This window comes from Esox lucius, chromosome 2, assembly GCF_011004845.1.
Source record: "Esox lucius isolate fEsoLuc1 chromosome 2, fEsoLuc1.pri, whole genome shotgun sequence".
Lineage (NCBI taxonomy): Eukaryota > Metazoa > Chordata > Actinopteri > Esociformes > Esocidae > Esox > Esox lucius.
In genome coordinates this window covers 12429053-12955000 of record NC_047570.1, presented here as the reverse complement: position 1 = coordinate 12955000, position 525948 = coordinate 12429053, and the positions used below count along the sequence as shown (strand labels likewise).

The 525948-nt window shown below is 42.9% G+C and overlaps 15 protein-coding genes and 2 long non-coding RNA genes across 38 annotated transcripts; 6 read left to right on the top strand and 11 right to left on the bottom strand.

Annotated features, from left to right (window-relative positions):
• The first annotated feature begins 39076 nt into the window (after nt 1-39076).
• cilp (cartilage intermediate layer protein, nucleotide pyrophosphohydrolase) lies at nt 39077-53658 on the top strand. Its single transcript, XM_010878619.3, has 9 exons — nt 39077-39209; nt 39989-40162; nt 41254-41319; nt 49453-49740; nt 49844-50041; nt 50208-50522; nt 50661-50769; nt 50869-51026; nt 51204-53658. Exons 2-9 carry the CDS (start codon nt 40093-40095, stop codon nt 53552-53554), a joined length of 3555 nt encoding a protein of 1184 aa, XP_010876921.2. The 5' UTR covers nt 39077-39209; nt 39989-40092; the 3' UTR covers nt 53555-53658.
• A 462-nt stretch (nt 53659-54120) lies between these two features.
• eif3jb (eukaryotic translation initiation factor 3, subunit Jb) lies at nt 54121-59687 on the bottom strand. The gene is made up of 8 exons (XM_010878604.3): nt 59579-59687; nt 59343-59434; nt 58107-58158; nt 57640-57731; nt 57352-57457; nt 56360-56536; nt 56109-56182; nt 54121-55503 (listed from the first exon to the last, which is right to left on the bottom strand). Exons 1-8 carry the CDS (start codon nt 59598-59600, stop codon nt 55372-55374), a joined length of 747 nt encoding a protein of 248 aa, XP_010876906.2. The 5' UTR covers nt 59601-59687; the 3' UTR covers nt 54121-55371.
• Nucleotides 59688-62356: 2669 nt separating this feature from the next.
• Nucleotides 62357-80724, bottom strand: strc1 (stereocilin 1). The gene is made up of 25 exons (XM_020053128.2): nt 78202-80724; nt 77702-77767; nt 76366-76476; nt 74715-74869; nt 73933-74119; nt 73408-73523; nt 73155-73284; nt 72835-73017; nt 71447-71485; nt 70848-71018; nt 70221-70361; nt 68781-68842; nt 68537-68672; nt 68297-68385; nt 67743-67878; nt 67436-67632; nt 67251-67341; nt 66797-66974; nt 66507-66682; nt 65287-65442; nt 64476-64618; nt 64110-64258; nt 63925-64022; nt 63641-63791; nt 62357-62783 (listed from the first exon to the last, which is right to left on the bottom strand). The coding sequence occupies exons 1-25, from the start codon at nt 80722-80724 to the stop codon at nt 62704-62706; spliced, it is 5664 nt and encodes a 1887-aa protein (XP_019908687.2). The 3' UTR covers nt 62357-62703.
• A 3302-nt stretch (nt 80725-84026) lies between these two features.
• ctdspl2b (CTD (carboxy-terminal domain, RNA polymerase II, polypeptide A) small phosphatase like 2b) lies at nt 84027-100704 on the bottom strand. Its single transcript, XM_010878591.4, has 13 exons — nt 100461-100704; nt 91806-91993; nt 90495-90630; nt 90197-90352; nt 88455-88688; nt 88224-88317; nt 88005-88116; nt 87791-87877; nt 87532-87594; nt 87349-87428; nt 87029-87155; nt 86803-86898; nt 84027-85849 (listed from the first exon to the last, which is right to left on the bottom strand). Exons 2-13 carry the CDS (start codon nt 91968-91970, stop codon nt 85784-85786), a joined length of 1416 nt encoding a protein of 471 aa, XP_010876893.2. The 5' UTR covers nt 91971-91993; nt 100461-100704; the 3' UTR covers nt 84027-85783.
• A 780-nt stretch (nt 100705-101484) lies between these two features.
• On the bottom strand, nt 101485-128932 carry golm2 (golgi membrane protein 2). 2 transcript variants are annotated; one of them, XM_020054395.2, is made up of 10 exons: nt 127452-128932; nt 112508-112562; nt 112021-112123; nt 111789-111879; nt 107510-107618; nt 107298-107378; nt 106915-107199; nt 105262-105393; nt 104263-104430; nt 101485-102921 (listed from the first exon to the last, which is right to left on the bottom strand). In XM_020054395.2, the coding sequence occupies exons 1-10, from the start codon at nt 127776-127778 to the stop codon at nt 102845-102847; spliced, it is 1428 nt and encodes a 475-aa protein (XP_019909954.1). In that variant the 5' UTR covers nt 127779-128932; the 3' UTR covers nt 101485-102844. The 2 variants fall into 2 exon arrangements, with proteins under 2 accessions (XP_019909954.1, XP_010876880.1); XM_010878578.3 differs by lacking the exon at nt 104263-104430.
• A 670-nt stretch (nt 128933-129602) lies between these two features.
• On the bottom strand, nt 129603-267002 carry fam189a1 (family with sequence similarity 189 member A1). Its single transcript, XM_029124013.2, has 12 exons — nt 266043-267002; nt 214841-214897; nt 168945-169055; nt 164239-164370; nt 152307-152414; nt 149356-149516; nt 136934-137081; nt 132076-132154; nt 131215-131952; nt 130943-131014; nt 130468-130781; nt 129603-130308 (listed from the first exon to the last, which is right to left on the bottom strand). The coding sequence occupies exons 1-12, from the start codon at nt 266265-266267 to the stop codon at nt 130102-130104; spliced, it is 2352 nt and encodes a 783-aa protein (XP_028979846.2). The 5' UTR covers nt 266268-267002; the 3' UTR covers nt 129603-130101.
• Nucleotides 267003-268118: 1116 nt separating this feature from the next.
• On the bottom strand, nt 268119-402212 carry tjp1a (tight junction protein 1a). 14 transcript variants are annotated; one of them, XM_020053859.2, is made up of 31 exons: nt 402144-402212; nt 399398-399533; nt 367870-368173; nt 298977-299033; nt 297212-297336; nt 296950-297052; nt 296490-296823; nt 295936-296042; nt 295057-295225; nt 294721-294865; nt 290271-290407; nt 289015-289120; nt 288731-288881; nt 287602-287710; nt 287210-287429; nt 285865-286049; nt 285634-285729; nt 285277-285303; nt 283990-284072; nt 283565-283775; nt 282745-282845; nt 282217-282567; nt 281043-281354; nt 279155-280033; nt 278944-279026; nt 278086-278346; nt 275024-275115; nt 274571-274937; nt 273711-273928; nt 273259-273402; nt 268119-269983 (listed from the first exon to the last, which is right to left on the bottom strand). In XM_020053859.2, the coding sequence occupies exons 2-31, from the start codon at nt 399439-399441 to the stop codon at nt 269889-269891; spliced, it is 5616 nt and encodes a 1871-aa protein (XP_019909418.2). In that variant the 5' UTR covers nt 399442-399533; nt 402144-402212; the 3' UTR covers nt 268119-269888. The 14 variants fall into 14 exon arrangements, with proteins under 14 accessions (XP_019909418.2, XP_019909385.2, XP_019909403.2 ...); XM_020053826.2 differs by lacking the exon at nt 402144-402212 and adding an exon at nt 401292-401769; XM_020053844.2 differs by lacking the exon at nt 402144-402212 and adding an exon at nt 401292-401769 and having other exon boundaries at nt 273298-273402.
• Nucleotides 380874-382677, top strand: LOC117592900. The gene is made up of 3 exons (XR_004574634.1): nt 380874-380975; nt 381511-381662; nt 382619-382677. It is a non-coding gene; the product is annotated as an uncharacterized LOC117592900 (long non-coding RNA).
• A 232-nt stretch (nt 402213-402444) lies between the features above and the next one.
• terb2 (telomere repeat binding bouquet formation protein 2) lies at nt 402445-404217 on the top strand. Its single transcript, XM_020053872.3, has 6 exons — nt 402445-402576; nt 403111-403125; nt 403217-403284; nt 403373-403452; nt 403558-403655; nt 403802-404217. The coding sequence occupies exons 1-6, from the start codon at nt 402528-402530 to the stop codon at nt 403915-403917; spliced, it is 426 nt and encodes a 141-aa protein (XP_019909431.1). The 5' UTR covers nt 402445-402527; the 3' UTR covers nt 403918-404217.
• Nucleotides 404218-407384: 3167 nt separating this feature from the next.
• sord (sorbitol dehydrogenase) lies at nt 407385-411048 on the top strand. 2 transcript variants are annotated; one of them, XM_010904856.5, is made up of 9 exons: nt 407385-407600; nt 407782-407815; nt 407918-408082; nt 408241-408400; nt 408509-408627; nt 409362-409427; nt 409544-409722; nt 409818-409939; nt 410084-411048. In XM_010904856.5, the coding sequence occupies exons 1-9, from the start codon at nt 407547-407549 to the stop codon at nt 410247-410249; spliced, it is 1065 nt and encodes a 354-aa protein (XP_010903158.2). In that variant the 5' UTR covers nt 407385-407546; the 3' UTR covers nt 410250-411048. The 2 variants fall into 2 exon arrangements, with proteins under 2 accessions (XP_010903158.2, XP_010903159.2); XM_010904857.4 differs by having other exon boundaries at nt 407543-407646.
• An 11-nt stretch (nt 411049-411059) lies between these two features.
• On the bottom strand, nt 411060-492198 carry apba2b (amyloid beta (A4) precursor protein-binding, family A, member 2b). Of its 5 annotated transcripts, none has more exons than XM_010904851.3 (14): nt 492085-492198; nt 470257-470302; nt 434903-436178; nt 431712-431792; nt 425700-425739; nt 424372-424517; nt 420425-420460; nt 418886-418972; nt 417243-417428; nt 415378-415557; nt 414471-414683; nt 414096-414215; nt 412983-413123; nt 411060-412403 (listed from the first exon to the last, which is right to left on the bottom strand). In XM_010904851.3, the coding sequence occupies exons 3-14, from the start codon at nt 436136-436138 to the stop codon at nt 412332-412334; spliced, it is 2538 nt and encodes an 845-aa protein (XP_010903153.1). In that variant the 5' UTR covers nt 436139-436178; nt 470257-470302; nt 492085-492198; the 3' UTR covers nt 411060-412331. The 5 variants fall into 5 exon arrangements, with proteins under 5 accessions (XP_010903153.1, XP_010903155.1, XP_010903154.1 ...); XM_010904853.4 differs by having other exon boundaries at nt 424372-424511; XM_010904852.5 differs by lacking the exon at nt 492085-492198 and adding an exon at nt 470624-470647.
• On the bottom strand, nt 420467-424329 carry LOC114840946. Its single transcript, XM_029125534.2, has 2 exons — nt 421945-424329; nt 420467-421862 (listed from the first exon to the last, which is right to left on the bottom strand). Exons 1-2 carry the CDS (start codon nt 422018-422020, stop codon nt 421018-421020), a joined length of 921 nt encoding a protein of 306 aa, XP_028981367.2. The 5' UTR covers nt 422021-424329; the 3' UTR covers nt 420467-421017.
• Nucleotides 492199-494052: 1854 nt separating the features above from the next.
• Nucleotides 494053-495666, bottom strand: mcee (methylmalonyl CoA epimerase). Its single transcript, NM_001303916.1, is given in 3 exon segments — nt 494053-494767; nt 494894-495225; nt 495503-495666. Coding segments are annotated over 3 exon segments (513 nt in total). The 5' UTR covers nt 495531-495666; the 3' UTR covers nt 494053-494614.
• A 49-nt stretch (nt 495667-495715) lies between these two features.
• Nucleotides 495716-508293, top strand: mphosph10 (M-phase phosphoprotein 10 (U3 small nucleolar ribonucleoprotein)). The gene is made up of 11 exons (XM_010904849.5): nt 495716-495846; nt 497141-497822; nt 498035-498180; nt 499710-499887; nt 499990-500131; nt 501478-501545; nt 501739-501876; nt 501981-502091; nt 502228-502335; nt 502503-502733; nt 508002-508293. The coding sequence occupies exons 1-11, from the start codon at nt 495761-495763 to the stop codon at nt 508149-508151; spliced, it is 2040 nt and encodes a 679-aa protein (XP_010903151.2). The 5' UTR covers nt 495716-495760; the 3' UTR covers nt 508152-508293.
• A 1350-nt stretch (nt 508294-509643) lies between these two features.
• ist1 (IST1 factor associated with ESCRT-III) lies at nt 509644-515591 on the top strand. Of its 3 annotated transcripts, none has more exons than XM_010904848.5 (11): nt 509661-509777; nt 510452-510468; nt 510565-510661; nt 510777-510957; nt 511149-511236; nt 511375-511458; nt 511550-511660; nt 512482-512640; nt 512761-512895; nt 513419-513425; nt 513519-515591. In XM_010904848.5, the coding sequence occupies exons 2-11, from the start codon at nt 510466-510468 to the stop codon at nt 513689-513691; spliced, it is 1038 nt and encodes a 345-aa protein (XP_010903150.2). In that variant the 5' UTR covers nt 509661-509777; nt 510452-510465; the 3' UTR covers nt 513692-515591. The 3 variants fall into 3 exon arrangements, with proteins under 3 accessions (XP_010903149.2, XP_010903150.2, XP_010903147.2); XM_010904845.4 differs by having other exon boundaries at nt 513380-513425; XM_010904847.4 differs by lacking the exon at nt 510452-510468 and having other exon boundaries at nt 509644-509777; nt 513380-513425.
• Nucleotides 515592-518722: 3131 nt separating this feature from the next.
• LOC117595438 lies at nt 518723-520836 on the bottom strand. Its single transcript, XR_004576726.1, has 3 exons — nt 520697-520836; nt 520498-520582; nt 518723-518827 (listed from the first exon to the last, which is right to left on the bottom strand). It is a non-coding gene; the product is annotated as an uncharacterized LOC117595438 (long non-coding RNA).
• Nucleotides 520837-521028: 192 nt separating this feature from the next.
• On the bottom strand, nt 521029-525298 carry pkd1l3 (polycystic kidney disease 1-like 3). Its single transcript, XM_034287321.1, has 9 exons — nt 525188-525298; nt 524834-525064; nt 524213-524314; nt 523926-524104; nt 523369-523515; nt 522819-523021; nt 521726-521913; nt 521365-521500; nt 521029-521249 (listed from the first exon to the last, which is right to left on the bottom strand). The coding sequence occupies exons 1-9, from the start codon at nt 525296-525298 to the stop codon at nt 521029-521031; spliced, it is 1518 nt and encodes a 505-aa protein (XP_034143212.1).
• Between the last annotated feature and the right edge of the window lie 650 nt (nt 525299-525948).

The window sequence follows — 525948 nt, the reverse complement described above, 5'->3', positions numbered from 1 at the left end:
AACACACAGTGCATAGATGTTTGTTGCGTATGGGGCTGTGTAGCCGCAGACCAACCAGTCAGGGTGCCAATGCTGACAGTGGTTCACTGCTGAAAGCACCTATAATGGGCACGTGAGCATCAAAACTGGACCCGGGAAAAATGGAAGAAGGTGGCCTGGTCTGATGAATCATGGTTCCTTTTACATCACATGGATGGCCGGGTGTGTGTATGTCACTTACCTGGAGAACACATGGCACCAGCATGCACTATGGGAAGAAGGCAAGCTAGTGTGACGCTTTGGGCAATGTTCTGCTGGGAAACCTTGGGTCCTTGGGTCCTGTCATTCATGTGGATGTTACTTTGACACGTACCACCTACCTAAGCATTGTTGCAGACCATGTGCACCCTTTCATGGCAACAGTATTCTCTGATGGCATTGGTCTCTATCAGCAAGATAATGCGCCCTGCCACAAAGAAAAAAGGGTTCTGGAATGGTATGAGGAACACAGGTGTTGACTTGAGTTCAAGGTGTTGACTTGGTCTCCAAATTCCCCAGATCTCAATCCAATTGAGCATCTGTGGGATGTGCTGGACAAAGTCCGATCCATGGAGGCGCCACCTCGCATCTTACAGGACTTAAAGGATCTGCTGCTAACGTCTTGGTGCTGGATACCACAGCACACATCCAGAGGTCTAGTGGAGTCCATGCCTCGACATGTCAGGGCCGTTTTGGCGGAAAAAGGGGGACCCACACAATAATAGGCAAGTGGACATAATGTTACGGCTGATCATTGTATATCAGCAACACTGATTCAGACGTTTTTGGCAGGAACGACTGGGGCTCAAGTAGGATAACAAGGAGTCAAAATCATCTGTCTTTTGATGTGCAGTGAGACTCACTTCTTGGCTCTGATATGCTAAATGTTGGAAATGAAGTTGTGTTTTATTTGCAGCTCTGGTGGTATGAATGATTTAACTGTATCCATGCTTTGACCGTCTGCTTTACTCTAACCAGCGAATTTGAAGTTCAAATGAACTAGCCAGATCCTTTTTAGATGCCCCATTGGAGGTTTCATCCAGTCTCATTTAAGATGCAGCTTTATCATCAACTGGTCAAAGGCAGATGTAGTTAGCAAGGCATTTGGTCAGTTTTTTTAAGCCGTTAGCTCTGACCTGATACTGACTCCAATCAAAATGGTCCTTCATAAGAAAATGAATGCACAGACAACATTTTGTCAATGGTATCTAATGATATGTAAACATACTGGCTTCTGAACTACTCGTTACTGTAGTGTTATTAAGATAACACGTTATTGGTGCTGTCTGGTGAGGGCTTAGAAGATATGTGCATAGCAAGATATTGAAGGGAGAAGTTCTCAGATTTTCTCTATTTGAATACCAAATGTTCTGTTCCGACTACAATCTGTACACCTTGGCTATAATACTTTAAACATTTAGCAGTCTGCCAGCCAGAGATCTAGTTTGTAAAGTATGTGGGATTCTACGGTGGTAAAGATCATCAGTAATGAGCATATAGAACACCTTTAGTAAAGAATGACATGTATGCATATAGTATAGAAATAGTCTGGTATAACCAGCAAAATACTAATAGAAAAAATCTAAGCATTACAACGCTAATTTGTGCCTATGCAGAAATACACTGAACAAACAAACACAACACGCAATAATTTCAACTATTTTTATTTAGACTACATACAGTGGGGAGAACAAGTATTTGATACACTGCTAATTTTGCAGGTTTTCCCACTTACAAAGCATGTAGAAGTCTGTCATTTTTATCATATGTACTCTTCAAAAATCAAGAAAATCACATTGTATGATTTTTAAGTAATTAATTTGCATTTTATTGCATGACATAAGTATTTGATACATCAGAAAAGCAGAACTTAATATTTGGTACAGAAACCTTTGTTTGCAATTACAGAGATCATACGTTTCCTGTAGTTCTTGACCAGGTTTGCACACACTGCAGCAGGGATTTTGGCCCTCCATACAGACCTTCTCCAGATCCTTCAGGTTTCGGGGCTGTCGCTGGGCAATACGGACTTTCAGCTCCCTCCAAAGATTTTCTATTGGGTTCAGGTCTGAAGACTGGCTAGGCCACCCCAGGACCTTGAGATGCTTCTTACGGAGCCACTCCTAAGTTGCCCTGGCTGTGTTTCGGGTCGTTGTCATGCTGGAAGGCCCAGCCACGATCCATCTTCAATGTTCTTACTGAGGGAAGGCCAAGATCTCGGAATACATGGCCCCATCCATCCTCCCCTCAATACGGTGCAGTCGTCCTGTCCCCTTTGCAGAAAAGCATCCCCAAAGAATGATGTTTCCACCTGCATGCTTCAGGAATGTGATGGTGTTTTTGGGGTTGTACTCATCCTTCTTCTTCCTCCAAACACAGCGAGTGGAGTTTAGACCAAAAAGCTAATTTTTTTGTCTCAGCAGACCACATGACCTTCTCCCGTTCCTCCTCTGGATCATCCAGATGGTCATTGGCAAACTTCAGCCGGGCCTGGACATGCGCTGGCTTGAGCAGGGGGACCTTGCGTGCGCTGCAGGATTTTAATCCATGACGGCGTAGTGTGTTACTAATGGTTTTTTCTTTGAGACTGTGGTCCCAGCTCTCTTCAGGTCATTGACCAGGTCCTGCCGTGTAGTTCTAGGCTGATCCCTCACCTTCCTCATGATCATTGATGCCCCACGAGGTGAGATCTTGCATGGAGCCTCAGACCGAGGGAGATTGACCATCATCTGGAACTTTTTCCATTTTCTAATAATTGTGCCAACAGTTGCTGCCTTCTTACCAAGGTGCTTGCCTATTGTCCTATAGCCCATCCCAGCCTTGTGCAAGTCTACAATTTTATCCCTGATGTCCTTACTCAACTCTCTGGTCTTGGCCATTGTGGAAAGGTTGGAGTCTGTTTGATTGAGTGTGTGGACAGGTGTCGTTTATACAGGTAACAAGTTAAAACAGGTGAAGATAATACAGGTAATGAGTGGAGAACAGGAGGGCTTCTTAAAGAACAACGAATAGGTCAGTGAGAGCCGGAATTCTTACTGGTTGGTAGGTGATCAAATACTTATGTCATGCAATAAAATGCTAATTAATTATTTAAAAATCATACAATGTGATTTTCTGGATTTTTGTTTTAGATTCCGTCTCTCACAGTTAAAGTGTACCTATGATAAAAATTACAGTAGGAAAACCTGCAAAATCGGCAGTGTACTTGTTCTCCCCACTGTATAAGGGAAACAGTCAATTGAAATGAATTAAAAAGGCCCTAATTTATGGATCTTCTGATTGGAAATACAAATTTGCAGTATCACAGAAACCAAAGCATCCCAAATATGCTCAAGAGCTGACAAGTCTGGTGAACCAGGCTATGTAAGAACGAGGACATTTTCAACTTACAGGAATTGGGTACAGATCCTTGCAACATTTAGTTGTGCATTATCGCACTGAAACATGAGGTGATGGTAGCAGTAGAAGGCGAATGTGAATGTCCTGGGGTGGTGTGGTTACACCTTGGTCTGCAGTTGTGTGCCAGCAACATCTCTTGTGGATATTTCTACAGTCAACATGCCAATTGCACACTTTCGTAAAAACTGAGAAATCTGTGGAATTTTTATTTCCCCAGCACCTGTGTAATGATCATCTTGTTTAATCAGTCTATGTAGCATCTAATTAGCACGCTAGCTATTGTACCTAGGAAGTTACCGATCTATGTACCTCTGTGCAGCACAACCTGCTGAGGACAACATACCAAAACAACAACTGAAAGATATTGAGTCAGGCCATATTCAGAATTAAATTAATTATGAAAACACTTTCACTTGTTTGTCATGTACAAGATTTTAGTTGGTGGGAAAGCTGTCCTACTTTGCTGAGTAGACAGGTAGGAAATGAGTGCATGAAAATATAGCGTAATCTTCCTGATAATCTATCTATAATCTGACTACATAATGTTTGTAAATACACATAAGGAAGCATGACTTGTCAGTTGAATCTTGCAATGATGGTGAATCTTTACGTCATGACACGTTAAATATAATTAAGCATATAGTCCGGGTTTACGAGCAAGTATTACATCTCAAAAGGCTGATTCTTGCATCATTTAAGTTAGTTAAATGATTACCATCACGGACGCAGGGATGTCAAGTCTGGTCGTTTCCACATACGTATGTGTGTAATTATTTGAAGATCTAAGAACAAGAGTAGTGACGGAGTAAATCATATAATCCCATATAATGTATACTGCAGTTCAATTAATGCAATTTATTCCAATCAAGTAATAATATTACAGTTAGGGCCGTGAAAGTTAACGCATGCGACTATTTGAAAATGATTCTAGAAAACGCTGTTAGATGTTTTGTCGCAGTTAATGCATTTTTCATATTTGAGCCTCAGAACCATCCATAGTGATTGTGGTTCAGGATGGTTCTTTTTTGCGAATCGCTACTTCTGTGAACTCGCCACATATCCGCACACAGGCTATCTGTGAACCCTGCGTTACAAGTGCCCATTCGTTACGGTGGGTATCCATCTCCTTTTTAGGCTTTTTGCTTGATTCACACATCGCTTGATTCGTTCATTGTTCTAATATGTATTCAACACTGACGGTTAGATACAACCAATATATCCCCTGCATGGTTTTTGACACACCTTTCTAATTATAATATGAGACGAGGAAAATGGGAAATGTGGCAATAGGAAAATAGGAAGTATATAAATGTGTTATGCCTGAGAAAATAGTAAAAGGGAGGTGTTGAGATATATGAAGGGTGAGTAAATGAATACATTTATTACATTTATTTTGTTGGCTAATAGTAGGCAAAGCAAATGATTAAGCACTTTTTTATATTTCACTATCCTTTTAAACAATTTACTCATCAAATAACCTTTTACTGACATTTGTCATTCCTGAGATTCCATAACTTTGCGTACTTTATAACTTTGAATATTCAGGTTCCCTACCTTCTGTATTTGGTTGAATTTGGGAATAATTTAATAATACACACGTATTTGGTTGTTGCCAAACATCCACCAGGAAATCTATTTGTTCGCAGGGCCCCACCTAAACCCAATTCAAACCTAATTTTTGCCTAAATATCAAAGGACAATACCACAAAATGCATAGGTGAGATTCAGTGTTGGATGAAATGACTGCAGCTTTCCAGATAAAGGGGCTGATAGGTTATTTGTTTTGTACAGTAGCCTAAATAGCAGTTACAATTTACTTGTTGCCTTGATGAAGATCACAATGATAGGAGATGGTAGAACTATGCAATCAGAGACCTTTGTTTTTAGATTTACATAGTCACTGCCAGTTATTGTGGTAATTTGAGGGGCAAAATTTAAGGGCTGTTACACCTTGGTCTAATGGTCCTACTTGGAAATATTCAGCTCCTGGACCAAATTAAGCACTGTCCATAGTTTACAACACAATGTCTTTAATATAATGCACAGCTTTTTATACAGATAATTGTTCATTTATGGCCAAATTTGAACACATTCGATAACTGCAATTAATCACAATTCATTATTTTAATTAGCACTAATATAATATTCAATGTCCTCCCCAATCCTTGTCTTCAAGACCCAAAGGGGTGCATGTTTTTTTCTTGCCTTACCACTCAAATTCAAGGCATGGTGATAGGTTGATTATGTCAATCGAGCATGAAAGTGGTAGGGCAACACTGGAAACAGGTGTGTGAGTGCTAGGGCAAAAACAAAATACCGTAAGTATACAAGACACATGTAGCATGAAGCACGTGCCAGGAGAATCAGTTAATGATAGACCGTTTTCCATCCTTCGATTGCTCAATAAGACAAACCTTGTCTATATGTTCTTGATTTCATTGGACAATGTTTTGGAGAGAGAGCGATGTATGCTGAGATTCTATTGAGGAAAAAGATTGACATTATATTGAAAAACAGTGTTTTTGTTCAATATATACACTCACCTAAAGGATTATTAGGAACACCATACTAATACTGTGTTTGACCCCCTTTTGCCTTCAAAACTGCCTTAATTCTATGTGGCATTGATTCAACAAGGTGCTGAAAGTATTCTTTAGAAATTTTGCCCATATTGATAGGATAGCATCTTGCAGTTGATGGAGATTTGCGGGATGCACATCCAGGGCACAAAGCTCCGTTCCACTACATCCCAAAGATGCTCTATTGGGTTGAGATCTGGTGACTGTGGGGGCCATTTTCAGTGTTCATTGTCATGTTCAAGAAACCAATTTGAAATGATTCAAGCTTTGTGACATGGTGCATTATCCTGCTGGAAGTAGCCATCAGAGGATGGGTACATGGTGGTCATAAAGGGATGGACATGGTCAGAAACAATGCTCAGGTAGGCTGTGGCATTTAAACGATGCCCAATTGGTACTAAGGGGCCTAAAGTGTGCCAAGAAAACATCCCCCACACCATTACACCACCACCACCAGCCTGCACAGTGGTAACAAGGCATGATGGATCCATGTTCTCATTCTGTTTATGCCAAATTCTGACTCTACCATCTGAATGTCTCAACAGAAATCAAGACTCATCAGACCAGGCAACATTCTTCCAGCCTTCAACTGTCCAATTTTGGTGAGCTTGTGCAAATTGTAGCCTCTTTTTCCTATTTGTAGTGGAGATGAGTGGTACCCAGTGGGGTCTTCTGCCGTTGTAGCCCATCCGCCTCAAGGTTGTGCGTGTTGTGGCTTCACAAATGCTTTGCTGCATACCTCGGTTGTACCGAGTGGTTATTTCAGTCAAAGTTGCTCTTCTATCAGCTTGAATCAGTCGGCCCATTCTCCTCTGACCTCTAGCATCAACAAGGCATTTTCGCCCACAGGACTGCCGCATACTGGATGTTTTTCCCTTTTCACACCATTCTTTGTAAACCCTAGAAATGGTTGTGCGTGAAAATCCCAGTAACTTAGCAGATTGTGAAATACTCAGACCGGCCCGTCTGGCACCAACAACCATGCCACACTCAAAATTGCTTAAATCACCTTTCTTTCCCATTCTGACATTCAGTTTGGAGTTTAGGAGATTGTCTTGACCAGGACCACACCCCTAAATGCATTGAAGCAACGTGATTGCCATGTGATTGTTGATTAGATAATTGCATTAATGAGAAATTGAACAGGTTTTCCTAAAAATCCTTTAAGTAAGTGTATATGTCATCAAGTAGGACAGTATAATCTCCACTGGTTTTGCCATCCATGCAGTCCACATCAAGATCATGTCATCTATGAATACAGACTAATTAATCAATTCTCTTTGCCGCTTGATAGCACAAAGATGCTCACTGATGCCATTATCCTTGCAAGGGGAGGGTGCATAAAGTGCTGAAAACAAGGGTGTTTACATTCTTTTGAAAAATATCTTCAAAATGTGTAAAATGTGTAATTGCATGATATCCCTTTAAATGGATGGAAAGCCTAATTTGCAATCCTCAAAAAATATATGTTATTTCAGTACTTTGATAGGTATAATAATTGTTACAAAAGTGTTATCATAAATGTGTATTGATCTTTTTTATAAATGTTGTTCTAAGCATTCCCTATTTCACTATTTAAAATGTCTGGGATTTATGTAAACAAGTAAATGTTTTGATCACACCTAGAAAAATGATTTGTGATCAAACCATATGAAAATGTTTTGCTCACATATTTTCCTCCCAATGCAAATTATCTCCATGAGCATTATGGTGCAAATTCATTGATATCTTTCTTACTGGCATTGTCATGTTTGGCATATAGCTTATGGCAATGTATCTTTTTTTAGCTTCCCCCCAAACCCATGAATCAGTCAGAAATGGATTATGTTGCCACGGCAGGCATGCAAAACCCACTACAGCGAATAGCTTGATGTGTAGCAACCATTTCTCTCCTGAAAGGTTTACAAATTTCCACCAGGTAGCCATTGGATTGGTCACAAGCCGATAATATTAGCTTGCAAATTTAGCTTGCAAATAGTATTTACAAATGTAGCAACCTACACAATCACGCACTACAATGACTGGATGAAAATATTTCATAAGAATGCTCTGATCTATGAAAAGGCTATTTAAAGGGATATTTAGGTTTTTTCGTGTTGAGGCGTCATCCAGAGAGTTTGTTGGATCGAAACAAGATTTCTGAGATTTTCTTTTCTATTCAAATCAAATGTATTTTATAAAGCCCTTTTTACATGAACCGTTGTCACAAAGTGCTTTTGCGGATACCTAGTTTGAAACCCCAAAAAGCAAGCATAAACAGAGTTGATGCACACTGGCTAGGAACAACTCCTTAGTAGGTTGAAACTTAGGCAAAAACTTCGAGTGGGATCGTTGATGTGCTGTATGCTGCCTGCTGTTACTTTCTCTTGGTCACTGGGAAGAAATGCCATCGACCAGTTAAACCTGTGTCACTGCTCGAGCCAACTGAGATTTTCAACAGGTTTTTCCCACTGAAGTCGGAGTCAAGGCCTGCGCCGTCTTTGGAGGGGAATGATCGGCAGGCATGTTCTACCGGTGGCCCGGAATTATTTTAAACTTTAGTCATCGGCGATTCCATTACCCACAGTATTAGACTAAAGAATCAGCTGGTGATCGTACACTGTTTAATTGGGGGCAGAGCCACCGACATAGCCGCAAATCTGGGGCTGGTGCTAGCGAAGTCTAAAACTGGCAAGCATAGAGAGTACAGAGATATTGTTATTCACGTTGGCACCAACGACATAAGGATGAAACAGTCAGAGGTTACGAAGCAGAACATAGAATCAGTGTGAAAATTAGCTAGAAAGATGTGTCGGCATCGAGTAATTGTCTCTGGCCCCCTCCCAGCTAGGGGTGGTGACGAGCTCTACAGCAGACTTGCGCAACTCAATCACTGGCTGAAAACTGAGTTCTGCCTGTCGCAGGAGATCATAGAGTTTGTAGATAACTGTCTCTCTTTTTGGGACTCCATCCTAGCTGGAGTGGTGCTCTTGTTTTATCTAGGAACATTGACAGGAGTCTCACTCCTATAGCCTTACTATGAGATAGAGTGCAGGTCAGGCTGCAGGCTGTTAGCCAGCCTGCTAGCATAGTGGAGTCTGTCGATAGAATAGCCAGAGTAGTTAGTACAGCTTTACCTATTGCCACTGTGACTCGTTCCAGGCTGAGAAAAGTTCAACAAGGTAGTGCTAACAAAAACAACCTTATTAAGATAAAGCCTTCCTCCACCTCGGTCACAAATAAAAATGACTGTATCACCTCGCATCTCAAAATGGGACTCTTAAATGTTAGATCCCTTGCTCCAAAGGCAGTTGCAGTAAATTAATTAATCTCTGATCATAAACTAGATGTTATTGGTTTATGTGAAACGTCGCTAAAATCTGATGAATTCATTGCCTTAAATGAGGTCTCTCCTCCTGGCTATACTTGTGATCATATCCCTCGTGCATCCCGAGAAGGAGGTGATAATATTTATGGCAGTAAATATAAATTTACTCTCAAACACATTACTGATTTTCATTCTTTTGAAGTTTTACTCATGAAAGTTAACCAGGCCGATAAATCGTTTTACATAGCTACTATTTACAGGCCCCCCGGGCCATACACAATGTTCCTCAATGAGTTTCCAGAATTCTTGTCTAACCTTGTAGAATGCATTTTCTGAATTTTCCCAGTCTCCTCCCGTTTTAAACTTTAGGAGGACATGAGGTCCTGGTCCACACCTGTGGAGTACCTGGTTTGGGGGGCCCTTTGCTGTCCCTGTCCTTGTCCATCTGGTCATGCTTCTGACCTAGTCTAAATTTAAATAGACTCTGGATTTAGCCCACATGCATTTCTTAATTATTCCAATTGGACTCTTAATATCTCACCCGGCATAGCCAGAAGAGGACTGGTGACCCCTCTGAGCCTGGGTCCTTTGTAGGTTTCTTCCTAAATTGTGTCCTTCTTAGGGAGTTTTTCCTAGCCACTGAAATTCAACACTCCTGTTGTTTGCTCCTTGGGGTTTAAGGCCGGGTGTTTCTGTAAAAGCACTTGCTGTTGTGACAACTGCTGTTGTAAAAAGGGCTTTATAAATAAATTTGATTGATTGAGAATGGAACCAGAGTCTGGTTGTGTCGAGGGAAGATTATAAGAGTACATTTCCTTTTGGGCTACATCAATGTTTTTGCGTGTACAGGTGACAAGCAGGCCAATAAATGCATGTGGGAGTTGTCCATAGTCTTTAAACAGAATCCATTTCAGCTGCTTAACCAGGTGGAAAAAGACAGGGGCAATCTGGTGGGGTTTGGGCAGTGGTAGCAGGAATCATCAGGCAGTAACCTGATCTGCAACACAACCAGGAGGACTTTAGACAGGGACAGCTATGAGTTATTTGGGCAAATGGCATTGGAGAGAGGACATCCCAGTTGATATGAGAGTCCACCAGGCAAAAACAACAAGGGTGGCTTCTAAATCCGGTGCCTTTCAGTTCACCTTCACACCCCTGAGACAGTCTTTATTTAATCATAGACCTTGCTGAATAGATTAGTCTTTAGTAGACACATAAAGGTATCTACTACAGTAAAGGTATATTCCACAGTAGTAGAGCTCTGTGGGAGAAAGCGCTGCCTCCAGCTGATTGTTTAGAAATTTGTAAGGAGGCCTGCATCTTGTCATCTCAGCATACATGTAGGTAAGTATGGCTGGACCAATTCATTATGGTGAGTATGAGTAAATCCATTTAATGCTTTCAGGGGCGAAAATATGACATCAACTTTGGAGGGAACATCTCATCTCTCATCTCATCATTTCCTCAAGAGCAATTCTTGAGGGGGACACCAAAATAGTCTTGTAATACAGTTTTAGTTTGAGCCATTGGTTTGCTTGCTACCGTAGCTCTGCAAATTCAGCTAGTATTGTGTGTGAACCATATCAACATAAAACCAACTTACTGGATTAACCTCACGTTAGCTACATGCATTGAGTGCATTTCAGACTGTAGACACAAACACTGTCACCTGGCCAGCTAAGGAACACTACATGCACTGCATTGCATAAAACAAAATATATTTCAAGAGTGTTTTTTTGGGGGGATCTTCGGAGCATTGCGTTTACCGGTAGTAGCGGGGAAGCATGTGTGAGCAGTAACTTTTGTCTTGCATTCCAGACTGCAAACATTGTTAGATTGGCAGGCTACAGCTGTTTGACATAAAAAAATATCTTGTTTTTAATCTTGGCGCTAGTTTCCTAACAGCTTAATTACACTGAACAAAATTATAAACGCAACACTTTTGTTTTTACCCCCATTTATCATGAGCTGAACTCAAATATCTAAGACTTTCTTTTTGTTTTCCACTTCCACAAAAAGATTTGTAATCCACTTCCTAGTCTAAAATGCAAGCTTCCAGGATAGTTCATTTTGGGGCTTCTGCATGTTTCAACAAAATATAGAACTCTATAATCTGCAATGCAGTGAAAATTGACATTGTGGTTCCAGATGACATTGCCAAGAGGCAGCATATATAATGAAAACAATAGTGGTCCCAAAACCGCACCATGAGGAACACAAAATGTACCTTTGATTTGTCAGTGGACAGGCTATCCACACATATGAACTGATATCTTTCAGATAAATAAGTTGGACCAACATAAGTTGGACTAGTTGGGCCTACATGTTGGACTATGCAGACAAATATGTCAGCATAGTCCAACATGGGTTTCCAATACCTCCAAAATAAGGGAGTGATCAATGGTCATCATCATCATCTTCTTCCGCTTATCCGGGGCCGGGTCGCGGGGGCAGCAGTCTAAGCTGGGATGCCCAGACTTCCCTCTCCCCAGACACTTCCTCCAGCTCTTCCGCGGGGACACCGAGGCGTTCCCAGGCCAGCCGGGAGACATAGTCCCTCCAGCGTGTCCTAGTTCTTCCCCGGGGTCTCCTCCCGGTGGGACGGGACCGGAACACCTTCCCAGGAAGGCGTTCCGGAGGCATCCGAAACAGATGCCCAAGCCACCTCAGCTGACCCCTCTCGATGTGGAGGAGCAGCGGCTCTACTCTGAGCTCCTCCCGGGTGACAGAGCTTCTCACCCTATCTCTAAGGGATCGCCCGGCCACCCTGCGGAGAAAGCTCATTTCGGCCGCCTGTATCCGGGATCTTGTCCTTTCGGTCATGACCCAAAGCTCATGACCATAGGTGAGAGTAGGAACGTAGATTGACCGGTAAATCGAGAGCTTCGCCTTGCGGCTCAGCTCTTTCTTCACCACGACAGACCGATACATCAACCGCATTACTGCAGAAGCTGCACCGATCCGTCTGTCAATCTCCCATTCCTTCCTTCCCTCACTCGTGAACAGGACCCCTAGATACTTAAACTCCTCCACTTGAGGCAGGCACTCTCCACCGACCTGAAGTGGGCAAGCCACCCTTTTCCGACTAAGGACCATGGCCTCGGATTTGGAGGTACTGATTTTCATCCCCACCGCTTCACACTCGGCTGCAAACCGTCCAAGTGCATGCTGAAGGTCCTGGCTTGAAGGGGCCAACACGACAACATCATCCGCAAAGAGCAGAGACGAAATCGTGTGGTCCCCAAACCTGAAACCCTCCGGCCCCTGGCTGCGCCTAGAAATTCTGTCCATAAAAATTACGAACAGAACCGGTGACAAAGGGCAGCCCTGCCGGAGTCCAACATGCACAGGGAACAAGTCTGACTTACTGCCGGCAATGCGGACCAAGCTCCTGCTTCGGTCGTACAGGGACCTGACAGCCCTTAGCAAGGGACCCAGGACCCCATATTCCCGAAGCACCCTCCACAGGATGCCGCGAGGGACACAGTCGAATGCCTTCTCCAAATCCACAAAACACATGTGGATTGGTTGGGCAAACTCCCATGAACCCTCCATCACCCTGTAGAGGGTATAGAGCTGGTCCAGTGTTCCACGGCCTGGACGAAAACCACACTGTTCCTCCTGAATCCGAGGTTCTACTATCGGCCGTATTCTCCTCTCCAGAACCCTGGCATAGACTTTCCCGGGGAGGCTGAGAAGTGTGATCCCCCTATAGTTGGAACACACCCTCCGGTCCCCCTTCTTAAAAAGAGGGACCACCACCCCGGTCTGCCATCCCAGAGGCACTGTCCCCGACTGCCACGCGATGTTGCACAGGCGTGTCAGCCAAGACAGCCCCACAACATCCAGAGACTTGAGGTACTCAGGGCGGATCTCATCCACCCCCGGTGCCTTGCCACCGAGGAGTTTCTTAACCACCTCTGTGACTTCAGCCCGGGTGATGGACGAGTCCACCTCTGAGCCCTCATCCTCTGCTTCCTCAATGGAAGACGTGACGGGGGATTGAGGAGATCCTCGAAGTACTCCTTCCACCGCCCGACGACAACCCCAGTTGAGGTCAACAGCTGCCCACCTCTACTGTAAACAGCATTGGTAGGGCACTGTTTCCCTCTCCTGAGGCGCCGGATGGTTTGCCAGAATCTCTTCGAGGCCAGCCGATAGTCCTTCTCCATGGCCTCACCGAACTCCTCCCAGGTCCAAGTTTTTGCCTCCACAACCACCCGGGCTGCAGTCCGCTTGGCCTGTCGGTACCCGTCAGCTGCCTCAGGAGTCCCACAAGCCAACCAGGCCTGATAGGACTCCTTCTTCAGCTTGACGGCATCCCTTACTTCCGGTGTCCACCACCGGGTTCGGGGATTGCCGCCTCGACAGGCACCGGAGACCTTACGGCCACAGCTCCGAGCGGCCGCTTCGACAATGGCGGTGGAGAACATGGTCCACTCGGACTCAATATCTCCAGCCTCCCTCAGGATCCAGTCGAAGCTCTGCCGGAGGTGGGAGTTAAAGATCTCTCTGACAGGAGACTCGGCCAGACGTTCCCAGTAGACCCTTACAGTACGCTTGGGCCTGCCGAGTCTGTCCAGCTTCCTCCCCCGCCATCGGATCCAACTCACCACCAGGTGGTGATCAGTTGACAGCTCCGCCCCTCTCTTCACCCGAGTGTCCAAGACATATGGCCGCAGGTCAGATGAAACGACAACAAAGTCGATCATCGACCTGCGGCCTAGGGTGTCCTGGTGCCACGTGCACTGATGGAAACCCTTATGCTTGAACATGGTGTTCGTTATGGACAAACTGTGACTAGCACAGAAGTCCAAGAACTGAACACCGCTCGGGTTCAGATCAGGGGGGCCGTTCCTCCCAATCACGCCCCTCCAGGTGTCACTGTCGTTGCCCACGTGGGCGTTGAAGTCCCCCAGTAGAACGATAGAGTCCCCAGTCGGAGCACTTTCCAGCACCCCTCCCAGAGACTCCAAGAAGGTTGGGTACTCTGCACTGCCGTTCGGCCCGTAGGCACAAACAACAGTGAGAGACCTATCCCCAACCCGTAGGCGCAGGGAAACGACCCTCTCGTTCACCGGGGTAAACTCCAACACATGGCGGCAGAGCTGGGGAGCTATAAGCAAACCCACACCAGCCCGCCGCCTCTCACCATGGGCAACTCCAGAGTGGTGAAGAGTCCATCCTCTCTCAAGGAGTGTGGTTCCAGAGCGCAAGCCGTGCGTAGAGGTGAAGTCTAGTCGGAACCTCTCAACCTCACGCACGATCTCAGGCTCCTTCCCCGCCAGCGAGGTGACGTTCCACGTCCCTAGAGCTAGTTTCCGTGTCCAGGGATCGGGTTGTCTAGGCCCCCGCCTTCGACTGCCGCCCGATCCTCTATGCACCGGCCCCTTATGGTCCCTCCTGTGGGTGGTGAGCCCACGGGAGGGCGGCCCCATGTCGCTCGTTCGGGCTGGGCCCGGCCGGGCCCCATGGGGAAAGGCCCGGCCACCAGGCACTCGCGAACGAGCCCCAACCCCGGGCCTGGCTCCAGGGTGGGGCCCCGGCTGCGCCATGCCGGGCGACGTCACAGGACACAAATTATTTTTCATCATTAAGGGGTTTTTGAACCCCTCCTTGAACTGCCACCTTAACGTGGTGGAGGGGTTTGAGTACCCGAGTGACCCTAGGAGCTATGTTGTCTGGGGCTATATGCCCCTGGTAGGGTCTCCCAAGGCAAACAGGTCCTAGGCGACGGGTCAGACTAAGAGCAGTTCAAAAACCCCTTAGTGATCAATGGTGTCAAAAGCAATGGTCAAGAAGCAATTAGAGAGATGCAGAACCATGTTGGATGCCATTAAAAGGTCATTTACCATCTTCACGAGTACAATCTTGAGTGCTATGATGGGATCTGAAACTGGAATGGAGAATTTTGTAAATATAATTTGTTTTCAGGAAGGTATTTAGTTGCTGGCAAACAGCTTTTTCAAAAAAAAATCAGAGGAACAGGAGTCTCAATATTGGCCAATAATTGTTTAATTTACCCGGATCAAGATTTTTTTAGATACAATCCATACTGAACATTTCCCGTTTTGCACTGCATTTGAATTAACTGTTGTTGGTAACATCTGTGGCAATGTTTTTTATACTTCCCTTGTACAATTGTTTATGTGCTTGTGTTTATATCAAAGTGTTATGCATTATAATAAGATTATTTGGCACACAATTGTTATCGGCTGATTTGTGTGAAGATGCAATAAAGTAAAAATACTCCACATTTTCCTTTAGTTCCAGGCACACATCATTGGGGTTCATGTCTTGGTGGGTAATTAAGATGATACTTCATTAAGTAACATCATTTAAACATTATTAAGATTTGATGTTGAGTTTTAGAGGGACTATTACAATGTAATTCTTTACCTGTGTGTTTTACATAAATGTTTATCAAGTGTGCCAACCTGACTGTATTTTACACTGAAGGACATTTTGGTTGCAGAGTCACCATCAGTACTACAACAGCATCCCAAATCATCCACATGACAGTCAAACACATCTAAAATAAAAATAAAGATTAAAAGGTGACGCTTAAAAGAGCACGCACTGACACGTGCACACAGATGGTTCCACATGCGTTGGCCCTAGCTATATTTTTTGTAGCATCTGTTCAGGTTTTTCCCTGTTGTTCCGTTGTTGTTTTAGTTTTCCTTGGTTTCTGTTTTTGTTTCTCCTTTTTCTGGAGAAACAAAAAAAGGGTTGTTTTTTTGGTTGGACAGGGAGTGGGGCTGGAAGGTGGAGGATATTTGACTCCTTTTATTCAGAGAAATGGGGAAGGAGTTGTAGTTGGGGGGCTTGGAGTAGGGTCCCAGAGTGACTTCAATGTATGTTGTAAAATGTAATAGAAAAACTTGATTGGAACCTTACAAGTGAAGTTGCTGGGGCTTGCTTTTACTCTTTAAAAATAGAAATAATGCTTCAGATTTTGAAGATGTGATAGCTTAACCACGCAAAACAAGGTTGGTTTGGTCTCCGTAGCTTGAATGGTTCAAGAGATACAGTGTGAATCACATTTAATTCAACATTGGAAAACATCCCATTCGAGTCAATGGAATTTTTTTAATTGAAATTAAACAAAATGGAAAGATGTCAAAATGTTTAATGCATGCAACCTGGTCCTGAATTATTTGAAGGTTTGAAGTTTGAATGGTGTTTCTTGCATACAGTACAGTAGGAGTAGTGTGCTAAATAATAATAAAGAATATAATAAGTAAGATAATAATAGTAGTAAATAATAATGAATAAAACATTATTTGGAATAAAACATTATAATGAATAAAACATTATTTGGAGATTGAAACTGGGATACTCTTGCTTCACAACCCTAGTAATTAATAAACAACAGCAAAATCAATTCCAGGATTTCTCATGCAGTTGTTATAGTTAAAAGTATTTATTTATATGAACTATTGTGAATCATAACGTAGTACTATTACGTAGTACTATGTCCAGACCTAATGTAAAGAAATCTAGGCCTGCACTGAACAACACCATACACTAATGTAGGTTATATCATCAAAATCTATTTCTGTGTGAAGGCCACTGTAAGCAGATATCTCAAACTTTCACGGTTCTGCTCTCAAGGCCACAAATTTGCTCAGTGCCCAAAACCAATAGACACAGAAAAAAACACCACCGACCCTCGCCTGCCTTTCATCGAGGTCCATCACTGTTGTCCTAGAAAGCCTGCAGGCAAGACCCTTGCTGATCCTTCCCACCATAGTCACACACTGTTGCAAACCCAATTCTCCTCCGCCAGGCTGTCGGCAGGTGGGCAGTAAAGCTTGATCATTGCAGTTCCTTTTCTTATGCTGTGGCTCTCAGCAGCCGGCCATCTGTCACACAGAGACAAAATCACTACATCAAACCACCTTCAAACTGTTAGCCGTTAACTAAACAGTTGCACAGTACTACATGCAAAACTGTGGTCGTCTCCCTGCATCAGGAGAGATGCATTTACTGAAACCTGATATTAATGTACAGTATAGGATATATTTGGCGTTACAGGTGCTGGTCATAAAATTAGAATATCATCAAGAAGTTGATTTATGTCTGTAATTCCATTCAAAAAGTGAAACTTGTATAATGTATACATTCATTCCACACAGACTGATATATTTCAAGTGTTAATTTCTTAAAATGTTTATGATTATAACTGACAACTAATGAAAACCCCAAATTCAGTATCTCAGAAAATGTGAATTATGTGAAAAGGTTCCATATTGAAGACACCTGGTACCACACTCTAATCAGCGAATTAACCCAAAACACCTGCAAAGGCCTTTAAATGGTCTCTCGGTCTAGTTCTGTAGGCAACACAATCATGGGGAAGACTGCTGGAGGGCAAGACACAAAAAGTTCATAGCTAAAGAGGCTGGCTGTTCACACAGCTCTGTGTCCAAGCACATTAATAGAGAAGCGAAGGGAAGGAAAAGATGTGGTAGAAAAAAGTGTACAAGCAATAGGGATAACCGCACCTTGGAGAGGATTGTGAAACAAAACCCATTCAAAAATGTAGGGGAGATTCACAAAGAGTGGACTGCAGCTGGAGTCAGTGCTTCAAGAACCACCACGCACAGACGTATGCAAGACATGGGTTTCAGCTGTCGCATTCCTTGTGTCAACAAGACACAGCGTCAGAAGCGTCTCGCCTGGGCTAAAGACAAAAAGGACTGGACTGCTGCTGAGTTATGTTCTCTGATGAAAGTACATTTTGCATTTCCTTTGGAAATCAAGGTCCCAGAGTCTGGAGGAAGAGACGAGAGGCACAGAATCCACGTTGCTTGAAGTCCAGTGTAAAGTTCCCACAGTCAGTGATGGTTTGGGGTGCCATGTCATCTGCTGGTGTTGGTCCACTGTGATTTCTGAGGTCCAAGGTCAACGCAGCCGTCTACCAGGAGGTTTTAGAGCGCTTCATGCTTCCTGCTGCTGACCAACTTTATGGAGATGCAGATTTCATTTTCCATTTACCTGCACACAGTGCCAAAGCTACCAGTACCTGGTTTAAGGACCATGGTATCCCTGTCCTTAATTGGCCAGCAAACTTGCCTGACCTTAACCCTATAGAAAATCTATGGGTTATTGTGAAGAGGAAGATGCGATAGGCCAGACCCAACAATACAGAAGAGCTGAAGGCCACTATCAGAGCAACCTGGGCTCTCATAACACCTGAGCAGTGCCACAGACTGATTGACTCCATACCACGCCGCATTGCTGCAGTAATTCAGGCAAAAGGAGACCCAACTAAGTATTGGGTGCTGTACATGCTCATACTTTTCATGTTCATACTTTTCAGTTGGCCAACATTTCTAAAGTAATATTCTAATTTTCGGAGATACGGAATTTGGGATTTTCATTAGTTGTCAGTTATAATCATCAGAATTAAAAGAAATAAACATTTGAAATATATCAGTCTGTGTGTAATGAATGAATATAATATACAAGTTTCACTTTTTGAATGGAATTACTGAAATAAATCAACTTTTTGATGATATTCTAATTTTATGACCAGCACCTGTATATCACCCGCTGAGGGCTTATGTGTCTGCCATTGGCCGTGTCATTGCTGCTGGCAGAGTACTAGGTAACTGAAAAGATTGTATTTCATCTTTTGGTAAAATTATTAAATATAAAAATGTATTTATGGTCTTGTCACTCAATCATTAGAGGCTGGTTGGAGGATGGCATTTGACAGAGGGGAGTTCTTATAGCAAGGCCATGAAGTTTTTTCTCTCGCTTTTTATCTTGTGTATCTTTCCAACCCATCCATAATAATGTGTTTTGTTCTGTTTTCTGTACTGGACATTGTCAAGGCTGGTAGAGCTCATTGAATCCGTCCTCTTGGGCATTAAAGGTGAAACCTACACAAGGACATCTTTTCACAGGGCCCAGTCTTGTAAGAGTCTGGTGGGTGTGCTGGATAGCTGTGAGATGTGGCCTGGTGATCATCTTGGCCTGCGCCATAGGAGACCTTTTTCTAGCTGAGAACCAATTACAAAAAGAGTGAACATGACGTTCCTGGTGGAGAGAGCTTTTTTAGAAAGTCATTTGTGTGTGCTCAATATACTGTATAGATAAACCTAGGCGGCTAGAATGTATGCTGGTGTGATAACGTATTGGCAATGTACTATACCAGTAGCTTCTAGAGGAATTAGAGAGGAAGCATAAAAAGAGAGTATAGGAAAGGTTATAGGGAGCCAAAGGACATGATGGGGGGGCTGTAATTGGCTTATGATGCACAGACTCAACACAGGTCAGGGAAGATGGAGGTGTGAGATATTATCAATTTCAGAGAGCCAGTAGAATCGCAATCAAACCTTCTGTGCCAAGGTCATTCAGAAAACAAAGAATAATAAATGAAATGCTTTAAAAGAAATTACCTGTGTATTTGACTCATGCTGAGTCCTGGCCAGCAGAGATCAATGCTTGGTTGGGTCTAAACCAGACAGTGAATTTCCTTCATCTTTTAGAGTCCAGGGACTGGAGTGGACCAGTGGAAGGCTTTGGGCTTCAAACCCTTCTGCTAGCTTCCTACTCCGTGGTATCATCCAGCCAGACCATGCGTGATAGACTGATTGTACTTCATGAAAGAGCCATTTACTCATCTAAGGACTCTGCTAATCTACGAGTGCAAGAGGTTGTTTCATCACCGTTTCACGGCCAGAGATATTCAATGACCTACCTCCAGACATCTAGGGGAAATGGTAGGTTGGAGCACATTTATATGGAGGTGGGGACATTATTATCTACACATAAGAAATACTCTGTCGCACTCATGGAGATGGAGATCTGTGACTCTCCCTGACCATCCCAAAGAGCTATAAATAGAAAAGCCGTCACACTAGAGCTTTTCAGCCTGTGAAACACGCTGCAGACGGGGGCACGCTCAAAGCAACACTGCATAATACACCCCAGGCCTGAATCCAACTTGACCCATCCACAATACCTAACAGTTGGCTAGACAATGGCGACATGGAGCGTCGCTCCCTCCCAGCACTCCTTCAGTCCACCCCCAGCGCACCTCATCTCATCCCATGCTATATTAGGAGGTTATGGGCTTCCTCGCACAAGCTGCTGCTCTCCATGGATGTGTCGCGCCGCCACAGTGCCCCTTGTTGAACAGAGGATGAACAGGGAGTGGCCATGAGGACCCCAAATCCATGGGGATCCCAGGCACAACCGTGGACTGGAGAGGGTCAAGGGGCACAAGTGCATGGAAACTGCACCAAGAATACAGGTCAAGAGTGTCGGACACATGGCCCAGCATAAGCATTCATAGCACCCAGACATCCTTTCATTCAGAACGGCCACAATGGCCAATGGGCTGTTGAGGAATGGGGAGAGGTGTATTGTACCAGCAACTGTTCCAATGTTATGGCAATGAATGAGGTAAAAGGTGGTTTTGTGTTTTCTGTAGAATGACATTATTTCCCTCCTGCCTTTCCCTGGTCTCATTTGGAGTTTGACGAGAGAGGTGGAGTGCTGAGACTGCCGGTTATCCCCGTCGCACAGCAAGACACACTTGAGATCAGAACGGAGCAGGATCAGAGTTGGAGGGTGTTCGCAGCCGTGTCGCTCCTATCAGTGTGCTGCCATTTGTCAGACTGGAAGCTCTTCTTTCAAATGAACAACAAAAGGCTCTTTTCCCAATGTTCTCCTCTGAATTGGGCAAAGCCAGCAGCGCAAAGACAAAGAATGAATAAACGAAGCAAGACAAAAAAGGATTTATAAACTCATGTAAGCAGAGCCATCCCAAGAGGGCTGAAGACAGAGGGAGATTTCCGAATGGGGGGAGCCAAACGAGGAAGAAAGGAGAAAGAACTACAGTAAATGGATAGATAAAAGGCCCAGGGGAAAATCTCCCGTGCTATTCTTTGCTTACGTGTTTGCATTTTCACGCAGACAGGCACTGATTGCACCAGTTCTAAGTAGAGCTGAGCCTGAACTCTCTGTGGCCAGACCAGATGGTCTGTTCCCCTGTGGTCCCCACAGCCACCTACCACACCCCTGGTTCCCACCACCTGTTGAGGAGAGGCAACACAGAACCCCAGACTGGACGCCCAGTCGGACCAGCCCACCCCCAGGCTGACCTGCGTTTCCCAGGAGATCCCTGCAGCTGTGAGGTCGGTCCAAGGTGCTGCTCCATAGCGCTGACGCCCCCTCATCCCTGCAGGTTCAAAGCACATCCATTATCTCTGACACGCAGGCTGCACACTTCACAGGCATCCACAAGCCGCAGCCTGCACATGGGACCCACCCACCCACCGCTAAGCAATATCATCCCCGCTTTCTCCAGGGCTATCTCCCCCTCAATCTCTCTCTCATTTCACCTGAGCAGTTTAAGGGTGTGTGGTGAATAAAGACAGTTAATAGCTTTATAGAGGTGAGTTTCAGTCTAATAAATATTTAATTCTCAAAATGAGCGGCTGAAAAAGCCTTCTCATCATTAAAGAGACACCTATTCAGGGTTTGTCCTTGAGCAAGATGCGGAGCAAGCAAATATCTTCGCACACAAACAGAGGCTGGAGGCTGATAATAAGGAAATACAAACAGTAAGACATTCCTTGGGCTGTTTTGTATTCACACCCTCATGCACTCACGGACACACGCGCTCATTTGATGTTTGTCACCCGCACTCGGCAAGTGTCCATTTGTCAGGTGTATTTGTATGCTCCCACAGGTACATAATACACTCAGTGTATCCAAGTAAAGGCCTTTCATGGGGGCATGAGCTGGGTAATAGTTGGTTTGCAGCAGCAGCAGTCCAAACCACCCCAACTGTCTGTCACACAGTAGATCATTAGGCATAGAACCTCCATCAATGAAATACAGACACCCCTGATCTACAGCTGCCATTATCTGCCCACAGCATTCTGAGTTTTTTAATATGGAAAAGATACACATAATTTGCAACTTGTAATACATGGTAGCAAATAAATACAATACTAACTTATCAGTTACCTAGGGTTTGGCCTTGGGTTGTTTTATTATCCACATGTGATACTGTCAGCTGTTTGGTTCACACATAAATATAGATTTGTTAGAAGGTTTCACGGCAATCAATACCCTGGAGCTGGAGGAAGTCTCCATAAAAAGAGTCAAATGAACTCATCTAAAACCACCTAAAATATCAATTGATGTTTATTAAATACTAATCCAAACCTAATTGTCCTGGTTCTGTTATTTGCGACTGGCAATGCTAAGCAGACTGCACATTATAATCCAAATGGAAGAGGAGCGAGGGAGACATATCTGCGGAGCAAGCTTTAATTGGGTAATTAGGCAAAGTGGGAATGAGGCGTTTAGAGGCCCAAATGGGAAGCGGATTGCCCATTATGCACACAACCCAGGCTTTTGCGTGTGTGAGTACTTATGGTGCCCTTGCAAAAAGATGGCAGTTAAACTAGATCATAGCTGCAGCATGTTGCTAATACTGTGTCCAAAATAACACATTTTAACTGCAGTAACGTTGCAGTGTTTCACCGAGAGGAGTGCAGATAATAATAATATCTGGAATGAAGTGAATGGAATGGCGCTGAATACATGAAGACCATATGGGTGATGTTTGATACCATCCAAATCATTGCATTCCAGCCATTATCATGAGCCTCCCTAATTAAGATGCCACCGGCAGCCCTGACTACAGCGTAGTATTCGGTAATAGTATACAGTAATACTGTATTCAAAATGGTGTTCTGCCTAGTGAGCCCCACATAAGCCAAAACACAGACACACTAGGAATGAGTCAGATAGTCTGTTTCCACACCAACTCTTTATTATCTCATCTTTGGATGAGAAATGTGGGATAATTAACACAGCGCTGTGTATGTGGTCCTTCACTGATACAGCCCTTAGTGTGGTCTATTATGCAGTAGTCACATCAGAAAGATGCCATACCGCTATTTTACAACCTCATTAGAAATCAAAGAAATCTTGTCAGAAAGGTTTTTTTTGTCCTAAAAACTATATATATAAAACAAAAACAAAAAATATATATAAAACAAACAAACATACAATAAAAGCTAAAAAGAATGTTTTGTGTTTTCCAACAGGCAATTGATATTTTCATATTTCATAACATTTCATAAAATTACGATAAATAATTTATGCCAGGCCGCATAAGTGGAGCCTGCCTGAAAGAGCAAATGTCACTCACTCACTGACCAACGTAGCGGTTAGAGACACGGACTACAGAACAACAGGTCCCCTGTTCGACTCCTGTCACAGTCAAAACACATTTGTTCAGGACGTACAAAAACTTCACTGGCTACAACCTTTAGTAGCTATGTTATAGGAAGCCTAAAATAAAACAGTTCTGGTGGATCTTCTAATTATGCATTAGGATTTGTTCAGTATAGACAAAACCTTCACTGGCTGCACGATTAACTTGTCTCTTCACCTGACGAAAAAGTCAGTTACCGTCACCTATATTGATAGTTCTTTTATCAATGTCATTCACAAATTGAAGACATAGCATCTTATGAGGGCGACAACCTTAATCACTTTCAACTGCGGGCCGTCTGAACTAGGCTTGCCTGGTTCCTTTTCTGGTTTACTGTTCTAATAGTTTTTTTAACTGTGGAAAAAAAAACAAAGGCATCTCAGGGGTTTGTGGTATATTGTTAATTTACCACAGCTAAGTGCTATATCCAGGCACGCAACAATGTGTTGTACCTGTCAACCAAAAATATACCTGTCAACCAATTAGCATCCAGGACAAAATGACCCAGTTTACAATCTGCTGAGTAAAACGACCTCACAGAGCAAGTAATGAAAGACATTGCTATCACCTATTCAAGTAGAAAATGCATTGGACCAGTCTGACCTTTAATAGGGATCATGGATTAATGTGAGGCTGTTGGCTTTGATAGATCCATTCATTTAAGTCTGTTTTTCCCAGTCCAGTCCTTAGTTTCACAGAGAGCTACTTATTGAAGCTCTGCATAGTTAAAAAATGCTTTTTACTGGACAGATAGATTTAATCTTAGCAGTCATTTGTCGTAAGTTATGCTCCGGTAGTGATCCATGCATGTGGTTGGCCTTCCATTACCTCAGAGGGACACCCAGTGGCACAGCAACACACAGTGTCACTTATTCCAATAACACATTTTACATTTCTGTCTCAATTTAGTCAGACCTGCAGTATCTAGGCAGTAGCCCTTTTTCTAATCTTCTATTAACAAAAAATCATGTTGGGCACTGCTACCAGGGTACAACACCTCACAGACATGCTGTCATTTTTCAGAACTGGATTTGCATGGGAGGGTTAATGTAAAAAATGACTGCATAGAGAGTGCCATGCCGATTATGGTTGCAGTTTCGAGAAGATTTGGGACCAGACTCATTACAAATATAATTTTTTGCGGTAAATAAAACACATGTTCATGTATCAGCTATGTAAATTGTGACTGACCGGCCTCTTTTTTAGGTTTAAATAAGGTGGCAGTGGATACAGCACAGATCTTTCCTTCTCCAGACTTCTGGAAGGTTGTAGGCACATGCTTATATTTTTCACATAGCTGCTGCTAATACTACTGTCAGTACAGTTGAAATGGGTGGATGTGCGAGCACAGATAAGTGGCTTTTAACCACCAGGTGTCAGTAATACTTCACCCTGTTAAAAATGTTCAAACCTGCAGCACAAACCCATTGGAGGTTGACAGCATATGTGCACAAAACATAATCATTTCAAAATAGATTGCACTTTGCCTTCCCACTTTTCGGCATACTCAATAGCAGGGTTCATAATGATCATTGTTAAAGTAAAGAGTAAATTGATGTGGGGGAGAAAGATTGAAAGTGATAATAGTATAAAAGGGGATGACAGAACCTTTCTAGAATGTGGAGTTAACAGAACAGGAATCGCTGGTCAAGGCTGCTGTGATTCATCTGACAGATTCTGTAATGATTTAGAAATGTTTATATGTTTACAAAGGGGATTACAGTTTTGTATTTAGTCTAGGTGGACTGGTAGACATTTTTCTTTTAGTATGAGCTGATCTCCTGACAGTTTCTGGTTCATAGCAGGGCTGCCTAACTGCTGTAAGTTGTGATGTAAAGAATATTTCAAGAGCATTATATATCGATCCAGATATAACTTGTTCTTTAATATTTTCTCAGTAGTTTAATATTTTCTTCAAGTCTCTTCAATAAGAAGAAATCACTTTGAGGTGGATTGGTTCTTTGTCAGGATTGAGTATCTGACCTCATGACCTTTGTTTACCAGCCATGTGGTTTGTGTTCGAGTTCTTCTCTGAGTTGTACGAGTAGAACGGGTGTGGTGTAAGAAAAGGAGAACCTGAGGGGGAAGAGGTGGACCCTGATGGCTTTTCCAGCTCTACTTTTCCTGTGTAGTGGAGGGGGTGGGACTTATGAATGGTAGAGCACTAACCTCCAGTTTATACAGCATAGAGGGTTAAAGCTTCATGTTTCTATTTTGTTTTTACTCTATTTCTGTTTTCTTATTCTATGTTTCATTAATATGTTGTGTTTTTTTCTCTTTTTTTCTTTGTAAAGCACACTGAATTGCTTCTATGTATGAATTGTTCTATATAAATAAACTTGCTTGCTTGCAGGGTAGTTTGAAATGGAAATACGTTTTAATAGTACTGTGTATCATGTAATATCCGATACGTCAAAGAGGGATTCTCGAGTAATGTGCTCTTGTCGTTTATTCCCGGCGTCCATCAACAGTCGGTCTCCATGCAGTAATTCTTTTGGGATTTATTGACCCAGTGAATGGGAGATGTGTGGAGTCAATGCTTCTCCGGAGGCAGAGGAGTGATTGCCTCAAAGGTCAGGCCACACTTAGGAGAGAGTGAAGAAGCTTTTTTTTTACCAAACAGGATCCCAATACACGCTTCCAAACAGGCTCATTCAGAAGATGAAGTCCAGCATTAAAGATTACTAGCAGATGTTGATCTTTAAAGTAGTACAATATATGTATTTCTTGTTTTATTTGATGTTGTAATTTTTAGGGGCTCCGGGATTAAGTTCTTGTTATTTTAACCAGTTACGCTGAATAATCCTGAGGGGTAATATTTGTTTTCCACCGTGACCTGCATGATAAGATGTTGAGCAGGGCAACAGAACTAGCTGGGACTAAGCCTGGCCAGAAGGTCCTAGACAGTGAGGTCACATGTTTCTAAAATACATAGGGGAAAAAAAGGGATTACATCACCAACTTCCAAACGGGATTACATCAGCAACTTCCAAACGGGATTACATGGAGTTTTATGGGATTCTGTTCTCTGCACCACAGGGAATCTCCTCTGATGCTGTTTTTAGCTAGACTTATCTCCTTACCTCTTATTCTATTTTATGTTGGATCATAGTAACCCATCGGGCGCTACAGTCAAGCTTCTAATTTCTCTTTAGGGAACATGGAAAGACCATTTGAACTACAACTTTCAGGTTAAAACCCATTAAGTCAAGTCACCTGTGACATGACAGTTGACTGACTGTGGTGGGGTGAGTCAACGCAGCGATGTTGTATACTATGGCTGTATATTGCCAGGATCATGGCAGTGGACTGAAAAACATTCTCAGAAACATTATTTGAATATTACAAATGGCTTAAAGATCAACAAACGATTTTCAGATTTAGTGTTTGAAGAATCCAGGCTATATTTAATGCAAACTTTTTATCATAAAGGCACAGTGAACATTTAGTAGTTGACTTTATATTTCTTAAGTAATTTTTCCTTTCATTGTGTTTTTCTCATTTTATTATGAGAGCACATCGAACTTCAAGTAGATGGCTTCTTATTTCTTAGGTCATTTTTCCTTTCATTGTGATTTTCTCCATTTCTCTGGTCTTAATTTGTATCATGTCCATTTGAAACATGGTACTGCAGGGAGGTAAACTATGGAGGGCATTGTCAACCTCATATACCACAATATCCATGTTCTTGTCTTTGATTGTATGTTTCCAGGCTCAGATAACCAGTGGGCTTTGAGAGAGACACAGACACATTTGATATGGACCTCCTCCAACCAGGTTTCACAAGGACCTTTAAGAGTGAGTCATCAGATATGTGGAACAGGGTTCCTCAGCTCCCATATGGAAACACTCTTTCCTGTTACTCACAGCTCTTTCCAGACATGATAGGGCTATAGACTCAACAATCTAGGCAAAGTAAAGAACTAGACAGATGTTGTTGGTTGCGCTGTTTATGCTGTATGGATCTTCAGAAATGTTATATTTTATTGAGAAGGACATCGTCAAAATGTATACATCGCTGCTCTGGGATCAGATTTAGTTTTTTTCAAGAAAAAGTCAAGAATTTGAGAAAAATCGATTTTGTTCTGTTTCAGTACTAGCTTTTAGTTGGCAAAGGTCATACAGCTCATACAATTCAACTGTCGTGTGTCCCATTTATATCTTCCTTTTCTACTCTGGCTTGAGTCAACCCCTCCTGACCTTGAGCGGAGAACATCAGGGGTCTCCAGCAGAGATGGACTACCTCATCTGGCATTCTTTGTAAAGCCCAAACGCTCAGTCTTTCAGGTCACCCACATGTTATTAATCTGGCCCTCCAGTCTACATGTCTTCATGCTTTATCGCCGTAAGCCTGGCCCAAACTGGCTAGCACCATAGAAGATGTGCTGTGCTTCTTTAAACTATGTGTCAGTACAGGTGCGATTTGTCTGGGAAAGTAAACTGTCCTCTTAACTGCATGTGCAAAATCTACAATGTCTTTTGAGTGATGTGTACCTGGAATTGGGTTTTCAACGTTGCACTCAGTAATGTGTGATTGCAACATAAATCCTTTACAGGTTTCTTATGTATGAGATATTTGCTGTGGGCAGGTGTGACCTAATTTCCTGCACAGAAATTAAGATGAATCTCTAACGTGTGAAGATTTGGGATGCCTAGGTCTTCAAATAGCTTGGTAATCCTAGGTTTTAATGTAATGATTTTACAACTTATTTTTTTATTAATATATTTCTAAATCACAGTGACACCCACTAAGATAGTAGGGATGCTAAATAAGGCAATTAATTTTCCATTTACTGATGTCCATCAATCCTCACAACTAGTGGAAGCATTACTACCTAACTCATCCATTGTCTTTACAGGTTTTTCCTTCATCCCTTGTTTCTGCCCTACTGGTGGAGAACTTTGGTTGATTTCTTTGTTATTTTTGTATATTTTGTTACGTCACAGTTTTTCATAAGAAATGCTGAAAGTTTATTTTATTTCATTACACCATGATAGCTTTTTCCTGCTTTACTGCATAATGTTTTGCCTGATCCTTTTAAAATGCTTAATTTATGCTAAATTACATCTTCAAAAGTATATCGTCTTATTGCATTATTAGTACTTTCATGGACAATCTAAGTAAGTATTCTTATGGTCACAATCATTGACAAATGCTGACATACTACTGATTTATTCTGTCTGCGTTAATATCGGGGGTGGGGGGGTTGGGGGGTTAGTATGAAATGAGGAGATTGTGCAAGAGACATTTTTGGGGGGAAAACATGGAGAGAGTAGTTATCCAGATACACGTTATCTAGGCCAACTTTTGAATTTGTGTATGACATTTGAAATATTCAAATAAACATTATTTGAAAGAACATTCCATAAACCATAATACAAGATGGTTCTAAATGTCTCTTCAGCTGATTACTTAATGTAATATCCATGATTTCTTTTTTTCAAGAGTTAAACATGCACACATGAGGTCTTACAGACATTTCAGGAAATGGCAACGTCTTTTCAAACATGTTAGGAAGAAAGACTTTCTCCTCCTCTTCAATGCCTGTCTCCTCTGTTTCGGGCCCCTAATGACAGAAACAGAGAGTTCTCTGCATACCTCCACTGGTGGATTCATCAGACCCAGATTGCCCCGGAACCCCCCAGTCTGCTGCCTTAAAACAATCCACTGGAGTCTCCTGCCTGCTTTGGTTAGGACTGGTGTCAGCTCCACAACTCTGGGAAAGGAGTCGTGGACTAGTTCTTCAGCTTGAATATCACAGGGAAATCGAAGTAACATTAGAGTTAATGTATTCCTAAAACAGATTTGGTTATGGCTATCATCTTGGGAAAAGTATTCATGTATGTAAAATCTGAAGATTATAAGATAATACTGTTCACAAATCCAGTTCACTGGCAGTTAGTTCTTTACCATACATAGAGTTTGGATTTCTACAGATTCAATTATTTGTTGTCACTTATATTTCGGCAACCATATGTAATTCATAACATTTGCTCTACAGATGATAGGGATTACTTTACTACCTGTAGGACGACGCTTATACACCAATTTCACTTAGTCTATTACCTGTTTTAAAATAAAATTGACACACGATATAAAGGATTTACAGTAGCTTCTCCGGTGAGTCAAGTCAAGTCACCCTTTCAAGGTCTACAATTCCCTTACGATTCCAAGAAGGTGTAATAGTGATGGCTTCTATTGAAGAATTTAACCCAGCAATAGCCGTTTAAAGTATTCTTCTGTGAAACAGTTTCTCAAGGCTGAAGTACACCAGCATCAAAAGCCTTTCATTGGGCATTTTCATCGCACGGCTATCACTTATCAACTAGGAGGCTTTAGACTTTCTTGCACTTTGATGGCATGTGACTGGGCATCAACACATTAAAAGCACTGAATTCAGGAAAAACTTTTACTGCATGGGGAAAAAGTAAGGTAATTAAGTTGCTTGGAAAAGGAAGAAACAATGCTTACTGTCACAATGTTTGGATTCCTCTTTATCAGGAGTTAAACAGCTGCAGAAATAATCATGATGACTTCATACAGACAGTGATAATGAGATAATGATTATTACCCTGTAAAAACAGAATAACATGGAATATAAATTGAACTGGACACAGCTTGGGGAACTGGACACAGCTTGGGGAACTGGACAGTGTGATGTCATTATAAACATAACCAGTCTGCACATCTGTGTTCACTGGTCCAGACTGTTTCCTGGAAACTTTGTGTATTTTCTGTTTTTTTTGTCTTTGTCCCACTTCCTTTTCCCTCAAGCCTCTGTGCTGCTCATTTACTGATAAAGAACTGCCGGTGAAGACAGACAAAATGTAATAAAGTCACACCCTCTTAAAACCATATAACTTGGAGTTAAATATACCTTCATAAAAACCAGCATGTATTGGCAGTACAGTGGCATGTGAGAAGTGGTAGCCAGGTACTGATGTCATCCAGCCCTGTATGAAAACTGCAGAGTTCATCAAAACTATTACTGGCTGGGACAGGTCTTCAGTTCCCAGGTTACTGCAATACAAGAACACATTACCAGGAGAAGGCAGTCCAAAAGTACACCACCACATTTGTCCAATGAGACATTCATAATTGAATAATGGAAAGACGTTGAAAAGAGCTTTCAATACAAACACATCCCGTGAAGTCATTCACCCAAGCTACGTTACCCTACTGAACTGTTCCTATGATAGCATCTCCTGCTGTTTAAAAATATGGTCCCTCTGGTCCACTGATGATCAAATACATTAGCTCTGGAACCCCATTCCAAAATACTTCCTGATTTCACTTTTCTAATGACATCCTACCAAACGTTGTAATGCTCTGTTGAAACACACGCAGAAAGTGGTTTGGCATTGTCTTGCTGAAATAATCTAGGCCTACCCAGAAAAAGATGACATCTGGATGGCAGCATATGTTGCTCAAATACCTGTACATATTGTCTAGCATTAATGGTGCCTTCACAGATGTGCAAGACACCCATGCCATGTGCAGTAATTCACCCCCATACCATCACAGACGCTGGCTTTTGAACTGTGCGCTAAAAAGAAGTCGGATAGTCCCTCTGCTCTTAAGTCTGAAGGAAGTGGCATCCATGATTCCCCAAAATAATATAACATTTAGATTTGTCAGGCCACAGGACAGTTTTCCACTTTGCCGTAGTCCATCTTAAAAGAGCTCTGGCCCTGAGAAGGTGAAAGTGGTTCTGGATCTGTTTATATATGGTTTCTTCTTTGCATGGTCGAGTTTTAACTTGCATTTGTGGATGTAGCGACTTACTGTGTTTTCGGAAGTGTTTCTGAGCCCATGCAGTGATTTCCACTACATAATCATGTCGGTTTTTAATGTTTTTAATGAGGGTCCGAAGATCACAGGCATCCAATATTGGTTTTCAGTCTTGTCACTTGCATACAGAGATTTCTCCAGATTCTCTGAATCTTTTAATGATATTATGTACCATGGATGATGAGATCCCCAAACTCTTTGCAATTTTACATTGAGAATTATTATTATTCTTAAATTATTGCACCATTTGCACACAGTCTTTCACAGAGTGGTGTCCTCTCCATCCTCACTTCTGACAGACACATCCTCTATGGAATGATCTTTTAATACCCAATCATGTTACTGAACTGTTGCCAATTTACCTAATTAGTTTAGTAGGTCAGGTTTAGTTTTTTAGCATTACACAACTTTTCCAGTCTTGCCTCTGTTGCCTCTGTCACAACTTTTTTAACTTTTTTAAAAGTGTTGCTGGCATGCTGGACATATATTTTTCAAGAAACAATAAAATGTCTCAGTTTCAACATTTGATATGTTGTCTTTGTACTATTTTCTATTGAATATAGCATTTAAATTATTTACATTCTGTTCTTATTTACATTATACACAGCGTCACAACCTTTTTTTGTAACGGGGTTGTACATATGGAATGCATTAACTGCCAACTGGTCAACCTGAGGTAAGATGTTGTACATGGAGGGTGCAGTTAAGGCTTTTCCATTTGGACACACAGGGACACACCTGGGGAACCTTCCTCTGAACCTTGACAAGCTTTGGTCTGCGTCTGTCTATTATATACTCTCTATAATCTATCAATGCCATCGTTTCCCTGTGGGAGAGACCTTCTGATCCTAGTGTGGGCCTGTTTGATCCGAACTTTAGTTCTGATGTTATTTGTCGAAGGCCTGTTGTAATTTACATGATGAGGTAAGTTAATGACTGTTCTGCGCTAAACCATCTGAGAACTTTCCAAGATCAACTAGAATTATGCTGACTGAGTAACAATGACTTCATTAATACCAGAAAACCCACAAGACACAGCATCGTGCTCTGTTACTGATGACCCTTATTGATGTGGGGCACATGAGGCAGACATAATGAAACAGATTTCCATTACACACTAATTACAAGTCTAGGGTTCGGGGGTAAGTTGGTCAAACTTGAGGGGTCATAAAAGAAACCACTTCCATGCATTCAATTCCCCCAAAATATTCTTTTTTACATGAACGTTCTGTTGCTAATGATCACATTCTTCCCCTCTTAAAATGAATTCACAAATAATGATTGCTACCACTGATAGCGATAACTGGAGCAACCGAGTGTCTATAAGCCTGACCCCTCCAGAATGGTTTTGTGTCAAAGACAATACCACTCGGGGATACAGGATAGAGGGCTGAGGGTCTGCAAACCACCAAGGGTCACTGGTCAGCTAATTAAGGTTCCCTAAGTATGTTCATTGTTCCCCTCAATACTTGGTCGGTTCTCCTTATGTATGGATTAGTGCCTCAATGCAGCGTGGCATGGAGCCCATCAGACTGTGGCACTGCCGGAGTGTTACGGAAGCCCAGGTTGCTTTGATAGCAGCCTTCAGCTTGTCTGTGTTGTGGGGTCTGATGTATCTCATTTTCCTCTAGACAATATCCCCTATGTTCTCTCTATGAGGTTCAGGACCAATCAAGCACAGCAATACCATGGGCAGAAATGTAGTCACCAGTCGTTTTGGTACTGTGTGCAGGTGGCATGTCTTACTGGAAAAGGAAATCAACATCTTGTCAGCAGATGGAAGCATGAAGCGCTCTGAAATCTCCTGGTAGACGGCTGCATTGACTCTGGACTTGATAAAACACAGTGGACCAACACCAGGCAGACGACATGCCACACCAAATCATCACTGACACTTCACTGTGGACTTCAAGCAACTTGGATTCTGTGCCTCTGCACTCTTCCTCCAGACTCTGGGACCTTGATTTCCAAATGAAATGCAAAACGTATTGACATCTGAAGAGAGGACTTTGGACTACTGAGCAACGGTCCAGTACATTTTCTCCCCCATGTTCTTGAATCTGCTTTCCTTGACAATCCTTTCAAGACTGCGGTCATCCCCGTTCCTTGTGTATATTTTCCTATCAAACTTTTCCCTTCCAGTTAACTTTCCAAGAATATGCTTTGATACAGCATTGCAAACAGCCACCCCTTTCAGCAATAACCTTCTGTGGCTTACCCTCCTCATGGAAGGGGTCAATGAGTGTCATCTGGACAACTGTCAAGTCAGCAATCTTTCTCATGATTGTGGTTGTGTGTACTGAACCAGACTGAGAGACTGAAGGTCCAGGGAGTTAATTAGCTAATTAGAGCTCTTCTCAGGTTGACATTTCTGATTTGAAATTGTTTTATTCCAATATTTTGAGATACAGAATTTTTGATTTCCATGAGGTGTAACCCATAATCATCAAGATTGAACCAAGATTGACGTTTTTCACTTTGTTGTAATGAATCAAGAATATCACCTTTTGATTTGTCACTTTTTGATTTGAATTATGGAAAGAAATTACCTTTTCCACGATATTCAAATTTTTTAAGATGCACCAGTATAATTCATAATTATATAAAATAAATATATGTAACACATTCAAGCTCATTTACCAACACCACATATATAAAATGAACTGGGTAACTGCAAGACCGACTTGGAGCTCTTAAACATCATCATGGTTTGCATTTTTTTCATGTCAATGTTAATAAAAAGGAAATACATCCAGAGCTTGATATTAACTTTTTAATTACATTTAATTACACAAAACACGATTTCAGCCATCTAAAGTGGATTGGCTCTCCCAAATTACAATACATGTTTAAATAATATATACGGCCAAAATACCACAGATAATGAGCAGAGTGCCTGGATACAGCACTTGTATATCAATCTATCAATCAAATGTATTTATAAAGCCAGTTGTCACAAAGTGCATTTACAAAACAACCGGCCTTAAACCCCAAGGAGAAAACAACATTAGTGTGGAATTTTCATATAATAACCATATACCACCAACCTCAGAGGGAATTTTATATTATGTGATATACCTCGGCTTTCAGATAATTGCCATTCAGAGCCACACAGTAAATAATACCCAATGGGCGGATCGTTCATATCAAAGAGTCTTAGAGGAAGGCCAGTGCTCGTTAAGCACCACACAGTTCATCCATCTTACACCCTGCAGAGACGTAGAAAGCAATAGAAAACAATTTCACCATAAAAGTTATTGTTTAAACCCTGCGGCATTTGGGGCATGTTTTGGGAGTGTTTTGTATAATAATGTCTGTGCTCAGTGTTTTGATGCCTCTATTTTATGTCTGTCTTATTTAATACTTTGTGGGACCACCTTTTGCTTGAATTACAACCATGAGTCTCTTTGAATACATCTCTACATTGAATACAACTTTGCACGCATAAACTGTGCAATATTTGCCCAATCTTCCTTGCAGAACTGTTCAAGCTCAGTCAAGTTGGTGACCACTCAAGTCCTTCCACAGATTCTCAATGGGATTTAGATCTCAGAGTGCTCTAGGGTGCTCAAGGACATAAATCTTCTTGTCCTTCAGCCACTGTTTGGTTGCTTTGGCAGTGTTTTTTTTTTGGTCATTGTCATGTTGAAACATGAACCATATTCCCATTTTAAACTTCCTGGCAGAGGGCTACAGGTTCTCTATCTGTATTTTGCACTGTTCATTTTCCCTTCTAACCTAACATGTGCTCCAGTCCCTGCTAAAAGAAACACCCCCACAACAGAATGCCAGGGTTTTTCCTGGCTCAGAATTAGGCAAAGGTGGGACCCCAACCCCACGACACCCCGCTCTCCACCGGACACCTCTCTGATATAGTTTATATATTATCTGGATACACACTGGATAACTATTACAGTGTTAAATCTGCCCTGTTGTCAATGACTAATAGGCCAGCTTATGCACACTACAATGTCCTTCCCTAAGAGCCAAAATACCAACAATGTATCTATTCTTTACATATTAACATGTCACATAGATGTTTTTAGTTTTTTTTTTACATATATAGGTATTTACCCTTATGTGCTTTTTGTTCTCCTCTGCCTGTCCAGGACTAGCAGACATTATTATTACAGTCAATATTATTGTTGTCTATTTTCCTTGTTAAACTATGTTACTGCTAATTTGACTTGCATAAAAATGCAAAAGAACTGTGTATATTACAGCCTTGTTGCGTTGTTTTTCCCTCCATCCTTGCCTTGACGCCACATCATTCATCCGCCTCTCTCGACTTCATTCAGCTGTACTTGGATATGCTGCTTGTGCAGCGTCACATTCATATAGTTATATTGTTAGTGACTTAAATATGTTAATTGTATATATTTAAACTGTACATTGCATATACAATGTTATTGGGGACAGTAGTCTACATAGCCTAACCTAATCGTCTTTTCACCAGTCATCTTCTGTCTTGCGAACTCTATTGAAATGAAATCTGTGATTCTACTAGAAGTAATCTGAAACATTAACAAATGTTATGTGGATTGAATGTCGTTTAGTTGTAGTTAAGTTATATTTAAATATTTTGACATGGTTGTGTGTAAAAGAAAACTAAACAGCACTTGTTTTTACAGCGTTACTCACCATTGCGATGTCAGATCGTTTTAGGTCCTGTGTGTAAGGTTGGCAGATAGTTGACAGTAAACCGTTATCAACAATCTGCTCAAACGCTATTTTTTTCTATAAAACCATATCTGTATATCGACCCGCTCTGACTTATTTCAAATAGCCCAATTGTTGGGGAAACACACCAATCTGGCAACCCCGCCCATATGAAAAAGATTTCCTTCAACGGTTACGCTTGCTGCAGTATTTCTCTGGTAGGCTATTTAGCGTATGAACGCAAAATTATGTTTTACCATGCAGACACACAGAGGCGGTGCGAGATTTTGGGAAGGCGGACACCTTTGAGATTTCTATGCAGGAAAATCCCTGAATGCTGCCACCACCGTGCATTACTGTAGGCATGTGTTGGGTGGAACGATGTACTGGGTTTTTGTCAGACATATGGTTTATTGTTAAGGCCAAAAAGTTCAATTTTGTTCTCATCATCCCATATTTTGCCACTGGGCCTCTGAATCTACAATGTGGTTACAATGAGGTCAAATGAGACATGATGTTGCTGTTTTTGAAGAGTGTTGTTTTTTTCTTGCTAGGACAGATTTGTGGAGCGCTTGTGATATTGTGGTCACATGCACACATTGACCAGTCTTTGCCATAAAGGACTGAAGCGCCTTCAAAGTTGCCATTGGCTTTGTTGAAGCTTCTTTGATCAATTTTCCTCATGTCGGTCATCTAGTTTGAAGATTTGGCCTGAACTATGCAGGGTCTGGGTGATAACATACACCTTCCACTTCTTAATAATGGTCTTAACTGTGTTCTAGGGGATGGACAAAGCCTTTCAAATAAAAACATTTATCCATCTTGACTTGTGCCACAACTTTATCTCGTAGATCTTATGAAAGTACCTTTCCGCCCGTTGTGGATTCTTTGCTTTGAATTGCTCTACTAAGCATTGGAGTCCCCTATGACCAAACAATGTTATTCTGAACTAATCAAAGTCACTACAATTGATCACAGATACAAGCCAATAAGTTTGAATTGGGATATGGAAGGTGGTTAGTAGTACCTTAGCATGTTTGCAATTGCAATTCTAACAGGGGTGTTCACTTATCCACTTAACTTATTCTGTTTTAATTATAATAAACATTTTAGAATATTGTGGGTTACCGATTGCCAATAATGCCGCAAAGTCAGATTTTATGTCTTTTTATTTTAGGCTGTAAGGCAAACAATGTGAACATTTTGAAAGTGGAAGTGACATTCTATACCCACTGTAAATATATATGTGAGTGTGCTATGAATTCTAAACAAATCACCGACAATGGCACGAGCAAACACCATCACACCACCCCCTCCATGCTTCACAGCAGGAACCACACAGATGCAGATAATCCATTCTCCCACTCTGTGTCTCACAAAGACACGGCGGATGGAACCAAAAATCTCAGATTGGGACTCATCAGACCAAAGGAAAGATTTACACCTGTCAAATGTCACAATGTTCTGACAAGTCTCGTTTTACTGGTGTCCTTCAGTAGTGGTTTCTTTGCAGCAATTCCACCATGAATGCCTGATTCATGCAGTCTCCACTGAACATTTGATGGTCAGATGTGTCTGTTACTTGAACTCCTGATTTGGAATGCAATCTGAGGTCCAGTTAACTCTCGGTCTTAGGTAACTCTCTGTCTTTTTTCTTGTGGCAGTACTCATGAGATCCAGTTTCACCATTGCGCTTGATGGTTTTTGCAACTGCACATGAAACTTTCAAAGTCCTTGACATTTTTCAGATTTACTGACTTTCATGTCTTCAGGTAATTTCTCTTGGATTATTTGAGCTGTTCTTGACATAATATGGAATACTACAGTACAGAGATACTGATGATATTCTGTATACCCACTCTACCATGACAACCTCTATGTACGCACTCTAAAGCATTAAGAAGGAAGCAGAATCTTGGAATGATTTGCAATGACCTTTCCCTCTTAAGGGGACAAGTGGACACAAATCATGCCAGTAAACTACCCCCACAGCATAACAGAGCCTGTGGATTCCCTCACTGTAGGGGTCTCTTGGTGTACGGCACACATGCACTCACCTACTTGTGGAGAATATGGTGAAGGGGGACTCATCTGACCATATCACTTTCTTCCACATCTCTGTAGACCAGTGCCTGTGGTTTTTACTACAATATCCCTCACGGTGACGTTTTCCACAGACTGTTGTTGCTGACACACTCAGTCTGATCACATCCTGCACATTTTCAGGTAACTGGGAAAGAGTTGCTCTCGTTTTTCCTTAAATATTGCAGTAATGCACGAGTATCACAATCATCAAACGTGCATTTTCGACCACAGTTGTGGAACCTATTTACTGATGTGTTTTCCCATAGATTCAGATCTAACAGTGTCCACTGTTCCATAAAGACATTTTGTATCAACAAACTGAATAGTTTGGAAAAATGAATACTACTAAAGTACTGAGTAATTGTGTGGTAATGTGTTGTGTGGCGGTGTCATGAATAACTGTTTTCATGGCCTTTAGTCTAAAGTGTTGATGGGAGCATATTCTGAGAAATGTCACCCAGTTGATATTTTTAACAAAATGTAGTCACAATGACACATGGCATGAAGACATTGTAGTTACTTGATCAGAGCATGTTGCATATTTATTAGGGTACTATAATGGTTTACGATGGTGTGTTCATGTTGTTGAACACAGAGGGGATTGAAAAGGTGTTGCAAAATGTATTGGATAAATATATTTTCTAAATGATTTTTTGGAAAATATCTGTTAGATGTTATATGATATCTTGTCATATCATATAACTTTTTTGTATAGGTTTATTAAAAGTCCTCAAAATTAGGTAGCTAATACTGGACCATCCATTGAATGTACATCAGGTGGTGAAGTAGGTCACCTGTCCACTTAAACAACGACCCACCTGACTGAGGTCTCCTCCTGGTGTTTAAGTCTAGGCCAGGATATTCCAACAGACACATAGCTACAGCAGAAAGGTATATTAAACCGCCTGCCTTCCAAGAAGCAGCCGCAGACAGCGGACTCAGTCATGGTCTCCGGTCTTCACGCTCTCATCTGGCTTCCTGTGAATGGCACGGAGCCGACCCCTGGACTCAGCTCTGAGCTATATAAGAGAGGGAACACCAGCACAGACCCAGCATACAGGAGCACAGGGAGGAAAGAGACAATCAACACTACACTGTGCAGGGATACTCACAGAGGTAAGACTGAACCATGGCTTTTCTATCCCATCCACGTTGACCCATCTTTTAACTTAATGATTAACATTGTTCTTTCAACAGATCTACACAGAATAGAGATGTGTAGCAGAGTTGATTGTAACGAATGCCAGTTCAGCTTTTGTTTTCTAAATGTGTGCATTTATGTTTTGTTGATATAAAATAATTTGTTATTAGTGAGCGCAGACATACCATAGTAATATTATCAGATAATTTTATTAGTGTGAGAAAACTTGAAAACAGTTATCGGTGAAAACTGTGAATGAAGAACTGTATGTGTGTGTGTGTGTGTGTGTGTGTGAGTTTGCCGTGTGTATCTCTATGCTTGGTAAATGAATGCGGAAATATTTTACTGTCCCCTTGGCACCCAGTGATTACTAGCACAGATGTGTTATTTGAGAAAGGCTTCATAATGTTCTTTCATTCTGTATGTTTCTTTCTCAAAGTGTAAGGACAAAAAAAGGAAATATAGTTTAAGTTGATATTCACATACTCTGCTTGGGATATTTGACAATGTTTTTGAACATGTCAGGCTGGTGCAAAAATGTAAACACTGTAACTGTCTCCAGGGTGCAGATCATCTACTTGATGTTTAAAACACTTTAAAACACATTTTATTAAGATATCTTATATTCCATACATCGGCAATAGAAATCCCAAGCAGTCCATTTAGTGGGACATGGTAACACTCCAAGGTTTTTGCTTATATTAATCTACCGCCAATGATTCTGACTGAACGTATTCCCATTTCAATGCTACAGGAGCTGCTGAAGGAGTTGTTGAACTATTCTTAGTGTTGGCTTGCCTGGATTGTGAGGGTCATTATCTTAGGGTTAGAGGTTAGAGGCAACAGCAGAGTGCCAGGATGTGCTGCCTGTCAACATGGGTGCTCCTTCTCGCTTTGGGATTCACTACCATGACAACTACAGCAGAAGGTTGGTCTACACTTGCAGTTACTATAGTATACACCAACAGTATATTAACTTTACTGAATCAAACTCAAACACACACACACCTTTATCACACATGAGCACACAAACCTCCCTAACACAGAGACACACCATATTTCTTTCACATAGCTCATATTAGGAATTGTAATTATTATTTCAACTGGAAAACCTTTTCATTTTTTCAATGTGTCACAACACCAAAAGGGATCATACTCTGTGTGGAAATGATTACCACTGAAAATGTAATTTGATCACTCAACTATTGTATAAGCTGAATTTGAGAAGAGCCAAAACAGAAGCCTTCTTGAAGTCCTCTTTCTACAAGGAAAGAGGGCTTGCTTCTCCTCCATAATCATCAGTAGACTAAGGCCCATTGTTTCATGTCTTCCATCACTGATCCTAATCCACCTCCTTAAGTACGTTGTACAACCCCAAGGCTAAGGAGACACCTGTCTGCAATTGGCCACATAAGTATGTGCAAGTAGCATGCTTATACTGAGCCCTGATGTGACCTCAGAGCAATTCAGTGGTTAGGTGGGTACTGTAAACTGCAGTAGTCTGGGAACATTCCAGATAAGGAATTTTGCAACACTAACACAACAAATGTCAGTCCGCAAATTATACAGCAATCAGAAGGAACATTTAGTATGAATCCCTTTGTGTCAGTGACATTAGTATAAAGGAATGTATTGTTTGGAGCTAAGAGAAAAAATAGATCACAAACTGTAAACATTACGGCTCAGTTAAAACTATCCACCAGATATTTACTTGACCACATTGCAGCCCTCTTTGCACGTTCATGCGTTTCCAAAATACACAGACAAATCACAGAAAGACATTAGTGTGGCATAACATTAAAAGAAAGAGTTGTTGTATATTATTTTAAGACTGAGTACCGTTGAAAAGTTTAAAGAGTTGAAGGTAATGTGTGGCTCATCTACACTCGGACAAAATGGTCAGAAGTTTTGCCAGTTTGGTCTGGGACTTGGCCAGTCTGGCCAGAACTGAGGCATCGGTCAAGGATGTCACATCAGGTCAATCATGAGTCTACATAAGGAATATGTGATGTTTTACAGGAACATGGAGAAAAGAAAATTCAAGAGCTGCAAGACAAAACAACCCTGCATTGTACTTCTTTGAAGGTAATGTTTAACATGAAAAAAACCATCCCCTGATAAAATTGTCACAACTAAGTGTAAGTTCAGAAGTTACATTTTTTTTGCTTTATGTCTGTTTGAAGGGACAGTTTGTCTAAAAATCATATTTATCCAAAAAAAACACACAAAAAAAATGTCCTGGAATGGACATAGTCATTTGTTTCAACCATCCATTATTCAGCTCTATCCCCGGCTGTAATTAGCATTCATAGCATCGTCCAATTCATGAATGGAAAGCTCCATTGCAAGCAAAAAACTACTCCAAAACACCTCAAAACTACATTTAGTAATATGTCGCAGTAGCGTTGATTTTTTTAAACTGTACAATGACCAAACAACCAGCGGAATTTGGTAATTCCAAACCAGCACTAGTGAACTATTTCCTACAGCCATTCACTCAGCTTGTGTGCTTCAGTGATGACCTAATTGGGTGGGAGTGAACTTTAACCTCCTGAAGCAACACCAGGTCAGAGTTTCTCTAGTTGGCCCATAATCTGTTGGTGGACAGTTTTATTTCTATTGTTGTGGAAAATGGCGCTATCGTGTTTTGTTTGCAAGGAAAGGAAACAAGGGACCGGGAGGTATTGCCATACCTTAATCCAGACATGTAACACAATTCTACCATTGACATACGATTTAGTAAGATATACAGGTATAGCAACAAAGTACAAACCCGATTCCAAAAAAGTTGGGACACTGTACAATTGTGAATAAAAACAGAATGCAATGATGTGGAAGTTTCGAATTTCAATATTTTATTCAGAATACAACATAGATGACATATCAAATGTTTAAACTGAGAAAATGTATCACTTTAAGGGAAAAATAAGTTGATTTGTCACAGTATGTCATCTGGCATTGTCATGTTGGAAAATGCAAGGTCTTCCCTGAAAGAGACGACGTCTGGATGAGAGCATATGTTGTTCTAGAACAGAGGTGTCAAACCGGTTCCACGGAGGGCCGAGTGTCTGCAGGTTTTTGCTCTCTCCTTGTACTTGATTGGTTAATTAGGTCACTGATTGGTTAGTTTCTACCCTCACCTGGTTGTGTAGGTATGAACTAGGAACCAATTTATAGGAAAAACCAAAAACCTGCAGACACTCGGCCCTTTGTGGAACCGGTTCGACACCTGTGTTCTAGAACTTGGACATAACTGTCAGCATTGATGGTGCCTTTCCAGATGTGTAGGCTGCGCATGCCACACAAACTCATGCAACCCCATACCATCAGAGATGCAGGCTTCTGAACTGAGCGCTGATAACAACTTGGGTTGTCCTTGTCCTCTTTATTCCGGATGACATGGCATCCCAGTTTTCCAAAATGAGCTTGAAATTTTGATTTGTCTGACCACAGAACACTTTTCCACTTTGCCACAGTCCATTTTAAATGATCCTTGGCCCAGAGAAAATGCCTGCGCTTCTGGATCCTGTTTAGATACGGCTTCGTTTTTTACCTACAGAATTTTAGCTGGCAACGGCGAATGGCACGGTGGATTGTGTTCAATGTTTTCTGGAAGTATTCCTGAGCCCATGTTGTGATTTCCATAACAGTATCATTCCTTTATGTGATGCAGTGCCGTCTGAGGGCCCGAAGATCACGGGCATCCAGTATGGTTTTCCGGCCTTGACCCTAAAGCACAGAGATTGTTCCAGATTCTCTGAATCTTTGGATGATATTATGCACTGTAGATGATGAACTTCAAACTCTTTGCAATTTTTCTCTGAGAAACTCCTTTCTGATATTACTCCACTATTTTTCGCCGCAGCATTGGGGGAATTGGTGATCCTCTGCCTATCTTGACTTCTGAGAGACACTGCCACTCTGAGAGGTTCTTTTTATACCCAATCGTGTTGCCAATTGACATAATAAGTTGCAAATTGGTCCTCCAGCTGTTCCTTATATGTACATTTAACTTTTCTGGCCTCTTATTGCTACCTGTCCCAACTTTTTTGGTACGTGTAGCTCTCATGAAATCCAAAATGAGCCAATATTTTGCATGACATTACAAAATGTCTCACTTTCAACATTTGATATGTCATCTGTATTCTATTGTGAATTAAATATAAGTTTATGACATTTGTAAATTATTCCATTCCTTTTTTACTCACAATTTGTACAGTGTCCCAACTTTTTGGGAATCGGGTTTGTATACCAACCTAGATTACGGCTGGAATCCAAACAAAAATGTAGCACTTTTGCCTATAAACAGATCGTCTGATCCAAAGACATTGGGTATGGACTCAACAATATATATATATATATATATATATATATATATATATATATATATAAATGTAATACAGTCTACAAGAGAAATTCTAAAATGTCCTCAGCAAATTAATTTGAAAGGCGGTTAACAACTAGGCATTTGCCTTGCTAGGTTGCACAAACACTTTGATGCTAAATGTCGTTTTTATTAAAAAAAATGTAAGCATAAAAATATAAAGCACTTTTAATTGCCCCGTGTATGGAATGTGCTATCCAAATAAATAGCCGTGCCCAGTGGTGGGTAACACATTACATGTAACGCAAATGAATATTTGAGTGCAGTTTCAGAGGAACGATCTTTCCTAGTTACTTTCTCGGGACTACTCTTTACTCATACTCAAGTATTTAAAAAATATATATTTTTTCTACGTTACATTTCATCTACTCTTTCGTAACAAGAAATATTCAGTTTTTTCATTTCGTGATTTGATTTCAGTTTGGGTGTACCCACCCGCACCTTTAAATCGGAGTGACTGCAAAGACGTAGCTAATTAAATGACAGACACCGACACGGAAAAATGGCATTTGGAGGACGTTGACGAGGGAAATCCAATCCCTGGCCATAGTTGCACGAAATGTTTCGATTTAAATTTAAAATAGGCAACACAGTCATCATGAAAAGTTGTCTTTTTATTCCCAAAGACACAACCATCTATGCTTTCAAAAACTCATCATCATAGCTCCGCAAGCACCAATTGGGCTTGACTTGAACTTGAACTATTATTTAGTAATGCACTTTAGTTAGCAGCAACATACCCAGTCTAGCTAGCTAGATTTTATTTGAAAGATATTGCTACTAACCAAGTTACTTAGTTGCAATTCAGTCAGTAATTCCACCGAAGACTTGACTTACTAATAACAAATATTTGATTGACAAGATACTGAGCATTACTACACAAGATGTTTATTTATTTTTACCAGTAACATATGATGGCCTTAATTTGCAAGAATCTTATTTGCAACACAGATTAATAATAGAAATACAGTATTATTAACTTTAGCAATTTATATTGTTTTTCTATCCATTTTTGGAATGTTAGAAAGTCTCCAGCACCACAGGAGTTATGAGGGTCTTCCGCATTCAAATCAATATTTCCCATTTGTTGCAACAAAAGCATTCAGTTTCGGTTGGCATTAGATTGCACGATCCACAGCTACACCACCATCCTCCAGACATTCTGGGCAAGGGTTTAACTCAGGGGTGTCAAACCGATTCCACAGAGGGCCAAGTGTCTGCAGGTTTTTGGTTTTTCCTATAAATTGGTTCCCAGTTCAGACCTAAACAACCAGGTGGGGTGTAGAAACTAACCAATTAATCAATCAAGTACAAGGTGAGAGTGAAAACCTGCAGACACTCTGCCCTCCGTGGAACCGGTTTGACTCCTCTGGTTTAACTTGTCCAGAAGGTGATTAACTGGTTTACCATCATTAGCTTCTTTTCTAGCCTCTACTACTAGTTTGGTCAATTCATTCTCTGTGTATTCGGGTTCGAACAAGTAAGGTTCTATCCCCCAGAAAAAGCCTTCTTCCTGGTCGTATTTATGTATTTTCCTTTGTCTCTCAAGCAAGTAAACTTTGACTGTCCTTTGGTGAATATCAACGACGAAATAGGTAACTTGCTTCCAAGCTAGCGAATACTACCTTTTGTTTACTGTGACGTATACATCTCCTCTTCCTGAAAGAAAGCATGGACTGATGCAATTGTGAACAAAACTGACCGTTAACACGAGGAACCTGTTTATTTGATATGATAAATAAAGCGCAAAACTTAATTATTTCGAGGAGTACAACATTGTCATGTTCTTTGAGTTAAACAACACCACTAGTCTTTTGTTTTGGAATGTTTTCTGCTTGCAATGCAGCTTTGCTGCAGTGGGAGGAACAGTTTTCATTCATGAATTTGGATGAAAACTGAACACTAATTACAGCAGAGGACAGAGCTGAATAATGGATGGTAGGAAAAAATGACTTTTGGTAAGTGATATTGGCGGATAAATATGAATTTTAATCAATCAAATGTATTTATAAAGCCCTTTTTACATCAGCAGTTGTCACAAAGTGCTTTTACAAAACAACCGGCCTTAAAATCCAAACAACAGTAGTGTTGAATTTCAGAGGCTAGGAAAAACTCCCTAAGAATGCTGAAATTTAGGAAGAAACCTAGAGAGGAACCAGGCTCAGAGGGGTGACCAATCCTATTCTGGCTTTGCCGGGTGAACATATTAAGAGTACAAATTGTGATAATTTATAAATGCATGTGGGACAACATGGTGGGGGGGTCAGCAGAGTGGCAGGTCAAATCGTCAGGTATCGTCTTCATCTGCAACACAACCAGGAGGACTTTGGACTGGGACAGCAACAAGTCTTTCAAGCCTGGTACTCTGTAGGTATGGGCCAAGACCTCATGTCTTCTCAAGTTTAAAACAGGGCAGGAGACAGGGAAAATTTAGAAAAGACAAACTATCCCTTTAAGGTCAATTTCTTAACATTTTACATGTTTCTCTATGGCTGAAAGTCATTCATTGAGATTGTTAGTCCCTTGCTTCACTGAACAAAAAAAATTACCAAAGACTTTACAAGACACTAGCCAATAGTTAGAAATCACTTTAAATTTCAGTAATGTCACCCAGAGCAACTTCCAAAAGAAATGGGGTTAACTATCTTGTAAGGATTTTTCAGATTGTCAGGGTCTCTTTTCCCGACACTGTTGAAATGGTGCCGACCACAACACCATAATCTGCAGTCCAGCACTGCGATCTACAGCAGGCACCGGGGCCCACAACCCCAGACAAACATATTAGACTGCGAATCGGTGGCATGCCAAACTCAAGAGGAAAGTCTGCATAAATAAGCATGTACAGTGGGGAGAACAAGTATTTGATACACTGCCGATTTTGCAGGTTTTCCCACTTACAAAGCATGTAGAAGTCTGTAATTTTTATCATAGGTACTCTTCAACTGAGTGACGGAATCTAAAACAAACATTGTATGATTTCTAAATAATTAATTTGCATTTTATTGCATAACATAAGTATTTGATGCATCAGAAAAGTTAATATTTGGTACAGAAACCTTTGTTTGCAATTACAGAGATCATACGTTTCCTGTAGTTCTTGATCAGGTTTGCACACACTGCAGCAGGGATTTTGGCCCATTCCTCCATACAGACCTTCTCCAGATCCTTCAGGTTTCAAGGCTGTCGCTGGGCAATAAAGACTTTCAGCTCCCTCCAAAGATTTTCTATTGGGTTCAGGTCTGGAGACTGGCTAGGCCACTCCAGGACCTTGAGATGCTTCTTACGGAGCCACTCCTTAGTTGCCCTGGCTATGTGTTTCGGGTCGTTGTCATCCTGGAAGACCCAGCCACAACCCATCTTCAATGCTCTTACTGCAGTTGTCCTGTCCCCTTTGCAGAAAAGCATCCCCAAAGAAGGATGTTTCCACCTCCATGCGTCACGGTTGGGATGGTGTTCTTGGGGTTGTAACTCATCCTTCTTCTTCCTCCAAACACAGCAAGTGGAGTTTAGACCAAAAAGCTCAATTTTTGTCTCATCAGACCACATGACCTTATCCCGTTCCTCCTCTGGATCATCCAGATGGTCATTGGCAAACTTCAGACGGGCCTGGACATGCGCTGGCTTGAGCAGGGGGACCTTGCGTGCGCTGCAGGATTTTAATCCATGACGGCGTAGTGTGTTACTAATGGTTTTCTTTGAGACTGTGGTCCCAGCGCTCTTCAGGTCATTGACCAGGTCCTGCAGTGTAGTTCTGGGCTGATCCCTCACCTTCCTCGTGATCATTGATGTCCCACGAGGTGAGATCTTGCATGGAGCCCCAGACCGAGGGAGATTGACCGTCATCTTGAACTTCTTCCATTTTCTAATAATTGCGCCAACAGTTGTTGCCTTCTCACCAAGCTTCTTGCCTATTGTCCTGTAGCTCATCCCTGCCTTGTGCAGGTCTGCAATTTTATCCCTGATGTCCTTACACAGCTCTCTGGTCTTGGCCATTGTGGAGAGGTTGGAGTCTGTTTGATTGAGTGTATGAACAGGTGTCTTTTATACAGGTAACGAGTTCAAACTGGTGCAGTTAATACAGGTAATGAGTGGGGAACAGGAGGGCTTCTTAAAGAAAAACAGGTCTGTGAGAGACGCAATTCTTACTGGTTGGTAGGTGATCAAATACGTATTTCATGCAATAAAATGCAAATTAATTATTTAAAGATCATACAATGTGATCCTCCACATCGAGAGGGGTCAGCTGAGGTGGCTTGGGCATCTGTTCCGGATGCCTCCTGGACGCCTTCCCGGGAAGGTGTTCTGGGCCCGTCCCACCGGGAGGAGACCTCGGGGAAGACCTAGGACAGGCTGGAGGGACTATGTATCCCGGCTGGCCTGGGAACGCCTCGGTGTCCCCCCGGAAGAGCTAGAGGAAGTGTCTAGGGAGAGGGAAGTCTGGGAATCTCTGTTTAGACTGCTGCCCCCGCGACCCGGCCCCGGATAAGCGGAAAAAGATGGATGAACAATGTGATTTTCTGGATTTTTGTTTTAGATTCCATCTCTCACAGTTGAAGTGTACCTATGATAAAAATTACAGACTTCTACATGCTTTGTAAGTAGGAAAAACTGCAAAATCGGCAGTGTATCAAATACTTGTTCTCCCCACTGTACCTTAATTCCCTGAGCTATCACTTAGTGTTCCTACTCATTAAAATGTCATTAAATTCATTGCCTTCTTTATTCATTGTCTTCTTTATTCATCACAATGTACTTGTGTGTGCGTACCTACATACGTACACCGATCAGCCATAACATTGTGACCACCTGCTTAATATTGTGTAGGTCCATTTGCCTCCAAAACAGCCGTGACCCATCAAGGCATGGACTCCACACTAGACCTCTGAAGGTGTGCTGTGGTATCTGACACCAAGACCTTAGCAGCAGATCCTTAAAGTCCTGTAAGTTGTGAGGTGGGGCCTCCATGGATCGGATTTGTTTGTTTTCAGCAGTGGACAGGGGTCAGCATGGGCACCCTGACTGGTATGCGTCTACGCAGCCCCATACGCAACAAACTCCTATGCACTGTGTATTCTGACACCTTCCTATCAGTACCAGCATAAACAATTTCAGCAATTTGAGCTACAGTAGCTCATCTGTTTGATCGGACCACACAGGCCAGCCTTTGCTCGCCACGTGCATCAATGAGCCTTGGCCGCACATGACCTTGTCACCGGTCCACCGCTTTTCCTTCCTTGGACCACTTGTGATAGGTACTGACCACAGCTTACTGGGAACACCCCACAAGGGCTGCAATTTTGACCCAGTCATCTAGCCATCACTTAGATCCTTACGCTTGCCCATTTCTCCTGCTTCTAACACATCAACTTTGAGGACAGAATGTTCACTTGCTGCCTAATATATCCCACCCACTGACAGGTGCCATGATTACGAGATTTTTTTATTCACTTCACCTGTCAGTGGTCATAATGTTATGGCTGATTGATGTATATATAATGTGGGCAGATGCACAGCTGTGCCTTTCTTAGGTTGTCCTGGTTTCAAAGGTGGGATCTTACCTACAGTGGAGGTTTAATATGGCATGAATTACATGTTCACAGAAATCAGCTCAATAAAATGCAATTGTTTTATTACTCAAAATGATTTTTCTACATTTTTGCTTATATATTCTTCTCCTTAACACTCACTACGCAGTTGTCGGGTGCCATGTCATAAGAATTTAATTGTGTGGGATGACGCTGTGTTGTTCAGTGCATTTGACAAAAAAAAACTTGAAACCTGGAGCAACTGTAAAATTCGACATACTGAAGTAGTATTCCCTGTGTGACATTCAGATGACTACGACTGGACCACTTGGTTCAATGTGGATCACCCTGGAGGTCGAGGAGACTATGAGCAGTTGGATGCCATCCGTTTCTATTACCGGGCACGGGTATGTGACGCCCCGTTGGCCCTGGACGCTCGCACCACTGACTGGACCCCGGCTCACAACACTGGGGAGAAAGTCCATTCAGACCCTGCCCTGGGGTTCTGGTGTGTCAACGCTGAGCAGGACTCAGGCCGCAACTGCTCCAACTACGCTGTGCGCTTCCTCTGTCCCAAAGGTCTTCCTGGACTGACTGGTAGCCTTACAGTCTGTAATGTCATTATCATAGCTACAGTATTGTGTAAAAAAAGACGATACGTTATTTCTCCTTCCTGAGCAAGATGTCTATTTTCCCTCAGGAAACACTGGGTCGGCAGGCTTGAAGGTGGCCTGGGGTCCTTGGTCAGACTGGAGCCATTGTCCTGCCAAGTGCGGCCAGGTGGCAGTGCAGGTACGCTCTAGGACATGCCAGTCTGAGTCCAAGCAATGGGATATCCAGTGCAGCGGTCCTACAGTGGAGGGCAGAGTCTGCAATGGACCAGAATGCACCGGGGCCGGTGAGTCGCTCTCGTCTCAACAACGGCTACACCATCTGATAGAAACCTCTCTAATGTCACTGCACTTCGCCCTACGAATTGTCATTTTGCTCTAGGAGGGTTCCCATGTCAACCCGTGTACAAACCCTGTCTGACATCCTATGCTGCACTGCTTCTGTTGTTCCAGGATGCAGTCTGCACTGCGAGATGGGCAGGGTGAACGCAGAGTGCGACGCCTGCATGTGCCAGGACCACGTTGTTCTAGGCTCTGTCCGCAGTGCTGGAGGGCTGCCTGCCCCCGGGGCCACAATCCTCCGCTCTGGCCCCAAGCCCAAACTCCTCACCCTCACAGATCACAACGGACACTTCCGCATTCCAGGGATCTGTCCTGATGGCAATGGCACACTGACCGTCCAGCTGCAGAACCACGCCCCTCACACGGTCATTGTGCCCCACAGCACAAAACAAACCTCTGTCCTCAGTATCATGCTGAATAGAGCAGGTAAAATGGCCACAAAAGTCTAATTAAAAAGTTTTCTTTTTGGTCTATATTGTTATACAGTAGTGTTATCATCTAAGAGTATTACATATACTTAGGTTATATGTAACCTTGGTCTCACACTGTAATGGGGTCCCTCAGAGAGGCTCCATGTGGTGAAGAACCCTGAAAACAAGGCCAGGAGAGAGGGTCAGACAGCTGCTCTCTGCTGCCAAGTGGCCGGATCACCTGAACCAGAAGAGTACCAATGGTAAGCCAGTAGGCCAGTAATGACAACATGCTAAACTGTTTCTGTTAACCCTATCATTTGGATGGGGATGGTGTAAAACAGTCACTTATGACTCGACAGGTTTCACAACGACATCTTGCTGGACAGGAAACAGCTGAACTACGACAGCACGCTGGTCTTAAGGAACCTGAGCATAGACCAGACTGGGGAGTACTACTGCAGAGCCAGCAACCAAGCTGGGGCCATAAAGTCCAAACGAGCCACGCTCACAGTCTTAGGTCTGATCCCAAAGCCCAGTTAATATATTTATCACACTAACGTACAGTGAATAGTCATTAGTATGACCTATAACATCAACCAATCATCACAGACAGTGAAAATCTATTGCTTATAGGAGAAGCCTGTGTAATCAGGCATATATTCTAACATATATTTTCTACTGCTTTCTCTTCAAGGTAAAAATCAACCTTCATGTAACCCTAGACCTGAATCCCACTCTATTCTCCTACCTCGTGACTGCTTCCAAAACAGTACCAACTCCCTCTATTATGACATAGGAAAATGTCCCTCAGGGACTTGTGCAGGACAGCTGGACAATGGAATCAGGTGCAAAGACTCTGTGGCGTACTGCTGTGGGGTGGCAAAGATGAAGGAGAAAACATTACAATGCCAGGGCTATGAGCTGCCCGTCATGGTGGTGACTGAGTGTGGCTGCCAGAAATGTGTTGAGACCAAGGCCATTGTGCGTGGCCGGGCTGTGGCTGCAGACACCGGAGAGCCCATGAGATTCGGTCACATCTACATTAATGGAGCCAGAGTCAGCCGCACAGGCTACAAAGGCACCTTCTCTGTCCAGGTCCCCCATGACACAGAGAGGCTGGTGATGACCTTTGTGGACAATATGGACAAGTTTGTCAACACCACCAAGGTGCTTCCATTCAACGCCAAAGGTGGAGCCGTCTACCATGAGATCAAACTGTTGAGGAAGAAGGAACCAGTGACCATCAGCTCAACAGAGTTCAACACTCTGGAGCTGGGAGAGGTGGTGGGCCAGGATCCAATTGCTGAGATCCAGATCCCTCCTAACTCCTTCTACAGGCAGAACGGTGAAGTTTTTGTGGGTAATGTGAAGGCTAGCATCACATTTCTGGATGCCAGAGACATCTCTACAGCAGCAGCTGCACAGAGTGACCTCAACTTCATTGGAAATGAAGGTGACACGTTGCCTCTGAGAACCTACGGTATGTTCTCAGTGGACTTCAGGGACGAGGAGGCCGGTGACCCACTGAACGCCGGAGAGGTGAAGGTGAAAATGGATTCAGCACAGGTGAAAATGCCGGAGCATCTGGGCGCTATGAAGCTATGGTCCCTGAACCCCGACACAGGAATGTGGGAGGAGGAGGGAAGCTTCCAGATGGAGAAGAAACAACGTGGTAAAAGGGAGGAGAGGACTTTCCTCATTGGGAACATGGAGATCCGAGAGAGAAGGCTGTTCAACTTAGATGTCCCTGAGAACCGGAGATGTTACGTGAAGGTGCGAAGCTTCCGCAGCGATCGCTTCATGCCCAGTGAGCAGGTAGAAGGAGTGGTGGTGACTCTGATTAACATGGAGCCCATATCAGGTTACTCTTCCAACCCTCGTGCCTGGGGCCGATTTGACAGCGTCATTACTGGCCCAAATGGTGCCTGTCTGCCTGCCTTCTGTGATGACCAGAAACCAGACGCATATTCCGCCCACCTCATGGCCAACATGGGAGGAGAAGAACTCGAGGCTGTCCCATCTGCTCCCAAATTCAATCCCAGCATCATCGGAGTCCCTCAGCCATACCTGGGCAAGTTGAACTACAGACGTTCAGACCACGACGACCTCCGGTTGAAGAAGACAGCCTTCAGCATCAATTTGGCCAAGCCCAGCCCAAACACAGCTGAAGAGCTCAATGGACCTGTGTACTCATTTGACCAACTAAAAGAGTGTGAGGAAGCCCCATTTTCTGCGGGACACTTCCGCTTTAGCCGAGTGGAGGGAGATCGCTACGACTACAATACGGTCCCTTTCAATGAGGACGATCCCATGAGCTGGACAGAAGACTACCTGAGCTGGTGGCCCAAGCCCATGGAGTACAGAGCCTGCTATGTCAAGGTCAAGATCAATGCTCCCCATGAGATCAACGTGCGCTCCCGAAACCAGGGCGGCACTCACCCCAAGACAGTCGGTCAGTTGTATGGCCTCCGCGATACCCGCAGCATTCGTGACATGGACCAGTCCGCCGTCTCTGCGGTGTGCCTGGAGTTCAAGTGCAGTGGGATGCTCTATGACCAGGACCGGGTAGATCGCACTTTGGTGAAAGTCATCCCTCAGGGCAGCTGTAAGAGGGACAACGTCAACTCCAAACTCCAAGAGTACCTGGTCAATCACCTGCCTCTGGCCGTCAACAACGACACCAATGAGTTCACAATGCTGGCACCGCTGGACCCACTGGGCCACAACTACGGTATCTACACAGTTACGGACCAGGATCCCCGCACCGCTAAGGAGATAGCACTGGGACGTTGCTTTGATGGAACCTCTGACGGCACTTCCCGCGTCATGAAGAGCAACGAGGGCGTGGCACTCACCTTCACCTGTGGCGACCGTGAGGTGACCCGTCAAAGCGTGTTTCAGGCTACGCAGAACTCTCCGGGGCAGCCCCTGGCTGGAACAGCGAGGGACGGACGAGGCAGGAAGCAGAGAGCTAACGCACTTCGCAACAGCCGCAGACGCAGTACTCGGAATCCGGCCGGCACGCGTAACCTCAGCACAGGATAAACTCAGCACTACAGATCAAGGTCGCCACATTGGAATCGGTTCATCAGAGAACAGACGTCTGTAAATCACTACAGTGGGTATTGGCAATTATATTAATGGCTATTTTAGTATATTTTATTTGGAAATACGTTTCAAAATGTAAGGTTCATAATCATGTTACATAACATTTATGATATGAAAATGTGAATTGGTACCATAACCATAAATTTACCAAAGAACAAAATGTTAGTTATCTAGAAGAGCTCTAACCGGAATCTCCCAGGGAACCTTTGGTAAAGATTGAGTTTTACAGCGGATATATATTTTTCTTCACCTCCACTGTGATGCATATTTACTACTTGAAATTGTAAATAATGGGATATTTATTACACATACCATACTAGGTTGTACTCCGTGATAAAGACATCCAGCCCAAAATCAAACTCCGTTGAATGGCTGATTTACTTGAACTTACCCAAATGTTTGTCAGTGGACACTCAACATAATAGATAAGTGGCGTGAATAATACAAAGTTAAAACATCCATAATTCAGTAAATGTTGGTATAAAAAAAAGGATGACATCTTATCCTTTTGACCAGTGATTTTATTAAATTAGATGCATATAAAACACTGAAGATCCTGTCATCCTTTACGGTATATTGTCCATGTCCAATTTTCGTAACAATTTGAAAACTATCAAATGTTAGAAAACATGTCCCTTCCAACTAAGCCCACTGAAGACACTGTAAGGTCAGCCCATAAGCCCGCTCCTTACTTGATACAAGCCTGCAGAAGCAATGTTAAGGAGACCAGCTATGTGAATACTTGCCTTACCACAAGTTTTATTCTGTATTAGTAGTAATCCAACTGATGAGTTTGTCATGCACAAAAAGGCCTAAAAGCACTCTTGCTTCAACGTTTTAAGGATATTGCAGAGACGTATCCAGAAGATGGCCATAAGGTTTAAGTCACATTTATCGTAAAATGCATTACACTTCCCTTTTATATTAAATGATAACCCTCTTGTAAACACTCCAAGTACTAGTCAAAATGTAGTGTCTTTTTCAGAGCATGAACTACTTTCCATGGTTAATAATGAAATATGACTCATTCAGCATTTGGCAACCAATGCAATATGTTATAGATATATACTTTTCTGTAATAAACCCATTGACAGGTAAAGTAAAACACCTATAATATTTACATATTCTGGGTGAAATGATTTGCATAGGACCTAATTCGTTTCTGTCAGACTGCAGTTGCAACTAACAATCAGCATCCTTTTTCTAAACCCCAAAGAAATACTCTGGCAATCACATGAACCATGTCATGTATTCTGAACTGACGTTGGGAAACTCAATTGATAAATGGTGTGTTGTACATAAAGAACTCCACCATGATATAATGCATTTCAGCATGGACTTGGCCAACTGCTTGGGCCTTCCAACTACGTTGACTGATCTCAACCGGGTCATCAGCCAATACATTTTTGACTTTTCTTTATAATGAATATGGCCTTAAATGTGCTGCACATGCACTCACCAACGCATTAATGAGACAAATACAGGTCACTGCCCGGTCTAGCCAAGTTGATGGTTTTATATCTTTATGAAGTTTGGATTCTGAATGAGAGAAAAGGCAATTCCATTAGCTATGAATTAATAGAAGTGTTGTTGCTACTGGATGCTCCCGGTATAGTCCCTTGGATCATTGAAGCAAAAATGAAGGGGCGACACATTGTTCAGGTTTTTTCCAGGATGGCACTGGACAGCATGAGAAGGTACAGCTGCATTTCTGAGGGTTAGAGGGTAAAAGGGCAGTGGAGATATAGCCGTTGTCACATGAAGTCCTCATAGTCTTGGGTGTAGCCACCATCAAATCCTCCGTAGTCTGCAAGGTCATCTTTCCCCTTGGCTTTCATACCACCACCGAGTACAGCCCCTTTCTTCTTTTTTTTGCCTTTGTTTGCCTGTAGATCCGAAACAAAACTTAACCATTGCTACAAAGACAAGCTTTTCTTTCGAATTAAGCAACTGTGAATTAAGCAAAATCGGGTGATGTCTGTTTTTTGAGCCGAGTAGCCAGGTGACACCAACTAAAATCTTCCACTGCTCTGTCATTTGTTGCATACTGGTCTGAGACCACAATTGTTGATGTAATTTGTGGTGACATCAAAATGACAGGTTTCATCAGAGATGAAAGAAGTCTCATCTGTGTATGCAACTAGAGCCACTCCAGAATGGGCCAAGACATTAAGGCCAACTCCATGTTACAGTTACCCATTTCTGTATAACTCATCGGCTGATCCCAAGTGATGACCCATTTGGAGTTGCCTAAATGGGTCATCTAGAGCAATCAGCCAATGATGTTAAACTCAATTAAAATGGCAGATGCCCTCAACAGTGACAGAGTAAGGAGTTTGGGTTATCCATGCAGAAACCAACCGAGACAAATTCAGAAGTAGAGGGCACCCCCCACTGACCGAAAGTGGAACTACAGTTCAAAAAGAAAACTCCAGAAGGATGAAACGGTTTTGTTCATTATAAAACAGTAGACCAAAAAAAAAAGACATACTTTTTCTTGTTTCTGTTTTTCATTAAGTAGCACTGTCAGGGAAGAGCTGATTTTCTTAAGGTCTTCAACTTCCACTGTGGAGAAAACATTTAGTTACAAGTTTGTCTGTTTTCACAATTGTGGTGTCAAATTAAAATATTATTGAATGGTGTTCAAGCACATTTCTGATGTGTGGTTTGCTATAGAAGTTCACAACCATAAGACAACATAGTAAATGTTTAATGTAAAAGATTGTGTAGAAAGAAACTCACATGAAATACAGAGCTCCCGAAACAATGACTCCAAGAAGCTTGAATAATGAACTGATTTTTCAAACTGTAATATCTTCTCTTTCAGCAGCCTTTGAAACTCTGTGAAGTCCTCTTTAGAAGACGGGCACATGGCTTCAATTCCAGCGACATTGTTTGAGCTACTACTCACTGAGATGCCTGAAAACACACAGTCAAAAATTATATAGATTAATCAATATTGTAACTGAAAATAAGTGGCATCTGGTTTCAATCAAATGTATTTATAAAGCCCTTTTTACATCAGCAGTTTTCACAAAGTGCTTTTACAAAACATCCAGTCAGAAACAGGTTACAGACCCAAAAAGGTAGGCTTGCTATGTATTATTGATGTAATGCTATAATTGGAGTTGAAAGGGAATTCTTAATTCCCTTGCTATCATTAGCTAGGTTTCTAGCATAATTTCCTTCTCTGTTCTCTGATGCAGTCAAGGCAATCACTGCAGATTCAGAAGAGATTATAAATAACCAGCAATAACTTTGTTTACCAGGCTAGCATGATTCAACTTTGCGCCGTCCATCCTCTGTTCCCTTTATATCTCAGAAGCACAACATGCAGTCCCTCCCTGGTTGCCTGCTTGAACCACCAATACCCTGTTCAGGCATTGCAGCACAACCTACCAGCTAAAACTAGGTTCTTTCTTGTGTTATGCATTTGTCGATGATTATCAGGATCTGTTGCATTTTGCAATAACTTTTTTTGCATTTTAAAATTGTTACTGAAATAATCATTACATAATCGTCATTAGACATTTTTTCCTCTTAACGTTAAAGGGATCATCCACACCCAGGAAGACAAATCATGAAAAACATAAATTAAGGGAAAGACTAAATTGTATTAGTTCTTTAAATAAAATTTAAAAAAATAATGTCCACTAAACTTCCTGAAAAACATTCACACACCTAGATTAAACATGAGTTAAAAAAATAATTCTAAGGATATTCTGGGTCCTTACCAAAAGCCTCTTTTGCCAGCTCCAAGTCAGCTTCTTCCTGCAGCTTCTGGACTCTTAACTTCTCTGCTAGCTGTTGTTCAGGTGTAAGTTCTTCATCTTCAGCCAACTATGAACAATATAAAAATACTCATGCAGAAACGCTCAAACCAAAATGGTTAATCCAATCAGCCCAAAAATAATCGTACCAAAACAATCCAGCCTTGTTATGTTTTTGTTGACAGACAGTAGAGAAAAATGTGCAATGGAAGCAGCAGTTTAGAACGCTGGACCTCCCTAGGACACACTTACTTTCTTTTTTAGTTCCTCTTGCTTTTTCCTTATCCGGTTTTCTTTCTCCTTAATCTTTTCAGACAGTTTTTTCTTTTCAGAGATTTTGGCCTCTGAAAACCAAAAAGTGTTAAAACAAAAACAAACTAGGGCTGGGTGATACAACAAAAACAAATGTCACATCTATTGAGATTACAGTAAAAAATAAAAATATATATTATATACACACATATATATATACACATTTTGGAAGCTTAAGCTTAATTTCCAGAGAAGTGACAATCATTTTTAATATCATCGTCCATGTGACAAACGAAATTGGAAGATGTGATTTTTTTTGGTCATATCACCCAGCCCTACATCAATCAAAAACAACCAAATCAATAAGAAATTCAAAATGTCTCAAAGATTGATGAGGCTATATGCATAATATATTACTGCAGGTCACAGACAAATATAAAAATGTTGGAAATCGTATATTCCAGCACCTGCTTTCTTTGCCTCAACCTTCTTCTCCTCCTCTTCATCATCCCAGTTGTCCTGCAGAAGGTGAGCAAATAAGACAATACATGTGAGTGCATACATGAAACTGAGTAGTTCAGCTGTTGCTTCGGTGACTTGTTAGCGTAGTACTGTGTTGTCAACTTTTCAAGGATAAAAAAAAAACTGGAGAATGACCTCAACTTCAGTGTCATGTTTAACTCCAACCTTTGTATTAAGGATGAAGGTGAAAAGAAAGTAATTATCATTAAGGACGTCTCTATCTACGTCTACATATACACATCTAAATGTGTTGTAAACAATACATGTCAACACCTGCCACATATGCAGGCATCTTATTCACAAAAGTTATTATTGATGTTTAAAGAATTTCAATAAATTCAAGGCAAATGTGACATTGAGGTTATTAAAAGACCAAACTTCTCAAGACAAAGTAATGTCTGATAAGGTTAACAATACGGATGCAGACAGATAAAGTAAACATTTAACGGGAGAAAGGTGTTAACCCGGGGGAAATTACACTTTACTCATATGTCAGAGTTGGAAGCATCTGGTAATGAGACTCGTCAACTTAGTCGTTGTCATCCACAGGCAAATGACGGACGTTACCAACTAGCCAGTTAACGTTATATTAAAGCACAGCTTCCTGTGTAACAAAAAACGCCTTAAACGGACGTAATCAAATACGAATCTCAGGTTGTGATGACTGTGTAGTTTCGAACTGAACTTAATCAACCTAAGTCCACACATATCTAGCTTGTTAGCTCGCTAACCTGAAAGGCTAAGTTGGCTAGCTAACTGTGAGTACATCATGGAATCTTCCGAACTCAGCATCAACACGTGAGCAATCTACGAAGCTATCATATACAATAATTGTTAGCCAGCGTCTTTCAAACAAACATCACGATCAGTCCAAAAACAAACATAGCAGAAAATGGGTTTCTGCTCAGCTCGAACAAATACATACGAGCTGACAGTTTTTCCACATGTGCGGCCTGTCACAACTTGTATCGCGCTTAGAGATAGCGTAGCCCACGTTAGCTAGGTAGCTAAAAGCGTGGATAAGGCAAGGCTAGGCTAGCCGGCTTACATACTATCCAACTGATGTCAACACACTAGCTAGGGAACATTGTTGTAACATAAATAACGAAAACGTTAGATATTATTTCGAAAACATGTAAAGATGGCATGTATCATCCTCAGTACTGTGGTTGTCTTGTTACCTTTACATCTTCATCCTCGTCTTCGCCTTCCCATTTGTCTAGCACTACCGCCTTTTTGATAGGCGCGACGTCCGACTCGAAGTTGTCAGCGTCTATAAAAAAAGCATTGGAATGGTAACTAACAATTCTCTTAAACGTTCAAAACAATACATCTAATAATTGTAATACTATTACACTATTTCTCAAAAACTCTAAATAGAGATGTCGCACAATATCCTTTCGAACTTTGTTCTTACCCCAGTCGTCGGTATCCGCCATCTTGGCTGTGTGTTTCTGTGAGGGTTTGACAGAATTCAATTGAACTGGAAGCAGCAGATGGAGCAAGTAAAGGCAACGTGTGTCTTACGCGCTCTAATGAGAAATATTTTTCAAGTAAGGAAAGCCCCAAATTTAATTGTACACCTACGCCTATTATTGAGTATAAATATTGCATTTTAATACATATTTTAATATATATTTAAATTTAAACCATAAAATGTCATCTTTAATTTCAACCTCCTCTTTTTTCAATATTTTAGGAAATGTAGGTGGCGCTCTAGATGACTAACAGCTCCATATTAAAAACCTACTGTATTTCGAAGTTAAATTTTTTATTGAATGTCAAATTACAAGGACTACAATGTCCTTTATTACACAAATATTGCATATTGAGTATTTGCCCAACAATATATAAAACACAGCAATTCCTCAAGTGCAATGGATAACCAGCAGAATTTGCAATGTACTGAGATTGTGCTGGGCACATTTTGTGCAAGTTAGGAAAATAACCAATTACATATAATAAAGTACGTTTTCCAGACAAAAATAACAGATTACAAATACATTGGAAAAAACTAAAAACATAACTCTTGGATTACTTTAAAAGATTGCAAAAAGACATCATCTATCAATAGATTTGAAAAAAATACAGTTTTAACTACACTGAACATAATTATAAACGCAACACTTGTTTTTGCCCCCATTTATCATGAGCTGAACTCAAAGATCTAATACTTTCTCTATGTACACAAAAGGCCTATTTCTCTCAAAAATTGTTCACAAATCTGTCTAAAATTTGTGTTAGTGAGCATTTCCCATTTGTCGAGATAATCCATCCACCTTATAGGTGTGGCATATCAATATGCTGATTAGACAGCATGATTATTGCTCAGGTGTGCCTTAGGCTGGCCACAATAAAAGGCCACTCTGAAATGTGCAGTTCCATCACACAGCACAATGCCACCGATGTGGCAAGTTTTGAGGGAGCTTGCAATCGGCATGCTGACTGCAGGAATGTCCACCAGAGCTTTTGCCCGTGAATTGAATGTTCATTTCTCTACCATAAACCGTCTCCAAAGGCGTTTCAGAGAATTTAGGAGTACATCCAACCGGCCTCACAACCGTAGACCACATGTAACCACACCAGCCCAGGACCTCCACAACCAGCATTTTCACATCCAGGAACGTTTGAGACCAGCCACCCGGACAGCTGCTGCCAAAATCGTTTTGTATTACCAAATAATTTCAGCACAAACTGTCAGAAACCGTCTCAGGGAAGCTCATCTGCATGCTCGTCGTCCTCATCGGGGTCTCGACCTGACTGGAGTTCGTCGTCGTAACCGACTTGAGTGGGCAAATGCTCACATTCGATGGTGTCTGACACTTTGGAGAGGTGTTCTCTTCTCGGATGAATCCCGGTTTTCACACAGGGAAGATGGCAGCGTGTATGGCGTCGAGTGGGTAAGCGGTTCTCTGATGTCAACGTTGTGGATTGAGTGGCCCATGGTGGGGTTATGGTACGGGCAGGCGTGTGTTATGGACAACAAACACAGGTGCATTTTATTGATGGTATTTTGAACGCTCAGAGAGACTGTGACGAGATCCTGAGGCCCATTGTTGTGCCATTCATCCATCATCTCATGTTGCAGCATGAAAATGCACGGCCCCTTGTTGCAAGGATCTCTACACAATTCCTGGAAGCTGAATAATTCCTAGTTATTGCATGGCCAGCATACTCACTGGACATGTCACCCATTGAGCATGTTTGGGATGCTCTAGATCGGTGTATACGACAGCATGTTCCAGGTCCTGCCAATATCCAGAAACTTCGCACAGCCACTGAAGAGGAGATGACCAACATTCCACAGGCCACAATCAACAATCTGATCAACTCTATGCAAAGGAGATGTGCTGCACTGCGTGAGGCAAATGGTGGTCACACCAAATACTGACTATCTGGTTTTCAGACCCCCCAATACAGTGAAACTGCACATTTTAGAGTGGCCTTTTATTGTGGCCAGCCTAAGGCACACCTGTGCAATAATCATGCTGTCTAATCAACATCTTGATATGCCACACCTGGCATAGTCTTAGATCTTTGAGTTCAGCTCATGATAAATGGGGGCAAAAACAAAAGGGTTGCGTTTATAATTTTGTTCAGTTTATTGTCAACATGAGCAAGCCTGACCAATGAAATACCAAGTAGCAACCTCAAATGGAACGTGTTGACCAATTGTCACCTGACACTCCCTACCTCAGTTCCTCAGGTTGAGCACATTTAAAATTAGTGTTATTTTGTGGTCAGAGACCACTATGATGGTACACTAAATGTGTTGTGGATTGTTTTGATATTCTTAGAATGCCTTGTTTAGGGAAAAGTAATCCAAAAGTAATCTACATTTTTGTACCCTTATTTTTCCAGGTACTTAGACTGAGAACAAATTCTCATTTACAGCAACAAGCAGGGAACAATTAGGGGAAACTGGTTTTGGGGAAAAAAATATGTTTCACCTTGCCAGCTTGGGGATTCAATCTAACAATCTTGCCCCCTTAAGGAGCTCTGCTCAGGTAAAAAACAATGTTACTGATTATTATTTTTGATAGTTTATTAGTTACTAACTAATATGACATTCAATACCATACCCAAACCTGTTTGTTAGGCTAAATAAATATTGTTTACATAATACACATTAATTTTAACCAAAATACTTAAAATGTAGACAAAAATATCTAAACCTAATTTAGAAACACAATGTTCAAATAATACAAAACATAACTGAAGTAACTAACTGAGAGTAAATTAAACAAACACTGTTAAACCATACGCCAAATAAAAATTATGAATCTTAAATTGACAAAATCCAACATTTATAATAAGAAATCTTTTTTGTTTCCTACTTCTCTTTCACACCGAATAGGACTAGCACATTCATGTGTCTTGAGAGCTGACATGAAAATAAATAATCACCCATAATGAAATCATGCGTGTGTGTGTATGTATATATAATCTCTCTAAATAGTCCTGCATAGAATTGTAGTTGTGGGACAGAGTCCTCCTGGTCCATCAGAATGAGGGTAGTTGCCCATCAGAAAGGGAGGTTCTCTACAGGGCAAACGGCAGCATCAGCAATACCATAAGGTGACCGAAAGGACTAGGGTGCAGGGCCAATCCTGATGACCTGCCTGCATGGACCAAAACACATTGCACACACTGTTACTCTATGTAGACAATGTCACAAAAACATCAGCAATTCAAGCTAAATATAATTGCACGCTAGCCAGCACTCCAATCTCTCTTTAAACGCCCCTTCCCCCACCGACAGGCCGGGGAAGAGAAGTAGCTTTGAGTAGTAACTGAGTCTGAATCCTCTTGATTCAGACTCAAAGTTACTACATGTTCCAAAGGTATTGTGACAGTGGCACTACATTTTTGAATCTGTATTCCAGCACTTTGGATTTGAAATGCTACAATGACTAGAGTGTCAGTGTTTAATTATTATTACTCTGGCAGACATGTTAATCTTTGTCTCATCTGTTCACAATACCTTTTGGCAAGTGAATCTTTTTTGTAGTAAAATTGTTTTTGGTTTAAAATCAGACTCATGTTGTTTCAAAACAATATCTGCCTCACTCAGAAAAAGAAAGCATCACTGCAATGTTCTATTTGAATGAGACAAGAAAAAGTATGGAAGTATGGAAACACATTATTTGTGACCTCAATACAGCTCTGGAAAAAATTAAGAGACCACTTTTTTCTTTCCTTTCCAAAAAGTTGGAAAGGAAGGTTTTGAGTGAGGAACAGAAGGGTCAAAATTAAGAGGCCACTGCAAAATGAACGCTTCTGTTCCTCACTCCAAACTTTCCTTGGAAAGGAAAGAAAAAGGGGCAGTGGTCTCTTACTTTTTTCCAGAGCTGCATGTGAAAAGAGTAGGAAAAAAATGTATTAATAAAATTATGTGTAAAGATTGGTAAACTTCATATGAAATCCTCATGGAAAAGGGTATACACTTGAAACATTTCTTCCAGTGAATATTAAGTACCGCGGACGTCGAGAGGTTTGTTATCCCAGCTGGTCAGCACCCTAGACAGAGCCGTCAGCTGGACGGGTGACAAAAGTGAGCGCTGGGCATCAGTCACAGCTTTCGCTTGCTCATAGGAGAACATGCTGATCTGGGAGGGGTTAAACACAATCTAAAAGGGACACAAGAACCATTCACGTAAACGACAAATCAAACGTACATTTGATACAACAGTGTTGATAAGAAACACAGATGGTAAACAGTTGTTTTTGAACGGCAGACATTACTTGCAGATCCATACTTACAGCAAACTTGTCTGCTTGGATGAGGGACACAGCCAGAGGTGTAAGACCTTCAATCTGCTCCTCCACTAAAGATGACATTGCCATATCTGGGAGGCCAGCTTGTGTAGATTTCAGGAAAGATATTCATATCAGAAACTAGTTGTTTTTTGTGTGGAAGTGAAACAAGAAAACGGAATGTTATGTACCTGCTAGCGATCCAATCTCAATGAAGACCTCAGTGCCCCAGGAGCTCATAGGTCCGAATGCCAGGCTATTGCTCAGCAGTCCCACTAAAGCCTGCTGCTGTGCTTCTGAACAAGTGAGCCTCAGACGGCCCAGCCACAGAACTGCCTTACTGCAGCCAGGGAGATGAGCAATGGGTTACAGTAGGAAGAACCAGAGTGCAGAGAAACATGTAGGCCAGAGGTTTGAGACACGCAAAAAATTGAATGTTTCAACATGAAAACTGCAAAAAGGCTGATCCTTTTTAGATGTAAAAACAAAACAGCTATAAAACTCCCTCTCTCAATTTAGTGTCTTTTTCACAGGTTTGAGTTTGTCTTGAGTCTCACCTGAACTCCACTGGGTTAAGGGAGCGCATGTCTGATTCCTTGAACCCACACAGTATGTGCCCTATAGCCACCAGGGTGCTGGATCCCAGTTGACTAGGACTCACCTTGGTGTGGTTGAGCACCGAGGAGGCAAGCACAACCAGCTGGGACAGGGAAGACAAGGGTTAAGGGTGCCTGTGTTCTAGGAACATTTGAAGGGAGTTTAAGACTCATTCATTGAATGTTATTATTGACATGGTGGACAGTTTTTTTTGTTGGACCCATTTACATCCAGAACAGTATTCATTCTTCTGATGTCAGAGGTGTTGTAAACGGGCCGGGGTTTCTAATAAATGGGCCCCTGAGTATAAGGACAGTGAAGGAAAACATTATTTGATCCCCTGCTGATTTTGTATGTTTGCCCACTGACAAAGACATGATCAGTCTATAATTTTAATGGCAGGTTTATTTGAACAGTGAGAGACAGAATAACAAAAAAATTATCTACAATGTTACACCAAACTACACTGTAAAGCAGGCGATGGGTGTCTTAACATCTACAGTATGTTACACCAAACCACACTGTAAAGGAGGCGATGGGTGTCTTAACATCTACAGTATGTTACACCAAACCACACTGTAAAGGAGGCGATGGGTGTCTTAACATCTACAATGTTACACCAAACTACACTGTAAAGGAGGCGATGGGTGTCTTAACATCTATAGTACGTTACACCAAACCACACTGTAAAGCAGGCGATGGGTGTCTTAACATCTACAGTGTTACACCAAACCACATAGAAATCAGACCATCAGATGGAGTGTTCGCTACCTGTCTGCTGTTCCAGGTGCTAAGTGCCCCCAGGGCGGAGACAGTGCGCAGCTCTGACAGACTGATCACACTCAGCTCTTCCACTGACAGCTGGGTGGCTATCTGGCCCAGCTGAGTGATCACAGGTGGGGTGAAGGAGCGGGCCGGTCCATAGATCTACAGAAAACATGAAAAAGAAACAGTCACTTCCTCTGCTAATTAACTGCAACCAGTGTATCAACTGCCAAGACTGATCAATTGGACCCATTTTCAGAAGTTTGGAAAGTAATCTAAAGACAGCACATGGAGATGTGTGAAGAAATTTTTTTTCCATTAACTGTTTTAATGAGAGTAATGTCATCATATATATTGTAAGCTGCCTGGCGAGATTTGTTGACAGGAGTTGAAAAACACATTACCTCTCCAGTCAAGCTCTCACCTCCACAAGTTAAATAGCTGAAGCTCTGAGCAGTTAGGTGTTGTGCAAATTAAATGGACTCTTAGTTGAGACCATTTCCAGCCTTTTGTTTACGTAAGCTCTAATCTAATTACCTGTGTCTTTATTCAGATTTTTGTTTGGATGAAAAAGAGACACTATACAAGGAAACTGAAGAATCTTTACTTTGGCTCGTTTATTTCACCACCTTTCCTGAACATATTGGTTTATATTCATGTGGTTTCCCCCTGCCTCCAACAGTTTATAACACATACACACACTTCATTCAACATAGTAGGGTCTTTAGTGTTGATAACATTTCATGTGAGAAAAATAGGGGTGTCATTATTTCTGATGAACTTTATCAGGTGGTGACTGGTGAAACTGCACAGGGATGAGCTCCATGCTAATTTCCAAACATTTGCGAGCATCTTTGTCTGGTGAAATTATGATTAATTTATAACATATTTATTTCTTTTACAGAAAAGACTAGTAATGCTATCCATTGTAATTTCAATATATCCTAGAGTAACCTAACCACGCTGTATTTTCGGTTATACTCAGGTGCCAAGACCAGAGTGGGCACATTTGCACATTAACTCCCCAATTGAAATGGCAATGGAAACACATTCAATTAAAATGAGTATTTAGTACATGTATATTTTGTATGTACCCTAAAATAATATCTGCTTTTTAAGAGCACGTGCATCATTTCTTTGTGAGGTTTTTTAAAATAAATGAAAATACACTGCCACCTGGAGGGAAACCTAACTAGGCATGTTTCTTTTTATCATTAATTATGTACCTCTTTAGTTTTCTGGAGAAGTACATTCTTTTGGTATGGTGAAAAGAATGGGTCCTGGCCAAAGAGCTCCAGACTACAGCTGAAGGCAGAAGATGACATGCCTGTCAAACTGTCTGTGCTCCAGGTTGAAGGCTGTATTGTATGCAGCTTTTCACAGGTGGGGATCAATGTAGGAGCTGGGCAGAGACAAAAAGACATGAAAGGGTATGTAAATATTTTATGTATCTTTATGTATCTGTTTGTCAGTAATGTTGAGGAGAAATGCACTCTCTAATGAGAGTGCTACTCACATATTGGCCCTGCTTTGAGAAAACCCAGGAAGTACTGAAGAACAAACTGCTGCTTCTCAAACAGCTGCATCTGGTCAACCTGGTCCTGCCCCTGCACACAGAGGGCCCCCAAAGGCCCTGACTCCCAGTTGTGCTGACTCAGAAACAGCCTCTCTATACGTCCCTGGGTCATCAGGCCCTGAGGGCACAGACACAAACTGAGCAGGACTATGGGTTAACAGGCCAGCACGGCGTAGCACTTGATCCTTCTAAAACCTCTAGGAATCCTGTCAACTGACACCCGCTGGATTCTTTTACAGATCCATTCCTTCCTGATTCCTAGAGTCAAGTGGCAATCTTAACACCTCGTAACACTGAGCACACCCAAAATAAATGAATCACGACAGTGGTCAATTGCAAAGGAACTAACCTGAATAAATAATGGGAATGGATTGGAGTAGAGCAGAAAACCTACCTGGGGAATTTGCTGCAGTGTGTTTCTGGGAAAGAAGAATAAAAACCTGTCTACTTGATTGAGCGTATCAAGAGTCCAGTTCTGTACAGGGCTGAGGGCACAGAAAAGTTGGTTTTATTTTAATGTGAGGGCTAGGAGTTACACCAAGGGGTTAAATGGGGTGTGTGATGTGGGGTGCTACATACCCAAAGGTGCCTGGCTCCTGTAGGATCTGTGCGACGATATCCCGTTTGTTCCTATTATAGCAAAACTTCCTGAGGAACTCCAGGCTCTCCACGAAAAAGCTCCGCGCCAGTTGCACAAACACCTCATCGACTACATAAGTCGCCATGATACCCAGTGAACGGAACTCATTCTCTGTGAACTCCCCTGTGTACATACCCTAAGGTAGAAAACACTTTCAACTACTACCTAGAGTCTAGATAACTGAAGACATTTAAAGGCCCCGGGTAATTGGGTTAGCAGTGATGGGCATAAGGATAGTGGACTCACCAGTCTTTGCACAATCTTGTCAACCAGAACATCCTGTTTAATACTCGGGAGGAGCAAGAAGTGTTGTGGTTCCTGTACAATCATCCTCTTAAAAGTGTTCATCATGTCGCTAGAGAATCTCGTTATGGTGGTCATCCTGAGAACACATAAGAACATTCACACGTTACAGTACTTCTGGGGAACCCAGCAATTATTCCCATTTTTAAGCATACATTTTCCTTCAACTAACCCCCAAAACCTAATCTAACCCTAGCCTAAATGTAATGTTTACATTAAATAGAGGCCCTATGCCAAAGTGAAGCTTATTCCACAAGCTTTTCCTCTGTGATTTTTTTTTACCTTGGGGATATACCAGTTGAGGTGTAAGGGAATGTGAGGGAAGTTTTTAATTGTGACCTAAATGACCAGTTAAAGGGTGTTAACAACTAACCAGTGACCTTGTAAAAATATACATACTCTGCACTTCACGGAATGACTTGGACTGGTGAAGTAAATTTACAGTGTTGCACTGTTTATAACCGAACATGTAGTGATGAGTAATCAGGCAGACTTACGGCAAGGCCAGAGCAATCTGAGCGCCAAACTCTCCCAGCAGTTGAGAGAAGAAGTTAAAGTTATATAGCTTCTCGATTATGCATTTTTTCTATAAGACAAAAGCACAAGAGATGTCAATTATGTTTACAGCTTGTATCTTTATGCCTGACATGCTGGCCAGTGCAAAACACACTGGTCATTCCGTATGGTTTCACAATTAACTGGCTCAGAGGAATCTGGTTAAGTAGTCAGTGATGTACCAGGGATGTATGGAGAGGAACAGACTGCCCTCTCAGTAAAGCCAGGACCCTCCGTGCTGAGGAAAAGTACGGCTGATCCTTAAAAAGCAATTGCAAGGCTGTGCAGCTTACACCTGGAGCAATGCTTCCAAGCGCACTGTACAATAAACAAGACAAAGCAGATTAGTAAAGTGAATGGAACCACAAAAAGCATAACAAGAAGTTAGTCTAAACTGCTGCATGGTTGACAGAGTTAAGGACTCACAGAAACTTCTCAATTGAAAGACTGGCATCAGTCTTCACTGCTTCTTTAAAAATAGTTTTGGCCTAGGAGAGAAATACAATTAATAGTTCTGATTACAAACAGCCAGAAAAAGGAAAAGGTAGTGGAATGTGATTTGACAGAGGTAATGTAGTAATTCAGTAGCATACTGATGTCCTTTGGTACTTGAAGGTGCATTAAGAGGCAGACTGTGACAGCTGATATTTAATGGTGCTGGCGGGCCCTTCTCAGACCAATTAGTTCCAACTGACAAAGGATTATAGGTCAGCTTTAATGGAACAGAACAGTACTTGGCTGTCATGGGAGGAGAAGGTTACATCGTTTGAGACGCCACCTCATTGTGACAGCTGGGACCTGATGTATGTGTGCGATCCTGGTTTTCCTACACAGAAGAATAGTAACACCAGACAATTTGATCCGAATACGCTTGTGGACCCAGTCTGATAGCCATTAAGAGTATTGATCAGGGATTACAACAACAAGGTGTTTTACCTTGTCAGTTTGAACCAGCAACATTTCTGGCCCAAGGGGGTTGATCACTATGCTACCCTGTTGCCCCAGATTAAGGTTAGGGTCAGGTTAACCTGTTGATCACTATGCTACCCTGTTGCCCCAGATTAAGGTTAGGGTCAGGTTAACCTGTTGATCACTATGCTACCCTGTTGCCCCAGTTTAAGGTTAGGGTCAGGTTAACCTGTTGATCACTATGCTACCCTGTTGCCCCAGTTTAAGGTTAGGGTCAGGTTAACCTGTTGATCACTATGCTACCCTGTTGCCCCAGATTAAGGTTAGGGTCAGGTTAACCTGTTGATCACTATGCTACCCTGTTGCCCCAGTTTAAGGTTAGGGTCAGGTTAACCTGTTGATCACTATGCTACCCTGTTGCCCCAGTTTAAGGTTAGGGTCAGGTTAACCTGTTGATCACTATGCTACCCTGTTGCCCCAGTTTAAGGTTTTGGGTCAGGTTAAAGTAAGAATTAGGTTAGGGGATAGGGAATTGTATTTCTGGACCAGAAAAAACTATTGTGTGTTTTGACAGAGTGACAAATACAGCCCGTGAATAAAACCTAGACTTGCCTACTCCAACAGTATGAGGCAAAGGCAGAGGTTATAAAATAGGTGAACCTCTCTACCAACACTAATTATTAACTTTAAAGAACAAAAAGACAACCACAAAATCCACCATAGAGCAGTGACCTCCTAGACCACAGGTGTCAAACCGGTTCCACGGAGGGCCGAGTGTCTGCAGGTTTTCGCTCTCACCTTGTACTTGATTGATTAATTAGTTCACTAATTGGTTAATTTCTATCCCCACCTGGTTGTTCAGGTCTGACCTGGGAACCAATTTAAAGGAAAACCCAAAGACCTGCAGACACTCGGCCCTCCGTGGAACCGGTTTGACACCCCTGTCCTAGACTGTACCTGCTGAGTGTTCCAGGCTTGTCTGGCTGCTGAAGTGACATTGGCCACCAGGTCACGAGCCCTGGTCATGACACAGAGCAGAGGGGTGCTGGAGAGCAGGGGCTCCACCTTATCCAACCAGCCTGTCACCTTTGGTGAGTCCTAGACATGACAGGCAACACAACCATACTGTGACAAAACAACTCCCACGCAGACTGTGAATATAAAGGATTTCAGTCAGGACTGAATGAGCTTTTGACAAAACACTACATATTTTCCAGGTGCTGTGCAAAACACACATTCACAAATCATAATAAAAAAAAAAACATGGTTGAACAATGAGGGATCATTAAAAACAAGAACCAGCTCAGTGCCAGCTGATGTCCAGTGGGGCGGGGTTCACCCGGCCATGCCAGCTGATGTCCACCTCTAACCTGACCCGCTCTTCTTTGTTCACTCTTCGTTGCTAATGGTCATGCAGGACCACGGACAGAGCCATGTAATCGTAGTTCCACCCCGGGCCGAGAGCAGTAGCGACGTACAGCCGACCCGTTTTCCTGAGTACCTTTTCCATTGCTGTCGATTTATTAGCGCAAATGAACCTGTGGATGTTTGTGAGGATTCGTGTCGGCGTGTCTCTCTCAGTACCCAGAGTTTGGTGGTGATGGCGTTGGCCTGCGGCGCGTTGAGGCCGGGAATGTGCAGAGCCATGTCTGGCAGGGAGGACAGCAGGGTGTCAGACGTCAGGCTCCACAGAGTTTCCACCTTCACACCAATCACAAGAGAGCCCAGCTTCTGCAGCTGCCTTGGGAGAGCCAGCTGGGGAGGGGGATGAGTGCTCTATTCATTTCTCCTTAATATTCAAACACATTATTAATCGTATCACATGGAGTGTGTATACAAAAGACAACCGACAGACATGCCTTTTGTAACAATATAGAGAAATAGGAGACAAAGCTAACACAGGGAGAAGTCATCTGGTGTATATTGAGACAGTAACCATTCATCTTGACAGGACTGAGATGACTTGTCCTTGAGACAACACTTGGCCAGGTTGGGGCTGAGAAAGGCTTTGTGCCAGCTGGCTCAGAATAGACTCTGCAGGAACTATGCATAGAACAATGACAATGCTAAAGCAGACACACTAAAACAGTTTGCATAACACATCTGAGACAATACGTACTGTAGTCCGGTTAACATTCTGTCTGTTGAAAGTAGAAGCTCACGTTAAAATTATTTCTACTTACACTTTTGTCTTGAGACACTTTGTCCACTATTATACTGGCCTAGAATGATATAAAAAGACAAAACAAAGACAAATATTATGACCCATCTTAACTTTGTTTTAGAATTCCCAATTCAGAGATGTAAATTTAGGGCCTACTATGTTACTGTACATCAAATTGTGTTTGTACCGAATGATTCGAATTTAAGCAACAATAAAATGGTGTTTGCACTCCAGAAAACAAACAGAACATATTAAGAACAAATTAAGCTCAGAACATTTAACACATTACATTTCAGGTGTACATAGCAGCAACTGAAATAAGGTTATTATGTGTTAATTTGATTCCTTGAGTGTGGAATCCGGTGGCCTATTCAATCAATCAATCAAATGTATTTATAATGCCCTTTTTACATCAGCAGCTGTCACAGAGTGCTTTTACAAAACACCTGGCCTTAAACCCCAAGGAGCAAACAATAGTAGTGTTGAATTTCAGTGGCTAGGAGAAACTCCCTAAGAAGGCTGAATTTTAGGAAGGAACCTAGAGAGGACCCAGGCTCAGAGGGGTGACCTCTTCTGGCTGTGCCGGGTGAACATATTAAGATTACAATTGTAATAATTAATAAATGCATGTGGGCTGAGTCTAGAGTCTATTTAAACTTTGTCCAGGTCAGAAGCATAACCAGATGGACAAGGACAGGGACAACACAGGGAAGGGGGAGGTGTCAGCATAGTGGCAGCTGAAATCGTCAGGTATCGTCTTGATCTGCAACACAACCAGGAGGACTTTGGACAGGGACAACAACGGGTCCTTCCAGCCAGGTACTACGCAGGTGTGGGCCAGGACCTCATGTCCTCCTAAGTTCAACATGTCCTCCTGTTGTACTTTTCGCATGAGCCAATCTTTCTCAGAATCCGCTTGTCTTTAATGAGTTTGTCATAGAAAGCTGTGCACTTTAATGCAAAATTAACTCAAACAAATAACATTGCCTTCATCGACGTTTGAGTTTGCAGGTGCCCGATCTACCAGCGAAACGGACTGAAATAAGGGACTGGACTGGGGAAAACGGGATGTCTGGTCACCCTTTATGGCACATGGCAGGCTGCAGCCAGGAGGCACCGGTTAACAACGTGAGGACAGTATTGTAATCAAAAGGGTCAAGCTCCTCCAAAACCCCCCTTAACCCACCTGAGGTCAGTCAGCTGCCTGTCAGCTGTCACAAAGCCCTTACCCACCAGTCCCCTTGATCAACAGCACCCTCTGTTACAGCTACAAGGCAGTATGGCAAACCCAGTCAGGTATGGAAAAAAACAGAAGGTAAAGGTCCTTCTTTGTCTCATTCTTTCTTTTTTGTTGTCTCTCTGTCTCTGCTGAGAGGATGTTTGTAATGTCTGACGATGATCCCCTACCTGTGAAGGGGTGAAGGGCACTGAGGAGAGGGCTGTCAGGGCAGTGTTGAGCTGGGATTGGTTGAGCTTCTGGAGGAAGCTCACCCCTAACCAGGGCAAAAAGGGAGCCAGCTGAGACAAACGGTCAGCGGAGAGGGAGCCTGGAGACTGAAGGTCGCTCACATTCAGGAACAAGCTGAATATCTGAAAAGGGGTTATCACGAGAATTAAACCACACACACACACAAACACACACTTAGTACACACACAACGCAAACACAAGACATTCAACCCGTAGCTCCAGTGTGAGGAATAAGCGTGCCAGTGGCAGCTCAACGCACCATGTCACTGGTGACACTGCGTCCCTGGATCACACATGTCCTCACGTCATCCAGAATCACAGAGAAGACGTCCGTGTTTCTGTACAGCAGAAGGTCCACTGGGTCTGACAGACACGTCAGGTTACCAAGCCTAAAAAACATTTGGATCCCAAAACATTGGTTCGTGTCCCGAGACACCAACTGTTCCAACTGAAAACTCATTCACTGTTTGAATCCGAATGACCAATCACCAATGAAATACTGTGACACTGACTTCCTGAACTGCTCCGCTGTTAGATTTCTGAAGGTCCCTATGAGGCTCTCAGCCACAAACTGCTGCTGGAGAGGGCTCAGGGTGTTCACCAGCACAATATCCATTCCATCCAACAGCTACAAGAGAAAAACACAACATACAGAGAACTCGCGTTTGAAATGATGAACACAATGATGACAACTTATACAATCTAAAATGAACCCCATGAAGAAACCGGATACAGTCTGAATTTTACTCAATTATAAAATCAAAACAACGATAAGCACATAGACTGTTTGATTGTTTACAGACATAACATTTTGCACAGTGCAATTGCATCCTCCCATTATATTAACATTTGAGGCATTTAAAGATGTCTTACTGTTCTCCACATAGCCATTGTTTATTAATGTGTTTCCAATGTTCACTTATTGAAAATTAGCTACGGTCAAACACAACTGATACCGTGGAGGCCTTTTGACCAGACGAGTCCCTGGCTGTGGCTGGCGACACTCCGGTTTCACAGGAAGGTGTCGTGTCTGTTACCTGAGCAGGCGAGAGGTGCTGGAAGCTTTGGAGGGGCAAGTAGACGATCAGGTTACCGGTGTCCCTGATGAGGGTGAGGCCACCAGCTGTTATGTTGAGGGAGCTGAAAGCTTGGCTGTACCACTTCCCGAAGGCCCGCCGCTGCTCCACAGACAGGCTCCCAATGTTTCCATTGATGGTCTTTATCCTAAAGACAGACACACATGAGAACAAATTGCAAAGGTGTTTCTCTAAACCTCAGAGTGCAGAAAATCTGACTGGGAACGTCAGTCTTCTTCAGAGACTTAAACAATCCTATTATAATGTAGTTAAAATATGCAATGACTTCAGTAGTGAGTCCGTTATATGCCTGTATAGAGTAGGTGATTCACTGCATTAATCAATGAAATGAAGTCATTCTTTTTCACAGGAGGATGGTTATGGGGTTGGAACGTAAATTGTGAACATTGCCAATTCAAAAATAGAAGTTCGAACCAGGATTACATTGACACAGTTGCTGTAGTTTTAAACAATAACTGAATTCCTATTGTTAAAAAAAAACAAATCCCCAAATAATTGTATTTACATTAATTACTGATGATCTTCTATTTATCAGAGTTAATCTCATGCCGTTTTGGCCTACTGAGGCTGATGACCCATTCTATAAAACAGTTCATTGCCATTCATTACTACAGACACATCACATTGGCATAATTCAGTTGACGCACTTATCCAGAGACAAAATGACATGACTAACATGAAATGATAATAGCCTGACACCAGCTCAAAGCTTGTAAACGTACACACTGGAGTAGGTCTGAAAGGGGGGCAGTGACTGGATGTCTGCAGGGCTGGCCAGGGCCAGTAGGGGGGTAAGTTCAGGAAAGAGGTTCCCATCTTTGACCAACTGGGTCTGGAAAAACACTGATATCATGGTGCTCAGGTAGTCCTCAGTGAGCTGGAACCAAGAAAGAGAGAGAAGAGATTTTCCTGTGTTAACATTTACAGTGGAAACAAAATGAATGAAAAAGCCGCACACTCTAAACTCAAATGCATATAATTTTTTTAATAAGACCAATGCTTACGACAGACACGCTGTCTTCATCATGAAGACAGCGTGTCTGTCGAAACGAAGACAGCGTGTCTGTCGAAACATAGGTCTTATTAAAAACATTTTTCATTTTTTCATTCATTTTGTTTCCATTCCGTACCCTTTAGCCAGCACCTCGTCAACTAAGGTATGCGTTTCTTCTACTTTTAACATGTACAGTAGAACTGAATGTTTTATCTTATTACATTTTATGACATGTATTAATTTACTGGTTCTGTGTATCTCAGGATAGTAGATTTGATGCCTAGGATCACCGATGTGTATAACATATATGCTTAAAACATCTGCTAAATAGCATAATTATTATATTGCATATTCAGTATATGTATAAATCCCTGCCTCTATTTAGTTATGTCCAATTTGCCATTATGGCTTTGCCTCAGCTCACAATATTCAGCACATTTGGGAGAGTCAAAGATCAAGGCATGTGTCCTCCGATGCACATCTCTCTAAGCCATTCTGCTTCTTATCACACTGCTTGTTTCACTATGAAGCATACACAGCCACACAGAGTACACACTCAGTGGACAGCACATACCCAGGCACATACAGTACACGCTCAGAGGACAGCACATACCCAGGCACATACAGTACACGCTCAGAGGACAGCACATACCCAGGCACATACTGTACACGCTCAGAGGACAGCACATACACAGGCACAGAGTACACACTCAGTGGACAGCACATACCCAGGCACATACTGTACACGCTCAGAGGACAGCACATACCCAGGCACATACTGTACACGCTCAGAGGACTGCACATACCCAGGCACATACAGTACATGCTCAGAGGACAGCACATACCCAGGCACATACTGTACACGCTCAGAGGACTGCACATACCCAGGCACATACAGTACATGCTCAGAGGACTGCACATACCCAGGCACATACAGTACACGCTCAGAGGACTGCACATACCCAGGCACATACAGTACATGCTCAGAGGACTGCACATACCCAGGCACATACAGTACATGCTCAGAGGACTGCACATACCCAGGCACATACAGTACATGCTCAGAGGACTGCACATACCCAGGCACATACAGTACATGCTCAGAGGACTGCACATACCCAGGCACATACAGTACATGCTCAGAGGACTGCACATACCCAGGCACATACAGTACATGCTCAGAGGACTGCACATACCCAGGCACATACAGTACATGCTCAGAAGACTGCACATACCCAGGCACATACAGTACATGCTCAGAGGACAGCACAAACAATCATGTTTGAGTTTGCAGGTGCCCAATCTACCACAGGGAGTCAAGTCAGCCCTGTTAGAGCCTCCCAACCATCCAACCACAACACTGAAGTGTGCCTTTTGACCTGCAGCGTTGCCTGGTTCCTGCTGTAGTACTGCGTGATCTCTCGGACTGTGGCAAAGTCCACTGCACTTAGCACTGCCCGCAGGCTGGCCAAAGGGATACGAAAATACTCCTGGGACAGAAACAAACAGATAGGTTCATCATCACAAAGATTCTGTTCAATGCATTATGTATAGCTTGCACATCCGCTAAAACTCTGTCATGCTGGATGGAGAGTGTATGTCAACTGAGATCTCCCCACAGATGTTCAACAGGGTTTAATTCTGGGCTTTGGCTGGGTCCCTCAAGAGCATTCACAGAGCTGTCCTGAAGTCACTCCAGTGTTGTCTTGATGGTATGCTTTGGGTTGTTGTCATGCTGACAGATAAATCATCACCCCAGTCGGATGGCAATAGGTCTGAATCCTTACGTAAACGTGTTTTCAATTTGTAATTATGGGGTATTGTGAGTAGACTGATAACATAAAATCTATTTAATCAATTATATATTCCGCTAATACCACATCAAAATGTAGAATGTAGAAATTACATTCTGAAGCCAGTGTATATATGAAAACCAATAAAATATAATTACTGGAATGGTCTTCACCCTCCTGTAATTCCAATCCTAAATACCTGTAGCTTGGTTATAACCAAAATCACATGCCAAGATAATTTAGCAGACTCTGTAGGTTCCCCCTGTTGGGTAGTGAATTGCTAAGCGAAAAATAACTCAAGTTTGCTACAAACCCAACACATTGCCCAAAGAACATCCGGATGTTTCTTATTGTCTGGGACTGGGGCTCTTGTCAGGAGAGAAGGAAACAGTGAATGGAGAGTATAGCAATGTGCTTGAGGAAAACCTGAAGCCTTCTGCAAGAAAGCTGAGAGTGAGACAGAAGTTCACCATTCAGCATGACAATGACCCAAAGCAAACCCAACCAGAGGTATTATGGAGTGGCTAAGCAATAAAAGACCTCAAGTGACATAAATCCAAGATAATATTTGTGACATCACTAGACAATTGATGTCCATTTTGTAAAGAAAAATATTGCCAAATGTAAGTGTGCAAAATTGGTAGTCAAGTATAACTACACTTGAACATTCACCCGTGTTAACTCGGGATGAAGACTTATTCAAGTTTGATATTATACATAAACATTACAAAACTGACATTTTGTAATAATGACAATCCTGCGGTGTGTAGAAAACTGGAAGGAATACTAATTCAAATAAAGCAGCAACACAACAAAATGTAAAAAAAAAGTTTTATCTATTATGTATAAGATTCTGTTTTTAACTTAATCAACAGTGAAAGTTGGAAACAGACAGAATAATTACAAGCTCTACGTCTGTCACCTTGATGAGGAAAAACCTGTCACTAGTCACATCTCGTCCTGTCTGCATCAAGCTCGTCAGCACTTTCTGTTATGGACAAACAAACAAGATGAACAACAGAATGAACAGAACACCTATGTGAGTAGAGATTAGTGTGGGTGAGTCATTCTAACAATAGCATCAATGTCGGTCAGTTAATCTCTTCCCGAGGACGAGATTTCACATCCAATATCCATTACAGGTGTGTGACTGCCCCACCTGTTCACTGTCATTGGACCTGGGGTCAATTCCACAACATAAGCCTTCTTGGTAATTGATAGATTATTAATTACCTCAACATTAAATATCCTCATTCTGAGAAGTCAGTTACATGAGACGAAAATAAATAATAAATAGAATGTCTGTTCCAAATGTTGTCAAACACTTCGAAAAGCCAAAACGGCAATACGACACCAAAAATGATAGATAACCCCAATTTCTTCAGCACAGCTTTGTGAGGAGAGCCCGACAAGCACACTCACCCCAAAGCACTGCAGCAGGACCCTCTTTTTCTCAAAGTCGGTCTCCTTCTCCAGATAAAGGACCACAGACTCCAGCACACTGAAGTGGATGCTTTCAGTCACCGGTAGGGAGATCATCTGGCTCTCTTCCAGGGCCACCAGCAGCACCACGGTCAGGCTGGTTGCTTGGTCCAACATGGAGGCGGTTTGCGTGGTCAGGTGCTCCGTCAGTCGAGGCCGCAGGGCAGCCAAACCGCAGCGCAGCAAAATCTGCAGAGCTTGAGTCTGACTGGAGCCTGGCTGACAGGCCGAGCTGAAGTCTATGGTACAGGTCCAGTTCAGCCTTTTTAAAAGGTCTCTGACCAGGCAGGGCTGGGGGTCTGTGGACGTGCTGTTGGTTCGGCCTTGCCTGGTTCCGTCGATGTAGGCGGTGCAGACAGTGCCCACCCACAGGCTGTAGGGCTCCTTCTTGAGGCGAGAGAGAAGAGCTGTGTTGGTGCAGACGGAGGAGGTAAAGTTGGCGTGGTCGTTGTCCCAGCACAGGGCAATGAGACCTGGGTCAGGGAGCACTACGGTCCAGCTGAGATACTGGCACTGATTTACCGGCTTGAACCCCATCAGGTGTCCTCCCTGTCCCCCCGCACCACTGGGACCAGTGTGATTAATACAATAGGCCACCAGCCACGTGTTGTCCAGGTTGGCTAGCAGGTTCTGGAGTGCTGTGGGGTCGGCACACACCTTCTTAGTGAAGTTCAGAGGATCCAGCTCAGCACAGAGAGCCAGGTCGGTCATGTCTACGATGACGGGCTGTTTCCAGTCAGAGTACCGGCACACCTGTGGCAGGATGTCCATGGTCTCGTTGTCGACACAGACATACGAGAGCCACTTGTTCAGTGGCTCCGAGGTTAACTTCTCAACCAGGAGAGCATTGCAGCACACGTTCTTTTGAAATCCCACCTGGTCCTGTTGCCAGCAGAGCCCCACCACCAATGGGTCCACCATCCCAGTCATCCAGTTTGAATAACTACACATCTGATTCATAGGGAGTCCTTTAGACGAGTTAACACAAAAATTCCACAGCCAGTTATTTTGAGGATTGGTAACAAGGGCTTTCAGGAGCTGGGTGTTGTTGCACACCGCTACAGAGAATGCTTTCTTGTCATTTAGACTACACAGAGTCACCAGGCTTGTGTCCACATCACTTGCATGATCTGTCCAGTTGCCATAGTCGCATAGGAGTCGGCTGAAGTTGAGGAACATTGCAGGCTGGGAGCTTGTGAAGGCGCTGTTGGTCTTGTTCTGGGTATTTTGATGAGTAAAGTTGGTGTAGGTGGTGCACAGTGTGCCTACCCAAATGCTGGAGGGCTCTTTTTTAAGCAAAGAGAGGAGGACAGTGTTGGGGCAGATGGAGGAGACAAAGCTATCATTATTGTGGTCCCAGCACAGGGCCATGAGACCCGCATCAGGGAGTGCTGTGGTCCAGTTGGAATACTGGCACTGTTCCACTGGCTTAAACCCAATCAGGCCTCCACCCAGCCCCCCCCCACCACTGGCGCCAGTGTGATTAACACAATAGGCCAAGAGCCACGAATTGTACCGGTTGGCTAGCAGGTTCCGGAGCACCGTTGCATCGGCGCAAACCTTTTGAGTTAAGTTCAGAGAATCCAGCGCAGCGCAGAGAGCCAGGTCAGTCTGGGTGCACGCGTCTGGCACGCTGGACGGCACAGGTGGGTCACGGGAGACAGTTTTACAGTAGTCTCCTACCCAGACATCATCACTGTTACGTTGCAGCTTATTCAGAAGGGTGGCGTTGGCACACACATTCTCTACGAAGCCCTGGTCATCATGCTGGACGCAAAAGGAAATCATGTCCGTAGTAACATCCATCATGTTGAGCCAATCAGAGTACCGGCAGGAAGCCACCACGAGAGAGTTTCTGTCTGGCTCTGTCGGGGCCTCAGTGCAATTCGGCATAAGCCAGATGTTCTCAACGTTGGAAAACACTATTGTGAAGAAGTCTAGGTTTTCACAGAGTAAAGTTTTCAGCCTTTCCTGGTCCTGGTCCCAGCAGAACCCCACCATGGACGGGTCCACTGACTCTGTCCATGTTTCATACCTACAGAACTGACTCACGATAAATCCCTCAGAGGAGTTAACACAGAAATTCCATATCCAACTATTAGTAGGATTGGCCTCCAATGCCTGCATGAGTTGAACATTGTTGCATACCCCTTGAATGAATGCCTCCCCGTCATTTTCACTACACAGAGTGACCAGGCCTGCATCTACTTCATTAGCATGATCGGTCCAGTTGTCATAGTTGCATAGGAGCTGGCTGAGGCTGAGGGATCTGGAAACCCTTGGGCCTGGGGGAGCTGTGGTTTCCCCACTGCAGACAGGCCAGTCCCCCAGGACAGGTAACAATAGAGCCTGGATAACTAGACAGGTGTTACTCCACACCTGTTCCACCTCAGTAGAGTTGAGGATACTGAGAGCGTTGCAGAATGTGGATAGCGCCGAGGAACTCTGTAATCCTGCTGCCATAATGTCCGCACAAAGGGTACTGTTGAAATGGGCTAGGTTGTCGTGGTCACACCCCAGCGCGGCAGCGCGGCTGTCTGTTGATGCTTCCAGGGTACGACTGAAAGGGAATTTGGGGGGGCTCTGGCATTCTGGGCCGGGGTAGGAGCACAGGGTTGACTCGGGAGTAAGGAACAAGTCCAGGATGGAGTCACCAAAGGACCAGTTCACATTGTGACTTACACCCCTAAATGGAACGTATAATTTGTTAGAAAGGATAGAGATATTTCCCTACCAATGGAAACAATATCAAATGTAACAGTGACCTCAGGGTCTCAAGGAAATGTATCCCTTTGTTCACGCTCACTCAGAGCTTAACACCCAATAGCTTACCACATGAGGAGCTGCTTCAGATCACCTATACAAAAAAAGTATGAAATACGTATTACAAAATGCAAAACATTTTCCAGAACTATACCTAGAAACGCATACATGGAAATAGGAGATATTAAAATAAGGCAATAGAAAATGGACTAACCTTGCTGACATTGCCCACTTTGGTCCACACTTGGAATTGGAATTCCAAATTGTAATGCTATTTTTAAATAATCACTTGGGATTTGGAGAAATGTGGCCACCAATTCTGAACCATATTTCACCACTGTAGGCAGTATCATGTCTATTAGACCAGTCCCAGCAAACAAAAAATTATCTGGTATGGGAATATGTGACAAAGCAGCCATTACCATCTCTTGAAAAGCGCTGAATTGCTCCACTGTGGAATCTTCAAATCTGAGGAAGGATCTAAAAAATGATGGTTCTGAACTTGTACTGCTTCTTGTGCATGTCTGAGACTTGACAGATGTTATCAGCGACAGTATTGGTTTTCCGAACTCAAGTGATAAAGTCTTAGTCAATTCTGCCTCAAAGCCACAATCCTTTCTCCCAGACAAAAGGCACACAAAGGTTTTTGGGAGGTTTTCAAATAATCCGTCTTGTACTAGTGGCCCATACATGGTAAGTACGCTCCTCAGGACAGCAAAATACGCGCTCAAGTCAAGGCCGTCTACCATGGTGCCAGAAAGAACACCACTTGTGACATTTCGGTCCTCAGACGGTTCGTACTCTAGGCTGATACTACTCCTGACATCCGCATCGGAGTTTACATTTTCTTTGGATAAAGCGCGCATTTGTTCAATCAATGCTTCAATGTTTCTGTCAAATGTACTTTCGTCTGGACCTTTCCTGGATACAGAGCGAGGCGAGGAGCGTACTCGTCCGGCGGCATCGCAAACCATCCCTACAATGAAACATAATAGGCCAAATAGTAAGTTGCTTTGGCAGAATAAAAAAAAAAAGTTTAAATATGCAAATTCAACGTTCCTAACCTATCAATATCAGAAACATGCAAGTAGCCTACAGGTACTTACCGAGGACGCTTACAGTGAAGAGTAGTCCAATCTGTATTAGATGCATCATTGAGGCCAAATTTCTAACTATCTAGGGGGTTCAGAAAAAGCATCCATGTTTATTAAAATCTCACTGGCACGGTAATTTTATATTGACAATCATCCTTAGATTCTTACATTCCAGTAAGCAAAAAAATCTAACCACCGTCTTTTTAAAGACAGAACTCCAAATTGCTTAATGGAGTGCCAATTTTAAGATGCGCCAACTAGGCTATATGGTGCGCCCGCTACGGTATCGACGCTACCTCTACTACCGGTTGTCAATCTGCAACTTTATCCATGCACTAGAAGTAGAATAAGGGAGAAAAAAAATGCGATTGCAAACGGAAATACACAGAACGGATTTTGGAAACACGGACTGCGGTACTGAAATATTAATAGGTCAGTACATTGTAACCAGAGCCTCGTCTCGGAAGATGCACAAAGAAGACTCCCGACAAGGTGGTGATTGTCCTTATCTATTGGTTGCACTAGGATGTCATTCCAAGACACGAAAATTAAATATACGTTATAGACATACGAAGTTATGAAATAGGAGTAGGCTATTATGCAGTTTGAAAGGTTAAAATCATAATATTAGGTTCAAGTGTTGCTACTTCTCACCGTAACAAGTGACAAATATTTGAAATGTGCATGGTGTGCTACTGTGTGAACGTATTAGTCCAACAGGCTTTAATTAAATATGAATTAAACGAAAATACCAATTTCTATGCATGCTTGGAATCAAATTAATTTGCAGAATATAGACGAAATACAACGGGGAACACAGCGTTACACTCTAGAGGAACAATGTAATGTTCAATAGGAAAGAAAAACAATATGCTGGATGGTTTATCTTTAAAACTTTGTTCAATACTTCAATGTAATTGGTGTGTAAATTTTACAAGAACAACAATAACAAAGAGGTCTTAAAGAGTTTTAAACACACCTTTAAGCACGCATAGCAATTCTTGCAAGTAAAATGGCAGGAGAAAAGGAAAAATTAAAACAAAGCATTTTTCTTTCTGCAGAAAAAGTGCCATGATTAAAATTTAATTCAGGGCTTTTCCACAAAACAAGCTTATAATCTACATGCTAGGTTTCCAACAGTTCAGTGACATTGTGCTAACTAAACATACATACACAGATATTTGTAAGAAAAACACTCCATCTGATGTAAAGTTAAATCTTCATTAATACATTTAAAAAGTAGATATGACATGCCTTTTGAAATCAAAAATACAAAAAGATTCCTTAAAGGATTGTTTTTTTGTTTGTTGTTTTTTCTTAGTTTTTTTTTGTTTTTTTTTTACACAAAGCTGCATGTATAGTACAATATTTTTGTACAGTAAAACTGGTATAATGCACATAAAAAATAAAATGGATGTACATATCAAATACCTCCACCCAAAAAAAAATAAAAATAAAAGTCTGCTTTTATAACTACACTAAGAATAAACTCTCCCTTGACAGAAAAGTGCCAGGCCCTCTGAAAGGAGCGGGTTTTTCCTAAGGTCCATATCAGGCTCATGAATCAACTCTCAACCAACAGCTGAAGGGTGTGGATTTAGGTTGCATATACAGCAATTTTAAATTCATATAGGAAAGAAAGGGGTAAAAACATATGCCTGTAATTAAATTAATCTAAGAGGTAGCCAAAAATCAAGCAAATGTATAGATCCCTGGGATCATGGACTTTTGATTTCTCAATTTCTTCTCCCTTATGTGGGATAGAGCATGACACAAAAATGACATTCACGGTCCGGACATTTTTCACACATGTATCAGAACAACATTGTGCCCTGTAAAGGTTTTACCTATCAGTTGAGTATATAATTTCCAGAAAGGCAATCAGAAAAAGGAGGCTACAAGGACAGGAAAATTCACAGGGTTTATAATCAGTCAAAAAATGTTTGGCAAAATGACGTCAGCTAGGGAAAAATGGGCCAGGGTACATCTGGATTCACAGGGTACAATTAAGACCAACACACACACAATAATTGCTTTTCAGACTTTAGTGTTGAGCTTAGAGGCTTGATTGTCTCTTGACATAAACACTATTGCTCTAGATTTTAAATAAAAAATAAAACTAGATGGGTGGCGATGTTTGCTCATGTTAGGAGGATTGTTTGGCACCATATAAACGACCAGCAAACATACAAGTCGATAATATAAAACAGAAGGGCGAAATGGCCATGGAAGGGCAACCGTTGAGTGATTTTTTTCTTTTCTTACGGTTTCTTTGCTCAATAAAGTGTCTATGATCTGGTTAGGCCACATGAAATACCACAATGGCAGACTAGGTACAATATATGGCAATGCATCATGGTAGATTTTCTACAACTCTCCCAAGTCCGGGCAGAGACTGTGAGACATTCATAATGAAGGGTTTTCAATGATGCTTCTTTCAAATGCATTTTAAATGAACAGAATAAAATAAATTTCTAAAACAAAAAGAACTGCAGGATTGATTTAAACCACAGTGATGAGGCTTCCTATTTATATGCTGCTGGTGCTACAAATGAGTCTGTCTCAGGTCCCAGCCACCCATCTACCCCCAGTTATAAACGGGGGAGGGAGGTGGGGCATGCTATATTAGTTATAATGCAATACTAGACATACACATTAAGAATAAAAACTATACACTGAAATATGAATAACAAATTTAATATTATTGTAAAAGACTGCAGGTAGCACCTCACTTAAAAGCAGAAACATTTAGTCCCTAAGGTTAACCATCACGCAATTTCTTCAAAGTCCTAACTGACTGATAATTGGCTGAGTGTCCTCTGGTTTCAAACACAAAGCCGTCACTATGGTTTAAACTAGTACTTCCACCCAAACAAAATAAACAGGAAGTTCTGGATTATTCAATTTAATAACAGTGGAATATCCTATCATAACATCAATATTGTTTTCCAATAAAACAGACTTGGACTAAACCTACACATCCCAATTATAAAACAATGTAGGCAGAAAAGGTTTCATCATTTGAAAGTGAAAAAGTGGGTAAAATAACCAACAGAAGTTTCAATGTCTACAAAAAAGGTATATATATTTAGTTTTTGTTTTTAAATCAGCTAGAGGAATGCATAATGAGAACCAGGTAAAAAATGTAAAAACACCAAGATGGAAGGAAAGAGTCTATACACACACACTTCACTGCCCATTCCTGTTGAAACTGGTCTGAAGCCAATGAGAGTCCCTGTCAACAGTCCCGTGAAAGCACCAAAGGGAACAAATGTGATCCTCTTCTGTCAACTTACACATTAAATCCAACCAGGCAGACAGCACCTTGGCCCCTCCGATGGCAAGAAGGGAGAAAGAACTCGCTCCTGAAAAAGCCAGTCAAAAGGAGGAGTCTTCTTGGTCTTGCCCACAGTATTGTGATCTATACATATTATACATGTGTATTTAGAAATTCTTTTGACCAGACGCTGTTTACATTTGAGACTTTGTATTTTGTTATAAATTACAAAAACAATGTGGGATAAAAAAATTAAATAAAAAAGCGAAAACCTCAACAGTAATGACAATGTCATAGTTGTAATCCAATAAGGGCTTTTTACATGTCTGTGTGTTGGTTCATTTAATGGTTATTTCTACTGTCAAAATGTCTCCATCCATATCGGGGATCAATCTGGCGGAAGAAGCTCGTGCAGACGAAACCGCTCTCGAACGTGTGGCCTCACATCCTCATTCTGGAGCACAGAAGACAGACAGAAATCATCAATACCACAAAGCTAAGAATTAAAGGCAATCTAGCAATTGATCTACTTCCGCCCAGTCAGATTAACTTGTGGCTACCAACCTATGTATCTGCTAGCATACACCATGCACTTTGTCATTACATTAATAATCAATGTCGCTGCTTAACAAGAGAAGATAATCATCTTCCCGATACTCAGATCCATCATTTGTTTAAGGGCCTCATTGCCAGGATCCCAAGTAATCCTCTCATAGTAGGTTTGCCAAAGTTAACACTTGCGATTAACTGAAGCAAATTTGTCGTCACAGTTAATGCATTCTTAATTTTTGAGCCTCAAAAATCATCCATAGCTCAAATAAAACTCACTTTTTTGTCAACCCACTTTTTGATCAACAACCTACATTGCCAAAACAGAGACACTTAGTTTGAATCCTGCTGACAAGCATTATAACAATCGTAAATACTAGCCACAACCGTTCATACTCCTAACTTTGCATTGCTAACTGGACAGGCTTTAATAAAAAAACGCACCGCGCTAGGCTGGAACTCTGGTAGCTAGGCTAGCGAAGGACAACAAGTTTTTAAATACAGGGAATTTTTTAAAACAAAAATGATTTCAAACATACATGTGTTTTTTCCCCATGCAATATGTCATCAACATAATGTCGTTGTGTGTATGGCCAAATTTGACATGTTATGATTAATAACAATTAATTACATATGGTTGTGCGATTAAATATTTGAATCGTTTGTCTGCGTTATTTTGAACCAATTATTTCTGTCAGTGGAAACACCGCTGAATTTCAGAAAGGAGCAGTAGCTGGCTATGAAAATGAATTTATGTTGAGGCCACTGCAAAGAATTTCGAAAGCTGAAGCACATTATTATAAAACAGAACATTAGCGTCAGATCATGAGTAAAATGTCAAATGAAGCTTGCCCTTACCAACTCAACAAGCTTCTCTAGGAACGGGACCAACTTCAGGAGCTCATTGTCATTCTTATCCATGAACCAGCTCTCAATTGGAATCCCATTGGACAGCTGGAAGCAGATAATAATAAGATGTATTGGATTGTGGAACAAACTATTGTAGATTAAAAACTATTGATTAATTAAAAAGGCCTAATTACTATGAGCCAAGTTTGGGTTAACTACATTACTTGGGGCTTACCTGATACGCAAAGGCTTGGGGTGAATTGTCAATGATGATGGTCTTGGACAGGTCTCTTCCAAGGATATTTAGGTCCTTGATGTAGTTTCCTTGTACGCAGACACAATGCTCACGAAATAACCTGTGCCTAAATTTATTGAACAAGAGGAAACCAAATAAATGACCAAGTCTCCAGGTATGTCAATATTTATACCAAACAACAAATGCTGATACCTGTTAACTAAACAGAGAACAATGAGTAAAAACTCAGGCTAGGGGTTCTACTATAAAAAACATCTGACAACATAATAATAAGGGTCACAAATAACCATTCAACTCACCTAACCAACTGTTTCTTGGGGTCCAAGATATTGAGCAACTTGTCAGCATAGACCTTCTTTGAGGCAGTGAAGAGAATGATCTAAGGTGGACAGACAAATGAACTAAGCTTCTTACTTCAGAACAGTTTAAAGCAAGTAACGTTTCAGAACAAAATGGAAATGAGAAAAGGTAGAACGGCTTACCTCATAGATTTGAGACATGCGCTCCAGGAACTCTCTGAAGAACGGTCTTAACCGCACATAAACCTGTGGATGAGCAAAGAATCAGCCATCTACACAAATCATTTAGAAAGCCCTTTTTCTACTAAACTCCTGTTCTGCACCAGCTTTCAAAAGTGGCGAGGTACAAAGCCACAACTTTAGCACCCTCTGGTGGAGATGTTTTTTTTAGGTCGATTTAAACATGGACTGTCTCAATGTAAAATATACATAATGTGTGTACCTGGTAAATGACATCTTGAAACAGGACCGGGAAAGTAAGAGCTGCATCCTCCAGCTCATTCAAGCTACAGTGCACCAATGTCTCATCCTAGTGGGAAAACAAATTGACCTTATTAGAAACTAAACAAACCACATAACAGCCTTCGAGTGGAGGTGCAATTTCCAGTAAGCCTGAAGACCACCTGTTAGAAGAGCTCTATGTAATGGTCACTCACTAGGTCGAGGACCAGAGAGTACTCGGGGGTACTGCGGGTCTTTAAAGGAAGCGCAGGCTTCCTGGTGAGCTGTTCTTCAGTCAGCGGGGGTACATGTTTGATGAAGAAATACCTGGACAACAGCAAAATGAAAAAGATTACAAACAGTGGTGCATGTATTGGAACCAGTTTTCCTGCTGTATTCACAAGCCAAATAAGAACTGTAGGGCATTTCCTTACGGATCAAAGACCTCCCAGTCCTCCTCATATGTACCCTCTGAGGGGGCTGTGGGCTGAGCCTCCACATAGCCTCCTTCCGGATGGGCGCCTGGGGCTGGAAAGACAGGGATAAAAAAAATATATATATATCATAAAAAAGACCAAAATGGGCAGGAGTGAGAATGATGCAATTCATCTGTCAACAAAGAAATGTCTTCTGGCATTAGGCCAGACGTTATTCTCACCAGTTACCTGTTAAAGGAGGCATGTCTGTGATGACCTCTTCGTCCTCAACACCCCCATCAGGAGGGAGAAGGGGTCGCAGGAGTGGCAGCATGGCGCTGGGATAGAGGGGCAAGGTCGTACACACCTCCTCAGTGGAGGTGGCAGTGCAGGTGGGGGTCTCCTCCACAGTCTCCATGTCCAGCTGCTTGACAACCTCCTCCGCCTCCATCGCCTGGTCTGGGGAGTCCGACCCTGACGTGGCTGAACGTAACATTAGACCTTTACCACAGTGCCACGGGGAGCGTCGCCACGTCCATGAAAACATACAGTAACATCACATGTAGGCATTATACCTGGACCTGTACTTTGATGGTTGCCAGCTAGCCACAACTAAGGAGCTTGACATCCTTGCGGTCACAATAGACAGCAAACTGTCATGGTCCAAATAGCTCACCAACATCTCCATAAGAGCGGGTCAGAAAGCGGGCGCGCCGGGGAGAGTGGCCAATAAAACGCAGAAAGCCGAGCCACCATCTATAAGGCACATGTCTGCAGCGTCATGGAGTACACGTCACTGAGCTGGATGAGGCCCACCTACTCACCTCAGCCCGCTCGGCCACATCCAGAAGGCCCTGTAAATAACTGGTGGACCAGGACACCGCTCGCACACAACTCACTATCCCCAGCCTTCACAGACGACCGGTGACTTCTGCTACGGCCCTGTACAGAATGTACACACACACACCACTGCCTCATGGACCTCCAGGCATCGTGCCCCCCCCCAAACCAGCACATACCAGACGCTCCACTACCCGCCTATGCACAGCTATGGCGTGTTGCGTCCTCACCCTCCCAGGGCACCACAACACCATCCCTGGACAGAAGCCACCTGCTTTAGCTCTCTGCGCAATAACCTACCAGGGCACATTCGTGGACCTCCACTGACCACACCGGCCCACTGACCATACAGACCTTCGAACTGCACTGAACAATTTGATTGGCCCAACTGAGTTACTTAATATAAGATCTTACCATGTTCACTACTGCGACCACTAAAAATACAAAAGGTACTATGAAGGCCATGGCACAAGACTCCAGAGTGCATCCATTTAGTAGCACGCTGCTACACTTTTGATTAGGGTTTGCGAGTCACTTTGTTCTTTATGATCACCACACAGCATCCTATTTTGCAGAGGGCTAAAACCAATGATTTTAAACAAACAGCAAAGTACATTATTCTTATGATTCCTGTTTACTCATGTTTGGGGCCTGTCGCAGTGTCGAGCAACCAACTCCAAAAATGATTGATTGAAATTTTGAAATAACACCAATTTGGTTGTACTTTTTGTAGGTACGTGTTATCTCAATTAAAGGTCAATTGCAATTACTTAACATCCAATGTATTTCATTTAGCTTTGAAATTAATGTTGAATTTTCACTAAGATGTTAATGTTCTATGCAAACCTTAAGTTAACAGTAATAAAAAAAAACATGATAATCACAGGTTGCAGAAGAAAAAATGTGGGGGGGGGGGGGGGGACTGGCATCTAAACAGTGCCGTAAAAACAATTGGTCTAAATATTTACTCCTACAGAATTTACACATATAGGAGAACCAAGGGGGGGTGGGGGGGGATTGAAATCAACAACAAAAATTGTGACACTTGAAAAACTCAAAGGGCCAATTGGTGACAAAGACTGACACTATGGCAGTTAAATTAAAGGTCCTGCAAAAGTACTTTGCAGAAACCTTCCAATTTAGGGGCTTACCATTTTTGTTGGCTGGTGAGAAGAAGTTGAAGACAGGAGAAAAAATAGTGCCCAACAGAGTGGTTCTAGGCGGACTGGTCAAAGTCTCTGCCGCCACCTCTTCCAACTTTCCATTGGGCTTCACAGGCTTATTATCCGTGTCATGGTTTGTTGCTTCTGTGGTTTAGGGTAAGGAGCAGATGAGAACAACAGGAGTATCAAGGCAAAGCTAGGCTCTAAAAGGATTGCATGGTATGATGAATCAACAGGACATTGGTTCCAGTCTCTCAATGAACCCTCCACTGGTTTCCAAACTCACCCCCATTGACAGAGTTTCTTCTGACCCTGGAGATGGCCCTTCTGGGGACATCTCCAGTTTGTGGTGTGGAGGAGATCAGGTTGTTGTCCACGTCACAGGTGAGACGTGTTTTCTTGGCTGGGTTCTCCTGCTCTACCTGCGGTACATACATAGGTCAAATGAGAATTGATGTAGGGAGGCTTACCTACTAGCCATAGCCAGTTGTGGATTTATGAAACCAGACCATCAGCCTGACAATTTTTTTTTTTTAAATAACTTGACTTCCAATTCCAAAGATCTACCTTTTCATTCATCCGCTAGCAGAAACACCATGTCATTTTGAATCAAATCTGCAGGGAAACTCTCAGAACTCAAATTAAATTGCACTGTTTGCACTCTGAGGTTTCACAAGATATTGGGATGTTCAAAGTGTTAAGCTGAATGATGGACAAAGATCAACCATAAACCAACAGTTGTGCTACCATAGGCTTCCATTCAAGTTTTGGTTTGAAGTGTCTTTAAAACAGACAGTCGGACCAGGAAAGCTCATAGACAAAGTTTGCCTTTGGAAGGGAGCAATGCTTTTCACTCTGGCAAGCTCACTCCAGCTAACCCTAGCTACCTATTATTCTCAAACTCACTCCAGCTAACCCTAGCTACCTATTATTCTCAAACTCACCCCAGCTAACCCTAGCTACCTATTATTCTCAAACTCACTCCACCTAACCCTATCTACCTATTATTCTCAAACTCACTCCAGCTAACCCTAGCTACCTATTATTCTCAAACTCACTCCACCTAACCCTATCTACCTATTATTCTCAAACTCATTCCAGCTAACCCTAGCTACCTATTATTCTCAAACTCATTCCAGCTAACCCTAGCTACCTATTATTCTCAAACTCACTCCAGCTAACCCTAGCTACCTATTATTGTCAAACTCATTCCAGCTAACCCTAGCTACCTATTATTCTCAAACTCACTCCAGCTAACCCTAGCTACCGATTATTCTCAAGCTCGTTTCAACTAACATCAGCACCTCACAATTCCCAAGCAGCCACTCCAGAGGCACTGCAATACACCATGCATTCCTATGGTAACATGACACTGGGTCATGACAAACAGCAAATGTACCAGACTTAAACATCTAGAGAGTGGCAAAGAGAGTGCAAAGCCTACATAACATGACAGGATGTAACCTCTTGGTAATCAAATGTTGGAATGTTGCTAAAAACCCTGTGACGGCCCCCCTAAGTCCAGATGTTGTTCAGAACCGCGGACAACAGATGAAGGGTTGCGATTTGGAATGCAGGTGTTGGTCAGAAGTCTCACCTTGACAGCATTTCCTCTGATGAACTTCTTAATGGTGGACAGCAAGCCCCTCCCTCCACCTGTCGGCGTGCACTCCACCTCTGAATGCCTCCGCTTGGTCCGGGACGGGCGGGGCGCGTGGGCGGGGCTCTGCTGCTGAGATGCCTTGCGCATTCTCAGCCTCATTGTTTTGAGAGTCACATGTAAGGCTGGAGGACAGACCGGGAGAAGAGGGTTGACGCACAAAAGCAGACAAATACGGGAAGAAATTGGGTGGGAAGAGGGGGAAAAGAAAAAGCAGCGTTACTGAAAGGCCCCAATGTCCCCAGTCTTAAAACGGGCACATACAATGCAGCCTAAAAAGGATAAGCTAGTGATTTTCTTCTGGAACAAGAAACACCCAATACACAAAAAACACCAGCCAAAAAGGCACTGCTGTTAACATCTGGTTGTATTCAAGATACACGGATTCAAAAGAAATGGTATGTCCTTACTAACATAGCAAGTCAAAGACCCATTCTCCGACAACCACTGAGTACATAAAACTACTTGCCCTAAACGGGTTTATCTAACAAGTCACCAATCGATGGGAAAAATTGATCATAAAGGACATTAGGGATTACCAATGACATTTACTTGATAAGAAATGTATAGCGGGATAAGTTTGTCCTATTGCTTTCATTAAGAAAAAAAAAACTAAAAACTTTCCCCAGATTGAATCAATGGTATTATTGACTGTATATCAGTCTCCCACCCACTGAAATGACTCTGAAGAAGCCCATCTCCAGTGCTGTTTGAACTTCAGTTATACATACATGCATCTGCCCAAGAACACAATTCTTTTGACGTTTTCCCTCATCATTAATCCCCTCGACATACATTAGACGAAGTGTCCCTAAGGAGTGGAAGGGGTTGTATCATTTTAGGGGATATGTTTACGGTTGGCTTGTGAATAACTAAAGCCCTCATCTCTCAAGTGTCACGCCCACCCACCCAATTCTTACTCCACGTTACGTAACACTGACTGAAAATGTGTTCAGACGTGTCCTGGACCTGTCAGGCACCGTGCCAGACACACACCGCCCTCACTCTACCCTCTCTCACTTCACTGCAGAGGAAAGCCATGGCCACATCTGCATTACATTACCATGGGGCCTAGCCTAAACAGTGAACAGGCACACAAACTCAACAGTTCCAATTTTACAAAGCCCATTTACTTCTCAGATAAACCTGGTAAAGGTAAAACACCATCCCTTTAACAACACTGATTTGCAAGTCATCACGATAGGCCTAAAAGACACAGCTAATTTAAATCTCCATCATGTCATAGGATGGGAGCAAGTAACGTTTGCGGTTCGTCAAATATTGAAAACATCCCAAGGTTTTTTCATATCGATCAACAAATGTCCTAATATACACCAGAGATAATCATTTTCGGTATTTTAGAGCTTAATACAGTAATTCCAACTAAGAATTAAAAAATGTACTTGTGCAAATGTGGTTAAGTTATGGGGTTACTCGAGTGCAATTCAATAGGATAATACACTACAATGTTTTCAGGTAGACTGTTGTCTGAAAACATTACCATATGTTATTGAATTTTTTCACACACGAGTAAACAGGAAAGGAAAAAGCACATTAGCAAAGATTTGATTCTCCAAATGACTAACACAGGCTACCCATTATCATTATAGGCACAAATTAAACATTGCATGTAGTTGTCCTTATGAGAAAACCAACAGGAATCCATACTTTGGGTCTATTTACCTGTAACAACTTCCATGATAATAGCAGACAATGGACTATGATGAGATTTGTGCTACATGCTGAAATGCAATCATTTGGGAACAGTACCAGGGAAAATATCAAAGCAAGGATTCCTGTCAAACCTTTACATAGAATACCTACAAAGTATGGACAACAATGTGGCATAACATTTTGATAAATTCTCTAATGATAGCAGCAAAAGGCCTGCGAAAAGTGGTTTGTTCATCTTATCATAGATAAAGAAGGTGGCTAAATTATTCTGAATCACATTGGCTCATTGCATGTACAGACAAAGAACCAAATTGAGCTTCTGAGCAATTAAGCAAGTACTTAGTCCTCATGCATAAGTTTGGGTAAATTCATGAACATAATTGTTCAAAATTAGTATAAACATGCGTTATAAAGTGAAAATCTGAGTTTCAGTATCATTTTATTGCAGAGGAATCGCCCAACTTAAACCAGACCAGAAAAAACACCACCCCCCTGGGAAGAGGATTTACTATTCCCCCCGCTAAGAACAAAGGAAATCTATGGATATGTAACACACGGATCAAGATGGATTGTGGAAAGTTATACATTCAGGAAACTGTACAGAACATTCACTGCTCCCAGATTAAAAATTAAAGCCAGCTGTTACACATACTTGAAGAAAAGAAAAAAAAAGATTTATTGGCAGCTAAGTCTACCCCCACCTACGTTCGACTTGGACACCATTTTACCACTGCGCTTCCTTAAAATAAATACAATCATTCGTTTACATCAGTGTGAGGAAAGACACTGAAATGGGCTCATGAACAGACAGCTATGTAGTATGGCACAGTGATGTAGGTAGTTACATGGTTTAAACATGACATAACCTCACTGCACCATGGCTCGTTAACATACTAAACGCCCTATGGATACTTCACTGCAAAAAGTTCATAGCTTATATTGACTGTCTTTAAACGTGAACATATTGTTCTGAAAAGCTCTGTTGACGATTTTGTGAAACAAGTATTCTTTTACACTGCATTTCACCATGACAGCCTATTCTTTTGACAGTTTTTACAATTAGTTGTTCAATATGAAAATATGTTAGAAACTTCATGAACACATTACTTAAGCAGCTCTAGTTCTGGTTATCAGGCATATTATCACAGCATCCCCAAGCATGTATACCCCAAAAATATTTTTGTACAGCGGCTCCACAAGCCTTTCTAGTAATATAATTATATATACACTACCATCAAATGACTATTTTAGGCCAAAGTCGTATGCTACAAAAAGTTATTTGCCAACTGTCCCGTCAGCAACTGTAGCCCAAACTTCAACACGACTAGTCAAGTTCAGACAACTTCCATTGAATATTCCGTCCAACCATCTAGCGCTGTGGGAGAAAGAGAGAACCATTTCTTGCTTTGCTGAATGGAACCTGCTGATGATCTCAGTGCTGGTTCTCTTGCTTTCATTTTGCGCCACCAGTTGACATCAGTGTCAGCAAAGCAGTCGCAATTACTAAATCAAATCACTTCCAGGTGGCAACTTTCTCACTTCATTTACCATTTTTAAAACCTTGACCTTAGAGTTTGCTTTGTAGACTGTCCTCATTTTCTTTTCCATAGCTGAGCTCACACAATTTTTTTGGGGCCACCAAATCATGTGGGCTACTTCTCAGGTGGCAAGCAGCCAGAGAGGTAAAATAATTGTGTGGCCAGAGTAATCCCATTCCCTGAAACATCCACGCAAAGGTGATGTGCAATAAAATGGGGACTAGGTCAACAGCAAAACAGTTTATGGGGAAAACAATTTGTCAGGCACGAAGTCTATCTGGAAGTGCAATGACTGGTTTTGCCACCCTGGGGACTGTTTGGACAACCCTGTTGCTCACATGGTGCACACAAAAAAACCCAGTAGGCCAGATTATGCACTACACTTCATGAAATCAAATGTCAAATGCATGGGGACATTGACATAAGCAGAGAGAAGGAATGCGCAGCAAACGAGGGTTAAATGTTTGGTCATACTCCCAGTGTGGTTAAGATTAGAAATAAATGTTAGACAACAAAAACAGTAAAGGCCAGGTAATGCTTCCAGTGTGGTTACATTTAGGGGTAAGGTTAGACAAAAACAGTAAAGGCCAGGTAATGTTTCCAGTGTGGTTACATTTAGGGGTTAGGTTAGACAAAAACAGTAAAGGCCAGGTAATGCTTCCAGTGTGGTTACATTTAGGGGTAAGGTTAGACAAAAACAGTTAAGGTTAGGCAATACTCCCATGCGGTACAGGTTAGAAAATTAAATATTGGTAATCTTTCATGATTCAAACAGGGAAGCATTAGGTCAGAGTTGGTGGCGTTTACGCGCAGCCACCATAATAGACCACGACTCCCTAGAAAAACTGTACTTAATTTAAAGCTATAAACGTACTACCGACCCTGGTAGCTTTAGTAAAACACATCATAGCGTGGGACTGTTATAGAACGATAAACTGCACCCAGTAGGGGATTTCACCATGTATGACATGGGGCTCTACATGCACTTGTGCGTGGAATATATCCTCAATGAGGACTGGTTTGGTTGGCAACCCAATTTACATCTCCCACGACCCACCCGTGGGTGGGAACGCAACTTTGAAAAACTAATGGTAGACAGCTGTTGAAGATTATAAAAATCAGGATATCCTCACCAAAAAATAAGCTCCTGCTCTGTTCCTTCACTACTATGAAACTTTCAGTCTGTCTTCAGGACAGAACTCCCATCACTCGTTTTCGATAAGTTAGAAGGGAGCTTTGCTGGAGTAGTTTATTGTAGCAAGACCCAATCTCCTGTTTCTGTACTCTCAGGACTTTTATGCATAAATACTTGCACATTCAAAAAGAGGAGGACACCTGCATGACACAGAAGGCTCTGAAAAGCCACACGTATAACTATATTGAGAAATGAGCTTTTCCACATGACCTGAATGAGACATTAAATTAACCATCAATATTTTATTACAGATATATTTAACTAATCTTTGATTTGACAGTAGGCGGTTATTCTTGTTCATAGAATCTGTGGTGTCCAATAAACAGGTTATTACACAAACAAAACACTTTGTATTTTTTATATAGCTAATGTTGCTAGCATTAGTATTGTGGATTGCCATAACGTCCTGGTATTGTTATTTTTGCAGAACATCTTAATCTATTTTTTTCTGAACAATTCAATCTGTTCAGCAAAACTGGATATGTCTCCCCCATCTGTAGTTAAACATCAGTAGTATTCTTTGGAGACGATGCTCCTTTTCAGGTTTCTGTCAGCTATGGAAAAAGGTCTTCAGCCAGAAACACCTGAGAAAAGGAAAACAATTTATGAATAGAGCTGAGCATAGATTGAACAGACCATCATTGTACAATGCATGCCATTTACACCGGTCCCAATTCTATTCACATTTTCTTAAAATGACACTAACCAGGCAACAGGATCTCCTAGAAATCTGTAGGATTCCTGTGCAAATCAATTAATCTGCCCTTCAAATCTCGTACACTGTCCCCTGCTGGATATAATTGTTCAATTCTGTAAGAATTACAACATTTACTAGGATATGCATCCAAAAGCCTGAAATATTTACTGGTATGCAACAGTTTGACTTTCAATAAACAAAATGTTTAGAGTGGGGGAGGACCACAAGACTACAAACTTAATGAAATGAGTTTGGTTCTATTGTACTGTGGACACTACCCTGCCCTATAATGTCCCTTAAGTAGAGGGATACATTTAGATAGAGCACCAGGCTATTGCTTTTTGTTCCAAAGGGTCACGTGGCTCATGCTTGGGAGGCAGCCCTGCTCCAAAACAAAGGCAATAACTTCTCCCCCAGTCCAATATCAACCCACAAGGGCAAGCTTAATATAATCCCCTCATTGAAATTTGGCTGGAGCCCACAGCAACAGGTATATTGGTGGTGGAGAGATCACAAGGGCCACGTCACAATCCTCCACCTCTCTCATACAAGTGCAAACTTCCAGAGAACGAAGGTGAATCGGGACACTAGCCATCATGATAGCAACAAGACCAACTCATTAGAGTACTGCTGTAGGGCAGAAATGATGATCCACACTGTTCTAAAGTAATCTAACATAACACCATATAAACCTGGAATAATTGCTGGCTTTCAGATAATTCCCATATTTTTTAACAGACAAATCTGTTAATTGGGATACCTAATCACTTTACACTTATAACAAGGCAAATATTGCTAGCTGTACAGTAGATGTGCAAACAATTACTATGCAAACTAGCAATCTAACTAATGGTTTAAATGTAAAATGACAAAAAGGCTACTCACCAGGTAAAAGGTTTAAGTTCTGGTTTGTAGACTAGCCAGTGTGCTAGCTGATGTTACCTAGTAGTGCCTCTTCAGAATCAGCTAGCCATCTGGTTTTCTACATATAATAGAGATTATATCTGCGTTCCATCCAACGAACTACAGGGTCCCCTTCAAATCTCTATTGTTGCCAATTTGCAAGCAGGTTTCAAAGTGTATTCACATTGAAACATGCGCGCTTTGTCTATTTAATCCATGTAACCAAACATGAATCACTACAAGGAATAAGGAAGCGTTGTGATTAAAACAAAACATTAAAAGGAAATGTCAATTGACAACTGAGATCTCATTTTGACAGACAAGTAAATTAAATTGCAAACAATAAATACATTTTTAAGTACGCATTATCATAAGCATGTCAGTGTTGCACTAGACACTAAAACAAATTGACAGGAATAAGGTATACCTGATCACAAAATTGCATACCCATTTAGAAAAAGGAACGTCAGTCTATTCGCCATTTTAATGGAGTTCTGTCAGTTTCAGACTTCCATACTTCACTACTGTCTGATATTCAAAGTGGAAATCTGTATTCAGTTTGCTTCAGCAATTACTAGGGTGTCAAGAACAAGCTTCAGTGCTTAAATTCCACTTCTTCATGCTACAAGCAACCAAGCCAATACAATTTATGTTCTGAATTGTGGAGTAGGGACTTTCTGTAGCAAATTATGAAAACAATTTGGCTTTCATAACCAATTACATGGAATAAGGACAAAGTTCTGTTGACAAGAGTGGTGCAGACGACTCACAGCAAGTTAAGCATGTTATATTTTTTGGTCGCAATATCTTAAGTCACTTTCCGTGGGTTGCGAATGGCTAAAAGCATAGATCTGAATTAAATGTAAGGGGTGGTGACAATTAAAACCTTTATTATATACACACAGTTCCCCTTTGACATTTTGAAGGTGTTTGCTGATTTGCAAAGAAATATTTGGAAAAAGAACATTTAGAATATATATATAGCACATTGAAACACATGATGTCTCAAACAATCTCTCTCTACTACAACATTATGTCCTCCAGATCTGAAAAGACTGAACTCAGCAGGAATGTGAGCAACCCTGTAAAGGCTGTTAAGTCCAGCAGACGTGATGCTACACACACGTTATAGTAGTTGGGACATTATTCACAGGCAGGGGATATAAGGCTTACTGTGTTTACAATTTGTACTGTCTTCCGTCTAGCACTGACTTCTGCTGATAAACTGAGTAGCATGTGCTACGACAAATGTGTTCCCTGGTTGTTCCACCAAGTACTGAATGTATACAGGCGCTCCTCTAGAGTTACTACATTATTCCACTGAGTGGTCAAATTAGTTGTTTTTGATTTAACTTTAATATGGGAAAAACGCAGAACAAATTTGATATCACAAAGCGTGTTCTGTCCTATTAATAGAATGCAGGTACTACAGTAATGTGCTACTAAGCCTATAGACATGTCATTTAAAGGAAATGAAAACAGGGGATTGTCGGTCAACAGGAATGGCAAGAGGCAGTCGCCACTAATCAATAACCAGTTGCCTGAAATAGTTAACGGTTAGTCTCTTTAAAAGACTAATAAGCAGACTGATTCCAGCCAGGTCACCATTTCTCATGTTTGATTCATACGTGTAGTCAATGCTGGTTGTAGGTGAGAATCAAATTCTGCCGTATATATTTTTTTAACAGAACTTGAAACTATTATTGTTCAGTACTAACGTAACGTTTACTAGTGATGTTCGTGTTTACGAGCAGCACTAACGTTATCCAGGCTACCGTACACAAAGTGGGCGGGAAATGGGCGCATACTACCTACATCCGTGCAGAAAGAGGGCCTAAACTGGATATTAAATATCTAGGTAACGTAAGTTAGCTGCCTAGTAAATCTTACGCGCGTTTCCAAACCCGGTTGCTACAAAGTTATACCAAAATTCAAAAGTAGCGCGGGTTTACATAGCCGTGGCAGTCTTATAGATACAGCCTGTTGACCAGCAAACTGCTGCAGGTAGCGAGCTAACCTACTATTTGTCACTGTCTCTATTTTGAACTGAGAAACGTTAGCTACTGCTAACTGTCACACCATCCAAGGACGTTTTACATGAACGTTAGCTTGCCACATAGACAAGCAAATCTAAATTTTTGCACCTTCGTTTTGGTCACTTAATGATAGCTTTGCATGTCGCCCTGGCACATTTGGACTAGCTAGTTAGCCAACTAGGTAGGCGTAGCCAAATAACATTAGCTAAACTTACATAGCTAGGGAACGTTAGCATTCCCCAAACTTCGCTAGCTTGCTTCTACACACTACACCAGTACAGCTAATAAGATACCTTAGCTAAGGTTAGCTAGCTACTTAAGAGTATTGTACGTGTATCATTAATCAAGCGAACCGTTTCATGCAATGCGTTTACTGTAATTTCCCCATACAAATAGGTCAGGTTAAGAAACCAGGAGGCCGAGATGTTAGCAAACAGAGCGTCATGATGGATAGCTAACTGCTGTCCATGCCATAGGGGCAAGAAAGAAAATATTTATTTGTACGTCACCCACACTTGCTGTAAAACGCGTCCAATAATTTCCACTTACTTAACAGTCCTCCACAGTAACTCGAAAACAAGGTAGCTGATCAAGTACAGCTGGTGGCCACGGTGTGGACAGCAGCTACTTCTTGATGCCTTCTTGGTGCCTCTGCTTTGCTGTTTTTTTTTTACGGACCGTCTAGTAGCTGATACTGCGATGTGCTCCCAGACGCCATTTCCCGCCTCCTTACCTACACTCTCAATGGCAGATACCCGGATGACGGAGGACTGCTTGAGCCAAAGAGCGTCAATCTTCCTTTGCTTGGGCACATGATCGCACACCCCTTTTATTTGAAAAACAGTACCAATTGTTTTTATAAAGGGAACCTCGTACTATTTGTGACAGTGTATTCACAAGGCGAGGTGATGCGCGAAGTCACCCAGTTTTTATACATAACACACATTGGTACGGTACACACAAATACCGGACAATGATTAATAAATACAGGAATTATACAGAATACAGATGCGACCAAATACTGGCACGCGTGCACATTTTTAATGTTCAGTTGTTTCTATTTCCAAAGCTGATTCAATATAAAATGAAAATTTGAAAACTGATAATTCTTCCGACCCATTTTTGTTTTTAGTCCGACTCATTTTTTAGTTGACTTTTTTAGTTTCCCGAGAATACGTAAATCAAGCAATAGCCGGACACCTTTTTATAATTACACGGATGACAAGAAATTATGAATTCTATAAAAAATTCCATTCAGTGCCAATAACCTCGGAACAAAATCAGGATGTCAATATATTTTACAGCGTCACATTGTTGGTCCCAAACCCCCGGGCCAAAAATCAAGTGTTGAAAGGTCACTTCCTAGGGGTTTTTTGTTGTTGTTGCCAGTTTTGCAATAGTTTACGTTTTTCCTTGCAGCTGCGCATTATTAGTAACCTTTTCAAGCAGTCTACCTGCTCACAAGCGATTATTTTTTTTAAGAATCACAGTGCAATCAGGGTGATACATAAAAATAATTTTACGAATAATGATTTTTCAGCAGCATGCAAAAACACATGAATTGCCCCAAAGATCACAGTGATACGAATAGCTTTTAATAATCCCAGCTCATCAGTAACACATTGGAATTTGAGGGGAAAGCTTAGCTGGGGACAAGCTGACTGATTCTAGTCATCTATTAGCATTTAAATTGTATAGTTTGGAAACAGTTTTGATAACCCAAATATCTAAATGACAATTATAATCTTCAACAAACAAACATTAGCAGAGTACATTCAATATGCCGACCTTCCATATGAAATCTTTTTTTTTGACACACAATTGATTCTATGGTCATCATCGTAAAGGAAGAATAGCCCCTTGAGTCCTAAAGTTCAAACAGAAACAGTTCAGATGTGTATGCTTACTGTAGTTAATTCATAATAGCAGGACAGGTGTCAGTTCCAGATGTGCAATGAGCCTTTAGTTCACCACCACAGGATCCCTAATTCTAAATTGGTGGTCCAAGTATTGCTTTAAGCTTCAAGATGTTCTTCAGGTTGATTAATAAAGATTGCTATTAATGCATGCAACAGCATCATTGTAAGACAGAATGAACACTTTGGAGTGTTGTCTATGACAGAAATAAGACATAAGTTTAAGAAGCTTTGAGAAGTCCTTGGCATCAGCTCTGTGTTGGTTGGCGCAGATGTGTTTGAAGAGTGGGCATCTATAATAATCCAACTAGAGAAAGTGCAAAAGGAATTGTCCAGTCGATTTCATAGAAGTATTTAGGAGGAATAGTTTTCCCATTTACTTTTATCAAGCCACAGCCGTAAAAATCAAAAGGGATGCAGAATAATCAAAGTGAAGTTTCCCAAGTCAAGAAATATGCTATGCCAGTCTAGGTGACCTGGTGAGCAATCAGAGGCAAGAACGACAGCAAGGTTCTGAACCAAACTGTTTCTTTCAGATCACATCAGTCTCTTCTTGCAGCACCAGTTAATTCACAAATAAACAAAACAAAAAAGCCTTCATAATCAGTCATTAAAAAACATTACAAATGTATAGTACTGTATAGTACTCTTGTACATTATATTCTTGACACCTCTGTAAGGAATTCAAATACCAAATAATTTACTAGAAAACAAAACTATTTGCATGTCGACAGCTGCACAGAACTATTTCAAATGAATTGTTTTATAGATCCAATGACACATGATGTTAGGTCAAACTGCTTTGTGTAATAATAAACCACCTCTTCAGAATAGTCCATATTATAATCCCTACCATTTCTTCAGAAAATCCATCCCCATAAAACTTGCACTTCTTCATGATTTCAGTCCTAAGAATGCCATCCAAAGCACCAGTGAAACACAATGCCAAGGAATAAATGTTAGTTTGAATTTGCAGTCCCACTATTTCAGTAAGATCTCAGCACAAGTGGATAAGATTTACAGGATGTCGATGGCTTGATGTCGCTTTCCATAGTCCATTGCCCGGTCGCCTTGCATGTCTCGATCTTCATCATCTGAAAGGAAATTAAGGTCACAGCATTAGAGATAAGCAGTTCTCAAACAAACAGCTCTTTTTGATGAATGTTTGGAACCGAATTACATTGGTGAAAGGAGACATTCATTTGACCCAATTACTTCCTTATTTAACAGTATTTGCAGAAAATAAATAAAATATTGCATCTTCACAATGCAGAAAAAAATTAAATACTGGGGGAAAATAATCATTGTGTTCCACACACATTTCTCCTTAAGGGTAACATCAGGTAAAAAAAAAATTCTGGCAATCAAATAATATGGACTGGTAAAACATTAACTATTTGAATATACGCGTTAACATTCTAGCTTACATTTTTGCCTTTACTTTGGATGTGTTCTGGGGGTTATTTTTAAACATTTTAAACTCAATCATTAGGGAGCCAAATGAGCCTGTTCTTTTAGTTGAACAGAGCCAGAAGAGCCGGATTAGCAAAAAAACACTTGGAATGCCCACCGCTACCAAAGATTAGTATTAGTCTCACTACATAACATATTCAAGATATATTTCTGTGGGAAATCCCTTATGGTTATCATCTGGAATGTTCCATTGAGTAGAATCAGCCATATTCCCATTCCAGCCTAGTCCTGTATCAGCCACATTCCCATTCCAGCCTAGTCCTCTATCAGCCATAGAATTCCTGACACTGAATCCTTTGGTATCCCAGTATCCTACTCATAAATGTCATGTTCACTCATAGGCACAATATAGCTGACTATGTCACGATTAAGCGGTTAAATGGAAGAAACTAAGATCTAAATGGATCCGTTTTAAAAGCCACAAAACGTCACACCCTAACCTGTCATGAAGAAATGAATGACAGCAGTACAATAATGATATGACCAGTACGCAGAGACAGGCATTTGAAAGCTCAACAAGCACTCAAGTACAATATCTACTCATCTACTGCACGTGTACACAGATGTTCAGTGGACACAGACAAGTGGAGGAGCACAGACAGAAGGAAAGCACAGGCAAGCGCGCAGCTGGGTGGATGGAGCATGCAGACACTGGAGTGGGGTCACAGAACCATAAGTCACTGAGGGGGAGAAGTGCCCTCACCCAGGTGGGGCAGAAGGCTTTTACTGTGGTACACCACAGGGGGAGGCTTGCTCTCCTGCCTAAATGACCCACTGACCATTTGTCAGTCTCAGACCCTGAGGAGCAAGGGGTTTATAGATGGTCCTGAGATGGGAATGCGGGGGTAACTTGGGGTGCTGGGATGGCGCTGATGGAACTCAGTCTAATGCAGGGGCAGCAGGAGTGGGAGGAGGGAGAAATGGTGATACAGCTGGACTCGACCACCCCTGGCCTGGCTCACCTTGGACGTCTTCCTCCCCACCATCACCATCCTCTTCCTCATTGTAGGCAAGCTCGGCCTGTTTGTCCGCCTCGTACTCACCCACGTTCCCGTCGTCCCCATTGTAGTCCGCCAGCTTAGAGCCGTGCTGCGGATCTACAGGGGACTCGTTCTCATCAAAGAAACGGCCTGCAGAGGCAGAGAAGGGCCCCGTCAGGAAGCAAAGAGACGGAGTCAGGAGTGAAAGGAGAGAGTCAGAGAGAGAGCGTGAATGAATGAAAGAATGAAGAAACCGTCGGGCCGACGAGGAAGGTGACGAGTTGGAGAGTAACGGTATGGGGGGGTGGGATAAGGAAAACGTCACTGGAAATGAGGTGACATCAGCGTAAAGGAACTTGGAGGAAAACATGACGAGTGTGTGTGTCTGGGGGCAGAGTGGGTAAAGATGCAGCCAGGAGAGGGGCAGCTGGTCGGGGCATTGTTTGAGAAGAAGGCAGCGTGGGGGGGGGGGGGCTAAAGCCAGGCAGGCAGCAGGAAGGGACATCCTGACACCCTTGAAGTCAGAGGGCCTCTTCCACTGTGTGCATTCTACAGCAGCAGGCCGTCCCTCTGTCGGCCTTTGGCGAAAACACCTCTAACTTACACTACGACCTTATCAGCACAGCTGAGGGAGAAGTGTTAAAACCCTTGTACGCTAAAGGACGTCAACCAGGTTTACAGCAGACCTAACACAGCCTCGAAACACAGCCTCGACAAAGAAAACTCTAGATATCGTGGCTCAGACACCACAATGTGCCCTGAGGAAGCGGACGGAACCGTGAAGGGAACGTCGTAGCCTTGACACACGATGCAAGTGAGAGAAACTCTTCTTGCCGAGATGGGTGGCCTCAGTGCAGAGATACAAGACGCAACCACCACAAGGAATACTGGGGAAGAGTCATACAAGACAAGTCTCCATGTGTCACATCTGTGTACATCGGTTTACCCCCCACCCCCCCACCAGCCTCATGAGGCACTCACTCTGTCTGTGACGTGGGGGCTCAGCAGGCTTGGGGTCTCTGGCATGTCGAGGCTCTATGGGGTTGGGCACTTGGGCAGGATTAGGAGGCATCTTGATCTGTACGCCGTCTGCTTTCATCACACTGTCTGGAGCTTAAAAGAGATAGCAAAACAGAGGTGGAATCACACAGAATTGTGTCATTCCTAGTGGACTGTTCGTTCATTCCTCACAGAAATCACTTAATGGTATAAAGGAGTGTAGGGTGCACTCTAAGTGTAGTGCCAGCCAGCCAACAGTTTGAAAGAGCATGTTTTCAATCTCTGGGAGAAAATGATTAATCACCCTTAAAAGAGGCTGAGGTTGCCAAGCGGAGCAGAGCACTGCACCAAATGTACTTCCCCCTCCATTTTCTACACAAACCTTCCACTAAAAATAAATAATCTAATCGGAAAAAAACAGGAAGCAAGCATGGCTAAAATTTTACGGTAGCTAGAGTAGAGTTGCAGGATGGCTAAACATGTGGTTAGTGGTTTACAGCTTAGTATTTTCCTGATGAGATCCCTAATTAAAATATTGAGACAAGGTGTTTGTGTGAAGTGAAAATCTCTCTCTAGAATGCACTCACTTCTGCAAATGTTTGTTCAAATTATTTTATATAGCCTATTGCTTGAGCACACATTGAAGTGACCAACATGGCTAGAGCCCAACTGAAAACCTACAAAGGGCATTTGATATTTGGCAAACTAAGCTGCAGAGCTTCTGAAAGTAAGTTTTTGTTGATTCTTACAAAAATCCAGAAATGTTTTACATCTATTGTGATTCCAAATAACAACAGTCGATCTAACTCATTTTTAACACTAAGCTCAACCACACTGCCTAAAGTGTGAAGAAGCTTTTCCCATACTGCCTGTTGTAATGTCAACACAGGCACTTCTCCCTTGTGCAAATAGCTGTCACAAGCTCACTGTTGTGGAAAACAGCGTGTTGAAAGAAGGTTGCCATCGGTCTATGCAGGTTAACTAACAAAATATCAAATCAGACAATGTCAGAGAGGTGGAAAAGAGATCCAAGCGGAAATAACCTGTCCTGAACCAAATGCCAAGCATGTGCTTTATAGAACTCAACATCAGGGTATTTTCCACCATCAAAGGTACACACCAGTCATACGATCATCCCATTAAAATTGCCAAGCTCATCAAAAATCACACCTTGTTTAGACGTGACCTCACCGTCTCAGACGGAAACCACAAATCCCAAGTTTAATCAAAATGAGGTTGAGGGGTGCAGCAGGTTGTTTGGGGCGGGGGATACACGGAACGTATTGTTTTAATAGGCCAGAACCAGATGTCACTCCTACTTTGTCCTATAAACCAGTACTTTTTTGCAAGGTTGGACTTTACTGCAGAAAAGAGCTTTGAGATAGATAATAAATATTTCAGATCATCACCAAGGCCCAAAACTCAAGACCCGATGGTCATCTACATAATGTCCCATCTGACTCATTCAGGTACTCGACTGAATCTTGGCTAAGCAAATTATATATAGTCAAGAATTCTTCTTGTCACCGCTAAAGCATTACTTCTCTAAATGAGCAGCATTGTCTCCAGGCAACTGAACTGATGGTGTAAACAGAAGGGCCAGTGCATTAGGTGGAAACAGTGAGGTTGACAGACCTCCAAGCTGTCCTTTCTGCTCTCCGAACTCATCTGCCTGGACGGCTGCCTTGTTGTCCTCGTCAAAAAGGATGGGTCTATCTGCCACCGGCTGGGGGGGCTGCTGCTGGAAGGCGGCTGGTTGGCCCTCCATCCCCAACCGTAGAGCCTTGTCCTGGATCTGGAGCACAGGCCGGTCCAGAGAGAGGCCTTGACCAGCCCCCTCGCCTGCCCCAGCCCCCACCTCTCTCAACCCAGGGTCAGGTATCTCTATGTGGTTGTGGGTGATTGCTGGCTTCTTCAGGGCTGGAGGAAATGACCACAAAGAAGAACAGTCCCAGTTGATGAAGCAACTGGGGACCTTACGGCCAAAGTCAGTATCAAAAGAAGAAGTATCAACTCACCAAACTGTACGTCATCTATTTTCCCCAAATCACTGTCCTCAATACCAGGCATGCCAGCATCACTGCCAGGCTTGCCCAAATCTTTGGTTCCAAGAGGGGGAGAGAGAAGTGGACGGAGAAAACAGGAAGAACAGATAGGGGAGAGTGGTGGGTTAGCTCTGAAACATCTTATAGACGCACACTGTGGCAACATGAGCTGCTCAGAATGGTACCTTTGAGGTCAGTGTCTCGTTGAAGGGTGGCCACTGTGTGGCGCTCTCCTGCCTGTTCTGCTTCTGTCCCTCCTTCAGCAGCTCCTGCCTTCTGGCTATCCAGCAAGCTCTGCGGAGAGAGGGGGAGGGAGGGAGAACGATGGGGAGGGGAAAGATTAGTAAAACCACTTCTACTATTGCCGTGTAAGCAAAAAAGAGATCACAATGTGGGTGCAGAGCTGCTGACATCTGGGACAAAGGATGATCCACCGAGAGTATGATCTGTGAACACCAGCAGAGGGCGGTAGGCGACAACAGTGGGAAAGGAACAACAGATGGGAAGGCAGCGAGATGAAGACTCAATGGGCCTAATTTCACCATTAATACGTTTTTCATAAAAGTGCCTAAGAAAAGTCTAAATCAGATTCATGACGTGTTCTTAAACTTGTTTGCATCCATGTTCTTATAATGATGAATCCCATTGTCCTCGTCAATTAAAAGTGTGTGCCAGTTATTACTAATTAGCATAACCTAATTAGTAGCATAGGTCTTTTCACTTGACAAAAAAATCTATTATAGTCACCAATATTGACAATCATTGCATCAATGTCACTCACGGGGAAAAAACTTAACATTGTTGTACCAGGAAATTCAATGGCTTTGGCAATGTGAAGTTCATCTTCAGTCTCGCTAGGAAGGGGTCCACTCCAATGACTATTCCAAGTAGTAAGATACTAGTATTACTGGCTAGTAGGCTACTAAAATGGCCAGTGGAAAAAGACACACAGTCCACTGATGCTTTTTGTAGTGAAAGTAAACCTCATAGGAAACGTTAGTCAATTTTTAAAAAATGCTTAATGGTGTGTAGCTAAATATTTAAACTTGGCATGATGTTTATGCACAGAATAATTACATAATGTTGAGAAGCAAATTTTATGAAGTGGTATAAAATTGAAGAAAACAATTATTTGCCACAAAAATGTCAGCACTCAAATGTGCATGAGTTGATTCTCCACTTACCTAAAAACAAATCCCATACAAGAAAACATTGGTGAATGCCAGAATCTTCATGGAAACTGGGTTTTAAGAAGGAATTTCTTCTTAAGAATGGTTGGTTTATGAGGCCCAATGCTCTGACACAAGGCCTTTCATGGTTCACTAGAACTCAGCAAAACCTGTTCAGTTAATTCTTTGAGGCTTTGCACCATGAATGGACTTTATGTATAATAAACCCAATGCAATAATCATATGTACCATGAATGTAATCAAGAAACAGTTTAGCCTTACAGTGGATATAAATAGGTCTACACACCCCTGAAGAAAAACAGCCCCAAAGCATGATGCTGCCACCACCATGCTTCACTATGGGTATGGTGTTCTTGGGGTGATGTGCAGTGTTGTTTATGTGCCAAACATGCCTTTAGGAAACATTTGCCCATGTGCTTTTGGGGGACTTCATGTTTGTTTTTGCCAACTTCAGCCAGGCTTGGATGTTTTTCTTTGTAAGAAAAGGCTTCCGTCTTGCCACCCTACCACATTCATATGAAGAATACGAGAAATTGTTGTCACATGTAGCACACGCCTGTACTTGCCAGAAATGCAGTTCCTTTAATGTTGCTGTAGGCCTCTTGGAAGCCTCCCTGACTAGTTTTCTTTTTCGTCTTTTCATCAATTATGGAGAGATGTCTCTGTTGTGCCATATTTTCTCCACTTGATAATGACTATCTTCTTTGTGTTCCACGGTATATCTAATACTTTGGAAATTATTTTGTACCCTTCTCCTGACTGATATTTTTCAACAATGAGATCTCTCGGATGCTTTGGAAGCTCTCTGCTCTGAGATGCAACTAAGAAAATGTCAGGAAAATCCTTCTAGAACAGCTTAACTTTATTTGTAATTAATGAGTCACAAATGATGGCAGGTGTAATGACTTCTAATTAACGAGTTTGAATGTGATTGGTTAATCACACTCAAACTCATGAACACAGCCACATCCCCAGTAATAAGAGGGTGTGCACACTTATGTAACAAAGTTATTGTAAGGTTTTTATTTTTCATTTTTCCCACCTTGAAGATTTTAGTTTGTTTTTCAATTTAATTGTTCACATTAAATGTGGAAAAAGTTCTGACATGATTTATCTTTGTCTGATTCTTTTACATCACAAGAACTTGGCATTTTAACAGGGGTGTGTAGACTTTATATCCACTGTATATTCAGTTTTGCGATGTGATACTGTGGTATTATTATTCATTATTTAAAGGGGCCATTAGTAAAATGTTTACTGCACTACTAGCATGAATACAAGCATAAGTGACCAGAAGATATCTGCAGTGTCAAATACTTTTGACAAAATTGTTCAGAATGCTTGAGATTAAACTTTCCATTGAAACTTCCTTGGTGGTTCATCACTCAATTTGCATTGACATAGTCTCCTTATATTCAGGCTACTATTACTGGCTGCAGTATTTCCCCCACCCAGACCCACCGTGGACTAGCTAATACTATTCCGGTTCTGTTCGGTTAATATGAGAGAGGACAAATCATGTTATTGTTTCAATTTTGTCTTGTAAAAAGAAACATGATTCTTCACAGTGCCCCTTTAATTCTTGGGCTGTGTATGAACCTTAGATTATATGAAACAAATAGCAGACAATAAGGAAAAACATTCAATAAAAGTCATCTTAGAAACTAAAATGTTAATAAAAAATATTAACATACACCACAAAATACCAATTAATAGGTAAACTGTATAATGTTATCTTAAGAATAAAAGTATTTGTAGTAACACAGCATATTGCTGCTCAATTTCCCCCAAAAAACAGTGACTTGAGTCTTAGCCAAAATATCACAGATCAGACATTTCCCACTGCCACTGGTTACCATGGTAACAGAGACAACTGTACTTGTATCTGTAGAAGAATGTGTTTCACTGCCACACACTAGCTTCAATCTGAACATACCGTTAGTAACTCAAATCACTTGCGGTTGGAGATTAAACTCATGTATAAACTCAAAACGAAAATGTAGAAACCACCAAGGATATGAACAAAACTACAAAACCCCTCTCAAAAAAGCAACTGAAATGCCTTGCGATGAAATCTTAAGGGTCTCTTTGGGTTATTTCACTATCCTTTTTTCCATAGGGGATTTATCCACTTCAAATAAGGACTGTTTCATTTAAAATCACCCCACCACATGCATTTAGATACTCATGTAAATCCTTTGTCAACATATTTGCAACAAATTACTCAAATATTATTATTTTTGGCTAAATACAGGCTGAAACTGATCACACTAATCTTGTCAAACAGTAATCGAAACACCAAGGTGGTGTAAGCCTACACCAAACACAGACCTTATCTGAATGGAAAAATGGATGGTGAAATAACCCAGAGACTGTGAGTGCTTTACTTTCACTAATATTGAAAAAAAAGTAACTATATGTATTGCCACTGCTTGAAGTCAGATGTGGTTAGGAGGTTTTGCTAGGGAGTAGTGGACGAGGACGGAGGCTGTGGGGAAGAGTGGACGAGGACGGAGGCTGTGGGGAAGAGTGGACGAGGACGGAGGCTGTGGGGAAGAGTGGACGAGGACGGAGGCTGTGGGGAAGAGTGGACGAGGACGGAGGCTGTGGGGAAGAGTGGACGAGGACGGAGGCTGTGGGGAAGAGTGGACGGGGACGGCGGCTGTGGGGAGCAGTGGACGGGGACGGCGGCTGTGGGGAGCAGTGGACGGGGACGGCGGCTGTGGGGAGCAGTGGACGGGGACGGCGGCTGTGGGGAGCAGTGGACGGGGACGGCGGCTGTGGGGAGCAGTGGACGGGGACGGCGGCTGTGGGGAGCAGTGGACGGGGACGGCGGCTGTGGGGAGCAGTGGACGGGGACGGCGGCTGTGGGGAGCAGTGGACGGGGACGGGCGGCTGTGGGGAGCAGTGGACGGGGACGGGCGGCTGTGGGGAGTCTGTCTGATAGTTCACAAATCAATAGAGAAACTGTATACAGATTTAGAAAATTGATTTCTGGATTCTGAGAATCGATTTCAGAATTGTCCAAACAAAAATCCCAATCAACCAGAAACTTTTTTTTTTACCTAGCCCCATTTGTTGTGCTATCATAATATAACCTCTACTTTATCCGGTAATGGACTCAGCATAACATTTGTTGTGCTATAATATTATAACCTCTACTTTATCCTGTAATGGACTCAGCATAACATTTGTTGTGCCATCATATTATAACTTCTACTTGACTACTCAGCGTATCATTTGATATCCAAAGTGTGGAACTAAACAGCCTCACCTGTCTCAGTTTCAATGCCTCCTCCTCCAGGGTCTTTTTGGTGTCTTCATACTCCTCCTTTAGTTGTGCAACTTGACGCCCACACTGCAAACTATGATATATACAACCAGTTGGTTAGACAAACCACAAAGAGAAAAAGAAATAAAGCTTTCATCACTGCTCATATGATGTTTTGGTGTTGTAATTTCCTTGACTTACAAAAGATGAGTTGAAATGTGCTCATTTGCTGTACCTTTCATATTCCAGCTTCTTCTCGAGGTTTGTGTTGTTCTTCTTCACCTCCCTCATCTGGTCTTCCTGCTTCATAAACTCCTGTTTCAGCTCCTTTAGTTGCTCTGCACTCCCCCATAGCACAATGTTACTTTAGGCTTCATATTCTAAGGACAAATTCCCTTTTAACCTTGCAGTGAAGTTAGGCTATATCCTTGGTGATGGACTTTGACATAATATCATCTAGTGACAAGGTGGAAGATAATAATCCAGAACTACTGCAATCTCATCACAATAGAGGCATTCAATAAATCAGAAATGTTAACATTGCAAAACAGTTTGCATTAGATTCCGCTTGGGACTTGAGATAAAACAAACAGCTTAACAGCTCAAACTAAATTATGCAAACTGTTACTGCTTCGGGCTATATTTATGGTAATACAAGCTTTTTTCCACCCAGAAGGCAAATAAAAAGATCCCGCCCTCTGCTGGCCACTGTCTGCCCTCACCTTTAAGCCTCACAATCTCTGCCATCTGAGCGGTGATGTCACCCTGCACCTTCATCTGCAAACAGAAAAGGGAGCAGTCTGAGGAAATGTCACAGGAATAATTCTGACAACTCTGTTTCCTCATCTTAATGTAAAATACTTCACACTTCCAGTTTAACTGGCTTTATCACATTACATGGCTGAACTGGCCACAATGGGCGATACCATTTGTACAGGTAAGATGCAAATAGCACTTCAATTACAGAACAATATCAACAGACTAACTGCCTAAAGGTTCTTTTAAGTGAATACTCTGCTAGCTATAAACTCCATCTGACTCGTTGTACGTGAGCAGCCAAGTGACTATAAACTCCATCTGACTCATTGTGCGTGAGCAGCCAAGTGACTATAAACTCCATCTGACTCATTGTGCGTGAGCAGCCAAGTGACTATAAACTCCATCTGACTCATTGTGCGTGAGCAGCCAAGTGACTATAAACTCCATCTGACTCATTGTGCGTGAGCAGCCAAGTGACTATAAACTCCATCTGACTCATTGTGCGTGAGCAGCCAAGTGACTGTAAAGACCATCTGCAGTCAGACAGATTAGATGAGATGGAACACAGATCCTGGAAGACAACCAGACTGAGGCAATCAGAACATCTTCAGGCCTGCTCTACTCCATATCATTCTGCTTGATGGAATGGGGATGACCCAGCCATGCTGAGCACTACGGCCGACTGTAACAGAAATATTTACATACGCAATCAGTTCAAAGTGATTAACACAATGACCAGCGGGAAGTTCTATGCAGAACTTTCCACATTTTGAAAAGATAATATTCCCAGGGTGCTGCCTGGGTTGACAGCCTCTGGATGCTAGATTATTAATTCAACTCTAATCTATTGATTGTGATGGACGTCATCTGGAGATAAAAGGGCCGAGGACACTGACTATGACTGTGTTCTGTGAAACAGTGTGATATTGTAGCCGTTGACAAAGTCAACATCTTTATTTGACATCCTAAAAGCCTCTCTGGCTTGTATTTAAATACTCTCATGGAAGGCCAGTTAGACAAGGTCTCTGCAGGCTTCTGAACTGGAGGAGTCTTTTTTCTTTTTTAACTTGTAATAATTTAGACCTATTTTTGATTGACTTTATCTGCGTTCTTTTCACACGTCCCTATAATTGTGTGTCCCTATTACACACTAGTACACAATGACTGGCAGAGGGGCTATTTCATTTCTGAACAAAGATATCATTTAATTAAAGTGTCGTTTTTGCCTCAACCTAATAAATAAAGGTTGTTTTTGAGGTGTATTAAGGGAGCAATTTAAAAATACAAACTGGATAACTATGAAATAAACCGTTTCAACAGTGCGCAGTAGTGTGTGATTGTGTTCTTGGTTAGAGCGTGTGAATAAGGTGCATCTTATTATGAGGTTGCAATGGTCACACACCTTTGCCAGATGTGACCTAGAACTATTTAATTTGAAATCCTCCCATCTTACATCCGGTTTGCTTTCCTTTGTCCCGTTTCCCCACCCCTACCTGGTCCACACTAAAACAGAACACTTAGTACTCCTGAGTGACCTGAAGAGAGAGCCATTACTGTACTTAGTATTATATACTCTGTAGATGGTATCAGCTCTAAGTAAACGCATTCAGTATATGTGGAACTTTAATACTCAGGAGATCACATCTGCAACATCCCTGTTTTCATCATATCCAAATGAAAGCACTTGAGGTGTGAAAACACTTGACAGACATAGGCCATATACTTTAAGTCCAATCAGGACAGTGCCAGAGAGACAGCTGGTAGGCAGAGTGACCGTTTCAGATCAGAGTGTTCTGTCCTTGAGACAGGCTGGCCCCTCTCTGCCATCCACCCAATTATACTAGCTGCCTTCTCAGGGGTAAATCAAAACGGCATTGCAGTATACAGGCACTAGCTTGTGTTCCAGTGGTCATTAACACAGACAAGTCTTGAGTTCTGTATATAACCCACCACCTCTACCAGGGAAAATCCCCTCACACACAGTACCAGTCAAAAGCTTAGACATGCTCATTCAAATGCATTTCTTTAGTTTTACTATTTTCCACATTGATGAATAATGGTAAAGACATTAAACAATGGAACTAACACATACAGAATCATGTTATAACCAAAAACGTGATAAATAAATGAAAACCTATTTATATTTTAGATTCAGAAAAGTAGCTTTGCCAAGTTGACAGCTTTGCACACCCCTTGTGTTCTCAGAACCAGCTTCATAAGGTAGTTACCTTGAATGCAGTTCAATTAACAGATTTGCATTTCACTCAGTTGTGTTGTGAAAAGTTAGAGTTTGTAAACAGAAGACCGTCACTGTCTGTACTGTAGTAGTCCATATTATGACAAGAACAGCACAAACAAGCATAAAGAAACAGTCTATCATTACTTCAAGACATGAAGGTCAGCCAATCTGGACAATTTCAATAACTTTTCTTCAAATGCCGTGGCAAAACAATCAAGTGCTGCGATGAAACTGAACCTCATGAGAACAGTCACAGGAAAGGAAGACCCAGAGGTACCTCTTCTGCAGAAGGTACATTCATAAGAGTTACCAGACTGAGAAAATCAGCTATTTTCAATCGGATCTCATATTGCAGAACAAATTAATTTCAAATTGATAGAGTAATAGTAAAAGTAATTAAAGAAATAGACGCATTTCAACATTTTCAGGAGACTGCTTGAATCAGGACTTCACGGTGAAATCGCTGCAAAGAAACCACTACTGAAGGAAAGCAATAAGAGACTTGCTTGGCCCACAAACTATGAGAAATAAGACTGGTGGAAATCTGTCTTTTGGTCTCAAGAGTCCAAATGTGAGATTATTGGATCCCACCACCATGTCTTCAAGAGTGAACGGATGATCTCTGCATGTGCGGTTCTCACCGTGAAGCCTGGAGGAGGTGATATGGCGTGGGGTTGCTTTGCTGTTCAATGTCAGTGATTTATTTAGAATTCAAGGCACACTAAACCAGTATGGATACCACTGCACACTGCAGTGATACACCATACAAGACCCCACAATAACGATGAATTTACATCCTCCAGTTGTTTCGTAATCCGCCACATGCACAAATAACTACCTTGAAGCTCCTTTCACATGCTGTTGACCAGTCACTTTTTTTAAATGTCAAATGCTTTTCTGACTTTTTTATTTATTTTCGTAATTGGAAATATTATGAAATAAATATACAAATATTTTTGTATATATCCAGAATGCATTTCATAAATGATTATGCATGTTAAGTAACAAAAGTATATTTGGTTCTATGTTGTAACACTGAAATTACAACTTTTGGAAGGAGGGATAGTAAAAATATGTTTTTCAGGCTAGTAAGTTTCAAGGCCAAAACATTTTAATGTAGAGCCCTCCCATCCCACCTGGTTTATGCTCGTTGGGACTATCATATCCTGTTTCATGTCCTGTTTACCAACAGGAAAATGACCTGCAATCACCCGATTACAACCCAGTTTAAATAGTTTGGCATGAGTTAGACCATAGAGTGAAAGAAAAGCAGCCAACAGGTGCTCAACATATGTGGCAACTCCATTAAGACTGTTGGAAAAGCCTTCCAGGTGACTACCTCATTGTCGGACCTACCTGGTTAAGAGAATGCAAAGTGTGCAAAGCTGTCATCAAGGCAGAGAGTGCCTCAAAGTTCTGATGTCTTCATTATTATTCTATAAATGTGGAAAATAGTGAAAAATAATACCCATGGTTTGAATTAATCACTGCTCTACAACCAACCCACACATAACCAGTCATAAGAAGCAAAACTGTTCCCAGTGTAAGGACCTGCGATTTCAGCAGGTAAAAATAGGAATGTCAAAGCTTCAAAGATTTACTGTATTCTACAACATCAAAGCCAAATGTGAACATCGAACTTAGCCAGGAGAAATCAATTGACTTGAGCACGGTGAACGATACCAAGGGGCTGCCTGGCTAGCTGTGGCTGGGATTACCCTCCCCAGGTAGACTAACGCTCTTTACAGGTTTAGAGATCACATGTTTATGTGCCAGCTCCCTGGACAGAATGCAATTCATACAGTATTTCCAAGAGCCGACGGATCCAAGGTCTCTCAGATTGTTCCAGAGGCCTTGTCACTAGAATGTTACAGCCATGTGGAAAACTGGAGTATAAAAATAACGGTCACGTTTGTGTGTCTGACACCCATCGTGTCCCTCATACCTTCTTTGTATTTCCCGATTATGTTGAAGATGTTGAAGAAAGGGGACTGTTTAATGTCTGAAGGAAGGGTTATCTATAGGCTACGTCTATTAAAAGAATAGGTTCCATTTAGACACCCCTGTAGGACTGTCCAATAGACAAACCACACCATACAAATGAGATTCACATCAACAACTACTAGTGAGTCCATCCTTGGGAAGCCAATCAAATCACACTGATTATCAGAGGTTTGAATCAAATCCATACATAGAAAGAAATCGGGACAGACTACCTGTGAATCTCAAAACAACGCTATCTACGCACTTGCTCAGTGTGCCCGCCAAGGTTGTGTTGTTGAACAGATTCTGAGGGTGACTTCCAGAGTGGCTAGGGGATACATCAACATCAACTGAGGGACGATGCAATTCAGGGTCCACTTTTAGTTAAGAAGACAAGCAATAAACAGTAATTTGCAAATACCTCCTATTAAAAAAATACAAATCAACAACTGAACATATGACATTTTGTTTATATACACGTGTCAAGCCTCAACAATCGGATATAAACAAATGCACATCTTATCACTAGGCAAGCCTATGCCATCTTTTGAGTGAAATGGCGCAAGCTCAAAAATAATGCGGTGCCTTAAGGGATTCTAATTCGCTTTAGCGGCTTTATTGTTGCAACCTTTCGCTCCCTCAGATTTGGGACAGTTGTGCCAATGGAGGGGCGAGTGTGAAGTGGAGGGTTAATTTGCGATTTAGAAGAAGAGATCCTGCTTGAGAAAGAGGGGGATTCAGCTCTTTAATGAGGCAGAATGCACAGAGGAGAGGAGCGAGAGTAATTACAGCATCATTGTCAGCCATTGTAGAGATAAAAGCTTTACTCTGTCACTTTCCCTGGAGACAGTCTGGATCCTAGTCTCACCACCAAACCTGCTGCCTTTACTCATTCTAAAATACCTGAATTATTGCAACCGATCATAAACACATATCCTGGAAATTGCACAGACAAACATTTGAAGTTTAGGACAAATCCAAAACTTGTACTTTAAGCAACTGATTATAGATATTTGCGCTAATACATGTTAAAACATTTGTATCTACTGTTGTTTGGCCTTTGTCTTGTTTTAATGAGTTCTAAAAACTCAAATTAGTGTTGTAGTTTGAATATACATGTTGTAGTTGGAATAATACAATATAGGATTTCCAACTCTGACACTAAAGACACGATCCATCAGTAACATAGTAAATGCAGAGCTAACAGGTGCTGCTCAGCAGTAAACAGACTTCACAAACTGATCCCCTATGCAATCCGCCACCTTTATTTGGGATAGTGAATCGATATTCACTTTCTTTAACACAATCGGTTAGGTGTTGCACCCCTAGCACAGTGTTGATTTTATGCATCAAATAAAAAAGGTTCTAATTATAATATAATGTAGGGTTAACTGTTTAAGATAAGTTGTTTGAATTCAATAAAAAAATAATTGTGTTTCAATACAAAGTAACCAAATGGGCTTATGATAACAGTGAAAAAGACGATCTCCCATTCTTTGATGAAGATATTTAATATATTTGGGATAAATATACACTGGAAACTATAACACAAAGCTACACAAAGTCAATACTGATCATGATCGGTATTCTTAAACATTGTAAAAACACCAAAGTTATTGGAAAACGCATCAAAATAGATTAATAACATATGAAAACACAAGGGTTTATTTAAACTGACAGTCATATCGGACTGAATAAATAAACATGAATAAATAAAGACCATGTTTACCCCCCCAACACTCGAATCTGATTGCAATTATAGAATTGTAGCAAATAATGTCAAAACAGGTTAGAATACTTGCATTCTATTTGTTCTGTAAAATATACTGTAGAGCACATTTGGATGGTTTCTGTTTTGAAAATTTAGACTTAGAAAACTACCCAGACCCCTGGTCTTCTATTAAAACATGGACTCTTAATGTAAAGGTGCATATTGTATTTCTTGACGGCGCATATATCATTTGAGATTTTGAAATTGATTACACCGCAAATCTAGTGCATTTTAGAAGCTTTGTCTCTATAGCGAATACCGAACGCTCATTCATTCTTAATCGCGCAGTCTTCTAAACTAATTTAAATGACAAGACGTAAAGAATTATTTTGGATTATACTTTCGTAATCCTTTTTGTGACATGGAACAAAATGACAGTTACAGTCTATCACGGCCACTAACGTTTCCTCTTCCATCGCTGTTGTTCTGCGGCCTCCTTGAGCCACACTCACCTTCTTACTTTTCTGTACTTTTGCTTTCCCTCCTCTGACTTGCTTCACTGTCTCTCTCTCTCTCTCTTCACTCAAAAGAAAATATATTTTCATTTACACTTTGATCAGGAGATGTGCTTTTTATGCAAGTGTACCCTCTAAGATCACGAGAAATAAATGATACTTCCAAATAAATTATCAGTGTATAACAATTGAAGTTTCATGATTTTTTGTCTGGAACTTTTACATTAAGCACCCAAAATGTATTAATGACACATCTGACAGCTTTCAAATAAAAAAGGTACATGGATGCAAGGCAGATTAATTGGTAGAGATACTAAACATCCCAAAGAAATGTTTTATTTGAATCCAAAAGCTGGGCTGCTCCTCCACATCGAGAGGGGTCAGCTGAGGTGGCTTGGGCATCTGTTTCGGATGCCTCCGGAACACCTTCCCAGGAAGGTGTTCAGGTCCCGTCCCACCGGGAGGAGACCCCGGTGAAGACCTAGGACACACAGGAGGGACTATGTCTCCCGGCTGGCCTGGGAACGCCTCGGTGTCCCCCCGGAAGAGCTAGAGGAAGTGTCTGGGGAGAGGGAAGTCTGGGCATCTCTACTTAGACTGCTGCCCCCGCGACCCGGCCACGGATAAGCGAAAGATGATGGATGGATGGAAGCTGGGCCTAAAATTAAATATTCAAACGCTTCATTTTGGAAGATAATTCTTTAAACGTGCAGTACCAGATCTTATCTTTTTGACTGCTGTTCCAAGCATACTAGCTAGCTTATTAGCTAACTCACTGCTTAATTCCCCTAGCGGTACCTATCACTTCAGTGTTTGGCCAGGCTGGAGGTGTTGCCTCATTACACTGGCTTGTTACGGCTTTGTAACATCTTTGCACGAAGGTTTAAAACGCCGCAAAAAAAAAAAAAAGTGCTTTAAAAAAAGAATTCCGGCAACTATTTGCATCAGCATTTTGAATATTTCCAAAAATTGGTATTTTTTTCTTTTACTGAACTTGAATATGCATTTGTTGAAATTAGTAGAATCATTAGAACCTATATTTTTCTTTCACCCTAGAGCACACGGTAAAACAAATTGTGTTCATTAAAAAAAAACTTTGTCTATGGGTATTAGCCAAGAGATAAGTCAGACAATGTAGTTTTGGAAAAGACTGTTGTTGTCTGACATGTACAAACAATAGTTTAGTCTGAGCTGAACCTATATCAACACCAGTGAATTGAAGTATAGTGCAACAGGATTTAAAAAATGCAGACACTAACTAGTTTAGTGAGCAGTGTGATGAGAAGCAGATCACCTTGGCAATATACTCTGACCTATACAGAGTACATAGCAAACAATCCAGCTGCCAACACACCCTGTCCCTAGCAGAGTTGACAGGAGAGAGGAGAGGCTTGAGCTGTACCTGGTACATACATAGCTCATGGCAGTAGTTCTGTTTGCTAACACACCCTGAGCCTGTTGACAGAAGTGGAACTAGGCTTTGCCCATAGAATACTAGCAAACAGGTGGAACAGAGTAGAACAGGATGATGGCTTATATTATGAGGCTCAGATCCTAAAACAGAACAAAGGCTACAGACTAACCCTGGGAAAATCGAATATGAATACAAGCCTATCTGGGGTTTTTCTTATGCTATGCCATCCCTAATGTTTAACAGCAGATACACACTGTTGTGTCAAAACAATCCTAGATATTTTGACACAAATATCTGAACAAAATTCAAACCACATTCAGTGATAATGGTAATCCAAATTGACGAAGCACAAAAACATGCAAAGTTTAAAAGAGGACCTCAGAAAAAAAAAAATACTGAATATGCCAATTAATCTGGGATGAGTTAAAGCTATTTCCAAACAATTTGAAGTACATAATTCCAATGTCCAACATTATCTACAAACAGAGAACATTCCAGACCACTGGCAATCTACATGGGTCTGGTCGTCACACCAAATTGAGTCCAAGATCTGACCAAAAGATGCTCATAGAAGACATGAAGAACCCCAGCGTAACTTCAAAGTATCTACAGACCTGTCTTGCCCCAATCAACTTTGAAGAGCATGACTAAACTGCCAGAATGAAATGGCAGGAACATGGCCTACATGGGATGTCAGCAAAGAAGTCTCAGCTCTCAAAAGATAACCAGAAAAAAGGCAAAACCTGGGTAAAGAACTAAACTACTTGAACAATGTAATTTGGACAGTTGAGTCAAAGGCAGAGTTGTTAGACCAAAACGCAAGAAACAATGTTTGTTTAAACAGTAAAACATCATAGCAACCATAAAGCAAGGAGGCGATATCATTAGGGTTTGGGACTGCTTTGCTACTTCGGAACCTGTCCAACTACACTTGACAAACCATAAATTCCATATTTTACCAGAAAATACTTGAGAATTCTTGAGGAGAATGGGCAGTGCATTCAAGAAAGCCCTTGAACATGTCGCAGTTGTGGGGGGGGGGGGGGCAACACCAACTATTGAAATTAGGGGTGTACTTACATTTTCCACACTATGAAACTGCATTTCTGTTGATATTTGATGAATAAATTATTTCAACGTATAATCATTCAGTGTCTCTTAAATTAGGTAACCTTCATCGGTCAATAGGGTGGCAGTAAATATTACATATCTTTGTCCAAATACACTGCTCAAAAAATTAAGGAAACAGAATCCTCACAGTATAACACCAGGTCAATTAACATTCAGGAAAATCAATCTGTGAAGTTAGGAAAAATAAGCGATTGTGAATAAATGTCACCTGTTTTGGTGCAAATGAAAGTGAAAACCGGTGCAATGGAGAGGCAACAGAAACAACCCTCCAAAAGGGAATGGGTTTGCAGGTGGTGGCCACAGACAATTGCCCTCTCCTTATACTTTTTGACTGATTCTTCTCTATTTCTGCGTTTTGCTAGGGTCCTTGTCACTACTGGTAGAATGAGGCAGTACCTGCAGCCCATTCAGGTTGCACAGGCAGTCCAGCTCCTCCAGAATGCCACATCCATACGTGCTGTCGCAATAAGGTTTCCTGTGTCTCCCAGGACAGTCTCAAGAGCATGGAAGAGATCCCAGGAGACAGGCCTTCACACGAGGAGAGCTGGACAGGGCTGGAGAAGTGCATCAACCCAGCAGCAGGACTGGTATCTGCTCCTTTGTTCGAGGGGGAACAGGAAGAGCACTGCCAGAGCCCAACAAAATGACCTCCAGCGGGCTACTGGTGTGCAGGTTTCTGACCAAAGTGTCAGAAACAGACTATGAGGGTGGCATGAGGGCCCGATGTCCTCTAGTGGGACCAGTGCTCACAGCCCAGCATCATGCAGCTTGACAGGCATTCGCCAAAGAACACTAGAATTTGCAGGCCCGCCATTGGCGCCCCTCTCTCTTTACAGATGAGAGCAGGTTCACAATGAGCATGTGACAGACGTGAAAGTGTGGAGACGCCATGGTGACCGTTCTGCTGCCCGCAACATTATCCACCATGACCAGTTTGGCGGTGGGTCGGTGATGGTCTGGGGAGTCATATCCTTGGAGGGTCGCACAGACCAACGGTAGCGTGACTGCTGTTAGGTACCAGAATGAAATCCTCAGAGCCAGTGTCAGACCTTACACTGGTGCAGTGGGCCCTGGGTTCCTCCTGGTGCAGGACAATGCCCTGCCTCATGTGGCCAGTGTGTGTAGGCAGATCCTGGATGATGAAGGCATTTATGCATTGACTGGCCCTCATGTTCCCCAGACCTGAATCCAATAGAGAAGTTATGTATTGGTGTATCCAATTCAGCCAAGTAGCGCCACAGACTGTCCAGGAGCTCACTGATGCCCTGATCCAGGTCTGTTGTGGAGATTCCCCAGGACACCATCCACTGTCTAATCAGGGGCATGTCCAGACATTGGCTGGAGTGCATACAGGCACGTGGGAGCCATACACACTTGGAAGTTGGAACAGCCAGTGAAATCAACTGTTTACTTTGATTTTCAGTGCAAGTTTGAATCCAGCCCTCAATCGGTTGGTAATTTTGGTTTCCATTGACCGTTGTTACGTCAATTTTGTTTAGAACAAATTACACAAGGTACAGTAAAGATATTGATCTTTAATATATTTTGTTCATCGAGACCCTGTGTGTTCCCTTAATTTTTTTTATCAGTGTATAGAGAGAATTATTTTATTTTTTAAATACACCTGGGCGTGATTGCCCCAAGTACATTAGAATTGAATTGCCCCAGGAAAATTTGCAGTGATTCACTACCATTTGTAACTACTTGTATTTCACACTGCTGAGCCGATAAAAATTGGATGCCTATATGGTCGTCAACCCCATAAGTTTAAGAGTATCAGCTGGGAATGTATTGTAATACATCCATCAATTACAGTGTCCAACCTACGCTAACAGTGAATGGTGGTTTAGCCATAACAACTTTCTTTTGCATCATGCAGAAAAGTTGCATCAAAATCGTACTTTAGCAACTACATTGGGGACCTATTCCCATATTCGGCCATTTAGTAAAATTCCACTCAAGGCTATTTTTTGTGAATTAAAGTATAAATTATGAGGTTTTATTTTTTACACATTAACATTTAGAAATCTGCAATTGTGAAGTGTGTATTATTATTATTACTTACCAACCAAGGAATGCAAAATTGACAGGAGTATGTTAAACATTTCAAACTGGAGGATCATGATTCACCTTTCCCAGGTCAAGCCGTGAAGACAAGAGTTTGTATGTACAGTACATGGAGTTGTTTATAATTTGAAATTGCCTCATTAGATTGCAAATGAGCTAACTAGCTAAGTAACTGCAAATGTGCTGTGTAACATGATGTTTTTGCATTGTTTGAATTGCAGCGTAACTTTATGCATGTGAATACAAAATGCTTGGTCATTATGATGTAATGTGTACGTTGATGAGGAAACAAGAAAGGAAAAGGCAAGCCTAGTTTCAGCTGGCCTATGGGTAGAAGTGACTGTGGTGAGGCCGGGAGGGGGCTTGAAGAGCAACTATTTAAGTATAGATACCTAATAGCCAGTAGACAAATGTTTTGGTTAATTACCATGACTTAAAAACACAAAAGACAAGCATTTTAATGATACTGCAATGCCATACTGGTGATCTCCCACATTCTTGCTAAAGAGTCAAGAAATAGATTCAAGCTTTGTCAGTGGGGGACAGATGCAGTACACATGCAGTATTTTAGCTCTGCATTTACCATCCCAACCAAACCATAAAGCCATATCTTCCTGATTATTTCTGGGACATCATTTTATTTCATAGCTACAATGAGATTGTCAATATGGCATTGCAATGTCATGTACATGGTTGGCTGTGTCTTATAAAGGCAAAAAGGTAATTACATAACATCAGCAAGCCAGGGTTTCTAACCTACGAAGTGGCACACAGGAGTCCACGGTAAGTAGCCTAACAAAAAAAAAAAAACTGTAAGCCAGGGATTCCAAATAAAGAAGTTGCTCATGCAGGTCCATGTCTCTAACCAGAAAGCTACTGAACAATGAGAAGTTTGGTAGGCAGAATTTAAGACATGCATACATAGTAGCGTGGAACCGAACACTGATTTGATTCAACTAGCTCACCGGCAGATCCAGCATTGTCTGTCCTTTCATAAATTCTGCACTTAGTCTGGACAAACGGAAACATACAGTTGTGCTCATGAGTTTGCACACCCAGGCGGAAATTGTGAAATTTTGGCTAATATTTTTGAAAATGACTGATCATGCAAAAAAGCTTATTTAAGGATAGTGATCAAATGAAGCCATGTATTATCACTTTTTAAATCATAATGAGAACAGAAATCACCCAAATGGCCCTGATCAAAAAAGTTGACATACCCTTGAATGTTTGGCCTTGTTACAGACACAAGACGACACACACTGGTGAAAATGGTAATTAAAGCTGAATTTCACACACCTGTGGCTTTTTAAATTGCAATTACTCTGTGTATAAATAGCTTGTTAATGAGTTTGTTAGCTATCACTTGGATGCACTGAGCAGCCTGGATACTGAGCCATGGGGAATAGAAAAGAACTGTCAAAAGATCTGAGTAACAAGCTAATGGAACTTTATAAAGATGGAAAAGGATATAAAAAGATATCCAAATCTTACAAATGCCAGTCAGTACTGTTCAATCATTTGTTAGGAAGTGGAAAATTCAGGGATCTCTTGATACCAAGCCAAGGTCAGGTCAGGTAGACAAAGAAAGATTTCAGGCAAAACTGTTAGAAGAATTGTTTGGGATGCAAAGAAAAACCCACAGGTAACCTCAGGAGAAATACAGGCTGTTCTGGAAAAAGATGGTGTGGTTGTTTCAAGGAGTACAATATGATGATACTTGAAAATGTTTTTGCTGCATGGTCATGTTGCCAGAAAGAAGCCTTTACTGTGCCAATGCCACAAAAAAGCCTGGTTACAATATGCCTGACAAAACCTTGACAGGCCTCACAGCTTCTGGCACACCAAATACAAAACCAAAATAGAGCTGTTTGGTCACAACCATAAGCACTATGTTTGGAGAGGGGTCAACAAAGCCTACCGTGAACAGAATGCCATTACCACTGTGGGGTGAGCTCTAAAGGGGGGGGGGGGGGGGGGTGAGCTCTAAAGGCACAGGGAATCTTGTGAAAATTTATGGCAAGATGAATGCAGCATGTTATCAGAAAATACTGTCAGACAATATGCATTCTTCTAGAAAGCTGGGCATGGGAGGCTCTTGGACTTTCCAGCACGACAATGACCCTAAGCACAAGGCCAAGTTGACCCCCCAGTGATCACAGCAGAAAAAGTTGAAGGTCCTGTAGTGGCCTTTGCTGTCTCTTGCCTTTAATATCATCGAGCAACTCTTGGGGGGCAGTGTCGCTGCCATGTGAGGTATATCATTTGAAATAAAATCTCAAAATAATTGTATTTGCAAGCTATATTAGTTCTGGCTAAGTTTATAGGTGGTGTCAGAAAGCAAGCGTTGGACATTCATTTTCATTGGAGCCTTGGCACTAAGGGGAATTCTACCTAGGTAGAACCTCGTTCGCCCATGTGGACAAAATACAAACATTTTCTAGAGGAGTGAAATGGCGGACAAAGCTAAATATGATTTTAAGTTAAACTGTCCCTTTAAGGCCATTTTCTGTTATTACACAGCAAAAAATTAAACAGAATCTTGTCAAGCACCCTGAAAAGGGTCAGCATCCTATTTTGAGACAGAATTAAAATTCCTAAATGAATATAGTACAGCAACAATGTATACAGTTAATATAATGCATATCTGAAGCATATGTAATTACTTGCGTTGCTCATTTATATTACACTGCTTTTTAATCGAAATATTCACCAAAAGTAGTTAATGAACAGCTGTATACTATAGGATCCGGTGCAGTTGACCCAAAGTAGAAAGTAGCTTTAGTATATTAAAGAACCCCTAAAAGTAAGTACTCTTGGAAGTTTAACATAGATAATGCAAAAGTAGGCAGAGTAGGCACACAAAAATAGCTACTTCTGTTCTCGATTGGGTTGTCTTGAGAAGGGAGGGGGACCCTCACGTCACCTCACAACTTGTCCGTCGCTTTTCTAAACTTGTTGAAAACGTACGTCTGAGATGGCTAAGTCGTCAAAAAATACTGAACAAATCTACCCTACCGCTAACTTCAGAGCCGAGCAATAACCCAAGTATTATGAATCAGGCGATTAGCTGTTATGCAAATTCTGTCAACAAACTATTGAGTGGACCCGTAAAAATATGTGATGACCACTTAGTCTAAAAACCATGTGAAAAACAAGGAAGAGCAACGTGTTAGCCATAGCACGACTCTTCAAACGATCATAACTAGTGTAAGCGCATCAGCAGACTCAACACCAGTATTCAGGACTTGGTGGCTTGTGTGCGCGGAGTCGGACATCCCCTTGCACAAGGAAGAAGCGTAGCCCGAAAACGAGTGCAGCCTCGGTCAAACTCACCAACCCCTTGTGTTCGACCAACATTGCAATAACACATTTACATTTTGCAATATGAATTATCGCCATGCAAATTTTGATATTGCAAACGATGTGCTGTCGTGGTGAAATATTGCGATGCATGTCAGCAGCTCTGTCCATCTAGCTAACTATTGCAGTATCTACCGTGTTAACACTTGGCATTTTAAATAACTTGACTTGATAGAAATGGTGCAATGTTGTGTTTCATCATTATACATTTCCAGTTACTGTATATCCTATTAAACTGCATACGTTTTATTCATTCATATTTTTAGACACTTTCTCACACAATTTGCGCAATTAAAAAAAAACAATTGGGAAAAAATACAACGGATTTCATTGGGCTCTACATTAGGCAAACATATCATAGGATTCGCCCACGTGTAATGTTGTTTTCCATCTGTCAAAACACCTGACAAAGTTGCCCGAAGATCTGTAGAAGTTAGAAAGCAGTTACAACAGAAATAATTAACTAGTATCGAGTTCAACCCACCTTTTCATCCGTGCACTTTTTGAAAAGTGCTTCACGAGCCTGCAGCTTGCCCTCGAGCATGCTATTATCTCCGTCTTTTTGATCGATCTGTTTCCTGTGCGTGTCTACCTGCACCATTAGTTCCGAGTTGCGTTTCTCCAGCCGACTGCGCGCCGCGTCTGTCCGTTTCACCTGCGTCTGCACCTCTGCCAACTCGTCCAGTAGGCGCCCATGCTTGTTGGACACAGTCCAGTAGTTGAAAGACAGTATGGCGATGATCACCATCAATGCTATTAAGATGAAGGACGGTAGGCGCCCTCCCCGTCGGTTTGCGCCAAAACCAATCATTTCAGAACGTGTTCTAATTTATATAGAAAACTAAAAAGATCTATGCTTCCACTGGTAAAGAAACTGGGTAGCTGACATGCCGTTGAATTACGGCAAACATACAGCCATTGGGACAGTCAAAGCATTTGCATGAAACCGCAATCTTCCGAATCGATCTGCTTGCATTAACTGGAATGTAGTGGATAGCTAGTTCTTCAAGCGCCGCACAGTTGTCGTTTATCTGGTTTGCGTTTAACCAACGATGTTGTCAGTGGATGAAATGCATCTGCAGCGACGTGGCCTAAATACTACAGTAAACGTGGACCAACACTAGCACGAAGATGACAGAATATGTATCGAGTTCACCAGTCAATAAACAAATTATCTTAACGGTTGTGGTGGGTGCTGGATTTTACATAGAACAAATTATATTATCCACCAAACCATAAATCAAGGCATCTACGTGCATGTAACAGTAGCTGGTTAGTTAGCAAGATATAGGTTGCGCTAACATATTTAGCAAACTGGTTAGGCTAACTTGTTAACTGATCTAATTTGGTGTCACATACATTTAATCGTAGACAAATTAAGTACTGTCATGCTCTTGATACATGTCAATAGAATATTTGGTATTTAAACGAAAATCTAAATAGTAGATATAATTGGTCCCTGCCAACCCTGGTAGCAAGAGCTCTGCAAGTCAAAGACGTCGCGATGTTAGCTAGTTGCTACAGACAGTAGCGACGTGGCTAGTCAGCTCCTGTCTAACAATTCATTCTATCGAAATCCTAACACACTGGAATAACGTTACACGTGTTAAATGATAACTTTTCAAATAGACAACAATTTACATTTCTAATTAGCTAGCTAATGTGCTCTCAAAAACCGAATCCGTGCATCATTGTTTTACCCCAGCTTCAAGACTGCCTTATGTTGATAGCTACTTCCTTGGCTTGGTTGTCATAAACCGTCTGTTGTTGGTGATATGCTCCAGACTCCTGGACTCGAAACACAAGCAACGTTGAATAAAACGAGTAACAATATATTTCAGAAGTCTAGAGCGTTTAGTGACATTGACAGCTAATGTAGACACAGTTCCAAATACCAGACAACCTACATAAGCAAACCGTCAATTTCATAATCTGAAGTGTAGCCAAAGGCATGCAAGGTGCTTGGCTGGGTTGAAGTGACAGTACGATTATCCAATCACGACATGCGCCTTGCATTGAGAACACCATCTATTGGGAAGTTCTTGCTGGGTTGGAAGCATATTGGATAAGAGAAATTGACATGGGCGGGGATTATAAAATGATGCTGGGCGTTATTATTTGGATTTCTGAAGTTCCGTGTTCGTAGACAAGGCACCACGCTGTGGACATAAATATATCATTCAGAATCATCCAGATGTGTGGAATTAGACAGAATTCACGTGTGTTAAAAATTGTTGTTTTGATTATTTAGAACCTTATAGCTTCAATCAGAGTTTAGTTTATTTTTTTAGATGTACAGGTGCAATATTTATATTCATTTATTTTGTGTGATAACAGAAAAAATGCAACAACACTGTTTAGATATAGATATTTTGATATTAACCAATGTCATACATATAAGGTAATATGAAAAAGTGGCAACTCTGCAACGTTGACATAGGCTACAATGATAATACTTTGTCCACAAGATCAACACATTTCATTAGACACAATGGCTGAGGTTTCTAAGTGTTGCATATTTGGAGTGTTTTTATACTAATATATTTAATAATTCTTTAAAACGATTCAGCTCTGCCTGGCTCCATCATGTTCAAATGATATGCCATTGTGTAAAAGAAGTAGGTCAACCACAAGATAGAAACTCATATTTTATTGTAACACTGATAAGAATTGTAACACACTGAGGTAAGTTAAATAATCCACTTTTGTAAGTTCTGTCCTGCAGTGGCACACAGTATTCAGCAAGCGTTAGAATCCTCAAAGTCTGCAGGAGCTAGTACCATCCCACGTCTGTCCAGTTCACAGTTTAATATAAAGTTGTTTTTGTCCTTTTAAAAAAGGGGAGCACTAGTTTTTAATCATGACATCTCCATCTAGTTGGCTTACCAGTTCCTCACTTTACACCACCAGTGTGGTTTACAGAGATAAGACTGTAAAAAAAATCCCCTGAGGGAGAACATGACATTCTGGTGTTTTTGATATGAGAGAGAACAGAGAAGCCGATCCACTCCAGCCATGACTTGCTGAGTTTGTGAATGTTGCTACCGTTTCTGCTGATGTCTTGGCAAAGTCTCACAGTACCCTGTGAGATAGAGATATGAATTGAGTCCTTGGTGCGGGGGGAGAGAGGGCAGTCAGAGGATGGTCTCTCTACACACAAGACTTTGTGCGCATTCAGAGGGTGAGTCCAGAGGAGCAGGTGGGTTGGGAGGTCCTGGCACTGTAGGTGGACGGCGCAGGGACAAGGAAGGGGAACTCAAGGCCCCACAGCTCTGGAGGTGCAACTCTTCATGGGCACGCTTCCTTGGGCTGCTAATGATACGTTGTGACTGTGTCATCACCTGTACATAGTAACGTTAACAGAAACCAACAAATACATTAACATACCTTACACTACATCATAAACCAGATTCATCAAACAATGGTTTCACTTTCTTACCGGAACATTTTAATTTCAACATGCCATTGGATTATTTATTCACGTCAATTTACAGACTAACCTGATCAATGACATTGGCGCTGAATATCGCTTCCTCCATATGTCTCTCGTCAGACTTGATGACATACTTGATGCTGTTGACCACCTGCTGGACCTCCAGAGGTAAACTGCAGCTGGAGTGCTCCAGGAATTTGGCCACAAGGATTTTGGTGTCTTTGTATGTCTTGAGGTCAGCCAGTGAGCGGGGGCGCTCGCCAGAGACCCCGCGCAGGGCTCTGGGTTTTAGGCGGATGTCCACTCTCCTCACCTCTTTCTGCTTCCTGCCACTACGGGTGCCAAGTTTTGCAGCAGTGTGGACGAGAGACTCTGTACACACTGAACACACAGTAACATCCAATCAGATTGGACTCAACACATTTAACACACTTTTGCACTGTAAGTATTGCTCATAAAAATGTGTTCAGTTCTAAATGTGTGTGTTGTGTTTGTGTATACATAGTGGATTGGGGTGTAAGGTTCTGCTGTGGTGCCAATACCTTGCTCTGGTGAAGTCTGAGGGGAATCTTCAGGAGGAGGGGTGCTTGTAGTGGCACAACCACAGCTTTCACCTGCAGAGAAACATGTGGACCTTATGGTGACTAAGCACCTACGCTCAACCATTTGTGCATTTCCACAAATGAAGTGATGCCAGTACCCTGTAGTATCATCAATTCACTCCACACACTCAAACTGGCAATCCTTCAGTCCAACTGTGATCTGATTAAGCTAGTTGGTCTAAGAACATAAACAACATAAACGTCTCACGTACTTCCGGATATGGAGCTGCAGGAGATGGGGTCGCTGGACGAGCGTACGATGCGGGCCAGCTTGCGGTACCTCCTGCCAGACCGGAGCATGCGGGGCCTGTCTGCGGGCGCTGAGGTACCGGGGGGCTGAGAGGCTGGGGATGAGGAAGCGGAGGACGGGGACCACACGCTGAAACAGAGCCTGGAGCCACGATGCCGGGTAGGGGGAGACAAGGAGGGGCAGGCAGGGGGAGACAAGGAGGGGCAGGCAGGGGGAGACAAGGAGGGGCAGGCAGGGGGGCTCTGGTTTGCTGAGGCTTCCTCTATGGAGACTGTGGCTGAAGAGGAGGAGGCAGATGGCAGGAAGGGAGGAATAGGAGGGACCGGAAGAATCAGCTGCTTCCTACTGGCTCGTTCGCGCAATGGTTTATTTGGTGTAGCTCCTCCCTTGGGCTTCTCATGCTGCAGTGTGTTGATGTTCTCCATGGAACAGCCTGGATTGCGAGGCATGTCCTGGGTGTGGGAGGACTCGCTGAAGTCAATATTGTCGTGCTGGGCCAGGCCGCGTTGGCGGTGGGTATAGCGGGCACTGAGCTCTAGACTGGCACAGCTGCCACCAGTGGGGGCGTTGCGCAGTGGGCAGTAGGAAGAGGAGTCAGAGCCCTGTACCTCCAGGGAACAGAGGTCCTCCGAGGAGCAACTGCAGCCTGGAATGTCTGCCACCTCCTCTGATACCAATGGAGAGGCACTTTCCATGGAAGCTAGGTTAGGACATAGGAAAGCACAAGCATTAGCTTGCACAGACCAAGCAACAGTATACTAACCCTATGGGTGAGATACACCAGTCAGTTCACACAGTGTCATTTTGATGCACTATTCCTTACCCTGAGTACTGAGCCCAGCTGTGGTGTTTCTCTCACAGAGGCTGGATTCAGTGGCCTGATGATCAATGCTGGTAGTGAACTGCACATAGGAATATGTGGACAGACACAAAAAAATGAATTCCTACAGTTGGCAAAAGGAGAAGCACATTTCCAAAGAGACACTGAGGTAGGGAATCAAATAATTAGTGAAACCATTACTAAAGATGAGGAACATCTATCAGTGGCCTCTGCTAATTTGACTAACATTTGACTACCTAAGCCTTCAGTACAACACAGGCCCACAGAGGGCGCTCTAAGAACATCATTCACTGCAGGAGGAATTCCTCTGGGATTTCTGAGGTGGTGAGCTGTCACTGTAATATTTTTTTAATGATATTATGCATTTTATGTGCTCACTGTCTCCCAACATGATGTTTAAATAACAGCAGTGCATATAAAGAATAGCCAGTTTCTGAGTAACATGGCATGCTTATGTTCCCTGTAATACCATTCATAGTGATGTAGTGCACAGCCTCAGTCTTATTGTTCGTAAGACGCAGTGACCTGTACAAACGGATCATTTTGGGACCAACTGAATTTGCCAAGTCAGTGGGAATCACTCTAGGCTGCTGTCCAATGAGGAAAACATCTACTAGCAGACAGTCCCCTCAGGTGCTCTTCCTGATCTGACACTTCAAAAGCATTTACTGCAGGTGAGGAAACTTTATATTGATTTGACCTCGTTTACACGTCCTTTGTTAGAATGTTTTCAGAAGATTTGTGAGGAGAGCTGTAGAAGATGGGGAAAACACTTCTGGTATTATGTTGTAGACCAATAAATCATATAAATACCATTCAATCATTGTTTGGGGCTGAGTGGTGCTTTGTGTCACTCCTTGGAAAGAGAAGTGCTCTTGTCTATTACACAACAGTGAAGGGAAGCCACTGGAGACCAGGACATACAGTTAGGTCTGGAAATATTTGGACACTGACACAATTTCCATAATTTTGTCTCAGTACGCCACCACAATGGATTTTAAATGAAACAACTGAGATGCAGTTAAAGTGCAGACTTTCAGCTTTAATTCAAGGGTTTGAACAAAAATATCGTATGAATATATTTAGGAATTGCAAACTTTTTCACGTGCAGTCCTCTTATTTCAGGGGCTCAAATGTGATTGGCCAAATTAACACAATCATAAATAAAATGTTCATTTTTAATACTTTGTCAAGACCACTTTGCAGGCAATGACTGCTTCAAGTCTGAAATGCATGGACATCACCAAACGCTGGGTTTCCTCCTTTGTGATGCTTTGCCAGACCTTTACCGCAGCTGTCTTTAGTTGTTTGTCTTAAGTTTTGTCTTCAGCAAGTGAAATGCATGCTCGATCGGGTTGAGATCAAGTGATTGACTCGCCCATTGCAGAATATTCCACTTCTTTGCTTTAAAAACCCCTGGGTTGCTTTGGCAGTATGTTTTGGGTCATTGTCCATCTGTAAAGTGAAGCAGAGTCTAATCAACTTCTCTGAATTTGGCCGAATCTCAGCAGACAATATATCCCTATACACTTCAGAATTAATCAGGCTGCTTCTGTCTTCTGTCACATCATCAATAAACACTAGTGACCCAGTGCCATTGGAAGCCATGCATGCCCATGCCATCACACTGCCTCCAGTGTGTTTTACAGATGATGTGGTATGCTTCGGATCATGAGCCGTTCCAAGCCTTCTCCAATAAATCCCCCCCCCATCATTCTGGTGCAGGTTGATCTTACTTTCATTTGACCAAAGAATGCTGTTCCAGAACTTGGCTGGCTAATCTGGCCTTTCTATTCATGAGGCTTATGATGGGTTTGCATCTTGTGGTGAACCCTCTGTATTTGCTCTTGTGAAGTCTTCTCTTTATGGTAGGCTTGGATAATGATATGCCTACCTCCTGGAGAATGTTCTTCACTTGGCTGGATGTTGTGAAGGGGTTTTTCTTTACCATGGAAAGGATCTTACGATCATCGACCACTATTGACTTCCGTGGACGTCCAGGCCTTTTTGTGTTGCAGAGCTCACTAGTGTGTTTTTTTCACAGAATGTACCAAACTGTTGATTTGGTCACTCCTAATATTCCTGCTATCTCTCTGATTTGATTTTTTTTTGCAACCTAAGGATGGCCCGTTTCACTTGCACTGAGAGCTCCTTTGACCGTATGTTGTGGGTTCACAGAAACAGCTTCCAAATGCGAATGCCACAACTGGAATCAACTCCAGACCTTTTACATGTTTAATTGATGAAAAAATTACGAAGAAATATCCCACACCTGTCCATGAAACAGACAATTTGAGTCAATTGTCCAATTACTTTGCTTCCCTTGAAAAATGGGGGGCTACATATTAAATAGCTGTAATTCCTAAACCCTTCCTCCAATTTGGGTGTGAATACCCTCACATTAAAGCTGAAAGACTGCACTTTCAGCCCATATTCATAATTTAACTGTAACTTAAATATATTTTGGTAAACAGACAAAATAACCAAACTTGTGTCAGTGCCCAATTATTTCCGGCCCTAACTGTAGGTCTTCCATGAAGAAAATACTGACCCACTGTCATGGAATTTCTTGAACTAATGTACATCAGTCTCCCTACCCCTTTACCCGTATTGTACTAAGGATTGTTCTGTGTTACTTTAGAGATGCCTCACGGTTTATTCTGTAAGCTATGTGACTCCTCTCACTTTGCAAGTAAAAAAACCCCCTTTTGTCTCTGTACTTACTACCATTAAGAGTTCTTATCGATGGAATTTCCATAACACCACTAACTAAATGGGAATCTAGTCTTTAACAAATCTGCATTCACCAGGAACTACTATGCCTTGAGGAAGTATTCAGACCTCATTACGTCCAGCACATGTTGTTTTATATAGACATTCATTAAATAAATATTTAAAAATGATAACAATTTTTTGCCATGGATCTATAAGCAATTCTCTATAATGCCAAAGTGAAAATAAGTTTTTTGAAATGTGTGCATTTTTCTAATCATTCTAAAGTATTCAGCCCCTTTTTTTGTATTTTGTAGAAGTGATCACAGCTTTAAATCTTCTTGGGTGTGCTTCTACCCGCTTTGCACAACTGGATTCTGTTTCTCCTATTCTTCCTTGTATATCCTCTCAAGTGCTGTCTGGATGCTATTAGCCAGGTGATGAATGTTACCTTGTTTTTGCCAGACATAGTGCTTGGTATTCAGGCCTAATAGTTCGATTTTAGTCTCAACAGACCAGATAATCTTTTCTCTTATGCTCTCAGAGTCCTTCAGGCAGCCTGTCATATGCCTTTTACTCAGTAGAGTGGCTTCAGTCTAGCCACTACCATAAATACCTGATTGAAAGAGTGCTGCAGAGATGGTTGTTCTTTTGGCTGGTTCTCCGATTTCTGCAGAGTCACTCTCACACTGTTAGAGTTGCCATTGGGTTCTTAGTCACCTCCCTGACCAAGGCCCATATTAATTAGCTTGGATGGATGACCAGCTCTGGGAAGAGTCTTAGTAGTTCTGAACTTCTTTCATTTCACAATGATGGAGCCCACTATGCCCCTGGGAGCTTTCAATGCTTGAGCAATTTTTCCTAACTTTCCCAGATCTATGTCTCAACACGATACTATCTCTGAGGTTTACGCAGAGTTCATCAGGTTTTTGCTCAGAGCTTTACTGTGAAGTGTGAGACCTAATGTAGACAGCCTTTCCAAATAATGCCCAATCAAATTGCCACAGGTGGTCTCCAAGATCTAGAGAAAGAATGATTAAAGAGCACAGGATGCATCTGAGCTTAATTTGTACTGTCATAGCGAAAGGGTTGAACATACTCAGTTTAATTAAATAAATTGGCACACCTTTCTAAAGTGTTTTTACTTCATAATTATGTATTGTATAAAAATGTATGGCAAAGAATAAATGTAATCAATTACAAATTATAAATTAGGTATATAACACAAAAAATTTGTAAAAGGTAAAGGGGTCTGAATTGTCAAAATGTACCAGAAAGTGTATCAATTGTACCCCTCATGACTGATCTCTGAGGCAAAATTTGATGTCTTTTGGGTTCAACTAATAAAGCTGATGTAAATAGAACCAAAATACCTGGTCTTGTGTTGCAACAGAAAAAATGTGCATTCTGTGTAATGAGTACATTTTCTAAAATACTTTTTCTCACCACACTGAATGTCTGAAATGAGTACAGCGAAGGGGACTTTATAAGATCCGCAATAGTCCTCTGCCAAAGTAAAATTCCTCTATAGCAGAATGCTGCAGTCATTTACACAGAGGTAATAACATAATATCCACTCATCCACAACTCCAATGAAAACCTCTGGCAATTCAATTCAATCAAACCTGCATTGTAGTATTTAGACAGTAGCTCCTTTTCCAGTGATCATTAAATCACAGATTGGTCCTGGGTTCTGGATATAAAAAACACTACTACCAGGGTAAAACCCCTCACAGACATACTTTCAGAATGTTGACGCAGGATGAATAATCTAAAGACGCTCCATAAAAATCTTTATGTTTGAAAGAAATCCAGTCTGCCACTAACTGTCTAGCCTCTCTCTGTAAAAATATTTTGAAACATGTGTCTCTGTCTGGTTATCTCAAACAAAAAAAATATTTTGAAGTCAAAATCCCTTTGTTAGCTCTCTCGATTGTTGCAGTGCCCTTACAATGTACACAGTGTGCTGGTAAAAAAAAGGAAGGCATTCAACAGTAAGATGGGAGTTAAAGTAATGTGAGACTATGAAAAGAGTATTTATTAAAAGTGAAAAAACGGTTAAAACTGTACTGCTGTCTGATACTTATGGTCCACTCAAGCCAGCAAAGACACAGGCAGTGGTACTCACCTGATTGGCCGGGGTCTGCCCCATTCCCAGCCCCACCACCGACTCATATGGAGGGGGCAACTCAGAGGGGTAAAGGGTCCCAGGGCTGTTGATGGGCACTCCATAGATGGCACTGAACGGGGAGTGTGGAAAGTCCAGATGAAGACTTCTGAATGAGAGAAACAGGTGATGAGAAAGCTGTAAAGATATCACCATTTGCGTCAATCTGTCAACAGGTCCATTTAAAGAGTCAACAAACACATTCAGTTGGTTGAGAGATATAAACAAAACGGATTATTGCTTTTAATTTGGAGTTAATTAAAGATATCTCACCAATGCGAAAGCCATCTTTTTTTTTAAATTAAAATCCATTCTTATGTAAAGTAGCAGCATATGAACCTCAGTGTCTGAATCAATCAATCAAGCGCACGATGATGTAATGGCAGGTTTCTGTATGGATAGATTTACATCCTAATTGATGAGAACACGTGGGGGCTCTTGCCAAGTAGGATCAGCATGCTTTCAAAGAGGTGTAAATGGAACACTCCTAATTTAGAATCCATAGCGGCCGCCGACGTCCTTATGCTGTAGCGGCGCAGACGGCTGTGTTTCTTTAACAATAATATTTGTGTAAATATCACAAAGTCTACCTGATAAAATCTTGTCACTGTATTCCCGTGGATGTTGTCATTAATAAGAAACCAGAAAAAGGGTGTGCTGTCATTTGACTTTTCTTTTGTTTTTATAATTTATTTACTTAAAGTGCTAGCACCAAAGTGGGGACGACTTCTTATGTTAGAAAAGGCTGTTTCTGTGTGGTTTGGTGATACGAAGTCGAAAACATCTTTGATCTTTGAAAGGGATAATGATGTCGTGGTGAATAACAAATACACTGCAGATATAAGTTTGGTGTTGTCTATATTCGATGCTGTGAAACGTTAGTAATCTCTTTTAGATGGCAATAGTAACCCTGTCGTGATAACTTTATATACGAGCTCATCAGCTGCAGCTCGAATGGTCACTTGCTCGCTCTTGTAATTGAATACGTTGCAGTATTTAGCTGTGTAGTCAGATAACTAGTGAAATGTTTTATCGCATTTCTTCCGATTTCATTCATATATGCAAACTGCAATAGCTAACCAGACAACTGATTGTCTGGTTCGGTTTGTATGTAAGACTATAAAAACATTGGTCTGGTCACGTGTTTCGCGTGTGAGGTGACGAGCTGTCACTTTCACTAGCTAGCCAAGACTGGAGCCTGTAATGTTGTGCTTTTCTGACGTCGTCACTTGATGATGATGTTCTCCATCTGCCGCCACGTACTTTCAATGTCTCGAGATGTGTGTGCCTTATGCTCACTTTATGATCACGTTAGTTGCGCCTACCTCGCATGATTGCCTGCTTAATCTCGCCCAAAAACCGTCGCAGTGTTATACTTTATGCAAACCTAGGTGTTAGTTTATTGTGTCTACCGATCAGTCATAGAAGCAACCACAACTGCTTGTTGAAGTTAGTTTACTATCTGGTTAGTCTATCAGGCAAGTGTGTAGTGGCAAATGGGTGCTGCCCTCTCAGAGGGAGAGGAGTAGGAAGAGTGAGAGGTCGATATTTTACCACTGTCTACAAAATGGGAGAAAACAAGTTACAGTGGGGAGAACAAGTATTTGATACACGGCAGGATTCTGCAGGTTTTCCCACTTACAAAGCATGTAGAAGTCTGTAATTGTTAGCATAGGTACTCTTCAAATGTGAGTGACGGAATCTAAAACAAAAATCCAGAAAATCACATTGTATGATTTAAGTAATTAATTTGCATTTTATTGCATGACATAAATATTTGATACATCAGAAAAGCAGAACTTAATATTTGGTACAGAAACCTTTGTTTGCAATTACAGAGATCACATGTTTCCTGTAGTCCTTGACCAGGTTTGCACACATTGCAGCAGGGATTTTGGCCCACTCCTCCATACAGACCTTCTCCAGATCCTTCAGGTTTCTGGGATGTTGCTGCGCAATATGGACTTTCAGCTCCCTCCAAAGATTTTCTATTGGGTTCAGGTCTGGAGACTGGCTAGGCCACTCCAGGACCTTGAGATGCTTCTTACGGAGCCACTCTTTAGTTGCCCTGGCTGTGTGTTTCGGGTCATTGTCATGTTGGAAGACCCAGACACGACCCATCTTCAATGCTCTTACTGAGGGAAGGAGGTTGTTGGCCAAGATCTCGCGATACATGGCCCCATCCATCCTCCCCTCAATACAGTGCAGTCATCCTGTCCCCTTTGCAGAAAAGCATCCCCAAAGAATGATGTTTCCACCTCCATGCTTCACGGTTGGGATGGTGTTCTTGGGGATGTACTCATCCTTCTTCTTCCTCCAAACACGGCGAGTGGAGTTTAGACCAAAAAGCTCTATTTTTGTCTCATCAGACCACATGACCTTCTCCTATTCCTCCTCTGGATCATCCAGATGGTCATTGGCAAGGATGAATAATCCAGATGGGCCTGGACATGTGCTGGCTTGAGCAGGGGGACCTTGCGTGCGCTGCAGGATTTTAATCCATGATGGCATAGTGTGTTACTAATGGTTTTCTTTGAGACTGTGGTCCCAGCTCTATTCAGGTCATTGACCAGGTCCTGCAGTGTAGTTCTGGGCTGATCCCTCACCTTCCTCATGATTATTGATGCCCCACGAGGTGAGATCTTGCATGGAGCCCCAGACAGAGGGAGATTGACCGTCATCTTGAACTTCTTCCATTTTATAATAATTGCGCCAACGAGTTCAAACAGGTGCAGTTAATACAGGTAATGAGTGGAGAACAGGAGGGCTTCTTAAAGGTCCCATGACATGCTACTTTTTGTAGGCTTTAATATAGGCCATAGTGGTCCCTAGTACTGTATCTGAAATCTTTTTTCAAAAATTCAGCCTTGCTGCAGAATTATAGCCACTACAATACAGTCAGAGAATGAGCTTCCTTCAAACGGCCCGTATTGGTGTCTGTGACTTAAAATTTTAATGAGGATGAAAAAGGCGGGGCATGGTGGTGGGTGGGCGTGGCCTTTACTATCTTGCGGCAAAGGTAACGTGCATGTTTACCGGTATGTCTGGATCATATTGCAATGGCACGAAGACACATTGAAGCATTTCAGTTTGACCCAGAATCCGATCCAGATGGAGAAGCAACGGATGAAGAAGTTGCAACTCAGCGCCTCCAGAAGGATGTTTCTGAATGGTTAGTTAAAAATATTATGTCTATATGATACTTTGTTAGGATGTCTGATTATCATGTAAGTTAAAGCTAAAGCTAATCTGCTTTTGCCTTTTCATGTTTCTCTGATTTGAGATGATTTTAAAGCTGTGTTAGCATCTATATCAGTAAATATTCTAGTTTAGAGAAGAGGGTTTTTTTAAATGTAAAAATTCTCCCTTCATATCATGAAGTCACGTTACACAAGATATATAAAGCCTATATATTTATGTGCGCGCAGGAGTAAATAATTTTGTTGTGTAAGATTATGTACATAGTCGTCGGTGAAATGTTTGACACAGACATGCAAAACTTTGGGAAGCTGTGTCGGCGCTTTTCCGGAGAAAATGAAATCATTCCACTGGTTCTTCTGTGGCATGTACGAAGGAAGTAAAAAAAGGCTTCGTTGCTCATCTCTACATCCTATTACTGAGCAATTATTGTGTTTCCTTCGCTCAAAAGCCATGATGCCCCTCCTCGTCGCGTAGACAAATTGAAGTCGCGCTCACACACATGTGTGCCTCACACCTGGCTCTATTTAAATTCTTTCTCTGGGCGGGCAAAGCAGAAAAAGGGGAGTTACCATGGGAGTTAACAATTTCTCCTTGCGACGTCACAAAGAGACGGGTCCAGATCAGCCTGTTTGATTCTCCGTTTTCTCCAAGTCAGAGAAAGATAGAAAATGCTCAATTTACACCGAATGTGTCACACCCTGATGTGTTTCACCTGTTGTTTTGTCCCCGCCCCTCACCAGGTGTTCCCGGTTCCCTATTAGCCCCGTGTATTTAAACCCTGTTCTCTGTTTGGCAGTTGCCAGATCGTCTTGTCCTGTACAGTCGTTTCCAGCGTTCTATGTGTTCATCAGCCAGTCTACCCGTCCTTCTATTCCCCGGTTACGACCCTTGCCTGTTTTCCGGATTACGAGCCTGCCTGCCCACTCCTGTACCTTCGACCATCCGAACGCCCGAGAACGAACACTGCCTGTCCCCCACCACGAGCCTGCCTGCCCTATCCTGTACCTTCGACCATCTGACCGCCCGACAACAAACCCTGCCTGTCCCCTACCACGAGCCTGCCTGCCCACTCCTGTACCTTCGACCATCTGAACGCCCGATAACGAACCCTGCCTGTCCACCACTACGAGCCTGCCCACTGCCTGGTTGTTCAATAAATACTTTGGACCGCCCTCCTCTGCCTCTGTGTCCGCATTTGGGTCCCCACCCGTTCATCGGTGTGATAGAACGATCTGGCCATGTCGGACCCAGCGGAGTTGGAACATTTACACAACGCAGTGGCCTGCCAAGGGGTCGTCGTGGGTCGACACGAGGAGGCACTCCACGGCATCGCTGAGGAACTCCGTGAGCAGAGAGTGCGCCAACAGGAGGCCAACGAATGCCTGCTGCGAAGGCTAGAGAGAATAACCCTGGCCCTGCCCGCACAGGTAGCTCCCCACCTGCCTCCTGCCCCGTCTACTCCCGATTTCCCAACGCCCTCCCCGATACCCCAAAGGGAGCCACACTTACCTGCCCCCGAACGGTTCTTTGGTGACTCCAGTTATTGTGTGCCTTTTCTTTCCCAGTGCTCGCGCATCTTCGAGCTTCAGCCGTCCTCGTTCCCTACGGAGAAGTCACGGGTTGCTTACATTATTACCTTGATGTCCGGGCGGGCCTTGGCCTGGGCCACGCCGATCTGGGACCAACAATTGCCCGTCTGTTACAGCCTAGCAGCCTTCACGGCGGAGGTAAAGAAGGTTTTCGATGCCCCTCTGTCCGGCAGGGAAGCGGCACGCCGGCTCCTACGACTCCGGCAGGGCAACAGTAGCGTGCCGGATTACGCCATCAGATTCCGTACCCTGGCAGCGGAGTGTTCGTGGGGTTCTGAGGCGCTACTCGACACATTCTACAGCGGCTTGTGTGACCCCATCAAGGACGAGCTTGCTGCCCGAGATGTGCCCACGTGTTTGGATGGTCTCGTGTCCATGGCCACTCGAATAGGTAGCCGACTGCGGGAACGGGACCGGGAGAGAGGACACCGTCAACCAGCCCAGGCACTTCCGCATCCCGGCGGGCTGGACGGTGGAGCGTCACTGGGTCTGACGACACCACCCGAGTCCTTCCGAGACTCACCGAGGTTAACCGAAGCCCTACACCTGAGCCCATGCAGTTGGGCAGGGCGCGTCTGACTCCGGAGGAGCGTCAACGCCGAATGCTCAGTCACAGCTGTCTCTACTGCGGAGGGCAAGGACATTATGCCGCCAGCTGTCCGTTAAAAGGGACGGGCTCACCCGTAACAGCAGGGATACGGGTGAGTCAGACCAAGACACGGTGGGCACCCACTGCGCGCTTTCCTTTTCCTGCCACTGTTATCTGGGGTTCCCAAACCCTGAGTGTCAATGTTCTTATTGATTCAGGGGCTGATGACTGTTTTATTGACACCTCCCTTCTTGCGCAGTTGGGCATCCCCTCAAGCCCCTTACACCCACACATAGAGGCCACAGCCCTGGACGGCCGCTCTATTGGGCGGGTGTCTGAGATATCAGTTCCTGTTACCCTGACCCTATCTGGTAACCACAGTGAGGAGATCCAGTTCCTGCCCTTACGTTCCCCTAATGTTCCCATTGTGTTAGGCCACTCATGGCTCGTGAAACACAACCCCCACATTGACTGGACTACTGGCTCTGTTACAGGTTGGAGCCCCTTTTGTCTGGCACACTGTCTGAAGGCCGCTCCACAGGCTCTGACCAGGGCCGCCCCCCTGTCCACGGACATCGATCTGTCATCTGTCCCTGCTGACTACTGGGACTTAAAGGAGGTTTTTGACAAAGCCCGGGCCACCTCCCTACCACCACACCGGCCATATGACTGCGCCATAAACCTCCACCCAGGCACGTCGCCCCCCCGTGGACGCCTGTACTCCCTGTCCGGACCTGAAACAAAGGCCATGGAGGAGTATGTGGGGACTTCTCTCAGGGCCGGGATCATCCGACCATCTTCCTCTTCTGCTGGTGCGGGGTTTTTCTTTGTGGCCAAGAAGGATAAGACCCTGCGTCCCTGCATAGATTATCGGGGCCTGAATGACATCACGGTGAAGAACCGTTATCCACTCCCTCTGCTTGCCTCCGCGTTCGAGATGCTCCAGGGCGCCACCATCTTCTCGACGCTTGACCTCCGCAATGCCTACCACCTGGTACGGATCAGAGAGGGAGATGAGTGGAAGACGGCGTTCAACACCACTAGTGGCCACTATGAATACCTGGTAATGCCGTTTGGGCTGACCAACGCTCCGGCTGTCTTTCAGGCCCTGGTGAACGACGTGCTCCGGGACATGATTAACCGCTTTGTTTTCGTGTATCTGGATGACATTTTGATTTACTCCCGCTCTGCCCAGGAACACACCTCCCACGTCCGACAGGTCCTTCAGCGGTTATTGGAAAACCGCCTCTTCGTAAAAGCTGAGAAGTGCAAGTTCCACCGCTCCGTCATTCCTTTCCTGGGCTACATAGTGGCTGCGGGTAGCATCCGGATGGACCCCGGCAAGGTCCAAGCCGTCACCGATTGGCCACAGCCCTCTTCACGCCTGGACCTACAGCGCTTCCTTGGCTTTGCCAATTTCTATCGGAGGTTCATCCGGGGTTACAGTGAGTTGGCTGCCCCGCTCACCGCCTTGACCTCCACTAAAGTGGCCTTCCAATGGTCTCCCGCGGCATCCCGTGCCTTCGCGGCCCTCAAGCGGCGCTTCACCTCGGCCCCCATCCTGATTCACCCGGACCCGGCCCGGCAGTTTGTAGTGGAGGTGGACGCCTCCAGCGTCGGTGTAGGGGCCGTCCTGTCACAGAGATCGGACCAGGACCAGAAACTGCACCCCTGTGCTTACCTCTCCCGCCGCCTGACACCTGCTGAGGCCAACTACGACGTGGGCAACAGGGAATTGCTTGCGGTCAAGGCTGCATTGGAGGAGTGGAGACATTGGCTGGAGGGGGCGGAACAGCCCTTTCTCGTTTGGACTGACCACAAGAACCTTGAGTATCTGCGCTCGGCCCGGAGGCTCAATTCCCGCCAAGCCAGATGGGCCCTGTTCTTTGCTCGCTTCCAATTCACCCTCTCCTATCGGCCTGGCTCAAAGAACACCAAACCGGACGCGCTCTCCCGCGTGTTCGGACCTGCTGCGGACCACCAAGAGCCTGAGCGTATCCTTCCTGCCTCCTGTCTGGCTACGTCGTTGGTTTGGGGGGTGGAAGAGGCAGTACGGAACGCGCAACGGCTAAATCCGGATCCTGGGGGGGGGCCGCCGGGCCGCTTGTTTGTGCCTGACCATGTCCGGTCCAAAGTCCTGGAATGGGGCCACTCCTCGACACTTACCTGCCACCCCGGCGCCCGACGGACCTTGGCCTTCCTCCGTCAACGGTTCTGGTGGCCCACCATGGGGGTGGACGTCCCCGCTTTCGTATCCGCCTGCACGGTGTGTGCCCAAAACAAGACGTCACGCCAAGCCCCTGCCGGTCTCTTGCAACCGCTTCCGGTCCCTCGTCGCCCATGGTCACACATCTCCCTGGACTTCGTCACGGGCCTGCCTCTTTCCGACGGCAACACCGCTATCCTCACGGTGGTGGACCGGTTCACCAAAACGGCACACTTCATCCCCCTGCCCAAGCTGCCATCGGCCAAGGAGACGGCCCAACTGATGGTGCAACACGTCTTCCGAATCCACGGTCTGCCGGTTGACGTCGTCTCCGATCGGGGTCCTCAGTTCACTTCCCAGTTCTGGAGGGCTTTCTGCACCCTCATTGGTTCTTCCCTCAGTCTGTCCTCCGGTTTTCACCCCGAGTCAAACGGCCAATCGGAAAGGGCCAATCAGGACCTGGAGACGGTGCTGCGGTGTCTGGTTTCACACAACCCCGCCACATGGAGCCGGCAACTGGTATGGGTTGAGTATGCCCACAACACCCTACCCTCCTCCGCTACTGGGCTCTCCCCCTTCGAGTGCTCTCTGGGCTACCAGCCTCCGTTGTTCCCAGAGCAGGAGGAGGAGGTCGGGGTTCCATCCGCCCAGTTCTTCGTTCGGCGCTGTCGCCGGACATGGAAGCGGGCCCGTGCGGCCCTTCTGCGCACCAACGCCAGGTACCGTCGACAGGCCGACCGCCGCAGGACCCCAGCACCCCGCTACCGTGTTGGCCAGAGGGTGTGGTTGTCCGCCCGGGACCTGCCCCTTCGTGTGGAGAGCCGCAAGCTGTCTCCCCGCTTCATCGGGCCCTTTCAGATCTCTCGGGTCATCAGCCGTTCGGCTGTTCGCTTAGTGTTGCCCCGCTCCCTCCGTGTCCACCCGACCTTTCACGTGTCTCGTATCAAACCCGTCACTAACTGTCCTTTGTCTCCTCTCCCTAGGCCTGCTCCTCTCCCCCGTCTCGTGGACGGCCACCCAACCTTTTCTGTTCGGCGTCTCCTGGGGGTTCGGGCCCGGGGCCGGGGCTTCCAATACCTGGTTGACTGGGACGGCTACGGGCCGGAGGAGCGCTCCTGGGTGCCGGCTAGGGACATCCTCGACCCGGGCCTCATCGCTGACTTCCATCGTCGGTGTCCCGGTCAGCCGGGTGTGCGCCCGGGTCGGCCGCCAGGTGGCGTCCGTAGGGGGGGGGGTTCTGTCACACCCTGATGTGTTTCACCTGTTGTTTTGTCCCCGCCCCTCACCAGGTGTTCCCGGTTCCCTATTAGCCCCGTGTATTTAAACCCTGTTCTCTGTTTGGCAGTTGCCAGATCGTCTTGTCCTGTACAGTCGTTTCCAGCGTTCTATGTGTTCATCAGCCAGTCTACCCGTCCTTCTATTCCCCGGTTACGACCCTTGCCTGTTTTCCGGATTACGAGCCTGCCTGCCCACTCCTGTACCTTCGACCATCCGAACGCCCGAGAACGAACACTGCCTGTCCCCCACCACGAGCCTGCCTGCCCTATCCTGTACCTTCGACCATCTGACCGCCCGACAACAAACCCTGCCTGTCCCCTACCACGAGCCTGCCTGCCCACTCCTGTACCTTCGACCATCTGAACGCCCGATAACGAACCCTGCCTGTCCACCACTACGAGCCTGCCCACTGCCTGGTTGTTCAATAAATACTTTGGACCGCCCTCCTCTGCCTCTGTGTCCGCATTTGGGTCCCCACCCGTTCATCGGTGTGATAGAATGGAATTTTTTGAAAATTTGGGACCATATATAGGCTAGGTGAACTCATATTAATGTTAAAAAACCTCACAAAATGAAAATTTCATGTCAGGGGACCTTTAAAGAAAAACTAACAGGTCTGTGAGAGCCGGAATTCTTACTGGTTGGTAGGTGATCAAATACTTATGTCATGCAATAAAATGCATATTAATTATTTAAAAATCATACAATGTGATTTTCTGGATTTTTGTTTTAGATTCCGTCTCTCACGGTTGAAGTGTACCTATGATAAAAATGACAGACCTCTACATGCTTTGTAAGTGGGAAAACCTGCAAAATCGACAGTGTATCAAATAATTGTTCTCCCCACTGTATATGGATGTGGTGTTGAATTAAAGAAGATGATATGCTCTTTAAAAAGTTAACTTAGTAGTTGTTATTTGTTCTTAGTTACTGTGCTATGTCTGTTTGTTGTGAAAAAATATTTATTTTCAGAATTCTCAGTAATCTGCAGCAGGATTCTAGAATTATTTTGCGGTCTAAAGGGTAAAGGTAAGGAATATCATGACCCATTCACAAAAAGACATGGATGATACTGTCACTGTAATAAAAATACACTAAAGCCGTCTGATAGTTTGGATTTAGCATTGTGAGTGGCACAGACAAAGGGCTCCACAGAATACAGATCAAGATTGCAGGATATTTTAGTAACCTTTCTGGTACGTGTGTTTGGACGAGCACTGAACAAAGTAAAAGAAAAATCAAACAAAGTCTTGTTTCCAACCCGACAGGACAGTTGCCAAAGGTGAAGCTGCAGTCAGTCTTCCAACCAAATTGTAATTCCAGGTGAACCAGACAAGCCTATATTGGTCAGCCAACACTGTGTCAGGTGGGGATTGTTAGGAGGTCAGAGTGTAGTGATGTTGCCGCTAAATCTGTCCATCTACATCTGTCTGTCACCGGGGTGCAGGTGTGGCTTTGTTGTGGTATCTCAGTCTGTCAATCACCAAGGTGCAGGTGTTTAACTGTTGTGCTGTATTTGTTTATTGTGTTGCGGTATGTTGTCTGTTGTGTTGTATTGTTATGTATTGTGTTCTGTTGAATTGTGTTGTGGTATGTTGTTTTTTATTGTATTGTTTCGTGCTGTTCTGTTGTCATGGTTTGTTTTGTTGTATCATGTTGTGTTTTGTTGTATCGTGTTGCGTAATGTTGTATTGTGTTGCGGTATGTTCTGTGGTATTGTGTTGTGGTATGTTGTGCTGTATTGTGTTGTAGTATGTTGTCTGTTGTGTTGTATTGTTATGTAGTGTTCTGTTGAATTGTGTTGTGGTATGTAGTTTTTGTATTGTGTTGTGTTAAGTTGTGTTGTATTGTTTTGTACTGTTCTGTTGTATAATGTTGTGATCTGTTGTATCATTTTATGTTCCGTTGTATTGTGTTGTGGTAGGTTCTGTTCTATCATGTTGTGTAATGTTTTATTGTGTTGTGGTATGTTGTTTTTGTATTGTGTTGTGTTGTGTTAAGTTGTGTTGTATTGTTTTGTACTGTTCTGTTGTATCATTTTGTGATCTGTTGTATCATTTTATGTTCCATTGTATTGTGTTGTGGTAGGTTCTGTTCTATCATGTTGTGTAATGTTGTATTGTGTTGTGGTATGTTGTTTTTGTATTGTGTTGTGTTAAGTTGTGTTGTATTGTTTTGTACTGTTCTGTTGTATCATGTTGTGATCTTTTGTATCATTTTATGTTCCATTGTATTGTGTTGTGGTAGGTTCTGTTCTATCATGTTGTGTAATGTTGTATTGTGTTTTAGGATGTTGTACTGTGTTAAATGATGTTGTGGTATGTTGTATTGTGTTGTGTGGTGTTGTGGTTGTTGTATTGTGTTGTGTGCTGTTGTGGTTTGTTGTATTGCATTGTGTGCTGTTGTGGTATGTTGTTTTTTGTTGTGTGCTGTTGTGGTATGTTGTATTTTGTTGTGGTTTGTTGTGTTGTGTTGTGGTATTTTGTATTGTGTTGTGTTGTGGTATGTTGTATTTTGTTGTGGTTTGTTGTATTGTGTTGTGTTGTGGTATGTTGTATTCTATTGTGTTGTGTTGTGGTATGTTGTATGGTGTTGTGGTTGTTGTATTGTGTTGTGGTTTGTTGTATTGCGTTGTGTGCTGTTGTGGTATGTTGTTTTTTGTTGTGTGCTGTTGTAGTATGTTGTATTTTGTTGTGGTTTGTTGTATTGTGTTGTGTTGTGGTATGTTGTATTGTATTGTGTTGTGGTTTGTTGTATTGTGTTGTGTTGTGGTATGTTGTATTGTGTTGTGGTATGTTGTATTGTGTTGTATTGTGTTGTATTAGCTTTTTTGGTTTGTTGTGTTGTGGTATGTTGTATTGTATTGTGTTGTGTTGTGGTATGTTGTATTGTGTTGTGGTATGTTGTATTGGGTTGTGGTATGTTGTATTGTATTGTGTTGTGTTGTGGTATGTTGTATTGTGTTGTGTTGTGTTGTGGTATGTTGTATTGTGTTGTGTGGTGTTGTATTGTGTTGTGGTATGTTGTATTGTGTTGTGGTATGTTGTATTGTATTGTGTTGTGTTGTGGTATGTTGTATTGTGTTGTGGCATGTTGTATTGTGTTGTGGTATGTTGTATTGTGTTGTGGTATGTTGTATTGTATTGTGTTGTGTTGTGGTATGTTGTATTGTGTTGTGTGGTGTTGTATTGTGTTGTGGTATGTTGTATTGTGTTGTGGTATGTTGTATTGTATTGTGTTGTGTTGTGGTATGTTGTATTGTATTGTGTTGTGTTGTGGTATGTTGTATTGTGTTGTGTTGTGTTGTGGTATGTTGTATTGTGTTGTGGCATGTTGTATTGTGTTGTGGTATGTTGTATTGTGTTGTGGTATGTTGTATTGTATTGTGTTGTGTTGTGGTATGTTGTATTGTGTTGTGTGGTGTTGTATTGTGTTGTGGTATGTTGTATTGTGTTGTGGTATGTTGTATTGTATTGTGTTGTGTTGTGGTATGTTGTATTGTGTTGTGTGGTGTTGATACCTCTGTCCGTCCATCACTGGGGTACAGGTGTACTCTGGGGGGTAGTAGGGTGGTGGAGGGATGGGTGGGATGAACTCATCAAAGTCAAGGGTCTGGTGCAGGATGGTGCCACGGGGGGTCATGCAGTCAGCGCTCAGGGCTCGTGCTCTGTGTGGCATGAACTAAAACAGACAGGTAGGCAGCAGACACAAACCAAGCTCATATTTCAGGGTAAACCATTGAAAACATTGTCACTCAAACATTATCATTCTGAAAGATTCATACGGTAACAATAAGTTACATTTCAACATTTCTCAGAATAGTATCCGGCTAGCTAACACAATTCTGTTTATTTTGGGAGATTTGAGTGAAGGCACTGTGAGCAGCAGCAGGCGTCATCAGTAAAGGGCAATACTGACTTAATCATGTGTCATGTGGAGCAGGCCAGCCTGCCATTGAGTCAGATTCAGGTTTTACTACACTGTTTGGCTGATTATAGCCTTCCTAGTCCTAGAGTTCTCCCTGCCCTGGGAGACAGGCTAGCTTTTGTAGGCAGCGGGCTATCTAACTGAGAGCGGGAATCTTTCCTTATGAAATGGGAATTAGGCCAGATTGAGAGGGCTCTGTGAGTGCACTGAGGATAGGAGAAGACAGGTCCTTTGTCATTCACCCTCCTGTGACCTTACGCCTGTGCAGGCCAGTTTAATCTCTACTGGTCTGTGTTTTCAAAACAGTGGCGCGTCTCACATTCCTCCTGCTCACAACCAGACCAAGTGCCATTGAGAAGTTCACAGTCGGTACTCAATGCAGTTCAACCTGTCCGCTTTGAAGTTCAAATCAGACTTTGAGAAATGTGCCTCTCTATGTCAACCATCAATCATGTGTCATAAAGAAAGGGAAAAAGGAACTGGACTTGTCTTTTCACATAGGACTGTCTTTGGCAATAACTGATACCTACTACATGGTGATATGTTGTCTCTGTTATTGTATCTATTTTAAGGTGAATGCACTAACTGCAAGTAATTCTGGATAAGAGTATTTTCTAAATTACTAAAATGTCAATGTACTAAAACTGAATATTACATAGACACAGTATGTACACATTATTAATCACAGAGAACGTTATGAAAACATATATTTGAAGACTGATCTGTATCATTTTACCATGTTAAATCCATTTTTTTTTTTCAGAAAAGACACTGAACTGGGTGCAAAATCAAATATAATGTCCTGCAAATTCAGAATTTCTCTTTAAAAAAAACAAATACATGGTTCAGTTCAGCCATTACAAACTTCAGCTACCTTCAGCCACTTCTAGCCACACAGCTATTGAAGTAAGGGGTGTGTGTGAGCACTGTTTGATGTTATAACGGTCAATCAACCTTTTAGATGTAGTGAGTTCAATTTTATACCCGCATTTCTATTACATGTCAATAATTTAATAATTATTTGAAGGTATAATGTAGTCATTTCATTACATCCCTCTTAGTGTAAGCTAAAGATGTATTTCTACATTGTCATTTTAGCTGTTTTGCCAGCTGTTCCGCCTGAACCTAATGGGAATTTGTTGCACTGTGTTGTCTTGCTCTGAGTCGTTGCTAAGCAATCCCCCTACTCTTGTCTGGGCAGGTCCTCTCCTAAAGCCTGAGTGGGAAACATGCTACCAAACATTGTTGCAATGAAACTACATATACTGCCCTACAGTAAAAGGATAGATTCCTGATTTTGTTCTCAGACAAAAGCAAGGAAGGTTAATGTTCCAATCTTGAAATTGTTTAATTGCAATATGCAGTTGTTGTTGACTTTAATAGCCTGTGAAATGACACTGTTCCTCTAAGTAAAATCAATGAAGTTTTGTTTTGAAAAATACTCACAAGCCATCATTACTCCTTTCATGTTTAGCTAAAGGTAGCAACAGTTAGCTGAAATTTGTACAGGCTTTAAATAGGAAACAAAAAAATGGATTACAAAAAACGTGACATTCACCTTTAAGCTTATGGGTCAGTGGATCATTGTGTCTGTGTGCAGTGACTGTGTTGCTGGGATCATTAGTGATTTCTTGCACTGTCTCACTGTGTTCTAACCCCCTCAGCTACTGCTCCAGTAGGCAGCAGCCTCCGTTTCTAGCTCCTGAACCAGTCCCATTGGTAGCCCCTCGACATCTACATAAGCCCCAGACCCTGCCTCAGCCACGCTAATATCATTCAACTCTATCAGTCTTCCAGCACGGGCTTATCTGTCCAATACTTATCCAGGAGGCCACACAATTTACAGCCCAGCTCATAAACTGTACACAACCATCTTGTATACAATGTTAAAACTTTATGGTCCAGCAAGTGTATTTCTCCCCTGTAAAATAAATATATAATCCACGCATATTTAATGTGTGCAGCCAAGCTCTGAGTGGGCTGCTGTTGCTGTGTTGTAATGGTGTCTATGAGGGCGCTGGTGTACCACCGATCACCTGGGCAAGTCATCCTAAATGTGCTGAGAGGAATGCTCTGAAGGGCACAGGGAACAAACAACCGGGCCATATTGATTTCCCTGATGACTGCAAAGCATTTAGGTTTTAGGCACAGAGACAGTGTTTCCTTTTAAGTGACAAGAGGGCTCTTTTAGGTATAACATTCCTTTTTCTGTAAGGGGAACACTTAAAGCAAGGTAGACAAAAAGTGTAATTTATCCATTACGGTGTCCTGTGAAATCCTCTATCCTTTTTAGTGGGACGATGAGATTCTGAAAGGTTCTGGCATGGTTGCCCTTCACTTGTTGACATTATCTAAGCTAAACAGACTGATGACTATTGATCCTAAATCAGAAGCCTGTAGTGCTGTAGTAGTCCTGGTACCACTACCATATGGGGGAGGATTAGGCCTTGAAGCTAACATTGGGAAGCCCAGCGTGTTTACCTTCTGCGGTCGTTCGGAGCTGCTCTCCATAGTCAAGAGACAAAGCGTCCATTGTATACTTACCATCTGTAGCACATCGGTGGAGACCATCTGCATACAGCACATGGCAGTGGCCAGGGCACAGACGATGGTAGAAATGACATTCAGGGCACACACACTAAACAAGAGCTCCTATAGGACCCAGGCAGAGGGAAGGGGGGAGGGGGGCGGGGGGGGTTGGGGGGAGGAGAAAAGTCACATTTGAGACACGGCGAGGTAAAATAAACAAATATTACAGCTAGAGAACATCACAAGAAAGTACGGAAATACCAAGGGAACAGATGAAGGAGAGACGGACTGAAGGTGACACAGACAGTGGTGATGTCATTACCAAGATGTCACAGCACAGCAGGGACTAGCTAGCAGGGGAGCGCCGCAGTGGAAGGACACATCAGAATATAACAGTGGCAAATCACCCCCTCAATCTGAGAGTGATCAAACCAGGAACACAGTCAGCCTCATAGACAGGCAGTGAATCTCCTGCGGTGCCATCCTCTTCCACTCGTTAAACCATGTCTCCAATGAAACCACCAACCCACACCGGTCAGGAAAATTTCCACATCTGCTTACATTAGATTTTTTTGTCGAAAATCGTCAAGGTTATAGCAATGGATTCCCAGTTCTACGACATGTGAAATCTCTGATGCCCTAGGGATCCAGAGAGTTTGAAACTCACACAACCTTTCACGGACACAGCTAACATCTGGCAGGTGAGGTCCTGAGTGTGTTAAACAGATCTCTCAGTGAGCTAATTTCAGGAACACATTCTGTGAGGGGCAGGCAGCTTAGAGCTAAAACCTACCTCTCTGTAGAATAGAAGAAGAAAGGAGAGTGACAAGAGGCCTTGGAGAAATACTGGAAATCTCATCACCACCATGAACCACGCCCACCACCATGTGACATCATAGGTCTGTGTCAGGCCTTAACAGAGACCTGGCAGGGTTGCATGGTCACAAAAAAGCCCTGTTCCTAAAGTAACCTTGTGTAAGGTTTGCATGTGAAGTCATAGAACACAGCCATAAACTAATACCTCCATTGGAAATGAGCATGGATCAATGGTAAACCATCCCTCTTCCTTGTCAGTAGGTGACAATAGGCCCCTGTTGTGTGTTCCAAGGTTATGCACTGGTATTTTTACAAATACAAATACTGCAGACATGCATGGGGGGCAAGATGATTTATTGAATTCTCAGCATAAATAAATATGCATACAAGTGAAATTGAACCCCATGCAACCTGACAATGAGCTCTTCATTGCATGTTGCTTTTCTTTGTTACTTGGCAAGCCGTCAAGGTGAAACAATAAGCCAGTAATTGTCCTCACCCAGTCGTGCTCTCTTTCTAATAGCTATCTTCTGGTATCCTGGTCGTGTGGATCCTGAATACTGAGGATTTGACAGACTGATGTAAGTACAGTGAAGACCATAATATGACCACCCTTTTCTACACACAGCAATTACTATACCAAATGTTTTTTTTTTTAAGTGTCTTTGTATAATTAAATTAATAAATTTTTTAAGTAACAGACACTACAGGCAAATGTTCCTAACTTTGTTTACTGTACCTAGTAGCAGCGCAGTTGGCTTAGCTATGGAGAGAGATGTTATAATCAGTGTAGATAGACTGACGGTCAAACAAGAGCCAGAGCTGTCACTTTGGCCTTCATCAATGTTCCATCACTTGGTAACAAAGTGCAGAGATGTACCTGTGTACTTATAGATGGAAATCATTTTACTCTCCTTTGCATTATATCCTGTTAGTTTCTTTTTGGGGATATGTTCCTTTTCCATTCCTTGTTTGTCACACAAAACCAATCCAGAGAGTGGGAGTCACGGGAGAACCATGTTCTCATTTAGTGTAGCCTATTTCATTATTCAGTTCTTTTTGCAGTGTTGCATCACCTTGCACATTGAATAACCTTGTGTACAAAACTGATATTATAGAGATCTCTATGTTTGCCAGACCGCATAAGCAGAGCCAGCCTAGAAGAGTGAGACAGACAGACAGACTGACTGACTGATCAAAACACATCATGCCTAGGATTTGTTCAGGGCAGACAAAGACTTCGCTTGCTAGAACCTTCAGTAGCTACTTTACAGGAAGCCTAAAATAAAACAGTTCTGGTGTATATTAGGATTTCTTCAGGATAGACAAACTCTTCGCTGACTACACTATTCGGTCATCTCTTCACTTGACGAAAAATCTGTTATCATCACCTGTATTGATAGTTATTGAATCAATGTCATTCACGAATGTCTAATTAGCTGTTAAAACGTCCAGTGGCAAAATAGGATTTTTTCAGGATAGACAAAAACTTAGCTGGCTACAACCTTCAGTAGCTATGTTATAGGAAGCCCATAATAAAACAGTTTACTGTTCTATTGCAACCATTTCTGGTGGATTTTCGAATAATGCCTTAGGATTTATTCTGGATAGACAAAAACCTTGCTGGCTACTTGATCTTCTCGTCTATTTACTTGACGAAAAAGTCAGTTATCGTCACCTATATTGATAGTTATTGTATCAATGTCATTCACAAATGGCTAATAAGCTGTTCAAACGGCCAGTGGCAAAAGCCATATAGGTCATAGATGCTATTTGTGGTGGAGGTAAACTTAATAAGAAACATTAAAACAATGATTAATGGTATCAAGCAACATATTCAAACTCAACATGATGTGAATGTTTGAGAAAGCGATCTAATGTTGAAACACCATACCAACTCTCAGGAGATGTATAGCTCTGTGGTGTAGTGGTTAAAGACACAGCCTCTTATGTGGAAGACCTGGGTTAGAGTCCAGGAAGTGCAATAACAATTATCACTTTTAATTGCGGGCTGGCTGAACTAGGCTTGCCTGGTTTCTTGTTTATATTTACATGTCCAGTAACACCAAAAGCACATTATTAGATGAAAACCAGTGACTCGAATTGAAGTCCAGTGGTATGTGTCATAGAGTTTCTTGTAGATTTGGTGTTGCTGTTGCTTAATAAAGAAACAGTAGCATGCACAGCATATCAATTCACACTATATAAATTCATGAAGCCAAGAAGGAAAATACCATTCATGAGTTATATTGAACATAACCAGTAAGTGCTTGATATTGAAATGTGTAATTTTCATCTTTTATTGGATTGAGAATAATGAAGAAATATGAAAACATTACACTGATTATCTTTTAATTAAAGCTCTGGCTTTCCTACTAGGAAAATGAGCAACCATGCAGGGCAGAGTAGGTCAGTTAAGGAAATAAACACGCACATACAAGCTGAACAGACATTTTATTATTACACATTATTCCATTTTCATTGGCTTTTGCCGATCCTTAACAGACTACTCATTTGTGTTGTAGCGTTGTTGTGTGTTGTGTATTGTGTATATATATACACTCACCTAAAGGATTATTAGGAACACCATACTAATACTGTGTTTGACCCCCTTTCGCCTTCAGAACTGCCTTAATTCTATGTGGCATTGATTCAACAAGGTGCTGAAAGCATTCTTTAGAAATGATGGCCCATATTGATAGGATAGCATCTTGCAGTTGATGGAGATTTGTGGGATGCACATCCAGGGCACGAAGCTCCAATTCCACCACATCCCAAAGATCTATTGTTTTGAGATCTGGTGACTGTTGGGGCCATTTCAGTACAGTTAACTCATTGTCATGTTCAAGAAACCAATTTGAAATGATTCGAGCTTTGTGACATGGTGCATTATCCTGCTGGAAGTAGCCATCAGCGGATGGGTACATGGTGGTCATAAAGGGATGGACATGGTCAGAAACAATGCTCAGGTAAACCGTGGCATTTAAACGATGCCCAATTGGCACTAAGGGGCCTAAAGTGTGCCAAGAAAATATCCCCCACACCATTACACCACCAACACCAGCCTGCACAGTGGTAACAAGGCATGATGGATCCATGTTCTCATTCTGTTTACGCCAAATTCTGACTCTACCATCTGAATGTCCCAACAGAAATCGAGACTCATCAGACCAGGCAACATTCTTCCAGTCTTCAACTGTCCAATTTCGGTGAGCTCGTGCAAATTGTAGCCTCTTTTTCTTATTTGTAGTGGAGATGAGGGGTACCCGGTGGGGTCTTCTGCTGTTGTAGCCCATCCACCTCAAGGTTGTGCGTGTTGTGGCTTCACAAATGCTTTGCTGCATACCTCGGTTGTAACGAGTGGTTATTTCAGTCAAAGTTGCTCTTCTATCAGCTTGAATCAGTCGGCCCATTCTCCTCTGACCTCTAGCAAGGCATTTTCGCCCACAGGACTGCCGCATACTTGATGTTTTTCCCTTTTCACACCATTCTTTGTAAACCCTAGAAATGGTTGTGCGTGAAAATCCCACTAACTGAGCAGATTGTGAAATACTCAGACCGGCCCGTCTGGCACCAACAACCATGCCACGCACAAAATTGTTTAAATCACCTTTCTTTCCCATTCTGACATTCAGTTTGGAGTTCAGGAGATTGTCTTGACCAGGATCACACCCATAAATGCATTGAAGCAACTGCCATGTGATTGGTTGATTAGATAATTGCATTAATGAGAAATTGAACAGGTATTCCTATTAATCCTTTAGGTGAGTGTATATACACAGTATCTCACAAAAGTGAGTACACCCCTCACATTTCTGTAAATATTTGATCATATCTGTTCATGTGACAACACTGAAGGAATGACACTTTGCTGTAGTGAGTGTACAGCTTGTATAACAGTGTAAATTTGCTGTCACCTCAAAATAACACAACACACAGCCATTAATGTCTAAACCACTAACAACGAAAGTGAATACACCCCTAAGTGAAAATGTCCAAATTGGGCCTAAAATGTCAATATTTTGTGTGGCCACCCTCATTTTCCAGCACTGCCTTAACCCTCTTGGGCATGGAGTCTACCAGAGCTTCATAGGTTGCCACTGGAGTCCTCTTCCACTCCTCCATGACGACATCATGGAGCTGGTGGATGTTAGAGACCGCTCCTCCACCTTCCGTTTGAGGATGCCCCACAGATGCTCAATAGGGTTTAGGTCTGGAGACATGCTTGGCCAGTCCATCACCTTTAACCTCAGCTTCTTTAGGAAGGCAGTGGTCATCTTGGAGGTGTGTTTGGGGTCGTTATCATGTTGGAATACTGCCCTGAGGCACCATCTCCGAAGGGTGGGGATCATGCTCTGCTTCAGTATGTCACAGTACATGTTGGCATTCATGGTTCCCTCAATAAACTGTAGCTCCCCAGTGCAGGCAGCACTCATGCAGCCCCAAACCATGACACTCCTACCACCATGCTTGACTGTAGGCAAGACACACTTGTCTTTGTACTCCTCACCTGGTTGTTGCCACACACGCTTGATACCATCTGAACCAAACAAGTTTATCTTGGTCTCATCAGATCACAGGACACGTTTCCAGTAATCCATGTTCTTAGTCTGCTTGTCTTCAGCAAACTGTTTGCGGGCTTTCTTGTGCATCATCTATAGAAGTGGCTTCCTTCTGGGACAACAGCCATGCAGACCAATTTGATGCAGTGTGCGGCGTATGGTCTGAGCACCAACAGGCTGACCCCCACCCTTCAACCTCTGCAGCAATGCTGGCAGCACTCATACATCAATTTCCCAAATCTCTGGATATGACGCTGAGCATGTGCACTCAACTTCTTTGGTCGACCATGGCGAGGCCTATTCTGGGTGAGACCTGTCCTGTTAAACCACTGTATGGTCTTGGCCACCGTGCTGCAGCTCAGTTTCAGGGTTTTGGCAATCTTTTTATAGCCTAGGCCATCTTTATGTAGAGCAACAATTCTTTTTTTCAGATCCTCAGAGAGTTCTTTGCCATAAGGTGCCAGGTTGAACTTCCAGTGACCAGTATGAGGGAGTGTGAGAGCGATGATACCAAATTTAACACACCTGCTCCCCATTCACACCTGAGACTTTGTAACACTAACGAGTCACATGACACTGGGGAGGGACAATGGCTAATTGGGCCCAATTTGGACATTTTGACTTAGGGATGTACTCACTGTTGTTGCTACCGGTTTAGACATTAATGGCTGTGTGCTGAGTTATTTTGAGGGGACAGCCTATTTACATTGTTATACAAGTTGTACACTGACTACTTTACATTGTTGCAAAGTGTCATTTCTTCAGTGTTGTCACATGAAAAGATATACTCCAATATTTACAAAAATGTGAGGGGTGTACTAATTTTTGTGAGAATTTTTGTGCAGTGGGGAGAACAAGTATTTGATACACTGCCGATATTGCAGGTTTTCCCACTTACAAAGCATGTAGAAGTCTGTAATTTGTATCATAGGTACTCTTCAACTGTGAGTGACGTATATTGTATGATTTTTAAGTAATTAATTTGAATTGTATTGCATGACATAAGTATTTGATACATCAGAAAAGCAGAACTTAATATTTGGTACAGAAACCTTTGTTTGCAGTTACAGAGATCACATGTTTCCTGTATTTCTTGACCAGGTTTGCACACACTGCAGCAGGGATTTTGGCCCACTCCATACAGACCTTCTCCAGATCCTTCAGGTTTCGGGGCTGTCGCTGGGCAATACAGACTTTCAGCTCCCTCCAAAGATTTTCTATTGGATTCAGGTCTGGAGACTGGCTAGGCCACTTCTTACGGAGCCACTCCTTAGTTGCCCTGGCTGTGTGTTTTGGGTCGTTGTCATGCTGGAAGACCCAGCCACAACCCATCTTCAATGCTCTTACTGAGGGAAGGAGGTTGTTTGCCAAGATCTCGCCATACATGGCCCCATCCATCCTTTCCTCAATACGGTGCAGTCGTCCTGTCCCCTTTGCAGAAAAGCATCCCCAAAGAATGATGTTTCCACTTCCAATGCTTCACGGTTGGGATGGTGTTCTTGGGGTTGTACTCATCTTTCTTCCTCCTCCAAACATGGCGAGTGAAGTTTAGACCAAAAAGATATATATTTGTCTCATCAGACCACATGACCTTCTTCCATTCCTCCTCTGCATCATCCAGATGATCACTGGCAAACTTCAGACAGGCCTGGACATGCGTTGGCTTAAGCAGGGGAACCTTGCGTGCGCTGCAGGATTTTAATCCATGACGGCGTAGTGTGTTACTAATGGTTTTCTTTGAGACTGTGGTCCCAGCTCTCTTCAGGTCATTGACCAGGCCCTGCTGTGTAGTTCTGGGCTGATCTCTCACCTTCCTCATGATCAATGATGCCCCACGAGGTGAGATCTTGCATGGAGCCAAAGACAGAGGGAGATTGACCGTCATCTTGAACCTCTTCCATTTTCTAATAATTGCGCCAACAGTTGTTGCCTTCTCAGCAAGCTGCTTGCCTATTGTCCTGTAGCCCATCCCAGCCTTGTGCAGGTCTACAATTTTATCCCTGATGTCCTTACACAGCTCTCTGGTCTTGGCCATTGTGGAGAGGTTGGAGTGTGTTTGATTGAGTGTGTGGACAGGTGTCTTTTATACAGGTAACGAGTTCAAACAGGTGCGGTTAATTCAGGTAATGAGTGGAGAACAGCAGGGCTTCTTAAAGAAAAACTAACAGGTCTGTGAGAGACGGAATTCTTACTGGTTGGTAGGTGATCAAATACTTATGTCGTGCAATAAAATGCAAATTAATAAGTTAAAAATCATACAATGTGATTTTCTGGATTTTTAGATTCCGTCACTCACAGTTGAAGTGTACCTATGATAGAAATTACAGACCTCTACATGTTTGTAAAGAGGAAAACCTGCAAAATCTGCAGTATATCAAATACTTGTTCTCCCCACTGTATATATGCCTTGCTGAACATATTACTACTGTTTCTTTCCTTTCAACTAACATTTGCTTATTGACATAGTAAATGGTGTCAGGCTACTATCTGTAATAATGCCTTGAAGGAAGCTGTTAATAAGTTGTTGATACGGACCTTAACCTCCCAACATAGCAAAGCTCTACCTGCATGCCTGAAGCCAGGCTGGGGTCAGAAGCTCCACTGCCAAGGTTACAAACCCAACCTCCACAATCCACCAATTTACTGAATCCTCTATCCACACTCATTACCAGTTGCTGTATTCTGGGTTTTCTTAAGAGCTTTGCATGTTGTTTGAATCAATTTTGAGCTTCTCAGGTTAGGAACCCTCTACGACGTCACGGACGAATGGACTGTACACATGCAACACAATGTTAATGTATAATTAGAGACTATAAGAGGTATGTGTTAGTATTGATTAATAAGACTGTTCTAGTCAGATAAAGTGGGAATGTCAAGGACTCCTACACATCCTAAAACTAAGGCAGAGGAACTACAATGAAATGTTTTATATCCCTCTGTAGTATACATGTGGGCCTATATTACTGAGGCCTACATAAAGTAGTCAATTTCAGACTACAAAATTCATACTAACATTATTTTATTGGCCTAATGTTCTTAACCACCAAACTACCCAGCTTGTCCACTTGAAAACCCCAGTGCAGTGATTTAATGTGCTAACATTGGCTATCAGGAGGCAGTGTTACTTTTTAGCAACTCTGGCTATTTTAAATAAGATTACATCATCACAGTAAACGCTGATAGTTCTGCTCAACGTGATGTTTAGACTGTGTCTCGCTCATGCAATGTCTGCGTTCCAACACACAGACAGCCTTCATAATATCTTTGGAATGTTTGTTCAAATCACCAGTTTTATTTCAGCTGTCAGGTATATGGGGCAGAAACAGTCTAAAGTACGACACATTACGGGGACTTGCCATTACCCGGGAAGCGGGGCAGGCGGGACACTTGACGGCAGCCGACCCAAGGGCAACCAACAGTCGCGTGGAAGATGCAGGCTACCACTCCCCATCGTGTCTGACAGCACACTAGGAGGCGGCCTGGGAACTGTGACATGGAGGCAATCAAACGTAAGAAAGGTGATTCCCAGCTGGCCATAGCACAAATATCTGGCACCGCCAACCTTTTGAACAGTGCCTTGATGCCACCACACCCAACAATGGAGTGAATGCTCCCCTAGCCAACCCTTGCCCTTTACTGTAATATGGCATGGAGATGGCCTCCCTGGTCCTGGAAGACTGCCAGTGCTTAGACAGTGCCCTTTCCCAACCTGGCACGGTGAAGCCGACAACGTGCTTTTCGCATAACCCAAAACCATTTCAGGTACTGTATGTACAGGATGTCCCAAAGCTCTTGAACAACCTCGCTTACACATGCTGGGCCATGAATGTCTTCCTTTTTAGCAAAAGGAAGCTTGCAAGGAGTTCCAAGTAATTTATGTATCGGGTGCTCTTGGCTGGGCCACAGACCAAACATCCCTTATCGAGTCACTGCAGACTGAAAAATATGTACCAGTGATTTTAAAAACAGGAATTCTTCCTGTAACGACTTCTAGCGACAACATACAGCTGGGTAAGTACACCTTCTCAAAGTGGACCGCTAAAATGGCGCTAATCTCTCCTGGACAGACTACGTCAACTTAAATGTTTATTGTGTCATGTTTTTAAAAACGTGAGTGTCCTAAAATTGGATTGTTACTGAAAAGCTAAAGCTAACATTAAATGTTTACGCCTACCTGAAGAACTTTTGGGTAATATAAGGAATATTTATTTATATCCACCCCTATTGACAATCATAGTGCTTCTATACAGCTGGTAAACACGCAACATTTTTGAAGGACCATGTTTCAATCTAAGGTATCGCAACATTCTAGGTCGACAGAAGCATTATAAATCACCTTCTAGATGGAGGATAACGGCGAGATGCGATGGCCATTGGCTCAAGAGAAGACTGGGAATATACCTCCAGTCTTATTTGACATCACTCACCCCATCTGACTTCCTCAGCACGCAATAAAGTTTTATGGCGTCCATTCAGACATATTTTATATGAGCTTCGGTCATGATGATAAACTGGGTTTTATCGCTCTTTAATACCCATGCTTCATGTTAAAATTACTTTTATTTTGTTGTTAATGTATTATAATAAATCAGTGCCACGCTAAATGGTTTGAACACAGTAACTGAATAACGACCTATACAGTGAATATAAAAAGTCTACACACCCCAGTTTTTGTGATGTAAAAGAATGAGACAAAGCTAAATCATGTCAGAACTTCTTCTACTCTTAATGTGACCTATAATGTGAACAATTCAACTGAAAAACAAACTGAAATCTTCAAAGGGGAAAAATGAAAAATAAAAACCTTACAATAACCTGGTTGCATAAGTGTGCACACTCTCTTATAACTGGGGATGTGGCTGTATTCAGAATTAACCAATCACATTCAAACTCATGTTAAATAGAAGTCATTACACACCTGCCATCATTTGTGACAAATAATGTTAATCTGTTCTAGTAGGATTTTCCTGACATTTTCTTAGTTGCATCTCAGAGCAAAAGCCATGGTCCGCAGAGAGCTTCCAAAGCATCAGAGGGATCTCATTGTTAAAAGATATCAGTCAGGTGAAGGGTGCAATATAATTTCCAAAGCATTAGATATACCATGGAACACAGTGAAGACAGTCATCATCAAGTGGAGAAAATATGGCACAACAGAGACATTACCAAGAACTGGACATCTCTCCAAAATGGATGAAAAGACGAAAAAGAAAACTAGTCAGGGAGGCTGTGTGCTACATGTGACCAACAATCTCTTGTATTCTTCATATGAATGGGCTATGGGATAGGGTGGCAAGACGGAAAGCCTTTTCTTACAAAGAAAAACATCCAAGCCTGGCTGAAGTTTGCAAAAACAAACATCAAGTCCCCCAAAAGCACGTGGGAAAATGTGTTATGGTCTGATGAAACCAAGGTTGAACTTTTTGGCCATAATTCCAAAAGGTATGTTTGGCACAAAAACAACACTGCACATCACCCAAAGAACACCATACCCACAGTGAAGCATGGTGGTGGCACATCAGCCTTTGGGGACGTTTTTTCTTCAGCTGGAACTGGGGCCTTAGTCAGAGTGGAGGGAATTATGAACAGTTCCAAATACCAGGCAATTTTGGCACAGTACCTTCAGGCGTTCGTTAGAAAGCTGAAGATTAAGTTCACTTTTCAGCACGACAACGACCCAAAGCACACATCCAAATACACAAAAGCATGGCTTTACCAGAAGATTAACATTTTGGAATGGCCCAGCCAGATCCCAGACCTGAATCCAATTGAACATCTGTGAGGTGATCTGAAGAGGGCTGTGCACAGGAGGTGTCCTCGCAATCTGACAGATTTGGAGCGCTTTTGCAAAGAAGTGTGGGCAAATATTGCCACGTCAAGATGTGCCATGCTAATAGACTCCTACGTCAAGAGTGCTGTAATAAAATCAAAAGGTGCTTCAACAAAGTATTAGTTTCAGGGTGGGCACACTTATGCAACCAGGTTATTGTGATTTTCTTATTTAATTTTTTTCCCCTCAGAGATTTCAGTTTGTTTTTCAATTGAATTGTTCACGTTATAGGTCACATTAAAGGTGGAAAAAGTTCTGACATGATTTATCTTTGTCTCATTCTTTTACATCAAAAGAACCTTGGCATTTTAACAGGGGTGTGTAGACTTTTTATATCCACTGTAGATCACCAATGGCAGCAGAATACTTTTGAGTTGATATGATCCAGATAGATATTGTAATGTGGGAAGCTGTCAGGACGCACACACTAAGACTGGAGGCTCTGTGTGCATTACGAGACAAATGTGGATGCCATTTTCCACTTCCTGTTCTATTAATCTGAGCCCAAAAGTTTCAACTCTTTCAACTGTGCTTTACGTTGTCTGCGTGTCAGCACAGCTCATCTGAGTTGTCATTCACTACACCCAGGAGTCAGGAATACCACGAGACTGGAAGAGTAATTCACCATGAAGAGATTCAGGGGATCAAGTTATATGAACAAAAGACATCATTGGAGTCATCGCTTCAGAACAAAATGATAGGGTAACATCAAATAACAAACACACACACACACACACACCTTGAGGCGTAGGCGTATGGTGTAGCAGTCGCTCAGTGGGTTCAGCTTCAGCGTCTCTCCCAGATTGTTGCAGCTGGAGCTTTGGTGCTGCAGCTCACAGCACACACAAACACCGTCACTGTCGAACTTAATCTGGGGGAGAAAAGGGACAGGGATAAATAAAGGGACTGGTGGTTATCAACGAGACCTCACTCTCACCTTCTCTGCACCTGTAACAACAGAACATATTCCTGTGTCTACTCCTTTGGATGAAATATGAGCCACACATACATACCAACGAAATAATTGTCCTAGAAAATTGTGATTAAGTGCGCTAAAAGCTTTCCTGTGTAAGAATGGGGTGGGTGTACCCCAGCTACAGAATGGCGATGGCATATACCCGTTATAACAAATATTAATTTGAGTGGCCTACTGAATGGCCAGCTCATCATTCTCTAGACTGCTAATTGGCCACCAAATCACATCAGGAGGATATTTCCTGGATAATTTTTCAAACAGTCCCTTTCAGATAGAAGTGAGGAGTTTTTTCCCCTCCAATTCAAACTTTGGCCACAAATATGAGAACAGTTAAAAACATTATTACACCATATTTACTTTTATAGGTTAGATTATCACTGGGTAGTTACTTTAAAGCTTCAGTATGATGGAGATCACACTTGTACCTTAGTAAGTTGTGAAATAGAATCAACAGGGGGTGTATCTTGTGGTGTAACTATTTCTACTACTACATCTTCTACTACTACTTCAACGACTACTACATGACCCAGATTTTAAGGATACGGGATGTGTGAAGCTACCCTGCATGGGTTAATTGCATTTGGGAGTAAAGTCCATGAATATTTCATAGTCATAGTGGGTATGTATGTATGGTCTCCAAAGAGCCATGTGCAGTAGTAAGGGGATCTGGAGAGAGACATTTAGTCTTGTATGCAAATCATCCAGTCAGCAGGAGTCCAGTCCTGTTGGTGACACTGACAGACTTCTGTACTCAGCGTACTAGGAATACAAGCTCTACTGAGGAAAATCTTCTAATTCCTCTTCTGTCCTCCTCCTCCTCCTCTCTCCCTCGTGTGGTCCAGCAGCCTAGATGATCAGTGCAATATGTCAGTGCCATATGAACAATTACATTTAAAGGGGAATTACGGCAAAGAGGTCTTCAGGTTAATCAATCTTTCTAACTAATTCTTGGACTGTGTCCAAGCGTGCAGCTCTCTCACTCAGAGAGAGCCAGGTCAAGCCACAGCGTAGCTTACATCAATGCGGCACGCCTCCCCCCGCTGAAGGGATAGATATGACTTGTGGAATAACAAAAATACAGAAACACATTTCTGCTAATAAGCAAAACCGATGAGATAACGCCTCGTTAATCATTCAAAACACTTTCTTAAGCCGCACTGTGGCTCTACCTGGCCTATGGCTTATTTAATGCCACAGCCATTCCAGGGGATTTATTACATGTACAATATTAGGGGTGATAACTTAAGGGTTTAGATACAATGTTAAAGAACTCGTTATTTCGTCACATTGTGTTCTAAGTTCTGGTTGTGTAATGGCGTGTGAAGGAGTGATTTGAATGTCTAATGCCACTAGACACAACCGGCGAGGTGATAATGTATATCAGCCTTAGCCACATGAACACTCCACAAAGGAGCAATCATGCATTTTAACAGCCAATCCAAAACAGACTTGATGAGACAAGTGCATTTTCATTAGCCCAGAGAAACACAGCCCTTAATGGATCAAGCCATTCGGTTCACACAAAGAGAACACCTTCTGCTCTGCTCCAGTCCCCACTTTTGAATTCCAAGAGAGATTCCGGTAAAACTATTTTACGGTACACTTGTTAACCACTAATTAGTAGTTTATACATGGGGTCTATATTAAGTAGATAATAAGGCCTTTCTTATGTGCTATTCGCCATATATTATGACTTAATTAGATATTGTCCTATTTGAACATTATTAAATCATGTGTTACTACCCAATCCTTAATAAAGTCATTGTTTAAATAAACCAATTAGAATGTGAGAATATTTCAGTGGCCATGAGTGTATTGAGGGCCAGATCAGAAATATAGCTAGGACACTTGGGTTTATACCCCTATTCCTACAATAAGGGCCATGTGATATTTAGTATACACAGAGTAAGAAGATCAATTTAATGTCCCCATTTGAAACATCTTGACGAAAGAATAATTTAATACCACAACAAACTATGTTGGCCACATGTGAAAAAGAGACATTCACGTCGACTAGGAATTTTCCCGTCAGGCCAATTTCTCAAAAGTGATTTGTGTGTGCCGAGGCAGATTGGCAGTGGTACGATCTAAAACCGTGAGCTTACTTAGTGTGACCAGCTTTTAACTTGTTACTCAGTAAACTTGTCACCCAGGCGAGCCATTTACAATGCTAACGTTAGCCAAATAGTACAATATGACATTCATGGACTTACATACATAATACCGGTATACTCTCTATTCATTTCAAATGTAATATTGGAGAAAGGCGAAGCCAGTGGAATATGAGATTGTCATGGTTATTCCAGAGCCGAGTCAGTTCAACTCTACAGGTGAAATACAGCTCGCTGGAGAAAAGGTCACCTCAGGAGCCTGGAGGACATGACAGGTAGTCCTTTTACTCATTCATGCTCTCTTATTACAACATAAGGAATGGAAATGTATTCAGTACAGCCAAGCAGTGTTTATATTCCTGCTGCAATGCCGGCAAACAATGCCAGAGTGTTTAGTGTGTTCGCAAAAAGAACAAAACTAAATTAGAATTCCCATGTGGTTAGAAAACCGGATGCTCAGTGTCAATGCCAACAACAGTCATGTGAGGGGAACCATCCTCAGTTTAACTACAATGATGATCAGCTTTTCTCTCATCCTTTCAGCTTGACGGATTTGGGTTATTTCTAAAATACTGAAAATTAAGCTAGTGTTTGCTGCAAACAATGCGTGCCGAATCAATATACTTATACACCATATAGGACCTAGCTGTCTTCACCTCGCCTGTTTCTGTGACAGTGTTATTGTATGTGTAATACCCTTCACAGACATTCAACACCACTATAGGAATGTGTCGATGGCGACGACTGATGACCTTTCAGAAAATGTAAATAAGTGAAGCATCAGATGTGCCAGTATCTTTCAGACAAGAGAATCCTGCTCCGGCATAGAATGTTCACTTTTGTTTCCCTGACAACGTACGGTTTTAATTCAGTTTTTTTTAATGTTTTGCCATCATGTTTTTAATGGTGTCAAAATGCTTTTATTTTGTACATAACATCTTGGCAAGTCACTATTAATAAATTGTAGGGTAGTTTTTAGGATGAAGTGGTCTAAAACCAGGCAGCAAGCCGACAGGCTGCTAAAATACAGCTTGAGATTATTTGATTGATAGTTCTGGTTGCCTAGTGATGGACATTAGCCCCACTTCAGATACAGCATTTCTTTACAGACCAAGGAAATGACAGTACAGTGCGGCTTTTGAAACCATCTCCAGAGAAGGTTTTGTGTCGGCATTTAAGTCATAGCCTGCCCTTACAAACATACAACGCTGCTGTAACCAAAAACACTTTAAAGGCGCAACAGTCCATAAAGCCTGAAAAAGGAATTACTGTTTACCCGTTTAGCTGTCTGTCTGTGTAGCAGTCTGTCTGTGTAGCAGTCTGTCTGTGGTAATGGGTCTGTCTGTAGTAATGGGTCGGTCTGTAGTAATGGGTCTGTGTGTAATAATGGGTCTGTCTGTGCCTGGTGCAGGGGCAGATTGAACCTGGGAAGAGAGAGGCCAATGGGGCAATGTTCTGGATAAGAGAATGCAGGATGCTGTGCTGATAGAACTCCACAAAACACAGTCCTCGTAGAACAGAATAGGCAGACTGGGAGCTTGAGCTGTTTTTCTGCTATAAATAATCCCTTCATGGCCAACCATTCACTAGACACAATACACAGTATACAAAATCCGTGCTATTCTGGAGTCATGCTGAGCAGTGCGCTATTCAACATTTTGCTTCAATTTTAATCCCCTAAACACTATTAATTCTTCATTGCCTATTATACACTAAACACTAATTAAATGAGTCCAGAATATAGTAGATAGATTTCAGCCTTTTCTTTTTAGAAGGACCATGATTCTCTATGCACCTACCAGTACAGTTCATACACTAATTTGACTCGTAAAGTTCATTGAATTTCTGCATGCAACCATTTTCCCAGCCCGATCCTAACACCGCTGAGCCATCAGAAAATGGGCAGCTCTGGGACTTTGACACCGGAACCGAAAAGAAACCTGCTGCGCAGACAGTAGACAAACTGAAGCCGTTCTCTTTTCCCAGACAGCGGATGATTATGTTTTTCTTAATAAATTAAAGTGTGAGCTCCAGTGGCTAATCAGCCAGCCAGACACTGAGCCCTAATATTAATATTTCTTATCACCGTGAGCCGGGTTGGCTGGATGAGCCTTACTCTGCTGACTGGTTAGAGGACTAAGGCCTTCAGACCTCTCTATCCAAGGGTACAGGGGGGGCATAGGTAAAGACTGGACAATTCACTCAGAAAATGTACAACAAATCTATCTAGTAGTAAAGGTTTAAAATGAAATTAAAGGAAGAACAAACTGTGGTGCACATTAATGTGATAAACAGTCTATAATTATTTGCATGAATTGGTGATTCACAGTGATTCATGGTGATGTGATCTTTTCTCACCAGCTGGCAGTCCTCCAGAGAATTGACCAACTGGGCATTCTGGCAGGACAGGATGGAGCCAGCCAGGTTGAGCATGACGCAGACAGCCGACAGCAGCATGAAGAAGGTGATCTGTGGTGAGACAGAAAGCAGATTTTCAGAAATATAGACCATCAGTAGACAAATAAAATACAGCCATTACAGCATGTCCTCTGGGAAATTTCCAGACATTCACCAGCTGATTTCATTTTCCATTTAATTTAGTCTTTCTAGGTTATTTGTTTATTATGCAAGGCTGTATTGAGAGTGAAGGCTTCACCAACCAGTATTGACTTATTGAGTAAATACAAACTGAATAAAATAAAATCATATTTTATTTGACACTTGCTTTGTAAACAACAGTAAAATGCTTACTTTTGGGCCTTTTTCCAAAAATGTAGTTATTAAAGAAATAGGAAATAGAAATCAAAATGCTTGTACCGTTTGCTGTGGTGTCGTTGAGACTTTTAGTGGTTAAACGGGTTAGTAAAGGAATGGACTAGACAAGCATGGCGGATGTGTTATTGCTTACCCTCACCACTTGGGGGCAGAGAAAAGAAAAACAGTCGATGGACACAGAAATCAACAGGCATGTTTCTAAAGCCAATCAAGTCCATCCAAGATAAACGTGATCTAATTTATGGTAGACCCAGTAGATGAAAGGTAACCAAACCGCAAACAAACACAGTGACATTTAATACCTACTGTTTGCATTGCAGCTGGTAACGTTTTGTTTCTCAGAGGACTCCGCCGCAATTTCTCTGGTATCTAGTTTCACCTGCAGACCAAAAGCCCTGATGATGGATGGTCCGTTAAAGGACGTAATCTCCTCCTAATTCCTCAGACCATCTCCCCTCAACACCGCTGCTTCCCTGCAGCCTGATAGATCTGAGGTAATGTTCCCACTCTCTGCATCACCACCAGTGGTGCAACCTCCATCTCCCCCCTCTGGACCAACATTAAAAAGAACTCTCTTTATTTCATAGCTGACAACCCTGAGATATCAATCCTGTTAGAAGATCATCAGCGAACATTCGGGGTCCTTTAAATCGCAGGTCGGGTGCAATAGAATGGGTTAAAGCTGTCAGAGGCCTCCCTCAGTAGATTACGAGGCAGGGCTGGGTGCCGTATATCAGGGCTGGCCTTTGTCCACCTATAGCCGGGCTGATTTACACCCTTGTCCTGGGGCTGGGGCAGCACTTGATGGAACATTAACCCAGGCGGGACCACTGGGAGGGAGGGGAAGAGCAAAGGGGACATCAGCCAGGAGAGTGGAGGAAAGAACAAGACACTTTCACAAGAAAGAGGTAGACAAACAGAAACAAGCACAGATGGAGAGGAGGAGATGAGGTACCGAGGGTGAGAATGGAGCATTAAGATGGAGCAATAATGGAGCAATAAGATGGAGCAATAATGGAGCATTAAGATGGAGCAATAATGGAGCAATAAGATGGAGCAATAATGGAGCAATAAGTTCAAGTGCCTTATATCATGCCGGAAAATTGAGAGACTGGAAACTTGATGGGCATGGCTGGATGGAGGTGGACCATTATATCCAGGGAGGAGATACCCTTCCTCAGGCCATAGTCCTTGAGTACAGTATTGCTCGGAGGAAATACAAGCCCTACACACAGAATAACCCTGACGTGACAAGTTAGATCAGGAGATCCAATAAAGAGTCTACGGCTGTTTTTCATAATTTGTGTTCAATGTTCTCCCGTGCTACGTTCTCCTTTATGTAAGGGATGACACAGAGCTCTTAAGCTCTTAGAAACTTTGTCACAGCTAGACAGCTAGCTTGGGGCACTTTGTTCATTGCTATGCTACTGTAGATTGCTACTTTGTTAAATTAAATAGCGTGAAGAAATATCAAATGTTAACAACAACGTAATGCATGTTTAGTTAACACCAGCTACTGCACTGTGTTCTTTGCCATGACGAATCACAGCGAGTGACCAATGTAGTAGTTTGCAAATGAATCCTGGGAATGAATTACCAGAAAAAGCTCAGAAGAGTGATATGTTTTCCCGACACTACAGAACTTCCAGCAAACTTGGTGCACACTTGCTTTTGAGCATTGCTAGGTTTGGAACTGTTCTTGAATAAAACAGTGTATTACCTCCTATATGCTCTGGACAAAACACAAGCAGGCATTTTAAAGCACAGCCTACAATGTATATATACATATAATGCATTCACTGTATCCTTGTACTCTTCTGTGCACAAAGGCATTAAAACATGAGGGACAAGTGCTAGAAGGTGTTTAAACGTGCATCATAAATGATGCTTGTGTTATCATCATAGTCAGAGGCCTCCCTCAGTAAACTCAAAGAACAGTAAAAACACTACAACATCTATTATTCTCTTGATATGTCCATTCCATAAGGGGTTGAAATAATAGTCTGAAACTGTGAAAATAATGACAATACTATATGGGGAAGAGCTGACAAACCTTGTGTATGTAAACCTCACCACCAATTTATTATTAAGCAAAATTTCCATATGGCAAGAAAAGACAGACCCCTTCAGATGGTCCCAATGTATTCCCTTCAGAGAGATTGAGAAAGTGAGAATCTTCATAGAACACAACTACCCATGCTCAAATACATCCTCAATGACATTAAAGGAAACCATCCGCAAGCTGAGAAATCACATTTTTATTACCTTGTGTAAAAACATATTATCGCTTCACCGATAACAGAACCAGGCTATGACAATCTTTCGGATTTTGTAAGGCAGAGAATGAGCAGAGTGAACACTACTCCAACACAGTGGTAGTAAAAGGCCTGTTAATGGCCACCTCTCATTGTTCGCCTGCTGAGCACAGCCAATCAACATCACTCTCACCATGTTTTAGGCTGATAAATCTGGGGCAGTTCACACAGGGTGGAAAATGCTCCAGTTGTTTGAAATACATTGCTAAGAATTTTTTTATTTTGTATTGTATTTTGGTAAAATATGTGTTTTGACTGCGGTGGAAGTTTGCAAGGCTAGTGGCTACCCATCCGCATCGATCTGTCCAAATGTCAAAAGCATAATATTTATTGGACATGATGACTCTCCCTTTCAACCAGGAAGTCAAGTTGGTCAACATGTGCAAAGGTTCATTGGCATGACAACAATTGCTTTTTTGGAGGTGACCAAGCCGTCTGAGCGAGTCACTACTAGAGCACAAGGAGATGAGAAAATCCCTGCTGAGTATGCCACCCCACTTTCCCAGGCGATGTAGGCCAAATGAAGCCCCATGGGGCTTCCCGGCCACTAGTCAGTGATGACAGGCGCAAGCTGGGTAATAACCAAACAAGTGTTTTTATTCTATTCATTTCTATTCGTTTCTATTAATTCGCTTTAAACCTTAGTTTCCATTTTCTTCCTTTTTTATTGCTTTCCATTAATTTGATTCAGCACCAATGAGAAGGCGGGCAGGCTGGTGTCTGTAGTAAATCTCATTAATAGCTGAGTTTATCGTCTGTGCCTTTCTCCTCTCCCAGATGAGTTCTCCTTTTGCCACACATACCTGTCTGTCTCCTGGGCTAATGAAAGTGCACGGCTCCACACTGACACTGTGTTCTAATTACCACTTGGGATCACACCGACACTCGTTAATTAGTGGTGGCCACTAAGCCCCTGGCATGCCAAACAGCTTACTAGGTGGGCACATGCCACCAGAGCTGCGCTCAATTCTACGTCACTACAGTTAACCCAGGAAGTAGAATTCAGTTTGCTTCCTGAACTGACCAATAAGCTGATTACTGCTCTTCTCAGACGGAGGAGATTTACACCCAGTGTCACCGTTTAACACAAGCCAGGTTCGTTTTTTCACTGCAATGGACAGGGGATGGAAAACAGTCATGGCACATGCATGGATTCTTCCCACTGAGGCGCTCATCTTCCATACATGGGGTAATTTCCCACATGCACAGTATATGGGACTAGAGGAGAACCCAAGTGTATTATGGGATGATCATTCACAGGTATGTGTGGTGCTATATGACAGGGAGTGTGAGTCAGACCAGTAGTAGGTCAGGATGAGGGCTGAGATGAAGATACTGTCGGCCTGCTGGACAGACACAAAGGGCTGCATGTATAACCAGCTGGAACGTCGAAACAAACCAATTTGGGTCCAACTAATGTTGCCATCAAAGATTCATAAAATACTAAGCATAATGAGTTTGTTGCCGATGCAGTAACCCCACACTTGCTCAATGAAGTCATTGACAGATGTACAGAGAGTTGAACTGAGGTGTCGGCTACGGAAATTGGAATGTGAGAGCTTTTGAAAACTGAAGGGTACTTAGAAACGAGAACAGCTTTGACTTCACTGGCGATGGCAATACATGCCGCTTGCCTCTAAAACGGCTCTTACTTCCAAACGGATTGTTAATATCTTTCCATTTCACAACTCTCCTCATCGGTCCATGTCACAAACGGAAAAACAAAAGCATTAATCCTGTCTCTAATCTTTTTATTTGCAGAATAATGAGTCGCATTAGGGCTCTTTGGTCTAGGTTGCTGTAGTTACTATCTCCTGGATGGTGCTGAAAGCCATGCTGGGCCATGTAACCCTTTGTCACCCTCTAGCAGCGTCCAGCTCAGTCACATGGAACATGCTAATTGCAGTGTTGATGGAGCATTAGCATTCCATGGGTGACACGTCTATCTTCGTCCCCAGGCCGTCTGCCTCAGTGCCCAGTAACACAACAGCACACCAGGCCCGTCCATCTATGTCCCCACTGCTCTGCAGGCCGACAGGCTCATTAACCACAGTGCCAAACAGACAGTCTCCAAAAAAACAAGCAGTGATGCCACAACAAAATTAGCTTTGTTACGCCTCGCTTTATCGCTATTGCCATAGAGGAGCACCAAAAATAAGAAAACGACCGTTGAGAACTCTTGCATAATGCAATAATTGCGTGTGAAGTCATTGCAGGGAGTATAGCTCAAGTCTACCAGGACAGTTGTGGTTTCCCTCTGCCCCAGATTCTGTCCCTCATACCCACATTGAAACAGAGGCAAACTCCAAACTGACCTGCTCCTCTACACTCAACCTGGGATGTCCCACCCCTGACCCCTGGCCTGCAGGCAGGGGCTGATGGGAAAGTAAATAAACCAGAGAAGAAACCCATTGTATAAACAACTGTGGTTAACCTCTAGAATAACAACCTGTTGGCATGCCCGTGCCAGGGCTGATGAAGCCAGGGACCAGACAGGCGAGGCGGGCCCAGCCTGAGGAGACAGAATGAGCCCTGGCAGAGCCGGGACAGGGGAGCATTAGGAACATATCCCCCTGAATCGTTGCCTCTGCACTGCAAATTAGTATTTAGTCTGCAGCACCGCTGCGACAAGACATCATTTATTTCCAATTATCTCAGCCAACAGAAAGATTGCGGCAGTGTTGTTGTGCTTTTCCTCTTTCCTCAACAACTCTTGTGATTGTGTTGCCCGCCAACACATCCACTCTGAGTGTCTCTGCAGAGTTACCAGACTCTAACCAACACATCCACTCTGAGTGTCTCTGCAGAGTTACCAGACTCTAACCAACAGATCCACTCTGAGTGTCTCTGCAGGGTTACCAGACTCAAACCAACACATCCACTCTGAGTGTCTCTGCAGGGTTACCAGACTCAAACCAACACATCCACTCTGAGTGTCTCTGCAGGGTTACCAGACTCAAACCAACACATCCACTCTGAGTGTCTCTGCAGGGTTACCAGACTCAAACCAACACATCCACTCTGAGTGTCTCTGCAGGGTTACCAGACTCAAACCAACACATCCACTCTGAGTGTCTCTGCAGGGTTACCAGACTCAAAGCAACACATACACTCTGAGTGTCTCTGCAGGGTTACCAGACTCTAACCAACACATCCACTCTGAGTGTCTCTGCAGGGTTACCAGACTCTAACCAACACATCCACTCTGAGTGTCTCTGCAGGGCTACCAGACTCTATCCAGCAGGGCTTTCACCTCCCAGCCAGACACACAGTCTGATTTCCGAATTCACTCTGTCCATAACTAACTCCTCACTCCACGTTCTTTCCTAAAGGATTGCATTTAGAGAACTGCTCGAAACATAATAGAGTATACTGGGGTTTTATTACCCTAACCACAGAGGGGAAACAAAAGCAACATTCACTGGATTCACACTACCGTCTAATCAGGCAAAGAAAACAGCTTTAAAAAAATAAATAATAATAATTCACTTCTTTCAGCAGTGTCACCTCTGTTGACGCCATAAATAGTGAAGTCTAAGGGTTAAGGATGGATTCATTGCAGTCTGGTTAACAGGGACCCCTGGGCTACTGCAGCTGGTTCCAATATCCAAGGCAGATGTGGGAGAGAGCCGGCTTCTCCCTCCTGACCCGGCGCTCTCCAGGCTGGAAGTTATGCATCCTCACAGCCGTGTTGAGTTACCCCAGGTGGCCAGGCACATACAGAGCATGTTTGCGCTTCATCTCCGTGAACGTGATCAGAGTCCGTCGTGGGCCCGGACGCGGTCGGCGAACTCATCCAAACAACCCCGGGAGGTGTTGTTCCAGGCCCTGAAGAGTCAAACCGGCCGAGCGTGGAGAACTGACATTCATAATGGATCCGAGCGAAATGGATTCAACAGCCCTGTTCATCCGTCAGGGTTAAATGTTTAAACCATGTGAACAGGATCAATTACACATTCCTTCGTTACCTGGAGAGGCCGCGGATCCTGATGAGGTTCAGTGGACGCTGAGGTGAATCGGAAAACAGCGTGAGTGAAAGCACTGATCTCTGTTGGGAGATGGCGGCCACAGTTGTTGCAGAGGCAGGATTAATTCAGAGAGATCTGCCTGCCGATGGGACGTCTCAAAGAGGACAGGAAGTGGGAAAACATATCCACACAAGAAAAAACAACAACTCTAGAATCAGAGAATATTGAGCTATAAAGTTTCAGACCCGGCTGCTTTTTTCATACTTACATGTTCCCCTAGTAATCAATCCATATATCAATCTAGCATCCCTACCTCTCCCTCTTTCCTTCTTCATCTCGTCCTCTGGCTCAAACAGTAGCCCTGCTCCCTGTTACCACACACTGACCACGGGTGAAACTGAGGTCACAACTGAACGGAGGGCTACTCGTGTATATTATAGCAGTAATCAACACTTCCCCCATCGATTCACAAGCACATATATCCAATAATGATGAAAATGCCTGTGACAGAGAGACAGAAATGAGCAGTCCAGATTGGTTAGGTGACAAAATACAGCATGAAACACAGACTAGTTCACAGCTGTGAATCAATTTCATATCAAAATTGCAATATTGACCTAATAGTGAGCCTATACCATAGCCATATCACTCATAAGAGATCCATATCTCATGCAGTCCTTTTGAAGTGCCACCCAGCCGTGTGTTTCGTCCATTTATATGATTTATTTTGTAATTACTTTCCCTTTCGCCTATTGCTGCTCTTTCACACACACAAACACCAAGCTCTGCCCCCTTGTTGCTCATGCACTGCAGTTCTTTCTCCAATGATAGAATAACGATAGAAATATGCATGCCTGTCCATTAGGTCAAAGGTCAAAGGCAGTCAATAGATAAACCCAATACGAAGAGTGCCGCTTTACACCTTGCTTCTTAAAATCATTCTATTTGTATGATTCCAACAATTTCCGATCACAAAATCAGGAAAGAAAATAAATACTCAGTTGGTATTGTGCTGTTAACTGTGCTGGGTAATTGGTCCATATGAGGAGCCCATCTTCAGAGCCACCCTAAAGAAGCATTGATTAACATGGAGCCAGGGCCATGATTCTGCCCTGGGAGGTCAGGATGTGATTAACCTCCACTTTTCAACTTTTAATCAGTTCCCGACCCAGCCCAGGCCCCCGCTGAGGAAAACCTAATGAGTTTGGGCTACAGAGACTCCATCTCCCCGCAGGTACAAACCTCTGCTGACAGGGAAAGGACGAGAGGGGAGATGAAAAGGGGAGAGATGGAGGAGGGCGTGTGTGGAGAGGGGGTGAGAAAAAGAGAAGAGAAAAGAGCAAGAGATTGTGAAAAACTAAAGGGAGCCCTTGCCAGACATAGTGTGTAATTGCAATGCACTAGCAGAAGGAGTGACTATTTCCAACAGTAAGATCAACAGAGAGAAAGAGACCTGCTTGTCTATATCTTCAGACAGAAGGACACAATCAAATGACGTTGGGAAAGAAATCATTGCACTGTTCCCCTCTTTAGAGAGAACCATCACAAAAACATTGGTGGCTAACAATAGCAGGATAATATTCTATGACGGTCAATGAGAATTGCCATTGCAGCCCTGGGCATGGATTATCACGGTCTCTCCAATAAGCCATCAGATAAGGAGTCTAATTCATATTCTAATTAATAGGGATCCACACTTCCTGCTTTTCAGGGCTCCAGGGGAGGACATCATTCATCCTTATCTGTCTGAGAGACAGAGACACTGCTGCATGCGTTATCCTGTACCAAGTGCCCTCATCTTTGTTCTTCCTCTTTCCACCTTTATTCACTTCTCCCTTTATTTCTTTCTGTCTTTGTTGCTTCCACTCTATATTTATATTTCTCTCTTTCTTTTGCCTGTGTTTTTATGCACCAATTGTGTCGGCAAAAGAAAGAGAGGGAAAGATTGGGTAACACGTTAACGTTGACACTTATTACTATGTCACTACTATGCAAATACATTAACAACTATATCAACAACAATGTTATAACATGTATTACATTGTAATTGCAAGATAAATGATTTTCGGTATAGGTTATTACACAAGACATAATTACTACTCATCCTGTAGGATGCTATTCCAAGTGTGTAATTACACAGCGTCTTGTTACACCTGTAAATAAAACATATTGTAATTACACTTTTGCAGTCGGTTCTTACATTGTTGCTAATACTGTTGTTAATATTGATTTTTCATAGCAGTTACATAGTAATAAGTGTCAACTTAAGGGGAAGTGTTACCAAAGATTGAAGGTGGAGATTGTTTCAGTGACTGGGAGAGAGATGTTTCAGTGACTGGGAGAGAGATGTTTCAGTGACTGGGAGAGAGATGTTTCAGTGACTGGGAGAGAGTTATTTCAGTGACTGGGAGTTTGATGGAAACAGACTGGGAGAGAGGTGTTTCAGTGACTGGGAGAGAGGTGTTTCAGTGACTGGGAGAGAGGTGTTTCAGTGACTGGGAGAGAGATGTTTCAGTGACTGGGAGTTTGATGGAAACAGACTGGGAGAGAGGTGTTTCAGTGACTGGGAGAGAGGTATTTCAGTGACTAGGAGAGAGATGTTTCAGTGACTGGGAGTTTGATGGAAACAGACTGGGAGAAAGGTGTTTCAGTGACTGGGAGAGAGGTGTTTCAGTGACTAGGAGAGAGGTGTTTCAGTGACTGGGAGAGAGATGTTTCAGTGACTGGGAGTTTGATGGAAACAGACTGGGAGAGAGGGGTTTCAGCAACTGGAAGAGAGGTAGAAAAAGAGAAGAAGGTTGAGATTAGAAGACAGGGAGAGGCGAACGAGAGAGAAATGGAAGTAGAAAGTCTTCTATAATACTCAAAGGAGGTGCCCTTGAGTCTGTGTGAGAGAAGCAGCAAATCTCGTTTTAAAGTGAGCTGTATCGCCTAGAGCAGGGCAATCCGGCTATATTCTTATGGGGCCAGATCTGAAAAAGGTACTTTACAAGGGTGCCAGAAGTGTTCATCACGGTATTGCTCTTGCATCAAATCCAAAAAAAAAGTATTTCCAGTTTATCTTGAAACTCTGACATTACAGGAGTGATCAGTACTGATTGGTCTCAAATCTGAGAAGAACCAATTTATTTTGAAATGCAGTTTTTGAACCATGTCAACAATTGTTTTATCCCTCCCCAGAAGTGCCAAATCAAGTCCATTCAAGTGATTGAAAATGTTCCCAGACAACATTTAGCCGCATTTATTTGTAGCCCATGTAAATGAAGAGTCCTGGTCTCTCATCCCATAGTCCTATCTACTTCTGCCATTATGCTCTTGATCGAGACACTGAGTAGGAGAATGTTTGGTTGTGTCTGTACAAAACCACTCAATCTGGAGAGCTGCTAAGTGTGCAGGCATTTGATGCAGCACTAAATTACACCTGCGCGAGAAGCCATATTTTTCATTTGACTCATGGGTCAGTCTGTTGTCTATCATAATTGCATAGGTTGAGGGTCTACGATGGTGCTGAAATCATATATGCCTGTCCCCAGGCAACAGCCCACTCACTGGCATACACACAGAGGATAAACACACATATACACACACACACAGAAAGAGGGATGTCTGTTGTGTACTTCTAAATCCTTGTCTCATTTTCAGGGCCTGTTGGAGGAGGAGGTCTGAGGGGCTTTCTCATTGTTTGGATTTGGGGAAGGAGATATATTTCACATTTTCAAATATTTGGAACATCACATCCTAATCAAAAAGTGTACTGGTGTCTGTATGGCCAGTTAGACAGAGAGAAAACATGTCACACATTACAGTGCTTCGGAGAACTCTGGCCTCCAGAATAAGTCAAGCACTTGAAAAGGAACCCAAATGCTGTTCTTCCAAAAGCTGACGTGCTGGTTCACTGGTGGTCCAGCTAGCTGTGGACCAAGTCAAGCACTGCTCCAAAAACATGTCTTCATTGTCACAGAGAAAAGTAATCAGACGAACAGAGGAAGTCTTACCCTTGCTTTGCCACCTGACCTACCATCATGTAGAAGTAAAACCTAATGTTCTTTTAGCACACCACCAAAAAACCATGTTGGAAGCAGATGTTGATCGGATAAAAATAATACCCATTACTGATTCCATAGTGTTTGTTTAACTCATTCTGTGTTTAGCAAAGGTCTGGTGTCATGGAGTGAAATCTGTGTCTATAACCCTGGTTCCCTGAAGGAGGAAATGAGCCCCCCCCCCCCCCCATGTATGGGGGTATGCACCTTCATTGTGTGCACAGCCAGAACAAAACATTTAATCATATCTCTCCAAACTTGTCCAATGAGAGCTCAAGCCAGACTGGAAGACACATCTTCCATGTGATATAATAATGCCCCTGCACTAACCACTTTGATTCGGGTACACACTTCATCGTGCCTTGACAGCATGGGGCTTTTGTTGGGCAGTAACTCATTCTATCCATGCGTGTAACTACCAGGGGTGCAGGAGCCGCAGTTGCACCAGGGCCCGTGGTGGGTGGGGAGCCCGTCCTTGGCCTCTACCATAAAAATATTTTGTATTTGTGTTTTACATCATGTGTTCCTATTCTGTGATCACAATCACAAGCCACTACGTCTACGGCAGGATCACATGCGTGTATACCGTTCCACAAGTTCCGTTGCTGGGGGAAGGGGTGGTTAGACATAAGGACATCTTGCACCTGGGCCCGCTGTCCCACGCTACGCCAGTGGTTCTATCGCAGGAATGACGGGGCGAAAGACCTCTGTATGGGCTGCGGTGACATTGCTCCACTTCCAATTTGACTGCAATGTGTCTTTTCCACGTCGATCACTCTGGACGGTGCAGTCCCTGACTGTGGGGAAGGGACCTTCCCCATTTTCCTCAAGTTTGCACTTTCAACACTCATTTTTGGGAGAATGTTTGTTTAGACTGGGCGAGAGTTGCTGGGCCGAGCCACATGGGAGTTCCAGCACTTAGCGCGTTCCAGAAGGGAAGCTCCTTTTCTCGAAGTGGGAACCCATTGTCAGTGGCCTGAGGAAGGAACGGAGAAGGCTGACATCTGAGGGGCTCTGGAAGACTAAACACTCCCCTTAAGCCCCTTGAAGCTGCAATTAACCCCTGGTTCACCCTTCTACTAAGTGGCTACCTCGACTCTCGTCTACCAGAAGCATTCATACCAGCCCCACATCTTCCAGGGCTATGCTAGTTAGGCAGAGTGAAGGTGCACCCGGGCAGCCCTAAGCTTGTCCATGAAATCAGATAATCTGGGAATACATCATTTGGCTGAAGCAGGGACCAGTGGCAAGCCTGCTGAAAAGGAGAGAGTCTGGTTGTACTCAGAAAGGCAAAAAAAAATGTAATTTGTCAGTAGAGGACTTCCTGACTATGTCACAGGGAAACTGGGTGGCTGCCCTGGAGGTAGTTGGATTCACCCACTCATAGGCTGAGACATGCCCATGATACTGTCATTAGCTGCTCTGAAAAGGAGCATATTTTTTATGGCATAAATGTAATATAATGCAGTGAGAGCTCCCCCATGTGTGTCATACCACAGTGCTCAACTTAATGGGAGCTGATCGGTGGGCAGCTCCGTCTGTAACTTGTATTTTGCATGATACTGATTGACAGCACTCAACTGATGACAGGAAAATGTATTCTCCCACTGGAAATTACTCAACAAGGGCACATTTTTGTAGTTTCATTCTTTGAAAGGATGCTTCTGTCAATTTCTTTTATTGATGTTCAGAACTGATTAAAGGGAAATTGCATTGATGCAAAGGTCAGAAATGGTCTGGCCATGTCTCATATGATGATGGATCTTCCAATCCCCACCCTGCCTCGTCATCATCTCTCTGGTAAAAAGTCTGAATTAGTCTCTCACTCTCTTTCCCCCCTTTTCACTCTCTCTCTCACTCTCTCTCTCTCACTCTCTCTCTCTCACTCTCAGAGCTCTGTGACAACGGCAAGAGCCATGTTGTTTATACACAAGCCTTTTGTTTTTCCAGGTCAGCTGCAACATATTCTACTGGGAGAACAGTTCATTAGTGATATCCAGTCCAGGGCAAGATAATGGAGAAGTGGGGGGGGGGGGGCAACTCAGTGTGATTGTGGTCTGATTAAGGGCCTTGCAGAGATCAGAGCCAAGCGTAGCACAGAAACAGAAACTGCTGTCCTTTCCAATGTTTTAGCTGAGTTCTCCCACTCTGCCTAGGGCTCTGACTCAGCAAACATACAGAGCTGGAATCTGTGTGCGAAGCAGCTCGCCAGTGTCTGAAGAGGCAGTTCCTGTACCCCTGGTGTCAGCCACAGGAAGCAGTGATTGGGCTAATGTAGTTTTGCCTCCCTGGCAGACGGCAAGGGATTTAGACCGGTTGCTCCACGCTGCTACCAGACTGCAGATCAACTGCTGGGTGGAAGCCGACAGAACCAACAGAGACAATACCAGACTGCACCTATATCTAAGACCGTCCAGTCTGACAGACAGTACCAGGCCTCTGCTCTATCTAAGGCCGTCCAGTCTGACAGACAGTACCAGGCCTCAGCTCTATCTAAGACCGTCCAGTCTGACAGACAGTACCAGGCCTCAGCTCTATCTAAGACCGTCCAGTCTGACAGACAGTACCAGGCCTCAGCTCTATCTAAGACCGTCCAGTCTGACAGACAGTACCAGGCCTCTGCTCTATCTAAGGCCAGCCAGTCTGACAGACAGTACCAGGCCTCAGCTCTATCTAAGGCCGTCCAGTCTGACAGACAGTACCAGGCCTCAGCTCTATCTAAGGCCGTCCAGTCTGACAGACAGTACCAGGCCTCAGCTCTATCTAAGACTGTCCAGTCTGACAGACAGTACCAGGCCTCAGCTCTATCTAAGACTGTCCAGTCTGACAGACAGTACCAGGCCTCAGCTCTATCTAAGACCGTCCGGTCTGACAGACAGTACCAGGCCTCAGCTCTATCTAAGACCGTCCTGTCTGACAGACAGTACCAGGCCTCAGCTCTATCTAAGACCGTCCAGTCTGACAGACAGTACCAGGCCTCAGCTCTATCTAAGACCGTCCAGTCTGACAGACAGTACCAGGCCTCAGCTCTATCTAAGGCCGTCCAGTCTGACAGACAGTACCAGGCCTCAGCTCTATCTAAGGCCGTCCAGTCTGACAGACAGTACCAGGCCTCAGCTCTATCTAAGACCGTCCAGTCTGACAGACAGTACCAGGCCTCAGCTCTATCTAAGACCGTCCAGTCTGACAGACAGTACCAGGCCTCAGCTCTATCTAAGACCGTCCAGTCTGACAGACAGTACCAGGCCTCAGCTCTATCTAAGACCGTCCAGTCTGACAGACAGTACCAGGCCTCAGCTCTATCTAAGACCGTCCAGTCTGACAGACAGTACCAGGCCTCAGCTCTATCTAAGACTGTCCAGTCTGACAGACAGTACCAGGCCTCAGCTCTATCTAAGACTGTCCGGTCTGACAGACAGTACCAGGCCTCAGCTCTATCTAAGACCGTCCGGTCTGACAGACAGTACCAGGCCTCAGCTCTATCTAAGACTGTCCAGTCTGACAGACAGTACCAGGCCTCAGCTCTATCTAAGACTGTCCGGTCTGACAGACAGTACCAGGCCTCAGCTCTATCTAAGACCGTCCGGTCTGACAGACAGTACCAGGCCTCAGCTCTATCTAAGACCGTCCAGTCTGACAGACAGTACCAGGCCTCAGCTCTATCTAAGGCCGTCCAGTCTGACAGACAGTACCAGGCCTCAGCTCTATCTAAGACCGTCCAGTCTGACAGACAGTACCAGGCCTCAGCTCTATCTAAGACCGTCCAGTCTGACAGACAGTACCAGGCCTCAGCTCTATCTAAGACCGTCCAGTCTGACAAACAGTACCAGGCCTCAGCTCTATCTAAGACCGTCCAGTCTGACAGACAGTACCAGGCCTCAGCTCTATCTAAGACCGTCCAGTCTGACAGACAGTACCAGGCCTCAGCTCTATCTAAGACCGTCCAGTCTGACAGACAGTACCAGGCCTCAGCTCTATCTAAGGCCGTCCAGTCTGACAGACAGTACCAGGCCTCAGCTCTATCTAAGACCGTCCAGTCTGACAGACAGTACCAGGCCTCAGCTCTATCTAAGGCCGTCCAGTCTGACAGACAGTACCAGGCCTCAGCTCTATCTAAGGCCGTCCAGTCTGACAGACAGTACCAGGCCTCAGCTCTATCTAAGACCGTCCAGTCTGACAGACAGTACCAGGCCTCAGCTCTATCTAAGACCGTCCAGTCTGACAGACAGTACCAGGCCTCAGCTCTATCTAAGACCGTCCAGTCTGACAGACAGTACCAGGCCTCAGCTCTATCTAAGGCCGTCCAGTCTGACAGACAGTACCAGGCCTCAGCTCTATCTAAGACCTTCCAGTCTGACAGACAGTACCAGGCCTCAGCTCTATCTAAGACCGTCCAGTCTGACAGACAGTACCAGGCCTCAGCTCTATCTAAGACCGTCCAGTCTGACAGACAGTACCAGGCCTCAGCTCTATCTAAGGCCGTCCAGTCTGACAGACAGTACCAGGCCTCAGCTCTATCTAAGACCGTCCAGTCTGACAGACAGTACCAGGCCTCAGCTCTATCTAAGACCGTCCAGTCTGACAGACAGTACCAGGCCTCAGCTCTATCTAAGGCCGTCCAGTCTGACAGACAGTACCAGGCCTCAGCTCTATCTAAGACCGTCCGGTCTGACAGACAGTACCAGGCCTCAGCTCTATCTAAGACCGTCCGGTCTGACAGACAGTACCAGGCCTCAGCTCTATCTAAGACCGTCCAGTCTGACAGACAGTACCAGGCCTCAGCTCTATCTAAGGCCGTCCGGTCTGACAGACAGTACCAGGCCTCAGCTCTATCTAAGACCGTCCTGTCTGACAGACAGTACCAGGCCTCAGCTCTATCTAAGGCCGTCCGGTCTGACAGACAGTACCAGGCCTCAGCTCTATCTAAGACCGTCCGGTCTGACAGACAGTACCAGGCCTCAGCTCTATCTAAGACCGTCCTGTCTGACAGACAGTACCAGGCCTCAGCTCTATCTAAAGCCGTCCAGTCTGACAGACAGTACCAGGCCTCAGCTCTATCTAAAGCCGTCCGGTCTGACAGACAGTACCAGGCCTCAGCTCTATCTAAAGCCGTCCAGTCTGACAGACAGTACCAGGCCTCAGCTCTATCGAAGACTGTCCAGTCTGACAGACAGTACGAAGCTTCAGCTACAGTATATCTAAGACTGTCCAGGCAAATTACGAGGGGCTGGTACTTAAGAAGCTTTACTGTAAAAGCCTGCTCCATGTAGCAATCGAAAAAGAAGAAGACTACCTACATTACCACCAGCCACTGGCCATCCCCATACTTCAATGCACACCACACCACACCATCTCCACCTTTGCACTAAAAGGCCCTTTGTCTCATCTGTTGACCTCATCAAAGCAGGCCGGGCACAGGACCAATTTCTACAGCATCATGTCCACCAGCACTGATCCCGTAAAACTCCAGCACACATTAGTCGCTGTGTTTTACTCTCCCTCAACACTGTGAATGGCAAGGGGACTGTAAAACTGTGGGCCGTTTTATGGCCTAGTGGGCTTAGAGAGCCAGGCAGGCTGACTGGAGATGTGATGTCACTTCCAGTGGGCTCAGTCTGGGGCTGGTTGCCCTGTGTGAGGGTCAGGGAGAGGTGAGGAGTTCCACTGTGCCAGATTCAGGCCAGTGATCACACAGCCACAAAACAAATGACTCATTTTTACTGCCCTCAGCCCCCCCACCCCGCCCCGCCCCTTTCTCCCATCTCTGGTACCCTGCTGCTTCCCTGAGGGGAACATCAATATCCTGCCAGGCCCTGGATGCATCTGTGGAGACGTTCGTCACAACGGAATCAGAGCCTGTCCTAAGCCTATCGACTCAGGGTTTTTAAAGATCTGGGACACTTTTGTTTTGTGCGGGTGAATCTCAGGGCATGGCCTGTTAACACACAACTGAGGCACTGAGCACTCCATTGGCTCAGGCTGGTCACACGGAACTATAGTACATATGAGATTCTGGATCCTTTCTCCCCCAACCCGTCGGACGTGGCAGAGAGAGTGTCCGGCCCCACGTCTCAGTCCCTGGCTTTAACACTGCAATAATCCATGATTAGGTTTAGCCTGTGGGCTATGTGTTCCACTTGGAGGACTGTCCTTTAGCCCAAACAAGGAACACCGCCTTGTTATTACTCCACCCTGGGGAAATAGTGTCTCCAGATCTGCTCACCCCCACCATCTCACACCCTAGTTATTACTCCACCCTGGGGAAATCGTGTCTCCAGATCTGCTCACCCCCACCGTCTCATTCCCTAGTTATTACTCCACCCTCAGGAAGGGGAAATCGTGTCTCCAGATCTGCTCCCCACCACTGTCTCATTCCCTAGTTATTACTCCACCCTCAGGATGGGGAAATCGTGTCTCCAGATCTGCTCACCCCCACCGTCTCATTCCCTAGTTATTACTCCACCCTCAGGATGGGGAAATCGTGTCTCCAGATCTGCTCCCCACCACTGTCTCATTCCCTAGTTATTACTCCACCCTCAGGATGGGGAAATCGTGTCTCCAGATCTGCTCACCACCACCGTCTCATTCCCTAGTTATGACTCCACCCTCAGGATGGGGAAATCGTGTCTCCAGATCTGCTCACCCCCACCGTCTCATTCCCTAGTTATTACTCCACCCTCAGGATGGGGAAATCGTGTCTCCAGATCTGCTCCCCACCACTGTCTCATTCCCTAGTTATTACTCCAACCTCAGGATGGGGAAATCGTGTCTCCAGATCTGCTCACCACCACCGTCTCATTCCCTAGTTATTACTCCAACCTCAGGATGGGGAAATCGTGTCTCCAGATCTGCTCACCACCACCGTCTCATTCCCTAGTTATTATGTTGGTGGTTTAGGTTCGGGGGGACTATGAGGGACTGAGGAGGTTTCTTCTAGCCACTGTGCATCAATTTGGGTTTCCGGACTGGGTTTCTATGCAAACCCTTTACATTTGATTGATTGAATTTAAGTTCCAGTTGTTACAAAGCATTAGTTTATGTGAACGGGGGACAAGGTTGGTCTGAAAAGTATGCATAGGTATCCTTACAAATCCTAGGAATGCTCTCTCTAACTTTCCTGTTGTCCTGTTTGACCCTTGGACCATACCTAAGGACTACCTGACCCTAAAGATTTGATATGTCTCTGTCCAAAGTCCTCCTGAATGTGCTTCAGATGAAGCTTCTGCATGATGATTCCTGGATCACACCCCACACCCCACCTGATTGTCCATGTCCACATGGTAAGGCTGCAGACTTGGATCCTGTTTAAGGACTCTGGTCACAGCCATTCATTTACCTGCTTGTCTTTTGATTACACAGAAACATTGACGTGGCCAAAAGGCCATGAACTCTTATAATCTTCACATGGCACAGTCAGAATAGGACTGGCCACCCCTCTGAGTCTGGTTCCTCTCAAGATTTCTTCATAGGATTTTCCCCTAGGAGGGGGTTTTCCCTAGCCACTGCGCATTAACACTTGTTGCTTCCTCTATGGGGTTCCAGGCTGGGTATCTGTAAAAGCACTTTGTGACAACTGCTGATGTAAAAAGGGCTTTATAAAGTAAATTTGATTGATAAGCTGCTTATTCATGAAATGAGAGTTACCAGATAAGAGGAGCGGGACTAAATGGTAGTATCTCTCCCCAACCCATATTATGATATATCATCTTCACTTTGTTCTCTGTGGAAGCTGATTCACCAAGAGCCTTGTGACTTCTGACCGGACACGATTGATCAGGAACCACCTCCTCACTCAGTTTTTGTAGTTGAGCAGATCCTGGCCGGCAGTCATCTGGGGATCCCCAACACACCCCTACTCAAGTTTATACATCTGGGTCAGGGCTTAGAATATCAGTACACTGAGGAGCAAGAGGCGGCAGAGAGGAGTGGAAAGAGAGGACACATTTGTGTGTGTGTGTGTGTGTGTGTGTTCCTTCCTCCTGACAGGCAGGCAGAGCTGTATAAAGGCTGGCAGCCCTGAGCCAGAACATAGAGTTGTTTTCACAGTCGGCTCCCTCAGTACTGGAAAAGACAGAATGTACCGGCATCATTTACACCATTCTAATAGGCTAAACCAAATGATTTCCCTGAAATGCACAGCTCCTCTCTCAATTGACTTTGTTAGCATGAATTAATAGAAGTGACTGTACTAATGCACGACATTGGAGAGAGCAAATCTATGCCCTCTTGTTAAACAGATGAGCCCTCTCATTGTATGGACCATGAAGATAAGCAAACAGAGCCTCTGTGGGCAAACAGAGGCGAGTGTGTGTGTGTGTGTGTGTGTGTGTGTGTGCGTAAGAAGTGTGTATGACACAAATCTCCTGACAAGTTGACAGGATGCAAATGCCTCACGGTCAGAAATAGCTGCTCTATACAAGTAACCAGCTTTAATTAGGGAAAACATAGGAGTCTTTCATTTGAACTGTTCTAGAAATTGCCCACATAGATTTCTCCTTTTCAAATTAAATGTTTTACCAGAATATAATTTGATGAAGCATCCAGAGGGCTCTAATTGAAGTGGTTTGTCACGCTATCACATTAGCATAAAATGCTAATGCAATCAAACATATTGTCGTGAGCTTTTTTGGGATTAAAACCAAAATCACTAGAAACATATATGTTTTCAACCCATTTCAATTTGTTACAATGTCGAAGTCATAGCTTAAGCTTTTAGTTGTCTCTTGAAAAATATTTACATTCAGAACTACTACTAAATCAGATCTTCCAGTCAACGTAGTGCCATACTGGTATTGTTACATGAGTGTAACACTGTTAATTTTATCACTCTTGAGTGAAGAGTTAATATGCCTTGTAGTCACCGCTAAGGGGGCACTATTGGTGTATTTAAATCGAACTGCTGGGAACTTGAATAGTGATAATGATATGAGAAGTGTGATTTGAGGAGCAGGTTCAGAAGCAGCAAAAAGCTAGAAAACTGTACGATAAACGATTCAAAATGAGTAAGTGTAATCCTCCCAATCATTATTACATTGGGAGAAGTACTTTTCTTTTCTCTGGTGAGTTCCATTGTATATTGGCCAGTGTATTTAATGATTCAGGTTTTTTCACCATGTTTCACATATATGTTTTAAGATGCTGGCGGTGGACAAAATAGACTGCATGGAAAATAATTGTTCATTTATAAATTTTAACCAAATCACAACTACAAAAGCAGCTGCATTGGTCACATTAGGTTAATGACTAATTAGCAGTGTATAATAGTTCTGGATATCTCTATTATTTTTTTACGTATTCAAAGCAACAAGGCAACTAACAGAGTTCCAAAGAGGTCAAATATTTGGTGCCCAAATTGAAGGTGCATCCGTCACAAAAACTGCCAAGTTACTCAACGTTTAAAGAGGAACAGCCTCAGAAATCATGACAGCATATGTCCAACATGGAGAAATTGCATCAGCTAAGAGGCACCGTGGTCACAAGTCAAAGCTGAATGTAAGAGATAGATGGGCACTTAACAGGACAGCACCTTAATGCGCCAAAAGAACAACCAAAATATTATCAAGGAATTGAACCAGCACCTCGGTGACACAGTCACAACAAAAATGCTACATAATAAGCTTCACAAAGCTGGAATTTATAACAGGGCTTCCATTCAGAAACCGCTTGTATCCAAGGCCAACATACAAAGAAGCATAACTAGCTGAGCACAAAACCTGGACCCAAGCAATGGAAAAAACTTATATAGTCTGATGAGTCATCTTTCATCCTACATCCAGTACATCCGGGGAGTTTTAAGTTTGGAGAAAGCCAAAGGATACCTTCAGCCCCCAGGGTCTGCTGCCAAATGTTAAATATGGTGTTGGATCTGTAGTGGTATGGACAGTGGTGGTATGGACAGTAGAGATATGGACAGTAGAGAGAGTCACTGGGTCCAGTGACTGGTCTGGATGATCATATAACGGCCAAGGAATTATGACATTTTGCAGGACCAGATGCACCCTATGGTGGAAACACTGTTCCCTCATGATGTTCCAATATTCCAAGATGATAATGACCCCATACACACTGCTAAACAAATTCAAGAGTGCTTTTATGAACACCAGGATGAGGTCAAGTGCCTTCCATGGCCTCCACAACACCAGATCTGAACATCATTGAGCCTTTATGGGAAATTCTGGAGCACAGAGTGCAAAGTAGATTTCCATCTCCTTCATCCCTCAAAGAACGGAAGCCCTTTCTTCTTGAAGAATGGAGCAATATCCCACAACACTCAGTTCAGGACTTGTGTGACCGTATTCCAAGAATGATTGGAGCTGTTCTAAAGGCAAAACAATGTTTTTGTTATTACTAGTACAGGTATTGTTTTCTAGTCCAAAAATGTATTACAGTGGGGAGAACAAGTATTTGGTACACTTCCGATTTTGCAGGTTTTCCTACTTACAAAGCATGTATAATTTTGATCATAGGTACACTTCAACTGTGAGATACGGAATCTAATTACATTGTATGATTTTTAAATAATTAATTAAAGTATTTGATCACTTACCAACCAATAAGAATTGGTTCTCACAGACCTGTTAGTTTTTCTTTAAGAAACCCTCCTGTTCTCCACTCATTACCTGTATTAACCGCACCTGTTTGAACTCGTTTCCTGTATAAAAGACACCTGTCCACACACTCAATCAAACAGACTCCAACCTCTCCACAATGGCCAAGACCAGAGAGCTGTGTAAGGACATCAGGGATAAAATTGTAGACCTGCACAAGGCTGGGATGGGCTACAGGACAATAGGCAAGTAGCTTGGTGAGAAGGCAACAACTGTTGGCGCAATTATTAGAAAATGGAAGAAGTTCAAGATGACGGTCAATCTCCCTCAATCTGGAGCTCCATGCAAGATCTCACCACGTAGGGCATCAATGATCATGAGGAAGGTGAGGTATCAGCCTAGAACTACAAGCAGGACCTGGTCAATGACCTGAAGACAGCTGAGACCACAGTCTCAACGAAAACCATTAGTAACACACTATGCCGTCATGGATTAAAATCCTGCAGCGAACGCAAGGTCCCACTGCTCAAGCCAGCGCATGTCCAGGCCCATCTGAAGTTTGCCAATGACCATCTGGATGATCCAGAGAAGGAAAGGGAGAAGGTCATGTGGTCTGATGAGACAAAAATAGAGCATTTTGGTCTAAACTCCAGGAAGATGCTTTGTTATTTGGTGCATTTGATTAATACATTTTTAACGTCTGGATATCCTTGGGATCGACTTATGCCCTATAATATCTTGACCAGGCTGTTTGCCTGCTCACAGGGTTTTTGGTTTGAAATTAAATTCTACATGCTCTGCAATTGGCACAATACCTCTGCTTTTCCCGAGTTGTATTGTGGGAAAATCAATGGAGCAACTTTGCCAATGAGACATACAAAGTTTGTGAGAAACATTTTACAGTTCACTTAGAAGAGGACTAAAGGCAAATGCAATTCCATCAAGTTACCCAGTCCAACCCGTGGAGACAAGACAGATTATAAGTAATATTTCCGATTGCTATGCTATCATACACAAAGTACATATTGCCTCCGGATTTTCTGGGCAATGGTTGGGGATTAATGGGTTCACCATTCAGTCAATTCATCATCTGTGTATTATGATAAGAACAAGTAAGGCTCTAACCACCAAAATATTTTTTCTTCCTCCTCATATTCAGACATAATATATAGCCTATGTATTTACATTTCACGCTCAAGCAAATAAAGTTTGACAGTCCAAGGTGAATATCAAAGATGAAATAGTTAACGTGATTTCTAGCTAGCGAATACTATCTTGTACTGTGATGTACACACTTATTCTTCCCGAAAGAATGCGTGGATTGATACAATTGTGAACAAAACTGACCAGTAAACACAGGAAGTACCCATTCATTTGAAACGAGAATTATATGCAAATATAAAAAAAAAAATCAGAGGAATACAACATTGTCATGATCTTTGAGGTAAACAACACCACTTGTCTCTGTTTGAAGTGTTTTAGAGTAGTTTTCCAGTTGCAATGCAGCTCTGCGACAGCGGTACGAACCGTTTCCATTCATGAATTTGGACGATGCCTGGGACAAAGCTGAATAATGGATTGTTTGAAAAAAGGACTATTTGTATTCAGGTATATCCTTTGTGAGTGGACTTTGAGAAACATTTTGGACCAACTATCCCTTTAAGTAGTGTGCACACAAACCACCCCACGCACCCACATCACACTAACAAACAGACACACATCACACTAACAAACAGACACACATCACACTAACAAACCGAGATGAACAATATCCTACCGCCTCAACCAATCTTCCCGCACACCCATCAATGACCAAACTGCCTGGTTGTGGTCATGTTGCAGTCAATAAAAGTTGTCTATACAGTCTTGTTTTAGTAAACACATTTTCACAAAACCCCTTAGAGGCATGTGTGAGATTTCCAAATATACATTTGAACACGAAGAAATAACCTTTCCACATTTTCCTCTGAGCTGCCATCTGCCACCCAAATGCTGCTCAACAAATGTCTCACACGGAGGTTTCACATTAAACTTCAGCATCATCCATTAGTGGAAGTTAAATGGATGTTCTGTAACAAGACCCTGGTTTATTTAAAATGAAGGATAAAATAAATACCTACAAATGGTAGGCTGGTTGGCTGAAGCCAAAGTGGGAGAATATAGCATATGCAAGTGAAGGACTTCTCTGTTTCTCTCCAGTGTACACAGAGCCTTTGACATAAAAGTAAATGTTTAGATCTAGGAAATGTATGCACAGGCTTACTTCCCTTGGCTGACATGGGACACTCGTGTGAAAGCCATTTTCTGAATAGGGAGGTGGAGAATCCATACTGAACCGTTCATACAAACACCAAACTCACTCCATACTGTACCGTTCATACAGACATCTAACTAACTCCATACTGTACTGTTCATACATACACCAAACTCATTCCATACTGTACTGTTCATACATACACCAAACTCACTCCATACTGTATCATTCATACAGACACCAAACTCATTCCATACTGTACCGTTCATGCAGACACCAAACTAACTCCATGCTGTACCGTTCATACAGACACCAAACTCAATCCATACTGAACCGTTCATACAGACACCAAACTCACTCCATACTGAACCGTTCATACAGACACCAAACTCACTCCATACTGAACCGTTCATACAGACACCAAATTCACTAAACAAATAGTGAATAAATAGTGAGCACTTAAAATGTCAGCTTAAGGGCAAAAATGCAAAAATAACATCTTAAACTGATCAATGTGAATTTTCAGTAGAGATCCTGTCAAAACGTCATGAGCAAACAATTCAATCAACTTACTTTCCGGTCTGCTCGGATACTACAACAGTATCTGGCCAATGGAAGTAGCAAGTCAACATTTTGTTAAGGCTCTTATCCACAGTGACTTGCTGTCAGTGACTTGCTGTTACGATTGCTAGGTGGCACAATCATCCAACCCAGTAATATACAGCAAAATTTACTCAACAAAGTAGCTGACAGCAGTCAGCACAGGCACAGCCTAAAGGCACACCATGTTCCTGTTTCATAGAAGAGGGATGGTCTGAAAATACTCACCGTCAGAAAGACAGGACCTTGCACCCTACAGCTAAACATCCCATAGTACTCATCGTAAGAGTAGGGGTGTTAACCCTGATATTCTGACAAAATATCCAATCCAGACCTCCCTAATCATCCTTAGATTTCAATAGGCACATTCATCTACTCTCCCTTTCCCTTGCTGTAATTATTATAAAGGGTAAAGTACTGAAGGTGTCATGTGTGAAAGTTAATCTGGACAGGACCATAAACTAAAACATAAAATAAGAATGTCCATTATACGGTCTACTGAGAACACATCTGATTGTCCCAGAAGTGTTGACTGTTACATCGTTCATGTTGATGTTACAGAGCCAAATGAAAGCCAGGATAGTTTGTCATCTGACACGGTTCATGAAAGAAAAAAAACCTGTGCTCAGCACAGAAAACGGGGGCCAGGCAAGTATCCTCCGGCTGCCCCAGAATGTGGTTGTATTAAACCGAGTGTACAAATGTTTACCTACAATTATGTTTTACAAAATATGTAAAACATATTCATAATAAATAAGACCCTCAGGTACATTTACTGTTTGCCCTTCAGACGCCTTTTTGGGCCGAGCAATAAATGACACTTTGGGAGAAAGAACATTTACATTTTACAACATTTACTCTCTAATCCAATGTTACTTACAGGAGCAACTGCCTCGCTCATGAACAGGATAGATATTTTTTTTTTTACCTTTCCCGTTCGGGGATTTGATCCAACCACCTTTCAGTTACTGGTCAGATGCTCCAACAGATGGTGTCTATGTCTGTTCTTAAGCCCATCTCTAGAGACAGGTCAGCTTTTATGATCTTATATTGGTGGAGATTTAGTGAACAGCAGAGGCCGAATGACCTGCTCTGTCTGTGTCTCAGAGCCTGGCCAGGAGTCTGAGAGTGGAGCTGGGGGTCCCTCGATACAGCAGTCGATGCACACAATTTGGCCTCTGCTTCTCTGGGTTCCAGTCTAATCAATACAAACTTTAAGACTCCACTGAGATCACTCTCAAGTCTCCACATCCTTTCAAATCAGCAGTAGGTAGACCAGATTCCCTGGGCATCTAGCTCCTCCCAGCAGGGTCGTCTCAGCCATGCCCTCAAGAAAAAAGAATGTGGGTCTGGGATTTCTGCAAGACTTGGATACTGAAGTAAATTCTAAAACAGTTTGTCTTTCCTCAAGATGCCTTACAGGCAGCCTTTCACACTCCTCAGGCCAGGCCAGGACAAGCCAGGCCAGCCTGCAATATAAGTCCAGTCATGGGTGAAGTGTTGGATCTATGTTAACCAGTAGCTGGATCTAAGCTGACCACAGCCTGTTAGCACCACTTGTTCATTCAAAAGCAATATAACCTGATTAACACTTCAGGAAATTACTCTGTTTACCCAAAACACAATATTGTTTAGAAAACTCTCTCTCTGTTTGCTGAAATCATGACTTGAATTGACAAACAGCAAGTGGCAAGATGTTGTTTAGTTGATAAAAATAACGGACACGCCGTCTTAGTGAACAAGACAAATAGGAATGCAAAACTCCTTTATACTTTTTCCTGAAATACATGCCATTATGTTGACAAAAATTGTCCCACCGTTAAAATCAGGACTGTATCACAAAATGGCACAAATATGAACAGCAAGTGGGAGGATGTTGTGTTGATGATAACAATACCTGACACGCCATGCTAGTAAATGACACAAACAAGAGCGTACAATTCCATTCTAAGTCATTTGAAGTCATGATCATCTTGATGTGGCCAACTATGTTCTTCGCCTGTTCCCTTTCTAGTTCAGTTTCTCCCCCCCTCTTTTTCGTGTTGTTTGATTGCATCTTGTTGTTCGTATGGTTTCTTTATTGTTTTTTCTCTACTGTGATGAAAGAAGCAGAGGATGCCTTTTTTTATTCGTATGCATATTTGTTATTGCTTCAATAAGAACACATTTAAAAGAAAACTTTCTGTTATCGTTGCCAACTAAACAAAAACACAGTGACATCTTTCCACCCTAACACGGTTCTGGCTCTTCGTAAGATAACAGCGCTTCCAGAACATTTTTTTCCACTTTCAAACACAACTGAGTAGGATGCGTTGCTAATCTCAAGGGCGATCTAGATGTTGACTCCAGTGGGAAGCAATACGGCCACTTACTGAATTTGCCTGCCCTTCACAAAACAAAATGAAGGCTAATTCTCATCATCATCATCTTCCGCTTATCCGGGGCCGGGTCGCGGGGGCAGCAGTCTAAACAGAGATGCCCAGACTTCCCTCTCCCTAGACACTTCCTCCAGCTCTTCCGGGGGGACACCGAGGCGTTCCCAGGCCAGCCGGGAGACATAGTCCCTCCAGCGTGTCCTAGGTCTTCCCCTGGGTCTCCTCCCGGTGGGACGGGACCAGAACACCTTCCCAGGAAGGCGTTCCGGAGGCATCCGAAACAGATGCCCAAGCCACCGCAGCTGACCCCTCTCGATGTGGAGGAGCAGCGGCTCTACTCTGAGCTCCTCCCGGGTGACCAAGCTTCTCACCCTATCTCTAAGGGATCGCCCAGCCACCCTGCGGAGAAAGCTCATTTCGGCTGCCTGTATCCGGGATCTTGTCCTTTCGGTCATGACCCAAAGCTCATCACCCATAGGTGAGAGTAGGAACGTAGATTGACCAGTAAATCGAGAGCTTTGCCTTGCGGCTCAGCTCTTTCTTCACCACGACAGACCGATACATCGACCGCATTACTGCAGAAGCTGCACCGATCCGTCTGTCAATCTCCCGTTCCATCCTTCCCTCACTCGTGAACAAAACCCCTAGATACTTAAACTCCTCCACTTGAGGCAGGCACTCTCCACCAACCTGAAGTGGGCAAGCCACCCTTTTCCAACTGAGGACCATGGCCTCGGATTTGGAGGTACTGATTCTCATCCCCACCGCTTCACACTCGGCTGCAAACCGTCCCAGTGCATGCTGAAGGTCCTGGTTTTAATGGGCCAACACGACAACATCATCCGCAAAGAGCATAGACGAAATCGTGTGGTCCCCAAACCTGACACCCTCCGGCCCCTGGCTGCGCCTAGAAATTCTGTCCATAAAAATTACGAACAGAACCGGCGACAAAGGGCAGCCCTGCCGGAGTCCAACATGCACTGGGAACAAGTCTGACTTACTGCCAGCAATGCGGACCAAGCTCCTGCTTCGGTCGTACAGGGACCTGACAGCCCTTAGCAAAGGACCCAGGACCCCATATTTCCGAAGCACTCTCCACAGGATGCCGCGAGGGACACAGTCGAATGCCTTCTCCAAATCCACAAAACACATGTGGATTGGTTGGGCAAACTCCCATGAACCCTCCAACACCCCGTAGAGGGTATAGAGCTGGTCCAGTGTTCCACGGCCTGGACGAAAACCACACTGTTCCTCCTGAATCCGAGGTACTACTATCAGCCGTATTCTCTTCTCCAGAACCCTGGCATAGACTTTCCCGGGGAAGCTGAGAAGTGTGATCCCCCTATAATTGGAACACACCCTCCAGTCCCCCTTCTTAAAAAGAGGGACCATCACCCTGGTCTGCCATCCCAGAGGCACTGTCCCCGACAAGGCTAATTTTGAATGACATATACTGCATTCTGACTGACCACTTGGCTATAGACAAGGCTCTGTCTTGTGGTGGCGATTATAGGTAGTAATCAGAACTGTCAGCCTCCATGTCCCGCATCTTCCCTCAGCCAGCTTCAGCTATAGGCCCTCTAATCAGTAGCATCCAGGCTAGATTAATCAAATCACCATTAGGTCCTATCCTGTCAGTTTTCTCAGATCAGGGCTCTGAAACTACACACACACACACACACATATTGTATATATTCACAAATGTTCCCCTTGAAATACACATTAGAACAAGAGAGAGAAAGTGAGACAAAGCGCTAGAAATCTGGTGACGAGGCATCAAACAGTTATATCATCATACAGCCAAGACTACAGAGGTGTAAAAAGTTCAAAAGGTTTATTTGTCACTTGCAATAACAAGTTATGGCAATGAAATGCTTGGTTTTCCTACTCCCGACAGTGCAGTTAAAAGTTTAAAAAGTAACAGTAATTATAATATAAAAATAAGAAGATAACACGAACTATCAATAATAAAACGATACTAAAAAACATGCATCAGTAATAATTACGATACAACTGTACAACCGTAGTGCAATGTAAAAGTGACAGGTGTGCATGATATGATTGGCAGATGATATAAAGTGACAGGTGTGCATGATATGATTGGCAGATGATATAAAGTGACAGGTGTGCACGGGACTATGGACAGAAGGGAGGAGGGGTTCCTGAATTGAGCAGCCTGATGAAAGAAACTGTCGCGTACCCTGTTAGTTTTGGACGGAATACCCCTGTAAAAGTACTATGCCGTGTGTTACCAGTTTTGGGAAATTCCTTATTACAACTAAGCAGGGACCTTCATTAAAAAAAAAAATCTTTACTTAATTGATCACTGGTCATTTATGGACCCCCTTCACCTTGTCATTTAGGTCTTAAATAGATACTTCCCAAAACTGGTGATCACAGATGAACCCAGCAGAGGACTTTTATTCCAATAGCTGTAGTTATTCCAATAGCTGTTCAACAGGATGGTCCTCTAGTCTCGGGTCATGAAGACCTGAGGAGATACAAACCTGGAGGTTTAATTTCACTCTCTAAAAGGACAGTACTACTGAAAATATGGTCGTCAATCCCTCGTCTGTTATGTCTGTTATGTGGGGGAGGAAAACATGCCTTCACAGTTTCATTGTATACTATGATGATCCTCATTACATAGACTTGGGATACAGTATTTACTAAGGAGAATTATTGTGGAAATATGACTGCACTGTTTGGTTAGGGCCTACTTTTCTGTAACAAGACGGTGTGTTTGTGTGTGTGTGTGTGAGTAAATGTATGTATGCGCACGTGCGTGTGCGGATTCCAACTTATCCATCAATTCAGGAGGTTCCCAGACATTCCAATTCTACTTACGGTCAATGCTGTTCAATGAAGGACATTTGTTGTACTTGGTGATTCGATTGGAATTTAAATGGAATTGACCCCAACCTTGTTACACAGTGGAAACCCGCGTCTGCCACAGAGAGGGGAGTAAACATCCTGTCATCTAAGGTCCTGGGCCAGGATATGTGATGTAACAGCTGGCAGAGAAGAGGAGGGTAGAAGTCTCCAGCCAGCCTGCCAGGGGATGTATGCAGAACCAGAAGCCACTGATTCAGATGTGTTCAGTGCTGTGTATGGTGGGATCCTGGCACCAGCCCACTGCTGGTGTGGGTAATATCCTGGCCCAGAACACGAGCTACAGCAAAACCCACCACAGGGACAGATTTGTAAGCAGATTTCCACTTCTCTTTGTGTTCATCTGCGCTGTCTCCCTGGCTGGCAATCATCAGAGCTCTCACCGGGAATACCACCAGGGAATCCAAACCACAACACAACACCACCAAAATGGACTTATTACAGAGGCTGGAGCCAATCTGCTTTGAGCAGCCATTGGAAAGATTTATTTACTTCTAACAAACATATATAACAATAAACCGACAATCTGGCCAAATGTTGGTCATATTTGCATAATTAGTTTTAGACGAGGAAGGCAGCAGGTGCATGATGCAGGGGCGTGTTTCTATTTTAGTGTGTGTGCACGTAATGTTTGCAAATGTTCTGGGTGTGTGTCTAATGAGAACTATAAGTGCAGTTTAGCACCGCATTCCCAAATGGCTCAGGGTGTTTGCAGTAGCTCAGTGTGTGGGTGTCTGGGTGACTGCCTCAAGGCATTGCTGTTTGTTAACAATGTTAAAAGTCTACTCTCACTAAGATACATTCTTTGTTCCTGACAACACACATCCAGCATGCAGCCTCCACTGGAGCCAAGGCAAAGCACCTGCTATCTGCATCACACACACAAGTGGAGGCAGTCAGCTTGACACCCACACCTCTTGTGAGGTTTCATTGACGCCATGGCGCTGACTTCATAAAATAAGGAAAGATAAGTGAACAGCTATTAAGAATGACTTAGGAAGTGTTTCATCAACTGTGGATCCGTGTTTAAGGGGTGTATGAAAGGCACAGTATTGTCAAAGAAACTTTTGGGGAGTTTTCACAACAATCACACAGCAGTTCCACCACGGTCACAAGTCTGAGATTTCGCAGTGCCAGCGGCTGACATGTGGCTTGGAGGTCCATAGGGTGTATACTGGTCAAGCATCACCAAGGGGGCATCATCAGCAGGGATTCTGTTGTCTAGCTGTGATCTACAGTACCAACACCGTCAGCCTGGTTGAACGTGCAGTATGGGAAAACAGCCTAAAGGCTTGGCTTGTATGCCAAGAATAAAGACATCTTCTAATCCGCTGGGTGGATTCTGTGAGACAAGGTCATCTGTACATGTGGATACCATTAAATTGGGGATGGGGAAAAATACAAGGCAATACACGCAACTGGAATTTACACCTGTTTTCTGCTTTGATGGATGGCATAATATCACATGGCTGACTTAATTATGATAGACAGATCTGAGTAGGGAGTTGTGCTCAAAACATCCTCCCCGCTAATCGGCTCAGTTTGCCTAAATATCTCTCAATTTCCTAATGCTCATGTTATAATTTCAAGGGCCAAAATGGGCTCAGGGAAGTAATTATACCGAAATGTATCTTGGTGTTATCTTAAAAAGATTTACTCACACAGTTATTTATTAGACTTAAAGTGAATATTTAAAAAAATAAAATGAAAGACTCTGCAGGCTACATTAAAAATTTTTATGATGAATAGTGCTGTCTCAAATGGAATGTCCTTTGAGAAGCTCTTCAAAGTTTGGCATAGCCTGCAAACCACCATTCATCCAGATTCCAGCAGTACATTACAGTAGGCTACTGGCAAAACAGCAGGATCAAAAACAACCCTGCTCAAACTGACATTTAACACAAACATCTCTCCTCTTGTGATTTTTCATCTTTGTCTTTTAACTCAATGATTTAGAGATGCAGTGTCACCCTGTGCGGATGAGTTAGAGGGATGAAGGTACTGTAGGGCAGGGGAGGTTCAGAGAAACAACCCCCGCTGACTCAATGCTAACAGTTCTAGCATCTGATTGGCTAATCTGAACCATAATTAGTTGATTTGTTTGCTCACAAGACCAGACCCTCCACACAACTCACTCTTCAACTCTTCATTGTGAAATGTATAACGCGTCAATTTAAATAATCCTAAATCAAGTACATTAAAAAAAAAATTGTCACTGGGCGATATCAACAAAAATCAGTATTGCAATAAGTGGACCCAATAACCTCTAACAATATATATTGCAACACATTTGAGTAAAAGAAAAAGGCTGAGTACAATTGTGCTATATTCCAATGCAGTTTAGACATTCTGCTGACTAAATTAGTGTAACAATATATATATTGTTATCGTGGTAATTGGGTCCACTTATCACAATAGTGATTTTTGTTGCTATCGCCCAGCCCGAACCCTGGTCCTACACATATGAATTAACAGTAAGGGTCAGTGGCCACCGTATAAAGCAGGTCTTATACATGAGTGACATTTTTCCACCATTCTGTTGCTATGGCCAAAGATGATGCGATCTGTAATAGAAAGCCCAGCGGTGCGCTGCAGAATGTCAGGGACCAGGGGGTCAGCAGGTTACTGGTTAAAAGAGCCAGCTGTTCACACAGCCGTCCCTGTCAGGGAGTGATAAGGGGACATCAGTATACAGCAGCAGGCAGGAGGCAGGCCTGCTAGGCCCTGGGCTTGGGCTTAGAGATTTACACCATCCTATGCCTCTGGCTATCAGGGGGACTCTACAAGGCAACACCTCTATAAATCACACTAACACACACACTCAAACATACACACACCCACTCAGACTGAGATCCTAAGTCGCCTTTCAAAGAAAGGAGGGCTACCATGACTGGAGCCTTTACTGTTAGGCTGGGATTCATTCAATAGGATATTTACCATAGGATATTTGCCTTAGGATATTTACCATAGGATATGCACAGTGTCTATATTTACCTTATTCATCCAATGCCCACATATTTCAGATTCTGAAAAGTGAAAGAATATCTGTGAGGGGTTTCCCCTGGTAATGGTTGCAAGTTTTTGTATTTAGAACTCAAGATAATTCTGTGTTAATGACCATGAGAAAAAGAGCTACTGCCTAAACACTGCAAAGAAGGTTTGGTTAAATTTTGCCCTTATTGTTGTGCCAAGGCTGAATTTTAATGTTTGCATAAAACCTTAGCAGCACCACCCTTTAATAATGTAGGTATTTCACCATGCAAGCTATTTATTTCGACCAGTTGAGAGGTTGAGAAAAAAATCAGAATGGTCGCCTGAAGATAGAATCTGTAATGTGAAAGCTCGTGACTCTATGCCTCAGGTTGCCTTGGCGACTGACAGCAATTGTGAATTGGTTGCCACCGGTGCATTGAAACGTTGCTACAGAGATAACCCTCTCTCGCAATATTAAACATTCTGCCGCTGTATTCATGTCAGTGAAAGAGACATTACACCTAAGTTTCCATTGAGTAAACAGCCGGGAAAACCCCAGGCAGACAGCCAGAGAGACAACTGAGCAGTGCTAGTGGTGTGTATTGACTTACCTCTTTATAGTCAAAAGAGTGATAGTAAATCAGAGAGACAGGGGTGTCCATCAGAACAGAGCAGAACCGAGCCCTGGCTCTGTGTGAGTGAACTGCACAATGCAGCACAGAGACACTACTTCTGGGTTGACGCCTTCCACACGCTGGCTGCCTGACACACCGCAGCTGTGCTAGTAGCAGGCTAAATAGAACTAGAAACACTGATGTCTGTACACCACCAACACTATGAAAGACTTATCCATGTGCTGAAACAACCTTCAGACAAAACCTGAAGGAAAATGTTTTCAGGAGCTTCTGGCTGACGCAGCAGGCCAAAACACGGGCCAAGGTTACAGGCTGTGTCACATTCGTCCGTGGCCATGATTTCCAACACACCGGTACAGGTTAGGAGAGGGTCGGGCAGGCATTCCATGGTTCATGTCACTCTACCAACTCCTTGTGCCTGGTGGGGCGCCTGCAAGCTAACCGAGGTTGAAGGGGATGTGGGAGAACCTCCAGCACACCGGTCTGGCTGACGTCCTGGCAGAGGGAGCAGTGTGGAAAGAAGCAACGCTGCTTAGCATGTTACGTTGGACATGTACCCCCGATCTATGCCTCTCCCATTTTCAAATGATGAATTAAATCAGGTAATTCTACAGAGTGACCTACTGACAAAAACCTTGGGGGTAGAAGATTGTAGCTAAACTTCAGCTCCAATAAAAAGGGTTGAAATTAAGAGACCACTGAAAATTGAATGCTTCTGTTCCTCACTCAAAACTTCGCTTTTCAACTTTTTTGGAAAAGGAAAGAAAAAGGTGCAGTGGTCTCTTAATTTTTTCCAGAGCTGTATAGCTGTGGCAAATGGGATATTGGAGTGTACATGTTGGGTAAGGGTCAGGGACTGTATGTTGATTAGGGAGGAGGTGATGGTAGAGGTGGCTGTGAGGAGGTGATGGTGGAGGTGGCTGTGAGGGGGTGATGGTGGAGGTGGCTGTGAGGGGGTGAGGGTGGAGGTGGCTGTGAGGAGGTGAAGGTGGAGGTGATGATAACGGTGGCTGTTTGGAGATAATGGTGGAAGTGAAGCATGTCTAATCCCCTCAGATCACAGATGAGATATGCATGGAGCGCCACCTTGCTCTGCTTTCTGTCTCCTGAAAGGTTAATGCATGCACCACAGACAGACACCTGAGCCAACTGAACATCCTACAGCTGACTGAGGAATAGGCAATTCTGTTACAATAGACCGGGGCAATACAGTGTTTATATACAATATACTACACTACCGTTCAAAATATGCAGTGACTTACAAAAGTCTTTGTTTTCCATGACAACATACATGAGATGAGCTTGAATAGGAAATGTACTAAAATGAATAGGAAATAGTAATTGACAAGGTTTAAAAAACTATTTTTAATCTAAATAATTATTGTGTCCGTCAAACTTTTATTTTGTCAAAGAATCCTCCACTGTAGCAATTATAGCCTTCCAGACCTTAATCATTCTAGGTGTCAATTTGTTGAGGTAATCTGAAGAGATGCTTCCTGAAGAACCTCCCATAAACTGGATTGGCTTGATGGTCACTTCTTACGTCCCATATGGTCAAGCTGCTTCCATAACAGCTCAATAGGGTTGAGATCCAGTGACTGTGCTGCCCATGAAATTATAGACCGAAAGCCAGCTGACTGCTTCTTCCCAAATAGTTTGTGCATAATTTGGAGCTGTGCTTTGGGTCATTGTCCTGTTGTAGGGACAGAATTGGCTCCAATCAAGCGCCATTCACAGGGTATGGCATGGTGTTGCTAAATGGATGGTTTTGTGGATACTATTTAATGAAGCAGACAGTTGAGGACCTGTGTGGTGTCCGTTTCTCAAACTAGACACTATATTTGTCCCCTTGCTCAGTTGTGCACTGGGGCCACCCACTCCTCTTTCTATTCTGGTTAGAGACAGTTTTGAAGCTGTTCTTTGAACGCACAATATCTTCAGTTTCTTGGCATTTTCTCATAAGGAATTTTTTGAGCAAGGTTTTTTGAGCCTGTAATAGAACCCACAATTGCTGATGCTCCTGATACTCAACCAGTCTAAAGAAGGCCAGTTTTATAGATTTCTTTTATCAGCACAACAGTTTTCAGCAGTGCTAAAATAATTGCAAAAGGGTCTTTTAATGATAAATTCACCTTTCAAAAAAGAAAAAAACTTGGCCACTGGAACACAGGAGTGATGGTTGCTGATAATGGGCCTCTGTACACCTAAAGTATGCAGATATTCCATTACAAATCAACAACTTCCAGCTACAAAAGTCATTTACAACATAAGAAATATAGACACTATTTTTTTCTGATCAATTTTATGTTATTTGAATAGACATAAATTTGCTTTTCTTTCAAAAAGCAAGGACATTTCTAATTGACCCCAAACATTTGAATGGTAGCGTACCTATATACAGTATACTATCCATATACAGTACACCATCTATACACTGTATAGTGTCTTTATACAGTATAGTATATGGTATCTATAAACAGTATACTATCTATACACTGTATAGTGTCTTTACACAGTATAGTATATGGTATCTATATTGTCTACTATCAATATACAGTACACTATACACTGTATAGTGTCTTTACACTGTATAGTATATGGTATCTATATACAGCATACTTTCTATACACTTTATAGTGTCATTATACAGTATAGTATATGGTATCTATAAAGTATACTATCTATATACAGTAATGTATTTGAACTAGTCCAGCACCCATCCTACACAGTTCAGCAACGGATGCAAAGGTAAATACTTATTTTCCTTCTACGAACCCAGCAAAACCAACAGCCACTTGAGACATCCTGTAGAAGTCCCTGACTGTATGTTTCTGCTGACAAGTCAACTAAGCCACTGACGCTGGACATACTGTATAATCCATCACAGTCAACAGAGAGAAATGCTGTCTGCCGATCTCCACAGCAACAGTCAAAACATGTCGAATTCCCCCCGGCTAGTGTAAATAGTATCAATATTGATGGGAAATGCTAACCTAATGTATTAATGGGTACAGATTGACAAAATGGAAATTGAATGAATGTAAAGGCCTTGGATTTTTTCTATAAGATACAGTATTTATACAGACAGAAACAAGTCCATTGATTGCAGTCAGTGAGGAGCTTGGCACTTGCTCTACATCACAGTGAGCTGCTCACTGCTTCCAATGCAGAGCCTCTTTTGAGATCAATCAAAAATCTTGGTCCAACTGCTAGATAAATATTTTGCAAGCCAAGTTTGCTAGAATCGAAAAGTGTTTACAGCCTTGCATTATAACAGGGACTCCAATGCTGCTATACCACTTCCCTACACTGAGCCTTCATTTATTACCACACAACAAAAAACATTTAATTTACATTGTTTAATTATTTACATGCTAAAGTCCTCTTATACCTCCATATGGTTGTTTGGCACAGTAGCCAGACCCCCCAATGATGGCACGGGGATGCCAGGTTTTAGAGCGAGAGAGAAGGGTGTCTGGTTCCAAGTTGGCCTGTTAGTCAGTCCTGTTAGTTAAGTCTCTGTTGGAGAGGGAGATAAGAATTGCTTTGGCTATAGCTAGACAGCTTCTGGAGGAAGTACAAACCTACCTTGCAATCCCACCAAGAGTTGTTTTGTAGACCAGGACCCGGGGAGAAAAATCGTGATATTTTTCAAAAGTGTTAAAATCTATTTAGGCTCAGGTTAATAGAATTACAGCAATTTCATTTGACCTCTTCCAATTCATTTAACAGCATAAGCAGCAGGACAAAAATAGGTACACACATTTAAAATGGCCACATCCTTCATAGAAGCCTTTCTTGTTACGGGCAGTGGTGGTGGGCCCATCCTTTTCTCCACATCCCATCTTTGACTGGTCAGAGGGAGAAGACATGAAAGGGAGGATGACTGAACAGCGGGCAGAGTAGACATGAGAGGGAGGATGACTGAACAGCGGGCAGAGTAGACATGAGAGGGAGGATGACTGAACAGCGGGCAGGGTAGACATGAGAGGGAGGATGACTGAACAGCGGGCAGAGTAGACATGAGAGGGAGGTTGACTGAACAGCGGGCAGAGTAGACATGAGAGGGAGGATGACTGAACAGCGGGCAGAGTAGACATGAGAGGGAGGATGACTGAAAAGCGGGCAGAGTAGACATGAGAGGGAGGTTGACTGAACAGCGGGCAGAGTAGACATGAGAGGGAGGATGACTGAACAGCGGGCAGACTAGACATGAGAGGGAGGATGACTGAACAGCGGGCAGGGTAGACATGAGAGGGAGGATGACTGAACAGCGGGCAGGGTAGACATGAGAGGGAGGATGACTGAACAGCGGGCAGGGTAGACATGAGAGGGAGGTTGACTGAACAGCGGGCAGAATAGACATGAGAGGGAGGATGACTGAACAGCGGGCAGAGTAGACATGAGAGGAAGGATGACTGAACAGCGGGCAGAGTAGACATGAGAGGGAGGTTGACTGAACAGCGGGCAGAGTAGAGATGCTGTTGGGATGTCTTTTCCATTCTCCCACACCCTGAGAGATTCTGATTAACCCCAGCCCTCGAGACCAAGGCACCGGCCCTCGGGACCACAACCCTGACCCTTGGTACTACAGCTTCCAGCCCACAGTCCCTTATTTATCTGCCACCAACCCTGAAAGCTTCCAACACCCTGCGTGTACCATGATCGTATTAAAGCAGCCAAATCAATCAATCAATCAATGCAGAGCCTGTGTGTTAGCAGAGCGGTGCAGTAGTAGTAAAGTGCTGTTGAATGGCCAGAGTTAGCATTCAGAGGACAATAACACAACACCAGCCTCCCCAGACAGACCAGGCGAGTGGAGCACAGAGGAAACAAGCTGAGTGTGACACACCTCAGGCTTGGCTGATCTTTCATTGCCTCCCCCACCCTGGGTCATTACTGGGTGAGGCAACACTCCCCCTGCCGCTCTGTGACACTGGGCAAGGTCATATCTCTAGCAATGGGATCATCCAACCCTTTTTGCCCAGAGACCCCCTCCCAGTCCCTCAGTCAAACCATCGACACCCTTCATGTTGCACCAACAGCTCAAATCACTCCATAAGTAATGTTATAAAGACAATATAATGTATTTCACTACATTAGAGGAAAGATCTTAAAGCCCTTTCCTCTCCCTGGGCCCAGTTCTCAATTCCACCACTCTCCCTTCCAAACACCATTGACTTTACTACAAATCTCTATTTTTTCTCACATTCTTAGTCACATTGCAAAGTATCTTTTTTACTTTGCTCTAAAATTAGCATGTGGAGTTGCGTCACAGAGCATGTTATGTACTGAAGTTCTGAACTGTTAAGTTCTGAAGTTCTGAACTTGCATAATCCAGAAAGGATTACATTGAAAATACATTGAAATACACTGAACAAAAACATAAACACAACATGCAACAAGGGGCTTATGGTCAAGGAATTCATATTAACTTCTCTGAGAGTAGCTCCGTTTGATATTCCTGCAATCAGCATGCAAATTGCAATTAGAAAAACCTGTGTCAATGTGTTATGTTACAAAGTGCCCATCTATTGTCTCCAGCACTAGGATAAGCTGTGTAATGATCATACTGTTTAACTATCTTCTTAAATTGACACACATGTTAGATGGATGGATCTAGGTAAAGGAAATGTTCACTAATAGGGATGAAAACATTTGTACACATTTTCTTTAGAGAAATATGTTTTTTGCCTGTATGGAAAACGTCTGCATATTTTATTTCAGCTCACGTCAACATTACCATGGTTTTTTGTTCAGTTATCTTAAAGGATAAGCCTAACAGAAACAGAAGTATTTATACACTATACTTTTGTTTTATGAATACTTTGGTGAGATCTTCCCAAGGACCCACTGAAGTAACTTCAAGGATCTTCATTGTGCCCTGGACCCCTGTTTTAATACCTCTGTGAGTCAAGCTTTAACAGTTTCTCCTGACTTCCCTACCATTCCTGCAAGCAGGTATCACTTTAATATTGAAAGAGCCACACTGCCATTGTTGTGAAGGAGTGCTGCACTGAACCGCCTTTAGCCGTGACAGCTGGTACCATGAAGGTAATATGACAAAGAGACTGGATCTAAAAAGACTGGGTCAAAACAGACTGGGTCTAAAACTACTGGGTCTAACGACATAGGGTTTACAAGGCCTGGGTCGAAAAAGACAGTGCTGCTAAGTTTTCTTTCAATAAACCTGACCGGACAAATAAGGGTTCACAAACTACTATAAATGGAGGTCTATCATTTTATTATATTTTTCCATTAAATTCTGTTGATTTTTAAAAATTCAGTCTTGAGTATTTTTAATGGTTAAGAATATTTCTTTTTATGATTATTACAATTCTTATTAGAGAAATAAGATATATCTGAAAACATTCAAGATGTTCTTTCTTATGGTACAGTCCTGCAAGGTAAGACTAGTTTTGATAAGGTTGTGGGTAAAGTGATTAGAAGTTGATAGACTCCTATTAGCTGCAATGGAGGTGAGTATAAAGTGCCTACAGTGTGTAAAATTTAATTTGAAGGGACACGATACAGTACATGAACACAATAAAAAAGACCCAGGAATAAAACCTTTTAAATGCTTTTTAGACGCTTAAAACGTTCACTCAGCTTTGTACTAGAAAACACAACTATATGCACTGTATGTACAAAGTATAAGCATGAGATTCTGTAACAGTAGCATTTGTAAATGCACCAGGCATGTTGTCAATAAAATCTATGCATTAGCCTACCTCATGAAAACGTCACATTGAATGTGTTTAGCTTGCAAAGTACATACAGCTATTCAGCTTAATTATTTAAGTCCATCCACTCAACCATATTGGCAAGAGAGTTAATACAGCCTTACAAAAGAGTTGATTACCAGACCACTACTGCACGGTGCATGCTTTGTTGTTAAGTTCCTGATTTGCAATTGGCACACTGAGGTCCTTTTATGGATTGCTCACACACAAGGCCAGCATGGCTCCCATCAGCTGATGATCAAATGCGCACAGCACAGACCACAAACATCTAAAGAGACAGGCTCTAAAGAGCAGGGGTCTAGAAACATGCTGAAAACATTCACCAGCTAGTGCATTTCGTTTTGGCTTTTCAAGCCCATAGTGACTAAACAGGGGTGGGATGATTTAAGCTGTAAGGTGTCTAAAACCTTCTGAGGTACATTAATGATATTTTACGGTGGAACATGTGAAAACTGCTTGCACTTCTGAATTGTTTCAGAAGCTGCTCATAAATGTACCTTGTGATCGACCTGTTGGAGACCCCTGAAGGAGACTGGGTCTTCAGGAGACTGGGTCCTAAGGAGACTGGGTCCTAAGGAGACGGGGTCCAAAAGAGAAAGGGTCTAAAGGAGACAGCGTCCAAAAGAGACAGGGTCTCAAAGAGACATGGTCTCAAAGAGATGGGGTCCAAAGGAGACGGGGTCCAAAGGAGACGGGGTATTAAGGAGACGGGGTCTCAAGGAGACGGGGTCCAAAGGAGACGGGGTATCAAGGAGACGGGGTCTCAAGGAGACGGGGTCCAAAGGAGACGGGGTCCACTAACGGTCCTCTTACTGACTGTCTGGTTCCCTGTAAGTCCTCGAATCACCACTGTTATGTATGGGATACTGGGGTTGGGCACAATATCCAGGATATAATACTGGCCACGAGGATGGGATGCTGGTTTGAGGATCAGCGAGAATCAATGCTGTGTAATAGGATTGAGTGTGGGGTGCTGGACGAGTCTCTCCGAAGGCACCTATTGGCTGAGCATACTCTGACTTTTAACCAGAGTTAATCACATACAATACTTTCTGGACTCAGTTACAAAGGGGCATGATAAGGCCTTTCAGGGTTTTAGGGTTTGCAGGGGGCCCCCTGTACCTATTGCCGTTGACCCCTCAGCTCCTCAGGTTCCTTAAGTCTCACCCCAGTGCCTTTTGCTCTTGGGCCAAAGACAGATAAGGCTCTGGCTGAATTGGTGGCTTAGGGGATTTCCAAGCCAGTAAAGTAATCCATGTGGGCTACACCTATTGTGCCAGTCCAAAATAAGATGGGGGCCTTAGGATCTGTGGGGATTTCTGTAGTACTGGGAACAATGCGGTGAGCCCTGATGTTTACCCTTTACTTACTGTGGCTGAGTTGTTTGCATCATTGACAGCGGGGGTGCTGTTTACCAAGCTGGATTTGAAACAAGACTACCAGCAGTTGGCTTTGAATGAGCAAGCTGGTCAGCTCCTGACTATCAACACACAGGCCTGTTCAGGGCAATGAGACTACAGTTTGGAGTGTCCACAACGGTGGTGATTTTTCAACACTACAGGGACACTTTGCTAGCGGGCATATCGGGACTACAGCCGTATTTGGATATTTTAATTTCAGGCCACCCTGAGGAAGAACACCACTCTCGGCTGGTCGAGGTTTTGGGGTGCTTTGTGGATGCAGGCCTGCGATTGCAGCACAAGTTGAGTTCCTGGGGTTTCATATGGATATGGATGGTGTGCGGCCCACCCAGGAGGAAGTAAGGGCCATAAAGTGGGCCCCATCTCCTCAGAACAAGTCTGAGCTGCAATCGTTTCTAGTGTTGCTTAATTTCTACAGCAGTTTTCTACTACAACTTCCTGCTACTGTGTTGGAGCCTTTGATTTGCCTACTGGACCACGCAGCTCCTTGGAGCTCGACAGACAGTCATGACGTGGCCTATTAAGAGGCTTAAGCAGCTGCTGCAAGTGGAAGGAGTGCTCACTCACTATAATGAGCGTAAACCCCTTGTGTTTATGTGTTATGCTTCCCTGTATGGGCTTGTGGGCCCATTGAGCTATGTGGAACCTGATGGCCATGAAGTACCTATGGGCTATGCCTCAAGAACCATTGCTGCTTCTGAGAGGGACTATTCACAACTGGGTAAGGAGGCCCTGGCAATAGCTTTTGCTATTAAGGAGTTTAATCAGTACATCTCTGGTCGTCATTTCGTGGTGTGCTCTAATCATAAGCCCTCGCTGGGTTTGCTCCACCATTCAAAACCCATGCCCCAGATTCTCTCCCCATAAGTGGTCAGATGGAGGCTGATGTTTGGAGCCCATAGTTATGAGCTTTGCTACCGCCCAGGAAGGCAGCTAGCATATGTGGATGCCCTTAGCCGCCTTCCACCTCCTACCCCCTTGACTGATCCACCTCCACTGTTGGACGTAATGCTGTTGGAGGTGGTTCCTGATGCCCCTCTACATGCTGCTAGGAAAGATGCCCTGACTTTAAGGGACGCTATTCTGTCCAGAGTGCTGTGCTGGCTGCTGCATTTGTGGCCCTCTGAGATTTCTGACAGCCAGTTTGGGCATTATTGCTGTCGGTACACAAAGGCTTTGTGCTGTGGGGCAGTTGGGCTGTAGTGCCTTTCTTGGCGAGGGAGGGTGTACTTTTGATTTTACATGATTTGCATCCTGGAATGGTGAGATTGAAGGCATTGGCATTAAGCTACGTGTGGTGGCCAAGAAGGGACATGGAAGTTGAAACAGTGGGGCGAAACTGTGCCTCCTGTCAGAATTCACGTCGTTCTCCACCTAGAGCTGCCTTGCATCCAAGGGAGTGGACAACAAAGAAATGGTTGAGTCATTTGGACTTTGCCGGACCATTCGAAGAGAATACTTTTCTCATTGTCATGGATTCCCACTCAAAGTGGCTGGAAGTGGCCAAAGTCAGCTCCATGTCCTCTGCTGCAGTAATAAGCACCCTACTGCTGCTCTTTGCCATTCATGGATTACCTGATATCATTGTGTCTGATAAAGGAGCAACGTTCACATCCTCTGATTTCAAGGATTTTGCAAAGTGGAATGGCACCCGCCAAGTTATTACAGCAACCCATCACCTGCCCTCTAATGGACAAGCTGAACACATGGTGCCGACAATGAAAGAGGCCTGAACAAGGATCTTCCAGGGCGACTGGTGCACTCGCCTGGACAGATTTCTTCTCTCTGAACATGTTATGCCCACAGCCTCTACCCGGAAGAATCCGCGAACTACAGCCCTGGATCGGCTGCACCCGAACTTCTCGTACGATATGTGGCACAAGCAGGAGGAGGGAGCTGATAGAGGACTTTGCCCCCTGCACTGCTTTGAACTGGAGGAACTGGACTATATGAGGAGCTACCCTGGCGGCCCTAAATGGGTACCTGCCATTGTAACTGAAGCCACTGGGGCCTGTCTCCTACAGGGACAGGACGCATGATGGACAAATGCATTGCCGTCATGTGGATCAACTACGAGGCTATGAAGGGGCAGCTCCTCTTACTGCATCCACTTGACCTTGATGCCCTGGATACCGTATTCGCAGGGGGAGGATCAACTCCAGAACAAATCACTGATGACCTGCTCACCTCTGCTGAATCATCCATGGTCCCCTCCGGACCACCAACGGAGATACCACCCAAGACTATACCGGGAATGTCGGCAGCCTCTTTACCCCATCATTATACTGCAAGGGGAGCAGCGCTATGGGAAGTCCACTATGTGACTAGGGGAATGGAGTGTTATGCATTGGGATACTAGGGTTGAGCACAGAAAATGGGCGTAAACACACACACACAAATATAGTATGTGCGCACCTGGTGTTAGGGGGTACACCTAGTCATGGCAGTCACTTTGTTGAATGTACCTAGTGCAGAGAAGAAGTAAACAACCTCAAAACTAACCTGATGCCCCCTGATCATTACAATCAAAAACTCAATAACCACAACCTACAACATTCTGCTGACTGACTGGTTCCCCATAAGTCCTCAGCTCACCACTACCACCAAACAATGCCAACTGCTGGTAGTCTTGTTTCAAATCCAGCTTGGTATTAGAAGTAGCCTGGCCCGGGGGTGTGAAGGTGACCAGTAGGCTTGATACTGTCCACCCTTGCTGTCTTGCCAGGTGGGCTCTCGTCGCCACTGGGATGCCCTCCCTCCAATGCCTTTTGGGGGAAGAGTCACTGGCTTGTTGTTGTCTCTCTGTTGCGCACTTGTGCAATTGGGCTGTACTCTGCTGGCAATACTCGGCCCTCATTCAGGATCTCCTGCCTGTTGGGCCCTGTCCGGGGCCTCCCCCGGGTAGGGACACAGTGTTGCCGGACCCCCCCGTCTCAGTTCCAAGGTCTTACGCTACTATACTATTGTGCTGGGGGATTGGGTCAGTTCTCCTTCCCCACAAAGTTCTCCTTCTCCACTATAAATCGTTGTTGATATGATGAATGCATTTTCTGAATTTTCCCAGTCTTCTCCCATTTTAAACTTTAGGAGGACATGAGGTCCTGGTTCACACCTGCGGAGTACCTGGTTTGGGGGGCCCGTTGCGGTCCCTGTCCTTGTCCATCTGGTCATACTTCTGACCTAGTCTAATTTTAAATAGACTCTGTATTTAGCCCAGATACATTTATTAATTATTCCAATTGGACTCTTAATATCTCACCGGCACAGCCAGAAGAGGACTGGTGACACCTCTGAGCCTGGGTCCTCTCTAGGTTTCTTCCTAAAATGTGGCTTTCTTAGAAAGTTTTTCCTAGCCACTGAAATTCAACACTACTGTTGTTTGCTCCTTGGGGTTTAAGGCCGGGTGTCTCTGTAAAGCACTTTGTGACAACTGCTGTTGTAAAAAGGGCTTTAGAAATAAATTTGATTGATTGATTGACCGACCAACATACTGCTTCACTGACTGGCTCCCTAAATGTACAAATTCGGACCGAGCAAAGAGACACATCAACAATTCAGCCGGCAATCTCAAGTCATGTTGCTGTTTTGTGTGAGCCTGATGCTTGGCTGCACACTGCAGACTTGATGCATAAACTTTACATCCTATTCACAGGCTGCCCACCAGGCAAGAATCTGAATTCACAGTGAGGATTCGGTTCTAAACACCAGCTCGAGTATAGTCTAACATGACAAGCTATCAGAACCTCCTTTCAGGCTCGTCTCTGATCATGATTTCTGTCGTACACCCTCTGGATAGAGAAATCCATTACACAGTGGAGCAACTCTGAGAAAATGTTGCACGATGATGGTGTCTAACATGGCCAGAATTTCAAATGGGAGAATTATACACACATGAGGAGCATGACGGTGAGGGAGAGTTCCTCATCTCTCTGATGTCCTGAGGAGACTGGTGACGAGAGTCAGAACTTAGGAGGAGTGACACTGGCCCTTTGAGCATATTATACAAAGGACATACTGTGCAATGTAGCCGTCGTGTTATAAAGTGTAGTGCTTATTATCCAACTCTCTAGCAACACAAACTGAGAAAAACAAACAAGTTGTGACTAAGACTAATTATTTTTTAAAGATGCTTAAGGAAAAGAGAGGAGATGGGGGGCTGTCCTTTATTGTTTGTGTTTCTTGTCATTATTTGCTCTTTTTACTTGTTTAATGCTGTTGTCTTTGATGTTAAAAGGGAGCATGAAATCCATGTAGTAAACCTGCATATCTAGTTAAATAATTATGTTGTCATCTCTGTGCTTGTGAAGCATTAAAACCAACTTGAATTACTGAAACTGTGGACAACTGTGCTCAACAGTGTCCCTATTGCAGAACTACAAGCTATATAAATGTCAACCAATTCATAGTTTACTATAGCTAGAGCCTTTCCAGGAGAGTGGTTAAGTTGTATCCTTCCTCGAAGGTATGTGCGCTATGATCTGTTTTGTAACAGTGTTTTATCCCAGCTAAGATAACTTCAGGACATCCCACTGTAGTTTGTCAGATTACACCATTGTATGCTGTTAGCCTGTTTACTGTTAGTGAAGCTGCTGTTATCCTGAATGCTTTTAGTGAGGCATCTGTTACCCTGAATGTTGTTAGCACTATGGAGTGTAAGTCACACTCACTATGGCTGAGTGAAATACTGTGTTTTTAGGCAGACCCTTCACTCACCACCAAAGAGAGAGGCCTTTTCCATGACACCACTCCTATCAGCCCAGACAGCAACACCTGGAAGAAAATACAGGTCAGTAACAGGAAGAGAACAACAGTACAGGTCCTACAGGAAGTGAACAACACTACAGGTAAGACAGGAAGAGAACAACACTACAGGTCGGAAGAGAAAACAGAGTCAGAATAACCAATATGGTCATGAACAGTCCCGGCATGAGAGAGGGGGAACAGAAAGACATGGGTCCTGAAGCTTGTTAGTATGGTTCAATGTGGTCTGATGTCATCTCCTTGGTGCGCCTGGACACATCCGATTACCACAGTACATGTGTGCTCAGTGTGTTACCTCACCAGTTCTATTAGCTGCCAGCATTCTGACACTCTCCCCTTCACCCTCTTTTACCCACCATTAACCAGCAGCATTCACCCTCACTCTTTCTCTATTCCCATACCTTTCACCATGTTATACCCACAAGCAATCCGTCCCTCATAAGGTCTCTGAAGCCATAATTTCAACTAAAAGTCTATGAGCCTTTTAACACCAAGGGCCAATACACTCTTTTTGTAATAGCTGTTTTTCTTGTTTAACTCTTTGGATATTTTTACTTGTTGAACTCTTTGGCTGATACTCTGATAAAGCCTGGGATGCTGCATACAGGCCAAATACAGACCGCAAATGTTCATGTTTCCCCCCTTTTTTTTTATATACTCTTATAGATGTTGCTAAACATCTATAAGATACATTTCATTTGTTAAAATAAGGAATGCAAACTTGAGCAGGATTATATTGTTACTAAAGTTCCATTGTCACTGACCTGTAACTCACGAGAGAGGATTACTTCTGTACTGATTTGGTGAGCACTTACCGGGCAGGAAAATCTATGTTTTTCATAATATATATTTACCGCTGATTGTTTCTCTGATAATCTGTCCTAATATTGCGGCATGTATTATAATATGTCTATATCTTATTGTTTCAGCTCACCTTATTTGCACATAAACTACATTGGGCTGAAGATCAGAGACTAACAGGTCAATAATCCTTTAGTTCAGCAAGATGATTTAATCAAAATTAGTTTAGTGACTTGCCAACTGCAGAAACACCCAAAATGCATGGTCAAATGTAAACAAATTACCATGACTGCAATATGTCTACATAAGGATGTATGTCTACGTATTCACAATGGCATCCAGAAATGACATGAGTACTATTCCAGATACTATGACAATGAGGATCACAGTGTATCTTGTTTTTCTGTCTGTTTGTTGGTTTTGACCATTAACAAAATCACAGCAAGATCATTTCACATACTCATTTTAATTTTGAAAAGATCATTTTATGGCATCATTAAACATGTTCTGCAAGTGACATAAATGTGTTTGGGAAGCATGGAGAGAGATGATCATTTCAAAGGCAGATTTCTAGATGTGAGGGCTTCACAATCTATTTGCTCTTATGAATTATAGATCACGCATTCTGTTGCAACAGAGGAAGATAGAGAAGCAGAGGGTGGGAGGATGGGTGGGTGGGAGGATGGGTGGGAGGGAGGGTGGGAGGATTTGTGAGAGGGAGGTGGAGATAAAGGCTCTATCCCTGTGAATGCAGTATGGTGGTAAATCAGTACAGCAGAAAAAGTTCCACAGGCATTCAGAGATCAGACTTTCTCCCTGCTCTTCTCTTTACCACACACTTCTGATCCACAGACACACCTTCACAGTCTTTACCACACACTTCTGATCCACAGACACACCTTCACAGTCTTTACCACACACTTCTGATCCACAGACACACCTTCACAGTCTTTACCACACACTTCTGATCCACAGACACACCTTCACAGTCTTTACCACAAACTTCTGATCCACAGACACACCTTCACAGTCTTTACCACACACTTCTGATCCACAGACACACCTTCACAGTCTTTACCACCCACTCTGATCTACAGACACACCTTCACAGTCTTTACCACACACCTCTGGTCCACAGACACACATTCACAGTCTTTACCACCCACTCTGATCTACAGACACACCTTCACAGTCTTTACCACACACTTCTGATCCACAGACACACCTTCACAGTCTTTACCACCCACTCTGATCTACAGACACACCTTCACAGTCTTTACCACACACCTCTGGACCACAGACACACATTCACAGTCTTTACCACCCACTCTGATCTACAGACACACCTTCACAGTATTTACCACACACTTCTGATCCACAGACACACCTTCACAGTCTTTACCACACACCTCTGGTCCACAGACACACATTCACAGTCTTTACCACCCACTCTGATCTACAGACACACCTTCACAGTCTTTACCACACACCTCTGGTCCACAGACACACATTCACAGTCTTTACCACCCACTCTGGTCCACAGACACACCTTCACAGTCTTTACCACACACCTCTGGTTCACAGACTCAACTTCACATACTTCACCACACACCTCTGGACCACAGACTGACCCTAACAGTCTTCACCACACATGCCCGGTCCACAGACTCACCTTCACATTCTTCACCACGCAGATCTGGTATAGAGACACACCATAACTTCTCATAGGCCTGATCTCTATACAGCCCCTGTCAACCTCTGATACCAGGGAGCACATGAATGGATGGCCATTGCAGTGCTAACAGAGGTAAGTTTCCTTTCCTTTACCATAGAGCTCTGTCATAATGACACCCAGGGGACTCCTTCCTCTTATCTCCCCTGATTCATTCTTACTCCTGGAGGAGGATAGAAAGGACAGGCTGGAGGCATTAAGGGCTCCCTGCAGGCTCCTGGCCTCAGCTCTGCTCTGGGGGACCAGGGGTAAATTCATTAGTTAACAGTGTTCACTGGTGAGATATCAATGGAGGAGCAGGGAACCCAGTCAGCCACGGGCTGTACTCTGACGGCTGGTCATAAGGGGAGGTTTTAGGAAGCTGTCTGAGAGTGGAGCACCTCTAGTCCCCTGGAAGAGGAGACAGTGGAAAAGAGTCAGGCTGGCTTTAAGGGCTCGAGTAGCAGCTAAACCTGGTCTGAGGTTAGCTGTGTCTGTCTGAGGAGAGGTGATATCGTAGGGCTGCCTGCGATAGCTTTGTGTCAATCACAGGGATTTTCCTCTCTGCTTCACTGGGAATGGGATTAAGACACAACACTTTACCACTTTTCGGCTCAACTCACCAGTTTGGAAAAGCTCCCCTACTATGAATGTACACATGCCATGGGCTTTGTGCTCTTCACACAAATCAGTAAATCAATCAATCTCATTCTCAACTCACTGATATTACGGTTAACCAACATATTCTCTAATAGGAGCGAAAGATCCATTAAATGGATTTGTGCATCCTACCATTGTTGGTTTCAAGATTCAGATGGCCACCAATCAGACACACTTCATATCCTTTCTCTCTACCAATCATACACCTTCCCTCTCCTTTTCCTCTACAATTCAGACCCCTCCCCTCTCCTATCTCTCTACCAATCAGACACCATCCCTCTCATTTTCCTCTACTATTCAGACCCCTCTCTCTCCTTTCTCTCTACCAATCAGACTCCTCCCCTCTCCTTTCTTCAATATCTGGCATTACGTTATGGTTCCTGAAGTATGGAGCCTACCTACCCATATAGATTAATGGCCAGACTCAGAAGTCCAGTATGTTTGGTTGGCCGTGTGGCTTGGTTCAATCACACTGAGCTGGTCCATTAATACATGACCACACACCATACCCTCCCCAGCACCAATCATAGCACTTCCACACTGGCCACACTTATGGCCTTGATCTGAGCCAAAAGCTCAGGCATGGAACCATAGAGAAAAACAAAGGATATTAATGCCATTTATCAGATGCTGTGCCACACAGAGACATAACACACCACACCCTAATATCCATTGCACACACACGCACACAACATAATTGTCCGGACTCCTGAACAATACAAGTATTTAAGATTGAAACAATGTATTTTGCAGTCCAACAACTGAACAGAAAAGTTAAACCATGCTATTTAGAATACAAAACCCAATAAGCACTCTTAGCTAATTTGGTTGGAATGTCATTGACCTCAAAGCCCCTCTCATCTCTGGTCTCCCCATGTTACATTCCACCCCATAGTGTGTTTATGCATACTGCAGCCTTTACACACTCACACACTCCTAAACACTCTTAATTTCATTTGTACTGTGATTTAGCTGGGAAGTGAGTTGAAAGTATTTTTCAATGATGACTTGACTGAACTCAGACAGGCCAAGAACCACATTAATAATGTAAAGGGAAATAAACATACACATCAAACTACACTGTGTACAGCAGTGCACACCTACTCCTCCCTATGTACACCTCCGTACTTACTCGTCCTCCATACATACACATAAACCCTGTGTACACCTCCTTCCTGCATACACCTCCCCCCCGCACACCTCCTCCCTGTGTACACCCCCACCCCCAATAACACCTCCTCCCCGCGTACACCTCCGCCCTACATACACCAACCCAATATGCTCCACATGTTCGTTAGCAGGACAGCACTAAAGACCCTTTAACAGCTCAATCACACCAGAGCTCCATTGTCATTTCCCAGCCCAGAGCCCAGACCCACTACTAATGATGCCTTCTCCCATTAGCAGTGTTATGATAACAGACCCTGAGCTGCCAGCGGGGGACGAGGGACGGGGGGGGGGGGGCAGACTGGGGACCCAGTGATTACAGCAACCTGGACCCACAGGCAGCGCAGAAGAACAGGGCTAATCACAACAAGCATGCCACCCGCAGTCACTGTCCTGTCCTGGAGGTCACTGCCCCCCCCCCCCCCATCTCTCACAGACAGGCATGGTTGATGAGGCTGTAATGACTTGGCTATGGATGGCCAGTGTAGACAACCCTCCTGGAAGTCTGCGTGGGCTGTGGTCACCGTTTACAGTGTACGAATGGGCATCCTCCACACCGAAACCGTGCCTCCACCCTCCCCGCGCCGTGCCAAGCCTCCACCCTCCCCGTGCCGTGCCTAAACCCTCCCTGTGCCGTGCCTCCACCCTCACCGTGCCAAGCCTCCACCCTCCCCGTGCCAAGCCTCCACCCTCCCCGTGCCAAGCCTCCACCCTCCCCGTGCCGTGCCTAAACCCTCACCGTGCCGTGCCTCCACCCTCCCCGTGCCTCCCGCAACGTCCTGCCACCCCACAGCACAGCTGTTGATGTGTCTCAGCCAGTTCCACTGAAACACGGCCGATGACAGTGATAGTCCATGTCAGGTGGTATCACGGTGCATCTGGGTTGGGCAGCGCCACATGGTGACGCTTACCGCTGGGACAATGTGGTTCTCTACAACACAACAGAGAAACGAGCAAAACACAGCGCGCCACTAGAGGCTATCTTCCTAGCAGGTTTAATACTGTGCCATCTCATTCATTTATGCCTGCCTCCATAGACGCCCTTCAGGGCACACACTGCTCTGACCGAAAGGCGTTAGAACCAAGGCATTTCAGACAGCAGACCCTGCAAGGCGGACGAGAGAGGAGAAACCCACAGACCCTGCAGGACAGACGAGAGAGGAGAAACCCACAGACCCTGCAGGACTGACGAGAGAGAAGGAGAAACCCACAGACCCTGCAGGACAGACGAGAGAGAAGGAGAAACCCACAGACCCTGCAGGACAGATGAGAGAGGAGAAACCCACAGACCCTGCAGGACAGACGAGAGAGGAGAAACCCACAGACCCTGCAGCACTGACGAGAGAGAAGGAGAAACCCACAGACCCTGCAGGATAGACGACAGAGAAGGAGAAACCCACAGACCCTGCAGGATGGACGAGAGAGAGGAGAAAACGATAGACAGAAAGGTTTCCTAGGCAACCACCCGCTGGCCATTTGCCAGCACCCATAATGATTTTCATCAACCCAGAGACGCAGGGTGTGCGGAATATAACTCACATCTAATGTGAGACAATCTCCCAAACTCATTAGAATTCCCCAACACACACACACCTGTGTGAGAGATTCCATACTCTGACATATTCAGTTTGGACCTGGTCTTCTGCTCTGCTGCGTCTCTACATGCTGGGGGGGGACAGGGAAACGCATTTAAATGAACACCAGGAGATGTTTCCGGCGGACGGCTGGTTTGTGACAAACACACTTCCATCACGACAGATATGACTGTGCATCATTGTCTTTTTCATCTGTCAAATCATATTGTTCTGCTGTCGCTAAAGTTATCCTCAGGTGCTGTTCTTACTGTGGTCTGGGTCACAAGGTGAGCCCAAGGTCACATTAGTCAGGTGGTCTAGAAAAGGACTGTGATCCCCCATTTGACGAGGAGGACGCCTGGCTAGCGTGGTGAGCAGGTAGCATTACAATCTCCCTGGAATGTCAGGTACTAAATATAAAAGTAGGATTTCCTCAAATCCTCCTGAGGACCAAACCAAAATAGTTCTGATGATTACTTCTTGGGGCCAAAACGTGAGAGAGTAGACATCATCTGTCCAAAAACGTTCACTTACATCGTTGTTTAGATTATGTCAATAGTGTACTTTTCATTTTTATTTGGGATTTAGTTTTATTTTCTGTTATTATATATATATATATTTTTTTTTTACATTCTATCATGTTGTTGAGGAGCTGACAAAATAATGTTGCTACACCTGCTCCAACATCTGTCAAACTGTACACTCACCTAAAGGATTATTAGGAACACCTGTTCAATTTCTCATTAATGCAATTATCTAATCAACCGATCAAATGGCAGTTGCTTCAATGCATTTAGGGGTGTGGTCCTGGTCAAGACAATCTCCTGAACTCCAAACTGAATGTCAGAATGGGAAAGAAAGGTGATTTAAGCAATTTTGAGCGTGGCATGGTTGTTGGTGCCAGACAGGCTGGTCTGAGTATTTCACAATCTGCTCAGTTAGTGGGATTTTCACGCACAACCATTTCAAGGGTTTACAAAGAATGGTGTGAAAAGGGAAAAACATCCAGTGTGCGGCAGTCCTGTGGGCGAAAATGCCTTGTTGATGCTAGAGGTCAGAGGAGAATGGGCCGACTGATTCAAGCTGATAGAAGAGCAACTTTGACTGAAATAACCACCCGTTACAACCGAGGTCTGCAGCAAAGCATTTGTGAAGCCACAACATGCACAACCTTGAGGCGGATGGGCTACAACAGCAGAAGACTCCACCGGGTACCACTCATCTCCACTACAAATAGGAAAAAGAGGCTACAATTTGCACGAGTTCACCGAAATTGGACAGTTGAAGACTGGAAGAATGTTGCCTGGTCTGATGAGTCTCGATTTCTGTTGAGACATTCAGATGGTAGAGTCAGAATTTGGCGTAAACAGAATGAGAACATGGATCCATCATGCCTTGTTACCACTGTGCAGGCTGGTGGTGGTGGTGTAATGGTGTGGGGGATGTTTTCTTAGCACACTTTAGGCCCCTTAGTGCCAATTGGGCATCGTTTAAATGCCACAGCCTACCTGAGCATTGTTTCTGACCATGTCCATCCCTTTATGACCACCATGTACACATCCTCTGATGGCTACTTCCAGCAGGATAATGCACCATGTCACAAAGCTCGAATCATTTCAAATTGGTTTCTTGAACATGACAATGGGTTCACTGTACTGAAATGGCCCCCCCAGTCACCAGATCTCAACCCAATAGAGCATCTTTGGGATGTAGTGGAACGGGAGCTTCGTGCCCTGGATGTGCACCCCACAAATCTCAATCAACTGCAAGATGCTATCCTATTAATATGGGCCAACATTTCTAAAGAATGCTTTCAGCACCTTGTTGAATCAATGCCACGTAGAATTAAGGCAGTTCTGAAGGCGAAAGGGGGTCAATCACAGTATTAGTATGGTGTTCCTAATAATCCTTTAGGTGAGTGTATACGACCTATGAACTTTGATTACAATTTATTTTAAAAGCTGAGCTTACAATGAAATAAATAATATAGATGTTTAATATGAAAGCAAACCGCATCTCGCTGTCCTGTACAAACACATTCAGTATAATGGCTAGAGACCTTGGAAAGCTTTTGCCTAGCCTAGTGTAGTAAGTGTCAATTCCTTTTAAAGTCACACACATCCGTTCATCCACAATCTCCTCTCATTTAAATTTGGCCAGGAATTAAGTGCATCCCTCCTTGCCAAGCTGCCACTCACAACAAGTGTGTGTATGTGTGCATGTGTGTGTGTGTGTGTGTAAATCATGTATAGAATAGCTGGTTGCTGAGCCTATGTATATCCAGGGCTGAATTGGATGTGTCAGGAGAAACTCACCACCACTCCTTAATTAAATAGAGTCTAGTGATTAAATGGATGTCTAAAGGAGCCCTGCTTTAAAAGGGGGGACACTGTTGACGTCTTGCCAGTCTTGGTGATCAGTGAAGAGCCCACAGACGGGGAGGATGGAGAAATTCCTTTGATCTCACAAAGTGGAGAGCTTACCCTGTCTTGTCGACCAGAATTAGCAAGTTCAGCCCAATTCTGAGATGAGCTCAGATGACACCATTTTTAGCAAACTTCAGGAATACGATAAACGTTTTACCACTTCTCAGGGAATCAGGGTTACCAGGTAGGAAGTATGGCTTCTGTCTGGAATATTCTGACCGTGGGTTCTCCAGGGTCTGAGAGGAGAGAGTGGGGCTGTTAAAACAAACATGACGTCACCATGACAGGCGAGAGGTTAACGTTAATGAGCACAGTGAAGGGGAATTGTCGCATCAGAGAAAACCTGTGGTTCGATGACGACCAGCAGTTCCATTCTGACCTTGACAATCCCTTCTCCTCTCATGTTTTATGAACGGGTGAGAGGTATGTGTTTTGACTCTAACCTTTCCAGCTGTCCTCCATCCCTCTCTAGTGCCTCTTGAGAACACGGCAAAGAAATTAGCGCCAACAGCAATAACTGCTCTCAACCCTTTGTCCTTATTGAGACCACGTGCCTGGGAAATGGGACCATCCAAGAGAAAGGAAAAGGAGCACTAACAGACAGCTTGGCAAAACTTAGTTTAAACCTCCTCTGATGCTTCTACTACAGGCTTTAACGTTCTCTTTTCTTCTCATTCTCTCTTCATCTCTCCATCTCCCTACCTCTCCCCTCCCCCAACCCATTCCCATATCCCTCCACCTTACATTCAGAACAAGCACCTATTCGTCATTGCCATGGAAACAGTGGAACAACATTAGGTTGGCAGGCAATGCCTGGGGGCTGGGTATCTCAATCTCTTATCCCGCTCATACTTCCCATCCCTCTTTCATCCTCTTTTATTACATTTCAAACCATTCCCTTCATCCGCCAGTTCCTAATACCTGCTAAATTCATTGCAGCAGCGACTGGAGAAAAATATTCAACTTTGATTTGTTTGTTTAATTGCAAAAATCCGTACTCACTTATGGATAGATTTTAAGACCTGTGCAGAGATGGGAACGTATTGAACAACAGACAGGAGTATGGTACATATCTCGCCGGCCAGGCGGATCACGCTGCCCAATGGCAGCCTACCCAAGGTTCCCGGCCTGCACAGCCAAGCAGTCCCCTGCGGCCACACGGAAGATGCAGCCTACCTATTCAACCACCCCTGTCCCACCCAACAGCACAGTATAACCCAGGCCGGGATCAGCAACATCAAGGCAGAAAGCCCTCACCAAGTGGCCCCAGGGTGTCGCTAAATACCCTGTTTGGCAACCGTTGTCCCTTGCTGTCATTGGGAAAGTAGCACACTACCCAGAGACAGCGTGGCAAGCAGACAAAATAGTCCGGTAACACTTCGGGTTGGTCCACTGATGAGGTCATAGGAGCACAAAAGGGACTACACCAAGTAGCCCCCTCAGAACAAGACACACCCAGCCGGAGGCTGCGTCTCTGGTGGCGTTGCCAGAGTGAGGCCGGTCAGGTCGTACTAGAGCCGGGGAGAACAGTTTCCCAATGAGGCACCACTGATGGGGGCCCGCCCGTTATATAACATGTATTAACGGGTCTGTCTACTTTGGTGGGGAATCTCAGGCTGTCCATGGCTGTCTAGGTCCATTCAGGGCTTTTCTGTTAATAGAAAAACTTCCATTTCATTTGACCACAACAGCGTGGTCAAAAGTTTGTGTTAATATTTAAAGATGCCGTCTGGGAAAGAACATATGTTTTCAAACACTTGTTATTATTTTAATCACACCGAAGGATTACCCAACTGACCCATTTGCAATGAAAGAAAATAGTAAACTTTTCATTATAATATATTTCCAGGAATTTTTATGCTTCCATAGACATGGAAATGGGGAAAGATATATTAGAGGGTTTTTGCTGAACTAACAGTGGACTGGATTTGAACTCATGCTGCAGCAGTACACCAGAGAAAGCAGCCTAGAGCAACTGTCTGTGTTGTAACCACAAATGTCGATTAAGGACATTTTATACATGTTTTCGTTCATTTGCTTATTATATAAGTTCAACAACCTTAAGAGAAACCAGAACACAATTGAACAAGTGTCACATGTAAGTTCTCTTATATTTGTTTTGGCCATTAGGAATAAAAAAGGTGGTGTCACATAACTAACCACTTTTTCTAGTGATTTTTACTAATAATCCATATCTTTGGAGAATCCTATGAATGACCTAAACTACGTTGACCACGGCGTAAAAAACGTGTGACCGAAAGTACGCTCGTACCATTGGTCGTCCCACAGGGACGGATGGACAGATAGACAACCAACTGCGCTGGATTCAGAGCAGTGCTCTAATAGGATTCCACTGTCTGTCCCACTGGATAATTGCAGGCAAAAGGCAGATTGCATTAGAAAGGGCCCAGACACTGGCCCTCCCAATTACTCCCTGCTCTATTCCTTCTCAAGATCAAACCTCCTCCATGACCGACGCAGTTAAAACCGCCTGTCATGTCAGCCACTGAACTAAAGTAAGCCCTGAGAGATGCCTTGCTTTGATGATATATGGAGTTTGTCAAAATATGCCACAACTGTTTTCTGTTCAATTACTCACCAGCCCCTGCACTTCTGAACGATGCATGCAGGACAGAAGACAATATCCTAGTAAACAAAACATACGCAGGAAGAACGACAGTCGAGCTACAGTGGATTTGGAATAATGAACTGATTGAGTTTGAAGCAGATCAGTTCATAAGGGTGATCTACTTTATAATGACATGTTATCCAACCCTTCTGTAGTTGTGATCAGTTAAGGTGCTATGACAGCATATAAGCTAACTGACTTCACACTTGGGCAGTGGTCCCCACATCCAATACTTGACTACCCTGAGCAGAACACATTTATGTTGTAGCCCTGGACTAGCACACCCAAAGCCTGATAATTAATTTACATGCTGAATGAACTTTGTTTGGCTGTGGCTACAATAAAAATGTGGACTGTTGAAGGTCCTCGAGGACCGGAGTTAGAAACCACTGCCTAGGGGAGCTAAAACGCTCACAATTATACTCAGGTGTAAATAGGTGTTTGGTTGGTTGTGCGTGCGTACCAGACCAGCACTCATGTTAGATGCTTTGTGAAAGAATTTCAATCATTTTCTATCACTGGCCCCCGTTCAAAACTAATTTGATATAATCAATGCACATTATAGTTCTGAATGAGCGGTTGAAGTTTCCAGTACAAAATGACTAAAAGACAGTAGGTAGAGCAGACAGCAACATCTGAATCAGGCATTCAAAAGGACAAAACAGTTGAATTCCCAGATGGAGCTGTACTGTAAAACAGATATTCTTCACTGCAGGGTTCTGTCTGTTCCAAGTGGAGGCAATCTCAGAGGTTTTATTTCATTACAAATATATTAACATAATACTCGAATACCATTTTAAATTCAAATTCCTCTCGATGCGCCGTAAGGTGAAGCACATTTCTAGCTCACCCTACACCTTCTAGCTTTGGCTAGACCACTGACCTGGAAGGTGTATAATCTCACTGACTGTGCTGTTCAACTGCTAACTAACATGGCACTCTCTGTCAAACAAGTGCTGTCTCTGATGACAGAGGAATTGATTCAGTGCCAGTGTGAGATGTTTTTAGTTCCTTCCCAACTATATTTTTCTCTGAGCCTGTTTATGGAGCTGGAAGAACCTACAAAACCGGACTCCCTGCGTCACCACTCATTCCACCCCAACACACACTGAGCCAGACATTGTCTTTAGCCCTCAGGCACTGCAGGGAGTGTCGGTCAGAAAGGTGTCCCACGTTACCTCGGAAGCAACAATTATCCGTAAATTTCTCCAGCGCAAATCTGGCAACAGAACCTGCAGTGTACAAACGTTGTTATAGTCTGGATGCGTGGTGATTTATATACCTGAAGGAAACTGTATTGACACGGGGTTAGAGTGCCTATTTCCTTCTCATCAAACACTAAGACACACCATTCACCAGCAAGGCTGTGGAGGGATAAGCAACGCTGGCTTAAAATGACAGGTTAGCATTGGCCCAAAACACTGGCAATCAATCACTAACTACAGCCCGTGCTATCGGAGCCAAGAGGCCTTGCTTTATTTCTCCCTCCTAACCCTCCTCTCCCATTGATGAAACACTATCTCTATTGATCGTTCATTAAACTGTTTGCAACCAAGCACGCCACCACACAGTACAAAGCCAGGGTGGAAATACGGTGTTTATACTTAGCGAGCGCGCGCGCGCACACACACACACACATACACGTATATATATATATACAAACACATACTTTTTGTAGCTCATTAAACAAACAACTAAAAATAACAGGAGCCAGTAATTTACGGGGAAGTGGCTGACTGATGGCTTCAAGATGCAATTAGCACTGAACAGCCGAGCGGAGCCGTCATCATCCAGCAGCCGCTTAATGACTTCATCCACCCACTCTCACACAGACCCACGCTGCGGACGGATGAATCCCTCTGCATTGCTAACCTGCAGAATCAAACTGGTATTGGTATGTCCTCGTTTGTGCTGGAACATTGTTTGGCAGTAAATGGGGAACAACCGGAGCAGTCGATCATTTAGTTGTGACTGTTTTTGCGGGACATTCTCTCTCATCACAAAGCCAACACGTCCAACACTTCAGAATAATTACTAGCATTGCAGCTGGCATCCAGAAGCGTCGGATGCCCAAGATTGAGGTCAGCAACTCACAGAGCTCAGCTATACTCACCCAATCAAGGCCCCATGGTAGGCCTAACCACATAACACCAGAAACAAACACAGACCCTGTGTTCCTTTATAGTCACACACACACACACAGTCCGGCCCAGTGGTAAGGAGGGCTGATCAGTCTGAGAGGGGTAATGTTCTTAGTTACATCAGCGTCCCCGGGCCAAAGCGGAGAGGATGGGACAGGGCCTGTGTGGAGCGGAGGTAAGGGGAGTTGACAGGCAGAAGCACCCACAGGGTCTCCCCTGGCCAGCTGTTGCTCCTTTCCTCCTCCTCTCCACTCCTCTTTGCTTCTGCCTGTCAACTCTCCCTGTTATCACGCTGCTTTATGTCCAGTGCAGGAGAACGGATTTCCTTACCAAGCATTTGTGCCACTTGGGCTCTGGTAGTAGTCCAGTAAGACAGAGATGCAGGTATGGTTCAGATGGGTAGAGAATATGATCCAACAGGAGGTGAAACTGGATGTTCTTCTCAGGAGAGGAGCCCGGTTGGAGACACTGCAGGTACCATGCAGATCTAGTCATGTAAAACACTGTGGTGCTGATGCTCGCTTAGGGAGTAGGTTTTAAGAACCTCTCATTGTTGCACAAAGTTGAGATGCATTGTGAACAACGTTCCCTGGTGTTTCCAGTGTAAAAGTCACATAGTGAAATCTTACTGCTGTGGTTGAATGACTAAGCTTATGAGGTGGAACAGGAGTTCTCCCAGCACAGTTTACAACCAGCATAACTCTAATGTGTTCATGAAAACTTTCACTCTTTGTGTGTGTGAGAGATATGAAGAAAAGAGAATATGTTTTTATCAGGAAGCAGAACAAAGTTAAGATCCCTGTTAAATCAAGATTGTTTCTGCAACGTTATCCAAATCATGTAGTAAAACTGATAATTATAGAAACTCATTTGGACCTGCTGAACAGAACACAGTGTTGATCCCATGAAGCAGCTCTGCTGAAAAGAACACAGTGTTGACCCCTTGAAGCAGCTCTGCTGAACAGAACACAGTGTTGACCCCTTGAAGCAGCTCTGCTGAACAGAACACAGTGTTGACCCCTTGAAGCAGCTCTGCTGAACAGAACACAAGTGTTGATCCCATGAAGCAGCTCTGCTGAAAAGAACACAGTGTTGACCCCTTGAAGCAGCTCTGCTGAACAGAACACAGTGTTGACCCCTTGAAGCAGCTCTGCTGAACAGAACACAGTGTTGACCCCTTGAAGCAGCTCTGCTGAACAGAACACAGTGTTGATCCCATGAAGCAGCTCTGCTGAACAGAACACAGTGTTGACCCCTTGAAGCAGCTCTGCTGAACAGAACACAGTGTTGACCCCTTGAAGCAGCTCTGCTGAACAGAACACAGTGCTGACCCCTTAAAGCAGCTCTGCTGAACAGAACACAGTGCTGTATCTGTGTTGGGACATGCTGAGCCTTTGCCTCTACCATCTCAAACTAGTCTCAGGTAGAGTTCAAATTACAACCTAAATATTTCTGGGTTTTACATTGATCCAAATGTATTCTACCTGGAACCAAAAGTGTTCTACCTAGAACAAAAAGGCTCTCATAATGTGCTATTCAAATGGACAGAAAAAGAACCCTTTGAAACTTGATTTAACCCTTTCTCTTTTCACTAGTATCCCATTCATACCAAGCCTGAACACCAGCAATTTGACCATATTTTGATTAAAATGCAGACTTTATATCTATATGTAAGGTCCCCAAAAAGAACCAGTGATCATTATTGTAAAGCATTGACTGTGTGTTAGTATCAATGGAGCTCTGGGTCAGTATCAGTGGACCTCTGGGTCAGTATCAGTGGACCCCTGGGTCAGTATCAATGGAGTTTTGGGTCAGTATCAAAAGAGATCTGGGTCAGTATCAATGGACCTCTGGGTCAGTATCAGTAGACCTCTGGGTCAGAATCAATTGAGTTTTGGGTCAGTATCGAAAGAGCTCTGGGTCAGTATCAATGGAGATCTGGGTCAGTATCAGCTTTGTGAGCAGCAGCTTCTTTTACTCACTACACTTCAACGTCCTGTGAAGTAGAGGTCCTGTTGCAAGAGCAACCAATCACAATGTTTCACAGAAGTAGATAACGCCCCCAAACTTACGAGGCTCTAAGTATAACATTAAAAGTTTGTGGCAAAAGCTGATCAGTGTTCCTCATGCTTGCATAACTGGCTAACAGTTAATACCAAATGGTACAATTATTAATGCAATTTGTAAGCCTGTAAATGTTAGCCAACACTACAAGCCCCAAGTGCCGGTTATGTCCCTGATTAGACTACAGTAAATGCGCCTCTCAGAATTCTGGTCTAAAGCAATGTCTATAAAAAAACACTGAAGTAAACATTTAAATGTATGTAAAGTGACCATGTCAACATTGCTAAATTATTATCAGAAAGAATACCTCAACAACGCCACAGATCCTATCTGAAAGAGATGAATGATTCCTGCTGATACTGCCCACACATCCCCCGATTGTCCTGGTCCACCTGGTTCTGCGGCTGATTTGGATTCTGTTTAAGGATTCTTGACCCAGCTCACATGCATTTATTGACCTGCTTATCGTCGGAAAATGCAAAAATACTGACGTGGCCCAAAAGGTCATGAACTCTTATAATCTTCAGACAGGATAGCCAGAAGAGGACAGGCCAGCCCTCAGAATCTTGTTCCTCTCTAGGTTTTTACCCTATTAGTGAGTTTCTCCTAGCCACTGTGCATCAACTCTGTTGTTTTGTGCTCTTTGGGTTTTCATCTGTAAAAGCACTTTGTGACGTAACTGCTGATGTAAAAGGGGCTTTATGAAACACATCTGATTGATTGAAATAAGACTGTACAACCCCCGACCCACAGCAGCAACACAGGTCTGAAATTGAGACATGAGAAATTAAGAAATATCATTCTAGGGCTGGGATGCCTGCAGGTAAGATCACCCCCCCCTTACCCCCCCCCAACCCCCACCCCCCTCCGGTCACCCACGGTTCTAAACCCCCCCCCCTCGGCACATGCACTGTACAAGTCAATCAGGTCCAAAGAAAACCACCACCTGAACAGTGTCTTTCTGCTGTGTCCCTCAGTATCCAGCCATCTGCCCCACAGAGACTAATAAAATCATGCTAACCAAATGAAGACACCTCCTAACTGTTAACCGCTAATTAAATAGCTGCTGTATATAACTGCCAAAACTCTAGCAACCTCCCTACATCTAAACAGACACAAACACTATCAAAATGGAACTGCATCGGTATCAGGACAATTAATGTATAGGATGAATGTATGAGATGCATTTTTTGTCTTCATATCCCTTCATCTAATATGGTCCCCACATATGGTATTGTATATAACTGTATGTCAAACACAGTAGATTTAGTGTATTCTGTTCCCAGCATGTTGTCTACCATTAACAGCACCGTCTCACCAAGAATAAGTCTGGGTATGAGTGAATGGATTTGGCCAATCATGGCGATTATTAATTAATCTGTGGAGGATGTCAGTGGAGGAGAAGCGGCCTTATCATCCATTATCATCCTTAAAATATGATAATGATATTGACATTACATAGTCACTAATGACTACTTTTCATAAACAATAGGTGTCATTTCATTACCGACAACACTCCAGGCAGGAAAATAAAGAGCAACTTGACTTAGTGCAGAAGGCCACTAATGTAGACGCTGAAACAGCTCTCACAGATGCGCACATTACAGCCTATTGTAATTATGGGGAGTGTTAAAGACTCACAGAAGGTTTTCTGAATCCATCTGAGTGTGTATTATCATTCACAAGCAAACTAATTCATAAAGCCAGCAAACAGAATGGTCAATTAAGGTGGGACGTATTTACAATAAAACTAAGGACAACACATGTATAAGGTATGGTATAAGCCCAGGTTTCACAACACATTCCAACACATTCCTCACACAAATTTTAAGTTATTGTGCGTGTGTTTGTGTGCATTATTGTGTGTGTGTGTGTGTGTCAAAGTGTGTCACAGTGTGTTCTTACACCCTACATACATACTGTAAGAAAACCAGGCTAAAGCACAGCAGGCTAAACAAGATGTGATCTTTGCAATTTTCTCACAAGGTCTATTAATAGCTCTCTATCTAGTCACTGAGCACATTCTGTCAAACAGATAACATCTACAGATTATTTAAAAAACGACTGTCACTTAGTAAAGTAATAAGTTCCCCACTAGCAAACCATTATAAAATATTTTCTAAAATCATTAAAAAGCTCCAAAGTGGTATGGTTACAATTTGGGCTAAGCCTGTCTGTAGCCTAAAAGTATTACAATTTATGTGTATAATGAATTCAAAATGCCACAAGAACTGAACCAAAAACTTGTGTTGAGAAAAAAGCCATCTCAGAGGTTCTCTGTCATTAGCTTTATATCTCCAATTACCTAAAGACATTATTTGACTGACAATTTTAAAAGCTGCCTCCTGCTAAAAATATACCCAGGAAAAGAGAAAAACTATGTAACCCATTAAAATAGAATATGACAGCTAAAACACTATTCATGAAGCTAAAGAACAAAACTTGAGTTCCATGTTTTAGCACAATTTTAGCAATAACATTCATGGTTCTCTCTCTCTCTCTCTCTCTCTCTCTCTCACAAACACACACACACACACACACAGGATCAATTAGACATTTAACCCTTTATAACATATTGAAACCATTGATGGACTTCCACAGAGGTCAAAGAGTAAAATGGTCTTCAGATAACATGTTGGCCTGGAAGTAAAAACAGGATGTATACCATCTATGTTTCAAACTGTATGTTTACTGTGAACAACACTGTTTCCAAAGAAGTCAGGTCACTGCGTAAATGGAGATAAAAACAGAATGCAATGATTTGCTAATTATTTATCCCTATAGTTGATTGAAAATAGTACAAAGACAACATATGAAATGTTAAAACTGAAAATGTTTATTATTTTTGGAAAAATACATGCCCATTTTGAATTTGATGCCAGCAACATGTTTCAAAGAAGTTGGGACAGGGGAAAGTTTACCACTGTGTTGCATCACCTCTTGTTTTATCAACACTCTGTAAGCATTTGGGAACTGAGGAAACCAATTGATGTAGTTTTACAAGGGAAATCACACACATCACATACATCTTCTTCCGCTTCATCCGGGGCCGGGTCGCGGGGGAAGCAGTCTAAGCAGAGATGCCAAGACTTCCCTCTCCCCAGACACTTCCTCCAGCTCTTCCAGGGGGACACCGAGGCGTTCCCAGGCCAGCCGGGAGACATAGTCCCTCCAGCGTGTCCTAGGTCTTCCCCGGGGTCTCCTCCCGGTGGGACGGGACCGGAACACCTTCCCAGGAAGGCGTTCCGGAGGCATCTGAAACAGATGCCCAAGCCACCTCACCTGACCCCTCTCGATGTGGAGGAGCAGCGGCTCTACTCTGAGCTCCTCCCGGGTGACCGAGCTTCTCACCCTATCTCTAAGGGATCGCCCAGCCAACCTGCAGAGAAAGCTCATTTCGGCCGCCTGTATCCGGGATCTTGACCTTTCGGTCATGACCCAAAGCTCATGACCATAGGTGAGAGTAGGAACATAGATTGACCGGTAAATCGAGAGCTTCGCCTTGCGGCTCAGCTCTTTCTACACCACGACAGGCCGATACATCGACCGCATTACTGCAGAAGCTGCACCGATCCGTCTGTCAATCTCCCGTTCCATCCTTCCCTCACTCGTGAACAAGACCCCTAGATACTTAAACTCCTCCACTTGAGGCAGGCACTCTCCACCAACCTGAAGTGGGCAAGCCACCCTTTTCCGACTGAGGACCATGGCCTCGGATTTGGAGGTACTGATTCTCATCCCCACCGCTTCACACTCGGCTGCAAACCGTCCCAGTGCATGCTGAAGGTCCTGGTTTGAATGGGCCGACACGACAACATCATCCGCAAAGAGCAGAGACGAAATTGTGTGGGCCGTGAGGGACACAGTCGAATGCCTTCTCCAAATCCACAAAACACATGTGGACTGGTTGGGCAAACTCCCATGAACCCTCCAACACCCTGTAGAGGGTATAGAGCTGGTCCAGTGTTCCACGGCTCGGACGAAAACCACACTGTTCCTCCTGAATCCGAGGTTCTACTATCGGCCGTATTCTCCTCTCCAGTACCCTGGCATAGACTACAAGGGAAATGTATTCCCATATTTGCTTGATATAGGATTTCAGCTGTTCGGGGTCTCCTTTGTCGTATTTTAATGCACTAAATGTTCTCAATGGGTAACAGGACTGGAAAGCAGGCAGGCCAGTTTAGCACTCAGACTCTTATACTACGAAGCAATGCTGTTGTAAAGTGTGCAGAATGTAGTTTGACATTGCAAGGTCTTCCCTGAAAAAGACGTCATCTGGATGGCAGCATATGTTGTTACAAAACCTGTACTGTATATATTGTTCAGCATTAATGGTGCCTTCACAGATGTGCAAGTCGCCCATGCCATGTGCACTAATGCACCACCATACCATCACAGATGCTGGTTTTTGAGCTGGGCACTGAGAACAAGCTGGATGGTCCCTCTCCTCTTAAGTCCAGAGGATGCAGTGTCCATGATTCCCCAAAATTCTTTCAAATTTTGATTTGTCAGACCACAGGACAGATTTCCACTTCGCCTCAGTCCATCTTAAATGAGCTCGGGCCCAGAGAAGTCAGTGGCGTTTCTGGATCTTGATTTTTTTAGTGTTTTCTTCTTTGCATGTTAGAGTATTCCAGTCTTTTGAAACTTTTTTGAAACGTGTTGCTGGCATCAAATTCAAAGTGTACATATATTTTCCCAGAAACAACCTTTCTCAGTTTCAACATCTGATATGTTGTCTTTGTACTGTTTTCTATTGAATATAGAGTTTAAATGATTTGCACATCATTGCATTCCTTCTGTTTTTACTTACCTTTTAGGGAGCGTCCCAACATTTTTGGAAACAGGGTTGTATGTTTCCAACAGCTCAGGGAATGCCAACCTAAAGCCACTATCACCATGCAGTTAGAACAAACTCAGAAAAATGGAAACCCCCTTTACGAACAGAAGAATGTTTGCCAAATCCTGCCTACTGCCTACTTTGTGTGTGTTCAGAAATAATTTCAAAAAAAACGTTTTCTGGTCACATTAGGATTCATGTTAGTACTTCAATATAATTTAATAATACTGTATTTGTTTTTTAGCTTCTTTTTGTCTTAATCAGTTTTTATGTGCACAATGGGAGCAAACAAATATTATTCCAAGTTTTACAAATAAGTGACATATTGGTTTCAAATTAAAGATGACTATGTGACAAAGTACATTGTAATTGTAATTAGTTTTTCGGTTTTTGTGATACGTCTGTTTGAAATGTATAAGATAATATGATACATTTTAAACATTCTCAGTAATCTAAAGCAACATTCTGCAATTCTATTGGGGTCTGAAGGGTTAACAATGCGAGTCAAATTGAGCTAAGCTGAGCTGCAGTCCACTGATATGGACCAGATATTAGAAGATCAGCCATGTAGCTCACAGCCATGCAGACATGATAATCATCTTAAGGAAACAAGGCTGGGCGTCAGCTGATCAACAAACATTAGCCTAAACCCCCTTTCCCTCCCCATGCTACCCATGTCCATTAGCCCTGTCAATCACAAGCGCGTGCGCACGCACACACACACGCACGCACGCACGCACACACGCATAATCTCAACCAGGCAAAGCCATGAGCCGTTCCTAACCCTCTCAATTTATAAAAGTGCCCCCACAAATCAATGTGGATTAGCTTTAGAAAAAACCTGTATCAGTGCGCCTGTGCATTTCTATTAAAAAGAGAACAGCATTGGCCCTTCGAAAAGGTGGTGTAATTTTATCTATTGATCCAAATACCAGTAGAAACCATCTATTACAATAAATCACTGTTTGAGCAGTAACTGAAATATGGCAAACTTGCTAATGCTTAAAAAAAAACGAATCTATAATCTTCTGCTGGACCAGTATAAAGTAACAGAAAGATAACACAATATTGTAGAAAAACAAGGGCATAGACAAAAACAAATACACACAATAAAATTATCCACAGAGGTCATTGGAGACATGGGCAACAAATGTATTCCATATTGTTAAAAGATAAATGGATTACCCCTTAAAATCCAAATTGCTACTCACGATTGTTATTGGTAAAATAGCTGGTGTACCTTTTCACAGGAGTAGACACAATGTGCAATTGTTATAAAAATGGTTTTGCCAACCCAAGGTGACTGAGAAAATCTATCTAGTTTAACAATATAAGACAAATATATCTAAGTCATTAAACTAGCCGGCACGCATGACAACCTGTAGACTGACAGAGACAGATGTTCAATAGTGCTAAGGGCTTTGGGTGGAATCTGGAGGTCTGTCACAAATGTGTTTTTCCAGGTCAATACATTACTTTTTTGTAGTACTGCTAGGCTTCAACTTTATTTGGCAAACTCTTATTTCACAGGGTTTTGCATATACTATATCTGCTCAAAGACCAGGGGAACGGTCTACAAATGGACATTGAATCTTAAAGGGAAAGTAAGACTGGTGAAAAAGGCAAGAATTTATGCTTTACTGTTCCAAGAGCAAAGTAACAAACCAAGAGCCAGACGGTCTATTCAGATGGGTGACCAACCCGTTCCAGTATTGTTCTCCCAGAGATACGCCCTCCCTCCGTGTCATAGTTTGACAGTTCTATCCCCAACATTCTTCTTGCCATTTAGGAAAATCTCCAGCAAAATGTCAATCATTCCGGACAAAGCCATAAAAAGATCAGGTTAGGGTCATTACCACATAAGTATATTTGAGTTACATTTGATTGATATTTGCGTTATAATGATCGTATCCGGTTGGGGTGGAATGATTGCCACTGATAGACGGCACAGCTCTATAGAGCCCACGACAGCGTCACCTTATTTCTGAAACATCAGCTGCTCACGGAGACCGCAACATCAGGAGGTGTTAAAGATGCAATACTCCCTGCAGACATTTTGAAATGTTGTTAATGATAAAGGCCTGGTCAAGACACCTCTTCACACAGTTTACACACACTCTTCCTCTGTGTTGTGTCACCATCAATAAGTCACTATGCCTGCCTGGAGCCATACCTCCAGCCCAAAATAAACCAATACCCCTACCCTCTAATAACACTGTCTCTCATTGGCCCATGACTGGTTTTGTGTCCAGTTACAACTGTGAACCCCCACTAAAGGAACATTTACAGAATGACTGGTAATAATGACTGGTAACACTTCAACACTAACTACTTATTTAGTTTTTTCCTGGACCGCGTAAGCGGAGCCAGCCAAAAAGAGCAAATGTCTCTTACTAAGTGAGTGAATGACTGAGTGACTGACTGACTACCCCTTGTTTAATAGCGTAGCGGTTAGTAATGCAGACAACCAAGCCTAAGGTTCTTTGTTACAGCCTTGTCACAAATAATGCATTAGGATAGACAACAACTTCGCTGGCTACAACCTTCAGTAGCTACGTTATAGTGGGCCTACAATAAAACTGTTTACGACTAAATTGCAAGTATTTCTGGTACACTATCGAAGTACACATCCGTGTATGCTTTTTGGGTCAGGATAGACAAAAACTTTGCTGGCTACAACCTTCAGTAGCTACGTTATAGTGGGCCTACAATAAAACTGTTTACGGCTAAATTGCAAGTATTTCTGGTACACTATCGAAGTACGCATCCGTGCATGCTTTTTGGGTCAGGATAGACAAAAACTTTGCTGGCTACAACCTTCAGTAGCTACGTTATAGTAAGCCCAAAATGAAACCGTTCACGGTTGCGACTATACCTGGTGATCGTCACCTATATTGATAGTTATTGTATCAATGTCATTCCGGAATGAAAGAAAAATGAATGTTGTTGTGCCATGAAATGTAATTGCTTTGACAGTATAAAGTGCATCTTCAGTCTAGCAATTGCTCAATTCTTATGACTATTCCAAGTAGTAAGTTAGCAGATACTAGTATGAATATTACTGGCTAATAAATGTTAAAACAGCTAGTGGCAAAAGAGTTCATAAATGCTATTTGTGGTGAATGTAAACTGAATAAAATACGTTAGTCAGTTTAGCACAATGATTAATGGTGTCTAACGAAATATTCAAACTTGGAGTAATGTTAATGGGTGACAAAATGATCTAATGTCAAGACGCAATACTGACACTCAGCCAATGTATTGCTCCATGGCGTAGTGGTTAAAGACACAGCCTCTCATATGGGCGACCCGGGTTCAGGGCAACCCAGGAAATCAGTGAGGGCAATAAAATTCATCACTTCTAATCGCCGGCCAGCTGAACTGGGCTTTTCTGGTTCATGAACATCATAAGAGTTTGAGTCTGTCCAAGAAGAGATTGCAAAATAAAATGGAAAATGCAAATGCATGTTGCAGGGGTGAGAGAAGAAGAGAGGGAGAGAGAACGATGGAAAGACCGAGGCAAGAAGGTGAGAGAGAGGAAGGGTGATGTGAAGCGTCCTTCCTCGTTGTGACAGATCCATCAGTCTGTTTCCCTGAGTGACCCCCCCCCCCCCACCCCCAGAGAATCCTCCCCTGTCACCTCAGCCATGGCAGCACTGGAGGGTGGAGCCAAAATTTGGCACTCACCGTGACAAATGCAGAGTGTGCAGACTGGTGTACCCTAATCCTGATTCCAACAGGCAGGCATGAGGGCGGAGGGAGGGGAAGGAGGTGGAGAAACATCCCTCTCTGTCAGGGTGGAACACCGGGCCAGGCCCAGGGACAAGCCAGGACACCCAGCCATCCTTCATCCGCCTCCACTCCATCCCCTCCTCCACCTGAGAGCCACATGCTAACGTCGTAAATCACGCCCTGTCGTGTAAACTACGGATCACCTCTTATCTCTTCAACTATCCTTTCAGATATAATATGCCGCCTACAGTAATAGTATAGATTTCATGTTCATCTAGGTGATGTGTTGCCTCGTCAAAACATTTCAGGGTGGCTGGGTGGTTAGATAGTCTGAGCGAAGGCTGAAAGGTCATTGCTCAGAACAAGAATGTTTTACTTAGTCATACATAGCTGGTAAACCAATGGTAAAAAATATATATATATGTGTAACAGCAGTGAATCTTGTTGGAGCCATAGACAGGAGTGCCGTTAGAGGCAGCTGTCTTCTGGCCGTCAGCAGGACTGTCATATGGCTGACCACGGTCTCCCTTCCACTGCTCAGTGGGTCACTGTCTGCAGCCTCATCAGGGTTGGTCTGTCTAAAAGCCACACCCCATGGGTCTGCTCAGAAAACCGCCCATTCCACACAGGCTTGCACTGAGGGAGGACGGGTCTGTGAGGCTAGGCAGAGAAATGTCAGGAAATCCATATCTCATATCAACCCTACCTTTGAACAAAAACACAAACGAGGAAATCACTACAATACCATATCAATAACATGGCAGGTTATTTTTGACCAGGTTTTGAAATTTCTCTCCCACAGAACACAAAAAAAAATGGTTGCTGTCTCCATCCCTAAAAACAAATGGCTTTCGCTGATGCCTTTCTGTCTGATTGCCTATCTAACTGTCACTCTGTCTGACTGTCACTCTGTCTGACTCCCGGTCTGACTGTCGCTCTGTCTGTCATTCGTTATATGCAAAGATGCTCCAAGGTCCTCTTTGATGTGGTTTGATGCTGTGTCTCACTTTAAAAGAGATACCACTGTGTAATTGATCAGCAGCACAGCGTTGCCCAGGACGACCAACACGGTGACACTCCTCCCCGGCAATGTTTGTGAATTAGCTATGACAAGGTCACCTCATTCAACACTAAGACACACAAAGAGAGAGAGAGGGAGAGAGAACTTTCAACTTCCATGGAATCAATGCAATGCCAGTGAAACAATACATCATGTTACCTTTTCTCTCAGTTTACCCATAAACAGTTGTCAGACACAAAGTGGTGCTCCCTAACCCGTCCCCTCAGGAACAACCAGCTGTCATAATGGAAGTCTCACTGAAGGGAAGGTGGGCAGGGCTAGCAACAGGGTCGAATAATAACCTTTAGTCATGACAGTGTTTCGGTGGCCACATCCCAGCTAATGAGATGGGGTAGGAGGCATGTGGAATATCTCATTAACAGGAGGAAGCAGCTGTGTGTGTGTGTGTGTGTGTGTGTGTGTGTAATTGACTTCATTTAAAGCCTTTCCCAGCCAGCTTCACCTGCTCCCCGTGTCAAACCTCCCCCTCCATCCGATCCCCCCCCCACCCCACCCCCCATGGGCATCCATTTTCTCCTCCTCCCTTTCTCCACAGCCATGCTTTACTGAGAGTGAATTCAACACTTTCCAACTTCAAATGAACATCAGCAGGAAGCCAAGAGGAACATGTACAGTGTGCGTGACAGTGGAGATTAGAGGGAGTTCGGGACAGGGGAGAGGCTATCTTCCTCTACTGGAAGGATGCGCAGTACGCTGTGGTTGCCACAGTAACGGCCTTCAGAGGCAGCCAATCAAGTGAAACAATAAAGGAGTACAACAATGGTATCGCTATTTTCATAGCGTGGGTCACCTTCTAGGAATGCAGGTTAATAAAGTGCATTCCAGCCTGTGTGACGGCGGTAGAATGGGCTGAGAGTTTCAAACATCCATTACCAGCCCCTGGAATGACAAATACTCTCATTCTTCTGACTCCAATCCCACAAAATTCAACATCTGACAACTGCCTGGAAACTTGGAAATGTGAAGTGCCTCCTCCAAATAAGAGAAACACATTTGACAAGCTATTATTTGAGCTATGAAACATTCACACACGGCTGTGCTACTTAATAGCCACATTCATTTTATTGTTGTGAGGGAGGGCGTCATGTTATGACAGATGGACCAGCCCCCCAGAACTGGCCCCTGAGCGAGCACTGACCATCTCCCAGATAGCAAAACATAGTCCTTAAAGAGAACGTCAAGATGTGTAGCATCACACACATTTGACTGATTCATGATCATCATGTTAACTACTGTTTCCTATACAGACGCCTGGGCGCTCACGGTTTTCCCAGCCTAAAGCTACTTATTGATCTGATGAACAAAACTAAGGATCAATACCATCCACCACAGGAGCAAATCCTGCATGGAACTCCCCTGAAGCATAACAATGCAAAGCTGCATGAAAAAGGCTGTATATCATTTCATTCTGAAATAAAATGCACCAAACATCAATGACAAAATACTTCTAATGCAGAATCCTATAAAACCCAGCGATCTACATTTTCTAAAGGAGAAGCCTAAATGAAGGAAAGATTCTACTTAGCCAGAAATCTCCACCATACACTTGTTGTCTGAGCAACGTGTAGGATTGTACATGTGAAGTTGTCATGGTGTCAGTCAGGGAGAGATAGGGAGGTCTTTCACACACACAGACACACACACACAGACACACACACAGTCTGTATTAAACAGAGTCTGGATTATACAGCAACATGGCCTTCGGGAGAGGGACATAACGGAGCAACAGCCAAGTGAAACAGCCCAGACCGGCCCGGGGTGGAATAGAAAAGTCACTGACACCGCATGGAGAGGATCTGAGGGCTGTGGGATGGCCTGCCAACGTCTCCCACGGAGCACACAGGGACTGCCTGGGTCTTGTTGCATTAACGCCAGAACCATTTCTACATCACCTGCCCTATCTACAGCCCTGTGACGTTCTCCTCTCGGATTCTCCCAGGGCCATCTATCGTGGCTGTCATGCAGCTTGGAGTCAGAGATCTGGAACAGACAGGAGCACGGGGTCTGTGGTGGGGCTGCACTAGCCAGGCTCGTCAGACTGACAGTCCAGACAAGATCTGTTGAGATGGCCCCCCCCCCCCTCCCCCTCCACTCTGACACTGGACCTTCTGGCCAAGGATCCACCATGAACCAGCCCCGGCCAGCCCAATGCCGTCAATAACTCCCTACACAGTGAAGGATTGATACAAGTATTGCTCGGAGAAACAGAGAAGCCTCTCCCCTTCCCCCTCCCTCCCCCTCCCTCCCTCCTCGTCCCTCTCTCCCCCTCCCTCTCTCCCCCTCCCTCTCTCCCCATCCCTCTCTCCCCTTCCCCCTCCCCCTCCCTCTCTCCCCCTCCCTCTCTCCCCCTCCCTCTCTCCCCTACCTCCCTCCCCGTCCCTCCCTCCCACCCTAATGACCACATAATCAGAACTCTGGGTTGTCTTGACAGTAATGGCTCCTGACTCACGGGCATAAAGTGCATTTCAAAGCCACTAACATACTTAAACACTGCAGATTTAAGAAAATTACCAATAAAGGCCATCCGTCCACTCTAAAAATGACTTACTAAAAATGATTCCCCAGCCCAAACTAGAGTAGAACAAAAATAACGTATGTTTTTTAAAATATTTTATTTTGGGGGGCATGATACTTAGATAATGCATTTTGATTTGTGGAACCCAGATATGCAATTTCAAAGTTTTGGAACTGGCTGTTTCAGTTACACATCTTTGAAACGTGGTGCCATCAGAAATGTACATGGAACTTAAAAAGCCAGCCTGAATAAAAGCTCATTTAACACCAAGCCCATCTGAATAACACCAGTGTAACGCCTGGTTAATGAATCATTCGGAGATCTGACGGAAATAGCACGTCATTAAGGGGAATAGGCTCCCTATAAATCAGCCAAGAAAAGAGAAAACCGAGATGGATAGAAAATAGCCTTTTGTCTTATAGGAAACGTCAATGTTAAGACGGACAGACGGATTGAGCCCTATAGAGGAATCTGCCCTGACCTTTCATCCTCTGGAAGCAATACGCTGCCTGGTACCAGCCTCACTGGAAGCTTCTCTCTCATTAAACTGTCACCCTGCCTCTGTAATGGTCCTCTGTTGTGGACTGTCAAATCAGTCAGTTCAGTTCGTGTTCCTCCTCCCCACTACGTCTACAGACACAAGGAGGACAACCACAGGAGTAGAATGGGTCCCACATTGCTGCTCCACCCTCTGGATGGAACATAGAGGAGCATGGACTCAGCCAAGTCAGTGTGTCCTTGTTAACATCTAGTGATTGAGGAGATGTGTTGTTGGCGGGTCATAATGTAAAGCAGATTCAGCAGTGCATTATCAACAGGGGTCACTGTATGCTGTCAAAGCGGATCATTACTGTCCCTTTGTCACAGGGACCTCTGAGGAGCGGGAAGGCGTTTGACCCCTGACCTTTCGACCGGTAGAATTTGTCTTCAGGGAACAGATCTATCAATAGCACCATTTCTGTTCCTCCTGTCTTCTCTAATCCGCCTCCTGCTGAATCAGTACATTATCTGAATTCATCCATGTTTGCCTGTAGGTTCTTGAAGGACACAGCTGGGGTGATCCTACCATATGTTTCAATACATACTTTCTGTTTAAATCCTCAGGGGATTGAGTTTGCAGAAGCTTTGGTTGGAAAGCTAATACACTTCTTGTTTTCATTTGCTATTGTCCTTTATCACGATCTACCACTCTCTTCTAAGTGACTCTCAGCACATTCCACATCCGTCTCTGTTACCCTCATGGGGAGAACAAGAGAAACAAGTTCCTTTCTTTTTCTTGAGCTGGAGGAATTACAGAAACACACCGTTTTCCTCATCTTTTGTCTGTCAGGTCCAAACTATATGCTGTGATATGATAATAAGAGAACGGACGGGGCATCTTGACTGAGTCCATTGGGGGCCCTGAAATAACAGAGGCCCATTCATTTAAACAAAAGGAATCATAGTGTGTTGGGGGGGGGGGTATTAAGAAAGCTAAGAAAAGTTAAGAAAAGCTGAACTTTATGGAAATAATACACAACATCATGCTGCTATTACTCTGTGGACTGTTAATATCCTAAATATATCTAGCACGCTTGAACCCACAACTACAATGCTAGGGTAGCCATCCAAAATAGGTGCGTGTTGTATTCAGACAAAAGGTTTGCTGTCTTTCAGCTCTGCAGTGTTCAGCCATGTGTTCAGAGACCGGGGTGGATCCTGGCAGAGGGTGGGAGGGGCCACGCACGCCATAGATTGCCAAACTCACGACCTGTGTTGCTCAAACACACACATATACACACACACACACATACACACACATACACACACACACACACACATACACACACACACACACACACATACACACACACAAACACACATACACACACACACACATACACACACACACACGCATCAAAACACTGCCATGCCACACTCCCACTATCAGATCCAACCCTGCAGCGCTCCACTCCATCTGTCCCCGGCACTCACCCACACCCTACTGGCTCCACCCGAACACCAAACACTGCTAATCACAGCAGAAAAAAAGAGCCCCCAGTCCAGGCATCCATTGATCCCCTATTGTACACAGCAGAGTGGAACAACAATGCTGCTTTGTTGGGATAGGAAGTGGTGTTACAACTCAATACTGAACCTAGAATCACAGCCAACTGTGAACTAGACCCACTGTGTTCAACAATGTAGTACTGCCAACAATTCTAGTAAAAACTCTCCCTTAGGATCATAAAAACATATATTAGAGACACACGTTGGAGCTCCGTGTTGGACTTGGTAGATTTAACCGGGTACATCACAGAGAGCATCTTTGAAAGAAACAACCTGACCAAGACAGTGTGACTACAAGAAAAAGACAAGAGGGAAACTCTTTTACGTCTGTAGTTCGATAAGCTCTGCAGAGAGCCAGCTCCATACAGCGCGCTATAAAGAAAACAGTGCTCTCACTACAACAGTTAATGACAAGTTTCAGCCTGCCTCCAGAGCATAATGACGTGTACACTCTCAAGGAGCTGTATAGCTATAGGTACTACCACTAAAGTAAGAAGCAAGAACTCTACTTTCTACAGACTACTATGGACAGAAAATACCTCTATTCAATTGTGGTAAAAGACGAGCTCACCAACCAGAGCCTCTTTTTGTTTCGCGTGGATCTATGAACACAGGTGTTTCTGGGAGATATTGACTCTTCTGATCAGCGATCGCTGTGACCTTGTTTGTGTGTGCTCCCATAAATCCGTGCAGCTGAAATGTAATCCTCCAAGCAATGAGTCCTTTTCCTTGGGCTTCCTCTCCCCTCACGCCCTCAGGTGGGTGAGCGGACCCTCCCCACGCGGACTCCGTGAGTTCATCGGGCAGGGGCCAACCTGCGGTCACCATGCAGACCGTTTTTAAAGAAGTGCACGCCTCGAGCGTTCTGTCAGACGTGTACCGGGTGACAGAGGTCAACAGGCAGGGCACAGCAGGAGGAAAAACGCGGGCACGTTCAGCCCGGAAGACCAAAACAGGAATATTCAGAAGGCTCATTTTGCACGTGTGAATGCGACAGCACGGGGAAAACACGGATGCTGGCGAAGATACACACAGACGGACACACAGCCCCACACACAGACAGACAGATGCTCCTTGTCACGCTCCTCATCGCATCAGAGCTTTTCAAATCTCATCACGCCACAACACGCTGTAACCTCTTACAGAGGAAACGTCAAAGGAAGCTGTGGCAACATTAGAGATCAGAGGACGGGCGACCTTCAGTGTCACAGCGTGTACGTGTTGTACAGGAGAGCTTTAGCAACTCGGACGGTGGGCTGAGCTAACCTCAGAGAGAAGGTTACTGGTCATTTCATCAGTGTTTCTGACAAGTCTCCAGGAGCAGATGAACACGGCAGACAGCCTTTTAAATGCTTTAGATCCACTTCACAGTCTCTATTTCCGAGGAAACACTGCTGCTACTGCTGAGAGATTTCCACAACAGAAGGAAAAGGATCTATTTAAATAAGAATTCTGATCGCATATCTTACCTGCCTTCAGCAGTTACTGAAGATAAGGAAGCCCCTGACAGTTTGGTATGAAGCACTGATGATTCAGTCACAATCGCTGCTAATGAAGAAAAGGCTTTCATCTCTTTAATCAGGGTCATTCTTCAAAGGCTGAAGGGGTCTATAGTAAAGCAGGGACTGCGTGTGTTTGTGTGTGTTTGTGTGCGTGATCCTGACTTTTTTATACATGCGGGGAGCAAACGACACCAGAAAGATAGTAAAAGTTGACCATTCAGTTCCCACATGTTCCTCAGCTGGTCCCCACAGGCAATAGGATTAGAATAAAGCATACTTGTCCGGGATTTATCTCAGGTTGAGGATTCAGAGATTAGGTTTAGGCAGAATGGTTAGGGTACGTTCGGGCATACATTTCAGGTTAAGCTAAGTTATGCTAAGCTAATGGTAAGCATCTTGGGTTTAGGGATAGGGACAATAGGGAACCGCTTTTCTCCCTACAAGGATAGAATAAAACAAAATGAAACAAACATATGTGTGTGTGTCTCTGTGTGTGTTTAAAAGGGACAGGCTGGTCTTCTTCATCAGGGTGCCAGTGCCTACGCTGTCTGTGCTGAAGGAACAGATGTTAGTGGCGACGGGCTGATACCAGCAGTACATCAGGTGGACAGGAGACGTTAGATAGGAACACCCCAGCGAGATCAGAATGGAAGATGATATTCACCCACAGAGATCAGAGGTGTCATGCTTCAGACACCTCTATTGGCATGGGACAGTGATGGACGGCCCGTGTCATCAGGAGTAATGCAGGCCTGGCCGACTGTTGGTTACCGGAATACACTGAATGGCCGCTTCATACCTCTTAGTTAGCTAGCTGATTCGTGTTAGTTGGCCACAAAGGAGATGGTTAGCCTCAAAACATATGACATGTAAGCCCAGCTCAGGTTACAGGACATGAAGTTACAGAACATGAGCTCATCACAAGAGGAACCATTAGAAATCTAAATCAATGGTTTATCAGCCCATTAAACAAGCAGTTCAATTTAAAACCAAACACAACACCCCTAATAGTTGATTAGGATCTAATTAACTGATCACTCCCGAAAGCAGACAAGACCGGGTTTAACCCTTCAGTACACTTAAAGCCGATGAAGTAACAGATCTTCCCTAAGGAGACCCATCGATCTACGACTGAGAGTCCTAAGCAGTCAGCCACCAGCACTGTTGCTGTGACTGGACTGGTTCAAGGTCTCGCTGACTGATGAGTGAGGCTTTCCAGGTGTCTATATTTTATCAGAGATAAGAGAGACACTAAATGACTTAAATGACAAAGTAGACCTCCTGCAAGGCAACGACCACCGCACCAGGGATGTTTCTCTTATGTGACCTGACTAAGGGATGTGTCCCTTATGTGACCTGATGAAGGGATGTGTCCCTTATGTGACCTGATGAAGGGATGTGTCCCTTATGTGACCTGATGAAGGGATGTGTCCCTTATGTGACCTGATGAAGGGATGTGTCCCTTATGTGACCTGATGAAGGGATGTGTCCCTTATGTGACCTGATGAAGGGATGTGTCCCTTATGTGACCTGATGAAGGGATGTGTCCCTTATGTGACTTGACTAAGGGATGTGCCTCTTATGTGACCTGATGAAGGGATGTGTCCCTTATGTGACTTGACTAAGGGATGTGCCTCTTATGTGACCTGATGAAGGGATGTGTCCCTTATGTGACTTGACTAAGGGATGTGCCTCTTATGTGACCTGATGAAGGGATGTGTCCCTTATGTGACTTGACTAAGGGATGTGCCTCTTATGTGACCTGATGAAGGGATGTGTCCCTTATATGACTTGATGAAGTGGCTGTATGCTTTACACGGATGTCAGGGTTGTGTATGTGTATATACATCTAATGTGGCACAAACAACCCCTTGCCTTTTTGCCCCAAGGTAGAAAGCTGGCATATTCCAGAACATTCCGGATGCTATCAATAAGGCCCACCCCACCCTCGCACAGCTGCTTTCCATCAGGACCTCATCAAGGGAGGCATATTAAGGCCCCTGCAAAGCAGCCCTGGGCCAAAGCCGAGAAAGCATAAGCTACAGAAGACGTGGTTGGAGAAGTAGCTCGAGAGGAATAAGCAGTAAAGAGGGCAACTTCAACTCATGTTGCCCTCACCGCACTGCCTCAGCGATGCAGGAGCCAAGGAGCAAGAAAGGAAGCCAGGAGTAGAAGAGTGGAGAGGCAGACGACGCAGCCACCCCTGGAGAGCGATTTATCTTTTGATTTAGATTTTCCCCTCACTTCCTCTGAGTTTTATGTTAATATAATGGCTTCCAGGGTTCTAAACAATTGTCCTGTGTTCGTTCTCACTGACTCTACCCGTTACAGTGTATGAAGTATTCATATCAAGCTCACACAAGCAGCATGTTACAAGGTGTTCCAGGTGTTGGTTCCATGTGCACCGCAAGGCAGAGGCGTCTGGCTGCAACACTTTTTGGGTTATTAAACAATATAAAACAAAACCCATTGAACCTTGGCTAAGAAAAGCCCATCAGCCTGCATGTAAAACAGAGACGTGAGTGGACACATTCATCCTGGGTATTGTTGGGGCACAGCAGCGCTCAGCAGAAACATTTAACACCAAGCATTGACACCCACACTAGACAGTGGCACCGTGCAGGGAAACACCTTCCATTCATTTGAATGAAAGAAAAGCAGGGAGAACCGGGAGGGCAGAGGACGTCTGGCGGCATAGCATTCAACCCCTACTCAGTTGGCTGACAACGGGTGTTCATACCTAGCACTACCCAACTCGCTTGCTTGCTAGCTCGTTTCACTCACATCAGGGCGGCCGAGTGTGTCCAGGTGAGTGCCGCTCATCCAGTATATCATGGGCCTTTCACTCGGCACATGACGCTGTAACACATGTCAAACCCATTCACTGACAAGGGACACCGCAGAGGCTGAACATGAGGCCTTGAAACAGGAGCTCTCCCCCGCAGCAACACTCCTCCACCCTACAAGCAGCTCCAATCCATCTTATCCATCCATCTCCAATTATCTAGTACCCAGTCCATTTACCGTGATCCAACTCCAATCCATCTTACATTATCTAGTACCGAGTCCATTTACTGTGATCCAGCTCCAATCCATCTTACATTATCTAGTACCCAGTCCATTTACTGTTATCCAGCTCCAATCCATCTTACATTATCTAGTACTAAGTCCATTTACCGTTATCCAGCTCCAATCCATCTTACATTATCTAGTACCAAATCCATTTACCGTTATCCAGCTCCAATCCATCTTACATTATCTAGTACCCAGTCCATTACCGTTATCCAGCTCCAATCCATCTTACATTATCTAGTACCTAGTCCATTTACCATTATCCAGCTCCAATCCATCTTACATTATCTAGTACCCAGTCCATTTACCGTTATCCAGCTCCAATCCATCTTACATTATCTAGTACCTAGTCCATTTACCATTATCCAGCTCCAATCCATCTTACATTATCTAGTACCCAGTCCATTTACCGTTATCCAGCTCCAATCCATCTTACATTATCTAGTACCAAGTCCATTTACCGTTATCCAGCTCCAATCCATCTTACATTATCTAGTACCAAGTCCATTTACCGTTATCCAGCTCCAATCCATCTTACATTATCTAGTACCAAGTCCATTTACCGTTATCCAGCTCCAGTATTTGCTGCTGCACCAGAGTATGAACCATGGCCCCACCACTAATCAAAGGAAGTGTCCTGTTCCAGGGAGACGGACGGTGTTGTGGATTTTAACCACGTACATGGGGTGTATCCCAATGAGCCCACACCTTCAAGGCACCGGTAATTTGCCAATTAGTATGCAACAAATTTTTATTCTGAGGAATACTCATCCAAACCACTATGAATGTCTCTAATTTGTCCGGCCAAATTAGAGCTATATGAATCAATTATTTCAAATATAAATGTTTATTCATCCAATAAAATATAAAATATACTCAGATTCAATTATTTATTCCTCTTTTATTGAGAGACATTATTATTCTAATACCATTCAGAAATCAAATTATTTGTGGTTGAGACAGTGGATGGTCTATCATGCATTATTCAGAAGCCATTGGCTTTTCCTTGTCCAGAACAACCCAGTGTCTGATTGCTCGGAAGATGACAATGGTTTCAGGGCTCCCATTAACTTTGTACATTTCATTATTTTCCATGAAGCATGGCCCAACCATACAATCACAAATGTGCTATTCAATCACTGGGTACCTGAGGGAAGAAGACATTACTTGGTGAAATCTTCACACTGGCAGAATACCCTGCTTTATAATAGCAGTATTACGTCATCTGTAGGCACTGCAAAGATTGTACTAATTGCATATGAAGCCTCTGGCTTCTTCTCTATTATCAGTGATTCTAAGCCTGAAAAGAAAGATAAAGGAAGATTGAATTTCCTTCAACATACTATTGTCTGAGCCAACAACAAAAACTAACCATCTATATTCTGCACATACAATGTATTCCCATCAAAGAGTTAAAACTGCTCACATCCTGCAGTATGGGGCCATTCTCCATTTGGGGGTCACTGCAGCAAAAAAGGAAACATTTGAACAACATTTGACAGTTCCTCCATGTAATCCATACGATAGTGCCTACTCTACCACCTGACCTGAACTGTTCATCCTTGCAAGAGCCCGATTTAGATTTTAAAAATACCTTTATATGCCCTACTTAAGCTACTTAAATGTACAAGATATATTCAGAGACATACCTTTTTTTTTTCTTTACTAACCATACACAAGACAAACAGTACATTTGCTATGACTCCTTAAATGATTAAAAATCAGCACGCCCTCCTCATCCACTGGGCATAATTCAGACACCCCATACATCTAAAAACTCTTCCAGGCATTTCACCAGTTCATGGCATGTATGGTCCAGTGTAAGTCGAACCCTCCCTTTATAACAGCAACATGGCTCTGCCCCCAGGTATCCTACGTTCCTGGTTTTCCATACTGCCATCTTTGCTTGCCCCACTATATAATTCACTAGGCAGTCCCTTCTCCTGTTCTCTACTTGGGCCCAGAAAGAGAACAGTCTTGCCAGCATAGAACATAGAACCAATACATGTTCTACTGTTTCCTCCTCCCCAAAGAACAGACACTTCCTGCTCACTGACGGATCAAGGTGTGACACATTTCTGTTTGTAGTGACAGTGAATAATCCTCCACTGTAGATCGGCAGTACGCCTCTCTGTTGGGGGCTTATACAGGGAGAGCAAACATCCTTTCAGACAAGAGCCCAGGCCCAAAACACCCGCCCTCCCCCTCCGAACACCCAACCCACAAAGATGATCTTTCTGAGCCAACTTAACAGCATCTGCATACAAAGCCGTCTTGCTAACAGTGCAGAAATCCTCCAGCTGCAGTGTCTGGAAAGACTGGATCAATCCCTCCCCTGCTGATGGTCACCTGGAGCAGCCATGATGCTAAAGGGCGAAAGCAGCAGAGCTAAACAAACCCAGAGACAGAGCCTTGTATCCTGGAAAGGACTACACCCAACTGCTCCCCCGTCCCCTGGCCCCCAACGTATAAAGGGAGGTGTAAGACTGCTGTGCATGTCAGGGTATGCCTGCAGTGGTGTAGCATCTTCTGCAGTGGTGTAACGAGACTCACGGGGGGGGCAGGGCCATCACTCAGTGCCAGCGCATGAAGGCAGACAGTTTATTACAGACCAGGACCCTCACCCGGAAATACAAAAGTGAAAACAACCACCGTCGTTTGGACAACTTAGCGGGAACCTCGTCCACCAACACATCCCGATTCCTCCCCTGAAACACTGCACTCCCTAAGAAAACACCTAAAAAAAAACATGATCCCTTCTCTACCCCAGTCCAACCCTCCAGGAGGATTAGGAGGGCCTGCTCAATCCCATTTCTCCTAAAAAACAACCCCTCACTCTTCTCCCTGTTCACCTTTGATGCCGCCCTCTGAAACAACAGCAAAGCCTGATTCATCTGTCAAAAGCTTTTCCTGATCTATAGATGTTAACCCTGGATCCTGATCAATCACACCTCTTTCATGAAAACTGGTTGTCCATTCCATTCCAATCTGTTTGTTGTTATTGCCGCACCTGTGCTCCTGATCACTGTCAACATTGAAGTTTCTTCTACACTCTTGTATCTTGTTGGTCCTTGTCTTAGAATCTGTCTATTTGTAGCATGGTTCTGTTCTGTTTTGGCGTTTCAATTTCTGTTCTGTTATATAAGACAATATTTGGATTGAACATTCTCTGTCCACCATTCTGTCCGTGTCCTGCTTCCTGCTCTCAATGTTACAGAATGACCAGCCAACAGACAAGAGATTAGGGAGGCCAAATTGAGAGTTTAATGAGGGGGAAATGAGCCACTGGTGAGAAGACTGATCTACGCACAGGAGAAATCATTGAACTCAAGAAATAAAATGACACTGGACATAGGCATATAACATCCAGAACATATAGACACTTTACATAGAAATACAACAACTAGCCCAGCACTGGCTGTGTCCGGGTGTTACCATTACTGTCCAACCAGATATATATCCAGGCCCAGCACACCACCCAGACTGGAGCTCAGGAAGCCCCAGTAGAATCTCCTGTGCACACTGACAGTCATTGTTGCTGTCACTATAAAGTGTCCTCATCTCCGCCGTATCCGAAGTGAGCGATCCAGAAGGATGTTGCAGATGGAACATTTCCTTCTGCTGAGCTGACTTCCTCTCTAAGTTGAAGAACCAAGCCGTCAGGACATCTATCTCCTTCAGGGTTGTAATCCCAGATCTAATGAGAGCACCCTTCACCTCGGCCAGTACAAAGGAACCCAACCATGTCCACTTTCCCTTCAACTCTTTTTCTAACGCTAAGTTCCGCTGGCAAATAACGTCATTTTCAATAACCAGAATATTCTGCTCTAATATTCTGTAATTACAGTACTGATTCCTGTTGTGCCATCTGCAGAATAATGCTGACAGAATACTCCAACTTATCTCCCCGCCCACCAATGCTTCAGGTTCTCAAAATTAGATGTCCTACTCTTCCAACTGTCCCAAAAAGCCCACACAAAAAGACACATGATAGACTAACTTAGCATTAAAGCACCAGTAAGTCCTTGGATGAAGTAGAACTGACATGCTATTCTCCACTTCTCCACATCTCTTATATCCCATCTGCCCGCGATCAAATCGTTTCAAACTACCGGTGGTAGCATAAACCCTGTGAGCTTCCCCTAGTTCTTAACTTGATACAGAATGTCTAATATGTTTTTTTGGTGTGTCTAAACACATGAACACCGCCACCTACAAGCAGTAACCTCTTTTAACAACGGATCTTTACGCCCAAATAACAACTCTCACATCGGACTAGCAAATGAACCAGAACAAGGGAGATCACGAATCACATTACTGTCAGATATGAATGGTTGCACATTACAAATGGTAATCTTTGAGCCACAGCGAACAGTGGTGTAATTTGTAGAAATTCATTATTAAGAATCACACCTGTTTCAACCAGCCGGTGGACTTCTCTTTTACAAACACAACCACTGATCTATTCATACCTGACGCAGCAGGAAGACGTTCATTGCCAACCTGTTCACCCACAGTGGGGAGAACCTCTTCCACAGTAACACTTGGATCAGGCACATGCCTCAAACTGTGGCGGAGAGACAGGGACTGCTTCTCCCCGTGAGACAAGATCCCTACTACCAAACAGCCACATACAAAGAAAGGCAGTCAATGTAACCAAATGACTACTAACTACTATTACAAACTACATCATACAAGAGAGAGATATCCAAGAAAGAAGTAACAAGGGAGGGAAAACACAACAGAAAAGCTCTCACCACACCAACCACAGCACCCTCACACCCAAACTCCCAGCATGCACAGAGACAAAGAGAGAGTAATTACATCTCCCCAGGGGACCTAGCTAATGAAAAACACATGACGTTCTTTACTTCACACATTCGTTTCAATTGCTGCTGTATGTGATACATTTTCCTATCAGCTCTCAGGTACATGGCTGGCCAACACCTTTTTCTACTGCTCTCTGTCTGTTTGGCTATTTCCCTTGGGTGTCTGGAACCAGAGCCTTTCAGTTGTCTGCCCAATGTAGCGCAGAACCCCGCAATGTGACATCTCCATTAACCAACCCTCCCGAACCCCCCCCCCCCACACACACACCCCAAACCTCTGACAAAAAGGATCAGGAGGACTGCTCCCCCTTGTCCACACACCACAACAAAGGAGTCCTAACAGAAATACAACCCCATAATTTACAAGATGTAAACTCCATCTGAAACCATTAATCAAACACATACTGCAACCCGTAATCATGTCATGAGCAGCTAGGATTAGCACAGATGCCTCGGGACAGTTTTTCCAAAATTATCTACCTGGATTTCATCTCTCAGATAGGTCAGAACAGACGTCCCCATTCAAGTCAATGACCCGTCTGAATGCTTAGATCTTTGTTGTATGCATTTAATCTGAAAGACAAAAGGTAGATAACTTTCATTTGTCTCAATGAATCTATCCTAAGTCATAGGAAGTCCAGGTGGATAGTGCTTGAAAAAACATATCTAGGAGACACATATCTTGCAATTCAGTACGTAAAGAAACAGAACACCATTATTTTTTATAATACATAGCTTCTCGTGAAACTCAAGGAGGTCTGTCACGGACAAATCCAACTGAGAGTAAAAACAAAGGTAAAAACACATGTAGACATGGTAAGCACATTACATCCCACAGCAGTTAGTCTGTGACTGTTTAGAGCAGGGTGGCCATGTGACAAACTGCTCAGTGGGTGGGTAAATTGGCCACTGATTAAACACCTTTGCTTTGCTTGCTGGTTGATCTGGGCACAGAGAAGAAAGCCATTCCCTCCCACACACCTACAGAAGGTTACCACTCAGCCCGTGTGCCATCGTCTCCTCGTCTCATCACGGCCTCGGCAGAGGGGATTTGGGACTAGAGTCAGATCTCCAACCAAACCGACGGTTGGACAGGGCAGCCCTAACAAACCTAAAGCAGGTACTACAAGGGCCCCCGTGCTGTACTCACGTATACACAGGTTACCCTGACCCCTCTGGGGCAGGCAGAAGGCGTTCCTGAATATACAGAGAGTGAGCAGAGAGCGTGGAAGAACCGAAAGCAAGTGAGAGAAAGAACAGAGAGGGAGAAATAGGGCATGCCGGGCATTCATTATAGAAAGAAATTCAAATTGACGTACATATTTAAAAAATTGCTGAAATGCATGAAATGCTTTGTTGAATCAACAACCTCTCACGGAAGTGACATGTGGGGTACACTTACAAAACAATTTCTCACTCACTGAGACAAGCACCCCATTGAAATCCTGAATGCAGATTTATATAATGTTCTCCTAAAGTCCAGAGTAAAAATACAAAGAATGTATGCATTGCTGAATTAAGCAAATACCCACTGATTACAAAAACTCAAAGAACAACTGAGTTTTAGAAACTAAATTACAAACCCCCTCTTATGATTACTAAGCCATGCAATAATAGCAAGAGTTGAGCAGAGTCCCTTCTTCCACCTGATCTTGGGCTTACTTTACACACCTGTTCCACTAATTAAATTCCCAAGACCACAACATCCAATCAATCAGAATAAACCAAATTACAGTATTGTTAAAACAAAGCTACATAACCTATTGGGAAACACTAGCATAAGCAGAATTCAAAATGCTGTGCTTTCTGGCCCTAAATTGATGGTACAACATGGCTTGTTGATCTGCAGTACACTAAATTGCTGCCGGCCATGAACTTATAACAAACCTGTTATTTGTAGTGTGCAGTGCATCCTACTGAACAGTATGTTATGTGCGTTTTTGCCCAGTTATTTTCCTGGACCTTTAATTATTAATACTATACAGTGTGGCGTAAACGCACCCTCTCCCGTATCAGCGTCAGTCCAACACCCCAGAGAGAAATTTGAAAACACTCATTGTTTTATTTTAAAGGGAACATATTTCCCTCTAAGTTTTCACTTTAGATATCTTTTCACCGCATCTTTTTTGTCAATAAGTAGCTTACGAGCAAGGCCGGTTCTAAGCATAAGCAAGATAAGCAGTCTCTTAGGGCCCCGGACCGCTAGGGGCCTCTGAACGCTAGGGAGCCCCGGACCGATAGGGGAAGAGGGGGCTCCAAATCAAATTTTGCTTAGGGACCCAAAAAGGTTAGAGCTGGCACTGCGAAACTTGGGGGCAGGGGGATTCCTTCGAAAAATTACAATTCTTAATCTGGCTTGATTGAAAGAAGTTAATACTAGAAAGAATGCCAGCAATTCAAGTATATCATAGTGTAAAAAGGCATTATGACTGAGTGTAGTCTGGCCCTGAAGTTTGAAGGTTAGTGGAAAGGCACTGGATGGACAAACCACCTTTGCTGTCTTGACAGGTTATTCTCCCTAGTATCTATTCAGCAATACACTATATGCCGAGGGTCAGTTGGTTCTTGTGTAATTTCTCATATTTTATCTGGTTGGATCTTGGGTATTTTCCCTCTAAATCTTCTCTCTCTCACACACAAACAGTCACACACACTAACTCAACTAACTCTATCACTCACTCAAGGACCGTAGCCCAAGGACCATGCCTCAGGACTACGTAGCCTGATGACTCCTAGTTGTCCTTGTCCAAAGGCTACCTGGTCATGTTGCTAAAGTAGATTCTGCCTGACAACTTCTGCTGTTGCTACAAACAGCCCTACTGGTTGAGTTGCTATTTTTGGCTCAACGTCTTGAAAATCTAAACTATTAAAATTGAACTGACATTTGCAATTTCTCCAGAGGATCTGAAATTTTGCACACTATAACCATCGTAATTATTTTGAAAGCTTTGTTATTAAACCCCAAATTAAATTTACATTTCCGCCTGAGTGACCCAAGAAAAAATGCAGATAGTGTGACCAAATGCAGATATTGTTCATGCAGATATTTCACAAAATAGAACCAACATCACCTCACAATCATAGAACTTGAGTTCGACTGTTTTAACCCTTAAGGATAACATGCATGTTACCTCAAAGATTCCCTCCACAAATTGACCCCAGAAGCTAGCAGCAGTAGTGTACTCACACCAAGCTAGCAGCAGTAGTGTACTAACACCAAGGTAGCAGTAGTAGCGTACTCAAACAAAGTGAGCAGCAGTTGCAATTACAATAGATAATTTTTTTAAAGAAGCCACTTCACTTTTTGAGTGAAGTGGCTGGCATACACGGAGCCGGCCAAGAAGTGCAAATGTCTCTTACTGAGCGAGTGACTGAGTGACTGACTGACTGACTACCCCTTGTTATATAGCGTAGTGTTATATATACATATTATAACCACAAATAAAACTGTTCTTGGTTGTATTGCAACAATTTCTGGTGGGTTTTCGAAGTACGCATCCGTGCATGATATTTGGGGTACTATTGGCTAGGGAAAAAAAACCTGGGCAGTAAAAGAGTAGGGGTTTCCAAGATTCTCTCGTCTTTTTCACTTGATGAAAAGGTCAGTTATCTGTCACCTACATGTGAGGAGAACAAGTACTTGATACACTGCCGATTTTGCAGGTTTTCCCTACATACAGGGCATGTAGAGGTCTGTAATTTTTATCATAGGTACTCTTCAAACTAAAACAAAAATCCAGAAAATCACATTGTATGATTTCTTTTAATAATTAATATAAGTATTTGATCACCTACCAACCAGTAAGAATTCCGGCTCTCACAGAGCTGTGTAAGGACATCAGGGATAAAATTGTAGACCTGCACAAGGCTGGGATGGGCTACAGGACAATAGGCAAGCAGCTTGGTATGAAGGCAACAACTGTTGGCGCAATTATTAGAAAATGGAAGAAGTTCAAGATGACGGTCAATCTCCCTCGGTCTGGGCCTCCATGCAAGATCTCACCTCGTGGGGCATCAATGATCATGAGGAAGGTGAGGTATCAGCCCAGAACTACAACGCAGGACCTGGTCAATGACCTGAAGAGAGCTGGGACCACAGTCTCAAAGAAAACCATTAGTAACACACTACACCGTCATGGATTAAAATCCTGGAGTGCACGCAAGTTCCTCCTGCTCAAGCCAGCGCATGTCCAGGCCCGTCTGAAGTTTGCCAATGACCATCTGGATGATCCAGAGGAGGAATGGGAGAAGGTCATGTGGTCTGATGAGACAAAAATAGAGCTTTTTGGTCTAAACTCCACTCGCTGTGTTTGGAGGAAGAAGAAGGATGAGTACAACCCCAAGAAAACCAGCCCAACCGTGAAGCATGGAGGTGGAAACATCCTTCTTTGGGGATGCTTTTCTGCAAAGAGGACAGGACGACTGCACTGTATTGAGGGGAGGATGGATGGGGCCATGTATCGCGAGATTCCCTCAGTAAGAGCATTGAAGATGGGTCGTGGCTGGGTCTTCCAGCATGACAACGACCCGAAACACACAGCCAGGGCAACTAAAGAGTGGCTCCGTAAGAAGCATCTCAAGGTCCTGGAGTGGCCTAGCCAGTCTCCAGACCTGAACCCAATAGAAAATCTTTGGAGGGAGCTGAAAGTCTGTATTGCCCAGCGACAACCCTGAAACCTGAAGGATCTGGAGAAGGTCTGTATGGAGGAGTGGGCCAAAATCCCTGCTGCAGTGTGTGCAAACCTGGTCAAGAACTACAGGAAACATGTGATCTCTGTAATTGCAAACAAAGGTTTCTGTACCAAATATTAAGTTCTGCTTTTCTGATGTATCAAATATTTATGTCATGCAATAAAATGCAAATTAATTACTTAAATCATACAATGTGATTTTCTGGATTTTTGTTTTAGATTCCGTCACTCACATTTGAAGAGTACCTATGCTAACAATTACAGACTTCTACATGCTTTGTAATTGGGAAAACCTGCAAAATCGGCAGTGTATCAAATACTTGTTCTCCCCACTGTATATTGATAGTTATTGTATCATTGTCATTCACGAATGAAAGAAAAACAAATATTTTTGTGCCATGAAATAGCTTTGGCAGTGTTAAGTTCATGTTCAGTCTCGCTAGAAATTGCCTTATGACTATTCCAAGTAGTAATTTAGAGACTAGTAAGCCCATTACTGGCTAATAAGCTGGTAAAACGGCCAGTGGCAAAAAACGATACTTTTCATAGATGCTATTTGTGGTGGATGTAAACATAATAAGAATTGTTAATCAGTTTAACACAATGCATAATGGTCTCTAGCAAAATATTCAAAACTTGGCATGATGTTAATGATCTAATGTCGAGATGCTATACCAACACTGAGTAAACATATAGCACTGTGGTGTAGGGGTTAAAGACAAAGCCACTCCTATTGGAGACCTGGGTTTGAATCCAGTGAGGGCAACAACATTTATCACTTTTAATTTTGAGCCGGCTGGACTAGGCTTGCCTGGTTCCTTTTCTGGTTTGTTAAAATTGTAGAATCAAGCAATGTAACTTGATGGCAGTGGCAAAAAGCGATTTAATTTCAATAAACACAATGAAAACAGACACTTCTGTAATACTTTTTAACAAAAGAAAACAAGGCAGATATATTCACTCATGTACTCAGAGGGGACTCAGGGGGGCCTTGGAGTCAAACAGGTTGAGAACCACTGATAAAGCACAGCACTCTAAATGTAAAATCGTATGTACACAAAAGGAATAGAGTGAAATAATAAGAACAGAATCAGAGTGAGATAGCAAATAAAGAGACAGAGAGAGGAAGATCAGAGTGAAAGACAGAGACAAAGAACAGAGTAAAAGAGAGTGAAAAATAACAGAGGGAAACAGAGAAACAGAATGAGATAGAGACCAGAAAGACATAGAGAGGAAAGGGAGCAGCTCATCGCGGTGCTGTACCTGGCTTTAAGAGACTTACCTGCTCACGTGAGGCTCGGCGCATTAGAAGCTCTGTGTGAATCAGGCTGTGGAAATATTAGTTGGCTGAATAAATGAGGGAGTGCCTCCACTGTACTCAATGCACCAGAGGGGCACTGGGCCTGTCAGCAACTGACACAAACTACAAATCACCCTCCACCTCCCATCTGAACAAATTAGACTTGGCACACATCCAGACACTTAAACAACTTCATTACTCTCTCCCTCTATCTCTCTCTCTCTCTTGGTTTCCTGCACCATACAAGACTTGTGTTTAAGAACCAATACAACAAACCATTGCAGTGTGACAATGTTGAGTTCTGAACAAAATCCCCTCCCCCCAATTACTTTGAAATAAAAAATATATGTCAAACGTTGCCAGAAGTGCACACAGCTACCTACCACTCCAATAATGACATCCTGTACATTGCAATGTATTGCACATCAAAGTAATCCTGAAGCAAGGTGTAAGTCCAAGTAATCCTGAAAATGTAAGACAAAGTAATCCTGAAGTAATGTGTAAATCAAAGTGATCCTGAAATAAGGTGTAATTCAAAGTAATCCAGAAGTAAGGTGTAAGTCAAAGTAATCCTGAAGTAAGGTGTATGTCAAAGTAATCCTGAAGTAAGGTGTATGTCAAAGTAATCCTGAAGTAAGGTGTATGTCAAAGTAATCCTGAAGTAAATTGTAAGTCAAAGTAATCCTGAAGTAAGGTGTGCAGTAAATCATAGAAATCCAAGGGTAATCTCCTCCCTGTAGTAGCAGAATGAAACAGGAAGTCAAAATTTTCCTAATACATTGTCATCAAGATGGACACTGGATTCCCTCTCTAGGTTATCAATGTCAGCCAGTTCATTGCAATACAGACTGCTGATGTATGTTCTTAAGAGTGGGTTTATCATTATCAATGCATTACCCATAGGCAGTAGAGTAGATCTCCTCAGAGCTCGGTTGGCCTCAGCCTGAAAGATGCCTTCAAGCATGTTAAGAGTCAGTTGAACTGTCTTCACTCACACAGAGTCACATTTCCAGGCTGGAGTTTCAGCTGTGAGCAAGACACACAGCTTGCTGGGGTGACTTTACTTCACAGAGCATGTGTGTTGGCAGATTGTTCTATTGAAACTGTCCTTATCCTCAGGGGTCAGAGAAGAAGACATTGGAGACACTCAATCTGTCAACAGGATTTACATTTACACTTTAATGCCTTCTCTTATTCCTCTCATCTGTCCTCTTCCAGTGTTATAGCAGTGAGTTATAGATCCAACACAATCCTAGGAACAGCTCACCGGTGGCCAGTAGAGCAGCTCTGTCTCTGCCTGTCAAACACTTCCAAGATGGATTTAACATTCAGACAAGAAGCTTTTCAGAGATGCTTCTGAAAAAGCATTCATGACATTTATGATATGTATCATGTTAGTGGGTACAAATCAGGTAACATGTAATATGCCCAGTTACTGTGGAAATAGCCACAAATATTCAGTGGTACTAGAATTGGTTATTCTAGTCAATTGTAGATATACTGTTGTTCCTCTAGTAATGAAAGTAATGAATGTCTGTCAAGTCAAGTTTGGCTCTTTGAGGAATGTGTCATGTCCAGAGGACATTTAGCCTTGAGATGCTGGCTGTGGTCACTTTGGCTTTTCTGGCCATCCACTACATAGCCTACCAGATCCCACCACCCTGTTGTCAATTATCTCCCTCACTGAAGTTCCCTGAAAAGATGTATTATTAGCTTGGCCAAGGTTGAACATATCGATAGCTTCCATTTTGTCCACTTACAGCTTTCTAAATAAGCGTAACAATGCTAACTAACTTTCTGCACATTTTACAAACGATCTTTGAGCCTATGAGGCCTATGAGCTTTGCATTCTATTAATTTCACCATTCAAACCAAACAGCAATACAAGTGTTTTGCTAATTTGCCAGATAGTAGATCATAAAACACACAGTGGCAGAGGATGTTACACTGATTTGTTCCCTCAGAAGTCGTCTCTGCATGTATATTAAATATATTCATAAACACCCTGATCCTCCATGCTGCCTGATGCCCTGCTGTGGCCAGAGACAGGGCCCAGGTTCTTTGTGTCTGGAGGCTGATAGGGTTGGAAGAGCAGGGGGAGGGGGAGAGGGGAGAGTGTTCATTTCCTCACTCCAAGCAGGCAGTCTGAGAATACTGAATACCTATTTTGGAGATGTCTTCCACCTCTGGGGAGCCGAGTGACGGGCAATGACCCACAAAACACAGCTTTATTCTTGGTTGCGTTTACATCAGGACCTGGCAGATGTAGTAAAGTGGAACCATTCGTACTGGTCCTAACAGTGCTCTTGGCTTGTTCCAACACACAAGGTTGTTCACAGGTACCAGTGAGTAACGGCTAACCACATAGCTGTGAAGTCACTTGCATTAAGTCATACTAATCAGTATAGTAGAAATATAATAATTACTTTAGTATGGTGGTTGAGCTTGTGGATTGAGGCATTAGGCATATTCTTAATTTAATTTAAACATGAGGTTATTTATGTTTCCACACCTCCAGAACAAATGTGTAGAGAGGCGTAATGACTCAAGGCTGCCGGTTAAGTAACCTTCATTTCAACCGTTATCTTTTGCATACCAATTCGACACACATTCACACGCATGTATATACACACATATACACATATGACTGTTTTACTATGTCCAGGTAATCTTTTTCAAAACCCTATTTTCCCCAACCCCTGACCCAAAAATGAAACCTTACCTTCACCCTAACCCAAACCAAGGAGTATGCCTAACCCTAAATCCAAACCTTACCTTATCTCCCAACCCTAATTCTAATCTTAACCCCAAACCTCACTATACACCAAACCACAATCCTAATTCAACACCAAATCTTAAACCAAACCCCTAAACCAAAAGTAGCCCACCTAGAAGTGAGGTCCAGACGGAAGCTCTTCACTGCTACATAAAAGGGTTGGACAAAAAAACTGAAACACCTAACAAAATACCCATTTCAAGGACCTAATATAGAGTAGGACCACACTTTATCTTCGGAAAAGCTTCAGTCCATCTTGGAATGCTGTACTGTGTACTTCAACTTGTGACCACTGTTTCTCTGTGCCGATGCAATTTGTCCATGTTCGCCATATGATGTCTTAATTTCTCAGACTGTTCTCATTGACACTGAATAATATAGCAATTTTTGTGACGGATACACCTGCAATTTGGGCACCGATTATCTGGCCTCTCGGGAACACTGAGTTGTCTCATGCTGCTTTGAAAGCTGAAATATCTAATGTGACACACTTGCCTGGCGACCCAAATGTATGACGCACATTTGGATGCCTTTTCTCCGAAATGAGAGTTCTAGAACGCAAAAAACATTTCAGCATTGTGATTGGTTCCAGAAACTGATGGGTTGGGCCAGGGCCAGAACACACATGGGTCGAGTGGAGTTTTGAAAATGTGTCACTGACTTTGGTATGATTACTTTCTTTTGAAACACACCCATCAATTTAAAGACACAACAACTTCCATGACGGGAAGTATACAGAGAATAATAAATCAGCAAAAGATTTCTGGTTGAGTCGTCAGGGAAGACAAACACATTCACTTGCAGCCATTAGATAGTCTATTACCATATTACACTTATCAGCATATGCATTGATGCATGACTAACAGAGCAACCTTTGACAACATCTTTTAGCTAGCTAAGCCCCTAGGTTTCCTGCTCACTTCATATCGACAATGATGAGAAACTTCATACTGTGAAGACATTTCAATGTAACACTTCCAATAATGAGGTTAGGATAGGAAGTCAACTTGTGTCACAGAGCTCAGCATTGAGCTACTCCACAGCTTAGTCAGGAGAAAATAACAACTTATGTCCTGATAGCAAACAATGAACACCTGCTAACTGATTTACCCATTCATGGCTTTCACTACAATGGCCAAGGTGAATAAAGATCAAGGAATTCTGATATTACATCTTTTTATTGGCACAATTTTAAACTAGAGTGTGTGACATGGTTCTGTGCCAATATATCAGCACAATCAACTTTTTCTTTCTCCATATTGTCAGTCTAGGAGGTAAAACGGGAGCATGTGTACTGAGCTAATATTGATACAAAAGGAGTAAGAGAGAGCAATGCATCGTTTGCAGACTCATCCTTGATAAGTATCTGTGGGTTGCCATTTTTATGTACATTCCCATTGCTCCGCCACATGCTGAAATCATTGAAAGATCTTCTTTCCTCTTTAAAAACATTTGATAAAAAGGCTCACTAATCTTTCCCTAAATATATTCACACATACACATTAGGTGTTGTTCAACATAGTGAACCCCAGGAAATGATCTCCTGGATCATAGCCTGTGACCTGTGACGTTTAACCCTAAGGTCATACCTCCGACAACAAACACACCCACATTCATAAACACCCAGATGTGAGCGTACACAGAAACACACTCAGACGTATCCCTTGTGCCAGAGACCACCCATCAACCCCTACACACTGCCTCAATCCCTCCATAATTAATGGAGCTGCCTCCCAGCTTCATGCACTGGCTAGATCTCTGGCAGGATATCAAGGAAGTGTACCTTCATAAATATTTAGATAACAGCCATGCCATTTTCAGGCGTATAAAAACATTTTCCCACTAAGACAATCTTTACAGTAAACAATGCAAGTAAGAAGCTGTCTTTAAAGTGCTTTTCTTGCTCATTGAACATTGAGCCTTACAGTTCGTGTGAGAGTGTGCGTATGTGTGTGAGAGAGTGAGAGAGAGAGCAAGAGAATGAACAAATTAGTTTTTACACACACTAGCTGGGAAATATAGATTGCTCAGGGACTCCTCCCCGGAAAAGTTAGCCAAATATGACGAGCACCACATGGGAATGCTGCCCAAGCCAAAAACAGCCCTGATCACTGATGTGCCAGCTGCTACCATCAACCCCTAACCTACAGGCATCAGCTGAGCCAGTATCTGTGCATGAGACACCTGAACAGGATGAGGGCCAACATACAGGGCCCAGCACTCTGTGTTCTGAGAAAAATAAAAAACTCTGACAGAGCCACTACATGCCTGACTATTTGGAGCAATAGACCTACTACATATCTTAAACAAAATTGCTACTGAAAACGTTGTCTAAATGACAGTAGGCCTTAGCCTAATCCATATACCTACCCTATTCCACTTTGAAATACCATAATACACATTTCAAAAGCAAGCCTTCAAAGGCAGTCAGAAATGATCTTTGCACTCAACATGGATAGAATAAAACTCTGAAATCTTTAAAATTATGATGTCATTTTTATGTTTGAAAGAAGAATGCCTGGATTTTCAGATAATTTGAGTGGTATGTTACATTTGTCCAACTTCCTGACATTGTAAGTCTGATTTGATACCCAGTCCTACGTCACACTTCCAGAGTAATTTTCATCATCTCTGAATGGTATTTAAGATTGTATCTTATAATGTATGCTAATACATTTTTCTGCACCTTCCCATTGCTGTTAGTCTACAAATGTTTTTATTTGAGTAGATTGTTTAAGTTGATACAACTACCTGTTAGCCTGCTTAAACGAGCCTACTCAAGTTTAGGGATTAGCAAGACTGTAAAAACAAGTATTTGTTTGTATTTTCTATTAGATCAAGCTCTGGCTTTACTGATTATTGCCAGCAAGAATGTCTGGAAAATGTAAAATATTGTTTAATTTTGTAGAAGGAAGCCATGGAGAGACATCTGGGAGTTGAAAACAGGTTTTCGGCTTTGGGATTTTTCTTGGCAGTTACATAAATTGTAAACCCACATTTTTTTAATGAGTTAACTTTGAAAACTCATATACAGTATATATCTTAAAGGCGTTTTCATGGGTTTGATATGCAAACACCTTAGCTTCAAAAATAAGTAGATAGGGTGCAGGACTTGGGTATTCTAATAGACCAGTGACAGTACCGCAGGATAAGGGGGTGGGCTCTACATCATTCAAACTGCCAATCAGATGTCTTAGGAGAAAAATCATAAGAGACTCAGTAAAATCTATTTTAAATACAGTTTTTTTTTTAAAAGGAACAGAGTGGATTATTAGACAATGCAGGTTTTTTTCATGACTGAATTGGACTTTAAAAACAAGGTTTTGTCGGTGTCTGTCAAGCCAGGAAATAAGTAATGCTATTGATGCTGATACCTTCGTCCAAAGGATTTTGAATCTGTATAGTTAACAAATAAACACCACGAAAACCCCTTGGACGTGTGAGCACGTGCCCGATCTTTTCCCCGCGAAATGGGGTACATTTCTTAACAAAGTGAACCACACATACAAAAACAAACGTCTTACGCGAAGACAAACATTATACTATCGTTTAACATTAAGTCAAAATATAGGAAAATTACGTCATACTTACAGAGAAACCTGCCCAAAATGGACATGAATGTCTGACCCTTGGTGAGGTAGTAAGGGCCAGAGCGGCGAAACTGACGGCCAAAATCAGACTCCCCAAAACCATCTGAGAAACTCCAAGAGAAAGCATGATCCGAGTCCGAGTTCGAAACTCCCTGAGTCTGGAGAGGCTACGGGATAGGGACGCTGGGCTTAGCGAGCGACCTCGGGGCATTGCTTGGATTGGCATTGTCACGAAGAAAACGGAGTCAAGTCTACTGAAACAATATTGATAGATTTTCTAAAGCATCCAAAAGTGGCCCCTACCAGCCAAGCTCGTAGCCAATGTCAAAGCGTTAAGCTTGATAAGCAACGGTGTCCAAAATGCATAAAACATCAGCCCTACTAAACGGTTCCTTTGATATAGTCTCCATTAAACTGAATTTCATTCTCTCCAGATAAAGACGCGTAATAGTCGGTTCTTCTGAAGGCTTCAGTGGTGTGATGGATGAGATGCGTAGTGACTTGTCTTGTGCTGTTTCCCAAATCAATACAGGAAAAAACACAGAGGGTATAACCCGATGTCAGTTGAGAGAACCGGGATTTCGAGGACCAACTTGTGTTAAATTGTCCATCAAATTATAGCCCACGAGGTTCTATTCGGCTTTCTTATCTCCATTGCTACAGGATACATTTCGAAGAGCACAAGCCTTGCATCATTGTTGCGCGTAACTCTGAATCCGTGCGATGAGAGATGATTTCTGTTGTAGCTTCAGAGAAAACGTACACCTCATATACACCACAATAATTAGCAGATAAAAAATGAATTAGGCTATGTGTGAAATGATAAAACAATTCTATCACCCTTGTATTTTACTCTACTATTAAACGTGCTGTATGCTACCTGCGCAGAGAGTGAGTGGCCGTGGGTATGCCGTTTCGCACAGAGAGGGTTTTCACACGACAGCAAATTCACTGCCCGCGGGATGAAATGAGGCGATATGCTACGTCTACGTTGTTCTGCTCTCTGCGTATAGACCTGGTATAGACCTGGTTAAAACGCGTTTATGGTTGTCAATAGTACGATGACGCGCAGTGAGTTGAGGCCACTTACTAAGAATCAGGGTAGGTGATTTTAGAGATACGAATTATGTCGGAATTCCAATTACGTGTTTCTTAAAATCATTGCCTTCTTCAAATATTGGGACAAAATACTTTTGTGACAATAGCTACTGTTCCATTAAATAAGCCTATGATATGAATATGAAATAGTTGTATGATTATCTAGCTACTTATGGCTTTGGTTTGTAATGGGTCAAAAGCTGGAGCACAGTAGTACACTGTACCTATTCCCATCGAAGTTGTGACTTTCCAAAATACATTTTAAACCTTGAGTGGTGGGTGTAAAAAATCCATTGAATCCATTTATAATTCATACACTCAAACATACGCCTCATTAAATTCTCCAAGGTTGTGAACCATCAATTTATATTAGGCAACATCAGTGGAGTGTGAGTAAAACACGCATCAACCTTAAAACAAATTGATATGTTAATCAATATTACGTTTAATTTCAAAAACAGGATTAAGCCTCAGTCCGTTTGAATATCAGCCTGCTAATTTCCTGACCTTGGTGAGATGCATCCAGAGCTCAGGAGCACCACCTACCCCAGCCCAAATGGTACTGCATGCATTTAAATTATGCTGCAGCGTATACAGATAATAGAAATTCTTCAGCAGTCATCTGCCCCCAGTCAGCTTTGTAAAGGATGAACATCAAACCATTGAATTTATTTTGGCAGAAAACAAATATGATTTTATTCCTCCTTATACCACGTATTACAATGGTATCACCCGCCACTTTATTAGGTACCCCTGATCGTTATCGTAAATAGCCTAACAGCTAACCTCCTGGCTGCAACTCCAAATATAAATGATTCAGACATGGTCAAGACATGCAGTTGTTTGTCCAAACATAACGGGTAAAACAAGTGATCTAAGCAACTTGGACTTAAAGCTGTAACAGGCCAATATTACTAAAATGACTACTCTGTCCAACAGAAGGACCTCTAAGGCAGTACATTCAGACAAAGAAAAACAATTTTCTTTAAAAATGATTTTATTCATTAATACAGTGGTATACTTAAAATTGTGTTGCAAAGAAGAAAAAGTCAGCCACACGTGAAAAGTGAATATCCAAATGAAGCTTTGTTATCCGTATCTAAAGAAAATGGTACTGGTGTGTGCTGTAATATATTGTCTATTAGTACAAAAATACATTTCAGGGCACACAATTATACATCTTCCAGTAGCACAAATAAATGAAGGGGACATTTTCAGAGCACACCCTTTTAAAGAACAGGTTTGTAAAGTTGTTTAACCCAAGCACTTTACTCTTTTGTAAAGGAGCATAAAAAGATTGTGACCATTATTCTTTATTTATATGTAGTGTGAATATATTGGTAGAAAATGTGGATCTTATTACTGCTAATAGTTACAAGTTTCAAGGCTCAAGGGTATAACCAGAATACAAAGATAACCATGTTCACCTCTTTTAAAAAAACAAAAACAAAACAGTTCTCTAAGTTTTATACAAAATAACAAAGACATACAAAAAGTTCATTTACAAACCAAGAACCAAGGCCATATGCTAGCTTTATGTACAGCCATTTGTCTTTTTTGTACTGTTTTTCATTTTTCTTCTGAAGTCATATGCATAGCAGATAAAGAAAGGATACCGATCGTTAACCTCAACTGTTCTTGTGTGCTAAACCCAAGTTCATTTATACAGTGGGTTGACAAAATGGCAAGAGAAAACTTCATTTTCCCATAATTTATCATCATAACTTAGAAAACCCCAGAGGTTTTTACTGAAAAAGGGAATAATATGCAGATAAGGCATCACTGCTTGTTAGTGTAAGATAGGGTTTTAACATGGTGAGGAACTGAGCAGGCTTCTGGACCTGAGTCAAAGCACATGCATAGCTCTCAATACAACAGGTGTAGAGACCTACTAGTCAATACAAAGTGAATCTAAGGTCAGTTTACAGACAAAAAATGAAACAAACAAAGAAAGGAAGAGCCATTTTAGTCACAGGAAGAGCATTTTAGAGGCTTCAAATCCACCTCAAAGTATTTCGTTATTCCATTCCCTCTACTTCTTCTGCAGATGCTTGTCAACTTCACTATCACCACCATCTTCATTACAACAGAGCCATTAATCTGGAAAATATCTGTCTCGGCATTACCATCACTTCACTGACCAAGTCTCTGACACTGAATTACAAAACCTTCAGAGAACAGTCAAAGCGCACAAGTTAATGTAACATAACCTGGAAGCTAATTCAGAGACAAAAATGTTAACATTTTAATTCTTGAATTCCATTTTCTATCATTTTTTTTTAATGTAAATGATATTTATACCATATACTATATATACACTGTATGCATATATAGTATAAATACACCCACGTTTTTCTATCTACTTTAATAGGAAAAACCTCACAAACCATCCTTCCTGTTATGTAACAATTAAAGTTAAAACCTGGCGTATAATGCAATGAGTTAATCATTAAAGTTAAAACTTGACATAGAATCCGATGAGTTAAATCAATGACAGGGCATGCGTTCCATCAATGGTTACATTGTTTTTTTGGGGTGTTTTTACAGTCTTCTTCAAGACCTCAGAAAGAGTTAAAGACAGGCGGGGGGGGGGGCAGCCTCAGTCCATCTTCCATGGGCCCAGTAAAGAACACTGGGTGTAATACTTCATTGTGTAGGATCCGACTCTGGAGAAAGGGCATGTGTGTTAAAGGGTCGCTCCTCTTGTGCCATGGTTTCACATTCAGTAACAGGCCAGCTGTTGCCCTCTTCAGAAGTGGTCGATGAGCACAGACACACAGTTGGCTCCCACCAGATAGTTGGGGTCTCCAGGGAGAGACTTGTTCTGCCAACTCTTGGGGTCACCTGAGTGGGCGAGAGAGAACAAAACATGGTACTTATAACAGGAAGAAAAAGGGTATAAGGTTCATACATAATGCAAAACAAGCAGTGGGCATGTTCTAAACTCTGGACTAAAAAGCTCTTTGTTCCATTAAAGCCATATAAACTATAAACACGCTGACTCTGGTACACAGCACAGGATGTAGTCTGACAGTAAATTTCACATTACATTTGTCAAATCACTCTTGATTGCAAATTACAGCTCTTGCCATGACAAGGATAGAGTATGTGCCTGGCAGAGAATGTAATTTGCAATTAATGGGTGGATCCCAGCCCAGGCCAAAAGCATAGCCTCCACAGATGAACCACGGCTTTAGATCCCAAACTGTCACACAAAACTGCAAAATGTCTTCAAAAAACACAGTGTAGTTTGATTTTAGAGTGCTGTAATTTAAGTAATCGCATTCATTCCCTCAGGGCTGTGTGTGTAAAGTGTGTTTTATGAGATTTTCAGATCAAAGTGCTCAGAAATTGAAGGCTTTTAACATGCTTTACTGTTTTCATAGGAGATCAGAAGAAGTGGGGGTAGTGTGTCATAATCATTATAATGTAATTACTGCCAAATGATTTGAGAAATGATAGGAACCATTTGCAGTTCAAGAGGTATTTTGATTAACAGTCAATGACACTCCTTGTCAGAAGTAAAAAAAAAAAAGAAGTGCAGCAGGACACAGACTTTCTAAAAATCACAATGACACCAGTAGATCAGAAATGATCATGTGTAGTTTGGTCATGTTCATAGTTTGGTCAGAAGTGAAGTGATCTGTTGTAGTCTGCATCATCTGTTCATTCACTCACAAACTTTGCTGCTCCCGACTGGAAACTCGGACTGGGCCGACACCCAAATTGAGATGAGGACTCAATGAGGAGAAAGACACAAGTAGAGCCTACATGATGCTAAAGAAGGGCCTTGTTTTACAATAAGAGGATTAGAGCACAGCCCTGTAATCCTTCGACAATGAAGCAGGACAACAAACGAACCAACCGAGGAAGGAGGCAGCAGCAGCAGGCTCATTTAGCTCTTCAAGTCTAATTCAAAATGAGGGTAATTAGCCGCTAATCCACAGCAGTGCCAAGTTTACCATGAAGGAAGACAGAACCATACTCGCAAACGTTGGCTCATACCACTGGTTTAGACAACTTGTCTAAAATGGCTAGATGCTAAATCTTGTCAAAGGTCAAGTTTGCTAATTAAGGCAGGCACTGATTAGCTGAGTAGATCATTAGTGGATGGAAAAGTATACTATTCACACCCTTGGACTATTTGAATGTGGTTGCATTAGAGTAGGATAAAGAATGTTATTTTAAAAAAAGATAAATTTCAATCACACTTATTAATACAAAATGTGAATAACTGGGAGAGTGAATTACATTCCTAAACATTTTCAATTGGGTAACAAAATAACAAATAACCCTGTCAGTCACCATCCAATAGCAGTTGTTATACAGGTTAACTTGGCCACCTTGGTTTAGTTGGTTACCAATTGACTAATTAGAACATACAATACAGATATGTCGACATGACAGATGTATGACGGATATATTTTGTGTTTTAAGAAATATATCCCAGTAGACACTGTTCTTGTAAAGTTTTACCTTAATCTATATAACTGTACGACAGCAGGGCCAAAGTTTGAATCATATAAAGAGCAATGTTTTTATAGCAAACATCACTGTTCCTCAGGTCAAAACACAAGTGAAGGAGCACCTAGATTAGAATAATGCATATAAGCCATGTAGGCTTACATTATATTGTATGGAAGTGTACACCTTAATTATACTGTCATACAATATTACAGTTAGGCCCTAGAAATCTGTTCATCCACTTAACTTCAACACAATAACACAATTAATGGAAGTTTCACATTTCAAAAGAAAAATGTTCACCTCATACGAGATTCACACTGACAGCACAAGTGGTGACAGATGCCAGAAACTAGGCACCTTATACAGCACGCTAATAGCCATGGCACATATTTGCTTGTGATGTAGATTGTTTGATTATCCAAAGCCTTACATGGGCATGTTAAAGGGACTCAAATATTATTTCCCCCTGAAGTCTGGGAAAAAGCACAACATTTCAAATCTCATAAGTGGTTTGAAATCAGACACAAATTGAATTCCTGGCCATGAGAACTGCATCTAAATGGTCAAACCTGATTAAGTTTCCCTCAATGTTTTTAGAAACATACTGGCCATGTTACAGGCCCTTGTTGTTAACTGTTGTGGCTAGCCAAAAATGACTTAAAAGATAAATCAATTCATCATCAGGCGTTGAACGTGTACTTCTGCTTACGGTATGGGTTTTAGCATTCACAGTAAATGGGAAACTTTCATGGCAGTAATTGCTGTTGTCACCTCAACACAAGTAGCACCACTGCCAGTAAGTCTACAATACTGCACAAACACCTGTAGTTACCATCTAAACCAGAGTATCTAGCGACGTGCATTTCGTTGTACTGTACTCGTACTTGTTCAGTGACAATAAAGTTGAATCTAATGTAATCTAATCTAAGTCAGCAAAAGAGTCCTGTCTGATAACACACGTTTAGACTACATACCACAACCAATTTAAACATTAAGGTCTGAATAAATCTGAAATGTGGTGCTAAACTTATATGAATGCTCCAGTGAGAACGTGCTGGATCACATCTAACTCCATCATTGATTTTAATTGGCTGATACGGATTGTGTTACCAGATATAATTATCTGCTCAGCTGGGGGCCTCGAGCATTGTGTCAGGTCGGTCTAAGAGAAAACAAGTGGGCTAATCAAAGCTTCAACAGTATGCTGCTATAGAGAAGAGGGAGAGGAGGGCTGTCTATGTTCCGATCAGATGCTATCGAATTCAGTTAAACTTCAGACGGCTGGGTTTTAGGATAGACGTCTGGGTGGCTATGTGAGAAAAATCACTTGTAGTAAAAGAATGAGCAATTATTTACTACAACAAATAATTACTTAGTTAACATAAAACTGATCGATATGTTGAGTGGAACTTTGTCAATGTCCAACACTGAGCGTTAAAAGAAAGATGTTTCCGCATGAGAAATCAATGACATGAACAACTTTGATCTGAATGCCACAGAAAATAAAGGAATAAACCAGAGAATGAGTGAATCAACCGAAATACCAAAGAAATGAAACCATAAAAATCATACAAGGTGACCCACAACCATCAATTTGTCACAAAGCCAACCCAAAGCCCAGACCCCTAAAGGACAGAGAGAGGACAGCGTACCCGACGAGGAGTCGGAGGATTTTAGAGCAAAAGACCAACCATCAGGGGTCATAGACGCACAGTGAGGTAGGCGGAGCTCCACGGGCTTCAGGAACTTGAGGCCGTGAGGCCCACACATCACCAGGGGACTGAGCAGTGTCTCTCCTGGAAACAAATACACAGCATTATGTTAGACACTAACACACACACAGACGGTCTTACCTCAGACTACTGTAGCTACTGGTCTCCCTCAGAAATGTATTCGTTTTTATTTTCAAAAAAACCCAACACTGTTAAACCACTGAACATTAACAGAAAAATATGCTTTAAAGACCAGTGACAATATACCTTTCCAAAAAAAAAAAAAAAAAAAAATAAAAAGAGAGAGAATGACCTGATAAATGTTGACATTATCTCATGAACACATTTGGACAACAGAATATCTCCTGTGCAATTTGACCCTCCAGTCTGACCTTTCTCCTTGTCCAAGGGGGGCAGGATGCTGTTGTCTCGGCAGACCTTGAAGTAGATCTCCTGCTCCACGCCCTCTGGGATGGCACCCTGGGGGATGATGATGCTCACGCCCGTCTCGATGGAGCTCAGCACCCCTCCATTACAGTTGAAGATCCCCCGGGCCGTGGCCACCACCGTGTGACCTTCATCCTCCTCGTCATCCTCCAGAGCACTGGGGCTACGGGGGAGAGGAAAGGGCATAGTCACAACCAGAGACACCTGTGGTAACCACTCCTTACTAAAAATATGTAAATTTCTGTAGTACACAAAGCCAAGAGGTAATAGAGTTTTACTGTAAAAAAGTTTCACTGTAAAAAAGTTTTATACTGTAAAAAAGTTTTATACTTTAAGCCAATTGTTTTTTGTTTATATGGTATCATGTTTTGTATCTATCATTCATCACCACACAAGAGTTCCCTCCGAGCAGAGAGTTCCCTCCGAGCAGAGAGTTCCCTCCGAGCAGAGAGTTCCCTCCGAGCAGAGAGTTCCCTCCGAGCAGAGAGTTCCCTCCGAGCAGAGAGTTCCGTCCGAGCAGAGAGTTCCGTCCGAGCAGAGAGTTCCCTCCGAGCAGAGAGTTCCCTCCGAGCAGAGAGTTCCCTCCGAGCAGAGAGTTCCCCCCGAGCAAAGAGTTCCCCCCCAGCAAAGAGTTCCCCCCCAGCAAAGAGTTCCCCCCCAGCAAAGAGTTCCCCCCCAGCAAAGAGTTCCCCCCCAGCAAAGAGTTCCCCCCCAGCAAAGAGTTCCCCCCCAGCAAAGAGTTCCCACCCAGCAAAGAGTTCCCACCCAGCAAAGAGTTCCCACCCAGCAAAGAGTTCCCTCTCACCTGACTGGAATGGCCTTAGGCACTGCGTTGATGTTGTTTGGTTGGTACTTGGATCTGTTATCCGAGGTGCGTGTGAAGGTGTCCAGGCCACTGTCCAGGTCTGTGGGCTGGGGAGAGATCTGGGGCTTGGCTGGGGCCTTGGCGGTTGGGGCCAGGTCTGACTTGTCATTGGGCAACAGGTTGTGGTTAAACTTTGGGCTGTCGAATTTCCTCTCAAACGGTCTGGCGGAGTTGGTGTAAGGCTTGGGGACGTAGCGGTTGTAGCCAGAGGTGGCCGGTGCCTTGGGCTGGTCGTTTATCGCTGTGCCGTTCACCGGAGACTTCTCAGGGTAACTCTTCTGGGGCAGGTAGTTGGTCGTCACTGTGTCTGTTTTAACAGAATGTCTGGGATCAGGTAAGGGAGTATGTGAGTACTGTAGAACTACACTAGTGTGTGTTCAAGAAGGCACTTACCCTCAGGTGAGGTGGGCTTGGGCAGTGTGGTTGGTGGGGCAGCGGGGGTCACCTGGGGAACAGGTTCATATCTCTTCTCCACCGACTCAGCCCTTCAAAGGAGGGAACAGCACATTCAACCAACTTTACAAAGATATGGCACCAAGATATGGTTTAAAGGTAAATAATTCAGACTTAATTATAAAAAATAGTAATGTTTTCATTATATACACTTCTTACCCTCACATACAGTGAGGGAAAGAAGTATTTGATCCCCTGCTGATTTGGTAAGTTTACCCACTGACAAAGAAATGATCAGTCTATAATAAACAAAAAAATCCTGAAAAACGCACATCAAAAATGTTATACATTTATTTGCATTTTAATGAGTGAATTCAACCCCTCTGCAAAACATGACTTAGTACTTGGTGGCAAAACCCTTGTTGGCAATCACAGAGGTCAGATGTTTCTTGTAGTTGACCACCAGGTTTGCACACATCTCAGGAGGGATTCTGTCCCACTCCTCTTTGCAGATCTTCTCCAAGTCATTAAGATTTCGAGGCTGAGGTTTGGCAACTCGAAACTTCAGCTCCCTCCACAGATTTTCCCTCAACACTGAAGAAATGACACTTTGCTACAATGTAAAGTAGTGAGTGTACAGCTTGTATAACAGTGTAAATTTGCTGTTCCCTCAAAATAATTCAACACACAGCCATTAATGTCTAAACCGCTGGCAACAAAAGTGAGTACACCTCTAAGTGTACCCCCAATTAGCCATTTCCCTCCCCGGTGTCATGTGACTTGTTAGTGCTACAAGGTCTCAGGTGTGAATAGGTAGCAAGTGTGTTAAATTAGGTGTTATTGCTCTCACACTCCCTCATACTGGACACTGGAAGTTCAACATGGCACCTCATGGCAAAGAACTCTCCAAGGATATGAAAAAAAGAATTGTTGCCCTACATAAAGATGGCCTAGGCTATAAGAAGATCCACTGAAACTGCCAAGACCCTGAAACTGAGTGGCTGCACGGTGGCCAGGACCATACAGCGGTTTAACAGGACAGGTTCCACTCAGAACAGGCCTAGCCATGGTTGACCAAAGAAGTTGAGTGCATGTGCTCAACGTCATATCCAGAAGTTGTCTTTGGGAAAAGGGCATATGAGTGCTGCCAGCATTGCTGCAGAGGTTGAAGGGGTGGGGGGTCAGCCTGTCAGTGCTCAGACCATACGCCGCACACTGCATCAAATTGGTCTCCATGGCTGTCGTCCCAGAAGGAAGCCTCTTCTAAAGATGATCCACAAGAAAGCCCGCAAATTACTGGAACCATGTCCTGTGCTCTGATGAGAACAAGATAAACGTATTTGGTTCAGATGGTGTCAAGCGTGTCTGGCGGCAACCAGGTGAGGAGACAAGTGTGTCTTGCCTAGAGTCAAGCATGATGGTGGGAGTGTCATGGTCTGGGGCTGCATGAGTGCTCCCGGCATTGGGGAGCTACAGTTGAGGGAACCATGAATGCCAACATGTACTGTGACATACTGAAACAGAACATGATCCCCCTCCCTTCGGAGACTGGGCCGCAGGTCATTATTCCAACATGATAATGACCCCAAACACACCTCCAAGACGACCACTGCCTTGCAAAGGAAGCTGAGGTTAAAGGTGATGGACTGGCCAAGCACGTCTCCAGACCTAAACCCTATTGAGCATCTGTGGGGCATCCTCAAACGGAAGGTGGAGGAGTGCAAGGTCTCTAACATCCACCAGCTCCGTGATGTCGTCATGGAGGAGTGGAAGAGGACTCCAGTAGCAACCTGTGAATCTCTGGTGAACTCCATGCCCAAGAGGGTTAAGGCAGTGTTGGAAAATAATGGTGGCCACACAAAATATTGAACTTTGGGCCCAATCTGGACATTTTCACTTCGGGGTGTACTCACTTTTGTTGCCAGCGGTTTAGACATTAATGGCTGTGTGTTGTGTTATTTTGAGGGGACAGCAACGTTTCACTATTATACAAGCTGTACACTCACTACTTAACATTGTAGCAAAGTGTCATTTCTTCAGTGTTGGCACATGAAAAGATATAATCAAATATTTACAAAAAAGTGAGGGGTGTACTCAATTTTGTGAGATACTGTACATACATACACTACTTAGACTACACAAACCTGGCCTACATAAAACATCAGGAAGGAGGAAACCACTGCTTTCAAAAAGAATATCAAGATATGACATTTGCCAGACAACGTCTGGGTAAAGACCAAAGTAACTGGAACAATGTGCTCTGGACAAATCAATGTGCTCTGGAGATGTTTGGCATTATAGTTTGTGAGGCTAATTTGGTGCCTCAGAGCCTGGCCAACTTGCCATCATTGAGTCAACCATGAATTCTATATCGTACCAGAGAATTCTTAAGGAGAATGTGAGGCCATCTGTCCAAAAGATTAACCGAACATGGATCTTGTTAAAAGACACTCATTCAAAACACAATTAAAGCTACAACACAATTAAAGCAATGACACAAAAAGAAGAAATGTAGGGCTATGAAATACCAAAGCCAAATCCCAGATCTCAATCTTATTGAAATGTTGAAGGGGAATTTAAAGAGAACTGGTCTGAAATAATGAGTCACAATTAGTACTAAAAATCTAGACCTAAACCAGTAACCTCTCATTTACCCTGAATAGAAAGGTTCAATTACTGCAGTCTAGTGAGTTATTTAATAGAGTATTGTGGCTCCATTTAGTGAATTAACTGTATTCACTTTGTGGATTTTGTGACAGCAATTATGTGAGTTCGATACAGCATTATAGACACCACTTCCCGGTGATATCGTATACCTTTTATTATCCAGGAACTCCTTACCTTCAAACTACTCCTTTGTGCCTGGTGAGCCCCCATGGACCAATAGTGAATGTCCCAAACCATTCAGACTGTACAGACAGTTTGGTAAAAACACCTGGCCTTGTCTCACAGAAACATCTCTAGTGCAGCCCCTTTAATCTCATGAATTATACCTCAGGGAGGTTTCTATCTGCCCAAAGTGAGGAACACCCTAGAGAGGGTGATGACGTGGAGGGAGTTACCTGGGGTAGTTGTATCCAGACTGTGCTTGTGGCTGTGCTGCAGGTTTGGTTGTGACGGCGGGCGTCGTCTGAGGTGGTGCAGCAGGTTTGGTTGCGACTGCAGGTGTCGACTGAGGAGGTGCCTTGCCTGCGTCAAAGCTGCGCCGGTCAAAGTAGGACAGCTGCTTCCTGTAATATTCCTCATCTTCATCTGGGTCGTAGTGGTTAGAGCGTACTATGTCATCATCTGAAACCTTCTGGGGCTTCTGAGGCTCGGGGACTCTGTGGACAGAGGGGAAGGATAAAGAGGATGGAATTTAACTTTAATTTAAATGAACTGCCTCAAGTTTCATTATAAAAGCCGGTGATAGGTCACAAATATGGCTGTAGGGTTTGGAGAGTTATATGGGATTGACAAACAGGGACTCAACATTGGCTGGGGTAGCCTTAAAAAATAATTTAACATGGAGCTAAACTATTTTACCAATGTCTCTGGTAGGGTCTGAAAACCTATTAAATCTGGGAACTCTGAATGCAACAGCCTACACCCGTGGCATGAACAACTCCATAAACCGGTTGTGTAGTTTATAACCGAGAGATTTTAGCCACAGAAAGGGTGCATCCCTGTTGCACTCAATGGCACCTTTAAGTGTGTGCGAGAGAGGAATGCAGTGTCTCTCATCTTTCACCAGGGGGAGCTCTGACAGCGGCTCCACTGACGACCTCCAGGTCAACAGCGAAGTGTTAACGTTTCACAGCGCTACGATCCGGTGTAGTGGATCACCTGACGGCCCTACCAGAGTGAACGGCAGCTGTGGTGTGAAGGTGGTGTGAAGTGGTACAGTGTGAAGGCGGCTGGCATCTGTAACCCCTCATTACCTGAAAGTCTTCTCCTGGTCCAGGTTGCTGAGGGAGTTGGCTTTGGGGATGCCCGTGCCCGTTTTCAGGGGCTGATCCGCTGACTGTGGAAGCAAGATGGAAATTAAACTTCAGGTACAGGAGGCGTTCGCGGACAACACAGGAATTAGATGCAACGGGAGTCAGATATCAATGCAGGACTTCGGGGTGAAGGGGTGTAACAGATTCCTACCCTAACAGTGTCGCCAGCCTCTTTGGCTCGGTCCACGGACACAGAGCGTTTGTTCTCGAACATCTTGACTCTGGACAGCACCGACTGGGCCCTCATGGCCGGGTCATCCTCCGGCTCCACCCTGGGGGGCGGGGGAAGGGCTTTGGGGGCTGTGGTGATCACGGTGTCGCCGGTGGGGGGGTGCTGGGCCTCGAGTTGCGGTTTGGGAGGTGGGGGCGGGGCGTCCGCGTTGAGGACCGGGTCATACTGCTGAGGCGGGGGCTTGTAGCCTCTGTGGTGCTGGGATGGAGCCTGGGTGTAGGCAGGACCGGGCCGTTGAGCAGGCTCCCCCTGGTAGTACTGTTTAGGGGGCTCCGGGGAGTGTGTCGCAGGGGGGTAGGAGTTATGCTCCTGGTCATAACGCAGGTGAGTGTAACCAGGGATGGGCGGAGGAGGCTCATCGTAGCGGACCGGCCCCGGACCCGCCGGCTTGCCGTAACGTGGCCGTCCGTCGTAGCCCAGCGGGGCCTCGTCGTAGCGCGGCTGGGGGGGGCTGTAGTCTCGCTCCGGGCCGTTGTCGTAGGGCGGCCGTGGGCCGTAGCCCGGCCCGGAGGGTTGCTGCTGTTGGTGGGCCGGCGCGCCGGACGTCTGCTGGTCGTAGTGGGGCCACTGCTGGTCGTAGTGAGGCACGCTGTCCTCATAGTGGATCTGGGAGTCAAAGTTCGGATACTTTGGTTCCGGGTAGCGGCCGCTGTCGTAGCGGCTGGGGGGGTGGTCGTAATCTTTGTATGGCTGCTGGTCCAGGTAGGGGGCCTGGGGCTCGTAGGTCATGGGCAGAGACGGCTTCACTACACCGCGGTTCAGTCTGACCGGCTCTTCCAGGTAGGGGTCTGTGTACATCTGCCGGAAAGAAACCACCGGAAGGAACATGAGTAACCAGTAGCTCACTACAAGATGAAGAAATACACGTTTATTTGAATGTAAGAAACAAGTAACACAAGATAAGATAATATTGAAACGGAAGATTAATTATGGCTGAAGAAGGAAGCCGAGAGAAGAAGCAGGGAGACCTGTAATAGAGATACTCAGAGGCAGGGGTTAGAGGTCAGGTCAAACAGAATGCAGGTCTGAAAGTCAGATAAGAGCAGCCAACACAGGAATGTCCAACAGACATCATACATAATAACAGCACCCTGTGGTTTAAGTCATTCAAAACAAAACTGAAACAAAGTTGACAGAAATAAACTGATAATAATCATCTTGATAACATTATGAGCCAACAGAAAAACAGCAATAAGATATATACAGTTTTACAAGCAAGCATTTCCTGTAAAAAGTGAAGCATAAACAAAAACCATGACATTTGAAAAGTAGCCATTGTATAACAGAACATTCGAGTCTTAATTGACGGGATGTTAAAAATCTTTTATTCTCCATTACTGAGAAGAGGGGAATGGCTACATTCCAAATTCAGGGAATAAAAGTCCCAAATACTGATTGATGACTACAGAGAATGAGACCAAAACAAATATATATAATCGATGGTCCATTCAGTCCGCATTCACCAATAGACAACTACCACCAGTGCTACTGCTACAGTGAAACAGAAGAGAGAAACCAGCTGAAACACACCGTAGCCATGCAAAAAAAGCTAAGCAACAGTGAGAGCCTCAGGTTCTTCGCGGCTCTTCTCTACGCGGGCAAAGCAGCCGTGAGTCAACGCTCCCCTCAGCCACCGCTGTTCGCGTCTGCTCAGACACACACCCTCTCTCACACAGCGGCCGGCAGGCGGGACATGCAGGAGGGAAAGGAAAAGCGTGGCGAGCGGTAGAGGCAGGCAGAGGCTGACCGCAGCGGGCCGACAGGCGGGGTCGGCCGGGCCGGGGCCACATTCCAAAACGATGGGTACCTGTGGTTCTGGACTGGTCGGTCCGGGCTGTAGGGGTTCGAGTGTTGGGGCCGCGGGCTGAGCTAGCTCAGGAGGGCGCATCCTGAGCGAGTCAGCCTTGGGACTGGGCCCGGGGGCTGGCCTGGGTTTGCTCTGGGGAGCAGCGGTAGGCTCGGCGGGGTACTCCTCACGCCACTCTGACCCAGGGCTCAAACCCGCTACGTCATTTACAGTGTTGTTGACAGCAGGGGGCACTGCCGCCGTCTCAGCCAGTATCTCAGGCTGATGGGGGAGGATAGGCATGGTGGCCGGAACAGCCTCCGCTTTCTCATTCTGTGAAGTGGTTCAGAAACGTTTAATACACGGCGCTTCCGCAGGGGGAGGTACACCCTCTCTATAGTTGAGGTAACAGTGGAAAACAGCCCCTCTGACCGGTACATTCTCCACTAACCTGCTCAGGACAACTCACCCGCCTCGGACCAAATTCAACTGATGGCTTTAGATCATCAATCCGCCACGTAAGAATTTGCAACAGGACAACGATTCTGTTGTTAACGTGATCTGATTCGATTTTAATTCTAGTTACAGTACAATGTTCTGCTTTTTTTTCTTCTTCACATCAGATTTTTTCTTCACATCAAACTTTTTGTGCATATCATAACGGCCAGTCGACCCAGATAAATACATTTACAGCAATACGTGGTTAACACTGACATTTCCAACATGCACATAACACTTCCTGGTATCACGACATCAGTCCCAATCACAAGTGAGACAGAAAGAGCACACAGGTGGTTACCGATACATTTGACAGACAGACCGACAAGACAGACGGACACAGCGCTGTTTCCCCTTCTGAGTGAGAACACGGACATCAACGACCACAGTCACCAACACAGGTTGTGAATACTGAATACAACAGTCAAGCTTATTCTCCTTTCTCCTTTTTTTTTTTGTTTGTGGAAAAAAACCCGAAACAACAAAAAAAACACGCACACAAACATCAACAGTGAATAAATACGTACTTAGCGAGTGGTCACATCTTTTGTCTTCCCGTCTTTTTAGTGTTTCTGTTTTGTGTTAGTGGATAATACTGTTTTAAAAGGCTGCTTCAGTAGCGGCGCCAGAACACCCTCCTCACACACACCACGGCTTCTAGACAACAGGGCAGACGCACGGCTCTCATAAACGGTACCTGCTGGCCCACTGGCGCTTTGAACCCGGCTGGGTTGATCCGGTTCAGGGGGTCGGGCTGCACTGTGTGCTGGTATCCGGCGTATCCCGGGGGCTCCTGAATGACGGGCGGGTCCTCCCGGACGGGCTCCGAAGAGCGGGTGATGGCGGGCTCCGTGGGCAGGCCCACCTCGTCGTTCAGCGTCTCGTCCAGGTCCTGGTCGGTGTAGGCGCCGCCCTCGGTGTCCGTGTCCTCGTAGTCGGAGGTGTGACGGCTGTCCGTGCTGTACATGGAGTACTCGCTGCCCGGGGCCGACAGGTATGACAGGCGGTCGTCGTGCAGGTCCAGGTCATCGTCCGGAGCACCGTCCGCCTGGGGGGGGGACAACAAAAAAGCAGCAACATTACAGCACGAAAGAATAGAAATTAGCAGTAAAAAGAACAAAGTGGTTAATTATTTCACAATAAAAACTACTCATTATTAGTTTTTTTTATCCACTTTCATAAGTGTGAAGCTGTGTGATGTCAGCGTGAGCGCTGAGTATCCCACCTTGCCCTCTGAAACCCACACCAGCTGGTTCTGCTGCTGCTGAATGGTATCCTTCAGGGCTCCGTACCAGCCGTCATTCATGCTGTTCATGTTAATGGTGGCTGGGGTTGAGAGGAAACGGAAAGAGCAGAGACAAAACACCCCTCAAATAAAAGAAGACTAAAAACACAATGTCCTCATGAAAACCATTATGGCTATCACTTGACTTGGGAATAGAAGTCATTAACACATATACTGATAATCCACTTATTTGTCTACATAAAGGTTTCTATCCTCCCCAAGCCTATGTCTTGTCTGGGCTTAGTGGTTGTATCTTATTACATCTATTAGAACCATGACTTTGGTCCTGAATCCAAAAGGACTCATGGTCCATAGGACGGCCTGGCAGGTGTCAAACTGTTGCACAGGTGAAACCCTACTCTGTCCATTCGTCCTCCTCTAAAAATACCAGCTTGTGTGCTTAATCCACAAGCCTGTGTGGAACGGGGGAGTAACTCCATGTGGAGAAGATGGATGGATGCAGGCTTTCCGCTCTCCTGGGGCCTCTCTCTTTACTGCCAGCAGATGGTAGACGATGAGGTGGAATGTCCCATTACAGACGGTGGACAGGGCCGCGTGTAAAATGGGTAATGACGGCTGAGGTCCTATGGGGGGGTTCGCGGTAAGCCCCGAGTGGCCCTGGACGTGCTGCGACAACACACCCGCTGCACAGTGCACTGAACGAAAACCGAGGTGACGCTACGGCCCAGCCCGCCACACTCGCTGCCGACTACGCCATCTACCTCTGACAGCAATCCTCATCCCTCCCGTGGAGACTCACTGGTGAACAGGTGGTGGTTGTTCTTCCTCAGTTTCAGGGCTCTCTCGTACAGCTTCCTGGCAGACTTCCTGGATTCGGGGCACAGCCTGGTCCTCATGGTCTTGACGCCCTGCTTGCTGTCTGGGTTGAGGAAGACCACGATGGGGTACCACTGGGCATAGTTCAGACGGTCCACCGCGTTGGGGGTGATGTCCAGTACAGCGTGCTTGTCCTAAAGACATCCCCACCCGTGTTAACATTAATTAGAAACGCTTTGGAAATAAACGCTTTGCTCAAAATGTTATTTCCTAGTCCATTCTCCTTAAACAAACACCAGAGAGCAGTAGTGAGCCATGCATAACTCTGAGTACCTCAGTTCTTTAAGAGGTGATCTGTCTCTGAAGGTTTTCTGTTAGCGTGTATGTGTGTGTGTGTGTGTCACTCACCCGGTCAATGATTTGTTTAATTGTGTGGAGACGAATGATGCCGGAGCTGCGCTGGTCCTTTCCTGCGTCTCGGGGCTCGCTCTCTGCAGAGGGACAGGGTTACAGGGTTACTGCAGGAATCACCACACAAGGCAGCCCATCACCGTAACTCCAACACATGCATTAAGCCTTAAGCACTTTCCGGAAGATGAAACCCAGGAAGTGTCATTAGAAATGTGCACGTGCAACATTGCAGTAGGGTATAACCCACAGTGCAGGGGGATGTGTTACGTGTGTGAAAAGCATTGAGGTGTGACAATGCACATTCAACAAGTTAGCGAACCATTTCAGATTCGGGATTCAGATTTCAACCTCAAGGGAGTTAAAGCAGGAATGTTTTAAAATGGTTAATGATTCAAACACAGCCTGTTTGTCTGTCTCTGTCTGTCACCACAAGGGAATGACACCTAGAGAGGCCATTTGACCTGGGAAAAGTTTGGCTACTCAGCACTCTGACCACTAACATCACAGGATCTTATCTGTCACCACTCAACCCAATGAAGGCAGCATTCTGAATGAGCATTCTACAAAGCAGAATTGTAATGTTACTGGCCCTCAAACCTTCTGACATTGACACATTATTTGGCGTCAGCTCCAGTCAAAGGTTACATTTAAAGCAGTGGTATTTAAAGTTTGGGTAACTACGATGCAGTTGGAGTTTTCTTGCAGTTGGAAAAATAGCTACATATTTATATTTCAAACCAAAAAGTGCAGAAATACTATGGACGCATCTGTATAAGCACACATTTAATGGAAATGTATGGGAAAATAACATTGATTTTGTATTCATTTTCAAGAGATAAAAGTATTATTTAAAAGGTTAGTAGTTAATGTAAAAAATATCTAAATGTAGAGATATTACTTTCTTTTTTTTTGGCAGGGGTAAACCCCCTAAAACAGGGTATCCAACAATTAGTGTGGAAAAAAATGGTGTCCCTACTGACAAACTTTTAATACCACCAATGTAAAGTATAGATTACAGTGTAAAACACATACAGGTATTAGGGGCTTTGGGATGAAGAATGCACCAGAACTGTTATGCAGCCGCTTGCGTTCTATTGGATACTGACTGTGCCATGTGCACATGCTCCATTACTGGCTGTACATTATGCAACCTTGCTACAGGCTCAATCAGGCCATACAATACCAACTATAGGAAACATGTACAGGATAGAGGCTACGACAACACAACGCTAACTAGCATTAACTAGCACTGACAAAAACAGGTTGATGCACTGAATGACATACTTTCCAGTCCTTCATGTTGCTGTGTTTCTGGAAAACAAATACAAGGTATATAGAGAGATAGGTTACGCAGAATACGTCCAGCCATGGAAACATTTTACATGTGGAATTGGAGGAGTGCACTTAGGATAATGGACAATGAATGCTGCTGCGCATGAGAGAGCACCAGCTGTTAAAGGAGGTAGTTATTTCCTCAAGTGTTCCTGGAGTATGAGGGTTTGTCTGGTCTCTAACACAGCATCCCTAAATACTGTTTTCAGCTCTGTGTGTCTGTGTGTGTGTGTATGTCTCTCTGTATGTGTGAGACATGTCTGAAACAGACTCTGGATGGTTGCTAATTGCTAGATAAAGGCTACTCACTGGCCAGTTCAAACAGGTCAGGCTCCTCTCTGGACAGCTTCTCTCTTGCCACGTCAGCGATAGGCCCAAAGATTACCACGGGCCTCAGGAAACCGGCTGGATGACAAGAAGACGATCATTACCATATCTGGCACCATACTGACAAGCCACTTGTATCAACAAACTAAACGAAGCACTGAGAAAGCATCTAGTATGTGACATATCCCTGGTCCAGATCTGGGTACCACCTACCCTCTCTGAGAACCACCCTCTCATACGCAGGGAACTTGGTCTGGACCGGCTGGGCGGACAGGTCCTCTCTGCTCTTCCTCAGGTTCCTCTTGGAACTCCGCAGACCGCGGAACCTCCAGAAGTCAGCCCTGTCACCCCCTGGTGTTTTGGGGAGGGTATACTGCACGCTGGACAACTGCTCTGCCCTGGAGAACGGGAGAAAAGGGAGATGTCATGCAATGGATTCCCTCATTGGATTCTGATGGAAACAAAGTCGGTTTATTTTTGCATTAGGGACATTTACCGGCATGTTACTTCTTTCCAACTTCACACCAAACTGCATTTGTAGACCCTTTCATTTAATGCCGTATCACAAAGTTCTGCAATATCCAATTAGAACTCCACTCCATTGTGAAATGCTAATACACACCTGGACATAATTCAGTAGACATTTAACGGTTTAGAACGGAGACCAGGGAGCCGATGAAGAGAAGGCGTGCTGCGATGTGTGCTAGGGTAACGTATGCATGTGATAAATGTCTCACCCTGGTATACTGTCAGAGCTGAGACATTCCCCTGTCTGCAATGTGGTGTGGAATCTCACTCTCTCTAAACATAGCCAGGGGCTGTAAGCTGGGCCAAAAAGGGGCGTCAGACCTCGACACCCTTAGGACTCCATGCTGTTTCATAATGAACGGATAGTGAAAATGGCGCAAATGCTTCCCAACAACAACTTCAGCAGTGTAAGTGAGACTAGGGGTGATGGAAATGTGTCCTACTTTACACAGTCTGGTTTGTCATTTCATGTTTGTTAGTGTTGTTGATTGCCATGTTTATGGCAATAGCAAGGTTGTTGCGCCCTAGCTCGCTCGCTTAAACACACAAACACTCTACCTGTGCTTGTCGGGGATGATGCCTCTCTCTACCTGTTCTTGTCGGGGATGATGCCTCTCTACCTGTGCTTGTCGGGGATGATGCCTCTCTACCTGTGCTTGTCGGGGATGATGCCTCTCTACCTGTGCTTGTCGGGGATGATGCCTCTCTACCTGTGCTTGTCGGGGATGATGCCTCTCTCTACCTGTTATTGTCGGGGATGCCGCCTCTCTCTACCTGTTATTGTCGGGGATGCCGCCTCTCTCTACCTGTGCTTGTCGGGGATGCCGCCTCTCTCTACCTGTGCTTGTCGGGGATGATGCCTCTCTCTACCTGTGCTTGTCGGGGATGACGCCTCTCTCTACCTGTGCTTGTCGGGGATGATGCCTCTCTCTACCTGTGCTTGTCGGGGATGATGCCTCTCTCTACCTGCGCTTGTCGGGGATGATGCCTCTCTCTACTTGCGCTTGTCGGGGATGATGCCTCTCTCTACCTGTTCTTGTTGGGGATGATGCCTCTCTCCACCTCCTGGTGGTTCTTGCCGATGCGGATGGCGAGCCAGGAGCCCAGCTTGCCGTTGTAGAGGGTGTCCACCACCCGGAACACCTCTCCCTTGTTGAAGCTCAGGCCGTACGGAGACTCCTTCTCATACTCAAAGTGGGTTCGGATGTAGAACGAGTCACCTACATCTGACTCCACGATCCGCCGGTACACTGGGAACATGGTTAAATAATACATCATGTTGTACAATTAAAGACAATGTAGAGTTGACAGCTTAAAAGGCTGGTTTTTGTGCTAAAAAACCTACACTCAATCAACCCCAGATACTACTGTGCATTAATCAACCAGGCCCCCTCACATCGGTCCTTCCCTCATCCTACTCACCATCCTTCTTCTTCTGGGCCAGAATGGTGACCTCCTCACCCCTCGGGAGGTCAAGAAGGAACAGCACAGCCTCCTCTCGGATAATGTTGGCGAAGTCTACGTTGTTTACCTACAGGGAGGGAAAGCTACTATAAACGTGGTTCAGCCCAGTGGATTCCCCCCTCCACCCCTGCTGTCCTCAGCACAACACAGTGTTTATTTAGACTGCTGCACGGGCAGCGGTTCAACCAGCAACACATGAGAAAACAACTGTTCTCTTCCTCAGAAGAGACGTCAAGCATTTCTCTCAACTAGCCACACTTCAAGGGCCTGGGGAAAAACATTATGTCAGGGAAGGGCGGCACAGAGAGCAGAAACATCCTAGAGTCTTGAACTCCTTAAGCATGTTTTTATTGCAATTAAATGAAGGTATAAATATACAGTGATATCAACCAATACCTTCCAAAATATCTATACAGTAATGTGATTTTCGACCACATCGCCCAGACCCAGCTGGGTTACAGGGCAGAGATGTGTTTGTGTAACAGAAAGGGAGGTTAGAACAGGGGAGGGGCTGGTCCTCCACACATACCATTGTGACCTTTACTGTGGTGTGGGAGGAACACAAAGCATGGAGTGTTTCAATAAAATGTGTAGCTAGTAACAAACACGATTAAACGAATCCAAGTCTGATATCAGAGGGGGCTTCTATGAACAATGTTTCCCTGGAGTCCAATACTATGGACAGGCTTCGAGAAGGACAACAACAGCCTCTATTGACGGGTTCAGAGTGAACAAAAGCATGGTTTCGACAGAGAGAAGAGCCAGGCATTGACCTCAGTCTGATTCACAGTAATTACCGTCTTGTATCCAACACCACTATGACCAGTAACACAGGGTCATAGTTCCACAGTATTTCCAAATACGTGTTGGCAGTGATCAGACTTTTACTAGAACAGCTGAGGTGACAGTAATCACCCTTCAACACTATACACTGTGGAAGAGAAATATTCACAAACCACACACATCCTACACACTTTCAAAATACAACTTTACAATGGCCTGTAGACCAAAAATATTTAAGTGATGCAACATAGAGAACCGCAGAAAAAATAAAATAAAAGATTTGTCAATTTCTTGGACATCTCACCCTGAGAATCTGGTCTCCTTCCTCCAGGCCTTCCCGGGCAGCTGGACTGTCCTCTAAGACTCCGGCTACAAAGATGCCCACGTCGTTCCCTCCAGCCAGCCTCAGGCCGACACTCTCCCCCTTCCTAAACTTCACCAGCTTCATACTGGGCCTGCACGGGGAGGGAACGCACGGCACGCACACACGCAGTCAGACAAGTTAGCAATTCCAATTCAGCTGCCAACACGGTGCCAACGCCGCAACACTAGCATGGTAACGACAGCACGGTTATAGCGGCAGGTTACCGGAGGATGCTGTCATCATGACCAGCGCTTGGCACCGGGGCGTCAGAGGGACTGACTGGCAGGTCCACATCAGGCTGGCCGGGCTGGGCGTACACGGGCTTGGGTTCTACGAGACCAACACACACACACATACACACGGTCACATGTGGTCTGACAGCGTTAACACATACCAGTAAGCACACACCTATTTGTGGAAACGGTGGTTGAGTGCGGCCGAATAGGGTGGGTGTGCATTTGCTGCTCTCAGAACTGCTGCGCCACTGTATTAGCTACACTAAACACCTTCATCCATTGTCATCCATGGCTTACACCTGTGTAATTTGGTTGGTAATAACCTTAACTAGTTAGCTAGCTAACGTTACACTAAAAACAATCTGGTTAAATGACAAGGGGTTTGCATTCGTAATGCGTGTTGACTTGAACATGCTTAACAGCAAAATACATCGGTAGGTAAAACGATCAAAGGGGATGATTTGGCCAATCTGTCTAATCTCTTGACAATAAAGAGATGGTGTTTTATTGGATTCCCCGTCCAGTGATTCACAAATAACCACATTTTTGAGGGGGTAGTCTTTTTTTCTCAGTGAGGTCATTCATTTGAGCTGGTAAGCTATGTCACTGGTAATTAAGTAGCTGGAAAACAAGGCATTTTTCTTTCTTCGTAAGTCACTGGGAAAGTCTTTGAGAGTACACACAGCCAGTCGTGCCTTGAACCCCGCATCACAATGTTGTTATTCACTAAAATTAAATGACAGAACATGTACTTAGTAAAGACCCTCCCACAAGGCCCACTTCAAATGCAAGGTGTTCAAGGCTTACATGTGCTGTGTTAATAGCCTAGGGATGAGATTATAGACCGACTAGCTTCACCTCCACTCCTGTTAGTAATACCTATAGGATCTCCAAAACATTAGGCTATTAAGTGTCTGCTTTATGTTCAAGAAACACTGAATGAAATGTACGCTTCGTTTTATTTTCCATTTCCTGTGAATAAAAAACAATATTTTTAAAGCCCTAGTAAAAGAGAACACATAATCGCAGACATGATTAGATGCGAATAGGTGGAAATTATGTAACCCTAAAAGAATAAGCGAGAACACTGTGAGTTAGGCTTTCTGAAGTATGTGATCGAAGAACATTCCATTCCTGGGAGGAGGTTGTCTGGAATCAGACAGGGAGAGCAGCATGCTATGGAGGAGGTCCAGGCCTGTTTCGGTTCAGCCAGGTTGTGCTGTGGGGGTTGGGCTCAGACTGACCTGGCAGCGGGGGCAGTTTGTCCTCACGGGCCAGTGGCTGGTCGCTGATGGCCATGACAAGGGTCTCCTTGGACCCTTTAACAGGGGTGGACACTGCCCCGGGCTTGGAAATCCTCTCCTCATCTCGACTCCTGTGGCTGGAAAAACAAACAGTTCATTATGAATCCAGGCGTGTTTGTTCTATGGCACTAACAACAAAGCTTACTACAGACTGGTGGAGAATAACACTAAGGACCTGTTGTTTAAGCCCTGGGATGTTGCAACACACAGATGGTTTATTAACCATTTTACTGACATCGGTAATGGGTGTTTGAGCGTACTTCAGGGGGAACAGTATGGATTTAATGAGGACTTGGAGTAAATAACAATAATAAGCTCAGCAGCCGTTACATGCAGCCGTCTTGCTCTATAGGGTCTGACCTATTCTCTGCTGGCCTCAGGTTCACCTCGGATTCACTTCCCACTGAGCGGATCAGCAACAGATCTGGACTCCTTCAGCCTTTCCGACAACCACACGGACAGCTCAAACACCGACTGAGTCATGTAGAAGCAGACATTTAGTCTGAATGCTGTGATCGAGAGCTGGATGCGATACGATCAGAAGGCCAGCTCTATGAAATAACATTGTTCTGACAGATGAGCCGTTCCCCTCGTGGACCGAACCGAACAAGATCAGCAGCGCCAGTCCCAGTTCACAGAATCCAGGCACTGAGTGTCCACATCAAATGTGTGAATGCTGTGCGTTTTGAGGGGGAGAAAACAGGTCAGAGGAACACTCTCTGCCCCAGCTTTGAAGCCCCAACCACTCAGCGCCACTGGGCTGTTTCTCAGAACAATGGGTGAATTCCAGCCTGATCACATGGCCTGGGGTTAGCACAGCTCTCCAGACAGTATTCAGCAGCATGTAGCACAGGATGAAGGGAAAGGTAGGCTACACCGCAGCCCAATATTGAGAAATGTAACAATTATTCAACTTCATAAGGAATGCAAAAACATAGCTTTAAGGGTCTGTCTGTTTCTTTGTCAGTCAGTCAGTGAGGGACTCCTGGCCTGTCTGTTTCTTTGTCAGTCAGTCAGTCAGTCAGTCAGTGAGGGACTCCTAGCCTGTCTGTTTCTTTGTCAGTCAGTGAGGGATTCCTAGCCTGTCTGTTTCTTTGTCAGTCAGTGAGGGATTCCTAGCCTGTCTGTTTCTTTGTCAGTCAGTGAGGGACTCCTAGCCTGTCTGCTTCTTTGTCAGTCAGTGAGGGACTCCTAGCCGGTCTGTTTCTTTGTCTGTCAGTCAGTCAGTGAGAGACTCCTGGCCTATCCGTTTCTTTGTCAGTCAGTGAGGGACTCCTAGCCTGTCTGTTTCTTTGTCAGTCAGTGAAGGACTCCTAGCCTGTCTGTTTCTTTGTCAGTCAGTGAGGGACTCCTAGCCGGTCTGTTTCTTTGCCAGTCAGTGAGGGACTCCTAGCCTGTCTGTTTCTTTGTCAGTCAGTGAGGGACTCCTAGCCGGTCTGTTTCTTTGTCTGTCAGTCAGTCAGTGAGAGACTCCTGGCCTATCCGTTTCTTTGTCAGTCAGTGAGGGACTCCTAGCCTGTCTGTTTCTTTGTCAGTCAGTGAAGGACTCCTAGCCTGTCTGTTTCTTTGTCAGTCAGTGAAGGACTCCTAGCCGGTCTGTTTCTTTGTCAGTCAGTGAGGGACTCCTAGCCGGTCTGTTTCTTTGCCAGTCAGTGAGGGACTCCTAGCCTGTCTGTTTCTTTGCCAGTCAGTGAGGGACTCCTGGCCTATCCGTTCCTTTGTCAGTCAGTGAGGGACTCATAGCCGGTCTGTTTCTTTGCCAGTCAGTGAGGGACTCCTGGCTTGTCCAACTGTTTCTTTGCCAGTCAGGCAGATAGGGACTCCTAAATCTCAGAATGGTGTTAAGAGGCCACACATAAACTCCCACTCTCTTCTCTCCTTTTCTTAACACATCAACATTCGAGGACCATGCAACTGCCAACCGTTTCCGATTTCCTCATGTGGCTTAATTTTAAGGACACCATGGGGAAATGGAGAGAGAAAGGTATGCTTTTATGAATATATTTTATTCACTTTTATAAAATGCCACAAGTGCTTATCTACGTTGTTACTTTACAATTGGATGGAAATCCCCCAAAACAAATGCAGGATGCTTAAAAGACTGCAGCTGAAATTCAATTAAATCTTTTACAGATCCACAATAGACCTACCCCCACATAGATACACAACATATTATGGGATGTTTCTCACAAGGACAAGGGAAATGCATGGAATGACGTGAACCATCTGGCTCTGGGGCAAATCTCTGTGGGAAGTGTGTCAAATTCCTGCATAGCTAATGCATACTGTGCTGACTCCTGCATGGTGCATGGCTAATACATAGTGGGTCTGGGTGAAGCCAATCCCCCGCCCTGCTGACACTCATTTACCAAAATTCGAGTCCCTCTTGCTTGACATTCAGAAAGTCTATGACTTAGAGAGGCCTAGGATAAAGGGACCAAAAATCTAACCAAGTTCTCTAGTCATAGCAACAGAAGGCACATGAATAGTATTTATTTTACTTAATGGCCATGTCCAAACAAACACCAATTAGATATTCCAAACCTAAAGGCTAACACTGGGAAACATGACTGAGACAAACCAACTAGGTACTAGCCTAAACTCTACTCTCTGGCAGGGTTGTTTTGAAACATTGGGACACTTACAGTGGAAGAACTCTCTGTAAGAATCTCCCTGCATTCCTGCATTGAGACAAGATTCTTATTCAGTGTTGACAGTTAGACTGGGACTGATTCATAGCAGTTGGTTGCTGGAGTGTCTCAGAGACAAACAGGCAGCTGTAAATCACAAACAAATCATTCCTCCAGATTCCTAGTAACTATTTAACCAGGTATTAATCCAACCCTCTGATGACAGCGTCAGAAATGTCATTGCACCATTTTCTCCACTGCCTCCTGTGGGTATGTAGCTTTCCATGTGTTTTTTAATTGCCATCTGATTCCATAGGATGTGACACAGCTTGGGGTTTTGACCAGGGGTAGAGAGGAGACCCGGGCCACTACCCACCAACTGGCTGTCAGTTCACGATATCAGATGTACTGTATGGATACAGCTGCTTATCTGCATTTCTGTCAACATACCAAGATGTCTACAGCAACGGACTACAGCCCAGCGTCAGTAGGGATCTGAAGACAACACAAAAACACAAAGCGCTTGGCAACTACAGGGAGCTGCAGCGAGAACGGTTCACTGTGATTCAAAATACAACCAGACACCTTTGGACCCCGGGGTTCTGACCGTGGGGATCTGACCACTGTGTTCTGACCGTGGGGATCTGACCACTGTGTTCTGACCGTGGGGATCTGACCACTGTGTTCTGACCGTGGGGATCTGACCACAGGGTTCTGACTGCAGGATTCTGGTTCCTGGAACAACTTGCTTGGAAGCAAAACAATTGACATGAGCGGTTTTGTGTTTCTCACATCCAGAATTCCTCTCAGGGTCTGAAGTGTTAGCCGGAGAGACGAGGCTTCACCCGAGCCATCGTCCGTCCCCAGGCTGTTTAACTTCTGCGATACAGCAGAGGGCCAGGCCACGTGATGGGTCATCAGCCTTCCCATCCCTCCCTCCAGCCCCTCCGGCGTCAACAGAACATTCAGGCCGGCTTACAGCGCTGAGCCCTTGGCCAATCAGAGACCCGCTGTCAAGCCTCCCTCCGTCAGAGCACCTCATGGACTCATCTAGGGGTCTGCAGACTATCTACTCAGGCAGCTAGGCAGGCAAGCCACTACTGTGTGTCAAAGACTGTTATCTTTCTAATGCTCTCCACGCAGATTTACTTCAGCCTCCGACTGAGATGATGGATAGGAGAAAATGACGCAACAGAGGAAAAGAAAGGGACATTTAGATGAGTTGGAATCGGAAGGAAGAGACACACGTAGTAAACTGTTCAGATATTGTCTAATATCAGTCATTGCTGTGAGTTAGTTTGGTCCGTTCCAGGCTGATGGCGGGGAGTAGGCAGGGTTTCCTCTGGCTCACCAGGAGCTAGAAGAACATTCTATACAGGGAGACTGTACGGGGAGCTACAGTATGGGCACTGGCCAAGTGGAATCTCAACTACGTGGAAAAGGATCGATATCCTCCGGCTCTTTGTGACCTATGACCCCGGCATGTCATTATGGGACTGCCAGGCTTATTCCAGAGGGATATGTTTATGTTTTATTCATCCCAATGTCTACTGATTTATATATTGCACTGAAGATGCCCCGGGGATTAACAGTGACCACTAAGTGACCACTTCTGTCTCATTATGCTGTACCAGTGTGGGGAAGCTTCGTTTGAAGTTTGGTAGCAAGAAAGCTTGACTGATATTTACGACAGCTGGGTGTTCCATTAAGATGTTATAATGGCAGGTGACTGTGTGTGTGTGTGTGTGTGTGTGTCTTACCTGCCATTGCTGATCTGCCGTGGTGAGTTCCGGCAGGGATCTGAGGGGGGGTCAGAATGGACAGGGGAGCGGGATCGACTGCCCCGTGCTCGATCGTGGGATCGATTGGAATGGTCGGATGTCAGCGAATGAATTTCTGAAATGTCTGTTCGAATACAGTGGCGTTTAATACAGCGACTGAGCCATACAAAGTTTAACTTAAAAAGACATCAGAAGAAAATGATCCTCCTTTTCAAATATCTCTGCAAAATGGCGCCCAAAAAATATCATGCCATGTCATGCTCTGAATCAATACGGTTGTTGAACATGAATTAGCTGGTGAAGGGTTCGTCTCACCGTCTCGGTCTGAGTTGTTGCCAGAGGGAATGCTGTCATCCATGTCCGGAATGTTTAACAGCGTGGCTCTCTCGTCTCTCTGCACCACCATCTTTAACTTGCCTTTTGACCTCTCGATCAGCTTCTTAGCATCTATTAAGGACAGGTTCTCTGTCACTGTGCCATTGATCTGAGAAACACAGAAAAACAGGCACGTTAAGGAAGGATCGCTTATAACAGTTTAATCGCGGATGTCACGCTGTCATACATGGCATAAAAACAGCGTTCAACAAATGAATGGTTGGTTTCAGTATTGAACTTATCACTTAAATTTAGTAGCCATAAAAAAAAAGCACTAGTTGTTGTCTGAATATTTCAAAGTCTCAACTCACACAACGTCCTCTTTTATGGTGTCCACAACTAAAGGACTAAACAGTTGGAATTAATCCAGGGTGTACATTCTGGTGATAAGGTAAATCTTTCCCTTCAGCCAATGACTAGTCAGGAACAAAAGAAAGTGATGGAATGCCTGGAATGCCTGTCCCAGTGAAATGTCTGAGAGGAATACTAATTCACTGTATATTTGGAAGCACAGGCTTCTCTGAGGGCACAACGACACAAGCAAACAGTAGAAGAGTTGTCATGGTGAAACTGGGTGTGTTCTGTTGGTGAGGTTAGTCTGATGGTAATGTTCAGTATGTTACACCCCGCTTTAACGCAGAGGAACCTTGCAACGTTCCAGTATTAAGACATACCAACCAGAACGCATTCTGAACACACTGAGATGAGGCGAGTTTCACTCTGCCATGTTTCTGTTCAGTCTGGGATTTGAACCGGTGAACTTGGGACTCCAGGTCCTTGTCTCTAAGCATTAGGCATGGTCATCTCCCCGTCTCTCACCTTCAGGACCACGTCCCCCTCCTGGATGTTTCCGTCTCGCGCTGCCAGGCTCTCTGGGGAGATATCCTTCACAAAAATGTGGCTGGCCAAACGTAGACCGTACTCTGCTTTGAACGACAACAACAGAACCACATTAGCACTCAGCACAGTACCGCACCTTGAAACCATAGGGCTGTTAAAAAGGATATAAAGATACGTTTGGTGTGTCATATTAAAACAAAGAGTGAGTCAGTGACAAGGCAGTCATTAAAACTCCTCCCCCTCATATAGAACTGACTGATATATATAAACTTTGTACCAGTCATTACCTTGGACACACCTACTTATTCAGGTTTTACTATATTCCACATTGTAGAACAACAGTGAAGACATCAAAACTATGAAATACCACATATGGAATCATGCAGAAACCAAAAGAATAAAGTGTTAAACAAATCAAAATACATTTTATATATTAGATTCTTCAAAGTAGCCGCCCTTTGCCTTGATGAGATCTTTGCACACTCTTTGCATTCTCTCAACCAGCTTCATGAGATGTAGTCAATGATTCCCACCTTCATTCTTGCGGGACTTGACGAGGGTGACTTTGGAGGGCCGTGACGGTACCGAAGAGGCTTGGGATCGGCCAGAGCGAGGCGATATGCTCCTCTCTCTCGAGGCACTGTGTTCCCTCCGGCTGCTGTTGCTGCGTTCCCGCTCTCTGTCGTTCGTCGGCCGGCCGGTCGTACCCCCGCTAGCCCCCGCATAAGCGCTTGTGGGCCCACTGCGGCCGCTGTGCTGCTCGTAACCATCGTCTTCATCAGTGTCATCCTCCTCATGCTCTGACATAGTCTCTCTGTCCCCCGGCCGAGATGCTGGGATCTGAACCTTCCGTTTTCTTCGGATTGTCTGTGGGGAGAGGAAAAGGGCATTCTTAACCGCCTCAAACGACCTTCGTGAAGTCTAAGTACAAAACAGCTAAGAATGTTGGACCATAACCGTGCTGTACGTCATTCCCCTGTGGAAACAACTCACTATTTTAGCATTCTTCCCACTCTTCCGAAGCTGCTGCACGGCATACGCGTGTTCAACATTGTCCATGGACACGGCGTTGACCATCACCACGCGGTCATTTTCCCTGCAAGATATACAGAGAGGTTCAACCACAGTCCAGGATCTTTGCTGATGCCTCTCAAATCAAGATCACAGCACTGGCATTTTGGGCAAGCACCTGGTGACCCGGGTTAAAACTGGTACAGTGCGGAAAATCATTTGGTAGTGATTTATCTCCACTTACGCTAAGAGTCCTTCAGCTGGGCCTCCCTTCAGCACATCAGAGATCACGATGGACGTCTCGCCGCTCTGGAAGTGAGGGTTGTCCCGGCCACCTGAAATGGCAATACCGAACCCGAACCCCGGAGCCTGTACACAACACACAGACCAAAACCCAGTCAACGCAAATGAGATCTGGGAGAACAGACAGTTACATTCATTTCATCTTTTGGGGATTTTTGCATGAGTTTTGCATGTACACGGTACATGGTAGTGAATGACACAGGAAACTTCACTTCCTTAAAAGTGGGAGAAGAAACACGTTATGTCTCACAGCCTTCTTTAGGGCTTCATGTGAAACAGTCTAATTCAGGGCTTCATGTGAAACCGTTTAGTTCAGGGAACCATCACCTGGAAGACATGAGACAACCTTTCATTGGGATGTGTTCCCTGTAATGGGAGGTTTGAAGGATCAATATTTTTAAGTGTTATCGCATCGAACGCAGGCTAAACAAAACACACCTAGTCTATAAACAAAACACACCTACTGGTATTTAGCCCAACCACAGTGCACCACTCTCAGATGTTTCCAATCTTCAGACAGACAGTCTCAGTTGTTTATTATCACTGCCTGTCTGACCGTCCTGACTCTATACTGACTCCTAGTCTCCTGAGAGCTGTTTAGTGTCTCAGCCTGTCTGACCGTCCTGACTCCATACTGACTCCTAGTCTCCTGAGAGCTGTTTAGTGTCTCAGCCTGTCTGACCGTCCTGACTCTATACTGACTCCTAGTCTCCTGAGAGCTGCCAACTCACAGGGTGTCATTACACGGTGTAACAATGCCCATGGGTGTTCACTTCACCTCACAGACAGATGCCAGCCATTATATGGCCCCAGTTTACCATTGAGTCGACAACCTTTCACCTGTAAGTCTATGTCATTGAGAGGTGTTACACTAAACAGGTAATGATATGCTAACCACTGCAGTTATGAGGCAGCTAGTTTAAACAGTCGTCCTGTGTGTCAGGGGGTTAATTATCCAGGCTGGGCAGAGGTCATGATTCCACTCCTGTTAGAAGAGCTGTTTGTCACCAGTTCTTCAGTGGAAACAGCATGGTAACCAGCCATGTGACGCCGTAATCTTACAACCACAGCCCACTCAGCGACTGTGAATCACACCCTCCTCAGGACTCTGGGAAACCTTGATGAAGCGGCTGCTAATTAGATTACTATAATGGAGTGTAGTCTGAACACCTACTTCACAACAACAGCATCATGTGACTATATAGACATAAATGTTACGCTGTGCAATGGTCAGTTAACTGTCAATTCTTTCAGCTAACACCTTTGGTTGAAAATTGTGAAATCCAATAGGTAAAAGAATAACAGGATAATGCATTGTTGAAGTAATTCATTCCTTGAGGTCTTAAAACACATTGGGATTTGTTGCCAACGAGGAGAGGAACACACAGGAAGGGGATGCAACAGGGCTGTCTTCCTCACTGCAGCTTCCTGACATCTGTCAACTGGGCCTATTGTGTGTTCTATGAGCACACTTCCTGACCCGCAGCTGGACTGCCCAGGGCTCAGACGGAATAGGGCAGAGAGACAGGGATGAGGAGTGAGAGAGGGATGAGGAGTGAGAGAAAAGGGATTAGGATGGAGAGCATTGGGATTAGGACAGATAGAAAAGGGATGAGGGCGGAGAAAAGAGGGATGAGGGCAGAGAAAAGAGGGATGAGGGCGGAGAAAAGAGGGATGAGGACAGAGAGACAGAGGTAAATACTTACCCTGTGAAGGGTCACTGTGTGCTGTTCCCATATAACGGTTTCCTCCATTGCTGCACCCTGTAAGACAAGACAGAGAAACACTGAGATAGAGTACTCAAAACCAGGGCAAAAGTCAACAGGAGGTCAAGTAGTGCCAATGTAGAACAAAATAGACAGAGTTTTCTTCATAAGTGTAGGAGAAAGATTTAAGTTGTGTTAGACCTGAGTGTCTCTGGGTGGCTGGATAACTCAAAACTCAGCCGGTGTTTTAAAAGCCTATCATGTGCTCTCTCCATTTGCAGAGCACTGTAATGGTCTGGGTTTCATGCTGAGAGGAGAGGAGGCTCACTGCCTTGAGGGCACAGCTCTAATGGGCACCCTGCGGGCAGGCTGGCAGAGCCAGGGAGACAGCCTGACGACCATTATACCACGCAGTTACTGAGCGCACCGCACACCACTGTGCCAGTTACCACAAACACACACCACCTTCACCAATATAGGTTCTGTATACCTGCATCTCTGGATGATAGACAGACCCAAAATGGGCTTATTAGCATTTAAGTGCAAACATTCCCATGTAAAAATGTATTCAGCAAACATCAAAACATAATAAATCCACACTGCACCTAAGCAGGCAGCCAGGTCTTATTCGATCCTGTATGGAATCCAGTTCAACCATTGTAAGCTATACATGTTGAGGTTGGTTTGAGCCTTTCTAATGGAGGTCTAACTGTCCACTAGCACCGTCTGCCAAAAAGGATTAAGGAAACAGTTAAACCACCAAGGAAGCACCAGAGACCAGACAGACAGTCCCCTCCCTTCATCCATCCATCTGTCCCTGGGCCTAACATGGCTCAGAACAAGCACTTGGTTCTGAGCAGTGCTGAGCTAAATATAGAGAAGAACAAGGGGGGAAACGAGCAGGTCTAACAGCATCATGATAAACCCTCCCCTCCATCCCCATCGTAATCATTACCACTAATCATTTCTCCTCTCCCCCACACAGAGGTGCTGTGTATAAGGTCCCCCAATTTGGTGAGGTGCCCAGAAGCTGAGACACAAAGATGATTTCTTGGGTGAGCAGAAACATTTTCAGGCAGTGGAAAACATGTTAAGGGGCGCCGTAAGAGGAGCATGGAAGACGGCAAATAACATCCACACTGAACACTGGAGACCCGAGAACACAGCTGTGGCCAGACAATCCGATGAAGACCTCTGGATCCATGGATGCCATATACACACAGACCACTACCAGTAGAGTATCCAAGGACCCACAACCACAAACGTCTGATCACCTCAGGAATACGGCTCACAGTGAGCGGCTTCCCCTAACCAACAGACCAACACTCTTCCAGCTGTGGACGCAGATGTCAGAAGACCGCGCACACGTTCGTCATGCCGAAGAATCCCGTCCATTGTTTTCCTCCCTCCTCCCCTGTCCTGGTTTTTCCAGGCATTGCTGCGGTGATTCAGGGAGAGGCCATTGTAGCTGGACTGGAAAGAACCTTAAGGCGTTGTTAGGGCGTGACTGTCCATATGAGTCACGAGGCCACAAGCCTTATGGGTTAACGGCCGGCCTCTGGGTCAGGGAGGTGAGTCACAGGGTGAGACACAGAAGAGTGAGAAGAGAGGAGCACTCAGAACTGTTCACTCCAGCGCGGCTACGCATGGCCATCCCTCGCTCGTCTGACGGGATTCTCTTTTTAATTAATCACCTCAATCTGCAGCAGCAATTAAACGGCTTGACGTGAAGTGTGAGTGTGTGTAGAACGGCGTCTGTTTACAGAGAGAACGCTGCAGAAAACCAGTCCTGATCTGACCACACAGTGTTTTACTATTTAAACTCAACCCTTCCATGTGCACAAGACTGCAGCCCAATGAGTGACCGGCAGGGCAACACGCCAGTGGTCTATTCCCTTGTTTCGCCATTCCCATTGGTGCCCTTCATGTATACTGTAGATGGATTGGAATACGCTGTATATGTCCAATTGGATATACAGTCTTTTTTATTTTTGCCTTTCTTGACCAACTGAATCACTCGAATTCGAACAACCTGTTCCCAAATTAAATTTGAAATGCTGTGTAAAATGTAAAGAGAGATAGAATGCAATGATGTGCAAATCATCCCTGTATTTAATTGAAATTAGTACAAAGACAAAATATACAATGTTGAAACTGAGAAATGTTATTGTTTTTGGAAAAATACATGCCCATTTGAATTTAATGGCAGCAACATTGTTCCAAAAAATTTGGGACAGGGGCACATTTACCATTGTGTTGCACTCTGTAGGCGTTTGAGAACTGAGGAGACCAATTGCTCTAGGTTTGAAAGTGAAATGCATTCCCATTCAGCGGCTCAACAGTTCGGAGGCTACTTTGTCATATTTGTGGGTGACAGGTCTGGACTGCAGGTAGGCCAGTTTAGCACCCAGATTATTTTACTAGGGAGGTATGCTGTTGTAATAGGTGCAGAATGTGGTTTGGCATTTTCTTGATGAAATAAGCAAGGCCTTTCCTGAAAAAGACATTGTCTGGATGGGAGCATACATTGCTCCAAAGACTTTTTTTATTGTTCAACATTAATGGTGCCTGCACAGATATGCAAGTAACCCATGCCATGTGCACTAATGCACCCCCATACCATCACAGACGCTTTTGAACTGTGCGCTGATAACAACAAGCTGGATGGTCCCTCTCCTCTTTAGTCCATGATTCCCAAAATAATTTTAGATTTTGATTTGTCAGACCACAGGACAGTTTTCCACTTTGCCTCAGTCCATCTTAAATGAGCTCGGGCCCAGCAAAGGCAGTAACGGTTCTGGATCTTGTTTATATATGGTTTCTTTTTTGCATGGTAGAGTTTTAACTTCCTGAGCCCATGCAATGATTTCCACTACAGAATCGTGTCTGTTTTAAATGCAGCGCCACCTGAGGGCCAAAACTTTTTTGAAAGTTGTTGCCGGTATCAAATTCAAAGTGGACATTTTTCAAGAAACAATAAAATGTCTCAGTTTCAACATTTAATATGTTGCCTTTGTGCTATTCTCTATTGAATATAGGGTTTAAATAATTTGCACATCATTGCATTCTGTTTTTATTTACATTTTACGCAGCCTCACAACCTTTTCAGATATGGGGTTGTAGTATAACAAGAAACAAGGCAAGCCTATTTCAGCCAGTCCGCAATAGAAAGTGTTGCCCACGTGAAAGGCTGTGTCGTTAACCACTACACCATGGAGCTGTACATTTGCCTGCTGTCAGTATAGCCTTGTCTATACAGACACCCGGCATCTGTATATCCTGAATAAATCCTCTTTTGCCACTGGCCGTTTTAATAGTTAATTGGCCATTTGTGAATGACATTGATACAGTTAAACTGACTAACGTTTCTTACTAAGTTTACCTCCACCTCAAATAGCGTCTATGTATGCCGTTTGCCAATGGCCGTTTTAACAACGCATTAGCCAGTAATAAGCTTTACCAGTATCTACTAACTTACTGGAATAGTCATAAGAATTGAGCAAATGCTAGCAAGTCTGCCAAAGCGATTTCATTTCATGGCATAAGAAGGTATTTTTTCTTTCATGGCAAAACAACATACTTTTTTCTTTCATTCATGAATGACATTTATACAGTAACTATCAATAAAGGTGACGATAACTAAACTTTTCACAAAGTGAAAAGACAAGAGAATCATGGAATCTACCAGAAATAATTAATAAACGTTTTTGCTCTCCATAGATTCGAACTTAGGTCTTCCACATGAGAGGCGCCATCTTTAACCACTACACCACAGCATTCAGAAGTTGCTAGATTCCACTGAGGATTGTGTTAAACTGACTAGCGTTTCTTATTAAGTTAACCGCCAACATAGGGTCTATGAACTGTATTGCTTTTGACCACTGGCCGTTTAAACAGCTTATTAGCGAGTAATAGGCTTAATAGTATCTTCTAACTTCCTTGAAATAATCATAAAAATTGAGTAATTGCTAGCGAGACTGAACTTTTCCATGCAGATCTTGGATCAGGCATGGTATGGTATCAGGCATGGTAGCCTGATCTTGGATGAGCGAAACAATATATGAAATACGCACAGTACCCAAAATTATATTGATAAAATAAGACATCAGGTAATATATCACATACGCTCTGCTTTGCAGTAGGTTCAACATAGGTTATTTGAGTTTTCATCTCTTCTCCATGCGGTTTGAGCTCCAACTGAACTTCTGCTGTTCAAGTAGCCTATATTACAACGTATTTAATGATGGTACGCGATCAGTTACTTTTATTTTACGTGGCTTGGGACTGGTTAGGATTGTATTAAAGCAAGCAGGAAGATATTAATCACAGTTGGAATGGATTGTATCAAACACCTGACTGGTGTTTGAAGTGATGAAAAGTTATTTTAAACTTTTACATGAAAGGCCATCCGCTGCTCTGGATGGCCATTCATGTAATTATTCTAACCTACTATAAGACATCCCATAGGTAATGCTTATGCCAAAAGAATAATCTATTTAAAAAATAAAGGCACACAAATTAGCGAAAGACAGAGAGCACATTTTGAAAAGTGCCTTCTTCCAACACAGACCACTCTCAATGCTTTAAATTAGAGATCGTTTTCTGAAATAACTATTTGGCGGGCCTATGTGGGAATAAAGCAGATATTTTCAGTCCTTCGGATAAATTTAGTTTTAATATATAGATGGGAGACAAAGGAAAAAATAGTTCTGGCAGTAACACCTTACTGAAACACAATGTCCCTTAGCCTAGATTCTATGAGTCTCTGGAACACTACTGGAGGGATGGAACACCATCCTTCCAAAATATATTCCAAAACATTTGGTGTTCAGTAGGGTTGAGCATTCGACTGCAATTTCCAATCCTACTTACTGATGTCTTTCCCATAAATTCAGTCATTGTTCTTATTGAAACACTAGCCAGGTAAGGGGTTTTAGTGACTGAAGCTCCTGCCATCCATGCCCCAATAATGAACCCTCTTTGATCATATTTTCTGACTGGATATGGCCGACCTTGGAACAGCCAGAAAGGTACGTAAAAGGGTAAACAACTTGTTAACAACTGAATGAACAAAATCATTCATCCCTTAACAGCTTTTGGAAAGGTAAGATTATATAATTCTTCCATCCTAGCCACATGAAAAATGGTTGAACACTGTAAATATTATTTCTAACAGGTCAGCATTCCAGTCTTTGACCCATGTAGCATATGCTAACAATAGGCCAGCAATCTGATGGAATCGGTTACAGGGATATTAAGCCCTGTACCATAGGACCAAAGCAAATTCCTTTCAGTAAAACCTAGATATTAACATTTAACTGATAAGAAATGCAACAAGGAACACCAACATGGTCATTATCCAATCCCAAATTCAAACAGTTTCATAAAACAATGAGTTGATTTATATATTTATATATGTTTCACACTGATTCAGGCTTGAGCCGTGGCCATAGAGGCCCTGTGTTGAAAAACAAAGGGCAGACAGGAGTGGGCAGTCCAGTGTCCAGCCGGGCCTTGATCTGTGGTAAAAAGGACTCTTTGTGTTATTGAGCTTTCACAGGCTCTCAGGCCTCAAAGGCTAAACTCAACAACATAACAGTGTGTTGGCCATACTACTGACAGGCCAGAAATAACCTGCAGCAGACAGGTTTCACAAAGAGGACTGGGGCTCTTTTATGCTCTCTCCGTTGGAGTGATTAGGTCTATAACAAGCTCTTTATCCTGAGCGCCGTCTAATGATGGTCCCAAGAGCGTGTACTTGTTTCACTATAGTTACTATATGTAACCTAAGTCCTCACAGGTATAGTAAATCATGGAAAAAATGACATTTTGTCTGGTTCTCATAATCAGGCTGATTTAGGCTTAGGGGTTACGTTTTGGACTCGAATTGCAGTTAGGTGTGATGTAGTGTATGTGAGCATGTATGTGGTAGGGACGTGCATTGGACATGATTTTATTATTAAAATAGTATCCACGTAACTGGATGTTTGAAATACAAATAAAGTAAAAACCTTAGTTACATTATTTAACCTAAGTCTGTTCATACTGGTAGACACACCAGACGTGGCTTAAGTACCTGAAGCTGTTATCCATCAACTCATAACAGTGCCTTTCTTGGATGGAGAAGCCTACAGTAGCTAACTACGCCAGCTATATTTGGCTTAAAAGCTTTGTGTTCAGCACATCATTCCCAACCACATTCAGATGGAGCAACAGCCAAACTTGGCATAGCTTTTTGTAATTTATTACTCCGTAAATGTATTTTTCCCTTGAATTACTGAACTTTAATCAACTCACAAACAGGAGATATTGTTCCATTATGACTGGATCCCCACACCACTAGTGATGCTGACGAACAAACAACAAACACATGTGAAGGAGACAGTGACTTGACTCTACCAGGGGATGAGGTTATATCAGATTGTCATCATCAGTGACTTGACTCTACCAGGGGATGAGGTAATATCAGATTGTCATCATCAGTGACTTGACTATACCAAGGGATGAGGTTATATCAGATTGTCATCATCAGTGACTTGACTATACCAAGGGATGAGGTTATATCAGATTGTCATCATCAGTGACTTGACTATACCAAGGGATGAGGTTATATCAGATTGTCATCATCAGTGACTTGACTATACCAAGGGATGAGGTTATATCAGATTGTCATCATCAGTGACTTGACTATACCAAGGGATGAGGTTATATCAGATTGTCATCATCAGTGACTTGACTATACCAAGGGATGAGGTTATATCAGATTGTCATCATCAGTGACTTGACTATACCAAGGGATGAGGTTATATCAGATTGTCATCATCAGTGACTTGACTATACCAAGGGATGAGGTTATATCAGATTGTCACATCATCGGTCAAACAGAAGTTCTGGATTTCAGAACAAAGGGGAAGAGAGCAACTGATGAGACATCCACTATTGCATGTTAACAAGGCAAAAGTCCATTTAAACCCTCCGCGTCTGGATCAATTACTAGATTGGTTGGAGACCAAACAAAAACAACTCCTATTTTCCTACTCTCATCAAGGCCAGTGTGGGAGATCTATTTGCAGGGGCTTTCTAAACGCCTGCCATCTTAAGATGAGGGTACCTTTCTTTTCAATCCCCTGACCCCATTCTGATCTTTATTTTGGGATCCACCACATAAAAAAAATGTATGTATTCAACAACAAATTTCTACTGTGTTTTAACTAATGTTCATAAATAAAAGTTACTTTCTTGTTTCTCAAGATCACATTTTTAAATCAGATGACCAATTCTGGGATTGCAACACCTAGTTTGGAAAACACTAAGCAAGTTAGCCAGGTCGAACAGGAAACACAGGGGGGAGACGTTTATTTGTTTGTTTTTGTTCTGTGCTTCTCCTTAATCACTGATGATGTAATGTAGTCCATAATAAGCCACCATCCCCCTATACAATCCAAAAAAGGCGTGTCAGAGAATACATCCAGCAGGGCCTTGTTCTGTCAACAGTAACACTGGTCTGTTGTAAATCAAGTAAATGTCATACTGTCCCCTAGTACATGTAGAAACACACATCTGAAATACAATAAATGGGTAACTTTAAAGTGAATGTTACTTTGAGGTAAAATCTGTGAAGAACATTAGGTCAGTTACTGTGTGTTGGTGATTGTGTGGAACAGGAAGCTACCAAGAGCAGGATTAACCCACAGGAAGTTGAGTCCCCTTCCTGTTAGTAAGGAATAGTTTCAGCTTGGAGAGGAAACACCCTGGATGGAGAAAAGCTCCTTGGAAACGTCATATTCAAAACATAGCAGAATTACAGTGAACAGGGCAAAACCATACAGCCAAACACAGAGTTACGTATAAAAATATCTAGCCTACATGATGCAGCACACTGTATAAATATTACACAATGCCATCATGTCAGAATAATACAATGGCGCTCGACAACACATCTCCTTTTATTCTGCTTAAAAACAGAGCATGAACATGATAGAGTAGACTGGGTTTGTGGTTCTGTTCTAAACTTCTGAGTCCAGGCCCACAGTTCCTGGGGTGTCATGGCAGCCCAACATGAACATCAGACACTCAGTCGACATAGGCCGAGGACATGTGATCCTGTTATGTACACATTAACACAGAGACAACTGAACACACTAACTGTCCCCTCCACCCCACTCATACTGAGACTGTTTAGAACACTCATCCCTCTGTCTAACTAGGATCTGGCCCTTCCTGTCTGTCTGTCTGTAGAGCGATTTACCACAGGTCTACCAGACAGCTTCAGCAAACACCTGCCTTAACCACTCACTAATAAAAGGTGTAATTAGGTGAACCCTAATTACAGGACCATCATTCCATTTGCAGCTCCAATGAAGACAGTTCTAATAATATAACATGTTATAGTGCTTCCTATCCCAAATCACATGAAGCCCAAAAAACAGAATGTATAATTCAGTGAGTTTACATAAGGCAGTGTTTGTTTGGTCATACATTCCCTAAAAGCCCACAGCAGTAATGGATGGGTACGATATATTATTAAAGTTATTTAAAGGATGTGACAGGGGAAGAAACCTGGCAATCAGGTCTGCCCAGCAACAACTCTGCCAAAACGTGACGTATTCACTCCAATACATAACCATAATGGACCAGAACCCCTAAATAGATAATGAATACTGGCAGGCTAATGCTTCATACACAAATCATTTTGATGCATTGTCTAAATGAAATTAATTCTGCAGCATGTTACCAGAGGTTTAAAGCGAAGCAAAAGCTGCCCTTATCCAACAACTAATTGCAATGGTTCTGTATTGACAGGTGAGGAGCACTTCCTTTCTATCGCACAATGACACTTCCCTGAAGGGAAATCCTCCAGGTCAATCAACATACACACACTCTTGCACCTGTGTTCCCAATCAAACCATGTAGGCCTTGGGCTGATTTTTTCTACAACTGTGTCTTCTTGACAGTCTCTGCTCCCTGGACACTGCTCTACATTGGCCATGTTGTTTCTCTCTTTCTCCCCATTACACTGCAGGGCCCAAATTCATGTCATATACACACTAATGCTCTACAGTGGAAGGGCTTCAGGGCAGCAGAGTGATTCCAGTGCACCAGGCCGGTTGTGTTTATCTGATCAGATGTGATCGGGTCAAACCATCTGTGAAGGAAACACCTTTGTGCCGGTGTGTGTAGCGGTGTGTGAGATGGGATTGTATGCCTGTTCATACATACAGTGTATAAGAAGCAGGAGGCAACAAGCCACTGCGAGCAACTGAACTGGCCATTCACAGTAACTTGAGCCCAAACAGAGAAGTGACTAGGAGGTACATATAGCTGGTTAGGAGAACACTGATGTGCCCATTTTCCACCGCAGGTTCTTGCTAGTTCCTATTGTGAAATTCACGGTTCTGTCAGTTTATCCATTTGCCCACGGCCCAGCATGAACTACAGCCTGTCTCCAAATGCCGGCGGGTGGGATTACAAATGGCAAAACTCAAAACATTGGCCTCATGCAAGCATGTCACAACAGAACAGCAACAACCCGGAGACGAGCCCGGTGCCCTGGGCTGGGTGCAGACCTCCGGCTGCCTGGTGTCCCATAACTAACCAGTAAGCCACCTGGGGGTTTGTGGTGTTTGACCAATATACCGTGGCTAAGGGCCGTTCTTAAGGCAGAGTTCCTGCGTAGTCATTAACTGTGGTACATTGGTGATGTACCAGCAACCGCTGAGGGGCCGTATCACCACTATTAACCAGTCACCGGCGTCTTGGAAACCAATCGGGCCACCACAGTCTGGGTCCGAGTCCTGACTGGGACATCAATCGGGCCACCACAATCTGGGTCAGAGTCCTGACTGGAACATCGATCGGGCCACCACAGTCTGGGTCAGAGTCCTGACTGGAAAACCGATCGGGCCACCACAGTCTGGGTCAGAGTCCTGACTGGAAAACCGATCGGGCCACCACAGTCTGGGTCAGAGTCCTGACTGGAAAACCGATCGGGCCACCACAGTCTGGGTCAGAGTCCTGACTGGAACACTGATCGGGCCACCACAGTCTGGGTCCTGAATGTGCGGCAGGGTGACGAGAGGCTGGGAAGCCCCGTGGGTGAGGCAACCTGGCCAGTATCACCTGGGATGTCAGCAGGGATTTCCTGGTTTCATCCCGCTCTACTGACTCTGTTAGGCAGCTAGGTCATCTGGAAAAGCTAACAGAGGTGAGTGAGCAAGACTCAATGACTTTCTGGTTAGGACAGCAGCAGCTGTATATAATGTATATTTGCATAAAGAGATATATAACAGACACAAAACATATATAAAAATAACATATCTATTAAAAGTATACATACAAAAAGAAAACCATTCATTTATTTCTATCAATTCAGCATTTAGGATTTAAACAGCCTTGTTTATAAGGCTGTATATCACCACTCCAGATTCCACAAACAACAGGCTGCTTGCTATCAGCTGACCACAGACAGGCTCCACACTGGTTTCTCACACAGAGGAGATGACACGACACCACAAGCTTTCCTATGACATAACCAACTCATCATATTTCAGATATGACTATTGCAATAAGCCTGAGAAGAATACAGAGATAGATTAGAGAACTGTTTCTCCACTGCTTTGTATTATCTACACTTTTTGCATACTCAACTGTAATATATTTGAAATTATATATTTATTATTTCCTAAATCTTGTAATGTCTTAATAATAATTAATTCCAATTCCCATTACTCTGCTGGGACAACATTCACAAAACCTTCTGCAAAAAAAGAAAATGAGAGAAAACTGTTGTGAAAAATGCCTAATCCGGTTCTTCACAATCAGTCTATATATAGCTTGTGTGCTCTGGGGAGAGAGAAACCCCATCACACTAGCTTTAGAATGTTAGAGTAGAGATGAGGCAAGCATCAGCCAATCAGACACTGGCAACACCCACAGCCGCGGCGTGCAAATACATGCGCACACACGCACGCGCGCGCACGCGCACACACACACACACGCATGCTGGTGACAGAGATTATTTGGTGATACAGCCCCTCAAGAAAAAATTATTTCAGATTATTCCAGTTTTTGTGACAAAAAAGTCCAGTAGAATTTTGGATTGGTGATTCCCTCTGTGTGTTCTACATCCTTGACAACTGCTTTGACTTTATCTTTTGTATACACTCAGTCAATCAGCCTGCGTCCCGAGCCTGACCAATATCACCACCTATATCGCAGGCTGTCCGAACCCCGCCAGCGTGGCCTGATATTTAAAAGCCTGCAACAAATAGCAAGTGAAAGACAGGACCGCTTTCAAAACGGGACCCTGATATTTTTAAACTTAGGACACCCATGTACTCCTAATAAATACACCTAACCCATAACTGTGGTGACATTGTACAGTAGTAATGCACATCCAGATATTTGGGAAAGCCAAACTGACCTCTGATCAGATGGATAAGATAACGTGTAGTGTGTGCATTAGGCTTAGACATATTTTCACCACTTAAGCACACAGTAACGCGCACACACACACACACACACACACACACACACACAATCATCCGGCCTTGCACTCACGGAGACACACACACTTTCCCCCAATCAAACCTGTTCCCTGGTCTCATGAACACACAGACACAGAGTAAACACAGAAAAGGCGCGCGGTGAATGTGGCAGTAAGGACAGTATGCTCAAGTCCCTCTACCCAGTAACGCAGGACGGGAGCCAAATGAGAGACGCCCTGGCCGACAGCCTCCTGCCATGAGAGGCAATGAGGGGGGACAACCAGTGGGCTGATCATGTGATGCTGCCTCGCCGGCGAATGTGCTGACACACCAAAACACTGGAGTCAATTAATTTCAACCAGCACCGATCACACCCGGAGAACTCTCCCTGTCAGACTTCACTCGTCATCATGTTCCCATGGGGACTCGCCGGACCCACGAACAGATCTGACGTTAACAAACAGAGGAATAAACTACAAAACCTATAATCCGGGGATTAAACGGTTCATCTCTACCCTGTTTCTGTCTCTTCCTCCCAAACGTCCGTACTGTCAGTCTCAGGAAGGCAGGAGGGATGAGCTGGAAAAGGCTAGTCGAAACAGACACGGACTTAAACCATACTGGATGACCTTGGCTGGCTGGACCTTGGCTGTCAATCCCAGGAGCGGGGAACATGGCCCCCGGGACGCACCACAGTGTTTGTGTACGGCCAGTGTTGTCCGTTTACAGCTGTCTTTGATGTGGAGGAGAATGTAGTGAATTCTTCCCTCAGGCCTTGTGGTCTCCGAGCCCTGTGCTGTTCACTGAACCTTCAACGCTCTCACATCTGCACTGACGGCTGGCAGCTTTACACAGCCTAGAGCGGAACCAAAAGTGGATATCTGGCCTGATTTCTGATGGGCGGGGTTTTCACGTTTGGGATTATTCTGCTGGCTCTGCTGCCAGCTGAATGAAAAACCAGGTGTAGAGGCATATCCCACTGGCATAACACTATACACTACAGGTACAATATTTTATTAGTCTTCAGGGGTGTAACAAGACATGAATCCGTACCGTACCGTTTGGTACTGGACCTTCGGTTCGGTACGCGTTGAGTTCCGATTGAAAATAACCACACACATGTTTTTGGTGTATCAGTTTCCCCAGGAGACGGATCTTGGAGCTGTAACTTAGCTGAAGTAGCCTAGCACATGAGCAAAGTTTGCTTAATGTAACAAATTATAATGGCAGCTAGAGGATGACAGGATGACAAACTGCCAATTCAACCCTCGTCAACTACAGCAGACTTAGACTAGCTTCCAATAGCTAGCAAACAGGAACCCTAAGCTAACATTAGCAAGGCTAACAATAACATCTAACTCGGTGTTAGCACTTTTTTTTTTTTGAAAAGGTAATTCTATTTTTAATATTATTATTCAGAACTTCATTCTCTATCGGGGCATTGGTGCGGAAACACTTTCTGACCGATGAGTAATTGCAAAATGCTGTAATTGTTTTTATACTGCAAAAAAAAATCCTACCTTGTGCAGCTTTAACTACACTGGCAATGGGCACAGTTTATAACTTCATAATAAACTAAAATCTATATTTTTACGTACGTACTGAACCGTGACTTCTGTGTACTGTTACACCCCTATTACTCTTCTATATACTGTATGTATTGGTAACCAGCTGATAATACATGGCAATATTATTTAGCATTACAAGATGTTTTGCCTAAAAGCAGCACTTTAGTCTGGTGTAGTGGCATCATAGCTTCATTATGAGATGGGTTCATCACTGCCCTGAGGGCTGAAGATTACTGGTTAACACTATTACTGGTTAATTACTGTAACACTGTTACCATGAAGTACATCATCTCCATGTTGCATCAATAGTGTCAGAATCAAGTGACCCCATGCTCTGTACTGCCCGGCATGGTCCACAAGCCATCCTCTGTACGTCCGCTAAATCAGGATCCTGGCCTCTCCATCCCAGCTGGCCCAAAGTCATCCCTGCTCAACCAGAGCCCGACTGACCTCTCTTCTGACCATCAGCAATCAATGGCAGCAGTGAGGATGGCATCATGATGAACTTCTGTGGGAACACCAACACCCTCTGTCCTAACAGCACTATATCACAAGGTTGCAAGCTACTTGCAGCCACAGTCTCTGAAAATGCCGTACTTTTGAGACAGCAAGTAAAGATACTGTCGGTCTACTGTCTTTACATTACATCTTCTTTGTAATTTAGCAGCTGTTCTTATCTAGAGTGCTTTATATACAGCCCTGGAAAAAGTTAAGAGACAACTGCACCTTTTTCTTTCCTTTCCAGAAAAGGAAAGTTTTGAGTGAGGAACAGAAGCATTCAATTTGCAGTGGCCTCTTAATTTTAACCCTTCTGTTCCTCACTCAAAACTTTCCTTTACAACTTTTTTGAGGGCTATGATGCGACCAGCGGTCTGCACGGTCAATGTGAATGCTTTTCAGTTCATGGTTCTAGCTCTACCAGGCCAGTCAGAAAAGACCCTGGCCTTGTCTGGCCATGCTCTCTTGTCGGCCCTCATCAGCCTGTCGATACGCTAGGACTTCAGCCAATCACCAGCCACAAAGCTATCTGCCACACACACACACACACACACACACACACACACACACATTAACATAGCCCAGGAATGTGCTGATAAGCAGCAGCCAAGGCCATGCTCTCTCTACCTCCCTCATGCCCTCTTTGGAAACACTGGAAACACTGAGTTCAGGAGGAGAACATGGAGGGGGGGGGGGATTTTAAAGAAATATTCTGCAACAGTGGCAAAGGAACCGAGGTAGGGAGTGCCTGGTGACTATGGATAGGCAGCGGAGAAGCTAATGCCTCGTTTCTAATGGCGCCAAACACCAGTGTTTTACCCCAAAGTCTGTTCTGGTTCCTTTGACACGGTGCCAGTCGGCCAGTAGGCTATGGTTTGGCTCTCACTTGGTGCCCCGGACTTTAGGACTTACGGCGGGGTTTACGGGGTGACGCGTTAGATGCTGTGAAAATTCAGCCTGTTGTCCTGTTCGAATAGCAATGTGTATCATTTACTTAGTCTCAGGCTTCTCAAAATGGGTTACACCCAAAGAGTAGAGGGAAGCAAAGTGAATTAATGAGTTAGTTACAGTCAGGGGCCCGGCCTGCCATGTTCTGTTCCCACCCTGCAGTATCACAACAGTGATACAATGCCACTGACTCAATAGAAGGTGGTACGATGCCACTGACTCAATAGAAGGTGGCACGATGCCACTGACTCAATAGAAGGTGGCACGATGCCACTGACTCAATAGAAGGTGGCACGATGCCACTGACTCAATAGAAGGTGGCACGATGCCACTGACTCAATAGAAGGTGGCACGATGCCACTGACTCAATAGAAGGTGGCACGATGCCACTGACTCAATAGAAGGTGGCACGATGCCACTGACTCAATAGAAGGTGGCACGATGCCACTGACTCAATAGAAGGTGGCACGATGCCACTGACTCAATAGAAGGTGGCACGATGCCACTGACTCAATAGAAGGTGGCACGATGCCACTGACTCAATAGAAGGTGGCACGATGCCACTGACTCAATAGAAGGTGGCACGATGCCACTGACTCAATAGAAGGTGGCACGATGCCACTGACTCAATAGAAGGTGGCACGATGCCACTGACTCAATAGAAGGTGGTACGATGCCATTGACTCAATAGAAGGTGGTACGATGCCATTGACACCAAATAAGAGCCCCTGCGTCATAGCTTTGAAACAGGTTGTAATGGTTACATCTTGAAAGTGATAATATACATTTTACCAGAGCAGTGTCAACAATATATCAGTGGCACATGAGAGAACAGAGGAAAAACACACACAAACACACACACGTTGGCTGGCGAGACAGAGATCACAGAGTTAGCATTAATATCAAGATAGAAACTTAAAACTAAAAGAACATGCTTGGGTTGGTCATGAAAACAGAAACAACACAACAACGAAAAAAACCTATTGTTCCCAGTCAAAACACAAGTTGCAACAATTGTCAAGGTGGTGTGTCTGCTGGAGCTGTCAGTATTGGTCAGTAGAAAACTAAACCAACATGTTGTCACGTCACCGTACTCGAGTTGGGATCCAAAAAACGTAATGTGGTTAAACAGAGTGCATTCAGCAGGGGGTCCTCGAGGCCGATGCGGTTTGCTTCCAGGGAGCGATGGAGGCCAAGCCCACAGTACAGCAGACTACAGAACAGCCCAGTAGGCAGGTCCACAGCACTTGCACAGCAGGACTGGGCCTTCACACACACACAGAGCCGGGTCACGTGGCTCAGCACCACTAAAACAAGAAGCCAAACAAACTCTGAGGAATTCCCAAGCTTTCAGAGCCTCTCAGTCACAATAGGCCGGGCTGAGGCCTACATCTAGTGAATTAATGAGTTAGTTACAGTCAGGGGCCCGGCCTGCCATGTTCTGTTCCCACCCTGCAGTTCTGAAGAGACAATTACAATGCCAGGGAGAAAGGGAAAATATGCATGCATTAATGAGTAGTACGCATAATAATATAATACCCTAATTATTAATACCACCAACATCAAGAGCACTCTACATAAACTCAGCCTAAATCTATGTGTTGACCTAGTAATGTCATTATTCAAGAACTAATTGCAACACAGAACTTAGATGGGATGGGGCCTCATGTCCTATGGATGTTGTTCTTAAAATGAAGAATGAGGACAGAATTTCACAGTGGCATTGACAACCATGTGGTCTTAATGTTCCTTTGGGCTAACGTGTCCGCTGGGCCCTTGGCTGGAGGTTAACACCCCAACTCTCCCGACGGCTGGGAAACCGATGCAGGGCTCTATAATGCAAACTGTTTCAATATTTTTCGCAACCAAACATTTTCTGAAGTCAATTTGGACAACTATGACCGCTGTTTCGAAATTCTTTCTGCCGTTTAGTTTCAGAACTGGACCCCAAATCCCTTATACTTTAATTCAACAACGTGCACAGTGGCAGTGACAGGCTAAGCACTGTAGCCTAGACTGAAGTGGAACGTTAAAAGATTCATTTTTAAAAGCCTTTGCAGGACAGAATTTTAACCTGGTAATATCTTTCAGGGAGACTTACTTTTCATGTTTCTTGGCTATTTGTATTGTTTTAGTCACATGACTTGTTGTTTAGTTTGAGGACACAAATAAAAGTAGGAGAAGAGGGACAGAATAGCAGTGGGCCATCATTTTTTTGTCCTTTTATGTCTGTTTCAACAAGATGTGACAATGGTTTATACGTGGAATTTAGGCTATGACTCTCAACATACCAGGAGCCGTAGGTGAACTTTGAGCAACGTATAATGACTTCTGGCACAAGCCACCATACAAACAATGCCTGCCCTGGCCATTTGTGAAAGAAGAGACAACTGGGTTAGTGTGTGTTTGTGTGTATGTAATCAGTGCCAGGAAGACCTTGTTTAAATCCTGACTGCACATAACAGGTCATTATGGTGCATTTAATTAGCACAGTGTATAAACAGGATACTGGGTGATAAAAAAAACATAGCAAAGATTACATTCCTTCTCCTGAGGAACTGTTAATTACATTACTTGGACGGCTCAATACCTTGAAAACTTTTAAGATGTAACATAGAAAATCTACTTAATTTCACATACAGTAAATGAGGGTTCGCAGTGGCGTAGTATAACATTTGAATGAGGGTTCGCAGTGGCGTAGTATAACATTTGAATGAGGGTTCAAAGTGGCGTAGTATAACATTTGAATGAGGGTTCGCAGTGGCGTAGTATAACATTTGAATGAGGGTTCGCAGTGGCGTAGTATAACATTTGAATGAGGGTTCGCAGTGGCGTAGTATACCATTTGAATGAGGGTTCGCAGTGGCGTAGTATACCATTTGAATGAGGGTTCGCAGTGGCGTAGTATACCATTTGAATGAGGGTTCGCAGTGGCGTAGTATACCATTTGAATGAGGGTTCGCAGTGGCGTAGTATACCATTTGAATGAGGGTTCGCAGTGGCGTAGTATACCATTTGAATGAGTGTTCACAGTGGCATAGTATAACATTTGAATGAGTGTTCACAGTGGCATAGTATAACATTTGAATGAGGGTTCGCAGTGGCGTAGTATAACATTTGAATGAGGGTTCGCAGTGGCGTAGTATAACATTTGAATGAGGGTTCGCAGTGGCGTAGTATAACATTTGAATGAGGGCTCGCAGTGGCGTAGTATAACATTTGAATGAGGACAGTTGACCAGTAGAAAATGGCAATCTTAGGATTAGTTGTGATGATGAATATCATGAGGAAAACCAATTTCACAACATAATATCAGCAGAGTTAAAATGGTTTGTCTCCAGGATGGAGTAATTAGGGTTTTCCAGAGAGATAAGGCTGGAGCCATAGCTATTCTAGAAAACAACAGGGGTTTGGAGAGGCGAGGCTCAGAGGGGGGTGGAGAGATGAGTAACAACATGGCTGAGTTGCTCAAAGGGACAGACAAACTAAAACTCCCTTTCTTCCTCTCTCTCGTGTTGGGGGGGGGGGGCAATGGAGTAAGTGAGGTGCAGCTGTTTTTGAGACTGATTTAATCTGATCTGCATCAATGCATGTTCTAATAAGACATCAGATGTACAGAACAGAGAGCAGAAATTATGAAACGGCGAGTCTTCCATGAAGAAACGTGACCAGCCAAGAAAACACGCAACTACGGTTAAATATCATCCTATTAATCATCATGGAAAATGTTCTACGCAGAAGTAAATATTGCTTTGGGCATTACAGGTAGGCAACTAATTGGAAAACTCATCACAACAACCTCCTTAAAGGTGTGAAAAAAGAAAAGTTTACACAGAGGGATTTATCTAACATTCAGCGCCGCAGTCAATCCGTCACACAGAACCCACCAGCCTGGCCTGTCTCAAATCCCCTGTGGGTCCATCCTAACTGAGGGTACAGAGACCCGACCTGCCAAACAACCCCCGGATGGATGCTTCCTGGGAACAGCAGGGGCATCAAATCTCCCATTTTACAAAACCAAATTCCCAGTGGGTTAGCTACGGAAACCCTGGATCCTCTTGACAAGACAAACAGAAAAGCCGAGCTGAGGCGTAGGTGCCCGCCAGAGCACAACAAGCATCCGTCCACTCTTGAAGGTCCAACCAGCGTGACTCAGGGGGGAGGAGGGCCAGGGTGGGGCCAGAGAGATGTGTTCAGCACCCTGCGCTGGGCTGACCTGCCCGGGAAAACACCACGTCCCAGTCAGCACCTATACCACGTCGCTCCTCCTCCGCCACGCATGATCCCTGTGATTATCTGGCCAGCTTAAACACACATCTCACACACACCAGTAATAACACACAACACCCCAGGAGCCAAGCAGCATGAGACTGGAGGACAGACGGACAGAATGGGTAGCCCACCTGTCTGAGACAATGCCCAAACATGGGCCGGGTTGTTACTCTTCCCAAAACACAGCGCGGCCATTACTCATCGAGGATCTTGAAAACAATTGTATGTCAATCAACTGGGTCTACAGCTGTGTTTGGTACTGCCTTGCACAGATTAGCCCCTCTAAGAACCCTCAAATAAGCTAACACTGTCAACCTCAATTCACTAGCTAGCCACAGTTCACTGGTAACATAAAGAACCTGGTGAGAAGAAAATAATTGTGGACTGTAAAACGCTGAGAAGTCTGTCCAGGACTTGAGGCTGTGATTACGGGTGAGAGATGAGGTGGTTTTTTTTCAAGGCTCCATGTGATTCAGATTAGCCAGGCCATGTCTCTCCCTCAGGTCTGATGCTGCTCTCTCTTTGGCTCTCTCCCTCTGTCCACCTGCCTCGCCTCGCCTCGGCCTGTCACTCCTCACATTCCTTCCACAGAAAAAGGCATCAGTATGGCGCGTACATAACTTCTCGTAGGTGCAGCAGCTCAGCGTAGTACCAGCGTAATCAAATCCAAAAATAACAGCAGGCTGCCCTCACCTTTTTATGAAAGCCTTAACGACCCGTGACTAAATAACAATGGGGGATGCCACTTCTAAAGTCTAAATTCTGCGCTTTATTGTATATGGCCTTCAAAGAGAAATAAATGAAATGCCACATCACACCGGTCAATGTAATAACGAGGTTTAATTGAAATGGTGCAGGAATAAATCTGACTCCATCTCGCACAGCTTGACCCATTTTGGTTTGGAGCAGAGGGTGGGTGCTCGCGCTAACGACCAAACCCGGTCAGGGCAGACACTCACCCTCGTCTCAGGCTAGTTCACCTCACATGAACCTCCCCAGAAAACACTGCCATGTGGAACTGAAATAGAAACTGGCATTGGACGGGACCGCTGTGTTGCCCAGAGGGAGAGAGTTGTGGTGAACGTTATAAAGATCCCAGTGTTGTGACGAGTGTTCAGCTGAACCTCATCCGGGGCAACGGTCAAGTCCCCTGAGACAGTCCCTGGGATCCATCCTGGACACGATGGCGTCCACTTAAGACTCGGTCTGCAGTTTTCTACAGTCTCCTTAAGAGCTGAGGCAGAGAAGTGTCCACTCATGGCAACAAAACAGGAATTACAATATTAAGCTTAACAGCAACACCTTAAAGCTTTGCAATAACACATCACCAAAGTCACAGTCAGATTAAATGCCAACCATCCAGGCACTCTGTTCCTACCACAGGCAGGCAAGCTCCCAAACATTCTAATCCAATCAATGATAATTGGGTTTATCAACTACATAAATAAAGAGTTATGTGGATCTGTTATCAGTGCAGAGACAGTAATTGCTTGATCTGAACTAAATGTTTTCCTGGCATACTGATCTCTCCTCGTCCCCACCGGACTTACTACTGGCCCAGTGGGGCACCAGGAGCATTCCGTCTTGTCATTAAAGTGCAACACACCTCTGATTGCGTGTGGGTAGCCAACAAATACTAACAATCTTCTCAGTAGAGAAGATTGTTAGTATCTTCTTTGTCAAATGTTCTTCAAAGACATGAAAGGGATCCAATAGGACTGACTCACGTAAAATAATAGAAATCACAGAATCTGAGTCATGATAAAAGATAAACGGTAAAGAAATGCCATTGTATAAAAAGACAGGGGAGAGAGCATATAGGCTGAGTGAAGCAGTAATGTGCCTTAGATTATTTCCCAATTTGATAGCTAAAGACATGATTAAAGTGGAGTCCAGGTGTTTGACGGCCGTGTTTCAGCGCTCGTGTTGTTTTAGGACAGTTTGTCCAGCCAAACCATGAAAGCTCAGCTGCACCATAGGCTGGGTTCTTAGCCTCCTAGCGCCTCGTCATGGGGGCCACTCGAGAGCTTCCTTCCAAAGGCCCTCCCATGGCATCGACAGAGCGAGTGAGTTGCCTCGTCTGGACTGAAACATCAAGCGTCGCTATCCCAGATTCATTTCCGCACGGTCATCTTCCCAGTCGGTCACAAAGAGCATCTCTGCCAGTGATGAACAAGGACAGAAAGACTGCTTGTCACAGCCAGAGGCTAATTGTGATGTAAATGTGAGATACCATGCAGGCTAATGACGATCAAAGGGAAACAGAAGCGCCACGTTCTGAGTCCACTGTAAGACCATGGGACTCCTAATAATTACCACAGCCTCTCCAACCGTACGAGGGAGGAGAGGAGCAGAGAGCAGAGCCCTTTCACCTCCTGGCCTTCAGTAGCATTCAGGCCTATTTTTAGGGCAAGCAGATACAACGGATTATTCTGATTTTTTTGGGTCCCACTCCTATTCAATGGGTCCGAGCGTTGGAAGTCAAGGGCTGGGGTGAGGACCGCATTCAAATGCACTGTGGAAGACGAGTAAATGTCTTGGTTTTAATGCAAGCGGCATCAGCCGGATTAATGGGGTTCCACGCAGCTTTTGAAATGTTGGCAACAAATAAATGCACTCCTGCTTGGTTTTCCGGCACAAACACTGCTTACTATGGAAAGGCAGCTCCTACTGTAGAGTGAGCCGTCCCTAATCCCTTTCTCAGATAAACACGGGGCTGTGTGGAACACTTCCCCAGTGACAGGAAACCCATTCTGATGAGGACCAGTCTGACAAACAACTACGTGATACCATAGAAAATGCGATTACGTTGCCACGCCACGGATAATGAATTCATCTTTCCCAGTTATTGGGGTTTGGTAACAGCGTGCTTGACCTCTGACAGAGGCTAGGTCAATACCATTACAGATGTGATGAGCCTTGACTGATGGTTCCAGGCTCCCACACCCAGGTCCAGAAATGGCTGTTAACATCTCTGTATCCTTCCATATTCATAATGGGACTGACACCACTGGAATCTGTGTGGGGACATTCTTGGGTACAGTCATAGAACACGTGGCTCAGTAACTGGACTGGTAAAACCGCACCAGTCAGAATTTCACACATTACATTACTCATAGCCATTAGGCAACTAATGCATATAAATAATTTGGTAACACCAATTTGGGTGAGGCATGCACTGCTCACAGCCCATAAAGCTATTTCTTAATTAAACAGTGATCTGAAACAGCCCTTAGCGTAAGGTAGAAGTGGCTGTGCATAGTATAGGCCACAGTGTACATGTGATGTATTCAGTGAGCCAGAGACTGACAGGCAAAAAGCACCAGAAGGATCAGTTCTTCATGAATACATGGTACTAGCAACATATTCTATAGGAACACATGAAAGACTTTACACACCAACCACCTATATTCCTAAATGTGCACTACAATGCCAAACAAGCAAATATATCCTCCCTCTGTTGTAGTAAAAACGACAAGGAAAGAACAAACCTGCATTACATCATTTGAGATATGGTTTAGCCTCAACTGGAAGAACTCGACAAACCAGTATTTCAGCAGCATGATACACATTCCTAGGTCATCAACAGGGAAAAGAGTGGCACACTTTTTGAACACTGATATTGTTGTAGATTACTAGAATGTATTATTTTGACCCTGTGCACTTTCTGGAGCAATAACATGAGACTTGCCCCAGTTCATTATGAAAATCAGCACTCGCACAGTGGACAAACATGAACTGACTAGTGAAAGACGCAGAGATGTAAAAAAAAAAATACATACACGTTGGAGACATGAAGTTTGTAAATGGGTCTGATGAACAACAGTGGTATTGTACCAAGAGAATGAAATCATAGTGAAACACATGACGTTCTTTTACGCGCGCTTTGACAGTCGGAAAACAACCGCTATAAAGTTGCAACTCGTGTACACATCACTAGATATGACATCGTCCACTCACAAGGTAGATACTAATTTCAGTGTTAAGACCATCCAATTCAAACCAAACATCTAAATCTAGGAAGAAAGAGTAGCCTAGCCTATCTATATATGTGGATGATCAACAGGTATTTTCTTGGGGCACCACCAACAACAAATTGGCATAAAAGCTGACACACTTTAGTGAGTCCAAAGTTCTTTCTTGGTTATTCTTGAAACAAGAAAAAATTTAATGCTTCCTACGTAAATATAAAACTCTCTCGTCGCGTAAATTAAAAGCTACATTAGCCAAAAACAAAGTTGAGGCATCTTCGACCCAGGATCACAGAAACTACTCTATAGGGACACAAACTAGATGAACAAGCTGACGTAGACAGATCTTCCCATTTCAACTCGTTATACATTTGGTGCAATAGAGAATATAATTCATAATACTTTACTTGTAGTTACGTCGGGTACCCTACCTTAGAAGCTGTTTTGGCAGACATTTTACTTGCTTGCTCCGCTTCCAAACAGCAAGTTTCTGTTAGTATTAGTTATTTTATCACTTCAACCAAAGCTCAAAATTCCTTCTTCAGAATATCGCCCAGCTGCCGCCACGCCGGGCAATGTTATTTTTTTTTTTTCAGGACACCGAGAAACATGACCCGAAATGGTGTGTGAAAAGTCTAAAGTTCATTATCTTCAGTAGTTTTCCTTCGATGTAACTCTATCCTCGATACATTTGAAATGACTCGAACACGTTGCTTTATTCTATTTTCTCTTTAAATCGTTGGCTGAAACGTTGGGGGGGAAAATATATCACTTGGTCCGCAAATCCAAAGCAGTAAAACTGCAATGGCAGGCTTTCTATGCTTCTCCCAGCTCGCTCGCTTCTCCCCTCTCCAAGCAACGATCTTGACGTGTCTGACTGGAACAATCCATTGCACCTCTATAGGGGTGATACTACGGATGGAAACCGGGGCATTGCTGTTTGACAAAATATTGTCTCCTAAATGATCCTATAATGATTATGTATGTGTATGTCTTGCATAAAATTCTGAAGTATGTCTACACTTTTTAAAATTGACTTAATCGCATAATATGTTCTTCATGAAAAACCAAAAACGGCCATTCCTCTTTTCCACGACAATGAACTATGCTGAGCATTGCAATTGTAAAGAGAGGAGAGGGATGTCGCTGATGTGATGCTGCTGAATGTTCACTTTTGGTGGGTGACAGGCCTGCAGTGTTTCTTTGCTATATTTAAGCACAGTGCCTGTGGACTGGGTTACCTATAGGACCGTATCCCGGTGAATATGAAAACAAATAGGCTGAAACACCTATAGCATTACTGCAGACATATTATTGCATTTATTTCAAAGCTATTTGAGACATAAAACCTAGAAAGAAAAAAAATCTGAAATATCTTGCAATATTAATGAATGGATTAATATCTTTCACAAGTTGGGGCAACTACAAGAGCTGGGGGCATATAGTGGATGAGTTGGGAACACCATTTCTTTAAACGCGTTCGACAGTTTTATTAGGACTGATAAACTAAATTAAAGGCTTACTAGTAACATTTCAATCAAAACCTCTGTCTCTTACTTTAATTTAGGTTTTTTCTGGTTCACAACCAAGCACACAGGAAACCAAGAGGGTCATTGCTTTCATTCAGACAACTTCCTATGGCTTTCCGGACCCACACCCACAGGATGCATGGAATCTCAAAGCTCAGCTTGCATTGTTTCAAAGTAAACAACATACAGTAGGGCAGTATCTCTCAATGCAACATAAAAGAGCTGATACTTTGAAACCAGAAGTATCCTGCCAGTGACATAATGAATAATCAACAATGATGACATCATCTGAGTTACCACTTCTTAAATCCCACACCTATCAGCCATTTTGACTTATCCAGACACCACATTTACACACTCGTAGCTTTTCTTCCATGTAGAGCTGTCGCAGGCCATAGGTTCCCTGTACGTAATAGGTGTAGGTGGTCTTGGGTTAATTGCCACCAGACCTAATCCAACAAAGCCAAAATATAAAGCAGGTTTGACAGACAGGGCTTGAGTGAAGGGTCAGGGTGGGATGACCTAAGAGTGCTAGGTTAGTCTGTAAGGATCAAGTCAGACCCAATTCAAATTAATCCGGTCCTCTACTATAGTAAGAAGGTCACATTTTCCTGCTAGGTATAATTTAAGGCATGGAATAAAAACGTAGTGGACCTCAGTTGTTAACGCATTTTCACACAAATTTGCTCAAAGATTTCTATGTCATTTAGGCTAATTGAGAAAATGACCGCATCTTTTACAGAGGATTGGAAATCTCAATTTAGCACATGCTGTATGTACTTTCATAAAGTCACAGCCTTTCTTCTTTCATGCACCAGCACAATATTGAACAAACAGAATCTAACAGTACAATTCCATGCACACATCCAAACAAAAATTACAAATGCAGCATTCAGCCGACAGCTAACAAATCTTAAAAAAAAAATGTACAGTAAAGAGTATTTACTGCATATTGGTCAATACCTTTAATGTATCTAATATCAAGTTGAGAACTAAACTAAAACTGAAAGAACAAAACAGCTATGTTCTAATTTGGTCCAGACTACATTTTTTATCAGTATTAAAAATGATTTATTTCATATATTCTACAAGAATCAGTGAATGACTACATACTTGTATAGATGCCAGCCGCCCTGTCCTCCTGTATGGGTAACTTCGGTTCGCATCCACCAGGGAAGATATCAAAAGGTTCAGCATTCTAATCTCCCTGAAGTAAAACAAACTAATTTGCCTGTTCAAAATAAGATAGAGGAAACAAATGTGAACCTATATACGCCAAACCTTAAGACTCTAGACAGATGACTTCTGCCCGCTTTGGAATAGAAGGCAAACCTGCAGTATATCCTGACGAAGAGAGAGGCATTTGTGACACTAAAACATGATCAAAGGCAGGTTTGTCCTGCATGGCCGCATCGGCTGAGGACCCAGAGCAGCGGTACACAACGGATTTGCACTGGAGCTCAGGTGCTGTCCTTCTCATGGAAGAGCAGGCAGATGGAAAACACACTGCCACAGAACATGCTGGAACACACAGAACAGGCCAACGTTTGTCAGAGAACAGCTACACAGGGTAATGTCTGCCCGCCTTAGGTTCCAGAGTCGTTATCTCTAATGCACATTGAAATCATATGAAGTACACAGTGTGTCCTCACTGGAAAACACAGTGGTAGGGAGGACTGTTGTTGCACATTAGATACAGCACTAGGATAGTATTTTCTCAGCTTTAAAAAAGGGCAATGAGAGCAAGAAGGAGAACAATAAACACAAGTCAAGCCAAACCACCTCTCTGCCTGTTAAAACAACAGATCTGAGGGAGAGGTCAAGATCTACAGGAGATTTTCTGCCAAAAACAGCCGTCTTTGATAAGGCCGCAATTGTTTTCTAAACACAAATTCTCCTTTGAGGTTCCGCAATAAAAGGTAGCCTACCAGTCTGCATGTCATTTCACAAATGGTGACTATTATCTTAGCTTAGGCTAGTGAGTGAGAACAAGAAAATGTATGCACACACTAATGTAAGACGCTAGATAGAAGCATGTACTAAATTATGTGAATTAATCCTCTTATCTGTAGTGTTAGGCTATAATGTTCTTGGGAAAAGTACATGAGACATAAATGCTGTAGTACAAAATGCCATGCATGCTTTAGAATGATGCCAGAATTAGGCTTATTTCCACCAAAATAGGGGGAAATAGTTAAAAGGGAAATTTCAGTAAGACCATGTTAGTTGAGTCACTACAGAGTGGAGGAAGTCAGGGTCCTATTTCACTGTCCATCTACCTTCATCTGGGATGAATTAACATCTTATTGGCCATTTCTCTTATCTTGCCTGGGCTTTATTGACTCTTGAAATGCTTGTCTTGGTTACGGCTCTTGCAGGCCACAGGGTTCTGTTTCCACAGTTAATGAGAAACCTCAGAATTTTGGGGCCTGAAGAGGTGGAGAAAAACCAGCAGCAAGTAGTTCCTTTAGTAATAGTACTGGATGATAAGGTAGGATGCTCTGCAAACCTCCCAAAACGACATATAAACCTCCCAAAACGACACATAAACCTCCCAAAACAACATATAAACCTCCCAAAATGACATATAAACCTCCCATAACGACACATAAACCTCCCAAAACGACATATAAACCTCACAAAATGACATATTTTGCTAATTGTTTTAATTTACCATCATATGAATGTGTTAATCAGCAATCAATAAGTAAACCCTGAGCTCAGATGCTGCCATGGCTATAGTGAATTGGGAACCAAATAATCAAGACCCACTTGTACTTTCCACTGAGGAACAGCAAAACTAAGGTTTGAGAAGGAATCTTGTTTTTTATTTTTTCATTACATACAGAATACAGTCTGAAACCTCTGGAGTTTCTCAAGGAAACACTGTTAGTCAATGGTTAATAATATTAGCATCTTCAGCTGGTTGAGGGGATCTGGGAAACAATTTCAGTTCAATGCAGTAATGTGTTCCTGGAGGAATCCTGGACTGAAGGTGTGTCTTTATAGGGGCATTATTATGCTAACGGGGGTGTATGATACTGAGGTTTATTTTTCTCAACAGCCAAATCCCAAAGTTGGAATAGCAACCACTTTATAACTATAGGAAATCAGCAAAGTTAGTATTATTAAAAACATTTATATGCATTTGAGGATTTTATTAATGTATTTGTGATGTACTGTACATACGGATTAACAGGAATACATGCATGTATTCCTGGTGGCCAAATATAAATATCTGAAAGCCACGCCTCCAATCAAATCCACGTCTCCATGCCTCTAATCCACGCCTCCAAGCTGCCACCTCTACAAAATCTTATTCAAATGGTTAAAAGTGTAATGTAACCTTAACCCGTATTTTTCCTTTTTCAGTCACATCCAGTTTTATCCCAGGCCCTGTCTCACTGCAATAACTCCCAGGAGGTTTAAGGACCTTCAGTCGCACGGCACTGACCACCACAGGCTCAAAAAGGGGTTATTCCTATCTAGCTATCTAATATGTGATCGGTCGACAAATGTCTTAAATCCCATCGAGAAACTGAGGAACATTCTGGCAAGATCAGACTCCGAAAAAAAGAACAGCAACCTACCCTGGAATCAGGCTCTTTTGTTCATCGCATTGTTAAAGAGCAAACCCTTTGCAACGTAAAGAATCGTTAACTGCATTACCTCTGCATATCAGCCGAGCTAAGTGGCTAGTGGCTGCACAAAGGTGTACACAAGGTGTGACATACAGTACCAGTCAAACGTTTGGAGCGCTACTGTATAATGAGAGGAGAAGCACTTTTTCCCTCTCAGCAGATAATTCATGCCTCTCGGCCTGTTGTTCCATTATACCTGCCCATTGTCTCTTGGTCTGTCCCGTCTTCCAATCTCAGAACAGTAATTGCATGGAAATTCAATTAATCAATTATTGGCGGACACCATGAACTTACTGATTATGGTACAGTGTTGTGCAGGTACACAGTGGGGGATTTTGTGGACGGACAAACTGTTTAATCGGCATTTGAATAGTCACCTCTAACTGGTCTCACTCAGTGTGATCATAGAAATAGAGTGTTAGGACACTAGGATATAATGACAAGGGTTTTAAAAGATCTACATGATAACACACAGTATATGTGAACAAAACATGATAGCTGAATGTGTCACAGGGCTTGTTGTCATCAGTACTCTTGACTTCATGGTCATGTCCTCAATTGTTCAATATCTTCTGGTTCACAAAACCCATTTAGTCTAGGCTGTATATGCCTTGATCACTTGAAAGTCATGGTGGCATCAGAAGTATTAAAAAAGGTATTGTTACTTTTTGGCTTGAGTAGTTAATAAGTTAGGCTGTTTCAGTAGCATATTTCAATGCTACTAATATCTGACAAGTACTGAAAAAAAGTTAAATATTACACTAATATAGAGTCCAGTGAATCAGCTTACAGTGCCCCCGGATATTATGAGAACACGGAAGACAAGGATTGATACTGCAAGTGAATTACCATAGTAAGTACTGACGCTAAACTACAACGCAACCTTTCATCTTGTGGTACAGAAAACATTTGATAATTAATCTTTCCCATTTTTCAGTTAACATGGTTATAAGGCAGCGGCAGGCTAGAGGGAGCAGTAGGGTAGAGACAGTGGCAGGCAAGAGGCAGCAGGCTACAGGCAGCGGCAGGGTAGAGGCAGTGGCAGACAAAAGGCAGCAGCAGGGTAGAGGCAGTGGCAGGCTAGTGGCAGCAGCAAACTAGAGGCAGCAGCAGGGTAGAGGCAGCAGCAGGCTAAAGTCAGAGGCAGGCAATAGGCAGTGGCAGGCAATAGGCAGTGGCAAGCTAGACGCAGCAGCAGGGTAAAGGTAGTGGCTGGCTAGAGGCAGTAGCAGTCTAGAGACAGCACGCTACAGGCACCGACAGGCTAGAGGCAGTAACAGGCTGGGAGGCAGCAAGCTACAGGCAGCAGCAGGCCCGAGGCAGTGGCAGGCTAGCACCCTCCACTCAGCTGTACTTTAACCCACTGTGGCACGTCAGCACTAACAGCCAACCCAGCAAAGAGGAGGGAGGACTAAACATCATTTCAAATTTGCCTAATTGTCACACTTTAAAGACTCTATTTATGTGCAGGATTAATTATTTATGTGAATGTGGAAAAGACTTTAATCAGTTTTGAAAATAACTGAGCAACATATCTACATTTGTTTTCTTCCTGAGCTAGCTATGCTGTTAGAGCTGCTGACAGGATCCCATTGTTTGTGTTACAATGAGAGAGTGAAATTGAAAACAATACTCTAGCGATCCCAGAGCACATTTATTGTATTTATGGGGCAGAGAAAGGCAGTAAATACTTCATGGCAAAGAATGTGAACTTTGCCTCATTGTTGAGATATATTTTCAGATGACATTACGTGAACTAAGTGTTTTGTTTTTATCTTAATTTTTTATCAAATTATGTGCACAGTGCTGAATGTATTTCTTCAAAGGGAAAAACAAGGGTACATACTGTACTTAAATGCTTCTTGTGACGCAAATCATTTTCCCTATACTGTGATAAGACCCCACTATATTTGTTAATTCTTACTGCGTAGATGTTGTGTGCCATGTCACAAGAATTCCATTGTTCTGAATGATGCTGTGTTATTTTATGCATTTGATAAATCAATTACTTTGACTATCTATATAATTAATAATAAAATGGATTAATCAGACAGGGAATATAACATGTCAATAAAAATCTAATCAATCAAGTCAATGTACATTGTACATGAAGTCTATATGGGATACAAAAGACAATGATATTTACTGACGTTTACTGAGAATTCTTTGTATTTATTAAATATGTAAAAATGAAATAGAATATGATCCAGTTCCTTTAAACCTTTCTGTTGTAGTTGAAAATCCTAATGGAGTAAGTTTGGAGACCAGTCAGTGGGCTGTCCGAAAAAACATGGAAGTATAAACATACAGTCAAAGATACACACTTCATGTAAAGTTGGTAGTAGTAGCACCTTCTCCTTGAGTGATTCCATTCAAAGTTGCCCGGTATTACAGAGGTTTTATGTGGTGCTGGGAGACAGGAAACACCTGTTCTTACCAGTGTGGAAATACTCTCTGCAGGATCACTTCCTAAATAAAGGAGAAGAAATGAGCACAGCTCCTGGAAGGTGTAGAAATAATAGTTGATTGGCATGACTGTTCTGGAAAAACACTTGTTTGTCACTGTCCTGACTGAGAAAGGCTCCTTCAAAAACAGAAAACCTGTTGCTGTTGGGAGGGTACTACACTATAGGCTGAGTGGTTACCGTGGCAATAGACATGAACTACATTTCCACTGGTATACCATTGGCTATATGTGCCTAGATCCACTGAACACAAACAGTAGGACTGGGGTTAAGCTTGTAACCTCTACACAAGGGTTTGCCAACCTTTTTTCCCAGAGGATCCTTTTGTCACATCTTTTAAGTTGGCAACTTTACACTACTACAGTTACTACTTCACTTGCTACTGCTAATGGTTGTAATAATAAACCAGATTTTCCAAAAGGTATTCCGCTACCAAACATTTTGTTTTTATTATTTCAATTCAATTTAATTGTAAGTTCTCTTACAGAATTACTAAAGGTTGACATCCCAAACAAGGAACATATCCCCTACGTTAGGAACCCAGTTTTCTCCACAGTGCGTCCATCTTTTATTGACTGTGTGTTTTAGTGTTATTTGTGTTTATGTGCGTATTTGTGAGAACACTGTGTGTGGAAGGGTGGCTCAAGGCACGGAGCTGGAGGAAACAGGATGGAACAAAAAGAGGTGTTCCTCTGATATTTCCTGACAAGTTCACACACAAGCTTAAGCATGCTGACAAAGACACACCAATGGAGGATAAAAGGAAAACCTAATAAAAAAAAAATCCCATTCCTTTCTTACACAGTTTGACTGTGATCGTCTTTGCCAGAAGGTATAATAAGACAAAGAATAGACAAAGATGTTGATTCAGTGTAACATTTTTAAGTAACCAGCTGCTAAATGCTTGTGAGCTCTTAAAAACAATTGTAAATTCAATCAACATTTTCTTATGTTGTGGTCATATTGGTCCAAGTCCTTTGGTCCCACAGTGTTTAGCTCAGTTCCCTCCAGTTACAACGGACCGTCGTTCCTGAGAGACAGTGCACATTCATTTTATTACCATTGCATAGCGGTGTGAAATCCAACTGTTACCTCAAATAGCAACTAAATCCACAGTCCTTGCAAGAATTCAATTACAAGGCAATTATGTGTGAAATGTCCCTTTCGCACCTACCGCAAATGGTCTTCGGTGAAACTACAGCTGCAGCTGTTTTAGATCACAAAGCTTGACACAACATCCAGCCAGCTCGGCAGTGAGTGCATCTGTGCATTCTGAGGGTGTTGCGATATTCAAAATAACTGTGATATTTAAAAAATGAAATACTGATATCATGTTAATAACACACATAGCATAATAGCGTATTCACTAGGTGAAAATTACATATTTTCCCAAAACTCCTCTCAGTTTTTCTATAGCTTATTCATGACACTTACAGACAAACGATGCATGTGCTTAAACAATGCATATGGCCTATACACTGGCATTGAAATCAACTCGTTAGACCCACGAGAACCCCCAGGAGAGATCCACGATGATGCTGTTTTTGTAGCCTATTCATTTGGAGACAATTACGTAGCATTTTTCTGAAATGAATCTCTGTTTTTCTATAGCTTATTCATGTCACTTATAGATAACGATCATGTGCCTGAACTATGAGTCTGGACATACAGTACACTGGCATTTCAATTAAGGCAAAGACACACTGTTTTTGTAACCTTTTCACTAGGCGAAAAATAGTTATTTTTCTTTTTAAAAACAAATCGGTGTTGAAACGGGTTGCCTTTTCACTGTCCATTAAGTGTCATTGTTCTTTTTTACACTCACATTTTTTTAATTTGTACCGTTATAGTTACATACTCTCTCTCCCCCTCCCTACACTTGTATTTTGAGTGTAATTAATTTGCCAAAAAAGAAACAAAACACACAATAAACAAAGCTGAATATTCATTTTACTGATAGCATTATTCATTTTTTGTCAAATGTTCTATTATATTGAAGAAAAACAAATCATGATAATATCATTATTGTGAATTATTTTGGCCACAGTGAAAATCTGATATCGTGACAGCCCTAGTCAGAAACACTGTTGTTCTATCCCAGAGCAAGATGGTTAACCCTAAATGTGCCTAGGTTGTTGCTGAAGTTTTAGCAGGCCTATATAGCAGACTTGCTATATACATGTAACCCTGCACATTTCTCTCTCCATATTAAAAATACTATAATTGAATTGCACCCCAAATTGTTTGGAGAGTATACAACGATGTAAAACTGTAAATACATTACCAGGGATTAGCTGCCAAATACTGCCTCATCAAAGGACAATACTGTAGATTTAAAGTGGTGGCAAACATCTAGTACAGCAAATAACCACTATTTTGACAATCGATTAATCTGTGGATTACTAATTTGATTAATCGGATGGAAAAAAAGTTCTGTGTTTTTCTTATCCTTTTACAATGCCTTAATTAAAACAACTGTAGGCAGTAGAAAAAACACATGCAAAAACTAAAGGGTTATCACAATATCATTTTCAAGACAGTTGGAAAAGCATCCCAGGGTGTCATGAAGCTTGTTGAGAGACGTCTGACAGAACATTTTGCAACAAACTGTTTTCGTTTTAATTCTTTAACGTAAAGGTCCCACACTTCTGACGTTTTTAGTCGTGTGTGACATCCGATGTACCCTCCGCCATCATTCATATGTATTGTTTTTCTGCGTCTCGTGTCGACCCAACTATTTGTTATTGATTTTTATCGATTCGTTGTTGCAGCTCTACAAACATCTCTCTCTCATATATAAACCCGATGTCTCTATTCCAAAAGGTCTCTACTCAGAACTCACTATAAACAGAACCTGTAAATTCAAACAGATCTCGCTCTTCAAACCATTTTCTTCATTCGCAAACTCATCTCGGTCACTTTAAACAGATATCTCTTCAAACAGATCACTTACAGTTCAATCTGACCTCTCTACAAACATAATGTCTCTCTATCTTCAAACAGACCTGTCTCTCCTCAAACAGATATCTCTCTACACAGACTCTCTAAATAGTTGAGAGTTGCCTTCTGAGATAGGATGAGATAATTTTCCCCACAGGGCAATGAAGTGTGAATACAATCTGCATTGTAAACATGTCAGTTGTGACATGGGAGGTCAAAGGCCGTTTCCAGTTGCTGTAATTAGATAGCTGGCTAATGAAAAGGAACATCCTAAGTATCTCTGCCAACTCTACCTAAAAAAAAAAAAGTTTGTAACATATATGTATAAACATACTCTCACTCAAAATTAACAAATAAGTGTCACTGCCTGTCAGCATGTTTTTATGTCAATAGTTCATTTTGATTAGCTGTGCACATTACAGAATCTTACGGAACGAAAAAGCTACGGATTTGTGTTAAGTTATTTTAGTTAGCCTAGCTAGTTACTAACTTTGAGATGACAGCTAGTTATCTAACTTTTGGCGGAACATATTCAGCATACAATATCATAGCTATGATACGCAGTTTTATGGAACAATGTTCCGGCCTTTGCGTGTCAAAATGAACATCTCCACTACCACGTCAAATAATAAAAATCTAATAGTGGCTGTGTTGAATTTGGAATTAGTCTTAGTTCATTGAAACCATCATGAAAACAATGACCAGACTTTTTTAAACTTTTGATATTATTAGGATTTTTATTTCGCAAGCCATGTAACTATAGTGCCAATTCTTGTTCTATGGAAATCCAACTTCAGTAAATAACAAAATAGCTAAAATTAGCTGACTAACTATCCCTTTTGCCTTAAGCAACAGATAGCATTTTGACAGTAAAAGGCACTGTTCACATGTTTTTCACCTATTGCCAAGCTTTGTTTGTATGATACATAAGTGTTTCAAATGTAAATTGAAAAGTGTATCATCATGATAACTGTGAATAGGCCGTGATAAGCGTGAATAGGCCTTTTGTCTTCAAACACTTCTCTCTTCAAGGATCACACTTTTCCCAGAGATCTCTGTAGCTCTTCACACAGATCTCACTCTCTTTAAATAGATCACAAATATATTTGTGAACAAGATTGTCCGATTTTAGATATTCACCAAAAATACTAATGAGCTCAGACAAATCTAAAAGTCCTGGACAAAAATAAGTCCTGCCATGCCCTCCCTGTCCTGCATTCCCCTATCCTGTCCTGCTTTCCCCTGTCCTGCATTCCCCTATCCTGCCCTCCTGTGTCCTGCTTTCCCCTGTTCTGTCCTCCCCTGCCATGCCCTGTCCTCTCTTCTCCTCTCCTGTCATGCGCTGTCCTGTCCTCTCTTCTCCTCTCCTGTCATGTCCTGCTCTGAGCAACATAACTCCACATCCCGGGAGGCGGGGAATAAAATCGCTTGCTCAGCGAGTTACCCTTAACCATCTCTCTAAGGCACTTAAACAGACAATATGACAAGAGGTCTGCACGAAAGCCAGGCCCACTATATACAGAACGTGGTTGAGGGGCCAGGAACTATATATAAGACTTGACTGACTAGACCCCTCCATTCACATTCAGACTGGCGAACTAATAAAGACCAGCCCCTCTACTGAGATGTAGTGGTTGTTCCCATGGTACTGCCTGTCACTGGGGCATTCCAACACCGTGAGTCTTCTGCACAGCAATCAACCTCAAATATGTATGAAGACTAGAAAAAGAATTATCCTTTTCCCCTCCATGAAGATACATTTTCAAATTGCAAAGTGTAAATGTCCTGATTCCTTGTCAGATGGAAGAGAAGTTCACTGAGTAAACTAAATTGAGTTGGGGTAAATGGGTGTTTATGTGAGTTGATGGATTCTAAATGTGATTTAGTGGGAAAGGGATGAGGGAGGGATCATTTGATGAATACTAAACAACTAGGATAACTGATAATGTCAAAGAAGAACCAATATTTAAAAGCCATGTTCTAGGGTGCAGATCTGCACCAACCGTTCAATAAAACACTCAGCCCAGGGACCCAAAACCAAGCAGAGCATTCAGTAAAACCTTCAGCCCTGGGACAAAAATCTGAGCAGAGCATTCAGTAAAATCCTCAGCCCTGGGCCAAAAATCAGAGCAGAGCGTTCAGTAAAACCCTCAGCCCTGGGCCAAAAATCAGAGCAGAGCGTTCAGTAAAACCCACAGCCCTGGGCCAAAAATCCGAGCAGAGCGTTCAGTAAAACCCTCAGCCCTGGGCCAAAAATCAGAGCAGAGCGTTCAGTAAAACCCTCAGCCCTGGGCCAAAAATCAGAGCAGAGCGTTCAGTAAAACCCTCAGCCCTGGGCCAAAAATCAGAGCAGAGCATTCAGAGGAGTGCAGCCCTCGCCCACATCAAACCACCGCACTGATCCTCTTGGGGAACATGGAGATAATTCTCTCCCTCACTATCTGCCTATCTGCCTCCCTCCACACAACCACTCTGGGACAATGGGCATGTGCAGGAGGTGTTTACTAAATAAGATAACAGTTAACTCTCAAACTCTACAGTGAGCGTGTCTTTCTACAGCTCCACAGAAAGGCTCAACAGGGAAGGAATCATATCCTCTTATAACAGGTTGGGACACTCACTCCTCCCTCAATAAAAGTGAAATACTGTCAACCTTTGATTATTGCATAAGATGTCCCTCCCATAATTATGCGGCCACGCCTCTGTTCAAATAAGGCTGGAGCCTTTGTGAAGACTAGAGGCTGGTCATAGAGATATAGTGTGGCCGACCCGGTCCTGATATGACAGATAAACAGCGGCGGTCCAGAGGCATCATGGGACGGGAACCTGCTAAAGCCCCAGTGCGCAATCTTTAATCCCTCTCCCTTCCCCTGCCAGCATCAAGCCTCATCAGCTTTGGTGTTCAGTGTCAGACTCATGTTTATAACGTCCCACCGGTCAATTCTAACGCTAATGCCTCACACAACGGCTCCTAATGCCAAGTGATTACAGAGTGCTGTTTTAGCACATTTGACGCATGAAAAGAGTGAAAGGACCGCAAGGCTGTCCGTCGGCTCCACGCTCAAAGGCACCAGCCTGATGAACTCAGCAGAAAAGGATGTTCCCTGAATGCAGCTCTAAGCCACAGACCTAGGGGTGTGACTACATGGACAGGGGGCTCTGGGCTGGCGTCTGAGCTGGTCCAACCAGGGGTTTACAGTATCCTATGCAACAGCATATAGACAGTTCCTGTGTTCTCGCCTCACACGTCCAGTTACACAAATATGTGCTTGCAGGTCTTCCACATGCACACGTGATGAGTCTCATCAAAAGACTCATTCAAAAAATGGACTGCAGCCAATCATGGACTTTCAACGCTATGCATAGTATAATTCCAAAACTCACAACATACATTATATTATATATTCAAATCACAATGAGAGTAACAAGAGCGGTGGCTACCTCAACCCTGAGGAAGGTGGCTGGAAGCATCGTTTTGATCCAGAAAACCAATGGCAGCAGAGACATAAAATGTGTCATTTCATTTTTGTAGCGCTCATCTACGCTACTCAACCCCTCCCTCTATTTTTGGGGAGGAGGTGGGGGGTGCATTGCCAGTGTATAATCCCCATTGTTCCGGTTCCGAATTTGACCCCATAGTGAATTCCATTTGGAGCAACCAGAATTTGCATGGAGAATTGATCTGCAATCAGGGGACCTATCACCTGGGGTTTCACTGTGTCAAACAGTGCCACCAGCTCTGAAAGCAGCATAGGGAAAAGACACTAATGGGAGAGAACACCAACAGTGATGAGTTGGGTACAGGGAGACAGCTACACAGGAGGACACACACATGACAACAATGACAGTCACCACATGACAATATACAGATTTAATTTTTTCAAAAGAAGGCTATTTGTTTTTTGTTTCTGGATAAATATTCACTTTCTGAACTTAGGAATTTCATTCAGTAAAAACCCCAAAAAGATGAAGATAGCCTAAAAAAGAGTTTGTGCTCTTAGGCTGTTTTAATCCCTGTGCCTACTGTGTTGACCAAGCAACCATCGACCACAGCATTGTCATTTCTTAGACCGTTAAGGAAACTTTACGCAAAGGCATTCGATTGGCTTGCAAATATTTCAGCTCTCATGCAGTTACTCACTGTCTAGAAATGTGCAAGTACAGGAGTCGTGAGTGTAGGTCATACCAGATGACACACTGAAACTCTGCTTGACAATGACAGTTTGAGAGGGAGCCTGCCTGAGTCACAACTAGCCCTGGGGTCAATGCCCTCAGAGAACTGAGATTCAGAGCAACAGAGAGGAAGAGAATGAGATCAACTCTGCGGTTGGTAATAAACCTACTACTTTCATCCCAATTCCTTATAGGCTCTGAAGCTCGACATGTGAGGTATGAGGTAACAGCCCAGGGAATATGTAATCATAACCAAATCCAACAAGAAATGGGCCATACATTCATCAGAAAGGACAGGTTGAAATATGGCTTTAATTAACTTTAAAGTCAGTGTCTTTATTTACACCGGCACTAGGGTATGTTGACTTAATTTAACTGTAAACAGTCTTATTTTAATAAAATGCTGAAATGGGTGTATTAGATTGGATAGATTTAAATGATGTTTGGTGAATCCCCTACTTGTTCATCTGTAAAATGTCCTCTAGAGCACGGATTGCAAATCCATTTTTAAAAGTCTGTTTTCATGTATTTATATTTTTTAATTAATCTCCTTGCTGGCATACACAATTTCTTTGCCTGATATTGTTGGGGCATACCGCTGCATGCTGGGTAATTGCAGTGAGTGAGGGGCCCATGGCCGATTCTCTGGTCTCTAGTGTATGTGGCCTGTCAGAGGCTGTCTGGGCACTAGGAGGAGAGGTTGATGAAGATGTTTTCATCTGACTGCTTTCTGGTGCCAAGGGTGGGGAAGGAGCTGGAACTCATGATTCCCGCAGCTTGAGAATGATTTGATCTTTCACCAATAACATCAAGGCAATGTACAAATCCTCTCTTAATGACATATTCTTAGACTGTATTGACAGGGAGAAATGCACACATTACTAAACAATCCCATATGGTTTGTTCCTCATTCAAATAACTACTTTAAAAACAGTGTTACATCGGTACCAGCCGATAGTACATCATCACTGTTCGCATGCACTATGCATCACAATCTTTACCTTCATCACAAGCATGTTTCACTCCAATCTAAAGGCTGCTTAGGGTCCTGCTATATTACTTACCAGCGTCCATATTTCACATTGCCAGTGGAGGATCTCATCGGTAAGTGTCCTGTTTCTCACAAAGTGAAAATGCTCTCAAAATCCATTATATTGTGTTTTCTTCATTTGACCCCCTTTGACCCACTTTTTTCTAAAATTTGTCAGATCCAATTCTTTCCTAACTCATCACATAAATTTCCAACAAATTCAGGAAAGTTGAAGACTGTGGCATGCCTTCCCCCTGGATATCTGCATCAAACTATTCTGCTTTATCCATACTCATCCAACCAGGAAGTGACGTGGGTCAGTATAGACCTCAGCTTTGCATGTGCCCGATGCATTGTGTGTAATCAGACGAGGAAATCCCTGCAGATGGTGCCTCTCTGAGAAAAAGCATCATATAATTATATAGTGTGGCACCAAAACACTAAAACCACAGAAAACCACAAAATAAGAAACTATCCTATTTATTCTTTATTTGCTGGGAAATCCCATTAATCACACCCTCAATGTATATGAGCAACATACAAATATAGTACAATGTCCTATTACAATAATATAATTGTCCTACTGTCTCTTGCTATTTTGTTTACAGTGTTCAAAAGACACTTCCCAAAAGCAGTTTGTATGCATTTTAGGGTAGCATAACTGAAATAATAAATTAAACCAAACAAATACAGTTGTGGTATCACAATATATGCCCTAACTAAGTTTAAACAATGTTACATTGCCTTAGCTAAGTTCCCTGTGGTCAGGTAACCTAACATCCTACGTCCTCCCTTCCCCAATCTCTTCATCACAGCAACACCATCTTTCCCCTCCCCTCCCCACCCCCCCCACCCAGACTCAGTGAAGAATCGCTACTTCCTTGTTGGCATTACCCCCATTATTAACAACAATATGTGGTTCTGTTTCTAGTCCTATTTCAATTGCCTTTGGCGAGGTCACTGAAATGTAGAACTATTTGTCAATATACTGAATCTCAATTGTAAATAATGGTCAAATAAAGAAATACAATTCAGCAGGTTGGACAATTCAGCAGGTCAGGCCACACTCAAACCCCCGTCACCAGACTAAGAGCATAGCAAACCTTGTCTGACATCCACAAAAGCTGAGTGACCATTCGTAAGACACCAACACCGATGGGTGCGCTGGTATTGATTCTAAAAGAACCACTTCTAAAATGAGAATTCTGAGGCTCTCTGATTGGGTCACTGACACCTCTCTGGCCATACCGAGCCAATCAGGAGTAGTGGTGGAGAAACCTTTGCTGACAGCCCAGCCGATCCTAGATGGTCCGTGAATAGCGGAGTCAAGGGGCCCTGGCCTCCTGCTACCTTCCTGAGATAACAGACACATTCCTCAGTGCATTCCAGGCTTTACCACAATCTGCACCTCATTCCAATGGACTGTGTGGAATGTCGGAGCACCCGGGCGGTCAGTCGCGGTGGATGAGCGGAAATGAAAAACACAACATCTATGCGTGAGCCCTGGTCCTCCCTGAGACTGGTACACCTGCAGGCGTGCAGCAGGGAATATAAAACTAATGACACATTACACACATCACATACATACACACACACACACACACACACACACACACACGCACACACACCACAGACTGTTTTTTGTGAAATGTGGGGACCAGAAAAACAAAATTCCATGCTCCCTTGCCCTAACCTTAACCCTAACCTTAACCCTAACCCCTAACCTTAACCTAACCTTACCTAACCCTAACCCTAACCTTAACCTCAATAAAGTAACATTTATGGCTAAACCTTACCTAGATGTAATGCCTAACCTTAACCCTAAACTTAACCAACAACACCTGGACCTTAAAGAAACCCCAATTCTAAGTCTAAAGTTAATTGTAAGATTGACCCTAAAACTAAACCCTGAGCCAGAAAATGACTTTTGAAATGTGGGGACATTGTTCAGGTTTTAGTATAGTTATGGGGACAAAATGTCCTGACAAGTCACAAAAACAAACACACACGCACACACACGCACACACACGCACACACACGCACACACACGCACACACACGCACACACACACACGCACACACACGCACACACACATATAACACACACTACACAGATGATGGAGGCTGAATGCATGGAGCATCAATGACATGTAGAGCTACAGCAACACAATAGGTACTTATTGGGATTAAACCTGTAAGTGAGTGAGAGGGGTGGATTATAGGAGACCAGTGGGGAGTGATCTTTCGGACCATCAGATCAAGCCGGTCTGGGATCAGATTAACGTGCCGGGGAGTCAGACTGCTCCACACCGTCATCACCTGCTCCTCTGATCCACAGCAGACCTGGCCTGAACCATGATACCAAGCCCTCCTGTCACTGCGAGATCCGACTGAGGTAGCACTGTTTATTCTGATGTTCTTCTGCCTAGCTAGATCTGTTATGTCCTCCTATCCCTCGCTCTGTAAAGAAAATCAGTGGAGCACTTTCCAGAAACTCAGAGTTGTAGTATTAAGGTCTGGTCAATTTCCCGCTAGCAGCAGACGAAAGAGAGGGAGACAAAGAATACACAAGTGTTCGGGGCAGAAGGATCAAGTGATCAAGAGATAGAAAGACTCGGTGTGAAGACAGAAACACTAGAAAAACAATATAAACTAAGAAAGAAAGATTAAGGGAAAACCAAATCAGACAGGGAATGATTTACAGCACTGCACTACAGCCAGGCAGGCGCCATAAATCTCTACCACTTCTCAATTCTTCTGGAAATCAATTCATTCCATTGGTCCCCTGGTTTATTTATTGGTCACCATTAGGGAAAAAGCCATTGGTACCCATAAGAGATCTCCATGTGTCCAATCTAGCTGTCCCAGAGGACTAAGATAGCAGCAGCACTTGGAATGAAGCAAGAAATTGAAATGGTTGGCCTTTAACAACATTAATCATCACTGAACATGCTTCGGAAAGACTTCGTAGCACTGGGGACTTGGCACTGCAGGTGTTCTGTTCCACACTGGCATGTTCCACCACCTGACACACTGGATGATAATCACAGTGTGTGACGACTCACTGTCCTTCCTTCCTCAGTTCCTTCGGAAGTTGTCGTGCCTGATCACATCAACAAGAGGGGATCCACCCTTACAATATCTTAAGCAATGCAGTGTCCATGTTAATTGTGCCTGTGACCTGGCCATAAGCATTTCTGGGGTCCGAGTAAATACTTTGGTTGACAATAACCAAATAGTCAGCCATTGCCAAGACCTTCCACATCCAGAGTCCTGTTCCAATTGGCCCCTGTCCTGTGAGATCTGGCTGCACCCTCATCTTTCCACCGTGTGACTCTTAGTATATCCAATGGGGTAACCCTCCAGTCCGCCAACAGCTAGAAGCTTCCTCCATCTATAGCCTAGAAAAAAGTGGGACCCCGAGATTGCCAAAGACCTGAACATTCTCCCCCGCCCCTGGCAAGCTCACCACCACGGGTCCAGGACCAGCCGTCCCGTCTCAGCGGAGCCTGACCTCAGACAGGGCAGGGGCCCAGCAGTGGTTTATTAAAAGAAAACAAAGCTGAAGAATGCGGGGATGTGTACACTTAATCCCCAGACCAAGGCAGAAGAAATCCACTGTTCAGCCTCCCAGGGAGCCTCTGAAGACAGGCACTCAGGTCTAAAAGTGGCACAGACCCCCCGCCCCCCCTCCCTCCCCGCCATCTTTCCAGTTTTCCAGTACTTCAGATCAATTGTGAAAAGCTTAATCTTTTCAGTGTGCGATGGGAGGCTTTATGCCCCCCCCCCCCCTCATAACCCATGATACGCAGGTTATTCAAGTGTACAAGTCTGTCTGCTTCAGCTGTTGAGGAGGGGAGAGGGTAGTGGGATGCAGGATGACTGGATGAGAGGTATGCCTGGGCCCTTTGAACACAGTCAGTGGAGAGGGAAGGAAAAGCCTGGTTAACAGCAACAGCCCCGTTAATCTCCACCACATCACCAACTGAAATCAGATGACCCAGTCAACAACTCCACACACCCCTAGAAGCTCCCCACTCTCGAACAATAACTCAGGTGCTCGGGTCAAAACCCCCCCCCAACGTAATCATTTCCCATCCATAAATCTCCATCGTTGGACTTTGATGACATGCAACCTTCCATTGCACATAAGATGACGTATTTATACATGAGAATACATAGGCCTATAGCCGGACAACATGAGCGCCCAGTCTGTTAATTGAACAAATCATCCTCATCACTAATCTGGCTTAGAGCATGTTTGCATGGTGCCTCAGAGGCTAAACGGGCTAGCTGATGAATGACAATATGCTTCTCCCAATTAGCCAACATATGGATGCATGGTGTGTCACCAACACGTGTTGCATGCAACAAAATAAATCAGTTAGCATTTGACAACTAAATTCAGATTCATTATAACCACACAGTAAATCAATGGAATGAGAAAAAGGGTAAACAACTGTGACACGCAGCTGCAGAGGAACTGGTTCTAATTCAGTGACAGTACAACATAACTGTAGGAAATACGGACTCATTAGCAGCCTATTGCAGAGAAGGAAAACTTGCTGGCAGTGAACCAGTGATGGGGGGCACTGAACCATGGCTGATAAAGCTTATGCACCTGACCCACACTCCTACTGCTGGAGAGTGCCCCCCTCTCAACTCTTCCAAAATGTTCCTACAATTAAACACATCTGGGAGAGTAGCTGATTGGTACTTTACTTCCTCAGCACACTGCCTCTCCTTTCAGTTCTGGGCACCTTATTTTCTGGTTCCGTCTGAGAAATATGACTTAAAGAACACCCAGTTCTCATCACCTTCAGGCAGTTCTCTCTCATGCTCAACACATGTCAACACATCTCTACACATCTCAACAAATCTCTACAAATCATCTCTACACATCACTAAACATCTCTACACATCTCTACACATCTCTACCAGCCTGTTTGGCAAAAAAATCCCTTGTGGCAAATGCTGGAACGTCACTTTGAGTTAATTAAATCTCTGGGCATCTGCTCTGCCTGGGCAATTACAACAGTGAGAAGCCAGGCAATGAGAGCCGTGCGAGAATGAAGGTGCTTCAAGGGCATCAGACTGCGAGCATGGATAGATGAGAGGCATGGCGGTCGTCTCTGCTCCACATTTCACAGCACCTTTGACAGACGTGATCCTGGAGCATTTCTATGCAGATGTGAACAGCTGCTGATGCATTTTTAACTTCACAGTTTCATTGAATTAGCCCTTCTCTGCTCTCAGTGTATCGTCTCTTTGGACATCGACCTGTCCAAAACAACCACTTCGCTGTGCATGAAAAGACGTTACAGAGACATTAAATATGCATGTCTTCAGTAGAGGAAACCGTTCTCCTTCCATTCACATTTCGCCAACAACAGGAATCTGAATGTCTATGAATCACAATAGGGCTTATGAGAGATGAATCTGTAACAACTGCCCTTAGGACTGAGGAAACATGGTTTCTGATCTCAGAGCAGCATATTAAAATGTACAAGTAGTAAAACTCTGCCCTCTGCAGGAAAACAGCTCTATATGATCTCTGTGGGTCTGATTGGCTTTGGAGTGGAGCAGCTGCTTTCTACTGTTCTTTACTGTGACAAAAGCACCACCAGTGGCAGCACTGCTTTACTGCAGACACCCTGAGACACTATAACAACAGTCACTATAACTATAGATACAATAACAACAGACAATATTATTACAGACACTATAACAGTCACTATACCTACAGACACAATAACTACAGACAATATTATTACAGACACTATAACAGTCACTATAACTACAGACACTATAACTAGAGACACTGTAACTAGAGACACAATAACTAGAGACACAATAACTACAGACACTATAACTACAGACACTATAACTACAGTCACTATAGCAAGTGACACTATAACTAGAGACACAATAACTACAGACACTATAACCACAGACCCTATAACTATATACAATATTACTAGAGTCAATATTACTTGTGTCCGTAAGCAAATAAGTGATTGAGGAAAGTATTTCACAGGTTTCTAATGATAAAGCCAAACAACATTGCCAGTATGCTCAGATTCAGAATAAAGGTTTTGTCTATAAACGGAACACATATAACCACAATAGAAGAAGCATTACCCTGATCACCTCTCAGTCAAGACAGGAGCAAGAACCCAGTCCAGGAAGTGGACGGAATGCAGACCAACAGACCGTAAACATTACAACAAAGAAAGTTTGTGGATTCTTCTTCTCCTGCAATGAATGGTTCCTGCTTCAAACCCGGTCAGCCATGTTATTTACACTGGGTTAATGTTTGTCAAGGAGGTTGCACAGCTTCAGTGACCTCTGAGACCCAGGACCGGAGCTGTAAACCAGAGGAGGGAGTGTCTTGGATGTGTGTGTACATGTATACATAGCGATGCGTTTTTCAGAAACATACAGGTCTAATTTCATTTGATAATTTGAATCCCAACGCAGGGCGACCAACAAAATAAATCACACAGGATGTACTGAACCAATGAAAAGTAATTGGACTCAATTTGTGAAATGAATGAGAGGGTGTTTGTTGGTCAGAGCTGAAATGTTTCTTTGCAGGCTGACCTCTGACTCCTAGGGCCCTGGCCCCTGACACAGAGGCCCTGGTCAGGCTTTGTCTATTTGCGTTGTAAACCTGCAAAGGTCAATTATTAGATTACCCTGGCCTCTAATTTAATACAACACATTTTTTGGTTTAACCTTTATTAAAACAGGTAAATCCAGCTCAGACCAAGGTGTCTTTTACACCACTGAGGGGCATTTGTTAGCCGACCAAATCTCTTTCTCTATCGACACTGCGCTTAAACGCAATGCACTGACAAACCCACCAGCTAAATGAACCGCAACACCGGCCAAAAACCCCAAAACACATCCTTTCCCAGCGGCTCCTCTATACCATACAAAACTCCTCTGCGCAGAAGTGAGACCCTGGGAAATGGGTCAATCTCCTCGGTTATAATGGAATTGGACGGTTAAGCCATCCTAGCCCAACCAACAGTGAATACGGTGTGGAGAACATCTCATCCCTGGCTCCATAGGTAGCCTAGCCCTGGTGTCCCAAACTATCAGCCGTGATCCTGATGCATCCCAGCGGGGGGGGGGGGGTCACCGGCTCAGGCGGTGATGAATCCTCCCTGAGAGGTGGTGGGGGGAGGGGGGGGGGTGACACCCCTTCCTGTAGCAAGTGTCCCTCATCCCTCCCCGCCTGCCTCCTTCACCTGTCAGCTCATATTAAACCGCTCCGCTCCCTTTTCATCCCCTTCCCGCCCTCTCGCCTCCTATTCTAAAAGACGCCAGCACAAAGCCCTGGACTGCTGGGGGCTCCACTGACCTCCCCCGGGGCAGGTCACTTTGCAAAGTCTCCCATTTCTGGTGGACAATTCAGTTTCATACTGAAAGTAAAAGTCAAATGTGAAATGAGAAACCCGGGGAGTGGAGCACAGCGGCGGTGAGAGCAGAGGGAGATGTATCAGCGGGTTTGCAGCGTTGGCTGGATCTGCAAAAGGGATGATGGCTACATTACACATTTAGAGGAAAGCGGACCGAAAGCAGAGGGCAGATTTAACAGAAAAGACGGTGGAGGAATGCGGAAGACACTGACTCCAGTTCAGCCTTTATGGACGCTCTTGCTGCGGCAGTAATCTGCATTCCGGGAACGTCCCTTCATCATTTACTACTAAATAGCGTTGTTCCACACTATCCAAAGGACATTTCATAGGTGAGATAAATGAACTGTCATCCGCTAAGTTGGGATAACATCCGTTTACATCTATAATGAAGTGCCTCGGAAATGATGTTTTGCTGGCATGGAATGAATGAGCGTTGCGAATTCTAAAAGACAGCCACTATGGCCTTAAGTGTGCAGCCATTGTCTTCTGTGTCCTGTTCTCCTACAAGCCAGAGGCCATACAAGGTATACTGAGCCAAATGGCCCAGTTAAATCAGGCCATCGCATGGAACTGCAATAAACCCACATTTTAGCTCCAAGACTTTTAAGCCTTCTTGACTGAGCACACTGGCTTGGAAAAAACTTGCTTCATTTAAACAAATAAATGCTGACTTGTCATAATCTCCCATAATACCGTCATAGAACTGTTATGACACGTCTATGAAGAACCTATATAAGGGTAAAATTCAAAGCACAAGACATCATTCAATTACGCCATAGCCTGCCATTATAACATATTCTAAAAGTGGCTTTAATAATGGCATGGTACATGAGCACATGCTGATGGCAAAACAATCGACAACTATCCTCTATCCTCTCATTTAGGTAAACGTCCACAGGACAGCACAGGTGGATGAGATCTGCTAGAACACCAGTCGACGCCTGTTCCATCTTAGCAAGGTGCCGCATTGCCCCACAGGAGGATGTGTTGATGTGTGCACGGATGTGTTGATGTGTGCACTGCGTGTCACCACTGACAGAACACACAGTGACAGTGAAGCCCTCGCAGCGAACCAGCAACCAGCGGGGCAGAGTTGGAAAGATACGACGCAGTACGTAGAGCTGCATGAACTACAACATTGATGCAACCCATGGCAGAGATGTATACAAATACAGCATTTGTATGAATATTGCAAAGATCAATATTGCAATCTGTATTCATTGTGCAACTGTGACAGGGTTAGATTTCAGATCTACTGGCTACACAAAACGCCTGCAGTAGCGTCAACCTGTCCTCCCCTAAAAAATCCTGACCACTAAGTTGATAAACACCCTACTAAAACTAGAGCTAAGTGCTACTACAGCACTATACCATAAAGGACTAGGTGGATAAACTAGTGAGCGTCAGTCAACGACGTCTACACAATTCAGAAAAATACAATGGAAATGCATTTTAACATTGCGCTGCAGATTGGATAAAATAAATAAATTATTACCATTATTTTACCAGGTAAGTATGCTAAGAACAGATTCGTATTGACAGTAACAACCTGGGAGCAATTTTTGTTGACAATCTTCCAGCACAGATATTACCCATAGCGTGGTGAACCCCTCCCCATCCTCACTTCTGACAGACAAACTTTTTCAGTCTTTTGTTGCTTCTATCCCAACTTTTTTGAAACATTTGCTGGCATCAACTTCAAAGTGGGCATATACACTCACCTAAAGGATTATTAGGACTAATACTGTGTTTGACCCCCTTTCGCCTTCAGAACTGCCTTACTTCTACGTGGCATTGATTCAACAAGGTGCTGAAAGCATTCTTTAGAAATGTTGGCCCATATTGATAGGATAGCATCTTGCAGTTGATGGAGATTTGTGGGATGCACATCCAGGGCACGAAGCTCCCGTTCCACCACATCCCAAAGATGCTCTATTGGGTTGAGATCTGGTGACTGTGGGGGCCATTTCAGTACAGTGAACTCATTGGCATGTCCAAGAAACCAATTTGAAATGATTCGAGCTTTGTGACATGGTGCATTATCCTGTTTGAAGTAGCCATCAGAGGATGGGAACATGGTGGTCATAAAGGGATGGACATGGTCAGAAATAATGCTCAGGTAGGCCGTGGCATTTAAACAATGCCCAATTGGCATTTAAACAATGCCCAATTGGCACTAAGGGGCCTAAAGTGTGCCATGAAAACATCCCCCACACCATTACACCACCACCACCAGCCTGCACAGTGGTAACAAGGCATGATGGATCCATGTTCTCATTCTGTTTACGCCAAATTCTGACTCTACCATCTGAATGTCTCAACAGAAATCGAGACTCATCAGACCAGGCAACATTCTTCCAGTCTTCAACTGTCCAATTTTGGTGAGCTCGTGCAAATTGTAGCCTCTTTTTCCTATTTGTAGTGGAGATGAGTGGTACCCGGTGGGGTCTTCTGCTGTTGTAGCCCATCCTCCTCAAGGTTGTGCGTGATGTGGCTTCACAAATGCTTTGCTGCATACCTCGGTTGTTACGAGTGGTTATTTCAGTCAAAGTTGCTTCTATCAGCTTGAATCAGTCGGCCCATTCTCCTCTGACCTCTAGCATCAACAAGGCATTTTCGCCCACAGGACTGCCGCATACTGGATGTTTTTCCCTTTTCACAACATTCTTTGTAAACCCTAGAAATGGTTGTGCGTGAAAATCCCAGTAACTGAGCAGATTGTGAAATACTCAGACCGGCCCGTCTGGCACCAACAACCATGCCACGCTCAAAATTGCTTAAATCACCTTTCTTTCCCATTCTGACATTCAGTTTGGAGTTCAGGAGATTGTCTTGACCAGGACCACACCCCTAAATGCATTGATGCAACTGCCATGTGATTGGTTGATTAGATAATTGCATTAATGAGAAATTGAACAGGTGTTCCTAATAATCCTTTAGGTGAGTGTATATTACCCAAATCTGATACCTAACACTATAGATATTCCCCAATCTGATACCTAACACCATAGATATTACCCATACTGATACCTAATACCATAGATATTACCCAATCTGATACCTAACACCATAGATATTACCCAATCTGATACCTAACACCATAGATATTACACTGATACCGACTGCCTTAGATATTACTCAGATTGATAGCTTCCGCCTGCTTCTTTTTACTACTGCAGCAAACCCTGTTGCCATGGAAACAAGTGGAGAAAAATACTAGCTTCTACTCTGCTGTGGTTTGTTTTACACACACTCAGGCATGAAAAACATCTTCAGTTTGAAAGGAGTAAACATATTCACAATAACTATTCACAATAATAAGTATATTCTTCATATATTTCCCTCCCTGCATATGCTGTACGCCTTCCCAATAGAGATGATTTAAACACACTATCCTAAAAACATATACTAAGGAACTATACTGTCTTCCCGGCTCATTCGGATCAACGGAATGATTCCTAGAGGTTGGTAGAACTGGGACACTGCAGGGTAAGGACTGCAAGGTTAGCATCCAGCCTGGTTAGTGTCCAGCTATCTCCTGCAGCCCTACCTCTGTAAACAGGTTCACACGATAAAGTCAGCCCTGTCCCCTTCAAACAATACCCAGCCACAGTGGTGGACCTGTAGTCAAGCATAACTCCACCCCTCCTGCCTGCCTGGGCGTCGGAATCAAGAGCTGTACAGCATACTTAATATAATGGGAAAGATCAATAACTTACAGAGGAAAGGAGACCGCCTAACATACTAATTACGTGCACACAAAAGCTTGCTGTCACACTCTACCGCCTGCACACACTGCTACATGTCAAGTGAATGACAGCATGACCTGCACTGGTGTGTAGAATTCCCAAAACAGCCGTATGCCTATAGCTTTGCATGTACAATGCACGAAACAGTCGTTGTACGCAGGCTACTTATGTGGACCTTACAACAACTCCCCCCCCCCCCCCCACAATCACCCTCTCCACCTCAATCACACCCACCCTCTCCCCGTCGATCACACTCCCCCTCTCCCCCTCCCCCACACTCCCCCTCTCCCCCTCCACCACACTCACCAATCAGGGAGCTAGTTCTAACCAAAGAGAGCAGAGCTCATCTTTCCCTATGTCCTACTCCTCCCCCCCGTGTAAAACGATTGCTTAGACAACTGCCACATCGCCAACAACCTTTATTTCCACAGAGCACAGAATATACTCAGTGATGTGCTTCGGGTCCCTGCTATTGTGAAAATAGCAATGCTGACTGTTTTGAGTCCAAGCTAGGAGCCAGTATCTCTATTCCTGTCCTGATTAGAAATAGAAGGAATCGTGAGCATGCAACCTATAAAGTAAACTTGTCTAATATGATAACTGTAGCAATTCAACCTACTAGTCCAGGAACCCCTTTTATATCTATTAAGCTGGCTTTACATAATATCAGATCTCTCGCCAGAAAATCATTCTTGGTAAATGACATTATAATATCCTACAACCTAGATTTTATGTTTCTCACTGAAACGTGGCTAACAAAAGATTGTAGAGCTACTATTCTTATCGAGACAGCCCCTGAAAAATGTAGCAATATGAATGTGTGTCAAAATGGTAGGAAAGGAGGAGTGGCTGCCCTATTCAAATATACATTCCAGTGCAAAGAAAATACACTAGGTAATTTTATTTCTTTTGAACACATTGAAGGGTACCCCCAAAATTTTGTTTTTAACCATTTACAGACCTCCACGATATTCTGCAAATTTTATTGATGATTTTGCTGAACTACTCTCTGTTATATGAGTTGATTATAACTTGTTTGTTATTACAGGGGATTTTTACATCCACATAGATAACAGTACGGACAATAATGCCAGAAAACTTTTTGCACTACTTGACACTTTTGATATTACTCAACATGTGAAAGAGCGTACACACACTCAAGGCCACATTCTAGATCTGGTTATCTCTGAAGGTCTCAATATTTCCTCTGTCATGGTTAAAGACTTGGCCCTGTCTGATCATTTCTGTGTCTTTTTTGAATCACTTATCTCCCCGAATGTTCCAGTAAACTCTGTTTCTGTTAAGAAAAGGTACCAATGCTCAGTTTATGGAAGCCATAGCTATCTCTCCAACAATAAGAGTCATAACTTTAATGCCAAAATATTGAATGTCATGGATTGTGTTGCAGCGGTAAAGGTAAAGAAAACTATGAGCAAACAGAAAACACCATGGAGAACCACCATGACGATAAGCACCCTGAAAAGAGAATGTAGGGAAGCGGAAAATGAGTGGAGGAAAACTAAACTTCTAATCCACTATGACATCTATAAACAAAGCCTTGGTAGCTTCAACAATGAGTTACGCAGGGCCAGACAGCAACATTTATCAGGAATGATCAACAAAAATATCAACAATACCTGCACTCTATTTGTCATGGTTGACAAGCTAACAAACCCAATAAAGCAGATAGCATCAGAACTCATGTCCACAGTGAAATTTAATGAATTTGGGTTTCTTTAGTGAAAACAAAAAAAGGACTCTGTACCGTCACCACGACCACCAAGACATAACTTGGTTATTGTCACATTTTAATACAATTGATCAAAAATCTCTAGATGAAACAGTTCGACATCTTAAAGCTTACACTTGCTGTCTCGACACACTGCCATCAGACTTTTGTGATCTCAAGCGGTCTCTTAGACCAATTTCAGTCAGGTTTCCGACCTCACCACAGTACTGAAACGGCACTGATTAAAGTTTTAAATGATATACGGCTGAATACTGATTCTGATAAAATAACAGTTCTGGTTCTATTAGATCTCAGTGCAGCATTTGACACTGTAGATCACAGAACACTTATAGATAGGCTGGAAAATTGTGTAAGACTCTCCGGGACAGTCCTTAATTGGTTCAGATCTTATCTAGATGGCCGGAGTTACTTTGTCACCATTGGTAATCATTAATCTGATAGGGTGGCTATGACATGCGGAATTCCACAGGGATCAGTTCTCAGACTGCTTCTGTTCAATCTCTATATGCTACCTCTGGGCCAAATTCTACAGAATAACAACATTAACTACCACAGCTAAGCCAATGATACTCAAATATATATGGCTCTTGAATTGTATGACTACAGCTCAATAGACTCTCTGTGTCACTGTATAGAGCACATAAATACCTGGATGAACCAAAATTGTCTATAATTAAACCAAGATAAGATAAGATTATTGTGTTTGGCAACAAAGTATTAGTAAAGAGCTGGATTTGCGGGCCCCTAAAACCAGGGATCAAGTGCGTAATCTTGGTGTTCTGACTCAGACCTCACATTTAACAGTCATATCAAAGCGGTCACCAAAACAGCATTCTATCATCTAAAACATATAGCCAGAATCAAAGGCTTGGTGTCTCAAAAAGACCAAGAGAAGCTCATCCATGCTTTTATCTCTAATAGGGTTGACTACTGTAATGGCCTCTTAACTGGACTCTCGAAAAAGACTGTAAAACAGCTGCGGCTCATTCAGAATGCTGCTGCTAGAATGTTAACCAGGACCAACAGAACAGAGCACATCACTCCGGTTCTTAAATCTTTGCATTGGCTTCCAGTCAGTTACAGAATAGATTTCAAAGTGGTGCTTTTAGTTTATAAATCCCTAAATGGTTTAGGACCCGAATACATTATTGATATGTTTAAAGAACATAAACCAAGCAGGGCTCTTAGATCCATGAACACAGGTCAGCTAGTAGAGCCCAGAGTCCAAACTAAACATGGAGAAGCTGCGTTTAGCACTTATGCTGTACACAACTGGAATAAACTACTTAGACGTGCCCCAAACGTATACATTTTTAAATCCAGGTTAAAATAACTTCCCTTTTCACGTGCCTATAGACTCTGTGCACCAGCGTAGTGACGAACTTCCGCTTTTGTCTAGAAGTCGGTATTGCAGTTTCCGGTTTACTTACTAATACTCATCCGCATTAGTAAACACCTAAACTCACAACAAGATGAGTGATGCTGTTGTACGGGAAAAAAAAGAAATCTAATGTACGTGACTCATTTAAGTTTCAAGGTACAAGTGGGGCATCATTTTAATCGGGAGAATGTCCTCTTTTTAATAAAATTTGGCTTGCCCCATTCAATGACTTCAAACGCTAGACTAGAAATAGTCAGAAAAGGCAATTGTTTATATACTTCCACGTAACACAGTTTTAAGCGCAATTAATACCATATAGGACCAGATGTTTACTTCCTATGCCAGTTGTTATTTTTCAGTTTTGTTGTGAAATGAGGTTACAGTAGTAAAATAAAAGAGGATACCTGTTTTGGTGCTTTTTTGATACTATAGAATTTTAAGCTTCATTCAGGTTAGAAGAGGCTGAACGAAGGTTCGTTTCAATTCACTTGCTATGGGGACGCGCTAGCGTTCCAGCTCAGCCAGCGATCTTTTGCCGTTTTTGAGGCTAGGGTGAATTTTTATGTGTTCTAATACTACACTAAAAAGGAACACGTCGCTAACTAGCTTAGCCAATAGCCGGCCGGCACACCACAGTAAACTACTTCCCTCGTAGTTGTGCAGATAACTCGATACGTAGAGTTTGAATCCCTTATTCTGCTTGTTGGAGCAGGGGACCAGGCATCAACAATTCGATGGACATCACTAATGCTTATTTTAGGCAGGTCTTGGAGACCTCTACTAAAAACTGATATTTTGGGCGACGCGGGTGATCGCCTTAAGTAAACCGGAAAATTATCCCATTTTTAATCTTTATATGTTTTCTTATTGTATTTTTATAATTATGATATATTCATTTGTTTTGATGTTTTCATTTGAGTATTTGTTTTTATGTTATTGTACTTTCATATATTTTTCTTTGTAAAGCACATTGAATTGCTTCAATGTAGGAATTGTGCTATATCAATAAACTTGCTTGCTTGCTTATAGATCGTTAATAATGATGCAGCGATTGATAGGCCAGCGATCCATTGATCTCCCTTTCTAATAGTGAAAAAAAAATTATTGCTGACGTCCAAATTTCTACTGACGTAAATTATTGTCAATCAAATGAGGACGCAACACTTTGGTCATTAAACAATTCTGTTTTCTTTATTCCTCGCAGCAAGTTCTTACTTCAGGTTACTGATTATAAAAATACAGCCACAGATCTTAGCCTACTAGATGCTAAAAATAGTTCACAGCAATCAGTACGGCAAACAAATGCCATTCACATGATAAGCACTTATTTGCTTTGTATGAGTATTCCACAACTACACAAGAAACCACTGTCAACACATCAAAACCCTGCTTAAAAAGCATGTGCATGGGATGAAATTAGCACTCAGATAGGACTGTCAAGTTAATACATGAGTAGCAGCAGTTTAATACATGAGTAGCAGCAGTTAATTTGTACCAGAGCCACGCTAGTTATTTGAATGAGGGCTTGCATAGTTGCTAGCTAATGTATGTAAACCTCTTTTTGATCATGTGGCAGGTAGCAGCATTTTAGAACAAGATGTTAATTTCTTAAAAATCAATCCCCATACATGAAAATTAAATGAAGCTGAAAAACTACAGTATCCGCACTTGGTACTGACTGGTGCCATCCCTAATGGTCATGATATCTATAGGATCTCTGGTCCAATTCTTTGGCTGTCATGACCTTCCAGGCAACATTAGAAATGCATAGCTACATAGAATTACAACCATTAGTAACCGGAGTAAGACGGCATGTGTCCATTTTGTTGTGTGAAATGGTCGTGTCATTAAGCACCTAATGGATTCCTGCTATCTTCAGTAGAGGAAACATCCAGAAGAGGTGTAATAAGAGCTCATGCTACATGCGTGTGATGGAGCATCTCCAGAGAATAAACTGTGCGGTGAAACACTGAAGGCTTGCTGTCTTCCTATTTGATAAAGGGCTGCACAAGCCAAGCCAATCACAGGATGTTACTGGTTCTATTGTGTTTTATTGTGCACAGTCTGGTATTGCAATAGCCCTGGTCAGTATGTGAGTCAATGGAAGACACAACTAGCGAAGACAAAAAAAGACTAATCTGAAACGACAGCACACATTTTTACGCTCACCGGTAATTCTGAAAAAAATTATAAACTGGCAAAGAAATGCTAAATGCGACAGCTGATCAATTTGTGCAATCTTCTTAAAAGTTAAACAGGAAAGAATAACCATGAAGACAGGTTTAAATCACTGAAATTGATGGTTTCATGGGGTTCATGTGTAACATTTCTATTTCATTTTCTGAATTGCCTCACTTGTGAAGAAAATGTGTGAAAAGGTCACATTAATACCATTATAATGAGTGCGGCTAAAGGGAACCAAACATGGCTGTACACCTTGAATGCTGGAAAGTGGGCTGGATTAAAAGTGTGTTTGTGTATATAAGAATTGTGTGTGTGTGCGTATGCTGTATGTGTGCATTAATAGAAGGTCAATGTGATGCCAGGACTAAACAGCTTCCTACAGTACAGCATAAATCAGGGCTTGACATTAAAATGTCCACAGGCTACACAAGTAAAAAACGTCCCCAGAGCATCAGGAGTTGTGTCATGATCCCCTTAAAGTCAGCAGGTTGTGTCATTGTCCCCTGAATGTCAGGAGATTGTGTCATGGTCATCTGAATGTCAAGAAGTTTTGTCACGGTCCCCTGAATGTCAGGAGGTTGTGTCATGGTCACCTGAATGTCATGAGGTTGTATCATGGTCATCTGAACATCAGGAGGTTGTGTCATGGTCACCTGAATGTCATGAGGTTGTATCATGGTCATCTGAACATCAGGAGGTTGTATCATGGTCACCTGAATGTCATGAGGTTGTATCATGGTCATCTGAACATCAGGAGGTTGTGTCATGGTCACCTGAATGTCATGAGGTTGTATCATGGTCATCTGAACATCAGGAGGTTGTGTCATGGTCACCTGAATGTCATGAGGTTGTATCATGGTCATCTGAACATCAGGAGGTTGTATCATGGTCATCTGAACATCAGGAGGTTGTATCATGGTCATCTGAACATCAGGAGGTTGTGTCCCTTGCTGTCTGGGCTTTAGAGCACAGCAATGCACCTCTGTGGTCAATTGAAAAGGCTGCCAGCTAATCTAGACCCGCCCACCAAACTTTGTTTATTTTTGTGCTTATTTGCTTGTATTCATCTGACACCATGCCCTTTATCTACACCTAATGCACCAGACAATGATTTACTGTGAGCTCCTGTACTACGGCACAAGGGACCTAAACACACACACACACTAACCTAAACACACATCCCACACACCTAAAACACACCACACACTGCCCTAAACACCATGCACACGCAGACCTAAACACCCCCCCCCCCCACAAACAAACAGACCTTAACACACACACACACACACAAACCATAACACACACAAACACACTAATGCATGAATGGTTCTAGACTGAGATATATATAATACCCCAGATTCTAAAGCTATATCAGCTTAATTCAAAGGATACAACAGCAATATCCTACTAGGGGCTCGTCTCCTACACCTGTAAGGCAGATGCCCACACTCACACAAGGATGCATGGGTACACACAGTATGTACACCTCAGCACACATGCTAGAGCACACAGCCACTAGTCCCCTGGAATTAAAAAACCTCCACCCTCATATGAATTAAAAAGCCTCCACCCTCATATGAATTAAAAAGCCTCCACCCTCATATTAATTAAAAAGCCTCCACCCTCATAAGAATTAGAATGCATCCACCCTCATAAGAATTAAAATGCATCCACCCTCATATGAATTAAAAAGCCTCCCCCATCATATGAATTAAAATGCTTACACACAAATATGAATTAAAAAGCCTCCACCCTCATATGAATTAAAATGCCTCCACCCTCATATGAATTAAAGAGCCTCTACCCTCATATTAATTGAAATGCTTACACCCTTATATTAATTACAAAGTCTCCACCCTCATATGAATTAAAGAGCCTCTACCCTCATATTAATTGAAATCCTTACACCCTTATATTAATTACAAAGTCTCCACCCTCATGAATGACTCTGTTGGTTTCGAAGATCAAAACCCCCCATATATGTTTGTGTGCAGTGGTAGTTCCACAGGATGTGTGGATCGGCCTACAGTACACGTGGCAAGTATACTATGCATCTATTCTGAACACTGCAGCCAGTTGTCACTGTGCTCCCATCCCTGATAAACTCCACGCCTTACCTCTACTCCGCCTTCGTATTCATCACCCCACTCCTAACCCCCCCCCCCCCCTCTCTCGGCGCTTTGCTCGCCTATTATAGAACGCAGGGGTTTTTCATCAGCTGCTCATCAGTCAACACAACACACTGAGAAGGCAGATATAAGGTGTTTACCAAGCGGCTCTGTATCTGCTATCTGAGCCCAGCTGTCAGACACAGGAAAGCTCTTCATGTACACTACGGACAGAACAAGAACGCGAAATGGCACATGTGGAACATTAATAAACAATGGATGTAATGAACCTCTGAAAAGAGACACACTGTCTCCAGGTAAGTGCAGTGGCTGTACCTGAGGCAATAGAGAATAATCCCAATCTCCCCTGTCAACTCATCTATCTCATGGGCAGTCAGCTCCACTTCCATATAAAGAGTAATCTCAATCTCCCCTGTCAACTCATTTATCTCAGGGGCAGTCAGCTCCACTTCCATATAAAGAGTAATCTCAATCTCCCCTGTCAACTCATTTATCTCAGGGGCAGTCAGCTCCACTTCCATATAAAGAGTAATCCCAATCTCCCCTGTCAACTCATCTATCTCAGGGCCAGTCCGTTCCACTTCCATGGCACTTTTCGGTATAATCGATCCCCCATTTCAGGGCCGACAGACACGGGCAACTGCTTTGCATTACAAGACAAATGGGGGTGCTGTAGTGTTGGCCTGAATAATTAATAACCGCGTTCCCAGGTGAGTTACATCTCAAAATGGCCTCCTTCTAACTGCATTCACCTTCTAGAGGCTTCAGCGCTTCAGGACCTTTTTTATCCTGTGCTAACATTTACAAAAATAGCTTGAACAGCAAGAAAACACTGCATTATGGAGTAGATCATTTCCCTAATCAATTATTCATGTTCTTGACTCGTTCATACAATGGTTCTTACAATGGTCCCTGGCTACATGAGGGAGAAAATGGATGCTAATACAACTTCTCCACATTTTTATCTGAGCATGTGATGCTATTACAATTGCAGAGAACTCAGCGAGGTGAAATGAGCGCTCTCTCATGCTGTTCTGTGACTTTGTTAGGTTTAGTTCCTGGATGGTGACTGAGGCTCTGGAAATAACAGAATATGGACATGGAGATGCTTTTGTGAATTACTTCTTTTGTGTGTATCTTTGAGAAGTGATTGGGGGCTCTCGCATGATGCAGACGTTCAGGGTGCTGCACTGCAATGCTGAGGTGTTCACCACAGTCAAAGTTCAAGCCATCACTGGGGCACTTGTCAGTGTGGCCGTGAGCCCCATGGGGCAGCATCACTGGGGGTGGAGGTGGGGATTTCCTTGACTCACCTTACTCTAGTGACTCCCCTCAGGCAGCTGGAAGCCTGCAAGAGGAACTGTGGTTGTTGTTCAAAGGAGTGTGACCTACCCTTTTATAAGGTTTTGAAAAAAGCTCCCAGGATTGTTGTAGTTGAACCTGTGCTTGAGCGAGGTACCTTACAGATGTTGTAATTATCAGGGAAAGGGACAGTCATTTCAAAATAATGGCATCCCCTACTCGTTCACACATTGTCCATTTTTTTCTGATATTACCCTGAATTAATTGAGGCTTGCCAACACAAATGAATACTTATGCAACAACCACATTGCATTCATTTTTCATTAATTAATTTTGTAAACATGTCTAGAATATATTTATACTTATTTAAAAACGAATATTTTTTGTGAAGCTCAATAACCAAAAATTCCAATTAGCAATGCAACAGTTTTTTCTTTTTTTTAGCACTGATTTTGATAATAGCAACTTCACTGAGTAAGGTCTATTTACTATTACTGCAGTGTGTGGTTGTTCCACCCAGTTATCTTAAAATGTATGCACATTTAGTATAAGTCACAAATTTACTATAAGACACTGAATAAAGGCACCAGCAAAATTAATAAAATATAATATAAGGGGAAATACTTATTCTAGCCACCATTTTTGTATTAAGGGGGATTTGGTACCTCATACCCACAGTCATAATCTAATGTCTGAGATTCTGCCCTAAAACTATCAATCTTTCAGTGAACAAGAACACTTCATTCCAGCACAGCTGACGGCTAAAAACTCCTCATCCAATTTCAGAAACAGATTTTTTTCTCTGAACTAACATCTGAGACATTCTCCTCCTAGGACTTTGAACCTCTCGGGGGGAACCTGGAAATAGGAGATAAGGAGTTGGTTGTGTGGATCAAATGTTTTCCTGTGGGTCATTTTTTTAAACACTTCTTCAATGCCAGGGTGTTCCATGGCTAGCTGAGAAAGCCACTGAACTATGTGGAGTGGAGCCATTCAAGGACCAGAACTTAAAGGACTTGTTAATTGGAGCCATTCAAGGACCAGAACTTAAAGGACATGTCATGTGTTTATAAGTAAAAAATCAGACCAGAACTTAATGAAGGACTTGTACTATGTTTGAGTTGAGAATAGGCAACACTCGGCTGTCAGGGAGTACTGGGGAGGCCACAGAGGCTCTGGGGAACACTTTAACCCTGTCTATAAAACCCTATTTAAAAGCATGATAGATGAATAAAAAGGACAAGCACTCCATAAAAAAAAATTAAGCCCAGTACTAAAGCCTATTAACATACATCAATAGGCCTCCTCGCATTGTACTAGTAAAAACTAAAACCTGTAATATGGGCCAGGACTCTCTTCCTGTGTTTTTATGTTTGTGCATGCACCTTAAGAGGTGTGTGTATAATATGTGTTTTTATGTGAGTGAGTATGAATTGGAGAATGTGGGAGCGTATATGTGTTTTTATTTTCCAGTAAGTTGGCCGAGAACAAATTCTCATTTACAGTAACAATCTGGGACACATTAAGTGTGAACTGTTTTGCTAAGGTACAGGACTACAGATTGTTCAGCTGTTCGGCTCTAGGATTTGATCTAGCAACCTTTCAGTTGGTGTTCAGGTGCTCTAACCTCTAGGACACCTGTCGCCCCTACCTACCACAGGTGTTCAACATCCCTCAGGAAGCCATGTTTCTGTTTCACCTAAACCTCTGACAGCTCCCTTACCACCACCTACAGCTCCTTTACATCAAGAATGGACTACCCTCTGTGACCTGCAAATGTTGCGGTTTTTAATTGTAGACATAAGGAGATCATCTCACAGAAGACCGTCAGCCAAATAATGAGCACCAACCAAAATATAGTACATGATCTCTCAATTACTGTCCACAAACACAAACCCTCCTCCCCCACACTAGGGGCTGGGGGTGTAGGGTTTAGGGGCTGGGGTGTAGGGTTTAGGGGCTGGGGGTGTAGGGGCTGGGGTGTAGGGTTTAGGGGCTGGGTGTGTAGGGTTTAGGGGCTGGGGGTGTAGGGTTTAGGGGCTGGGGTGTAGGGTTTAGGGGCTGGGGGTGTAGGGTTTAGGGGCTGGGGTGTAGGGTTTAGGGGCTGGGGGTGTAGGGTTTAGGGGCTGGGGGTGTAGGGTTTAGGGGCTGGGGGTGTAGGGTTTAGGGGCTGTCTACTTTGCAACTGGTGTAGGGGGCATGTGTGCGGGCGCATTCTATATATAGAGGCAATGTTTTCTATCTCCTAAACCATTTGATATAGACTGGGTAAACTCAGCATGCATGTTCATGTATATAAGTCTGTATGAACTGTAATGAGAGATTCTATGTGGCCCTGTGGTGTCGCTGTTATACGAAAAAAAATTAATCATGCAAGCACCCTGGCTAAAATGGGCTCATTGATGCAGCTATATACATAGTTGTTATATACATTCAGTCCAACGTTTATATACATTCAGTCCAACGTTTCTGGAATGTCACTGCAAATGATAAAAGATACAACAAGTCTATTTCATTATCCTTTCATAGTTTATTCATGTTGCCATAGTGTGCACACAGCTGAAATCCAGAAATGCTCCTTCCAGCTTATTATAATTGTTTTCTAGTCCCCAGCCATCCGGTCTGAGGCCTCCTTGTAGTTAGTTGCCTGCTGCTGGTACTGGTTTTACATCTACTACACAGCAAAAATATGCAAATCCATGAGTGTCTATGTAAGGTGAATGGTACACAATGTTGCCTACATAAGCGATGTGCCTGTTTTAAAGACCTGACATGTCCTGTGTGTTCCAGTGGCACTAAAAAGCAGTGTGACTGTGCATTAGTGGCAAGTTGGCATGTCCCCACTTCAAAAACCGGTGGTTGTTTTTCCAACAACCATCCCCCTCTTTTCCCATTCAGAGCCATTCATGACCAGAGAAGAGAGACCCACTGCCAACCAAACCAAACCAAGCTGCTCTCAGCTACTGCAAATTCACAAGGTTGTCATGTTTTTTAGAGCGTGATTCAAGCAGCTTACCATTTATCAGATTACTCATTTTAGATGAATAAATCAGTCGGTGAGTCAGGAACATATGGAATGCATAGCCTTATGTTTCACAGTACTACAGGCTGAAGTGACAGAAGTCACATAATTACATAACAGAAGGTCTACTGGAAAGGTGATTATGTATGTGTGTAGAGCAATGACTATACATAAACCCAAAACAAGGAGCCTCAGTTGTTGGTCAAGGACCATCCTCCACTGGGTGGGTAATGTCTAAATATGTGTTTGTTTCAAGGAGCTTCTGTTAAAGGATGAGCAGTTAACAAATTCTATCTGATGATAGCCTAGCAGGGGTCTGCAACAGGTGGCAGTTTGTTATAACCGGCCTCCTTATTTTTTGACCAGGAATTAACCTAAAATATGTTTTATCATTTGATTGTGTTTGAATATATTCAAGACAGGCAACTATATACAAAAATATATATATTTTACTTATTTCACCTTTATTTTACCAGGCAAGACGATTGAGATGCAATTCTCATCTGCAATGATGACCTGGCTTAAGGAATACAGAGCAAGACAACTGGAGTATAAATAACTCAAAAGAAACTATACAAAATAACAGAAATTGCACAATATGTGGTAGGGATTTAACTGTATGTCTAACCCACGGTACATAAGACGGTTTGAGGATAACGGTTTGGTATGGTTCGGTTTTGGTGCAAAAACATATTGGCACCAGATCAGTGTTTATTTATTAAGATTCAACACAACCTAGGAATAAAATTTGACATATCATGTCTGATGACAGCACATTTAAAAATTTACCAACACTTCTTTTTTTACTTGTTATAAAAACAAATACAAAAGGAAATCTTGTGTGACGCTTATTTCCCAAACCATTGTTAAGTTGTGTTTTGGCTTGGCTCTAGTGTTGACACTACCTTTTGTTTGTGAAATAGGTACGTGAGGGACATGCGTAACGTGGCTCGAGCACTTTTAGAAGAAGCTGAAACATCTCTTTCTCACCCACAGGGAGCGGGTGCATATCTGAGGCTTCGCTCTTAAAATGTCTTTAGCTTGATTAGACTCTGTCTCCACACGGCATTATAGCAGATCTTAGCAGCAAAGTTGGGTTGTCTCCAGGTTTTTGTGTTGCACGGTTAACATTGATACTGGGATGATGTTAGCGTAGATGTGTTCATATGTTTGAACTGTTAACAGCTGCATATGCAACTTCTGTCAAGCAGTGGATACAGTTAATGTTTTATTAACACCTTCCTGGGCACCACTGTCGTAGTCTACTGGAAAAACAAAATGCTGCCATACTGGAAATAGAAAAGAAGATGGAAGATTTTACAATTTGGTTTGTAAATAGCACCACTCTTCATTGTTGAATTTGTTGTTTTTACTCAAGTTCGGCTCACAAAATAACAGGTTGAAAAGCACCCACAATTATAAAAATGTTGATTCAAATTTATGCAAAATAATTTTGTTTAAATATAATAGCCTTATATGTTTTTTTCAGCTAGAACTGATTTAATCAAGACACATCTAAAACAGAGTAGCTAGCTATTAATTGTGATTTAAAATTGTTTTTCTATTCATTCGGACTCTTGTGCGAAATTTGAAGAGCCCCCCGAACTGTACATTACAGAATATCCCTTATCATTACAGCCTTATATGCTACATAGAGATGGCTGTGGAGAATTGAAAAGAAAGACGGTCAAATTAAGTATTTTCTTTAGAAATGACCAGTGTAAGGAACACAAATCTTTATGGGGCAAAGAGACTTTACGTAGCGAGCTGAGGCCAAGAGGAGATTTCACAAGGATGGACATGTCATTACGTGGGTACCAGAGAGGTTGGCATCGCCTGTGCAGCGTTGGCCAGGTAAGTAGGGTGGAAAGATCATAGAAATGTGTGTTTGACTGGGCACCGGTAACAAAGCGGACGGCACTGCCGAAAACTATGTCCAGTTCCTTAATATGACTGTTTGTGGAAAGTAAACAAATTTACATTGCAGAAATCCAGGACTTGTAGGATGGTCCTTTTACAATAATTCTGCACGTTTTACAACCTGGATGGGGGACTAGGTTAAAAAAAAGACAAATTCTGGATCTCACTGTAGACTGGAGTCGACTGAAAAAGTCTGGCACGAGAGTGAATGTTCTAATCACATACAAAGGAACTAGTAGGTATCAACATATTCTGAATCAGACCCATTTTAAGTGAGAATGTTTGTGGTGGAGGCAGGCAACCCTAACCCAGTTTTATTGGAATTTACCCAGTACCCAGTTCTGTTGGAGGGATGCTCAGTACAGAGTCCAACGAGGGATCTGATATATACAAAACAGTGTTTTCTTTATAAAAATGGACAAGGGAATTGCCGACAGCAAGTGCAAAATTGTTAATGTCTAATTAGAACATGGCCATTGTCAAGTATCAAACCCTGAAGTTATTACTGTTATTATATTCATAAATGTTCCATAATTATTGTAAAAAAATGTCAGCCTCCCAAACATCCGCTCAGACAAGAATTGTTCCATGTCAGAATATAGTATTTCATTTTGATTTTATTTTACATATATTGTTACACCCCGCTGTATTACAAGCGATACCAGGTTGTAGTCTTTTTACCTGTATGTGTAAATGCTGACTTACTATGCAAGATGTCTTTGAGTGCTCAGAAAGACGTCCGCCAAATAAAATGTATTATTATTATTATAATTATTATTATAGTGCTGGCATGGGTTTTACATCTACTACACAGCAAAAATATGCAAATCCATAAGTGTCTATGTAAGGTGAATGGTACACAATGTTGCCTACATAAGCGATGTGCCTGTTTTAAAGACCTGACATGTCCTGTGTGTTCCAGTGGCACTAAAAAGCAGTGTGACTGTGCATTAGTGGCAAGTTGGCATGTCCCCACTTCAAAAACCGGTGGTTGTTTTTCCAACAACCATCCCCCTCTTTTCCCATTCAGAGCCATTCATGACCAGAGAAGAGAGACCCACTGCCAACCAAACCAAACCAAGCTGCTCTCAGCTACTGCAAATTCACAGGGTTATCATGTTTTTATAGCGTGATTCAAGCAGCTTACCATTTATCAGATTACTCATTTTAGATGAATAAATCAGTCGGTGAGTCAGGAACATATGGAATGCATAGCCTTATGTTTCACAGTACTACAGGCTGAAGTGACAGAAGTCACATAATTACATAACAGAAGGTCTTCTGTCAGTGTGTGTGTGGGTGTGTGTGTGTGTGTGTGTGTGTGTTGCTGCTGCAAAGGATTACCATTCCACTGCTTCCATACAAGCTTTCTAATCAAGACTGATGTTCCAAAAATAAGTGGAGCTACATAATAACATACAAAGATATTTCATAGAAAAACAAAGCATGAAATTCTTCCTGAAAAAAAATGTAATTGACAAAAGACAATATATTTTTTTCATTTTGGCAAGTCCTGCAATGTCTTGGTTCAGTATTTCTTAAGTGAAATATGTTTGCGAAAATATCAAATATCAAAACTAGTCAGCAAACAATTACTACAGAAATCTTGTCTATGCGATTTTAGACGATTCTTGCGATTTTATGTGTATTGCGATAAAATATTGCCATTTGCAGCATTTATTTACATTATTTTATGTTTTATTAAACCTTTCTATATAATATAATTATACTTCCTAAGAAAATATTTAGCAAAACCATTTAATACTAATAATTAAATTACAACCCCATTTCAAAAAAGTTGGGACGCTGTGTAAAATGCAAATAAAAACTGAATTCAATGATGTACAAATCATTTATCCATATGTCTAATAGAAAATAGTACAAAGACAACATACCAAATTTTTTAACTGAGAAACGTTATTGTTTTTGGAACAATACATGCCCATTTCGAACTTGATGCCAGCAATACATTTAGAAAAAGTTGGATCACCTCACTTTGTTGCATCAGCTCTTCTTTCAATAATACTCTGTAAGCATTTGGAAACTGAGGAGACCAACTGCTGTAGTTTTGACAGTGTAATGTTGTCCCATTCTTACTTGATTTCAGCTGCCCAACAGTTCGGGGTTGCCTTTGTCGTATTTTTCCTTTTCAATGGGTGACAGGTCTGGACTGCAAGCAGGCCAGTTTAGCACCCAGACTCTTACTACGGAGACATGCTGTTGTAATGCATGCACAATGTGATTTGGCATTGTCTTGCAGAAATAAAGAAGTCCTTCCCAGAAATAGACACTGTCTGGATGGCAGCACATGTTGCTTCGAAACCTGTATATATTGTTTAGCATTAATGGTGCCTTCACAGATGTGCAAGTCACCCATGCCATGTGCACTAATGCAACCCCATACCATCATGGTAGCTGGCTATTGAAGTGTGCGCTGATAATGGTCCCTATCCTCTTTAGTCTTTTCTACTGAATATAGGGTTTCAATGATTAGCACATCATTGCATTTTGTTTTTATTGACTTTTTTTGGAAACAGGGTTATGTCAACAAATTTGCTTAAAACTTGGCTTAAAATTTTGCTTAAAAGTATAATTTCAGGAATTTAAATGTGAAAAATGTACAGATTGACACAGGATTACATGGAAGGTGTAATCCACCCAATAAAAAAATCCTATAATTTATATATCTACAGCTCTGAAAATAATTAAGAGACCAATGCCCCTTTTTCTTTCATTTCCAAAAAAGTCGAAAAGGTTTTGAGTGAGGAACAAAAGTGAGTACACCCTTAAGTGAAAATGTCCAAATTGGGCCCAATTAGCCATTTCCCCCCGGTCTCAGGTGTGAATGGTCTCAGGTGTGAATGGGGAGCAGGTGTGTACAATTTGGTGTCATTGCTCTCACACTCCCTCATACTGGTCACCGGAAGTTCAACATGGCAAATAATTCTCTGAGGATCTGAAAAAAAGAATTGTTGCTCTATATAAAGATGGCCTAGGCTATAAGAAGCCTGCCAAGACCCTGAAAATGAGCTGCAGCCCGGTGGACAAGACCATACAGCGGTTAAACAGGACAGTTTGCACTCAGAACAGGCCTCGTCATTGTCGACCAAAGTTGTTGATTGCACATGCTCAGCGTCATATCCAGAGGTTATCTTTGAGAAATAGATGTATGAGTGCTGCCAGCATTGCTGCAGAGTTTAAAGGGGTGGGGGGGTCAGCCTGTCAGTGCTCAGACCATACACCGAACACTGCATCAAATTGGTCTGCATGGCTGTCGTCCCAGAAGGAAGCTTCTTCTAAAGATGAAAGCCTGCAAACAGTTTGCTGAAGACAAGCAGACTAAGGACATGGATTACTGGAACCATGTCGTGGTCTGATGAGACCAAGATAAACTTATTTGGTTCAGATGGTGTCAAGCGTGTCTGGCGGCAACCAGGTGAGGAGTACAAAGACAAGTGTGTCTTGCCTACAGTCAAGCATGGTGGTGGGAGTGTCATGGTCTGGGGTTGCATGAGTGCTGCCAGCACTGGGGAGCTACAGTTCATTGAGGGAACCATGAATGCCAACATGTACTGTGACATACCGAATCAGAGCATGATCCCCTCCCTTCGGAGACTGGCCACAGGGCAGTATTCCAACATGATAACGACCCCAAACACACCTCCAAGACGACCACTGCTTTGCTAAAGAAGCTGAGGGTAAAGGTGATGGACTGGCATGTCTCCAGACCTAAACCCTATTGAGCATATGTGGGGCATCCTCAAACGGAAGGTGGAGGAGCACAAGTTCTCTAACATCCACCAGCTCGGGTTATTGTCCTGTTGTAAGACCAATGACTCAGCTTTCTTGAAACTTGGTTCAACATCGTTCTCCATAATGCCTTGGAATTCTTCTGATTTCCTTATGCCATGCACACGTTCAAGGCAGAGACACCAAAGCAATGCTGAAATATCACTGAACCTCCTCCATGTTTTACTTTGGGGAAGATGCTTCATTTTGTTTTCTGTAAATATAAAGACATAAAAATGTTGGTTCGGTGTAATTTGTCCACAGGAGAGTCCTTGAAGGATTGTGGTATGTTTCTGGGTGTTTTAGCAAATTTCTGTTGGGCTTTCTTACATTTATCTCTCTCAAAAGTGGATCTCCAAACAAATAAGCTGCTTTTACTCAGTTGGCAAAGGATAGCATGAGTTGAAATTATTGTACCTTTTCTCTGAAGGTCAGCTTGAATCTGTATGGCAGTTGACCAAGGTGCATTCTCCACCATTCAAACAATCTCTTAAACTTTTTGATGACTAGATTACTTCTAGAAGAAATTGTGCATTAAAGGTGCCAATACCTTTGGCCTCGCCTGTATTTCTACTCCACAGCCATTATAAATCAGTTGAGCGTATATTATTAAAACATGTCTATTCTACAGCCTATATAAATCAGTTGAGTCTATATTAATACATTATATATTTTCTAGGGGCTATATAAATCACTTGAGTATATATTAATAACATATGTCTATTCTAGAGCCTATATAAATCAGTAAAGCCTATATTATTAAGGGAACACATTCAAACAGCAACTGCTTTTCATGAGGATAGAGATCAAAGCTTTGCTTTACACTCAAGGGAACAAAAAATGCAGCTGGTGTCTTTCTATTACCTTACAGTCATTCTCCCTAAAGCAGTAGTCCGCATTTACATACACATTTTAAACAAGGAAACAGTAACTCACTTTGTTGTTGGTGAATTACCATGACTATACATAACAATAGTACAGCTGTTATTTATAGTTGAATAAAACAAACTCCTAAGATTATTCATTTGTATGCACCACTGTGTCATGTTACTTATCATCATTACTGAAGTGTCTACAGAGCATGAGGAGCACATCATGCTACTCATCTCTATAAATCTATTTGATCATCCTCCAAAGTGTTGTCTCTAAATTTGGAACGTAATGTAGAGTTGGGTAGAAAAGTTTAGAATTTGCTGAAGATTGTGGTCAGGTTTAATCAGACTCCATTGAAACCAATCTATTTTTGAGCTATCCCTGAGTGTTTGCAAGTTATCAAACTGATGAGCGCAGATGGCATTGATGTAAGACAATGTCGTAAGAACATGGTTGAACTTATTTTTATATGCGGACTAAAAAGCCCATTTGATCAAGTACAATAAAACATGAAAAGACTTCAATGTGTAATAGGGTCTTCAATGCCTTTAAGCTTACCCCAACCGTGCTGCACGGTTTTTGCTCCAACCCCGCTTAGTAACTAACTTGATACCACTGATTAACCAGGTCACAGTTAGAATTACGGTAGTTGAATTTGTTTTGGAGTGACAAACATTCAAACATTCAAGGGGTTGGAGACCACAGTCGATGAGAGGATCAAAGTACCAATACAAGCATTTCTGTTTGGAGGTCCATTGACACACTATCCATGGCCTTAATAAACCATCAAAGCGAGGACACGGACTTTGATAACACGCCAACCAGCACACAGTCTGTTTGAACTTACACTGGAGTCCAGCAGGTCAATGCTGTCCAGGCTCTTGCTGCGGTGAATGCGCCCTTTGATCCGGCGGAGGGAGGGCTTGCCCTGGGTCACGGGCAGCGAGAGTGTGGAGGTGGCAAACATTACAGTACCTCCTCCAATAGCACCAGCCCCACCCATGGCACGCGCACGAGCAGCCGCGCGGGCCAGGGCGGCACTTTCCTCCGCAGCTGCTGCTGATTCCTGAGCTTCTGTAATGGCGGCGGACGTGGCGGCGGTACCTATCCCCGTAGCACCGATCCCCGAGAGGCCATCCGTAGGAGTCACCCTGGGAAGACAGGGAGACAGAAACGTCATCACACACACACACACTGGACACCACACCGAATGAAGGGACAGAGGTCCATGTCAGCAGGGCCTGACTCAGGAGCCAGCTAATACCCAGGTGAACCAGGAACTGAGAGGGGGGTCAAAATATCTCTTCTTTTATTGTCTCACCTTAGACAGAGTCTTGATTTCACTGATCGGAATGCTTTGGCGTTTCTTCCCCAGACACCATTTGATGTGAGACCACAACTCTTCTTTAAATAATTATTCTAAATTTAAGTGACTTTGATTGTTGCTGTTCAAGACGAAGTCACTTGACAAACACACGAAGCAGGAGGATGAAATGCAATTAATTCAAAGTATATAAAAGAACACAACTTAATTAAGGACAGTGGAAAAAAAGCTTTGGCAGCCAAGAATCTGGGTAAGTCTTTATGAAGTCTTCATCTCATCATGGACATTCTCATTTTTAGAACAAAACAACAGATTAAAATAGAGATTTTACTGTCGATTTCAATCTGTGCATGGTCGAATTAACCAAGTCTTGGGCCCTGGGAAATAAAATTGTACAGGTACACACTTTGGCAACAGAGATACAAGTGCCGTGAAGGAATTCTACTAGTTTTTATTTATTGTCAATAAAATAAATATTACATTAAAACTTGGTTAGTGGAGTACTGTGTATAACAACAACAAACAAGCATAGATAAATAATATTACATTGTATTGTACTAAACCAGGGACGTCACTAGAAATTCATGGATGCGGGGGCTAAGCCTCGGTTTGGAGGGTCTGGGCATAAACTCCTAAACATATTTTCATCATGTAAAATTGATAAAACTAAAGTTATTTTTGGTCAAGATTGGTTAAAGTACACCTGTCTCATAGTTTGTGTAAGACACTAATCTAATTAATTAAATTCTATCCAAATAAAGAAAAAGACCACTCCATAAAACATCTACAAAAGGCACAAAAACTACCAAAATACTTTTGTCAACTTGGCCTATAGTTTATGGTAACATCTGAACATCTACATACATATTCTGTTTCTAAATGTGATTTCTCTGAATCATTTCAAAACACATTTAGTCAATTAATCTCAGAATGAAGTCATTACAATTTTTATCATAATTTCTAAAACATTTAATAACCGGATCTCCCTTCCTCTGAACAGAATACGTTGAAATATGTTAAATTCAAACCCAAACAACACGCACAGTTTTGCTACTGTGTTCCATTGAAACCAAAGAATTGAACTTAACTGATCTCCTAGAACCCCCTATTATCGGCATATCCAACAGCAATTTTGAAAAACATCTTCTTGTACAGAGTAATCATTTGATCAAGTCATCAATGAAGTGTCAACTAGAAAGTTATAGCTAGCTTTCTTGCCTTCCCCGAAAGGAAAAACAAGACTGATCACTTTGATATTACATGACGCCTGGTCTGTTGTGCCAGTCGAATTTCACAAATTGCAACTTGTCTAAAACTATTTCCATACATGACATTTTTCAAATAAAAAAAAAAGTTTTAAAGTGAAGAAAAAAATAAATCACTGAGAAAATATATTGACTGATATATTCATTTATTTAGGGGGGCTAATGAATAATTTAGGGGGGTTAAAGCCCCCTAAAATAGGCCTAGCGACGTCCCTTCAATAAACCATCTAAACTTATTTTGAGGATGCCTATGCTAAAATCTGTTTAATCTGTTGTGTAAAAATTGGTATTGTTCCTCTGGCCTCAGACCCCTGTAGTACCTTGGGAGCCCAGTTTGAGAATCACTGTATGTAGAGAATACTCCAAGCGTTTAGAGCACACTCTTCCCTGTTGGGTTGAGTGGAATTCAAGGCAAATGTGCATAATTGGCCTTAACGTCATGTGCCTGCCGGGGGACAGAAGCAAGGTACGGAGCATCCCTCCTCCTCTTTCATTATTCAGCCAGAGCTCCAACATGAAGAACATGGCTCACAGCCACTCACCGCCACACTCCCACCCAGCCTCAGCCAGCAGAACAGGACAGACCAGAAGAGCCAGGACCCTCCCCCCCAGGAAGATCCGGTAAAGAACGGGGGTTTAGGAGGTTGTCTCGCTACAGGACGGTCTGTGGGGGGGGGGGGGGGGGGGTTGGGGTTCAGATGTGAGAACCGAGGGGCCTTTGGACCATTCTGTCACGGTGGATGACTTATGGTGCTGCCGTGGGGATCCCCATATCCGTCCCTTGCTTGGTTGCTGGTTCCGGCTATATCCAACCACTTTTAGCATTCCAACAGGCTGCGAGGAGGTGATAAGAGGGTTGGAGGACTGAGACAGGGAGTGTAAGGGATCATAATTAAGCTCTTAAAGGTTTGTAAATTGGTCTGGAAAAGTTATTTGAAATGGCTCCAAGCATGTCTGCACCAACAGCAGCACTTGAGAGCTCTGGGTATAGAGGCTTCAGTGACATTACTGCAATACAATACTGCTGACTACCTGGTCCTTCTTACTGCAGGCTGATTACTTATTCAGGTAACGTCAAGGCATGTGTGGTAAGCACTTTCGACCTGCAGAATGTTGGACCTTAGGGCTGCGTCGATACACATCTCCTTCGCTTTTATGAGCAGTAAATGGTATGGATCGTGAAATGGGTCTATTGAGAGCTGATTCGATAAAGGCAACGAGACAAAGATCAGCGCACTCCCTTCAGGGCTGAACCGGAAACACTTTCCAGTTTTCGGTTACTTCATTGTTTATTCACTATGCAAGAAATGTCCTAACAAGAAACATTCTCTGCTTGTAAGGCTAGGAGCATAAGACCGCTGCTTCGTGTTTAGGAGGGCCTCCTATTTCTGTACTGGCACCACTGGGCCTCTCAACTGATCTAATGGCAGGAGAGACGTAAGACAGAAGAGAACATCACAGACACGTTTTATCTTTTAAATGGTTTGTGATGGCCAATATATTCCCTTGGTAATGATGCTCCCAAAATCCAAACCCTCCAGGGAGAGCATGGGGAATGCCTGCCCTCGGTGGCCTTCCTGGGATCACATTCACTGCTCTGGCCACCGGCCCTATAATGATGACCCTAATGTGGTGGAAGCTGCCTGGGATTTTCTCTTATCACCTCTTCACTGCATTGCAACTGACCATCACGCCTCACACACCAGGGATTTACTCTCAAAGCTACCAGAATGCTCTCTCTCTCTCTCTCTCACACACACACAAATACACACATACACTCCATTCAATACAAAGGAGCGTCTGACAGCCATCCCAAAGTCTTACTGTACAGAGCAGGCGAGAGAGGATTCCATCCAGATGGCCGAGTCACATTTAGAGTAGATTCCTAAGAATGAGTTATTATAAAGACTTGCATTCAGATGGAGCTCCCCTACATATCATTCATGATAGATGGTGACACAGACATCTCTACAAAGGAACATGAGGTATTGGATGCACAGTTCATAAGGTGAAACCTGTTGATGTTACGTTTGCAAACGATTCATACTTTTAGCAATGCTCTACGGTTCATGAAATGTGTTCATCACCCTGGCAGCTGTCAAGAAAAACACTTAACAATCTATTCAGATTACAGCTGTAACACTTTTTTTAACATCACTGAAACAACTTGAAAAGATCAGGGTCAGTTAAAACGAATCAGAATAAACATCAGTAGTACTTATTGGACATATTGAACACATAAGGCATTTACGAAACGATTATTATAGCTAAATTAACCAAGATCTTTTTTTTATGCTAGTGTTTTTTAATGGGCTTGAGGACAAGATGATGTTGTCTCTTTGTGACACGGACATAAAAGAGAGATACTGTAGCCTTTCCATGTTCCACTGATTTCTGTAAAAGTTATGCATTTAAGTACGCACTTTTGTACACACTCAAAATAACTTCATCAACTTACTGTAGATATGTTACGGAGAATGTCTGATACAACAAAACAAAAATATTGTTCCTTTAAAAAAACAGAAATTAGGGTACACCAATGATAAACATCAATTTTCTACCTACACTGAATTGCATACACTTGTTACAGGTTTTTGCAATATGGTTTTAACATGGTTATAACAAAAACAGCTTGACAGTTAACAGTTTAGGGATGGATTCTGAATGGTTAAGGTTTGGGACTCTGTAAAAAACAACTACAAAAAACAACATACTCTAACATCAAGTAGGTTCCTTTCTTGGTGATATGGTCAAAGGCTGTGTGAAGTATATCACTGACTTCGTCTCAAATACTTTTTTGACTGAGTTGTTTTTCTATATTAAATATCATACAATATGTTGGGGGTTGACAAACGTCTACTAATTATGTCTAATTTATGTACCAGACCATTACCTATGCTTCATACAGAGGTTTTCTACTGGGTAGTGATCACCTACTGGAGCTTTAGCTGCAAAACATCTATTATGGATAATCTGTTTCAGTTTTTATGTATTATAAAAGACATTTATATCATCACTGCAATAGTTGTGTGCGTTTTAAAATATGCCAGTTTAACTCCCAAGCCTTCTACTAACCATGTCTAATCACTCAAATACTATTTGGCAATACTACTGTTTTTGAGGCTCTGCTATATTGTAGTAACAATGATGATTACTCGGCATGGCCTATGTGGCCAGTCAGTGTAAAGTGACACCTGTGAGCAGAGCTTTTCATCCAAGTGCTTGACCTTGAAACACAGGAAGTAACGTTAAAGATACACAGGTACACAGCAACAGAACGTTAACAGTTGACCTTCATATGAAAGATATTCCTATTGACATTGTTCTCAGCTGCCTACAAAACAATCAAACACATGCAAAGAACATTTTGTATAGAGTAGCTAGAATTTTCTGGCAATAAACATAAATGTTTTCTATCATAGGATCAACTATCAATTCTCTATTCTGAGTGTCTATGCGTTGAGTGCCAGAAAGGTTGGTCCTTCGTTTGAACCATCAGACTTGAACATACAAATTTTTTCAGCAGAAAAATCTGGTTTGTTTTTAAATGCTATTCAATAGGGATGCAACGATAAGAACATTGTTGGCAGATACCAATGTTATTCATCAGACCAATGTCAATACCAACTGTTTTTGAAATAAAAAGTTATAAATTAAACAAATATGTTGCTTTTGATTATGCTTCTAATATCAAGAAATGCAAACTATGTCACACAAATTAATCTTTCCATATATTGTAATAACAAGATCAACAAAAAATAAGTCAAATAATGAATAGAAAATTTATAATGAACACACATTCTCTTTCTGTAATTGTACATTTTACAATAACTGGATGCACATATATATCTAGTAGATAATGTATTAGACTAACAGAGAATGATAACAGAATAATATCAGAAAAAGCAATAAGACACACGACTAGCTAAAAAAAAAGTATAAAAAAATTAACTGGAGAATATTTTTTGCCTATTCAGACAAAAGCACAAACAGTAATAATAGGCCAAATGTAAAGCAAATTTTAAGCTGGCCGAAATACCTATTCAACATTGAGATTGCTCAAAAATAAGGTCCAACGCTACTGTGTCCAAATCCATTGGATAGGACTGGGAACTTCAGCATGACGATGTTGAAGTACCTCTGAAGTATGTTGTTATGACAGTTCCTCACAAAGTGTGCACTTGGCAGAACAACTGCACTTTCACCACATCAGTGAAGGCCAAAACATGTGAGACAGATACCTGTTTTCACTGTAGGGGACTTGGAGAAAATGAGAAGTAGAGGAACTAAGAACAGAGCAGACATGTATTATTGGATCTGGGCCATTACACACATTGGCGGTGCATCACAGACATTTCCATTTTGTTTCAACCAGTGAGTCTGAGAGACTGAAGGACGGTCCAGTCAGCAAATGCCCTTCTAGGGGCTCTCCTGGCTGAGCCTGGCAGGACATCAAGTCCCCTGTGCCCCTCCACTGCTACTCATATAATATAGGTCCCCAGTTGCAGCAGGCGGTGACTAGACACGCATGATGCTGCTTCTCATTTCCATCCCTAAGATGTACAACATCCCCTCACGCCAAAGAACAACGTCAAGCATATAAAACCGAGTGGACATCCCTGGAAAGTCTATTTGAGGAGTAAAAAAGCAGCAGGGCGTTATTTACACTCAGTGAGCACATGTAAGCCCTTTGACATGAGGTGACCAGGAGAACAGCGGACAGACAAGCAGGACAGGAGGGATCGCCACCCTGATCAGGCAGGCTAGACAACTCAGACAGATGGATGGACGGATTAAGCATTCAGACATATCAAACATGACAGGCCAACGGTCACTTCTAAACTAGACGACCCCCAGTGGAGAGGCAAATAAAGACACACCAACAGCCTAGCACGCCATAGCCACACGCGATCTTCCTCCCGACGTCACATCTCCCCTGACTGCTTCTCCAGCTGCACTAAGAAACCCTGCTGTTTTAAGTGACAAAACACATAGAGTGTGTACCATTGTGATGTACTGTCTATGGGCATGGAGCGTAAAAGTGAAAGGAAATAACTGCACAAAGAAAACCTAACTTTTAAAAGTTTCTAACATTGCTAAAATAATTTGATTAGCCCGACCTGAATTTGTATGTGATGAAAACAACTGAAGAAAAACATCTTAAACACAAAACCGTTTTCTGAAACAGACGGTTTTTAATGGGGCTAATCAGCTCTGGTCATGGAGGGCCGAAACACTTCTGATTTTAATCCTCTCCTACTCAGGAGCCTATTCAGACCTCCTGGGGACACCAGGTGAGTTTAAGTAACTACCTTGTGTAAGCAGAAACCACATGTGGCCCTCCAGGACCGAAGCTCAGAACTGCAGACTGGCCTCTGTGATTCGTCTGTTGAAATCTTCTACGAACAGTATTGGCTGACGAATGCATGCCTGCATCCTTGTTGTTTTTTTCTTTATTATGCAGAGCATTCTTTGGTCATCCACTATAGAGTTTTTCCTTTGTCTAAAAGGTAATTTGCAATTGCTGACGTAACCATTAATTTCTTTCTTATTCTTAATCTACCAAACATATGATTTTGGCCTAATGTTTCTTGTTCCTATGACAAACATATTCATTACATATTTATATTATTTAGAACCTAACTACTCATAACAGCAAACAATCTTTCCTGCAAACGTAAGAAAATAACCTTCAAAATAATTTAGAAATATGAGACCACGGGGAGCACATACAGTGGTTTCAGAAAGTACCCCCCTCCGTAAGCCTGATTTATACTTCTGCGTGTCTGCCTTGTTAATGTCATGTGCGTCAGTTAGCAGACATGCTCAGCGTTTATAGTTGTGCGGCCTTGTTGCGTAGCTAGCCATTACATTTCTTTTCATTAGGCGGCGATGTCTCGCAAATGATTGGTTTGTTCGCTTGTAGAGCAGGATAGCTTCACAGAAGAAGTAACGTTGTAGTTGGTAAACAATATAATAGGTAGCTAACTAGCTAGATCTGGGAGGACGGTTTCTGGAATGGCGCGTTTGAGAGAACTAGTAAAATTAAATGAATAAGGAAAGAGAGAAGCCGCTTGGCACCTGGTTTGTTCGCTTGTAGAGCAGGAAAACGTCACACAAGAAGTATCTGTATAGTTGGTAAACAATATAATAGCTACTCTCAGCACATTTTGTTGTGTTACAGACTTAAAGTCTGACCTAGATACCATTTTGACTGAAATTACCCTTAACCTGAGTTGTTCTTGAAGGCCCATGGAGTCACTTGTCCCTTGGTCTGAGTCTGAAATAAGCATTATTAACATCGTCCAAACTCATGAATTGAAACTGTGCGTCTCAAGCCACAAAAGCTGCATTGCAAGCGGAAACAAAATCCAGACGTTCCCAACCAATCTGACAATGTATCTTCAAGAAACCATGGGAGTATAATAAGGCTCTGAATACATACGCATTACATATAAAAAAAAATATGTACTTTGGCAAACTTGGAGGATCATTATTGGGTACTGTGTGTAGATAGTTGGCAAAAAAAATTAAATATCTGTAACGGTCTGTAACACAACAAAATATTAAGAAATCACTTTTCAAATGAATTGTACAAATCCATGCAACATAGACAGAAACTGGCAGTAAATAAGGGAAATAAAATCGAAAATACATTCTACATGTAGGATCATATACGATCATATACAATCATATACAATCATATACAATCATTATACAATCATTGTGTGATGTTTTTCTAAACTTCCCAATATATTTGAGGCATTTCAAACCCTACTTCAATCATATTAATATACACATTAATATACTATTAGAAATCAGCCTGAATATGTTTTAGTATGTTGTGGGGTCAGGCTGTAAAATCCTCAAATAAATGTACAAAGAGACCTTTTTATATACAACCTTTTTTACTGATTACTTGATGTTCATGTGCAGTGTTCAAATTATTATAAGTGCTACACATGACAATCCACTCTGTAAAAAAATCTGAATATGGCTGAATCTAGTTGCCTACCCATGCTATGTGAGGCAACTTTAGTATGAGGCTCTCTCTAACCTGACAAGACAGAAACACAGTAAAGGTTGAGTCACGTTGTCTTCCTAGACGTGTGAAATGTGTAAAAATAGACATCTAGACAATATGAGAGGGACATGAGGTAAGTTAGTTTATCCTGTCCTTTTGTGTTTGTGGCACAGGGAGTGATTCCATCTTGTCAGCCTGCCAGTGAGTCATTCCATCGTGAAGCATCGTTCTGACTCACTGATTTTAACAGAGTACTTCATGTCTGTATCTTCCTGGCAGGCATAAATGTCTGATAGGCCTCGTTGTCATTACTCCTCTAGCCAGGCTTTTTTAAGAGCCATTATCGTAGTGACATTAGCGTGAAGTCACAAACTCCCCAGATGTCTGCTGCCTGATCATTAATGTACCGTTGCTTTAAAAACTATAGTTTTTGGGCATCAACTACATAAATTAAGAGAATTAATCTGATTAATGAGAGAGAGAGAGAGAGAGAGAGAGAGAGAAATAAAGTGCCAGTGAGATCATCATTCTCTTAAGTAATGTGTCATATCAAAAGTCAGTCAGTTCATCAAAATTAAAAAAGGAATCACTACTTGTCTATGATCCTCTTTTTTCTCTCTGCTAATCAATTAATTGACCAATAAATATATTTATATAACAGGGTAGTCTGAATTCTGAATGCTGATTGGCTGACACCTGTGCTATACGAAGGCCATGACATCACATTTTAGTGCTCTAATTAGGTTAGTAACCAGTTTATAGGCATCTCGGGGGGCATCTCGCACTGTGTCCAGGCACTCTACGATGCGTCGCACATAAGAACAGCATAATGGCCATATACCACACCCCGCGTCCCTTATTGTTTATATACCGTATATAACCAATTCAATATTGCAGTATCCTGCAGTCATAATGTGTATTAACAGTCGTCCTCAAATCCTTATGAATGTGGTTAGTTTTGGCTCCACACAGAGCACCCTGCTGTGTCTGCTATACTGACTTACAGCCATCGTGAATAGTGCCTAATTCAAATGCATGAGGTGAAGGAACAATATGGGCTGAACATGGGGGCAGCCAAGAGTCAATAAACCAAATGCAATCAGTTCCCTTCAGTTCCCTAGTGCCATAAACCAGCTGAGAGGAGATTACAACCACGTCACGTAGTAACATGCGATTCACTAAATGGACCAATGAAATAAACACACAGTGTTTCCCTGAGAGAGACTACTTCAGAGGTCATTTGACCACTGGACACGAACAGAAGGGTGTCTGTGGTCAAGGAGGGTTGTCTGTCACCTGAAGGCTGCCGCATTGTGATGGGGAACTGCTATCTGTCACCCGCTGAGGTAACTGAGGCACGCCATTGTCATTTGTGGTTATCTTCCGCATCACGATTTCAGGGAGGGGTGACTGGGGTGGCGGCGTGGGGGTGGGGGGGCTGTTCATGCATCATTAAGCAGGTGGAAAGAACGACACCAGGCTACACTGTCGAAGAAGCAGCAGACATCTGGGTAGACAATCGCCTGGCGACCCAAACTCCCGCTCCGGACAAACGCTATACCACGCCCATGGACGTTTGTTTCTTCTCTGCAAGCACTGTGGATCTGAACGCCTCCCCAATGACTACCCAGTTGCCAAAACAATCGAACCACCTGATTGGTCCCAGAAACCGATGGGTTGGGCCAAAGACAGAAGATGCATGGGTTTTAATTAAAGCAACATTTTAGAATGTATCATTCATTTTGATACTGTGATCGGTTACAGATGATCCAATAGCTGATGCCAATGATTCGTACAACAACCCTTATTTTAACGTCATCTAAACAACTGCAGTGGAAGGAGTGTCTGATAACATGTAGAGAATGACAGTGCAGGAAAACATTCCAGCTGGAGTTCTCAGGGTAGGTTCATAATACAGGACACCACAAAGACAGCAGTCCTTGTAGATTTGACGTGGAGGAGCTAGCATAGCAGTCGGAAGAGTTAGCTAGCTTTTGCCTGAAGGCAAATGAATGTATCCATATGGTTGTCTGATTTTAATGGGCGCCCCCTCTACCAGAATGGGATGGGATGACCCTGAGACCCACTAGCTAAAGCCACAAGTGTAAAAACAAATAGCCTCAGTGCTCAATGCTATGCTCTGTGGTGACAACATTCACAGAGGTCAGAAAGGATGAAAACATTCTGGGATAGAACACATTCCTTACCCTTTCAACCTTTCAGGCTGTGATTTTTCAGATTGGCTCGTTAGAAGAGCTTGATGTAAAACGTAATCTGACGTGATTGGTCAACAGACTAATTGGTGAAAAAAAGCCTTCGACAGGTGATTTGGAATCTTCTTCATACTCTGAATCAGAATGGTTTCATATATCCCCCAGAATTTGCTCAGCTAAATGGGCTGAAATGAAACCAAAAAAAGTATCACTTTGTAATTTAAGATTAATACCCCAGAATTTGAATGGATAATGTCACCTGACATGACTGGATTACAGACGAAAGCTTGCAACCAAGAAATACCAACCAATCCCTTGCATTAATTCCTAATCCAATGATTGATGTTGTTATTTGGTCAGGTCTTTAACAAGGTTATCCTGTTAACCTTATCAGATATCCTGCAGCAGTAAGGGCCTGATTTCTTGATCATGTGGTTGGCACGCTGCTTTTGTTCTGGTTGTTCTGGTACAACTGCTGCAGTAAACGACTGCAGCATATAGCCACGGGGTGAACTGAACTGAACAACTGAGCTAGAAGGTAAAGGTGAATATAGCGTGGTCACATCTGGACACTGTATAATGGATGGATCCGTCTGGTTGTTAACAGACAGGTGGAAAGACTGAAACCTGCATCACAGAGCAAAGTCAAAAGAGCATGACAGGGCACTGATTAGATACACCCCCGATCCCTCAGCAATAGGTATCCTTTGTAACAACAAGCTTACTATGCATCCATAGCCCTGTTTAACTGGAGTACTCACCATGAACACGTACTGAACCACACAATTTGTCATGCTACATATTTTCATGCGGTTCACTTGAACTATTAATAATATCCAATAATTCTGATTATGTACGGTAGTATACACATTTCTAATAATTGCCTTACTTATTAAGAAATGGACTGTATGAATAGCAGATGTAACATAATTGGAATTCTTCCAAAGACAGGAACAAACATGCACTGATGTCCAGTCGACATAGTAGGCTACTCATCAGAATAAGATATTATTCATCAAAGGTATTTCTGTCTAGATAATAATGTATCCTTAGTTTCCCCTTGGTTTTTCATTCCAGATCATCACAGTGTATTCCTCTGGAGAACAGAGGCACAAATGCAAGTAGAATGTACTGGAATGCAATCCTGCCTAATACCAACACACCAGGGGAGATACATTACAACCACCGCCTGAGAAACACGGGAACACTTCAAAAATAAGCCTGCTAATGTAGGCACAGATAAATCATCCAAGGTTTCACAATCTCCCTCTCCTAAACACATACAGGACAGAACCATGTACCTGTTCAGGCTGACAATCGCCCTGCCCAGAAAAACACGGATAGAACCAATTCCGCTCCCAACCCACTACCACAGCCGTGTAAAACTGTAGCATTACTGAGCACTGACAGAGAGCCTGAGATGACTTCCGCAAACAGCTGCTGCTCACCCCAACTAAGCATGTCACACAGAGGCTTCCACTCTCCTTGACAACAAAGCTAACAAGCTAATGATGCCGCCGGAGCAGAAGTACAATGGCTGTGTCAGGCGCCTCTCTTCCTCCCTGCTGTCATTAGGTAAGAGTGAAACAGTAGCCGCTCGCACGCTCCGCTGTCCTCCTCTCCTCAGCATCACCCCGGTCCCCCCCTGGAGCTGATATTCATACTTACCACAACTGTCTCTTAGGGGGGATGCAATTGTCTCGGTTGATGGCAGTCACTCCCATGGCCATCTGCATCACGGTGATGTATTTCTGGTACTTCATTTTGTCCACCACTACTAGGAATCCACACCACAAACCAGTTTAAGGAAAACATGTAATTTCTACTGGCTGGCATCCGCCTGCAGCGCGTCTTCCTTGTTCAGCATCAGAACGCCATTTCCAGCGCTGAAGGGTTGACAGGGAACACACTCCCCAAGGAGCTCAACAAAAGGTACCCTGCCGCTGCGACCCATGTCTCCAGTGACACCCTGATCTCATTAGTGCTCAGAATAGATGGCTAATCCATTCAATGTTAGTCAGGACCAGAACATTGTCTTGTTGTCTGCGCTGGCGGCACTTTTCCTTGGAGGAGAGAAAACTCTAGCTAGCGAAAGGCTTCCGCGGCACCCGAGCGTCCGTGTGTGAGGTAGGAGAGAGTGTGTGCAGAGCGTGTGTTCGACGAGAGACAGAGCAAAAGAGAGTGCGGGGAAGAGAGGCGTAAGATACGGAGTGAGGGAGGGAGGGAGGACGAGAGGATGGAAAACTGAGAGGGGTTCTTGACCAATGAATACATCTTGGAGTATCATGTTGGTGTATGATGTGGTTTTGTGATTTTCTCGGTGCCAACACATGGTTCATAATTAGACCCAGTAAACCTTGTATACAAACACGATTAATGTGCTGATGGAGGGCCAGTAGTTTATATATCCTAAAAGGAAAGGGGGAGCAGAGAATGACGGTGGAAAGGAAGGAGATACTGATTTATTTATTTTTTGCTACAATGTAACATTTATAATTGATATTATTAGCATCAATAAAAAATGCAATACTTCTTCAAAATGTGTTCCTCCAGACCTAAGTTTTATGGTAAATTTGATTTGAGCTAATTAGTAAATGAATCAATGAAATCTGTGTCCCCTTCCTACTTACTGACCATGTTGTTTTAATTGAAATGTTCTTAGGCTTCCGAACCAAGCCTGCCTCCCGATGAGTCCTGAAGGGCAGCCAGTGTCATCCCATCACTGGCTCAGTGAAATGAAGTTCAGCCATTAACAAAGAGATTTGGGAGATGAGAATGCCACATTCATTTAAAATCAGAAACTATTTATCAGAGGTACACAATCCCCTGTACTGTTTCTGTCAGTACCCTCCCTTAACACTCAGTTAGGTTTTTACCTGACACAAAACAATGTGTTGTTAGTAACAGTCTGCTGTTAATACAGATCCCTGTTGTGGCTGGCACCAGATTACAGATGATTAAGAAGCTGAAAGTGGATGGAGTTAGATTAGCCAGGCTCCTGCACACATTCCTGTATAAACCCGTTTCTCTTCACAAAGAAAAACAAAGCATCTCCACCATAACAGTCTTTATTTTTTCCACGTACAGATACATATTAGCCTATACCTTTCTCTTCGTATACATCCCGGCTCAAGACCAGAGTCTAATATCTCATACAAACTTGAGGTCAACCAAGCTACCATAACCTGGAACCAGCCTCCATCTGAACCACGCCCCCTTCCCCTGAAAACTAATTGCACCTGTCTTCATATTGTTTCTGTTGATCTTGGCACATGTTTTTACTTTAGCCTAGTTTTGTTTCGTATTTCGGTAATCTGTTAGCCATTCTCCATTTGTGAGGTACTGTTTGTTTGAGACGCTTTACTGAATCTCTTCTTTCTATTCGTATCTACTGAGTTTCAATCCAAACCTTAGGCGTGCCTTTGACTTTCACATTTAGCTTCATGCTAAATCTACCTGTTCTTCATCTATTGGTATTTATTTACCAACCTTTGCCTGTCCAACGCCTTGTCTTGTTCTGTACTGCTGCAATAAATCTGTCCGTGCCCTGCACGTGAATCCAACAACTACGGCTCTCCAGGATTTGTTACACAAGCATTCAAAGGTCAAAGAAGCACCGCATTTACAGGGAGGACTCTATATTCTTTCTTATTCAGTGTCCAACTCTGAGCGCCAGTAAAAAACACAGAATGGAGAACACTATACAGACCATTAGACCGTGAGGTTTCCTGTCCCTTCACATGTGTAACATAGTGTTCCTCTCTGTACAGGTCAGTGATCTCTGACTTCATGGCCCAACTACCGCCACTGTTTCAGAGGCGCTCAGCCCCATGGGAAGGACCATTAACCTTTAAAGGTTAAATAAGTCTCTGCGTCATGCTCCAGCTCGTCCATTTGAGCAAAGCCACTGCACTGGATGCACAAAAACCCATATTGGTGAATTGCACATACTGCAGTATTGGATTTTCAATAGTTAAACAGCCTGCATATATCCTAAAGCAATCATATTAAATCACAAACAGAAATATGTTTTGCCATGTATTCTGCTAGGATACCATTAACAATAGATAAATTAGCCCAAACAGGATTTGCCAAAGTGCTCCTTGGGCCTCCCCAGAGATTTCACATTATAGTTTTATCCCTAAACTGACAACGCTGATTAAATCAAAGGCTTGATGATTAGTTGATTAAATTAATCAGGTGTGCAAGTTTAGGGTTAAAACTAAAATATAAAATTATAAGGGGATCTGAGGAGAGGTTTAGGAAACCATGATAAACATGCAATAACTTTGCCTACAAAAACAATAATTAAATCCTATTTGAATAAATTCGTGATTTTATTTAACAGGGCCAGTGAATGGCTGACATTTTGTTTTGCTAACAAAATGGCAGGGAGGCCTTTGTCTTAAAACATGGTTGATGCCAGTGTTTTAAATGATGGTTGAAGCCTGTGGTTAAATGGAAAATTGCACAACGGCACTAAACATAACAGTAATCTTTCATTAAATGCTATGTACCCAAATCTCTTCTACCTCCTCATAAAGCATGTGACTGCAGGGGAACATCACCAACCTTCAGCCTGGCTAGGAGAGGGAGGGGGGCTGAAGCAGGGAAGCTTGGCTAATGTAACATGGACAACATAGGCCTAGGATAAGTGTACTTATTAAGATCACATACCCACTCCCATCTTTGGATTCAAATAAAAAAAAGAAAACATTATGTTTTTGTGATGTTCAGTGTCTCTACCTATATATATACAGACCACTGCAACTTTTTCTTTCCTTTCAATAAAAGTCAAAAAGGAAGGTTCTGAGTGAGTAACAGAAGGGTTAAAATTAAGAGACCACTGCAAATTGAATGCTTCTGTTCCTCACTCAAAACTTTCCTTTTCCAATTTTTGGAAAGGAAAGAAAAAGAGCAGTGCAGTGGTCTCTTCATTTTTTCCAGAGCTGTATGTTTTACATCCATGTACCTTTTCCCAATCAGGCTTGCCATTACTAAGTTATGGACGTCTAATGATACTTCTTTCTGCCAGTCAAATAAAAATGTGCAGAAAAAAACGTGAGTGTAAAATACTTTTTTTTTAATATGCCGATATAATAACTTTTTTTTTGTCTGAGTAAGCACTCATAATAATGTTTAATTAAGAGATTAATGTTTGTATCTGAACGTATTTTACCATTTTGCTTGTTGCTTGTCAGCAACTGAAAATGTGGTTTTGTGAGCTAGCGTTCACATAACCAACATAGTAGCTTCAAAGCTTAGTGTACAGCAACAACATGCTTTTGAACTAAAGATATCTTACTTTGTCCAATACATTTGTCTTATTTTAATGTAAAACAACTTTTTTTCAGTCATTTATTTGGAAATATATCTTTTGTTTCAGATAGGCTTAGAGAGTACAATTCAATAAAAAGTGCCCGTGATGAAAGTGAAATGAAAATAAACAAATAATGTTATAATGATGATCATAGTATAAATTGTGCAGTTTTGTAGCTTCTTAAGTCCATTCATTTACTCTGTATTCAAACAGATGGAATAGGTGTATTTTGATTGCATTCAAACACCCAACATTACAAAGCTAGGCCTTAATAAATAATAAATGTTTTCAATTAAGATGTTATGCTTAATACAACAAATACACTTTCTGTTAGCGGTGCAACAAATAATTGATTGTGTTGTTGACAAAAAATGTATCATTAACATTATAACAAAAAAGAGTGAAAGATGGCAGAGGATTCACCATTGGAAAGTTTTGTGCGACCAAAATCTTGTTAAGTGAGAAAGAAGTGTACAAGTAAGTAGAACACAGACCACAAAACACAGACCTATAGCCCAGCAAGCAGGAACGTGATGCATGAAAACACATTTGAGACATTATGCAGGAGGAGGAAGAGGAATCAGCCCGATAAGTCCAATCTAAAACATGTTTCAATGCATGGTTGAGTTGTGTATTCATGAACATTGGCACCACCAATTTGACTGGCTACTTTTGGGCTACTTCTAGGCATGAAGTTTGTTTACAGCTGAGCAGCACATGTTAGCTCAGCAGGCAGTGTTACTGATGGATCATGTCTTTAGTGTCAGGGTTGAAATCCTATATTGCAGCTGAATTCCAACTACAACATTTATTAATTAGAAATAATTGAAACAGATCTAACATAGCCAAATAAAAATATATTAAAAAAGTAAAGTCATAAAACTTCCAATATCTCCACATCATTTTGAAATAAATGAGCAATATACTGTATATTAGAAATGTCTACACATACATTCTGGTAAGCTTATAAGGTAAGCATTTACATACTGTAAAGGAAGTGGACCAACAACATAATAGTCTAATGCAGTCATGCAATAGGCTTTTTAGATTGCATGACCTCCTAGACATATTTTATGGATTTAATCAGCCAGACAAAAAAACATAACATGTCATAAATAAATGAAGAGCACCAGAACAATAGACAGGTAGCTAAGCTCATGCCAGGCTGTACCGGCTGGTGAGCAGCTGGTGACGAAGGTCAAACTGAAACTGCTATTGTCAGCACCACTTCTGGATGGGGAAGAACAGAGTGGTGCCCTAAAAACACAATATGTCTCTACACACACTATGTCTCTCACTTTCTGACTTCGCTGGGTAGGCCTATTTTTGGCCAGTCTGAAGTGTACATTCCCAACACAGACACACTTCCCACCTCCCCCACCTACCCAACACCTCTACACTTCCTCCTTCTCCTACCAATACCAATACACTTCATCCTTCTCCTCATCCTACCCAACTACTCCTTCTCCTCCTCTTCAGCAGTCTGCCCTCCCTCATAGACAACACCAGTCTGCCCTCAGTCATAGACAAAATCAGTCTGCCCTCAGTCATAGACAAAATCAGTCTGCCCTCACTCATAGACAACACCAGTCTGCCCTCCCTCATAGACAACATCAGTCTGCTCTCCCTCATAGACAACATCAGTCTGCCCTCAGTCATAGACAACATCAGTCTGCCCTCAGTCATAGACTAAATCAGTCTGCCCTCAGTCATAGACTAAATCAGTCTGCCCTCAGTCATAGACAACATCAGTCTGCCCTCAGTCATAGACTAAATCAGTCTGCCCTCAGTCATAGACTAAATCAGTCTGCCCTCACTCATAGACAACATCAGTCTGCCCTCAGTCATAGACAACATCAGTCTGCCCTCCCTCATAGACAACATCAGTCTGCCCTCACTCATAAATATCAGTCTGCCCTCACTCATAGACAACATCAGTCTGCTGGCCCACTGACTACATGCCACCAGTCCCTGTCAGACAGACGGCACACAGTCACCTCCCCTAAACTGTATCCTCCCAAACACAGATGTCATAGTGATGTCATAGTGTCTGTTTCTATTGTTAAAATCAGTATTGCTTGTTTTACATTATTCAGCAAGCACAACGTTCAACATTACTTCCTCGTATTTGCATAGTGTGAATTTACATCCGATGTTAACAATGTTTTTGTCACACCACAGAGTCATGTCACACCACAGAGTAATGTCACACCACAGAGTCATGTCACAGCACAGAGTCATGTCACAGCACAGAGTCATGTCACAGCACAGAGTCATGTCACAGCACAGAGTCATGTCACACCACAGAGTCATGTCACACCACAGAGTCATGTCACAGCACAGAGTCATGTCACAGCACAGAGTCATGTCACACCACAGAGTCATGTCACACCACAGAGTCATGTCACACCACAGAGTCATGTCACACCATTGTCATCAATTAACCACGTACGGATCATTTGTCAATATGAAGTACAGCTGATGAGCAATGTACAATTGCAAATTCTTGATACTGTAGCAATGTGCTGGTTAAACCTGAGGGAATACTCTCACTATTATTACCTTCTCTGAGCCAAAGGGTATTGTTATGTAATTATCTCAAACTTACAGGGTGGCCATGTTATCTTTTTGCTGATGAGTTACAAAAAAACAACATCCATAACCCCACCAGCTATAATAACCTTAAGGTCATTAGAAATCCTTTCTCCCAGCGGTACGTTCACAGGGGGGTCAATGCCAGCAGCAAAGGACTATTTGCAAACAATCCTCATTTATTCAACATCCACATAATTGCAGTGTTGGAGTGGAATAGTTTGGTTCAGGACTGGGATTTGTCCTAGGAGCTGTACCCATCCAAATGTGTTGATTATCCGACGCCACAAATTACACCATCCACTGGTACACGACTAATCACATGAGCCACTGCAGCAAGATTAAAATTGTAGGCTTGAACTTCAGTCCACCAGTCTCTCTCTCACACACACACACACACACACACACACACACACACACACACACACACAGAAACAAACGGAGACATGGATGAATAGCCAGACAGGTAGAGTGGTCGTTATCTCACTAAGTGTGTATGGTGTGTTCTACTCTCAGGCAGCGCCTGGCTGTCACTAATGTTGCGGCAGACATGGAGCATCGCTGTAACTCAACACTCCACTGCAGTGTTGCTCTGCTGCTGTGATCTCACACACACACACACACACACACACACGCGTTCCCCTGTCTCGACAATCACCTGCATTTGCATACCATCCATGTTATTGGTCTCCACGACTTGAACGGGACCGGCCCGGACGTGTGGCACGTGATGCCTGGGAACAAGGCAAAGGGATGGGCAACGCAATATGGATATAAATGGGCCAGAACATGCCCACCAATTCAGCCACTCCCACTCCCCTGCAGCTCTCAGTTTAGCTTCGAGTCTTTGGGCTCTGCGGATCTTGGTTGTTTCACAGGCTGAACGGCAGGGAGTGGTGTGCGCGTGTGACCGGTCCCAGCGGGGGCTTGGGGAATGGAGGGGACGGGAAGAAGGTGAGGCAGCCATGTTGCCAAAGCTGACACCTTGGTTTTCTGTGATTTATGTTTCCAGCTCCATATGTGGGAGGAGGTTTAGTGGGAGAAGGCCTCTCCGTGTGAGGAGTGATGCCGGGCAGAGGGAGCAGGCAGCAGGAGGCATCATGGCGTTATGTGCGTAGCCTGCAGGTAGCGGGTGGTACTGGAGCGCTCGGAGGTACCAGCGTGGGACCCGTAAGCAGGACTCCACATCAGCCCATTCTAACATCTCTTTCATGAAGGTGTCAGGTTCAGACATTTCCCCCAAGTGACCCACAGCACCAATATGTTGAGGGAATAAAGTAGCATAAGTCAAACCTCTAAAATCTTTCAATTGAAGTCAAACAACCATTCTGGAACTGATGAGCCAATGGGTAAATTGTTAGCTATAAGTCAGTCATGACCCAAATATGCCACCACCTGAACAGTGTCTTTCTACTGTGTCCCTCAGTATCCAGCCATCTGCCCCACAGAGACTAATAAAATCATGTTAGCCAAATCAAGACACTCCCTAACTGTTAACTAAATACCTGCACTAAACGTCAGCCCAAACTCATTACCCTGCACCTAGGTATAATATACTGATACTATAAACGTGCACAGAATCTGTGAGTCCATGTATTTTTATATATTCACTGATCGTATGATCATTATCTTATACTCTCCACCAATTGTATGTAGTTTTATGTCAACTTTGTGTAGATGTTCTGTGGTCTACTGCCACCAGCACCTATAACAATGTCAAGGTGTATGTGTGTACTTAAAGTAAATAAGGAGATTCTTATTAACTACGTCCTAAGCTGGAACCTTGTCTCTTGTCAAAGACCAACAGGTGGAGGCCTGGGGTGATCTGGCGGTCCGGACCGCTGCCTCTGGAGCACGTGGTGCTGCTCGTGGTTGAAACTGACCCACTGCTCACAGTAAGAACTCTCCCCTCTATCTTTCACCCATTTCTATCAAAAAATATATACATGCCACACAAAAAATCTTTAAAAGATAAAAAGGCGAGGAAATATGAACAAAATGAATCATGAAAATGGCACAAAATCACAAGAATATGCAAGTCAATGTTAAGCAACATTGCTGGGATGTTAACAGATATATAAAGGATGAACACCAGCTGGTATGTTAACAGATATATAAAGGATGAACACCAGCTGGTATGTTAACAGAAATATAATGGATGATTATATTAATATAGGTGCAACTCAGAAAATTTGAATATTGTGTATAATTTGTGCTTACAGCTCAAATCAAAAATCCAGTATCTCAAAATATTAAATAAAAACAATTTACAATAGAGAAATATCGGCCTGAGAAGAGCTCTCAGCTAATTAACTCTCTAAGTCTTCAGTACACACAACCACAACCATGGTAAAGACTGCGGATTTAACCAAGGGGAAGACGGCCCTTTCAGCCAGAATCGCTACACAAAAGGATCTTAATTCAATTCACAAAAGTTAGGCAATGACTATGCAACATTTTCACATTTTAATTAACCATTGCTTGAAATGTTTCACTTTATGTGTAATGAATCTAGAATATATGAGAGTGTCACCTTTTGATTTGAATTACGGAAAAAATTTACTTTTCCACAATATTCAAATGTTCTGAGTTGCACCTGTATATTGGATGTACTCCAGCTGGGATGTTTACAGTAATATAATGGATGTGCACCAGCTGGGATGTTTACAGTAATATAATGGATGTACACCAGCAGGAATGTTTACAGTAATATCATGGATGTACACCAGCTGGGATGTTTACAGTAATATCATGGATGTACACCACCGGGATGTTTACAGTAATACAATGGATGTACACCAGCTGGAATGTTTATAGTAATATAATGGATGTACACCAGCAGGAATGTTTACAGTAATATAATGGATGTATACCAGCAGGAATGTTTACAGTAATATCATGGATGTACACCAGCTGGGATGTTTACAGTAATATCATGGATGTACACCAGCAGGAATGTTTACAGTAATATAATGGATGTACACCAGCTGGGATGTTTAAAGCAGCCCTATGTGTTGTGTCCCTGTGACTACATGTGAGTGTCACTCTGTATCCATCAACCACTCAGTCAGTGAAGACCAGGGGTATGACAAGAATGTGAATGTGAAAGTGGTTCTCTGCAGGCAGAATGGTGGAGAAGGCTTACAGCGGAGGCCCACAGTGCGTCTTCCTGAGAGAGTGGCATCCCTAAGTAGGAGTGAGCAGTGGGATAAAAGTCTCTGGGAGCCCTTAGCTGTCCACATGACAGAGGGGACGGTAGTAATCACTGCAGACCAGAGACCAATCACCGCTACTGTCACTCACTGTGACGTCAAGCAACTGGATAGCTAGCTGGCTCTGTTATTGACCACTGGTTCTGATGCAACACCAGACAGTCACGCCAATGCACAACACACCGATTATCTGAGTTTAGTTTCCAGTCAGTCATGGGTCGTTTTAAAACAATCTAAGAACTTCAGTGCAAATGATCAGGTGATTGCTCTCTAAAAGGATAAATGGGGTATATGTGTGTTTGAGTTCATGTTCATGTATAATCATCTGACTATGCTGTATACCAGTGGTTCCCAACCAGGGGTACTAGGACTCCTGGGGGTACTTGGCCTCTCCACAGGGGGTACTTGAAAACACTCATGACACCATAGACTTACTAGTGAAATTAACATGAGGGGGTACTTCAGGGGTACTGAAAGCAGTGCAAAAACCCTTTGGGGGTACAGTAACTGAAAAAGGTTGGGAGACACTGCTGTATACCACATCCAATGATTTCTCCATGACCATTATATAGAAGTGAAAGCACCACCAGGCAAACATGTCTTTAAGTCACTTCAGACAAGTCAAGTCTCAAATCACTGCATGCATGTCCAAGTCAAGTCTCAAGTATTTTAAGCACTATAGGCTCTAGTTATAGTCTATCAGTCCAAAGTAAGTTCTTTATACTTAAGGTGCACTTTTTGGGGATGACTTATTTTATGGGCTATTTTAAATCAGCAGTTGATAACCTAGTACACTAATATTTAACTGTAACATTTAATGTTTAATTGAAGTATGATAATGTTGAGGCTGGCATTACCCATATTGTCTGACTATTTTACATAGGTTAGCCATGAGCTAACAGCTCTTTGTGTTCTGTACGGTTATATGTGTTGGCTAGATATTACCTTCTGTAACGAATTAGCTGGCAAAGATTAGAAACAGGCCCAATTCCTGACAGCAAACTATCATTAGGCTTCTCACTGAATGTAAAAAATCTTTGTAGCCAAATTATTTTACCAATGGATGTTACCTAGGTGATTTTCAAATGTAATTGCTTGAGCTACCAGACCAGAACAAAGCATGAAGGCAGGTTTTTTTCCTTAGTTTTAGCTATTCTTTATTTACCTTCCAAGTGTGAACATTTCCCTGACACAAGTCACAAGTCCAATGACTACAAGTCCAAGTCAAGTCTTACGTCCTTTGAACAGATCGCAAGTCAAGTCACAAGTGTGCTGGGTTGTGTGCTTGAGTCCTTTCCAAACCGACTTACTGCAGCAATCCAAGCAAAAGATGCTTCCCGAAACGATTAATTGTGGCATGTGCAAATTTATGCAACCAAGGCATTGACCGTTTTGTATTATTTATTATTTTACAGATAAAATGTTTTACACACATAATATTGTTGGTCACAAGATCTTGTCTGACATGATTTGTCTAGGTTTCAGCTTTTACATCAACAGAACCTGCATTTAATAAGGGTGTGTATACTTCTTATATCCACTGTACGTAGGAAAAAGGTGTCACTCACTAAATAAAGAAAAATATGCAAATATATCCATATCCACATGCTCATCCACGTGTGAGAGGAAAAGGCAGAATATCCTCCATATCCTTTTGGTTGTCTTTCTGTATTTACTGCTGTTCTCAAGCCTGTGAGCTGAACCTGCGCCAGGCCAGGCATGACCTACCACAGACCGAGGGCCGAGAGCGGGGAGGCAAGAACGGTAGGGGGGGGGGGGGTTCTGCTGCACTGGGCAGATCTAATCGGCAGGGTCAGAGTCAAGGTCAGCCCCAGGACCAACCAGAGACAGAGGAAACCTGAACCAGCGCTGCAACGGAAGAGATCGGCTCACCGCACCGCCTGTCTGCTGGAGATATGGCAAGACAGAGAGACAGAGAGAGAAAGCACATGCTCGGGCTGCCTCCACCTTGAGCTCCTCCTGAGCACCAGTAAGGTACAGAAGCCAGGGAAACAAGAGATTCTGTGTGGGGAGTCTGGAGTGGCTTGGCTGCTTCTCCTGGATCCCTTTTAACATCATTAACACTGCCTCAGCATTCACCTTTACATTCTGGTCACTGAGCACACACTCCTATTCAAAATGACTTACAGGAGTGCATACATGTTCCAACATTTTTGTATTAGATCCCTTCAGGAATTAAACCCACAACCCTGGCATTGCAAGCACCATACTCTGACCAAGTGAGCTCCACATGACCAGAGAAAAAAACACTGCACAACGTCCACACAGCAGCAATATGAAACCTAAAGCTATGTCCCTGGCAGGACAGAACATTAATGAGCAACTTTTTAAAATGCTTTCTAGGCTAGACTCTCTCAGGATGGTCCTTTCAGTCAGAATTGCTACACAAAAAGCTTAAATCAACCATTTATTTGTAGAGCAAATACAATAAAGCATGAAGATCCCTGTCAACAAGAAGATGCCTTAACATTACAATTTCAGTTAGGTATGTGTTTCTGAAGAGAGCCCTCCATCTGAAGGAAAGTGACCCCCACAGCCACTTTCACATACAGTATAGCAAATGGACTGAACTAAGTAGAGGCCATTAACCAGAAACACTGAGATCACAACACGCTAAACATTCCTCCCCCTCACCCCCCAATCAAGGTCTTTCATGAACAAGATGCAAAAGCTTTGACTGACAGGTCACTGATCCAACCATAAACATCCACAAGCGTCTTCCGGAGATTTTCCTGGGGTTCTATCTGAGATCTGAGTCATTTGCACTCTGCTCTGAAACCAAGCCCTGCAGAGGCAGGCCAGGGTACTGATGTCAGGACCTGTTTAGCGTAATGGTGCTCTAGAAACGCTATGAGTGTGTTCCCTCCTCTTTACCTCTCAGGGTAGGACTTCAATCCTAACCAGGGTTGACAGTTCACTTTTCATGCTTTAGAATTTGAACAGCCCGAGTCCTACCTTCAACCGTTGCTAAAAACATCAATCAAAAGAGGTCAGCTAAGACGTTGGTACGGAAAGGACTAGGCTTAATGGGGTTGCTGTTATGTGACGTGTTTCTGACTGAGAGAGTGGGTTTATCTGTGGCAGCAGCCATTAGGCCCTTTGCAGTAAATAGGTCCCCAGAAACTCTAGCTTGGCAGTACTGGGGCAAGGGGCCTCAGTCACTCATACAGATACACTGTGGTTTGGTATGCAGAACACTGCGTTTGTCTTGCAACACTGCATTGCAGGGTGTTGTAAGAACTGAGTAATGCATATGTAAGGGATACTTGCCAATGTTTTGTACATTATATTGGAAATAATGGACAAGGCATCAGGTTGAGGCCCTTCATGGAACATGTCTTATGTCAAATAGTATGTTGATTCTGCCTGCATTGCCAACAAAAAAATTTAATAAAAACTAGTTGCTGTGCAGTGTGCATATTGTTGATGCCGCATCTCTTTTTTAATGAAAATGTTAGTTTCTAAAATGTTATGGCTAATTTGTTCAATTACTACATCTAAAGTGCATCAGAGTAACATTTCTTCCAGTAGCTCCCGTCAAATGTGTTCAATGATTGATGTTTTAAATGAAACTTTTTTTTAATGATGAAGTGTAGTGGATTTTTGTAAGTATCAATGAGAAAAAAGAATTACAAATGAGAAAAGTGAATAATGAATTGCAATATATTGCAATATCCAATCGCAATACTCAATATATCGCAAGACACAAATAATCGCCATATTATTGTATTGTGACCCATGTATGGGGATAATATATCTTGAGATCCCACGCAATTTCCATCCCTACAAAAACAGCTGGCCAAACTAGCAACACGCGGGAGGATTTTACAGCATTGTACCACTTGCATCAAAACGGCACTATGTACTGGAGTCATGTTCATCACACACCTCGTGGTCCTCAAATGCTCCAACAATATCTTCAAAATACTCTTCCTTGGACCTGCAATTACAATTAATCGAATTTGGTTTGATCAAGGTCTTTATGTGTGCAGTGCTTTATATTGCATCATTATTAGGTGACCCGTAAATTTCTCCCAGAGATATCAATATGATTTTATATTATTTTGTGCATTTCATGGTTAGGATAACTAAATAGGCATCATATTACATTGGTTGTTTTCCTAAACGTAAATGTTCAGACTCAAGTTGACTACAAAACCCATGTTTCAATGCTCTCGCTCGACCGGCCAGCTTGAGCTCAGTGGAGGCCATGAGCTCAGTCCCAGACATATCAAAGTCTGAATGGGTCAACAATACAGATGTATGGAGTGGACAATAATGTGCATCTGAATAGTGCTATAATACTGTACCTTTTGATGGACAACATACAGTAAACATGTCCCTAGTAATGGGGAAGCGCTACTTCTGAAACACAGATGGTACATTGCTATTGTCATGGCAGGGTCCTAAACAGTGGTGTTGTAAGGAATGCAGTATGAAGTGTGATTCAGTGTAACTACTAGGTTCCAGACAGCAGTCGTGTCAGCCATGAGCTCAGGGGACATATAAATGAAGACAACAGTGACTGTGTGTTTAGACAGAGCATCCTGTGTTGGTAATTCATAGAAGAAACAAGCCTCAGCATTAGCCTGCACTACAGGTGGAGTAAAACCAGACTCCCCATAACATTCTACTTAAATCAGACAAGTCTGTTGGTTATGTTATGCTAAAATAAATGAAGACCGGATTAATATATTCAGGATAAATATGGGTGTTGGAAGTGTTATATAATGTTATGAAAAACATTGTGTTACTAGAATTGTTTCAACATTGGTACTAAGGTTTGCCACATAGAAGGTTACTGGGAGACAGCTAGGAAATGAGTGCAGGGGAATGTAACCTTCGTGATAAACAAATGTATATATATATAATCTGACTCGATATTGTTTGCACATTTAGGCAATCATAAATGACCATAATATGCTGGCAGTTCTTACTTCCACTATTCCTCAACAGACATTTCCCACTACACTACACTTCTATCAAATGTGTACCACTGGAACATAGTAAATGTACCCCATAAAGCAAGTTTGCAGTGCGTGACTCATACCTACGCCAACTGTTTCCTAAGTAACACTGCACCGGGACTAGTGTCTGAACCATGCTTGCTCCTTGCTCCTGCTGTACACGTTAACACAGCTGAATAATGCAACAGAGCATGTAGAGAAATGTTGAAACTATTCACGGAAAAATGTCCATACAGGCCAGAACAAGTTGAATATGCGAGAAGATACAGGTAGCTTGCTGCTCTGTACATTAGTTGTCCTTGCTAGTTTACAGCTGAAGCTAACATAACAGAGTAAAGAAAGTACAGCAAGCTTATGCCAAAGCTGGAAATGGCTCAGGTAGTGAGGGTGGTTCAGCGCTGTCAGCCACGGCCTCCAGCACTGCTGCAGCAAATAGCAAATACACTCCTCTACCCTCCCCCAGTTTCCTGGCTACTGTCTCTCCTGTCTAGTTACCTTTTGGGTGGTTTAAGATGTTGGTCAAGGGGGGCGGTCAGCTGTTGGTTTCAGCCCAGTGTGAAGTAGTCAGACAATGGACGAAGCGGTACTCACTAGACAGCAAGGTGGCATCTGTCACCGCTCTAGTCATCTCCTTTAATATGTAGACAGAAAACTCAAATAGACTGATTTCTAACCTGATTGTCATAAACATGGTTACTCATTCTCTGACATCTGACTCCCATCCGGTATATCCTTGTCATGTTTTTCCCTCAACCCCTGACTAGGTCCTCACAAACTGCCTCATGAATTAGCTAATTACTGGGTCTTAACCTAGAAGTCAAGTGTCGCCCCACGACATCGTGTGGCGTCATCACGTTCAGTCATAAATAGCTCTCTGTGTGTAGTGGACAAACACACACGGCCTGACTCGAGTAAATCTGCAGCTACTCATTTCATTCCTCCTCACAACTATTTCTGCACACACTGTGTCTCGGCAAGAGTTTTGTGTGTCAATGTACCTTACGTGTCCTTGTTCGTCTTAATCTGCCCCGCCTCTCAGGGGGAACACGTTGTACAGAGCGACTTTGTACTGCCAGACAATTGTCACAAACTCCTCCACGGCCCCTCCTGCAGTCCCTCCTTAACATCAAAACAGGAGTCCTCTCGCTGGCTGCCCTCACACTGATCAAAGAACGTTTTGAGAAATGTCAGTCTGTGCACAAAGCATTCCACGGAGTTCAGACTGCCATGTTGACAAAACACATCTTCAGTACTTTTATAATCAACCGTAAAACATGAACGTTCTGTGTGGGGACATTATGAGCATTTCCAATCTGCAGTGTTTCTCTCTTTTATCATCTGTCTGTGTAGATTAATTATGTGACTAGACAAAAACTGAAAGCAGCAACTTCCATCAACAAACAATTTCATGTCACCAGGACCGGATGTTTCAAAATATAATTTGAAGATTGATAACTACAGGTATTTTAATGAGACAGAATTACATTTTTTCCCCTGTTTGAGATTTTTATCAACATTTGCTTTTGGTGTGGAGGCACTTTGTATTTATTATCTTCAGAGTGTTTTAGAGGCAGTGCTGTGGCAAGCGCTCATCTCTGCTTCCTGTAAAAATAGAACATGTATTTTGGGACAGATGGTTTTGGCCTGCCAAAATATGTTAAACAGCAGGTAGACAGGTGAATGAGATCACACTTCAAAGGTAGAGGGAGCTTAGAGAAAGACATTTTGCGGTGCCCTTAGTCTCAAATTACCTGCCATAAAACTCACCCCTTTGAGTGAGTCTTTTGCTGGCTCAGCTCGACAATTTGGGGAAAGGACTACTTTCATAGCCTTATCCCATGGATATACCTGATACCATCCTGATGGCACTTAATTACCACATTATTCTACTGAATTCATGCTGTTGCATTTAGAGCTACAAGCCACTGCAACAGACTAACATCTAACAAAGAGAGACAACAAACTATTGAATGAGAAAATATAAAAAAGAGCTTCAAAAATCAGAAGCTGAGCAACATGACAGTGAGTATGGACAGTAGAGTGCTGCAGTGAGCCTGCTATACAGAACCTACAGTAAAGACAGTGAGAACACTGGCTGGCAATCTCTTGGCTGATATATGGCTTAATTTACAGGGTAGCAGCAGAGACCAATAAACATTACACCTGCCATCTTGTTTATCCTGGCTTGTCCCAAACCTTGACCCCCACCCCGTATCCTGCCATACACCCATCACAGCCAATCACCACAGAAACCCCATTAACACTACTTCCACTTCATCCTGTCGTCTTGTCCTTATCTCCAACTTCTGCCTTTCTCTCCGAATCCACTAATTATGATAGAACATTTAATATTCCATTTAAACGAGAATGCCCCCTCTGTATCCCACTGTCAGGAAAGTGACAGTTGAATATAACAACCTTTTTTAAAATGTATTACAGGTTAAGTTTCTGAAATCACCAGTGCTATCGCGTAACTCCGGGCCAATCAAAACCAGAGAAAGTTTTCATATAATTAAAATAATGCACACACAATAAGAACCCACCAATCTTTCTGTCTTTTCTCATTCAAACAGAATGCTACATCACAAAGCATGCTTACAGCTGTAATAGAGGGGAAGAATCCACACCAACATCTAACCACCGTTAGGGACATTTTTAAGGCTCTGCTAGAAATAGCAACCAATGACATAACTTTGTGACATAACAAATAGGAACAAACTGCAGCTCTATAATTTGCAGTTTTACTATTCTATTTCAGTCTAGTTGAGGTCCCTTGATTGGTAAATTGTTCTGCTCAGATACACATATTTTCACCTTCAAGTTCCACTGCACCTTTCAAAATACATTTTGGGGTGGCAAGACAAATATCCCTCTACTGTTGTCATGGCAATGGAATTATCAACGATCCTATTTCCAAGCATATATATTTTACCAATGGTTGGTTAGTGGAATACTTACCATAGTACTTGACAAACGTTACTAGGCGACAACAGTGTTTGTAATAGGAGAGGGCCTGCCTACTATCCCATTAGACTCTCTCCCATTCACATAATACCAGCTAGATGTAAAGTCAGCGTTTGCCAATATTTTATTCCTCTGTCCTGTGCAGGTAAACTGAAAGTGCTGCATCAAATTTAATAATATATAATGTTTAAATATAAAAATCTGCACATAGATACCTAGGCTTTTTGACCAGATTCTATGCTGAGCATTGTCATGGCTTGATTTATGGTACACAGCCCTGTGTGACAGCCATGCTGGCATTAAGAGCACACAGATGCATGACACATCAATTTTACAGCAGATAGCACACTGCCCACTACCCCCACAGCAATATCTTTTTAATAGTCTCTCTGAGATATAAAACACAAGGTTACATTAAATGATCGCCTTCAGCAAGATGGAAGACATTTTGGTATTTGTGTGCATCTGCAACAGCTATCCTTCAAGTAAGCCCTCAGAATGAGAACCAAATATTTGAAATTGTTTAGCTGATGTTGGGCAATTTTAACTTTCTTGAGAGCATGTTACCTTATCTCACACATGCTGGTACCTTAAGAGGACCAGGACTAATAGGTCTTACACTGCCTGCCCTGTTGACCAATGTCCATCAGGAGGAGCCGGAAAAGACAAAACCAACAGCACACTCCCTCCCATTCCCTAAATTATCCAATCCCTCCATTTTCTCAGCATGCCCTTGGTGCATCAGAACCTATGTCAAATTCACAAGGGGAATCAATGCATGAAGAATCGATGATCCTCCTTGATGAAAATATCAGCAGCCTTTCTGAGAGTGGGCAGTTCTTGACACATTTGCAATATCTGTGAAATTCCATACAACATACAATGTTACAGACATTCAGTGCGTCACCAAGGTCACCTTCAATATAATGAATGCTGTACTTCAGCTGCTAATCAATCAGAGAAGCACTTTGTTCAATAATGCAGACAGTGTAAGTCCTAGCCATCTTAAGGTAACACCATGTTTGAGATATGCTAACATGCTCTGTAGAGAGTAATTGCTTATCATCAGCTAAACAGACTGAAATGAAAAAATAGAACATGTAAAGGTTTAGGGGGTAACAACTCACAGTTCAGCTGCGTCCCAGCACCAAGGCTGAATCAATTCCCACAAAGTCAGATTCCACATCTACAAAATAAACTTTTTTATATTTTTTGCTTTTTGGTTTTAATTTAAAGTTAGGGCTTGCCGAGGTTAAGGTTAGGTTGCATTTCAAAACGATTAATTAAAATTGCCATGCATTCTTACTGTGCGTCAATAGAAGCCAGTGACAACTCAGAAGCCCACTGACCCCCAGTATGGTCAACTCATATCACCATCCTGTGGTAATAGGTAGATACTACATCTACAATCTACTGTGGGCAGAGGCAAATTTGCTGCATAAAGCAGCTTTCTATGCAGGCGTTATCAATTACCTGCTGTTGAAGAGAGGGTCATTTTGGGTGAAAAGTGGATGCATCTCTGTATGTTCCTGAGAGACAAACACATTCTGGTTGCGAGGAACTGTTACTTTCCACTCCTGATTTTGACAGCTCCTAATAGCAGGCTGATCTGCAAGAGATGATAGAATAACATCCATAATATTAGAGCCAATAATACCACAAGTTTAACAAACACCGGTGTGACAACTAACTTAATTAAATCATGTTACAATATAAATATTCCTCTTCATCATTACTTTGTTAAAGAAATAAAAATGAATAAAATAAAATAGAAAATAGATGTGCATCACCAGTTAAAAGTTTGGACACACCTAGTCATTCAAGAGTATTTCTTTAGCTATACTATTTTCTACATTGTAATATAACCATGAAGTCATCAAATCTAAATACATAACACATATGGAGTCACGTAGCAACCAAACACATATCAAACAGATCTAAATACATAACACATATGGAATCACGTAGCAACCAAACACATATCAAACAGATCTAAATACATTTCATATTGTAGATTAAGCCAAGTAGATACCCTTTGCCTTGAAGACAGCTTTCCACACTCTTTGCATTCTCTCAACCAGCTTCATGAGGTAGTCAGCTGGAATTAATTTAAATTAAAAGGTGTGCCTTGCAAAATGTTACCATGTGGAATTTCATTCCTTCTTAATGAGAATGAACTAATCAGTTGGGTTGTGACCAAGTAGGTTTGGCATACAGAAGACCATCATTATCTCTGTACTGTAGAAGTTGATATTTCTGCAAGAACATTTCAAATGAGCAAACAGAAACAACAGTCCATTATTACTTTAAGACATAAAGGTAGTCAATCCAGAATATTTCAAGACCTTTGAAAGTGCAGGTCCAAAACAATCAAGATGATGAAGCTGGCTCTCATGATAACTGCAGCTGCAGAGGAAAAGCTCATTAAAGTTACCTGCCCAAGAAATCGGCAATTAACTGCACCTCAGATTGCAACCAAAATAAAAGCATCACTGAGTTCAAGTAACCGACACATCACTACATCATCCCTACATCAACTGAGAATGGTAAATCAGGCCTTTATTGTCAAATTGCTGCAAATAAACTACTACTCAAGAACACTAAGAAGATTAAGAAGAGACTTGCTTTGGTGAAGAAACATGAGAAAATGACATTACACTGGTGGAAATCTGAGATTTTTGGTTCCAAATGTGTTTGTGAGACACAGACATGAAGGAGGTGTGATGGTGTGGGGGTGCGTTGCTAGTGACACTGATTTCTTTAGTTAAATTATAAGTTGGACCACAGAGTGAAGCAAAAGCAGCCAACAAGTGCTCGACAAATGTGGGAAATCCTTCATGACTGTTGGAAAAGCATTCCAGGTGGCTACATCATGAAACTGGCCAACAGAATGCCAAGGGGGAACAAAGATGTCATCAAGGTTAATGGTTGCTACTTTTAAGAATGTAAAATATAGATGGATTTAGACTTGTTTAACACTTTTGTGATATGATTCAAATTTTTTATAGTTGTGATGTCACTATTATTCTACAATCTAGAAAATACTAATACAAATAAAAAAAAACTTTAATGAGTAGGTGTCTCCAAACTTTTGACTGGTGCAGCATATAAAGATAAAAACAAGACTGAACATCTATTCATTTCTTCATCAACTATCTGGGAAAATGGAGTCTGTCTGACACTGATATGGGGCCATATGTTACTTAACAACGTATCTACTAGACAGCCAATAATCTCTTCACTGCCGTGGCTTAGAGTGGCTATGTTGTCCCACTAGAAGACCGCCTATAAACACATGCCACATTTTCCAATAAAACAAAAACAAACATTGTAATATGTTCATATTAAAGACTGCGATTAACTGTACCTCCAATGTCCAGCAAAAAACAGGTGAGCAAGCGTGGACATACTTCCTCGAGAACCGAGCAGAACGCACAGAACGCACCTGGTCCTTTCAAAGACAACTTGTCCAAAAATATCTCAGCCCTTTTTTTATTTGTGTCACAACCCAGGATCTCCTTGCATTCGTCAAGAGAGAACACCCTGTCATAGACAAGATACGGCAGCACCTTGTTGACATCCAGTTCCTTTAGTAACTGCTCTCTATGGCGCCTCAGAATGTTGGCAGCCCATGTTCTCCTCTTCTTGACCGATTGTCTCTGGACACTCATCTGCTTCTTCACAAACCAATTCCGAGTATCGCTTCCCAACATTTTTATGTTGGGTGAAAAGATTCCTTCTTCAACAAATCTGCTCTATATGCAAAAGTAAACTGGATATTAGCGCATATTCTACAAATGTGGAGGAAGCCAGGGCAAATATTTCCATAATGCTGACTCTGTTCCCGCTGGACATGTTAAGTCTGGACAGGGAGGTCGACAGTCTGGACAGGGACAAAAAAAATAGCTTGCTGCTTATGTTGTTAAGAGGATTATCATACTCTGAGTCTGTTGAGACCTTCACAGCTCACCAAGAAAAATAAAAGCACTCTGACCAATTGACTATTTGGCTTTGTTTTAAAAGTCAGACCTATCAATTTTGTTTTTAATACTTCTATACAACCCCCCCCCCCCCACCCCCCATTGTTGAATATGGTCAATTTGTTGCATTCAGTTGTTTCCACATCATTCCTATTTTCAATATAATAAATTAAGTTGAGAAAGATAGAAGCTAACAAATCCATATATTTACAAACTCTTTCCCTTTTCAGCTCATGCACCTGCCTCGCGCCATCACTCCACACCATTGACATCATGACCCGGCATTATGTTTTTCTTGAAATCCCAGATATTCTAATCAACGAAAAAAAAAAGAATGTTAGCTAGCTAAACCAAATTAGTAAAAACAATTCTGAAAGCTTTTAACAATCGTAAAACATTGTAAATGATGTTTACAAGAAGAACGGCATGGTTTTCAAATAGTGTGAGAAGAGGAGCCCGTCGATTTTGGGGTGAGATAGTTAGAAAAATGTTAGCTAAAGAAAATTACTGTAGCTAGTTGAACTTGAATGGTCATGCATTTTTTGGGATACCAATTTAATAATTTATTAGCTACAACATTTCAAATTCAGTATCTGAAGGTGGAGCAATTACAAGTTGGAAGGATGCAGACTACCTTTTCAGTGAAGATGCTACCAGTCCTGATACAAGAAGGTAACGCTAAGTTTAGCACGGATAGCTAGGTAGCTAATTAACCCTGTTAATGCTGATGTCACGATGATTGTGTTTAATGACTTCTGTTCAGGGTTTCCAGATTTTAGTGACAGTTACCGCTGATGCGCCGCGGATTCCACAAAAATCCTGCACAAACGCGATTTTTTCTATAAAACCCTATCTGTAAATCAATCCGCCAAGCCATTTGACGACAAAATTGTGATTAAAAATACCCCAATTGAGTAGGAAACCGTCCCATCTGACAACACCGCTTCGGTTGTGTCAGTGACACCGTGGTGTGCCCGACTCTAGGGGCATGGTTTCCTCATGAAAATGTGAAAAATTCACGAAATGTGAATCCAATTCCATACTAATGCATTTTGGACTTAATCTAATCTATTTATTTCAGTATATTTGAGAGTGAGGACTATGCTGAGAACAGGTTGACAGTTTTTCACAGCTCCTACCTTGCGGCCTGTGAGAAATGTCACAGTGTCAAATCTGTCTGCATTGGTCATTATGTGCTGCCTCCAGTGTCTGTCCAGGAAGGTGAGTAGATAATAAATCATAATAACTCATCTTCATAATTGTTCACATTAACATTTTGTGTACAAATGATGTATGTAATTGACCTTTACAGAGGTGAAAGCAGTGGTCGGGAGATTCATTTGGGAGAAGGAGGATAATGCACAGGCTGTTGATACCGAGGTAAAGCTTGATCATGTTTACATTCAAATCTAATTGTTAATGTGCTCTTTCTTTAAGCACAATAAATGTGTTTATTGTATTTATTTAGGATTCAGATGACAAACTGGAATTGGGCTATGGGCAGAAGGAAGAGGACTCCAGCAGTGATCACACAGACATTAATACTTGGTATGTTTTGGACATTTCTACAACTACGGGTAATATTTTCTTGGGTCATTGATAATAGCGTTGATGTGGTCACAAACTGAACATGTGTACTATTTTATGAACTAGTCATGAAGAACCCATTCTGAATACTCCAGCTACATCAGAGAGACAAGGTGCACTGTGTTGTGAAGTACAGGACTACCCAATGAATAACATGATTACAGGTAAAAATAAAATAAAATATATATATATATTAACACCCAATTTTGTGTTTTCAAAACATTAGCTACCTTTATTATCATTATAAAAACACACCCTTTGTGGACTGATTAAGCTATTTATCATGTAACATTTTATATTTCCTTTGAAGGATATGTCAGTATTGATAAACTGAGGATATTCTCCGGAAGACTGGAAGACTTCCTACCAGGTCATTGTGGTTCTTCAGTCTATAGAAAAAGGCGGTCTGCAGTAGATTTGTCTTAATGACAGATTGCAAATATGAAGATCACAGAGATGTCGAAGGACAGCACTGTACCTTATGGGTTGTTAAAATGTCAGGATTAGCAGGATTGCTAGAGAGTGTGATGCCTTTTCACAATTTACAATTTTTTGTTGAATTAGATTCGATTTTTTCTTCATTGTTAAAGGGTTATTTAATAAGCATTTAGGGTAATCGTACAGGAATAGTATTACCTTTAGGCAACTTCAATCTTACCAGAAAAAGAAGAAAGAAATGTTATTATAATTTCAATGGTTACGACATTAAATCACTGACCTGAAAGTGATTTGGGTACATTTTCAAAATACTTTCTGTCCAAATTAATAAACACAAAAGATTGCAAGTTTTTGATTTCATCTGGAAGAGTCTTAGTTCATGCCTGCCAGGCTCAACCTATTCAGCAATGCAGTGATTCTGTTATTGTTCAGACTACATTTTTGTAACTTAATTTGTTTTCCAATGGAGGAGAACGGCGTAATTAGGCCACATGATGCAGCCCAAAGCACCTGCATCTCTGTCAGGTCTCCAAAGGCTTCTGGAAGCACAGATATGAGATTACAATTGGATCCTAAAATGGTAAGGTTTCTCAGTGATTCAGTGGCACTCGGCAGCATATTTCACTGGCTGACATGAAGAACAAGTTCCTCAAGCTGTTTTAAATGTAGAATCTTTTAAATGAGTGGGTCACCTTTCTAATCAGCTAAACAGCATGGCTATGGTTAGATTAGCAGTAACATTTCAACATTTTTATTTTGTGATTTCCTCTAGATTCTAAATCTTAAAAATCTGATTCCACCGAAACCTTTTTGTCTTAATTTTGGGTGTGGCATGTTAGGTTAGGTCACACAGACTTGGAACACCACACGCAAGTTGTGTTCTTAGTTGATCTCTCATGGACACATGGTATGCTTATATGGATAAAATTTGGGCAGAATAGCCTCATCTTATAGGTTTGCCTCTTCGGCTCTTTCTGGACAGAACAAATGCAAAAGGATTTTCTAATTTCTGTAAATGTCCATCTCTCCTCCGTTATTGTTCCAAATCTGTGCATATAATCATACCAAAGTGGGGAGGTCTAGAAGAGATTATGGAATAATGTGAGGCTTATATGATTAGATATACTTTTTCTAATGTCACTTTCTCACAAAATGGAACGCATTTGACCAATTTGTCAGGCAACTTTGAGAAACCAATTTGTGCATGTTTATCTTTTTGCCCTTCTTGATTACAATGGTCCCACATCACTTCCTCCACCTGCCCTCAATCTTTAAAGCAATGACTGAGGGAGTTATATTTCTGCCCTGGGCATACATTTTAGTAATTTAGAAGATGCTTTAATTTACAAAAACCTACAGGAGCAAGGGTAAACATTGCTGATGGATAGAATGACAAAAAATTACAAAAATAATTACAAAAAAAAAACGATCCTACTAAGTAAACTAATTTCAAAGTGGGATTTTCAATCTAAAATATGTACTCCTGGCTAGCTTAACTTGTAAGTGGAATGGAGGGAGGCCTGTATTTGAAACAACCATGATCTGGGGCTCATTTTGGAGTGTGTTACATCATAGAATATCATCTATTGTCATAGAACTACAGCGTATCACATAGATAAGCTTTACCTTTCGTCATGGAGAAAAGGCAACCATAACTGCTCTATGCAGTGAAAATCTGCAATGTCCTGAAATGTTTCTTCAGTGCCCAGGTGCTTCCCAGCAAGATGTTCGTGTGAGTCTCAAGTACAGGACCTCCTTGGCAAAAAGTGGGAATCCTTTTCTGACATTGCAATCAGATAATGTATATTATGTAAATGGTCATGCAATCACCTGAGGAATCTGGCAAATGTTTTTAGAGGAAGGGACTATTTTAGACATGCCCTTATACACAAAGGCAAGGATATTTAGTCTGGCTGTGACAGACCACTCACGCCCTCTGCTGGCCAGACCAGCTATCTGAGATCTGAGTTCATAATCACAATTCTCACACTAGCCACTGAATCTGAAGGCCGCCCAATCAACCCAACCAATCAGATGAGGAAGTGTAACTAAAGTAAGAAGACACGCCTTCTCTTAATGTTAACAATTTAGGATGTGTAAAGAATGAATTGGATTGTTGCCCTCAAAATAAAAGTCTGATATAGAAATAGGCCAAATATAGAGGCGGTACTACCTCTTTGACTGACTCAGAAGACAAATGTGAAGTGTGTAGACAAAGACTTGCATTCAAGCTCCTGCAGGTCTTTAATGTACGGTTAATGTGTATGTTGGATAAGTACGACAGGGTGAATGCAGACTTGTAGTCTGAGCTACTCTACACTCGTACAACACAATGAAAATGGTCACCAACCAAACTTTGGTTACTCATCTCCTGAAGATGTCTTTAAAACATTCTGAACTAGAGGTGGAGGTAGGAGATTTCACATGCTTATTCACAGCCAAATTGTTGAATTATGGATAGTGTTCAGGCAGCCATGTGTTTGTAGGAGCGATCAATTTTCTAAATGGTGTGATGTACCAAAAAAAGTGGCCTTTGAATGTAAGCAGAAGACTGCTCACTCTCCTGCCTTTGTGCCTTTGACCAAGGCATTTAAACCACAACCAAGCAGAATTACTGTACTACAAGGCTACTGTATAAACCACATGCCTGCTTGTTGTGCAGCCATTTAATCTAGTCTTGATTTGGTTATGCTTTTCAAGGCTATCATGTTTCTGTTTCCATGTTTTGATCTATACATCTGGTTTTATCTGTCTCTGTGTTTTTAGTTACCTTGGTTTTTCTCTATATCTTTATTTTTCTCTATCTCTGTTTTTATCGATTTCTGTTATTTTGTACCTATCTATGTTAATTATTCAAACATGGTTAATGTTTAAAATTTCACCCAAAAACGTGGACAAATCTGCAATAAAGATATTCTGGCTTTCACTTTAGTGCACAGCAGAGACATGGCTACGGTCAGTTGTATGGTATTTTCCATAATTTATCGAGGTCAGCGGCTGCTCTTGGCCATAAAAACACGCTTTCGTATAGTTTCATAACATGTAGTTTAGTAAAATTGTAATGTTCTTTGTTTGGTTCAGTGCAGAAACGTGTGCATTTTAAATGACAAGGAATAACGATTCAGGGCTGTAATCGAGCTCACATTCCAGTACAATAGGTAGCGGTATACAGTTTTCAGTTGTTTGCGGACTGCCATTACATGCTAAAGAAGAAGGCTGAGCGCTCTGGGGTAGCTCAAATGACTCGAACAGTAGGTGAGGGATGAAATAACAGAAACACTAAAAGCGCTATAATTACCTTACACCATTATCGGCGCATACATCTTTATTAGTCTGATGGGATGAATGAACAATTATACGAAATATAAAGCAAGGTTTCGTGATTCATTTTTGCATTCTTTAAAATTCGGTACTTTGTCGCCCCTAATAATGGTATATTCTCTGAACTGTACGCCAATCACATGTTTTGTTTTGTTGACTGCCCACCAAAAAGCATAGACGTAAAAAAGTTGTAAGATGCACTTTGATCCCATACATAATTATTACCAGAGAAAGGTCAACATTTTGCAACATATTTGCTTTTATTCCCACTGAAGTTCTCTTTCTGTTAACACAACATGGAAAAGGACAACCTATCCGTGGTTTTGCATTCCCAGGGCGACCTCAGACTGGTAATGTACTTGGCTCTCTCCTTAAAGTTGCGAGGCAGTATGACATGTAAGCACAGATTTGAGCGTTTGGTCAATATCAAAACTTGTCCAGCTAATGTTGGACGCTAAGTATGAATGGAAAAATGAATGACGATGTTGTAGGCAATATAAAGACTAATTAGCTTTGTGGTGGTGCTTACAGGAACAACGCCCTATTCCTGAACCAGGTCCAAATGGTAAGAAACAATGTATAGATGGGTATATTGACAATGTACATACTTTCAGGGATATTGTGTCCAGTTTCTGCATCCTATCAAGCTAGATTTTTCTGTATTCAGAGGTGTTGATTCAGATGCACTCTGTTGGGATCTGTGGGTCGGATGTGCACTACTGGCAGCGTGGACGCATAGGCGACTTCGTGGTGAAGAAGCCCATGGTGCTAGGGCATGAGGCCGCTGGAAGGGTGGTGAAGGTAGGCTCAGAAGTGAAGCACCTCAAAGAAGGCAAGTACCAACCAAGCATTTGCAACGTTCTCACTTGATTCAGTTCTCACTTGATTCAGTGATTCAGTTTCACTGATAATGTAGTTTACTGTTCATAAGTTGTACAAGACTGATTAGATGGGACTTTGGATCGTCTGTTATTTTGTTTGATAATTAAGGGGATAGAGTTGCTGTAGAGCCAGGTGTTCCTCGCGAGATGGACGAGTTCTTCAAATCAGGAAACTACAATCTGTCCCCCACCATATTCTTCTGTGCCACCCCACCTGATGATGGGAATTTATGCAGATATTACAAACACAGCGCCAACTTCTGTTACAAGTGAGTTTATTTCTACTTTAATTTTGCAAACCTAACTGTCTGGACACTTGCATTGTAAAATACTGGGGGACATTACAAACCTTAATTTCCTAAGTTTCTCTGCCTCAGGTTACCTGACAACGTGACATATGAGGAGGGGGCCCTGATTGAGCCCCTGTCTGTGGGCATCCATGCCTGTCGAAGAGCTGGAGTGACCCTTGGCAGCAGTATCTTAATCTGCGGGGCAGGTTGGTACTTTCATTCATTGTTACTGTTTTTGACATTGACATGGAACTATGAAGTAGCTTCGGTTACAACACTGATTAAAGTAAAAATACAGTTCTGATCAATGCTGCATAATCGGGTAAGATAATAAACAATTTAAAAGGGAAAAAGAATGACAGAAAACCAATGGGATTCAGATATGTTGGGGGGACTTCACCATCTGTAAGTCATTTGAATCACTTAACCCCTCCAAAGTATTTTGGTTGTATCTCATTTTTAAAGTAACTTTAGTAATGTATGTATCTACTTTTAGGGGTAATTCTTGTTTAATTTAACTAATTTTTGTGCGTTGTTCATTTGATAAACTGTTTTTTCAAACAATTTCTGGTCATGTGGTTACAATGTGTGTTAAATCCCCGTAACTACATTAGCTATGATATACCCCAAGATCCAAACCTTTTAGACAATGCTCCTGTCCTAAGACACCATTACAGACAATCAGGAATGTTTCCAGATTGTATTATGAAAGCAATCAGCAAAGCTGCAAATAGTTTATAATGGGACTTAAATTCAATGAGAAAGGATCTACATCAAGTTTAACACGAGCTGGCAGTTAATGACGTGTTTCCCATACAGACAGTAATGTAGAGTAGTCACTCCCAACCCTCATACACAATGACAAGCAGAGAGACACATTTGAATCCTCTCTGTGTCACTTCAATCTTCACATTTGTTGTTTGTCTTTTCTGTCTCTCAGGACCCATTGGGTTGGTCTGTTTGCTGGTGGGTCAGGCTATGGGTGCTTCACAGGTGGTCATGACCGGTAAGGAACAGGGATCTTAAAACACTTTTATGGGGACTTAGTTCCTTTTGAAAAGGACTTTGAAGGGAGAATAATACCACTGTAAAGACTGTGTAGTAAAGACCATCCCGTGTCAGACCTGTCGCCAGATCGCCTGGCCATGGGCAAGGAGCTGGGAGCAGACCACTGTCTGACTGTGAAGAGGGAAGACGGGCCTGAGGAGCTGGCCAGGCGGGTGGAGGGGCTCCTGGGAGCGCAGCCTCATGTCACCATCGAGTGCACCGGCGTGGAGAGCAGTGTCCAAACGGCCATTTATGTGAGTACGCCCTCGGACGTGATGTCAGGTTGTGGAAACGCCGCGCACGCCTCGTGATGCTTGACCCCATGTTGGCACTGTGTGTTTTCTGCCAGTCGACGCGTCCCGGAGGAGTGGTGGTTCTAGTGGGTCTTGGCGCCCCGATGACCACGGTCCCACTGCTCAGTGCTGCTGTCAGAGAGGTGGACATCAGAGGAGTCTTCCGCTACCGCAACACGTAACCAATCCTCTTCCTGTCACCTAGGTTCAGAAATGAAGGCATTGCCTTTCGAAACCATTCAACAGCCCTGAAACCAGTGCAGAATGTTGGGTCAGTACGATGTGTTATACCTCAACTGTTCTCAACGTGTTGTCCTTCTAGCTGGCCGATGGCTATATCGATGCTGGCCTCTAAGAAGGTGAATGTGGCTCCTCTGGTGACTCATCGGTTCCCCCTGGAGCAGGCGGTGCAGGCCTTCGAGACCACGCGACAGGGACTGGGTGTCAAGGTCATGCTGAAGTGTGACAAGACTGACCAGAACCCCTGAGAGGACTGGAGCCTCCAGAACCAATAAGAGAACCAGTACAGACCAATACAGAACTGGTACTCTAACAGTGTTACCCTTGAATGTTTAACTGTGTTCCAGCATACAGATTTATCAGGTTGCCAGTAGTAGAGTTTCACTGGAATTACATTTTACTATGTGTTTAATATGATACTATACTGTGAAATATTGCTTTGAATCTTTTAATAAACCCGACACTAATGAAACATTTATAGTTATAGCTATAGTTGAAGGTTTTTGGCTAGTCCTCTTGTCAGTACTAACTGATGCCACTAGGAGGAGGTAGAGACTAATTCCCAATATTCTAATACTGTATGTTGCCAAGTTCATAGGGTGGCAAATTGCACATAGACCCTTTTCTGTGTTTACAAACATTGCGATGCAAACAGTTTGCAGAAACAACATCAAGCTATTACTTTAAACGATAGTTATTGATATAACCAGTAATGTTAAATATGACCCCAGCAAGTGAGAGACTAAGAGGAAGTTTTAGATGTTCAAGGTTTTTGGAATATTACCCTTCATTCTAATGTCAAGATCGGGACTAATTATTTAGTAGTCCGTATTTGTTGAGGACGGTTATGTTTGGATGCAGTCCATCTATGAGTGATGTGACTGTACACATTTATGTGATGACGACTGGAAAACGGTCTATAATTTAATGCAAACAATCATTTTTGTTCATACAATAAATCTGAGCTATAAACCTAAATCTATTCACTGATAGTACCCTTCATAAGAAAAGTAAAAAAATAAAGATAGATTCTCCCAATGAGCAGCCAAACACAAATGTGGGGTTTATTTGAGATTTTATTGTTATCTTTGCCATAATGACTAGATACTATAGTAAGAGGCATGCACACAGATAAATGTTCATATTGTTAATTTTAAAATGACATTTTTAGTACAATGCATGTTAAAAGCCTTAACTCAATCATAAGGCTTCCTCAGTCACAGTGGGATTCTTGATTCATCTTTCTTAAGGCTGAAGCACAACCCAGGAGAGAGGGATGACATTTGCAGTGACTAACGGATGCTTATGAGCACAATACTAGACAAGGTTCTCTTTAAGTACAGTCATTCTAATACTGCTTATGTCAATGGACACAGCTCTTACAACACATTACATTCACTATCGACTCATGAGTGTCTGTTTGGGTGGAACACAAAAGATGAACATTCATAGCACACACAGAAAATGGACGTTCAAATTTTATACATTGCTTATGCTTTTAAAATCCTTTTTTAAAAGTTCAATCATTTTAAATCGACTAGATAAAATGTGTGAGCCAATGCTGTCCAAAAGGTATATTGACAACCAGACTTTAAAAAAATACTTGCACACTAGTCAAAAACATTTACATGTTACCTCACGTCGTCTGGATGAGGTTGAACTTTTGTATTGCCCTCTGAAATGAAACTAAGTTCAAATTTGAAGGAATATGGCGTTTTGTAAGATACAACCTCTGCTGATTGCATTGGCTTGATATAAAGTAAATCAACTAAATGATATTAAGTTCCCTCCCAAACACTTTTATTGTCCATATAAATTAGAGTGACAACAGGCTTTCAACCGTCCTTTAGCAGTCAAGGGCCCTCTTCCCTGCTCAAACCAGCAGGAAATGTCAACAAATATATACAGAGCAACAATGGCTCTTTCCCATTACTTAAAACACATTAGCAAAATATGTATTTACACCAAAAAATAAATACAAAAAGAAACAATATACAGGTACAATATTACATTGATATGAATATAAAAACAAAACAATGCATTCCATGTAGTCTTACTGAACACTGACAACACAGATACAGAAGGGAAACATCTTTAGTAAGTATTAACATTGGCAGAATATCAGGAGTGTCAGGTGAATGAACGTTAGCTCCAAAAAGACGGATGAAAAAAGTCAACACAAAGGAGAGAAAGGAGGCGCCTGGCCCACTGACCATCGTCAAACACTCATTAGTCTGCTAGTCGTGTCTCATCCACCCAGAGCTCTTCAACTGGACTGTAAACAGACGCTGCACGCAGCCCCTCTGTGGAGAACCGGGTCTGTCCTTGGTTTATATAAACATAGGGGTCTCCTGTCCGGTTAAGAGTCTGAACATGGCGGCTGGCATCGTTTTCATGTGAATCTGATTTAGACGACAGAAAACAAACAGTCTGCATAGAGGCCTAATAATTGCATTAATGATGAAGATGATTGTTGTATTCATATATCTTTCAGCGCAACCTGGTCTCAGGAACCTACGTAGACTATTTTACGAAAATCCATGGCACCCGATTTAGTATGATATGTGACGTTACGTTAGGTTACATTACAATGCGCCACCAAAACGTATGATACATTATGAAATTATTCAAACATAACACATCTTACGAACGCAATTACAACGTATCAAATGTTACAAGCTCTATTAAAACATAAAATAAGATACGAACGCCCGATAAACGTCTAACGTTATTTTACTGCACGTAATATATCTTACTAAATCCCCTGCCTAAAATGTACGTAAAATAGTCTACATTATCCTTCTGAGACCAGGTTGTTCAGCGAGTAAACCTGCATGGACAAGCAGGCTACTCAGGTTAAATGCATTGTCATTAGATTAGATTCAACTACAAGTACAGTACAACGAAATGCAGTATTTGATGGTGGTCTCCTCTGAGCTCCTCTGCGATCCTTATCTATGTGTATTTGGATTTCATCTCACCTCTCCCACCGAGTTGGAGAGTGCTTGGACAATCTTTTCATGTGCTGTAGCCACAACGCTCTGTCCGTTGATCTCAATAATGCGATGGCCAACCCGGACACCTCCTCGTTCAGCAATACCCCCACGCATCAGGCTACAGATCTGGGGGCAAATATGACACAGGCGGTGAGTATAATCCTAGGCCGTCGTTCACCTCCAAGGGCAACAAGATGGGGCAAGTCTACAGGAGAGGAAAGCATCGTAATAATACACTAGATGGAATTGACAGCTTTACTGCAATATTTTCACCGATGGTTAATGGATCTGGTTGAGTGATCCTGCTGAGGAAAGACCAGGGTGAGAAGTGAGCTCTTTGAATGACAACGCACGGTTAATGGTATGCAGTGGTGAGGAAATGGGGAGTTTACACGGAGCTGATAACCGAAGGCAATAAAGCTTCCAGCTTCAGCCCCGGTGCAATGATAGCCACAGGAGATAAAACGGTAACTGTATCTGAAAACTAGACCAATAGCTTCCCCACTATATATCCATTGTAATATGATTTTAATGGAATATTGCCAGACTGTATAAACACTGCATTGCTCAAAGGAGTTGACAATTTGTGTCAGAGGACCAATGTGTCACAGAGAATAGCTGGAATACAGCAGTGACTTCATTAAAGTGGTGGGACAAACTCCAAAATAGATGTGAACAAGCATTCGAAGCATGTAAAATTAATGTTGCATTCAAACAAGCACATTCCTAAAGGCTTTTAGCTATGTCATTTACAATATTGTTCTCCTCAGAATGTGTCTTTAAAGACATGATAGTACTAAAAGGAAAGAACCATTAAAAAAGCTCACGTTTTCAGTGCTGCCTTCTATTAGGTTCATACCAGCAGAAATATTCCTTAGGGTGTGAACGTTTCATTGGAGAAAGACACTGATATATATAGATATATAGAATCCCATAAAAATAGATTTTAAACCAATCTCAGCGTAGCCTGATACTCCATGTTTGCATGACAACACACATTAAATAACAGACAAGAAGAATGCTGTTGAGCGATGACATAAATGACAAGTCAACAGCACTGTGATCAGTTTGACATTGTACTTTTCCCACTGTACTTACAATCCCATTCTGGACACTGAAGCCCAGCTGGTACTTGAGGTCTGGCCTCTTGATGAGTACGGTGGTGACAGGGGGACAGCTGACGATGTTCAGTTTCACCTGGACCTGGTTCTTCAGGCCCTGATGGACAGATAAAGTGGTCAGAACAGAGCAAAGGCTTGGCATCAGGTGGTCCAGCGGTCTAAGCCGCTGCCTTTTGTACACAGGCACTACTGCGGCATGGAATTACATACATTCCTGTCAAAGCATAAAAATGCCTGAGAAGAAATTTGGAGGACTTTATCTTACATTCATCCTTATAATTATTGTCAAATGACAGAACTGATTTAGTAATGTAATCGTATTAGTTAACCACAAACCAGTCCTTCCATGTACCTTGATGATTCCCTGACAGGTGGCGAGCGGCAACCCCACCAGGCTTGTGTTGTTGATGGACATGATCTGATCTCCGATGCTGAGCTTCCCGGAGCGGGCCGCCGGCCCACCGTTCATCATGTTGGCCAGGATGACCGTGGGCAGAATGGATCCCCAGCCAGACTCCACTATCACCACACCCAGAATCTCCCCCTTCTGCTTGTCCAACTGCAGCTGTGGAGCCAGCCAAGGGAAAGAGGGAAAGAGAGAGGGGGCAGGGGAGAAAGTGAGAGATGAGTGCCTCTAGCCAAGCGGTTATGGGCAGAAGAAAAATACAAATCAGGGAGAAAAATCTGATTGTAGTGCTGGAGTAGGCAACTAGATACAGCCGCCAGACGATTTTCTTTGGGAGCAGATGGTCCAGGGGACTGAACATAATTACAACAATTTTCACACTGCAAACTGACCACAAATAAGCCCCAAAAGGGATTATATTTGACACAATATCTGAAGCCTTCAAAATGTTTGCGTGTGTATAACTTTATGTACGAATGACCTATGAGCTTAAAAACCTTGATTACATCGAGGCACAGGATTTGTTGTTGTTATTCCTAGTAATGCTGGGTAAAATACTGGTATACTAACACAACTTTATGAAGTATTTTAAAAAATACCACATGTGGAAGGAGGGCCAGATAGACATGAGGGAACTGTCCACGCCTCTTGACCTTTCAAGAGACATGGAACTGTTCTGTGCTTGACCTTTCACCTGTTCCTCATCGTCCAGTCCATGTGCAGTATTAACAGATGAGTATTAGTAACAGTATTAACTCATCAGGAACTCTTCCAAAACAGAGGCTGTTTCACTCTAAGAGGGAACTAAGCATCCACTGGATGGAGAGCCTACAGCGCCGAACGAGAGCCCAACCTCTTTGCAGTTCTCAGAGTTGGAGAAGTGGATGAGGTCGTCGTTGTACATTTCCTGCGTGTTGATGATGTCACTGTACTCCTTCTGACTGAGGTCCTCCGGGTTGATGCCGTTAGCCCTCAGGAACTCCTGGTAGGCCACACTGAATGCCTGCCCAATCGACTGGGCTATGAGCTGGGCCTGTAGAGCCAATGACAGAGGACATAGAAATACGGAGTGTTGGAATTGAATTGCTATGGTCTAAGAAGCTTTGCCCCTTATAGGTAATGACTGTTCTATGGAATACACTGCTAGTACACAGTCATGATGACAGTCTATGAAGAGAGTGATGCCAGAGAATTACTGGAGGATGCAGACCAGCATGCATTTATATGGAAGAAGTCAAAACATGATTTAATATATCAAAGCATCATTTAATAATAAATTGATGAAATCATGTTTCAGGACGGAAGTACTAAGCACCATGAACCCTGTAATCATGGGATCCGAGACTGCTTTATATTTATTGTACAAATTGTAAGGTTCATTGAATAAATGTGATCTCATGCTGGTACTTCATTATTTTCTAGCACTGCCTTTGCTAAAAATGTACTTAGTACTAGCGTTTTGTAGTTTTGCCTATCTTCTGATGAATGAGCTAAATGTAGATCTCTGGATAAGAGTGTGTTATTATGACAAAATGTAAAAAGAAGATAAAAGGAGAGCAATCTAACTGCATATCATAGATTATCTGCTCCTCTTCAGTTTTTCTCTGTTCCCCATATGTTACCTCAGGCAGTAGTACTACATAACAGGTTACCAAAGGTTGCAACCTACAGACATCCAACGATGCACTGGCCTTTGATAAACATATGAAACACGCATCCCTGCATCCGACTCAATACAACCTGGAGTTGAAATGTATAGACCATCTGCCCTTTGGGTTTCAGAGATCCTGTGATACTGTCCCTAATCCTGACCCATGAAACTCAGAAATAATGAACGTAAAGCCAGCTGTTGCCCTTCTACAGGTCAAGGGATCAGGTTTTTTCGATAAGCCTCCAGTACTTTGTAATAGGTAGCCAGTCAGTGTTGGAAAAGGAAACAATGAAATATGTAAATGTTCCTTTGCTAAAACACTAATGTGTTAACAATCAGACTTGTATTTATAACACAGATCTTCTCATCCAATCTCAGCTGTTAAATATCCCTAAGGGCAGCATTTCTCAACGTGACCCAAATCTGAGTCCTCTTAATGTACCATGGGACCATGTTTAATCACCTGGCTTGTAGAGCGAATATACAATTATTTTTACGTTTCTTTAGGTATCTGCCCAATTGGGTGGTGGGACTATTTTATCGAGTCTCCACATTAATCTTGCCATGCTGACTACTTACAGGCCGCACAGAATATATTAATTGCATTATTTTAAATACAGCTACTGGACATGGTCTCCAACCAGCGAGCTTGCCAACACTCAAGAAATTAGGAACAACAAGTCAATATATGATTAGAAAGGTGAGAATGTTGTTCCCTCATGAAATATAATTTCTATTCAACATAGCCTAACCAGTTATTTTCGAGACATTATTTTGGAAATCGTACATTGGCGATGTGAACAGTGACTCCGTGGGCACCACTCGTCGACAGGGGCCACCACAGGGTGTCGCTAAGGAATCTGTCACTCATGTGTTGTTGTGACTAATCTCTGAACCAGCCATAACACATAACCACACACAGACAAACATTTCTCTTTAGAAATAACGTCCCGTGCTTGACCTTTCAGCTGGTCCTCATCGTCCGGTTCTGGACATGAAAACATCGAAACCATTCAGCGACAGGGTCAGGAGATCACGAAGGGATGCGTAGCCTGACACACACTTACGTCCTCGGACTCAAACACATGGCAGATCATCTTGTACTGCTTCTTTGCCTCTGGCGCTCCGGGTGTCGTCTCGATGCAGTCCTGGGAGGCTGTGCGAGGCATACGGCGTCTCGCCATCAGCACCACAATGTTGCCGATGTCGGCAATGTAGGAGATGGTACGCAAGGCATTGTCCATCATGGTCTCCTGTGTGTGCAACCAGAAGAGCAAACACTTGAACAGAACCTCAGATTGGTATGACCTATGAGTAACAAACATTAACATAATCCCGACGACAGTAGCAGCAGTAGGAAACGTGCACAGCCTTTTGGAAGCTTGTGTCGTGCTCTTTTGTAAACTGTGTGTCTGCGTGATCGTCTGGCGGCGTGGACGTGACCAAAGAAAGAGCAGGAAGGCTCCGGTCCGTCCCGGGCGCTCTTCAGAGATGCATCATTACTCGGTCAGCCAAATTAATGATCCAATTTGTCTGTGTGGACTATGCCCACAGCCTTTCCCCTTTCTCACGGCCTTCCACCTTTCTCACAAGACCTTTCTTAAATGTTTATTCATGGCACAAATGCTGGTGGGTTTGAAACGAGGGATAAGTATAGGCTTAGTTGTTTTAACAGACGTCCATGGTAAATGTCACAGTGTTGTGTTATGGGAGAGCACTTCATACTTGTAACAGTCAACAACTAAGCAACAGAGCCAACAGAAATCCACATGAAAGCAGATATAGCTGAGAAAGTGCCAGGCAGACAGTGAAGTGTGGAGACACTGCATTGCAGCACTTTACAGTTGGCTGTGCCAGTTCTGCTATTGTTCTCTGTTGGGCTTATTCTTACTGCAATTCAATGTCAGGGAAACAACTGTTCACAGTCAGTCGGGTGTCTCTCTATCCTCTACAGTGAGACACCACTGTAATCACTAATTTTGACCCTTGTCAGTATCGACATGAGGGACGGTTCCCAGTAGAAGTTGAGGTGTCAAAAGGAAAATACAACCTACTTTACATCTACATTACTGCTATGTGTCAATCATCAATTTGACACTGGAGAGGAGATGATTTCTGACAGATTCATATTTAATAGAGGATATGGATGGGTATAAATGGATTGGCATAGTGTTTCAAACTGTTCCTTTCCACTTTATTGACAGATGTTCATAGAGGCTTTCTGGCATTAAGAAAATCTATTTTTATTTTCGTTCAGAGGCCGATCAGATAAAACATTTTTTTACATAACTAAATCATTATCAAAATCTGTCACTGAGGAGTGGAGGAACATAATGAATGCAGACGCTTCCATACAGGTGTACTGCATGATACAAATAAGCAATTAACATGTGTCACGTATGAAAAATGCTGAGCAGGCCCAGTTCTCAACCTAAATGAACACCAATGGGAGATTTTGGACCGAAGTGTAAGACAGCACTCTCTACCACCATCATCAAAACACCAAATGAGGGAATATCTTTTGGAAGAACGGTGTCCCATCCCTCCAGTAGAGTTCCAGAAACATGTAGAATTCATGTCAAGGCACATTGGAGATGTTCTGGCGGCTCGAGGCCCAACAACTTACTGAGACACTACATGTCAGTGTTTTCTATATTTGTCACCTATCTGTATGTGGCTGTGATTTTTAAGGGTCTTGACCTCCCCTCACCTGGGTGTCTGCATTGAGCACTTTGATCCTCTGGGTGGAGATGAAGAGGTCCACCTCCGTCAGTGTCTGTGCATCCCCCTCTGGACTCTGGAGACAAAAGAAAGACAGGTGTGTCAGTGTACCACCGGAGGGAGCGGCCCTGGTGCCCAGTCCATAAACACCCCGTCTGGGAGGCTGAGGATGGGCTAGAGCCCACCAGGGACCCTGGTGCCCAGTCTATGAACACCCTTTCTGGGAGGCTGAGGATGGGCTAGAGCCCACCAGGGACCCTGAAGCCTAGTCCATGAACACCCTGTCTGGGAGGCTGAGGACGGGCTAGAGCCCACCAGGGACCCTGGTGCCCAGTCCATGAACACCCTGTCTGGGAGGCTGAGGAAGGGCTAGAGCCCACCTGGTGCCCAGTCAGTATTCTCCATACTCCGGCCGAGGGCCACAGGGGGCTCCTGGGTGAACAGTCAGTGTCCAACTCTTACTGCAGAGAGAACAGCTATACATTTTCCCCTTGCTGATAACACACAGTATCCAAAATATGATCTACGAAAAAGACGGAAAAATGACATTGCATGTTCCTGAAATGTAACATATCGTAACACTACAATATCTTGTAAAGGACTAGTTCGTAGCACTGTCACAGGTGGTGCTGTTGTTTATTGAGTGGCGGTCATGCTCACATGCTCACAAATGTCTTTTTTTTATCTAGGCTACTGTACGTACAGAATGGGGAATTGTGACATATCATATCCTAGTTATTACATTCCTTTTCCTACTAAATGGCAATGTGATTGAGCATGCATGAGTCTAGGGAATAAGATACAATATATGTGAAATGAGAACAGCCAGTGAGGGACTGGGCCTGGCCAGCATGGAGAGCAGGGCATGTGAGTGGTGGGGGGGGGGGGGGGGGGCACTGAGGGCTGGTCAGTCACAGAGGGAGCCAGTAGGCCTTTGGGCTTTACGTCAACAGGTCTGACGCGAAGCTGGTGTGCTGGCTGTCGACAGAGATGAGAACAGGAGCAGCATGGCAGTACCAGCTAAGCTGTCAGAAGCTGCATGGCGTGTTAATGCCAGTCCCAGGCATGTAGATTGCATTCACGCTAATCACCAGTCACTGTGGACTAATTAAATCATGTTGGATTTAGGTGAATCAGCTAAGGACTGATGTGCTGAGGGCTTACTAGAACCTTTGGAAAATATGCTACATTATGAAACCACCGGGTAGCTTTTTATTAAATGAAATCTCTATCATTATTAAAATATTGTGTCATTCCCTGTAGGCTAAAATATTTATTTATATCATCAATCTCTGTTTTCTGGCTTGGATTTTCAAAACACAAGCTGCAGGGGTAGAATGGTGCCAGAGATCACACAGTCCAGCTTCTCAGTGGTGCATGCTGGGTAATCAAATGAAGTGGGATATTGACATTCTCATTATGACTAGTGAGATAGACAGACAGACTGACAAGTGGAAAAGGGAGGAGCAGGGTGAGGGGAGTCAAAGTGGCCCTATTCTCTGGTCTTAGATCAAATTGTTTTACACACCGCCTTTTTCTTGATTTTGGCAGCCTTCTGAACCCTCTGGGAGGAGACGTTGGGACAGAACAGGGTCGTCAGACACGGGACAGGAGGGCAGGAAGTAAAGAAAGCAAAATAAATTAAGATATAAAAACTCAACCAAACAGCAGGTGTGTTACCATGGCTCCCAAAGGGATAGAGGCAATGGCACAGCTGTGTTCTGCACAAACAAAACTAAACAACGATTACAAGGATCAAAACTGCACTTTCTGTTTGAATACAACAAATCATAAAGACATGCAAATGAGTTGATACTGTACCTTAATATCAAAAAGTTCAGCATACGCAAAAACTTTATATTCAGGGTTTGGGTTCAAATGTGGCAAGAAATGCTTGGGATATCCTTCCTGTTCACAATGTATTCAGATTTATGATCAACAAACGGTAAAAGATTTTCATTTTAAAATGGTGAGGAATCACAGCATAGTCCAGCATCCAAAGAGGACTTAAACTGTCATTTGAGGCCAATGATTTGGTCCTGTATTAATGTCAGTCCCCTTCCCCTGAGATAAATGGGATGTCACAACTGACAGTTGGTGACTGAGTGGTTTTGAAATGGTCTAAAACAACACAATGAAACCTATTGCTGGGTGGCTGTCTGGGGAAATTTTTTTTATTTTCTGGTTAATCTCCAATGTTCTGAGCTCCACAAAAGCGCTGTATGTCAACTGCAAAGGACCAGAAGATGAGTAAGACTGTGGTGAAAACCAGACACTGAACCAGAAGAAGAGTAAGGCTGTGGTGAAAACCAGACACAGAACCAGAAGATGAGTAAGGCTGTGGTGAAAACCAGACACAGAACCAGAAGATGAGTAAGGCTGTGGTGAAGACCAGACACAGAACCAGAAGATGAGTAAGGCTGTGTTGAAGCCAAGACACAGAACCAGAAGATGAGAAAGGCTGTGGTGAAAACCAGAGACAGAACCAGAAGATGAGTAAGGCTGTGGTAAAAACCAGACACAGAACCAGAAGATGAGTAAGGCTGTGGTGAAAACCAGACACAGAACCAGATGATGAGTAAGGCTGTGGTGAAAACCAGACACTGAACCAGAAGATGAGTAAGGCTGTGGTGAAGACCAGACACAGAACCAGAAGATGAGTAAGGCTGTGGTGAAAACCAGAGACAGAACCAGAAGATGAGTAAGGCTGTGGTGAAAACCAGACACAGAACCAGAAGATGAGTAAGGCTGTGGTAAAAACCAGACACAGAACCAGAAGATGAGTAAGGCTGTGGTGAAGCCCAGACACAGAACCAGAAGATGAGTAAGGCTGTGGTGAAGACCAGACACAGAACCAGAAGATGAGTAAGGCTGTGGTGAAAACCAGACACAGAACCAGAAGATGAGTAAGGCTGTGGTGAAAACCAGACACAGAACCAGAAGATGAGTAAGGCTGTGGTGAAAACCTGACACAGAACCAGAAGATGAGTAAGGCTGCGGTGAAGCCCAGACACAGAACCAGAAGATGAGTAAGGCTGTGGTGAAAACCAGACACAAAAGGACCTCTGTTTCTATCTGTGAGCCCTGAGTAGTAAACAGGTTCCTCTGTCCCAATACCATCCATCCGTCGTCAGTCAGATAAACTCAGTTACAATGGCTGCCTGGGGGAGTTAAAGCCACGGCTCACTGCAAGCCCATCAGTCAGGCACAGAGGAAGGGGTCAGGGCTCTCTCTACCACTTCACAGTTGGCCGAGAGGCTGAGCAGAGAGTGTGATCTTGCCTCTCAGACTGTTGAGCCGGTTGGATGTTTGCATTGTGTAACCAGCCCTTTTATGTGTGTTTGTACGGAAAGCCAGGGAAAAGCCGACAGGGATGATTTGGGGTTGTTTAGTAATGTGTTTCCTCCTCCACCTTCAACCCTCCTAATGCCGTTCCTTCAGCTACATCCACTGTAGCATATCAAGGCAGGCGGCGGAAGGAGTGGGCGATGAAGCTGCATGAATATTACATGAAAATGAGGAGAGCATGCCAAAAAAGAGACGCATCAATAAAACATACGTACGCCGCGCTATTTACCTGCTATGTTACATTTTTGTGCCTGACAGAGTCTCCCTAGCTTTGGATGAAACAAAGAGGACAGCAGTGTAATTAATGTTGTGTGCTGGTTGTTGTTGTGAGTGGTTGAAAGCTGAGAACCATAAAATGGTAGAGAGGGAGCCAGGCAGAACAGAGTAGCCTGCCCCGTCGTAGCGTTCAGCGATTGGTGTATGAAGAAATGGTTGCTGCCAGCACATAAAAGAGGCCATTCCCCTGCCTTCAGAGTGATGTATGGCCCATTCATCTGTGGAGAGACATAATCTGCTGTTCCTCCTCAGATGAGGGGAGAGAACAAGTGGCATGCTTTCAGATGACCTCCTCCTCAGCTGAGAAACCACATACAAATAATAAAGGAAAAGAAAGAAAGAAGGAAAAAAGCCTTGCGGTTAAGCGTTGCCATGGTTTCATCTTCAAAGGCCTTTGATGCTAGCGAGAGAAAAGGAGGACAGATTGGACTGCCTTTCACTGCGACGGATGGAGTCGGATCCCAGCAGTAGACCCACACATCCCTTCCACTGAAAAGACCAAGAGGAAAGACAGCAGCTGCTCAGATGGGAGGGTTACCTCAGCTACGCCCACCGAAGCTTAAGGTTGGAGGCGTCCCACAGAGCAAACGCACAACCAGGTCTATAGTGACTGACTGGCTGGCCTCACCACAGGTGAAGGTTTAAGGACATCCCAGGCCAGCACCCGCGGAGCACAGTGAGTCAGGACATATACGATATTAATAACAGAGCCTGGCTCGTGTTTTCATGAGAGGGAGAAGACATTGACTAGGCTCAAACAGCTCATGACGATGCAATGTTTCATTCTGGGATGCCTGACCTTTGATCCTAATGGCTAAGGCTTCCAAAACCACGCACAGGATGTATTTCCTGTATACATTGTCCCACACGCAAAAATTTACATTTCCCTGAGTGTCAGAATGCGCATCGCAATCATCCTGTTCTCAGACTGAGGGAAAACTCCATGGCCTTTGAGAGGGTAGATTGCCAAAAGTAAACATAAATCTCCAGGCAAGTTGAAAGCCTACTGGTGGTGAGGTGATTGAAATGAACTGCGGCTGAGTCTGTTGGCTGGCTGCTCATCAGATGTGGAAAAGGGACAGGAACCACGTAACCTCTGTGTGCCAGCAATCCATTAACACACCAATGTGACTCATGTGCTCTTCTCCAATCTGGCCCAGTATGAGCCCTTCTGGACGGCTAATTCTGGGCAAATCTCACACTGCTCCGGCGGGAGAGATAAGCAGCGTTGATGTCCATGGGGACTTAGTAGGCCAATATGGACGTCACTTTAATTAAAAAGACCAGCGCCTCACACGCTCACAATTTGACTCCAATTATCAAATTGTATTTCTGTTTGCTTAGATTACAGACTATCTCCAGCAAGGGGTTCAGTTCAGCGCTACTTAGAAAAAGGTTTTCAGTTGGTATGTCAGCGCAATTATGTTTTTGATGTCTCCATCAGGTTATTCTCTCTACTCCTGTGTGACGTTTATGTAGATGGACTATAAGGACGATCAAATAATATTGTCGCAAACCATAAGGGGTCATTCATTTTCAGGGCATCAATAAATCATGAGAGTAAACGAAAAAACACAGATAATAAACAACAGTGGGGCGTAAACAAACCCGAACGACTGTAAACTACCGATGATGAGGACAAGGATCAAAATGATGATCTTGATCAAAACAAGATCCAAGTGAAAAGAAGGAAGGGAAGCTGATTGGAGGTTATGAAATGGGCGGTGCAGTGTGTGTCTGTGTGTCTGTGTGTGTCTGTGGGTGTCTGTGTGCGTCTGTGTGTGTCTGTCTGAGTGTGAGTTGGATGGCCTGCCTGCCTGCCTGCCTGCCAGTCTGTCTGCCTGTCTGTACCTTGACCCGGCTGACTGCTTCCTGGGCCTGCATCATGCGGATGTTCTTGGACGGGTTCCTTTCAGAGAGCAGCTGGGTGGAGCCCAGGTAGTTAGCAGCAAAGATGATGCCATCAATAAGATCCTCTGGCTCGCAGGGCCCTGGAACTGACAAAGAGAGAGAGAGATGGAGGGAGGGAGATGGAGGGAGAGAGAGAGATGGAGGGAGAGAGATGGAGGGAGAGAGATGGAGGGAGAGAGAGATGGAGGGAGAGAGATGGAGGGAGAGAGAGAGATGGAGGGAGAGAGATGGAGGGAGAGAGAGATGGAGGGAGAGAGAGATGGAGGGAGAGAGATGGAGGGAGAGAGATGGAGGGAGAGAGAGAGATGGAGGGAGAGAGATGGAGGGAGGGAGAGAGATGGAGGGAGGGAGAGAGATGGAGGGAGAGAGAGATGGAGGGAGAGAGAGATGGAGGGAGAGAGAAAGAAACAGAGGGGTGGACGGAAGAAACGGAGGACCAGGAGAAGAGAGATGCTATTAGATCTATTTAAAAAAGAAATGCAAATCCTACAAAGCCAAACAAACACCATGTGTGCTGTCCATTCAATGACCGGCACTTAGTGTCTATATTTCAGGGTGCTGTTAGTCAACTGTACGTACAGTTGGATGAATCCAACACAGTGATCCTGTAGCTATTTGATATTATTTACCCAAACAATCACAGCAGAGCAATAAAATGGCTGCGTGAGGGAAGGGAGGGGAGAGCTGAGGGAGACACGGGGGGATTAATGGGCCTGTGTGATATGTAGATGTGGACTCTGTGACACCCGCTGAGGGAGACAATGCGCTGTCATGATATCAGAGAAAGTGAAAGAAAGATACGGCTCAGCCTCCAGGAAGATTAGGTCCGTTCCCAATGATGTGAGGCCCGGGTGAAGAATGCCTTAAAAACATCCATAATCAAACACACACCGGGCCCTGAGGCTGGCCTGCTTAGATATAGCCCTCCTGTACTGACCAGGGACACCCTGAAGTGGATTCATATCAGGTAAAAGGTCCCAAAAGCTAACTTTTATTCTCTCTCTCAATGTTAATGGTGTGGAACAGCTGCAAGCTCATATTTTCCCTCACTAATACTCCGCGAGCTGTCACTTTGCATTTTGAGTGGTTATTAAGGCGCTTGAATTAGAGACAAATCAAAAATCTGTGGAGAGAGAGAGAGAATCCCTGCACCCAAAGTGATGTGAGCCTCTTACAGGAGAATATCTGGTTTTAATGTTGTGAACATGACTCATCCTCAAAAGATTATGAAACAGAGATTAAAGACAAAATATATAGAAGTGGCTTACCATCAACAAAGCTGGGGAAAGATGCAGCCTTCTTTGTTTGCTGAAAAAGAGAAACAGTCTTCAATAAAATTCTCTGATAATGTAAAGTGGAATAAAATATGAATTAACACATATTATGAAAATAAAAGGAAAACCGCCTCCGTGCAAAACCACGACTAAAACAACTATAAACAATAACTGACAGCTTCTCCCTAACAAAGAAGAGGACTCTTAAAAAATCAGCTAACCGCCTATTCGTGAACTGATGAAGAAGAAATCCCTATGAAACGTTCCAAAGAACAGTTACATACGTGTTACAGTGCAGAAGAACTTCATGGTCTCCACCGGATTGCGACCAGTGTTACCACCCATTCCAGGAACACAAAATGAAGGTGAGAAGCAGCATTATAGGGGAAGATATCTACAGATCTTGTCATGAAAGACAACCCAAAGAGAGCCCACTGAGGGATGGCCACCACTGATACAGCAGCTCTGCCTCACTGTGTCGTCATGTGGGTCAGCCGTTAAACTCTGACCGTGGCCACAGAGTGAATACGTGAGGACGTTTAACATGTCAGAGAGGAAGGCCCAGATGCATTAAAAATGACACAACATCAAAGGACCTGTCGTTACAGGCGCCTTCCGGAAATACACACCCCAGTTGTTGCTTGGCCAATACTTAAATGCCATCAAAACTAGATGACCTTTATGTGAAGTTGTCTGAGTGCAGTTTATCTGTGATCTTCAAGCTTAGTTCTATTGTGTGCAAGCCTGTCCACACCACCAGGTTAGGATGAAACCACGCCTGGCTGGGCAGGCAGAGGAGAGAAGAGTTCTCTTACGGAGGTTGGGCAGAACAGAAAGGGCTGACTGGGAGAGTCCTACATAACAGACAGGTCAAGAGTGGTTCGGGACTGCCAAGTCAATACTGAGCACAGCCAATTGTCTTTACAAGACAAAGCCAATTGTAATTACAGCACACAGCCTATTGCCTTTACAGGACATAGCCTATCGTCATTACAGGACACAGCCTATCGTCATTACAGGACACAGATTATCGTCATTACAGGACACATCCTATCGTCTTTACAGGACACAGATTATTGTCTTAACAGGACACAGACTATTGTCTTTACACGACAGAGACTATTGTCTTTACAGGACACAGACTATCGTCAATACAGGACACAGCCTATCATCATTACAGGACACAGACTATTGCCTTTACAGGACGTAGCCTATCATCATTATAGGACACAGCCTGTTGTCAAAGCCTATTGCCTTTACAGAACACAGACTATTACCTTTACAGGACAGCCTATTGTCTTTACAGGACACAGTCTATTGCCTTTACAGGACACAGTCTAATGCCTTTACAGGACACAGTCTATTGACTTTAAAGGCACAGCCTATTGTCTTTACAGGACACAGCCTATTGTCTTTACAGGACACAGTCTATTGTCTTTACAGGACAGAGTATATTGTAGATGAGTTCAATTCTGACTTTACTGGCAGAGGGATACAGTGAGAGCCAGGTTGCTTCCATCCTGAACATTTCCAAGACGGCGGTACATAAGAACACGGTCAAGCAACAGACATTGGGGACAACAAAGCTACAGACTGGCAGAGGGTGAAAATGTACTATGACCGTCAAGTCATTCAAATGTCACTCAACAACCATAGGATGACATCAAGTGACCTACAAAAAGAATGGCAAACAGCAGCTGGGGTGAAGCGCACCAGGAGGACGGTTCGAAACAGGCTCCTAGGGGCAGGGCTAAAGTCATGCAAAGCTAGAAAAAAGACCTTCATCAATGAGAAGCAAAGAAGAACCAGGCTGAAGTTTGCAAAAGACCATAAGGATTGGACCGTAGAGGAATGGAGTAAGGGCATCTTCTCTGACGAGTCAAATTTTCAGCTTTGCCCAACACCTGGTCGTCTAATGGTTAGATGGAGACCTGGAGAGGCCTACAAGCCACAGTGTCTCACACCCACTGTGAAATTTGATGCAGGATCTGTGATGATCTGGGGATGCTTCAGCAAAGCTGGAATCAGGAAGATTTGTCTTTGTGAAGGACGCATGAATTAAGCCAAGTACAAGGTTATCCTGGAAGAACACTTGCTTCCTTCTGCTCTGACAATGTTCCCCAACTCTGAGAACTGTTTTTTCCAGCAGGACAATGCTCCATGATACCCAGCCAGGTCAATCAAGGTGTGGTCGTAGGACCACCAGATCAAGAAACTGTCATGGCCAGCCATCTTCAAATCTGAACCCCATTAAAAACCTCTGGAATTTGATCAAGAGGAAGATGTATGGTCATAAGACATCAAACAAAGCCGAGCTACTTGAATTTTTGTGCCAGGAGTGGCATAAAGTCACCCAACAGCAATGTGACAGACTGGTGGAGAGCATGCTAAGACGCATGAAAGATGTGAAATTTTTTTTGGTTAATTTAGGGTCAAATATTGTTTTCTGAACTCTTTCTAAGTTAAAAAATGTGTATTTTGTTGTTGAAAAATGTATATGAATTAGTTTTCTTGCATTATTTGAGATCTGAAAACAATGCATATTTTTTGTTATTTTGACCAGTTGTTATTTTCTACAAATAAATACTCTAAATGACAATATTTGTGTTTGTAATTTGGGAGTAATGTTGTCAGCAGTTAATAGAATAAAACAAAACTGTTCATTTTACTCAAACACATACCTATGAATAGTAGAACCAGAGAAACCGATAATTTTCCAGAGCTGTATATACAGTAACTCACAAAAGTGAGTACACCCCTCACATTTTAGCAAATATTTGATTATATGTTTTCATGTGACAACACTGAAGAAATGACACTTTGGTACAATGTAAAGTATTGAGTGTACAGCTTGTGTAAAAGTGTAAATTTGCTGTCCCCTCATAACTCAACACACAGCCATTAATGCCTAAACCGCTGGCAACAAAAGTGAGTACATCCCTAAGTGAAAATGTCCAAATTGGGCCCAATTAGCCATTTTCCCTCTCCGGCGTCATGTGACTCGTTACTGTTACAAGGTCTTTAGAAGAGGCTTCCTTTTTAGAAGAGGCTTCCTTCTGGGACGACAGCCATGCAGACCAATTTAATGCCGTGTACGGCGTATGGTCTGAGCACTGACAGGCTGGCCCCCCACCCCTTCAACATCTGCAGCAATGCTGGCAGCACTAATTCATCTATTCCCCAAAGACAACCTCTGGATATGACGCTGAGCACGTGCACTCAACTTCTTTGGTCGACCATGGCGAGGCTTGTTCTGAGTGGAACCTGTCCGGTTAAACCGTTGTATGGTCTTGGCCACCGTGCTGCAGCTCAGTGTCAGGGTCTTGGCAATCTTCTTATAGCCTAGGCCATCTTTATGTAGAGCAACAATTATTTTTTTCAGATCCTCAGAGAGTTCTTTGCCATTGTGTGCCATGTTGAACTTCCAGTGACCAGTATGAGGGAGTGTGAGAGCGATAACAACAAATTTAACTCACCTGCTACCCATTCACACCTGAGACCTTGTAACTCTAACGAGTCACATGACACCGGAGAGGGAAAATGGCAAATTGGGCTGAATTTGGACATTTTCACTTAGGGGTGTACTCACTTTTGTTGGCAACGGTTTGTACTTTGATGGCTGTGTGTTGAGTTATTTTCAGGGGACGGCAAATTTACACTGTTATATAAGCTGTACACTCACTACTTTACATTGTAGCAAAGTGTCATTTCTTCAGATATAATCAAATATTTGCAGTGGATATAAAAAGTCTACACATCCCTGTTAAAATGCTAGGTTCTTGTGATGTAAAAGAATGAGACAAAGATTGAAAAACAAATTTGAAATGTTCACAATAAACTGGTTGCACCTGGTTAAAACTCTGGTTGCATAAGTGTGCACACCCTTTAATTAATACTTTTCTGAAGCACCTTTTGATTTTATTACAGCACTCAGTCTTTTTGGGTAAGAGTCTATTAGCATGGCACATCTTGACATGGCAATATTTGCCCACTCTTCTTTACAAAAAGCGCTCCACATCTGTCAGATTGCGACATCTTCTGTGCACAGCCCTCTTCAGATCACCCCTCAGATCAATTGGATTCAGGTCTGGGCTCTGGCTGGTCCATTCCAAAACGTTAATCTTCTTCTGGTGAAGCCAAGCTTTTGTGGATTTGGATGTGTGCGTTGTCATGCTGAAAGGTGAACTTCCTCTTCATCTTTCTAACGGATGCATGAAAGTTTTGTGCCAAACTTGCCTGGTATTTGGAACTGTTCATAATTCCCTCCACCCTGACTAAGGCCCTGGTTCCAGCTGAAGAAAAACACCCCCAAAGCATGATGCTGCCACCACCATGCTTCACTGTGGGTATGGTGTTATTTTTTTTAATTAATTTATTGTAGTGCTTTCATATCCAGTCACAAGTTATTACATATTTTTTCATATTGCACTTTTACAGTCTTATATTATTAAAATATGGTGTTCTTTGGGTGATGTGCAGTGTTGTTTTTGCACCAAACATACTGTTTGGAATTATGGCCAAAAAGTTCAACCTTGGTTTCATCAGACCATTACACATTTTCCCACCTGCATTTGGGAGACTTGATGTTTGTTTTGCAAACTTCAGCCAGGCTTGGTGGTTTCTCTTTGAAAGAAAAGGCTTCCGTCTTGCTACCCTACCCCATAGCCCATTCAAAAACAATCACAAAAACCTGGCAGTTTAACAGGGGTGTGTAGACTTTTTATATTCATTGTACGCTATAGTTTCTTTTCAGTTTTAGGTTAGAAATAGTACATTGGAAGCAGCTACTTGTGTTTGTGCATCTATGAATAACTACTTTAGGAAGGCAACACGATATTTCTCTGTGTAGTTGCTTTGAGTACGACACGACACACACACACACCTTGACACTGCCCTATATAACTTAAAATATTTTAAAGATGTACTTGACCCAAGTTCCTTTTATCTGATGTGAGAGGATATAAAGAAACAACAATAATATGTTGAAAATGAATGAGATTAATATTACAACATACACAGCTGGCTGTAAATTGATATTACATTTTATATAGGTAAGGTATGTATCTAACTCATTGCTTTCTACTTCAATATTAAGATATGACTGGGATTTATCTGTCAGATTTCCAGTCAGTCCAATAGAAAACTAACAACCTAAAAATAATAAACACTAAGGACTCTGTTGCTTTTGGTTTTTTTTCAAAAATAAATACCACTCTCATGAAATGGCTACCATTGGACATCACCAAAAAGGAATATTACTTTCAATATTTCAATATTACTTGAATATGAAAAAAAAAAATATTCACCACATTCTGCAAGCTTTGATTGATAACATTTATATCAAATTCAAGCTTTTGATGTAGTATTTTAAAAGTGTGCTAGTCAGATAATTACTTGTAAACACAGCAAAGGTTTGAGTACCCACAAAGTCATGACTTGCCAACCACAGAGTGGTTGTCGTCACACTGTTCCTCCTCACACATTGTATTAAATTAAATATGCTTTATCCCTTGATATTGAAGGGAGTGATATGTTACAGCCATCCTTAGACTGTACGTAGCGAACCAATACAAAAAATAATTAAATTCTGTTTCCTATTGTTTTTTGGCAAAGGTGCCTTTGTAGTTGATTACTAAACACTATTATTTTGTAAAAGCTAATTTAAACATAGTCTTACTCTGCTTTTACTAAATGAAACCTGAGAATTAAATGCATTCGGGTGCTGATCAATGTTCAACACAATCAAACTGCACAACGATTGGCTGTGATGCATAAACAGTAAATTTTTAGGACGCTACATTTATAACATGTCATCATTATTTTGTGCACCAACTGTGTTTTATTTAAACAAGAAAAAAAAAATCACATCTACACAGCCTTGGCCAGTTTAAATCTATCATATCTTATCTTACTTCAGTTCACAAAAATGCTTGTTCTTGTGTAGTTTTATATTATAACCTTGGTTCGGACCACTACCCCACAGGTCCAGACGGCAGAGACAGTTACCTCAGGGACGTTGTTGTTCTCCAGAGGCACATTGAGGTCAGAGCGCTGCTGTTTCCTGGGCTGCTCTGCCTCATTGGTCATCTGTGCGGGTAACAGCAGTGGTTAGACAGGGACCATCATGAGGTCAGCATGGAGTTAATGACAGATTTCCGAGACGACAGTTGAAATGAAATGATACATCTCGCACGGGGTCAGAGAAAAGATAGTAGTATGTGTAATGGAAAAAAAGGTCACACTGTTACTGTATTAGACATGAATGGAGTTCAGCAACATGTGTTTCTCTGGTTTATACAAATGACAATGTTGTACTGGGCACCATTACCTAAAACTATAATTATAGTTCACATTTACTTTGCAAAGCAAAGTGTGGTAAAGATTCTACAATTGAAGATTTCGACAAATACTCCCTTGGCAACGACAGCAAAACCATCAGTCCTGATTAGTATTCAATATCTAGACATCAGCTTGTACAAACAGTTATTAATAGTCATATCCATTTGTTTAACAGGATAAAACAAATCCCTGCCCTGAGGTAGGAGGCAGCACCCAACCTGAATGAGATGCTTGCAGACACTTCAATGAGCCCTAATCACATCACTTAAACCACGAAAGTGATTTTTTGCCATCGCATAAAATCACAAACATATACAGAATTTATCCCGGGCAGTGGGGTTAAATGAATAACATCGATTTTTATTTTCCGTCACTGATTGTTTCGCACACTGTGTGCTTGCTTCCAAATATAATCCAGTTATGTGGCTTGTCCCACAGATCTGGAACAACACAGCATACAGAACACACACACACACACACAGCGTTATTCATAAGACACGTGCACACGATGGAGCAGGTGTGTCTCAGTATGTGTCCCTCCCCCATCCCCTCACCATCTGCTGAGCTGGGGGCAAGCCGGGTGGGGTATACAGGGCAGCAGGGCAAGACAGGAAGACACTCTGCGTGTGTCCAGAACCGCCTGGGTCTGAATGAGGCCAGTGAGTGTGGGAGATCGGTTCCAGTGTTGCTCTAGGTAAAACACGCCGCTTAAAACTGTCGGTTGGATTGCCACGGAGAAAAAGTGTTGCGCATGTGTGCATTGATTATTGTAAGTTGCCCTGTTTCAGAGCTCCGACTAAATGATCTAAATGTCAATTAGAGCTCAGTGTGTGACTACGGCTGGGAGAGGTGTCTAACAACTATACTATATAGCAGGGTTGGCCAACCTAATTCCTGGTGAGCTACCGTCCTGTTGGTTTTCTCTCCAAACCCCAGGATGTAGACCTCCAGCTCCAATCTAACACACCTGATTAGCTGGGTGAAAGCTAAATCCGGTAAGTCACACCCAGGGTTGAGGAGACAACCTCCAGCATGTAGATCTCCAGGAACAGGGGTGGGCAGCCCTGCTATGTAGATAAATTGCATCAACTCACCCTGTCACTAACCTTATTCACAAATGTTGTTTTGCAAAAGCATGGCTCGGCTATGGGAATTTGACCATAACCTGACCATACAACTTATGTTAGGGCATCCAGCTGTGATAAACATATATTCATTCCATAAGTATTTGGACAGTGATACAAGTTTTTGTTTTCTACTGCTCTGTACTCCAGCATATTGGATTTAAAATAGACTAAAGGAATAAAGCTTTGATTTATAGCCATAAACTGTGAACCAGGAATTACAGCCCCTGTCATAAATTGTCCCCCCTTGATTATAGTGGATCAAAAATAACAGGACATAGTTACCATAATCTTCAATATACCCGCAATATTTGATACTTGGTCACAAATCTTTTGGATTTGATTACATCCTGAAGTCTCTGACCCATATACACCATCAGACACTGGGTATCTTCCCTGGTGAAACTCTGCCAGAGCTGTACAGCAACCATCTTCAGTTCCTGTGTGTTTTGGGGTATTTTTGCCTTCAGTCTTCAGAAATGGGTTGTTAATTGGATTTAAGTCACGTGATTGACTTGTCCAGTGAAGACATTCCACTTCGGGGCCCTGTAAAACACCTTGGCCCTGGCCCTGTATAACACCTTGGCCCTGGCCCTGTATAACACCTTGGCCCTGGCCCTGTATAACACCTTGGCCCTGGCCCTGTATAACACCCTAGCCCTGGCCCTGTATAACACCTTGGCCCTGACCCTGAAAACAACCTGGCCCTGTAAAACACCTTGGCCCTGGCCCTGTATAACACCCTAGCCCTGGCCCTGTATAACACCCTGGCCCTGTAAAACACCTTGGCCCTGACCCTGAAAACAACCTGGCCCTGTAAAACACCTTGACCCTGGCCCTGTAAAACACCTTGACCCTGGCCCTGTAAAACACCTTGACCCTGGCCCTGTAAAACACCTTGACCCTGGCCCTGTAAAACACCTTGACCCTGGCCCTGTAAAACACCTTGGCCCTGGCCCTGTAAAACACCTTGGTTGCTTTGGCAGAATGTTTAGGGTTATTGTCCTGCTACAAGATGAAGAACAGTCCAGTAACTTTTCTTTGAGGCATGTGGTTAAATCTTCCTTTTTTTGCTCCTTGCAGTCCAGCGTCTGTAGTTCGGCTGATGAAGTATTTCTGGCTAAGACGTCCAAGCCTACCTCATGGAGTGTTCTGGTTCTGTTGGACAGTTTTTTAATACTCTCTCTTCATTATGGTGAGTATTCTTTGTTCATCCGCTGTAGAGGTCAGACAACCTGACAATACCCTCAAATGATAGCTGACAGTCTGTACTTTATTGGAAATCCAAAGAGCTGGAGTACAGAGCCCGAACAACAAAAGTAGTTTCACTGTCCAAATAATGGACTGCACTGTAATGTATGTATATTGATGTATCCTCAAAACAGATCCCTTTCAGAGGGCACTGGACGAGCCCCGCTGAGGTCAAGTGTAGAGCACAAGAACTGTAGTGGGTTTTAGTTTAAAATTGATCTGCTGGTAAATGCCCAAAATCTAGATGATTAAAAACCCAAGTCATGTTTATCCTGGGAGATTAGTGTTAGACTTTGAAATTGAAGTCTGAAAATCACTTTGATCACCCTGGCCCTGATGTCCCTGAATGACGTGGCAGAGAGATTAAACGTTGGATTTATATTCCAACAACATTCTCATCAGTTAATCTGCACGTCCGACTTTTCTTGCATTATTGTAAACGAGCGTGTACGAACAAGACAACGGTACACATCAAAATCTCACCTGTTCTTCAGCCCACTTCTGTCGCTCCTCCGGGGTGCGGGAGCGCACCTTGAAACCCCTCTGGAGATCGGGGTGGTTGTGCCGTGTGGAGGGGAGTTTGAGGGACTTGGGTCGGCTGTCGTGGCGGTGGGGGGTGGGGGTTTCGAGCTTGGCCGGGGCCTCAGGTGGGTCGGCCAGCAGCTCCTCAGGACTGTGGCCTGGGTCGGTGCCTCCACTGCTCAGACTCCCCATGCTCATGCTCATCTTGATCTCGGCCACTATCTGGTCAATGTCCTCCTCCGCCTCCTCCCCCGTCTCCCCCTCCACCACCACCTTACGGCCACGGTACGGAGACCTCCCTACGTGAACCACAGAGTTCCCATTGTCCTCTGGGGCGTAGTAGTCCCCAGTATAGCCGACCCCATCTCTCTCCTCCTCTGCCTCTTCGTTGGGGAGGAACTCCTCGCTGTCGTCCCCCTCCTCCTCTTCCTCCTCCTGCAGGAGGTTGGCGGGGTGGGGGTGGTGGTCGAGGATGGGCTGCGGTCGCCCGTCGTAGATCTGCTCATCCGGGTCTTGCTCCACCACCTCGCAGCGCACCTCCCCCACGTCTCCCTCCACCCACTCCTCCACCGCCTCCTGGCAGTCGTCTGTGTGGGTGGGCTTCTCAGACTGGACCTGCTGCACGGTGCTGCTGGCGTATTCCACCTCAGCCTCGTTACAGTCCACGTTGCCCTCCAGGTAGCTGTCATCCTCAGGACAATAGCGGATGTAGTACGTGACGCCCTCGTCCTCCTCCGGCAGGCCCTCGTCGTAGTCCTCATCCTCCGAAGTGTTGTTGACATAGTCGGAGCTGGAGTCTCCGTCCAGGCTGTCAGCGTGGTCATGGTGGTGACCGTGGCAGGCTTCGTGTTCGTGACCGTGGTCACGGACATGGCAGTCTACCTCGTGGTGACTGTGACAGTCGCTGTGACTGTGGTCGTCGTGATCGTTGCGGTCCAAGTGAACCTGACCGGGGTCATGCTGGGGGTCATGTTCTGGTGTAGCAGGCGTGGCAGGACGACTGTCCGTCATCTCTGGCTCCAGGCCCTGCTGGCTGCAGTAGCGGACGTCCTCCTCCTCCTCCTCCTCTCCTCCCTCAAGTGCCTCCTCCTGCTCCAGGCTGTGTTGCTCCGGGGGATAGGGGGCAGAGCAGGGGGCCTGGGAGGGGGGCTCCACCATGCTGCAGCCACTGGTCCCTGGCCTCTTCCTGTAAGCCATCGTTGGTTACAAGACCTGCATGTCTGTAATGGATTTAGTCCTGCAGAACAAACACAGAGATACACAACCACAACATTAGATACACAACCACACCTTCAAAGATACACATGTCCATACAGGAGGAGAACACGTGGATATTATCAATGTAACACCATGTCCAGACAGGAGGAGGACACGTGGATATTATCAATGTAACACCATGTCCAGACAGGAGGAGGACACGTGGATATTATCAATGTAACACCATGTCCAGACAGGAGGAGGACACGTGGATATTATCAATGTAACACCATGTCCAGACAGGAGGAGGACACGTGGATATTATCAATGTAACACCATGTCCAGACAGGAGGAGGACACGTGGATATTATCAATGTAACACCATGTCCAGACAGGAGGAGGACACGTGGATATTATCAATGTAACACCATGTCCAGACAGGAGGAGGACATGTTGATATTATCAATGTAACACCATGTCCAGACAGGAGGAGGACACGTGGATATTATCAATGTAACACCATGTCCAGACAGGAGGAGGACATGTTGATATTATCAATGTAACACCATGTCCAGACAGGAGGAGGACACGTGGATATTATCAATGTAACACCATGTCCAGACAGAAGGAGGACACGTGGATATTATCAATGTAACACCATGTCCAGACAGGAGGAGGACACGTGGATATTATCAATGTAACACCATGTCCAGACAGGAGGAGGACACGTGGATATTATCAATGTAACACCATGTCCAGACAGGAGGAGGACACGTGGATATTATCAATGTAACACCATGTCCAGACAGGAGGAGGACACGTGGATATTATCAATGTAACACCATGTCCAGACAGAAGGAGGACACGTGGATATTATCAATGTAACACCATGTCCAGACAGGAGGAGGACACGTGGATATTATCAATGTAACACCATGTCCAGACAGGAGGAGGACACGTGGATATTATCAATGTAACACCATGTCCAGACAGGAGGAGGACACGTGGATATTATCAATGTAACACCATGTCCAGACAGGAGGAGGACACGTGGATATTCAACCTTTTCATCAGTACTTTAAATCATTGGGTGGGAATCAATAACTGCTTTTAATCAAACACATCAAATAAAACTAAACAGCCCAGGTTCCTAGCATATTTACATTTGCATTGTGGTACCATTGATCTGGCAGTAAGGAAGGGGGAAAAAAGCTTCAAGCAAACTCAAGGCATTGAGCACCAGGAGAATTAGACCAGATGGCAAAACAATGGGTCTCTGCGAATTACTCTAAGGGCTAACTGGTTCTGCCATTGATCACCCAACTGACCACAACGCATTGCTGTCTTTCGGTCAACCTTGGACAACAGTTCATTTAGGGCTTTTGAGTCTGCTCTGAACCGTGCTTCAGCTGGTCCCTCCACTCAGACTATCTTCCTGTCAGCTAGTTTACAACTGCTGCATTGCCACAAAGCAAAACTCTGCTCAGTACAGAGCTTGGCATTGGGTTTTGTTTGGCCTGCAAACAAAGGTCTGAAGCAGGGCTATGAAACAAAGACACATCCTGCCTTCACCTTAAGCTAATTGGACTGCGACAGTCACGCAATCAATACCCAAATGGAGGTTATCTCTACACAGAGGGTTGTGGGTATTTACTCTTGCAAGATGTTCAGTCTCCTGGTCAATCTGGGCTGGTATTGATCCACACAGCTGGACCAGCTCGGCCGGGCGATTGGGATCACTATCCAAATTCAGATCGCAAGCAGCATTGTTAGGGTGTGGCTACCAAACAAGCAGGGACTCAACCAAGAGGTTTGGTTAAGGAATTTCAGGTGCTTCAGCACGCAGGCCCCTAAAACAATTCAGCAATCTCATTAAAAAGCGATCACACAGAGAAGCTATGACATAAATAATGTGAGAAGCCATTATTAGAAGACACACGGAAAACACTGTTGAGTGCCAACACACAGACATTAGCTGTGTATTAAAATGTTTTAAGAGAGAGTGTGCATCTGTGAGAGAGTGTGTGTGTGTGTGGGAGAGTAAGAGGACATTTCCAATGTGCTCCAGTTTCTCTCTCCCATACATCGAATCCCCCTGTGCCATCTCCACCAGTTGCCACTAACAACTGGCTGTTCTCTGAGGGGCTTTTGTTGTTGCTGTTCCCTCATCTGTCTCTCTCTCTCTCTCTGCCCAGAATTAGGTTTTCCATCACCAGTGATTACTACGGCTAATTACCCCCAGTTCCAGCCTGCACAGAGGCAGAGAAGCCCTCCCCGTCCCCCCGCTCTGCCAGGAGGCTGATCCCGGGGGTGGACTGGGTGAAGCTGTGGAGCACAAAAACACCACAGTCACAGCCCACATGATGGCCGTCCATTAATTCAGGTGACTGACTCTGCTGCTGCCGGGCGCAGTTGATTGGAAAGTCCACGAGAAGAGCAACAACACACACACACGCAATACAGACGGCCCCCACAGCACACGGTACGCTCCGTTCAAACCAGTCCCTTTCTCTAAACCCAGTGGGTGAGGTTATAAACGACGAGACATGCTGAAGTTGTGCCGGTCATGGAGACAACACTACACCGACACGTCCTCCGTCTCTCTCCATCGGACACACAGCGAACGATGAGAACAAGTGGTAATATGTCCTACCTCTGTCCCGCGTCCTGAGCAGCAGTAGTGTCATTCAATAGGGCCAGTAGTGTTGGGATACAGGCAGTAGCCCCGCCTCATCACATCCCCAACCAGCTGCTCTGCTTTACGCCTCCCCCCTCCTCCCACTACTCTCCTCCTCCTCCCGTTATTATTTTCAACATCCTTCAGCGACCAGCCTGGCCCAGCCTTGCCCTGCCCACTCTCTACGAGGAATCATTGGTAACTAAGGGTAACAGCCTCCCATGGGTAGCAATGACCTATCACCTCTTCTTTGTTTGGTTCTGAATGAATCATGCCTCTTTTTACTGTTGACTGAAGGTTTCTCCCGGGAGTGTGTACGTTTCCACCACTCTTTCAATGTGTTCTGTCAGCATGTAGCTACTTTGAACGTGCAGTGTCTCTACGTCTACCTGTCAACAGCATCTCTGAGACGGGGCTGTTTCAATCCTCCCGGTTCCCAATAGCTGTCCCAAATTCAGCTTTGTCTGGGCTGAGCCATACAAATCAAACACCTGACAGCTTTTACCCAATTTGAATAAATTACCATGTGAATATTCCAGGACATTTCTTTTACCTGTTGAGGCCCATTTGTGTCCTGTCTCCCGGTGTACCTCTAATTCAAAATGAAATATAACGCAGAACGGTCTGAATGGCGGACAACATTTGTCCCTTTGACATCTACTCCCACAAAGATATCCTCCTGTCAACCCTCCCGCCAACGACACATTATCATGTCAGTCTGGCAGCAGACTCCACCCAGTCACACACGCCGATCATGTTCAGGCTCCGGGTCTCTCTGCCACCTGACTGCAGAACATGATGTGACCACCATGGTAGGAATCACAGTAGTACTTTTTGGGCATGCAGTCAGAATACCGATGTGAGATGATAGTGACAAGAGCGCAAGGACTGGAAATCTCATCAAAACAGCACTCCAGGAAGATACAGAAGTCCCTTGTGCTTTCCATAATTAGGACATTTTAATATGTATGTCAGAATAGAAATACTAAAGCGGGTTCTTTATGGCTGCTTCCTGCTGATATAGGAGCTTATGCTCCATCTTCGTGTAATACAACTACTAGCCAAGCCTGTTAATACCTCATAATATGAATTGATCTACCTGCGAAGGAACTGTTTTCGCTCAACAATTATATGAATTCCTTTGACAACGGGGAAACAATTGTGTTTGTATTCCACTCATTAAATCATTTAAATGTGCCTGGTTTGCTGGAAGTCCAGTACTGACAAAAGGAAAAAATATACTTGACACAAAAGCAGTTGTATTGGAAGCCTCAGTATTATATTACATGCTACACCAGTTAAATGGAGCTCCACTAATTGGCCCTATAAGCACTTGTAACTGTACTTAGAGATCTAAAACTCCTTCTTCGTTAACACCAATAAGATGGCTTAATCACTGTCCAAACAACATAGCTACAATGTGTTTCTCTTTTTTTCATCTTCTATAGCTACAATGTGTTTTTCTTTTTTTCATCTTCTATAGCTACAATGTGTTTCTCTTTTTTTTCATCTTCTATAGCTACAATGTGTTTCTCTTTTTTTCATCTTCTATAGCTACAATGTGTTTCTCTTTTTTTATCTTCTATAGCTACAATGTGTTTCTCTTTTTTTCATCTTCTATAGCTACAATGTGTTTCTCTTTTTTTCCCCTTCTATAGCTACAATGTGTTTCTCTTTTTTTTGCTGCAGGACAATGGCCTTTTAACTAGTACCGCATCTTGTTAATGTTGCAACAGGAAACCTGCCAAATCTACTACTAACTCTACAACTAAACTTAATTCCACACATCAAACACCATTGTTGTGACTAACATAATTACCAATAGACCCCCAAATACATGTTAATGTCATTTTTACCCAATATTTTCCAAATTCACATTACACATTACAGCAAGCTCAGGAGAGCCTTCCTGCTTGTTATCACACTGCTTGCTCAACCACTTTGTTGCACCTACTAATCTGGGGAACACAATTTACAGGCCATCAACCATGAATGGGTTTGAAAGCACAAAACCCACCAGCGCGAGTCGCTAGAACGTGACGAGGCAAGGCCTGTGAAACACCAATTCCATGTGAAACACCAATTCCACCATTGCTGTGACCAGGATTTGAGGCAGCTGTATTGTGAGGCAACAACTTTATCAAATCCAACCAAGCAAACGTTAGGGCATGGTTGCTGGAGAGACTGTAGCAGAGGGAGGAACATCATGATGGAGAACCAAGCGAGAGAAGAAAGGACACGAAAGAACATGTTATGGTCAAGAAGTGATTAAGGTTCTCTGAGTCACAACCAGTGTGAGCAGGTGTTCTTAGCTTTCCCTCATCTCTCAACCCATCTTACCTACAGCACAAAGAGAGAGAGGTGTTGAAAGGTTTTAAATTGGGTTATATTACTGAGGAAGTTCAAAAGCAAGGCGCATTAAGGAAGACAAAGCTCGACAGTTTTGGGCACTTTAGAGGTATTTTGGTTATTGGAAAGATGATGTATTGAATTGCTAGTGCATTTGGGTTTATTATTAAATAGAAATGTATTATTATTGTGAAGGAATAAAGAAATATGTTTTTCAATGGTACATGAATTATGTACTGGAAACTCCATAAATGCTATAATGACACCTGGTGGCCAATTATTTGTGTTATTAGTGTTAAGTACACTAATTTAGTGGACTTATTGGGTTACTTCCTGTACTGAAGACACCTCACACAAAAAACACCTTCAACTGTTTAAAACCAAATTGTTTGTTATACCTTTACTGAATTGTAAGTAATAAATATAACTTAACCGCAACAGCTTGATCTATGGAAACATGTTTCTTGAAAAACAGATCTCTGCACATTTGATTGTGTTCATCACACTTCTGCGTCTCATCTTATTTTGCCCTGTTTTGCAGAATGTCAAAACATATTTAGGCAATTACAAATAACATTTCCTAAAACCTTGATCATTTATAACCATATAAATGGTTTCATAATTAGCATTATTTAAAACTGAAACAGTAACTCTTAAAGCCAGCTATGGACCAAATCAACTGTTTCCAAATTGGGACCAAATCAACTTTGTTTCCCATCTAAAATCGTTTATCAAACAGTTAATGCAAGCCTCAGTAACTTTACTAGTTCAAATCTAGTTTGTTATTGTTAAGTAAATGTTGTACAAATCAGTTCAATTATGTTTGCTATCAACATATCCCCAGTGCTATTGGCCCTAAATAACTCCCTACTACGTTGCTTCTAAATGTTCCACTTTTAAGCTGATCCTTAACATAATCGATTCAAAATGAAAAAAGTCTTGTTACGAGCGAATTAACATCACAGTACTGAAGTTAGGGTTAGGATGAAGGTTAAGGTTCCAAAAACTGAAAAATGGGGTACTGTGTAGAATCCTGTCTCGACACAATAACATGATTTGTCTCCTCCTCGTCTCCCTTTACCGAACAAGACCGGTACAGTACTGGTTAGTCACGGGTGGGTTGGGGCGGAAGGACAGTACTGGTTAGTCACGGGTGGGTTGAGGGGGAAGGACAGTACTGGTTAGTAACGGGTGGGTTGGGGGGGAAGGACAGTACTGGTTAGTAACGGGTGGGTTGGGGATGAAGGACAGTTCTGGTTAGTCACGGGTGGGTTGGGGGGGAAGGACAGTACTGGTTAGTCACGGGTGGGTTGGGGGGGAAGGACAGTACTGGTTAGTAACGGGTGGGTTGGGGATGAAGGACAGTACTGGTTAGTCATGGGTGGGTTGGGGGGGAAGGACAGTACTGGTTAGTCACGGGTGGGTTGGGGGGGAAGGACAGTACTGGTTAGTCACGGGTGGGTTGGGGGGGAAGGACAGTACTGGTTAGTCACGGGTGGGTTGGGGGGGAAGGACAGTACTGGTTAGTAACGGGTGGGTTGGGGCGGAAGGACAGTACTGGTTAGTAACGGGTGGGTTGGGGGGGAAGGACAGTACTGGTTAGTCATGGGTGGGTTGGGGATGAAGGACAGTACTGGTTAGTAACGGGTGGGTTGGGGATGAAGGACAGTACTGGTTAGTCACAGGTGGGTTGGGGGGGAAGGACAGTACTGGTTAGTCACGGGTGGGTTGGTGATGAAGGACAGTACTGGTTAGTCACGGGTGGGTTGGGGGGGAAGGACAGTACTGGTTAGTCACGGGTGGGTTGGGGGGGAAGGACAGTACTGGTTAGTCATGGGTGGGTTGGGGGGGAAGGACAGTACTGGTTAGTCACGGGTGGGTTGGGGGGGAAGGACAGTACTGGTTAGTAACGGGTGGGTTGGGGATGAAGGACAGTACTGGTTAGTCACGGGTGGGTTGGGGGGGAAGGACAGTACTGGTTAGTCACGGGTGGGTTGGGGGGGAAGGACAGTACTGGTTAGTAACGGGTGGGTTGGGGATGAAGGACAGTACTGGTTAGTCATGGGTGGGTTGGGGGGGAAGGACAGTACTGGTTAGTCACGGGTGGGTTGGGGGGGAAGGACAGTACTGGTTAGTCACGGGTGGGTTGGGGGGGAAGGACAGTACTGGTTAGTCACGGGTGGGTTGGGGGGGAAGGACAGTACTGGTTAGTAACGGGTGGGTTGGGGGGGAAGGACAGTACTGGTTAGTCATGGGTGGGTTGGGGATGAAGGACAGTACTGGTTAGTAACGGGTGGGTTGGGGATGAAGGACAGTACTGGTTAGTCACGGGTGGGTTGGGGGGGAAGGACAGTACTGGTTAGTCACGGGTGGGTTGGTGATGAAGGACAGTACTGGTTAGTCACGGGTGGGTTGGGGGGGAAGGACAGTACTGGTTAGTCACGGGTGTGTTGGGGGGGAAGGACAGTTCTGGTTAGTCACGGGTGTGTTGGGGGGGAAGGACAGTACTGCAAGTGTCTAAAGAGAGTATAAGGAGATTACAAGTCAATGTAAACTGATTGACGGACCGGTGAGGAAGTTAAAATGGACAATATGTCAGTCACTCAGATACATTTTGTATAAATCAATTATTTGAAACATTAACTTAAAACATTAACTGCAAATTTTTGCCCATTTTTATGCTAGTAGTAGAGTAAAAATCATACATATTTGCCCTTTAGCTATGAATACCTTCATGACTGCCCCTAGAGGTCAGGTTCTGTTTGTAGGTTCCGTCTGTATACACCACTCCTCATATGTTGACATATGCTGAATGTAATCATGAGTCATTAAGGACCAATAGCACTGGGATATGTTGATATTGAACGTAATAGCACTCCTGAAATATTCATACTGAACCTAATCACGTTTTTCAAAATAGTTATATATGCATGTCATTTCTGCAATGTTGCTTGGTTTGTATCAATAATGGGACTGGTATGTTAGAGCCATATTGCTTATTGGAAAATGAATTGAAATAAGAAAATGAATTGAAATACAGAATATATACAGAATAACCCAACAGTTGCCTGACAACCCACGTCCAACACCAACCCCCTGACATTGTTGAGAAATAATTATTTTGTCCACAATGCAGCTGTATTGCAGAGCACTTACTGTGCAATCATTCAGGAGCCCCAAAATGTGTTATGATTCCAGAATGATATTAGAACCTAATTATCACAACAAGAAGTGACTACGCGCCGGTGAGGAAACCACAGCAACAACCCTCTAACCACAGCTTCGGAAAACGACGCCCCTAGACAGCTATCCCACCACTACAAAGGCCCACTAGATTTGGTGGGTTTGATTAGTGCATGGCTTTTTTTTACTCTTCCTGTATCTGCTTTTCGCAACAAATCCTATATTAAGTTCCCAGTCTACGATAGTGTAAATCATTACTCCTTTCTAGTTTCCACCAACTGAATGATTTCTTACTACTATGCTGACAGGAGATACCTCTACACCAGTATTTCTTATGAAAAGAAGAAAGTTTGGTGTTCCTTTGTCAAAAGTGCTTCTGCCTTATTCCCAGGCCATTCATCAGATTCCCAACACAGGCCCTCCTGCACATCACATCAAACACAGCACTATGATGCATGATTTCAATTGAGCAGGCAGAGATGTAATACAATTTGCTGAGGATTTACTGCACGCCTGTGTGGAATGACAAATGAAAGAAAGGAGCTCCTGTGAGCAGTGGAAATATTCCAGGGGAACAGAAGTCGTTTCATCTTCTTTAGGGACGAGGGAAGATGGAGGGAGGGAGGTAAATGAGAGATAGGAGCAGAACCCCGTTGTCACCTCCACCCCCTTCCCCATGCAGGAGAATATATTTGGGTAAATGGATGTGATTGTCTAGAAGACATATGAATAAAACAGTAGGTACCACACAGCACTTGATTGAGTGAAACCTCCTTCCATCCAATTGCTTTCCCCAGATAGCATATACAGACAGACAACATCTACAGACGGATAATGTATGATCCCCACAGCATTATTACATACACTTAGCCTCCATGGTTATTATTTCACTGTTTAAATTGACTGTAAACATTATGTTGTTAGCATGATACTATTTACAGTTAAAAAAAACTACCTCTAAAGTAATTGGCACCCTTAATAAAGATGAGCAAGCAGGCTGTATAAAATAAACAACAGACTAGGTAATGACCTACGTTTTATGGATTTAACAAATATGGTGGGAGACTCAGACAGGGCCTGGTGGTGATGGTAGGAGACTCAGACAGGGCCTGCTGGTGATGGTAAAGACAGGGCCTGGTGGTGATGGTAGGAGACTCAGACAGGGCCTGCTGGTGATGGTAAAGACAGGGCCTGGTGGTGATGGTAGGAGACTCAGACAGGGCCTGGTGGTGATGGTAGGAGACTCAGACAGGGCCTGGTGGTGATGGTAGGAGACTCAGACAGGGCCTGGTGGTGATGGTAGGAGACTCAGACAGGGCCTGGTGGTGATGGTAGGAGACTCAGACAGGGCCTGGTGGTGATGGTAGGAGACTCAGACAGGGCCTGGTGGTGATGGTAGGAGACTCAGACAGGGCCTGGTGGTGATTGTAAAGACAGGGCCTGGTGTTGTACTTGAGTTGCGCACATACCTAGATGACCAGTCAGTGCTCAGGGTCTATACCACATTTCAATAGAGTGATCTGACATGATGCTAGGTAGCAGCATTTCCTGTATTTAAATCTGTGGATGAGCTATGGCTTTAAATTAGTCCAGGATTGTTTCCTTGTTTGGCTGAAGAATGCCTCAAGATACGTCTTTGTTGCTCCCAACGAGCTCCAAGCAGGCTTGGACACAGGAAAGGGGACAGGCAGTAAGGCAGGGACTCCACATCCCTTTCCATGAGCAGAGGCCTGAAGAATACTAATGGCAGTGCCTTAAGCCCTAAGAGATGGCCATTGTTTATACCGGCGAAGCAAACAACAGGCTTAAACAATGGAGGCAGAGCCCAGAGCTTTTCCAGGGTCAGGAGATGAGGAAACTACAGTAACTCTCCACCATATCTCTGGTGGAGGAGTATCGGAATATGGATTTTGCTGCTGGAATTTAAAGTAGTGGAGCATACTCAATCAGCCTGCAACATAGCAGTCACATTCTAAGAATAGAAACTGTACCCCATATTGACCTGTTCACCAATAAGCTCATTATCATTAAAGATGTAGAAGACAGGAATGGGATGGAGAACATCATTATGGCGTTTCACTAGAACACATCAGTATAGCTCAATCAGCCAAATCAGTATTGCTGACGCTGTTTGACCTGTAAATCTCAAGCACGGAGAGTTGAAAGCAGCACTGGTGGGCCTGTACCACCTCTTCTGTCGGACAGCGTAAAGCCAAAGCCTTTTTCGAACACATTTTAATGACTTGCTTTATCAAGCATGCCGGAGTCATTAAAGTCCAAATTAAAGTTATGAATCATAGTTACCTGGACAAATTTGACAGGAATTCACATAGAAACTACTGTGGAGTTAGTAAATCTGACAGAGACCATGGGTCCACATGGCTGGAACACTGGGTGGTTAACTATCTGGTGTGTTGCTGTGTGTCGCAGCGCTCTGTTCTGCATTAAAACACAACGCACATTTCACTTCCGTCCTCAAGTCGTAAACAGTGCTGGGGACGAATGGTTTACATTTCAGGGATTACGGATAACTTTTTAAAATGTTGATGATTACTGCTTGGATTAAGTTGAAATTCAGAAAGGTGACAGGCTTTGTGGGCCCCAGTGCAAACTGTAGCTTCCAGGTGAGAAAGATGTCGGCATCAAACAATTCAACATCCAATGTCATTCAAGGCTTGTATAACGAAGCATTGGTGTAATATTCAGTGAAAAGGCAATGGATACCACATGGCATTGTATTGATTCACATATACATCATCTAGTAGACAATCTCATACTGACCACATGACACTGTGGTGAGGGAATGTTTTTCACACTGGCCCTCGGAGGAATCAAACCTGCAACTTGTTTTCTGCCTTTTCAATTATTCTCCCCTTCTGGGCTGTGACGGTAGTGAATGGCTTTCCACAACAGTATCCTTATAACCTGTGTAATCGAGTAATGGTTGATTTTGAGAGGTGTAGTCTAAAGGGCCAATCAATAATTGTTTTTGCAACCCGGCATTTATGGAATACATAAGGGAGGGACTATCCTCTAAGCTTCTTTGTGGTGCTCTATTTGTGAAATGTTTTAGGGCTCAATTTAATTCGTGTTGATTCCGAAATGTTTGTCTCCATAAGCTTACTTGGGCACTTTAATAAGACTTATAAGACCAGTTAAAATTATTAAAATATCAAAGTATCACAAACAAAAATGTAATCATTAGATCTATAGCAAATGCAGAAAAGGGTAATTGCTGTTCACCTGCATGTAGCGCTTCTCTGTGGTGGGCAAGGCATGGAATTCCATGACAGAAGCATTTCCTCCTGGAATCAATAGGCCACTTCAGTTAAGTGCTTTGTTTTTGGGGAATATCCTTTGTTTAATCAAAATATTTTCATCAAATTGCTTTTGAGGTAAGTTGATCAACTTTCTTGTTATTTAGAAAAAGTTGGAGATATAATTATTATTCATCATAATCCATCCGAATTTTGAGTGAGTAGTTTCTAGCTGTAATTTTGACACTGGCTAGCTCAATTTGTACTATTTTGGAACCACTTTAGTAAAATATAATTTAAGTTTTTTGTGTTAGAAGTGTGTTAAAATAGACCCACTTATTTCATACTTTAGTGTACTTATTACTTTTAATTAATTATATTTATTTGAAAGAAATTCAGAGTATATTTAAAGCAATTTTCAATCATATATTATTTGATCTGAAGAAGTTCAATAAAGATTGGCAGTTAGCAGGCATAGACTGGTTTAACAGCTTTATGATGCACAACTTAAAATTCTCAACCTATATTTCACAAGCAGTAGTCCAGCTCTGCCTCTTAGGAAAGTAATCTGAATACGTTACTGAGTCTGAATACTCGAAAGGTTACGTTACTGATAAAAATTCGGGACAGGTAACCCAACCATGGTCTTAAACTGACTTTTTATGTAGTATGGTATCTCTAACCGGAAAGCTTAAGCTATGATTCATTAAAATATCTTCATGAAAGAAGGTAAGAATATCTTCCTGACCATAGTGAAAAGGTACTGTAAACAAAGTGCAATGGAAGGACTCTTTTCCTTCAAAAAATGAAGTCCTGGCTACCTGCTGCTAGCCACTGCCAGAGAATAATTGCATTTTGAATTGAAGTCTGCTTTAGCAAAGAGATGGAGGAGGCACTCAACACAGTCTACACCTTAGAGAGCAAGAACACAAGGCTGACGGGTTCTCTCTCAAAAAGCATCCTTCACTCTAAACCACATCACATAAGACATCCCGCTTTTCAGATGAAAATCAGTCCTACATAATTGCTGTGTGTGCCACCTACCTGGCAGTAAATCTACCACAGTCAGGGTTAAAAGAGGGAACTTATTCTCCATCTTTGGACAGCTTTATGATACCCACAACACCTTCTCTAATGAATGAGCCTCCAGTCTGACTTTCATGGTCTTTTAACAACTAACCATCACACTTTAATATTCTAGCGCCTTCCTTGATTACAGCCACATTAAAGTCACGTCCTTAGTTCAGGAAACTGGAGTAGATTAAGATATCCTCTGCAAAAGGAGGTACGGTTACGGCTGCATAAACATTTGTGGTTGAATTTAGGAATTACAGTATTTGTGATGTATGGTTTTCATATAGTCATGCTGCAATATGAGAAGCAGTCGGGGAGGGGGGGGGCAGTTGTGTCTGTGCTGAGGGAGAGAAAAAGGCGGCATTACATTCTCTCAGTCTTATTGAGATTCAGCGTTTGTTCTCCTCCCTGCCTCCCACAGGCTCCAGAGAAGGGGGTAGGAGTGGGGGGCGAGAGAGGCGGGGGCTGGGGAACAGTGTGAAAGAGAGATAGAGGCCCAAGCACACCAGTAGTCCAGCCCACCTGTCTGTCTGACAGTATCGCTGTTTGTCAGCCTAACTCTGCAGGTCCAGTTGAATGAGAGAGAGAGACAAGGGCCACACCACCAAGCCATCGTGTCTTACCCTCAGTCAACACCAGCAGACTCAGATTATTGTTGTCCTTCATTAATGTGCTAGACACTTGACTGGTAAATGCTATTTATTTTTAACAGCCCCCACAGCCGTAGAACCGAAACAGTGAAAGAGTGGCCAACTGAAGAGAGAGAGTGAAAAGGTTGAATTAATCTTTCAGGGGGAAGTAGGTTGGAGTATAATGGTTTTAATTAATTCCCTGAAGGACACAACTAATCAACTGCCTCTCAGAAATGTCCAAGCTAAGACCTACATCTTGCTGCCAGATACACAGAGGTCTTCAGGGCTTTTATGCCTGCACTGTTCGAGAGCCAAACGTTAGTGTTTCAGCACCTGCTAATCTCACAGATCGACAACAAGCCACCCAGTATCTTCCACAGTAGGCAGAGTAAGATACCATTCCTAGATAGAAAGGTCCCTAAGGGTACAGATATGAAAGCAGGCAAACATTAAAGTTTTAATAGAACATAATAATAAAGTAGCCAATCCAAAGGCTGCTGTTCCTATACTATCAAGTGTACCACAGAATAAGAGGGGGAGGCTCAAGGGTGAACTAAGGAGCTCTTTTCGCAGCACCAAGGTAAACCACCGCCGTCTAGGTTCTGAAATTCCCTCCGGATAACATGCCGCCAAGCCCCATGGGAGCGGACGAGGCGTAGTCGGCAGGGATTTTCTTGTGTCATCGCGCTCTAGCAACTCCCTCAGGAGGCTTGGGTACCTGCAATGCAAACCTTGTTGTCAGGCGAGCGAGCGTAGCCTAACGGGCAATCCACCCACATGGCTTCCCGCTTGGATGAGTAGTGTGGGGGAGAAAAGAGTGAGGCTCGTTTTGTGACGGTGAGGCCCTTTGCTCCTCCACAGGTTCTGTGGCTTCCTGTTACCTCTCAGCACTGAACATCGTATTCTACTTGACAACTGCTGTGCTTCACGGCGCTAAACGCAGAGCTTAATGGCCGCTGAGGGAGAGGTACTGGAAACTAACTCAAAGGGCTGTCTGCCTGCTACGGCCAGCTGGAACCCCTCCATGAAGATGAGCCGAGCCAGAGAGAGCGCAGGAGAAAACATGAAATGGGCATTACAAACAGGGTTAATAGCACACGTGTCATTTGTTTATTGCTCTTATCATCGTCACACACAAATAACACTGTCATAAAAGCTGAGCATTGTCTCAGTAAAACGGAAACATGCATTTGTTATGCTGTACCTCACACACACACACACATGGTCCTGGGAATGCTAGGTTGAGTATGACCCAGAACTGCGAACGCAGGCTAAAGTTGCATGGTTTTTCCATTTTCTGGTCTTATCAAATGGCAGCGTTTGTGCTCCAATTTAACAATTTATGGAGCATCGGAGCTCAAAACTTCTCCAGCTACCGCTCATCCAACTTGGACTACTTTACAATGCCATTCCCCATACAGACAGTGTGTTTCATTTCTGGACTACTTTACAATGCCATTCCCTATACAGACAGTGTGTTTCATTTCTGGACTACTTTACAATGCCATTCCCTATACAGACAGTGTGTTTCATTTCTGGACTACTTTACAATGCCATTTCCTATGCAGACAGTGTGTTTCATTTCTGGACTACTTTACAATGCCATTCCCTATACAGACAGTGTGTTTCATTTCTGGACTACTTTACAATGCCATTCCCTTTACAGACACTGTTTCCTTTCTGGCTGTATAAATACCCCTAAAAGCAAACATCAAAGCAAGCCGACTGCATGAGAATATCAACCAGCATGAATCCTCTCATCCAGATTTCAATCAACCAAACTGAATTTAAACAAATAGACGACCTGTCTCCTCCTCGTCTTCCCTTACCGAATGAGACCGGAATAGTATTAGCTATTTCAGGGTGGTTTAAGGTGTTAAGGAAGGTACTGTGAGTATCTAAAGCAACTATGAGGAGAGTAAAGACAATGCAAATTTAGAAAGTTTTAGTAGGGAATATTGCATGCTCTCAATTCTGTAGAAAAATAATATTTAAAACATGAACTTAAAACATTATCTCTCTGTGTAGGGATGTTATTTTTCCTTGTATTTATGCTAGTAGTCCAGTAAAATCTTACATATGGCCCCAAAATGTCACCAACATGTAACATATGAGACCATGTGTACACAAATATCTGCCCTTACAAAGCCAATCCTCTTCCACTCATTCGGTCAGTTGCCCCAAGGTCCACAAATAACAATGTGAAAAGAAAAAACAGACTTGAGAGTTTTAATTTTATGTTGAACAACTTATACTTGGGGTGCATGTGACAAGGACTCCATCACAGATTACACAAGCTAATCCAGCTGCGTGTTGCGATGCCTCTCTCCCAGATGAGCTCAACACATTCTGCGCTCACTTTGAGGCTGTCAACCCCCAGCTAACGAAAGAGTGAACACACAAAGCCGTTGGTCCAGATGGCGTCCCCGGTTGCGCCTTCAGAGTGCGTGCCAACCAGCTGGCGGGTGTCTTCACAGACATCTTCAACCTGCCCTTGTCACCGCCTGCAGTTCCCAATTGGTTCAAGGAGACCTCCGTTATCCCAGTGCCATAGAAAGCTGAACAAACACATCTTAATGACTATCACCTTGTCGCACTCACCCCTGTCACCATGAATTGCTTTGAGAGGCTTGTCGTGGCCCACATCAAAGGCAGATTGCCAAGATCATTGGACCCATTCCAGTTTACCTACCGCCAAAACAGATCAGTGCCGGATGCCATTTCCATTGCCTTTCACATGGCCACAGTTAGAGACGAGGAAAACGTATGTGAGGCCACCGCTTGTTGACTATAGTTCAGCATTCCCTCCAAACTCATCACCGAGCTCAAAGCACTAGGGCTGGACACCACCCTGTGTAATTATATTCTTGACTTTTAGAATATGAGGATTAGTAACAACACCTCCTCCCTGACTCTTAATCCTGAGGCCCCCCAGGGGTGTGTCCTCTACCCTCCCTGTTCACCAAGACGATGCGGCTATGGACCACACTAACTCCATCATCGTGTTGGCAGACCACACCGTGGATACAGGCCTGAAAATGAACAACGAGTCAGCTTTCAGGGAGGATGTGAGCAAACTGAGGTGTCAGGAAAGCAACCCCTCTGTCAATGTCAGCAAAACTAAGGTTATTATATTTGACTTAGGTAAGAAGAGCAGGGAACATCTATCAAAATAGGGTTTCATGCTTGGAGGCCTTGAGTTAGTATCTTCAAGCCATCCGATTGTTGAGCACTTGACCTGTCTGACCATCTACAGTGTGGAACAGTGTGGAACCATTGTGCTACATGTGACAACAATCTCCCATATTCTTCATATGAATGGGCTATGGGGTAGGGTGGCAAGACGGAAGACTTTTCTTACAAAGAAAAACATCCAAGTCTGGCTGAAGTTTGCAAAAATAAACATCAAGTCCCCCAAAAGCACGTGGGAAAATGTGTTATGGTCTGATGAAACCAAGGTTGAACTTTTTGGCCATAATTCCAAAAGGTATATTTGGTGCAAAAACAACACTGCACATCACCCAAAGAACACCATATCCACAGTGAAGAATGGTGGTGGCAGCATCATTCTTTGGGGCTGTTTTTCTTCAGCTGGAATTAGGGTGGAGGGAATTTTGGCACAAAACCTTCAGGCGTCCGTTAGAAAGCTTAAGATGAAGAGGAAGTTCACCATTCATCACGACAACGACCCAAAGCACACATCCAAATCCACAAAAGCATGGCTTTACCAGAAGAAGATTAACGTTATGGAATGGCCTAACCAGAGCCCAGACCTGAATCCAATTGCAACATTTGTGGGGTGATCTGAAGAGGGCTGTGCACAGGAGATGTCCTCACAATTTGACAGATTTGGAGCGCATTTGCAAAGAAGAGTGGGCAAATATTGCCATGTCAAGATGTGCCATGCTAACAGACTCCTACCCAAAAAGACTGAGTGCTGTAATAAAATCAAAAGGTGCTTCAACAAAGTATTAGTTTAAGGATGTGCACACTTATGCAGCAAGGTTATTGTTTAAAATGTTTCCCCCTCGAAGTCTTCAGTTTGTTTTTCAATTGGATTGTTCACGTTATGGGTCACATTAAAGGTGGAAAAAGTTCTGACATGATTTATCTTTGTCTCAATCTTTTACATCACAAGAATCTGGCATTTTAACAGGGGTGTATAGAATTTTTATTTTTAAGTCACATTAAAAGTGGGAAAAGTTCTGTGTACACTTTTTATATGCAATGTACCTGCATGTAAGGACGTTGTCGCTAGCCTCGTGTATAACAAACATTAAACCTTGAACTTAAAATGTCAAATTTGTAAAGTTTAAAACCTGAACACCCTGCTGGCTCTGGTGGACTGTCAACGTGACCCCCCCCCACCAGATATTAATAAGACACAGATCCTTGGGTAGGACCCCCCACTACTCCTCTCCATACCCCACACCCCCCACCCCTCTCCACCAACCCCCCACCACCACCCCACTCCACCAACCCCTCCCTCAGGTTGCACAGACAGGCCACAACACGCCTCAAAAGGACACCAGATTAAAAGAGTAAATAGGAGAACAAATATGAGAGGACAGTGGTCTTGAGAGGACTGTCAGGAAAATGAATGTTTGTGTATGTGAATAAGCACTTGGGAGCCTGATCAGATAGTGAAAGGAAAATCACAGTGACAGCCACCACCAGATAATTCCTCCCGTCTCTGGCTATGTTTTGATCTCTGTTTATCGCTCTTTTTTTACTGTCTGTCTCACTATTGCTGTTCTCTATTTTCTTTTGGTCTCTACTTAAGTTACATGTGTCACACACCCACTTGCATACACACACACACACACACATTTTAAACCCTTTATTTGAAGTCACAAATCCAATAAACACTCCAACAAATACTCTAACATTAAAGAGGTCTCTGTATGCCAAAACTCTCAAAGGTAAAGGCAGCACATCCACAAAGTGGGGCCATTGATCGCCAACACCTACAGTGGGGAGAACAAGTATTTGATACACTGCTGATTTTGCAGGTTTTCCTACTTACAAAGTATGTAGCGGTCTGTCATTTTCATCATAAGTACACTTCAACTGTGAAAGACAAGACCAGAGAGCTGTGTAAGGAAATCAGGGATAAAATTGTAGACCTGCACAAGGCTGGGATGGGCTACAGGACAATAGGCAAGCAGCTTAGTGAGAAGGCAACAACTGTTGGCGCAATTATTTGAAAATGGAAGAAGTTCAAGATGACGGTCAAACTCCCTCGATCTGGGGCTCCATGCAAGATCTCATCTCGTGGGGCATCAATAATCATGAGGAAAGTGAGGGATCAGCCCAGAACTACACTGCAGGACCTGGTCAATGACATGAAGAGAGCTGGGACCACAGTCTCAAAGAAAACCATTAGTAACACACTATGCCGTCATGGATTAAAATCCTGCAGCGCACGCAAGGTCCCCCTGCTCAAGCCAGCGCATGTCCAGGCCCGTCTGAAGTTTGCCAATGACCATCTGGAGGATCCGGAGGAGGAATGGGAGAAGGTCATGTGGTCTGATGAGACAAAAATAGAGCTTTTTGGTCTAAACTCCACTTGCCGTGTTTGGAGGAAGAAGGATGAGTGCAGCCCCAAGAACACCATCCCAACCATGAAGCATGGAGGCGGAAACATCATTCTTTGAGGATGCTTTTCTGCAAAGGGGACAGGACAACTGCACCGTATTGAGGGGAGGATGGGTCCTACCCGTATTGCCCAGCGACAGCCCCGAAACCTGAAGGATCTGGAGAAGGTCTGTATGGAGGAGTGGGCCAAAATCCCTGCTGCAGTGTGTGCAAACCTGGTCAAGAACTACAGGAAACATATGATCTCTGTAATTGCAAACAAAGGTTTCTGTACCAAATATTAAGTTCTGCTTTTCTGATGTATCAAATAAAATGCAAATTAATTACTTACTCATACAATGTGATTTTCTGGATTTTTGTTTTAGATTCCGTCACTCACTGTTGAGGAGTATCTATGATAAAAATTACAGAATTCTACATGCTTTGTAAGTGGGAAAACCTGCAAAATCATCAGTATATCAAATACTTGTTCTCCCCACTGTAGCAATACCTTACCACTGACCTCTCCCAAGACTTGATGTAGGACTGCAATCTGAAGGACACATACTATACACTTGTCTATATAGATAATAACTGTACCGCTTGCAATGATAACCTAGGCTGTTCAAGTGTAACATGAGGGGCTGAAATTTACAGGGTTGGTGAAGCTCAAAAGACACCTTAGCTTCTGCACACATTTTTCTCAGCTACTGCTTACACATCACATTCCCACAGTACAGCCATTGTAGTATTTTCCAGGCCCAGCGATGATAATAAGGGAACACTGACCTACTAGGCCCCACATACATTCACAAGGACAGTAACTGTTTCCCTCATTAACTTCAGGCCAAAGTGTCGCAGCTGTCACAGTGCTTACATCCACTATTGGCCCCTTGGTTCACTTTTCATACCAATTACATAAGCAGTTGTCACAAAGTTCTTATATAGATATCTAGCCTAAAATTGAGTATCTGTATAAGCACTTTGTGAGAACTGATTCTGGTTGTTATTTAAAAAGTAAAGAATATCAAGTATCAATACACAGTGCCTATGAAAACCCCGCTGGTAGGGTCATAACCTAATGAAGAAACCTTGAGAGGATCCAGACTCTGTATGTATGTATGTATGTATATATATATCTACAGCTCTGGAAAAAATCTTTCCTTTCCAAGAAAGTCGAAAAGAAAAGTTTTTAGTGAGGAACAGAAGGGTTAAAATTAAGAGACCACTGCAAATTGAACGCTTCTGTTCCTCACTCAAAACCTTCCTTTTCGAAGGAAAGAAAAAGGTGCAGTGGTCTCTTAATAGATGTATAGACATATACACATCCTTATTTATGTTATGACACGTTTTGCCCTGTACTCAAGTCAATCCTATTACAAGCATATATTATATTAGTCATTACAGATCTGTACCCAAATGAAATTTATAAATATTGGAATATGGAACCTGGAACAACGGTATTTTGTCTAGAATTGGACACAGGTGTCCAACAACTATAGGTAAAAGCTATTCATTTTATTGGAGAGTATTATTGATGGCTGCAATCAAGTACCCGTGCTCGTCAATAACTGACTTTAAAGTACAACAACAGCCTCCTTATTCTTTTCAAGGATCAGACAATTATGTGCAAAAAACTGTGTAATCGTGATCAGCCAATTACTTTAAAATACACTTTTATTTATGACCAATTGTACTTTCACCTGAAAAGGCATCCAACATGCTCCAGTAGTTTTTATTAGAATTATTATTTTTAAATATAGAAGCATCACCAGAAAAAAACATTTGTATTTATTATGTGTATAGAAATGTATAAGAAAAATTATCAATTGTTGTTCTGGTTGTTGTTGTTCTTGAAGACAGAGGCATTCCCAGCCACACAACGAGTGTTGTTCTTGGGGACAGGGGCATCCACAGCCACACTGAGTGGTGTTGTTCTTGGGGACAGGGGCATCCACAGCCACACTGAGTGGTGTTGCTTTTGAGGACGGAGGCACCACAGCCACACTGAGGGGTATTATTCTTCAGGACAGGGGCATCCACTGCCACACTGAATGGTGTTGCTGTTTGTGGGGACAGATGTATCCACAGCCACACTGAATGGTGTTGTTGATTTTGGGTACAGATGCATCCACAGCCACACTGAGTGGTGTTGTTCTTGGGGACAGGGGCATCCATAGCCACACTGAGGAGTGTTGTTCTTGGGGAGAGGGGCATCACCAGCCACATTGAGGGGTGTTGTTCTTGGGGAGAGGGGCATCCACAGCCACACTGAGGAGTGCCAGACTCTGTATGTATGTTTGCCAGACAGACACTGTCTCAGACTGTGTCACTCTGTGTCCATCTGATCTCGACTCTGGTGGCACAGGTCACTGAGGTCTGGCCAAGGGCTGTCACAGCAGTCTCCTACTTAAATCTTTCCTGTCAGCAATCTGGGATAGGAACAGCTGCAATGAGCGGGTCGTAACCTACCAGAGACCACAAGTCCACAGGACTGAAGAATCATTTTAGAGAGTTTTAGAGAGCCAGCAGAGTCAAACTAAACTACGGCTGGTCAATCATTCTGGCTCCAGGAATACAGCAATTTGTGGCAATTCTTCTCCAAAAACAACATCTATTATAATTTCTACATGCTTTCTTATTAGTTTTAGTTTGAAAGTGTGGCCTGGAGTATTATTTTACACAATTATAATTTCTCCAAATCTTTTAAAAACGTATCTTCATAATTTTGGAGTGACATATTCTGTGGATGTACTTTGCCCACCCCTGAACTAGAAAGTCATCCTTTGATGTTTGCTTTGCATTTTAAACAGTGTGGAAATGAAAATGTGTGGTTTGGAAAGGATACACTCAGTTTAATCCTATTTGATTGAGGATTAAGACAGTGTTTGGGAGTATGTCCAGAACTTGGAATAAAATGTAAAAAAATGAAATGAGGGCATGACTAAAACTGAAAGGTATAATCATGTCCAGTTTCTACATGCCCATAGCCTACAGTACACATTTGGAATGAATAACTAAGGCACATTTTGGATTGAAGTACATGGTACAGTATTAATGAATCACTACAGGCTCAGTGCTACGAAAAGGTTATCCACAGAATAATGAACAGCAAACCTAAAAGTCCAGTCTGGATCTCAACTCTCCATTTCAGCCTTGAAGTTAGAAGACTAATTAAAAGTTAAAGACTGAATAGTTGGATTTCCTTTGCCATTCTTTCTAAGGGACACACAACTGTGACTTGCCCACCATCACATAGGCTATATTATATTGGATGTATTTCCCCAGACTCTAGGTCACCTTTTCCCAGAGAGACTGTGGAGAGTCCTCTGTCCCCTGGATGGGCAGTAACCTCTGAGTTACCACAGCCAGCCCTGTGAAACAGGACACCTCCGCCACCGGCCAATGACCTCTCACCTCTTCAGCCAGAGAAGTGCATTTCTCACTGTTTACAAAAAACATTGAAAATCTCTCCCTGTGATCCACAACTGAGAAACAATACATACATAATACCTGCACTCATAATCTTACAGCCCAGAAGGCTGTTGTCTTCAGCCTGTTGGGAAACCAGGACGTGAATCACCATGTAGCTGGAGAGGGACAGGCATGCTTATAAATCAGCCTAGGGACAAGAATCGAACAACCCTGGGGAGTACTGTGGGAGGACAAGGTGTGAGACAGGGAAGAGAGAGACAGTAGCCCTCTGGAGAATACATAGTTCAAGGCGACCATAAAAAAGACACCTGTTAACACACTGAGTTGTTGCCAATTAGCGAACGCTAAGAAATGAAAGAAGACAGATCTGCTAGGTGAATGTTACATCTCATTTACATACACTACCAGCTGTCAATCTGTTCTGTCATTTGATCAAATTGGTATGAATGCAACCGAATAGCAACACATGTTTGACTAGATGGCCACTATAGTTTCTTCTTTGTACATGATGTATATTTGTTCAGAATGAGCTACAGCATTCACATGAAGACTGGAGTTAGAATGAGAGACAAGATTGACAGGGCTGAGGAAAATAATGCTAATAATATTCATGGAAAGTAGTGATGTTCATTTTATTCGATGTCACTGCAATACACCGTGATATGAGTAAATGTTCCCTTATCAAACCCACAGCCACAGAAGTAACGATTGTGTCCACTAATGCAATTTGGTAACAGCCAGTCACACATGAAATAACTACTGACTTCGGCCACTGACTGTCTCCCCATTGAAAGCTAGGGTTGAATAATTCATCAGCCTTCATATCATACACACACACACACAAGCACGCACACGCACACGCACACGCACAGCCTATATGCGCAGACATAGACACCACCACAAACAAACTCAGAGATAAGAATATCTACATATACACAATCTCGCTGACACACACACACAAACACACGCATACACACCCTTTCGTGGCCCTACCTGTTATCCCTGGCCATTAGAAAGGCTGGGTCTGATCATTCATCATCCAGGAGAATGGCCCATTCCAGTACAACCCAGGAAACATGGAGGACAGGGAGTCTATAATCAGCCCAGGCAATGGTCATCCGTGTGTCTGTGTGTGTGTGTGTGCCAGTCTCCATTTGGATTTGGATTCTCGTGAATGTGTGTGTATGCACGTTAGTGTGTACAGCATCAGTATTTCGGCTTCCTGGGTGTGGCCTGTTTGCTGAAGATATCGATCCGATCAGAGGAACCTATGGCCCAAATGTGTGTGTGTGTGCAGGTGCACATAACTCCTTACAATGTGTCAGGTTCTAAAGGATGTGTCATCGCTCCCCTCCCAGCATCCTTCATGCTTTAGTGCGCCCAGGGGACAGAGCGTGACGCAAAGTCAGGCAGGCTGGGAGCTGCTTCCCCATCTCTAGAGGAGCAGGGAAGCATGTTCTTTCTCCGCGTTCGCCCGGCAACAGCCAGCAAGCAAAACAGAGCACAGCCGAACGGCTCACATAGACCGCAAGCCACTCTAACGCAGTGGAAGACCAGACAGAGAATGCAATAAGCAGGATGTAATGTCTCTTTACTCACCCGGTAACTAACACACAGTTATGGTAATGACTTTAGAGAATCCTTTAAAACAGCAGAATCTGAAGAATACAAGGGGAGACAGTAAGCATCGCAGCAAACACCGCTCGGCAGCACTGGCACTCCCGGTACCAATAATGTATGATTCCAAGCTATTTTAAGAAAGCAGCCGTGGTTTACTAAGCTACGTTCTTCTGGGACCTCTCCATCACTCCCCACAAGCTGTGCTAGTTGGAACTCTTATAAGAATTCATTCAACAGGACCCGTATTCCTGAGTAAAAGGTGTGCTACTCCATGTTTAGGACGCCCACTCAATGCTGTGTCCTGTGTTTTGATGTACTCGGCAGACTCCGGGGGCCTGGCCTAGACATTCCACTACTTGCCTTCCTGCAGGCTGCTAGCAGTAGGGCTCTCTGATGGCTGATCCCAGAACTGTCGTTGTGCATTAGCATCGGTCAACATCCCAATATAGCCAGTGTTTACTAGACTGCACTATAACGGCAACCTGCAGACGTGGAGGCCCAGTGAAGAAGGGCTAAAGACAACAATGAGAAATGAAGCCAAGATGGCAGAGGACAGGGTGAATGAAGACAAGTAGGTCACCAGACTGTCATTATGGTGTTTAGTCAAGCAGTGTCCAATGAATACAACAAATTATAGAGACACCGTTTTTTGTCTTCTACCTGCTCACAATGAGCTCAATCTGTCAATATGCGGACGCTCAATAACGTACAAACCAAAAGACATGGAAACAGATGGGAGAAGAGAGACGTATCTATGAGAGACAGATATCTCAAGGCTTCGCATCTCTGCCATCCGTTTCAGAGGCACAGCTCAATCTCTGGCTTCTCTCTGCGCTGCTGCTGTTGCTGTTGTCACCAGTTTGGAGGGATTTCTGCATGAAAGGTTCGACGTGTTTCCTAGGGAAGCCTGCGTTTCAATCTCCCACCATTGTCTTTAAAACAAAACATCTACTCTGAGATTCACGGCATATCAAATTGGCTGAGTCGTACATCTTGGGATAAAACGCAGGAAAGATTACAGGACAAAACGGAGTGAGGGAAGGTAAAACAAGGTGCAATGATGAATGAGGCGGGAAACAGGGAGTGGCAGAAACAGTGCATAATCAGGAGAGATGGCGGCGGGCTCCCATTCCACAGCCACTTCAAGGCATGACATCAAATCGGGTGCGTGCGTTTGTCCCGTAAAGATGGGAGTAATGCAAGGCGCTACACAGTCCCTGGTCGCAACATTCAGGCCACTGGTTAGACACACTGCACCACGGATCTGCCTCTGATCCCATGATGATTCTAGAGGCCTGGACGGATGGATTACTGGGCTCTGATTACAATCCCCTTACATCACAAAGCTCTGCAGATCCGTGCAGTCTGCCTCTGTAAACCCAACCTCCCATATGGGCATGCATGTCATGCAATCACCAAATATGCCACACATCCCAACAATACAGTATGTTGATATTACAAGCTTTTTTAAAAAAAAAAATCACTTTGGTACCAAACAATGATAATGTTTCACAACTCTTAATAAAAAAAACACAACTGATCATCAAAAAAGCTATTGTTTCAAAATACATTTCATTTGACATTCAATGAGTACAAGATCAAACATCAATGTGTCATCTGAAAGGACATGGTCCACATTGAAATATGATATGTTCATATTATTGTAATAATAATAATTATCATACTTGATTTCAACAAGGAACACAGACTGAGACCAATGTATCTTTGCCTGGGCCCCGCATATACATGTTTACAGATACAGATTAGGTACATTGATTTAAAAAAGCAGATTGTCACATTTACACCTAGGTTATTCCCCTGATAGCACAAGAACATGCATTACCCAAAACAGTTACAAGCAACACATACAGAAATCCTCCAATAAATGTTTAAAATGGGCAGTGGGGGAAGAGTACCAAGTTTAGGTTTGGTCTGTAGGCTATTCCATAAACGTAACAGGAAAAAGAATTCATAGCCAATTCTGTGGAGATCGCGGGCCCCTATAAAATACATGCATAACTTTTGATGGGTTTTTCTTCTTAAAATACCTTTTACTATCACTGCTCATTGTTCTTCATTGATCATGGATTTGTATGTGACCCCCAACCTCGGTCTTAACAGTATAGTGCCTTAACAACTGAGCCACCACAGACCATTGCATTCCCTATGAACAATAAAATAGTATCAAATACAGGACATGATTGCCATCCTTAGGAGTAAACACAACTGGTAGAGGTAAACATATAAAATAGGTTGTGACCACTGGTAATGTCTTTCAACAAAGACCAGGGACTGGGACAAAACTCCAAACTGAGCTGCTGTGAACCATCACAAGTACTTCTCTGTTGATAAAGCAGGCTCGCACCTGACCAAAACCTGACACAATGTTGGCACAATATCAATGAAATTGTGTGAGATAATGTTAGGGTCCACCATTCAGAGGAGATTCAGGAATGGTTTTGGGCCAATCCCCAATTCCTGACCCTAGACCTGCCCCATAATCTCCTTTTCATCATGGAGGTGGAAGGTCTATGACAGCCATCCCCATGAGCAGGTCACACTCCTTAGGCCCACAGATAAGCCATGTCATGACATCACTGGTGACCAATATCCGGTTTGAATTGACCACGCCAAAGGACTGTCCCGGAGTGCATAAAAAAATAGGTTTTCATTGTGAAGTGAACAAGATCCCTTGGCCAAACTCCAAAGACAGAATCAACACAAATTTGTGTAGTGTGAGCAAAAAATTGCCATTTATTTCATTTCTTACTGATGGAATTTGTTCCATTTCATTACAGAAAATACTCTTGTTGCAATAAAAGCCAGGTTTTTTGAATCAATGATTTTAGAAGATGTCTTCATTGATCACACTTTTGTGAGATCAAGGGACTAAGTAAAACTGTAAAAAGGGAAGCAGGGGCACTTTCTTCTGTATTTTGGTGAACACTAGTTTAGAAACAGCTAGGAGACACCATGAACAGCTGTGTTTTTCAGCTGAATCTAATTGGCATGTAGCCGGCTGCAGTTAACAGGTAAAATGGTTTGAGCCAAACATTTATGTTAGTGTATATAAACCCTGTATTTATTCAAGCAAACAAAGACATTCTGTACATTAATGTACATACACTAGAAAAGCCCCTCAGCATCGCTGCTCCCATTAGTGCCTGCAGACTGCAGTCAGACTATACTGTAGCTGTCCCTGCCTCAACAGAAAAACACATGTGATTTGCATGGTCTGAAATATTAAATTATCCTCCGGTTAGTTCTCGCTTCTCCCAGAGGAGCTAATTCATTTAGAGACAACATTTCTGTCCTCGGCGAGACTAAATGATGTAAATGACTATAAACAAAAGGACAAGTAATGCAGCACAGAAATAGATACACTTATAATCATGCACACAAACAGATGTTTTACGATCCTTGCAACAACTATCCCCAACAATGATCCCCATTCAAAATGCAATTTTTCTGTGACGCCTCAACCTACTATAAAGCACTTGCAAGATAACATATTCCTTGTTTACTACCCTTTAAAGGGATTTTTTGTCCCGACAAGGACAGTAAAACTAGTGGACATACAAACACCCACACACCAATTGACGCGTACTACTCGCACACATACACGTCACGTTACAAAGCGCAGTAAAATCTCTCCTTTGAAAAACTGACAACGACAAGGGGCCGTATTCAATAGGTCTATTCGTCCTTGGAGTGGTCCTAGATAAAATTCCTCTGGAAAATGGGAGGTATTTCTTCTCTGTTCAACAGCTCACACAACAGACATACTTAAGCACTTTCTTCACACACCTCACAGGGATTTCTATTGTTTGGGAGAAACATATCATCTGGTAGGCGTAGCTGGAAAAACATCTTTTGTCACTTGTGCTATGGTTTTGGAAGATTCAAATAGCCCAATGTCAATGTCAGCCATCGCCCCAGAGTGAATCAAGCTTTTAATCATGATATGTAAGGCACTGTTTCAGCAGATACGAGAGACTGCACAAACAAATTAATCTGACGCCAAATGCAGTCATCCCAAAAGGTGTCTAATATGGAATGGGTCACATAACAGGCTTGCAATTCCTGTACACTAATCAGTGACATGCAGACGGACATTGTCTATGTTTGAGGAGATTATCGGCCTGCAGAAGAAGAAACAGAGAGTGGGCAGGCAGGCAGGAGTCCTGTCTATCTGACTGAAAAACAGCATTCTGGAAGGCCACAACACAGACAATTCCTCTACCACCATGGCTACAGCAAGCAACCTCTTATTCTCCGCCACTACGCTAATCCTCTTTAGCGCTCAATCAATCATGGGCTTTTGGGCTATAAGGGAGTGGAAATATGGAATGGGGAGTGTGAAAAAGATTTACAGCAACAGAAACATGATGTTCATCAATAAGTCATTGGTGATGTCATCCACCAACCCTCTCTCTCTATGTCTCTCGGCCTGGCCGTCTCCTGTCACTCAGAATGGGACTGGGACAGATGCCTATGGCACTTCCGGACAGAACCACCCGTGCTTTTAATGCAGATGCATGCACAAATGCAAGTTAAAATGACCATGCAAAGAAGAAACCATACATAAACAAGATCCAGAAATGCTGCTGGGTTCACTTAGCTGGAGCTCATTTAAGATGGAATGAGGAGATGTGGGAAACTGTCCTGTGGTCTGGCAAATCAAATGTTTTAATTATTTTTAGGAATCACAGACGTTGCGTCCTCCAGATTAAAGAGGGACCATCCGGTTTGTTATCAGCGCACAGTTCAAAAGCCAACATCCATGATGGTATGGGGTTGCATTAATGCACATTGCATGGGTGACTTGCACATCTGTGAATGCTGAACAATATTTACAGGTTTGGAGCAACATATGCTGCCATCCAGACAACATTGTTTTCAGGGAAGGCCTTGCTTATTTCACCAAGACAATTCCAAACCATATTCTCCACATATTACAACAGCATGGCTCTGTAGTAAAAGTGTGTGCTAATTAAACTGGACCCATTTAAAACATTTGCCACTTTATGAAATGAAAAATATGACAAAGAACCCGAACTGATGAGCAGCTGAAATCCTATATCAAGCAAGAATGAGAAAATGTTTCTCTTTCAAAACCACAGAGATCTCCAAGGTTCCCAAATGCATACAGATTATTGTTAAAACAAGAGGAGATGCAACACAGTAATAAACATGTCCCTGTCCCAACTTTTATGAAACATGTTGCTGGCATGAAAAAACAACAAAATGTCTCTGGTTCAAGACCAAAAAAATCTTTGATTTGCAAATCATTTCATTCTGTTTATACACAGCGTTACCAACTTATTTGGAAACAGGGTTGTATATTCATGTGTTGGTCACTTATGCCCAAAAGGAACACATTTAATTGGATATCATATAATTACCTAGTCAGGTATTGCATAGTCAGTGTCACTCACCAGAATATAACATAATTAATCATCAATTATTATACAGCAAGAGGGACCAATCCTATTATATCAAGTACTGTACTCATATACCATAATGTTAAACAACATTCACATTTAGTTCTTCAATCATGAATCTCTTAAATCTAGAAATAATTTTGTATTGTAAGTACCTCCACATTTTCAGGCCAGGCTTATTCAACAGCCAAAATACAGAATACTTCAACACTAGATAGATCCATTGAAGTAAACAATTTATTGAAAATGTCCAATAATGTGCGTAATCCATTAATGTTTCATGATTTTATCATAATTACTAAATCTGTTTCGAAATGATTCAGAGAATTTGCATTTAGAAAACAGAACATGTATTTAGAAGTTTATTTACTATAAACTAAGGTAGACTCTGCTTATACACCTATCAGTCATAACATTATGACCACTGAAAGGTGAAGTGAATAACACTGATAATCTCGTTATCATGGCACCTGTCAGTGGGTGGGATATATTAGGCAGCAAATGAACATTCTGCCCTCAAAGTTGATGTGTTAGAAGCAGGAAAAATGGGCAAGTGTAAGGATCTGAGTGAATTTGACAGGGGCCAAATTGTGATGGATAGAAGCCTGGGTCAGAGCATCTTCAAAACTGCAGCCCTTCATGTGGATGTTACTTTGACACATACCAACTACCTGAGCATTGTTGGAGACCATGTGCCCCCTTTAATGGCAACAGTATTCCTTGATGGCATTGGCCTCTTTCAGCAGGATAATGCACCCTGCCAGAAAGCAAAAATGTTTCAGGAATAGTTTGAGGAACACAACTAGTGTTGACTTGGCCTCCAAATTCCCCAGATCTCAATCCAATCAAGCATCTGTGGGATGTGCTGGATAAACAAGTTCGATCCATGGAGGCCCCACCTCGCAACTTATAGGTTTTAAAGGATCTGCTTCTAACATCTTGGTGCCAGATACCACAGCACAGCTTCAGAGGTCTAGTGGAGTCCATGCCTCAACAGGCCAGGGCTGTTTTGGCAGCAAAAGGGGGACCTACACAATATTAGGCAGGTGGTCATAATGTTATGGCTGATCAGTGTATATTGCAATGACCACTGTTACACCACTATGAAAACCTCCCATACAATACAAACACAAGCTGGGCTACATAACGTTTATTAACGGAATTAAAGTGTACTCAGCCCCGCTGCCCTATGCAGAAAGTTGTTGTTAATATAGCACTGAAGGGGCAGTTATGTCTTCATTCAGGTTGAACATTTGTTTGTCTGGAAAAAATAATGCATGGTAATTTGGGAACAACTTGTCCAGGAGAGGATGATTTGGGATCATGCTTTGGTTGTCCAACAGAAGATGATTTGGGATCAAACTTCGGTTTTCCAACAGGTAACAAATTCCACAAAAACATAACAGCCACCCCCGTGATTGGTAATACACAAGGATAATTATGTAGTTGAAATAGTAAACTGCTTCCCACATTGTAAACAGGCTCTATTCACCATCATTTGGAGGTTGGTGGTGGAGGAAAGGTCATTGGTAATAGGATAACTTTTCCTGATTATTTTGTTCATGGTCTAATTCTCCTGAAGTGATAATGCACAAGAGGCTATAGGGTATGTCATTACCACTGGCAAGACTAGGGATGTTGTGAGCCACGAAGCAGAACCAAACTGGCAAACCAGTGTTCTTTCAAGGGCGTGTTAATAGAAAACTAAGGCGTCTTCACATTCTGTAATTGTTCATCCTAAATCCTCGCTCCTTCATATTCACACCTCCCTGACATGGAAACGATGAAGTGATAGATGTCAATGAATTAGTAGGCTAGTGGAATGGTTTATCCCCAGCAGCTGACACTGAGGAACCTCATTTGGGTTCTACAGACTTTTTTTGTTGCACTTTGTTTGTTTGTTTGTTGTTTGTTTTGGGATCCAACCAAGGATGACACATGGAAACATTTATATTAAACTTAGTACTGACACACATATCTTATTTGTCTTTTAATACTAATGGCATGTTTGTGTGTTTTCACTCTTTTGCTGTCATAGACTGTCTTTATCAAAAGGAGGCCAGAGAAGTTGAGGACCTTATAAAACCCATTAGTGATACTGAACTAGGTTGTGAAAATGTTGTGGCAGCTCCTTGACCATCTGAAAGCAGAGCCAAAACAATATTTTACGGTCATAGTTTGTCACCTCTTTCCATAGTATTCTTGAATCCATTTCCAATTTGATTAAATTAAAATAATATATTCCCACTGCATGCTGTTTCCTCTTCCCTGCTCTGACAGTAACCTGACAGTACACATCAACACGGTGCTTCCTGTTCCTGTACCAAACAACAAATCCATTGTGGTACTACCTGCCTCAAATTAATAGTCAGCAAACATCTAGACTTCAGATGAGATGTTTTCTATCGACAGACTAATGCTTACACATTCTCCATGAATAGATTATAACTGACACATTCTCCATGAATAGATTATAGCTGACACATTCTCCATGAATAGATTATAACTGACACATTCTCCATTGACAGTGTAACGCTTACACATTCTCCATTAAAAAATTATAACTGACACATTCTCCATGGACAGACTTCAGCTGTCACATTCTCCATTGACAGACTACAACTGAAACACTCTTTGATGACAGACTACAGCTGACACATTCTCGGTCAACAGACAAACACTAACACGTTCTTTATCGACAAACTACAGCTGACATGTTGTCAGTCAACAAACACTGACACATTCTTGGTCAACAGACAAACACTGACACATACTCAGTCGAGAGACTTCAGCTGACACGTTCTCCGTCGACAGACAACAGCTGACACGTTCTCCGTCAACAGACTACAGCTGACACGTTCTCTGTTGACAGACTACAGCTGACACGTTCTCCGTCGACAGACAACAGCTGACACGTTCTCCGTCGACAGACAACAGCTGACACGTTCTCCGTCAACAGACTACAGCTGACACGTTCTCTGTTGACAGACTACAGCTGACATGTTCTCCGTCGACAGACAACAGCTGACACGTTCTCCGTCAACAGACTACAGCTGACACGTTCTCCGTCGACAGACTACAGCTGACACGTTCTCCGTCAACCGACTACAGCTGACACGTTCTCTGTTGACAGACTACAGCTGACACGTTCTCTGTTGACAGACTACAGCTGACACGTTCTCCGTCGACAGACAACAGCTGACACGTTCTCCGTCGACAGACTACAGCTGACACGTTCTCTGTTGACAGACTACAGCTGACACGTTCTCCGTCGACAGACTACAGCTGAGACGTTCTCCGTCGACAGATTTCAGCTGACACGTTCTCCGTCGACAGACTTCAGCTGACAATCTCTGTTGACAGACTAGCAGTGACATGTTCTCTGTCAAACTGCTTGCGCAGTTTTCTTAATGCAAATTTGTTTAATGATGCAACAATGTTATACTGTTATCGACCTACACACACCATGAGATACAGGAATGATGACTGAATATTTGATTGTCTGAATGCCAGACTGAAGGTTGCCTGATTCCCAGGTCCTTCCTACACCTGCTGTGGACTGACCAGCATACTCTTGGCTGGCATCTAAATCCTCTTCTCTAAATAATGGACCTGTTGCTCCTTCATCTCAAAGGATGGCTCTGAATAAATATTCCAACTGATATGAATAAGTGATGAGGAGAGGGCTGCCTATGAGAGGTTCACAGCATTTTGGGTTGCTCATCTGTTGTTTTTCCGCCCAGTAACGTCTTCAAAGACTTCTCCCACGATGCCTCCCCCTCTTTCTACTCCTCCCTGACTGTCTGATCACAGAGCATTCTCCTCCACCCCTCCCTCACACGGTTCTTTCGTGTTAAGATCAGACTTTTCTACAGAGAGCTTGGGTCGCTTGGGGAGTCCCCTAGGCCCAGAGGTTGCCCTGTCGCTGACCTAGAGGACTGTCTCACAACAGCAACATAAAACATAAAAAGCAGTAAGACCACAGGACAGCAATGAGCCTTGAAACGTGAAAGACTACGGAGTACCGCGATGCCTTAAAAGACTACTGACTACTGAAGAGCTTTACAGAAATTCGGAGGATGATTAACCAAGATGGCGGCGCGTGTACATCGCGAGGCTCAGCGTCTACCCAGTTTTTGCATATTAGCAGTAATTATTAAAGGTTCTTAGCTTATTCAGTCAGTACAGCCTAGCACACACTCTGACACAGAGTGACAAGAACTCCTGGACATTGGAGGACAATGCACAGAAAGAGTTTGTCAACCTCCAACTTCCACCGTGGCCTCTCTCTGCAACTGGACTCTGGACTTCCTAACCAACAGACCCCAGTCTGTCAGGTTAGACACCTTCACCTCCTCCACCCTGATCCTGAACACTGGTGTTCCATAAGGCTGTGTGCTGAGCCCCCTCCTGTACTCCCTCTTAACCCACAACTGCGTTCCTGTACACAGTTCCAAATATGCTGCCCTCTTCTATTTGCACTACTGGCTAGATGCTAAGTGTATTTTGTTGTACTTGTTCAATGACAATAAAGTTGAATCTATTCTAATCTAAGGATCTCTGAAGACTACTGAGAAGCTTTACAGGACTACCGAGGAGCTCTAAAGACTACTGAGGAGCTTTACAGGACTACCGAGGAGCTCTAAAGACTACTGAGGAGCTTTTAGTGGAGCTTTACACCACTGTAATCGGTCATCTTACACTGAACACATCCAATGACAGGACACTGATGTTTGAAATGCATGCATTGTACTTGACATGGTACAGCTTGGCCCAAAATGTACACCTATGAAGCCTGGTTATTTGGGACAAAACAGAACCTTGAGAACCTTGAGACAGGACAAACAACAAAAGAGGCAGAAATCCTCACCAATAGTTGTAGTTTGGTGGATGATGCAATCTATTTCCTGGCGTACCTGAAACAAAGAGAGCACAAGGCTGAGCATCAAACAGAGTATATCAATATAGACAAGAGACAACAGGTTCAGCTCAGACAGCAAACCACTGATGTAACCCCTCCAATCCCTCCCCATCCCATAATGTCATCTGACTTCTGGGGCAAAACAACATCCTCGCTGCACCACTCCCAGCTACATTTCCAAATCCGTTTTCAAGAAGCACGGCACAAATAAACACATTCCACAGGGGTGCAAGAAGCCAAAACCTCCACACTTCCTAAACAAGAAAGCTAGACCAATGAGCACGTCTCTACTATGGGAAGATCTCAATTTGCATACTCTCTCGTCGTGTCATTCTCCAAACCAGTTCCATGTGAAAGCCAGAGGTCCCTTCCTTCTGCCCTACTACCATGGGTACTGAGGAGACGAGGAGAGGACGTGAGCAGAATGCAGTGTAGATCTCCCCTATGTGATGGATAGACAGCAGCACCCAACAGCTCTTGCTCTCAGGGTGCTTCCTGTCACAGCTGATCACAACCGCATGCCAGTACACTCAACAAAGAACACTTTGAGCTTCTTTGTGTGGCACGCTGAAAGGAACTGGTCGGTCGTTAGATTGGCAACTAACCCGAGTGCTGAACACATTTAAGAGAGACAGAATAAAACAAATGTTCGGTTTAGCGTGGTGTGATTACTGAGCATGGCTAACAAAGATCCCCGATCATTAAGTAGCTTTATTCTGCCGGCATCATAACGGGGGTAGTAGGGAAGTCGGGAGGCAGAACAGGAAGAGGATGCTGCGTACCGTTCTCTATCGCACACACACAGACATAGCTTTCTCTTTCAGAAACACACATCTCTCAGGCCAGATGTTTTCTCAACGATAAGCAGTGTGTTGACACATCCTTCCAACCCTCAAGGTGGCAGGTGGCACTGGAAGTGATTTCAACATGTTATAGTAACAGAGACCAATTTGGACAGTGGCTGGATAACTCCTTCCCTTTAGTCCCATTGACACATTTCCTAAATGTCCCTTTACGGAGGGCTCTGGACAAACCCATCAATTTTGACTACCAATCAGATAGAACATGTCTGTATCTAGGACCAATCAGATAAAACATGTTGGTTTCTAGGACCAATTAGTTAGAACATGTCGGTGTATAGGACCAATCAGAGTGAACATGTCGGCTTCTGGAATAAATCTGATGTTTCTCTCATTTCTGCAAATGGGGAATACTCAGGGGGCTGTTTAGATCCCAATCCCTCAAGGAAATGAATATCAGAGGCTGTAGAGTAGCGTTTGGGTTGGAGTAAGGAGCTTCTTTTGCCAGGAAATTTATACGCACCAACCTCGCTGAAGAGATAGACACTTTACATATCCCAGGGCTAATCCTAGTGTGAGACCATTGCAATGAAGTAACCTCTCCTAACCGTGTCCACTTCATTTCAAGGTTCCAACAAACACCAAAGAAATGCTGCTACTCTAGCTTGTCCCTGTTAGTCATCAATCACACCACCAGGACTAACAGGACTGATTTATATCGGAGTTCAGCCTGGATTCCTGGGTCTCAGTGTTGATATCAGTCAGTGTTCAGCCTGGGTTCTTGGGTCAGTGTTGATATCAGTCAGTGTTCAGCCTGGGTTCCTGGGTCTCATTGTTGATACCTGTCAGATTTGCCCCGGGTTCTCAATGTGAACTGACAGAAATGTGTTCTGTCTGGGATCTGTGCATTTACCTGGGGTACAGTAGGATAACGGAAAGACTTACTGCATTCTTACAAGTGACTTCCTCCATCTGTGGCTAAGCCCAGTCTCAGCCTAGGTGGAAACAGGGCCGATTCCCTTGAAATCCTGACAAACGGCTGGAGTCAAAGCCTGCAGTGTCGGCCCAGAGCTCAGTGGGTGTAAATCTTCCAACATCCGCACTGTCAATAAAGGCTTCCTCCACCTTCAGGTTCCACTCCACAATGGCTGTGAATGCACAGGCAGGCCAACGTTTTGTCTTAACTGATGGATCGTGTGACCATCAGATTAGTTCAGAAAATGAGCTGTTGTGAAAGGATTGGTCAGAAGACTAATTCATGGAAAAATAGTTATCTGTCTGTGTAAATGCAGCCCCTATTCAGTCTTACAATAATAATAATAACCGGTCTGTCAGGAGACATAGACAGGAGGGATGACTAGGCGAGTGGAGAGAAAAGGGATATCGAAAGCCTGTTGACAGCATGGGCAGCTTAGCATCACTCAACAAGCATGTGGGATATGCCACGATTCAGCTCATTTAACATATCTATTTAAGTGTGCTAGAGTGGTCTAGTGGTCTATGCCGCTACATCTGGTATTCGTGTACTGCTGCAGTATGGGTACAAATCCAGTCCACTTCTCTTTCAATAGACTAAACGCGTCCTATTGCTTTGCACACTATCTCTGTAAACCCAGCATGAATGGCTGAAACTGATATCAAAATATCAATTATAGTTATTCCGTCAACACATGCTGATTCATGAAAACTGAAATGACATTCTTGGAGGTATACTACAAAAATGTCCAAAGTGCATCTGGAAGGGGATGCTCACCTATTTTCTATGACTTCTTGTAAGTCATTCTATACTTGTAGAAGACAGGCCAAGTTCTTGAGATTCAGGCCAAGTTTTGTTAAACAAAAACATGTCTGTCACATTGGCATGGTCACAGCAATGGACAACTCCAATTCCATATGAAAAAGGATAAAAACCACATTGGGACTATTTCGGTGTACTACAAATCCATGCTTAATGATGTGGTTTACAACAACGGAAATATTCAAAAAATGATTAAGAGGAGAGTAGACATAAAATCTAATGAGTGTAGAGACATAAGATACTGGACCTGAATATAAGGCGTTACAAGTGTTTTGAATCAATTTAAAACATATTTTCATCTAGCAGTGTAGTATTTATTTCAAGTAACAAAGTGAAAGCACAATAAGCACAGAGTTAATATAAGGCCACAAGTAAAATAAATGGTGAACTTCCTCTTTAGGTGCTTAGCAGAGTAAAAGGATTGTCCATAACAGAGTTGAGGATTTAATCTTAAATCAGCCAGAAAGGGGGATTGAAAGCCAGAGAGGGACAACTGAAAGCATACTTATGGATGTGTCAATGCATAACATGATTGAAGTGTTGCTAATGCTAGACCCGCTTACTTTTCCACCACAAAACACAAGCAAAAGGCAAAGAATTAAAGAACCAGCTCTTAAACTTATAGTACCATTTTACTATTGAATGTTCAATGGTTCTTCATAAAACTATATTTAAAAATAATAATTTAATTATAATAAAAGTTCACAAATCTTATCACAGTAAAGCATTTTTTCTTCTTTTGGCCATAAAAAAAAAGAAAGAAAAGGTATTGGTTTTACATTTAGAAACACTTTTTATACATAGTCCCCTGTATTTTAGAAGACCAGAAATTTTTTGAATTTTGGCAAATCGTATTTCTTCATGTGTTCCATATTCTTCATGTGTCCTATATCAAGGCGGCAATCTGGACTGCCTACTTATACCTTCCTAATAATCAGTTTAGCTGTTATACCCAAACAGAACCTAAAATATCTGCTTGCTTTATCTGGAACATCTGTAAAAAACTCTGCCGGAGTCTGACAGACTTTTCACAACCTTAGAAACCGAAAACATCTGATTTTCAAAGACAGTCTCTTCAACATAACTTCCCTTTCCTCTGAGAACAAGCTGTGGAAAACTGCACTCAGGAGTTTCTTACATTTTTGGCCAAAATGTGGTTGATAACAGCACACACGTAAATAACTGTGTCCATGATCACGATCAAGGATATCACTACAAAAAATTGAAATGTGCTGTAATGCTCAGTAGAACCGCAGATGAGCTTGCAACACACAAACAGCTGATCTTCCACCAAACAATGCCCACATGTTCCATCTGAGGGCTGAACAGTGCTTTTGAACAGCTACTACACAGTTCAGTGTGACTCACCCTCCCAGGGGAAGATACAGTTTTGCAGAAAGAGACCCAAAGAGAAAGCAACTAACTGTGCTTGTTACTGAGAACACACTGCCAGTTATGAAGCAGAGCCGAATCTATTATCACCTAATCTCCAGGCATTAGGAGCTGGCACTCTGTGGTGACTGCGGTGTGTCCCGCGCTTGAGCACACAGCACACGAACAACACAAGAGCACGGACGCTGACAAAGACACATTTACACCTTCTTTCCAGTCCCTCTCAGCCAGGCACGGACGCTGACAAAGACACATTTACACCTTCTTTCCAGTTCCTCTCAGCCAGGTCATCACATTGTCCTCCGGTTGGTCCCAGAGGTCCCACTCACACTGCAGAACACTGATACTAAGGTCTGCCGCCTGAGAGCTTTGCAGGCCAACCCATGATGTTGATGGTAGTACACTTAAAGCTGCTACTACTCACAGTACATCTGCACACTATTATCAAACAATACAGCCAATTACAGAACATTATGGCGAGATATGACAAATAAAATACTGTGTGCAAATTTTAAACATATAGTATCAGTAAGCCCGTTTAATTAGAATATTTGACCTCAGGCAAGAAAAATAAGAACCATACCTAGTGGCCCTGCATGCAGAATAAACACTCTTTAACAACAGTAAAACACGTGGTACCTTATGAATAATGCAATGCCCCCTTGGTCCTTTTTGAGGTATAGCGCGTGACTAATGAATTTCAGTGGGTTACCAGGCCGTTCTCTCTAGACAGGCTCCCTGCTGCCCACAGTTCTCCCTGTCCTGCTGGGCCATCATAGTGCCACCTGAGTCCCTGCGGGTCAGTTCCAGAGTCTTCCATTCCCCTTCTCTCCTGTTTGGCTTGACTGTATTGTTTCTTTGTGTATTTACTATTCTGTGTAGGAGCTTTACTAAATGAACACATGATTGTTGTTATTACTAACATCGTGCCTCTTGGGCCAATCAGCATAAAACTGAAATACTGGACCTCTACGGCATGCCGCTTTAGGACGGCATTATTGCGTGTGACACACATTTACATTAACGGCTGTAGAGGCCCCCTTGGGCCAATCATGTTATTTTTCTAAATGCCAAATCTCTATAGCAAGACAAATCATTCACCCAAGTTTCATCAAAAGTGGCCGCAGGATAGTCTGAGATGTGTTTGACCAACAGACAGGGACAGAGAGTCCCCGCTACAATTTCATCATGGGGACCAATAAGTGAATAAGTCCAGAAACAACCCCCCCCCCCCCGAATAAGGCCTGACTGAGTAACTACATCTCTACAGCTCAGTGTCTCGGTGACCTGAGCTGACCTGGTGATATCACCCACGTACGCAGGCATACACCCACACACACGTCCCCCAGAACACCACAGCAGGTGAGGCTCCAGAAGAAAATCCATTCCCATCGATCTCCTTTACCCCTCTCCCTTACAGCAGACATTTCATTTTAAAGGCTTGCATAAGCGTTTCCATGGCCACTTTACACCCCATCAAGCGTTTACAAGGTTGCCCATCGTTGTGATGCCGTGCCTGTATCCCAAAGCAATCACTGAACTCTCCTCTATATTGCGGACACACATTGGCACGGTGGGATAGGAAGTGAAGGGGTTTTGAGACAAGAACTATGATAAACCGATCAAAATAGTACACATTGACCTCCAGCTGAATTCACTCACAGCCACTGACTATAGATGACCAGGCTTCAGGACGCGGCATTTAACGTGCTATTTACACTAGGTTCACACAGCGCAATCCTGTCATTAAAAATCGTCTCATGACAGGATTAGCCCAGGGGTTCCAAAGAGGTAGGTACAATCGGCCAGCATTGTCCGTTTTAGGGGGTTGGAAATCAATATGTTTGCCTTGCCTCGTCGCGCTATAATTGAGGTAGAAGCCTAGAGATTGCCTTCCATCCAGCTCAAGTCTAAACTGGACTTGAGCAAACAACCAGAAAAGCATTGAATGTGTTTTGAAAGACACAGATCTCAACTTCTGTAGGAAGTTGCTGTGATGAAGCAGGGCCTTAATCTGTTCAACTCCATATTACAAAATCGGGGATGATTTTTTTTAAAGAACTAAATAAAACCTCAGTTCTTCAGCTACAAATTAGAAAAGCCTTCCACTCAAGTACAAGCACCCACAGTCATGACAAATATAACAATTAGCCTCATTTAACAAAAATAATGAGGTATCACTGGAAATAAATAACCCTAGAGGTTGCATGCGAAGGGGAAGACATCTAACAAAAACATCTCAATTAACATATTGTTTGCCTAATGAATCTTTTGAATTCACAACAACTAAGTTCATTACCACCAGCCAAGTAATAGGTACTGCTCAGTTACATTAGCTGTTCTCATGTTTCTACCAGTGACTACAGGTTTCTAAAACACTGAGGTGGGGAAAAGACGCAAAGCGGAAATGGAGCTGCTTTTGTTGATTATATCAAGTTCTCCACCCTCCACCCTCCACCCTCCACCCTCCACCCTGTCACCCTCCACCCTGTCACCCTCCACCCTGTCACCCTCCACCCTGTCACCCTCCACCCTCCACCCTCCACCGTGTCACCCTCCACCCTCCACCCTCCACCCTGTCACCCTCCACCCTCCACCCTGTCACCCTCCACCCTGTCACCCTCCACCCTGTCACCCTCCACCCTCCACCCTCCACCCTCCACCCTCCACCCTGTCACCCTCCACCCTGTCACCCTGTCACCCTCCACCCTGTCACCCTCCACCCTCCACCCTCCACCCTGTCACCCTCCACCCTGTCACCCTCCACCCTGTCACCCTCCACCCTCCACCCTATCACCCTCCACCCTGTCACCCTCCACCCTCCACCCTGTCACCCTCCATCCAACGTAGGGATAGTTGACACCCCAACCTAAATCCAGCCTAACTCCGCAGCACCAGCAGAGACATGACAGAGGACACAGGCTGTTGATTTACATCTTGCCCCAGCGAATGTGATTAGAATTAAAGCTGGGGACACCAGCGGGTCATGGACGCTGAAAGGTATAAGTGCCGACACCAGAAGTTCCATTATTATATCAAAGTCGCTATCACTTTACTTCAAACACCTTCTGTTAATTCTCTTAGTAGAATGCATGATCTTCATGAAGTCAGAAACAAAGGAAGTCTATGCTGATGTCCTGAAACTAAAGGGCACTGAGAATGCCCAGTAAAGTCGTTCCACTCCCCTTGCTAAGATGTTTGCTCAATCATGTGCACCTTGACAATGTGGTCCCCTGTTAGATCTAGGCTGCTGTCTGCATTCACATCAGTCAGCAGAGTCAGACAGCAGACACACTGGCGAGTCGGTAGGAGGCCATATCAACTGCACCACTGAAAGCAAAGCTTAAACCTCTCTGCGTTCTGTGCCTTCATTTTCCTCCCTTCATCGTGTGCTGCCTCTCAGTGTGAGCCTTCTGAGCGTGGGAGAGAGAGAACACCAACTGAGGCATTTCTAAGTTAGACCAGAAACCCCCACTGTCTTACAAAGTACAATCCCCCATTTCATCCAAGTCATTAAAAACAATTACCTCTGTGAGGAAGACTGAGGCCTGTCAGGCTCCTCCATTGACATGTATTTATTCTCAAGCACAGTGATCCGTCAGATATGTACGGGAGAGAAATAATGATGCATGAAATGTGTTCACAGTCAAAACTTCACGCAGCGCTGGAAAAAACATACATTTGATGTGAAGCAAGAGTTGACATTATAAGGTTTGGGCATATCGGCAATATCTGTCTGTTTGGAGTCTACCAATACATCCCCCTATACCATTACATACCCCGACAGGACTGTTTTAACCTAAGTCAGTACAGCCAATAACTCTGTGAAAACGCTAATTAAGCAGCAGTATTGTATACCAGCGTGGGAGCTGTGTTAGTGGAGGGATAGTGTACAGTAAACATCTCCTGAAGACAAGAAAAACAAAAGGAAGCCCTGATGTATGTGCTGTTAGTCATCCGTCAACATCTGACACTCCATCTGTGTGACAAATCAGGGGAAATCTATCTGTCCATCATTCCAGGGAGGAATGTAATGAATGTTTATCAGTCATTTAAAGCTGATACATCCGGGAATTCGGCAAGAACATTATGCTTCATTTAAAATCAATCTCTCACCTCCGTTCCCCAACAAAGTGGAGACTCAAGCTTAGTATTTCACTTTCAGCTTTATCCACCTGTTATAATCAAATGAGCTACTGAAAACATTCTTCATGGAAAATGACATGGCAAAGTGATTCACTATACACCATATGAGCGCATCATAAGAAGTCCTAATAACCAAGACAAAAATATGAATTCAGGTTTTATCATACCTCTACTGCCAAGCCAACAATGCTTAGCTCAAATGCAATGTCACCTCAGAAACATTTGGTCAGACACAATGTCTAGATCCTTCCAGCAATGCTAATGCCCAGATGGAACAGATTCAATCCAGATGGATAGATGGATGGTGCTTTAGATGTGGTCTGAACTGGCAGTCGATTGTGCCTGTCACCCCCTCCGTCTCCCTGATGTTTTTTTAAGGTATCAAACTAAATTGGATGTCATTTGAAGGCAGCAGCACAGCGTTCTGCAGCCATTCCACCTCACCCTGCAGTCCTCACATGAAATCCAAATCAATATCCTTTAAGGATCAAGGATAATGTAGCGTATGGCAACAAACAATGAATTGTTTTGGCACACTCATATCGCATCTTAATAAGCTTGTAATAGTGGAATTGAGGGCTCGTCTTCATCGTCTGCCCCCACCCTCTCTCTCATGCATTAGCTGTTGCAGCATCTCCAGTGGATGCCAAAGATCGAAAGCTGCACCTGACAGTCTAAATGAATATGCATCATGGTATTGATTAACCATCTTCTGAGAGGTCTCAAACAAACAAATATACAAGAGCTACAACAACGTGTATAAGAAATAAAGAAACAAGGTTTTAGATACTAGATACACATGAAATTCAGTTTCAGGCTCTCCTTCAGCAGTGAAATGGGCGATACCCTGTTGAGTCAGCGTTGAATCAAATCAGAACCTAAAGTAAGTCGATTTTTTTTCAGCTGTTGTTAACAGGATTCTTCAGGCTGCACTCTAATTCCGACTTTGATTATTATCATTCCTTCAATCTTGTTAGTTCCTATAGCAGTGCTTTAACGCAAAAAATATCTTCCTAACCTAACCCTAATCTTTGGGGATGTGTGCCCTATCCCTAAAACAGCTAAAACACTTATCCTAAAATGGTCCTAATCCTAATCCTAAATTTAAAAGACATGGGTTATAATCCTAATCTTGCAACCCAGCCTTAACCCTTACCTTGGGACTGTGGATGCTAACCCTAACCCTTTTCATTTAAAAACCTTAACACCAGTACTGTGATACCTAACCTTAAGCATAAATTTAACTCAGAATATATCATATGTTTTTGATCATTTGTAAGATATTATAAGTTTTTGAAACGTTTGTGACATATAATCTCAGCTAATTTGCATAAACTTTTAACTATATGTTGAGGGCCTTGTTGCTTTGATGAAAATACAGTATAGTCATGGCTATTGAAGCATTGGCTTAACTAGTAAATATTCTCCTAGGGCAGGTTCTCATGTTTAATTTGTGCCACAGACCGGGCAAGTATGGCACTATCCCTCTCAAGCCCACTTGCGTAAAGGAAATATTGTCCCTTGTTTATTTTTATAAAAAAATGTGTTTACAATTTCCATTTTAGGGGTACATTGGGACTATTAGAAACAATTACGTGATTTAATAAAAAATAGTATTTGGCCTTTAGGCTACTTCCATAATAATTACTCGATCAAATCAAATTTATTTTATAAAGCCCTTTTTACATCAGCAGCTGCCACTGTGTGCAGGAGATTTAGGTCTACGGTTTGTACAAACTGAAACACATCAATGGTATTGGGAAGTTGGTGAAAATGTTAGGGATGGTCACTGTTTTAAATTGCGATTTTGCTTGAGTCCATTTTAATTTGTCCTACACTGTTTGCGAGCATCATAGAGGGAAAAAGATCAAATTTGTAGGAGTGATGTGGAAAGCACTTTATGTGCCAACTTCTGACTATAGGGCTATGCAACGTAACTTTGGTTCTCTGAAGGAAGCATCAATGCAATCAATGGTACTTTTTCATGAGGGACGTGTCACAGGACGACGTTCACCCGCAGATCAGGGTTTGAGAAATTCTTTACTAGTGGATGATGAAGCTTTAAAACATTGTAAAACAGGTTGGGCATTAATGAAACATGTATTATTAAACAGTATTATGTTAACTTTTGTAGTTAAAGCTGTTTGAACAAACTAAAATGAATATATTACATGATTGTCCCTGAGTTGGCTTAAGCGCATGCATTTTTATACCGTTTGGCATTAACTCTGCTTTCTAGCATTGCGGTAAAAGTCAGAAACAAAGAAAAAGAAGTTGGGTCCGCAACTCTTGGTTCGTCAGTGAGTTGTCCCAGAAACCTAATAAAGCACAATACAAACAAAAAAAATACAATTCAGGAAACCAATATTATCAGATATTTTATTACAAGCTTGCAGGTGATACAACAGCTGTTACACACACTTGACGCTGAGCCAGCAGGCCGTGAGAACAGGTGGGTGTGATTGTGTCCAGTGTGACACCAACAGAGCGAAGGGATATTATGAACCAGCGTTGTAGTTATTGACGAAGGTCTGTAGTACAGAGATATTAGACATACACACCGTGGGAGTTTATCACAGCCAGGAGGGCTGGCTCACTATGTTTTCCCTCTGCCAGGAAACTGCTTCAGATCACATGCAAAGAAGGCTCTCCACCCTGCATATTCTGCAGTGTAGCTACGAAACCCTAAGAAGGTCAAATCTGAAAAACGCTGCTCATCTATCTTCCCTGCATTTAAACAGTGCACTTCAAAGAAGCCATCAGATTTCCAAGAATGATTGTTACAAATGATTAATGAGAGGGGTGTTGGATCAATATGCCACTAACCAAGTCTGACTTGACTGTCCTGGGTCCTTTTCATCCTCAACACGAAGTGAAAGATCAGATCATTTCACCTCTGCTCACTACATGGCTCTATGTGAAATTATTTTCCCTTGAAGAGTGCCACCACTCATCACTATAATTGAATGAGCTAACTGAACATCTATTGGGTAAGGAAGGGTAAATGCAATGCCTAAATAGGTAACTTGTGTCTCTCTCGTCCCTCCACAGCAGGTAGGTCAAGTGGCCTTGCTAATTACATTACAGATTAAATCTTCCTAGCAGGACATAATGGCATCATTATTCACTAATCCCCAGAGCAACTAAAACACCGGACAACTTCATTTATTTTGATGATGTTTAAATGTTATATTTTTCTCAGTTGTCATTAGGCTGAGATGGAGAGTTTGTTAGATTGTTTAAGTTAAATAGATGTAGCTGATCAGAGTATTATGAAGCCATCTCAACATACGACTAAGCGGGATGGATGAGAACTAACTTTTCCTGCAAAAATCTGAAAAATTTAAAACATCAACACTTTTAAATCTCAGCATTTCCCTGTGGTGAAACAACCTTTAGAAAACTTTCAAATCCCACTTTCAACACACCCATTCACATACTACAACCAACATGGAAACAGAACACATATCCATCCACATACCAGAACCAACATGGACACAGAACACATATCCATACACATACCAGAACCAACATGGACACAGAACACATATCCATCCACATACCAGAACTAACTTTGACACAGAACACATATCCATCCACATACCAGAACCAACATGGACACAGAACACATATCCATCCACATACCAGAACCAACATGGACACAGAACACATATCCATCCACATACCAGAACCAACATGGACACGGAACACATATCCATCCACATACCAGAACTAACTTTGACACAGAACACATATCCATCCACATACCAGAACCAACATGGACACAGAACACATATCCATCCACATACCAGAAACAACATGGACACAGAACACATATCCATCCACATACCAGAAACAACATGGACACGGGACACATATCCATCCACATACTACAATCAACATACTATGTCAAGTGAGGGACACTTTGTTAGTTATTAGGGAACATTGCTGGTCAAACTCTAAGTATCCAAATGTTTGATAAAGCCAGAAAATCCCCCTAAATGTTTAACTGCAAAAAACATAAGGAGTCATACATTTGGGAGATTATACCAGTGCTGATTAAACAACAATGGTATGGTAGATTCTCCCTCTCCCTCAGTCACACACATCAACCTACAGTACAGTACGCAAGAACATTAACTAGCGAGAGCAATCAGATACAGTTTACAAGGCAAACTTAGATTAACCCTCTCAAATGTTTAATCTCACAGTCAAATGTTGCAACAATCCAAGCTGCAATGTACACACAACCATAGGAACTTGCTTTTCAGAGCATAGCACCCATTTCATCAATGCCAGTTAATTTGACACAAGAAATGTTATTTGTGGATGACATTAAATCATAGAGACATGGTAAACTGAGTCAATGTTCTAGATAGCTAGTTAATCAATTTAAATAAGAAATCGCTGTAACGAGGACACGCGTGGAGGATGCGCGCCATCCCCCCTGACGTGGTATTCGGCGTACGTCATCGCCGGCCTTCTAGCCACGCCGCTCCTCCTCCCACAGCACTGTCATGTCTTGTTATTGCACGCACCTGGTGTCCATTCCCTCATTAGGTTGCATATATCAGTTCCTGTGTTTCCAGGTGTCTTTGTGTGGTATTGTTCTATGTTCAGTGTTGTTCTGGATTTGCTGTGCCCAGTTGCCTTTTTTGAAACAAGAACGCAATACGTATACTTTGACTGCCTACCTGCATTCGACTCCTTTTTTATACACACGCCACGAAGACAACCTGTTACAATCGCACATAATCCCTAATAGATGTAGGCAGCAAACCATGTCTTTGATTAACAACCTCATGACTATTCTATCCACACTGAACAAAATTATAAATGCAACACTTTTGTTTTTGCCCCCATTTATCATGAGCTGAACTCAAAGATCTAAGACTTCCTCTATGTACACAAAAGGCCTATTTCTCTCAAATACTGTTCACAAATCTGTCTAAATCTGTGTTAGTGAGCACTTCTCCTTTGCCGAGATAATCAATCCACCTCACAGGTGTGGCATATCAAGATGCTGATTAGACAGCATGATTATTGCACAGGTGTGCCCTAAGCTGGCCACAATAAAAGGCCACTCTAAAATGTTGACAGCAACAACCCCCCCCCCAAATATTACGACCACAATAAAAGTGAAGAAGTAAACTTACATGAAGTAAATGCGCTACTGCTAGCAGAAGCAGAATAGCTTCCTCCACTGACAGTCTGCCTGCCCACACAGTGCATGAACCAGTCATCCTCAGTTCCTCATATTGCAACCTCTTTACATTAAAAGTTTTACAATAAAGTTAGACCCATTCCAAAACAAACCCACATCTTTCCCACCCAACCAAATATTTATCCTTAAAATGTAATATATGGAAGTCAACTTGTTTTGAACAGAATGTAGAAAGAGAAATAAATTGCAACATTGTATAGTCTCATAAAGCAAAAAAAGCAGTATTAGCTAAATGAGTCCCACAGTCTGGCCACTTACTGTATGTTAAATGTCTTTAAAAATAACCTGCCCAACCAAGAACAAAAGTATTTATTGTAATATTTCAGAAACCTAAGTGATTAAGTGTTTGAAAACGTGCTGGCCAGCAAAGAAATACAGTCACGTTACTATATTGTTATGATCGTCACTGCTTTCGCTAGTTTAATTGTCAACTGAAATTCACAGAAGTACTTAGTTTTTTTTCCAAAAGATTTAATCATTTAAACTGAAACAGTGCATGCTTTCAAAAGGCTGGAGGCTGAAAAACACAGAGCCCAGTAGATAGCGAGAGAGAATATCATTTGGATGGGTTACTTTCTCCCCAATCACAATTAGTTTTAATGGCTACTGTACATATAGATAGTAGCCTTTACACAGAATTTTTTAGAGGATAGATACAGTGTATTCAGAAAGTATTCAGACCCCTTCACTCTTTCCACATTTTGTTTAGGTTATAGCCTTAATCTAAAATCTTAAAGCAACATACAATACCCCATAATCACTAGAGCAATATCACATTTTAATAAGTATTCTTTACAATAAAACCTAAAATTCAACTCATGTGTATACTGTTTCCAATGATTGTCCTTGAGATGTTTTGACAACTGTACTTGTTCTTTTCAAGGTTTCGAGAGGTATACATTTCCACATAAGTCCAACAATTGACACTGCATGGCAAAAAACAAAACAAGCCATGAAGATGAACAAATTGCGTGTAGAGCTCAAAGACAGGATTGTGTCATGGCACAGATCTGTGGAAGGAGCCAAATAATATCCAAAGCATTGAAGGTCTTCAAGAACACAGTGGGTTCCCCCCTTAAATACAAGAAGTTTGGAACCAGATACCCTCTTTCTAAAGTTGGCTTCCCAGCCAAACTGAGCAATCAGGGAGGTGACCAAGAACAGCCAAGACAATGCACGAGTGGCCTCGGGACGAGTCTGTAAATGTCCATGAGTGGGCCCACCCAAAGTTCGGACTTGAACGCAATTAAAAATCATTTGAGAGACCTGAAAATGTTTCAGCTGTGTGAGAAATGGTGTTCTGTGAAACAATAGCAATATAAAATTAAATGTAACCTTGGGAAGATAGTGTTAAAATTAGGATTTTTTTTACCTGTTTACACAATAAATAAATGTATCTGAAGCAAATCTGTCCACAAGTTCGGTCATCTGGAAAAAATCTTAGTAGTGTAAAAACTGTCCCTCTAGTATCACAGGGGATTTAACAAGGTGTTGAATAATGGAGGGCACTGTACAAAGTGGAATGTCATAAAAACAGTAGACAAAAAAATGATATCTAATTGACATGAGAATAAACCAAGAGCACATTAATATATACTAAACTACACAGAGGGCTTATAACATCCCTTTTATCATTCACCTCAGCATCCACCCTACTCTCCCTAACATCCCTGTGACAGTCCCCTGCCCCTCACTCAGAACGCCTCTGCTGAATTAGTTTAAATAAGACAGCCAGACAGACATAGGGGCCATTCCCACAGCAGTTTGGATTTAAATATATTAATGCCCCTGTAGTGCAGAATATAATGATGGTACTTAACTACGACTTTGTTAATGATGCAAAGCAATTTCTATTGGTGCCTTCCGTTTACTCGTGATTGGTATAAATAGCTGTTATGTACTGGCTGCAGAATACACATTGCAAATGGATTACAATTATGAAAGTAAAAATCCAACAGCTACAGTATCTAAGATATTCTAATTATATAATCAACTTTAATTGTGTCCCGCAACTATAGATTTACAACCAGACTGGCGACAGTAGCTAACAAATGTCTTGGTTGGCATTGGCTACAAGTTAGCGGCTTGTTGCACTGTGTGCTGTGTAATGTCAGATTACCCATGCTAAAATAAGTTATTTGGCATGACACTCAAATTGAGCTCTGATGCATTATGTGTCCTTTGATCATCTTGCGGTGTCTCTAGATTTATTTGAGTCCACTTATGGCAAATTAAATTAATTGGACATGTTCCAGAAAGGCACACACCTGTTTATATAAGGTCCTAACTTTACAGTGCATATCTGATTAAAAATCGAGCCATGAATTCAAAGAAACCCTCTGTAGACCTCTAAACTGTGTTGAGGCTAAAATCTGAGGAAGGTTATAAAAAACTGGTAAAGCACTGAAAGTTCCCATGAGCACAGTGGACTCCAACTCTGTGAAATGGAAGACGTTTAGAAACTTGGTCAGTTTCAGGTGACCAGGAATACAATGCCCACTATAACAGATCATCACTGTTTCTCTGCAGAGATGTGAGAATCTGTCAGAAGGACAACAATTGCTGTAGTACTCCATCAATCAGGTATTTATGATAGCAGCTAGACTGAAGCCACTTTACTGAGTAAAAGCATTAAGCCTGAGTGCCAACCAGTACATCTGGCGAAAACAAGGTACTGTTCATAACCTGGCTTATACCATCCCTAATGTGAAGCAGGGTGGTGGGAGTATCATGCTATGGGGATGATGTTCAATTGCAGGGACTCGAAGACTGGTCAGGACTGAGGAAAGGATGAACAGAGCAAAATACAGATAGGTCCTTCAAGAAAACCTGATCTAGAGCACACAGGGTGAAGATTCCTCTTGCAGCACAATAATGACCCAAAGCACACAGCAAAGACAATGCTGGCGTCTTTGAATTTTCTGGAGTGGCACAGCCAAAGCTCAGACTTGAACCCTATTGAACAAGATTGTAGACTTACACAAGCCTGGAATGGTCTTATAAGACCATCGCCAAGCAGCTTGGTGAGAAGGTGACAACAGTTGGTGCTCCATGCAAGATCTCACCTCGTGGAGTTGCAATGATCATGAGAACGGTGAGGAATCATCCCAGAACTACACGGGATGATCTTGCCAATGATCTCAAGGCAGTTGGGACCAGAGTCACCAAGAAAACAATTGGTAACACACTACGCCGTGAAGGACTGAAATCCTGCAGCACCCACAAGGTCCCCCTGCTCAAGAAAGCACATGTACAGGCCCGTCTGAAGTTTGCCAATGAACATCTGAATGAGGCAGAGGAGAACTGTGTGAAAGTGTTGTGGTCAGATGAGACCAAAATCGAGCTCTTTGGCATAAACTCAACTCACCTTGTTTGGAGGAGGAGGAATGCTGCCTATGACCCCAAGAACACCATCCCCACCGTCAAACATGGAGGTGGAAACATTATGCTTTGGGGGTGGGCAGGCAGTACAACTTCACTGCATCAAAGGGACGATAGACGGGGGCCATGTACTGTCAAATCTTGGGTGAGAACATCCTTCCTCAGCCAGGGCATTGAAAATGGGTCGTGGATGGGTATTCCAGCATGACAATGACCCAAAACACACGGCCAAGGCAACAAAGGAGTGGCTCAAGAAGAAGCACATTAAGGTCCTGGAGAGGCTTAGCCAGTCTCCAGACCTTAATCGTATAGAAAATCTGTGGAGGGAGCTGAAGGTTCGAGGTGCCAAACGTCAGCCTCGAAACCTTAATGACTTGGAGAATATCTGCAAAGAGGAGTGGGACAAAATCCCTCCTGAGATGTGTGCAAACCTGGTGGCCACTACAAGAAATGTCTGACCTCTGTGATTGCCAACAAGGGTTTTGCCACCAAGTACTAAGTCATGTTTGGCAGAGGGGTCGAATACTTATTTAATTCATTAAAATGCAAATCAATTTATAACATTTTTGGCATGTATTTTTCTTGATTTTTTTGTTGCTATTCTGTCTCTCACTGTTCAAATAAACTTACCATTAAAATTATAGACTGATCATTTATTTGTCAGTGGCCAAATGTACAAAATCAGCAGGGGATCAAGTAATTTTTTTTCCTTCACTGTATGCACGTGAGATATTTAAGTTTTTCATTTTCAATAAATTGACACAAATTTCTAAAAGTGTGTTTTTTGCATGTAGATTGAAAGTGCCAAAACCATTAGAAATGAAGTCTATAACACAAATAAATGTGGAATTAAAGTGAAGGGGTCTGAATACTTTCCGAAGGCCCACTATACTGTAAGGCTATATTGAAGCCAAATAAACAAATATATCCAGAAAAGCAATGTTGTAATGTACAGTGGCGTAAAAAAATATTTATATATTTTCTCAACGCCATGAGTTGGCAGCCCCAAAGTGTGATTATAGCCTCCCCATCCCAAGTTCACAGCCACATCTCTCATACCAAACAGACTTAGCACACGGCTGACAGATCCCCTGCAGGTTTAACATCCTGTGCTAAAGGAACATTACCACAGGCTTAAGTGTTAGCTCACAGGCACAATTCATTCAGTGGAGGCTGTGTGCCAAGTATAAAACATTATGTTTTGCTACATTCTGAGCTAAGACAGTCTGTTGCGACACCTATCTAACAATGTTATCACAAAGAATGTTATACTCAAATTACTCCGGTACCGTAGGTTTCATTGTTGAGATAAAAATTAAAATGAACTAATCGGAAAATAAACTACTGTTTGCAATAAAGGCTATGGTATAAGTTTCATCTTGTTTTGCTACAAAAGCAGGAAAACCCTGCTAAGAAGCAGTAAAGAATGAGTTATGCAACCTTTAGCAAATCCTATCTTGGACATCATCTTGGTCAACACAAAAACCACGTAACTGGTCAGCTACTTGATTGCATTTTTGATCCAATGCTAAGAGAAGTGAACAAGTGAATATGAGAAGTGGAATAGAGACAAAGACTTCTACCTTCTCTTTTTGTAAGTTACGACTGAATGTCTCCTCAACTTCCAAAATCTGGTGAAATTATGACTTGTCTAAATTAACAGTGACAAAAAAAAAATAGCTGATGGTTTTATCCTAAACATCCAGGATCCTATTCAGTCCTTAGAGGTTTACAGGCTACTATAGCGACATTAAAAGACCACCTCTCTGTAATACTAAGACAGCTTGTTTCTGTCAATCACAGGATTGTAGCAGAATCAAAATGTCTCTTGTTGATACAGTTCCAAGAATGGTACATCTACAATATCCAGCAGCAAAGAATGTAATTGCATGAAGTCTTTAGGCTATTTGCTTGTTCCCGGTGTTATCATCAGTACCTTGGTCCGCAGGAGCAGAAGGGAAACAAGTTCCTTGTGTCTAACCTTTCTCGTTCTTGGCGCCCTTACATCCGCAAGAGTCCAACTTAGATCTCCTGCTGCTGCATGAATAGAATGCCAGCAGGCTGCTGCAACACAGTGTTTGTCCTTCAGGTTTCGGTGGCACACATAAAACTGTAACATCTCAATCTCTCATGGCCCGGGAGAGGGTCAAGAGAAGGCAGGCCGTTAGGCACCTGCCAGAACATTAAGGAGGCACTATAGTGTGGCGTGAACCCACCAGCAGAGGACCAGCTCCAGAGCTGCAAACTGTCCCCATGCCCCCCAGAGGCATCTCTTTAAACCACACACCTAATCTACAACACAGGATGGCAATCACTCTCTTTAATATCACTCTGCTTTATCCGACTCCCTGTCATTTATATTATCGTCTGGTATGGCTTCACAGCTAGTGTGGCTTCATATTGTGGATGTTTCAACACATTCTTACATGGGAAAAGCATTTTACTTTGTAGAATTTCTTAATGTGAATGGTACATCAAAATACAGTAAAAGTATTATCAAGCAAAGAAGATCTGGTGATTCATTTTCTTAAGACTAAGGGCCTATTCACACAGAGTTTCATTTAGAGTAATATTGTTCATAATATAAACTTGTTGAAATCTTGATTGTTACCTTCTGAGGTAATGCAAAAGCTTTCCAGAAGAGATACCCCCCACAACCACTGCAGTGTGATTATTTTGTTGCCTAAAGTGTATTGTGGTTAAGTGAGTAGTGTATGAAAGTATGAACACAACTATAGACATTCACCTGACGACACTGACATAAGTTAACTAGCTAAATAAGTAAAGCAGCTAATGAAAGTGGCAGCAGGAGGCAGCTGCTTTGTAAAAGCACATGTCAGGTAACGAACCACAAATTCAGCAACCGTAGCTAGCTAGCTAACGTTTGGCGAAACAAATTCTTCATCACCATTTCTTATGGCTCAGAAAGAGTCAGCAGAAGGCATAGACAATGCAAACAATGAGCAATATTTTAACAAAAATATACTTTAATTTCAACACAATTATTTCTTACACATTTTATTGAGCACCATGTTTTTTTCTGCAAAACATTGGTTTCAAAAACTTTGGAGAAATGAACATTCAGTTCTGGTGGACATTCCTGAAGTCAGCATGGCAATTGCACGCTCCCTCAAAACTTGCGAAATCTGTGGCATTGTGCTGTGTGATGGAACTGCACATTTTAGAGTGCCCTTTTATTGTGGCCAGCCTAAGGCACACCTGTGTAATAATCATGCTGTCTAATCAGCATCTTGATATGCCACACCTGTGATGGATTATCTCGGCAAAGGAGAAGTGCTCACTTTTTAAACAGATTTAAACAGATTTGTGATCAATATTTGAGAGAAATAAGCCTTTTGTGTACTTAAAGAAAGTGTTAGATCTTTGAGTTCAGCTCATGATAAATGGGGGCAAAAACAAAAGTGTTGCATTTATAATTTTGTTCAGTGTATACTTATGACTTTTAACCGTTTTACAATTTTTTTTCTTGCCATTTCGTGATATCAAATTTGTGATTAAAGCCCTGCTTCATCGCAGTAACTCAGCAGACTTGTTACAGCCCGATGTTGAGATATGTCCTCCAAACCATATCCAATGCCGTTTTGGCTCTTATCATGCTGCTTGCTCAACCAGGAAGTCTAAACTGGAAGGAACATACTCTCTGGGAAGGCAAATTTCTGATTTTCTAAATTTTCCTTAAAAGAGACTAGCAAATCAATTTCCCCATTATGCCGCAACATCAGAAAGACCGGATATAAGTTAAATCAATCAAATTATTATTTATAATGACCTTTTTACATCAGCAGTTGTCACAAAGTGCTTTTACAAAACACCCAGCCTGAAACCCCAAGGAGCAAGCAACAACAGGGGGCCAAAAAAGGGGCTAAAACTTAGGAAGAAACATAGATAGGAACCAGACTCAGAGGGGTGACCAGGCCTCTTCTGGGTGCGCTGGGTGAACATTAATAAATGCATGTGGGCTGTGTCCAGACTCTATAAAACACAATCCAAGTCAGAAGCATAACCACATGGACAAGGTCAGGGACAACCCAGGGATTTCTATATAATTGACTTATATAGAAACATCTCCTTGAGTTTCTATATAACTAAATTCTGAAATAATTATAGTGAGCGTGTGGTCTGCTCCTATGTCAAACTAGAAAAAAGTGGTTTTCAACAATGAAAATCAACTCTTAGAGCATGAAAGCATCCAGCTCTCATTAGTAATCCATTCTGTTCATGATTACGTTTGATGGAGCAGCCCTGCCGTGTGTGCTCGCGCTGCAGTACAGGTGTGTGTATGTAGCCTGTTATTGCAGACATAGTGAGCATCAACTGTAAGAATATTGCTGTAAACAACATCACAACAACAATAATTTGTGGTGGGCAGATTTTGCGCACTGACAAACTTTTTTTAAGAAAAATTTACTTTTGCGCAACGGAGACGTATGCTACTCACAATGACAAGAGGTTAAAAAAGTTACTTTGCCATTTTAATTAATACACACACACCCCAATCGTCTATAACTGTCAAGACAATCTAGACAGTTAGTATTGCAATAACTAATAACTGCGTGTAAGCGAGACAGACAAAGCATATAACAATTACACCAATAACAAATAAGATCTGTATGTGTCTATTGCTATAGCTACTTACACAGTGTGCTACGATTATGACAAAAGTGGTACAGTAGATGGCCACGGAATATTTATCCATAATAGCTAACAATTCAACTCACAGTTACAGTTCTGAATAAATGTGTTGTACTTCATATTACCAGAATTTAAACAAAAAAGAGAATGTAGCTTGTAATCTCACATATTTTACTACATTAAGTGTCGAGCAGTCGAGTCAATCTATAATGGTAAATTAGCTGGAGACAAATGATGAGCGGATTGGCCGCTGCACTCTTCAAATGATGTTCTATAGAAATAATGGACCATATAGCAAAATGTTCTTTATGAAACGCAGTTTCACAAGCCATACACTGCACCTATCAGATATTCGTAAATAAATTAAGGCCACACAATCTTACCTGCTTAATTCAACGTATGTTCTTCGTTCGCTCCAGTCCCCTCCCTTTCACAATTGTGAAAGCTGATGATGCTTCCAAGACACTTGTACCGGATCACATCACATCCAGAGAAAGTGGACCAGCCCCGGAATCTGAAAAGTATAAATACCAGCGCCCCAAAATATGTATAGATGGAGACAACACTGCAGTTCTCCGGAATTCTCCAGTATACGGAGGAGTGGTGGGTACCAGAGGCGATGAGGTAAAATCACCAAGTAACGAGCAAGTGAAAATATAAATTAGAAAGGAAAAGCCCTTTGCAGTCCAAAACTCCTACTGTACATATTGATCACAAATAGTAAGCTGTGACAAATCTATTTTAAAATATCATGCATAAATTAAAACAAACCAGAATAACGTTCCGTATTTTTAAATTTTCAAATGAAATTGATGCTAGTATTGCATCATTTGATCAATACGTTTTATTTTACACGAGATAACCTGTCACATAACAGGGTGACATCTCTGTACAAAAAAAAAGAAACAACCTAAAAGAGATTTCACTGGATTGCAAATGTAGGGTATTCTGTGTAAAGCATTAATTCCTGTCCATGTGTTTGTATTATATAGCTAAATTACTTGGAAAGAGGAAGAGATTGAAGTCTGTCCTAGTATATACTGAGCAGTAAAATCCATTCATATTTGTCTGTATTGAGAAGTTAGGAAGGAATTATATGAAGGAATGTGCAGTCAGTGGAACATTTCAGGGTTAAAGATTACGTACCAAGTTTTGATGAGAAGGGATACCTATTGACAGATGGTGTTTTGTCTCGACAATGGAACATAAAAGTGGCAAATAAATCCTGAAATTAATATTTTGTTGTGTGTGACTTACAAATATTGGCATATTAACAAATAATTTAATTGTAAAACAGGCAGACCATAACCACAAATGAATTAGCCTGATCAGATACTGTTCCTATCATTCAGGTAGACAATGGTTGCATGATTACCCAGACATACTGTAAGTCTCACAACAAATTGCCTGACAGTCATTTCTACTCCAGATCCTGCTCTGATAAGGCAAAAGTGACTTTGCAATTAGAACAAATGAGTAACTTCAACTTTGGCATTTGGAAAATATTTGACAAGATGGACTTTTTAAAAAAACTTTTTCTTTAGTGTATTAAAACATATCTAGACCTCAGCCTGTTGATACAGCTGTTGCATTTTTCACAGCACATTGAACCATTAACCATGTTCAATGCTGAAATAGAAGCAGCATAAACACATCACCTGAAATCTATTTTTAAAACAGGAGCCTGACTAATGTCATTTGGAATGGCCTGAAGGCTATGAATTTATATTCATGCAGAAACTGAAAATATGTTCTTTTAGAATGCATACCCTCCAATTCCTAAAAGCATAGAGAACTACAACACTGAGGAAATCACAACACTAAAGTGAACCTAGGATAGGCTGCTTAGATGTCATTGCAATTAAGCTTAACTGCTTTTAGTACACTAAAACAACATATTCATACTCAAGACATGATTGTTTTATATTTATTATTCTATATTTAGAGCTTCCAAAGTTCCCAATGAATGAGCCATTTTGCTTTTCATAGCTGGTTTGTCATTAACTGAAGACATTACTGAACTTGAGGATGAAATTCAACATTTCAAAATACTTGTGAGACTGGGCAACTGGAAAACTAAAGTATAGATCGCTTTATCTCTCACAAAAAGAGGATTTGATGTGCATAAGGAGACAAAACAGCCTTCTGTCATCTGGCAAGGAAATTACAGTGGTTGCCAATGTATAAACTGTATGCAAATGACATGGCTGACTGTGAGAGTGAGAAATGTTGTTTCATTCTAACTGTTAATTTTTCATTATTCATTTCACTTGCTTTGGCAATATTAACAAGTTTACCGATGTAAATGAAGTCTGTTAGAATGGGAGATAAAGAGACATATTAATCGAATTAATTAATACATTTTTAATTTACACATCATACAGTGCTTACACAGTTAACAATTCATAGAATTTATTCAGAAAAAAAGAAAATAGACAGTTAAGGCAGGTATACATAAAACAAATAGTAACTTTTCAATAACTGGCCAAAGGTTTTTGATGTGGAACATATATTATATTGGGGGCTGCAGGGCAGTACACCCTAGTTGCTCCCAGATCATTGTGGTAATGTGTTCTTACTGGTAAAAGAGTACTAAAAACAAATATTGATTTTTTTATCCTTAACTCCCTAAAGGCCCAGTTTTCAACTGTGGGATAGGATTAAATATATAGAAATATCATGAATAGAACATATAAATTATTGACTTGAATGTAGAGTCCTATGATTCTATTTTTGCACATTTCTATCTATTCAACAGGTGAAATCTAGGGGGATAACCTTTGAGAACAACTAACCACTGGTGTAATATAAAAATCTACATTTACTAATGTTCTACAATTGTTGGAAAGGGGGCAATAAATGTATTTTCATACCGGCTAATTGTTAACTACTATGTTTGAGACCTTTGGGTAATCATGCTTGCTCCAGTTCCACAAGCACTCCATCACAGTCTTTTGGGTGAAGGAACATGACAGGCTTCCCATGAGCACCTATCCTTGGTTCAGCTGACAGGGTTCTTATGTTCCTAGCCTTCAGATCCACTATTGCTGCATTGATATCATCAACCTGAAATCACAACAACAAAAACACATACAATATGACTACATGAGTGAACAGATAAGAGAAGTAGAGTGGATACTGCCCATTCATGGTAGCTTAAAATCACATTCAGCACAGTAAAGGCTGACTCACCTCAATGCAGATATGGTGCATCCCACCAGATTTGTTCTTCTGTAGGAAGCCTGCTATGGGGCTCTTCTCACCAAGTGGGTGCAGCAGTTCCAGCTTGGTGTTACCAAGCTCCACAAAGACAGTGTAGACGCCGTGCTCAGGAAGAGGAACTTTGTTGCTGACCTGAGCCCCAAGCACATCTCTGTAAAGAGCTGTTGCTTTTTCCATGTCTGGTACAGCTATAGCAATGTGATTCAGCCTTCCCAGCTTCCAGACCGATCCTGGAATACTTTTGCAGTGGGATGGCGAGGTTGAAAGAGTCCTTAGCATAGGACTAATATACTTCGAAAGAACTGTACCAAAGAAATGGAGAGTTCAGTATTAAATCAACAAGCACATTTTCCGGACCGCGGATTTGATTGTATAAACTGCATGGTTAAATACATCAGTTAAGGCTGTGTAAGTAACTAAACTGGCTATGTTAGACATTTTAAATTAGACGTGTAGCGATTCTCATAAAACATAAAGAAGGTCTGTGACATGTATAAACTAATGTTAGCATGGTGCCTAGCTAAAACAACAGTAACTACGCTTGGTAGCTAGTTTCAGTACAGTACTGTAGTTACTTACGTGCAACCTTTAACAAGGACGCCGACATATTTCTTCGAAGGTTTATAAAATGGATAGCGAATCGCGTTGAATGCCGAGAAAATGGGATAGAGTAGATGTATAATAATTTTTGAAAAACTGCTAACTGACGGATTTTAGTGTTGTGTTTCAATCTAGATAACCCTAACCGGAACTTTAATTCGGATCGTCAACGGAGAATGTTTCAAGGGACGCATATTTTATTGTTACACGAATGTTCCCATGTGAGGAGGGAAAACGATGGCTTCTGGGGATGTAGGTAACACGTTGGAGAGTTGTTTAAAGCTGCTGAGCATCAACACTGCACACCCAGAAAACTTTTTGAAGTAAGTGCAACATATGTATTATATTAAAATTATTAACCAATATTGAATTAACCTGTTACACTTTGCTACGGGCGATCAGGTAAGCATTTCTTAGTCAAGCATTCGTCTGTTTGGTTAGCTAGCTAGCTAGCTGGAACGTAATCCCTGATTCTTATAGATAGCAAAGCATATGTTGTACAACGTATTTATGTTCTCCAGTTACCCTTGATTCGTTGACGTAATGTTGGTAGTTACTGGTACGAAACGTCGCTCTCTAACTAGATTTCATAAACATTCGTTTGGCTTACACATACAGCGTCTTTTCAAAATGAGATGCCGTCATCATATTGGTATGTGTTAAACCTGTTTAACTTTAATCATATGCTCCAGTTTTAGTCAAGCCATCTACACATACAATTTGATGCATACAAATCTACTGTATACACTACAACTGAATGCACTGTTCTATGGAATCAAAAGCAATGAGCTGTATGTGGTTTGAGGCATATGCGATGTGGCCAGGGTATATTTTCCGCAAACCATAACATTTTTCAACTGAGAGACGTTTCAACAAAGAACATTCACTCCAAATGCTGTTGTGGATCAATGAGTGGTTACAATACTTGAAGGCATCGGCTTTTAGTACAGCTGTGCCATTACGGCCAAGTGGGATACCGACAGTGACTTGAAGTATAGGGGCACTAGTTGGCTCGGCGCCACCCGGTGTGGACAGGGCTGCTATGACTCTCAGGAGTCGGTGACTACCTAGTTCAGATTCACATTTTGAACCCAACTTTTGATAAAGATTGGAAACTTGGTCTGGTTTGGTCTTAACCATATGAGTATGTGGTAACACATCATCCCAAGACTGAAAACCCTATCAGAGGCCCTCAAAAGAAAGATTATTGATGCCCATGAGTAGGGATGCACTGATACCAATTTTTTATTGTTGATACCAACTTCATGGACTGAACTTTGAGTATCTGCCATTTTCATTTTGACAATTTTCATGTTTACGTGCATACTCCACGGTAAAGTAAGGCATATGTGGAAGTTTTATATCCATGTAGAATAGGAAAGTGGATATGTATTGGACGATTAAGCCCCTGCAGTGTAAAGGAGGCATGTGACAAACTGAGTTTTCTTTAAAGTTTATGCTGCCATTTTCTTATCGTTATTTGATTAATAAAATTCGATATGAACAGTCACATGTTTTGGTTTTAAACTGCAACTAGCCATTGTAATAGCGGTGCTATTTGAAAATTACTGTTAACATTTTCATTTGTATTCTTTTTATTCTTCTTTATACTTGAAGTCTTCAGGATGGAGTGGCAGCGGAATTTACTTCCCTCACAAAGCTCCTGTATGACTTTCAAAAAGCCCATGAGCCCGAAGACTCAAAGGGAAGCCCTCTGGATCAACTTATGGTTGAGAACTTTGACGAGGAACAGATATGGCAAGAACTAGAGCTCCAAAATTCTGCAGTGCTGAAACTCTTCCAGGTAGCAGTGAGTCAAGCTGCCTTGGATACAACTCTGAGTATCCTGCATGATGAAGTGCCTGCTGATGAAGGTACAGATAAAGAGGACAATCAAGATGATGATGATGATGATGATGAGACAAGTGACGGTGGCACGGAAGATGAAAAAGAAGACAGAGAACGCCTGCTTAAGACTGCTATGGGTGCTGTGGGTGGGATTAACTCAGATGAGGACTCTGATGTAGATTTTGATGTAGATGCATTCGAAAAACTAGCTAAAGAGAAGAAACGCTCTTCGCTAAGAGAGTCCAAACCATTGGGTCCTTCATCAGAGGTTGATGACAGGTTCTTCAAGCTCTCCGAGATGGAGTCTTTTCTGGATGATATGGATAAAAAGGAGGGGAAGGAGAGAGATGAAGATGAAGATGATGAAGTAGATTTCTTCCAGGACATGCCATCTGAAGATGATGATGTAGACCTCTTTGGTGAAAAGGTTTCCTCCAAAAAAGCAAGCAAAGTATGTATTTCAATTCTTATTTAAAGTCACAAAAATTTACATCTGTTGTTAGGCTGCAGTGAATGTCACCATTTTGTGGCTGTGTATTAAAGACAACACGGCATATACCTATTGTTCAAATACATGAAAATAAAATGTTGCTAGAGTTTCTGGTTATTTTTGTTGTCAAACACACTGATTAAATGTATTTTCTTGTACTGTAATGTCTGTAGCTGAAAAGTTCCAGGAATCTGAAGTACAAAGACTTCTTTGATGCTGTAGACGACCAACCTGCAGAAACAGCTGACCAATCAGAAGCTGAGGATGAGGATGCGAGTATGGATGGGATGCAGGAAGAAGAGGAAGATGATGAAAATGAGTAAGTGTGGGATGCTTGTGTCTCATACATTACATGGTTGGTATTGCATAGGGAATGTGCAAGGGATATTATGAATATAGGCCAATAATTAAAGTGACATGTGAAAACAAGCCTATGAGACCATGAGATTTAGATTTCAATCTCATGGTCTATGAGATTTCTCAGAAGGTCAAATTGTGCCAATCAGGTTGGTGTTATTGTACAGTAATTGTAGGCCTACACATTAAAAAAACTAAAAAAAAAAAAAAAAACACCATAGCCCATCTCTTGGAAACATAGCATGAAAGTGTCCCTTTAGTCTTCTTCAGAGTCATCATTTTCCTCGTCAGACGTCTCCTTCTCATCTTCAAATTTGGTCTTTCTCTTCCTGGCTCCTCTTTCCATGAAATCTGGCCCCCTTGTTTCGACGCTGTCCTGATGCCACAGCTGTATGGCTGACTCGAGATCAAAAGTAATTAGAATGAGAACTGTGACTTTGATAACATTAACATGGATTACAAATATGTAATTCACCTTATCCATTGAACGGTGAGTTATACTGCACTATTTCCTTGTGGCTGCTAAAACTCATTAGCTATCTAGCTATGACAAAACACAACTTCAGGTTAGTAATTCATTTAATGCACATCCAAACGTAGTCCTGACAAGGTCTGCCCTCCTTGCCGGTAGCATTGGCGTTTTTGAAGAGAATTCTCATTTTGTCCAGAAACAAGAGCCCAGTTTCCCTCCAGGAAGGATGATGTAGCCTGGTTTTGTCTGCTGCTCCCATGTTCTGGAATAGTCTCCCATCCCACGTTAAGTCCCGTTCCACCATTTACCATGTTAAATCACATTTAAAGACCCACCTTTTTTCTCTTGCTTTTAGTTCAGTCTAAGGTTGTCCCTGGGTTTTGGTTAAATCCACTCTACTTATTTCTACATCCTCATACTGTGTTTTAATCTGTTTATTCCATTTCACTTTTTCACTAACTGTCATTTTAGTTGTCTTAAGTGTTTTAGTCTTGTCCTCTATGTATTATACATACTATTGTATTTTATTCTGTATTGTTGCCTTTTATGTATTATCCCTTTACTCGTGTATACAGACCCGGCAGCACCGAGGGCATTGCCCCCCAGCGAGAATGCTTTCCCCCAAAATATTGTTTGGGTAATATTCTTCCTAATACTGTTAATTCCTAATTACTGTTGGGAATGTAGGCTAGCTCTTGCCTTTATCTGCAAATGCGATCGAAGATGTGCTTTACATCACTAAGCTCCAAAGAAAGTGTAACTTCTGAAGTTACTGAAAGCTTTCGAATTTGATCGACAGCTGTGTATTTGGTAGTATACAGCTTTCACCAGAAGCAGTCCAATCCGTGATAAGTGATGTTTTAAGGAGTGACAAAAAAAAAAGACAATCCACTCGCCACTCTGGCTGGTATACAAGGCTAAGTGAGAAAGTACTGTGAGAAAGTACCCACATTTGGCTGGTGGCTGGTGCTAATTTCCCACCCTGCTTTCATATATTAAGTGTTCTGTTGCCATTTCAGGGACTTCCGTGAGGATGAAGATAGCAGACAAGCAAAGGAGGCTTTTAAACATGTGACCTTTAACCTCCCTGGAGAAAGTAATGACAGTGAGGGAGAAAACATGACAGTCTTTCGGCGAAAGTCCCAAACTGCTACAGAACCTGAATCCAAATCATCCTTTGAGAAACGACAAGAAAGGGTATCCAATGGCAGTTTCCAGCTTTTGTCCTCATCTTGACTCATTTCATCTGCAGTGTATATGTAGCAAACTAATAAAAGGGTGAAATCTAACTATTCACAGATGGCTGAAAAGATCCAGGATTTGGAGAAGGCTGCAATGGGAGAGAAGCCATGGCAACTGACAGGAGAGGTGTCAGCCCAGACTCGCCCAGAGAACAGCCTTCTGGAGGTGGATGTGGTATTTGACTCGGCTTCCAGGATGGGTGTGTGTCACATGATTGTCATTCTGTTCAGTTTTGCTGTCGGCCTCATTGGAGTTTAGTATTAATGCCCTGCACCTGTATAAATCAATTTTTGACCTGAAAGACGATGGCCAGCATTTCCCCATGATTAATGTTTCTGTCAATAACGCATAATTTTTATCAAAGTATGATGTTTGTCCTTGAAGTGGCAGCTTTGAAAATGTCACCTTACATTTTTTTTCAAGGAAGATGCAATCTTGTTTTCTAGTATTATTTCAGCATCCCCCCCAGGGCAAGGTTTTTATTGAAATGTTACCCATCTATCAGCAAAGCAATGTTTATTCATCAAAAACACCAGCAGTGAAGATTCAACTGACAGCCATACAACTTTTCATCGTAGCCTCCACATAGGAATGGAGCAAATTGAAATATGGGGGTTGATTAGCATTTTTCACTGTCACACATTTACCGACAAATTATCATAACGTATCTTTGCTAGTCTGGATTAAAAATATACATATGTCTATTTTATACATTGTAAAACCGTATGATTTGCATTACAGAAGATTAATGATGTTGAAAGTTAAAGTAACAGGCTATTAAATGTTTTTATTCCTGGTCAATGTTGAAAAGAGAACAGGGTTTTCTTTTTACTATTCCGTTGGTCCTGAAGACATCACTTGGTTGAGCAAACTGCAGCATGCATAAATAATAGGCTTCAATACAGGCAGTCCTTATTAGCAGAGCATGAGCTTTATATTTATGTGGTGTATTACCAGCGACAATTTTGACAATGAACTGGTCTGGAGATAGGCCACTGGCATTGAGACAGTAAACTAAATAGTATCTGCTTAAAAAAAAAAAATCTGTAATGGTGAAGTATATGTTGACCTTGAGCAAGGCATTTAACCCTAATGGCTCCTGTGAGTCTCTGCAGAAGTGTCTGTTAAATTGGTATAATGTATTTTTTTTGGGCGAATGTCTGAGTGCAGTCCATAATTTGATGGCAACTGGAATCCTACAGTTTTGTTTTAAATATTTTTAATAAACGCACAGGACAGAAACAAAAATGAGCCTACACTGTCTCACCGGAATTCTCAAAAGGCAAAAAATGAATGAAAAAACAACCAAGAGAGAAAATATTACAGGAAATGTTGGGTTTTATTTATCCCACTTTAACATTCCCATCCATTTTCTAGAATATGTATTGGCCACATCCCTGAGTCTTCAGGGGTGTAACCTAAATGTCCATTCTAGGACAGGAATTCTGTCGAAATGGGTGTCAAAATAGCCTGCCAGCGGATTCATTTAATGAGCCTGTGTGTCATGTGGTTTGTTCATTGCTGTGTGGGTTTTTTATTCCTTAGCCCCTGTTGTAACAGAGGAAACCACATTGCAACTGGAGGACATCATCAAGCAAAGGATTAAAGACCAGGTCAGTGTTTCCAGGATGTCGACTCCATCTTTACAGCAAACAACCTTCCAGCCGATTTGAAATGTCGGTCGTTAGCGTTTTATTCTGAGTAACTAGCTGGAACAAGTCGAGGTCTGTCCTATTTTTAGTTCAGATTGAACTGCGTTGGGCCTTTTCTATTCAGACTCTGACTTGTGTTTTGGTTTCCTTTGAGGTGTGGGATGACGTGGTGCGCAAGGAGAAGCCTAAGGAAGAGGTGTTTGAATACAAGAAGCGCTTGACTCTGGACCATGAGAAGAGCAAGCTAAGCCTTGCAGAGGTTTATGAACAGGAATACCTGAAGCAAAATCAGGTAGTTCATCCATTACATTTCAATGTGGACATATTGGCTTTTCTCTCCATGGCATTTTCTCAATTGTCAGGTTAATCGTTTTGATGTATTTAAATTTATTTCAGCAAAAGGCAGAGGAGGAAGAAAACCCAGCTCATGTAGAAATTCAGAAGCTCATGGATTCGCTATTCCTTAAACTAGACGCTCTCTCTAATTTCCACTTCACGCCAAGACCGGTGCGTTTTCCTGTCCATGTCCTTGTCTGTAGTTAGACAGTTAAATCAAGTGCTTAATCAGTGTGACACACACACACTTATGCAAATGTAGAAATGCTATTAGTACCCAATTCATGTTTCTCTTTGTGTCCTATAGCCTGTTCCTGAAGTGAAGGTTGTCTCCAACCTGCCTTCTATTGCCATGGAGGAGGTGGCTCCAGTCAGTGTTAGTAATGCTACTCTGTTGGCTCCAGAGGAAGTCAAGGTTTGTCATGACCCCTCCTCTAATGTCTCCTTATCTCAAACCATGTTCTCAATACAGAGTGCCCTGTCGCATGCGTAAGCATTCTGGGGTTTAAGAAAACCAGTGAACTACTGTGTTATACTTCAGTAGATGCTTCTATGGTAACACCATTTCCTTTCCAATTGTAGGAGAAGAACAAGGCTGGTGACCTTCTGGGTGACTCTGAAAAGACTGCCACAGACAAAAAACGAGAGAGGCGCAAGAAAAAGAGAGTGAAGCGCATCAAGATCCATGAGAAGGAGATGAGGCAAAAATTGAAGGAGGCGAACAGAACTGGAGAGAATAAGAAACTATCAAAGGCGGAAGTGGCAGAAAACCTCAAGAAACTCACAAAGGGAGGCAAAGCAACATTAATGAAGGTCAGTTTATTCTTCATGACAACAGGTTTTATTAAAATAATTAATACATTTCCTAATGTTTTTAAATTAAGGCTTATCGCCCTTTGTATGTATATGTAGTGAGTAAAGACTAATCGGGCCATTGTGTGCATCACACATTTTGATTATGTACTACAATAGGGGTTGGTAGGCTAGCCCAGTGGTTACCAGTGTTGAGCCAGTAAACAAAGGGTCATAGGTTCTAAATCCCTGAGCCAACAAGGTGTCTCCCTGCATCTGTGTCACAAACCATTTGAGAAAATATCTGGTCAATATCTACAGTGGCCAGTAGATTTCTGACATACATGTATGACACTGTGATCTATGAACAAACAGTACATGACACAGAGCATGTCAGTATTCTGGAATTAAAAAAGTTCACCTAAATATATACCAAAATCCTAAAACGCATCTTTCATATACACTCACCTAAAGGATTTTTAGGAACACCTGTTCAATTTCTCATTAATGCAATTATCTAATCAACCAATCACATGGCAGTTGATTCAATGCATTTAGGGGTGTGGTCCTGGTCAAGACAATCTCCTGAACTCCAAACTGAATGTCAGAATGGCAAAGAAAGGTGATTTAAGCAATTTTGAGCGTGGCATGGTTGTTGGTGCCAGACGGGCTGGTCTGAGTATTTCACAATCTGCTCAGTTACTGGTATTTTTACGCACAACCATTTCTAGGGTTTACAAAGAATGGTGTGAAAGGGTCCAAGAACTGCCACCTTAACGTGGTGGAGGGGTTTGAGTACCCGAGTGACCCTAGGAGCTATGTTGTCTGGGGCTATATGCCCCTGGTAGGGTCTCCCAAGGCAAACAGGTCTTAGGCGACGGGTCAGACTAAGAGCGGTTCAAAACCCCCTTAATGAAGAAAAACATTTTGAGTACCGTGACGTCGCCCGGTATGGCGCAGCCGGGGCCCCACCCTGGAGCCAGGCCCGGGGTTGGGGCTCGTATGCGAGCGCCTGGTGGCCGGGCCTTCCCCCATGGGGCCCGGCCGGGCTCAGCCCGAACGGGCGACGTGGGGCCGCCCTCCCGTGGGCTCACCACCCACAGGAGGGACCATAAGGGGCCGGTGCGAAGAGGATCGGGCGGCAGTCGAAGGCAGGGGCCTAGACAACCCGATCTCTGGACACGGAAACTGGCTCTAGGGACGTGGAATGTCACCTCGCTGGCGGGGAAGGAGCCTGAGTTGGTGCGTGAGGTTGAGAGGTTCCGATTAGAGGTAATCGGGATCACCTCTACACACGGCTTGGGCTCTGGAACCACACTCCTTGAGAGAGGATGGACTCTTCACCACTCTGGAGTTGCCCATGGTGAGAGGCGGCGGGCTGGTGTGGGTTTGCTCATAGCTCCCCAGCTCTGCCGCCATGTGTTGGAGTTTACCCCGGTGAACGAGAGGGTCGTTTCCCTGCGCCTACGGGTCGGGGATAGGTCTCTCACTGTTGTTTGTGCCTACGGGCCGAACGGCAGTGCAGAGTACCCGACCTTCTTGGAGTCTCTGGGAGGGGTGCTGGAAAGTGCTCCGACTGGGGACTCTATTGTTCTACTGGGGGACTTCAACGCCCACGTGGGCAACGACAGTGACACCTGGAGGGGCGTGATTGGGAGGAACGGCCCCCCGGATCTGAACCCGAGTGGTGTTCAATTATTGGACTTCTGTGCTAGTCACAGTTTGTCCATAACGAACACCATGTTCAAGCATAAGGGTGTCCATCAGTGCACGTGGCACCAGGACACCCTAGGCCGCAGGTCGATGATCGACTTTGTTGTCGTCTCATCTGACCTGCGGCCGTATGTCTTGGACACTCGGGTGAAGAGAGGGGCGGAGCTGTCAACTGATCACCACCTGGTGGTGAGTTGGATCCGATGGCGGGGGAGGAAGCTGGACAGACTCGGCAGGCCCAAGCGTACTGTAAGGGTCTGCTGGGAACGTCTGGCCGAGTCTCCTGTCAGAGAGATCTTTAACTCCCACCTCCGGCAGAGTTTCGACTGGATCCCGAGGGAGGTTGGAGATATTGAGTCCGAGTGGACCATGTTCTCCACCGCCATTGTTGAAGCGGCCGCTCGGAGCTGTGGCCGTAAGGTCTCCGGTGCCTGTCGAGGCGGCAATCCCCGAACCCGGTGGTGGACACCGGAAGTAAGGGATGCCGTCAAGCTGAAGAAGGAGTCCTATCAGGCCTGGTTGGCTTGTGGGACTCCTGAGGCAGCTGACGGGTACCGACAGGCCAAGCGGGCTGCAGCCCGGGTGGTTGTGGAGGCAAAAACTCGGGCCTGGGAGGAGTTCGGTGAGGCCATGGAGAAGGACTATCGGCTGGCCTCGAAGAGATTCTGGCAAACCATCCGGCGCCTCAGGAGAGGGAAACAGTGCCCTACCAACGCTGTTTACAGTAGAGGTGGGCAGCTGTTGACCTCAACTGAGGATGTCGTCGGGCGGTGGAAGGAGTACTTCGAGGATCTCCTCAATCCCGCTGACACGTCTTCCATTGAGGAAGCAGAGGATGAGGGCTCAGAGGTGGACTCGTCCATCACCCGGGCTGAAGTCACAGAGGTGGTCAAGAAACTCCTCGGTGGCAAGGCACCGGGGGTGGATGAGATCCGCCCTGAGTACCTCAAGTCTCTGGATGTTGTGGGGCTGTCTTGGTTGACACGCCTGTGCAACATCGCGTGGCGGTCGGGGACAGTGCCTCTGGGATGGCAGACCGGGGTGGTGGTCCCTCTTTTTAAGAAGGGGGACCGGAGGGTGTGTTCCAACTATAGGGGGATCACACTTCTCAGCCTCCCCGGGAAAGTCTATGCCAGGGTTCTGGAGAGGAGAATACGGCCGATAGTAGAACCTCGGATTCAGGAGGAACAGTGTGGTTTTCGTCCGGGCCGTGGAACACTGGACCAGCTCTATACCCTCTACGGGGTGTTGGAGGGTTCATGGGAGTTTGCCCAACCAATCCACATGTGTTTTGTGGATTTGGAGAAAGCATTCGACTGTGTCCCTCGCGGCATCTTGTGGAGGGTGCTTGGGGAATATGGGGTCCTGGGTCCTTTGCTAAGGGCTGTCAGGTCCCTGTACAACCGAAGCAGGAGCTTGGTCCGCATTGCCGGCAGTAAGTCAGACTTGTTCCCAGTGCATGTTGGACTCCGGCAGGGCTGCCCTTTGTCACCGGTTCTGTTCGTAATTTTTATGGACAGAATTTCTAGGCGCAGCCAGGGGCCGGAGGGTGTCAGGTTTGGGGACCACACAATTTCGTCTCTGCTCTTTGCAGATGATGTTGTTGTGTTGGCCCCTTCTAACCAGGACCTTCAGCATGCACTGGGACGGTTTGCAGCCGAGTGTGAAGCGGTGGGGATGAAAATCAGTACCTCCATATCCGAGGCCATGGTCCTCAGTCGGAAAAGGGTGGCTTGCCCACTTCAGGTTGGTGGAGAGTGCCTGCCTCAAGTGGAGGAGTTTAAGTATCTAGGGGTCTTGTTCACGAGTGAGGGAAGGATGGAACGGGAGATTGACAGACGGATCGGTGCAGCTTCTGCAGTAATGCAGTCGATGTATCGGTCTGTTGTGGTGAAGAAAGAGCTGAGCCGCAAGGCGAAGCTCTCGATTTACCAGTCAATCTACGTTCCTACTCTCACCTATGGTCATGAGCTTTGGGTCATGACCGAAAGGACAAGATCCCGGATACAGGCGGCCGAAATGAGCTTTCCCCGCAGGGTGGCCGGGCGATCCCTTAGAGATAGGGTGAGAAGCTCGCTCACCCGGGAGGAGCTCAGAGTAGAGCCGCTGCTCCTCCACATCGAGAGGGGTCAGCTGAGGTGGCTTGGGCATCTTTTTCGGATGCCTCCGGAACGCCTTCCTGGGAAGGTGTTCCGGTCCCGTCCCACCGGGAAGAGACCCCGGGGAAGACCTAGGACACGCTGGAGGGACTATGTCTCCCGGCTGGCCTGGGAACGCCTCGGTGTCCCCCCGGAAGAGCTAGAGGAAGTGTCTGGGGAGAGGGAAGTCTGGGCATCCCTGCTTAGACTGCTGCCCCCGCGACCCGGCCCCGGTTAAGCGGAAGAAGATGGATGGATGGATGGTGTGAAAGGGGAAAAACATGTTGCCTGGTCTGATGAGTCTCCATTTCTGTTGAGACATTCAGATGGTAGAGTCAGAATTTGGCGTAAACAGAATGAGAACATGGATCCATCATGCCTTGTTACCACTGTGCAGGCTGGTGGTGGTGGTGTAATGGTGTGGGGGAGTTTTCTTGGCACACTTTAGGCCCCTTAGTGCCAATTGGGCATCATTTAAATGCCATGGCCTACCTCAGCATTGTTTCTGACCATGTCCATCCCTTTATGACCACCATGTACCCATCCTCTGATGGCTACTTCCAGCAGGATAATGTCACAAAGCTCGAATCATTTCAAATTGGTTTCTTGAACATGTCAATGAGTTCACTGTACTGAAATGGCCCCCACAGTCACCAGATCTCAACCCAATAGAGCATCTTTGGGATGTGGTGGACCGGGAGCTTCATGCCCTGGATGTGCATCTCACAAATCTCCATTAACTGCAAGATGCTATCCCATCAATATGGGCCCACATTTCTAAAGAATGCTTTCAGCACCTTGTTGAATCCATGCCACGTAGAATTAAGGCAGTTCTGAAGTCGAAGGGAGGTCAAACACAGTATTAGTATGGTGTTCCTAAGTGTGTGTGTGTGTGTGTGTGTGTGTGTGTGTGTGTGTGTGTGTGTGTGTGTGTGTGTGTGTGTGTGTGTGTGTGTGTGTGTGTGTGTGTGTGTGTGTGTGTGTGTGTGTGTGTGTGTGTGTGTGTGTGTGTGTGTGTGTGTGTGTGTGTGTGTGTGTGTGTGTGTGTGTGTGTGTGTGTGTGTGTGTGTGAGATGCATTTTAGGATTTTGGACTATTGGTTGTGAGTGGCACTGTACGGCCAAAAAGGGTCCCCCTTTCTGATGATGAATTTCATGTTTGTGCCCAATGTCATCAAAACCATTAACTTTCAAACTTGTAATTTCATGCTAACTGAGAGATGATAGCGATTAGACTTAAAGATTATTCACATATAAACAACATATTACTCATCCAGCCAAAGATAGATTCAAAACATTATTTTGCCCCAGACTGAATATTTAAACTTTACAAATGTATGAAAATTGCATGTTTGGGTTTTAGTGTTTTGTCTAAATAAACCAGTTATTAATGATATACATAGATGTTGATAATGCTTTTTTTTTGTGCTCAACTCCAGGATGAAGGGAAAGACAAAGCTCTTCGCTCCTCCTCTGCCTTCTTCTCCCAACTGCAAGACCAAGTAAAAAGCCAGATCAAAGGGGCTGTGGACCCGGGCTCCAAGAAGAAGAAACACAAGGAAGTCTCAGTCAGCAAACTCAAGTTGTAACGTGTATTATGAGGATTGTGTTCTGATTATGCATATTTCTTTGTACAGATTTTATAAGAGGATGCTGCAATATAGGTTGTCCAGTGGTTAACCACTGCGCTTGCAACTTTGTAATAGGCAATAAAGAGTCTTGCTGAAGGTATTCAGTCTTTGTGAATTATTAATTTTACACTTTCAATTTCTTCAGATATGGTTCATTTGATGGAAGATTATTGCTCAAGTTTCACACTACTATTGGCAACTCCCTTATGTTGCATGAGTTTTCAGAGGACTTTGCTGATCAAAACATTTGAACTGAGGGGTTTAGTTTAAAACATTTGAGCTTAGGGGGTTTAGAGCTCTGCTATGTGCAGCTTTACTTTGGTTTTCCTTAGCTTTTTGAAAATATATTTTTTTGACATTTTGTGTGGGTTTTGATAGAAGAGAAATGGGGTGTAGTTTGTGTGCTCAAAAAGCAGTGGCAAAGAATCAAACCCATGCTACAATGTTATACACAAGTATATTGGATACAAATTCTCATTTGCAACAATGGATGTTACTATAGACAGTCCTGTGGCTTACCAAAACGAGTGACCCAACCAACCAAGTGTGGTATGATGGCCGGGGCCAGATGTGTCGGATCCTCTAGAGTGTTTCCCTCACTGCCTTGTAGGATTACAGAGAGTGCTTTGAATGAAAACAAAAAGTAAACAGGAGTACTTAAGGTGATAACAGCTTGAGAGAGGCTAAATGTCAATAGCAAGAATCTGTCATGGTAATAAGCAGGCCCCAAGTATTTGAGCAGAACAGCATATTGGAACAAACAAATGATCAAACTGGAAAATTATTCCCTGTGTTGATGTATACCAGTTCAGCTTACTGGAGTAGCCTGCACTGTCCCCAGACCTCAACCCGATAGAGCATCATTGGGATGAAATGGAATAGACTGTTTACAGCTTTAATGTGCTGCCTTCCAATCTGCAGCAACTACATAATGACATTGAGTCAAGGACCAACATCCCTGTGGGACGTTTTTTGACATCTTGTAGAATGCATACCCTGAAGTAACAAGCTGTTCAGTAGGCAAAGGCATCTAACTTGGTACTAGATTGGTGTACCTAATAAACTGGTCACTGGTTGTATGTGCAATGGAGGCATCGGCTTAAAATAACTCTTCAAAAATATCTGCCCAGGTTTTAGAATTTATCTGGATTTTAGCTATACTTAGATGAAATATATACATAGTAACAAATATGAGTTCTCATTCCAGACAATGATTTGTCCGTTATTTTTATTTCACTACATTTTGTCTTAACCGACAGATGCATTTACAACATGTATTGCAGTGTAACCATTGTGTCTGTTCTATAGGTAATTTACCGCTTCTACTGTCAACATTGCCTTCTAGTGGTGGTGTAAACAGGCGTGAACCAACCGATATAAAGCAGTTCTATTATCTATCTGAACCGCCCACTTTAGGTATTTTCCCATGACGTCTGCTAGTCATCCGGGTGTTTTTCCCCTTTTCTTTTTTTTTTTTTAACATTCACGGAAGGATACGAAAACATCCACGGAAGGATCGCAGTTACGGAACTGAGTCCAAAACAACTCAATAAGTTATTGCTATTTACCTGACGATCGCGACAGGTAATGGCAACATTTTATTCAGTCAATGTAACATTGAAATGATCTACACATATTTATAGTTAGTTAACGTCCGTTAGAGCGCCTAATGCGTTTTGCGTTGAAACATCACTGCATAGTTTCGCAGGCTAATTGCTAACGTTAGCTAGCTAGCTCCATAGTACAGTCTGAGGAGTTAACTAATCTTACAAATGTATTTTTTTTATTGTCCTGGGATGAACAAGCAATGTTATGTTAACTATCTGGGTAGTTATTTCGTTCACATTTTGCAATGAACATAGATTTTCTTAATGCCATAAAATATGCTGTACTGTATGTACTTCCTGGATACGATGTTATCTAAAGTTAGCTAGCCAGCAGTGTTATTGTTTAGTGCTCTGGGTACTGCTAACATAAGATTAGTGTCTGTCTGTTTACGTTTGAGTGTTTTCGCTGAGGACTGTACAGAGCGAGTTATAGTGTATACATTTATCCTAAATAGCTGGACAACCACACAACTCAGTAACTCAAAAATGTACTTAATAATATAGTTGTTTGTGAGATTCTGTGCCTGGCTGTATTAGCCTACTTACTGGTGTGGTCATCAACCTGCTCACATGATCTGGGTGACTAACTAGGATCGAAACCTCCCCTCATTCACTCTCCTCCCTTCTCCTTCATCGTTCCATGAACAAAAGATAGGTGAAGAAATATGGTGGGTCATGACAGCATGGTGGAGTGGCGAATAAATAGTCAGACTTGCCAATTAGCATTTTCTCTTTTAGAGACAACAGTCCCTTTGTTTCCTTAGTTGGCCATCATGCTTGGCGGCGGATTCAAGGCAGAGAGACTTCGGGTCAATCTTCGACTGGTGATCAATCGCCTAAAACTCTTGGAGAAAAAGAAAAGTGAGTCTGGAACCTACGCACACGCATGAAGGAAAAGCTGTAGCCTCTTCTCTGTTCATTGACGTTTTGTGTCTTTAGTAGAACCGCTAACAGAATGGCTCTTCTGTCTCTGTAGCTGAGCTAGCTCAGAAGGCACGAAAGGAGATTGCGGACTACCTATCATCAGGAAAGGATGAGCGAGCGAGGATCCGCGTGGAGCACATCATCAGAGAGGACTACCTGGTTGAGGCCATGGAGATCCTGGAACTTTACTGTGACCTGCTGCTGGCTCGCTTTGGCCTCATTCAATCCATGAAGTGAGTGTGCCCACATAGGGACTCTGACTGGCACTTCTCCAATGGGTTTAGAGATGAGGAGAGATGATGCGAGTAGCCTGAATGAGGACAAACGACAACAAAAAGAAGCAGAATTGTCCCCATTCAACAAAGTCTCCCTGCCCCTATGATGGGTGTTTGAGTATGGCCTAAATGTCTGTGTGTCCTGACAGGGAGCTGGACCCTGGCCTACAGGAGGCTGTATCCACACTCATCTGGGCAGCACCCCGTCTACAGTCTGAGGTCAACGAGCTCAAAACTGTAAGTTGTGTGTTATTTGCATCTGTGTTAACCTCGGAGGGAGCGTGTGTAGTTGCTTAGTCTAATCATACTTGTTTTTAAATGCCGTCTATACTCTTTCTGCTGTATAATAATTGATACTGGTCTTTTTTCAAACAGGTGTCTGATCAGCTGTGTGCTAAATACAGCAAGGAATACGGCAAGCTCTGTAGGACAAACCAAATTGGAACTGTCAATGATAGGGTATGAACTTTCCAGTGGTCTGCTTCAAAATGTACATGTATGGAGATGTTTTTGTGAACCTAAATCTAGCTCGTCTTTCTTTCTCCCATAGCTCATGCACAAACTGAGTGTGGAAGCTCCCCCTAAGATCCTGGTGGAGCGCTATCTCATTGAGATTGCCAAGAACTACAATGTCCCCTATGAGCCAGACGCCATGGTCAGGGTGAGTATCTCACTAAAACCATGGGCCCTCTAATTTTACTGTTAACTTAAAAAAAAAAAAAGCCTCTCAAAGTCCTGGACAAGAAATCCCTTATCTCTACAGGCATTTGTCAAGCTCTGCTTAGCATAAAATAGCAGGGTCACTAGAAATATCTCAGGCTGGCTCACCATTTGTTCCCAATCAGTCCTGTCGTACAAAGCTGTCAATGACTCCAAACACCAAGTAGACAGCCTTTGGCCCTCCACCTTTAAATTATGTTTTATGCCATCACATCAGGTCTAATTATCAGAAATTTTGATTAGGTTTCTGGCCACATGTGTTACACGTGACTACAGTTTGCATTGAATTGTTGGTAATATCAACCCTGCAAGTGAATAGTTATTTCCTCATCTCAAACTAAATCAAGGGAAGTGTGGGCCACCACTGTGTCGAGTTTCACAGAACAAAAAAGAATGGGAGATAAAAATGATGTAAATGGACTGTAGCTAAGGAAGTATTGTTCTCTCGTCCTTGCTGAAAGCACATTTTGAGCTTTCCGAAAAGGCCCAAATGGATAAACAGCACGACACATACGTTAGTCTTTTCGGTAGGTACAAGAACAGGGCTTATATTACAGTTTTACTGTATTTCTGTGTTACATAAATGTATCCAGAGGTATATGGTCAGAGATTAATGTGCGTAATGTATTGACTTAAGTAACTATCCACTGGTCTGTATGTCAGAGACACTGGGCCTGGTTGTAGTTAAATGCACTCCCCTGGGGTTGTGTACGTCTCTGTGCCCCCCTGACTCGATAATGTGCCCCCCCCCCCCCCCCGTAGCCTGAAGCATGTCAAGGAGAGGAGGCTGACCTCATAGACGTGGACTCAGACTTCAAGAAGCCAGGCGGTGGAGGTGGTGGAGGAGGTGGCTTCACCGCTGGAGCCATGCCCATGCCCATGGGCCCCCCGGCGTTCAGCTACCCCACACCAAGAGGACCAGTAAGATCCCCCCCGACAAGCACTTCAATGGCACTTAACTCTTGTCTGATGAGTTTGTTAGTTAAGGCTGATAGGAATGGGATGTTTTGTTTCATTAATGTGGTTATTTTGTTTCTCCAGGCACCTGGCCCCATCGGATTCAACGGGCCCCCAGTTGGCACTTATGACTCCTTTAATAACTTCCAGCCCCCTCAGCCTCCAGCAAGAGGAGGGCAACCCCCGGAGCTGCCCAGCTGCCCCCCCACCTATGAGTCTGTAAGTGTCAGACCCCCCCCCCACCCCCTGCCCTGTTCAGCTTCTCCAGACTGATGGACAGACGGACAGTTCACCTTTCAGGGAAGACGAGTTCATTATCGTTTGCTTGTGTCACCGCTGGCTATGCTGAAAGGATATGATAAGGATAGGATAAGGAGATGAAGTGGGGTTATGGACCATAGCTGGTGTGGACTACTAATCACTAACCATGTGCTGAATTGAATACTGCCATCTTTGAATTATTGAAGTATGATATTCAGTAGGTGGTTTTTAGTGGATGTGCCAGGGAAGCTGTATTATTTTATAAGAAGTTTATATTATTTGCTTGTGCTTTTTGCTCATTCTTACCCTGGCGGTGTTGGGTTTTTTCATGAATGCACTAGCTGAATATCCAGTCACATACTAACATATAACCCAGTTTGTCTCTGACTTTCAATGCATCTTAAACATTTTAAGGATCTTAAAACACGGTTGTCTTTTTCAGATTGATGATCTATGTATTAAACCTTCTGATCCATCCCAGGTCATCGGTAAGTTTGCCTACACGCCATTCTCCAAGACAGTTTTGCTGGCTTGCTGCATCGGGTTGAATCTGTGATGTCAGATCAAACCTCTTTCTACAGGCCCCGGACCATCACCCCAGCACTACGACAACAACGCCCTCCCCGAGCTGCCCTCCGTTCCTGACACGCTCCCCACTTCCTCTTTGGGAGGCAGGGGAAATACAGCCAGCTCCGATGACATCGACTTTGATGACCTGTCACGGCGCTTTGAGGAGCTGAAAAAGAAGACCTAGTCCTCCAGCATACCATCATGGCCCAGGTGTTGTCACGGTCACCACGGATATCAGGAAGTCGTTAAGATATGGATTGGCACTCTCTTTGTCAGTGAAACTCTCGTCACTGTGTGGTCTTTACAGATGTTAACGTTACCGTATCTCATTCGAAACGAAGGCGTGTCACTCTGGTACACTAGCTGAAGGTCATTCTGAGGTAAATCTTCAATACATTGTACAGTGCATTGTAATATCAACTAGATCTAATCAAAACACAGTATATATCAACTTTTTATGAAGACTTTGGATATTGAATGGCCTTCCTGATAGTAGCTACGCTATGTAATCTGTAATGGAATTTCCAATACAGCATGGACCTCAGGCTTATGCCCTGCTTGTCAAAATTAACCCTTTTACATTTTGGGACATTATGTGGTAGATATTAATATAGTCTTTAGTAATAGTGAGACACAGATTGGTGTAATACAGGACCGTAATAGTTTGGCTGGTTTCATGAGACAGTTTTCAGCTCGTCACTGAATCGTATACTAGAAAAACCTGTTTTGTGGCACTCCTTTGTGTCAGGAAGTACCCAGGGCTAGGACATATTCAAGGTTGTTGGACCCCGTCCCTGTGGGTCTTCACACTCCATTTCTCGACCTGGCTCTGAAATTTTAGTGACGTCAGAAATCCTTTCTATAACATATCTGTGACTCCACATTGGGTGAAGAGAGACAGACTTGTGGTTTTGAATCTGGGATATTGAAATATGTATTGTTAGGCTATTTACTGGATTGTTAGTTTTCTTTGTTTCACAAAAAGTAGGAAAATAATCTTTTTGATTTGTATATTTCTTTTCTCTTAATAAATGTAATTTGTTTTGAAGAGGATTTTGTTGTACCCCAGACATGCACTTTCCATATTTGTTTATTATAACCCATGCGGAAATAATAGTCTTAGGGTTGTAAATATTTCCTTTAAAGTTGAATGGGTTCTTCCCCTTTGAATGAGCCAGCCTAATTCAGATTTCTTTCTCTCAGAACAGCACAATTTTTAAAAGAAACACAATTGATCAAAATATAATAGGATAAACAAAAATGTAATATAACCCAGTCTTTGTTTAAGACAGGTTTCTAGTGTGAGTCAGTATGGTTGTGTTCACCCAGGCAGCCTCATTTGGGTTGGGTTTTTACACTCATTTGAGCAATCACATTGTCTTATTTCAGATCTAATCAGTTTGATCAAAAGAACAATTACAGTTTAAGAAAAGATCCGATTTGGGCTGGTTGTGTGTATCCAATTTACGATGTTGGTTACGTGCACCTTACTGCATTCGCCTTAGTTACCATCTTATCAGAGGCCTTCCCATTTTAAGTTTGTCAGTGTGTGACTGTCCTCTCCGACTGTGTGCACAACATGCATATAACCCACGTCAATTGGTTTTTGTTAAATTGTTTTTATAAAAATATAATTGAAAGTTGGTGATGGAAGGAATAGTGGGTTGCTGCTCCAGCCTTATTGTTTTGGTGCATAGGTGATGGATGGAAGTAAGGACTGTCTACTACACCATCCAAAATAAGTTTTAGTTTGTACTGTGTGGCCGAGGGTGGTCTAGCGGTCTGAGCTGCTGTCTTCGGTACACACATACTGCAAGGGTTCGATTTCAGTCCACTGCTATTTAAGCACACTCACTCCTTTGTTTTTTTTGTTCTGTAAATAAAATCATAAAATACCACAAAATAACTTTGAAAACACTACAGTGACAAGCTCACTGCTTTGCCTTGTGTTCTTACTCTTATGATATTATGTAGGATTGTTGGAAGAATGTTTGATACTGATGTTGATTAGCAAATATAATAGCCTTTTTTGTTTTCTTTTTACCAAAAACAACGGTTAAATAAAGGAAACACTTCAAATATAATTTTAAAAGTGGATCATTTTCCTGTAATGTGTGTAATTATTTCTGTACTTCTATACTGTAGAGGATGCTGTTGAGTCACGTCATCTTGGCAAGAGAATCAGTGATGCCGTAACCTTGGTAGGTGCAGTGTAACAGTTTGGCCACTAGAGGGTGAACTACTACATGATCAGTGGCTGTTGGCTGATGCCTTCTCATTGACTGAGGAAGGTAAAGGGTTACACAAACTGGTGGGATGTCTCAACCCACTCAATAAGCCTCATTCAACATCCCCATTCAACATTTTACCAGGTTATCTGGGTTGAGTGTCTCCACGGAAACTAGTCTCTTCAGCCTTCAGGGATCCATCTCCAAGGGAACAGAGTTTCATTCAGCGTCAGTAAATTGAAGAAAATAGATTTTTTTATGAGTACTAAGAATAAAGCCCCGTTTCACAATGTTTTCCATGATTTGTGCTGATAATAACCTTCCTGTTTATTGGACCCTTGTTGTTCGTAGCTTTGAAATTCTCCATGAAATCCCACGAGGAAGGCTTTGGCCAATGCTGATGTTATTGTCCTGAGTACACAAGTACACATGTAGAAATGTTACCTTTGGGATGTCTTTACTGTGGAGGATACGTTTGAAATTCCAATTCTCCCTGTGCTGATATCTTCCAAGATTTGCCTCACCAGAAAGAACTTTGGATCCGTGTCACTCCGGTTTTACTCATGGTCAGAAAACAAAGCACCGTGTCCTGGAGGCTGTCTCTGGTTCTGTAGCCGCATGAGAGAGCTGACCCAGCCAGGTGAGTCACTGGGCAGTACCACTGATAAACAAGTATCTGACTGTGGAGGACACTGAGCTTTTCTGACAGCTCCATCCAACTCCCTGGTGGCAATACATGCTGCTACCCCCTTCTGAGATATATATACCAGGCTGGGGATAGACACCAGGCCCGGTAATCCTTATATAGTCCACTAGTATAGAGCAAGAGAAGGAAGAAAACTAGGAGTCACCCAGGTCTGGTGGTTTCAGAGTAAGGGTATGTAAGTATTAAATAAGTTCTCACAGTTAACACATGCCTTGAGTTGTTCTAAATACTTGTAAACAGGTTTGCACACTGGAGAATTATAGTTGGGTCTCCTTAGGATGACAGTTATATAGCAGTCGAAATTAAGGATGACAGTTACACAGCAGTCGGAATTAAGGATGACAGTTATACAGCTGTCAAAATTAAGGATGACAGTTACATAGCTGATGAAAGTGAAGTGATGCTGGGGTTGGGAGTGGTTTTCTAACCACTCCTTTTCAGTACCTTTGAGAAAAGGTTGTCTGTTGCCAAAAACTGGAAGGTAAAGGAAGCCAGGCCATATACTAAGACAATTGGGTCATTATTACTATACTCTGTAGTAATAAAATTATTCTTAATACTTAAGTTTTACATTCAACTTGAGGTTAAAACAATTACTGCTGACAACCCTTTGTTCAAACAATGTAAGAAGAGTGGTTTTAGTCAAAGGTTTTAATATTGCAACAATGAAAGCTGAAGTGAAAAAACAACTGCAGAAGCTTGCATGCTATGAGTCATCCAGGGAGAAATTAAAGCCCTGAAGCGCTCCTTGCTCTTGGCAAAATGTATTTTTACTGTGCTTAAGGGAAACTGAGATACATTTACTTTTAGGTTGTATGTTCACAGAATATTAATATTCCCCCTTCCAAATGTTCATTAGTCATTAGTGTTATTGAGTCGCACATGATTGTACCAAATAAAATGTTTACATGAACTTGAATAGATTTTTAATCTCTATTATACAAAACAATAAATTGGCTTGAATGTAACATCGGTCAGATATTTGTTAGGAAATGGCTTATTGTCTGTCTTATCGTTTTGACCATGTTGTTGCAATTGGATTTATCTCACAACCTCCATCGATACTGTTCCATTGCTGAGGTTCGATTATAGATTGCATATTCACTCATGTTCAGTTCTCAGTTCTAGGGCAACTCTAAACATGAATGAACACATTATCAATCTCATGTATGATCAATTTAAGACCCTGGGAACAAATGATATGTTGGACAAGCTGCTTTTTCGCCTATGGATAAAGGCTTAGTATTATATTGTTATTTTTTTCATCAAATATTCTTTGTCTTAGAGATAAACATTCTTCGTCTTGCAGCAGTGTTGAGCACACTAACTAGCAGAGGGCAGACTTTGTTAACAGGGGAAAAAAGGCAATTATAATAGAAGACTCTCAGAGGTTTCTGATGGGAGAGGAGAGGTCTGTTCATTAGATTAGCTCTGTGTCATATCCGACTCCATGTTAAAGTCCTGACATGCCAACGCTCTCAGGTCAGGTGTCCAGACTGAGGAGGAAGTACGGTCAAGCGTAATGCTATTATCACTACCAACGTACAATCATCCTTTACTGACCAGTCATTCCGGAGGACGCTGTATGTGTGATGTCTTTGTCCAGTGAGTTTACACTTACTTTGAATTGTTCTTCCACATGTTCTTTTGCTGGTCTGTCCATTAACTCCATACATTTCAGTGGGACTCTGGATCAGAGTCACTAACATGAGTTAGACAATCCCAACCATGACATTAAGACAACTACAATTACTGTCTGTCTAGGAGGAAATGAGTCTGGATATTAAAAAAAATCCTAAACTTTCTGCATAGCACGTCATATGACACATGTTGTGATAAGGAAGAGGGACACAGGAGTCCTAGAATATTAACCTTGGGAATATCTGTCTCAAAGACATGCTTTGTTTCTTTAATATTTAGTCCATTAATTCCAATAAACACACATTATTATTGGATTTTTCAAACAAAGTAAATTGTTTTACCTAAGCAAAATAAAAATGTATGAGCAGTATGGTACCAAATAAATATAACAGAGTAATTTCATACAGAGTGTAAATGAATGTACAATGAACGACAATGAAAGGTAATCAGGTATAGCATACTTCCTAAATATTACATTTTGCTGAAATGTTTCAGTTGATACATATTATGTCTTATGGATAATTGTTTCTTATGATTAACAAGTATTCCATAAAATATTAATATATTTTCAAACTCATTTTTTCAATGTGCCACATTGAAAGTCATTGCAGCAGAGCAGATGCTGTAAGCTGTTGGGCATCTGGCATTCCAACCCTGTCAATCCTCTGGAGACGGCATGTCAAGCTAAATTGGTTCCCTCAGTGTATTTCCCTACCAGAGTACAATTTACACCTCTGCTGTTGTTCTGTTAAACAGAGAAGACAGGCCTCTTGTCAGAACTTTTCTTTTCAAGATCTAAGAAGGGAAGCTCAATAGAATATAAATCCCTTTGAAACTTATAGGCACACTGACATTGTGTGTCATACTAAAACAGGTTACTATCCTTCTTAATCCACCTCAGAGGAAAACAGCTCTATTCCAGCATATACACTACCATTCAAAAGTTTGGGGTCACTTAGAAACTTCCTTGTTTTCCATGAAAACATACATACAATTTTTTTGAATAGAAAATATTGCAAAATTAATAGGAAATATAGTTATTGACAAGGTTATAAATAATGTTTTTTAATTGAAATAATAATTGTGTCCTTCAAACTTTGCTTTCATGAAAGAATCCTCCATTTGCAGCAATTACAGCCTTGAAGACCTTTTCTGGTTTTCAATTTGTTGAGGTAATCTGTAGAGTTTTAACTCTTTGCTTTCTGAAGCACCTCCAAGCTGGATTGATGGTCACTTACGTACCATACGGTCAAGCTGCTCCCACAACAGCTTAATAGGGTAGAGATCCGGTGACTGGCCACTCTATTATAAAAACAATACAGCAGACTATCACATTGCCTTCACCATGCTTGACAGATCAATCAATCAATATGTATTTTTTTGCAATTCTGCCTAGAAGGCCAGCATCTCAGAGTCACCCCTTCACTGTTGACGTTGAGACTGGTATTTTGCAGGTACTATTTAATGAAGCTGCTAGTTGAAGACCTGTGAGTTGTCTGTTTCTGAAACTTGACACTCTAACGTATTTGTCCTCTTGCTCAGTTGTTCACCGGTGCCTCCCACTCCTTCTATTCTGGTTAGAGCCAGTTTGCACTGTTTTGTGAAGTACACAACGTTGTATGAAATCTTCAATTTCTTGGCAATTTCTCGCTTCGAATAGCCTTCATTTTTCAGAATAAGAATAGACTGATGAGTTCCGAAGAAAGTTGTTTCTGGCCATTTAGTGCCTGTAATCGAACCCACAATTGCTGATGCTCCAGATACTCAACAAGTCTAAGGACAGTTTTATTGCTTCTTTAATAAGAAACAGTTTTCAGCTGTGCTAACATAACTGTAAAAAGGTTTTCTAAGGATTCAATTTTTCTTTTAAAATTATAAACTTGGATTAGCAAACAATAATGTGCCATTGGAACACAGGACTGATGGTTGCTGATAATGGGCCTCTGAACGCCTATAGCTACAGCTACAAAAGGAATTTACAACATTAACAGTGTCAACACTTTATTTCTGATCAATCTGATGTTATTTTAATGGACAAAAAAAAAAGATCATTTCTAAGTGACCCAAACCTTTGAACGGTAGTGTACATTAAATAAATATAATTATGCAGAATAGACAGGTTTCAAAACTTTGACAGAAGCCAATTCAGTTTGAGGCTTTGTCATATGACTGTGAGAGCAGCCACTGACATTATCTTATTCAGCTCTCTGTGGTATTCCTAGTCCAGATATTTAACCAATCTCTATCAATCCCTTAATTTATACATAAAGTTGGGTTCATGTTTTCAGTTTTTTAACACTAGTACTTTTTCTAACACTCAGATTAGTTATGCTTTTGTAAAACTGTTCGTAAGGGAAAATCTAATTGTTTTGTTAGAATCCTGTACAGTTGGTTGTCTGTTGTAGAGGATATTACCTTTCAGGAGCAGTTCTAAATCCTCACTCTCTTCTACTGCCACTGGCTTGAGGAGGAATGCAAAGAAGATTGCCAAGCCAATCACCTGAGAATTAACCCAAAAGATAAAAGCGGGAATTTAATTTATCTGGTAGAATCTGACAGACTGAACCAAACTTCCCGGAACTGTGTCTAAGACAGAATAGCCTGGCCCCCTTACCTTAAGAGGCTGCAGGATGAAGATGCTCTGGAAGAGCGACAAGGCCAGAGAGAAAGCCCACTGGATGGATTTTTCCTTCCCATACAAAAAGCCATAAATCAGGGTGAAGTACGTGGACACAACACTAATGGACACGAGTAAGAACCAGCCCACAAACACAAACCACCAGGGCAGCCAGCAGCTTGAGCTTTTCTTCTCCTTAGCAACTCGAGGAGGGCTAGGAAAGGAGGCACAGAGTATACTTAGCTATTTGGCAAAAGGATAGAAATCGCTTCTGCACAAACACAAATGAATAAAAAGAGTCTATCTATTGATTCTGTTACTTATATTCCTCATCTGTGAAGTAGGTTTTGCAACCTGTAAGCGATGTGGCTGGTGAAGACCATCTCTGACGTCTTCAGCAGCAGATGGACAGTGTTTAATATGTTTTGTGAGGCTTCTGGGGTAGGGAAGGCACTACTGTCCAGCTGTTCCAGGCACGTGGACAGATGTTGAAGGCAGTTCAGGACAAAATGGCTGCAGTAAACCCAGTGGGGGTCACTCTCGCTCAGCCCTAGTGAAGCATGGAGAGAAAATGAACATTAACACTGACATGGAAAACCACATGAACTGATGTTACGTGGTTGTAATTGCAGCTATTGCGGATGCCTTGTTTGCTCTGTCTGTACCTTGCATGAGCTGAATAACCCTGTGCACTCTGTTGAAGGCTGAGTAAAGGTCATCACATGTTTCTAGCCTCTTCCTCATCTCAGGTATTTTGTTCCTCTGGCTTTTGCAGAGCAAATTCAACATCTCCTCTGTGTCCTAGATGAGCAAGCAAAACCCAGGCATACAGTAAGGATGAAACACACTAAAACAAAGTTGTTAGTTCCAATCATATTGGTTCCTAACCAATACGACTGTATGTCCTTGGGGGTTTGAAAGGCATCGTTAAAAGTAATAAATAAAGAGACTGTCTGAAGGCTATGGACAAAGTATGGATCAAAACACAGCAACAACACTGCATCTTGAAAAATGTAAAGAGAAGACCTTAAGAATTGTTGGCATGGTAACAGTGTGGGGTTTCAGGTCCTGTATATCATGGCTCTTCTCCTTTGGTTGGGTGATGTTTGGCTTTATGCTGCGAAAAATGGTGATGATCAGGATATTGATGGGGAACATGAGCAATCCACTCTCCACCCCCACCATGATCTCGTCCCAAGTGACCTTCAGTGAAGCTGAGAGATGAAGCACAGAAGGTCACAGAATCAAGAGACAATAACAGACGATGTGTCCCTCATTATAAACCGGAGGGTTCAAAACCTTAATGTTGATTGGATAAATATATGAGACCGTACACCACAAGTATAACATAACTCTACCATATGCCTAAGAGCCCCCAGACATGGTTATTCATTATATACCACACCCACTGTGCTGTATTGCTGAAATATACTGTATCATACTGTGTCTGTCAATTGTTTTGTATTGTTCTTATTGCGGAATGTCATAACTCCATATTTATCACAGGGCTTGGGGTAAAAAAAAAAGGTCTATCCAGGCAGTATAGTTAATTAAAAGAATGAAGCTGAAGCTGTATCTGTTGAAAGAATCTGTTGACCGTCACCTGAAGATTTATGTGGAGCCAATTCAAATGGAAAAGCTTTGAGGTGTTTCAGAGGAGATGCTATCAACACTTCTGCCTTTAATACGGCAGAATGTCTTAACTGACCAGTTCTGCTCATACATTTGCTCCTTCATCCTATTTGTACACTTGTTTCTCTCCCTCTCCCCACCACCGCCCCCAGTCTTTATGTTGTTCTGCAGTGGGTCTGCCTTATCTGATCACACTCAGTTCCAGTATGTAATGTGATACGTTGCTGCCATTATACTGTAGGTTGCCATTTCTTGCAAGATTCCTGTTCTTTAATAACTGGTTAAATTGAAAGGGTGACATCTTCCTTCTGAAATAATTAGTACCTCTGTGAACACTGAGGCCTTTAATGGGGCCTTTAATGGGGCTTAAAACATAAGGCTGCTGCCTCTAAAATGTAATGTATGTAATCACCCATGTCTTTACACAATCCAAGGTCAAATTGCATGTACCTAATATCATGCTGTATTTCTATGGTTGGATGCTTACCAATGGTGAAGATGACTGGAGACTGGGTGTCTTTGGGAATGTTCCAGAAAGCAATGTTGATGGCCATGGTGCAGAGTAGGAGGCTCATGCAGCAGGATACCCTCTGTGCCCGGGTGAAGGGGCTTCGCCAGGGAGGGTCCACTATGGACACCCAGATGTGCTCATCTCTGAAGCCTGTGGAAGTCCTGCTCTGGAAGATATTCCTGAAACATGGAATGTGGGACTGTAGGTGATGACCTAGGCAAAGGTCATGGGACACTGGGACAAGGATAAGGTAAGGAAACTCCAAAAGTATTTGAACAGAATAGTATGTTTTTGGGCTCTGTATTCCACAACACCTGGGATTAGAAATGACCAGGGGAGTGCAGATGGATGAAAATACCCTCACATTTAAACTGACAGTCTGCACTTTAGCACTGTAGTCAATGTATAATCACAAAAGCCATTTGCACTATATTGATTTAGAATGAGCCAACCATGACGCGTGACAAGACGTTTGGTCTTGCCTCATGTATTTGGGGTGTAACTTAAGTGTTGGTCAGACCATCACCTGAAGCTTCGGATCTCGTTGTTCTTGGCAGCGTTGAGGGTCTTCCTGGTTAGCCCCTCCCCTCTGTCAGAACTGAGCCATGATGAAGACAGGAAGTGCCAAACCTTATGTGTCTGAAGGTCCTGTATTGTCACCTTGTTGAGATACCTGGGTGGTGGAAATGTAATATCAAACTCAAGAAACTAATTATTATTCCCTCAGTATAGGGATAGAGTTTTCTAAACTGTCTCTGCCAGAAGAGCATATTTTGATTATGGTATTTAAGGCAGGTATTAAACTGAGTCAGAGTGGCCTTTTAGGACAGGAGGCATGGATAACATTTTAAAGTGTCACTGTGATGAAACTCAACCAGCTCTCCTAAGGCGAGGGGACCAAAGCTTTATAATGTCACCCTTAAACGGCACTAACAGCCCAGTATTTATAGGTCCTAGTTGTCCTTGAATATTCGTAATAAGAGTGCATAATGTCACATATTATGTTTAAACATGCCACTCAAGAGTACTTAATAAGGTAATAATAATTACAGCGAAGATGGTGTCATCTGCCCTGGTGCTTACCAGGAGGGCTGGCCCCCAGAGTTGTCAAGGCACAGCCGGATGCCTGTCAGGTCCCCTAGGGGGAAGGGTGTGGTCAACAAGAACATGTCCACACCCCCTCTTTCAAATACAGGTTTATCAGGGTCATTTAAGAGGTGGGGCTCACTCTCGACCTCTGTGCCAATCAACTGGACTGTTACCTAAATAACACAAGTTATACTCCGGTAAGCATATATGCTGACATTAACACTCCCATGCTATTTTACCAAATAAGTTAATGAGCTATTCATTTTACCACCCTGTCTTACATTAGCAGTGGTACTCGCCCCTTTCCTATTGCCAGTCTGGATATTCAGAAGGTAGTTATAACTGGCACACGGGTGGTTGTCCTTCAGCAAAGTCACATTTCTCTGTGAAAACAGAACAAAGGGGTTTTCAGTGTTTGTGTAGGTGTGCGTATGAGTGACTATGCGCACAGGTTGCCTAGGGTTACCTGTAGGCCGAGCCCATATTTAATACACACTCTGCCAGGAAGTCCTGAGATGTGTGAGACGGTGTTTTCAACTTCTCCATTATTGATAGTTAAAATGGGTAGTAGTTAGTGCTTCATCACACTCCCCCAAAAAACTCTCCCCAGGCTATTGAACCCATTGCATTAAAACTTGGCAAACAGTTGTATTTGGCATATATGGTGTCTGGGAATGATATTAACGCAGCAATAAAAAGTGTGAACCTCATACAAACTGGACCAGTGTTAAAGAACTTTCTATACGTGTGTGTGTTGGTAAGATAGTGTGCTAATGTGCATGAGGTATATATTGTGTGTGTGTGTGTGTGTCTGTGTGTTTAAATCCTCGTGTGCAATTTATTTTCTTTATTAAATTCCCTAATTTTGTGTCCTCAAGCAACAAAAGCCTTGATGGACTCACCCTGGCGAAGGCCCTCCTGTCTGCATAGCACGCCCAGAGTAGAGTGATCAGGTACAGGCTGAAGAAGATGGATAGCAGTACCACCACCACGTAGTTCTGCTTCACTGTGGCAAAGTACTGAGCTGTGAGGGACACGTCCACGCGGTTGGGCATCACAAAGAAGGAGCTCCCAAACATTGTCAGGTGGCTACAGCGACAATAGGTCAACCCTGGTGTTGACTCTATCCCAACCTAGAGCCAGACAAACACATTCACGCTGTGGCACAAACCCACAAACCGACGCTTGCCTATGGGGCTTGTTCGTACTCTGATGGGGACAAATGAGAAACAGAGCTTGTCAAACCGCAGGCTTACCCAGCAGCCAGCTGTACTCCATGCCAGCTGTTTGGTGTCCCAGTACATGCATTTGGTTGTGAAGGTGGTGATCAGTACAGTCTGGCCCTTGATCCAAGTTGAGTTCACCATAGATGCATTCACATACCAGACGCCTGTTTGGTAATTTGTAATGTCAGGGCTGAGCAGCCAGCGATAACCCCCTGAAAGAAGTAGTAGTTCAAAGTACAGTCCTGTTCCCAAAAAACATAAAATGCTAATAAAATCTGAATGCATTGATGTGCAAATAATTTATCCCTAAAACAATTTAGTTTGCATTTGATGCCAACAACACGTTTCAAAGTTGGGACAGTAGAATGTTTATCACTGTGTTGCATCACCTCTTCTTTTAACAATACTCTGTAAGGATTTGGTAACTGAGGAGCCCATTTGCTGTGGTTGTGAAAGTGAAATGTATTCCCATTCTTGCTTGATTTAGGATTTCAATTGCTCAACAGTTTGTTGTCTCCTTTGTCATATTTTTCATTTCATAATACGTCAAATGTTTTCAATGTGTGACAGGTCTGGACTGCAGGCTGGCCAGTTAGGCACCCAACCTCTTTTATTATGGAGCCATGCTGTTGTAATACATGCAGAATTTAGTTTGGAACTGTCTGGCTGAAATAAGCAAGGCCTTCCCTGAAAAAGATATTGCCTGGATGGCAGAATATATTGCTCCAAAACCTATATATATGTAGTTCAGCATTAATGGTGTTCTCACAGATGTTCAAGTCAACCATGCC

Coding starts and splice junctions, on each gene's coding strand:
- cilp (XM_010878619.3), top strand. CDS start 40,093: ATGTGCTGCCTGTCAACATGGGTGCTCCTTCTCGCTTTGGGATTCACT. Junction 41,320..49,452: donor TGCATTGTACTTCTTTGAAG/GTAATGTTTAAC, acceptor TGTGACATTCAG/ATGACTACGACTGGACCACT. Junction 49,741..49,843: donor AGGTCTTCCTGGACTGACTG/GTAGCCTTACAG, acceptor ATTTTCCCTCAG/GAAACACTGGGTCGGCAGGC.
- eif3jb (XM_010878604.3), bottom strand. CDS start 59,600: ATGGCGGATACCGACGACTGGG. Junction 59,435..59,578: donor GGCGGATACCGACGACTGGG/GTAAGAACAAAG, acceptor CTTTTTTTATAG/ACGCTGACAACTTCGAGTCG. Junction 55,504..56,108: donor AAAAACAGAAACAAGAAAAA/GTATGTCTTTTT, acceptor TCGGATCTACAG/GCAAACAAAGGCAAAAAAAA.
- strc1 (XM_020053128.2), bottom strand. CDS start 80,724: ATGGCAGCAGGATTACAGAGTTCCTCGGCGCTATCCACATTCTGCAAC. Junction 74,120..74,714: donor TTTCAGACCTACTCCAGTGT/GTACGTTTACAA, acceptor GTCTGTCTTTAG/GATAAAGACCATCAATGGAA. Junction 68,843..70,220: donor AAGCCTGGAACACTCAGCAG/GTACAGTCTAGG, acceptor TTTCTCTCCTAG/GCCAAAACTATTTTTAAAGA.
- ctdspl2b (XM_010878591.4), bottom strand. CDS start 91,970: ATGAGGCTGAGAATGCGCAAGGCATCTCAGCAGCAGAGCCCCGCCCAC. Junction 87,878..88,004: donor ACTCTCTGGTCCTCGACCTA/GTGAGTGACCAT, acceptor TTTTCCCACTAG/GATGAGACATTGGTGCACTG. Junction 87,429..87,531: donor GCATGTCTCAAATCTATGAG/GTAAGCCGTTCT, acceptor TGTCCACCTTAG/ATCATTCTCTTCACTGCCTC.
- golm2 (XM_020054395.2), bottom strand. CDS start 127,778: ATGATTGGTTTTGGCGCAAACCGACGGGGAGGGCGCCTACCGTCCTTC. Junction 112,124..112,507: donor AGAGATTGTGAGGCTTAAAG/GTGAGGGCAGAC, acceptor GGGGGAGTGCAG/AGCAACTAAAGGAGCTGAAA. Junction 104,431..105,261: donor GCCCCCACGTCACAGACAGA/GTGAGTGCCTCA, acceptor CTGCCTCTGCAG/GCCGTTTCTTTGATGAGAAC.
- fam189a1 (XM_029124013.2), bottom strand. CDS start 266,267: ATGCCAATCCAAGCAATGCCCCGAGGTCGCTCGCTAAGCCCAGCGTCC. Junction 164,371..168,944: donor CTCTGGAGGACTGCCAGCTG/GTGAGAAAAGAT, acceptor TTTCTCCCCCAG/ATTAAGTTCGACAGTGACGG. Junction 149,517..152,306: donor CCACCGATGTGCTACAGATG/GTAAGTATACAA, acceptor TGTCTGTTTTAG/TTCATGCCACACAGAGCACG.
- tjp1a (XM_020053826.2), bottom strand. CDS start 401,637: ATGTTGGGAAGCGATACTCGGAATTGGTTTGTGAAGAAGCAGATGAGT. Junction 296,824..296,949: donor GTGGGAAGAATGCTAAAATA/GTGAGTTGTTTC, acceptor CTCTCCCCACAG/ACAATCCGAAGAAAACGGAA. Junction 289,121..290,270: donor CAAACTGCCCCCGCTGCCAG/GTCAGTCTGAGC, acceptor TTGGTCTCGTAG/AACCCAAGCCCGTGTACGCC.
- terb2 (XM_020053872.3), top strand. CDS start 402,528: ATGCAGACTACCTTTTCAGTGAAGATGCTACCAGTCCTGATACAAGAA. Junction 403,453..403,557: donor CACACAGACATTAATACTTG/GTATGTTTTGGA, acceptor TTTATGAACTAG/TCATGAAGAACCCATTCTGA. Junction 403,656..403,801: donor AATGAATAACATGATTACAG/GTAAAAATAAAA, acceptor TTTCCTTTGAAG/GATATGTCAGTATTGATAAA.
- sord (XM_010904856.5), top strand. CDS start 407,547: ATGGAAAAGGACAACCTATCCGTGGTTTTGCATTCCCAGGGCGACCTC. Junction 407,601..407,781: donor CCCAGGGCGACCTCAGACTG/GTAATGTACTTG, acceptor TGGTGCTTACAG/GAACAACGCCCTATTCCTGA. Junction 407,816..407,917: donor TCCTGAACCAGGTCCAAATG/GTAAGAAACAAT, acceptor TTCTGTATTCAG/AGGTGTTGATTCAGATGCAC.
- LOC114840946 (XM_029125534.2), bottom strand. CDS start 422,020: ATGGATGGTATTGGGACAGAGGAACCTGTTTACTACTCAGGGCTCACA. Junction 421,863..421,944: donor CAGAGGTCCTTTTGTGTCTG/GTTTTCACCACA, acceptor GTTCTGTGTCAG/GTTTTCACCACAGCCTTACT.
- apba2b (XM_010904851.3), bottom strand. CDS start 436,138: ATGGCTTACAGGAAGAGGCCAGGGACCAGTGGCTGCAGCATGGTGGAG. Junction 418,973..420,424: donor CCAAAATCAAGAAAAAGGCG/GTGTGTAAAACA, acceptor TTTTGTCTCCAG/AGTCCAGAGGGGGATGCACA. Junction 413,124..414,095: donor TCAGTGTCCAGAATGGGATT/GTAAGTACAGTG, acceptor ATTTGCCCCCAG/ATCTGTAGCCTGATGCGTGG.
- mphosph10 (XM_010904849.5), top strand. CDS start 495,761: ATGGCTTCTGGGGATGTAGGTAACACGTTGGAGAGTTGTTTAAAGCTG. Junction 498,181..499,709: donor GAGGAAGATGATGAAAATGA/GTAAGTGTGGGA, acceptor TTGCCATTTCAG/GGACTTCCGTGAGGATGAAG. Junction 501,546..501,738: donor AGCAAAGGATTAAAGACCAG/GTCAGTGTTTCC, acceptor GTTTCCTTTGAG/GTGTGGGATGACGTGGTGCG.
- ist1 (XM_010904845.4), top strand. Junction 510,662..510,776: donor ACTCTTGGAGAAAAAGAAAA/GTGAGTCTGGAA, acceptor CTGTCTCTGTAG/CTGAGCTAGCTCAGAAGGCA. Junction 511,661..512,481: donor AGCCAGACGCCATGGTCAGG/GTGAGTATCTCA, acceptor CCCCCCCCGTAG/CCTGAAGCATGTCAAGGAGA.
- pkd1l3 (XM_034287321.1), bottom strand. CDS start 525,298: ATGGTGAACTCAACTTGGATCAAGGGCCAGACTGTACTGATCACCACC. Junction 525,065..525,187: donor GGAGTACAGCTGGCTGCTGG/GTAAGCCTGCGG, acceptor GTCTGGCTCTAG/GTTGGGATAGAGTCAACACC. Junction 524,105..524,212: donor GGGCGAGTACCACTGCTAAT/GTAAGACAGGGT, acceptor TGTGTTATTTAG/GTAACAGTCCAGTTGATTGG.